We start from the raw sequence: 576,716 nt of genomic DNA on the forward strand, positions 1-576,716 counted from the left end.
TGTGGAACTTCATTTGCTCAGAAGCATTCAAGGCACATGGCTGGGGACAAGCTGGTTGCTCAGTTGAGCACAGGGCTAAGTGTGAAGGCAGAGGAATCCTGACCCTTATGTGCCATCTCACTTCAGGCTTTCTGGGGTGACCCCTGACTCCTAAGAGTTCCCTTGTGTTTGTGGATGTTTGAATGACCCCAGGAAGTGGAGGACGCTGCTTCCCTGCCCACAGGACTACTCCTGCATCTCTGCAGCTCTCAGGTCATGAGCCAGGACCTTACCCTTTCACTGTGTTTGGAGCCCTGAGAATCCCCAAGTGATTTCTCTTGACCTTGGCACAGTTATGTCTCCAAAGGAGCACAGAGCAGCATTTGGCAAGCTCTCCTTGACCTGCTGTCTGCACTCCTTTTGGTGTCATGCAGATTGCTTGTTTTTCTTAGATTGCTCCTTACGAGAAAGGAGGCAGTGGGACAGGTCTGATTTAGAGTTCCATCTTTGCTTCTCTGACCTTGGGCAACTTACTCTCAGCATCTGCTTTGGCTCGTGTGTTTTGCAGAAAGAAGGGCCATCTGCCAGAGGTTCGTGTGAGGAACATGTCAGAGAATGTATGAAGTCCAGGCCACAGTGCCTGGCACGACGGGCCTCTCAATGGTCTGTGAGCACTTTCTCTTCTGTGAGGGAGAAAAAGGGAAGAGAAGCCTCCCTCTTATGCCCAGGCCATCTAGACATGACAGCCTTATTATCAGTGGCCTGGTTTATTCCTTACTCACTTAAGTCCTCTAGCCTTTCTTCTCTCCCCTGCTGTCCCACCCAGTACTGGGGACTGAACCCAGGGGTGCTCTACCACTGACCTAAACCCTCAGTTCTTTCTATTTTCTGAGACGGGGTCTTATCTAACTTGCCGAGGCTGTTCTATAACTTGGAATCCTCCTGCTTCAGCCTCCTGAGTTGCTGGGATCACAGGCACATGCCACCACACCTGGCTTCCCAACCTGGACTTTATAGTTGAAAGAAGACAATAAACACCCTGTTCTGGCCCCCACATTGGTTCGTCCTCCTTCCCCAGCCTGGGGATGGTCCGGCTCCCACTGCAGATGTGCACATGGAGCGTCTCCCTCCGAGTTGCTGAAAGGCACCTATGAGGGATGGAGTAACGGGGAACTTCTAAGAATCTACAGACTCGCTGAGTTCACTGTTTGCTTCTACTCTTGAGTGGCTGAGTATTTTAAAAAATTAATCATTACTCTTTTCCCTTCTTCCAATGCCCATTAATTCTTTGAAAGCTGGAGTTTTGCCAACCACTTAACCATTTTTGATTTGTAAAAAGTAACTGAATTTTCAGGCTGAGCAGGTGGTTCTTCCGAGTCATTTCTTCTCTTTGAGGGCGATTCTGGCATCCAGGCTGGGATGGCCGTGCATGGCCTAGAGTTTTCCTGCTTCCCCAGGCCCTGGATGTTTGGGAACCAGATGTAGTTCCCCAGCAGGAACTTAGCATGCGCTGATGTTTGGAGGAAGTGGCCTCCTCCTTTGCTTGTCTGAAGCAGACAAAGAAGCTGTGGTCAGGCAGGAAAGGCTGCAGGGCTCAGTTGGGCCACTTTTTTTTTTTTAAGCTACCGAGTCAGGTTCAGGAAACCTGCAACCTCTCCTTCAAAAGGCCATGCCTTACTCTTTATGTGGCGAGGACCGGAAGTCCTGCCAGACTTCTGAAGGAGAAGCAACTCCACTGGAGGCCATGGACCTCCAGCTTTGAACGAGTTAGCCCTGGGCTCTACAGTGCAGGCTACCCCTCCATCCTCGGGCCTGCCGTCTTTAAACTTGACAGCCGGCTGGCAGCCCACTGCAGTCTTGGATTTTGGGAAGGTGGCTGGTGTGGGGGGCAGGTTCACCTATGAAAAATGCAAGAGTGCGGTGCTGCCTTGGCACAGCCTCCATGAAGAAAAACCCTCTCTCTAGAACGCAGCAAGCCTGCCTCTGCTGAGTGGACCCAGCAACATGTCTTCGTGCCCACAGCTCCCTCGAGTGCCTGTCGCAGTCCAACTAGAAAGAGTGCTAACTTGACAGGTGGACTGACCGGGAAGGGGTGACTCCTTCCCCAACAGGCCTCAGCCTTAACCTGCCAAACTCATCCCCGGGGGTGGCCTCCTCGGCACTGCAGGGGCAGTAAGGGTGAGTGTAGCAGTCGCCTCCCTGGAGAGAGCATCAGGGAAGGAGAAAAGCACAACACCACGTCTTTCCAAGTGTTAACCGTTTATAAATAAGTACATTTGCTTTCGTACATACAGTTCATTGTACAGATGACGCTCTGTATACATGGGGCAGGAAATGCATTCATTTGAACTTTTCACATCTATCTCACACAGCTCACATGTACAGACAAGAAAACTGCTCAAGCAAGTACAGCAAAGGAAAGTGTCTTCCTTAATCACGGGGCTAGAGGCCTCGTCTGGTGTGGGGCATCCCCACTGCACGAGTTCACAACTGTGTGGTGGTCAATATATCAGGATAGAGAACAAACATGCATTGGATAATATACTGTACAGAGAAAGTCCTTTACATCTGAGTTATAGAAAACCTAAAGGAAAACTAAGTGCATTAAAGCTTTTTCCAGCAAGTGTCTTGAAAGGACAGCAAAGAGGAAGAATCAAAATCATATTAGTACAAATCACTCTTTAATTGTAGACTGTACATGTCTGTACTAATTAAAATCATCTTGGATTTGGAGGAGACAGAACAGAGACACAGATGCTGTGCTAGATGGAAAGGAGGCCATGCCTGAGAATGGCACCTGCCCTGAGCCTGACAAGGAACTGGCCCCACTCAGCAGGAATCAGCCAAAGGTAAATAACAACAAAAAACCAGAACAGGAAGTGTGACTTACAGGATTTCCAAAATAACCTGTGAATGGAGTGGAGATCTGGAGCCGGCATCTCTCTCTCTCTTTTTCTTACCCCAGTAAATTGGTACACAGTAAGGCAGGTACATTCAAGTACTGAATTTTGCAGAATTTACTCTGGTCCTGAGGACTGAAGGGAGTGAGTTGAGTCCTCCTCGCCAAATTCCTGGTTAATGGTTAGCAAAGAAAAATTCAGCCAGTAAGTGCTACAACAGCTAAGCAGCTAGGCCACTTCCTTTCCACAGAGTAGGTCAATCTGAAAAAATGAGTGATGCTGGCCTGCATCCATCCGCATCCAGCCACAGCCTGACTGGTCAGCTTAGTGTAGGTTTCACAGAGTCAGCAGGAAGAAATGAGATGACAGGGTGAGGAAACATGAAAGTAACACTTGATTTTGGTGTCCAATTATGCATTCATTTGGTACTGACTTTCAAAGCTCTGACTGTGGCAATCATGTGGCCACAAGCATCTCAGGGTGGCTCAGCTGCTGTGAGGCATTGGACACCGAAATGAAGGTTACCAACACTTCAGCCCTTGAGTGGTCTGTATTACAAAAGGAGTTGATGAAGACCCAGTGATTATTCAAGTAGCTCCGCACAGTGGCTCCACCAGCCCCCTTGTGCTTGTGTCCAGGCTCCCAGCCAGCCACCGTTTCTTGGGAGCAGCCAGAGCTGAGTTCAAGGCATTGCATGGTGAAGGTTTCCATGACACGTCTTTGTAGGTAGCTCTTACCCCTAAGCCCTTTGTTCACTGTTGTTAGTCATGGTAGATGGTCAGTCTGGAATTCCTAGAGAAACGCAGCCCACCTCTCAGCGAGCACACAGCAGGGGAGCAGCCCTCTTCCCCTAGGCTGCCTTCACAGGCCGGCTTCTTGAGAAGTGGGCAGCCCAAGGACACGCAGGTGGGGCAGGCGAGGCTGCTGAGCACTGGGAGCCTCAGCAGGAGACAGGGCACAGGGGTGGGCACATCCTGCCTCCGGGGGGAGCCTGTTCCATTTTGTGGCAAAGATTCAGTGAGCAACTGGTTTTGTCCAAGGCATTTCTGCAGTAGAAAAATAGCTATTTTTGAATCAAACCACCCAACTATGATACTCTTCTGGAGTTACAAAAGTTGGTGGCTGAGAGGAACTCAGAGGAGGGATGTGGGGGGTGGGGAGAAAAGGGCCCTCTGCATACCCATCTGTTCACCAGAGCAAGGGCGTTCTCTCGGGCCTTCTCCCAGCCTCTCCCTGGCTGAAGGTCCAACGCAGGTAGTGTTGAGTCTGTCTTGCTACAACTGGCATGAGTGCACGAAGACCCCTTCCAGGTCCGTGTTCCCTTCTTCCTGAACCTCTGAATCTATGGGCCTGCCTGCTGCCCTGGAAGTGGCTCCTCAGGAGGAGATGCTGCCATTTTTTGCTACCAGACAAGTGTGGTGCAGAGCCACAGCGACACCTAGTGGCAAAGCATGGTGAAGCACAAGTGACGTCCACATATTCCACTGTATATATGACTAAATATTAAGGAAAAATACTTATGGATATTAAATTAGACACTGATTATTTTTAACTTTTCTATTGGGTACATCTCTGGAATATAAAAATACCAATATTTATAGGGGGTTCATAAACTACTATACAATTTAAGGACTGAGAACACCTTTCTCTAAGTTGTTCTGTTTATAATTTAGTAAAAGTGTTTAATAATCCAGGCTTAACTAAAATTGGCAAACTTGTATATCTGGACATCGACCTGGGTACTATACACGATTCTAATTAGTGGAGTTTTCCTGAGCCATCAAGGTTAAGCTAAACACATCTAAAAATAGGGGCAGGGGGAGAGGAACAAGAAGGGTTTGTGCTCTATTAACTTGGAACTTTAATAGTGCACATCTGCAACCCAGACAGATACAACAGCAGATACAAAATGGCCTCCATTTTGTCCATGCCAAATTCTCATGTTACACAGGTTTTCCCTTTACTTTGTAAATAAACATTAATTTTTAATTGTTAATTGTGTGCCTTACTGATCCAGTAAATAAAGTAACCATGTCTCAGGAGTCCCTAAGAAAATTGCTGGAAAAGCACTTTAAAATCACTGCAAATATTTTTTGTATTTAAAAATTCTTAATCTTTTTGATGCTTATATACAAGTTATTTCTTGTGCTATAAATGTTGTGATCCACTGCTCGATTTCTTTCTTTTCCTTGTTTTTTTTTTTCTTAAAAATACACTAAAAGACAAGAGCGATTCTGCTTATTTCTAATGAAGACACTACTCACAATTAAATATCCAGTATTTATCAGAGTTACAAATTCAAACAGTAAAGTGCACCCATTTATAGACGGGATGTGATGGAAACCCATTAGTGCAAGAAATCTGGGCAAATGGAATATGTGATTTGGTGAGAAACCTATAAGCTGAAGTTGTCACCTCTGTCTCCATTTCAGGGAGTGATGTGAATTGGGTGAGTGGAACTTACCAAGTTCCTTTAAAACCTTTCCTCCCACCTGAAGCCAGATGTTAATTCGGCCAATGTTTGCTGCTGGGGAAGGGGTAACTCTAAATACAGTACTAAGATCATCCCATGGCAGTGAAGTAGCAAAAGAGGGCGCAGGCAGTCTGCTTCCAAGGAAATACCTCGTCTCTCGCCCCAATAAACTCCTGTTGGCATTTTCTGATAAAAGACAACTGGCATCCAGAAGTGATATCTACACCCTTTTGCATGACTAAAATAGAAACTGCATTTTGACTGTTAACATTTTAGATGTCTTGCCTGATAGGGTGCAGACCCCAAATCTCTTGTTTATCCTGGAAAACTGAGAGAGAGACCCTGGGGAGAAGTGGCATCAATGGCATATCTAAATCACGACCTGCCTACCTACCTGGAGAGGCAAGTGCAGGTGGTGTGTGATAAGCAGGGGCACTTTTCTAATAGACTAAGAAATTCTTCAAAATGTAGCAGCTCCCCACTAAGAGGTGGTTAAAATGGGATAAGATGCAAAGAGCCCAACAGGCCTGAGACCTGGCCAGGAAGACACCTGAGGCTGCTGGGTTCCTAGCTACAGGCAGATGCACTTCATCTTCTTCTTTCCTTTTTGGGGTGCTGGGAATCAACCCCAGGGGCTCATGCATGCTAGGCAAGTGCTCTACCCTTAGCCCACACTTCATCTTCCTGATGTGGGATGGAGATATAGACAGATCTGTGGGTAGAGGCACTGATGCCCCACCAGGCCTAGGTGAAGTAGCAGGCAGTCCTTACACACCAGGTGAAAAAGTGTTGGGTCTTCAGTTGGCCCCAACATTTGCTTCCGCACACAGAGGTGAATCCTGGCCTGTTTAGGCTTGGGACTTGGGCCTCGGGGGTCCATCTATTTGGTGGGATCTTCTGATCTCAGCTTTCTGCTCCTGGTGTCCTAACGATCCTTTCTGAAAATACTTAACTGTAAACTGGTCTGCTCACAGTTGGATCTCATTCAGGAAACTGCTCTTTCTGTAGCCCTTTACTAACAGGAGCAGAATGATTCCTAATGGCAGAGAATCAATGCTCTTTTGTTGAATTTCAGCAGTTTCGTTTGTCGGGTGGTTTCTTAGTTTTAAGAGCTGATGTGCAGCCAGTGCCAGGACTGTGCTAAGGCTTTGGTCGCAGTGGTCTTGCTGTCCATTTCATGGTGGCCTCCATCACTCAAAGGTCAGGTTAGAGAACAACCACAAGACCTAGAAGATGTGCACAGAGTGACTAGAGAAGAAACCTGCCATCAGGGCTAGAAGACAGAGCTGAAAGGGGTTGGTCTTCACCCTGGAACATTTTTTGTTGTGTATGATTTTAGTTATCACCCCCATAAGCACGCCTAGAAAAAGAAAAAAAAATTCCTCTAATAGTAGAAAATGAAGCGATAGATCTCAAAATGGAATTAGATAACAACAGGCATGGAATGCAATGGCCCTGGGTAGAAATCCTGGCAATCGGTCTTACAGTCCCCAAGACAATCCGATTAGCTTCTCCAAGAACCAAGTTCTTCATAACACCATCTGGGCTTGACAAAGAGGACCAACAGAACAAAATCTGGCTCTAGGTGGAGACGCAGCTAAAAGGCTCATCATACCAGCCAGCTGTCAGGAAGCTTGCTTTCTGTGGAACCGGATGCTCCATGTTTCAGGATCTAAAATGTACACTTTTTCAAGACAGATTTCTACAGCCTTTCACTAAGAATTCAGAGCCATCTTTCTTTTCTCTCTGTTTATTTCCTTCCCTACTCCTGGAAAATCAGATCAGTAGCTTTTAGTGGTTAGAAGAACTCTCAGTGAATTTTTAAAAAAATACCCACAATTTTCATGAATTCCTTGTCTGACCAACATATTTTAAGGGTCAGTTTTTTCCTAAATGTACCTAAAATGCCTGTTAGAAAACCAATGTAGTGACATTTCAAAAAAATATTTTGGGTGTTTTTTTTTTTTTTTTTTTTTTTTGGCAGTGCTGGGGATTGAACCCAGGGCCTTGTGCATGCTAGGCAAGTCCCTACCTCTGAGGTATATCCCCAGTCCCTTTCTTCCAATGTAAGACTTTTCTTCGTTCTCTCTCTCTCTCTCCTTGAGTCTTTTACCCCGTAGAAGACCAATAAAAATGCAAATGAACATTCTAGACCTGATGACTGCAGGGAGCTGGCTGGCAGTCTGGGGAAAAGACCATGGCACACAAATGCACTGGGGTTGGCTATTTGGATAACACTGGATAAGAATGCAAAGGCAAAGGGGCATCACACTCTTTCTAAAGTTCCTAGAAGAAAACGAACAAGAACATCTCACTTTTTAAAAAAGAAAAAAAGACATTTATACAACAAGAACATCAGTGAAAGCGATTGTCTCCTGGAAAAAGCTGACCAGTGTGTCTGATCTCCCTGGGTTAAAGCACACGGCATAAAAATCTCCTCGTTGGCATCTGAAGAGAGGGAGAGAACATGTGGCTGGGGCACAGACCAGAGAAACTGAAGTTCTGGCTCACCGGAGGCCAGCTTCCCAGTCGGCTGCATGCAAAGAATTTCAGCATGTGGGCTGCCACCTCTGAACACCACACAGAAACTACATGAGAAATTAAGCCAGAGAACTACCTCGAATGTGGAAACCAAGCCTGAAATGTGCAGTGAAAACATATGGGTCTCACTCAACAAATGTCTTTTAAACATTAGACTCCACGATGGTCTCTTTGGTTGATAGGGGATGTCTGCCCTTGTCGAGAGTCCCGGGACAACTGCTGTACAGGTTGTCCTGGTATGCCTGAGCCACAGGTAGGGTCCGAGCCACCTTCACATCAGGGTAAGAGGAGGCCTGGCTGACTCTCTCCAACAGGTCTCCACGGGACCATTAGCCAGCATCCCATGGGGGCTATAATAATCGTCCTCCAGCAAATGGCCATTCTGTGCATTGTTGGTTTTGTTATAAAAGGCAATGTTGCTGATGGATGACGGTGGACTGAAAGACTCAGGCTGAGGCAGGTTGCCTGGAGATGTGGGACTGAGAACGGTATCCACTGATGACACTGCCCAGGTCCGATTCTGCTGGTGAAGGTGGGGGTACTGTTGAGTCCGGGCTGTTTTATCTATGATCCCCATGAATGGTGTGGTCCTGGATCGGGTGGGCTCACTGGGGTAACCTCCCTGAGTGGGAGACACTGGTGACAGTTCATCACATGACCTATCATATGCCGGTTTCAGTGGGATTTCCATTTGCTGAATTGAGGAAGAAGGCCGGAAGGTAGGAGTTAGGTTGGAGGTGGATGAGATGCTATTGCTAGATGGAGAGAAGCGAAGGCCCACGCTCTGGGAGTGCAGCAACGGCCTGGGAGTTGGTGGATGGGGTTTGATTTCATTAGGGTTGACACTGATAGGTCTTCTGATTAAATGTGACACATCAGGGGAACCTAACTGGCTGGAGGAACGCTCCAGATCTAGTTTTGAGTGACAGACTGGGTAATAGGATGCTGATTGGCTACGCCCAATCTGGGGTGTCTGGCTGTATCTCATACCACCACGATATGCTGAGGAAGGTCTCTGTGGAAGATCTTCTTTGGTCAACCCTCCGTGCTGACAGATGGCACCTGCACTCAGGCTGGCTTGGACATGCTGCACAGGCCTCCCATCCCCTACAATTCCCCCAATTGACCCTTGATAAACCAATCGGCTCTGGACTGACTCCTATGTCTCCTTGTGAAGCCTGGTATTTACTGGCCATTGAATGGGTGACTTGGCCATAGGCTCCTGTGGGGATGACAGTGCTTGAGTGAACGGCTGAGCTGGGCTGGTTACTCCTCACAATCTGGGCCTTGGCAGGCTGGAGCCTGAGCCCTTGCTGGGGAACTGCCACAGGAAGCTGAGGCATCTGGTAAGGACGCTGGGCCATTTTGGATAACGGAGATTTTGGTCTGCCAGAAGCTGACTAACATTTGTTTCCTGCTGATAGCGCACCGGCGAACCAGACTGGGATCTATAGACACTCATGCTTTCAGCTGGGAGGGCTGGCCCTATACTGAGGGCCTCTGCGGAGTGGGGAAGGGGGAGGGCTTGGGTATTCTTTGCCCTGCCCTCCCACAGGAGGGGGGCTAAACCGATAGGATCCACCCTGATGAGGCGGGGGAAGTATGTGGTGGACTAGGCCTGTAATGAGAGTTCTGGTGAGTTGGAGAAGAGCAGGTGAGGTGGACTGATATCCCTGTCTAGTGGGAGAACCTACAGAACTATTGGACCGGAAGTCAAAACCCTGGTGAGAGCCAAGAGGTGAGCTAGAGATGTAGGCTGAATCCCGATGGGCTGGAGAGGAGGGTGGGCTCTGGATTATCGGGAGCCCCTGGCTGGGCCGAGCCTCTGTCTGGAGGCCAATGGAAACATTTCCACATCCTGTTCAGGTACTCCTCCTCAATATATCTTGTACAGAGTATATATCTTCATTCTGTGGCTCAGGTTCTGTTTCTTCTGGTAGCTGCTGCTGAGGCTGCTGCTGAGGTTGCTGCTGCTGCTGCTGCTGCTGCATCTGCCTACACTCCTCCTCCACTCGCATTAGAAGTCTCTGGATCTCACGGTTGTTTGGACACAGCTTGATGGCCTCGTTCAGATCCTCTAAGGCTGCTGCAAACTGTCTGCTTAACAAAATGCAAACACAGGGATGGGAGTTATTCTGAATCAACAGGAATCACCAAGAGCTGAAAACATGGTCACTATTTTGGAAAACTGTGGTGGCATCTGTGAAGTTTGGGGTGATTTGGTTTAGTTTGATCTTTTTTTGGGGGGTGGTGGTACTGAGAAGTTAACCCAGGGGTGCCTACCACTGAGCTCTATCCCCAGCCTGTTCTTAAAAGTTCATTGATTGATTGATTCATTGATTGACTGTATCAGGGATTGGATTCAGGGTACTCAACCACTGAGCCACATTCCCAGCCCTATTTTGTGTTTTTATTTAGTGACAGGGTTTTGCTGAGTTGGTTAGCACCTTGCTTTTGCTGAAGCTGGCTTTGACTCATGAACCTCCTGCCTCAGCCTCCTGAATCACTGGGATTATAGGTGTGCATCAACCATGTCCAGTTAAATTTTAATTTGAGACAGGGTCTAAGTTGCCCAGGCTGGCCTTGAACTTGTGATCGTACTGTCTACTCTCCTCAGTGCACCACTGTGTCTGGCTAGTTTTGATTTGTAAGGAAGGAAATAAGTAGGATGCCATTCTAAAAAGAGGCTAGAATGATTCCTCAGACCTTTCATCCCCCATCTTTCTTCTGGCATCTCTGGGGTTAGAGGAAAAAGTCCCCATTATGTCAGTCCAGCTGGGCCCTTCAGGAATATTCTTGTGGTGCCCAAATATACACTGGAAGTGTAAGGGTTGGGTTGTCATTTACAGTATCACTGTCAGTGGCTTAGGACAAAACGGTAACGATAATATTAAAATATCTTGATCAGGCAGAAGCTTTCTTTTAGATGCTCAATATTTTGGCTCTAAATTTCAGGTCTGTTCCACTCTAGCAAGAACCCTGTCCTCTGCCCTTTCCACCCCTCATCCCACAGCACTGCTGTGTCTCTTCCACTCCATCAAAGCTGACAGGTATTAGGTTTGCTGGCTAGGTAGCTCAGGTGGAGCGGAGCTTAATCCAAGTAGATTCTAATTTACAATGAGAAAAATGAACTTTCAAGAGATAGTCCCTCCTCTCTATTAACTGCCTGGAAAAGCATTACTACCAGTGATTAGCTTTGTGGGAAAGGAATAAACCAAAGGGAAAGAGAATTTCATAGTAAGCTTCTGTGGAAACTTTGTTACTCCAGATAGTTAGACTGACATCACTGCCACGTCATCATTCGACTCAGTCTGGGTTTGATTTCTCAGCCATATTCCCCCAGGTCAGCAGTGAACCCAAAGCAGTTCTTTCCCATGCAGAGTTGGGAGATGGTAGAGAGCTGGGTAGGAGGCATCAAGGACAGAGACAAGTTATCCAAAGGACAATGATGGCAGGTTCTAGGACCTTCTGGAGGCTTTTACACCCAGTGACCAAACTATAGCAGATGGGCACGAGGAACAGAGGATATACTTCTCTTGGCCCTCCTGTCTCTGTGTGTGTTAGTGGTGTGCTTTAGGCGAGGAAGGTTGATGCCCACCAGATCTGAGGAGAGCCCCAGAAGGAAGACAAATAAACCAGGGTTTTCCCAAATGTCTAGGAAGAGAGGAGCCTGTGATGATTAGTGATCCACCCTGCTTTTCCTTTAAAAGGGTCAGTGGAATGTTTGGATTAAGTGATTTCCTCTTTAAATCATTAGTCTCATTATGCAATCTGATTTGGGTTGAAAAGTGACACATGGCAGAGGCTTCTTGGAAGAAAGTGCCATTCTCCATTTTACTTTCTCCCCAAATAAGGTTTTGGTCTTCATATATCAGAAGATTTACTGATCTTGAGCTGAGTGCTGTCCTACGGCGGCCATCCCAAGCGTGGCCTAAGAGTCCTTCAAGGCAAGACGCATTTGGGTACATATGCCCCAGGGTGGCCTACTTTGCCTTGGCCAGCTTTTCCGAAAAGAGACCTCCTTGCTTTTCACCCTCTCTCTCTCTCTCTTTCCTCACCTGCTGCTGCGTTTTGCCCTTGCTCTTGCATAGTAAGCTTCATAAGATTTCGGTTTCAGCTCCAGGGCCTTAGTAGCAAATTCCTCCGCCATTCCAAATCCTGTCATTACAATAGGTGTGCAAGTGAGTCATTGAAGAGATATAATAAATAGACAACTTGGGAATAAAAACAAATTATATGTACATTTTTTTTTGACATTTCTGGATGGAACACTGGGATTCTGGACATGCCTGACATGGCTCTAGCCACTGGTCCACAGACTAAAAGTTTCCTTGTGCCTGCAAATGCTCACTGGACTTTATCTGCCCAGAGTGTTAAAACACTTTTAATTTGGACTTTTTCTGCCTTTTTAGCCAAATTCTTTTTAGCTCAGAAGCCAAACACCAACCCTTCACAGTGAAGCTCCTGAATTTGGAAACCTGAACTCATTACGCATACTTATGAGGCAATGCCGAGACATCACCACCTCAGGCGGCCCCTCATCCTACCCATACCATTCTGCTGTGCCCACGAGCCTTGGTTCCTGACAGATAAGTGAGAACATGTCCTATGAAACCAGGAGGAAGGGGCTGAGTAAGGCAAACTGTAGGGACTATGGAAATGGTACATGGATGTCAGACAGATGTTGGGCTCAGTTCTGTAGTCTGCTTCATAAGTCCTCAGAGAGTACTGTGTATTTTCTCACCCATACTTACTTTACAGGTTCGATTAAGTATGATAACCATCTATGTGCTGTATGTAGTTCCTGGCACATAGCAGGTGCTCAATAAATTGTTCTTTCTATTCATAGATGCTTCTCTAAATTGTTCTTCCTTTTATCTGTTTTCTTACTTAGGAAGCATTTAAAAAAAAAAAAAAATAAACGAGAGGACCCTGGTTATAACTGGGGTCTATGCTACCACTGGAGGATCTCTGGAGGAAATCTGCTTTTACTTCTGAGAACACCTGGGAACGGGGACCAGGTAGAGTCCATGGTTTTTAAGATCCCCTTAAACACTAAGCAAAAGAGGAAGGATTTTCTTCTTTAATGTCATAGTATAGCTCAGTAGCCTCTGATTACATTCAAAATTCTTAAGGCAGAAAACAAGGCAGTACAAAGGCCTGGGGCATAGGTAAAAAAAGTTCTAAAAAATTAATGAGGAATTTTCTACTGAAGAAGACAGACTTCTGGTGCTTAGCACCAGTCTTGGCCCATGGTAGTACTTATTAACTTTCTGAACAAGTATGGGGCTAGAGAAAGCATTTCAATGTACACTGGCCATGTTCTATCCCTACTCTGTTTCCTACCTCACTCTTCTATTTTTCTTTTGGGATAATCATTATTTCTGGGAACATGAGAGTACTTTAAGAATTGATTATTTGCCAGGGAAAGAAAGAAGCTAGCAGGTTGGCAGCAAATTCAAAGCTTTGCTTCATTCTCACTAGCTGAGGACACAGAAACCCATGGGACTGCTACTTCCGTTTCACAGGAGAAACCTCAGCAGAGGAACCTCACTGCCTTCAAGATGGCCCTCTGACGCTATCTTCCATCAAAAAGAATCTCATCCATGTTTTTCTCAGTGCCCTGGGGCAACTCTGCTTCTGAAGGTTATAACTGTGTCCTCTGAGACAGCCAAGTCCATTCAGCATTCTTTTCATTGTCAGGTTTTAGGATTTGGATGAATGAAATAAAGGTCACATACATAAATAATCTTTCTGGAATTGACAGCAGATTCCTTGCCACGGAGGCTGAAATCTTGCTTCTATACAGCTAAGTTTTTTACTGATAACATTCCTGTTTGACTTAGATTATTTCTATCTCTTGAGGAATAGTGAGACCTTAGGCTGGTGAATGTCAGCAATTCCTGACATGATCTTAGTGATTCCTATATCTCAGAGTTATCTTGCCTCAGGAATGTCAGTATTCATGGGAGTAGTGACTGAGAGTGTCTGAGACTGTATCTGCAAGGCAGGCAAGAAGGACCAAGGACAACTAGGGTGAGAAAGGGCCAGAAGAGTTCTGACATGCCCTTTAGAGCAAGAAGGGACATGGCATGCTGGAATAAAAAGATGAGGAAGGAAGTGAATAGATCAAGAACAGCCTTAGAAATTAAACCTTAAGCCCATGGTCCTGAGTTGTCTTTCCAGTCTTTCCTTGGATGACTGGGAAGTATACTAGAAAGGAAGGGAATGACTGCCGTTTGTACCTAAGTGCAGCTGGGATTCTATTGACTGCTGCCCTCACATTTCCCTAAGACCACAAAATAGACTTGGGGGGACAGGGAAGAGGATGATGATATTCCAATCACTTTGGTGGGAATCATTAAAATTCAGAATGTAAAGTGCTCACAGCACTTTATCCAGCTCTGGATGGCTTTGTTTCTTTCAAACTGCAAATGTCAGTGTTCTGTGAAGGACAACCAAGCTCGACTGTGGCAGAGAGAGGACTGCAGGGGCCTAGTACAAGCTAGTGAGTGGCATGAACTTTCAACTTACAGGACTGCAAAAAGGAGTTGGGGTGAGAGGGACTTACATTCATTTTCCTGCGACATCGAGAGAGGTTGAGGAGGAGAGACACCTTTAGCTCCCGGAAGGTTTTAGGTCCTCACCAAACCCTTCTCTAGGGAATTTCTTCAGAGCATACTGGTAGCGCTGGGCAGCCTCCTTTACTTTACCTTTCTAACAGGGGTAGAGATGGAAAAGCACATCGTTGGTCTGCTGAGCAGCTAAGGAATTTGGTCTCTATTTCCTTCCTGCTCCCAGAAGTTGTCACTTCCCACACACCCTGATGGTGAGAGCAGAAAGATCTTAATGCCTCTACAGGAGACCCACTTGACAGGAAAGGAAAGGTAAGGGGAGACCCAAAGAGAAACAAAATCTTGGCAAATGAAAGGCCTGCATCCCAATTTACCAAATGGATTCCAAAGGGCTGATTTTGCTCACGTCAAAGTTCACTTTTCTTGGATTGCTTTCCCTGGGACACACCTCACTTCCTCGTCCCAAACACTTCACAGGTATTGCTTTCTCCTGTGGTTTCTGGCTTGTTTGGAGACTCTCTTTCCTGTCTGATGCTGCCACCTGGCTACCTTCCAGAAAAGAGTATTCTCTTCCTCACAAAGAATGTGAGAGTTAAAACGGTCCAGTTGTTGTTTCCCTAATCTTGGGGTAGAAATTAATCAATCAGTTTCCCCACTGGTGGAAAAGACATGGGGTATGTGGTAGAAGGGAAGTGAAGCTTAGAATCTGTGATTCCATCTGACTTTGTAGGAGAGATTATTCACAATGAAGTAATCTATGACTGACCTAGGAATCTGGCCACAGAGGACTTGAACTTTCTTACAATTTTTCTGAAAATCTGTAAGCTGATCCCAGAAAGATGTAGGAGGCATCCCCATGCTTCTCTAGTCTGTAGAGCTGCAACTCCCCAGGGATGCTCATCTTTTATTTTCCCTTTAGCACCTTTTGCTAGGAGAACTGTGGAGTCTTCCAAGGTAGAATTCAGTGTAAGAAAAACAATACCTCTGCCTATTTTCATTAGGAGGTGGTCTCCTTGCCCTTGGAAAACCAGAAATTATGCTATGACCAGGGCTTATATTCTCGATAGTGATGCCCTTCTAAGGTCATAACTGTGACGCCTACAGTAACGAGGATCTTCTGTGAAGTTGTGTGAAATCAAGATTGGGTCAGGGTTCAAGCTTCCTGAAAGCCCTCTTCATCATGAATCTCACTCAAAGGTATGCAGGAAATAGAATTATACTCCCAGGAACTTAAGACATTTTTTCACTTGATGGAGGGATAACATGCTTCAAATTGATTGCTCATCTTTTAGGCCTGGAGATGCCTCAGGGATTCCTGCTGCTAAAAACTAAGATGGATTTGTATTCATCTTCTTCATGAGAAGATGATCCAGCTAATCTAAACACCATAAGATGACTTTGGCATGGAATGTTCTTAAGGCACTTCCTATGGGCCATGTTTATGTTGGGGTATGGAGAATTCAGCTCAAATGCTGAGTACAGACACATCCCAAACTTTCTTTTTGTCATTCATTGAGTGACTCCAAGCAAATCTTCTAACTGCTATTTGTCTTGATTTCTTTATCTTATTCAAATAGCTGATACACTATTTCTACTAGACTTTTAAATCTATGTATATATTAAACATGAAAGCTAAGAAAAATAGCTTGGAAATAGCTATACTATGCTATTTTTCTTCTACTTGTCCCATTCGTTTCTCACTTAGCAACTTCCATGTAGCATCTGTCACCGCTTGTTAGGGAGCAGACTGAACTAGGGCTTTGGGGTCACCAGTTGCAGGCAAGTATGGACTACCCCTGCTCTCTTGTTGGGAAGGCAAAATCCCAGATCCTCAAATTAGGAGTCCATCACTGAGGAATGACATTCTACCTCTGCTTCTAAAACAAGATGAGAACTGCCAAGATTTGGAAGATTCTGTGTAGAAAACAGTGGCTGTTTTGAGGAAACTGTTCCTCCTGCCCTCACCTTATAAAACATGTCCCCCCTCTTCCATCAGCTTGCTCAACAGGATGATCATGATGTCTGGTTTGGAGGTAGCCATCGCCCATGTGGCTGGACCTGTAGTGTACAGGATGCATGATGGGTAAAAAACTCATACAATGTAAGGGTGGTAGGAAGCTAGGTGAAAAAAACATCCCAGGGGAATTTCTGCTGAGAGAACAACTTGCTCCACAATAATTACCTTGTCTTTTAGACCTGGGAGTATTTTAGTGACTCCCACTGCCAAGAAGCTGTATTGGATTTGTATTCACCTTAAAATAAGAATATCTGAATTGTCTAAGCTTGCACCACAGAAGGGCAGCAAAGCCTGCAAGTTCATATGGGCATATAGTGGCGTAGTTTGGAATTATTTAAGTCAGGAAATTAGGAGAAAGGGTTTACATTAAAGTTACCAGAAGGTTTGAGAAATTCCAGAAGGTTAATTTATTTTTGATCCAGGACTCAATATTCCCAGATGTTCAGACTCTCAATTTTCAAGTATGTACTTCACAGAAGGGAAACCACTGAAAACTCTAAAGGCTCCCTTCATTTGTAAGTGCCAGATAGGACTCCCAGAGATTCACTCTGAACCAGGGGCACAGTTTGAATATCAAACAGACATGAAACAAACCAACATTACTGAGGATTACTTTACCCACAAAAAGAAGAAAAGGTTAAATTATTAGTTTACAGATGCCTGAATTATTTACGAACTAGGCTTTACAGGGTTAGTTATCAAAAGTTCAAGTTATTCTCTACAACAGTCATTTTTAAAAAATCTTCTTTTAAGGTGAAGTAAATTAAAAGATTAGAGGTGTAGGGAACTCATGCAGGCTAAAATCAAAGAGGAGAAGGCAAAGCTGACCAAGCCATCAGACCACGCCTGATGCTGACAGCGGTGAAATATACCTCGTGGGCGACTCGGTAACGTCTGACAACCTTCAAAGAAAGGAGAAAACAAAAAGTTGTAGGAGAGGAAAAAAAAATGGATGAAGGTGAAAAAAAAAAAAAAAAAAAAAAAGAAGGAAAAAGCAGCAGTGAGAGGCAGGCAGCAAAAAAGCCAGCATATCAGCCAACCCTTGTCTATAGGTCTGTGGGGTGGGGAGCAGCTGGGACAGCGGCAGCAGGGGCTTGAGAGTCTGAAGCACATACAGAGCAAGGGAAAGCAAAGGCTCATGGCACTGCAGGGATCCAGGAAGCTCACAGGGTGGGGCTGGAACTAAGATGTGCTTAAGTTTAAGGTCAGGGCTTTCTTTTGGCTAAGGCTTCTAGGGGCATGGCAGAGAACCATGAAACTCTGGACACAGGGTGCTACAGGTCATGGCTCAGATGATACTCTCTCTGTGCCAGGAGCATTTCTGTTCATTTGGATAATAACTGGGCCAGGGCAGAAGGGGAGCTATATATACACCAAACATCCAGGCAGCCAGGCCACTGGACCAGTCTGGCCCCTGGGCACAGATGGCCAATGCCATCTTTCTTTCTCCTACCTATTTTAGCTCCTTTCTTCAGGAGAGTGACAACGACAGAAGTGTTCCGGCAACCCACTGCCCTATCCAGAGGGCGCATTCCACTGTAGTCAACGTGCTCAATCATGGCTCCATGATCCACCAGGAACTGGACCTAGAACATGGATCAAGCAGAGCAGTTAACATAGGAGCAAGGGTTCCACATGGATTCTAAGGCATGTGGCTGTCTCCTGCCCTTTATTTAGCTGGCCTGAGCTAAGCGGTATAGCCACACTGCCATATTCTTGGTCTTTAATAGTGTTTTGCATATTTCTGCCCTCTAAAAAATATAGATCTATACATCAGGAATCAGAATCATTAAAATATTATTCCACCTTTACCCTTAGACAGTATCATGATGGAGAACCTTCCTATTCCTACTGTCCTGAGGCTAGTTTACAGATACTCACCACCTCAGCATCACCATAGAAAGCTGCCAAGTCCAGTGGGGTGCGGCCATTCTTGTCAGCATGGTCTGTGGCAGCTCCATTATCCACTAGAGAACGTACTACTGAGAGATGGCCCTTCAAACAAGCCCAGCTGAGGGCTGTCAATCCTTCTTTGTCCATTAAAGCAATAGAGGCACCTATAAGATAAAGTGATAATACAGGATGGAGGAATCACGAAAATTCATAGCAGGACAGAAAGCTAGTACTTAAGATATATATATATTGCCAAAGAACACCTTCTGTTTCTGGATGTTTCCATTTTAAGATTGACTTTGGTATGTCAGTTATATATCTCAATAAACTATTAAAAATTGATTCAGGGCTGGGGTTGTGGCTCAGTGGTAGAGAGCTTGCCTAGCATGTATGGGGCACTGGGTTCAATCCTTAGCACCACATATAAATAAATGAATGAAATAAAGGTCCATCAACAACTGAAAATATATATAAAAAATTAAACTGATCTGATAAGCTGCCAGTAGAATAAAGCCCTGTAGTTTCACTAGGTATTCAATGTGTTCTATAGTCTATCAGTAAGTTTCATTACTCCCCTGTGAGAATCCTCTACTTTGGCCTAATGGATACGCTCACTGCCTCTAGAATCTTCTTCCACAGCTGCTTCTGAATCCTCACCTTTGGATAATGTTGCTCCCATGTGTAGAATACTTTACTTTCCCCATAATTTGCCTCACTTCTACTCATTTGCTAGAAACTGTTCCAAATCCCACTGACTCCAAGAAGCTTCTTGCAATTCATCATTAATTTATTTTGGATCTGCTTAACATATTCTCTTATCTGTTTTTATGTGTCCCATTTGCATATAAGAAATTTTCAATGAATGTTTTCTGAACTGAGTGGAAGTCTTCCACTTATAATAGTGTAAATTGCTTGACAGAGTCTCATAAAACAGGAGTCAGTATATGTTTACTACTTTATTCCTCCCTACAAATGTAGGGGTAATGTACTCATGGGAGAATACTGAACCCAGGTCACAAAAGAAACTCTGAATTTAATCTAAAAAAGTCCAGTTCATAGAAACATAGAGTAAAATGGTATTTTCCAGAGGCTGAGGGATGGAGCAATTGGAGAGATGTTGAACAAGGACACAAACTTTCAGTTACATTGGAAAAATAAATTTAAGAGAGCTACTGTATGTGATGGTTACTATAATTAAAAACAATATTTTATACACTTGAATACTGCTGACAGAGATTTTAAGCATTTCCACCACAAAAATAAGTACTGTGAAGTAAAGGCAATGTTAGGTAGTTTGATTTAGCCATTTGACAATGTATGCGTACAGCAAAACATCACGGTGTATATATATAATGTTTTTACTTGTCATTTTAAAAACAATTCGGAGTTTAAACAGTTAGCCATCTGCAACAACCCCCATCCCCACCATCTTAATACCTTTTATATTTTGCACCTGAATCCTGTCAAACATTTCCAGTTTCATCTGTAAGGATCAAGCACACTTGACACACTCGTATGTAAAATCAGTCTAATGTTCAATATACATTTAGTTCTTAGGACTAAGCTGCAAGCTCTCTGATGGCAAGGAGCCATTTTAAAGAGCACCTAAGATAATTCTCTACGTACAGATGGCAGGTCCTACTTACTAACTAAATTAGAGATCAGTTTACTAGTGCACATGGGACACTTTCAGGATGGCTTCTCACCTGGACAGAATTCAGATGTCAGTTTAAATTTTGGACCTGCCACAGACAGGTTCAGAGTCTATGCAGCACTTATCTGGCCTCTAACCTTTCTGACCCCAGATGTCAGCCAACTCTGTGGTTTTCCACAGTAGGATGAAAACCTGGAAGGTACCAAACCTCCAAATGGGATGAAAGCCCTTTGTATATGGGTTCATCTTTTCATAATGGCGTAGTCTGCAGTTAAAACACTGACTCTGGAGTGAACATGGTATGAACTTAAAAGCTCCAAAAGGTTTTCTCAGCTACAATATCTGTAAGTTCTCTGGACAGCATCTCCAGTGGTGGAAAAACCAGAAGAAAAACCAGAAGGATATTATCTATAATATGTTTTGGATACATATTATAGATAAATGACTTTTTAAAGATAAGGAAAATTAGAATTTAAGACATTAAATGGACATACACATGACACAAATCTGTAAAGTGTTCAATACTTCTAAAATTCAGTTTGTAATCTTCTCTCTTTTGTTTCTCACGTAGTTAATGAAATCACAATTGTCATCCATCTAAAGTTCCAACATCTGTTTTACAACTTTGGAGTTATTTTCAACTCTTCTCTTTTTTATTTCTTGTATTTAATTAGGATTTAAAAAATTTTTTTCAGTATTGGCAATCAAGTTTAGGATCTCATGCATGGTAGGCAGTACTCTGCCATTGAGTAACATTCCTATACCTTTTATTTTTTATTTTGAGACAGGTTTTCACCAAGTTGCCCAGGCTGACCTAAGAACTTGGGATCCTCCTGCCTCAGCCTCCTGAGCAGCTGGGATTATAGGTGTGCACCACTGGGCCTGGATAATAAGTCTTAATATCCAAAATATTTATTGCACTTGACCCTTTTGTTCTATTTTGATAGTGACTGCTCATGTATTAGTCCTCCTTATGTTCCATCTATTCTGTTACAATGGCTTTCTAATATATTGGGCCTGCTATCATTCCTATATCAAATTTTAGTATTCACACTACTGCCAGAATGATTTTTTTTTTTTAAGAAAGCACAACACTGGCACCAATTCCCTTTAAAAAAAAATTTTTTTTTTTTGGTGGTGGAGGACCTGTGCATGCTCGGGAGTGCTCTACACTGAGCTCTACCCCCAACCTTTTAAAAAATCTTTAAAGACTCTACTTCCTTCAGAATTAAGTCCAAATTCCTTTAAACTGGTCCCTTCACATTTATTTCCACATATCTTTCCAGTTTCATTTCCCACCAGTCCTCATGTATTTCCCTAGACAACTTGTGTATTTTCCCAAGCCTGTTCTGCACTATTACTCCCTGCTTGGGTTTTCTTCCACAATTTTTTCCCATTCAAATTTCAAATATATCCTATTTTAACTCAATTATATATATTAGAACATTTAGGATGTTCTTTTATTTTATTTATTCTTTGCCAGATTACAGACCTTTTGAGGATACAAATTAGTTTATTAATTAAAAAAAACCACTCATAGTTCCTACCATAGTGTTCTACAAATAATGTAGGCTAAATAAATGCAAAACTGTTGACTTAGTGAAAGCTTCTCATTAAGTGCGGGAGAAAAAAAGAGAACCAGTCCAAAGACCAGAATGTCTTCAGTGGTAAGGGAGAGAAAACGTTTAGATCTGTGCCTGAAGCACTTCCACTGGCATGTGGCAGACACTGAAGCTATCCCAAAGGTTGTCAGTGGCTGAGGAGGTCCTGCTTTTCCAGGGCACATGGTTTGTTCTGGAACATTCATTCCTGCCACATCTTATCTTGATAATCTAGGCACATTCCCTCCTTCTGTCTGCATAGCCTCTTCTTCCTCCAACAGAAGAAGATAGATATCATTAAGTCAGACTTGTTTGGCAGTGTGTAGTGCGGAGGCAAGAGCCACTTTGTATACTAGAAGATCAACTCTGATTCTGACAGAACCTTGAATCTGACATTGTGAGAAAAAAATCTTCCTTGAAGGATATAGCTGAACATTCAATAATAAGACTCTGACTGCTGTAGTTGAAAATCTTAAACAACCCAGTCTTCATCTTAATTCAACTAACTTCAGCTGCTAAGACCTGGGAATAATTCTTTGGGAGTTGTTTTCCTTGAAGAAAAGTGTGTGTGATTTGTGTGCATAATTAAAGATGTTTAAGTCCAGATTACTAAATAGGTGAACTGGAATGAAATCATCATGACTTTAGTTACCTATCACCTGCTTTGTGCAATGCTCATCAGGCCCCACTAGATGGCACTGCAGTGTCACCACTGACTCGAGCCTTTTTGTACTGTGAAGGTCTACCATCACCAACCATTGTTTTGCACAGGTGACTGAAGTCTGCAGGAGCCTGAAATGCTTTTTGAGGGTGAACCTCTATAGGAGAAAAACCTCATCAAGCTCATAAATGACCACCTCCTATAACTTATCTCTATTCACCAGAAATTTGTAGATGTTGGTAAGTATCAAAAGGAATGTATCATAACAGTTTGATAAAATATCCTGGTTCCCCAAACTGGGTCCTACTATTAGCTCTTGTGGATTCAAGAAAAATTTTAGTTGTGCAGAACAGATAAAATAAAAATACAACCCCTGGAAGATGAACATTTAATGAGAATACATTAAAACAAATCAAACTTTGGAGATTACTGATTTGAACAAAAGAGTTCAGCATGTGTTAATTTGATTAAAATCCCTTAGGTCATAAGGAAACAAGAAATGCCAGGGTTAGAAGGATTCCACAGTATATAAGAAGGCAGGAGACGGCCTTTCTTATTTTCTAACCAATTGGATTAATAACATTCATTCTGAAAAAAAATCTTTTTTTGTTATAGATGGACACGATGCCTTATTTTATTTATTTTGTGGTGCTGAGGCTCGAACCCAGTGCCTCACATGTGCTAGGCAAGTGCTCTCCTACTGAATTACAGCCCAGCCCAATAATATTCATTCTTAACATCTCCTGTAATCTACTGCTGAAAATCAGGAGTTTATTGGGTTATTATGGGCACTGACTATCTCTCTGGCATCCTAGGACTGACCTTGTGCAAGCAGAAAGTCCACAGTTCCCAGATGACCTTCAGAAGCAGCCATCATCAGGGGAGTACGACCCTGCTTGTCTGCCATGTTGACATCAGCTCCATGGGTGAGTAGAAGATCAACAATCTGTAAGTGCAGAGAAACAGGGACCAATTGATCCAAAACCAGCTATTGAGGAGACACATGCATACTGTTCCCTAAAGTGTGTGAACTTTTTCATATGGCCATATGGGTAAGTCATCTCTATAAGTAGTCTTCTACTAATAGAACCCTTTAGAGGTAACTATGCAGTCCTAAAATGATGTAATTTCTAACTCTCTTAGGGATAGCCAAATAAGAAGGTTTCATCTCTAAATGTCTGATTGAGCCATTAAGTGAAAAAACAAACAAACAACAACAACAAAAAAAACTGAAGTCAAGATGTAATGTAGTCTGAACAATCCCAAATGGGAAATTCCAACACAAGTCACTACCTATGTCAGTGCATTTTATTAATCTCTAGGGGTTGTAAGCCTGCCTGTAGCAGTGAATATTTACTACTGAACTGACTACAGTGAAGTGCCTCTGATAGCTCTTTAGCACTGTATGGTTTTTAGAGTCTTTTTTTCCTACTCAAATATGGCCAAAGATTATTATTAGGATGCTTTCTTTTCCATCCTAAATATATAAATTAACATTTATTTAGAATCCAAACAGTGGAAGATCACATAACTAGAATTTGCATATATCACCACTTTCTTTTACCAAGTCTGAAACACCTGTGAGTAAGTGGGTTAGGAGGGATCTGCTGAGAACTGAGTTTTCCAATACATGGTGAATACTGTCAGGTGTGAGGAGATCACTCCATGACCAGGACAAAAGTGGTTAGTCAATCCAGGTCACAATGATTGTTTTGAACTGTGTAACTTTTTATCACCCCCCTAATTAAGCAGACTATTAAGAACAAAGGCCCAGTTCTCAAACCTGATAACTGCTGTCTAACTCAAAATTTGTGATCTTTTTATTCTTTGCATAAGAAGTTTCCACTTATAACTCATTTCTGCCTGAGAGGATGCAAGTAGCTTCCCTGCTTACCTGCCAGTGGCCCTGGCGAACAGTGCTGAATAGGGGCACTGCCCCTCGGCGGTTTGGCTGGGCCACTGCCGCGCCTTGCTCCAACAGCAGCCGGCACACCTCCAGTTTGCCCCTTCCGGCTGCAGCTGTTAGGGCTAAAGGTAGAGACAAAGACTGAGGAAGGTGGTTCTTGCCCTCTCTGGTCCTCAATGTTAAGCGTGGCATTAAGGTGTTTCTAAATAGTTTGTTTTGTGCAAATACAGTAAGTAACTGTGTTTGACCAATGTAATTACTACTTTACTTCCATGAATAATGATTTAAGCTGCCTTTTCCAGAAAGAAAAAATTGTATTTTTAAGTTTTTGGTACTGGGGGCTGAACCTGAACTTTATTACTGAGCTATGTCCCCAATACTTTTTATTTTGAGACTGGGTCCAAGTTGGTGAGGCTGACCTCGAACTTGTGGTCCTCAGCCATAGCCTCCAAGTAGCTGGGATTACAGATGAGTGTCACCTCGTCCAGCCAGAAAGGAAATATAATGAATATAATATAATGAAATATATGATGAAATATAATATAATGAAATATAATATAATGAAATATAATGAAAGAAAAATAACGAATAAAAACATTTAAATGTGCTCACAATATCTGGGGACAATCATAATAACGAATCCACTGAAAAATCGCCTTTGATCCAACTTACTGAGTTTCATTTTCTCTACCCATACTATCTTCTTTGCCTTTACCTTACCTCTCTTTTGGTTGCTTGTCCTAGTTACAAACCTGCCAGGTTATGAGTGAGTGGAACCTAGAGAAAAGTGTCTTTGCAGACATAAAGGCTTCTTTATAATTAGCTGGGAACCACCTCTGGCCAACCTTCACTTCTGAGCTCTCAAATCTGAAGAACCAAAGTCAGGAATTACAGTTTAAGAGCCACGGGCCAGTTTTTCACTGATGTCTCTCTCCTTCCTTTCTTTCTTCCTTCCCACCCTTTCATAGAGATAGAAATTCCTTGTATATTTGTAAACATTTTTATATGCAGATCAAAATGACAGCCAGATACAGTGGTGCACACTTGTAATCCCAGCTACTCAGAAGGCTGAGGCAGGAGGATTGTAAATTCAAGGCCAGTTTAGGCAACTTAGGGAGATCCTGCTTCAAATTAAAAAATAAAAAAGGGCTGGGATGTTGCTCAAGGATAGAGCACTGCCTAGCATTCACAAGGCTGTAGGCTCAATCCCCAGTACCAAAAAAAGATCAGAATCATTCAACGCAATGGTCTTAAGGATAAGAAAAAAGGAGTGACAATGGCTATTTTCTTCTGAGTATAAAATAATGGAGTCACAGATAAAAAATAGCTATAGTGAGTATAAAGGATATAGTAGGAAGAAACTTTACATTTTTATGCCATTTTTATGTATCATTATGATCTTTGATACAGTAGAGATTCTATGAGTGTCAATTTCATCCTCAGTGTGCTGTTTTAATAGCAGAAAGAATAATTTAAAGATAACAAGTCCATCTTTAAACAAATATTTATTTCATTTAATCAGGGAATTTAAAATGCATAGGTTTATTGTTTTAAAGCAGGAATAAAGGGTAGGGAGGACTTTATGCTTCATTTTAAAGAAAGAGGACAGAAAAAATTTTCCCTAAAATTGAACTGAGAAATTGATGTGGCCGACAACGGATCCTTCTTTATTATGGCCACTTACTCCAATGACAGATCAGAAAAATGATAATATTTAACAGGTGCAGATATTTCAATTTGTAAATGTTGCAGTCAGAGAAGCCCCTGAAATTCCAATCAAATGGTCATTTGTATTTTTTCCCATTAAGTGCAAATTATGTTTTTTTTTTGTCTTTAGGTTTGTTCTAATTTATTCACAATTGCACCATATACAAAATTAAAACTATCAATTTTCACAAAGATAAACCTTTAAGTAATCCCTTCCTTCCCCAAAGATGAGATGGATTTATGAAGGAAAATGTGGCAATTTTTGAAAATGTATGCAGTCAAACCAGATCTATGGTTTGCCTTATGTTTATTTTCAATTTTATTTTGGAACTCTTGACATTGGCATTTCTCATTGAGTTCCTCATAGCAGGGCAGAAGCTTGGTCCTATCTGAGGTAATCACTTTCAAGTCTTGAGTGGATTAACAAGAGTTAATGGCTATAATTATTTGCTTAACAAAGAATTTTTATCTCTGGTTCTTTAAATCTAAGTGATCTTCTCTTTTTCCCAAGTTCATATTTCTAACAGAAAAGAACCCCATTAGTTCTGTATATGGGTGAAAACACAAGAGTAGTTTAAGAACCTGACTGGAATAGACATGGGTTAGGCATTACAAGAATCATCTTGTGCTGGGCACAGTGTTGCATGTCTGTAATTCTAGCAGCTTGGAAGATTGAGGCAGGAGGATCACAAGTTCAAGGCCAACCTCAGCAATGTAGTGAGGCCCTAAGCAACTCAGTGAGACAATGTCTTTAAATAAAATACAAAAAAAGGTTGGGGATGTGGCTCAGTGGTTAAGTGCCCCAGGATTCAATCTCTGGTTAAAAAAGCAACAAAAAGAATCATCTTATTGGAACACAAAACAAACCACTCCCAGGTTCTGACCCCATTTAAAGTTAGCTACCAGGTAACAGGGTTGCAGCAAACCTATGTGTGGAAGCCAAATATAGTATTTATCACAAAATAATTTAGAGACCCTGGAGAAAATAGATAATATTTCAGAGTCAAGCCTCTCACTAATGATGCTAGCTCAGAAAATATATGTGAATATTCACAGCCAGTGACCATCTGTAAAGTTACACTGTCTAATAATTCTATTACTCTGGTTGACCTATTTCTCACTATCAAATAATTCATTTTTATGAGAGGGAATGTTCCATTTGGTCTTTTTCTCTGTTGTATCATCTCTGTTGCTTAGGTTATGATGTCATTTGGCAGTAAACTTCAGCTGATAGCTGGACATGGTTATTAACACAGCTGGCCAATTTCATCTTAAAACAACATATAATTATGTAAAATGGAGTCTGGACTTTTCAAAATCCAAGAGCAAGGAGTTGCTTTGGCTGGGTTTTATGAATCTTATCAAAAACTGTTAGAACTTTGACAGAAAGGAGATTTAAAGTAAAGCCAGGTTTGTAAAACAAGCTGATTCTTACAGCAAACATAGCAGTTAGGAACAAAATCTCTTCCTAAGAGACCAGAAACAGAATTTGTTCCCTAGCTTGTCAGCATCTGATGAGATTATGTGACATAAATGGCCTTTTTTTGAAGGGAAACATATAAGGAATTTGAAAGAAGTAGACAGAATGCAGCTCAGAGTTGGGGAAACAGCCAAAGTCTGTGGGATGGGATGATGACAGTAAACAGAATATAGAGAAGCAAATGACTTTTGTTTTCTATTTTCAACCTTGAAAGAGTACAGCGTCTCAAGATTAATGGGAGAAGGTGGTTGGGGAGACATAAACTGATTACTACTATCCAAAATAACATTAATTAAACATTCATTGAGCTATTTGTCAGACACTGCCTCTGGTCTCAAGGAACTCATGGTCCAGAAAGAAAAACAGATAAACACATTATTGCACAATATGATAAGCACAACAGAGAGATGTCCATGGTATGGAGGCAGCACGGAGGAAGAAGTATTGAGGAGGCCTCCAGGAAGACAGGAAAATCTGAGCTGGATGACAAAAGATAAGTAGGAGTCTTATAGGTAGGCAAGGACAAGGCAGTAAGGCCTGCTAGGCAAAGGAGTGTATAAAGGCACCGAGGTGGGAAACAGTTTATTATGAGAACTACTGGAGAAGACAGGCAGTAGATTAGCCTGGAGATAAGCCTGGAAAAGTATGCTGCCTTAAAGAACTTAATTCTAAAAGTAGTAAACGAAGATCAGTAAGCAGGAAAGTAACAAGTGATACAAACAGATCCCTATGCCTGAAGTCTGGGAGATAATCAGAAAAGGATGAGGCCAGAGGCAGGAAGGTCAGTTAGGAGGTAGCTGTAATAAGATAGGCAAAGATGAGAAAGGCAGAAATGAAAGGAATCTCATTCATTTTGTGAACTCTGGCTTCTATTGGGTCATTATGTCCAGAGCTGGCCTTTAGAGTTATTAGAACCTCTTAATGCTGGCACTGGTCTGTGTCCCTAACACAAGGCAATGGGACAATCTTGTCACCTTCTGGCTTTTTTGGGGGTTGTTCTATAAGTCTATGAAAACTCTGGGATAGAAGGGGGTTGAGAAGATGGGAAAAAAAAGATATAAAATGATATCTAGAAGTATTAAGAGGGTACAAAAGGAGGACAAAAGTAACCAGGAGATTCTAGTGACCTGTTTTTAGAAAATCTGATATATGAAAAATTATATCTCAACTAATATCTTATTATATGTTAAGATGTATTTAACTGATTCTAAAATTCACTTTCTAAACTGAGGCAGCATATTACAATTGATATGATAATAAAGAATTGTGTTATGTAATTAGCAGAAGTTTTTTGTTTTTGAAGTGGCATATAAAATTATGCTTACATAGTTTCTTATAGTTTGTAGTATCCTAGATTTGATATAGTAAACGATATAGATTGTTGGGAACAACATGACCATTATATTTTCCTTAGGTAAAAATTTTATCTCTTAAGTCAGGTTGCAGGGTTGGTGATCCCACCAGCTAGATGCAGGTCTTACATGCAAAAACATATATAAGATTTGGCTACTCGAGGAAATATCACAATTCAGTAGGTTATTATAAGTATTAAATGATCATGTGCTATTAGAAAGGAACATGTATACTTGTTAAACTTATCAGTATAGACATAAAGGCAATCCAAAGTCCACTCTATATTAGTGGTGAGTGAGTTCTAGGGTCATTTTCATAAAGACAAATTTTTTTTTCAGGAAATTTTCTGAAATCAAATGTTTTCAAAAACTTAGAAATTATATTATAAATACGCTTCATTTCAAATTGTATTTAAATAGCATTTTCTGTTTCTAACACTAAAATTATTGCACACAAATATCAAGTTAAACACAATTCTGATTACAAGCAAGCTGACAGGAACTTTTGACTTCTAAAATTTTGAGATGGCACACCTGCCATAAACATTTTTGTAAACTTTAAAGTGTAAAAACCTTTTAAAATTCTGAGGCCATAAAGTTTTATTATAGTAAATTCATATCAATAAAAATAAGCCTTCTGGGCTAGGGCTGTAGCTCAGTGGCAGCCTAGGATGTGTGAGGCACTGGGTTTGATCCTTAGCACCACATAAAAATAAATAAAATAAAGATTGTGTCCATCTACAACAACAATAAATAAGCCTTCCATTTAGTTCACGTCCTTCCTGAACCTCTTTGAGGATTTCTCAAGTACAACACTAGAATGTGTCTGACATTCATCACTGTGACCATGAGCGTTACAGTTTCTACCATTATCACCACTGAGCCATGACTCTTTTGCTATCCTCAGTGGTTTACGTGCCTGTGCCCTTGGCATTCAGGGCCTACTGGGAGGTATGGCAACACTGTACTGGGGGAGGTGTGCTGACAGGGAATGTAAACCAAGGGGTCCTTTCTGCAGTTCTAGGACACATAACAATACTCCAGAACTGCTGATGTCCTGGCTGATCCCTTTCCCTCAGCCTGTCCTCTGGCTTCTCTAGGGGCAGGGTTGTTTTCAGAGACAGCAGCTGTTTCCAGATGCACACTTTCCCTTAATCTGTCATGGGCTCTTAAGCTGCAGCTGCCTGGCATCTGCTCCTTTTGGCTCTTACAGAGGAAGGGATTGTTTGAGAAGCAAATTCCTGAGCTTTGGCCCATTCCACATGATGATCAGTTAAAGAAGTCATGAAACCTACATGAAATTTTACCATGGGAAGAAACACTACAATTCAATAGGTTGCTATAGATGTTAAATAAGTTCAAGAATCTTCTTTTATTTTGAACAACCAAAAGGTACACCCCTTCTTGTTCAGCAAAATAATTTCCCTAACTGGGCATCTCAATATTGGTCTACTTCTCCTGATAAATATGACACATATCTGGGCTGGGGATATAGCTCAGTTTGTAGAGTGTTTGCCTTGCAAGCATAAGACGCTGGGTTCAATCCCCAGCACTGTGGGGAGAAAAAAAAAAAAAAAAAAAAGACACATGTCTGTGGTTATGCTACCATTTTCCTTGCGCTGGTTTCATAGAAACACATCAAAGGTTACTAATGTTTCTTCAGATGCTCCAGTTTAGATTTGGTGGAAAGATAACAATCATTTCCTGCAAAGGCCATAAGGAAGAGGAATCTGTTTGTATAGTAAGTATTAAGTAATACAGGAATTGCTTTACCGTATGCTAAAAAGAAATGTATGGGACTGGGCCTTAAAGAGTTAATTCTGTAGCCAGAGAGCAACTTTATTTATACCATAAAGTTTAACTGTGTCAAGATATCACTCTACCAGGGAGGGGTGTGGATAAAGATGTAATCTGGTTTACAACCACAGGTGGAGAGAATCATTTTGATGGAAGAACTACAATGATCACTAAAAATGAGAAAGGCCACAATTATTTTCTGCTCACATTGGAACACTTTTGAAAGGAAACTTTCAGTCTTCTAAAAATATTTGGAAACAAGAGTGGGAAAATGTTTTGTTCAAAAGAGCAAAGAGTATGGAGAGTCCAAAGGGAAAGAGGACCGACTTGTTTACTTGTGCCGAATAGTTCTCTAACAGAAAAGTCATGATAGAGATGTGCCAAAGGTATGCCAGAAAAAAAATAACAGAGAATTCACACAGATACAACATATTCATGAGACAAAAGAGCAGTATCTGTTAGAGGTACCTGTCTCTCCCCAGAGACTGTCAAAACTGTTGATCTGTGCTCGCTCTACTTCTTCTTCATCTTTTTCTGGAAGATCAAGTAGGTAGGAGACAATCTGAAACAAAGAAGTTGCATCAGCTCAAACTTCAGGTGAAAAACTATGTCATTGACACTAGCCTGTGAAGTTTGAAAGAGGGTTGGTTCATCTAAGTTATCAATCTCTTGCATATAAGAGGAATCCAAACTGCCCAGCCTAAAAACCCTAAACTGCTCTGATTAGCATCTGTCCTACAATTTACATACATTTCTCAAATATAATTCACTTAATGTAGCATATGATTTTAAAAATGACATATTCTTCATATTTAAGTAAAAGAAGCAATCTCTTATTTTCCTAATAACACCACAGAAAATAAATATGGAGAAAACTGAAGACATGTATTTTTTCAGAGCAGAGTGATTAGCATCCTTCTAGTTTTCAGAAGCATAAGAACTGTTTGGGTCTACTACAAGAGAATGACTGCTAACCACAAAAATACAAGATAGCTCTATTTCCAGGAATTTGATTATACAGAGTTAGAAAAACCTTCCATAGATAATAAAATTTTCAGTTTTACTTAATATTCTCTTGGTGACATATCGTATCAGTCAACCGGGTAGCTGTTTCACTGAGGCATCCTATGCAGTGGTGTGGTGATGGTCTGCAGTGGCCCATGAGAGCTGATGATTAAATTCTTAGAATTCTGCAAGCTGGTTGTTAAGCAAAACCAGTCATTTGTTAAAAATTAAATAACAATTAAATAAATTATATTAAAAACCAAGTTAAAGAATACTTAAACCTGGGGCTGGGGATGTAGTTCAGTGGTACAGCACTTGTTTAGCATGCGAGAGGCCTTGGGTTTGACCTCTAGCATTGTATAACCAACCAACCAACCAACCAACCAAATCAAACAAAAACCCCTGAAATCATGTAACTTCCTATTTAACTACATCTTATTATTATCTATCCTCTTGAGGTTGTTTATATTTACTGTCTTTACAGTAGAAATCTTAAAAAATGGTGTGATATTGTGCACTTCTTTCCCCCTTTGTATTCAGCAGTACCACACTGGTAACCTGAAATTGGCTGTGGTGGGAGATTTATGTGCTAGAAATTGGCAAATATTATAAATTGGTGTTTGAGTTAGAGTTAAAGCTGAAAGAAGTTTCAGATTAAGCACTATAATTTGTATGGAGATGAGAAGTAGTTTAACAATAGATCCCATATTGGATTTAAATGACAGTACAGTTATTGGGAAGAGTTAAATTGGGATCAACTCCATTTGTCACATCATGGTTAGAATGCAATCACAGGTTAGCTGCAGATGCAAATTTGGAAAAAAATCCATAAAAAGTATTCAATTAGGAGTTCTGAGTATATCATAAGTATTTGTAAAAATTGTGTAACATTTAGATCAGCAAAATGTATTATTTATTTTTATTAGAGTTTTTTAATTGAGAAGTATGCCTTTAGCATTTTCTTGTTCTTTTTAGTTACATGTGACAGTAGAATGTACTTTGAATATAATAAATGGAATATAACTTTCCATTCTTGTGGTTGTACATGATGTGGAATTACACTGGTTGTGTATTCATATATGAACATAGGAAAGTTATGTCCAACTCATTCTACTGTCTTCTTGTTCCCATTCCCCCTCCCTTCCCCCATTTCCCTCTGTCCAATCTGGTGAACCTCCACACCCCTTCCCCTCACACCTATTGTGAGTCTGCATCTGCATATCAGAGAGGAGCCTGGTCTTTGGTTTTTCCTCCCATCCTCTCTCCCCTTTCCCATTCTCTACTAGACCTCCTTTTGCTTATCTATTAATTTATATTTGGCTAGTTCATTATGCTATCCTATCTTTCTTTCCCCCTTTCCTTTATTTTACTGTAGCTTCCACACATGAGAGAAAACATTTAACCTTTAAATTTCTGAGTTTGGCTAATTTCATTTGGTATAATATTCTCTAATTCTATCCAATTACTGGCAAATGGCATAATTTTTCTTTTTTTATGGCTGAGTAGAACTCCATTGTGTGTGTGTGTGTGTGTATATTTATATCACAAATTTTTAATTCATTCATCTGTTTATGGGCTTCTGGGTTGATTCCATAATTTAGCTATTGTGAATTGTGCAGTTATAAACATTGATGGAGCTGTATGTTGCTGTAGTATGATAATTTCAGATCTTTTGGGAAAATACCAAGGAGTAGAATAGCTGGGTCATATGGTGGTTCCATTCTTAATTTTTTGAGGAACAGTGCCTTCCAGAGTGGTTGTATTAGTCTGTGTTTCACCAACAATGTAAGTGTACCTTTCTCCCCACAACCCTGACAACATTTATTGTTGTTTGTATTCTTTGATCATTACCATTCTAACCTGAGTAAGATACTCTAGTGTGGTTTTGATTTGCATTTCCCTGATTGCTAGAGATGTTGAACATTTTTTTCATATATTGGTTTCTTAGAAGTTTTTGTTCAGTTCTTTTGCCCATTTGTTGTTTGGGACTTTTTTTTTGTTGTTGTTAAGTTTTGCATATTTTGGATATTAATTCCCTGTTGGTGGAGTAGCTGGCCAAGATTTTCTCCCATTCTGTAGGCTTTCTCTTCAGGCTTTTCATCATTTTCTTTGCTATGCAGAAGTTTTTTAGTTTAATGGCATCCCACTTACTGATTCTTGGTTTTATTTCTTGCACTTCGGGGGTCTTGTTAAGGACCTGTACCTGTCAGTACCTGTACAATGGAGTGTTGACACTCTATTTTCTTCTAGTAGTTGTAAAATTTCTGGCCTAATTCCTAAGTCTTTGATCCATTTTGATTTGAATTTTGTCCAAGTGAGTCAGAAGGGTTTAATTTCATTTTTCTACATACAGCTATCTAGTTTTCCCAGCACCATTTGTTAAAAAGGCTGTCTTTTCTTCAAGATATAGTTTTTGCACCTTTGTCAAATATCAGATGGCTATAGTTATGTGGATTTGTCTCTGTCTTCTATTCTGTTCCACTAGTCTTCATGTCTATTTTGATGCTAAAACCATGCTGCTTTTTATTTATTTACTTATTTTTATTTTATTTTTTTTTGCGGTGCTGGGGATTTGAACCCAGGGCCTTGTGCTTGTGAGGCAAGTACTCTACCAACTTAGCTATATCCCCAGCCCCTTGCTTTTTATAAATACATATGTTTTAGTTGTAGATGGACACAATACCTTTATTTATTTTTATGTGGTGCTGAGGACCGAACCCAGTGACTCACACATGGGAGACAAGTGCTCTACCACTGAGCCACAACCCCCAAGCCCCTCATGCTGCTTTTATTACTATAACTCTAGTATAATTTTAGATTAGGTATTGTGATGCTTCCTGCTTCACTTTTCTTGCTTAGTATTGCTTTGGCTATTCTGGGTCTCTTATTCTTCCAAATGAATTTAAGAATTGTTTTTCTAATTCTGTAAAGAATGTCATTGGTATTTTGATGGGGATTGCATTGAATCTGTAGACTGCTTTTGGCAGTATGGCCATTTAAGCAATATTGATTCTGCTTATCCAAGAACATGGGATGTCATCTCCACCTTTTAAGGTCTTCAATTTCTTTCTTCAGTGTTTTATAATTTTCATTCTTCTACCTCTTTTGTTAGATTAATTCTCAAGTATGTATGTATGTATGTATGTACGTGTTAATTTATTTATTTTTACAGTTACTGTGAATGGGATGGTTTTCCTGATTTCTTCCTTGGCTGAATCACTGTTGCGAGTATGAGAAAATTATTGATTTAGGTGTGATCTTGTATTCTGCTACTTTGCTGAACTCGTTTAAAAGTGCTAGAAGTCTTCTGCTGGAGTTTTTTGGGTCTTCTAGATATAGGATCATGTCACTGGCAAACATAGTTTGACCTCTTCCTATTTGTATCCCTTTGATTTCCTTTTCTTGCCTGATTACTCTGAATAGGAGTGGTGAGAGTGGACAGCCTTGTCATCTTGTTTTGGTCCTTATTTTAGAGAAAGACTTTTAGTTTTTCTCCATTCAGTATGATGTTGGCTTTGGATTTGTCATAAATGGCCTTTACAATGTTGATGTAGGTTCCTTTGATCCCTAGTTTCTCCAATGTTTTAAAATATGAATGGATGTTGGATTTTATTAAAGGCCTTTTCTGCATCTACTGAGATAATCGTTCTTTTTGCCCTTAATTTTGTTTAAGTGATACATTACATATGTAATATGTAATTTTACATAATTTAAATGATTTGTATATGTTGAGCCAAACTTGCACCCCTGGAATGAAACCTACTTGATCACAGTGTATTATCTTTTTGGTGTGTTTCTGAATGTGGTTTGCTAATTTTTTTTTTTTATTATAAACAAATGGGATACATGTTGTTTCTGTTTGTACATGGAGTAATAGCATACCATTTGCATATTCATACATTTACATAGAGTAATGATGTTTGATTCATTCCATTATTTTTTTCCTCCCCCCCCCACCCCTCCCACCTCTCTTTTCCCTCTATACAGTCCCTCCTTCCTCCATTCTTGCCCCCCTCCCACCCCCCATTATGTGTCATCATCCGCTTATCAGTGAGATCATCCGTCTTTTGGATTTTTGAGACTGGCTTATCTCACTTAACATGATATTCTCCAATTTCATCCATTTGCCTGCAAATGCCATAATTTTATTATTCTTTATAGCTGAGTAATATTCCGTTGTATATATATACCACAGTTTCTTTATCCATTCATCAATTGAAGGGCATCTAGGTTGGTTCCACAGTCTGGCTATTGTGAATTGAGCAGCTATGAACATTAATGTGGCTGTATCTCTGTAGTATGCTGATTTTAAGTCCTTTGGGTATAGGCCGAGGAGTGGGATAGCTGGGTCAAATGGTAGGTCCATTCCAAGTTTTCTAAGGAATCTCCACACTGCTTTCCAGAGTGGCTGCACTAATTTGCAGCCCCACTAGCAATGTATGAGTGTACCTTTTCCCCACATCCTCTCCAACACCTATTGTTGCTTGTATTCTTGATAATCCCCATTCTAATTGGAGTGAGATGGAATCTTAGTGTAGTTTTGATTTGCATTTCTCTTATTACTAAAGATGGTGAACATTTTTTCATATGTCTGTTGATTGCTTGTAGATCTTCTTCTGTGAAGTGTCTGTTCATATCTTTAGCCCATTTGTTGATTGGGTTATTTGTATTCTTTGTGTAGAGTTTTTTGAGTTCTTTATATATTCTGGAAATTAGTGCTCTATCTGAAGTATGAGTGGCAAAGATTTTCTCCCACTCTGTAGGCTCTCTCTTCGCATTGCTGATAGTTTCCTTTGCTGAGAGTTTTGCTAATATTTTATGAAGAATTTTTGCATCTATATTCATTGGGGAGTTTGGGCTGTAGTTTTCTTTCCCTAATGCATCTTTGGTTTTGGTGTCAGAGTTATACTGGCTTCATAAAACGTATTTGGGAGTGCTCCTTTTCTTCCAATTTCATGGAATAATTTGAGAGAAAGACGTGTTAGTTTTTCTGTAAAGCGCCAGCAGAACTCAGCTAAGAATTCATGAGGTCCTGGGCTTTTCTTTTTCGGAAGGTTTTTAATTGCAGTTTCAATTTTATTATTTGATACTGGTCTGTTTAGGTTTTCTCTATCTTTTTAATTCAATTTGGGCAGGTCATATATGTCGAGAAATTTGTTCATGTCTTCCAGATTTTCCAGTGTATTTGAGTATAAATATTCAAAACAGGTTCTGATAATCCTCTGGATTTCAGAAGGGTCTGTGGTGATATCTCCATTTTCAACTCCGATCTTGTTGATTTGTCTTCTTATTCTTTCTTTTGGTTAGTTTGGTTAAGGGTTGTCAATATTACTTATCTTTCCAAAGAACCAACTTGTTATTACATTGATCCTGTGTATTGTTTCCTAATTCTCACTTTCATTGATTTTGGCTCTGATCTTAATTATTTCCTGTATTCTACTGGATTTGGGATTATTTTGTTCTTCTTTTTCTAAGGCTTTGAGGTGAGCATAAGCTTATTTATTTGGGATTTCTCTAATTTCTTAATGTAGTTACTCAGTGCTATAAATTTTCCTCTTAGAATTGCTTTTACAGAGTCCCAGAGATTTTGATATGTTGTATCTCTGTTCACATTCATTTCTAAAACTTTATTTCTATTCTCATTTTTTTCTTTGATCCATTCTTCATTTAAAAAGAGTAATTTTCAATCTCCATATGTTTAATGTGAATTCTATTATTTTCCTTGCTGTTGAGTTCTAGCTTCATTCTATTAAGATCTGATGAGATCATATTGACTTTTTTTTTATTTGCTAAGATTTGCTTTGTGGCCTAGAATATGATCTATTGTGGAAAAAGTTCTATGTGGCTGAGAAAGCAAATTCAGCTGTTTTGGGGTAGAATATTCTATAGAAGCAGATTAGGTCCATTTGATTTATAGTGTTGTTTAGGTTGGAGATACCTTTACTGATTTATTTATCTATCTATCTATCTACCTATTTATTTATTTATTTATTATTATTTATTTATTTTTGTGGTGCTGGGATTGAACGTAGGGCCTTGTGTAAGGCAAGCACTCTACCAACTGAGCTACATCCCCAGTCCTATTGATTTTATTCTGATGACCTTTCTACTGGGGACAAGGTGTGTATTGATATCATCCAATATTATTGTGTTGGAGTTTATGTGGGACTTAATGTCATTGAGTATTTTTCCATGCAATTGGATGCATTGACATTTGGGGCATAAATGTCTACTATTGTTGTATCTTCTTGTTGGACTGTTCCTTTCTCTAGAATGTAGTAGCCTTCTTTGCCTCTTCTGATTAATTTTTGCTTGAAATCTCCTTTTTTGGGGCTCAGTGGTAGAGTGCTTGCCCAGCATGTGTGAGGCACTGGGTTTGATCCTCAGCACCACATAAAAATAAGTGAATAAAATAAAGACATTGTGTACATCTACAAATAAAAATTTTTTTTAAAAATTTGCTTGTCTGAGAATAGCTACTCTTACTTGTTTTTGGACCATATGCATGGAATATTTTTTTGCCATCCTTTTACCTTCAGCCTGTGAATATCTGCCTAGAGTCAGATATACTCAATGTAAACAGTACATTGTTGGATCTTGTTTTTGTTCCTTTCTGCTAATCTGTCTTTTTTTTTCAACTTTTTTTAGTTGTAGATGGACATAATACTTTTTATATTGTTTTTTTTGAAGTGGTGCTAAGGATCAAAACCAGTGCCTCGCACATGATAGGCAAGTGCTCTACCACAGAGCCACAACCAAAGTCCCAAACTGTGTCTTTTAATGGGTGAGTTGAGGCCATTAACATTCAGCATTAGTATGGATACGTGTTTGTGGTTTCCTGCTATTTTGTTTTTTTGCTCTGTTTAATCCTTTCTTGATTCTCAGTGGATTATTCTTCTGTTGAACTTCCTCTGTTGGGGAGCTTTGGGAATTATTTTTTAGTTCTTCTATGTGCAGTTTATCTTTGAGTATTTGGTGTAGTGCTGGCTTGGTGCTCATGAGTTCTTTTAGTTTATTCTTGAGGTAAGTTTTTATTTTCCCCTCAAATTTGAAACTTGAGATTTGCTGGATATAGTAACCTTGGCTGGGAGTTGTTTTCTCCTAGGGCTTGTAATATCTCATTCTAGGCCCTCCTTGGTTTTAGGGTCTGAGTTGAAAATTCAGATGTGGTCTTACTGGTTTGCCTCTAAATGTGACCTGATGTTTCTCTCTTGTAGCTTTTCATATTCTTTCCTTATTTTCTATGTTAGGCATTTTGATTATGGTATGTCTTGGCAAACTTCTTATTTGACTAAGTCTATTTGGGGTCCTATAAACCTCCTGTATGTGGATGTCTATCTTGTTTCTGATGTGAGAAAAGTTTTCTGTAACTACTTCATTGAAAATGTTCTTAATACCTTTAATATTTCTATGTTCTTGTCTATCCCAATTATTCTTGGGTTTGGTCTTTCAAAGCTGTCCAAGAGTTCTTGTATATTCTGCTTATATTCTATATTTTTTTCCTTTATTGCTTTCTGTGTACTCAAGATCATACAGCCTGGCTTCAATGCCTAAAGTTCTGTCTTCAAGGGGTTAGGTTCTATTTTCTACACAATCTAATCTGTTAGTGATGCTGTCAAGTGGGTTTTTAATTTGTTTGATTGTGTCTTTCATTTCTAGGAGTTCTGCTTGATTTCTTTTCACTATTTCTATTTCTTTATTAAAGTGGCTTTTCATACCCTATAACTACTCTCTTAATTCCTTCCTTAGATCTTCTTTTAGTTCACTGAACATTAAAAAAAAATTTGTAGTTGCAAATGGGCAGCAGCATGACTTTATTTTGTTCATTTTTATGTGGTGCTAAGTGCCTTACACGTGCTCGGCAAGTGCTCTGCCACTGAGCCACAAGCCCAGCACCACTGAATATTTTTAACAATCAGTTTTTTATAATCTTTCTCTGGGCTTTTGTCCACTGTGCCATCAGTGGGATTTTTTGTTGGGGGACTGTGGATTTTGGGGGGAGATTTTTTCCCCCCTGTTTTCTCATGTTTTCAGAGGTCTTGGACTTGTACATCAATTGAGCTGGATTCCCCTACCTCTTTTTTTTGTGTCCTTTTGTGTGTAATTACCTTATTTGTTCTGGGACATCTGTTTTTGATGTATATGTAGAAGCCAATGGGTGGAACCTGAGTTCCCTCTCTGATTGTTCCCTCCTTGGGTCTTTGTTCTTGGTTTGGGGCTTTTGTCTCCTCACTACTTTGAGTTGGAGTAATGTCAGGAATGTTTAGTTCAGCAGCAGAGTATCTAACTTGTGAACTTCTAGTGTCCCTATGGGTTCTTAGACCTCACAGAATGGGGCCAAATAAACAATAGTAACAACTGTTGCAAAGAAAAAACAGTACACAATGTTAAAGTAAACATCCAGTTCCTATGTCTTCAACATTAATTGCCACCAGTAAAGAGGAATGGGTTCAGCATTTTTCAACAATAAAAACAGTAACCATGAACTAGATCTGGCTTTAAAGCAAACAGCAATGTCAACTATATCATCCACAGCAGTAAGTAATGGTGGGGGGTAGGAGTTAGAGAAACCAATCAATTCTGAAAGATGGTAAAAATACAGTAAATTAGGAGAAAAGGAAATATGTTAGAAAATAAATAAAGTTAGAAAAGATTTCAGAAAGTAAACAGAGAGAATGCAGAAAAGATGTATAGCAGCTGATGTTTATACAAAAGGAGGAGAAAAAATAGGAGGACAGTACTAGGAGAGAGAACAACAGAATTTGGTGGTTAACAGAAGAGGGAAACAGAAACAAGACAAACACATGAAAATAATGTAAAACCAAACCAAAATATACAATTAAAAAAACCCTGAACCTCAAAGGACAATGATAGGAAAAAATAATTACATTAAAAAATGCCAAAAATGGAAGAAAGAGAAAAATATGTGTATGGGTGTCCCTGGATCAATCAGCACAGTCAGAATTCACACTCATGTACACATGTATTAAAAAAAATAAAAAAGTAAAAAAATTTTAAAATCCAAAATCTTGATGAAGAATAAAGGAATCTTCTCCAGTGAGGTAGTCAAAATCATTGACCAGATTGGTAGTTACTGTCTATGTCCAACAGTCTTTCTTTCTAATTCTTCTTGAGTTATGTACTGATAGATCGGGGGTAGGAGGGGGAGGTGTTAGCCCCTTCCTGTTTGTGTGTTGCTCTCTGTTATGATTTGGATGTGGGGTGTCCCCCAAAAGCTCATGTGTGAGACAATGCAAGAAAGTTCAGAGAAGAAATGATTGGGTTACAGGAGCCTTAGCCCAATTAGTGAATTAATCACCTGATGGGATTAATTGAGTGGTAACTGAAGGCTGGTGGGGTGTGGCTGTGACTGGAGAAGGTGAGGTATTGGGGGCATGGCTTTGGGGTATATATTTGTATCTGGCAAGTGGAGCTCTCTCTCTCCTTGTTTTCTTATCATCATGAGCTGCTTTCCTCTGCCACACTCTTCTGCCATGATGTCCTGCCTTACCTTAAGTCCCAAGGAATGAAACCAGCTGTCCATGGACTAAGACCTCTGAAACTATGAGCCCCCAAATAAACTTTTCCTCCTCTAAAATTGTTCTGGTCAGGTCTTTTAGTCACTGTGATGAAAATGCTGACTAAAACACTCTCTGAGCTGCCAATTGGAGTAGTCTAAGATTGAAGCTATTTGATATAAGACGGAGCTTCCCTTCTCAAGTAAGAGGTGAGCTGGATTAGGATGTACTATCAGTTGGTGTTCTGTTCATTTGGATCAGTTCAATGCATTCTCAGGGTACAGTTTTTGTAGCGTTCTGTGACGGGAGTCCCAGAAAATGGTTCTGAGGTCTACTCAGACCTCGGGGGCTTGTTGGGTGGTTCCTTCTTTAGAGAAACTAGACTGACTTGCCCCTAGGGCTTGACAGTAGCTAATCTCTGATGTGGGTCTGGTTCTCAGGGGCCTCCCAAGAAATCCAATTGTGGGGAAAGGGGTCTGATCCTTCACTCGAGGTTGCCCTGGAGCACAGTCTTCCTGGGCTTAGTCCCTGAGTGTATTTACTCCCACCTGTTCAGACTCCTGGCCAGCTTCAGCTGTTCACATGAGCCCCCTGACACAAAGGAGAAGTGAGTTGGGCTCCCCTTCACCCTTCCAACTCAAATCCTCCTGGGTACAGTCTACTCTGCACCTGTATCAGGCTCAGCCTAGGTTACACCTGCCAGGACACTGTGGCTGCATTTTTTGTTTTTTTCCCCTGATCTCCCAGGTCCTGCAGTTGCCAAGATGGTGTGCTTGTCCCAAGATGGCTCCCACCTCAATTCTCTCTGGCTAGTTGAGACACAGAGGGTGCTTTTCATGTATGAGCATGCAGTGCAGCCTCAGGCTCAGCTAAGATTAGGCAGTATTTTTGATCTTAGGTTTCTCTGTACCAAAATTGTGTTCCCCTCTGTCTGTGGTGAATCTGCACTTCCAGCACCTATGGGGCTGCCAAGTTGGCTCTGAGGCACTTTTTTCTTCTTTGTTTATTGTGCCCAAATTTCTGAGTCCCTAAGCCACTTTGAGTGTCCAATATTAAATTTTAGTGAAATCTCTTTTACCCACCTCACTGAGAAGTTGTATATTCACAGATTTGATTCCATGCCACTAGATCAGTAAAATTTATAATAAACTCATGTATGTGCACACACACACACACACACACACACACACACACAGTCACACCTGCTGCACCCTTTTCCCCTCCTCAGGATCAGTTGTTAAACATTTCAGAGCATATGACCAATTCCACGTATTTGTTACTATTAATATTATTACTATCATTAATAAATAAATTAGCAAAAATACCATTTGTATGGTGTTTAACTATTTATAAGGCACCCTTTGTAATAAGCAGCCTTGTAAGGAAGGGGTGATTTCCCTTCACAGATGAGAAACTAAGGGTCTAAGAGATCAGGTAAATTGCCCAAGGTCTAGATCTAATAGGCAGCAAAACTGGAACAATATATCTTTTGTAAAATATCTTCCTGGTATTTTACATGTTGTGTTCTTCCCATTCCACATGTTTAACCCTGTAACTACAGGTCAATAATTAATCCTTCTGTGGTTCAGTGTCACTGTCTGTTAAAAGGGGTGGAAATATGGGGAGAAACTGGATTAGATAATTTCCAAAGTCTTTTCCAACTCTCATACTTTATGCCCATAATTCTAGGTATCTTGGCATTTAAGTAGTCAAGTGCCTCATGGAGTTTCACCTCCTTATTCCTTGGAATAGTGACCAAAAATTCATGTTAATTGGCTGGAAATTGGCAGTTTTATAACATGCAAGCCTTTTCTACCAGTCTCTTTGGTCCTTTAATGCTTGGGAAAAAAAGAGAGAATCCTATCCCTTTCTTCTTACCTCAGTGTAGCCCATGCTGGCTGCAGCAATGAGAGCCTGCTGGATGGCATGGCTCTTCTTAAACACGCCTTGCTGCTGGCCAGCCATTGTCCAGTCACACTGAATCAAAAACTTGACGACCTCCAGATGACCTCTGAGTGCAGCATGAACCAAAGCACACTGTCCATTCTTATCCAAGTGATCCACCTGAGGGGAGAGTACAGAAATGTATGTGTGAACCAAGACCTGTGGCTAGTCACACTAGCCCACTGCACATGTCTGGATTCTTGGGGCTGGGGTTGTGACTCAGTGGTAGAACACTCACCTAGTATGCATGAGGCCCTGGGTTCAAACCTCAGCAGCACATAATAATAAAATAAAGGTACTGTGTTCACCTATAACTAATATATATATATGTGTGTGTGTGTATATATATATATATATATATACACATACATATATATATATAAATTAAAAAACAAAAGATTCATTCTTTCCTAATCCTTGATGCAATCTCTGAGCAAAATCAAAATCAATCTCTCCTCAGGCTAGAATAGTACCAAACTACAACTCTGCCAGATCTGCCTCTGAGGAGGAACTTCTTTTCCTCAAAAACCGAGGTCAGGTTTTTGTTTTAACATTAAAAGAAAAATAAACAAAACCCTCCGCTCACACTTTGTTTCCCTGAGGTACATTCTCCTTTGTCCTCAAATAGTTTTCTTCAGGCCAAGATTTGAGAGACTTGTAGCTCTGTTGGCACAAAACACTGTCTCTAAAATCATGAAAATGAAAAACATTTTGGAGCTCTAACTCTTTGGTGTTCCAAAGAAGCAAAATATATCATATCATGAATCACTCATTTGACCACCAATCTTTGGCAAAGATTAAGCAGTCAAGTGCCTCCTCTCTTCCAGTGGGAGCAGAATCTCCAAGACCTGGCCCCAAAGGCTAGGAGGCACTTGGAGCTAGACTAAGCTCTACCAGGAGTTTTTCTAATTTCATTGTTGCTTTCACGTTTAGATTTAAAGAAGAGGCTGATTAAGACCAATCCACCAGAAGGCCCTCATTCACAAGTGTTAATGGATGAAGTAGCCTTTTCTAGCAGGAACACTCTTATCTGTTTATGGTAGTTAAAGCACTTGAAACTTAAGTTCTGTTTCTGGTTCTCCCAGTAACTTTGCTTCCATCCTGTGATCCACATGACAAATGTTTACAGAATGCCTAGTATGTGCAGGGTACCATATGGGATAAAATGGTGATAAGATAGTAATATACAGATTCTGCTATCAAGAATTTTCAAATGAGTTTTCAAATGAGTTATGTGACCAATGTGACGAAAGTCTGCCCAACAAAGAAGTTTATAATAAATGCCACAAGGAAAGTGAAAGTACAATAAAATTTCAGAGGAAGGAATAATTAATTCCCAATTAGGAACAGATTCAGATTTACAAGTTTTACTTCAACTGGTCTAGTTTTTTTTTTTTTTTTTTTAAATGGATAGGATACCTGAAGGAAGTTATTTTAATTAGAAGGTTGAAAGCACAAATACTTTTTTTGTTGTCGTTGTAGACTGACACAATATCTTAATTTTATTTATTTATTTTTATGTGATGCTGAGGATTGAACCCAGTACCTCACATATGCTAGGCAAGCACTCTACCACTAAGTTACAAACCCAGCCTTGGAGCACAGATACTTTTGAATACTAGGTTTCTGAATGCACTTAACCAGTAGGTTGTAAAGAGTCGCTGAGAGTTTTCATGCCTAGAACTGAACTTTTTAAAAACTGAGAGCGTGAATAAAAGAAATCATGACTCTTTAGAGAAATGGTTGACTCCAGGGCTGGGGAAATAAGAGCAAATGATGAATCTGAAACATCTTGAGTTTCGAGAAATTAAGGGAGTATGCAAAAAATAGTAGGGGGTGGGGAGTTGAAAGGACACAGGAATCTTCTTGCACTAATGCTCAAATCTAGGGCAATCTGAGCAACAAAATGAGTAATAATGATAATGAAAACTGATTATAGACCATAAAATAAAATAAATATCCACAACTCCACAGTGATAATAAAAAATCATTGAATAGGCAAACATATGAGGGAGAAAGGACAGTAGAATTCTAATTAATAAATGTTGAAGGAATGATGGAAATAGAAAATCACCAGAGGGAAAAGAGGGGTGGGAGGGGTGGGGGGGAAGGGAAAAAAAAATAATGAATCAAACATCATTGCCCTATGTAAATGTATGATTACACAAATGGTATGCCTTGACTCCATGTACAAATACAATGTATCCCATTTGTATACAATAATAATAAAAAAAAAAAAAAAGAAAATCACCATTAGGTAAACAACATAATAACTACTGCATCAAGAATCAACGATGGGGAGGGGCCAAGATGGTGAACTAGGGGGCGGCTGCATTTCACGTCGCTCCAGGACGCAAGATTCAAAAGAGGAGATAGTGAGAGACTTGGGACCAACTCAAAGCCGCCGGGTGAGTCTCTCCCGTTGGGGAGGCGGCCCGAATGGGGTGGTAGCCCCGGATCGCAGGGAATTTGTGAAGTGGAGTTGCTCGGCGAGACGCCCCTCCCCCCGCTGGAGCGGTAAACACGGACAACTGGGATCATCGTAGAGGAGGCGGCTCAGCACAGCGCTTGGACTCCGACAACCACTGGGGCTCCGGGCGGCTGCCTGAGGAGGAGCTGCGTGGCGAGCTGTTTAGACCCAGAACGACCGCTTCTGAACACCGGGGGGTTGCCCGGAGGAAGAGGAGAAGCCCGGCGGGTCCCTTGGTCTAGGAGTGACTGCATCAGAGCCACAGGCAGTTGCCAGAGGAGGAGCTACGTGGTGAGCTGTTTGAACTCAGAGCGAGCGCTCCTGAACACTGGTGGCCTGCCTGGAGGAGGAGAGCGGTGGGACACTTGGTCTAGGAGTGACTGCATCAGAGCCACAGGCAGTTGCCAGAGGAGGAGCTACGTGGTGAGTTGATTGGACTAAAAGCGACCGCTCCTGAACACTGGTGGCCTGCCTGGAGGAGGAGTGTGGTGGGTCACTTGGTCTCGGAGCCACCGCTCCTGAACACCCGGGGGGCTACCCCAAGGAGGAGGAGGAGGAACAGGGCGGGTCACTTGGACTTGGAGTGACTGCCTAGGGCTACGGGTGGTTGGCGGGAGGAGGAGACCCGAAGTGAGTTGTTTGGACTCCTAGTGACTGCGTCGGAAACCGGGCGGCTGTCCAGAGGAGGAGGTGTATGGCGGGTCTCTGGGTCTCGGAGTTATTGTACGGGGCTCCAGGTGGTGGCTCAGAGGAGGGGCTGCATAGCCAGGCGATTGGTGCAGAGCAGGGTCCCAGGAGCTAGGTGGCTTCTTGCTGGAAGAGCTGCACAGAGACACGCCTAGGGGCAGAGCGAAGTTTCCAGGGCTGCGGGCAGATTCTCTGGGAGAGGCAGCCTAAGGAGACTCGCCTGCGAAGGGTGAGTCTCCCAGGCCCAGGACGTAGGTCCGGGCCCCTGGGATCGTTGCAGAGGAAGACAGCCCAGCCCAGGCGGTAGTTGTAGATTGAGGGGAACCTCTAGGAGGGCAACTGACCAGCGAGACGTCCCCACCGAGTGAGTCTTCCCGGCTGGGGGAGGTTTTCCCACAGGGACGGTAAAACCAGAGACACAGGCACAAACAGGCCTTGCCTCAGCCCGCAGTCTAGTTCCCCATTGGATGACTATTGGTCAACAAGTGGAGGCACCTCTGCCCACTAGCAGGGAATATACGCCACCTGAGGGTCACCACCCCTAGAGAGGCAGCTTCTTCGTGGAGCTCTGCATTATCAACCTCCTCCAAGACTTCAGGCTACTGAAGGATAAGAGGGGATATACTAGCAATCTTCAGGGACATTATAAGTTGATAGAGGAAATCTGCAATATCTTAATGACCCACTGATTCCTGAACAATATGAGAAAACAAGGGAAGAAAATGCCGCAAACAAATCTAGATGTTACATCAATAAAATCCAACGACAGCATGGCAGAAGAAATGATAGAAAGGGAGTTCAGAATGTACATAATTAAAATGATTAGGGAAGCAAACGATGAGATGAAAGAGCAAATGCAGGCATTGAACGATCGCACCAATCGACAGTTAACAGAGCAAATTCAGGAAGCAAAAGATCATTTCAATAAAGAGTTAGAGATATTGAAAAAAAACCAAACAGAAATCCTTGAAATGAAGGAAACAATAAACCAAATTAAGAACTCCATAGAAAGCATAACCAATAGGATAGAACAGCTGGAAGACAGAACTTCAGATATTGAAGACAAAATATTTAACCTCGAAAACAAAGTTGAACAAACAGAGAAGATGGGGAGAAATCATGAACAGAATCTCCAAGAACTATGGGATATCATGAAAAGGTCAAATTTGAGAATTATTGGGATTGAGGAAGGCTTAGAGAAACAAACCAAAGGAATGAACAATCTATTTGAAGAAATAATTTCAGAAAATTTCCCAAATCTGAAGAATGAAATGGAAAATCAAGTCCAAGAGGCTTATAGGACTCCAAATACACAAAATTACAACAGACCCACACCAAGGCACATTATAATGAAAATACCTAACATACAAAATAAAGACAGAATTTTAAAGGCTGTGAGAGAAAAGAACCAAATTACATTCAGGGGGAAGCCAATACGGATATCAGCAGATTTTTCAATCCAGACCCTAAAAGCTAGAAGGGCCTGGAACAACATTTTTCAAGCTCTGAAAGAAAATGGATGCCAACCAAGAATCTTATACCCAGCAAAACTTACCTTCAAATTTGACGATGAAATAAAATCATTCCATGATAAACAAAAGCTAAAAGAATTTACAAAAAGAAAGCCAGCATTACAGAACATTCTCAGCAAAATATTTCATGAGGAAGAGATAAAAAACAAAGAAGCAAATCAGCAAAGGGAGGAATTATCCTAAAGGAACTGTCAAATAAAGGAGGAACCAAGATGTGTCAAAAATTTTAAATATGAACCAAATGACCGGGAATACAAATCATATCTCAATAATAACCCTGAATGTTAATGGCCTGAATTCATCAATCAAAAGACATAGACTGGCAGATTGGATTAAAAAGAAAGATCCAACAATATGTTGCCTGCAAGAGACTCACCTCATAGAAAGAGATACCCATAGACTAAAGGTGAAAGGATGGGGAAAAACATACCATGCACATGGACTCAGCAAAAAAGCTGGAGTATCCATCCTCATTTCAGATAATGTGGACTTCAAGCCAATGTTAGTCAGAAGGGATAAAGAAGGACATTTCATACTGCTTAAGGGAAGCATAAATCAGCAAGATATAACAATCATAAACATCTATGCCCCAAACAGTGGCTCATCCATGTATGTTAAACAAATCCTTCTCAATTTTAGAAACCAAATAGACCATAACACAATAATACTAGGTGATTTTAACACGCCTCTCTCACCAATGGACAGATCTTCCAAACAAAAATTGAACAAAGAAACCATAGATCTCAATAACACAATCAATAATTTAGACTTAACAGACATTTATAGAATATACCATCCAACCAAGAGCGAATACACTTTCTTCTCAGCAGCACATGGATCCTTCTCTAAAATAGACCATATATTATGCCACAAAGTTAATGTTAGCAAATACAAGAACATAGAGACACTACCTTGTATTCTATCAGATCATAATGGATTGAAATTAGAAATAAATGGAAGAGTAAAAAACAGAAACTACTCCAACACCTGGAGATTAAACAATATGCTACTATATGATGAATGGATAACAGAAGATATTAGGAAGGAAATTAAAAAATTCTTAGAGGTAAACGAGAACAAAGAAACATCATATCAAAATCTCTGGGACACTATGAAAGCAGTACTTAGAGGAAGATTTATTTCATGGAGCACATTTAATAAAAGAAGTAAAACTCAAAAAATAAATGACCTAACACTACAGCTCAAAGCCCTAGAAAAAGAAAAACAGACCAACACCAAAAGTAGTAGAAGACAGGAAATAGTCAAACTGAGAGCTGAAATCAACGAAATTGAAACAAAAGAAACAATACAAAAAATTGACAAAATAAATAGTTGGTTCTTCAAAAAAATAAACAAAATTGATAAACCTTTAGCCACACTAACAGAGAAGACGAGAGAAAACCCAAATCACTAAAATTCGGAATGAACAAGGAAATATCACAACAGACACGACTGAAATACAAAACATAATTAGAAGCTATTTTGAAAATCTATACTCCAACAAAATAGAAAATTTCGAAGACATCAACAGGTTTCTAGAGACATATGAATTGCCTAAACTGAACGAGGAGGACATACACAATTTAAATAGACCAATTTCAAGTAATGAAATAGAAGAAGTCATCAAAAGCCTTCCAACAAAGAAAAGTCCAGGACCAGATGGGTTCTCAGCCAAGTTCTATAAAACATTTAAAGAAGAGCTCATTCCAACACTTCTCAAAGTATTCCAGAAAATAGAAGAGGAGGGAACTCTCCCAAACTCATTCTATGAAGCCAATATTACCCTGATTCCTAAACCAGACAGAGACACATCAAGGAAAGAAAATTTCAGACCAATATCCTTAATGAACATCGACGCAAAAATTCTTCAACAAAATTTTAGCAAATCGCATACAAAAACATATTAAAAAGATAGTGCACCATGATCAAGTGGGTTTCATCCCAGGGATGCAAGGTTGGTTCAACATCAGGAAATCAATAAATGTCATTCACCATATCAATAGACTTAAAGTCAAGAATCACATGATTATTTTGATAGATGCAGGAAAAGCATTTGATAAAATACAGCACCCCTTCATGCTCAAAACACTAGAAAGAATAGGGATAGTGGGAACATTCCTTAACATTGTAAAGGCCATCTACGCTAAACCCATGGCTAATATCATTCTAAATGGTGAAAAACTGAAAGCATTCCCTCTAAAAACTGGAACAAGGCAGGGATGCCCTCTTTCATCACTTCTATTCAATATTGTCCTTGAAACTCTAGCCAGAGCAATTAGACAGACCAAAGAAATTAAAGGGATACGAATAGGAAAAGAAGAACTCAAACTATCCCTATTTGCTGATGATATGATTGTATACTTAGAGGAACCAGGAAATTCCACCAGAAAACTTTTAGATCTCATAAGTGAATACAGTAAAGTAGCGGGATATAAGATCAATGCACATAAATCTAAGGCATTTTTATACATAAGCGATGAATCTTCAGAAAGAGAAATTAGGAAAACTACCCCATTCACAATAGCTTCGAAAAAAATAAAGTATTGGGAATCAATCTCACAAAAGAGGTGAAAGACCTCTACAATGAGAACTACAGAACACTAAAGAAAGAAATTAAAGAAAACCTTAGAAGATGGAAAGATCTCCCATGTTCTTGGATAGGAAGAATTAATATTGTCAAAATGGCCATACTACCAAAAGTGCTATACAGATTCAATGCAATTCCAATTAAAATCCCAATGATGTACCTTACAGAAATAGAGCAAGCAATTATGAAATTCATCTGGAAGAATAAAAAACCCAGAATACCTAAAGCAATCCTTGGCAGAAAGAGTGAAGCAGGGGGTATCGCAATACCAGATCTTCAACTCTACTACAAAGCAATAGTAACAAAAACGGCATGGTATTGGTACCAAAATAGAAAGGTGGATCAATGGTACAGAATAGAGGACACGGACACAAACCCAAATAAATACAATTTTCTCATAGTAGACAAAGGGGCCAAAAATATGCAATGGAGAAAAGATAGCCTCTTCAACAAATGGTGCTGGGAGAATTGGACATCCATATGCAACAGAATGAAACTAAACCCATATCTCTCACCATGCACGAAACTAAACTCAAAATGGATTAAGGATCTTGGAATCAGACCAGAGACCTTGCATCTTATAGAAGAAAAAGTAGGTCCAGAGCTTCAACATGTCGGCTTAGGACCAGACTTCCTCAACAGGACTCCCATAGCACAAGAAATAAAAGCAAGAATTAATAACTGGGATAGATTCAAACTAAAAAGCTTTCTCTCAGCAAAGGAAACTATCAGCAATGCGAAGAAAGAGCCTACAGAGTGGGAGAAAATCTTTGCCAATCATACTTCAGATACAGCGCTAATCTCCAGAATCTACAAAGAACTCAAAAAACTCTACACCAAGAATGTAAATAATCCAATTGACAAATGGGCTAAAGAAATGAATAGACACTTCACAGAAGAAGATCTACACGCAATCAACAAACATATGGAAAAATGTTCAACATCTCTAGTAATAAGAGAAATGCAAATCAAAACCACCCTAAGATTCCATCTCACCCCAATTAGAATGGCGATTATCAAGAATACAAGCAACAACAGGTGTTGGCGAGGATGTGGGGAGAAAGGTACACTCTTACATTGCTGGTGGGGCTGCAAATTAGTGCAGCCACTCTGGAAAGCAGTGTGGAGATTCCTTAGAAAACCTGGAATGGAACCACCATTTGACCCAGCTATCCCACTCCTTGGCCTATACCCAAAGGACTTAAAATCAGCATATTACAGAGATACAGCCACATCAATGTTCATAGCTGCTCAGTTCACAATAGCCAGATTGTGGAACCAACCTAGATGTCCTTCAATTGATGAATGGATAAAGAAAATGTGGTATATATATACAATGGAATATTACTCAGCCATAAAGAATGATAAAATTATGGCATTTGCAGGCAAATGGATGAAACTGGAGAATATCATGCTAAGTGAGATAAGCCAATCTCAAAAAACCAAAGGAAAAATGATATCGCTAATAAGTGGATGATTACACATAATGGGGGGTGGGAAGGGTTAGTGTTAGGATTAGAGTTAGGGTTAGGGAGGGGGGCAGGAATGGAGGAAGGAAGGACTGTATAGATGGAGGGGAGGGGTGGGGGGGAAGGGAAAAAATGGCAGAATGAATCAAACAACATTACCCTATGTAAATTTATGATTACACAAATGGTATGCCTTTACGCCATGTACAGACAGAGAAACAACATGTATCCCATTTGTTTACAATAAAAAAAAAAAAAAAAAAAGAATCAACGATGGGGGGCTAGGGAGATAGCTCAGCTGGTAGAGTGCTTGCCTTGTAAGCACAAGGCCCTGATTTTGATCACCAGTACCACAAAAAAAAAAAAAAAAAAAAGATTCAACGATGGATCTTAGAACCAGTGGACATAAGTACAATGAGAAACAAGAAATCTATCTGCCTGGTCTCAAATCATCTTCCTAAAAGATATTTCTTAATTATAAAGGAAAAAAGCCCAGTAACTTCAGAGTTGAAAACTTGAGGACACTACCTTAATCAAGTGATCAAAGTTAATATCATCTAAAAAAGACATACTGACAACTTGTACCTCACACACTGCATTTCAATTGATAGCACTGCTTACGTGCTATTCTTGCCAAAAACATAGACTCAATCTAATAAGAAAATATCAAACTCAAATTAAAAAATTATTTTACAAAACAACTGGCCAGTACTGTTTAAAATTGTCACTATCATGAAAGACAAACTGAGGAACTCATAGTCTGGAGTAGACTAAGGAGGCACCACTAAATGTCCTGTGAAATTCTATTGTTTCCTGAATGAAAAAAGGACATTGATGGGACAATTGGGGAAACTGCAATAAAATCTGTAGATTAGCTAAAAGTATTATGTCAATATAAAAATGAGTTGGTTTTGACGATGAGTCTATAGTTACTCAAACTGTTAACATTGGGAGAAGTTGGATGGAGGATATATGAGAACTCTATGAGTTACTTCACAATGTTTCTGAAAGTCTCAAATTATTTCAAAATAAAAGGTTTAAAGAAAGTATGGGGATAGTAGATAAGGTTAGCATCCAAAAGGGGACTTATTACATGAGGAGATGGCAAAAATAATTCAGGAAGATGGTAGTAGTTGGGATGGGGATGAAGGGATGGCTGCTCAAGCAGTTTTCAGGATAAAATTGAAAAGATTTCGCTACTAAATGAATTTGGAAGGGCAAAGGAGAGGAAGGTGTCAAAGAGTCTCTATTGGAGAAAAATGAAGACTGCATTACCAGATTTTAAAGCCAGGAAGAGGAGATGGGTACAAGGTAAAGAGGATGAGTTACTTTAGAAAGATAAATGTGCGGTGCTGGTGAGGCATCCAGGCGTAACTGTCAAGGAGGCTGTTAAGAATGTGAAACCTGAGCTCAAAAAAATGTTCAGGGATTATCAATTTAAGAATTACCCACATATAGGTAGAAGAACTAGAGCCCAGTTGTGTTTGATTCCAAAGCCTACGCTGAAGCTATGGGAGACAGTATGAGAAAGAAGACCAGAACAATCTTAAAGAACAATTGTATTAGAAGGATTAGAGAAGAGCAATGGAGAAGTAGGCCGAGAACTAGATAATGTTAAAAGCTCCACTTTACCAACACAATGGAGAGGCTTAAAGGGTGAGAATGGAAAGAGCTGCTTTATTTGGTGATTGGTAATCATTAGTGACTTTTCAGAGACTAACTTAGTTGAATGTTGGAAGGTTAGAACATTTCTCTCCCTCTCTTCATTCTTTTTTTAGTACTAGGGATTGAACCCAGGGGAGGCCTACCACTGATTTACATTGCCGGCCCTTTTTATTTTTTATTTTGAGACAGGGTCTTACTTAAGTTGCTCAGATTGGATTTGATCCTGGGATCCTCCTGCCTCAGTCTCCTCACCTTTGGAATTATAGGTGTGTGCCACCATGACCAGCAGAGTTTTCTTTTTTTTTAAAAGCACTATTTATTAGGTACTGCAAGAGATTAAAAGAGTTTATCTCTTTAAAAATGCTTTTATCTCTTTTAATCAACACAATGATTATATTAATTCTTTTTAATAGATGAAAAAAGTGAGATCAAGAGGTTAAATGATTTATCTAAACCCTAATATAAATCAAGGGTGGCCTCAGTTATGGGTTTGACATAATTGTGTTCGATTCCACACCTTCTAATTTTAATGACTTGCCTCCTTTTTCATTCATGGAAGCCATATTGGAAGTAGTTAAGGAATAGTAAGGAAACAGGTAGTGAATAGAGATGACTCTTAGGACAGGTCTGGTGGACACAGGAGGGAAGAGATGGGGTATAGCTTCTTGTCAGCAAGACAGAGGAGGAGAGTCCCCTTTTTTAAGTTAGGGGAGATGTTCATAGGCTTGTAGAAACTGAGAAAAAAGTGTGAATTTAGAAAAGGAATGAAGTAACACGCGCGAGAGAGTAACATACTGGGATCAAGAGAACAGGCAGAGGCAACTGCTTTGGAAGGGAGGGTAATAGGTAGGTGTAGGTGAGGACTGAAAGAGTTCTGAGAGTGGTGCATTGAGATGGACTTATCTGACTAGTGTAGGAAGGCAGAAGAGGTGTGATGGCATTTTGAGAAAAATATAAATAATTTACATAATCTGCTCTGGGGAAACAATGAAAAATAAATAAAATACTGGTTTAGCAGTATAAGGGATGAGCAGCAGCAAAGATCCAGCTGAGATCTGAATTTACAGCAATAGTATATAAGGACCAGTTATCATTCTCATTCTAGATATGTCCATTCAAACAAATGGAACATTACTAAAGGTGGACAATCACTGTGTCATAGTAAACATCGAAGGCTCTGAGATTTCACTCCCAAAGGAGTCTCAGGAGTCCTACTTTCTTCCAGACACCTCAGAATAAGATATATTACTTACATTTCTACTGTGAAACCAACATCCTCAGTTTGTTTTCTGGAATAAATCAAAATAGCAGGAGACTACAATTTTCCCCAGAAGCCTACATTTGTGAGGTCAGTGTTTTTCTTTTAACCAATATTTTGACATTGAGTTCTTCCATATCAGTGACTCTGGAAAGCATTTTGTTAATGTTTTTGAGAACTGAAATATACTAACAAACGCTTGGTCAGAATATAAACAGGGAGAATCATCTTTTCCCCAGAATATCTCTAGGATGGTGGTCTTCAAGGACAGGATGAGGGGATCTGGCCTTCTCATCTCCATTGGTTAACATTTCTTTTCTACATGAAAGATTTAAGAGTCTGCAGGTGCCCTTCATTTCAGACCTCTCCCTGCAGTCTCCTCCTCACACCCACACTTCTCTTTCCTTTTCTGTTAAGAAAAGGGATTTTTTCTGGGCTCAGCGGAGAATGTCTGGGTTGTTAGGTAGGGATATTTTTTGTTGTTGCTGATAAATGTAGTTTCCTAAGTGCCTCTCAAAGGTCTTACAACTGTGTCGAGATGTGGTGTGAACTGGCAGTGGCAAGTGGGCAAACACTGGGTGTGAGCTGAGCCAGCCTTCTCTTGATCTGCTTCCCATCAGGGTTTGATATACCACAGGAGTTAAGGAAGACTCTGCATCAGGAAAAAAGAAAAAGGGAAGAAAGGAAAAGTAACAGAGGCAGGTGGTCATTACCTTGGCCCGTTTCTTGCAGAGCAGCACCACGATGCTCAGGAACCCTGCTGCTGCGGCATACCCCAGAGGAGTCAGGCCACTTTCAGAAGAGGCATCCACATTGGCCCCAAATTCCAAAAGCAAGGCCACCATTTCTGTGTAACCAAGATGAGACTGGACACACAGAATTGGAGCATTATTTAAAACTTCTGTCCGGTAATTAATATTGGCACCTCCCAAAATCAGCAGTCGGCTGACCTATGAATGAATGAATGAATGAATGAATGAATAAATAAATAAATAGAAATAATAATCAGATATCAGTTATATTCATTCAGTTATCTTTTATTAAATCACCTGAGATTCCTACAACAGTTTCTAGTAGCATTTAGTAACTTTTATATTTTTCATTTGTTCCCTTTTTAATACCTTGCTACTGAAAAGAATGTAAAGTTTTCTTCTTTTCCTCATTAGCTAGAGCAAATACCACCCATACTATAGTGCTGAACATCAGCTCTGTTAAGTGAACGTCTCATCAAAAATACTCCCCCTAAAACAAAAAAGATACCCTAGATCAATTTACTATCTACAACCAGCAGGACCTGATCCCATATGCTGAAATCAGCTTATAGAGGTAGAAGGACAGTAGGGTTAGTCTTCAAGTTAGATAATGAAGTATAACAAATTATTAGTAAAAGATTAATTGACAGGAGACAATCCAAGGCAAGTCAGAGATCATCTAAACAGCTACTTAATGATGTTCTGATACTATTTTTCAGTTAATTCTTTAAGGTATTTGTAATTTTTTTTTTGCATTTACCTTTATATTTGGAGTATAGAGATTTCGTAAAGATGCCAATGCCATAGAAAGACCTTCTGTGCTATAAGAGATCCAGAGACCTTGGAGGATGGAAGATGATACACCAACCTTTTTACTCAAACCCTGAAAAAGAAATACGGAAACAATTAAATTATTAGCTTAGCTAAAAAGTATCACCAGTTGTTAGTGGCCTCTATATTTTTGGTATTAATGAATATGAGCAGAGTATCATCTTAAACATGTTCGTGCCCAGGAAAGCCTATCTCCCAACAAAGACTACTCTTACAGGAATAAGGTAACTTAAATTGTCTCTATCTTAGCAGTTAATGAATCTATTTAACATCTTTCTTTTCCACTCTATCTGATGTAATTTGTTTTTCCATATCTTTTTGATCAGCCTTCATGAAAATAAATCCCTTAAATTTAAGTTAATAAAATATGCATGGTGGTAGAGATAATACATTGTGATCACTGATCTTCATTGTGTCTGGACATTTGAGAAAACTATTTCTCAGCCTCATTTACAGTTAATAAAATTGGTTAATAAAATTGGGGCAGAAGTAATATGCCATGTCCAGGTATGGCCCCCCAGACCTCTTGTTTCTGCATACTTTCTTTTGTGCCTCTTGATTACAGACCAGATGCAGATAATCCAATGGAGGTGATTTCAGAAATGCTACATAGAATGGGGTGTGGTGGCACATGCCTGTAATCTCAGCGACTCAGTAAGCTGAGGCAGAAGGATAAGTTTGAGGCCAGGCTCAGAAACTTAGCAAGGCCCTAAGCAACTTAGTGAGACCCTGTTTTAAAACAAAAAAATAAAATGGGATGGGGATGTAGCTCCGTGGTAAAGTGCCTCTGGGTTCAATCTCTAGTACCAAGTGGCGGGGGAAGGAGTGTCCATCTAGCCAGCTAGGCACCAAGAGCTGGGTGCACTGAAATGAATAAGGGTGGATAACAGCTTCTGATTGTTCATTATTATTCCAGAACCTCTTTCAATTTGTGCTAATAATAGGAACTCAACTGCAAAGTCTCTCATTTGGTTCATCAGTTCATATACAAACACAAAAAACTGAAGCAAACCTGTTGCTAAGTCATTATGATTATTTATTTTGACATGAGATCAAATATTTACAGTTCTTTTTGTAAGAATTCTAAATGCTACTCAGTCAGGGTTGTAGTCCAGTCAAATTAGATTTGAGGGCTCAACTACACTGTAGATCCTAGAAAACCAGGAAAGTTAGCTCTGATTCCCCATTTGGGCCTCAGTCTCCTAACTTAGAATATGTGTGGTTCTCACCAAGACCTTCTGAGAAGCAATAAACTATATTAACAAATTAGATAAAATTAAGCAGAAATTAAGTAATATCCATATTCTAATAGTGGAAATTTTTAACAATGGAAAACATGTCTTATAGATTATGGTTGAGGAAAAGAAAGAAAGGGAATCTATTCAGATATCTACTATATGTCAAGTTTTGTGCTAGGACTTTTTCATAGTAAACTCCTTTAATTTCATCTCCACAACAGTCCTATGAGGTAGAATTTATCAGTTTTTTTATATCAGAGGAAAGAACTTAGAAAAGGTTAAGTAAGCTGCCCAATGTCACATAACTACTGAAGCTGGAATTAGAAACCAAGTTTTTTTTTTCAACCTCTAAAGTTCATGTTCCTTCTATTACACCAAGATTAAAAAAAAAAAAAAAGGTAGAGATTCAGAACTTCATTTCTGAAATCTGTCAGAAAAGAAGCAACTGGAAAACTAGAATAGACCAGCTGATTGCTAGCTTTCCGCTTTACCTCTAACTACCAACCATTCACCATTCACCTTCTTTGATTTTCTTTTCCAAAATTGTCCTTTTCTTTCTTTTCCTTCCTTCCTTCCTTCCTTCCTTCCCTCCCCCCCTCTTTCTTTCTTTCTTTCTTTCATCTCTCTCTTTCTTTCTTTCTTTTTTTTTTAGTACTGGGGATTGAACCCAGGGAGCTTTACCACTGAGTTACATTACCAGTCATTTTTATTTTGAGACAGGGTCTTACTAAGTTGCTGAGGCAGGTCTTGAACTTGGGATCCTCCTTTCTCCTTCCACCTTCCAAGTGGTTGAGATTATAGATGTGCACTGAAATTTGTCTTTTATTTTTATACTGGATAATCTTATCTGCTCCTATGGCTTTACTCCTATTATTTTTAACTAAGCATTATGTTTCTTTTCTAAATGTGAAACAAAGTAGTACTGTGTCAATGATCTGTAGTAGTTAATTTCCCCTTAAATATTAAGTGGGATTCATTAATATTTTCACTTAATCCATGGAATTATTAGGAGTATTATAGAAGAAAATGCTGGATCAGTGTTTATTAAATTATGTGGCAATTCTCTGATATCAGAGGGAGCTCAGAAAATGTATTTAGCTTCTCTGAACGATGTAGCAGCTTACTTGTCTGTTATGGTTTGGATGTGAGGTATTCCCCAAAAGCTTATGGGTGAGAAAATGCAAGAAGGTTGAGAGGAGAAATGATTGGGCTGTGAGAGTCTTAATGTGATTAGTGAATTAATGTCCTAAGAGATTAACTGAGTGATAATTGAAGGCTGGTAGGGTGTGGCTGGAGAAAGTGGGCAATAGGGACGTGGCTTTGGGGTATATATTTGTATTTGGCAAGTGGAGTCTCTCTCTCTGCTTCCGGACCATCACATGAGCTGCTTTCTTCTGCTACACTCTTCCCACCATGATATCCTGCCTCACCTAGAGTCCTGAGGAATGGAGCTGGCCTTCTTATGGACTAAGACCTCTGAAACCATGAAACCCCCCAATAAACTTTTCCTCCTTTAAAACTGTTCTGGTCAGGGGCTGGGATTGTGGCTCAGTGGTAGAGCACTTGCCTAGCATGTGTGAAGCTCTGGGTTTGATTCATAGCACTGCATATAAATAAATAAAGGTTCATCAACAACTAATAAAAATATTAAAAAAAATTGTTCTGGTCAGATCTTAAAGTCACAGCAGTGAGAAAAGATGACTAAAACAACTGTCTGCAGCAACTATAAGTTTGGATTTAGTTTTCTTGAATATAAATTGCCTCTGTTTTTTGTGTGATCCTCATTTTAAAGACTAATAAAAAAAGACATGTAAGGTTAAATAACTTGCTAGGTCGTGATGCACACCCTGTTCACTCTCGAGGTTGAGGCAGTAGGATTGTGAGATTAGAAGACAGCCTTTGCAACTCAATGAGACCCTGTCTCAAAGTAAAGGGACAGGGATGTAGCTCAGTGGTAGAGTGCCATTGGGTTAAATCCCCAGTACCATAGAAAACAAACAAACAGAACACTTGCTTGAAGTTCTACAGTCTGGAAGTAGGAAAAGTAGAATCTGAATCCAGTCTGGTTTCAGAGCCTAAACTCTTTAACTACCAAGCTCACTATGCAGCCATTTTTGAATGAATTATATAGATGAGTAATTTTCAACTCTTGTTACACATTAGAATTATGTGGAGAGCTTCTAAAAAATATTAATACAGTGTGGGGAATGCAAAATGGCACAGTGACTTTGGGTGACAGTCTGTCAATAAAGCTAGGTTTACCACATAATCTGATAATCTCACTCCTAGGTGTTTACCCAAATGAGTTTCAAACTTGTACACAAAACTCTTTATATGAATATTTACAGCAACTTTATTTGTTAACAACCCCAAATTGGAAGCTATCAAGATGCCCTTTAATAGATAAATGATAAATAAACAATGGTACATCAATACAATGTAGTAGTATTAAGCAATAAAAAGACACAAGGTATCAAACCACAAAAAAGATATGGACAAAACTTAAATGCATATTGCTAAGTGGAAGAAGTCAATCTGAAAAGACACACACTGGGTGATTACAAATACATGAAATTCTGGAAAAGATAAAACTACAGAGATAAGTAAAAAAGATCAGTTGTTGCCAGGGGTTGGGGAGGGTAAGAGAAAAAAAAATGAATAGGTAAAACAGGAATTTTAGGACAATGAAACTATTTATTACTTCAACTGAAGATATAGGATGTTATACATTTGGCAAAATCCAAAGAAACAACACAAAATGAACCCTAATGCAAACTATGGACTTTGGTTTATAATAATGTATTAGTATTGATTCATTTATTGTACCCAACATACCATGCCAGTATAAGATGTTAATAATAGGAGGAGTTGTGGTTGGGGGAGTGAGCATCGGGAACTTTGGTTTAGTACAATTTTTTATACAAGCCCAAAATTGCCCTAAGAAATAAAGTCTATTAAAAAAGCCTATGTTCTACTCCAGAACAATGAATCATAGTTTCTGGGAGTAAGATTCAGGAACGTGTGTATGCTTTTTAAAGCTTTCCCTGAAAATCTAATGCATAGCCAGATTAGAAAACCACTGACCCAGATCTATAGATAAATCCTAAAGACTATGTTGAATAGGGAAAAAAAACATGCTATAGAATTATATGAATAGTATAATACTATTACATCAACTTAAAAAAATTCTGTATGTTGTTTAAGAATATGTTATTGATGTTGGAAAAGTACACAATATGGATAAGAACATATCAGGATTATTAACGTGCTAAATTCTTACACATTTTGAATTGAAGCTATTTCTAGAGGAGGGACAGAAATGAGGTAAGAAAGGAATGTTACATAAGTATCTACTATATTTGTTATACTTTTTAAAAATAAAAAAAATCTGAAGTAAAAAAATCTAACATTTGTTAAATCTGAGTTATCAGATTATTATTTAATCTGATATTTATAAGATTTATTTAATTGAATAAATAATCTGATAATATGCTTTGTTTTATGTTTGAAATATTTCATAATAAGTATTTAAAGAGGTCCATGCTGATGATGACTTTTTTTTTTAAGTTCAATGTGGAAGCTTGAAACTTGAATGCTCCTTCCAATTTTTATATTAAAAATAAAAAAGACAAAAAAAAAAAACCCTGAAGATTGTTTTTCACCTGTACAAGGAGAACTAATGGATCATCTTACAATTGGACTAGGAAAAAATCTTGGTGTGTGTTATGGACAATTAACTGTTATAATTATTGTAAGTTATCTGTATTTAGCAGAGTATTTTCATCTTGAGTGGTCTGAGTTGAATTTTAAGACTATTAATAAGTAATGTTTGGATTTTTTAACTTCAGTGAAATCACTATTTGCTATAAAAGAAACAAACATTAGATTACTAAACAAAGATGGTGCAATATCTTTTATTTTTTATTTTTTTTATGAGGTTCCTGAGAATCAACCCAACTGAAGCATTTCAATTCACTTGAATGAGAAACGTGTTCAGTATCAAAAGAGTGTGAGACGACACTGGTGTGAAAGGTACAATTTCAGAGGTTGGTTAATTATCATGGCACACTTTCTGATCATTTTGTAAAATGTAGATTTTAAGTACAGTGGTGAAAACATTAAATGTGACATTTAAAAAAAAGAATTTAAAGAGGAACTAGTGATATCTTTTTATGTGAAACAAGGAAAAAAAAAGGTAAAAATTGGTAATGATATAGATTTATTTGTTGGTAAGGGAAGAAGACTAAAGGAAGTTGTAAGTCAAGTAGGATGGCTTTAATTTTTCCAGCAACACAAAAGTTAGGTTGTTTAATTAGCTGACTTGTTTAGGAGGTACAGGAAGAAGAAACAGAAAAGGAAGATGAGTAAGAACAGACCTTTGTAAGTTAACTTCAATTAAATGGCCTACTAAATGGACCATAAAGCAGCACTGAGAGCCCCAATGAGGCTCGAGTGAATATGTAAGAAACAAGCCCAGAATAAAGAGCCAGAGTCTAAGATTTGAAATATTAACTTTATTTATACTATTGACTTTTGATTTCTTCTGGTTGCGGCGGGGGGGGGGGCTGACCTTTTGCTCCTGAGAGATGTGGAAGATAAGAGTTTTTTCTTAAATTCGACGAAGATGACAGGCAGATAACTGTGATCACATTACCAGTCACGTAGCCCAAAATAACTCATGATTAAATTCTAAGTTTATGGTTTCGTAAAGAGAACTTTATGCTTAAATAACCTGAAAAAGTGCTCCTTCAGTAGCTGTATTACTCAGGTGAGAAGGGACCAGTTTTTGTTTCTTTTGGTAATGGAGTCCCTTCCTTAGAATCTAAATTTATAGCTTAAAATAAGCATGCTTAGTATTTTGAATACTTCAAGAAAATAGAAAGCATGAACAAACAAGAGCAGTCTCCTCTTAGGGATCTTAGATATGGCTCAGATATCTTAGAAGTGACAAAACCCAAGTCTGGTACTTAGCCAATGAGTTTCATTAAAGTAAGTCATTGCAGACATATCAGCCCAGTGCCCCACATGTAGTCATTCAATTGTCTCAAATGGATTATCACTATTCTTATCTGACCATTGGACATAGCTATGTTTGGTTACAGTAAAAAGAAGCTGGTAAACAAAGGAAATGGTGTTCTTCATTATAAAGAAGGGGTTGGAAAACTATTGCCTTTGGCCAAATCCAGAATTCTCTTTTTGTAAGTCAAGTTTTATTGCATTACAGCCATACCCATTAATTATCTATTATCTAGCTACAATGGCAGTTGGGTAGTTGTGACAAAGACTATATGGACAACAAATATGTGGCTCTTCACAAAAAAAGTTTGCCAACTACTACTATAAGAGGATGCTAATCTCTGAAGTGATAGGGGGATTATCATGTGCAATTTATGCTCATTATTCTTACTTTTGGGAGAAAAGATTCTTGCTAAGCATCTTCTGCTTATAACATTTTCCCCCAGTGGCTAAAGGTTCCGGTAAGAAATCTGACAGGATTGACCAACCAAAGGAGCATTTTGGAGGGCAGAATTTAAGGAGCTAATTGCAAGAATACTCCCACATCTCTCTAGTGACTAGACTCAATCCAATGAAAACTCCCTGCATTATAAATTAGGGTGAAATATCTCTGGTCATAACTTATAAACATCTTATTTTCTTTTAGATTAAAAATAAAAAAAAATTAAATGACTATTGTAAGTGCTCAACAGTATGGGTCATTTGGGAAATGCAAATTAAAGCCACAATGAGATACCATTTCACATTTGCTAGAATGGTTAAAATAAAAGATAATGTCTAATGAGTGCTGGTGAAGGTGTGAAAAAATTAAAATTTGGGGGGATGCTAGTGATTGAACCTAGGGTTTCATACATGTGAAGCTATGTTCTACCCCTGAGCAACACTCCCATTCTGGTGTGAAGAAACTGAAACCCTCATATACCTCTGGTAAGACTGTAAAATGGTGTGGCCACTTTCAAAAAAACCTGGCAATTCATTAATTCTCATGTTTTTTTTTTAATTTTTTTTTTTTTTTGTTTAGTTGGACACAATGCCTTTACTTTATTTATTTGTATGTGGTGCTGCGGATCGAACCCAGTGCCTCACATGTGCTAGGCAAGTGCTCTACCACTGAGCCACAACCCCAATCCCCTTCTCATGTTTTAGGTCATTTATAATACATATGCATTTTTCATGAACAAAGATAAGACAAGGGAAATTTAAAATGGGAAAGAAATATAAATCAAACTGTACATTACTGCTGATGAGAAGCTATTAGCGGAACTGATTGTAAACTACAAAGTTTCTCTTTGCCTTTTCATGACCTTTAGCTGATGGGGACTAAGAATTTTAGCAGTCTGAAGAGAAGTTAAATCCTATCAAGAGAGAGCACTCTGCATTTAAAACCAGAAAAACCATGGTCCAAGATTTCATGCTTTAGCTTGCAGTCATGTCATCACTGTGTGCTACACACAGGATTATTTATGGTCTGAATCATACACGGAGCCAGTCTTATCTCAGGCAACCATGTTGTCTGCATCAACATTAGATAAAACTGTGCTAATGACAGAAGTGTATGGCTTAAATGTAGATCCCCATGTACCAAACAGTCACACTTGGTCAAATGAAGCTTTGTGCTATTTCTCTGCGAATGTGATGTTTATTTTATGGTGCACAAAGACAGGTATCAACTTCATTTTTGCATCTGATCCTAGGCAGATAGCAATGCTAAAAGATTAGTGCTTAAGCCATTCTTCTATCTAACTGAATAAATATTTGATCTTAGAGTTTATGGAAGTAGTAGACCTTTTCCAGTTCACTTGAAACTGGAACGAGATAACCTTATCTGTTATTTTAGTGCCACTCTGCTCCCACTAAGTAAGGTCATTTTTGGTACAGTGATTTGTTAGACAATTATGTTTCCAAGAAAGGACTTGTCACTGTGGATTTCACTTCTGTCCATCTGATGAACAGTATTCTCTGGATGTGTGCTTATTATTGAGAATAATTTGCTAAACTCTTAGATTTGCCCTTAATGCCATTTTTCTGAAGAGAACTCTTTTATCTTTACAATTCCTCTTGGGGCAAGGTGACCATTTTTTTTATTGGTATGTTATAATTATACACAATAATGGGATTGTTCCATATTCATACATGCACACAACAGAACAGAATTTGGTCAGTTTCATTCCCTAGTATCTCCCCTTTTCCTCCCATCATCCTTCCCCATGGCATTCTCCCTCTATTCTACTGATCTCCCTTCTATTTTTATAAGATCCCACACCATTTTTTTCCTTTTCTCTATATAGATTCCACATAATGAGAAAAAACACATGACCCCTGACTTTCTGAGTTTGGCTTGTTTTGCGTAACATAATACTCTCAAAGTCCATTCATTTTCCTGAAAATGACATGATTTCATTCTTTCCCATGACTGAATGACACACACATACACACACACACACACACACACACACACACACACACTACATTTTCTGTATCTGTTCATCCACTGACAGACAACTAGGCTGATTTTATAATTTGGCTATTGTAAATTGAGCTGCTATAATCATGGATATGCATGTATCTCTACAGTATGTGATTTTAGTTCTTTAGGATAAATATCAAGGAATGGTATAGCTGGGTCATATGCTGGTTCTATTCCTAGACTTTTCAGAAACCTTCTTACTGATTTCCAGCGTATGAACTAATTGTCCCATGAAGAATATGTAAGTGTTGAGAGAAGGTAACTGTTTAAGATATCTATATTTCTCAATTCTGAAGCAGGGAAAAGCTCTGAAGAGACTGTGGGATTGGAATGATTAGACACAGAAATAACAAACTGGGAACTAGAAAAACCAGGACAACAAATTTCCTCCTCTGCTTCTATGTGCTAACTCAAAACTGCTATCTGGACTACAAATTCCTTGAGATTAGAGATGGTACCTTTGTAACTCTAGTACCCCTGTTCCTAGTACCATGCTTCAGTAAATGTTGAATGAATGAATGAGGGCATGCATTTATGCACTCACAGATTAAACACATTCCCTCTTCTGGGTGCTCCAGTCCAGCCTTATGAAAATTAAGAGAAGCTGATGCTATAGAATTCTTGCAAGTTTTGAAATAGCTGGGGAAAAACTGGGACTGCAATTTGAGAGAGATGGAAGGAATACAGCTCTAGGGAAGATTAGTGTTAATTCCAGGTAAATAGTTTAAAAATCATAGCCTCAGGAATACTAAAATCTTCACTAAAACAATTATAAGAAAATTAAAAGACTAGCTGCTCTCTGTGGTTTTTTAAAAAGACACTGTGTAAACTGTGCTAATTACAGTTGTTATAACGTAACTATCCTTAAGAGATGGTAGGTGATATATGGAGCACATGTGCGTGTGCATATAAATACTCCATACCTAAGTGATCATGCACAATGCCTTTCCTAGAAAGCCTAGAAACCCACTAAATTGGGAGATGGCCAATGTAAATGTCACTGTTAACCTATTAACTGCTCTGTAAGACAGGGTTCGTTCTCTTTTTAAAGACTGAGGGAGGAACAGGCCTTGTGCTTTAGGAGATGGACCAACTTTGCAGCAAAACAATTTCAGAAAGCAAGGACTACACTGAAGTAACAGTAGTTTCTTTTCATACACATAAGGTTAAGGGAAGTCTGCTAGAAATGGAAAGAAAAAGGGTTTCCATTTCTCTAATTACCTTAAAGATGTGTGCTTTGAGGATGTGATGTCCCAATTCAATGGTCTGCTGTCGGTTTAGTTTTCCCTCTTGGCGAGAAAACCAGAAGGCAAGTAATGTGTGACCACTCCTGCAAAGAAAAAGAAACTCATTTTAGAAACTTTAATGACCCCATTCTGCTTTTGGAGGGGAAAGCAGGCCCAGTCATACATCCAATGAAACTGTGTCATTCAACCAGTTTCTGGGGGAAGAGCACTTGCTACTTGGCAAATAATGGGTATTGAAAGGTTCCTAGCTTTTATTAGTCCTTTACCTAAATCACATTTATGAATAGCACAAAATCACATTTATGAATAGCACAAAATGTCATTTCTAGTTGGCTTACACCCATCCCACACGCAGATGGCACTAAAAGATTTTCATTTTTATTTTCTCTTTCTGTCAGCAACTCTTATTTCACCAATGCTTAAATGTCAGTGTTCCTCAGGATCTCTATATTGGTCTTTCCTATTCTGTCCTATGTCTGGATTAGCTCATTCATTCTCAGAGCCTGCACCATTATGGATAGTTTATATATTTTTTCCTCTCTCTAGACTTCTCTTCTCAGCCTTAGACCAGTATCCATCCGTCTAGGATTCCTCTTCTATTGGGAGACTCCCAAATACCTAAACTTGACATGGTTAAACTGGATTAACAGACTCTTTCCTACATGAAGTCTATTCTGATCAGCTCTACCCTTTCCCTCAAGTTGAATAAAGTACTTTATTTTCAGTGCTACTAGTATAGATGATATATACCTCCAGTACAGTATTTACCCCACAGTCACATGCTCTCTCTTCCACTAGACTGGAGTTTCCTAATGGCACCCATCCTCCCGTATCTCCTTGTTAACAGATTCCCAATTTGGTCATGAAAGAGAAAGCTCTTTTCTCTGCCTCTGGTTATTGTTTGGTTTGCTTACAATGCCCTGAACTGCCTCCTGAATCATGTGGTTAGCTGGTCTGAAGATAAAGCTGCCAAGGGGTGCTAGGCTACAAGAACTGCAGAAAAATACAGCCTGAGCTCTGACTGTACAGCATCTAAATTGTCCTGATTTTCAACTCCTCATTATATGAAATAATATATTTCTTTATTGTTTCATCCATTTCAATTGGAGTTTTGTTTTTTTCCAGCTTGAAACATTCAAATGATATACTTCTATAAATGTTAATGTGTGTGTACACATGTGTGTGTATGTGTGCATGTACACACAGTCATGTATTTGTGGATGAGCCAATTAAAGTAATACTTCTTAAACCAGGAAGGCTATAATAATTTCACTATTAATAACAGAATAGAAATTCTGGTGTGCATCCTCATCTTATATTTGACCTGTATTGCTTGCTATTTCTCCTCAGTGCCTGACCAACAATGAAAGCAAGCACTATCATCTCTAGCTAGATGAGATTCATACACAGTATTCAATGTATGTACTATGTGTTTATATACAGGGTATATGTATTTCTATGTTTGTTTATGGAAGAAATCTGGATTATTTATATTCTCCATAATACTTAATGCAACCTACTACATATAAGTATGCTCAATAAAAAGTTTTAGAAGAAAAAATTTGTCATTAAAGAAAGAACACTGGATCACCTCAGCACATTTGTTAGCTTTTAGAAACTGTGGACACTAGAACTGTGTCTCTACTATCCACCAGGTTAGTGTCAGCAGACTTCTTTATGTCACCAGTAACTCAATTTTTCCTTGGAAAGTTCCTTTCACTTGGAGTCACGCAAGAGGGAAATGAAACCATTATCTCAGTTTCAAGTCTAATGACCAAATTAAACAGATGGAAAAGCAGCAAGTAAATTTTTGCTGGTGTTGCTTCCCTGAAAGGAGGCCCAAATGTCTAAAGAGCATTTTTCTCTTATGCTGAACACTGGCTACTTAGCCAGATTTAGTTTGAAGATATCTCATACTAAGCATTCTTTATTTCTTCTCAAAGCTTTAGTGAAGAACCTAAAGAGCAGGGGTGGGACACTGTCCATCCTACACAGGAATCATCTCAGCTTTCATGTCAGTAAGATTTTGAAAGGAAATTCGAACCTTTGGCTTCACAGAATTTCTCAATTATAGTGGATACCAAGCCAACTTGTTAAGTGGATAAGGTTAAACATAATGGAAAGGAGGTTATTTGACTGGGACAATGTCCAGAAAAGTTCAGCCTGCACGGACTCATCACTATCATCTGAAGGTCTGAGACCAGGACTGTTTTGTACTCAGAAAAGCTGGAAATCGCCACAACTTTTATTTATCTCATGAAAGCTCAACTTATTTGGTAGGTTGTTTTAACAGAGCATAGAGAAGTTAGATGATAATGAGAAGCATTTATAAGTATCCTATTCTTGAGGTCTAAAAATTCTATCCCATTATTAACAGTGAAATTATTGTAGCGTTCCTGATGTTAAGAATTATTATTTTAAATGACTCATCTGTGACTGTACAATAATGACAAGAATTTCTGAATATAGGCCTCTGATCTACTACCTATGCTTTAGGCCATGAATCAGAATCCATGCCTATTAGGATTAAGGTAAAAAGCTTGTGCTTGGCAAAGAAATGAATTTTCAGTTAGACACAGAATTAACTCTGCCCTATTTTCATTCCACTGCCATAACTAAGGAATCCTACTACGATGCTTTCATTTCTCCAGTGTCCATCTCATTTACCTACAGATGACAGTGCTTGCTTTTGTTGGTGTTGATCAGGCACTGAGGAGAAACAGCAAGCAATACAGATCAAGGATAAGATGAAGGTGATAATAATTACAGTTCATTTCTTTTTTAACAGAAGTATGCTACATTATTCATAAAAATGGTTCTGATCAGCTCATTGGACTCAAAACTTATGGTGTTTGGGACACAATGGGTAACACCAATTTATATCATGTACTAGAATTTTTATTTGTACCTTACTGACAAAATGTGGTACCACTAGGTAACCTGTAGTCTGTTTTTCTACACATGTGTATATTTATGTGTTTTTCTACACATGTGTATATTTGTTTCTTTTTCTCTTATCATTTGTTGTTCATTCCAGAACTTCATTATTCATTTTGACTCCTAGCCTATGTTCTGAGATTACTGGCAATCTCTTAATTGCCAAATAAATAGGTTTTCTCTTAGTTTTTGATTGTTTTTCTCCCTCCAGCATTAGATCTTATTTACTGTCTCCCTTTTTGAAACTGTCTCTTGATATCTATGACACTACCCTGGTATTTTTTAACTGCTATTTTCTTCAATGATTTAAGTTCTTTGCCTTATGTCCCATTAAGTCTTCTTCCCTAGGTAGCTCTCTTTGCCTCCTTACTTCAACTTTCACCTCAATGTGAATGACTCCCACAGTGACACCTCAAACTCTGATATTTAGTTTGGCTTTTCTGACTGCCTGCTGGATCTCTACCTCCGTGACTTGTCAGATGAAACTCATCTTTTGAACCTGAAGTTTTTCCTCAATTCCAAATATCCTTAAGTCTTTTTATTTTTTTCAAATATAGTCGGTTAGACATAAAACCTAGTAGCTGTTTTTCTCTTTTCTTTGTACTATACTCTTTTCTTTTCTTGTAATTGCAAGAGTCTCATGCTCTCCATTTTATTGTTCAATGCCCACTCTTTGACCCATCCCAAGAATATATATTTCAAAATCCTCATCAAAATTCTGCTAAAAATTCTTCATTTGCTTTATATTTTCTCTGCTATATCATTTAAATCCTTAGAACAATGTCTAAAGGTTTCCCATCGTTCATCCCTTGTCTTTTTGTCGATCTTTTCCACTTTACCTTAATTTTCAATACTAGATTCTGTAAATTATCTGTAGGATTTCAAACACACTTTCCTTCTGTCTATATTACTCATTCTTCAATTCAGTTCATACCATCTCCTCTGTGAAGCTTTCCCTGATACCCATGATAGACTAAGGGGTTCTTTCTTTTTCTAAAAATATTTTTAGCTGTAGATGGACACAATTATCTCTACTTTTTTATGTGGTGCTGAGAATTGAACCTAGTGCCTCACACATGCTAGGCAAGTGCTCTACCACTGATTCACAACCCCAGGAGCCCCAAGGGTTCTTTCTTTAGGTTCCTATAGTACCAGGTACTTATATCCATGAAACACCTAGGCAGGACATACTGTTCTCTTGTCAGTCTTTCTACTAGAATCTGAGGATGGAAGTCATGTTTTTTCACATACATATATTCTTACATAACAGGAATAAATATCTGCAGAATGAATAAGTAACAATAGCTTATATCTGCATACTATCTTGTGGTTTTCAAAATACTTTAAATAATGTTTAGATTCTCACAAAAATAATACCATAGGCACAGAAATAGATATTACTCATAATATTGGGTGGAATATGAAAAATAAATACACTAATATAAAGAAAAACATATTCACTTGTACAGTAAAAACTCTGAATTTTTAACATAATTAAAATCAGTAATCATTAATTTTGACATTTTTTGATTAGCATTTTAGGGAAGAGTAGCTAAGAAGGTACAGTGAACTCTAATATGTGTGATGTGATTTTAGGCATGACTGAACACAACTATGCTTTCCCTCTGTAATTAAAGATGATAGTAATCAAAATTGATTTAATATGAGTTCAGATGTTCATGTGTTATAAAAGCAATAGGTTGGGGGATGGTCCACATAGCTTTTACAATGAGACTGCCTTGCGATTCAAAGTTACCCTGCAAATTTCCCTGCCTGCATTCACAAAGTTGCCTGTTTGACTCTGAAACCCTAGGTAAAAACCTAGTTCTGTACTGAGAAGCTTTAAAACTAAGAACAAGCTACTTAACCTCTCTGTAAAACAGAACTGTGGTGAGAATTAAGACATATTAAGTGAATTGTATTTTATACTTCTTTTGTATCCTCCATAGTAACTAGCATATTGCTACATTAAAGGAACGACTTTAAACATACACAAAGATGACTATGTGCTCAAATAGAACTTTAATCCTTTATGTGTGCAACACAGTGAAATATAACGCTCTATCCTTACCATGGTCCTCACGCCTTCTGACCCATTTGCAGCCAAAAGAGAAATCCACAGATCAGGGTGATATCATTACAGATATCATTTACTATTAGTCAAAGCAGAAAAATTTGGTAGTGTAACTTTAGGCAGACAGAAGCCTAAGGACGGAGCTAACTGGTCTCTAAGAAATAAGGTAATAGTTAAGCTAAAAAGAGGAATATGAATTTCTTATGAAGACCAGAGGTTTGGGGGAACATAGTAAGTCTTATGTGTAAGACATATTCAATTTTAGATATTTTAGGATTAATCACAGGTCAGAGTTAACGATCCCCCAGCACTGACTTCTCTCCTCTCTTCAGGATATAAGTGCTTTGATAAAAGTCACAGAAGGTGGTGTCCAGAATACAATAGGGCAGATCTTCTTCCATTCTCATTTTCAGGCATCACTATCCCCTTGATATGGATACTGGAAACAAATGATACTCACTCTTGGACAACTGTGAGTTATAAGGCAGTGAGGACCTACTGTCACTTGATGACTCTGTTCTTATACCTCAAGTGTTCAGAGATGTGGAGTCTTTTAGAGGAAAAACCCTTTCTAAAGAATCACTTCACTTCACCGCCATTTAACAGTTTGGAAGTTGTAAGTTGTACAAAAGTTGTTTTACACTATCTACACTGACACTATGTTTGTTTTTCTAATAGATTTTCACTTAGAACCCCAGGGAGGTAGCTAGTCTTAAAGTTTCTATTTGTAATGCAAACAAATGGACTCAATATTTCTAGCATGGATGCTTTTCATCATTCTGGTCATGGCCACTGGTGTGTAGTCACAGATTTCACTAACTTTTGTGGTGACAAACATAACAGAAAACACTTTCATGTTTTAGAGAAACAACACTTAGGTGCTTTGATATTCTGCATGATGCTCAGATGTGCAAAGTGGTAAATAGTTACAGTTAGTTGAAGAGGAACTGCTTATAATGTAAAGTCCATCTAATCTGTTTTATGATTTTGGCTGAAATAATATGTGCTGCTGTGGCATGTTTTATATTATAGAGGCAAAGGTAGGGAATTACTTGGGGAGACCTACAGAGATAGGAATTATAGGGCAGAGATGACCTCCTGCCTACCAAGGGTTGTGCTTCTCCCCTTCCAGAGTCAATAGCTGTTCTTAGGAAGTGGCTACCTTGCTAGAAACCTTGCATTCAAGTGGGGTCATGTGATTCAGTTCTGGTTAGTGAAATGTGGGCAGAAATTATATTCATCACTTTAGATCTGACGCAGAAAATCCTTTTTCTCCATTTGTCTGTCTCTTTATCTATCAGTCAAGACCATCAAAAAGGTACTGAATTGGGGACAGGCCGTTAATATAGAAATAGGGGAGGGTCAAATTGAGGAAATGGAGGCTGTGAAAGTCATCTGCATCTGGAAGTTGGAGATAGCCCCTGGGAAAATGGAATGTCAAGGATCTCCGGCCGGATCCCACTGATTACCAAATTTACCTGCCCTTGTCAAGGACTACAGGCAGGGAGCTGCTTGATTAATGCTCCCTGACCCCTTACCTGCCTGAATCACTTTGGCCCTCCCCCTGCCATCTGCTGCTCACCATTTTTTGCTGTGTCACCGGCAACTTCCTAGTCACATAGGCAGGAAGGAGAGATAAGCAGGTAGAGACCCTAGCCTATAAGAGTTGCAGGTCGTGCTCACTTCTTGGTACTGTAGAACTTCAGTCATGGCCCCCTTCTCCCTCCAGGGAGAAGTCTGTATTATTACCTTTAAATAAAACCTGCTTAATATGCTTGCCTTGGCGTGCTTCTCTAATGTTCAAACCTCAACATTTGAGGAAGCAGTGTGTTAAAGATGGCAGAGGCTTCATTAGGCTGGTCCCTGAAACACTGTAGAGCAGACCTCTCCTGAACCATATCGTGCCTTTGGACTTTAAGTCAATGAAAAATAAATTTCTATTGTGATAAACACTGGAGCTTTAGGGTTTGTTTTGGCAGTCAGCATTATCTTTATTTAAACAAAAGGGTTTTTGAGCAATTGATAACAGAGAGATGGACAGAAGGATGGAGCAAGTAGGAAGGAAGACTGAGGGAAGTTTTCATCTCAATGTCAGCAAAAAGAAGAAACTAAAACACATTATTCTCATAAATTAGACATTTGGAAACAAGTTGAAATTATTACACCTTATCATAAGACCGCTGAAGCAGACTCCATGAGAACAGAAAAGGAATAGCTTCTGAGCAGTGCAACACTAATAGTTAATTTTCTATTCCCATTAGTCATCCAGTGTAAAAGTAACCCTTTTCCTAACAACTGCTGCTTGTCCTCAGTGAATATGAAATCATTTTTTAAATTCACAAGACAGCTAATTGAAAGGATACAAACTGTGTCATACCAATAGATTACTTGCCATAGACCAGCATAAAAGGCAAAAAGAGGGAAGTTGCTTTATTTATTTATTTAAATATTTTTTAGTTGAAGATGGATACAAAATCTTAATTTATTTTTATGTAGTGCTGAGGACTGAACCCGTTGCCCCGCACATGCGAGGCAAGCACCATACCACTGAACTTCTGCCCCAGCCCTATTTATTTATTTATTTATTTAAGTCCTGGGGATGTGCTTTTACCTCTAAACTACCTCCTCAGCCCTTAATTTTTTTTTTTTTTAATTGAGACAGGGTCTCACTAAGTTACCCAGGCTGACCCACCTTTAACTTGTGATCCTCCTGTTGCAATCTCCCCAGATGATGAGGTTATAGGCATGTGTTACCAATGCTATCAGGTAGTTGCTGTTTCTCTTGTGCTACTAGGGGTCTTTGCATTTGCAAAAAAGTAACTCATGGAATGATCTGATAAAGTGATATTTCAGTAAGGTTATCTCCTCTGAGAAATTCAAATGATACCCTCAGATTATGGTTGTTTAGGACAAGGAGTAATTAATGCTTTTGCCAAGAATCTCTTTGCCTCTGCCTTACTTTCTCCTAGTTTTAAGAGGACAAAGGTGTTACCTGGTCAGGCTGCTAATATGTACTGCAGTTCCTGAACCCTAGTAGAAATACCAGTGTGGGAACTTTAAAGAACTTCCCTAGCAGCTACACCAATTTACATGTCTAGGTAGGAAGAACTAAATTGCCCTTGTCATAGCCAGATTTCTAGACCTCTTCAGCCTTTGTCTCTCTCTCTTTAAAATTATGTTTACATTTCAAAATAGTATATTCAAACATAAAACATGTTTATAATGGGGTGATGTTTCAATACATGTAGACATGGTATAATGTTTAAAGTAGGTTAAACATATCTACTTCCTCATTTATTATTTCTTTATAGTAAAAACTTTAAAAATTCTTTTAGCTTTTTGAAATGTACAGTAAGTTATTACTATCTACAGTCACCCTATTGTGTAGTCATAGCATAACTGAACTACCTGTTGCTATCCAACTGAGTGTCCACTAATCAACCTTTCTATATCCCCTTCTCCCTCTACTCTCAACTTTTTATGAGATCAACTTGTTTCCACAAATGAGTGAGGTTATATAGTACCTGTCTTTCTGTGCCTGGCTTATTTCATTTAAGATAATGATCTCCAGTTCCAACCATGTCACAAAGAACAAGATTTCACTCTTTTTTATGACTGAATAATATTCTGATGTGGATATGTACCACATTTTCTTTATCCGTTCATCAGTTGATGGACATTTGGGTTGTTTCCATTTCTTAGCTATTGTGAATACTGCTATAATGAACACGGGAGTGCAGAGATCTCTGACATACTAATTTCATTTCTTGTGGCTATGTAGCCAGTAGTGGAATTGCTGGATCATGTCTGTTTTTAAATTTTTTGAATAACCTCCACACTATTTTTTATAATGACTAATTTTCATTTCCACCAGTGGTGTGCAATGGTTTCTTTTTCTCCACATCTTGTCAGTACCTGTTACTTTAGGCTTTTTGGTAATAGCCATTCTTATGTGAGTGAGGGAATCTCTTATTGTGGTTTTGGTTTACATGTCTCTGATAATTCGTGACAATGAGCATTTTTCCATATAACTATTAGCCATTTGTATGTCACCTTTTTCATTTTTGGTTTTTTGGCAATTAAGGAAGAGCTCAAGGGATCTATATACCTTCTTCTGAGGAATGTTTATTTAGGTCTATTGCTCCCCCGTTTTTTAACCTGGTGATTTTTTGTTGTTGTTACTGACTTTCCGGAGTTCTTTATATATTCTGAATGTCAACCCTTTGTCAGATGTATATTTTGCAAATATTTTCTCTCATTTCATAGGTTTTCTCTTCACTGTTGATTGTTTCCTGTCCTGTGTCTATTTTTGTTTTTGTTTCCTGTGCTTTTGGGGGCTTCTCCAAAACAGTCTTTACTTGCTCCAATATCCTGACACATTTTTCCTATCTTTTATTCTAGTAGTTTCATAGTTGCATCTCTCTTCTATCTTAGTTCAGTTCTTATTATCTGCTCATTGCCTAATGTCTACAAACATGGTCAAGTCTTTCCTTCAGTGCTAAAATTTTGGGAAGTATATACAGTTTATGTTAGTGGTCTTCACTTTTGCATTTCACATTAGTTTTTACCTTATGGAATTCTGGCATTTGTTACCATTTCTGCTAAAGCATCCAGGCACAAGCCACAAATGGCCACTTTACTTTTACTTTTTTGTAACAAAAAATATTTGTGAGCATCTTCTCCTTGAAACTGTTCTCTTCTTTTGACTGCCATGACCTTACTTTCTCTTGTTTCTCCTTCTAATTACCCTTTTAAAAAATGTGTTCTAATTATACATGGCAGTAGAATGCATTTTTTTTTCAGAAGAAAACTGTTTATTCAGACAGAAAGTCAATAAGGAATGTAAGAATTATACCACACTTTAGACCAAATAGACTCAGTAGTCATATATTGAACATTATACCCAGAGTAACATTCTTTTCAAGTGAATAGAATGCATTTTGACACATGATACATAAATGGAGTATAACTTCTCACTCTTCTGGTTGTACATGGTATTGCGTTATACCAGTCATGTAATCATATATGCACATAGGGTAATAATGTCTGATTCATTCTACTATTCTTTCTACTCCCATGCCCCCTCCCTTCACTACTCTCTGTCTAATCCAAAGTACCTCTATTCTTCCCTAGCCACTCCCCCTTATTTGTGATGTAGCTAGCATCTGCATATCAGAGAAAACATTAGACTTTTGATTCTTTGGGTTTGGCTTATTTTGCTTAGCATGCATGATATTCTCCAGCTCCATCCATTTACTGGCAAATGCCATAATCTCACTCTTTAAGGTTGAGTAATATTCCATTACATATATATATATATATATATATATATACACACACACATACATATATATATATTCCATTAGATATATATGTGTGTGTACACACACACACACACACACACACACACACACACATATCTCACATTTTCTTTATCCAATCATCTTTTGAAAAGCACCTAGGTTGGTTCCATAGTTTATCTTTCGTGAATTGAGCTGCTATACACATTGATGTGGCTGCGTTACTGTGGTATGCTGATTTCAAGTCCTTTGGGCATCAAGTGAGGAGTGGAATAGCTGGGTTAAATGGTGGTCCCAGTCCAAGTTTTCTGAGAAATCTCCATACTGCTTTCTGTAGTGGTTGCTTTTAATTAGCCTTTAAAATGATTATTTGATTCATCACTACCTTCTAGCACTTAAATCTAACGCTTCTGTTTTCATGCTCCTCAACTTCCTGGCTTTATATTCTTCACTTGGGTGCTCTTGTTTAGTCCTATGGATTCTACTGTCAGTTATTTGCCGATAATTCACAAATCCATAACCTCATGCCTTGAGCTTTCTATTCAGTCTATTTTCTGAAGTCACATTCCTAAATACATTCTGGGCATCCTTCCTTGAAGGCAATTCTGTCCAAACTGGAACACACCCTCTCCCCCCAAAACTATTCCTCCTGCATTATTCATGCTAGACTCCACCATCCATTCAGAAAGTTTCATGTTGGTTAGTAGTACCACTATCCTCCATCATTCAAGATAAATCCTTAAGTCATTTTTGATCCCACCATTCTTACCTTCCATATGTACAAAAAGATCAATTACTTTTGTGTATCTCCAAAATATCCCTTTCACATATGCCTTGTTATCTATTCTCATGTTGGAGGTCTCAGCATTTCTCGCCTAGACTACTGCTGTAAACTCATAACAAGTATCCTAACCTGTAATTTTTCCTGTTCTTCAAGCTATCTCCCATATATTGTTTGTTAGAGCTATTTTTCATATTATCAGAGTTAACTGATCACTGTTTCCTCTTCCTCAAAGAGTGAGAGAGGACTCGGTTATCTACATAATAAATTATAAAGCTTTAAACATTGCATTAAAAGCTTTTCTCTTAGTGGTACCTCCCATCACTCCCTCTTTCTGGTCATGCATCTTATTTTCTCATTATAGCTGCTCACAATTCCCCAAAGGCACTTTACACCTCCAAACTCTTGTTGCTTTTATCTGGTCATTACCTTTCCTTCTCTGTCTGCAGTGCTCTCCCAGTCATTTATTGCTCAATGAAATTCAATTCATCTTTCAAGGCTAAACTTGAATATCACATTAGCTGAAAAGGATTTTTTTTTGGTGGGGGGGGCACTAGGTTCCCACGGTACTTTGTACTGTGGCACTATTGTTGGTTGCAAGGTGTTTGACTTCTCTTTAAAAGAGTAATGGCTTTAGTTAGTTTAGGGGTGTCTTATTCACCTGTTTCTTTAGTGGTTGGCACAGTCCTTTTGTGGAAGAGACGCTCAATAAATACTTCATTAAAGAAATAAAGCTAAGCTGATGGGTATTAGTTAGAGCAACACAAGGACTTCCAGATCTACTTTTCAATTCTCTACTCAGTTAAATCTTGAATTTGCAGGTATTTCTGTTGGCACTGTGCAAGACTGTGAAGTGACTGTAATTATAAGTCAAATACTGAGGACAGATCAACAATCCTAATCTTTTTCACCTCTTATCTTAAAAATCCGGCCTACAATTAAATTTCGGTGTTGCTGCCTTGCAGTCTACTAGTTGACATCCATTCTCAGCAAATGGAAAAAATTCTGATTATAGTTTATTAGTCAATAACTACTTTGGTGTTTTCTTTTCATAGCTTTCTCATTGAAGCTGAGTTCAAAATATACTTCTAGTCACCTTGTGCTGTTTCATATTCAGTGTGACATGCTAGAGCCTTGATGAAAGTAAACTATACATAGCAGACTGTAAGTATGCCCAAGATGTACCTTTGTAGAAATGGGTGGAAGAGCATTATTTCTTTGTAAACACAGAATTTAGATAGGATTTGCTGCTTTTTTTTTTTTTTAACTACTCTGCTTCATATCTTCCTATTGCTTTTTTGTTGTGTTAATGCACCACTTATCCTAGGAAAATGGACACCTCTTCTTTGCCCCAACAATGAAGTCCTTAGGCAGTTGACTTGGTGAGACAGAAGAGTTATGACTCTATTGAACTGTCACAGTGTGAAATCTCAACAGTAGACACAGGAAGACTTAACTTATCTCATCTCTCTTCCTCCTCTATGTCCCTTAGCTCTTTTTTACATCTCTAGCATAGCACTTTGCTTTGAATTATTGCTAATTATAAATGTTTATTAAAACCACTAACCTTAGGTCCTGGTAGACAGACGTATGTTATTTATATTTGTATTCCCTGCAGTGCTTAACATTGAGCCTTGAACACATTTCTTAAAAAATGTTCACTGAACACTTGCTGCAATGTGTGTGTTCGCTTACTCTTGAGGCATTGTGGGAAGTAATAGTGAATGAAAGATGCTCATCTTGTGGAGCCATGAGAATAGTTGCTCAGATATTTTACATTACAAGCTTAAAACTGGTAGTACTTATTCCTTTGTTTACTGACAAATTTGGCATTTAAAAAAATGTTTACTATGTGCAAAACACTCTCATCATTAGGAAGCCAAAGGTAAAAGAGAAAAAAAAGTTCTTGTCGCCATTGAGTTCATTCATTGTAGAGGGGAAAATGGACAATAAACAAGCACTCACATATAATAAATAAAATAATTTCTGATACGTGTTAGAAAAGAAGTAAAAAAGTTCCTATGATTAATATAAAAATGAGGAGGGATTTACTTAGATAAGTAGAAGTCTCTCTGAGGAGGTGGCACTTAAGCTGAGATCTAGAGGGAGAATGAGAGATCTTGCCAGGCAATGGGCCAGGGACAGTGAGCTCCAGATGGAGGGAAGTGTTAAGTGCAAAGGCCCGGAGGCGAGAAAGAGAAAGTTCTAGGAACTGGCAGAAGACAGTGAATAAGAGGGAGCATGAATGAGCTCAATATAGACAGGTAGGCAGAAGTTATCTCCATAAATACAGTGTACTAAATTATCTGGCTTTGATTTTATTCTGAACATAAGAAGAGGCCACGGAAGAATTTTCAGGAGCGGTTACACAGCTGAATTGTTTTCGAAAAATCACTCTGGCTGCTGGTGGAGAATGGATGGGAGGAGGGCAAGAGAAGAGACCAATGAGGAAGCTAAAGTAGTCCATGTGAGAGCCCAGGGTGTGGTCAGCAAAGGTGAAAATAAATGGATCCTTACAAGTAAAATTTGGGTGGTAGAACCAATTAGATATGCTGATAGATACAATAAATGAATGGCTAAGAGGATGGAAGCCTATTAGTGTTAATTTTACTAAATGTGGAGATCTGCTTTTGAAAGTCTCTAGAGATGGCTGAGTGAATTGCTTCACTCACAAAAAAGAAAATTTGCTGTCAAGTTCCACTAAGCTGTTGATAACTCTTTCTGATTGCTGCCATCAATCTGGGTTTGACAACTTTGAAAAACCTGTGGGATTCTTATCTTTTGAGTCAGCCACTTTTGCTTCAGAGACTCACTGGTATGATAAATTTCCTATGTTTTCAGTATCAAGAATTTCTCTTATCACCTGCCCACTTCCTCCTCATTTTAGATTCTAGATGAAGTTATTTTAAACCAGTATTTAGTGAACATAACTATCTTTTAAAAAATTATATATTTAAACATAGAAGATGGCATTACTTTCTCTCAGCAAAGCAAACAATTTAGAATATAAGTCCCTTTAGTGTTTTTGTTATTTGACTCTTCTGTAAATATTTAATGAATGTATAAATGTTAAGCATTTATGCATTTATGCTTGATATGTTGTAAAGTGATGCTCTCTCCATCTTCTCACAAGCAGAACTATTTCTCTGTATATATGTTGCTTCATCAAATTTCTCATGAGTTCTCAGGACAGTAGGAATAAGTAGCTCTCAGTTTTAACTGGGTTTGGGGAAAAATTCTGATGATCAGTTTCTTCCAAACTTCATTTTGGATATGGAAAAGGAAAAAAAAGTGTTGTGGCCCATATTCTGATGGTTAGACAATTTTAAAGATGAAAACCATTTACTGTTTTGAATAATTGTTGTAAATCCCAGGATTATGTTGAGAGAAATCAAATTTATAAAGTTGAAGGATATCCAGGTATTGATAAACTGGACATTTTAGATTTCATGCAATTTCTTAATTACATCATATCACAAAACCATGACTTGGGTCACAGAGTAATACTTCAGATTTGAAATTTTTTTTTTGTGTGTGGTGCTTATGATTAAACCCAGGGCCTGTGCTTGCAAGGCAAGCACTCTACCAACTGAGCTATATTCCCAGTCCTCAAATTTATTTTTGATGCCAACAAAATACAATTTAATATTTCCAGGTAGGTGAGATCATCTATTAATGTTTAACTGTTAGTAAAAGATGTTTGATATACCTCCCCTTTTCTTTTGCTTTAACTCTTTCAAACTGCCTAAGGGATGACTTAGTTCCAGGAGCCTCTTTTTTCTTCCCATGCTTTATAGGTTTGCTGAATTCTCTCCCAATGCTTTAAAAAAGAAAACCCATCCCTCATTTGAAGAGTTTGTTGTGTGAGTCTGCAGTGACTATCAGAAGCAGTGACCTTCAGTCTGTGCTTCAGTGAGGGTAAAGTTGAAAGTTATTCTGCCTGGAGGCCTATGCTTGGATTAAAAGAACAAACAAAATCAACACATATGATAACTCAACATTTTGAGGTCATTTTAGACTCAAATATTCTATAAGAAGTCAGGTTGTACAGGATTCTGGCACAGTTAATTTCATTTTGGAGAGGATGCTCTCTTTTTTACCTTAGACAAACAGTTTGTTTTCTGAAATACTGCTGTGTGGCACAGATTTTGGAGTACCAGGTCTCCAATGTACAATTAACTAAGTAAATGTATAATTCATGGCTGAATAAATTAGGAAAAATTTCAACAAGTCATTAATTATAAGCAATCAATTCTGATCATAAAGAACTAAGTAAGAAGGATTCATGTAGGCTTTCCTCCCAATCACTCATCATATTTGTTACTCTTTTTTTAAAATATTTTTTTACTTGTAGATGGACACAATACTTTTATTTTATTTATTTTATGTGGTGCTGGGGATTGAACCCAGTGCCTCACGCATGCTAGGCAAGCGCTGTAACACTGAACCAGAATCCCAGTCCATATTTGCTAATCTCAGTTTGAGGAAGTCAGGTCAAGCCAAATTAATCTTCCACATCCTGACCTCATAGGTTGATCACCTCAAAACTCATTATATAAAGTTTGCAACAAGTTTCCTGTGTTTTATTCCAACATTTAAAAATAAACCAGCTGAGTACTGTAATTTCTGTCAAAATCTTACAAAACATTACTATGAGAGCTGTTCCTAGGGAAGAAGAGGTGAGATACCATGAAAACTGAGATAATGAGAAAACAGAAAAAAAGAGTTGAAATTTATTCTGGGCTAGCCTAATGCTATGTAGAAATATTAAGCAGTAATTGCACAGTACCACAAACTGGTGGCCCCCAATTGTCTACTCCTTTAGCTTCAAATCTCCACTATCAAGGTCACTAATGGGTTGAATTACAAAGGTTGGTGGCCACTCCTCTCTACTGCTTTACTTAAAATGCACAAGTTGCCTCAAATGGGTTTTCTACTCTCCTACTATTAGCATAATAGCAGGGATTCGTTTATTAAATTAGCAAATTAACCTGATATCTCAGTGCCTAAGGGACTAAAACAGGACAGATTAAGTTCAGAATATGACAGTGATGAAGAGTGGGAAAGAGAAAGCAGAATAAGATGGTGAGTGCTTTTATCTAGAACACAGATCCAAAATCTTCTGATGCCATAAATAAGTTTTGATGATATATATGATTCTTCAGTGATACTGTGCTTACAATTTGAGAAAAACACACATAACCCGCCCTCTTACAAAGTCAGGGAAGGATATTACTTATAACTCATTTCTTTCTGTCACAATTATGTGTCTATACACATTAGATCACTCTCTTTTGTATGTCAGTTCTCTGCCCAAATTCTGGGACAACAGCTGTCTGATATTTAAGATAAAGAAAACTCAACTTCGATTGTAGCACTGACCTCTGGCTCTGCTACTTCCTTTTTCCAACCCCATCCTCAGATTACTGACTCTTTTCAGCTTAGGCAGAAACTACTTCCTTGGGTGGCCTATTTCTGAAGATCAACTACTTGGCATCAGCACAATATCCTCATCTGTGTCTAATTCCCAAGTAAGGTCAACAAGTTCAGGGTAAACAAGTGTCAAAAGCCCAGGAAAATGGACTAGAAGAGATAGGTGTGTTGTGTTACTTCTGAGAGGTCTCCTTATACATAGATATACACGTCAGGCACTGGCTTACCTGGTGTGATTTTAGAGACATTGTGTTGATCTCCCAGGTCTATTGAAATATATAAGATATTCTAGAGAGAAGTTGGAGCAAATAGAGAACAGAAGGGGAAAACAATGTGCAGGAAGTGAAGGCTGAAGGCCACAAAGACAAACTCTGCTTGGAGAGTTTTATTTATCAGACCTGCCTGAAATGGAAAGCAATTGTAGCCAGTTTCTTTGAAAGGCCAGTTTGGACTGCCAAAAACATTAAACTCTGAGTGATTTCCATCTCACTGACTCAGGGAGCCTTAAGTTCTGACATTAATACTTCAGTAACAAGGCTGGTGCCAGCCAGTACTGGGGAGGAGACTGAATTCCAAATGAAATGAAATCTAAGGAAGGTTTTTTTTTTTTTTTTATAACTCCTGGTCCTGTTTATAATTTTACTCTCTGCCATTAAGGGTAATACGATGACTCCTCATCAGGAACAGACTACCCAGCAGCTGAAGTTGGAAGTGTTTGCTCCTCTTGTCCCAATGTACCAGCCTGTTGCTGAAATGCTGCTAGTTAGCAAAAAAATGCTGAGAAAGCAAGCTTATATAGCCATGATATGTTTGCATAAAACCCCTGAGGATTTCGACCTTTCTAAGGATATTGTTAATTCAGTGGTACTCTGATTGTCCCAAACCTCAGCTTTTAATCCCCTGATAAGTTCCAGGATGGGAGAACAAATTAGCTAGCAAGGGTTTGTCTGAGAACTGATCTCAAAATGTTTGTTAGGTAATTCAAGAGTAGTCTTTTTCTTAACTATGTAGTTGCCAACTCTATGAGGAGTATCAGCAGCAGTACTAGTAAGATACAGTTCCCCCTTATTAGAAGTTTTACTTTCTATGGTTTTAGTTACCCAGGGTCATCTACAGTCTGGAAATAATAAATGGAACATTTCAGAAATAAACAATTCCTAAGTTTTGAACTGTGTGTTGTTCTGAGTAGTATCATGAAATCTCATGCGGTCTCACTCTGTTCTGCCTGGACTTGAATCACTCCTTTGTCCAGTGTATCCATGCTGTATATATTACCTACCCATTAGTCACTTAGTGGCCCTTTAGGTTATCAGATTGATTGCTGCAGTACTGCAGTACATGTGTTCAAGTAATCCTTATTTTACTAAATATTGGCCCTGCCAGAATAAAAGATGCTTGTAATCTGGTGGTCTCCTCTGCCCCTGGCCTTCAGTGCTGGGGATGGAATCTAGGGCCTCAGGCATGGTAGGCAGGTAACTCTACACTGAGTTACAGCCCCAGCCCAATGCCTGCAGTTTGGAACATGCCACGAGAAGCAGTTGTAAAGTGCTTCCTTTAAGTAAAAAGGTGAAAGAACAATAAGATATTTTGAGAGAGAAAAAGAGAGAAACCACATTCACATAACTTTTATTATAGTATATTGTTAGAATTGATCTACTTTATCACTGTTTTTAATTTTGTATTGTGCCTAATTTACAAATTAAAACTGTATTATATGTATGTATGAATAGGAAAAACTGTAGTACCTATAGGGTTTGATACTATTCATAGTTTCAGGTATCTACTGTGGAACTTAGAAGGCACAAGGGAGGTACTATATTACAGTAAAATTCTTTTGGGGATTCTGAACAATTCATACAAGAAACTTAGACTCAGTTTTTTGTTTGTTTTAAAATCTTGTGCCCCAAAATGCTGATGGAAGAAGAATATTGCTATCTGATTCAGTCACAAGATTTAGGTAAGGCACATTTGAAGGGTCTATTACTGCAAGGGCAGGGTAGGAAAAAAAAGAACATGTTTTAAATACTTTCTTTGTATTCTGTATTATTGTAGGTATTATACTATAAAACCTTGCTTAATGCTCACCAACTCTAGGAAGAAGGCATCATTATTGCTTTTAGGTAAGTAAGAAAACATTCTCAGAATTATTATGTAATGTCCCAAAGGCCAAAGTTCCTAGAAGAGGCAGGATTTATAGGCACATAATCTGACACAACAGTTCCTATTCTTTCCAATACAGCATGTTTCTTTAAATAAGTTTCCCTCTCAAGGAAAAGACCACAAAAATCTACTGCCTGACTCAATATCACCATCAGAATCTGGAACAGATTTTTCTAATGAATCAGCATGAAGTAGGCTGAGCAGCATGCCCATAAGCACAGTTGTTTTTAATAAGGCCTGGTGCAGGACATGGTCACAAGGGTAATAAAACCCGAGGACTGTCAGAGTTTTAGTCTCTCTGGTGGGTCACAGTGTGAGGAATAGTCAAATTTGGCCTCTCTTTTTTTTTTGAACTAGAATAAGTTCTGCATTTGCCAGCAATGTTGTTGGTGTCGTCTTTGTTTCCAGGAAATCAGTAATAAACATGCATTTGAAAACACATGCTTTATTAAAGGAATAATTTTCATAAAAGAGTAGTGTGGAGGAGTAAAAAGCACAACCCGCTAGGATGCCAGAGACTAGGTTCTACCCCATAGAATAGGAGATAGTTTCATATCTAGTCTGGTTTGTTGAATTGAGAACTATTCTTAACTTAGAGTTAAGTTTATCAGGAAAGAGTTCTGGGGGGTGGGGGTAAAATAGTGATATCTGCCATGGATGCAGGATTGGGAGTGGTGGTATATACCATAAATTTGTCATCTTTATTTAGTCTCTCCTCCCTTTTCCCACCTATTAACTTTATGATTTTGGGTCAGTAACTGAGCATCTTTAAGGCCTTCATAAAGCAAACTGGGGATAATGATACCTATTTATCTGAAAGCAGAGTAACTAGACCATCTGAACTTTTTGAGTCTTTCAGCTATAAAGTTTAAGATTCTATTTTTAAAAGGGCAATAGTAATTTTAAAAATAATCTTTAAATAATTTTGCTCTAAGTCAAACAGATGAGAATAATATGTCCATTCTTTTCTCATATCTGAAGAATACTGAGGAAATCTATTATACGGCTAACTTAATTATTACCTGTAATCTCTAGTGGGGCCAGTGAAAATTATTTAGGAAGACAGGATTACAGGGCAGTATTCTAAATACCTATGCAGATATTGAAAATTCAGGATATAACACTGTGAGAAACATTACTAAATCTCATCTTAGCCTTGCCTTGAGAAGAAACAGGTGATGTGTCCTTTACTTGAGGTGTTCAATGAAGAACACTTCTCACTGTTTTCAATACCCATGATCCATGCAATAAGTATAAAATAGGCTCAGAATTGCTTATCACAGATCTATATCTTACCTGGGATCACACAGAAATTTGGTTTTCTCTCCTTCTTCTCTCCAGATAAGCCATTCTCGAAAAGAAGGATGTACAAACATACGAGTCATGTCTCTGCGCTTGATTAGGAACATGGAGAGGTTCTCCATTCTCTGCTGAAAATCTTCCCATTCTAGTGTGCCTTCAATGCTACCAGCATTGATGGCCTGGAAGATATGCTCATCAGTCAGTGGGTGGAGAGAGGCCACTGCCACATTCAGGAGAGGCATCACCCGGTCAAAAGAAGACTGGGTTGGGAACTTCATATTGCACTGGAGTAAATAAACCTCTGAGAGTGAAACAGGAACTACTTTGTAGCTAGAGCTCTTTAACACTAAATATCCTTTCTCTATGAGGTCAAATGTGAGTTTCAGGTATAGATAGGACCCTTGACTGAGGGTCTTGAGATGAGAACTGAGCTTGCCAAATGTAGTATTGTCCATTTTGCCATTAAGTGAAATGTTATTCTGGATCTCTGAGCTGCTGTGTATCCGATGCAGGATGTAAGCCTGCAGGTCCTGGTCTATGGCTTCATTCTCTTCTAGTCGATCCAAAAAAATCCTATGGAAAGGCAGCAACTTGGTAATTTCCTAAAATAGACAGAAAGAGAGAGAGACAGAAAGACCTTCAGTTTCCCCTAACTTTTGTGATGAACTATGAGGTCCACACATTTACTCTGAACTGAGTGGACAAAGAAAAGAGGGAAACATGATCAAGTATTAGTATCTACAGATTAAAAAAAAATTAGTTGCATAGGAAGGACACTATTTTTCCTAATATTGGAACTTTTAAGACAATTTTTTATAGGTCTTTGTAAAGGGTACTTTAGGAGTGATTTCATGGCTAGTATTCTAAACAACACTCCTAAAATAAATAGAAAATGGAGTGCCGTATAATTCTTTGGCTATAATTCTTTTCAGTGTAAACCAGGGCATAATGTACAACTCATAAGTACAACTCAGTAAAGTAATGCATATGGATTCAAAGAATGCCATGTAAAAAATGTATCTTTTAATAAAAAAAAAAGATAAAATGTGGCTTTCTAACTCTCCCAATAAAATACTACATTTAACATATGCCTTCTTGACATGAATGAGCTGAAAGGAACACTTCTAAAAGTAGAAACCTGGTAGCTTGGGATCTGTTTGGACATTATGTTGGGGTAAGGTGATAGGGCTTTGTGGTGACTCTTATGCACGGATTCCATCCTTTCTTAATTACTTAGAGACTTTGCTCCTGTAAGAACCCATTCTCTTCTGCATCAATTTCTTCTTTTCATCTGAATCACACAGACATACATTCCTATATTCTTCCTTCCAGCTACTATTCTCTAACTTTGTTCCCATTTTTAGTAAAACTTGGGGAATCTTTACTGTATCTGCTATTTCTAAACCCTCCCTTCCCTTTTTCTCCTATATTTGTTCCAATCAGGCTTCAACCCTACCACTTCCCCAAAATGGTTCTTGTCAAGGTAATCAGTAATCCTCACCTTGTCAAATCTAACTATCAAATTCTTTTATTACTTTTTTTGGGCATTTAAAAAAATTTCAATTCATCGTACACAAATGGAGTATAGCTATCATTTCTCTGGTTGTACATGAAGTAGAGTCATACCATTTGCGTATTCATAACAATGAGCTTTTAGTTCTCATTTTCTTTAACCTCTCAATAGCATTTCGGCAGCTGACTGCACCACTCTGCACCTCTCTTTGAGAGTCACTTTCTGTGGCCTGCTTCCATTGCACAGTCCTCTTATTTTCCACTCAGCAGGCTACCCACTCTTATTCAAGCCTCTTCCACTAAGCTTCTCTTTCATTTCCCAGCACACCTAGGGTTTGGATCTCTATTTTTTTCTTTCCTCTACCCCTTCTAACTCCCCAAAACTATTTATTTAGTTTCACGGTTCTAAATATCTACATGTGGATGATATCTAAGTTTATGTTTCCAGATCAGTTATCTCCCATGAGTTCCCATCTTATAACTCTGTCTACTTGACACTTATGCTTGTATGTTTTATAGACAACTTAATGTGATTAAATCTGAACTATTAAATTCTGTCCCCCACCACAAAACTTTCCCCATGCCAATAAATGGCATACCACTGACTTTCCAACCAAATCCTTGGGGGCATCTGTGACCTATATTCTTCAAACCAACATTTGTTCATCAAAAGCCCAAGATTCATTCTTGAATCTTCTCTCTTGTTCATACCCACATTCAGTCCATCATCAAATCCTTCTCCTTCAAAATACACTCTAAATGTGGCTACTTCATATGATCTCTACCATTATTATTCTAGTCATTTTCATCTGTATTTCTGATTATATTCTTGATCATCTACACTTTATTATCTACACAGCCAGCAGACAAAGAGATCTTTTAAAAAGATAGATATTACCACTTTAAAATAAGGCCCCCTGGGGAGTCCTTTCTATCTACCCTATCTAAAACTACTATTATCTCCATTTATCCCTTTATCCTGTTTTTTTCCTTATAACCCTCAATATTACCTGTGATTTTAATATGTTTAATTTTTTAACTTGTTTTTTGTTTTCTTAATACGCTTTATGTATGCAGGGAGGTTGTATATCTTGTTCCCGGTAATCCTTAACCTCTAGAATAGTGCCTGGCATGCTGTAAGTCCTTAAGAAATGTTTGTGGGAATTATGTATAACCAAATTTAAAGGTTCATTTTTTAAAACCTATGAATTATTTAAGAATGTTGGAGCTAAAAGAAAATATTAAAAAATTCTTAGTTGAAGTATGAAGTATCTGGGGAGTTATTACAGGCCTCTATCCATGGAGACAATGAAATATGGAATCTGGAGATTAGAATGTATAGCACTTTTTACATTCTTTGGCATGGATGAAAAATTAAAAGTTATCTGGTCTACCCAAATAAATTTAAAATTTCTTTTGCAACTACACATGACATTATGAAAAAAACACATCTCAGGATAATATCACCTAAGCATACAAGTGGTAAAAACAGAGACTGTGTTCCTTCCTGGAAGTTTTTTTTTTTTTTTTTTTTTTTTTCCTCCTTTTTTCTATTTATCCTTCATCTTTAATGATCCAACTACTGGTCAATAGGGATAGATCATTTACCCCCCCCCCCCCTTTTTTTTTTTTTTTTGGTAATAGGGATCGAACCCAGGGGTACTTAACCACTGAGTCACATCCCCAGCCCTTTTTATTTTATATTTTGAGAAAGGGTCTCGTTAAGTTGCTTAGGGTCTCACTAAGTTGCTCAGGCTGGTTTTGAAGTTGCAATCCTACTGCTTCAGTCTCCCAAGCTGCTGGGATTAAAGGCATGTATCACCGTGCCTGGTTGGTTATGTACATTTTAGCTGTAAAGATGCATTTATGTTGATTATCCACATTCTTTAATTCAATTTACTTTGAGATTGATAATAAACATCTGTAAGGTGATGGCCAGGATAGGAAATACAGTTTCTGATCATGGAAGACAGTAAAGGTCAATATATGGGAATAATACCAACGTCTGGGGAGAAGGGAAAAGAAGGAACTTAATGCAAGACTCTTTTCTGTATATTAGCAATTATTACAAGGGGGGTTACGTCCAATGAGTGGGATGGGTGTATGTTTGAGATTTTAATACACACCCAAAGAGAGAATGATTTAAAAAGGCTGAGAAACATTGTTCCAAATCATGTGTAAATATTTAAAGAATGAGAGATACCAGCCAGGTGCAGTGATTCATACCTGCGATCCCAGCAACTTTGGAGGCTGAGGTGGGAAGATCCCAAGTTTGAGGTCACCCTCAGCAATTTAGTAGTGTCAAAAAAACAGAAAAAAAGAAAAAAAAAAAAAGAGCTAGGAATGTAGCACAGTGGTAGAGCATTCCTGGGTTCAATTCCCAGTACGCTGGGGGTAGGACAGGGAAGGACAGGGAAAGGGAGATACCAACTCAGGTACAATGAGAATGGTGGGGAAGGTAGAATCGTTTATCCTTTCCTATTTCTTCTGACGGGCCATTAAGTGATCAATGATTTAGCAGGGAAGATAATTTAAAGCAAAGGACAACAAAAAACCCCCTCATCTCCCAGTTCCAATAAATTTAGTGTAAAGCCCTAATATTTCCAGTATTTGTTAGAGGAGGGCATAAACAGAAGTTCACCTTCATGCCACAGTAAAGTTGTTCAAGTAGAAGCAGAGGGAAGAACCGGACTCTAGACTGTAAATTAAACTGGATTTTGCATGGCATTTAATGGTAAAAGAATATGAAAAAATAGTCAAAGTACTAGGGATTTTCTTTGCATTGCTGTCCTCAGGACAAAGTGTAGGAAAAGAACTTTCTTTTCATGCTATTCTGAGGGACATTTTAATAAACTGAATGGGAATTTGAGAGTCAGATAGAGAGTCTGCCCTCTCTAGATTTAACTCTTACTCTCTTTGGGGAATTATTCTTGCTAAACCTGTGATATGGTTGGTTTAGAAAGAGTCACTGCTAAAAGAACTAGGATCTAGAATTTTTTTCAGGTTAAGCCCTTTCCAAGGGAAATGATTAATGGTTCAAAAGCAAACAAACACATACCTGTAAACTGGTCCTAACTGTTACAATTAGTTTGAGCCAAGAAGGAAATTTTCCAATCATTTTACTCAGAAACGATACAATTGTATCCCCATAATCCGGTTTGTGAAATTCTGCTTCATTTAGTCCATCAATTAAAATGATGAAATCTTCATCTGGGATTTTTCTCTCTGAGATAGAAAGAAACAAATTACTTTATAATTACCAAGTAGATAAGTGAGTTCTTACTGGGTCTTTGGGTAGATATCTGCCTGGAAAAAAAAAAAATTAGAAAGACCTCTTACATGGTCTTGAAAGCTTAGGATATGTAACTTCTTATAAAGACATGATATAATTCATTTAGTGGATTCATTTTTTTTTACCAGATGTGAAAGCTTTTGTTACATATATGTATGTACTGTCACTTTTATAAATCCTCATACTATTAGTTGTGATACAAGTATAAGTTAGGAGAACTTATACATAGAAATTCATTTTTCTCTCACACATAAAAAAGTTAAATAGAATGTGTCTTGGTTTTGTTTTTTTCTCTGAGAGCATCAAACAGAAAACATAGTATCACATGTTCTTAGGGGAATTTCCCCCCAAAAGGTCTAATTTTCTTTTTCTTTTTGTGGTACCTAGAATTAAACCTAAGGGTGCTCTACCACTGAGGTACATCCCAGTTCTTTTTTTTTTAAGTTGCTGAGGTTGCCTTCAAACTTGGGATCCTCCTGCCTCAGCTCCACAAGTCACTGGGATTACAGGCATGCACCACCATGCCTGGCAAAAGGTCTAAGTTAGTCTAAAAGTAGTATGTAGGACTACATGTGAATGTGTAGTGGGAAAGGAGGGATGGAGAAACAGAGAGAAGGAACTGCAGCCCACAGACAGACCTGAACAAAGGAGATTAGATCCTAAGATACTAACAGCTTCTAAGACAATACCCAAAGTAGTCTCAACAAGACTAGTCCTTTGTGTGATCTTCCCAGGGGAGAAGACATGTCAGAAAGACAAAATCAGATACCCATATCCAGTTCCCTCCTGGACTCTACCTGATTCTAAGTTAATAAAATCAGTTTATCTTTAGGTCTAGGCTGAAGAAAGCAACTTAGTGAGATTTCAGGTTTCTACTCTCATTATGTCTTATTGATCTTTGAACAACATTCTACAATTAGTTTCAAAAAATCCCCAGATTGAATGACTATTTTAGTTTAAGTGAATTATATTAAATAGAAGTTACAAAAAAAAAAAAAAAAAAGAAGTTACTAGTTAGTAGGACCTTACAGGGAGGGAAGAGGGCAATAAGTCATATATGAAAAATATGCTTTTTTCTGAGAAAGAAGAAGAAAGTGAGATTGAGTTCTGAATAGCAAGCTGAGGACTTCTGTACAAGATTGCCTCTTTCCTTTAAAAGAGTAAAAAACAAACTGCATGCTATTTTGGTTTCACATTTGAACGTACACAGATCTTTTGCAATGATTAATAAGACTTCATATATTTCCTTTAAAGCATAAGCTTTGTATAAAGGAACTTAATTCTGATATCCTAAATACTTTGTCAGCTCTCAAATTATGAAGAGTTTTAACTATTACTTTTTTTTCTTTTCATGTGTGTGTGTGTGTGCATGTGTGCATGCATGGGTGCACGCATGTGCATGTGCATGCTGCAGATTGAACTTGAGGAAAGCACTCTACCAACTGAGCTATATTCCCAGCCCTAACTATTACTTTCATGTGGTAACATTTTAGGAAAAGAAATGAACTGTGGAGTCCAGCTCTGTTAACAACAATTATTAATTAATAAAATGGCTTTATAGATGATGTAACACTAAGTCCAAAGAATTAAGGAAAAAAGAGGAATTAATTGGAACTAACCAGGATTTATCCAAACAACTGGGAACTATTGTGTTCTTGATTTTGAGGACTCTGATTCCATTAAGCTTATATGTGTCCTTAGTTTCCATGGAGGAATTTTCTAACTGCATCTGTGTGGCTGAGCACCAACACCTAGTCTCAACCAGCAGTGTGCTGGAGCTGTCCTGCTCTGCCCACTGCAATATTTTTGGGCTGGTTTTAAAACAGGTGGTAGCTTGAAATTGGCTATGGTGGGAATACTTATACAAAAAAAAAAAAAAAAAAAAAAAAAAAAACTAATTTCCAGTCATTCCTTGTGACTTTCATAGTCAAAAGTTATTGAGACAATTTGATATATTTTCTTTGTCCTCTGTACTCTGTATTCTGCAATCTTTAAGAAAGGTAAAAAGCATTAGAAATATTTAATAAGTGGCACACATTTTTTATTAATACAGCATAAAATATTCAGAAATAAAATATTTTGAAACCAAAAAAAAAAAAAAAAAAAGAAACTGGCAAATGTTAAATCATCTTTCTGCCCCTTGGGAGCTGTTAAAAATTTATCAGCACACCATTACACCTGCCTATCCTTCCATTATACCTGCTTTAATTTCATCTGGGTTCCTTCCTAAAATGCCAAGATCTTCAAGTAGAGAAAAAGGTTCATGGTAATGCATCTGCAGAGATTCTTTTTGGGGGTGGGGAGAAATACTGAAAACACATTCCCAAGCATAAAGACCAAGAATGTGCTCTAAAGTATGACACAAATATTTTGATGAATGAAATAACCATTGCTTCAATAATAAAAATTCATTTACACAAATTCCCAGTGAAGTGTATTATTCATCCCATGAGTAAAATAGATAACATATCAGTTTTTTAAAAAGAGGAATATTTGTCCCCCTTAATCAAGATAATGATATTTTAAAAAGTGCTATATAGATTTAATGCAATTCCTGTTAAGGTTCTGATGACATTCTTTATAGAAATAGGCAATACAGTCATGGAATTCATTAGGAAAAATAAGAGACCCAGAACAGCCAAAGCAATCCTCAGCAAGAAAAGTGAAGCAGGAGGCATCATAATACAAGACCTCAAATTATACTACAGAACTACAGTAACAAAAACAGCATGGTACTGGTACCAAAACAGAAATTAAGAGCAATGGTACAGAATAGAAGATACAGAGACAAACCCACATAAATACAGTTATCTCATACCAGACTAAGGTGCCATGAACATAAATCAGAGAAAAGATAGCCTCTTCAATAGATGGTATTAGGAAAACTGGAAATCCATGTATAATAAAATGAAATTAGACCACTATCTCTCACCCTGCACAAACCTCAACTATAAGTGGATCAAGGACCTTGCATTAGACCAGAGATCCTCTGCCTGCTAGAAGAAAAAGTAAGCCCAAACCTCCATCATGTCAGCTTAGAAGTAATTCCTCAACAAGACTCCTGAAGTGCAAGTAGTAAAATCAAGATCAATAAATGGGATGGACTCAAACTAAAGAGCTTCTTCACAGCAAAGGAAACAATCATGAAGAGTGTACAGAATGGGAGAAAGTCTGCCACCTGTACTTCAGAGCAGTAATCTCCAGGATCTATAAGAACTCATAAAACCTCACACCAAAAAAATGAATAATCCAATCAATAAATGGGCAAAGGAAATGAACAGACACTTCACAGAAGAAATATGGTCAACAAATACATGAAAAAATGTTCAACATCTCTAGCAATTAGAGAAAGGCAAATTAAAACTACACTGATATTTCATCTCACTCCAGTCAATTATCAAGAATACAAGCAACAATAAATGTTGGCAAGGATGTGGGGAAAAAGGTGCACTCATAAACTGCTGGTGGGACTGCAAATTGGTGCAACCACTCTGGAAAGCAGTTTCTGATTCCTCAGAAAAGTTGAATGGAACCACCATTTGACCCAGCTATCCCACTTCCCAGCATATACCCAAAGGACTTAAAATCAGCATACTATAGTGACATGGTCATATCAATGTTCACAGCAGCTCAATTCACAATAGCCAAGCTACAGAATCAACCTAGGTGCCCCTCAACAGATGAATGGATAAAGAAAATGTGGTATATATACACAATGGAATATTACTTAGCTATAAAGAAGAATGAAATTATGGCATTTACCAGTAAATGGATGGAACTGAAGGCTATCATGTTAAGTGAAGTTAGTCAATCTCCAAAAACCAAAGGCTGGATGTTCTCTCTGGTATGTGGGAGGGAGGAGTATAGGTTTACCAGATTGGACAAAGGGAGGAGGGATAGGAATGGGAAAGACAGTAGAATGAATCAGACATAAGTTTTCTATGTTCATATATGAATACAGGACCAGAGTAACTCCACATCGTGTACAACCATAAGAATGGGACATCATGTATGCATGATATGTCAAAATACACTCTACTGTCAGGTATAACTAAAAAGAACAACAACAATAAAAAGATAATGATATCTTTTCAAATCCTGATTTTATTTATTCATTTTTTAGATTCCCCCCTCCTTTGAAGAACTTATAAATCACTTGTGAATTCAGGTATATGTCAATAAATATTTCATCTGTTAAGAAGTGAGGATGGCATGTTCATCCAAGGATATCATAATTTTTAGGATTCAGAATAATAAATGCAAAGAATTTCTCAATGCCACTAATAATGTAAAATAAAGAAAACTAATCCTAAAATCATTCCTTTTCTTTTGGTAAATGAGGTTTCTTAATTATATACTTAAGAGATGAGACCTTACTGATCTTTAGATTTTGCCTTTCAAAAGTAACAGCTTTACAATAATGCTCTAGCATGTTCATTTTCAAATATTTGCAGATTATTTAAGTAATACTCTAATTTAGGAACTTTTAAACGATTTTACAAATGAAAACAAAACAAAAAAAAATAGGGACTAATCAAGGACTACTACGTAATATTTTGCAATGTAAGAACATTTAAAATACAACTACCATCCATTTTTACCATTATTTCATAGAATAAAACGTATTTTAAGATTTAAAAAATTGAAGCAACATAAGCCTATATACATATATATTTTTCTTATTTGTGTCATGAACTAACTGAAAACTTTAAATGTCCTGGTGTTTAAGAACCATTGCAGGTCACTCAATGCCAGCCTCTAGTTCGCCAAGCTCCAGCCGAAGGAGAAGTGGGTAAGTAAGGAGGTCTTTCTACCGTGGCTGGTACAAAGCAGACTGTCTGCAAATCGACCTGTGGTTAAGTACCCAGGAAACTGGCTACAAAGGCCGCTCGCAGGAGTGCGCCCTCTACTGGAGGGGTGAAGAAATCTCATTGTTACAGGCCTGGTACTGTGGAGCTCTGTGAAATTAGACATTATCAGAAGTCCACTGGACTTATGATTTGCAAACTCCCTTTCCAGTGTCTGGTGCGAGAAATTGCTCAGGACCTCAAAACAGATCGGCACTTCCAGAGCACAGCTATTGGTGCTTTGCAGGAGGCAAGCGAGGCCTATCTGGTTGGCCTTTTTGAAGACACCAACCTGTGTGCTACCCATACCAAACGTGTAACCATTATACCAAAAGACATCCAACTATACCACATACGTGGAGAATGTGCTTAAGAATTCACTATGATGGGAAATGTTTCATTCTCAAAAAAATTTTTTTCTCTTCTTCCTGTGATTGCTAGTTCTGAACGTTAGATATTTTTTTCCAAGGGGTCAAAAGATACCTAAGTATATGATTGCAAGTGGAAAAATAGAGGACAGAAATCATGTATTGGTCGCTTTTCCATTTTTATTTGTGTGTGAATTTTTAATGTAAGTGCAGGGAGGTAAAGCATTAATGTAAATCAAGATGTTTCAGTGAAGAAGTTTCAGCAGTTCAACTTTATAATAATTATAAATAAAACTGTTAAATTTTTCTGGACAATGCCAGCATTTGGATTTTTTAAAACAAGTAAATTTCTTATAGAAGTTGGTGTTTGTGCCTCAGACTTCTTGAAAATACATCTTCTAAGTTACCCAGATGATGATCTAGGTTCTACATGTTACCTTTGATTTATTCTTGTGCTCTCTTGTATTTAAAACTTTGGCTGTACTAAGCAAATGCAAGGTTATAAATTTAGTTAATAGGAGTTTACAGACAATTCAGATGATTATGATTTCTTGGTTTACTGAGCTGTACTAGTTCATTTCATAAGGAAATGATGCTGTAGACAAATGTAAATAAAGTCTGTGAGTCAAGCAAAAAAAAAAAATTGGTGTTTGTAGTATTTTTATCATACAGTAGATTCCATCCATTCACAATACTTTTCTGAGTTATCCTACATGCAAGTACATGTTTTTATTGTCTGTCTTCTGTGCTGTTCCTATAAGTTTGCTATTAAAATATATTAAACTATAAAAAAAGAGCCATTGCACTAGCTGACAAGTCATTGAAAAGGTTCTCCAAGACTTTTAAACCCTTGTTTTTAAAATTTATTTATTAGTGGATTATAGTTAAACATAATAGTGGGGTTCATTTTGACATATTCGTAAGTTCAAGTAACAGTTTTCTTCATTCAATCCCCAGTACTATCTCTTTCCCTTCCCTCAACCCTTTCCTCTCCTAGATTGGTCTTCCTTCTTTTACTCATTTATTTTAAATTGATACATTATAGCTATACATAAATTGGAATGAATGGTCATATATTCAAAAAAGCACATAGCATAATTTGGTCAATTTTACTATCAAATCTTCCCTGTTTCATCCCCTCCTCCCTCCCACTTGGTTCTTTGCTTTTATTCTACCGATCCTTCTATTTTCACAAGAACCCCCTGCTATTTCTTTTTCTTTTCTTTTTTTTTTTGGCAGTGATGAGGATTGAAGCTAGGGACATGCTAGGCAAGTGCTGTACACGAGTTACAGTCTTAGCCTCCATTCTTTTTTTTTTTCCTCTAGCCTTTGTATATAAGAGAAAAAATCTGACCTTTAACTTTCTAAGTCTGGCTTATTTCATTTAGCATGATGTTCTCCAGTTTCTATCCACTCAGCAAATAACTAATTTCATTCTTCTTTATGGTGAGAATTCCATTGCGTATATTTACCATATTTTCTTTATATATTCATTTGTTGATGGGTACCTAGGCTGGCTCCATAACTTGGCTATTACAGATTGTGCTGCTCTAAACATTGGTATGCATGTATCATAGTATGCTGATTTTTCGTTCTTTTGGATAAATACCAAGGAATGGTATACTTGGGTCAAATGATCCTAGTCTTCTGAAGAATCCCCATACTGCTTTCCAAAGTGGTTGTACTAACTTGTATTTACACCAATAATGTATAAGTGTAACTTCTCCCCACATACTTGCCAGCAATTTTTGTTATTTGCATTAAGTTGGACCTTTATTTATTTATATGAGGTACTGAGAATCGAACCCAGTGCTTCACAACATGCTAGGCAAGTGCTCTACATCTGAGTTATAACCCCAGCCCCTGTTATTTGCATTCTTGATGGCCTCCATTCTAACTGGGATGAGATGAAATCTCAGAGTAGTTTTGATCTGCATTTCCCTAATTGACAAGGATGTTGAACGTTTTTTTCAAATATTTGTTGGCCATTTGTATCTCTTCTCTTGAGAAATATCTCTTTAGATCTTCTGCCCATTTATTGAGTGGGTTTTAGTGTTTTTTTGGTGTTAAATTTTTTGAGTATTTTTATGTATTCTGGTTATGTATGAATTCCATTTAGAAGAGTACCTTGCAAAGATTTTCTCCCATTCTGTAGGCTCTCTCTTCACACTCTTACTTACTTTACTGAGTAGAAGCTTTTAAATTTGATGCCATACCACTTAATGATTTTTGGTTTTATTTCTTGAGCTTTAGGAGTCTTATTAAGGAAATTGATGCCTGCACCAATGTATTGGAGTGTTGCCCCTATGTTTTCTTCTAGTAGTTGCATTGTTTTTTGTCTAATGTTTTCCTTAGTAGTCCCATTCTAGGACCTTACCTAGGTGCCTGAAATAATAATTTTATAGATTGCAAGAGTAAAGAACATACCCAGTATCAAATAAAGAACTGAATACTAGTACATTAGATTCTATCGCTAGTACATTGTACAGAAATTATTATAAATGTAAAAGATTCAGATACTATTTTTATTTAGAAAAGCTTCACATTACTTCTGAAATATATTTCTTTTAGTTGTGGTAATGAATGAGTTTCTCATTTCATTTCATTGGTGGTTCAAGCAAAAGCCTACTGAGAAACTTCAAAAGTTTTTCATTTGTTTTATGTGTGTATATGGGTATGAGTGTTCTAATAACTACACTATGGAACTAAAGTATTGTGAAAAAATGCTGACATATTTTAAAGAAAGTACGTAATCTGAAATCTAGTTTCTGACTGTAAATTTAAAGTGTTTTCCATTAGAAATGAAATTCTACCTTCAAAAAATTATCTACTTTAAAAATTATTTCAATAAAATTTATATATAGTGAATTGAAAAGAGTTTAACTGTACACTTCAGTGAGTTTGACACATACGTACTCATGCAACCAATACCTGGACTGAAATGTAGAACAATTCCATCACTCCAGAAAATTCTCATCGGGTTCCCTTCTAGCCAACCTTCAGTAGGCAACAACCACTCTTTTGATTTCTATCACCACAGACTAAACTTGCTTCTTTGCTTAATATGTTTCTGAAACTCATTTACACTGTCAAGTGTGTTCCTTTTTATTATCATGAAGTATTCCACTTCACAAATTATGTTTATCCATTCTATTGATGGACATTTGGGTTGTCTCTACTTTTTGATTACTATGCATAAAGTTGCTAGACATTCTGTATAAGACTTTTTGTAGATATTTTAATTTCCTTTGAGTAAATATATAGGAATAGAATTGCTTTGTCATAAAGCAGATGTATATTTAACTTTATAAGAAACTACCAGTTTTTGAAAGGTAGTTGTGCCATTTTATAATCCCACCAGAAATAAATGAGAATTCTAGTTGTTTATCATCTTTACCAACATTTGATGGTCATTCTTTTTAATTTTACCATCTGAATGGGTGTGAACTGGTATCTCATTGTAATTTAAATTTACATTTCTTTGACAACTAATGATGTTAAACACTTCATGTCTTCATTGTCTATTAATCTATCTTGTTTTGTAAAATGTTTAAATCTTTATCTCTTTGAAAACTGGATTGTTGCTGGGGATGTAGCTCAGTAGTAGAGCATGTGCTCAGTATGTACAAGGAAGGCCATGGGTTTAATCCCAGGCACCAAAGGGCAGGATGGGGTGGGAGACAAGGAAAAAAAAAACAATAAAAACAAAACCTTGTGCTAATTTTTTGGCTGGTGATGTAGCTCAGTGGTATAGTGCAGCCTTGTTATGTACAGAGCCCTGAGTTCCATCTCACACCACACACACACACACACACACACACACACACAATTAATAAATGAAAAATAAAAATAGGATTGTTTTATCATTTCACTATTGGTTTGTGTGTGTTCTTTAGGTGTTACAGATATAAATGCTTCCTCACACACATACACAAACATAGATAAGAATACTGTTTCCCACTTTGTGACTTGCTTTCCCCTTTGTTATCTTTTGCTGAGCAGACATTTCTTAATTTTGATGAAATCTAATTTATCTTCTTCTTAAAAAACATGTCTTAAGAAATCTTTACCTATTCTAAGGTCTAAAGATATCTTTTATGTTTTTTCTATTAGTTCTAGAAAGTATGCATTTCTATGTAGGCCTATGATCCACCTTAAATTTATTATTATATACAATGTGAGGTAAGGATTGAGATTTGTACCCTCCACATATTTATTCAGTGGTTCAAGTACCATTTGGTAGCAAGAATTATCTTTCCCAAATTGTCTTGAAAGTTTTGAGAAGATTTAATAGAGTACATTTATGTGTAGGTCTATTTCTGGACTTTCCATTCTGTTCCACTGTTCTATTTTCTAGTCCTGTGTCAATGGAGTGTTGGAGCTGACTCAAGTTGACTCATGAGAGCAGCTAAATTTTACACCCATCAGCTCTTCAACTCTCAGCTGGTTGTCACTTAGTAAAACACCACTGCCTGTCATGATTATTGTAGTAATCTGTAATGCTGTGAGTCTTGAAACTAGATATTATCAGGTCTTCCAACTTTTTTCTTTTTCAAAATTGTTTTGGCTATTCTTGATCCTTTGGTTTTCTAAAAATTGTCAATTTTTACAGAAAACCCTGATGGGACTTGGAATTATGTTGAATCTATAAACCAGTTTGTAGAAAAATTGACATCTTTTAATCTATGATCTTCCAATTACTAAATTCTTTAATTTCATTCTGCAATGTTTTCACTGTACTTTCTCTGTGGAGGTTTTTATAGCTTTTGTTAAATGTATGCTTAAGTAGTACATGTTTTTGGTGCCACTGAAAAATAGTATTTGTTACAGTTATTTAAAGCTATATCAAACAGTTAAGGGTTATGTAAATGGACAGGGCTGAGAGCTCAAACCATTTGGAAGCTTATTCATTGATCTATTTGGTGTCAGGTCTGAAATGACTTGAAGACTGAATAGTCAAGTGGACATTCCATGTCATTTGCACTTCCTCACAGTGGTGAATTCAGGGTAGCCAGACTTCTTACATGGAAACACACACCTCTAAAAGGACGCATTTCACTAAACAAGAGCAAAGCTGCATGGTCATTTATGAACTGGCCTCAGATGTCACAATGAATCACTTTGCAGTATTCTGTTAGTTGAAGTAGTCAGAAGCCTACCCAAATACAAAGGGAGGAGATGTAGATTCCAACTTTCAATGAGAGGAATGTCAAAGATTTTGCAGTCGTATTTAAAACTGGCACACTACTTTTTAAATTTCGCTTTTCAATTTTTGTTGCTGGTACAGAAATAGATATTTTGTACATTGATCTTATAATTCAAAGCTTTGTACTTATTAGTTCTAGTAGGCTTTTTTGCGTAGATACCCTAGAAACTCTATACAGACAATCATGCTGTCTTCAAATAAAGAATTTTACTTATTCCTTTCCAATCTTTATATTATTTGCCTTTTTTTTTTGCTTATATTCTCATTGTGTTACCTTGGATCACCAATGGGATGTTGAAGAAATTACTGAGTAAGAGAACATTGTCCTAGTCTTGATCTTAGGAGGAAAATAGTCAACACTTCGCCATTAGCTATATGTTTTCTGGAGTTGCCCTTTATCAAATTGAGTGTTTTTCCATTCCCAGTTTGCATAGTTTTTATATTAATTGGTGTAGGATTTTGCCAAATGCTTTTTGGCATTTATTAAGATGACTGTATGAATATTCTCTTTTATTCTGTTAATATGAGAAATCACACTGATTAACTTTGAAATGTTAAACTAACATTGCATTCCTGAACAAGCAAGATGAATTAATTTGCTATTAGTTTTTTTTTCAGGATTTTACTACTGTGGTCATGAGGAGTACTGCTTTATAATCTTCTTTTCTTATAAGCTACTTACTTTGGTGTTAGCATTATGCTTACTTAATAAACTGTGAAATGTTCCCTTCTTTTCTGGAAACATTTGTAAAAGACTGATACTCCTTTAAATGTTGAATGTAATTCATCAGTGAAACCATAAGAATCTGTAGTTTTCTTGGTGGGAAGGTTTTCTGTTTCTTTTAAATTACAATTAAATGTAACAGATATAGTGCTATTTAGATTTTCTATTTCTTCTAGAGTCACCCCTGGTAGATTGTGGGTATTTTTTTTTTTTTTTTAAGAATGTGTCCACATTAGGTAATGTTTGAATTATTGTTATAAAGCTAGTTATGATAATTTCTTACTTTTCTTTTAATATTTTTAGGAATTACAGTGATACCTCCTTTAGTTTCTGATATCATTCTCTCATTTTCTTAAAAAGCATTGCTAGAATTTATCTATTTTTATCATCAATTTTCTATTTCATTATTTTTTGCTCTTGCTTTTATTATTTCCTTCTTTCCTGCTTACTCTGGGTTATATCCTTTTACTTTCAATCTGTACTTTCATATTTAAATAATTTCATATAGAAAATATATGGTTGGGTCTTACTTTTTATACAGTCTGACAGTTTCTGTCTTTCAATGTGTTTAGTCCATTACATTTAATGTAATTATTGATATGATTATGATTGATTTTAAGTCTACCATTTTGCTTGTTCTGACTTAATTTTTTTTTCATTTTTCTTCCTGACTTCATTTGGGTTAATCAAATAATTTTTAATGTTTCAAAAACTGTTTTCAATGATTGCTTATGATGGCGATTTTTAAGGGTGAATAAAAACAGGAGAATAAGATGAAATATTTAAATTCACTTATAATAATATTTGACAATAGGGATATCTAAAGCTGATTATAGAGACCTAAGTAAGCAGTAGATGTATTGTGTAACAAAATTCTAAAACATATGGAATATGGTTGAGAATCTGGAGCTGACTCTGTAAAAGTGTTTGTGTATTCTCTTTGAAATACCCAGTATGTGTAGATCCTTGTATCATAGCACTTTCTTAAGATACCCCTGCATATTAGCAGTTTCTAAGGTCACTTATTTGCTCAAAATTTATTTATTAAAATTTCTTATTATGTTCAAGGTCAGAGAACCACTATGATGGATAAAAGTTGAATAAGAATAAAGTTCTTGGACCTGGGAATGCAGCTTAGTGGTAGAGCACCCACTAGCATGTGTAAAGTCCTGGGTTTGATCCCCAACATCACACACACACAAAATCTTAACTTCAAAAGTGTACAATTCAGTCAAAGAGATTATTAAGTATAGAAAGAACTAATTTTTGTGCGGTGCAAGTAAAGTATATCTGGCATAGAGTCATGTTTGTGATAAAATTTTAAATTTTTATTATACATAGAGCAATGTGTTGAATATCATAATTGAAGTATTTTAAAAAAGATCTAATGGCAATTTGGAAGGACACTGTTTCTGACTAGAGGTGGGAAGGTGAATCAAGGTGTCTCATGAGAAAGATGGCATTTAAGCTGGTCTTTGAAAGGTGGGTAGAATTCTGAAAGTCAAGAGATGTGAGGAGAAGGCATATTAAGAAAAGAAAACATTGGGGGCCTGGGGCTGTGGCTCAGTGGTAGAGTGCCTGCCTTGCATGTGTGAGGCATTGGGTTCCATCTGCAGAACTACATAAAAAAATAAAGATATTGTGTCCATCTACAACTAAAAAAAATTTTAAAAAAGGAAACTGAGTGTATATGTGGAGAAATAAAATGTAGGGAAGTATTTAAGTACTAGTAAATATTTTAGTTTACATGTAAGCATAGGATTCAAAAGGATAAAAGCAAAAAATAAGGCTAGAAAGTAGGCTGGATGCAGGACTATCAAGCACTGAGACTATGCAGCTACAGGTTATTCAGTAGGCAACACAGGGAATCATTAGTTTTTTCTTCTTTTCTTTCTGGTACTGGGATTGAACCCAGGGGTGCATTATCACTGAGCTACATTCCCAGTACTTTTTAAAATTTTGAGACAGGGTCTTGCTAAGCTGCTTAGGGTCTCTGCTGAGTTGCTAAGGCTGGCCTTGAACTAGCGTTTCTCCTGCCTCAGCCTTCCAGGTTGCTTGGATTGTTTTCTGACCTGGGAAATTAAGTGATCAGAGCAACACTTTATTTGAGCTTTATTTGAAAGCAGTACATAAATCCTAGAAGACTGGAGAGACTGAGGAAGAGCTCCTCTATCAGGTAGGCCATGAATGGTTGGGAAGTACGCTTAAAAATGAATCCTTTAGTTGATCTGGTGGCACATACTTGTAAGACTGAGACAGGGGGATCACTTGAGACTAAGAAATTAAGACAAGCTTGGGTAAAACAGTGAGACCCAGTCTAAAAAACAAAAGGAATCACTTTAGCCCTTATGGTACCCACAGCTTGGCACAGTTATAGCTTTGGGCTGTTATGTTCAACTATGAGTAGTCATGAATTTTTATACCAATCTGCTGTATAAATTTTTATGATTTTCTAAGTGTGTTATGATGTGAAAGAAGTACTAAGCCAGAGAATACCAGGAAGAGGTAATAATGATATAATGTTATGAGTAGCTAAATAGCTCTTGGGGTAATGAGGGTAGGAACAAATTTGAGAAAAATGGATGTGAGAAACAATGAAGGCAGAATTAACAGGATTAGAAATTGAGTGAATATATAGGAAATAAGCTTTAAATATTTAGGGAAAAAATTTCCAGTGTTTAAAAAGGTGTAAGGCATGGTTAATAGGCAGAAGAAGAGGTAATAGAAATAGAGATAAACATTATCAGATTTTAGACAAAAGAGAAATTTGATGTCTAAGTAATCAGCATCTGAGTAAAGATGATTAGCATCAACTAAAGATGATGGCCAGGAGAACAGAAATTATGAACACATATAGTACTTTCAAAACCTTTGAGAAAGGTATGTAAGTCTTTGGGAGTAAACAGGATCCTTCAGGAATCTCATGCTTACTCAAATCCTTTTCTTCAGCTTCTAGCACTGAGAACACAGTATAAAAAGTATAAGGAAGAATGCCTTGGAAGGCATGTACCGTCTTTAAGGAGATGGCTCTCCTTAGGCTCTAATGTACACTAGGGCTGCAGAGGGAAAACGGAGGAGAGGCATGAGCATGAGTAGGAGATAGAGTCCATTTAACTTTGTTTTCACTTAAAAAAAAAAAACCTTTCCTGATATAATTTATGGACTATGGAATATCCTTATATCTTTTAAATACTTTTCATTTAAAGTATTTCTAGTATGAACACAAGGTTGTACAACCGTGACTGCTTTACCTGAACTGATGGGGTAGTAAAAATATTACATAAAGACTGGAGAGTTTCTAACTATAGAGACTCTACAACACTGAGTTGGAACCATAAACGTCATAGATTTATTTTAACTTCACAGAAAGGACTGGAAGCTCTGCTATGATTAGTGTAAGAAAAATGAATTACATTTAAAAATCAAAATAAAAAATTTTTAAAGGAAGTAGAATTTTTAAAGGAAAAGAATTCCTACAGTTCTTGTAGAATTGGTTTGTTTCCAAGTAAAATCTTGTATCTGTTACTGTATCCTGCAGGACATTAGCTATAGATCATTTAGTTTTGTTAATGTGATAAAAATCATTTTTATTCCATGACCCAGGTGACCTGGGGCTCCTTTTGTCTCCTTGAACCTCTTCTGTACCTTTGTGGAGATTCTCCAGGGGCTCCAGGACTCCTCTCCGAAAGGAGGCCATGGGGTCTTGAACACAGGATCGAAGGCTCAGCATGCTCTGCAGGTGAGGCTCCGAAGAAGCTGCTCCCGATAAGCTGTCAGCTGAGGTGAACGGCAGAGCAGAGCAGCAACATTGTGGACAAATTCTGGTACCAGGCAGGTGTAGGCATTATCTGCTTGGCAATAGTGATAGGCAACTACCTACAAATGGAAGATGAAAATACAAACTGGCTTATTAGTGGCAAAAGCAATGGCTAGTTATTTACTATATAATGGTTATTGTATGATTATTCTGTCTTCTGTCTCTCCATTTTCTCAATCTTTACAAGTACAAATGAGAGCTGCTAACTCAACTGCCTGATTTATGTAAGATTAGAAATCTGACATATTTCTATTGTATACACAGGATATCACAACGCCAAAATTAAAATTTGTAAATTAAAAGCTAAGTCTCACAAAATAATCCAGGTTTTAAAATCATCATTAAATATTTTCTGAGAACCCAAACACAGAGACAAAGAATATCAGAATTAGATGAGCAGGAAAAGGGTGAAAATTTTGTTAGATAGGGTCTTAAATTCAAAGAGCTTAAAAAAATTTATGTCTTAATAACATCTAGAGGCTAGGCTGACTGACTGGAACCTAGAGCTTTAGGTTCTGTTTTTTTGTTTTAAATGTGCAGAAAGTTCACTCTATATCTTTGGTTGTTCCTTTTGCCTTAAGAGCAAGTACAGAGGGTGATTTTAATCTAGACCACCTTTCTGGCTCATTAACCACCAAGAAAAAGTGATGGGACTGTGTAGAATATATGCCATTGGTAGGGGAAATTCAGTTTGATGTATGGAAAGAATTTGACATAGTGCTCTCATCATGAGTGAGCAGTAATGTCAGCCACTGTCAGCACTGTTATCTCTACCCTCCTCCTTGCTCATCAGCTCCATCTGATAGTTCTGTATATGCTGGGTTGTTTTTTTTTTTTTTAAGTTTTTAGATTTATGTTTATGGACAATTAAAACTTGTCTCAGTGGCATTCACGGATATACCACTGAAACTCCAGTTCTTTAATCATCTCTTGTACAACAGTCATATATCAAAGAGTTCTGCTTTGAAAAGGTTCCTGATCTATGAGTATGGTCATCTTAGCTCTTCAATGCATGCTGGAAATGTCAAAAAAATGTAAGCACCTGAAATCCTTCTCACTAAACATAAAAAAAATCAAAATAACTCAGGCACTGTTGCTGCACATATAAAGTCAGAGATAGAAATTGCTTGTGAGTGATGAAGTCTGACCACAATATGGAAAATGGAAATCAGAGATTATATTTAAAAGTTTTCTATTCTTTTCTTTAGATAGATCAGTCACTACTTTATCAACATATTTTAAAGACAGTGTAAAGAAACCCAAAGAAAAACCTTGTCAGCAATTGATCTGTCCTCTCAATAAACAGTGAATATCAGTGGTTATTGTCTACACAGATACAAATTTCCACTTGATAAAAAAAGCAAACAGCAAAATCAATATGAATTGTCATCATATTTTCCTTCAATTGATTCCATATGTCAGGGCTAAGCACAGTTCAGCAAATAAGGTATAATTGACCCTTTACTCAAAGTAACGGGTATCACTTTAAAGATAAAAATTATTTGTGTACACTTGGCTGAACAGTTTCATTTTAACAAAGGTCAATGTTAAAGTTGCATTCTCAGTGGCTACTTCTCTTTTAATTTTAATATTTCTTTGGCATTCCAAATGTAAAGTCTTGATTCCTTTGCAAATTTAGGTAGAAAAACCCACATCTTTCAGAGATTTGCAATGTGGCTCAAAAAAGGTTATTTACCAGACATTTCAAAGTAGTTATATAGTATGTATACGTACATACAATCTATCAAAAGCATTTATACTTTCCCCAAATTGTCTACTGATACTACCCATAACTTTTCCTATGTATAAAACCAAGCCTGGCCTGATGTACGCCTGTAATCCCAGTTACTCATGAGGCTGAGGCAGGAGATTCCAAGTTCAAGGCCAGCTTCTGCAAATTAGTGAGACTCTGTCACCAAAAAACAAAAGCAAAACAAAAAACAAAACAAAAAAACAAAACAAAACAAAGCAAAAAAACAAACAAAAAGAGGGCTGGGGTGTAGCTCAGTGGTAGAGCACTTGCCTAGCATTGATGAGGCTGTGGATTCAATCCCCAGTACTACACACACACACACACACACACAAAAGAAAACAAAAACCCAACAAGTCTGGAAATGCAGAATTTTTTTTTAAGTCTCTTACTTTACCAGTGCTCAGTCATAGATTTATAAAATATTCTCTATAGTTTTAAGGAAGTTATCATGTCTACCCATGTATAGTCATTATTATTACAACTTCTTGGGAATGGCTTAGAAGTAGTCTATCCCCAATAAGTCAGTAGGTAAAATCTTTCTCCTTAGTGAATTCTTACTTTTCAAAATGACTTCTCTAAAATTCATTTTTAGCTATTATCTTTCTTATATATTAATATTTTCCATCTTGTTTCCTTATTTTAAATATATCTTTTATTAGAACAACATTATACCAATATATCTGACTTGACTAGAGTTGCATTAATTCTTTGGAAGACACTGAGTAAATTTTATGTACTCCTGTGGAAGAAGAAGCAAAGAGGAATGCTGATGGGTGATGTAGACCAATGACTGGAGTACAGCCTTGTATGTGAAATCTTTTCTTTAAATGCTGTGTCCGAGAAAATATAAAATTTATCATTAACGTCATCAAAGGAATTGCGTAGTAGCCAATCTACTGGGCTTTTGTTTGAAAGTTCCAAGCCTTCAAATTCCATAGACCATTTTCTATTGCAAATAAATAACTGGGACAGGATTAAGCTAATCTCTCATTAAGAAAGGGCAGTTTTGAATATCTAGGATTCATTTGGACAGAAAAACTTAGTTTACATAACTAGTGTTTGTAATTTAACTTCTAGAAGTGCAACTGTCCTTCCCTCAGGCCTGCTCTCATGCTCTCAGGCCGTGTCTCCTTTTCATCACTCTGCTGATTTTCTTCTCCCTCACCACTGCCAGACTGACTTCCTAATCAGCACAACCTGCAGCAGTTAAGTTAATGTCTGGTTTTTAATATTTCTAGGGACCTGGAGGCTCATGGTAAATAACTACTTTCTCTTGTCCCTTAATTCTGATTCTAATCTTCACTCTGGAACTAGATGCTAAGAACAGTCCCTAGGCTTAGGTTCTGCCTCAGTCTCAGTGATTTTCCAGTTTGCAGTTCCTTCTTTCTTTCTTTTTCTTTTTCTTTTTTTTTGCAATAGGACTTTATTTTTTAACTTTGTACTTTTAACTAATTTTAGACTTACAGAAAGGTTGCAAAAGTAGTACACAGTTTCCTCACCCAGTTTCCCTTATTATTAGTATCTTATTTAACTACAGTATAATTGTCAAAACCAGTAGATAAACGGGGAACAATATTATCTGAAGATGTTATTCAAATTTTAGTTTCCTATTATGATCTTTTCTTTTTAGGATTCTATCCAGGGCCCTAAGAGCATTTAGTTATTTCTCCTTAGACTCTTCTTTATCTATAAAAGATCTTCAGTCACTCTTTTTACAGTCTTGTTATTTTTGACGGGTATTATTGAATGTCTCTCAATTTGGGTTTTCTCAATGTCTCTCAAATCTGATGTTTTCCAATGATCTGAAACTGTTCTAGGTAGGAATACCACAAAAACTGTGTTGGATCCTTTTTTGTGGATTACATCAGATAGGGTTCTTAATGTTGTCATATTTTGTTAGTGGTGAGAATGTCCTTCTTCACTTGGTTGAAGTTAAAGTTCTGCCAGGTTACTTTCTTTTTTGTGTTTGACTGAACCCAGAGATGCTCTACCACTGAGCTACATCCCCAGCCCCTCCCTTTTTATTTTTCATTTTGAGATAGTCTTGCTAAATTGTCCAGACTGTCCTTCGACTTGTGATCTACTGCCTCAAGCTCCTAAGTTGCTGAGATTATAGGTGTGTGCCACCATACCTAGCCTTTGTCAGGTTTCTTGACTATAAAGTTGGTCTTCCTTTTTGTAGTTAAAAATATCTTGGAGAAAAATAGACATGTAGACCAATGGTAGAAAACAAAAGACACAGAGACAAATTCACATAAATACAGTTATCTCATACTATACAAAGGCGCCAAAAATATATATTGGAGAAAAGATAGCCTAGTCAACAAGTAGTGCTGGGAAAACTGGAAATCCACATGTAATAAAATGAAATTAAACCTCTATCTCACCCTGCACAAAAATTAACTCAAAGTGGATCAAAGACTTAGGCACTAGAACAGAGAGCCTGCACCTAATAGAAGAAAAAGTAGGCCCAAATCTTCATCATGTAGCCTTAGGACTTGACTTCCTTAACAAGACTTCTAAAGCACAAGAAGTAAAATTAGGAATCAATAAATGGGATGGACTCAAACTAAAAAGCTTCTTCTCAGCAAAGGAAACAATCAATAACGTGAAGAGGGAGACTACAGAATGGGAAAAAATCTTTGCCACACGTTACCTCAGATAGAGTACTAATCTCCAGGATATATAAAGAACTCAAAAAACTTAACACCAAAAAAACCAAATAACCCAGTCAATAAATGGGCTAAGGAACTGAACAGACACTTCACAGAAGAAGAAATACAATCGATCAACAAACATGAAAAATGTTCATCATCTCTAGCTATTAGAGAAATGTAAATTAAAGCTACTGTAAGAGATCATCTTCCTCCAGTCAGAATGGCAATTATTAAGAATAAATCATTAGTAAGTGTTGGTGAGGATGTGAGGAAAAAGGTACACTCATACATTGCTAGTGGGACTGCAAATTGGTGTAACCACTCTGGAAAGCAGTATGGAGAGTCCTCAGAAAACTTGGAATGGAACCACCATTTGACTCAGCTATCCCACTCCTTGGTTTATACCTAAAGGACTTAAAATCAGCATACTACATCATGTTTTTAGCAGCTCCACTCACAATAGCTAAACTGTGGTACCAACCTAGGTGCCCTTTAACACATGAATGGATAAAGAAAATGTGGTACACATACACAATGGAATATTATTCAACCTTAAAGAAGAATGAAATTATGGCATCTGTAGGTAAATGGATGGAGTTGAAGTATATCATACTAAGTGAAATAAGCCAATCCCAAAAAACTAAAGGCTGAATGTTTTCTCTGATAAGTAGATGCTGATCCATAGTGGGTGGTGGATAGGGAAGAACGAAGGAACTTTGGATTATGCAGAGGGGAGTGGGGTGGTAGGATGGGAAGGACATGAGAGTGAGACAGACATTATTACCCTAATACATGTATGAGAAATTTTTTTAAATTAAAAAGTCTTAGAGATATTTTTCAACTGAGCAAATCCTGTTTCTCTTCAAATTTCTACTCATTATTTTTAGTAATTATCAATGGATCTTGTTTGTAACAATTATTGTTATAATGTTTGCTTAATAATGATTTTCTATGTCCCTCTTTCTTTCTACATTTGTTAATAAGAATTCTACTGGAAGAAGGAACTGTTTCTTTCTCCCTACTTATTTAATTATTTTATTCTATTGGTTACAATCCAATTCAATTTTGTTACTCAATTTGTTTCAGTTTAGTTCACTAGGATTTCCCTTAGATGGGTTCCTGTGTTCTTTCAAGAAGTCTCTGGGAAGTCTTGGGTTGTAGCTCAGTGGTAAAGCACTTGCCTAGCATGTGTGAGGCACTGGTTTGGATTCTCAGCATCATATATAAATAAATAAAGGTCCACTGACAACTAAAAAAATATTTTAAAAAAGAGGCCTCTGGGAAGAATAATGGGTTGGGTAGGGTGGTGTCCTTTAAATACAGGGGACTGTGATATTTATTGAGAATATTTTTTCTTAATATTTTTGTTTATTGATTCTCTTAAAATAAAAATAATAAACATTACATGCTGACACCTAAGAAGATATTTTTATGAAAATATCATTTTTCAAAACAAAAATTTCAGAAAGAAAAGTGTCATTGTTTTACATTTTCACAACAGACTCATAACTGCATTCAATATATTGCAATAAATTGTTTAAGTAGATGAGGAAAGTCAAGTTATATATGTATATATATGACTATATATAAAGTCTATTCTCTCTCCACATGTATACGCATATGTAGCCGGAGAAGTGAAGGATGATTTAATAACTATTTCAGGAAATTGTAGACATTCTACTTTGATACTATGCTAAAATTTAACAAGAGGTAGATTTAAAAAATTATTACTATTATTTTAAAAAATTTATTCTAATTAGCTATACATGACAATGCATTTATGCACTTCCATAAATCATACATAAATGGGGTATAATTTCTCATTTTTCTGATTACTATTATTTTGATCGACAAATCTTAAGTATATATGTTGATGGAATACAATGTAATGTTTGATATGTGTATATAATTTGGAATGATTTAACCAAGCTAATTGATATATCAATATATCACATTATTCTCTTGGTTATTTTGTTGTCAACCTTCTGTGCAGTTGATCTCAAAATGTGTTTCTTTTATCTGAAATTTTGTCCTCTTTGTTTAACAATTCCCCATTCTCTCTTTTACCACTTGCCACCTGCAGTCTCTGTTAACCTTTATTCTACTGTACTTCTAGGCATTTGACTTCTTTAGATTCCACATATAAGTGAGAACATGTAGTATTTATATTTCTGTGCATGGTTTACTTCACTTAGGATAATGTGATTTAGATTCAGCTATGTTGTTTTTAGAAAGGTTGATAGTATTCCATATTTTCTTTATCCACTCATTTTTTTTTGTCTATTTAAAATACGTCATTTTAGATAGACATGACAAGAGAGTGTACTTTGACATAATATACATATATGGAGTATAACTTATTCTAATTAGGATCCTATTCTTTGGGTTGTACATGATGTGGAGATTCACTGTGATGTATTCATATATGTACATAGGAAAGTCATGTTAGATTCATTCCACTGTCTTTCTTATTTCTATTCCCTCCCTTCCTTTCATTCCCCTTGTCTAATCCACTGAACTTCTGCTCTTCCCTTCCCCCCTTGTTGTGCATTAGCATCCGTGCATATCAGAAAGAACATTTGACCTTTGGTTTTTGGGGATTGGTTTATTTCACTTAGCATGACAGTCTCCAGATCCATTCATTTAGTGGCAAAAGTCATAAAGTCATTCTTTTTATGGATGAGTAATATTCCATTTTGTATACATACCACATTTTAAAAATCATTCATCTGTTGAAGGGCACCTAGGATGGTTCCATAGTTTAGCTACTTATCCACTCATTTTTGATAGACAATTAGGCTGATTCTATATCTTGGATGTTGTGAATAATGTTACAGTGAGCATGGCAGTGTAGATATTCCTTCAATATATTGATTTCAGTTTCTTTGGATATATCCAGAAATAGAATTACTGTATCACACGGTAGTTATATTGTGAGTTTTTTTTTTTTTTTTTTTTTTTTTGGTGGGGATGGGGTGGGGAATGGGGTGCTGGAGATTCAAACCAGGACCATGTGCTCATTAGGTAAGCATTCTACCACAAAGATACAACTACACCCCCAGGCTTGTTTTTAGCTTTCTGAAGAACTGCTATATAATTTTTCATAATGGCTGTACTAATTTACACTCCCATCAACAATGTGCAAGTGTCCCCTTTTCTATACAGCCTTGCCAATATTTGTTATCTTTCACCTTTTTGATAAAAGTCATTCTAAGAGGTATAAAAATCTCATTATGGTTTTAATTTGTATTTCTCTAATGATTAGTGATGCTGGGCATTTTTTATGTATCTTGTGGCCATGTGTATGTCTTCTTTTGAGAAATGTCTGCTCAGGTCTCCATTAGTCAGCTCTCTGTTATTCAAATACCTGAGATTACAAAGAGAAAAGGTTTATTTTGGCTTGAGGTTTCAGTTCATGATCAACTGGCCTCACTGCTCTAGTCCTATAGGAAGTAGCACATCATGGTGAAAGTGCAAAGTGGAACAAAACTGCCTGTCTCATGGCCAGAAAGCCAAAAAGAGAATGAGGAAAAAGCTGGGGGGTCTCTGTCTTTAAGAATACAGCCACAATGACGGAAAGACCGTCCTCTTAAAAGTTTCCACTATTTCCCAATAGTCACAAGCTGAGGACTGGGTCTTTAATATACAGGCCTCTGGGGGACCTCGAGGTGCCAACTACATAGGAACGTTCTTTGCCCATTCGTTGTTGGGATATTTTCTTGCTACAGAGTTAAGTTCCTTATGTTTTTTGGATTTAAAGCTTTATCCGAGTATCGCTGATATACATTTTTTTCCTGTTCTGTGGGTTTTTCCCATTGTTAATTATTTCCTTTGCTGTACAGAAGCTTTTCATTTGATGCCATCTCATTTGTCTGTTTTTGTTTTTGTTACCTGTGATTTCAGGGCATGTTGTGAATATTTTCTTCAATTTAATAGTTATCTTGACTTTGTTTCTAGTGCTTTTTTTGGTCATATAACATTTAAACAAATTTTTATGAAATCAAATTTATCAATCTTTTCTACTATTCTTTTAGATTGAGATCTTAAAAGCCTTTCCCTTCACCAAGGTCAAAGATGAAGTCATTCATATTTTCCACTATTACTTGTAAGATTTCAATGTTTTTGCATGGTTTCATTTTTTGATATTTGGATCCCCACTCCATTTGGAGTTTACTCTTGTGCATGGTATGAGAAATATATTAATTTATCTCTCATATATAAAGTCCATTTTCACTTTAGTGACCTAAGATGCTGCCTTTGTTGCATACTAAGTATCCACACATATTTGGGTCTAACTATGAATTTTCTGTTCTATTCTATTTCTCTACTCACACACCGGTACCACACTGTTTGATTATAGAGGATTTATAGTATGTTTTAACACTGGGTAGTGAGAGCCCTGTTGTTAATTAGTTGTGGCAGAGCTCAGCATAATATTTAGCTTTGTTATAATCCTAGACCTAAATAGCTGTACTCTGTAGACTGTTACTATTCAATTATAGATTACTTGAGTCAAAGGGAGTTAGGACCAATATCAAGTACAAATATTTAAAACAAAGTGACTAATTTACTTAGTTCATCTTGATTCCTGTAGAAGTACATCTTACACAAAATGAATAGTCCTAAGTAGATTTAATCGATAGTTTATGAAACTTATGTCTCAGAGGATTGGTGAATTCCAGGCTCTACCGAGATTCATTCTTGGGGATATATGAATCTGATTCAGATTTGACATAATAAGTTGGTTAGGAACAATTATTATGAGTAAATACCTAATTAGATGCCATAAGATTTCATAATAGAAAATACTGGCATTTAATTCATTCACAAATATAAATTGCTCTTGCACTGTATGCTAGGCATTATGCTAGATTCTGAAAATATAATCCTTGTCTATTCTTTACAGTTTAACCCGAAAGAGAGGCAATTAAGCAAGTCATAAAAAAAATAGTGAGATAAGTACTATGAAAGAGGAAATACAGGGGTGCTGGGGTAAAATAAAGCAGGGTCACCTTAAGGTAACTGAAGAGCTAGAGAAGGTTTCTCAGTGGGTGGCAGATAAAAAAAAATACCGAAACACACAAGTGAACAAGGTTGTTTTCCCATATTCAGTATGCTGGATATAGATGAAATCTGGATCTTACTATAAAAGTTCAGTATGAATATTCAGAGGAAAGAAGCCCTAGATAAATTATATAAAACAGCAGTTACAGGTTACTTATTATTTATTTTGGGTCTAATTTCTCTTAAATGAAAACTTAAAAAAAAAAAACAGTTACAGCAACAAAAATTAAATTTAAGGTTGTTTTATGCATATCTCCATTTTGGCTCTGTGTGTGTGTGTGTGTGTGTGTGTGTGTGTGTGTGTGTGTATTTGGCTTACAAGTTCACATTATGTTCAACATGCTCAATGTTACAGGATTGCTGAAATGACTACTTCTTTGGCTGATAGCTTTAACAGCAGCAGCAACTTTTTGTGTCTCTGTGACATTTCTTAAAATTATCTGGTTTCTCAAATTAGCTTATTTTGTATATATTAGCTTATTTCATATGCATTAGCTTCTTATCTAAGGACTAAGTCAGAGACAACTTGCCTAATATGACAAGAGCTTCTAGTTGCATAAAAACCTTTTAGAAGAATTTTAAGTTGACCTAAATGACTGACAGGTATACCTCCATCATCATTTTTTTTTTTTTTTGCTTTGAAGCTAAATTCAATGACTGATAGAACACTAAATGAAAATTCTTCCTGTCACACTAGAGAAGCAACAGTAGTTAAAAAGCATAGCTCTGAAGCTTGCCTGCCTCACTTGACTCTGTAATATACTAGTCTTTTTTTCTCAGGTAAGTTATTTATTCTTAGAGCCCTGCTTTCTCATTTACAGAATGAGGATAATAATAGTATTACCTAAAACTGGCTTTGAATACTAGTTTTGCTATTTATTAACAGTATGACATTAAAAAAAAATAATTCCTGGAGCCACAGTTTCCTCATCTGTCAAATGAAGATAATTAAGACAAATCATAGGGTTAAGATAAGAATGAAGAGATAAGGTAACAAAATAACAAATAGTACTGAGCATCAATACATATTAAGTCCTCAGCAAATGGAAGCCATGTCTCTATGTCCTATAAATTCTGTATGTATAACCACATGGTAGTGATGCATCTAAGACCTGGGAAAATTCACTGTTGTTATAGTTAAATTCACATATCCAGGAAAGGCCCTGAATAAAATCTCTGTACCTTTTCTATTCTGATGGCACTTCAGAAGAAATATACAACATTAACTGGAGATTTGCTTGAGAGATGCTAACATAGCAAACCTGTTACACCTGTAGTGCAAACTGTTTTTTGAGAAATAAAACTTTTAAAGTTATTTTAATAAAAACTCTCAATTAGCAGCACAAGAAAGGAAATACTGATACACAAGAATTGACATAAAGAACTGTCAAATCAAGTGGTTTTAAAATTTTTTGAATATTATCCTACTTCATCAAAATACTAACAGATTTGAAAATCTCACTTGAAAGTAAATGTCTGTTTATAGATTTGTCATTGGTGAGAAACAAGACTGCTGGCTTCTGCCCTATCCTTTCACAGCATAATCTTACATAACTGAACTGTAACATGTAGCACAACATTGGGATAACATTAAATTTTAATTGAAAGGCCCATTTCTTTAAAAAATTTTTTTTGGAGTTGTAGATAGAAAGCATGTCTTTATTTTATTTGTTTATTTTTATGCACTGCTAAGGATTGAACCCAAGGCCTCACACATGCAAGCACTCTGCCATTGAGCTACAGCCCCAGCCTAGGCCATTTCTTCTTTTGTTATTTTTCAGTTGTAGATGGACAAAATACCTTTATTTTATTTATTTACTTTTATGTGGTACCAAGAATTGAACTGAGTGCCTCACATGTGCAAGGCAAGCACTCTACCACTGAGCTATAACCTCAGCCCTGAGGGGGTCATTTTTTTTTAACTTTTGATAAATGCATCGCTTTTTGGGGGGGACATTTCTTAAATAGCATTTAGCACAAACTTGAACATATCCCAGCCAGGGTTGGGGGCATAGCCCTGTAATTCCAGCTACTCATGAGGCTGAGGAAGGAGCATCATAAATTTGAGTTCAATCTGGGCAACTTAGTGAGAAATGGTCTCAAAATAAAAAATAAATAGGGCTGGTGATATAGCTCAGTGGCAGAGCACTTGCCTGGCATGCACAAGAGTCTGGGTTGAATCCTCAATACCACAAAGCAAAGCAAAACAAAACAAAACAAAACAAATCCCTAAACATACCCCACATCTCAGTACAAACAGATTTATTTATTTGCTTAAGGAAGAAATAATCATAAAACTTAAAATAGACTTCTTAACTAAGTAGGAACAGTCAAATTTCCTACTAACAATATGTAACATTTTCTTTTTCTTTTGGCATTGAGGATTAAACCCAGGAGCACTTTACCACTGAGCTCCATCCGCAGTCCTTTTTTATATTTTGAAACAGGGTCTTGCTAAATTGCTGAGGGTTCTGCCAATCTGCTAAGGCTAGCCTTGAACTTGTGATTCTCCTGCCTTAGCCTCTCAAATCACTGGGATTACAGGCTTATGCCAGAATATAATATTTAACATTTTCTAAATACTGAACATAATCATCAATCTTAACCTAAGGAGCCACTTCTTATACAATGTTAATATAAACTTAAAAAATATCCCATCTCTAGAAAAAATTATATTTTGCTTAAAGAAGATATAATCATAAAATTTTAAACACTCATTCCTAAACTAAGTGTAAAGAGTCACTAATTTCCTACTTACAATATTTAATATTTTTTCAAATACTGAACATAAATATCTTGGGACTTCTCTTGTTAAGAGAGGAACTAATATTTAACTAGTAGACTTAATTTGTTGGGGGCTGTGCCATGCAGACGGCGCCAGGATGGTGCCTGGCAGTCAGCCAGAGGTTGTCGGCAGCGAGGAGGTTAATTACATAAGCACACTCAGGTGATTTATCGTCCATGCACACAATGCATGTGCATGTGTTCTTGAGCACTCCTAATCGTGCCTGCTCGGACATCTAGCTTCTTGCCTAATCTTTGCATAAGAGGCGTGGCCCTACCCTACGCCTTCTGGAGGGAATATAAGCGGGCAGTAGGTAGAAGGCAAGGAGCAGCAGCTAGCAGAAAGAAGTGGAGAGAAACCACTAGCAGAAAGGAAGAAGAAAAGGTAGCAAGCAGATAGAAGCAGCTCACAGAGAGAAGCAGCAGGCAGCGGTGGAAGGCAGATCACAGAGTGGAGAATTGAGAACACATCTCTAGATCACAGATAAGCAGATCGCAGTAAGCAGGACGCATCACTAAGAAGCACTTCAGATAGACGCACCCTTAGTTCACAGGATGCAGGACGCACCTTTAAGAAGCAGCAGAACTAAGAAGATAATAGATCTCTGAAAGTGTAGTCTGTCTCTCTTAAGCAAAGTCTCTCTCTTCTCTTATGCAAAGCCTCTCTCTCTCTCTCCTCTCAAAGCAAGTAAGCCTCATTTCCTCTATCCTCTATAAACAAGCAAGTAAGGAAACAGCTCAGAAATAGAAGTAGCTTAGTTTCCAGTTCACCTTTGATAAATACCCGCGCAATTGTTGCCGTGGGCGGCAACACTTTTTAGCAATCACCATCTGCCATATTTATCTGTTATTATCCTCCCACCATGAGAATAGAATGGAGATTGTCTTTTTTTTTTTTTTTTTTTTTTTTTCTTTTTTACTGACTTATCTTTAGTTCTGGATTTTCGGTGCTTCCAAAGTTATAGACTAAATGAATAACTGAAAGACTGTGATGTTGGAAGTTCTTCAGCATTCACATATTTCTGCAATATTATTCTACTTGTTCTAAAAAAGAAGAGACTGGAGACCATTTACACAGGGAATATTTAGGGAAAAACAGGTGTCTTTTAAACTTAAAATGAATGAGCATGAATCTGAGTGAAATTTCTGACTGTTTACAGAAGCTCATTTGTAGATGAGTGTGTGTTAATTGGTGGAATAATTAATAAAGTAAGTTGAGGGAACAGCTGCTTCTGAATCTCAGCTAGATTGAAAGAAATTTAATTTCTTCTGTGAAGAAATTAGAACCTTACACTATTACAGACCATCTTTAAAACTTCAGGAAAGCACAGGAATTAGAAGCCCCAGGTACAGTGAAAGGTGAGTGTGAGGAAGGGAGCTGAAAACAGAATTTCTGTGAAGTTTACATCCCCAGATCTCCATTCCCACACACTGTCCAGCCAGGTGATAAACTCCTCGAAAGTCACAGGGAGGAGAGTTATATTTTACTAGAGAAACTAAATAGGTGAGAATCTAGACTTATGGACACCAAATACAGATCAAGGTAGGGATTAGGTGCAGAATCAAAAACAAAACAAAACAAAACAAAACAAAACAAAAAAAACAGGGGAGGGGGCTTTGGCAAATGTCTATATATTGACTGGTGAAACCCTTGTCCTCTTCTGCCCAGCTCCAGAATGATGGTACCCAGGCAAGGGACAGGAGGATTCTTTGCTAGAGAATATGAACAGTATGAGAAAAAAACTTAGGGACACTGACTTTTGGGTATTCCAATTAGTTTTACAGCACCTAATGGTTAAGGAAAAGAGAACGCACTGCACGCATAAAACATGAACAGTATGCTAAAAAAAAGAGTGGGGGTGGACAACTGCAGAAAAAGGAAAAGCTACCAGAAATTAAAACAATGATTGCCAAAACGTGTGTGTGTGTGTGTGTGTGTGTGTGTGTGTACTTTGGGGAAAGGACTGGAAGGTAACGTTGAAGAAATCTACCAAAGTGGCTTAAAAAAACAAACAAACAAACAAAATAAAAAAACTCAAAACCTAAAACCAGAATATGAAAAACAGGATAGAAAAGTTAAAAAAAAAACCCTAGATTATCAGTACAGGAAATCTTAATTTTTTATTAGCTCCTATTAACTAAGTTAATAGGGCTCCTATTAACTAAGTTAATAGGAGGAGTTATAAAAGGAGAGAACAGAGGAAATTATTAATAAACAATACAAAAGCATTTTCCAAAATTAAACAGTTTTTCCAGGGCCTACTATGTACCAACACAATAAATGAAAAAAGATTCAAGAATAATGGTGATAAAAAAGATCTTAAAAGCTTCAGGATAGAAAAAAGTTAGATACAAAGAATTCTGAATAAGAATAGTATCAGATTATTTGATATTAATCTTGGAAGTTCGACAATGGAGCAATGCCTTCAAAATTCTGAGGGAAAATAATTTTTAATCTAGAATGATATACTACGTCAAATAAACAGAAGAGAATGAGCATAGAATAAAGATGCTTCTAGAAATGTTAAATCTCAAAGAACTTATATGCATCCTTTCTTAGGAAGCTCCTGAAGGATCTGTTCCAACAAAACGAAGCATAAAATCAAGAAAGTAGGTGATATGGGATCAAATGTAGAAGAGAAGTGACAGGAATTTTCAGGATAAAAAGGAGGTGGCAAGCTGTAAATGCATCCCAGGTCTAGACTGAGGTTCATGGGCTTCAGGATAGGTATCTCTTAGGGGAAAATTTAACTGATAAGCATGGAAAGTAGCACTGAGAGGCATATTATAAAATTACAGTAAGGATTATGGAATGATTTAGTCAAAGATTTAAAGAAAAATAAGTGCAATTTAAAATGAGGTATTTCATTTCATGAATCCCATAAAATTTTTTTAAAGAGGGAAATGTTATCCTTGGTTCCAGAGTGAATCATGATTGCATAGTATTAAAACTGGAAACACTATAATTGGGATTCAGTCAAAAATCATGATGTAATTGTACTAGGAAGGTTACAGGAGGAAAGTGAAAGAACTATCCTCATCATTATATTAAGAGATAATGTGTAAATAAATGAGAAAAGTTAGATCAGTATATGAGTTTTATGTAGAAATATTGAGGTTAAAAAAAAAAGAAAATGCCCTAAGAATTGAAAGTGGCTGCTTTTGGGGAGTGGATGGGTTGGGAAGAGGAAGCAAATTGCTTGTTTTGAGCATTACTTGATTTTTTTTCTGTACCTATGTTACTTTGAGAAAAAAGAGGAATTTCAAATGCAAACATAAAAAAGGTATAGTATAAAGACAGTATAGTATAAAGGGCTGGGGTTGTAGCTCAGTAGTAGAGTGCTTGCCTAGCACATGCGAGGCACTGGGTTCAATCCTCAGCACCACATGTAAATAAATAAAATAAAGGTATTATGCCCATCTACAACTAAAAAAAAGATAGTATAAAGTATAAATGGAGTGTAAATATAAAGTTTAGTATAAATATAGACAGTATAGTATAAAGAAAGAATTTTGAGGTAGAAAGAAAAGTAAAAAATTATTGATTATTTAGATTGTGACTTCTTATCCATTCCTCAGAGGACTTTTATTTCTAAGTCTTTCCAACAATTACCCATCATAATAAGGTATTGTTTTCCTAGGGATAACAATAAATAAAACAAACAAACAAACAAAAAAAAAACCCAGCAACTTTTCTCCCTGTTCTCATGGTATATCTTCACCTTTATTTCTTCACTTTGCCAAGGTTCTCCCTACCTTTGTCTTGTTGTTAAAATGGAAACAGCATGTCCCCAACCTGGGAATTCTATTGTACCTGTGAGGCTAATCTTCGCATAGCTTCTTCCTGCCGCCTGCGCATTTCTGGAGTTCCTGGGCAGCTTCCACTTGTGATAGATGAGTGGGCTGAAGGTGGCTGTGTGAGTGGCAACTCTCTGTTGGCATCCACATCTGGATTAAAAAGACGAGATGTTGGCATCATATAATCACACAAGCCTGAACTAAAGAATGATTAGTTAATTCCACTTGTTCTATGACCCCGCAATTCAGCAATTCCCCTCCAAGCTATATACCCAAGAGAGATTAAAAACACATATCAACACAAAAACTTGTACACAAATGTTCAGAGAAGCATGATCGTAATAGCCCAAAAATAGAAAAACTCAAATCTCAATCAACTGATGAAGGGATAAAATGCAATGTAGCCATACAATGGATTAAACTTGACAATAAAAATAAATGAGATATCCATCAACAACATAGACTATCCTTGAAAATATTATGCTATGTCAAAGAAGAGGGACAGAAAGTAAACTAGGGGTATCTTGGGGCTGGAGGTAGGGGGTTAGTGGGAAAAAAGGGATTTACTACTTAGAGTCATAGGTTTATTTTAGTAGGATAAAATGCTCTTTAGACTGGTGATTGTTGTACTAGCTGAACTGCGGGGGGAACATTTTAAATGGATGAACTGCATGGGTTGTAAATTATAGCTCTATTAAGATTTAAAAATATTTTAACTTCTACTTGTTCCTGTTACTAAGAAAATATATTCTTAACTACTACTAGAAATTATAAGCCATATTTACAAATAAGACCATACTTCTAAAACAGGCACTGAAATTTATATTTGAGGTTGTTATGTGATAGCCAATAGCTCTTGAAAGGGAGGAGGTAGTCTTCACGTAACTTCTTACCAGTAAGAGTGAATTTAGCTTTCTTTCGTTCAACTGAAAGTAGCTTCCTTGGATACCAAATAAGTTCTTAATAATGGCAGGTGGTGGGTATAGGAGATGGCAGTGTAAAAAAGTCTGAAGAAATATATGACATGTTGAATTGAGGTAAAGTTCAGTGATTATCCATCACTGTATTATTCCTGGTTCGTATCCCCCCACCAACTCTATCCCCTTTATCTGGAATTTGATTTTTTGGGAAATTATTATTCAAATATTCAGACTTCTAGCTATTTCCTTTTGGAAATGCCCTCGTTTTTTGTCTCAGTGTCTAATTTTCTATTTGATATTCAGAGAACAGTAGAAATAAAAGTTAAATAGTTAGGTGGTAGTATGCCTATCGAAATGACAAAACAGATTTCTGAAATGAGCAGAGTAGGGAGAGAAGGGGTTAGTTACTTAGCAGCTATTTGGGGGTTTAGTAGCTGTCAACAAATCTCAAATCCAAGTAACTACCATTGGGACTTTTTAGTGATGGGAAAATATAGTCTTGTATTAAAAGAACTCTCCAACGACTGCACTGAGAATAGCTGTAGTTAATTAAACAATGTCTGAATTTACAAAATGTGAGTGTGTGTATGTGTGTGTGTGTGTGTGTGTGTATGTGTTGGAGAGGGTAGGTGATGTGGCAGAGAATGATGGGGGAAGCCAGATTTGGGAAAGTAGGTGGAAAGGAGGATGACAGGGTAGTGCCTGCTTTGATAGCTTTTCTGTACTTTACCAGGGAAATGACAATGAGGGGGCAGGTGAGGGACTGTCTGTGGAGAAAAGAGAGCCAGGTAATGAAGTACTGCAGACTCACATCTTCTCCAGCAGTACAGGTTCAGTTTTGAGGATGCAGAAGAAAGAACAGATGATGGGTGGGGTGCAGGGGACAGAAAGGAGTCAAAAGCACCATAACTTTTCATTTATTTTCATTATTACTACAATTACATCTTTGACACCAATGACCAAGGATTATAAAGGCCAGTGGGATACCAGATAAAACTATTCAAGTTTAATGTAAATTAAACTCTGTAAAAAATTAGGCCAATCCTCTGACATCCTTCTTATTAATTAATGAAAAAATTCTGCTGCTACAAGTAACCTTTTAAGTGCCAGCTCATATAATAATAAATCTATGCTGAAAAATAGCTTCAATTATATCAGTTACTCATTCTTGATTCTTCTTTAAGGACACTAGTTCTGTTAAGATGGTAGTGGTACTTGATTAACAGATTACAAAAATGTAGTCTGATCAATACATTACAAAAATAATTACCCTGTATAAGGCAACACTATTTCTATGTAATTCTGATAGACATATCATCACATACCGTATCTCTCCTGACTATTCTTCAAATGAATTTTTTTTTTTCATTACTGGGGACTGAACCCAGGTTACTTTACCACTGAGCTATATTCCCAGCCCTTTTTATTTGTACTTTAAAAAATTTTAAAAAATATTTTATTTAGTTTTTAAATTTTATTTAGTTATTTTTTATGTGGTCTGAGGATCGGACCCAGTGCCTTACAAGTGGCAAGGCAAGTGCTCTACCACTGAGCCAGAACCCCAGCCCCACTTTTTATTTTTTGAAATCAGATTTCACTAGTTGGCTATACTGGACTTGAACTTGTAATTCTCCTATCTGAGTCTCCCAAGTAGCTGGGATTACAGGTATGTACTGCCCTCCCAGCTTCTTCTTCAAGTTTAAAAAGTTCACTATCAGGCCAAATATGTAGTCTCAGCAATGGGCATTTAGCTCATGAATGCGGAGTGTCCCAGTGTTTTTTGAGATTCTCAGGAGATAAAAGGCGATGGATATTAGATAATAACTTAATGAACTACCTTTAAATAATCTCTGCTTTGGGGAGCACATACACTGTGTTCAATTAATTCCTGCTCTCCCAGAGTTTTGGGGGACTCCAGGTACCTTTGCTTTCTGAGAAAGCAGCTCTTCTTGCCCTTGGGGTTTATCTTCTGTCATGCATGATTCTACCACTCTGTTATCTGCAACAGTGATATACACAGAAGTCAGAGAAACTATTAGCTACCTGGTTTTCTTTCTGACACACTAAATAGCTCACCTCTTGGACTACCCAGATAAATAGTAGTTTTGTGTGACAGATGTTAAGCACTTAAAGGAAAACAGTATAACAGGTGTGAAAATTACTCTCAACCATGAAAATGTTCTCAGAATCAAAATTTTAGATGTATACTGCTTTGTTCTGCAGACAAGAAAACTGAGATCTAAACAATCAAAGTAAAATTCTCAAGGTCACAAAGTACTACAGTCAATTTGAGTGCTGGGACACAAATCCTGGGTTTCTGACTCTCAAAGTAGTATGTCAATCTACCTTATAAAAGCTTCATTTAGAATCTAAGCATGACAAACCCCTTAAGATGAGAACTCTTTCATAACATTTCTTACTATACCCTGGTAAAGAGGGTTATTTTTTTTTCAACTGATTTCCTTCATAGAAGTTAGGTTTCTTCTACAGGTTAGACATCCATTAGTTTATCAGAGGCTATCTGCCTTTTTGATATAAGGCTAACTAATTTCAGTAGGAAGCCAGACTATCTGAAGGGTAATCAATTAGTGGTTCCTGTTTTTAGACCCCATAACTACTATGATCTCATATAAAACATTTCTAGAGGTTATCTCAAAATGTCCTGGGCTAGATTACTGATGTGGACTAGCAGAGCTTTGGCTTTCTGTTTTGCTTTCTCACAACTAACAGAAACAAGGTAGATGGATGCTACACACATGGTGTATATAGGAAGAACATTTATATACATCCTTTTATTTTCTTTACTTGAGTGAGTTTCACCAATAAGGAGAAGTTGCACAGAAAAATGACCGAGAGAATGGTCTCTGAAACTACACTTCTTAGTTTCACCACTTATTGGCTGTAAAACCTGGGAGGTTTATTTAACCTCTCTGAGTTCTAGATTATTTCCCTGTGAAATTAAGACAACAGGAACAACCTCACTGAGTTGATAAAAGGATTAGATAAATTAATATTTGTAAAGCTCTTAGAGATTCTCTGGCATATATTAAGTACTGTATGAGTGTTTTAAAAATAAACAAGAGACTGGTGGTGATCATTAAGTTTGTGATAAAAGAAGCCAAATGAGAACTCAGTGTCTTTTCACAAGGAAGCAGGAAAAATCCTTCAAGAACACAATGAAGCTCAAGTCCAACCAGAGAACACTGACATCAACAGTAAAGAAATGAAGGCTGCAAACAGATTGTGCTGGCATGTAACAAGAAGAAATGGGCACAGGCTGAGCAAACTCTGACAGTGATGGATGCAAATGGCTCCACAGGCAAGTGCTGCAGTCATTATCCAAAAGACAGCCAGCAGGAAGAGTCATAAATTATTCCATGAGAAAGATTTTCTCAGTCACTCATAGGTGACTACTGGATATGTGGGTTAAATGTACAGAGTATTATATTCTTTCTCTGAATTCTGAGTAATGGTGCTCACATGCAAGTCGATTTTACAGATCAAAAAATAAAAGAATATATCACCTAATATAAACATGTCAGACAAATTTCAGCGCCAACTAAGTAGTGAGTTCTTTAAAAGGAATACATACGTTTGGGGGAGGCATGTGGGCTGTCTGAGGCGATCTGTCTCATCCGTGTGCCATGGCAACTGAGGGCCACCAGTCTAGAGATGATGGCAGTTTTGCCAATCCAATGTTTCCCACGATCACCACTCCTTGGTTCACGCTAGCATTCGAACTTTGAAGTTGACGCATCTATTTCATGGAAAACCCAATCGCGGCCAACGAACAATGACTCTGTAGTGATACTGGGCACTTCAAAGAGCAGTGGCTTCAGGGAGATATCTGGAGGCCTGTATGGTGCAAAGCGAACTAAAAGGAATGACAAGAGAACAGAGAATTAGGTGGAACTGTCGACACTGAGGGAAACAGGGGAAAAAAGTAGTGAGGTTTAGTAGATCATATTAGAGTCACAGCACCATGATGGCACTCTGGGCTTATTCAGAAACTAATAAAACTGAATTTTTACAGAATCCTACACAGAAAAGCAATGCAGGTGTGCTAGAGTCATCTCCATCTGATTACAACAGAGAGAAGGCAAACTCTGACAAAACAATAATGATTTACTCCACAACAACCAATCAGGGCAATATCAAAATGGCGTAAGTAATGGGGATTACCCATGTGCCAGCAATCAATAAGCTTGCAAAGGTAGTGAAAAAGGGTCTAAGGGCTCTAGCTATGCCTGAGGATACCTTTTAATTATTGGATTGTGGAGAGTCAAGGATGTAGTACATGGGGTGAGGCAGGCTGCAGTGGGTCATCCAGATGGCTCTTCATAACCAGTAAGGATGTATTTCATATTTAACAACCAATATGGCTGTCCCAGTATATATCAGATGAAAATCAGTTGTGTAGAACTAGTGCAAAGTAACTAGGATTGTTGTTTCTTTAAAAACAGCACTGAGAACAGTAATTCATTAAATTCATGATGGTATTTTGTTTTTTAATGTAATGCATATATTATTTGGGGAAGCAAAGCCCTAAAGTTCTAATGGTTTAAAAGATCTTAAACATGTTAAGCAGCCATGGAAGCAGAAAATCAAAAGTTTCACCCAATGTCACTACATCTGTACTGCTTATATTCATGCCAATTTTTTTTAAAAAAATGACTTTTGGCTTATATACATGTCTTGGGGAGAGATCCCCTTTGATTTTTCTCAAGATATTTTTCTTGTGCTTATGTACTTATGGATGTACTAAAGGCAAAACATCAGCTAGACTTTTTTTAACAGTTCTCTAAAACTATGTCATAACATGTGTCTTGGTTTCAAATATCAACCTTCTAATATGTTGATGATAAAAGGAAGACTTACATTATTTTAGAACATACTTAAACCATATTTTACACCATACAATGGAATCTAGATCAACAAACATATGAAAAATGTTCATCATCTCTTGCAATAGAGAAATGCAAATCAAAACAACCCTAAGATTTCATCTTCCTTCAGCCAGAATGGCAATTATCAAGAATACAAGCAACAATAAGTTTTGGCGAGGATGTGGGGGAAAAAGGTACACTCATACATTGCTGGTGGGACTGCAGATCGGTGCAACCACTCTGGAAAGCAGTATGAGATTTCTCAGAAAACTTGGAATGGAACCCACCATTTGACCCAGCTATCCAACTCCTCAGTTTATACCCAAAGGACTTAAAATCAGCATATTACAGTGAAGCATCCACATCAATGTTTACAGAAGTTCAATTAACAATAGCTAACTGTGGAACCAACCTAGGTGCCCTTCAACAGATGAATGGATAAAGAAAATGTGGTGTATATTACCACATGAAATATTACTCGCCTTAAATAAGAATGAAATTATGGCATTTGCTGGTAAATGGAGCTGGAGACATAATGCTAAGCAAAATAAGCCAAACCCCCCCAAAACCAAAGGTTGAATGTTTCTCTGATAATCAATGCTGATCCATAGTGGGGGTGGGTAGGGAAGAATGAAGGAATTTAGGATTGAGCAGAAGGGAGAGAGGGGAGGGGAGAGGGTGAGGGGCAGCCAGTGGAATGAGATGGACATCATTACCCTATATATACGTATGACTACGCTACAGGTGTGACTCTGTACTATGTACAGCCATTTGTGTACAATGCATCTATTTGTGTCAAAATACATCCTATTATCATGTATAACTAATTAGAGCAACTTAAAATAAAATGGGATCATACAGTTTCCTAATCTGCTCTTTCCATTTAGCAAAGTAAAGTGAACATTTTAAAATCAAAAACGTAAGTCTACATTATCAGGTGTAGAATATTCCGCTATATAACTAAATAATAATTTACTTAAATATCTCATTGTTGGATATTAAGACTATTCTGTTACAATCATAGCCTACAATGAAATGGCTTTTAGAATTCAAAAGAAACATACACACTTTACTAAGTGCCAAGAACTGTTTCTAAGCATGTTAACTTGCAGAATAGTTCTATTTAATGGATATTACTATATCCATTTTATACAAGAGGAAACTGAGGCACAAAGATAAAAGTTTGCCTAAGGTCTTTCAGCAATCTGAATCTTATTTTTTTTGGTACCGGGAATTGAACCCAGGAGCACTTGAACCACCGAGCCACATCTCCAGTCATTTTTATTTTTTTATTTTGAGACAAGGTCTTGCTAAGTAACTGAAGTCCTCACTAGGTTTCTGAGGCTAGCCCTGAACTTTGATCTTCCTGCCTCAGCCTCCCCTGTTGTTGGGATTACAGGTGTGTGCCACCATAGTGGGCAGCAGTCTGAATCCTATCATGCTGAAATTCCTCTCATGAAAAGTGGTATTATAAGCAGCAGTACAATAAATATCACTGTACACCTTGGTACAGGTCCTTATAATTTTCTTGAAACAAAATATTAGAAGCAAAATTTCTAGGCCAATGGGTGATTGACCCATTGAGCAATTTGACATATCTAGTCAACTGCTCTCCAGAAGGGTTTTATGTGAGAATGACTGATCACATTATTCTCACGCTCACCATCAGCTTTGCGTGGTAGTATTAATTCTTATTGATCTAGTAGGAATGGTGTCTCATTGTTTTTAGTATGTATTTTCTTGACTGTGGAAAGTTGATTTTTTAACATGTTTACTGGCTAGTTGTAATCTCTGTGATTTGTATGTTTATGGCTTTTATTTATATTTCTATTGGGATGTCTGTCAGTTTGTAGATTTGTAAGAATATTTGGACATTAATCTTTGCCTGTCATATTTATTTAATGCAAATAACTTATACAGTCTTTGCCTTAAGTTTTCTTTCTTCCTTTTTACTTTTACAGTTAAAAAAGTTTAACGTGGTCAGCAAAGCTGTCAGTCTTTTTCTTTATGGTTTCTGCCTTTAATATTGCTCTTGAAAGAATCTTCTCAACCCAAGAATATAAAATATTAATATATGTTTTTTTCTAGTGCTTCATTTTGGGAGTCTGGTACAGAGTAGGGATCTATTTTTTTCTATCCAAATGGTTAAGAAATTGTTCCACTGATGATAATTATCACTAATTTGAAATGCTTATTTTTATCTTATTTATTGTAGGTTTGTTTCAGTTATCTAGTTTGTCCCACTTATCTGTAAGCTTTTTTGTGTCATGTGACACTAATTTAGTTATTATGTATTATGTGATTGCCGAGTCTTCTACCATCATTCTTATTTCTTAAAGATTTTAAAAAATATTGTTTCAAAAAACAATGTCCAGAACTAGTTTGAAGTTTATCTTAAGGAAATTTCATCCATTTTATTTACTCAGTTCCTGGTGATTAACCAGATACACTCCACTGAAAAGCTTCATTCAAGATCTCTTACATTAGATTTCTTAAAATAATCATAATATACCTTTATAAATCAGAGATAATTACTTCATTTTAGTAGATACACATCACACATTTGAAAATAACAAATTATGTTTTAATGTTGTATTTTTTAAAACTCAGATTTATACAACATAGAAAACAAACATTTAGAAAGTTTTACCGTTGAAATAAAGATATACAAACTACATATACCATTTGAAAACAAAATGTTGTTTTGGTAGATTACTCAAAACTATCTTTGGAAAAATGAGTTTCTCAGTTGTTATTTATGGCATTATAAATCTGTAAAACTTTTAGGTAAATAAAAGTAATATTTAGCAAATGCCACTTTGATCTTAAAATCGTGTATGCTTCTAGGAATTTATTCTAAGGAAAATGATTCAAAAGAAACACATACATTCTTGTTGTATGTGTGGTTGTTAATGAAGATGATATATATCACTATGATATACCTACCAAAGGTTATATAACATTAATGTAAAATAATAAAGATTTTTGCAGAACTGAGGAATAGGAGAAATCATGATATAAATTTAGTAAAACAGAATATAAAGCAGTATATTATCAAACTTAAATTATATGCAGATATGTCAATATGCAAAAGCAAAAGTGAAGCAATGACAAGATGAATTACTTTAGTTATAATTTTTAAAAGGAGTTTTCAATATGAATTTTAGCTGTATTAAAAAACAACTGATTGTTATTTCACCCACATACCAAAGAAGCAAACATTTCATCAAAATACTTAGTTTTCTTTCATGGAATAACTATACTGCCAAATCCATTAACTAATTATCAGTTAATTGAAAAAATATATAATTTATTTATTTCAGGTGTTTTTCTCCCTCATCATTGTATACAAATATTTTAGAAGTAAATAAACATGTACCTAGCTTAAAATTTTAACTATTTTAAAGTACAGGCCTGAGCATCCCCAATCCAAAAATATGAAATGCTCCAAATTTGAAACACTTCTGGTCCTAAGCACTCAGGATGAAACCATACTGAATCTGACTTATAGAATGATTAAAAATTATGAAAAAATACAAATATATAAAATGAGCTACTTCTACCAGGACAGTCTGAATACCAGAGTGAGTAGTTGGTTTGTACCCTGTTTAATAGGGAATGACAACTCACTGAAGTGGGTCTCTTTTTTTTAAATTAAAGAAAATTTTCTTCAGTTGTCAATGGACCTTTATTTATTTATCTGTGGTGCTGGAATTGAACCCAGTGTCTCTCACATGCTAGGCAAGTGCTCCACCACTGAGCTATAACCCCAGTCCTGGAACTAACTCTTGAGTAGGTCTGAAGACTACTCAATACAAAAGTCCTAGAAAATGTAATGAAGGCATGAACTAGGGAGAGACAGCAGAGGGATATACAAGATCTGTCAAAGATTAGGTGTAGTAAGATAGGGAGAAAGTTAAAAATTTTCCAGTGCCAAGTTTGAGGGATTATGGAGCTGAGGTGGACCAAAATGTCAATATATCACTGAGAGATTTACTGCTTGACAGAAACAACTTTCCTACTTTCTTTCTGTTCTGTAAAGCCTCCCCTTCCAAATGTAAACTAGAGACAAAGTATTAACATCTGGGAGGAAATAATTAAAACTTTGAATACATCAGGGTATGCTCAAAAATTTAAATTTCAGCTAAGGTCAACAAAATGGCCCCACTGAGTTAATCGCTACTGAAATTCAAAGAACCATACCAATATTCTTCTGATTATGTGGAACTTCTATACTCATCCAAGCCCTGAATTCTGAGTTTACATTCTATAGAATATCAAAATCTAGTAGAAATCCTACATTTGTTTCCTGTATGTTATGCAGGCCACTGGTGAGTAATATGTGCAGGATGGGGTTGTGAATATTCTGAACAAGTTGGCTGATAATTATTTTCATATAACTTATTAAGGACATAGGAACTTATATGTGTTGATATAAGCATCTGCTCACATAGGAAAGGAAATGGGCAAAGAAGAGTAAAGAACTCATAAGGCAAGGATACCAAAACAGAGGTAGTAAAAAGACCTTCTCACTACTGGTAACCCCTGAGATTGGAATGACCAGTGCTGACAAAAAGGACCATGTTATCTCATATGTAAAATGCTCCTGTTATTTTTCACTGTATTTAGAATAAAATCAAAACTCCCTCCCATTGTCCTCAGACTCAGGATGACCTAGACCCTTTAATCACACCACAGAAGGCATCTCACATCACTTCCCCCTCATTCAATATCCCAACTATTCTGGTCCTTCAGTTTCTTCAACAGTTTCTTTCCCACCTGTTGTTTTGACCGTTTGAAATGTTCTGTTCATGGCAGACTCCTTTTTATTTTTAGGTGTACAAGTAAATACTATTTTGTTAGAAAAGCTTACCTGAATGAACTTTTAGTTTGTTCCTCTACTCCCATCATTTTTAAAAAAGAGGGCTTATTTGCTTCTATCTAGAATTTATCAAAAAATTATTTTAAGCTGGGTATGGTACACGCCTGTAATCGCAATTACTCAGTAGGAGGATTCCAAGTTCAAGGTTAGCCTGGGCACTTGGAGAGAGATTGTATCCCCACCCCCCCCCCCCCCAAAAAAAAGGCTTTATCACTTTTAGGCTAAGTTATAAAGCACTTGCCTAGCATGCTCCAGGGTCTGGGTTCAATCCTCAGTAATGCAAAAGTAAATAAATAAAGTGATTTTATTTTCTTATATTACAATTGGACACAATATTTTATTCTTTGTTTTCTTGTTAATTCTTGTCTCCTTAATTAGAAGGCAAGCTCTCTGATGGTAGGAACCATCATTATATCAAAAGTTGTCATTATATCATACAGTCTGTAGCTGGGTGTAGAGGTGCACACCAGTAGTCCCAGTGACTCAGGAGCATAAAGCAGGAGGATCATAAATTTGAGGCCAGCCTCAGCAACTCAGCAAGACCCCAAGTAACTTAATGAGATTCTGTCTCAAAACAAAAATAAAAAGGGTTGGGTGTATAAGCTCAGTGGTAGAGTACCTCTGGTTTAATCCCTAGTACTGTAATACAAACCAACAAAAAACCCAGGCTGTGTTAAAGAGCAAAGCACCAATAAATACTTTTTAAATGGATGAATACTAAGGAAATGAATCAAAAGAGTTTAAAAAAATTTTTTTTAGTTGTCCGTGGACCTTTATTTATTTATATGTGGTGCTGAGAATTGAATCCAGTGACTCACACACGCTAAGCAAGCGCTCTACTACTGAGCCACAACCCCAGCCCTCAAAAGAATTTTATTAAATGAATTTTATATATTAGGAGAGGGGAACAGTGAAGTATTCTGTCATTGAATCACAGCCCACATCATCAGGATACAATTAAAATGTAAGTTCTTGTTATTTAAGAATCAAACTTGTCCTAGCCATCTTGGTCTGCCTGCAAATTTTGTGGATTTTTCCTTTGAAAGCTCTCTAACATAGGTCACTTCTGATCACATCCAACAGTTCCCACCTAACTCAGGTTTTCTGTTAACTCTTCTAACTTCACTTCCCTAATTTCACTTCCTGCCTCAGTCACTTCATGTTGCATATTCTATCATATCAAATTTTTAGTACTATGATTACCCTTCTTCCAAAATCTCTAATGACTCACTTTTCTACCATATCAAATCAAAGCTCCTCTCCAGATCCTGAAGGCTCTCTCTAACGCAACTCAGTTCTTATCACCGCTACTCGTAGTTCACTATGAAGTGCTATGTGAGGGAGTTTCTTTAGCATATGACAATTTCTTTAGCATACCTTGACAAAATGGGCTCCATTCTGTCCCTGTGCCTTAATACAAGTTGTTTCTTTTACCTGAAATGCCAATTTTCTTCTCTTTAAGCCTTATTCACATATTATGTTCCAGATTTTATTTTCTTAATATAACCTTATACTCATTTTTACTTCTCAAATTGTTTGTATCATATAATTTAGTGCTAAATGTATGCTGACTTATACTGTTAACATTTTACTAAGTTTTGTTTTTACTTTTTTCTTTTTTATAGTGCTGGGAATTGAACCCAGGGTCTGACATGCCAGGCAAGTGCCCTACCACTGAGCTACACCACCAGTCTTTATTAATATTTAAAAAATTTTATTGGTAATTATAATTATACATAATAGTGGAATTCACTGTGACATATTGATACATGATAAAAACATAATTCAATCAATTTCATTCCCCAGTACCTCCCCTTGACCTCTCTACCTCTTTCCCTCTGATTCTTCTGTTCTACTCTACTGGTCTCCCTTTTCTTTTCTTCTTTTTGTTAATTGGCAATGGACCTTTATCTATTTAATTTTACGTGGTGCTGAGGATCGAAACTAGGGCCTCACACATGCCAGGCAAGTGCTCTACCACTGAGCCACAACTCCAGCCCTCCTTTTATTTTCATGAGTTCCCCAACTTTTCTCTCTCTAGTTTTCACATATCAGAGGAAAAACACCACCCTCAACTTTCTGAGTCTTGCTTATTTAACTTAACATGATGTTCTCAATTTTCCTACAAATGACATAATTTTATTCTTCTTTGTGGCTGAATACAACTTCATTGTGTATATATGCCACATTTTTTTTTATCCATTCGTCTTTTGAAGATATCTAGGCTGGTTTCATAATTTGGCCACTGTGATTTGTGCTGCTGTAAACATGGGTACGTACGTACTACTGTAGTATAATGATTCAATTCTCTGGGATAAATTACTTAGAAGTGGTGTAGCTGGGTCACATGGTAGTTTCAATTCTAGTTTCTTAAGGAACCACCATACTGACTTCCACAGTAGAGATTTGGGTCTACTTTTTCTTGTATTTGGTGTAGGGTCTCTGGCCTAATTCCTAGGTCTGTGATCCATTTTGAGTAGAGTTTTGTGCAGGGTGAGAGACAGAGGTTTAATTTCATTTTGTTACATATGGATTTTTGCTGAGGTTCTTAAAATGGAAACCTTTCTTTCCAGGGTTTTGATTTTAGAATCTCCTGTTTATGAGGATGCTTATATGACACAAGTATTGTACCACTTGTCCTCACTCTGACTCAAATTGACCAATCTTTTGGGGGAGTCTGTATGCTGAGTTCCACCCCCTCCTTGACTGGCAGTAGCTACTGGGGGAACACTGTTTCAGAGCAGAATTCACCCCCCAAATGGCTTTGCTAATAAGACTGGAGATAGGAGTGTAATTATGGCAGGACTGCTCACTAACAGCCCTCTCACTTGCACAGCCTGTTGACTGATCTGGATTGCACTACACCTGTCATTCTTTTATTAAATCTCTCTCCACTCTAGAAACCAATATATCTGATTTCACCTTGTTGCTAGCTCTCTGAGTTACCTATGGGCATCCCCACAGTTTTTCTACCTCAATATGCTGCCACAGAACCGTTTTGACTTAATTTCAGAGAGCAGCTATGGTATTGGTGGGTTCTTCTACTCTGTCATTTTTTTTTCCTACCTTAATTAACACTTTAAATCTTGTTTTTCCAAGTATATTGTAAGTTATCTGAAGGGAAAGATAATGTCTAGAACCATTTGAAACAAAGACTTAGGGGTGAAAGAAGGGAAACTTATCACGGAGTACCTTCTATGTTTTTGGCACACTGTAGATTTTACATATATTCCTCACAAAAAATTTTTGTTTTTATTGAGATACAATTCACACAACACAAAATTAATCATTTAAAAGTATACAGTTTAATGGTATCTGTATATTCACAATGTTGTGTAATCATCACTGTTATCTAGTTCCAAAATACTTTTGCCACCCCAAAGAAAACCCTATAGTACTAAATTTTCATTCCCCATCTTCCCCTCCTTGAGTTTCTGGCAAACAATCCTGCCCTTCATCTCTCTAGATTTATCTGTATGGCTATTTCATATACTATATGTGACTACTGTGTCTGGTCTCTATCTTTTGACATAATTCCAGGTTCATCCATATTGTAGTTTGTATCAGAAATTTTTTTATGGTTGAGTAACAAATTGTACTTATACACCACAATGTTTATCCATTCATCTACTCATGGACATTTGGGTTGTTTATCTTTTGGCTGCTGTGAACAGAGCTGTGATGAACATTAATATACATGTATCTGAGTACCTGTTTTCAATTCTTTTGGGTAAATAATTAGGAACAAAATTACTGATTCAGATAACAATTCTATGTTTAAATCTGAAGAACCACTAAACTTTCTTCTAGTGTCTGCAGTATTTTACATTCCCACCAGCAATGTGCAAGAATTCCTATTTCTCCACACCCTCACCACCAATTAGTTTTTTCATTTTTTATTATAGTCATACTAGTGGGTGTGAAATGGTATCTCATTTCATTATCTTTTCACATGCTAAATGGTCATCTGTTAATCTTCTTCGGAGAAAATTCTATTCAAGTCCTTTGTTCTATCTTAAATTGAGTTATATTTTTGTTGTTGAACTATAGGAGCTCTTTATATATACTGGATACAAGATCCTTATCAGATATATTGTTTGCAAATACTTTACTCATTCTGTAGGTTGTTTTTCACCTTCTTGATAGTGTCCTTTGTTACTTTTCTAAAAGTTTTAAAGTTTTGTTGAAGTCCAATTTATCACTTCTTCTTGTCGTTCATGCTCTTGATGTCACAGCTAAAAATTCAATGCCCAATCTAAGGGCATAAGGATTTACCCTTATGCTTTTTCTAAGGATCTTAATGCGTTAGACCTTATATTAGGTTATGTTAACTCATTTTGAGTTAATTTTTAAATTTGGTGTGAGATAGGGCTCAACTTCATTCTTTTTGCACATAAATATTCAGTTGTTCCAGCATTGTTGAAGAGGCTGTTTTCCCATTGAATGGACTTGGCACCCTTGCTGAAAAGCTGTTGGTCACAGATTATGGATTTATTTCTGATCTCTCAATTGGATTTACTTATTTATTGAAGTATTGGGGATTGTACCCTCAACCGTATTAATATTATACATATAATATATGTGCAGTCCTATGCCAATAATACACTGTTTTGATTATTGTAGCTTTATAAGTTTTGAAATTGGGAAGTGTGGGTCTTGCTATTTTGTCTTTTTTTTTCAAATTGTTTAGTTATTCATAATCCCTTGAACTTTTATATGAATTTGAGAATTGTTTCATTTTCTATCAAAATGGTGTTGGGATTTTGATAAGGATTGTGTAAAATCTGTAGATTACTTTGAAGACCTGTTGTTCTGACATCTTAACTTATTTAATCTTTAACACAGATGGTATAGAGAAATGCAACTGACTTTTCTGGGCTGATGTACTCTGTAACTTTGCTGAATTTGTTTTGTTAGCTTTCATGTTTTCTTTTTATAGATTCTTTCTGATGCTTTCATTTTCTCATCTTCTTCTGGGACTCTCATTTGCATGTTCTGGTAAACTAGATGATATTCTATTGGTCTTCTAGGGTCTGTTCATTTTTTAGTTGTTTTTTTTTTTTTTTTCTTTTCTTTTTGGGACAGGGTCTCACTAAATTGCTTAGGCTGATCTTCAACTTGTGATTCTCCTGCCTCAGCCTCTTGAGCTGCTAGGATTACAGGCATGTGCCACTGTGCCCAGCTTTAACATTTTTTCTCTTTAGCCTGCTTAGATTAATTTCAATTGTCTATCTCAAGTTCACTGATTATTTCTTCTGCTGCTCAAATCTGTTGTTGAACTCCTCTTGAGAATTTTTATTTTAGCTACTGTATTTTTCATTTTCAGAATTTCTATTTGTTTCCATTTTATAATCCCACCCACCTTCTGCTCTTTGCAGTGCTGGGGATTGAACTCAGGGCCCTGTGCACTTTACCAACTGAGCTACTCCCCAGCCCATTACAATTCCTCTCTATTGATACATTCTATTTGTTCATACATCATTCTGGCATGCTTATTAAGTTTTCTTTTGGATCCAAGGTTTCTTTTTGCTGTTGGTGCCTATTTAATTCAGATGATTTAAAGTCTTTGGTCGGTCTAATGTCTCAGTTTCTTCAAAAATGATTTTTATCAATTTTTCCAGTAAATTGGTCATACTTTCTTGTTTCTTTCCATGCCTTTTGTTTTTGTTGAAAACTTCAGTTTGAATATTATCATGTGGCAACATTGGATATCAGATTCTGCCTGCTTCTTGGGATTTGCTGTTGTTGCTTGTTTTGTTACTGCAGTTATTTCTTTATTTAGTGACTTTTTCAAAGATTTTTGGTTTGTTTTATGAAAGAGTCAGGCTATGTTTCTCAGAATTGTCTCAAACTCCTGGGCTCAAATGATCCTCCTGCCTCAGTCTCCCAAATAGGTGGGACTACAGGAGTCTGTCGCCATGCCTGGCTCTCCCAACTATTTTTTTTTATGTGTTTGTTTACCCATTTATTGTTTATTTCTGTCCAAAACATCCATTCAGAGGTGAGAGATTTTTTTCTTTTTTGACATACATGACAGAAGAGTGTATTTGATATATTATACATACATAGAGTGTAACTTCCCATTCCTGTGGTTGTACATGATGTGGAATTAACCTGTTTGTGTATTCATATATGAACAATAGGAAAGTTATGTCCGATTCATTCTACTGTCTTTCCTATTCCTATTTCCCCTCACTTCCCTCCATACCCCTTTGTCTAATCCAATAAATTTCTATTTTACCTTCCCGCCCCCATTCTGTTAGCATCTGCATATCAGAGAGAACATTTGCCCTTTGATTTTTTAGCGTTGGTTTATTTCACTTAGCACAATAGTCTGCAGTTCCATCCATATACCAGCAAATGTTATAATTTTATATTCTTTATGACTAATATTCACTGTATATATACCACATTTTATCTATTCATCTGTTGAAGGGCACCTAGGTCTCCCAACTATTTCTGTGGAGACTTTATTCCTTCAGTATGGCACTAAAGTCTCAGTTAGTGGTCTGCCAGATTTCATCAAATGCTGACATTTAGTAACTTCTTTCTTCATTAAATATTCCTTGTTGCTTTAAGTCTTGCTATCTAAGTGCTTTGCTTTCCAGAACTCTAAAAAGTTGATTCAGTCTGGTTTTTGCCAGCTTAGTAGTTAGTTCAATGGAGGGATTGACTCTTGGAGCTCTTAATCACATTTTGTGATGTCACTTGAGAGTATGGGATGGTCAACCACTCAGGGGGTCTCGGGCATTGAGAGCACTTAATGGATGAGCAGATACACAGATGTGGGAGCTCTTGCTGAGCTGTTTCAGAATACTCACTGAGCAGTCTAAGAACTTCCAGGAATACAGGGGGAAACAGAAAGATCAGCTGATATATGAGCCATAACCCCATGCTTTGGGGAGGTGAAAAGGAAAGGCCAATAATCCTCACCCAGGCTTGCTTCAGGTGTGGGCTCTTCTGACCAGAGGAGGAAATGTAGCCCTTCACAAAATTCTGGCATCATTTTATTGAATCTATTTAGGTCTAGAGAGAACTAAGGTCACACAGCTAGTTGCAGAATTAGAATCAAAACCTAATTCTGACACCAAAATCCAAGACTCTTCTATTTTATTGTACTGTATGTGCTCTATAGGGTGTGACTTAAATCTGAAGGCGACAGAAGTTATCCCAGTGATAACTAGATTTGATTAGGCTTATCAGATTGGTTAAGCTAGTTGCTTTTTCCCTTACTTCTCTTTGTACTTCCTTACAGAAATTTCATGTTTGGCTAAAGATGATGTTTTTTCAAGAGAAGAGCTATTAGGAGACTGAGTAGTTTCCTAAACAGATTTTTCTTCTCAGGCCCAAAATTACATTTTGTTTCAAAGGACACTTTCATGAATATGTCTAGTGCCAACTTATAATATGGAGTATCAATTCAATTTTATAAAAAAATTATAATAAAATAACTTATTTTCACATTGAAATAATATTTTATCCTACTGAGAAAGTTTTGACATTTAAAATAGTTATTTAAGAATTTTTCTAAAAATGTAATCAATTCACAAAAGTCTCAAGAGAAGAACACAGACAAAATTAGTTCAGTACCATATGGTAAAACAACTGCAGACATCAAGAACAGTGCAGAAACAGTTTCTGCATCTCAGAACCCAGGGCTTTTGTATGATCAATATAATAAAACACATACTTTCTATGTACCCAACTATAAGTTTATGGCATAAGAACAAGAAAGGATTGTTGGTCTGCCTGGGGCATAGAGGTAATGAATATTCTCTGTCAGGTTCACGTTGCTAAAGAAATTATTCTTTATTTTGAATATCAGTTGGTTTGCAAAAGATTTTCTAGAGCAGAAACCACTGAAATAATCCAAAGAGGGGTTACTATTGCAATTACAGTGGAGCTAAGGGAAAAAGATGAACTAATCTATACCACTTAGTAATACGATGTGGCTTTCTTAACACTGGCACCCAATGATAGCAGTCCCAGGGCTGCAACAGAGCAGGAAGATCATCCTGTCCCACCTTCTTAAAATATCCCAGTAAGGTATACAGATATCTCCAACTAACTATGATGTGGCACAACAAAATTATGGGTAGATAAAGAGATGGATAGATGAATAACAGACATATAAAACATAAAATAGTAAATGTTAATGATAAAACCAAGGTTGTTGGCATATAAATGTTATCATAAAATGCTCTCAGGGGCTGGGGTTGTGCTCAAAGGTAGATGCCTAGTATGCGTGAGGCACTGGGTTTGATTCTCAGCACCACATATAAAAAAATAAAGACCTACTGACAACTAAAAATTTTTAAAACATGCTTTCAACTTTTTGTATATGTGAAAATATTTCCTAATAAAAATATTGGAGGGAAAAATATTCTAATATGACATACAACTAACACAAACTTTGGAAAGCGGTTTCTTTAAGGGACTTAAGAACCACTCTAGCCTTCCATCAGTGTGTGCATTTCTTCAATGTACATTTTGCATGTGGCAACAAATGAATTCTTTCTACAAAATATAATCTGTGAGAGCAACACTAATTCTGATTATATATGCAAGTTTATAGAGAAAACTTACCGTTCTTAAAAAATAACCTTTAAAAACCAAAGAAGAATGCACTAAGGGTAACAGACTGATCTGCCTAAATGTAAATATAAACAGCTGCAAGGGGGGCAAATGGGAAAAGGGAAGTGGGTGGTGAAAGAGGTCTAACTGGATTTTGGCTAAAGCATATTTATTCATGAAAACAACCATGAATCATTTTAAAAGCAGTCACGGGACTGGCAGAAGAAAGGGTATGTATATCATAGCCAAGGTCTAGTGCAAATAAAACACGTTGTATTTGCTTTCATTCTTCCATGATGACTGCAAAGACTAGACTGAAAGCACCTCTATTCCTCAGAGCAAAAAATTTCGGGCTCATCCTTAGGGTTCATTCCATATATGCTATTCTCTACACAAAATAGGAAAAACACAAGTGCTTCAGAAAAAGCTGATATGACATTAGTAACAAATATAAGGCTTATTTGTTCTGAAGAAATATTTAATCAAGGTAGGGGCTCACTTGTCTACTGAGTTTCTAGAAGGGCTGATCCCTTCATTTACAAGAGTAAGGTTTGTTGTTTATTCCTGGTGCCCAGGAGCTATACTAATGAAGACAGCATCCCAGGAAATGAGTTTCTGAAGAATGTAAAACAATTTGAATCAGATCCTAAAAAACAGTCTAAAGATAATGGTCTGAAAATGTTCATTCTAGATAATTTCCTCAGTTCGTACCCTGTCTCTCTCACTTACTAGCTGTGTGCCTTTGGGATAGTTATCTATGTTAGTGATATCTCAGTTTCTTCATCTTTAAAGTACGGTTAACAATAATACTATGAGGATTAAATGAGTTAATATTCGTAACATGCTTAGGATAGCATCTGGCTGTTAGCTGCTATCACTAGTCACAACATCAAGCCAAAAGAGACATACAGTGTAATTAATCACAATCACCTCTCCCTGCCCCCACTGATTTTTTTGGGGGGATAGGGAGAACAGGGATTGAAACTCAGGGGCACTCAACCACTGACCACATCCTCAGCACTATTTTTATTTTTATTTAGAGACAGAGTCTCACTGAATTGCTTAGCACCTCACTTTTGCTGAGGTGGCTTTGAACTAGCAATTCTCTTGCCTCAGCCTCACAAGCTGCTGGGATTATAGGTATGCACCGCCACGCCCGGCTCCCACTGATTTAAAACGAAAAGGATACTGAGAACATATTGGTTCTTTTTAAGCCTTTTTCCTTTTGAGGTCTGCCTTATCTCCCTTCTTCCTTTCAACCAACATTTTGAAAGAGCCATATTGCAACCTTTACATTCATAGTAATGACTCATAGCCTAGCTTCCATCCATATTACTCTGTTAAAATAATTCTGGTTAAAGTCCCTACAGATTTTCTGTTAGGCCAGTGATTTATATCTCAGTCTTTGTGCTCTTAATCATTCTTTAGTATTTCACACAGTTAACTAATCCCCACTTTTTGAAATATTCTCCCTTCTTGGGGTTAACATAACAATTCCTTGTAGTTCTTTTCTTGTACTTTCCTCTTACTATATTTTAACTGAGATTTCCTTTTAGTTTATCCCTAAAATACTAGGTTCTATATTTTGTTTTCCTTCTCAATCTCAATCTGAAAGGAATAGACTAATAGCTTTCCCAACTATCAGAGATGTGATGGTTTCCAAGTTTGTATTCTATTCCAAGACCTCATTCCTAAACTCCTCAATAGTATTTCCAACAAACTCACAAGAATCATCCACTATAAAACTCAAATATAAATCTCAAACCTAAGACCTTTAAATAGAGTTATCTCACTCACCTTGACCTATTTGTTCTCTTCTATTTGTTATCACAATTAACAAATGTCACAATCTGTCTTGTCTTCCCAGAGAGAAGCTTGGGACTTATCCAGGATTTCTTCTTTAGTCATTACAACTAATTGTCACATGCTGTCAATTACTGTTTGAAGAATATCTCTTGGATATCATCCTTTTTCTTTTTTCCCATTGCACTGCTACATACAGTACTGTAACTTTGGAGGAGTTGCTGGATCATTCTAAACCTCAGTTTGTCATCCATAAAATAAAGTTAAATAAACAATTTAGATTTTAGCATCTTTTGCTTTTACTACGTACTTGAACAGGCTTTTCAATAACCTTGCATCTCTTGTATCCCTTCTGTGTACAACCACCAAATACAGTATTGACACAATCATGTCAACCTGTATACTTCATATCTTATCAACTCATCCCACCATAGTCACTCAACTTAGTAACTTTTCTTTACATTTCTTGTCATAGGACATATACATTTAATAATGTTAATAATGAATTCATGATGAAAAAGTTAATATGGACTTTTTCCATTCTCAACTGCAGGGAAATGTATACAGACTTGGTTTTGGTAAGGATAGGAAGGTCAGAGGAAGACAGTTATAGAATGCACACCCCAGGTCTTAAAAATCAGTGTTCTGTACTATGACAATAAAAGGAAATGAATCATTTGTTTGCAACCTTTCAGGGATACATTTCTGTTTAAAAACTAGTGTCGCAAACAAGAAGCCTTTAAATAACAAGACAGGGAAGAAAAACTGTTATTTCAAGCACACCACAGGCAAAGGTCTGGATGCTGCCCAAGGCACTGACAATTGGTGAATAGTATTTCCTACAGGAAGCTGGGGGGAGAGGGAAAATGTGCCTTGGAGTCAGTATCCAGAGAGGACAATAAGGATTTTCTTTTAAAGACTATCTTTTCTTTCTTTTAGAAAAGTTACCGAGAAGGTTGAATTCATATGTTTTGATAAGGCTACTTGGGAGGTTTGTTGTGCAAATAATCCTAAATACCAAGATGGCTGTTTTTTTTTTTTTAATGGTCGGTTATAATTAAACATAATAGTGGGATTTGCTATTACATACTCATACAAGCACATACCAGTTTGGTCAATTTCATTCTCTAGACCTCCCCTTTTCCTTTTCCCTCTCCCTCCTCCTCCTGGTTCCCTTCTATTTTCATGAGACTCTGCTCTTTTCTTTTTTTTCTCTCTGTTGCTTCCACATGAGAGAAAACATAACAACCCTTTACTTTATGATTCTGGCTTATTTTGCTTAACACGATACACTTCATTTCCATCCATTTTTTTCTACAAATAACTAATTTCATTCTTCTTATTGGCAAATAACACTCAATTATGAATATATACCACATTTTTCTTTACCCATTCATCTGTGATGGACACCTAAGTTGGTTTTATATCTGGTCTATTATGAATTGCACTGCTATAAATATGGGTTTGCAGGTATAGCTATAGTGAGCTGACTCCAATTCTTTTGGATAAATACCAAAAGAAAAATTCTTATGGATATATACCAAGGAGTGGTAAAGCTGGGTCATACTGTTATGGGCCAATATGAAAGTAAGCCAAGTTGACCTCATTTTGTTCAGACATCTCACCCTGTGTAAAATCAGTCCCGCTTTCCTCATGAGCCCACTTGCATACAAGCTCTACCCTCACCCACTTGCACCTTGACCATAATATATTTGAATTATGGAGCTAATGCAAGCTCCATAATTTCTTTCCACTTTATGGAATGTAACAGGTTATAACTGCCTTCCTCTCTCCCCCTTTTCTTGTGGTGTTTCAGTTTTTAAGCTACTCTCAACTCCCATTTGGGGTCAGAGACTGCAGAACTGCTTGTTTTCTGTTTCCTCGGTCCTGGTTAGAACAAATACTTTGTCTTTGCTTCAAAAGGACCAGGAGTTTTTATTTGGAACATTGGAATAGTGCCTTAACAATATGGTAGTTCCATTCCTAGTCTTTTTCTTTTTTCAGTACTGGGGTCAAATCCAGGAGTGCTTTATCACTGAATTACATCTCCAGCCCTTTTTATTGTTTATTTTGCACAGGGTCTCAATAAGTTGCCCAGATTGGCCTTGAACTTGCAATCCTTCTGCCTCAGCCTCCCCAGTCACTGGGATCATAAGTGTGCACCACCACGCTTGGCCCATTTCTAATCTTTGAGGAACCTCTATATGATTACCATAGTGGGTGTACCAACTTACAGTCCCATCAATGGTGTATAAGTATATAAGTGTTCCTTTTTCCCTGCATTGTCAGCATTTATTATTATTTGTTTTCTTGATGACTAACATTCTAGTTGAAGTGAGTTGAAATCTGTGTGGTTTTTTTTTTTTTTAATTTATTTTATTGTAGACAAATGGAATACATGTTATTTCTGTTTGTACATGGAGTAACAGCACACCATTTGCATATTCATACATTTACATAGAGTAATGATGTTTGATTCATTCCGTTATTTTTTTCCTTCCCCCCCACCCCTCCCACCTCTCTTGTCCCTCTATACAGTCCCTCCTTCCTCCATTCTTGCCCCCCCCCCCCCCCCCTTTATGTGTCATCATCCGCTTATCAGTGAGATCATTCGCATTTTGGATTTTTGAGATTGGCTTATCTCACTTAACATGATATTCTCCAATTTCATCCATTTGCCTGCAAATGCCATAATTTTATTATTCTTTATAGCTGAGTAATATTCCATTGTATATATATGCCACAGTTTCTTTATCCATTCATCAATTGAAGGGCATCTAGGTTGGTTCCACAGTCTGGCTATTGTGAATTGAGTAGCTATCTCAGTGTGGTTTTGATTTGCATTTCCCTAAATGCATTGCTAAAGATATTGAACATTTTGTTCTATATGTTATGGTTTATATATAAGGTGTCCCCTGAAAGTTCATGTATGAGACAATGCAGGAATATTCAGAGGTGAAATGATTAAATTATGAGTATCCTTATCAGTGGATTAATCCATTTGACAGATTAATAATTTGAATGTATTAAGTGATCATATCTATAGGTGGGTAGGGTGTAGCTGAAGGAAGCAGGTCACTGGAGGTGTGCCCTTGAAAATTATATTAGCCCTGCCTCCTTGCACTCTCTGTCTCTGCTTCCTGGCTGCCATGTCCTGAGTTGAATTCCTCTGCCACACCTTCTGCCATGATGTTCTGCCTCAACCTGCACACAGAGCTATGAGTCAGTCAACCATGGACTGAACCTCTGAAAACTGTGAGCTAAAATGAATTTTTTCCTCTTCTAAGTTGTTGTCAGGTCTTTTGGTCACAATGACATAAAAGCTACTAAAACACTATATGTTGGCCATTTGTATGTCTTCTTTTGAGAAGTGTCTGTTTATATGTTTTACCCATTATGAGTGAGTTATTAGGTTTTTTTGGTGTTTTTTGAGTTCTTTATATATTTTGGATATTAATCCTCTGTCAGAAGAGTAGCTGGCAAAGATTTTCTTCCATTCTGTAGATTCTTTCTTCATATTCTTAATTGTTTCCTTTTCTGTGCAGAAGCATTTTAATTTTATGCCAATCCATTTATTAATTACCAAGACCGTTACTTTCTAATGGGAAAGTAATGCTTTGGTCCACTTCACCTATAATTTTTGTTTTAAAAATTTGAAATGAAGGGTCCAGGGGAAAGGGGAAGGAGAGAAGGAGGGGACAGGGAGGGTTGGACACAATCTAAGTATGTTATATGCACGTATGAAAATGTCATATGGTATCTCATTTTGTACAACAATGCATGAATAATTATAATGAAAAATGTGACATAAATTTCTACTTGGACAAGATATAGTTACTAGGATTAGATTAATTCTCCCACCCAAAACAATAAAACCCCTATATTATATGATACACACACACACACACACACACACCCATAGATATGAAACAATGACAATCATTGTGATTTTTAAGACACTAGACATAAGAAAATGAAAAGTGGTACTTCCTAAGAGATGGAAAACACATAAGACAAATCCTATGATTGTCCACTTACTTCCTTGAGAGAGATTCAGGTCACAGTGTAAAGAGGAAGACTTCTAGTTTCTAGTTCCACATGTAAGGTACTACTTCACCTTATCAAGTAAAGAGCTGAATAGACTTAGTGATCAATAACTTTCCCAGGATCTATAAGGTTTAAGGGCAATTTACTGTTCCTCAGTTTAAAAAGAGAGACAGGCAAATATAAGAAGGTTACTGAAGTAGAGACTAATGAATGGAAAAAGAAAAATACTTGCCTAGGGCTGACCCTCAGTATTACAAAAACAAAACAAAACAAAGTGTCCCCAAAACAAAAAATCATGAAAGAAAGCAGAGAAAAATAATTATAGAAGAGCAAAGATAAGAATTACATCTGACTGCCTTTCAGAAACAATATAGGTGAAAAACAAATGGAGTACAACATTTAAAGCGTTGAGAGGAAAAAATACCATCAATCTAGAATTCTTTATCTAGAGGAATTATCCTTCAAAAGTGAAGAATAAATACTTTCTCAGCTAAGTAAAGATTAAGGACTTTTTATACCCCTAGTAGACCTGTCTTGCAAGAAATGCTAAATAAAAAAATTCTTTAGAGGAGGAAAATAATATGTCAGAAACTTGGATCTACATAAAGAAAGAACACTGAAGAAGGAATAAATGAGGTTAACATAACAACTTAATTATTTTTCTTATTCTTTTTTTTTTGCAGGGCAGGTACCAAGGATTGGACTCAGGAGTACTAGGCCACTGAGTCACATCCCCAGCCCTATTTTGTATTTTATTTACAGACAGGGTCTCACTGAGTTGCTTAGCAGACTTGCTTTTGCTGAGGCTGGCTTTGAACTTGCAATCCTCCTGCCTCAGCCTTCCGAGCCGTTGAGATTACAGGTGTGCACCACCTTTTTAATTGATCTAACAGACAATAGTTCATTCAAAATGATAATAGCAACAATGTATTAGATTATGTATATGTATATATTTTGTGTATCATATGTGTGCATGAGCTTTATAAATTGAATGACAGCAAGATACAGAGGTGAGAGGGAATTAGTAATATCTATACCTATATTTATAAGGTACTCGCACTATGTGTGAAGTGGCATAAAGTTATCTGAAAGTGGAATTGGGGGGCTGGGGAGATAGCTCAGTTGGTAGAGTGCTTGCCTTGTAAGCCCAAGGCCCTGAGTTCGAGCCCCAGCACCCAAAAAAAAAAAATTGAAAGTGGAATTGGGTTAATTGTAAAAAAAAAAAAAAAAAAAAGAAGAACTATAACTGATAAAAGAGAAAAAAATGGAATTGTATAAAATGTTCAAATGAAAAAGTGGAAGACAAAAACAGTAACAAAAAACCCAGGAAACAAACAAAATGGTAACAAGTGTGGCAGTTATTAATCCAAATATATCAATAATCACTTTGTCTAAATGCACTAATTAAAAGAAAGATTTTCAAAGTGGATCAAAAAGACCCAAATATATATATTTACACATACTGTTTATAAGAAACTCACTTAAACATAAAGACATATATACATTATGAGGAAATGGACAGAGAAAAATAAACTGTGCTAACACTAATCAAAACTGGATGCAGTGGCATATGCCTGTAATCCCAGAAATTCAGGAGGCTGAGACAGGAGGATTGCAAATTCAAGGCCAGTCTGGGCAACTCAGTGAGACACTGTGTTGAAATAAAAAAATTTTAAAAAGGACTGGGGATATAGCTCAGTGGTAAAGTATCCCTAGTATAAAATGAAAACCAAAACAGACAAAACAAATCAAAACCAAGCAGGAGTGGATACATTAATTTTATACACAGTAGATTTCAGAGTAAGGGAGGTTATCTGGGATAAATAAGGTCAATATACTCTTCAAGAACACATAATGATCTTTAACATGTTATGTGTTTAACAATGGTGTCACACTATGTCAAGAAAAAACAGATGGAACTACAAGTAGAAATGTATGAATCCATTGTTAATACATAGGCTTCAATATTCCTGTAGCAGAAATTGATAGATCCAGCAGGCAGAAGTTCAGAAAGAACAGAATTCAACACAACAATATCAGCAGTCAGCTAGATATAACTGATGTCTACAGACTACTTTAACCAAATAGCAGAATGCACATTCCTTTCGAGCCCACATAGAATGTTCATTAAACTAGACCATATTGTGTTATAAAATAAACCTTAACTTTCTTAAAAAAGAAATCATACAATTCATGCTCTTACACCAAAATGTGATTAAATTAAAACCAATAACAGAATAACAACTAGAAAATTCCAAAATACGTGGAGTAAATGATGTAAGGAAAAAGAACCCAGTGAGAATCTGACAGATTCCCTTAGTTGAGGAGATTGAGCTGAGACTTGAAGGCGGGCAAGGAGATGACAATTCAAATGGCAGAGTACTAGAAAGAAGAGACTTGTACAGAAAGAATTCTAGAGATCTGTGGAGAATAACCCGTGAGCAATCAGCAGAGTGATTGGCACCCGTATATGAGGAAACTACCCAGGGCTGGGGAAATATCTATCCAAGAAGATTAGAGAGAAGAGTGGCTGCTGCTTACATAGGGCCAGGCATAATACCTGTTATTGCCAGCGAGAATGGAAAACTCAAATTATATAAGACTAGGTGAAATACTTAGAAAGGTCTTATTTCCATAGTAGAGAATAATTAGTCCTAGAATGCCCTGGTCCTGCTTAACAGATCCTAAATGTAAGATCAAAAATTGATCATATTGAATATTTATAAAGAATTAAAAAACAGGGTTGGGAATGTGGCTCAAGTCATAGAGAACTTACCTGCCATATGTGAGGTCCTGGGTTCAATCCCCAGAGCCATAGAACAAAACAAAAAACCAAAATATCCAGCATTCAACAGGTAAAATTCACACTCTTAACCAACTAAACAAAGATTATCAGGCATAAAAGAAGGAAAATAAGACCTATAAGTGACACATGTTAAAATTAGCAGAGATAGATATTAAAACAGGAATTATAATGATATTATGTATACTTAAAATGGAGGCACATGTAAGATATAAAAGCTGGACTTTGAACTTTGAGAGCTAAAACTGTAACAACTGTAAATGAAAAAATACACTAGATGGTATCAGTGACAAATTTGACATTACAGAAGAAAAATGAATGACCTTTAAGACATAGGAATAAATACCACCCAGAATAAAAGACAAGGAGAGAAAAAGAATACTCCAACATTAAAAAGCATCAATGAACTGTGGGGTAACTTAAAATGGCCAAATAGGTGTAATTTGAGTCCCTGAAGGAGGGAGCACAGAATAGTAAGAAATAATGGCTACAATCCAATTCTGAAGAAAACTATACCCAGAGATTCAAGAATCTCACTATCTCAATGAGCCCCAAGCCCAAGAAACATAAAAATGACACTAAGGCACATCATATTCAAATTGCCTCAGTGATAAAGTGAAAATCTTAAAAGAAGTCAGAGGGGAAAATACACAGTAAGTACAAAGAAACAAAGATAAGATGACAGTAGATTATTGTCCCAAACAATGGAACCAAGGCAATGTATCTGGTTTTAAATTATGGAAAGAGGAAAAACAAAATCAATACAGAATTGTTCTTTTTTTAATATTTATTTTTTAGTTATAGGTGGACACAATACCTTTATTTTATTTTTATGTGGTGCTGAGGATTGAACTCGGGGCCTCACATGTGCTAGGTGAGTGCTCTACCACTGAGCCATACCCTAGTCCCTATAGAATTTTTTACACAATAACAATATCCCTCAAAAATGTGTTGCAATAAATATTTTTTCAGTCAGGTATGGTGGTACATGCCTGTAATCCCTGTGACTTGGGAGGCTGAGGCAGGAGGATTGCAAATTCAAAGATAGCCTCATCGCTTAGCGAGGCCCTATGCAACTGAGCAAGAACCTATCACAAAAAATTTAAAATAAAAAAAATAAAAAGGGCTGGAAATATAGCTAAGTGGTTAAACACCCCATGTTCAAACCCTCCATAAGCCCCCCAAACCCCAAAATCAAACAACAACAAAAAGAACCATAAAAGATAACAAACTCCTGTACTCTGTGATTATAAGGATAAAATATCTCACAACAATATCACAGAGGCTGGTAGGGGAAAAATGGAAATATATCTTATACAAAAAGAGCTAACAGGCTTGAGAATGCTTTCCTTAGAAAGTCTTCCTGCAAGGCTGGTCCTTGTCTGGAGCCTAGGAACCAGGATTACAGGAGAGTTCTCCCATTCACAGAATTGGAACAAATGCCTTGCTGTGCCTAAACTGTATAAACAATGATTGTTAGAGATTTAAGTATCTCTCTTTCAATAATTGAGAGAACCAATACACAGAAAAATCATCAAAGGTAGTATAGAAGTCTTGAACAAAACAATCAATAAACCTGACCTACTTGAGATTTATAGAAATGTCTTTTCAAAGGCATATTTATCAACATAGATCCCATCTTGGGCTATAACACATTCTGAAAACTCTAAAAGGACTCATACAAAGCATGTTGTTTGATCACAGTGGAATTATATATCGAGTAGTTCCCTGGAAGTAAATACACAAGAGCTCAAAGAAGAATCAAAAGGCAAATTAGAAAGTATTTTGAACTGAATAAAAATGAAAACGTACTTATTGAAATCTGTGAGATGGGGCTGGGGATATAGCTCAGTTGGTAGAGTGCTTGCCTCTTCAAGGACAAGGTCCTGGATTCATTCCCCAAAAACCACACAAAAGAAAAAAAAAAAAAATCTGTGAGATGCACCTAAGCAGTACTTAGAGGAAAATTCATAGTACTAAAATGCCTACATTAGAAAATAAGAAAAGTCTCAAATCAATGATCTCATCTTCTACCTTAAGAAATTAGAAAATGGAGAGATGGGCATGCCAGCAGACACCTGTGACCCCAGCTACTTAGGAGGCTGAGGTAGGAGGATCCTAAGTTCAAGGCCAGTCTAGGCAAATTAAAAAGAGTTGGGCATTAGTTCAGTGGTAGAGTGCTTGCCCAGCATGTATGAGGCCCTAGGTTCAATCCCTAGTACTGCAGAAATGAACAACCAAGCAACAATAGAAATAAATAAAATAATTAATAGAAAAACAATAGTAAAAATCAATGAAAATAAAAGATTTTAATAAAATCAATAAAACTGACAAACCTCTAGGAATACTAATCAGGACATTAAAGCTTTTTTTAAAATACTATATCAGCAATACTCTAACATTACTTAATTTACCTTATTGATTTTTCTTTGGATAACAAATAATTCTTTTTCTATCTTATAGCCATGAGGGTCATTTAACCACAGGTGTTACATCACAGTCAGCTATGAGCTCAGGTATACCAATTCGTGACCTTGTGCAAATTGCTTAACTCCTCTCTCTGTCTCATTTCTGTAAAAGGGGATGCACACACCTCCAGAGCTGTAGTTAGGACTGAGATAATATAGTTATTAGTGCGACACCTGGTATACAGTGAATGCTCAATAAATGACAGTAATTATGATCTGAACACCAGTACAGTTTAAGTCCTGTCTTCTTGTTTTCCTGCTCATGGTGGCCAACTCTGTTCAAGTGTTTTCACTTTAAACATTTCTCAATCACTTTAGAAATCTTGATAGCATCATGGTCTTCCCATCACCTTTAACACTTCAATGCCATTTCTTGCCTACTCCTGCTATTTCTCTTCTTCTATAGGCTGATATACTAAAACACAAACTGTCAACATGTCAATTTCTCTCTTTATCTTGATTATTAGAAATTTACTGGCATTTTAAAATACTTTTATTTGTTTATTTTTATGTGGTGCTGAGGCTTGAACCCAGTGCCTCACATGTGCCAGGCACTCTACCACTGAGCCAAAACCACCAGCAATAGTATTTTTTTAAAAATTTGAGATAAAAAGATCCATTCTCTTAAATGAACAGTACAATGTAAGTACAATGTTGTATACCAGATACCTGGAATTTTTTCATTTTGCATGGTTGACACTTCATATCCATTGAACAACAACTCCTAATTTTGCTCTTCCCACAGCTCCTAACAGCTACTTCAATAATGATTTTAAAAGACTAAGACAAGAAGAATCATGTACTACTTGTCATTTCATGATGGGTTTTTATCATTAATGGCCTCAAGCTTCCTCCATATTGTAGCATATGACAGGATCTCTTTTTCATGACCAGATAATAATCCACCACATAAAGATGATGGGGATTATGGTCAGATAAACTCATTCTAATGTGAAAAATATCATAATCTGAAAATGCATTTAATATACCTACCCTATTGTGCATCACTGTTTAGCTTAGCCTACCTTAAATATGCACAGAACACTTTAGCCTACAACAGACAAAATCACCTACCACAAAGCCTATTTTATAATAAAGGCAACCTACAGAATGAGAAAAAAATTTTCAGACCACCTATCTGATAGGGTTAATATTCAGAATGTGACTTCAAGATGTAAAACCTGAATGAGAGGAAAACTGGGGTGCTGTTTATAAAGATAAGGAACAGAGGAGTAGGAGCTAGTTTGGGTTAATGAATCATGGTGGTATCCTCTCTAACCAGTTACTGATAAGGGTACAGCCACTGGGCAATTATTTTTATATGTAACACTGTTTCCCATGTCCAAAATCCCAGAGATTTGAATAGGTACATATTATCTACTACTTTTTATTTTATATTATGTATGGCTGATAATATGGTGGTTAAAACTACAATCTCTGGAATCTGCCTGACAGGAACTAAATCCTAGCATCATAAGTTACTAGATATGTAACCATAAGTAAGCTATTTCACATCTTTTCAGTCTCAATTTACTTTCTACTATTACTTGTATCAAAGAGTTGTGAGGATTAAATCAGAGTATGTTAAAAGCTCTAAGTGCTGTGCCTACACAGAACTCCAATAAATGCAAGCTATCATTTTTATGTCTGTTTAAAATTCTCAACTTTTTTCTTAGCATTTTAAGAAGTTCACTGTATTCTATTAATGTGGGGATAAGAAAGCGGGAAGGCTTACTCTGAACAAATCATGTTTTGAGTTTCTGAGTAACTTGCATACTAAATTTTAGCTTTCTGATAGGGTTCCACAGGAAAACATTCATTGAGAAAAATTTGGAGTTAGTCCTGAGCAGAATTTTCAGGAAGAGAACTAAGATCTTCAGGGAAGAGGAAAAGAAAACAGGAACACCCAACTTCTTCAAAGGCTGTTACTTTTTACATGCTTTCTCACATTCAATACCTCATAGTGTAGGATAAAGTTTTAAAAGAGGAAACATTTGATAAAATAATTATATAACTATGGCACACAATTTTGAGTTTTGTGTCATTAGACTGTTGGACTAGGAGATGTGATGCAATGTTATTCTGGGATATACCAAAACTATTTTAGTTACTTGAAATTTTAAAATAAACTTTTCTAAGTGAATTCCCATTGATAAAGTAGGTATGGCTTTACAAATGAAATTTTCTAGTCCCGCAATTTTATTAATGGTTTAGGAAGTTAGTTCATAAAATAATATTATATTCATAAAATTTAGTGCAAAGCCCAGAGTTCAATTCCAAGCACTATAAATAAATGAATAAACAAACAAACTAGCAACAACAAAAAACCTGAACTTATTTTACTGAATTGAAAAATATTTCACAAAGTGAAAGTAAGTAAGTAAGTTTGTTGGCATTATGGTTACTTTAGGAGATTTAGTCACTGTGGGAAAAATAATAAGATTAACTGAAAAGTTGATTCTTTAAATCTAATTTAGATCAAAACATCAAAATGACCAGATAGTAGATAATCACTAATCATCATCACTAATCATCAGGAATATACAAATCAAAACCACAACGGGATACTGTCTCACCTCAGAATGGCTATTATCAAAAGACAAAAATAAATGCTGGCAAGGATTGTAGAGAAAGGAGAACTCTCATATACTGTTGGTGGGAAAGTAAACTAGTACAGCTCTTACGGAAAACAGTATGGGGGATCCCTGAAAACTAGAAATAGAATTGCTATATGATGGAGCAATCCCACTACTAAATATATATCTGAAAGAAATGAAATCAGTATTTTGAAGAAACATCTGCACTCACATATTTATTGCAGCACTATTCAAAAGAGCCAAGATACAGAATCAACCTAGGTGTCCATCAACAAATGGATTGGAAAGTGATACATATGTATACATATAGTATTCCATTTTATACTGTGTGTATATATGACATTCCATTTTTTATATACATTGTATATATAATATTCTATTGTATATAGTATTATCACATATAGTTTAACATGTAAAGTAAGTCATAAAGATAATGAAATTCCGTTATCTGCCTGCAGCAACATAGATGGAACTGGAGCACATTGTGTTAAGTGAAATAAGTCAGAGAGAGAAAGACAAATATTCATGTTCTCACTTATACATGGAAGCTAAAAAGTTTCTCTCATGGAAGTAGAGAATAGAATAATGGTTACCAGAGCCTGGGTAGGATAGAGAAAAGCAGGTATGGAGAGAGGGTAGTTAATGGGTAGAGGGGTGCAGTTTGGTAGAAGGAATAACTTTAAACATTTTATAGCACAATAGGGTAACTATGGCTGACAATAATTAACTGAATATTTCAAAAGAGTTGGTGGAGAGGATTTTGAATGTTCTTAGACAAAGAAATTATAAACATCTAAGGTGGCAGATATAATAATTCTGATGATTACACCTTGTATATACATGTGTTGAAGTGGCACACTATACCCCATGAATATGTATAATTTGTATAAATTTAAAAATTTAAAAATATATTGTTAAAAAGAGAAAATAAGGAGAGATGAGTCTGAGAATTAGCCATTTCCATAGCTCCCTTCCAAGACTGGAAATAAACAAACTGATTTTCTTATTTCCTGACAAGTCTGGTCCATTATACGTTTATTTCTTTTTTTAATAAACAAAACAGATAAAAGACATGCAACAAAACAAACAAGATAGCTTAATGCACGTAAAGCATTTTAAAATATTTTCAGTGATTCATATTCCACAGAGTTAGATGTCCTAATTAGAATTTCTTTCATGTTTTCTTTAAATAGTGTATTATTTAATTGAAAGAGGTCAATATGTGCCACTTAGAAGATTAAGAGGCTTATAGATTCTTCTTCTGAGAGGTATTTCTTTCAGATCTTGTTGGGGAAGTTGTGTTACCACTGTTTGTGCTTTCTAACTGTAAGGTGTAATTTACCAAATAAAACTGGTTTATGTAAAAAACAGATCTGTGTGTATTTGGAGCTACTTTAAGAAGTAGTGACCTGTTTAAAAAAAAAAAAACTGCAGTCAGGCAACTCAGAAAGTACAGACTAGTTTCTAACAGACATTCAAAAACATTTAGTTTAACTTATCCATTTCCCTTTCTTTTTGTTTTTACTTTAAAATTTTTGTTTTTTGGTAGTACTTGGGATATGCATTGTATTTTGAACTTTTGGAGGACTTTGCGGAAGAGCTGCATTGGGGCAGAGGGAACAACCTCATACAATTAAAGCTTATAATCCACCCATCTAACATTTATTTTATATAGGTAGTTTCATGCATATGGTCATATCTCTGGATCTTGAATTTATCTATGAAGAAAATTTAATCTTACTTGTAAAATAAAATAATGCACAATGAGATAAAAAAGACTGATGGAAATATTCCCTTGTAAATGTGAGAGTTAGCTAGGCAATAAGATGACTAAGCAACCTCAGGGGTATGTGACTCAGTGGGCTGATTCAAGAGCATTTAGCTTCGTGACATGCATCTTAGTCAGCTTCATAAAGGATTCACTGTTTCAGAAAAGTAAAGGACTTATAAATGGTGTGAGGCACTGATTTTATTTGATAACAATTAAACTTACTGCTTTGACAAATCCAAATTAACTACGTTAGGGACAATTTCACATAAATTTTGTCAATGAATCAGACTATCATCTGCACATATGCCCTCCATCCTCCATTAAAGCCACAATTAACCAAACACAGTTCCTGAATGGCCTTTATGTAATGGGATTTAGTACGTCAAGAAAACCAATGTATATTGAAAAATGAAATTTTAATTAGCAAGTGTAATCTCTTCAAGCAGAGATGTGTGATTATAATTTAACACCAGGCAGGTTATAATCTTTACCACAAGTAGATACTATTTGAAGTTACTATGCTAGCACTTGCTTTGTATATTTCAACTCCCACTGGTTCCCTTTACACAAGTTATTACATTTGTTCATGAAAACCAATTAGCTCTTCATTCTTTTCAATAAGTAGCAAATACAGTTTCTGTCTTTTTCTGTGGATTAAGAGATTTCATTAAGATGGTCAAATAGAATTAGAGGTTTCAGGTAGATAATTTCTAGCATGACTTCATACTGACATAATGATTAAATTAAAAAGTAGAACCCCAAAATAATTTAAAGTCTTGAGTTAAAATTTTAATAAATTTAAATTAATTCAATGTTACATCCATCAAAAATATTAGACTTTTGGACCTAAAAAAGGTACTATTTTAGCATTACAGCTCAAGATCTTGGATGGCTGACATTTAGTAATCTAACTTGCTGCAAGGGATCCTAGACAATGCACGTATGTGACCTCTCCACTGTGGACTGGGTTTCTGGAAATATCATTTTTAATAGAACAGTGTTTCAAAACAGCTGTCTTGAAAAGTTAAAAAAAATCCAACTTTTTACTAATGAAGCAGATATTAACACCCTACTAAAAGAACCAAATTCTAGCTCAGTTGTTACCCCAACAATTTCTATTTCAGCAGTAAAAATTAAGATTAAATAATTCAGCTATTTAAGGCACTTGTTAAACAAACTGTGCCTATATTCTTCAACGATGTTCATAAGCAACTTCTAACAACTTTTTTTTTCTATTTCTATAAACAGATTATACGGTTCTTGAGGCATAAAACTTATCTTCAATTACAATGGCATACTCTGGTGATTTTTAAAGTGTGGAATGGTGATCCTCTGGGGGTTCTCAGGACATGTTCTGGTGGTTCTCAAAGTCGAAACTATTTTTATAACACGCAGGGACTATTTTTCTTTTTCCACTGTCATTCTCTCAAAAATGTATAGTGGAATTTTCCGTAGCTTACATGATGTTAACATGCAATGAATACAGCCACTGCTGTTCATAAAAAATGAATATATGGATATTTTAAGAATCTGTACTATTTAAAAATACATGATTATATTTAACAGTTTAAACTTATATTTGATGCATTAGTTTTAATTTATAATATAATATGGTAAATATGAATTACCATATAAATAGAAAGTTTTTTAGGATAATCAATGATATTTTAAGAGTGTAAAGAGGTCCCGGGACCAAAAAGTTTGAGAAACATTGCTCTAAACAGAATAGTTCAAAACTCTTGTCTATATGAAGCTCCAATAAGAACCTGCCACCTCCAAGAATGAAGGAAGGAAGGACTGTATAGAGGGAAAAGATGGGTGGGAGGGGTGGGGGGAAGGGAAAAAATAACAGAATGAATCAAACAGTATTACCCTATGTAAATTTATGATTACACAAATGGTATGCCTTTACTCCATGTACAGAGAAACAACAAGTATCCCATTTGTTTACAATAAAAATAAAACAACAACAACAAAAAGAACCTGCCATCTCAAAATGTTCTTTAGACTCTTCTCCAACAGACATTATTTCAGACAATTTTTATATTTGGAATCAGTTACTTAATAAAATTAGTAACAACCAGATACACCACAGTGTACAAGGACATCAAATATCATCTCTAAAGATGCAGAATCATTTAATATTGGAATTGTGACTAAAAATCTGTTACAGAGAACTAAGTAATACTTTGAAATGTAGAAAGATATATCTGGAAAGTGGAAATATATACTTTCATCCATACTAAAAAAGTTTTCCAATCACTTTTTCACTTTTGGGGAATAAAGTAGTTCTACTGTGATCACAATTAGAATAAAAGATGTATAAGTGAAATATGATTACAATTTGTATGTTCTTTTAATTGAAAATTAGAAAGTATGATGAAACATGCTTTTTAAAATTATGCCAGGAAAACAATCTGAGTATTTTGCTAAAATAAAGTTCACTATTTTGGCTATAATAATCACAAGTTAAAAGGAGGTCAAGCAGGACTACAGAAACCTAAAGAAAGTTTCTCTGTTCAAGTTTGCTTTCTTCTTAATGTGCTTTAAGTTATATCATAAGTCATACAATCCATTTGTAAACAGTGATTAAGATAACATGTTACCTTCTGAGAGAAGATTATTCTCTAGGGCCTCTAAATTGTGAATTAGTATATGCTAATTTCAGAAGACGAAAGAATTGCTAATAGATCAATGGATCGATGCACCTACCTGGATGACATGTTCTAACCCCAATTTATACTGCTAAGATAAAAGCTCTTGAAAAATAAAGATAACTCAAAGGAACTGACACACAAATTTATAGCACTTTCACGACCAGATAAACTTCTGCATAAGTATTAACATAAAAATAAGCCAAAACACTTCCTGAAAAGGTTATGAAATTAGTATCATTATAAATGCATTACTCAGAGAGCTTCCTAAAGTAAGTATGCTTTGAAAAAGGTCTTTGGATGCACTTTCATTGTTTAACTAAATGTTCAGGTTGAAGTGCAATACAATGGAAAAGATCTTGTTATATCTAGATACAACTGATATCTGTGTGTAAATATCAAGCTCACTAAAATGCATTTGTCAAAATTTATTAAACCTTTAGATCCTAGAAGCAGAAATGTGCTATCAAGTATAACTCAAAATGAAGAATTCCCAAAATAACACAACTGAAATCTGTTGATTAATTTTGTTTTCCATGTAGTATAACACCCATGATGTAATGATTAGAAAAGTGCAAAATAAAATTAACAACATCAGTATTTTTTCAGTAATGAAATGTAAGGTGATGACAGTGTGGCAGATTTTCAAATAAATTTGAAGTTCTGTATAAATCAGTAGTTCTGTCCAATTTTCTTTATTATAGTTGTGCACTCTGGTCTTCACACAAATAAATTATTTGTTCTTTTTATTAAATTTATTCAGGCTTTGGATACACTCAATCTAAAGTAGTGTTTGACATAATTCCATTTTCTGGATTGGAAACACACAACTGCATATACCAAGCAGTAAGCAGGATGGACAAAAAGGTTTAGGAACTAAAATTATGACTGAAGCTTATCAACTATTTTGATGGAAGTCTGATAATTGTAGCCATACAATCAATTATTTTACACTATTTGCTTAACCATCATTGAAAAACTATTAGCAGAACGAACAGCAGCCATGTATAAATTCCTTCCTGTGGGAGTTAAGCATGTGGCTCTATATTGTTTAGAGTAGGACACAGGACAAAGGAGAAGAAGGAGATCAAAGGCAAGATGAAAAAATATATAAGATAAAAAATACACTTGATATAGAATTATGGATCACTAAATATTAGAGGAAAGCAGGGCTGTTAAAACTATCAGGGGCAGTTTGGTATATTTTGTGAAAACAAGAGGCACAGACACCAATAATATACCCTTCAACCAGATCATTATTATAAGAAAATGAAAGTCCAAAAAGATCAGGTTCCTGCTTGTAGAAGAATGTAGCACGGCCACAAAGAAGATAAAAGAAATAGCCTGGGTACAGTAACACATGCCTGTAACCTCTGCAGCTCAGAAGGTTGAGGCAGGAGGGCTGCAAGTTCAAAGCCAGTCTTAGCAACTTAGTGAGGCCCTGAGTGACTTAGGAAGACTCTGTTTCAAACTAAAAATTAAAAACAAGCTGGGGATGTGGCTCAGTGGTCAAGTGCTTCCAGGTTCAATCTCTAGTACCCAAAACAAGCACAAAAACCCAGGCTCCTAGGTGGGAAAGATAAGTTGTTTGGACGCTGCTAGGAAAGAATTAGAGGTATTATTGGAAACTCCAAGAAAATAAAGTATTGCATGTTACTAGGAATGGCCATTAGAATGAAAATGAAAAAAATTATCTCATTTCAAAATACATGATTCTAAGTATAAAGTTCAGAGTTGGTCCACAGTCAATTCTGAAATCCATGATCTTATAAAAGTTATTTCCTCCAGTCCTTAACGTTTGTTTCTTTCAGAATTTCAAGGACTCGATGCTTGAAATTATTGTTAATTACAAAGTATTTCTATAATGAGAACAATCTACTTGTAGAATTAATTAGTCATGCTAAAATTCACATGTTATTGAATTATAAATTTAATAAATATTAAATTATGAATATTAACAAATAAATATTAATTATTTAAGGCTTAAATAAGTTTGGAAACAGGGAAAAAATGGAACTTTTGTTCATTTTCATTTGTTACCAGGTATCCCTAATGCCTCCTATGGTTCTAACCTCTTAAATCCTGCTGTGTGCGTGCACCACCCATACTCTGTCTTGGCATTCGAAGAGAAGTTCTCAAAGGTGTATGTCTCTGCTCATCCAAGTATGCAAGATCCTCCAAGTGGGCAGAGCTGGTGGCTGACAAGAAATAAAAATTCAGTTAAAATATGAAACTTCTTTCACCTAGTCTGTATCTTCCAAACTTTGTAATCTTAATTTATAAATTCACTCCAACACAAACTATGTATGTGTAGGGCCAGGCTCAGTGGCGCACACCTATAATTCCAGTGGCTGGGAGAGGAAGGTAAGAGGATTACAAGTTCAAAGTCAGTCTCTTCAACTTAGCAAGATCCTAAGTAACTCAGCAAGACCCTGTCTCCAAATAAATTACAAAAAAGGGCTGGAGATGTGGTTTAGTGGTTTAGCACCTCTGGGTTCAATCCCTGGTATCAAACCAAACCAAACCGAAACAAAACTATACATGTGTAATATATAATACATACCCACTTTATGGCTTTAAAAAGCCAAATATATTTTTTTAAACTTAAGCCTTCATTTTGATTGCTACTTTAAAGACAGAACATCACAAATCTGTATTTACTAAGAGGTTCTATAACCTTAAACAGAGGAATATAATATTTCTTATTCAAATAGAAACCAACAGAAACAAGCAAACTATACAAACACGAAAATCTCATTTCATGAAGTGGTACACAATGGAAAAAAATTACACAAATAATTTTTTTTTTAAAGTGGAAAATCAAACAAAATGCCAGTTCAACAACTTGAAATGTCATTGTGCTTCTGAATGCGGAATCATGAAAGCTGCATCGAAAGAGAAGGCCTCAAAAGGGAAATTTCGTCGTTATTGAAAGAAAAAGTGAACATATTTCTACTGAAAATTAACAGTGTAATGAAAATTCACTTTACATGAATGTCTCAAATTGCAAGAAATACTTGAACATCTGTGTTTATTGCTTGAGAATATTAGTTACCAATTCTTATTAATGAAGGTCTAACTTTTTATGGTTACTGGCCCTCAAGTGTTTTGCCACTAAATTCTTAGAGAGTATTTCTGTAAGAAATTGCACCACATGTTGAGAGTTACAGAAGATGACATGGCGCTTTGCTTTGTAGATTTTATATCCACTTTTGCCACCTATCACATGTACTATCTTACCTACAGCTGATTATAACTTGAGCTCTTTTATAAATTTAAGAAGAGGAAGAAGAAATAGCCTAGAATTCTTTCAATGTAAAGAAACAAGCAAGATGATATTAAGTAAAGTTTATCCAAATAAATTGTTAATGGTGATTGTCCTTGGGTAATGATTTTCATTCATTAACTTTCTCATTCATTTATTCACTCAATAAATATAACAAAATTGTTAGTAAAAAAAAATGCCAGGACTATATCAGAATAATACTTTCCCATGGTTTTTTGTTTTGTTTTGTTTGTTTTTTGGTACCAGAGATTGAACCCAGGGGTGTTTAACCACTGAGCCACATCCCCAGCCTATATTACTTTTTATTTTGGATGGCCTCACTAAGTTGCTGAGGCTGGCTCTTAACTCACAATCCTCTTGCCTCATCACCCCCAGACCCCGACTCCTAGCCACTGGGATTATAGGTGTGCGCCTCTGCGCCTGGATCCCTGGTTTTTAGTCAGTCTTCAGGAAAGATAAAAGCAAACATTTTACTAAAGAATGTAGCAGATAAGGACGCTTAAATGCTTAAACGCTGTCCCATCGAATACCTGTTAAATGCTCAATTCTGTTCTATTTTTCTACCTCTTACTCTTTCTCTTGATGATATAGATACTTTGTCTGTTTAAATCAACTATTCTTAAAATGTTCATTAATGCAAGAAGACTGCCCACCAGAAGACCCACTAAGGTAAGTCAGTTAAGACTCATAAGTGATTCTAAGAAGCTTTCATCTGTGGACCAAATTTGGCTTGCTGCCTGATTTTGTAAATAAAGTTTTACATGAATAAGAGTCATGTCCATTCATTTAAGTCCTCATTTACATCAGTTAAGTAGATGCAAAGGCCTGCAAAGTCTAAAATATTTACTTACCAGTTGGCCTTTTAACAACAAATTGCTGATACCTTATCTATTCAAATTCCCTCATCTTAAAATTAGGAAACAGTGGGGTGACTTGTCTAAAGTGAGTCACTAATTGATGGGAGAGCAGACCCTGGAGCCAGGTATCTTAATTAACCTTTAGTCCCTTGAGTGCCTTCTGCCTGTTAAACAGATTTCTTTTTGGAAAGACTCCCCCCAACCCCCACATCTCTTACTCATTGCCACTTTCCTTGAACTCTTTTTTTTTTTAATGGCTTCAAAGAGCAGTCCTTGCTGAAGCAAAATAAAGGTATCCTACATATCATATACTAGTGAATTACAGTTCTCTACACTTGAAATATTTTCCATAATAAGAAACAAAACAAAACACAAAACCAAACAGGCAGAAGGTGAGTTCAGTGGTAAAGTGTGTGCTTGCCCTGGGTTCAATTCCAAGCACCAAAACCAACCAACAAACAACAAAAAACAACAAAAATACCCATGAACTCCCCTGACCCCAAAGTCCCAAATGTTTTATTTTTTCATAAGAAAATAAAGACTTACAGGATACTTTTTAAGCTGATAAACTGAAGAGTAATCTGAAAGAAGGTTCACATTTTAATATTTAAATAAAATCTTAACAGCTGGGTCTGGAACTAGACAAGGATACCTACTTCTACCATTTTCATTCAACATACTACTTAAGTCCTAACCACAGCAATCAGGCAAGAAAAAGAAATAAAGGGCATTCAAATTTGAAATGAAAAATTCAAATTGTCATCGTTTGTAGATGATATGATCTTATATATAAAAAACCCCTCTAAGATTGTACTTAAAAACTATTAGCAAATAAGCAAACTCAGTGAAGCTATAAGATACATAAGCAACATATAAAAATCAATCAATCAATAAAATTCTAGGAATAAATTTAACCAGAGATGAAACAGTTCTCCAAATAAATGATAAAACTACTGATGAAAGAAAATGAGAGAGATATACACACACAAATAGAAAAATATTCTGTGTTCATGGATTGGAATAATCAATACTGTTAAAATGTCAATACCACCCAAAATGACCTATAGTCAATGAAATCTCTATCAAAATACCAGTGAAATTCTTCAGAGAATCAGAAAAAATAAGATGCTAAAATTTGTATGGCAACACAAAGATCCTGAATTGCCAAAGTATAATTGAGCAAAAGAAACAAAGCAGGAAGCATTATACTACTTGACTTAAAATATACTACTAAGCTGCAGTAATCAACACAACATGGTGCTGGCATAATGGAGAAAAGATAGCCTCTTCAACAAATGGTGCTGGGAGAATTGGAAATCCATATGCAACAGAATGAAACTAAACCCATATCTCTCACCATGCACGAAACTAAACTCAAAATGGATCAAGGATCTCGGAATCAGACCAGAGACCTTGCATCTTATTGAAGAAAAAGTAGGTCCAGAGCTTCAACATGTCGGCTTAGGACCAGACTTCCTCAACAGGACTCCCATAGCACAAGAAATAAAAGCAAGAATTAATAACTGGGATAGATTCAAAACTAAAAAGCTTTCTCTCAGCAAAGGAAACTATCAGCAATGCAAAGAAAGAGCCTACAGAGTGGGAGAAAATCTTTGCCAATCATACTTCAGATACAGCGCTAATCTCCAGAATCTATAAACAACTCAAAAACTCTACACCAAGAATGTAAATAATCCAACTGACAAATGGGCTAAGGAAATGAATAGACACTTCACAGAAGAAGATATACAAGCAATCAACAAACATATGGAAAAATGTTCAACATCTCTAGTAATAAGAGAAATGCAAATCAAAACCACCCTAAGATTCCATCTCACCCCAATTAAATGGCAATTATCAAGAATACAAGCAACAACAGGTGTTGGCGAGGATGTGGGGAGAAAGGTACACTCTTACATTGCTGGTGGGGCTGCAAATTAGTGCAGCCACTCTGGAAAGCAGTGTGGAGATTCCTTAGAAAACTTGGAATGGAAACACCATTTGACCCAGCTATCCCACTCCTTGGCCTATACCCAAAGGACTTAAAATCAGCATACTACAGAGATACAGCCACATCAATGTTCATAGCTGCTCAGTTCACAATAGCCAGATTGTGGAACCAACCTAGATGTCCTTCAATTGATGAAGGATAAAGAAAATGTGGTATATATATACAATGGAATATTACTCAGCCATAAAGAATGATAAAATTATGGCATTTGCAGGCAAATGGATGAAACTGGAGAATATCATGCTAAGTGAGATAAGCCAATCTCAAAAAACCAAAGGAAGAATGATATCGCTAATAAGTGGATGATGACACATAATGGGGGGTGGGAAGGGTTAGTGTTGGGGTTGGAGTTGGGTTTAGGGAGGGGGGCAGGAATGGAGGAAGGAAGGACTGTATAGATGGAGGGGAAGGGTGGGAGGGGAGGGGGGGAAGGGAAAAAATGGCAGAATGAATCAAACAACATTACCCTATGTAAATTATGATTACACAAATGGTATGCCTTTACGCCATGTACAGACAGAGAAACAACATGTATCCCATTTGTTTACAATAAAAAAAAAAAAAAAAAACAGACACATAGACCAATGGAACAGAATAAAAAGTCTAGAAATAAACCTATATATCTACAGCTAAGTAATCTTCAACAAAAGGGTTGAAAATTCACAGTGGGAAATGGATGATCTCTTCAGTAAATGGTGCTGGGAAAGCCATATATCTATGTACAAAAGAATGAAATTAAACTGTTATCTCTTATAATATTAAAAAATCAAAATGGATGAAAAATTTAAATACAAGACTCGAAACTATGAAATTACTAGAAAAATTGGAAGAAATCTTTTCTGACATGGAATGTACAAGGAACTAAAAAGCAAAACAAACAACAAACAAACAAACCCAAAAGTAGTGGAAACAAAAGCACAAATAGACAAAGGCAAGTACATCAAACTCTTCCTCACAGTCATTGGAACCGTCTCCATTTTCAAGTTATTTTCTCAGAAAAGTTCTTTGTTATGTTAAATTTTATCAATCTTATTTTACCCTTTGTAAAACCTTGGCTTGGGCTACCCTTGCTCTGCTTTCCTGGTTAATCTCCCAGACAAATTAACTGCTTTTTCCTTTCAGCAATTATATGTATATTACTGTTCAGAACTACTATTCAGCTTTATTTACATGTCTTTCTTCCCTCATTAATTGCAATAGCTGTTGAGGGCAAGAGTCAACATCTAATTCATCTTTGATCGACCTAACCCTTCAGAGTAAATCAGTGTCCTGCACATAATGGTCACTATAGAAATAAATTCCAGACTAGTCCTCCTTAGATTTAGTAATCTGTCTGGTCTTATCCCCATTGCTTTGTTTCCTTAATACTTAATAGATATCACTGCAATAATATGCTTAGCTTAACAACAACTTTCACAATATCTTCAGACACTGCTGCTCTTGTTTTACCTTTGTCCACAGCATATGTCATTGTCTATTATACTACATAAATTAATTATGCTATTTTACTTTGTCCAAGTAGAATGCAAAGCTACATAATGGTGGGAATCTTTGTTTTCTTACTTAATGATACTTAAGCACTTTGAACAGTGTCTGGCATATAATTTATGCTCAATATATACTTGTTTATAATTGAATCTCATATTACACATACATTTTATGTTTCAGCTACCTTTAAACAATCAATGAACAACAAATTAATTTCTGTAGGGTAATTCTGAAGGAGGTGGCTATAGCAACAATTCCTTGAACATAATCATCCTATACATCTAGACCAATGACAGATCTATAATGACACATATATTTCCATGACATAGTGCCATTCTTACTGTGAAATGGTAGTGCAATTTTGGGAGATAATTCCATTAGATTAAATTACTACTACAGCATTCAGTGAATACTTATCAGATACAAGAGATAATTATGTGAGTTTGAGTGAATTTTAGAAATAGAACACAAATCTACAATTAAAAATTTTATATAAAATGCTTTAAAAAGGAAATCCACAAAATCTGTCAATCAAAAGCCTTTCTTTTAGATGAGGAAGAAGGAAGAGGAAAAGAAGGAAATTTTTATCAGATCAGAACAGCTAAGAACCATTTGGTCATAGAACATTTAACTGACATACTTTTTTAAAAAGTCAAGATATTTAAATGTACTATGAGTGGGCAGAAAAATAATCCAGCAGAATACATTTGGCATAAAACATTTCAGAGACAACTCTATATTGAGCTTAGAATTTTGAATTATTCCTTCTTACATCAATTGCCACTAAAGCAAATAGATTACAGAACACAGCTTTCATTCTGGCTGACCTAACCAGGAAGCCTGGACTGACACTTCTATTTGCTACTGCCTGGGCAAGAAGCCATTCTGCTGTCCTTATACCTTTGATAATATAAAGTCCACTTTCTGACTGAAAGCCCATTTTAAAATTTTTTTGCAAAATCTGCATTACAGTTGGGCTCATTTAAATCCCTCTAGACTCCCGTTCTGCATTTACCTGATTCTTAAGATTATTTTCTGAGGAAAATGTACAGCTCCAAGCAATAACAAGTAGATGGTGAGAGTTTATAACTTAACACACTTTTTGTTGTTTGTGTGATTCCCTGATAGACTGACCCCTCATTCTTACACAAAGCAGAGAACAGCTGCTGCAAGCAAACATTTCTTGCTTCCCACATTCCTCCAAGTCATTGCCAATTTCATTTTAAGATATCAAGAATGACTATACAGCCTACTCTGATAATTTCTGCATGTAACCACAAGGCCACAACAGTCTACTTCTTTCCATCTCATAGGCTCAAAAGAAAAAAAAAAAAAAAGCAACCCATATCATAATTTAGAATTTTACTTTAAAGGTATATAAACATCTAAGTTTATATTCAGAAAACTGAACTAATCTAGGAAAAACCCAAGCCCTAATGCTGTAGACTGCCCAAACTCATCCTCAATGACTTCATTATTCAAATTAAAAGTTTTTGTTTTCAGCAAAAAGTACTACCCTCCCATGCGAAACATGGAACTTTTAATTGGTACATCTAACTAAAGAATTTATGGGAATCTTTGTTTCTAACAGTACACAGCTAAATCTATTGAACCAATATATTTATGCTTATCAAACCTGTTTTAATGCATGTAAAATATACATGATTATTTTAAGAATTTCATAACATATACTTCTTCTATATGTTATAGGTGAGTAAAAGACTCAGAAAAAATTTAAAAATAACTCTGCATAGACATATGCATATGTGTTGACTCCATTGTCCATAGAAGTAAAAGTGTTATAAAAGGCAGGAGTCCAGGAGCTAGTGATGTGGCTCAGGGCAGAAAGCATACTTAGTATACATAAGGACCTGGCTTTAATTCCCAGTGCCACCTCTCCCAACAACAACAACAACAACAAAAAAAAAAAAAAAAAAAAAAAAAAAAAAGAAAGAAAGAAAGAAAAAGAACAAGTAAGCACCCTCCCCTTTAAATCAAGGGTCTTAGACTTGGACTTATGTAATAATACAAATAGTTTTATTCCTTAGAATTCAATAAGGCAACAGCCCAAATGATTTTTAATTATCCTTTGACTATTGCCTATTCATGTCATAAGATATGGTCCTATGAATCTGTCAAGGACCTCAGGCAAAAGATGATTCTCTTCTAAGCCTATAACAATGGAAGGACTGTTGAAAAGTTATTCTCTAAGAATTTTAAAAATAATCAAATGGCATACTTTTACATCATTTTAATACTACTTTTTGTTTGAAACAATCATATTACTTACATTGAGTATAAGTTTAAAAAAGGAGGAAAATTTATTTATTTTTGGTTGGGATTTTTTATTGGTTCTTTTTAGTTATACATAATATTAGGATTCATTTTGTCATAATTATAAAAGTATGGAATATAATATTCTCTAATTCAGTCCTTAGTACTTCCCCTTTCTCTTCCCTCTACTGATCTTAAAAGAAGGGGAGTTTAAAATTTGGATTTGAACAAGGTCTTTCTTACTAAATTTATTACTTCCTGTCCCCCCACCCTTTATTTGCCTCTTGTTGTTCATATGTTTAGAACAATTTATTATGTATAAATCTAGAAACTTTTTCCTATTTCAATCTCATTTCATATTTGAAATTATTAAGTTATTTCTGTTCACCAAGGAGATTTGAGTTCAGGGAAAACAACTTTTAGGTACAATTAGAAAGTAAAGGAAAATATGTGAATCTAGAGCTAAAATAAATGACAGGACAGATTGAGCTAAGAAAATTTTTAAAGAAATAATTTAGATATCTAATCAGTTAGGCTACTAAAGGCGTAGTTTTATCAGATACATACATTATCCACTTAGGCTAATTCTCTGTGAAAGTAATTTTATTTCTCTACATTCTGAAAACATTTTAAACTATAACCTATTACATTTTGAAAATAAATGACCTGTTTTGGTTATAGCTTACTTTTTTGTGTCTGTGAGCAAACTGAAACTATGGTTTTCAGAAACAGAAAACCTATGACTTGCCTTGTAGAGAGAGTAAACCTGTTTGTACTTTGTTCAACATTGACAGGAGATAGTTCTCTGACAAAGTATTTTGTTCAAAGCTTTCAATATGTGTACCGTTCCAACAGTATGAAATCCTATGTTCCAGGATGGATCTAACTAGTCTCTGTTATTACATTTACCTTTCATCCTCCCTTCCAAAAAGCATTATCAAGTCTTCTTAAGAAGTTCTGCTAGCTAGAAAGACAATATTATGGGATGAAAAATCATCAACAACCAAACATAAGTGTAACAATTTTGAATAATCATTTTCATTTTTAACGTGGGGGAGGGGAAGAAGAAGGAAAAAGTAAGAATGCATTTAAGTGTGCATAGTTAAGAAATTTTTCTAATACTTGAATTAAAATAAACAAACTTGCTATGCATGGTGGCATGTGCCTATAATCCCAGTTTCTTGGGAGGCTAAGGCAAGAGAATCATAAATACAAGGCCAGCCTCTGCAACTCAGCAAGACCCTGTCTCAAAATAAAAAATAAAAAGGACATGGGATGTAGCTCAGTGTTAGAGTACCCTGGGTTCAAATCCTAGTACTGTACAAAACAAAACAAAGGGCTGGGGAGATAGCTCAGTTGGTAGAGTGCTTGCCTTGCAAGCACAAGGCCCTGGGTTCAATCCCCAGCACCGCAAAAAACAAAACAAAACCAAAACTCCAGTAACACAGAGAAATCATTGTTTTCTAATACACAAAGTAAGTGGTATACACTTTCTATTAAAAACATAAGGAAAAAAGATACCAAAAGAATGGTCCATTAAACAATTTTGATAAGCATACCTCACCAAAATTCAAAATTTTAGTGATTCAAAATATACCAATAAAATATGAAAAGATAAATAACAGGCTGGGAGAAAATATTTGCAAACACATGTCTGATGCAACTTGTATCCAGAATATATAACACATTCTTAAAACTCAGTAACAATCAAAAATTAAAATGTTCAGAAGATTTGAACAGAAATTTCACTAAGGAAGATGTACATATAGTTAATATATACACAAAATAGGCTCAACATTATTAAGCATTAGCAAAATACAAATTAAAATCACAAACAGTATTTCACACACATTAGAATAACTATAAACAATACTAAAGATAAAACAAAAACAAGTGGTGCAGGGGATATAGAGAAACAAACTTGCACATTGCTGATAGGAATGTAAAATTGTATACTCACTTTGGAAAACAGTTTGGCAAAAATTTTTTAAGAGTTAAAACATAAGTCTGCCATATTATACAATTCCACTCCTAGGTATTTATCTAAGAGAAATGAAAACATGTTTTTATCCAGACCTAATGCAAATGTTTGTAACAGCACCATTCACAATAGCACCAAATTGGAGATAACCTAAATGTCTCTCAACTGGTAAATGGATAGATAAAATGTGGCAGAGATATATATTTGGAAGACTCTTGCAATAAAGAGTAACAAACCACTGATGCATTCTTTGTCACAGATTACCCTTAAAAGCAGCAAGTGAAAGAAATCAGACAGAATCACATACTGTATGACTCCATTTAAATTGAAAGGTATAGAAAATATAAATCTGTAAAGTCAGAAAATAGATTACTATTTACCTGGTACTGGAGGTGAGAATGGGATTACACTAAATAGATATAAGAGAGCTTACTGGCATGATAAAAAAATGTTCTAGAGTTGATTTGTGGTGAGGATTACACAATTTGGTAAATTTACTAAACATTACTGAATGGTACACTTGGGTGAATTTTATAATATGTAAAATATGGTTCAATATACTATCTTTTAAAAATTTTTTTTCAAATCTACCAACAAGAGACTGCTGTTTTAAGATTTCAGCTAGGCTACTACTGAATTAAGGTGGCAATAACGACCATTTCTCGTGGCAATAATAATTTCTGGCCAGTCTGGATACTGATCTTTGGTTTACACTCTCAATAAAATGGAACACCTTAAGTAAATTATTCAACTTTCACAATTAGGTTGTTTTTATGCAACATTTAAAATAGGTATTTCAGCTGGGTGAAAAGGCACACACCTATAATCCCAGCAGCTTGGGAGGTTCATGCAGGAGGATCATGAGTTCAAAGCAAGCCTCAGCAAAGAAGCGAGGCACCAAGCAACTCAGAGATCCTGCCTCTAAATAAAATACAAATAGGGTTGGGGATGTGGCTCAGTGGTCGAGTGCCCCGAGTTCAATCTCCAGTACCAAAAAAAGTATTTCAGATAAAGGTCTTATTTCCTATGACTTATTTCTATACCAATGACAAGAAAAAAAAATCTTTCCAGAAATACATTTTGAAAGAAGTCAAAATACATTTTATCTTTTTTTAAAGTTGCAGTATGATTTACATGAAGTATACAAATCTTAAGTGTATAACTCAATTTTTATATATGTACGTACCACATGACCACCATTTGGATCAAGATATAAAAAGCTCCTTTAAGTCAACAGTCCCACCAAAGGTAACTGCTACTTTGATTCTATCATCATAGGATTGTGACTGTTTTTCTTAATTTTTAAATAAATATACATACTGTATAAAGTCTACAATTTTTTAAATCTGAATTCTTATATTCAATGTTATCTGTTAATAGCAATACATTCTTTTTCACCGCTATATACAATTTATTTATCAACTCTACTACTGATGGATATTTGGGAGGTTTTTAGGTTTTTGGGTATTAGTAATAAAACTGATACAAACATTCTTACATCTGAACATAAAGACTTACTTTTCATGGGCATTCTATGTGAGTGGAATTGCTAGGTTTTACCTAACATGTAATATAGCTACATCTTTAACAGATCCTGCCAAACAGCTTTTCAAAGTGGTAGCACCAATTTATTAACATACTCCCATTATCAATATATGATAGTTTCAATTGCATCATATCCCTGTCAATGCTTGTCAATGTCATTTCTTTTAATTGTGTGGGTCTGGGTAGAGTGGCATCTCATTGTCAAGAACTGTGAAAGATCGGTATATCAGGTATATCATCCTACTTGTAAACTAAAAAGCCTGGATGCTAGAAGAAGACATGAAATTTCTTAGTCAGAGACTACAGGCATTTAGAGGTAGCCAGAGGATCAACACTCATGCCAGTTAACCTGAACAACAGTTCCCACAGGCCAACATGAAAATGGCTAGATGATATCTGTACATGCAGATGTTTGAAACAGAAGAGAGGACTCTATAGATTAGTTTGTACTTTTTAGGATTTATATAAATGGAATCATATTGTATGTGTTTTTTTTAAAAAATGGCTTCTTTCACTCAGCATAATTAAGATTTGCGTTACTGCTGTATTAATAGTCTTTTGCCTTTTATTGCTGAGTATTATTCCATTGTACAGATATACTATAATTTGTATATTCATTCACCTGATGATGAACATTTGGGATGTTTGCAGTTTTAGGCTATTATAAATAAAGCTGGTGTGTTCATTTATGTATGCATTTTTTAGAATATATGCTTTAATTTATCTCATATAAATCCTGTTGATTTTCTGATCTCACATCTCTTACATATAACCAAATGTAGCTATATGTAGAGAGGTAGTGGATAGAGAAGACTGGCTATTCCCTTTTCTTTAATTTTGGAAGTGTATAATATGTAAATCAGATAAAAATTATAACACATATGAATTTTTAACTCCTAGAATATGTAAGGGACCACTGGGCAAAGGCTCATTTTCTGCTTTGTCTTCTTTGACCTCTCTGTATTTAAAAAAATAACTAATAAATGTTACATTTTAAGATAGAAAAGTGGAAACTCTTTTAAGCCACTTTCTCTACTCACATTAACATAGCTTTCAATCAGGTAATTCGTTACTTGTAATTTTCTGAAACAGAAGAAACTATTCACTACCTAGTCTTCCTAACTTCAGGCTTTTCTTCTTCAATTTCTTCTATGTTGATGGATATTTACTATCTTTTTTCTAAACTGCAAATTTGATAATACAGTACAACTAAACCCTCTCAAGTATTCTCTATTACCAATAAGATAAAAATGCCAGTTCTTATCATCAGAGTATAGGTCCTTGGTATCACTTTCAATGTCATCTTTTAAACTCCAGTTTCTAGTCATGCAGAAATACTAAAATGTGCCAAGTTCTTTATCTTCTTTGTAATTCCTTTCTCTTTCCCGTTTGTCTTCTGGGTAAACTCTTAATTGTACTTTCTGCGATGTGTTCTATTCCTCTATATTCCATTCCCCTGTGCACTGCTATCTCCTTTGTATTCCTAGAGTACTTTATAAATTACTATATTATATAGGATTTGTTACATTACAGTTGAGTATACTATAAATAATAATGGATGTCAATTAGAATTTCCTCATATAATTTCCCCTTATACCTTACCTTAATAACTACTGTTAACTGGTTCAATCACTACTCCAGTGGATATGCAAAAACTTAACTGAGATGGGCATACAGTGCATGCCCCATAATACCAGTGCTTCCAGAGGCTAAGACAGGATGAGTGCAAGTTCAAAGCAGACTCAGCAATTTAGTGAGGCCCTGAGCAACTTAGTAAGACAGTATCAAAATAAAAAATAAAACAGGCTGGCGATGTGGCTCAGTGGTTAAGCACCCCTGGGTTCAATCCCCAGTACCAAAACAAACAAAACCAAAAACACAAGTGAAACACAATTGTAGCCACAACTATATTCATGCCTATAAGTAGTAAAGTTACTAAATGACAGTTAACAAAAATATATCTAGAGAGGTAGTAGTTTAGAAGTAGGAAAAATTTACAAACTGGATGAAAAGTCCTTAAAATTTGATCACAATTAAAAAAATTTCAGTCTGATTTAGTTAGCTTTTTTGTGCTATGACTGAAAGATATGACAAGAACAATTTTAGAGGAGGCAAAATTTATGTGGGGGCTCCCGGTTTCAGAAGTTTGGCTTCATTCTGCTGGGCTCTAGGTGAGCAGAACATTGGAGCATAAGAGTGTGGCAGAAGGAAGTGGCTCCATACATCACACCAGGAAGCAAAGAGAGCACCCAAAGGCATGCCCCCAATGACCCACCTCTTCCAGCCACACCCTACCTGCTTTCAGTTACCAGTTAATTCCTATCAGGGGATTAATTCACTGATTGGGTTAAGACTATCATAACCCAGTTGTTTCATTTCTAAACCTTCTTGCATTATCTCCCACATGAGTTTTTGGGGGACACTACATATCTAACCATAACAGGAACTAACCAGAACATCAGTTAAGATGAAATTCTAAATAAATTCTGAATAAATTAAACCTTATGACCCAAGAATGTACTGTGCTCTTTGTCTGAATGTTGTTTGCTTTGTGAAGTGTTTTTTTTTAAATACATGCCAAATGATATCTTTACCGGGTGATTAAAATACCCAGTACAGAAACTTGGATTTCACTCATTGCAATATAAGTGCATATAATTTTTCTTTAATATTTATTGAAGATTAGAGAAATAATTGATAAATTATTGATACTTTTGGCAGCTGTCATATGCCAATCTCTGAAAAGCAATCCCGTCAAAAAATTTTAGAGATACTGCAGGGAAAAGTGTATCTGGCTAATCAGTAAGTGAGACCTGGACATAACTTTGTAAACCTTAAGGTTAGCATCTTTATAGAATGAAATGATAAATAACTTACAGATATTTCTGCTTAAGAAGAGAAAAATATTTTATACTTCATTCAGTAAACTAAAAAGAGAATGAGAAGATTAGAATAAACCCATTAAGAGACTTCTCCACTGCCATAATGAGAATCCTTAAGTTCTAGAATGAAGGCTCTAGACTTATACAGATTACGTACACCATCCATGCACTATGTTGATTATGACATTCTAGCTAAATGCACATTATAAAAACTTAAGAACAAAACTGAAGAGCAAAACAAAACTTAAGAGGTTCATTTTTAACTCTTTCAAATCCTTCCAAAGTCCTCGGTATCTAATATCAGTATAGTTGAGTAGCAATGTCCCTCTCATGGAATAGCTTAATTTCTGATTCTCCATGAAATTAATGTAGTCATGTGAAATTTATAAAAAACTTTTACATAAAATCTAAAATAGTTTCTCTTCCTATGTACATCTAGCACTATGAGATGTAGAGATGAGATATATAGTTGAAGGGCTATCTGGGCAAAAACACTAAGAATGCTGGCATAAGGTTTAAGAAGGGAGGTTGCAACTTTCCTTTTCCAGGAAAGGCCAAAACAGTAAATAATTCAGGCTTTGTGGGCCAGATGGTTTCCTTGCAACTACTGAACTCTTGTTGGAATAACAAAGCAGCCAGAAGTAAAAAAAAATGAGTGTGGCTATGCTGAAATAAAAATGTATTTACAAAAACAGGGTGGATCATATTTGGCCCATTTGTGCTTGTTTTCTGACTACTATTTTAGAGGTAAAATAAAGTTTTTTTTCTTTTCCTTTCAACACAATTACATTTCTAGTAATTTTATTTTATTCAACATAAAAAGGCTTCTGGTCGATCATTAAAAAATTGTTGCCTATTGTTAACAAATAATGATAAATGCTGTCTGTATACTCCCTATATTATAGAGAACCACAGGTTGTGATTTGGAAAGAAATGAAATATTGAGATATTAAAATTAAGTTCCAAACTGTTTTATGACTGGTCTCTATTACCATCTCATGTAGATAGTACTTTCTTTAAATGAAGGTACCTTGATTTTTTTCCCCTGTAATCTCTCCTACAAGATGAATATACTCTTTGGTAGAATGAAAAGGAATTGTAACTGGATTTACTAATTACATTGTTACTTTTGTTTAAAGCTGATTACACATATTGGTTGATTCATTCATTAATGAGTTCATTCCACCAATAATTATGAAGCATCTACTGAAGTATTATCAGCTCCTGATCTCAAAAAGTTTATATCTAGTGGTTAGACTAACACATATACACAACAGCTGTTGTTAACACAAAAAGAAAAAAAATATATGTTGGATTGGGAGAGACTAGAGGATGAAGCAATTACTTGTGGCTGGGAGATTATAGGGATGATGACTGGGGAAAGTTTCACGAAGGAGGGAGCATATGAGTTCAGCCTAGAAAGGTAGCCAGGCAGATGGAGGATTGGTAGGTGCCTCATGGCTTATCACTGACTCATGGTTAGTTATACGTAGTTCTAACAGCTTTTCAAGACTACAATTAAAATAATAATTCGCTAGGGCTTGGTTTGTTCTTCTTCCCACAGGTCTCTCAATTTCTGGTATTGCCTGGAAGGCACGATATACAAGAGAGGGAGTGATTGGCAAATATAGAGAACAATTATGAGGTATACTTGAGCTGAGAAACCTAAGGAAGGACTGAATAGGTTTTAACCAAATGAGAAGGTTCTTGATTAATAATACACTGAAAAATGGTTCTAGGGCATATAGAAAAAAATACACTCGGAAACACTAAGGAAAAGGGGGTAGTGCAGAATGCTAATGTTGTTAACTGAGAGGCACAGTCCTGATTATAATTCATTGAAACTGATTGTGTAGTCAACTTAATGAAATACAGCTTTTATCTCTGTCTCCTATACAGTGTTCAATGCCTTTCTCAAATAATTGAGCCAGAATTTTCTTAGAGATCTTTGTAGCTTAGTTAGGAAGTAAAATGGGATATACTTTAAAGTTGAGTAGCTGTATTTTCCCATTTACATATAAGCTAGGATTTATATGCTTTTCCTTCTGGAAAAATATAATTTCTTGCAAATTAGAGAATTCGAGGATTCTAATATGACATGGTAGTTGGGGATCAGCATATTTAGAAGGACCTAGGAGAGGAAATGTACTGTTACAATTTAAAAGTGAACAATCATAAAGAATTAATATGAAATTTCCTGCAGTTACTGGTCTTCCAGATGAGCCATTCTCCCATAATGACACCTGATACATCTCCCAGAAGTAAAAACAAAAAATAATGATTTAGAATAGGCAGTAAATGGGAACTGGGAAGGGCAATCACTATGTATCACTCTATCATCTGAGTAACAGTTGTATCTGGGAATAAGAGCTTTTGACTACAGTAAGTTTTTATTATTCTACATCAGTTAGATAAATCTACCCAGGCATTCATCAAGAAAGTTAAGAAAGAAAGACATAACTTTTATTTTGTAGTCTGGACAAAGTTCAGATAGTGATGCATTTGATAATGTCATAATGTCTCTTTCTACAAAATTGCCTGGTTTGAAATATTAAATAGGAACTTAACTGTATTAAAAGTATCCCTTGACAGCACTTCTGAGTAGCTGCTAAAGAATAAATGACTCCACATTGTGGTCACTTAACCTTTTGTATCATTCTTTACAAACCGCATATGCTAGTGGTGTGAGTTGTTCTCTAGAAATAGAGATACCTGGTGATTATTTGAGGAAAAAACTAAAACCTCAACTAAAATTCTTTCAAACAGTCTGATATGAGGAAAAAGAATTTATTAGTTTGATGACATATTTGATAGGCTGTTTCTGATATTATGTGTGTTTTTGCATATTATAGGAGCAGAAAAACAATCACTTGAGAAAGATGAACCTTCCCCCAAGTTCAAAAAAATAAACACATGTATATTACTGAAGCATAAAGAATGGTTTAATGAAGATTAGTAGAAAATTTAAATGTTGTTAGAAGAAGATTTATTTGCACTTCAGTATGTACCCCAGTAAAATGGTTATTTTAAAACAAAACAAAACACCTTACCTGCTACTGAATTTGGCCGTGGCATAAGATACAAAGGAATAGACTGCACTGACTGAGATAAAACTGTTTCCAAATTTCTCTCTGGGATCTTATTCAGACTATAGGTAGATGCAGTCATGTTTTCATCTACTCGATATAGACAGGAGTCCATGCTGGATTTTTGAGTCTGCCAAGGTTTTAGGTTTCCTCCAGATCCTAATTCTTTACTGCTTTCTCCAACATATTTTGTGCGTTCCATGTTTTCAGAATAGCTTGTCAATGTAGCTGGAAAGAGAGTAAAATTAATTAAAAAAAAAAAGAAAGTAGAGATTCATCTGTTTGTAACTATTGCAATTTATGAATAGATAATTAGAACATTAATAACATTACTTTTAAGTTACTGATGATCATTTCACCTCTATCATGAAGTTTAAATAATCAAAACCACATATATAGTCACATATAGTCATATATAGTCAACAACTCTATTTAAATGAACTAAGCAAATTCATACAACTGATAGAACTAAGACCTATCAGTGCTAAAATTTTTAGAATTTGATCAAAAGGGAATTTATATATAAATTTCACAGTTTGTTGGAGAGTTACAGAGGCCCTTAAAAGATTTCTATATTCTTGTTATCCCATTCATCCCCCATTTAAGTTTATTTCCTGGTCCTTTAAATGTAACAAAGAATTAGAATAAAAAAACTGTACCTAAGTAGAAACTATTAAATCAGAAAAAATCTTCCCAAATAAGGAAGCAATACAAGTCCTTCTTGTACCGCTCCTCTCTGTATTGCTAATCCTTAATACATCATTTCTGAATAGCTGTTAAAGAATAATCACAAATAAAAAACTGGAAGGTCTTCTAGAACTTTATCTAATCTTACCAATACTTGTACATGAATAGTAACATTTTCATCAACTTTGTAAATAAAAGGATTAAAAACATTAAATCCAGATTATAAAAATAGGAATAATTATAAAAGAATAAAAGATGGCATTCCAGGAGTTTTATAGTTAGTTCATTTTCTTCTTTTGCATTTCAAATGTACCTATTGCCAAAGGAAAGATCTACACTCATGAGGTAATATCCACAATACTTTTTAGTGAGGTTTTTCTCTTTGTAAACTTTAAATGGAGTTCTGGGTTTTGCAGTCACATGAGAAGAAAAAGAACTGCAAAGGAAAATCTAAATTTCTTTTTTATTTTTTGGTCTGTTTTCTTTTTTTCTTTTTTTCTAAATTTCTTTTTTAAAAGTGAGTCTAATTTTGTCGTCACAAAACATAAAAGGCGGGCTGGGGTTGTGGCTCAGTGGTAGAGTGTTTGCTTAAAACATGTGAGGCAATGGGTTCGATCCCCAGCACCACATAAAACTAAAGAAAAAAAGATTTGCACCAATCGACAGTTAAAAGAGCAAATGCGGAAAGCAAAAGATCATTTCAATAAAGAGTTAGAGATACTGAAAAAACAAACAAACAAACAGAAATCCTTGAAATGAAGGAAACAAACAAACCAAATTAAAACTCCATAGAAAGCATTCATCAATAGGATAGAACACCTGGAAGACAGAACCTCAGACATTGAAGACAAAATATTTGATCTTGAAAACAAAGTTGACCAAACAGAGAAGATGGTAAGAAATCATGAACGGAATCTACAAGAATTATGGGATGGCCCAGCGGCGGCCGCTCGGGCAAGGCTCTCATTTATAAGATGGCAGCGCTGAGCGGCGGCGGCAGCACGGAGCAGGGCCAGGCTCTGTTCAATGGGGACATGGAGTCGGAGGCTGGCGCTGGGGCCTCTTCAACTGCGGATCTGGTCATCCCCGAGGAGATATTGATCACAAATATCTAAAAATGGGATCAGATGTTAAGTGACCAAGCTTCTGGGAAGTCATCTGATGAAGTCCAGTCACCGACAGGTGTTTGTCTCAGAAATCATAAACATAAATGGATCTCAATGGAGGGTACATATGCAATAGTTTATAAAGGAAAAAGTAAACTGACAGAGAATTTGGTGGAAATTCTGTTTGGAACACAGAGAAGGCACACCCAGTACAGCTAAAAGAGAAGTTTACTCTTAAAGGATTTCAAACATACAAACATAGTAACATTACGAGACATCATTTACACAAATAAATCTTTGACTCTGGTCCTTGAGTATCTGATGTTTCTATACCAAATTCTACATGGATTAACTTATTGCCACAGAAGAATGGTGTTGCATCAAGACTTGAAACCACAGAACCTTCTCATTAATAAAAAAGGGAAGACTGATTCTGGGCCAACATGTTGAACATTTGAACCTACATTTTCTTCTATAAGATGAAGGGTCCTCTGGTCTGATTCTGAGGTCCTTGATCCATCTTTTTTTTTTTTTTTTTTGTATTTTTTTTTTTTTAATTGTGAACAAATGGGATACATGTTCTTTCTCTGTTTGTACATAGAGTAAAGGCATACCATTTGTGTAATCATACATTTACATAGGGTGATGTTGGTTGATTCATTCTGTTATTTTTTCCCCTTCCCCCCACCCCTCCCATCCCTATTTTCCCTCTATACAGTCCTTCCTTCCCCCATTCTTGCCCCCCTCCCTAACCCTCACTCTAACCCTAAAACTAACCCCTCCCACGCCCCATTATGTATCATCATCCACTTATCAGCGAGATCATTCTTCCTTTGGTTTTTTGAGATTGGCTTATCTCACTTAGCATGATATTCTCCAATTTCGTCCATTTGCTTGCAAATGCCATAATTTTATCATTCTTTATGGCGGAGTAATATTCCATTGTATATATATGCCACAGTTTCTTTATCCATTCATCAACTGAAGGGCATCTAGGTTGGTTCCACAATCTGGCTATGGTGAATTGAGCAGCAATGAACATTGATGTGGCTGTATCTCTGTAGTATGCTGATTTTAAGTCCTTTGGGTATAGGCCAAGGAGTGGGATAGCTGGGTCAAATGGTAGTTCCATTCCAAGTTTTTTAAGGAATCTCCATACTGCCTTCCAGAGTGGTTGCACTAATTTGCAACCCCACCAGCAATGTATGAGTGTACCTTTCTCCCACATCCTCGACAACACCTGTTGTTGCTTGTGTTCTTGATAATGCCATTCTTATGGGGTGAGATGGAATCTTAGGGTGGTTTTGATTTGCATTTCTTTTATTACTAGAGATGTTGAACATTTTCCATATGTTTGTTGATTGTTTGTAGGTCTTCTTCTGTGAAGTGTCTGTTCATTTCCTTAGACCATTTGTCGATTGGATTATTTGTAGTCTTGGTGTTGAGTTTTTTGAGTTCTTTATAGATTCTGGAGATTAGCGCTCTATCTGAAGTATGATTGGCAAACATTTTCTCCCACTCTGTAGGCTCTTTCTTCACATTGCTGATAGTTTCCTTTGCTGAGAGAAAGCTTTTTAGTTTGAATCTATCCCAGTTGTTGATTCTTGCTTTTATTTCTTGTGCTATGGGAGTCCTGTTGAGAAAGTCTGGTCCTAAGCCGATATGTTGAAGATCTGGACCTACTTTTTCTTCTATAAGATGCAGGGTCTCTGGTCTGATTCCGAGGTCCTTAATCCATTTTGAGTTTAGTTTTGTGCACGGTGAGAGATATGGGTTTATTTTCATTTTGTTGCATATGGATTTCCAATTTTCCCAGCACCATTTATTGAAGAGGCTATCTTTTCTCCATTGCATATTTTTGGCCCCTTTGTCTAGTATGAGGAAATTATATTTGTTTGGGGTTTGTGTCCGTGTCCTCTATTCTGTACCATTGATCTACCTGTCCTATTTGGTACCAATACCATGCCGTTTTTGTTACTATTCCTTTGTAGTACAGTTAAAGTTCAGGTATTGCAATACCCCCTGCTTCATTTTTCCTGCGAAGGATTGCTTTAGCAATTCTGGGTTTCTTATTCTTCCAGATGAATTTCATGATTGCTTGTTCTACTTCTGTAAGGTACATCGTTGGGATTTTAATTGGAATTGCATTGAATCTGTATAGCACTTTTGGTAGTATGGCCATTTTGACAATATTAATTCTGCCTATCCAGGAACATGGGAGATCTTTCCATCTTCTAAGGTGTTCTTTAATTTCTTTCTTTAGTGTTCTGTAGTTCTCATTGTAGAGGTCTTTCACTTCTTTTGTGAGATTGATTCCCAAGTATTTTATTTTTTTCGATGCTATTGTGAATGGAGTAGTTTTCCTAACTTCTCTTTCTGAAGATTCATCACTTATGTATAAAAATGCATTGGATTTATGAGCATTGATCTTGTATCCTGCTACTTTACTGAATTCACTTATGAGTTCTAAGAGTTTTCTGGTGGAATTTCCTGGTTCCTCTAAGTATATAATCATATCATCAGCAAATAGGGATAGTTTGAGTTCTTCTTTTCCAATTTGTATCCCTTTAATTTCTTTGGTCTGTCTAATTGCTCTGGCTAGAGTTTCAAGGACGATATTGAATAGGAGTGGTGAGAGAGGACATCCCTGCCTTGTTCCAGATTTTAGGGGGAATGCTTTCAGTTTTTCACCATTAAGAATAATATTAGCCATGGGCTTAGCGTAGATGGCCTTTACAATGTTAAGGAACGTTCCCACTATCCCTATTTTTTCTAGTGTTTTGAGCATGAAGGGGTGCTGTATTTTATCAAATGCTTTTTCTGCATCTATTGAAATAATCATGTGATTCTTGACTTTAAGTCTGTTGATATGGTGAATTACATTATTGATTTCTGGATGTTGAACCAACCTTGCATCCCTGGGATGAAACCCACTTGATCATGATGCACTATCTTTTTAATACATTTTTGTATGCGATTTGCTAAAATTTTGTTGAGAATTTTTGCGTCGATGTTCATTAAGGATATTGGTCTAAAATTTTCTTTCCTCGATGTGTCTCTGTCTGGTTTAGGTATCAGGGAGATATTGGCTTCGTAGAATGAGTTTGGGAGAGTTCCCTCCTCTTGTTTTTCATGGAATACTTTGAAAAGTATTGGAATGAGCTCTTCTTTAAAGGTTTTGTAGAACTCGGCTGAGAAACCATCAGGTCCTGGACTTTTCTTTGTTGGTAGGCTTTTGATGACTTCTTCTATTTCATTACTTGAAATTGGTCTATTTAAATTGTGTATGTCCTTCTCGTTTAGTTTAGGCAATTCATAGGTCTTTAGAAACTTGTTGATATCTTCGAAATTTTCTATTTTGTTGGAATATAGATTTTCAAATAGCTTCTAATTATGTTTTGTATTTCCCTTGTGTCTGTTGTGATATTTCCTTGTTCATTCCGAATTTTGGTGATTTGGGTTTTCTCTCGTCTTCTCTTGTTAGTGTGGCTAAAGGTTTATCAATTTTGTTTATTTTTTCGAACAACCAACTATTTATTTTGTCAATTTTTTGTATTGTTTCTTTTATTTCAATTTCGTTGATTTCAGCTCTCAGTTTAACTATTTCCTGTCTTCTACTACTTTTGGTGTTGATCTGTTCTTCTTTTTCTAGGGCTTTGAGCTGTAGTGTTAGGTCATTTATTTTTTGAGTTTTACTTCTTTTATTAAATGCGCTCCATGAAATAAATCTTCCTCTAAGTACCGCTTTCATAGTGTCCCAGAGATTTTGATACGATGTGTCTTTGTTCTCGTTTACCTCTAAGAATTTTTTAATTTCCTTCCTAATATCTTCTGTTATCCATTCCTCATATAATAGCATATTGTTTAATCTCCAGGTGTTGGAGTAATTTCTGTTTTTTGCTCTTTCATTTATTTCTAGTTTCAATCCATTATGGTCTGATAAAATACAAGGAAGTGTCTCTATCTTCTTGTATTTGCTAACATTTAGCTTTGTGGCATAATATATGGTCTATTTTAGAGAAGGATCCATGTGCTGCTGAGAAGAAAGTGTATTCACTCTTCGTTGGATGGTATATTCTATAAATGTCTGTTAAGTCTAAATTATTGATTGTGTTATTGAGATCTATGGTTTCTTTGTTCAATTTTTGTTTGGAAGATCTGTCCAGTGGGGAGAGAGGCGTGTTAAAATCACCTAGTATTACTGTATTGTGGTCTATTTGGTTTCTGAGATTGAGAAGGATTTGTTTGACATACATGGATGAGCCACTGTTTGGGGCATAGATATTTATGATTGTTATGTCTTGCTGATTTATGGTTCCCTTAAGCATTATGAAATGTCCTTCTTTATCCCTTCTGATTAACTTTGGCTTGAAGTCCACTTTATCTGAAATGAGGATGGATACCCCAGCTTTTTTGCTGGGTCCATGTGCATGGTAAGTTTTTTCCCATCCTTTCACCTTTAGTCTATGGGTATCTCTTTCTAAGAGGTGAGTCTCTTGCAGGCAACATATTGTGCATCTTACTTTTTTATCCAATCTGCCAGTCTATGTCTTTTGATTGATGAATTCAGGCCGTTAATATTCAGGGTTATTATTGAGATATGATTTGTATTCCCGGTCATTTGACTCATTTTATTCATTTATTTGCTTATTTTTGACACGACTTGGTTCCTCTTTATTTGAGAGTTCCTTTAGGATATCTCCTCCCTTTGCTGATTTGCTTCTTTGTTTTTCATATCTTCTTCATGGAATATTTTGCTGAGAATGTTCTGTAATGCTGGCTTTCTTTTTGTATATCTTTTAGCTTTTGTTTATCATGGAAGGATTTTATTTCGTCGTCAAATCTGAAGGTAAGTTTTGCTGGGTATAAGATTCTTGGTTGGCATCCATTTTCTTTTAGGGCTTGAAAAATGTTATTCCAGGCCCTTCTAGCTTTTAGGGTCTGGATTGAAAAAACTGCAGATATCCGTTTTGGCTTCCCCCGGAATGTAATTGGTTCTTTTCTCTCACAGCCTTTAAAACTCTGTCTTTATTTTGTATGGTAGGTATTTTCATTATAATGTGCCTTGGTGTGGGTCAGTTGTAATTTTGTGTATTTGGAGTCCTGTAAGCCTCTTGAACTTGATTTTCCATTTCGTTCTTCAGATTTGGGAAATTTTCTGAAATTATCTCATTGAATAGGTTGTTCATTCCTTTGGTTTGTTTCTCTAAGCCTTCCTCAATCCCAATAATTCTCAAATTTGGCCTTTTCATGATATCCCATAGTTCTTGGAGATTCTGTTCATGATTTCTTACCATCTTCTCTGTTTGTTCGACTTGTTTTCGAGGTTAAATATTTTGTCTTCAATATCTGAGGTTCTGTCTTCCAGGTGTTCTATCCTATTGGTTGTGCTTTCTATGGAGTTCTTAATTTGGTTTATTGTTTCCTTCATTTCAAGGATTTCTGTTTGTTTTTTTTTTCAATATCTCTAACTCTTTATTGAAATGGTCTTTTGCTTCCTGTATTTGCTCTTTTAACTGTCTTGGTGCGTTCATTCAATGCCTGCATTTGCTCTTTCATTTCATCGTTTGCTTCCCTTATCATGTTGATTATGTACATTCTGAACTCCCTTTCTGACATTTCTTCAGCCATGCTGTCATTGGATTTTATTGATATAACATCCAGATTTGTTTGAGGCATTTTCTTCCCTTGTTTTCTCATATTGTTCAGGTATCAGTGGACTGCAGAGATGTTGCAGATTTCCTCTATTGACTTATAATGTCCCTGAAGATTGCTAGTGTATCCCCTCTTATCCTTCAGTAGCCTGAAGTCTTAGAGGAAGTTGATACTTCGGTGTTCCCCTAGGTAGCTGCCTCTCTAGGGGTGGTGGTCTTCAGGTGGGGTATATTCCCTGCTAGAGGGCAGAGGTGCCTCTACTTGTTGACCAATGGTTATCCAAAGGGGAACTAGACTGCGGGCTGAGGCAATGCCTGTTTGGGCCTGTGTCTCTGGTTTTACCGTCTTTGTGGGAAAACCTCACTCGGCGGGGAAGACCCACCTGGTGGGAGGTCTCGCTAGTCCGTTCCCCTCCTAGAGGTTCCCCTCAGTCCACAACTACCGCCTGGGCAGGGCAGCCTTCCCAAGCAACGTTTCCAGGGGCCTGGACCTACCTCCTGGGCTTGGGAGCCCTGCCCTTCGCAGACGAGTCTCCTTAGGTGGCCCCTCCTCAGAGAAGCTGCTCGCAGTACTGGAACCTTCGCTCCACCCCTCAGCTGGTCTCTGTGTAGCTCTCCTGGGCCTGGGAGCCTCACCCTTCGTAGACGAGTCTCCTTAGGTTGTCCCTTCTTAGAGAAGCTGCCCGTAGTCCTGGAACCTTCACTTCGCCCCTCAGCTTGTCTCTGTGTAGTTCATTCAAGAAAAGGTGCCTAGGTCCCTGGACCGGACCTTGCTATGCACCTAATCGCCTGGCTATGCGACCCGCCCTCTGACCAGTCACTTGGAGCCTCGTACATATGTTCCAAGCCCCCACTGACCCGTCGCTCGTCTCTTCCTCCAGGCCGCCACCCGGTGCTCTGTGTGGGCGCTTGGAGACCAAGCCACTCACTGCGTACCTCCACCTCCTCTGGGCAGCCCCCTCCCCGTTGCTCAGGCGGTTGCTGGATCCAAACAACTCGCCGCCCCACTCTTTCTCTGGCAGCCGCTGGAGCCCTGGCAGATCGCTTCAAACCAAGCGGGTGTGTCGCACAACCTCCTTTGCAAAGTTCCCCGCTTTCTGAGTTCACTGCTCCAGCGGGGGAGGTGTGTCTTGCGCCTGGGCAGGGCAGCCTTCGCAGGCAACGTTCCCAGGGGCCCGGACCTCCCTCCTGGGCTTGGGAGCCTCACCCTTCGCAGACGAGTCTCCTTAGGTTAGAGAATCTGCCCGCGGTCCTGGAAACTTCAATCCGCCATTTTTCGCTCCGCTTCGCTGTCCGTTTTTACCGCTCCAGCGGGGGAGGGGCGTCCCGCCGAGTCACTCTACTTCACAAAGTTCTCTGCGTTCCAGGGCTACTGCCCCATCCGGGACGCCTCCCCTATGGGAGAAACTCACCCGGCGGCTTTGAGTTGGTCCCAAGTCACTATCTCCTCTTTTGAATCTTGAGTCCTGGAGCAACATGAAATGCAGCCGCCCTCTAGTCCGCCATCTTCCTCTCTGAGTCTCCCTTGATCCATCTTGAATTGAGTTTTGTGCAGGGTGAGAGATAGGGGTTTAGGTTCATTCTGCTGCATATGGTTTTCCAGTTTTCCCAGCACCATTTGTTGAAGAGGCTATCTTTTCTCCATTGCATATTTTGGCACCTTTGTCTAGTATGAGAAATTGTATTTATTTGGGTTTGTGTCCGTGTCCTCTATTCTGTACCATTGATCTACCTGTCTATTTTGATGCCAATACCATGCTCTTTTTGTTACTATTGCTTTGTAGTATAGTTGAAGGTCTGATATTGCGATATCCCCTGCTTTGCTGTTCCTGCTAAGGATTGCTTTAGCTATTCTGGGTTTCTTATTCTTCCAGATGAATTTCATGTTTTCTTGCTCTGTTTCTGTGAGGTACGTCAATTGGGATTTTAATTGGTATTGCATTGAATCTGTATAGCACTTTTGGTAGTATGGCCATAGACTTCCTTAACAGGATTCCCATAGCACAAGAAATAAAAGCAAGAATCAATAATTGGGATAGATTCAAACTAAAAAGCTTTCTTTCAGCAAAGGGAAACTATCAGCAATGTGAGAGAGAGCCTACAGAGTGGGAGAAAATATTTGCCACTCATACTTCAGATAGAGCACTAATTTCCAGAATATATAAAGAACTCAAAAAACTCTACACCAAGATTACAAATAATCCAATCGACAAATGGGCTAAGGAAATGAACAGACACTTCACAGAAGAAGATCTACAAGCAATCAACAAACATATGAAAAAATGTTCAACATCTTTAGTAATAAGAGAAATGCAAATCAAAACTACCCTAAGATTCCATCTCACCCCAATTAGAATGGTGATTATCAAGAATACAAGCAACAATAGGTGTTGGAGAGGATGTGGGGGAAAAAAGGTACACTCATACATTGCTGGTGGTGTTGCAAATTAGTGCAGCCATTCTGGAAAGCAGTGTGGAGATTCCTCAGAAAGCTTGGAATGGAACCACCCATTTGACCCAGCTATCCCACCTCTCAGCCTATTCCCAAAGGACTTAAAATCAGCATACTACAGAGATACAGCCACATCAATGTTCATAGCTGCTCAATTCACAATAGCCGGATTGTGGAATCAACCTAGATGGCCTTCAATTGATGAATGGATAAAGAAACTGCAGTATATATATACAATGGAAAATTACTCAGCCATAAAGAATAATAAAATTATGGCATCTGCAGGCAAATGGGATGAACTGGAGAATATTCATGCTAAGTGAGATAAGCCAATCTCAAAAAAACAAAGGAAGAATGATCTCACTGATAAGTAGATGATGACACATAATGGGGGTGGGGAGGGGGACAAGAATGGAGGAAGGAGGGACTGTGCAGAGGGAAAAGAGGGGTGGGAGGGGTGGGGAGAGGGAAAAAATAACAGAATGAATCAAAACAACATTGCCCTATGTAAATGTATGATTACACAAATGGTATGCCTTTACTCCATGTACAAATAGAGAAACAACATGTATCCATTGTGTTTACAATAAACATAAATTTAAAAAAATAAATAAATAAAAATAAAAAAGGGAAATTAAAGTAAAAAAAAAAAAAGAATTATGGATATCATGAAAAGGCCAAATTTAAGAATCATTGGGATTGAGGAAGGCACAGAGAAACAACCAAAGATATGAACAATCTATTCAATGAAATAATATCAGAAAATTTCCCAAATCTGAAGAATGAAATGGAAAATCAAGTACAAGAGGCTTATAGGACTCCAAATATACAAAATTACAACAGACCCACACCAAGGTCCATTATTATGAAAATACCTAACATACAAAATAAAGACAGAATTTTAAAGGCTGCGAGATAAAAGAACCAAATTACATTCAGGGTGAAACCAATAAGAATATCAGCAGATTTTTCAACCCAGATCCTAAATGCTAGAAGGGCCTGGAACAACATTTTTCAAGCTCTGAAACAAAATGGATGCCAACCAAGAATCTTATACCCAGCAAAATTTACCTTCAGATTTGACGATGAAATAAAATCCTTCCATGATAACAAAAGCTAAAAGAATTTACACAAAGAAAGCCAGCACTACAGAACATTCTCAGCAAATATTCCATGAGGAAGAGATGAAAAACAATGATGTAAATCAACAAAGGGAGGAACTACCCTAAAGGAATAGCCAAATAAAGGAGAAACCAAGTTGTGTCCAAAAAAGAAAAAATAAGCCAAAAAGACCGGGAATACAAATCATATCTCAATAATAATGCTAATGTTAATGGCCTGAACTCATCAATCAAAAGACACAGATTGGATTAAAAAGAAAAATCCAACAATATGCTGCCTGCAAGAGACTTATCTCATAGAAAGAGATACCCACTGAGTAAAGGTGAAAGGATGGGGAAAAACATACCACACACATGGACTCAGCAAAAAAGCCATCCTCATATCAGATAATGTGGACTTCAAGCCAAAGTTAGTCAGAATGGATAAAGAAGGGACATTTCATACTGCTTAAGGGAAACATAAATCAGCAAGACATAACAATCATAATATCTATGCCCCAAACAGTGGCTCCATGTACGTCAAACAAATCCTTCTCAATTCAGGAATCAAAGAGACCACAACACAACAATACTAGGTGACTTTAACACACCTCTCTCCCCACTGGACAGATCTTCCAAACAAAAATTGAGCAAAGAAACCATAGATCTTAATAACACAATCAATAATTTGGACTTAATGGACATTTATAGAATATTACCATCCAACGAAGAGCGAATACTCTTTCTTTTCAGCAGCACAAGGATCCTTCTCTAAAATAGACCATATATCATGCCACAAAGTTACTGTTAGCAATATAAGAAGACAGAGATACTATTTTGTATTCTATCAGATCATAAGGGATTGAAATTAGAAATAAATGACAGAATAAAACACAGAAACTACTCCAACACCTAGAAATTAAATAATACACTATTGAATGATGATGGATAACAGAAGACATTAGGGGGAAATAAAAAAATTCTTAGAGGTAAACGAGAACAAAGATAAATCATAACAAAATCTCTGGGACACTATGAAAGCAGTACTTAGAGGAAAATTTATTTCATGGAGTGCATTCAATAAAAGAAGAAAAATCAACAAATAAACAACCTAACACTACAGCTCAAAGCCCTAGAAAAAGAACAGGCAACACCATAAGTAATAGAAGACAGGAAATAGTTAAAATCAGAGCTGAAATCAACGAAACTGAAACAAAAGAAACAATAAAAAAATTGACAAAATAAAAAGCTGGTTCTTTGAAAAAATAAACAAAATTGATAAACCATTAACCACTCTAAAAAAGAGAAGGAGAAAGAAAATTCAAATTAATAAGATTTGGTATGAACAAGGAAATATCACGACAGACACAAGTGAAATACAAAACATAATTAGAAGCTAGTTTGAAAATCTATACTCCAACAAAATAGAAAATCTTGAAGATATCAACAGGCTTCTAGAGACATATGAATTACCTAAACTGAACGAGGAGGATATACACAACTTAAATAAATCAATTTCAAGCAATGAAATAGAAGAGGTCATCAAAAGCCTACCAAAAAGGAAAGTTTGGGACCAGATGGACTCTCAGAGGAGTTCTACAAGACCTTCAAAGAAGAGCTTATTCCAATACTCCTCAAAGTATTCCATGAAATAGAAGAGGAGGGAACCCTTCCAAATTCATTCTATGAAGCCAATATCACCCTGATATCTAAACCAGACAGAGGACACATCGAGGAAAGAAAATTTCAGACCAATATCCTTAATGAACATCGACGCAAAAATTCTCAACAAATTTAGCAAATTGCATACAAAAAATTAAAAAAGATAGTGCACCACGATCAAGTGGGTTTTATCCCAGGAATGCAAGGTTAGTTCAACATCCAGAAATCAATAAATTCATTCACCATATCAACAGACTTAAAGTTAAGAATCACATACGTACACAATAAAAAGAAGGATAAAACAAGTGAGAGCGTGCAAACTAAAGCTCTATTGCCATGTACAAAAATCACAGAGAAATAGTAAGAAGTGGACACTTGGACAATCTGGGCAGTTTGGGAGGTTACTTCAAACATTAATAAAATATATGAGCAAAAAAAAAAAAATAAATGGACTCATTCTTCTGTGCATTTCTTTGAGCACTTACACTGAAAAAATATATATATATTCGCATTACCAGGGCAATTATTTAAGCAAGGAAACTGTCCACTTTAATAAAAGGAAAATGAGAAAGAAAAGGGAAAGTAGGAAGGAAGAATATATAATGAGAGAACATGTTTAGGGACATAAATCTATGATCTGAAGGATGGATTCAGTACTGGCAAATGGTTACACATCTTCCAGGAGTACAGTATGACACTCTAATTTAAAATGTGATAAAGACTTTTTATTTGTGTTAGGGAAACATTATTTTCAATAATGCTCAAGGACTTTAACAAATATCCTTGTAGCCAAGTAAGGTGGTGTACACCTATTAAGAGAGCTACTTGGGAGGCTGAGGAGGAGCAAGACCAGCTTCAGTAACTTAGACTGTGTAAAGTAAGAAATAAACAGGGCTGGGGATGTAGCTTTGTGGTAAAGCACCTCTGGGTTCAATCTCCAGGATGGCAAAAATAAAGTCCTTGTAATAATACTTAACCAACTCCCAGTCATTCCAAATGACAATTTCACATTCACCTATATTTGATCAGCACTTTTGATAACCTGGATGACTTTATAAAATAAGTAAGAGGAGAAACATACACAAGGGCATAGAAGCAAGACACAGCAAAATTCTTTAAAAGAAATAAGTTCAATAAAGTTGGAACTTACAGTAGAATTTAGGGGTGGGGCCAGTAGTATGCTGATAAAAGTTTAATAACTGGTTTTCTGAAATCCAAAATCAGTAACAAAAACTCTTAACTCTTATTTGTAGTGTTTGCAGATCTCCATGGTGTAAACGCCTGTTCAGTGGCTGATTTCAAATTATCTATGATTCAACACTGGCTCATTAAATTACAGGAACTTTCATAACTGGACCTCTCTACTAGCTGGCCACGGCACACTAGTGGGAAGTGCAATGGAGAGGAAACAGAGCAGATCAGACTAAACTTGTAAACCGTATTAAAGGGCCTGGATTTTATCCTGTTTATCCTAAGGACAACTGAGGAACATGACTAAAGGGTTTTGAGGGACAGGATTAAATTTTCATTTTTAAAAAGATTAATTTGATTCCAGTGAGTAGAAGAAATTAGAGAAAGGTGTTTTCAAAATTTTATGCCACAGATCACCTATGGCAAACTTGGTGATATCTAAGAAGACGTTTTCTAGAATAAAATGATGAAATGCATAAAATAAAATACAAAAGACTACAGGGGAAACCAATTATGTTGAAATACAGTAATCAAAATAAAAAGTAAACTTGTGCTATAGCAATTTGTGAGTTTCCTTATTAACTTTAAGCTCTAAGACCTAAAAAGTCTAATTAGTACTATAATTCAAGATGGCGAGAAATAAAAATGTTTTGTGATACCCACAACAATTAGCATGAAAATATTTGAAATTTTTATTGGTGACAAAGTCACAGGTTCTGTTAGTACTTCTTTGGTTTGATACCTATAATTCAAAATAGAGTGTTGTCATTTCAGTTAGAAGCTAAAAAAAAGATATATATTTTATATATACTATATATTTATAATCATATACATTCATGTTATATTTTATAATATATACATTTAATATTATAATATATTACATATATTATATATTGCGTATAATACATTATTTATATATTTATTTTTACTACTCAAATTCAAGGACTTCCTATATCAGAGTATTATCTGGTTAAAGCACAGAGACAAGTTAGGTTTTATGGCAATCCAAATAAGAAACATGAGTCTCTACTAGGAAAGGGCAAAGGAATGAATGGTTTTGGGAGACATTTAAGATGCAGCATCAAACGGACTTGATAATTTGATTAGATGTGAAGGATGGGGTAGAAAATACAGTCAATAATTCTGTTTTTTGGTTGGAGCAAATGGCTGGATGGTAGCATCAAACACTTAAGGAATATAGAATAGAACTAGGAAAGATAATTTTTAGTTCAGGAAGTACACAGAATTTAAAATATCTATGGGAATTGAAAGAAACACGTGCAGTGGAAGTTAGATTATTAAATTTGATCTCAGAAGAATAGAACTAGTGAGATTATGAAGTTGTTAGCATAGCCTTAGGAGTTGACCACAGTATCTTAACAAGTTTGATGCTGGACATGGTGGCACATACCTGTAATTCCAGCAATTCAGGAGGCTGAGGCAGGAGGATTAAAGTTGGAGGCCAGCCTCAGCAACTTGGTGAGACTATGTCTCAAAAAAAAAAAAAATTGTACAGTGAGAAGAGAGGACATCCTTCAAATGAAACCCAACAAAAATGAGGCAATGTCTCATGTGTCAAGAAAGATCAAATATATTCAGTATTAAAAATTATTGTAGTCTTTATTGTCATGGAGACAATCTGGTCAAAAATACACTGAATAGAGTAGTAGAGGCAAAAATGGGGATGCCAGTGGTTGCAAATAAGGGGGAATGAACCTGAAAAAAGGTGTGGACAATCTTTCAATAAGCTTGTGAAGGGGGAGGAGGAGGATGACAGAAAGGTGGAAGAGACTTGACCATATTTAAGTCTCCATTAAGAGGAACAGAACACACAGAAATAAAGAATACAGGAGGCTTTTTTTAAATTTAGTGCTATGTTTTTGAGGTTCATCAAAGTTGTATTAGTTCATTCCTGTTTATGTCTGAGTAATATACCAGTATGTGTGTGTGTGTGTGTGTGTGTAAATATCATAATTGTTTATTCATTCATCCATGGATGGACATTTGCGTTGTTTCCACTTTTTGGCTACTGTGAATGCTGCTACTGTGAGTATTCATGTACAAATATTTAAGTGCTGTTTTCATTTGGGGGGGTCATTCACCTGCTACGCTATATGGTATGGATGTGGTTTTAACTAGATTTATTAAGGTATAATTAACATAGAACAAAATTTACCAAGTGAAAAATAAAGCTTTGACAAACGTACCCAATCAGTTATCACCAACTTTTTCCATCATCCCCAAAAGTGCCTCTTTGTCATCACTCCTCACTTGCAATGCCAGACATTAACAGCTACTAATTAGCTATCATATAGTTTTACCTTTTGAGAATCTCATGCAAGGGAATCATACAGTATGTAGTCTAGCTTCTAGCTTCTTCTAGCTAATGTTTCTAGCTTCTTTCACTTAGCAAAACCCTTTTGACATTATCCATGATGTTGTATATATTAGTAGTCTTTTTTTATTCGTAGTCTTTTTAGATACACATGACAGTAGAGTGTATTTGTATATTATACATACATGAGGTATAACTTAATCTATTAGGATTCATTCTTGCATTTACATATGATGTGGAGTTACACTGGTTGTGTACTCATATACGTACATAGGAAAGTCATGTCCGATTCATTCCACTGTCTTTCCCATTGCCCCTCCCTTCCCTTCATTTCCCTTTGTCTAATCCAATGAACTTCTATACTTCCCTACACCCCTTATTGTATGTTAGTATCCACATATCACAGAACACTCAATCTTTGTTTTTTGGGATTGTCTTATTTCACTTAGCATGATAGTCTCCAGTTCCATCCATTTTTTAAAAATGGATATATCACAATCTGCTTATTCATTTGCTAGATGATGGCCATTTGGGTTCTTTCAAGTTTATCATCTGAACATTTGTATCCCCCTAAAATTCATATATTGTAATCCTAACTCTCAAGGTGATGTCACTAACTGGGGCTTTGGGAGATAATCTGGTTGTGAATGGGATTCGTGCCTTTATACAAGCACTCCAAAAAAGCTTCCCGGCCCTTTCTGTCATGTGAGGGTTCAGCAGGAAGCATTAGCGTGACAGAGGAAGTTAGTCTTCACCAGACATGGAATCTGCCTTGATCTAGGACTTAATAGCCTAGAAAACTGAGAAATTTTTGTTTAGAAGTTACCCAGTTTACAGCATTTTGTTACAGAACAAATGGCCTAAGATATTAGCTATTATGAACAAAACTGCTCTGAATATAAAAAGTACTGGTCTTTGCATGCACATACAATTTAATTTCTCTTTTGTAGATACCTAGGGGTAGGTTATATTTTTTTTAACTTCAATAAGCTGCCAAATAGCTTTTCAAAGTGGCTATTACCATTTTACAATACATATCAGCAGTGCATGAAAATTCCAGTTGCTCCCACATCTTTGCCAACCCTTGGAATTATGATTTAAACATTTTATTAGGTATGCAGTGATACCCGATTGTGGCTTTAATTTGCCTGTTCCTAATGGATATTGAACATGTGCCTCTTCATAAGTTTATATGCCATTCACCTACCTTTGTGAAGTATCTGTTCAAATCTTCTTAGTTTATTAAAATCAAGATATATGTCCTTATAGTAGGTTGGAAGGGTTCTCCAGGTATTCTGGATCAAACTCCTTTATGAGGTATATATATTGAAATATTTTCTCTCCATTTGTGATTTCATTTTTTTTTATTGTAACAAATGGGATACATGTTGTTTCTCTGTTTGTACATGGAGTCAAGGCATACCACTTGTGTAATCATAAATTTACATAGGGTAATGTTGTTTGATTCATTGTTATTATTTTTTTCCTTTCCCCCCACCCCTCCCAGCCCTCTTTTCCCTCTATACAGTCCTTCCGTCCATCATTCTTGCACCCCTCCTTAACTCTAACCCTAAACCTAACCCTAACGCTAACCTCTCCCACCCCCCATTGTCGGGGTTCGGCCGGACCCCTGGCCCTAGGTGGAGCCTGGCCAAGATGGCACCTGGCAAGCTGCCAGTGCGGTTTTGAAAACTGCTATTCTGCACGTATACAACTAACTTCACCTTGAGGAAGTCTCAGTAATTGGTCAGGGGCCTCTGCATGATTTCTTGCGTGATTCTTAGGTGCTTCAAGTTATACCCATATAGTCTATCTTCTCCACAACATATCATGCATATTCTAATAGTTGATAACCTATATAAGTGACAATTAACTTCCAAAAGAAATAAAAAGAAGAATCAGCTGTTAATAAAGGAAGTTTGCCACCATCACGTCTCCGGGTCGTTCTTGCTGGCGGGAGCGACAAGTGGTGCCGAAACCCCGGGAATCTTACGTGCGCGGAGAGGTGAGTGAGGGTGAGCACGATCCGTGAAGTGTGCACCCAGATCTGTCAGTGGACAGGGAAGTTCCTAGAGACGAGAATATTGTGATTGCGATAAAGTTCCTAGGAACGAGAGGTTAAGTTTCCTCAAAAAAAATGGGGAACGAGGTTGACTAGATGTAGAATGGAAGGTCCCTTGAAAGAAATTCTTAAAGCTAACGGCAACTTCCTTAAGACAAAACTGCTTGGGCATTTTTAAAGCAGGTAGAGGAGATTTCACCTGGTTTCTGGAAGAAGGATTGTTAACTATCCCACAGTGGAACACCTGGGGGAAGATTTAAAGCGCTGTCCGGTAACGCTCCCAGGGACGTTAGCAGTTTGGTCATTAGTCAGAACTTGTTTGCGTTCCCTTCGGGAGGCTTTACAAAAGGCAGTTGCGCAGGGAGAGGAAGTGTTAGAAAAGGTAAAAGAAGAGTCACAAAAGGGCTCTGTTAGCGCTCAGTCAGATTCTGATAAGAGCGAAGAGGGACTCTCAGAGATGGAGTTAAATAAAATTAGTGAAGAACAAGTGTTCTCAAGCTGGTTCAATTAGTTCAACAGGCATTAAGGGAATTGGAGAGCATAGGGCAGCAGCTAGAAGACAAAAAAAAAGGCGTTACAAAAGGCTTTACAAGAGTTGAGCTTACAAAAATATACAGTGGCACAGTAAAAAAAAAAAAAAAAAAAAAAAAAAGAGAAAATACCAAATAAAACCACAAACAGAGCACAAAAAAAAAAAAAAAAAAAAAAATCAGTTTAGGGGAGGGTCCCCCTAGGCAGAGAGCCTCAGCAGCTCCATTTCCTTAAAAGTAGTAAAAAATAATGTTTTCTGATTTTCTGCATTCAAACCTAACCTGATTCTCAACCAGGCAAAAAAGGGGTTAAAAAGTCCTGGGTGATCCTCCCTCCCCCTGCCACATTGGAATGTAACTACAGCGTCTCAAGGAGAAAAGGGGGGTAACCTAAAGATAAGAAGAAAAGAAGAAAAAAAGTGTCCGTTTCAAACTCCTGGGCCGCTACACAGAACTAACTTATTTTCTAGGATTCTTCGTTTGTTTTGTTTTTCTTTAATGCTGTATTTTTGAGCTCATAATTTTGATCCTGCATACCTAGGTTAATGATTTTATTTTTGATCAGTTCTATTTTTTATTCAACTGAAGTTTTTAAACAGCTGTTTCATTGCAATGAACATTTACCTATAAAGTTACAAGGCCTTTGATTTTGTGTTATGTTGTGCTGTCTAATGTCATGTTTGTCAAAACTGAGCGCATCGTAAAATTAAAATTTAAAAATGGATCCAAATACTTTTATTCACGTGATTTAAAAAGGTTCAATTTAAATTGGGTAAACTAATAAAAGTAAATATCTTTAAAAATAACTTGCAAGTCTCCAGGTGGTCAAACTAATAAAATGTTAATGTTAAACAATGTCTAATATCAATTGCTTCTAGGACTTTTCTTCAGCAGGAAAGAGGCAACGGATCCTGTTCAGGACACTTGTCTGATATCTCGGTTTTATAAAATAAATAAATTGGAGTTAACATGTATGGGATTACTCAAATGTGTTTGTAGAGACGTCTGGTTAATTTACAAAGTTAAAATGCTAATTGTTAAATAACATCAAGTACTTTTAACTTCTTAAATTACATGGGGTATCATACTTAAACATTATTGGTGTTTTCATAGGTTGGTAAATAAAAAAGGGTTTAAACTTGCTTTGTGTCATCACTAAACTAAAAACAAGGTTATTAGAAGTTATGTCCTAACAAGTGGAATTCTATATATAAAGGGTCCCAAAAGTTTCAACTGTGTTTCAATTAAGAGTACTATAAACAACAAAATATTTAATCTTATTAAAATAGGGTGATTTATCTAAATTCAGAAATTTCATAAGAGTTGTTTCAAAATGTGAACAAAAAGGTGTCAACAGATAAAATAAATAAATAAATAATAAAAGGTTCTGGGTATAGAAATATATTAGTAAAAGGTAAAGGAAATGTTTCTGGATAAAAAGTCTGTGTATAACAAAGGATAAGTTTCAACAAGTCTGTGTGTAACTAAGTTGGTTGTATGTATGTAAAACAGCTAAAGCTATTTAAGGTTTTCCTAAGGTGAAATACTAATGTTCTGATATAAGCCAAAGTTTAATCTATATGGTAAAACTGACATGGTAAAATGACAAGGATTTCTTAGAAACACTAATTTACTCTTAACTTTGGTGTCTCTTAAGTTTTCTTCTTTAGAACAATTGTCTTAAAATAGGGGTTTATACAATTATGGTTAAGCAACTGTTAAAAATTGTACACGTTATAAAGTCTAAATTTTTCTTTAAAAACTAAAATTGGTAAGAACCAATTCCTCACTAAAATTAAAATAACTCTAACACAGATGTACCTTCTAACCCACAAAAACAAAGTATTGTTCAACATACACATCTCACCCTCAAAAATACTCTTTATAAACAAAAGGGGGAATAGAGAGACCTTCAGGTCCCCTAAAGATAAACTTTCTCTTTGTCTCTTTGTTTGGGGTTTTTAACTCTGGGTAATAAGGGTAACTCCGGTGCTTTACTGGAGCTGCGGCTCAGTTTGTGTGTTTCCACGGAATAAACTAACTACTACCTCTTTTAGTCTCTTAGGAGGAACAGTTCAACTATGTAACAAAACAACTGCTTCTCTCAATTGTACTTCAGATTTGTGCTATCTCTCAATGTTAAATGCTTCTAGGTTCCTGCTGGCAGACTTAATGTGTGTTCCTACCTTCCTACCAGTCCAGTCTCTGTTACAGATGATGAATTGCCAGTATTGCTTTCTAGAAACAAGAGAGACTTTGGAATCACCGCAGCAGTCATTACCGCCATAGTTGCATCAGCGGCAGCAGCCACTGCGGCAGCTGTAGCCTTAACTACGTCTGTACAATCTGCAGCCACAATCAATAAGGTGGTTCAACAGACTGCTACTGCCTATCTACTCAGCAGACAGTGGATCAACACTTAAAAGCAGGGATTCTTTTAGTGAACCAGCGAGTGGACTTACTTCAAGAACAAATGGACATTTACAGGAACTGTTAAACGTGGGATGTATTTATCATCTGGCGGGACTGTGCGTTACACCTGTAGCTTACCATAACTTCAGCTATGCAGCAAATTTGTCTAGAAGCATGTCTGTTCAGCTACGTTCCAACTGGTCTTATCGAATTTGATAATCTTACTGCTATTCTTAGATCTCAAATTGCTAGCCTTAATGCTACTAGAGTTGATGTAGCTCCAATGTCTGAAGTGCTAAATTGGTTATCCTCTTCTTTCAGTTTTATTAAGCAGTGGGCTGGTACGGGAGCATTATGCATGCTTATGATCATTGCTGTTATCTTCCTCTCACGCACTATCATGCGTGTGCGCCAGAGTCAAGCGAGAGATCGTATCATCTTCCATCAGGCCATGGCTGCCCTAGAGGCCGGCAGCTCCCCACAAGTGTGGCTCGCGAGGCTGGACCATTGACCAGACGGGTAAGGTAGTAGGTAACGCCGTACCAACCTAAGACAGGAGCTGTAGCATGCTCTGCAGTTATCCGATGATGGGTAAGGACGGTGGTTGACCACTCCGCCTAAGACAGGCTTGGTCCCGAGCTTTTCTTTTAAAAGAAAAAAGGGGGAACTGTCGGGGTTTTGGCCGGACCCCTGGCCCTAGGTGGAGCCTGGCCAAGATGGCCCTGGCAAGCTGCCAGTGCGGTTGAAAAACTGCTATTCTGCACGTATACAACTAACTTCACCTTGAGGAAGTCTCAGTAATTGGTCAGGGCCTCTGCATGATTCTTGCGTGATTCTTAGGTGCTTCAAGTTATACCCATACGTCTATCTTCTCCCCACATATCATGAATATTCTAATTAGTTGATATAACCTATATAAGTGACAATACTTCCCTAAAAGAAATAAAAAGAAGAATCAGCTGTAATAAGGAAGTTTGCCACCCATCACGTCTCCGGGTCGTTCTTGCTGGCGGGAGCGGACACCCCATTATATGTCCTCATCTGCTTATCAGTGAGATCATTCGTCCTTTAGTTTTTGAGATTTGGCTTATGTCACTTAGCACGATATTCTCCAATTTCATCCATTTGCCTGCAAATGCCATAATTTTATCATTCTTTATGGCGGAGTAATATTCCATGTATATATATGCCACAGTTTCTGTATCCATTCATCAACTGAAGGCCATCTAGGTTGATTCCACAATCTGGTTATTGTGAATTGAGCAGTAATGAACATTGATGTGGCTGTATCCTGTAGTATGCTGATTTAAGTCCTTTGGGTATAGGCCAAGGAGTGGATAGCTGGGTCAAATGGTGGTTCCATTCCAAGCTTTCTGAGGAATCTCCATACTGCTTTCTAGAGTGGCTGCACTAATTTGCAACCCCACCAGCAATGTCTGAGTGTACCTTTTCTCCACATCCTCACCAACACCTATTGTTGTTTGTGTTCTTGATAATCACCATTCTTATTGGGGTGAGATGGAATCTTAGGGTAGTTTTGATTTGCATTTCTCTTATTACTAGAGATGTTGAGCATTTTTTCATATATCTGTTGATTGCTTGTACATCTTCTTCTGTAAAGTGTCTGTTCATTTCCTTAGCTCATTTGTTGATGGGTTATTTGTAGTCTTGGTGTAGAGTTATGAGTTCTTATATAGTCTGGAAATTAGCGCTCTATCTGAAGTATGAGTGGCAAATATTTTCTCCCACTCTGTAGGCTCTCTCTTCACATTACTGATAGTTTCCTTTGCTGAGAGAAAGCTTTTAGTTTGAATCTATCCCAGTTGTGATTCTTGCTTTTATTTCTTGTGCTTTGGGAGTCTGTTAAGGAAGTCTTATCCTAAGCCAACAAGTTGAAGATTTGGACCTACTTTTTCTTTATAAGATGCAGGGTCTCTGGTCTGATTCCGAGGTCCTTGATCCATTGTGAGGTTGATTTTGTGCAGGGTGAGAGATATAGGTTTTAGTTTCATTCTGTTGCATATGGTTTCAGTTTTCCTAGCACCATTTGTTGAAGAGGCTATCTTTTCCTCCATTGCATATTTTTGGCCCCTTTGTCTAATATAAGAAAATTGTATTTATTTGGGTTTGTGTCCATGTCCTCTATTCTGTACCATTGATCTACCTGTCTATTTTGGTACCAATACCATGCCGTTTTTGTTACTATTGCTTTGTAACAGAGTTGAAGATCTGGTATTGCGATATCCCTGCTTCACTCTTTCTGCCTAGGATTGCTTTAGCTATTCTGGGTTTTTTATCTTCCAGATGAATTTCATAATTGCTTGCTCTATTTCTGTAAGGTACATCATTGGGATTTTAATTGGAATTGCATTGAATCTGTATAGCACTTTAGGTAGTATGGCCATTTTGAAAATATTAATTCTGCCTATCCAAGAACATGGGAGATCTTTCCATCTTCTAAGATTTTCTTTAATTTCTTTCTTTAGTGGTCTGTAGTTCTCATTGTAGAGGTCTTTCACCTCTTTTGTGAGATTGATTCCAAGTATTTTATTTTTTTCGATGCTATTGTGAATGGGGTAGTTTCCTAACTTCTCTTTCTGAAGACTCATCACTTATGTATAAAAATGCATTAGATTTATGAGCATGATCTTATATCCTGCTACTTTACTGAATTCACTTATGAGTTCTAAAGTTTTCTGGTGGAATTTCCTGGTTCCTCTAAGTATACAATCATATCATCAGCAAATAGGAATAGTTTGAGTTCTTCTTTTCCAATTCATATCCCTTTAATTCTTTGGTCTGTCTAATTGCTCTGGCTAGAGTTTCAAGGACGATGTTGAATAGAAGTGGTGAAAGAGGGCATCCCTGCCTTGTTCCAGTTTTTAGGGGGAATGCTTTCAGTTTTCACCATTAGGATGATATTGGCCATGGGCTTAGCGTAGAGGCCTTTACAATGTTAAGGAAATGTTCCCACTACCCCAATTTTTCTAGTGTTTTGAGCATGAAAAGATGCTGTATTTTATTGAATGCTTTTTCTGCATCTATTGAAATAATCATGTGATTCTTGACTTTAAGTCTGTTGATAAGGTGAATGACATTTATTGATTTCTGGATGCTGAACCAACCTTGCATCCCTGGGATGAAACCCACTTGATCATGGTGCACTATCTTTTTAATACATTTTTGTATGCGATTTGCTAAAATTTTGTTGAGAATTTTTGCGTCGATGTTCCTTAAGGATATTGGTCTAAAATTTTTCTTTCCTCGATGTGTCTCTGTCTGGTTTAGGTATCAGGGTGATATTAGCTTCACAGAATGAGTTTGGGAGGGTTCCCTCCTCTTCTATTTCATGGAATACTTTGAAAAGTATTGGAATGAGCTCTTCTTTAAAGGTTTTGTAGAACTCGGCTGAGAACCATTCTGGTCCCGGACTTTTCTTTGTTGGTAGGCTTTTGATGACCTCTTCTATTTCATTGCTTGAATTGATTTATTTAAGTTGTGTATATCCTCCTCGTTCAGTTTAGGTAATTCATATGTCTCTAGAAACTGTTGATGTCTTCAAGGTTTTCTGTTTTGTTGGAGTATAGATTTTCAAACTAGCTTCTAATTATGTTTTGTATTTCACTTGTGTCTGTCGTGATATTTCCTTGTTCATTCCGAATTTTAGTAATTTGAGTTTTCTCCCTTTCTCTTTGTTAGTGTGGCTTAGGGTTTATCAATTTTGTTTATTTTTTCAAAGAACCAACTATTTATTTTGTTAATTTTTCTGATTGTTTCTTTGTTTCAATTCGTTGATTTCGGCTCTGATTTTAACTATTTCCTGTCTTCCACTACTTTTGGTGTTGGTCTGCTCTTCTTTTTCTAGGGCTTTGAGCTGTAGTGTTAAGTCGTTTATTTGTTGATTTCTACTTCTTTTGTTGAATGTGCCCCAAGAAATAATCTTCCTCTAAGTACTGCTTTCATAGTGGGTCCCACAGATTTGATATGATGTGTTTTTGTTTCTCATTTACTTCTAAGAATTTTTTTATTTCCTCCTGATGTCTTCTGTTATCCATCATCATATAATAGCGTATTATTTAATCTCCAGGTATTGGAGAAGTTTCTGTTTTTTATTCTGTCATTTATTTCTAATTTTCAACCCATTATGGTCTGATAGAATACAAGGTAGTATCTCTATCTTCTTGTATTTGCTAACAGTAGCTTGTGGCATAAATATGGTCTATTTTAGAGGAAGGATCCATGTGCTGCTGAGAAGAAAGTGTATCCGTTCTTTGTGAATGGTATATTCTATATATGTCTGTTAAGTCTACATTGTTGATTGTGTTATTGAGATCGATGGTTTCTTTGCTCAATTTTTGTTTGGAGGATCTATCCAGTGGTGAGAGAGGTGTGTTAAATCACCCAGTATTATTGTGTTGTGGTCTATTTGATTTCTGGAATTAAGAAGGATTTGTTTGATGTACATGGATGAGCCAATGTTCAGGGAATAGATATTTATGATTGTTATGTCTTGCTGATTTATGTTTCCCTTAAGCAGTATGTAATGTCCTTCTTTATCCCTTCTGACTAGTTTTGGCTTGAAGTCCACATTATCTGAAATGAGGATGGATACTCCAGCATTTTTGCTGAGTCCATGTGTGTGGTATGTTTTTTCCCATCCTTTCACCTTTAGTCTATGGGTATCTCTTTCTATGAGATGAGTCCTCTTGCAGGCAATATATTGTTGGATCTTTCTTTTTAATCCAATCTGCCAGTCTGTCTTTTTTGTTGTTGTTGTTTTTGTTTTTTTTGTGGTGCTGGGAATTGAACCCAGGGCCTTTTGCTTGCAAGACAAGCACTCTACCAACTGAGCTATCTCCCCAGCCCCAGTCTATGCTTTTGATGATTATTTCAGGCCATTAACATTCAGCGTCATTACTGTGATATGATTTGTATTCCCAGACATTTGACTCATTTTTGTTTTTTGACATGATTTGGTTTCTCCTTATTTGGCTATTCCTTTAGGCTAGTTCCTCCCGTTGCTGATTTGCATCGTTGTTTTTCATCTCTTCCTCATGGAATATTTGCTGAGAATGTTCTGCAATGCCGGTTTTCTTTTTGTAAATTCCTTTAGCTTTTGTTTATCATGGAAGGATTTTATTTCGTCGTCAAATCTGAAAGTAAGTTTTGCTGGGTATAAGATTCTTGGTTGGCAATCCGTTTTCTTTTAGGGCTTGGTAAATGTTGTTCCAGGCCCTTCTAGCTTTTTGGGTCTGGATTGAAAAATCGCTGATATTCTTATTGGTTTCCCCCTGAATGTAATTTGATTCTTTTCTCTTGCGGCCTTTAAAATTCTGTCTTTATTTTGTATGTTAGGTATTTCATAATAATGTGCCTTGGTGTGGGTCTGTTGTAATTTTGTATATTTGGAGTCCTATAAGCCTCTTGTACTTGGTTTTCCATTTCATTCTTCAGATTTGGGAAATTTTCTGATATTATTTAATTGAATAGATTGTTCATTCCTTTGGTTTGTTTCTCTGTGCCTTCCTCAATCCCAATAATTTCTTAAATTTGGCCTTTTCATGATATCCATAATTCTTGTAGATTCTGTTCATGATTTTCTTACCATCTTCTCTGTTTGGTCAACTTTGTTTTCAAGATTAAATATTTTTCTTCAATGTCTGAGGTTCTGTCTTCCAGGTGTTCTTTCCTATTAGTTATGCTTTCTATGGAGTTTTAACTTGGTTTATTGTTTCCTTCATTTCAAGGATTTCTGTTTGTTTTTTTTCAGTATCTCTAACTCTTTATTGAAATGATCTCTTGCTTCCCGTATTTGCACTTTTAACTGTTGATTGGTGCGATCATTTAATGCCTGCATTTGCTCTTTCATCCCTTCCTTCAATGCCTGCATTTGCTCTTTCATCTCCTTGTTGCTTCCCTGATTGTTTTAATTACGTACATTCTGAACTCCCTTTCCGATATTTCTTCTGCTGTGCTGTCATTGGGTTTTATTGATATAGTATCTAGGTTGTTTGGGACATTTTCTTCCCTTGTTTTCTCATATTGGTCAGATATCAGTGGGACTCTGAGATATTGCAGGGTTTCCTCTATTGGCTTATAGTGTCCCTGTAGATTTCCAGTGTATCACCTCCCAGCCTTCAGTAGCCTGAAGTCTTGGAGGAACTTGATAATGCAGTGCTTCTGAAGAAAACTGCCCCTAGCCTGTTACTGGTTCCAGGTCTTGGAGCTGGCTCTGTGTGGAAAGGCTTTCACTGGGCAGTCTGCTCCAAGAAACTGGCCATGAAAGGAGCCTGCTGCCTGAGGGAACAGGGCTTCTTGGGGAAGTCCCTGGCTGCCTTGTTCTTGTCCCTGAAGCTGCCTGTGGGCTGGAGCTTGCCACTGCTTCGGGACTTGGAGCTGGTTCTGTGCAGAAAGGCTCTCACTGGGAGGCCTGCTCCGAGAAGCTGGCCATGTGGGAGGAGCCCACCGCCAGAGTGAGCCGGGCTACCTGGGGAAGACTCTAGCTGCCCTGCCCTGCTCTGATAAGCCGCCCCTATCTGGGCCTGCCGCCCAGGCCGAGCTTCACTCGGTGGGGGAGACTCAACCCGTGGCTCTATTTTAGTCCGGGTCTCTCAATGCCTCCCCTTCTTGAATCCTGGGTTCTGGAGCGACAGGAGATGCAGTCACCCTCTAGTCCGCCATCTTGGATCACCCCCTGTGATTTCATTTTTTAATGAGTACTATTTTCTTTTTCTTTTCTGCTTTTGTGTGTGTGGATGATGAGATTGAACCCAAGGCCTCAGACATGCTAGGCAACTGCTTTATCACTGAGTTATATCCTCAGCCCTACTTTCAGGTGTTTTTATTTTTATTTATTTATTTTTTGGGTGGTACTGGGATTGAACTCAGATGCAATCACTGAGCAACACTGCCAGCCCTATTTTGTATTTTATTTAGAGACAGTGTCTCATTGAGTTGCTTAATGCCTCACTTTTGCTGAGGCTGGCTTTGAACTTGTGAGAGCTGCTGGGATTACAGGCATGCACTACCATGCCTCCAATTACTTCTGGTTCTGATAGTCCACTTAATCATTTCTTGAACAATTTAGGGTTCATGATTTTTGTGTTCCATTTAAAAAATCTTTGCCAAACTGAAGGTCATTTAGGTTTATGTCAAACACATAGTTTATGAAGTTTGATAGTTTTTGCTTTTAAGTTTAGGTTTATGAACTATGTGAAATTAGTTTTTGTATATGGGATAAGGGAAAGGTAAGAATTTTCTATTGCATGAGGACATAAAATGCTCTGCAATATTTGTTAAAAAGAATATACTTTTGTCTTCGAAATTGCTTGATGACTTTGTCGAAAATGGGTTGACTATAGGGGGGTGGGGTCTATTTTTGGACTATATTCTATTCCTTTGTCTGTCTTTATACTACTAATAACCAATAACCAATAACTGACGTACTACAGTTTTATATTCAGCCTTCAAATCAGGTGGTATATATCCTTCAACTTTGTTCTTTTTCAAATTCGTTTCAGCTATTCTAATTCCAATTAAAGGACAATATTAGGCTGTCAGTTACTACTAAAAAGCACACTGGGATTGCCGCTGATATACAAATGGGAAATTTTCAAACAATTTCTTGGGGGACCAGATACTAAGTATCTGGGGTTTCATGGGTTGAGAGGTAACATCCAGACTATTACACAGGTGGTATTTACATAATAATTTAAACCACAACCATTTAAAAATGTAAAAACCATTCTTAGCTTGTAGGAGACAAAGAAACTGGTGGCTGAACAGTCTTGGTTTCCTGCTATAGTTTACACCACTTTCTGGAATAGGTAAATTTGGAAAGAACTGACAGTGTAAACAATATGGAGCATATGGTCTTGAACATGGCATACTTTTCCATTTATTAATTTTTCTCCACTGTCTTTTGCAGGTTTCATTCTATTTAAATTTCTAGTTTTTGTTGCTAGTACCTAGAACTACAATTGAACTTTTTGCATATGGATCCCGAGACTATCTGAACCTCATCGATTAGTGTTCTTTGAAATGGAAGTTTCATTACTTTGGTATGATTGATTAAATAACTCATAACAGGTGATTAACTCAACCTCTAGCCTCTCCCTTCTGGCAGCCTGGGGATGAGGCTGAAAGTTTAACCCTGTAATCATTTCTTGGTTTTCTAATGACCAGTCCCCATCCTGAAGCTATTTAGGGATCCATTAATATGTTCCTATCAGTTTGGGACTTTCAAGGGCTTTAGAAAAGGTGTCAGGAACCAGGGAGACAGATCAAATATGTATTTGTTATCATACTTTCCTACAGATGACAATTACATTAAGTTGGGTGAAAGAGTAAGTAGAAAATCAAATAGCATACAGAGAATCTCCATATGATTAACAGCATACCTTGTATATACTAATGGTTTTCTCTATCTACAATCAACTATAGAGAGATAAAAGCTGGAATTCTATGTCTGCAGATTTCCTTCATTTTGAAGCTCTGTTATAGGTACATATACATTTAGGTTTGTTATCTCTTCTGTATGAATCAATTCATTTATCCTTATGAAATGACCTTTCCATTATAGGTCATATTTGTTCTGAAAATAGATAGAGCAGAAAGATGATGAGCAATGTATTATGGGTTCAGGACTAGAGGGAGTTCAACATTGGTTACTAATCCTTTCTAAGGACAGAATCAAGGGCACCAAAGCAGCATATTACCATGTAAGAACAGACATCAAAAGATGGCACTATTAGATCTATGTGGGCAAAAGGGTTGGACTATACTAGGTTTGGTACTTGTTATTGTCTGAATGTTGGTGTCCCTCAAAAATTCATCTGTTGAAACAATCCCCATTGTAACCGTATTATGAGATAGGGTCTTTGGGAGGTGATAAGGTCATGAGAACTCTGCTCTCATGATGGAATTAGTCTGGAATGTTCCCCAAAGTTTCACATGTAAAGGCACGATCTTCTGCTTGGTTCTGTTGGAAGACAGTAGACCCTTAGGAGATGGGGCCTGGTGGGAGGTCTTAGGTCATTGTGGGTGTACCCCTGAAGAGGACTGTGGGATGTTGGTCTCTTATTTCCTGGGTGTTATAGGTGAGGCAGCATACTTTGTGACTGGTTTCTGCCATGATTACTGCCTGCCCTAGACCCAAAAGCAAAGTGACCAACTGACTATGAACTTAAACCTCCAAACTGTGATCCAAGATAAACCTTTCCTCTTTTTAAGCTTATTATTTCAGATATTTTGTTATAGTAATAGAATACTGATTAACACAGTGCCCTTATAAAAGAGATTCAAGGGAGCTTGCTCAACTCTACCACCATGTGAGAACACATAGATGAGATGCCACCCAATGAGACATGAGTCCTAACTGCTAATGCCTTGATCTTGAAAGTACCTGTTTCTATAATGTGTACAATGAATTTCTGTTACTTGTAAACTAACTACCCAATAAGGTATTTTGTGGTAGCAGCCTGAGCAGATTTAAGATGGTGTCCTAAATATACATACTGCTTGCTATCTAGCCAAAGTGACCTTGACAATGGCTTGAACTATGCCCAAGATTCTCATTTGGGTGCACATTATTAAAACTCCTGCTCCAGTCTGATGAGTTGGCTATAGTGGCTACTCCTAGTCCTTTGTGTTAATAATGGACAAATAATGGACAAAAGTCAACAAATGTTGCTTACTTCATGTCTGTGCTATATAGTCTCTTGCTTCTTTTCCTGAATTTCCCTGTTGCCACTGAGATGTGAGCATGGAATAGGCCTACTGGTTTGTGTAAGAGGAAAAGTAGGGAAGATAATGCCTGCTGTGACTATCTTTGAACAATGTGAGAAGGAAGTCAGCAGGTAAAACCCCTTCTTATTCCCCTGTTCCACAGTTCAGGACATAAGGTCTCTTGAAGACCTATAGAAGGACCAAAAAATCACCTCTGACAGCTGTGTAATGTAGTCCCTTATATTTGTTCTGCTTCACTATTCCTTTCTTTCACTCTTACTTCCTGAAATGTACTCCTTTAAAGAAGTGTTAGCACATAAATTTTGTCTCAGGCTTCATTTTCTAAGGAATATGTGCTAAGGAAGGCCTGTTGGGTAAAACAGTTGGGAACCATGGGCTAGACAGTCTTAAAGCTAATTCAAACATTCAAGCTATATTATTATTTCAGCATATGGCTAAAACTATTCACTGTAATTAAAAATTTGTTTCACATATTGGTTCCTAACTTTTTTTTTGCCACCAAACACAAAGTTGTACCTTCCCCAATGAGATTTTTATGGATTCCATAGCATATTTTATAATGATGGCATAGAGGTATATATTTGTTATGCATGTAGGTGCTTGTGTTTTTCTTTTAAACAGGTATGTGCTTATCCTAATTTCTCGAGTTTTTCTCATTAAAATATATTTAAATACTGTTATTTCAGTGAAATCTGACTGAATATACTTTTGTGTGGTATAAAGGTGGTGATTCATCTGGCTTTGTAATTCTTTGCTAGAAGCTTAGAGTTCTCACAGCTGCTAGGGTCAACACACTGAAAACCAGAGAATGGAACTCCTTCCCAGAGGACTTGTCTAAATGTGAAATGTGTGTTATTCAACTCCTTTTGTGGGTTTTTTTGTTGTGTTCAAGCAGAAGTTTTTATCATTACATTTCAAGCTGGAGTGGGTTAAGATTTACCCTTGTCTCTGTGTGGTCTTTCCCTGGTATGTATCACAGAAACATGTTCCCTTTCTCCAGATAAATCATGAGCACATCTAGTGGCCCCAAATACTGCAACATTACACTTTTAAAGGTCTGAGAAGGTAATAATGAGGTTCACTATTTTCACTATTTCAAATAGTTATTTAATTATTAATTATGCATTTACTGATGACTAAACATTGGCTTTGTAGATTTACTGGAATTATACATATCAAGGGTGACAACACCAGTTATCTCACATTGAACAGAGGTTTTGACAGAGATATATACTTCATAGATTAAATATGAGAAACAATGAAAAATGAATTAGAGTTATCCTCACAAATATTTGGAAACTGAAATATACTAATAAAAATTATGACAGTAGTCCTGATTGGTGGCAGAAAATTTTAAGAAACTTTAATGAGAGATGTAACGACGCCTATGGGTCCTATTTTACTATTTAACTGCAAACTGTTATAATTAAGAAAGACTTTTAGCCACAGCATGAGGTCCTGCTTCTATCTCTAGCTCTTCCACATCCTCTCAGCAAACAAAGAGAACATCCAGTTTTCCTAATGTGAGGAGAACAATGATGACTTTTGCATTCCCATTTTATTTTTTGGCATAAACAAAACAAATATGTCTTATGCAGTTCACTTGTATTTAAAAAATTAAGCCACAGGGTATTCCTAGAACTTTTACAAGATAAATGTATCTAAAACAGTCTTGGGCACTGATTATGTACTCAACATTATTGAAAGAATGACTAAATCAGATTTATTGGTCCAGAATCACTGGGTTACAGAAAAGTGAAAATAAACAATTCATCCAAAATATCAGAGGGAAAGTTCTTTAGGTAATAATTCCCATTTAGAAATTTTGTGTATTTTTGTTTCATTGATGCTGTTCACAGATTTGGGTGAGTTAGTTAATTCCACTCACTTACCTGTTCAATAAATTTTTATTGCCTATCTGGTATGTGTCAGTGATCAAGACAAGTCCTAAGCCCTTAAACCCAGAATGAAGGCAATTCTGTAGCAAAAGAGGTATATGTAGGAAAAAGTGAAGAATAAATGAAATGCTATTTTTTCAAAAAACATGCTAATATCTGCATATTATCCATTTTATAGATATATTAATTCAACCATCCCTTATTGTGAGATGTAATTAGATCTAATTCAATAGTGACTGAAGCATCAGAGAATGCAATCATAGTTTGACGCATGTGACTAAAAGCAACAAAAATTCAAAGCCTGTGTAGTCTACATGCCCAATAACAATTTTATCTATATAAGTTAAACATTGATATATGCAAAATTTCTACCCATAAAGTCAGAGAGGATGATACTACCTCTCAGTGAAAAATACACATATAGTTTTCTACTATATATGTTTTAATCAGCTTTTTTTTTTTTTTTGGCACTATGACCAAAAGACCTGACAAAATAATTAGAAGAGGAAAAGTGTATTTGGGGCTCATAATTTCAGAGGTCTCAGTTCGCAGATAGTCAAGTCCATTGCTCTGGTTCCAAGGTAGGGTAGAACACCATGGCAGAAGAGTGTGGAAGAGGAAAGTAGCTCAGGACACGGTCACCAGGAAGGAGCGGGGCGGGGAGAAAAGAGCTCTGCTCACCAGGGACAAAATATATATATCTCAAAACCAAGTCCCTAGGGACCTATATCTTCTAGCCATACCCTACCTGCCTACAGTTACCACCAGTTAATCCATTCCAAGTGGATTAATGCACTGATTATAAAGTAAGGCTCCCATAACCCACTCATTTCATCTCTGAATTTTTTTGTATTGTATCACACATGAGTTTTTGGGGGACACCTCATACCTAAACTTAATATTCTGATCCTGTCCCCCAAAAGCTCATGCCCATTTCAAAATGCAAAGTACACTAGTCCATTTCTAAGAGTTCCCACAGTTTTAACAGTTCCAGTACTGCCCAAAAGTTCAAGTTTTCAAATTTTTCTGCTTTGTTTTCTGTTACTGGTTATCACAGTAAACTTGGCTGAAAGCTGCTGGCAGTATCAATGCTACTACCTGAATGCTGTGCTGCCTTGAAATCTCCTCTATCAGATTAATTAGTCCATCACCTTTAAATTTACCTTCACATAAAGTCTCAGGACATGGGAAAAGCATAGACAACTTCTTTCCAGAATGTAACATGAATGGCCTCTAGTCCAATTACCAATAGAATCCTGCTCTGAAACCTCACAAGCCAGGGTTTACTGTTCACCAATCCTACTGGTATTTGGACTCTGAATTCCCACCAGCATCACCTATTAAGCTCTCCTTTTTCAGTGTGCATCTCTAAACTTTTAAAAATCCCTATTCCCTCCCAACCAGCTCCAAAGGTTTCTGAACCACATGGTCAGTTAGTCACAGCAAGATCCCACTCCTAGTACCAATTTCTGTTTTAGTTAGTTTTTTCATTGCTATGACCAAAAGACCTGATAATAGCAATTAGAGGAGGAAAAGTTCATTTTGGGCTCATGGTTTCAGAGGGTCAGCCCCTGGTTAGTTGCGTTCATAGCTCCGGGCTGGAGGTGAGGCAGAAACATCATGGTAGAAGAGCATGGTGGAGGAAAGTTGCTCAGAACATGGCCACCAGGCGGGAGAGGGAGAAAGAAAGAGCAAGTGAGTGAGAAAATATATCCCAAAGTCATGCCTCCAGTGACCTACCATCTCCAGCCACACCCTCCCCTCCTACAGTTACCACCCAGTTAATCTGCTCAAGAGGATTCATGTACCGATTAGAGTAAGGCCTCTTTTACCTCTAAACTTCTTGTATTGTCTTATACAATATTGTGGGATGCCTTTCATCTAAACCATAACCTAATCTATCTTTATCTCTATTATTATTTTCTCAAGCCTGATTGTTCCCAGGTAGAACAAAGAACAGCAGGGAAATAGTCGAAGTAATTAAAGAGATTTTTCTGAGATGCCTCCATTTTCCCTTGATGGTGATTAAAAAAAAAATTGACATTTCAGTATGAAGAACTACTTACATGAAGTATCTGTTTATATTAGTATACAGGCAAGGAGGGGATAGTGTGAAGAAGGAGGAATTAGAGTCTTATAAACAGACTTACTGAGAATAAAATTATATCTATATTTTAAAAGTTTTATTATTGTACAAATTATATACTGTAAAATATACCTACTGTAATGTTTAGTAAATTTACAGACTGGCACAATCTTCACTGTAAATTCAATTTTAGAACATTTTCACAATCCCAAAAGTTCCTTTGGGTAGTAATCTCTGTTCTCACTCCAGTTCTAGACATCTACTAATTTTCTTTTTGTCTATAATTGCTTTTCCTGGAATTTTGTTATGGGCCAGGCTATACGGGCAATGACTAAACAGACTCCATTTTACCCTGAGACTCCAGGACATATAGGAAATGCTTCTTCCGTGGGCACATCCTGCCTCTGTACCTATCAACAGTTGCTTAGCATGGCAAGTTTGGCAACACAAAATGGCAATTCTTATATAATGTAAAATTGTTCTCTTTTTGGTTCCTATTTTTCTTGGACAATAAACCCTGTCAAGAACGATTGTCTAACTTATACCTGATTCTTTAACTTGTACCCGAATGAGGTTGTTTAGACCTACTTTCCCTTCTGCTTATGATTTTAGATCTCATGATGTTAGTTTGTAGTTTTGAATCATAGCAACAGCCACTTAGATTAATGTACCAACATGCTTTACTTATGGTATAAAACCCCTACAACTCTATGCTGGGGCTGTCCTCCCAATAGGCATTTTGGGGCACTGTATGAGATAGTCAGCCAGTCAGTTAATAAAGAAGCTCAAATTTGGACTTCTCAGTGGTGGACTGGTCTGTTCTTAAGTTGTGCCCCAAAACATTTTGTATAAACAGAACCAAACAGTATGAAGAATTTTTTGTTAAGCTTCTTCATTTAGCACATTTTGGAGGTCAATTTTGCTGCATCGTTAACAGTTTGTTCATTTTTTCTCCTGAATAATATTTTATGGTATAGATATACCAGAGTTTGTGTAACTATTATCAGCTGATGAATAGTTGAATGATTTTTTTTTCAGGTTTCAGCATTATGAATAATGCTGCTTCCTGTTAAAATGTTTTCAGTTTCCTGGGTTGATTCTTTCTTTCTTTTATTTTTGGTAATGAGGATTGAACCCTGGGGTGCTTAACCACTGAGCCACATGCCCAGTCCCTTTTTTTTTTTTTAAATAACAATAACATAATAAATTATAAATACAGGCATATACTGACACACACAATTATATTTCTTAATTTAAACAACATGAAGTAAATGCGAATAATAGAGACTAACATTAGATAATTCACAGGAGGGTCATATAAAAATGTTTCCTCCCTCACATGGAGGCTACACCCTAACCCTGGCATGGAAAAGCATCATAATTTATCCCTCATAAACCTTAGGTACTATGCCAACTCTTAGGGTTACCAGTATTCCAGGATCTTTGAAGTCAGGTTTATAGCTTTTTCAAAAAGTAAACATTAAGTAAAATCTTGTTCTTGTGCATTCACTGTAGGGTGGATTTTTAGTTTCCAGAATTTTAGTGTCCAGATCTTTAGTTTCCAGCTTGGTGCTGGGATAGGGCAGGACCCTATGAGGAAGGAGGATTGCTGGGCTCATCCACTTATTTTGACAGAATCACTGAATCACTGGCGTAAAAGGTGCTCCCTTAAATGGATAGAAGCCAAAAAGATGTGGAGAGAGAGAGAATAGCAGGAACCTAGCAGCCTGACGTGGCATTCTCACATACAGACAGCTTGGTAATCTGTTTCCATAAAGATTCCTTTCCATAAAGCTTATGCAGCTCTCCGTGAACTGGTAAAGTCAGGGCAAGATGTACCTGCTCTGGGAAAAGGCCACTACCTGCCCCCAAACAATTCACTACAGCTCTGCCCAGCAAATACACTGACATAGCCCTTAGCCTTCAGCCAGAGACCCCACCCTCAAGCTGAATAAGGACTGTACCCTGGGGGGAAAGTTACAAGAAGTCGCAGTAACAACACACGACACACACAAGAGACACAGGAGTCTACCCTTAGACAGTGTGAATTCCCTGATGCAAGCAACTTTCTCTTATTCTATACTAAGCAGGGTTTTACACTACAGTCAAGAGGTTATTCTGAGCTTAGTCTGGTGGTGCACGCCTATAATCTCAGAGACTCTGGAGGCTGAGGCAGGAGGATCACAAATTGAATGCCAGCCTCAATAACTTAGCGAGGCCCTAAGCAACTTAGGGAGAGCCTGTCTCAAAATAAAATAAAAAGGACTAGGATCTGGCTCAGTGGTAAGTGCCCCTAGATTCAATCCCCAGTACGAAAAAAAAAAAAAAGATTGTTTTGTTTTAAATTAAAGTACAGGATCCTATGCTTTGTTCTTTAGCACCATGAAATTAAGATAGCCCCAGTGATAATACTAATTATGGGATTTTTTTTCTTTTTATTGTAAACAAATGGGATACATGTTGTTTCTCTGATTGTACATGGAGTAAAGGCATACCATTGTGTAATCATAAATTATATAGGGTAATGTTGTTTGATTCATTCTGTTATTTTTCCCCTTCCCCCCACCCCACCTACCCCTCTTTTCCCTCTACACAGTCCTTCATTCCTCCATTTTTGCCCCCCCCCTAACTCTAACTCTAACCCTAACACTAACCCTTCCCACCCCCCATTATGTGTCATCATCCACTTATTAGCGAGATCATTCTTCCTTTGGTTTTTTGAGATTGGCTTATGTCACTTAGCACGATATTCTCCAATTTCATCCATTTGCCTGCAAATGCCATAATTTTATCATTCTTTATGGCGGAGTAATATTCCATTGTATATATATGCCACAGTTTCTTTATCCATTCATCAACTGAAGGCCATCTAGGTTGATTCCACAATCTGGTTATTGTGAATTGAGCAGCAATGAACATTGATGTGGCTGTATCCCTGTAGTATGCTGATTTTAAGTCCTTTGGGTATAGGCCAAGGAGTGGGATAGCTGGGTCAAATGGTGGTTCCATTCCAAGCTTTCTGAGGAATCTCCATACTGCTTTCTAGAGTGGCTGCACTAATTTGCAACCCCACCAGCAATGTATGAGTGTACCTTTTTCTCCACATCCTCACCAACACCTATTGTTGTTTGTGTTCTTGATAATCGCCATTCTTATTGGGGTGAGATGGAATCTTAGGGTGGTTTTGATTTGCATTTCTCTTATTACTAGAGATGTTGAACATTTTTTCATATATTTGTTGATTGCTTGTACATCTTCTGTGAAGTGTCTGTTCATTTCCTTAGCCCATTTGTTGATTGGGTTATTTGTAGTCTTGGGGTAGAGTTTTTTGAGTTCTTTATAGATTCTGGAGATTAGTGCTCTATCTGAAGTATGATTGGCAAAGATTTTCTCCCACTCTGTAGGCTCTTTCTTCGCATTGCTGATAGTTTCCTTTGATGAAAGCTTTTTAGTTTGAATCTATCCCAGTTGTTGATTCTTGCTTTTATTTCTTGTGCTACGGGAGTCCTGTTGAGGAAGTCTGGTTCTAAGCCGACATGTTGAAGATCTGGACCTACTTTTTCTTCTATAATCTGCAGGGTCTCTGGTCTGATTCCGAGGTCCTTAATCCATTTTGAGTTTAGTTTCGTGCATGGTGAGAGATATGGATTTAGTTTCATTCTATTGCATATGGTTTTCCAGTTTTCCTAGCACCATTTGTTGAAGAGGCTATCTTTTCTCCATTGCATATTTTTGGCCCCTTTGTCTAGTATGAGAAAATTGTATTTATTTGGGTTTGTGTCCGTGTCCTCTACTCTGTACCACTGATCTACCTGTCTATTTTGGTACCAATACCATGCTGTTTTTGTTACTATTGCTTTGTAGTAGAGTTGAAGATCTGGTATTGCGATACCCCCAGCTTCATTTTTCCTGCGAAGGATTGCTTTAGCTATTCTGGGTTTCTTATTCTTCCAGATGAATTTCATGATTGCTTGTTCTATTTCTGTAATACCTCATTGGGATTTTAATTGGAATTGCATTGAATCTGTATAGCACTTTAGGTAGTATGGCCATTTTGACAATATTAATTCTGCCTATCCAAGAACATGAGAGATCTTTCCATCTTCTAAGATTTTCTTTAATTTCTTTCTTTAGTGTTCTGTAGTTCTCATTGTAGAGGTCTTTCACCTCTTTTGTGAGATTGATTCCCAAGTATTTTATTTTTTTCAAAGCTATTGTGAATGGGGTAGTTTCCCTAACTTCTCTTTCTGAAGATTCATCACTTATGTATAAAAATGCATTAGGTTTATGGGCATTGATCTTATATCCTGCTACTTTACTGAATTCACTTATGAGTTCTAAAAGTTTTCTGGTGGAATTTCCTGGTTCCTCTAAATGTATAATCATGTCATCAGCAAATAGGAATAGTTTGAGTTCTTCTTTTCCTATCCGTATCCCTTTAATTTCTTTGGTCTGTCTAATTGCTCTGGCTAGAGTTTCAAGGACGATATTGAAAAGAAGTGGTGAAAGAGGGCATCCCTGCCTTGTTCCTGTTTTTAGGGGGAATGCTTTCAGTTTTTCACCATTTAGAATGATATTAGCCATGGGCTTAGCGTAGATGGCCTTTACAATGTTAAGGAACGTTCCCACTATCCCTATTTTTTCTAGTGGTTTGAGCATGAAGGGGTGCTGTATTTTATCAAATGCTTTTCCTGCATCTATCAAAATAATCATGTGATTCTTGACTTGAAGTCTGTTGATATGGTGAATGACATTTATTGATTTCCAGATGTTGAACCAACCTTGCATCCCTGGGATGAAACCCACTTGATCGTGGTGCACTATCTTTTTAATATGTTTTTGAATGTGATTTGCTAAAATTTTGTTGAGAATTTTTGCGTCGATGTTCCTTAAGGATATTGGTCTAAAATTTCTTTCCTCGATGTGTCTCTGTCTGGTTTAGGTATCAGTGTGATATTGGCTTCATAGATTGAGTTTGGGAGGGTTCCCTCCTCTTCTATTTTATGGAATACTTTGAGGAGTATTGGAATGAGCTCTTCTTTAAAGGTTTTGTAGAACTCGGCTGAGAACCCATCTGGTCCTGGACTTTCTTTGTTGGTAGGCTTTTGATGACTTCTTCTATTTCATTACTTGAAATTGGTCTATTTAAATTGTGTATGTTCTCCTCATTCAGTTTAGGCAATTCATATATCTCTAGAAACTTGTTGATGTCTTCGAAATTTTCTGTTTTGTTGGAGTATAGATTTTCGAAATAGCTTCTAATTATGCTTTGTATTTCCCTTGTGTCTGTTGTGATATTTCCTTGTTCATTCCGAATTTTAGTGATTTGGGTTTTCTCTCGTCTTCTCTTTGTTAGTGTGGCCAAGGGTTTATCAATTTTGTTTATTTTTTCGAAGAACCAACTATTTATTTTGTCAATTTTTTGTATTGTTTCTTTTGTTTCAATTTTGTTGATTTCAGCTCTGAGTTTAACTATTTCCTGTCTTCTACTACTTTTGGTGTTGATCTGTTCTTCTTTTTCTAGGGCTTTGAGCTGTAGTGTTAGGTCGTTTATTTGTTGAGTTTTACTTCTTTTATTGAATGTGCTCCATGAAATAAATTTTCCTCTAAGTACTGCTTTCATAGTGTCCCAGAGATTTTGATATGATGTTTCTTTGTTCTCATTTACCTCTAAGAATTTTTTAATTTCCTTCCTAATATCTTCTGTTATCCATTCATCATATAATAGCATATTGTTTAATCTCCAGGTGTTGGAGTAATTTCTGTTTTTTACTCTATCATTTATTTCTAATATTCAATCCATTATGATCTGATAGAATACAAGGTAGTGTCTCTATCTTCTTGTATTTGCTGACATTAGCTTTGTGGCATAATATATGGTCTATTTTAGAGAAGGATCCATGTGCTGCTGAGAAGAAAGAGTATTCACTCTTCGTTGGATGGTATATTCTATAAATGTCCGTTAAGTCTAAATTATTGATTGTGTTATTGAGTTCTATAGTTTCTTTGTTCATTTTTTGTTTGGAAGATCTGTCCATTGGTGAGAGAGGCGTGTTAAAATCACCTAGTATTACTGTATTATGGTCTATTTGGTTTCTGAGATTGAGAAGGATTTGTTTGACATACATGGATGAGCCACTGTTTGGGGCATAGATATTTATGATTGTTATGTCTTGCTGATTTATGTTTCCCTTAAGCAGTATGAAATGTCCTTCTTTATCCCTTCTGACTAACTTTGGCTTGAAGTTCACATTATCTGAAATGAGGATGGATACCCCAGCTTTTTTGCTGAGTCCATGAGCATGGTATGTTTTTTCCCATCCTTTCACCTTTAGTCTATGTGTATCTCTTTCTATGAGGTGAGTCTCTTGTAGGCAACATATTGTTGGATCTTTCTTTTTAATCCAATCCGCCAGTCTATGTCTTTTGATTGATGAATTCAGGCCATTAATATTCAGGGTTATTATTGAGATATGATTTGTATTCCTGGTCATTTGACTCATTTTATTTATTTATTTATTTGTTTATTTATTTATTTATTTTTGACACAACTTGGTTCCTCCTTTATTTGAGAGTTCCTTTAGGATAGCTCCTCCTTTTGCTGATATGCTTCTTTGTTTTTCATCTCTTCCTCATGGAATATTTTGCTGAGAATGTTCTGTAATGCTGGCTTTCTTTTTGTAAATTCTTTTAGCTTTTGTTTATCATGGAAGGATTTTATTTTATCGTCAAATCTGAAGGTAAGTTTTGCTGGGTATAAGATTCTTGGTTGGCATCCGTTTTCTTTCAGGGCTTGGTAAATGTTGTTCCAGGCCCTTCTAGCTTTTAGGGTCTGGATTGAAAAATCTGCTGATATTCTTATTGGTTTCCCCCTGAATGTAATTTGATTCTTTTCTCTCACAGCCTTTAAAATTCTGTCTTTATTTTGTATGTTAGGTATTTTCATTATAATGTGCCTTGGTGTGGGTCTGTTGTAATTTTGTGTATTTGGAGTCCTATAAGCCTCTTGAACTTGATTTTCCATTTCATTCTTCAGATTTGGGAAATTTTCTGATATTATTTAATTGAATAGATTGTTCATTCCTTTGGTTTGTTTCTCTAAGCCTTCCTCAATCCCAATAATTCTCAAATTTGGCCTTTTCATGATATCCCATAGTTCTTGGAGATTCTGTTCATGATTTCTTACCATCTTCTCTGTTTGGTCAACTTTATTTTCATGGTTAAATATTTTGTCTTCAATATCTGAGGTTCTGTCTTCCAGGTGTTCTATCCTATTGGTTGTGCTTTCTATGGAGTTCTTAATTTGGTTTATTGTTTCATTCATTTCAATGATTTCTGTTTGGTTTTATTTTAATATCTCTAACTCTTTAATGCAATGATCTTTTGCTTCCTGTATTTGTTCTTTTAACTGTCGATTGGTGCGATCATTCAATGCCTGCATTTGCTCTTTCATTTCATCGTTTGCTTCCCTTATCATGTTGATTATTTATATTCTGAACTCCCTTTCTGTCATTTCTTCTGCCATGCTGTCATTGGATTTTATTGATGTAACATCTAGATTTGTTTGAGGCATTATCTTCCCTTGTTTTCTCATATTGTTCAGGTATTAGTGGACTGCTGAGATGTTGCAGATTTCCTCTACTGATTTAAAATGTCCCTGAAGATTTCTAGTATATCCCCTCTTAGCCTTCAGTAGCCTGAAGTCTTGGAGGAAGTTGATAATGCGGTGCTCCCCAAGGAAGCTGCCTCTCTAGGGGTGGTGGCCTTCAGGTGGGGTATATTCCCTGCTAGTGGGCAGAGGTGCCTCCACTTGTTGACCAATGGTCAACCACAAGGGAACTAGGCTGTGGGCTGAGGCAAGGCTTGTTTGGGCCTGTGTCTCTGGTTTTACCGTCCTTGTGGGAAAACCTCACCCGGCGGGGAAGACTCACCTGGTGGGGAGGTCTCGCTGGTCAGTTCCCCTCCTGGCGGTTCCTCTCAATCCACAACTACCACCTGGGCAGGGCAGCCTTCCTAGGCAACGTTCCCAGGGGCTTCGGCCTGGGAACCTCACCCTTCGCAGACGAGTCTCCTTAAGCTGCCTCTCCTCAGAGAATCTGCCCGCAGTCCTGGAACCTTCACTCCGCCCCTCAGCTTGTCTCTGTGCAGCTCTTCCACCGAGAAGCCGCCTAGGTCCTGGGACCATGCTTTGCACCTAATCACCTGCCTATGCGGCCCCTCCTCTGAGCAGCCACCTGGAGCCCCGTATAGACGCTCCGAGCCCCAGCAACCCACCGCCCGCCTCTTCCTCCAGGCAGCCACCCGGTGTTCTGTGTAGTAGCTTCGAGACCAAGCAACTCATTGCGCACGTCCTCCTCCTCCGGGCAGCTTCAGGAGCGGTTGCTCTGAGTCCAAACAGCTCACCGCGCAGCTCCTCCTCTGGGCAGCCGCTGGAGCACTGGCGGGTTGCTCCAAAACCAAGCATTGTGCTGAGCGGCCTCCTCTACAAAGCTCCCAGTTTTCCGTGTCACTGCTCCAGCGGGGGGAGGGGGTATCTTGCCGCCTGGGCTGGGTAGTCTTCCTCTGCAATGTTCCCAGGGGCCCGGACCTACCTCCTGGGCCTGGGAGCCTTGCCCTTCGCTGACGAGTCTCCTTAGGCTGCCCCTCCTCAGAGAAGCTGCCCGCAGTCCTGGAACCTTCGCTCCACCCCTCAGCTTGTCTCTGCAGCTCTTCCACTGAGAAGCCACCTAGGTCCTGGGACCCTGCTCTGCACCTAATAGCCTGGCTATGCGGCCCCTCCTCTGAGCAGCCGTCGGAGCCCCGGTGGGTTGCTCTGAAACCAAGCGTTGTGCTGAGCGGCCTCCTCTACAAAGCTCCCAGTTGTCTGTGTTCACTGCTCCAGCGGGGGGAGAGGTGTCTCGTTGGGCAACTCTACTTCACAAAGTTCCCTGCGTTCTGGTACTACCGCCCTATCTGGGATGTCTCCCCAACGGGAGAGACTCACCTGGTGGCTTTGAGTTGGTTCCAAGTCTCTCAATATCTCCTCTTTTGAATCCTGAGTCCTGAAGCAACATGAAATGCAGCCACCCTCTAGTCCACCATCTTGAAAAACCCCAGTCCTTTTTTTAATATGTTATTTAGAGACAGGGTCTTACTGAATTGCTAAGTGCTTTGCTAAGTTGCTGAGGCTGGCTTTGAACTCGCAATCCTCCTGCCTCAGCCTCCCAAGCCACTGGGATTATAGCCATGTGCCACTGTGTCTGGCTCATGAGTTGAAGAGTAAAACTCTTGAGTTGTATAGTAAGTTTACGTTAACTTTGTTAATAATAGTCAAACTATTTTCCAACATGGCTGTACCATTTTACATTCCCATAGGTAATGTGTAGACATTATAGTTTATCTATATCATTGCCACACACTGTCCTTTCTTAAAAAAAAAAAAAAGGCAGGTGTGCAGTATCTCATTGAGATTTTAATTTGCTTTCCCTAATGACATCAAGCTTTTTTTCATGCCCTCATTAGTTATTCATATATATCTTATTTGGTAAAGTGTCTTTTTGAATCTCTTGCACATTTTAAAACTGGTTTATCTTCTAAAATATTAGAATTTATTACCTACTTTTGTTGGTGAGGATTACATTTTTAATTCCAGATAAAACTCTTAGGTCATTTTTTTCTGAGACATTTTAAAACTATGAAATGTATTGTAATGATCTGCAGACACACAGACCTGAGCTTGAGTGTCAGCTTTGCACCTTATTGTCTATGTGCCCTGAAATCAATTATTTTGAGTCTCAGTTTTCTAAGTCTAAGAAGAAACATTATTTTATTAAACAATACAGAACTGTTTTATGACTATAGTGATTCATTCTATGCTTTATCTCTAGGGCTTCCTAGATGTCTGGTACTGACTCTAACCCAAGAAAAGTGCAACTAGGATAACTAATGATTTATAATTTGCTACTTAAAGTTTGAAACTCTCCTGGGAGCACCCAGGACTAGCTTTTTTATGTTTTTATTAGTGCACTATATTTTTATAATATTGGGTTTAATTTGATGTAATCATATATGCACAGGCTGTAATTTGTTCCACTTTAGTCACCAAGGTTTATTCTTTCCCTCCCCTCCTCCTACCTCCTGTGGTTCCCCTTTTTCTCTCTAATGGTCTTTCTCTCATTCATAGTTTTTTTTTTTAGTAGTGCTTTATGAAAATACATAAAAGTGAAATTCACTGTAATAAATTCATATATGTACATAGCATAATTTGGTCAATTTCATTCTACCGTGTCTCCCTTTTTCTATCCCTCCTCCATCCCCCTCAATCCCCTTCCTTTACTCCATGGATCACCCTTCTATATTGATGGATTCCTTCTGCCTCACTTCCTATCCCCCTTATTTGGTATAGCTTCTGCATATAAGAGAAAATAGACTCTTGACTTTCTGAGTCTGGCTTATGTCACTTACCATGATGTTCTCCAAATCTATGCATTTATCAGTAAATGCCATAATTTCATTCTCCTTTATGGCTGAGTAAAACTCTACTGTGTATATATATAACTTTTCTTTATCAATTGTTCTGTTGATGGGCAGCTGTGTTGGTTCCATAGTTTGGTTATGGTGAACTGTGCTGTTACAAATGTTGATGTGCTTGTATCACTAAAGTATGATGATTTTAGTTCTTCTGGATAAATACCAGGGAGTTGTATACCTGGATCATATGGTAATTCCACTCCCAAGTCTTTTGAAGGATCTCCATACTGCTTTCCAAAGTACTTACGTTAATTTTTAGTTCCACCAACAATGTATGAGTGTATCTTTCCTCCCACATCTTTGCCAGCATTTATTATTATATTCTTGAAAATTGCTGTTCTAACTGGAATGTAGTTTTGATTTGCATTTCCCTGATTGCCAGGGATGCTGAACATTTTTCCATGTTTGTTAGCCATTTATATTCTTCTTTTGAGAAGTATTTGTTTAATTCATTTGCCCATTATTAATTGGGTTGTTTTTTGATGTTACGTTTTTTGAGTTCTTCATATATTTTGGATATTATTCCCCAGATGGAAGACCAGTTGGCAAAGATCTTCTCTTATTCTGTAGGCTCTCTCTTCATGCTTGTTTCCTTTGCTGTGCAAACGTGTTTTAATTAATGATGTCCTACTTACTGATTCTTGGTTTTGTTTCTTACACTCTAGGGATTTTGTATGGGAGTCAGTACCTGTGCTAATATGTTAGAGTGTTGACCCTACGTTTCTTCTAGCAACTGAAAGTTTCTGGTCTAATTTTATGTCTTTGATCCACTTTGAGTTGACTTTTGTGAAAGGGGAGTTAGTTTCATTCTTCTACATATGGATATCCAATTTTCCTAGCACCATTTTTAAGAGACTATCTTTTCTTCAACTTGTTTTTGGCACTTTTGTTGAGTATCAGATGACTGCATCTGTATGGATTTGTCTCTGTGTCTTCTATTCCACTGATCTGCTTGTCTGTTTTGATGCCAACACCATGTCAATGCCATGCTGCTTTTGTTATTCTAGCTCTTGCTATTTGAGATCTGGTATTGTAATATCTCCAACATCATTCTTTTTGCGCAGGATTCTTTGACTATTCTGGGTCTCTTATTCTTCCAAATGAATTTCAGGACTATTTTTTTCTAATTCTATAAAGAATGTCATTGGTATTTTGATGTGTACCACACTGAATAACACTTTTGGTAATATGGCTATTTTGACAATATTAATTCTACCTATCCAAGAACATAGGTCTTTCCATCTTCTAAGGTCTTCTTCAATTCCTTTCTTCAGTGTTCTATAATTTTCACAGATGCCTTCATGTCCTTGGTTAGATTTATTCCCAAGTCTTTTTTTTTTTTTTAAGGTCGTGAATAGAAGAATTCATTCTCCTGATTTCTTTCTAAGCAGATTCATTATTGGAGTATAAGAAAATGACTGCTTTATTTATGTTGCTCTTAAATTCAGCTGAGCAGTTGAATTTATCAGCTCTAGAAGTCTTCTGGCGGAATTTTTTGGATCTTCTAGATATAGGATCAGGTTATCAGCAAACAGAGATAATTTTGCTTCTTTTCCTATTTGTATCCTTTTAATTTCCTTTTTGTGCCTGATTGCTCTGGCTAGAGTTTGAAGAATTATATTGAACAGGAGTAGTAAGAGTGGACATCCTTGTTTACTTCCCAATTTTAGAGGAAATTCGTTCAGTTTTTCTTTGTTTGGTATGATGGCAGCCTTGGGTTTGTTGTGTACAGACTTTACAATGTTAAGTTTCTTCTATTCCCTAGTTTCTCTAGTGTTTTTAACATGAATGGGTGCTGGATTTTGTCAAAGGTTTTTTCTGCACCTATTGAGATGATCATGTGATTCTTGTCCTTAACTCTAATTATGGGGTGAATTATATTTATTGATTTGCATATGATGAACCAAACTTGCATCTGGGATGAAATCCACTTGTACTATCTTGGCAGTATGTTTGTGAAAGCAGTCTGCCAGTATTTTATTAAGGACTAGTTGACAACTTACATAGCTTGGACTTAGCCTGGCTTGGCTATATATCCAGAGAGGCATCAAAGAACACACTGGGAACATTTTAGGAGTTCTCCTGAAACCAAGATTTCTGATACAAATTAGGTTTATACTCTGAGGACAGGGCATACAACACTATGTGCTGAAGAACAAATCCTGGAAAACTGCACCTGAAGTGTCTTAGGTCCTCTTGTACTCACCTGCACTCTTTTTCTCTTGATTTACTATATCGCAACTGAAAAATTTTTATAAGCATTTTCTGTTAAGTATCATACATCCTTTCAATTTTTCTTTGAAATTTTTACAACTATTTTATTAAAGGGTTATTGTAAGGTTTAAACAATAGTATCTGGACCATCGTGTATGTTCAGTAAATGGTTATTATTAAACTACTGAACCAGTCAAGTTAATCATACAAGAAAAATGCTCTGGTATTCTTACCCTAATGAAAATACTGTTCAGACTATTTTAACAAACATGCTATGCAATATAAATATAACCCTATGGCTACCAGAAATTTACATAGTGCTTAGTAAGTAGAGAAGTGGAAAAGATGATGAAGTCACTGGTATAGTAACTAGAAAGAAGAAGTGGTGAAGATAAACCTGCACATTTCTGAAAACAGGTGGGGAAAACTTAAAAAAAAAATCCCTAATTCAAATGATCTAGTGTTCAGTTAATGACTCAGGGGTACCTTTTGTAAAGTGACAATTTGGATCAAGGAAACAACATATAACATTACGCTAATATATACATTACTAAAGGAACAAGAGGCTTTAATTAGGAGATTCTTATTTTGCTAAAGTAAAATATCAGGAAAACATAATCACTGAACAAAGGACTTGGCAATAGATACTTAATCTTTGTAGGTGTTAAATAAAATGCAGAAACCCAAATGGATTCAGCTGCAGTTCATCTCTTTGCTATAAATTCATACCAAAAAGGACTGTTAATCACAATTTGATATGAATAATATAAAGGTTAGAAATTATGCATATTTCATGAAATTAGAATGATCAAAATTTTTGCTTGAAGCAATGTAATATCTGATAGGAGATTATAAGGAGATTATAGGCACAAATACAAGACCATTAAACTAATAAAATTATGCCAATAAAAATCACAATTATAAAAACACCTGACAATTTACCACCTCAGATTTGGGATGACTGTGAGTTTGAGGAAAGGGAAGCTATAATGGCAACAGAAAATGTTTTCTGTGGTAAAATTTACATTTGGGGTGAATTGAGACATCAGAAGATCAAAGAAGTTTTTAAAGGCTAGTTTATTTTTTTAAAAATTTTTGTTGTTGTTGATGGACCTTTATTTTATTTATTTATTTATATGTGGTGCTGAGACTCGAACCTAGTACCTTACACATGGTAGGCAAGTGCTCTACCACTGAGCTACAACTCCAGCCCAGGATCAAAAGAGTTTGATTAAAAGTTTTCAGAACTCTAGAGAGGAACTTCTTATATTTATAATACTTAAGAATTCAGGCATTTCTAGTATACTGTCTGACATAAATAGGATTCTATATATTTTGGCAAGCTGTAAGAGTGATTCAATAAGGCACATATATGAATGGCTAAAATTCTGACAGCTAATTATAAATATAAAGCATCAAAACAAATCACATTGAACTGACTGATACATATGTATGTCTATATGAATTTCAAATTAAAATGTATAAAATAAACATTTGATAGCTTCTGTGCTTTTTATTGATGAAATAAGATTACTTATGGAGCATCAATAAATAATAGCTCATCTTGGAAGTTTTTGTTTGAAATCATGTAAGTAATAATGTAATGTGAAAAAGCAGGTTGTTTTCACATGGAGGGGAAAATATTTCAAGCATTTTTAACAGTTACTTAAATATTTCCAGGTAATAAAAACATCTTTGATTGTTACTACTTATTCTATATACAACATTCTCCCAATTCAAATTACATTAAAAAAAAAACTAAAGGAAACAATTTCTTCAGGATGACTGGTTAACATATGATTTAATAAATATTTTATGATTCAAGTAATTTTAAGACTAGATATTATCCCTTTTCTCCTTTCTTACAATTCTTTTTGGGGTACTGGGGGTTGAACCCAGGGGTGTTTAACCACTGAGCCACATCCTTAGGCCTTTTTATTTTTTATTTTGAAATGCAGTCTCACTAAGTTGCTGAGGCTGGCTTTGATCTCTTACAACTTTATAAGCAAATCTGTTTCAGTATTTATAAAATTTAAAGAATGGAATTTCATAATTTTTCTTTTTCTTTTTTTATATCTTTATTTTATTTATTCATTTTTATGTGGTGCTGAGAATCAAACCCAGTGCCTCACACATGCTAGGTAAGCACCACTGAGCCACAACCCCAGCTCCTCATCGTTTTTCAAAATAGATACATTATATAATGTTGACACACCTTTTGATAAGACACACAATTCTGAAAACTTATCAGGAATAAAAAGAGAAGAACAAATTTTTAAGAGAGAGAGAGAGAAAGACAGACAGACACTACCTACTATAAGCCAAGCCAGGAAGCCCATCTTTAGTTTCCAGAATATATATGCATTTGCTCTGAACATTCATTGATGTGTTAAGCTTCTTCAAAAAGTAACTATTTTTAAGCAGATTTTGTCTGATTCTTTCTGACTGAATGGACATATTTCCAAAGCTATTTTTAAGTACAAAAATATAGATGGTATACAGTTATGGATACTCTAACATCAATGGAAGAACCCAGGAAGAAGCTTGACAAGGAATTATAAAAGTTATTTTGCCAAATTAATCATAAAGAGAGAATAAACAGGTCAATGGAGAATTCTAATCTTGTACTGTTCATTCAAAATGTAATAAAACTCCATATTCTACTGAAAGTTACTTTAAGCACTGCCAGAAAGGAATGAAAAGTGCCAGGTGAGCCCTTCATCCCCATCCTTAAGCTTTTCTTTCTTTTACAAATATTTACTATGCAACTACTCTGCTGTAATATGCCAGTGACAGTTATTGGATTAGGTGCTACATATGTAAAGATGAATAAGTCTCGGTATTTGTTAAAAAGGAATTAGTATAATGGGGGAAAGCAGACTCAAAAAGTAAATTTTTTTTATAGTTGTATATGGACAGAACGCCTTTATTTTGTTTATTTTATATGGTACTAGGATCTAACCTAATATCTCACATGTGCTAGGCAAATGCTCTGCCACTGAGCTACAGTCCCAGCCCTCAAAAAGTAATTGTAATACCATGTGTTAAATGCATTGATACAGATATACAGATGTGCATATGCAGTAATGAAGTAATAGTATGCAATGGATAGGAGCTGGAGTGCAGAGCTAAAGAGAGATGGTACTAGTAGGGGTGACAATATTTCTTAAGCTGAATCTTAAAATCATCTGTAAGAAATAAGTCAAATTTAAGGAGATTATTTGAAGAATAATCAATATGAGCAAAAAAAGAAAAGAAAAAACTAGAATGTGTCAGGCAACAATGAATTTTAATATTACTAGAATAGTAAGTATAAGGTTCTTGGAAGAAGTGGGAGAGAAGACTAGAGAAACTGGTCATCACCAGATCATGAGGGCCTAGGCTTTATCTTATTGGTAAATGGGAAACAGAGAAGTGATGTGGTCAGATTTAATTTTCAAGTAATTCCCTTCATCATAGGTAGCTCAGAGTCAAAGGAGTAATTGATTTTCAGTTCATTTATTTTGATGGCTCTGTGAGAAGCAGATTTAGGAAGGGCTAGAAGAAGAGTTGAGAGAACAATGAAATTAGTATTAATCTAAGTCTGAGAAAATGAGGACCACCAAAGCAATTCTAGAAAGAAAGAAAATAAAACACAGTGATGAGAAATACAGGGAGAGGAGATGGCAAGGATTATTCTGAGTTCCCTAGTTTGAGTACCTGGGTAGAGAGGATATCATTATTAATTAAAATTTTAAGCATCTTTATTCCAATAAACTTGAAAAAAGATAAAAACTCTAAGGAAAACTGATGTAAGAAGAAAAAGAAAATTTAAATAGTTTTGTAGCATTAAATATATGGAGATAGTTCAAAAAAAATCAAGAAATTTGCATTTATTGCAGGAAGATAACATTGGGTCCAGTAATGACAAATCCTACTAATATTCAAAGAACAGGTAATCCCAATATCCCACAAACTACCTCAGAGGAGAGAGAAGGTACTCTTTATTACCTTTCATTTCTCTATTTTATTTATTTAAAATATTTAGTTATTTAATGATTATCTCTAAAGACTTCTCATACAAATGAGTTATGAATTAGAAATTATTAAGATAAATCCTGCGGGTAAATAAAAAGTATAAGACATGAGCTCTGCCATTTAGAAACATGTGTTCTACTATAAAGAAAATTAATATATAACTGTAAGTAACAATATTAGTTATTGACAGAAGGTCTTGTAACTCTAGAGGAGGCAGTCTATTCAGATTTCAAGAGAAGGGAGAGATAATCAGAGTGCTTCATGATTATTCTTGAACCTCTGTCCATGATGAAAAGAATGGTGATAAAAAGTCAGATTGTAGAATCAAAAAACAGAGTTGGAGAAATGAAACAGGTATCATGGAAGACAGAGTATTGTTACAGTAGTAAAAAAGGATGGCAACACTGAGAAAGAGAAAAGAATAGAGAGATTGAGGGTGAACCTTGAACAATATTTATACTTAGATGGGTTCAATCTATGTTACGAGGCTAGCCTAATTCTTTTTTTATGTAGATGAACAGCATGCCTTTATTTATTTTTTTATGTGGTGCTGAAGACTGAACCCAGTGCCTCACTCGTGCTAGGCAAGAGTTCTGCCACTGGGCTACAGCCCTAGGCCAAGACTAGTCTAATTCTGGACATCAAAACTTAATAATGGTAGAAAAAGAAAGGAAAATTTGAAGTTAATCTCACTCATGGACATACCCTCCAAGAGTTTTTTTTTTTTTTTTTTTTTTTTTTTGTATCTGCTGCAAACTGCTAATTATTGAGTTGAAAATATTCCTATAATCATGTGATTTACAAGGACATTCTATTTAAAAAAAAGAATGGGCTGGGGTTGTGGCTCAGTGGTAGTGCTTGCCTGGCATTCGAGAGGCACTGAGTTCGATTCTCAGCACTGCATCAAAATGAATGAATAAAGTAAAGGTCCATCAACAACTAGAAATATTTTTTTAAAAATATATTAGAAAATTCACAGGAGAAAAATGAATTCCAAGGTTTTTTTTTTTTTTTTGGTGTCCAAGCTTGCCATAAGAATGTATTAATATCAGGTTCCTGAATCATAAGCAAAGAAACATTTTTCTCCTTTCACAGGGTATAGAAAAAAGTGAGGATTTTTTGCTGACAAGAAGCCTGAAGGGGCTCCTAAACTTATCCAAGTTTATCCAAGATATGTGGGTTGAACAAAGAGATCCCAGAACAACTCAAATTTCAGTTCTTTAGCCACTTAATCTTAATAATCTTCTTTCAGTTTTCGCAAAGCTCAATATGTATCGGTAAGGAATGAATCTTTTCTGGACCACTTTTGTTGACAGAGAGATAATGTTTGGGGATTTACAGAAACATGTGTACAGAATTTTTTTCTATCTACTCCTTCTTATCAAGTAATAGCCTGATAAGAACTGGTAAAGCAGGGAGATATACCTTGCATTTTGTTTAACTTTATTTCTCTCTTCAGCATCAATAAAAAGACAAGGGTAACATCTATCAATCTGTTTAGAAAATCAAAAGTAGATTTTTGAAAATCATAAGCTTGTGTATTTTAAAAAGAAAAAAGCAAAGGACAAAAACTATTATAAAACATAAACTCACCAATGATGCCGCTATCTCTGCTTTCAAGGGTGGAGGTTGGACTAGTAACAGCCCCATAGCTACAATCCTTGGCAGCAGCATTTGTACTGACTGGTGGGAGGGTAGAGCAGGGGCTACTGGCTGGTGGAGAGGCAGTGCTGCTTGTCAGTGTGGAACAGGGACTTATCCGCTGGGTGATTGCTGAGGTCTGAAAAATTAAAATCAAGAAGTAAAGATAAACTGACTAAGTACATTTTGATGAAAATAATACCTTGATGAAAAAAGAATAAAGAATCTACACATGGCTTTTACATCTATTAGGCTTTGTTTTTGCTTTCCAGCAAAGAGAATGCAGTGTCTATAATTAAGGTGAATCTTTATGAATTTAACATGAGCCAGGACTTGTGGACAATTTTTCCTGCTAGGAAATAACCCGTGACAAGTAAGTATTCACTATAGAAATATAGAAATTTCTTATTAAACACAAGTTTTCCTTGCTATTTCCAGACAATAAAACTTTCAGAATGCTTAGAACTTTGTCTTGTTAATAATTTTCTTTGTATAGAAAAAGAAATAATACTTATGTAGATGAGGAGAAATAAAAATAAAGTTTTTAGTGCAAAGTAATGTTTTTTTGATACATAGGCACCTACCCAAAACAATAATTGAACACAAGGAAAAATGCCTTACTCTAAAAGTTTATATAATAAAATAGATTGAACTGTTTATTTAATATAAAACTATTTCTGTAGAAACAGATTGCAGACAGAGATCAATTTGTATCCTTAATTACTGATTCTTAAACCTGAAATTACCTCCTTTTTGATGAAGGAATGGATAATTACCAAAAAGGATGATAATATATTCAGGTTTACATAATTTAATAACAATTCATTTTTCTTCAGTTTCTTCTACCCAAAATAAAGAGCTGAAATAGTAAATCAAAATACATTTCTGTCAAAAATGAAGAAATTTCATTCTTTTCAAAATGTAAGTGATCAGTGACAAAATTACTTGAAGAAGCACTAATGCTAAATTAAACATGCTTATATATTAATTTAAAAGAAGTCTTTCAACTTCTTTACATATAGTCTGTATTCATATTCTCTGCTAAAACTGAGGATTTACATTTAATAATTTAACTGAAGAACATGTTGCTTATTAGCTATGAGAACATTATAAGCTCTTCAACTTATTCTATGATAATTTCCAGATGCAATCCCTTGTATTTAATTATCCAGGTTTTGATTTTCATTTAAATACTATCACCAAGTCATAAAAGATATATTTGGCTCAACTAAGCACAAATGACATTCTTATTATCCTGCAACTAAATAAATCCTTTCAATCATATCAATAACATTAAGAATTGACTTTTCCCAATAACATCAGTGCTTAATATATGCAAATTTCTTCTACTATATAATCTTTCTCCAGAGGACAGAGGAATTTCAATTTCTTCGTAATCTCCTATATTTGTATAAGGGAGTGTTGGTCTACTACTAGGCATGAAGTAGAATCAACTGTGGGATGCAAAAAAACAACCTCTAATAAAACTGGTAGATTCTGAGTCCCATTCCAGTTTTACTGAATTAGAATCTTCTAATCAGAAATTCATTGTGCAATTTTTAACCTTTCCACACCCAGTTTAAGAAACACATGGTGGAAGCTGGTCTTGAATTTATGATCTCCTTGCCTCAGCATCTCCAGTCTGGGATTACAGAAATTGTTTGGGGGTGAAAAGGGGATCCAAGATGGCAGACTAGAGGAAGGTTGCATTTCTTGTCCTTGATTCAAGATTCAACCAAAGGAAACACTGTTGCTCTGTGAGGCAACCTTCACTGCCCACACACCCCTGCTGTTTACCGCCATTCGATCACCTGCCATCATCCACCATTTGCCTGCCTCTTGCCTGCCCATTGCCCGACTTTCAACTACCCATTGTGGACCTCTGGACATCCACCCACTGATTGTCCGCCCTTAGCCTGCAGACCTTCCACAGACCACCAGTGAATGGCCCATGGTCTGCTGCTGCCTGGAAGTCCACTGTCACAGTACGCACAGGTTTGGTTACACGCAGCTGCTGCCATCTTGGGACACCGGCCAAAACTTACAGGTTGGCCACCACTTTCACCATCTTGGGGTACAGCAGCCTGTCTGGGGACACTGGCCAGAGCCTGGAGATATATTGGGGTACCTGCAGGTCTGGTTGCTCCTTACATCTTTCTGCTAGATTTGCTAGTGGCTGATATCTGACTGCCTCTTTGCAGAGTCGCTCCTTTGTGTGAGTGCATCCCTGGTGGTCTCTCTGCAAGTTAAAAGGGCACTCAGATCTTGTGACTGCAGTAAGGTAGAGCCTGGGGAAGCTGAAGCCCAGGTCCATCGTATTGAAGCTGGGTTTCCATGGACCAGTCTGGGTCTGGCAAGCCTGAGGAAAGCCAGAGACTAGGGGAAGTGCACCAGGGGGAGCACAGGTTGGAGAAACAGGAGAAAACTGGGTTCTCCCCAGCTCAGTAAGTCCTGAAGTGTGCAGGGATGGAAGAGGCTGTCTACAACAGGTGGGAAGGCTGGAAGAGGGTGTGAAGGCATCTTGCTATAGGCTCACCCACTCAACCAGTAAGGCAACCACAGGACTGAAGCTAACATCAAACTTCAGAAAACCACACCTATCATCGGAGAAGGGAAGGTGAGAAAATTTTTGAAAGCCAATGGAAGCGTTCAATTTTCCATTGAGATGTTCCATTTTAATTTTTTTCCCTTTGTCTTACACCTCTACCATCTTTGAATCCAAATATTTTTCATGTGTCAATTTATTGAGGAATGGGATGTCTGAAGAGTATATGACGAATTTGTTGTGTATTCTTATATTTTTACTTTTTTTTTTTAAATCTCTACATATTTTTTTTCTGTCACCTACCTGTCTCCCTGGATTCTCTTTCTCACTTCTCTCATACTAACAGCCAACCTCTATTAATTCCTGCCTTGCTCTCACTATAAATTTTTACCTCTATCTTCTCCCCTCCATCATAAATATCACATCTTAAAAAACTTCTGTTCTCTCATTGTCCATCATTTGAAATGGTAAATTCTTCCAGCAAACTTATAGTTTATATTGTAGACAATAATTGAACACTTCATTTCTGTTTACTGCAACAAAACTGTAGATGCCTTAATAGGAGTCACTTGGTTTAAGGTGGTCTAACGTTTGCATTGGGTGCTGTAATATTGGTCTACCCCTTAAAGGTGAGGTGCTGGAAGCCTTCAGGGACACTATAAGACTACAGGGTAGAAACTCTATGGCCTCAGCTCCATACCGCTACATGAGAAGACACACGACAACATGAAAAAACAAGGGAACAAAGCACCTCAAACAAACCAAGATGTTCCAACAACAGGACCCATAGACAACACAGTAGAAGAAATGTCAGAGAAGGACCTGGAGAAAATACATAAAGAAAATGAAACATCACTTCAAAAAAGAGGTAGGGATTATAAAAAGGAATGAAGCAGAAATCCTTGAAATGAAGGAAACAATAAACCAAAGTAGAAACTCAATGCAAAGTATCACCAACAGACTAGACCACTTGGAAGACAGAACCTCAGATAATGAAGATAAAACATATACTCCTGAAAATAAAGTCAACTGCACAGAGAAGATGGTAAGAAACTATGAACTGAACTTTCAAGAAATATGGGATAATATGAAATGACCAAATTTAACGATTTATTGGAATAGACAAAGGCATGGAGATACAAACCAAAGGAATGAATAATCTTTTCAATGACATAATATCAGAAAATTTCCCAAACCTAAAGAATGAAATGGAAAGTCAACTACAATAGGCTTACAGGACCCCAAATGTACAGAATTATAGCAAACCCACACCAAGGCACATTATAATGACAATAACGAACATACAGAATACAGACAGAATTTTAAAGGCTGTGAGAAGAAAAAAATCAAATTACACATAGGGGGAAACCAATTTGGATCTCAGCTGATTTCTCAACTTAGAACCTCAATGCCAGGAGGTCCTGAAAAAACATAAATCAAACTCTGAAAGAAAATTGATGCCAAGTGAGAATTTTATATCCAGAAAAATTAAGTTTCAGATTGAAGATGAAATAAAAATCTTCCATGATAAACAAAAGTTAAAAGAATTCACAACTAGAAAGCCTGCACTGCAGGACATTCTCAGCAAATTATTCCATGAGGAGGAAATGGAAAAAAAAATAATGAAAACCAGCAAAGGGAGGAACTACACTAAAGGAAAGATCAATCAAAGGAGAAACTAAGTCAAATTAAAAACAAAAGTAAACCAAAATGACCAGGAATACAAATCATATCTCAATAATAACCCTGAATGTTAATTGCCTGAACTCATCAATCAAAAGACACAGACTGACAGATTGGATTAAAAAAAACCCAACAATATACTGTCTTCAAGAGACTCACCTCCTAGGAAAAGACATCCACAGACTGAAGGTGAAAGGTTGAGAAAAAAATATCACTCACATGGACTGCATAAACACGCAGGGGTTTCCATCCTCATATCAGACAAAGTGAACTTCAAACCAAAGTTAGTCAGAATGGATAAAGAAGGACATTTCATACTGCTTAAGGGAATCACACACCAACAAGACACAACAATCATAAACATATGCCCCAAACAATGGAACATCTACATACATCAAATAAACCCTTCTCAATTTCAAGAATCAAACAGATCACAACACAATAATATTGGGTGACTTTACTGCACCTCTCTCACCATTGTATAGATCTTCCAAACAAAAACTAAACAAACTACAGAACTGAATAAAGCTAACAATGATTTAGATTTAAAGGACAAAAATAGAGTATATCATCCACCATTGAGCAAATACACTTTCTTCTAAGCAGCACATAGGTCATTCTCTAAAATAGACCATATATTATGCCACAAAGCAACTCTCAGCAAATACAAAAAAAATAGAAATACTATCCTGCATTCTAACAGATCATAACAGAATGAAACTACAAATCAATGATATAATAAAAAATAGAAGCTACTCCAACTTCTGGAGACTAAATAGCATGCTATTAAATGATAAATGGATAAAGAAATCAAGGGGGAAAAAATGCTTAGAGGTAAATGAGAACACCAATACAACATATCAAAATCTCTGGGACGTTATGAAGGCAGTGCTAAGTGGAAAGTTCATTGCATTAAGTTCATACATTAAAAGAATAAAAAAAAAATCAACAAATAAGTGAGCTAAGATTATATTTCAAAGCTCTTGAAAAGGAAGAACAAATCAACACTAAAAGCAGTAGAAGACAGGAAATAATGAAAATTAGAGCTGAAATCAATGAAATTGATACAAAAGAAACAACTGAAAAATTGACCAAATGTTGGTTCTTTGAATAAACAAATAAAATTGATAAAACCTTAGCTACACTAACGAAGAGAAAGAGAGAGAAAACTCAAATTATTAAAACTCATGATGAAAAAGGAAATATCATGATGGACACCACTGAAATACAGAATATAATTAGAAATTATTTTGAAAATTTATATTCCAATGAAAAAGAAAAACTTGAAGACATCGACAAATTTCTAGAGAAATGCAATCTACCCAAGCTGAAGCAGGAGGACATACACAATTTAAACAGATCAATATCAAGCAATGAAGTAGAAGACACCATCAAAAATCTACCAACCAAGAAAAGCCCAGGACCAGCTGGGTTCTCCACTGAGTTCTACAAGATCTACAAAGAATAATTAACACCAATTCTCCTCAAATTATTCCATGAAAGAGAAAAGGAGGGAACCCTTCCAAACTCATTCTATGAGACTAGTATCACCCTGATACTAAAACCAGACAAAGACACATCAAGGAAAGAAAACTTCAGATCAATATCCCTGATGAACACAGACTCAAAAATTCTCAGTAAAATTCCAGCAAATCACATACAAAAACATATTAAAAAGCTATCATACCACGATCAAGGGTGTGCATCCCTGGGATGCAAGGTTGTTTCAACATATGGCAATCAATAAATATATCACATCAACAGACTTAAAGTCAAGAATCTTATGATTATCTCAATAGATGCAGAAAAAGCATTTTGACAAAAACAGTACTTCTTCATGTTCAAAACACTAGAAAAACTAGGGATAGTAGAAACATAAGTCAACACTGTGAAGGCTATCTAGGCTAAGCCCAAGGCCAACATCATTCTGAATGGAGAAAAACTGAAAGCATTCCCTCTAAAAACTAGAACAAGTCAAGGATGCCTTCTATCACCACTTCTATTCAACATTGTCCTTGAAACTCTAACCAGAGCAATCAGGAGACAAAAGAAATTAAAGGGATATGAACAGGAAAAGAAGAACTCAAACTACCACTATTTGCCAACGACATGATTCTATATTTAGAAGATCCAAAAAATTCTATCAGAAAACTTCTAGAACTCATAAATAAATTCAACAAAGTAGGATATAAAATCAATACCCATAAATCAAATGCTTTCCTATACATAAGTGATGAATCCACTGCAAGATAAATTAGGAAAATACCCCATTTACAATAGCCTCAAAAAAAAAAAAAAAGTACTTGGGAATCAATCTAACAAAAGATGTGAAAGACCTCTACAATGAAAACTACAGAATATAAAGAAAGAAAATGAAGAAGATCTTAGAAGATAGAAAGAACTCACATGCTCTTGGATAGGCAGAAATAATATTGTCAAAATGGCCATACTTCCAAAAGTGTTATACAGATTTAGTGCAATTTCTGTTAAAATCCCACTGACATTCTTCATAGAAGTAGGACAAGCAATTGTGAAATTCTTTTGGAAAAACAAGAGACCCAGAATAGCCAAAGCAATCCTTAGCAAGAAGACTGAAGCAAGAGGTATCACAATACTAGACATTAAACTACACTGCAGAGCAGTAGTAACAAAAACGGCATGGTACTGGCACCAAGACAGACACGTAGATCAATTGTACACAACAGAAGACACAGAGACAAACTCACATAAATATGGTTATCTCATACTAGACAAAGGCACCCAAAACCTACATTGAAGAAAAGATATCCTATTCAACAAATGGTGCTGGGAAAACTGTAAATTTATATGTAACAAAATGAAATTAAACCTCTCTCTCTCATCCTGCACAAAAATCAACTCAAAGTGGATCAAAGACTTAGGCATTAGAACAGAGACCCTGCACCTAATAGGAGAAAAAGTAGGCCCAAATTATGTCGCTTAGGACCTTAGTTCTTTAGCAAGATTATTAAAGCTCAAGAAGTAAAATTAAGAATCAATAAATGGGATGGATTCAAACTAAAAACCTTCTTCTCAGCAAAGGAAACAATCAACAATGTGAAGAGAGAGCCTACAGAGTCGGAGAAAATCTTTACCTCAGAGAACTAATCTCAAGGATACACAAAGAACTCAAAAAAGCTAACACCAAAAAACCCCAAATAACCCAATCAATAAATGAGCAAAGGAACAAACACTTCGCAGAAGAAATACAATCAATCAAAAAAATATGAAAAGATGTTCATCATCTCTAGCAATTAGAGAAATGCAAATAAAAGCTATCCTAAGATTTTACCTCACTCCAGTCAGAATGGCAATTATCAAGAAATACCCCATTTACAAGCAATAATAAGTGTTGGCGAGGATGTGGGGGAAAAGGTACACTCATACATAGCTGGTGGGACTGCAGATTCGTGCAGCCACTCTGGAAAGCAGTATGGAGATTCCTTAGAAAACATGGAATGGAATCACTATTTGACTTGGCTATCCCACTCCTTGGTTTATACTTAAAATAAGCATACTACAGTGACACAGCCACATCAATGCTTATAGAACTCAATTTCCACTAGGTCAACTAAGAAACCAACCTAGATGCCCTTCAACAGATGAATGGATAAAGCAGGTGAGGTACACATACACAATGGAATATTACTCAGCATTAAAGAAGAATGACATTCTGGCATTTGCAGATAAAATGGATGGAACTAGAAAATATCATGCTAAGTGAAATAAGCCAATTCCAAAAAACTAAAGGCCAAATAATTTCTCTGATAATCAGTTGATCCATAGTGGGAGTGGGGTACAGAAGAATAAAAAAGAAACTTCAGATTGTGCAGAGAGGGGTGAGAGGATGTGTGGGGCAGTGGGGATGGGAAGGACGGTAGAATGAGACAGACTTATGCTATACGCATTTATGATTACACTAGTGGTGTGACTCAGCACCATGTACACAGGGGAATGAGAAGTAATGCTCCATTTGTTATAATGTGTGAAAATGCATTCTATTGTCGTGTATAACCAATTAGAACAACAACAACAACAAAAGATAAACACATGGGCTGGGCATGGTGATGCATGCCTGTAATTCTAGTGACCCAGAGGCTGAGGCAACAGGATACCAAGTTTGAGGCCAGCCTCAGAAACTCAGTAAGACACCCGTCTCAAAATAAAAAATAAAAAGGGCTAGGAACCTGGCTCAGTGGTAAAGCCCCCCAGGGTTCAATCCCCATTCCAAAAAAACAAAATCAAAAATGCGTTGATAAAATTAACTGCACTCCAATATTTTACATTAGATATATCTATAATCATTCCATATTGAAAAGATTTTATTTCAGTATGAATTTATTACTTTTATAACTACCTATTTTTGTTCTTAGACAAGATTCTCATTCTGTTCTTGGTGAATGGAAACTTATTACACACATAATATTGCCAACGTGGAGGTTAAACCCAAACTAATTTTACTACAAGTTATTTTGTGCAAAATAAAGCATGTATCATAGACTAAACATTGTAAAAAGCAAAGCTTAAAGATCATGCTGTTTGGAAATTAGAAGACTGTTCATGGCTTACGAATTAAAAAGCAGGCCTCATATTTATTGAAGGAGGTCTAGAAAGATAACAATACCAATTCTCCATGCTGTAGGCTAAAATGAAAATCTAATTAAGTTACTTTCTACTTCTACGATCTTTCTGTGGTTTTCTTATTGTCCTTAATATACTCCAGAGAGATCAAAGGAAAGCTCCCAATTGGGATCTCTTAGAGGTTCTACAAAAACACAAGCTAAGAACCTGGGATGGGATTCCTAGGTCCACCCAGAGATTCCATCTTATCCCAGTCAGAATGCTAATTATTTTTTTTTAAAACCCCCAAAACAAAAAATAACAAATGCTGGCAAGGATATGAAGAACGAGGGAACCTTATACTTTAATGGTGAAAATATCAATTAATATATTAGCTACCATGGAAAATAGCGAGGTTCCTCAAACAGCTAAAAATAGTTCTACCCATGTGATCCAGCTATTCCACTCCTGGGTATAAACTTGAAGGAAAGGAAGTCAGCATACACAAGTGATAATTGCACACAATATCACAATAGCCAAGATGTAAAATCAGCCTAGGTGTCTATCATCAGATGAATGAATTAAAAATAAAGTGATATATATACAATGGAGTTTTATTTAGCCACAAAGAATGAAATTATGTCATCTATAGAAAAATGAATGAAACTAGAGATTATCATGTTAATGGGATTAACTTCATACAGAAAGAGAAATATCACATATGTGGAAATAAATAAGAAATAAATGTCTCATGTGGAAATAAATAAGAGCTTGAATACAGAAGAGGGATCATTAGGGAAGGAGCAAAGGACTGGAGGCAGAGAGAAGGACTGGAGAAAGGAAGAGAGGGAGGAGTAGAGAAGGTAGATATGATCAAAGGGTAGTATATACATATTTGGAAATGTCACAGTGAAACCCATTAATTTGTACAACTAATATGACTCAATAATTATAATAAAAAGAAACTGCTTTGGGCACCTTTGTCTAGTATAAGATAACTGTATTTATGTGGGTTTGTCTTTGTGTCCCCTATTTTGTACCATTGGTCTACCTGTCTATTTTGGTGCCAATACCATGCTATTTTTGTTACTATTGCTCTATAGTATAGTTGAAGGTCTGGTATTGTATCACCTGCTTCACTCTTCCTGTTAAGGATTGCTTTAGCTATTCTGGGATTTTAATTGGAATTGCATTGAATCTGTATAGCATTTTTGGTAGTATGGTCACTTTGACAATATTAATTCTGCCTATCTAAGAACATGGGAGATCTTTCCATCTTCTAAGGTTTTCTTTAATTTCTTTCTTTATTGTTCTGTAGTTCTCATTGTAGAGGCCTTTTACCTCTTTTGTTAGATTGATTAACAAGTATTTTATTTTATTTTTTTTGAGGCTATGGTGAATGGGGTAGTTTTCCTAATTTCTCTTGCAGTGGATTCATCACTTATGAATTACAATGCATTAGATTTATGAGTGTAGATTTTATATCCTGCTACTTTGCTGAATTTGTTTATGAGTTCTAGAAGTTTTTTGGTGGAATTTTTTGGATCTTCAAAATATAGAATCATGTTGTTGGCAAATAGTGGTAGTTTGAGTTCTTCTTTTCCTATTCATATCCCTTTAATTTCTTTTGTCTGTCTGATTGCTCTGGCTAGTGTTTCAAGGATGATGTTGAATAGAAGTGGTGAAAGAGGGCATCCCTGTCTTGTTCCAATTTTTAGAGAGAATGCTTTCGTTTTTCTCCATTTAGAATGATGATGGATTAGCATAGATGGCCTTTACAATGTTGAGGTATGTTTCTACTATCCCTATTGTTTTCTAGTGTTTTGAGCATGAAGAAGTACTGTATTTTGTCAAATGCTTTTTCTTCATCTATTGAAATATGATTCTTAACTTTAAGTCTGTTGATGCGGGGAATTACATTTATTGATTTCTGGATGTTGAACCAACCTTGTATCCCTAGGATGAAATCCACTTGATTGTCATGCACTTGCTTTTTAGTATGTTTTTGTATATGATTTGCTAATATTTTGCTAAGAAATTTTGCACCTATGTTATTAGGGATATTGGTCTGAAGTTTTCTTTCCTCAATGTATCTTTATCTGGTTACAAAGGTGCTAAAAACATACAATGGAGAAAAGATAGCCTCTTGAACAAATGGTGCTGTGAAAACTGGAAATCCATATGCAGCAAAATGAAACTAAACCCTATCTTTTGCCCTGTACAAACTCAACTCAATATGGATCAAGGACCTCGGAATTAGACCAAAGATCCTGCACCTAATAGAAGAAAAAGTAGGTCCAAATCTTCATCATGTCATCTTAGGACCAGACTTCCTTAACATGATTCCCAAAGCACAAGAAATAAAAGTGGAAATCAATAAATGGGATAGATTCAAACTAAAAAGCTTTTTCTTAGGAAAGGAAACAATCAACAATGTGAAGAGAGAGCCTACAGAGTAGGAGAAAATCTTAGCCACACACACTTCAGATAGAGCACTATCTATCAGATAATAACAACTGACATTTATTAAGTGCTTACTCTACCAGAATCTATAAAAAATCTCAAAAAAAACTTTACACCATGAATTCAAATAACCCAATCAATAAATGGGCTAAGGAAATGAGCAAACACTTCACAGAAGATGTACATGTACTCAACAGATATATGAAAAAATGTTCAACATCTCTAGTAATAAGAGAAATGCAAATCAAAACCACCTTAAGATTTCATCTCACCCCATTAGAATGTCTATTATCAAGAATACAAGCAACAACAGATGTTGGCAAGGATGTGGGGGAAAAGGTACACTCAACTCATACATTGCTGGTGGGGTTGAAAATTGGTACAGCCACTCTGGAAAGCAGTATGGAGATTCCTTAGAAAACTTGGAATGGAACCACCATTTGACCCAGCTATCCCACTCCTTGGTTTATACCCAAAGGACTTAAAATCAGCAGACTATAGTGACACAGCTACATCAATGCTTATAGCAGCTCAATTCACAATAGCTAGCTTGTGGAACCAACCTAGATGCCCTTCAATAGATGAATGGATAAATAAACAGTGGTATATATACACAATGGAATATTATTCAGTCATAAAGAAGAATAAAATTATGGCATTTGCAGGTAAATGGTGAATATCATACTAAGTGAAATAAGCCAATCCCAAAATACCAAAGGCTGAATGATTTCTCTGATAAGTGGATGATGATACATAATGGTGGGTGTGGGGGGGGGAGGCAAGAATGGAGTAAATATGGATTGTATAGAGGAAAATGAGGGGTGGGGAGGGAATAAGGGGAAGGAAAGAGAATGAGACAAACATCATTATCCTATGTACATGTGATTACACAAATGATGTGACTCTACTTCTTGCACAACCAGAGAAATGAAAGTTGTACTCCATTTGTGTACAATGAATCAAAAAAGAAAAACTGTTAAGAGAAGAAAATAAAGTGGTCAGAAGAATATAACTTTTAATTACTTTTTTCTTTTGCAGAAAAATGATATATGCTAACTTGCTTATGTGAGATTGTGTCATTGCTTGTATTAACTGTAGACATCATCACTACAGGATCCTTCTGAATAGATCAGTCTATCTTGTTAGTATGCTATTTTGCTCAGAAGAAAGCCACCAAGTGAACACAGCCTCCTACTTCTTAATAATCTTGCTAAGAATAGAAATTTCAGTGATCAATTTAGGCACTTTCTGTGGTTATTCCAAGACCCAGGGTATAGTATATTCCAAAAAATTAACATTTAGCTTTATTATTAATATTTTACATTTATATGATGCTTAAAAATACTTTTTATATTTTTTTCATTTACTCCCTATCAACCTGGTCTGAGAGACACAATGAATATTATTTCCTCCATTCAAGAAATGTACAAATGAAATCATCAAAAACATGAAAACAATGAAGTGTCCCCCCCTTAAATTATACAGTTTTGCATATATTTATATACTGATTATATCACATATATTTTACACATTTTACTTATATGGCACTTTATGCCTTACAAAGTATTTTCATGTTTACAATTTAACTTGATTCTCACAACTGCCCTCTCAGGTGTTATGATTTCATATTGTGCTGGAACAGTCTGATGTAGCTGTTAAGAACACAGTAAAAGCAGACTGCCTGGTTATGGATATTCTTCTATCACTTTATGGGAGAGTATTTCCTCTTTTTAAAAACTGAAATTTTAAAAACAGAAATTTGAATGGATCCTACCACATTAGGCTGTAAGGAAGCTTAAACAAAATAGTCCAAGTAAAGTGATTAGTATGACAGAGTACAGAGTAAGCACTTAATAAATGCTCATTGTTATTATCTATAAAAAAAAATCTCAAGCCCAGAGATGTTAAGTGACATGTCCAAATTTATAAAATGGTTGGTCATATAGTTAGTATTAGAACACAAGTTTTCTACTCCTGTTTCAAAGGCTTTTTTTGTTATACCATATCACCTTATTAATGTACCATTCATTTAAGATTATTTCATTCAGTAAATCTATAAGTAAGGCACACTCCACAGACTTGTGACTTTATTCAGAATGACTGTGACATACTGTGATACCAAGTAGAATAGATGTTTTATTTATGTCAATATTTAAAAACCCTCAACATATATCATTTGTATATTTTCCCCAGAGAGCATGTCATACTAACATGATTACAATATAAATTGATTTTTAAATGAGGCACCAGCCTTGCCATAATGAAGCTTATATTTTTGTATGAGATATGGACAGAAAGTCCATTAATAAACATGCAATATATTATCATTCAGTGGTATGATCTTTGAAGAAAATAAATCAGTAGGCTAAGAGGACACAGTGACAGGCTGGTGCTATTAGATGAAATAATTAAGGAAACCTTTCTCAGGTAGTAACATATAAGTAGAGCACTGGATGAAGTGGGAAAGTGAGTCATGTGGGGAAAGCATTCTGACACAAATGAGCATGCCTGATGTGTTCAGGGAGATCAGCATGGTTGGAAAGTGGTAGGTGAAGGTGAGAGGGGTAAGGAAGTAATATAGGAGAAGTAGCAAGGGGCTAGATCAGGTAGGGCCTTCTTGGCTGAGGTAAAGGTTTTAGATTTCATTCTATGTGTGACAGGAATATGGTGGAAGATTATGCTTTGAAGAGACAACCTATGGTTTGCTAAAAGAGTTAATGTGGGGTATGTCAGGATAAGAATGGCTTCAATGCTTTTGACTTAAGCAAGAAGGTGATAGCATTTACTTGGCTAGAAATAAAGGTTCTGGAGGAAAAGGTAAAAGTTAAGTTTTTGACATATGCCTTAAATATAGGTTGAGATATGTCTTAAATATAGGTAGAAAATCTAAAATAGATATTTGAGTATACAGATCTAGAGTTACAGGAAAAAGGCAGTGCTAGAGGTTTAAGTACAGAAATAAGAATGGAGGAGAATCAGTAAGGTTGGAGTCACTGGGGTATCTGAATTTTATAAAAACCTCCCACTTTATTGTAATGTACTATCAGCAAATTTCATCCTAAGTGTTGAGGATAAAACAAGAAACCTGAGGAGAGAACTCCCAGAATACCAAAACATTATCCACATGATATATAAATATGTTGAAATTACCCTGTATAGTTTATTATGACAGAATTAACTTTTGACATAGAAGGATCTTCACCAATATTTGTTGGTAAAAACACACAATTTGAAATTAATTCTCTTCTTCTTCTTTCTTTCTCTTTTCCTTTCCTTTCCTTTTTTCCGCCCCCCCGCCCAATACTGGCAGTTGAATTCAGGGACATTCTTTATTTTTCACTTTTCATTTTGAGACAGGGTCTTGCTAAATTGCTGAAGCTGGCCTGGAACTTGTGATCCGCCTGCCTCAGCCTCCCAAGCAGTTGGGATTACAGGCATGTGCCTAGCACATTTTTGTCATCTTCTGAATAAAATGCTTCACTACAAGACATTCATACTAATGGTTAAGACCCATAAATGTATCTGACTCAAGTACTTTCTTTACTACATTTAAAATGAAAAGAATGGAAATATCAAAAAAAAAAGAAAGAAAACTATAAGAGAATTTTTTAATTGCTAATTTAAAAAAATTTAGTAATTCTTTTTAGATGTTGATGAACCTTAATTTTATTCATTTATTTACATGTGGTTCTGAGGATCAAACCCAATGCCTCACACATGCTAGGCAAGCACTCTAACACTGAGCTGCAACCCCAGCCCAATTGCTGATGCTTTAAAACTTTCTAAGGTAAGTATTTAGACCATTTTTAGGTTTTCTACTTTTCTAATATATGTATTCAAAACCAGTATTTCTTTTTGAGCAAATATTTTAAAATTCTCTAGTATTTTGGATTCAAAGGCTATTCAGAAGGATATTATGTAAGCATTTGGGGATTTTCCATGTTTTCTTTTAGCTATCATTTTATAAGTTATCATTCTGTAATTAGTTCTACTGTGGTTACAGTAACTGAATTCTTTTGATATTTGTCAAGAATTGCTCTATGGCTCAGTGTATTTACACTTTGGTAAATAATCCATGCACACTTGAAAATAGCATATGTTCTACAATTTCCAGGATCAGTACTTAGAGGTTAATTCTGTCAGTTGGATTGCTTATTTGTTTGTTTATTTGTTCATTCATTCAATAAATGAATCAAAATCTGAAAGTGTCTTTTTGGGTTTTTAAATTTGAGAATGAAACTAAAAGATGTATCATAAACTGCAGAAATACAGATATTATGGAAAATGAAGTTATATTACAGGTCTTAAAAGACATTCAACAATTGGGATTATTCCTCTCAGAACAAACAAACACACATATACCATTTGTCATTTCCTTGTGTAAATTTGAGTTATACCACGTTTCACAGTTAATAGCAAGCAGCTTACCTGACTTTCATCCTGTACCTCCATGCTGTATTGATCACCTGGCTGAACTTCTGCGACTTTCTCTCCAAGAAGGAAACCTAGACGAGTCATGAGTGTGTTTGCTGCCTCATCTACAGATGGAGGGGGGCCAAGTTCCTGTTCAGCATCACCTATAATGAGAAGGTGTTGCAAAATGTGAATCTTTCAAAATAACATAGTCTAGTTCTGCAACTATTTGTGCATTTAGTTCAATCACTTTCAGTTTTACATTCTAAATCCTAAATTATGAGATAAGTTGCTTTTCAATTTTAAAGATTATAATTTATCTATAGTTTACTGAGATTATCCTCAATTTATCTATTGGAAACACTTGAATTTGAAAAAAAAATGCTTTTGTTAACTTCCTGAATATAAAAAGTTTCCACTTCTTTGGCAGTTGTTCTTTCAATATAGTCCAAGTCTTGGGATCTAGTTCCCAGACACAATCACTACTTTGTTCAGATTCTTTTATCTTTTTTCCATGAAATAACTTCAAGCTTTTAAGTTTTAAGAATAGTACAAAGAACATATTTTTCCTCAACCATGTGGAAGTTACAAACATGATGTCCTATCATCTCCCAATGATATGTATTTCCCATAAATAAGGACATTCTCTTATAACCTAAAATACTAGGATAGAAATCAGAAAAATATTTCACATTATTATGACTTCATCAACAGACCTCAGCAAGTTTGAATACTTGCTTAGTAATGTCCTTTATTGTAGAAGGATCCAGTTTGGGCTTATGTAATTCATTTAGTTATCAACTCTCTTTTACCTCTTTTAATCTGGAAGAGTTCTTAAGTCTTAACTTTCATGACCTTGACATTTTTGAGGATTATAGGCCAGTTATTTTGAACAATAGTTCTCAATTAAAATTTAACTCTTGATTTTATTCCAATTAAGCATTTTTAGTAGAAATATCACAAATGTTCGGCTGTGTTTTGATCCCTTGGTTATGACAGTGTCTGCCAGCTTTTTCCACTCACATTATTTTTCCCTTTGTAATTAGTAAGTATTTTGCTGGGGACAGGGGTGAGACTGAAATTATGTAAAGGGTATCCTGCTCCTCAACATATTTTTTTGTAGTAAAATATAAATAATCAAATTTGTCCTTTTAACCATTTTTGTTACAATTTATTGACATTAAGTACGTTCACAAATGTACAACCATTGCCATTGTTCATTTTCAAAACTATTCATCATCCCCAAAACAAACTCTGTATCTATTAAACTATAGTTTTCCATTTCCTCTTTCACCAGTTCCTAGTGACTGCCATTTTACTTTCTGTCTCCACAAATTTGCATTTTCTAGGTCCCTGATATAAGTGGAATCATACAATATTTGTCCTTGGTATCCAGTTTACCTCAGCATGCTTTCAAAGTTCATCATTTTATAACATATATCAGAATTTATTGCTTTTAAGGCTAAATAATAGTCCATTGTATATACCACATTAAATTTATCCATTCGTATTTTTGAATATCTAAAACTGGCTATTTCTAGTCTTTACTTACTGTGAATAATGATAACATGAACACTTGTACAAAAGTATGTGTCTGTCTGGGTATGGTAGCATATGCCTGTAAAACCAGCTACTCAGGAGGCTGAGGTAGAAGGATCTAAAGTTTGAGGCCAGTCTGGGCAACTTAGAAAGACTGTCTCAAACTTAAAAGGGATGGGGACATAGCTCAATGGTAGAATGTCCCTTGGTTCAAACCCCAGTACCAAAAAAATAAAAAATCTGTCTGAATTCCTCCTCAACAAACTTTTGCTGAGTATTTTTAGCATCCATTAATGTTTCTTGGCTTGTCAAATAGTGATACTTCTTCTTCTTCTTATTATTATTATGTTTTGCAGTACTGGGGACTGAACCCTTTGGCATTCTACCACTGAGCCATATCCCCAGCCTTTCCCCCCGTCCCCCCAACTAAATCGCTGAGGCTGGCCTTGAGTTTGGGATCATCCTACCTTGGCCTCCCAAGTGACTGCTGTTACAAGTGTTTGCCACTGAGCCGGCAAAACACATTATTATTAGTATTAATTTAACATTATCTATCTATATCAGGATGAACTCATTGGTTTCTATTTTATTCACTGGGTTAAGATCTGTTTTATTTATTTGGTAAGTTCAATTTTTTTTTTTATAAATTTGGTTAGTGTAAGCCTCTTTAACTTGGCTTCTGTTACTATTTAATATATCCTTGTCATTTTCTGAACACTTCTTTGTTTTCTGGCATAAGATGCTTCAGGCTCATCCTGTACCCTCCCAAGCATGGAATCAGTCATTTTCTAAAGAAGTCCTGGTTCTTCTTAGGGGAGAAAGGTATTCAGAGTATCAAGAGCTGTGTACTAGGTATGCTCATTTTTATGGGGATATCATTTTCTCCAGTCCTCACTGGACTGTTAGGCAGTATTTGTATAACCATTTTGATTTGTAAACACACACACACACACACACACACACACACACACACATAGCGATGCCTAATTCCAATTCAATACCATAGGGTTAATAATAGAAGTTTTTTTTTTTTTTTTCCACCCGAAGTTGTAATTTTCTTCTACAAAAGTAAGAAACTTAATCTGTTCTCCCTACATGTAACAATGAGCCAGGGAACTAAAAATGATCTATTTATTATAAACGAAATGTGGAAAAATTTCTATAAAGTGAGTATGGGTTACATTAACTTAATTGATCATCAACCTTTTCTCAGGTTTTAAGTTCAGATGCATTTAATCTCATCTTGTAACAATTTACTGTAGCCCAGATCATATAGGACATTAGAAAATAATTTTTCATAGTCAATATGTCATTTTTGCACAACAAGTACTAGCTATGTATTAGCCTATATTAGGGACACTAAAACACAACAGCTTATAATTTACAATATTCAGTATTACACATTTAAACCATTCTAAATGCCAAGAAGTAAGATTTTCATTGTCATTGTCCACTTTAGCATTTATCTTAACTTCTTTACTGAAGTCATACCCTGAGGGTCAGAGGAAGGAAAATGTGTATTTTTATATACTAGCAATGAACTCAAACATTACATTTGTGGAAAATTTATATAAAACTCTTATTGAATTTATGTCAGAGGCCCTATTTTTATCTGTTTTATTTCCCCTCCAAGAGGCAACATAAATAGATATCTCAACCACAAAGCAGATAAGAATAGGTAGAGTTATTTTTATGTTATGAATATTTAACTTCACAAAGTTTTTTCAAAATTCCTTATTACTTGAAAAAAATGAAAAGATAAAACTGCTTTCTTCAAATTCCTGAATAAGCACTTCCTCCCTCCAATGGTTAGACTTGTCTTTCCCAAAATTTTCTCAACATAAATTCCAGATCTCTAAATAGTCTAGGGTTCCATTTGCTTTCTCCTGAAAAGTTATTCTGACAGTTGCCAAATATTTTCTAAGTACACGTTAACATTAGGTGTTGTCAGAACTCATATAACATGGAAGAGAGATATAGTCAATAACATAGGAAAGTTTATAATCTATATGGAAGGCAAGGTGGATTATTATTATGTGATTTATTTATTAGCACATACTTGTATAATACTTTATACAATTCAGTAGTCTAAATACTATAAATTAGTCATTACCAAGGACTAAGGTGAGATAAGGAGTGACTGACTATTAATGGATATAGGATTTGGGGGAAGGATGATGAAAATTATAGTGATAATTGCCCAACTCTGAATATATTAAGAATCACTGAAGTATACACTTTAAGAAGAGGGTGAATTTTATGGTAAATGAATTACATTTCAAAAAAGCTTTTATTAATATATATGAACACAACAACAGTATAGATAAAATCTGTAAAACCCCAATGGTAACATCTTAATCAGTTATTGAAACTGACACTGGCAGAATACTATTAACTAGACTAAAAATCTTATTCAAATTTTGCCAGGCTTTGTGTGAAATCATTTGTTGTTGGTAGTTTCTTTTCCCTTTTATCATATGCTTTGTTTGTGTATCTATGAAATTTAATCACTTGTATAGATATTCATACTGCATCAAGATACAGTGCATCAAGATACAGAGCAGTTCAGTCAACACTACGGAACTCCCTTGTGTTATCCCTTACTTACAACCGACTCCCCCTTCTCGAACCTCTGGAAACCATTAGTATGTTTCATATCTACGTAATTTTGTTATTTTAAGAAAGTAATATAGATGGAATTATACATTTGTAAACTTTTAAGATTGGCTTTTTAAACATTCAGCATAATTTGGATCCATCCAAATGGCTCCAGGTTCAGTAGTTCATTCCTCTTCATTTCTGAGTAATACACAGCATATTTACCTCCATCATTCATACTCTGAAGAACAACTGGGTTGTTTCAAGTTTCTGGACATTTTCAGTAACTGCTGTGAACACTTACAGTTTTGTATGAACATAACCTTCCATTTCTCTAAGATAAATACTGCAACTGCTGGATCATGTTCTTGCTGGGTGGATGTTACCCATGTTTAATTTTTTCAGTTTTCCAAACTGTTTTCCAGAGTGGTTGTACTATTTACCAGCAATCTGAGTGGTTCAATTTGCCATTCTTACATGCATGTAGTAATATATTAATGTGTTTTAAAATTTCCCAAATGGCTAATTATGTTGAATATTTTTTCATGTACTTAGCTGGTCTCTGTGCATGCTCTTCAGTGAATCAACTATCTTTTAAAAGATAAGTTTTTGTCTGTTTGTTTGCTTTTTACCAGGGACTCAACCCAGGGCACTCAATCACTGAGCCAAATACCCAGCACTCTTCTTAAATTTTTTTCTTTTGAGACAGGTTCTCACTAAGTTGCTGAGTCTAGCTTTAAACTCAGGATCCTCCTGCCTAAGCCTCCCAAATGGATGGGATTACAGGCTTGTGCCACTGAAACTGGCAAAAGATAAAAAAAAAATTCATGCTTATCTATGTAGTTGTGATTTCCATATTTCTTATTCCATTGTGTAAATGCAGATTTCTATCTGGTAACAATTTTCTTCTGCCTGAAGGAATATTGTCAATACTTCTTATAGTACTTCATGTTTGAAAATTTTGGAGGAAAATACTGTACAAGGAAGTTTCTTTTAAACAACTCAGTGGTTCTCAATCAGGGACGATTTTACTTCCAAGGGAACAATTTTACTCCCTGGTTCACCAGGTCAACTGGTGATAAATTCTTCCTGTGACTCAGAAAGTCTATTTTTGAAAGGTATTTTTCAAGGTATGAGAAAGAAACTGTAGTTTGATAGATTTTTGTCTAAGTACCCTAAAGATGTTGTTCTCACTTGTCTTTTGACTTGAATTCCCCACCCCCTACCCCAGAAGAAGTATGTTGCCATCTTTGTTTTTCTGTAATTATACAATCCTAGATAATCTGAAGGTTGACTTCAATAGATTGAGTTTACTTTTCATTATAAGAAATACTTTCCTGCTTATTTAGATGTTTGGTAATTTTTTATTAGATGGCAACATTGCATGTTTTTTAACCTTGGTGGTCACTGAAGGAAGGGGTTATTATTACTGGCATCTAGTATGTAGAGGTCAGGATGTTGCTAAATAATCCTATAATATACAGAATGACACCCCACAAGGAAGGGTTTTCCACGCCCACAAATCAATGATATTGAGGTGTAGAAACTCAGGAAACGTTATTTACTTTATCTTTTAATATTTGGCAAACTGGATGACTCAGTGGACAGCAGTAGGAAAACTAGTATCCAACCTTTTATTTCTGAGAATTCTAAGAGTTACTTCAGGGCTGGGAGTCTAGCTCAGTGGTGCAGCAAGGTCCTGAGTTCAGTCCCCAGAAAACACATACACGCATGCAGACACACACGCAGACACACACACACACACACACACACACACACACACAAAAGGAGTTACTTCAATTTCTGGATTACAATGAATTTTTAGTCTTTGGGCTATTTCCTTACCAAGTATGGGGTCTGTTTTCTGCACCATTAGATTCTGCCATAATCCTTCAGTTAGTGTGTGTAACAAGAGGGCTGGGGTTATATCAAGATATAGGACAACATAGATTGTCTTATTAACTATAATAATAGCTATTACCTATGGGGATGGATTATACAATAGGTACCAAATATTTCACATCATCACAACTGCCTTAAGAGGCAGGCATTCTATGACCACTTTGTGAATAAGGAAAATAAAGCACAAAAAGCTTAAGTAATTTACTCAAATTTATATGATGAGTAAGTGGCTAAACCAGGCAATCTGGTTCTAGAACTCAAGCTCTTGCCGTCCATGTTATAGGGTCATCCCAAACCTAATCAATGAACAAGCTGGTGGGCATTATTCCTTGCCTCCCCTCTGCCCAGTGTATTTGTTCAGAATGATCAAAGTTCCTCTTAAATTCTCTAATCAATTATTTTACTTTTCTTTTGCCTATCTATGACAATTCATGCAATGTGAAGAGGGTTTCACTTTGAAAACCAAACACACTCATTTTAGATATGCTCCTAAACAAAGATAGAGCTTTCCTTGAGTGGAATTATACTGTGACTTCCTTAACTAATAATGAAGAAGTTGGAGTATGATAAATCAAAAATATGGTGGAAAGGCTGCTGTAAAATAATCTCTGTGAGACTGTCATACATAAAATACATCAGCATTCATACATTATGCTGATTAAAACTATTTAAATTAATAGCTCTTTTTTTTTCTTCTTTTCTCTTTTTTTATTGTAAACAAATGGAATACATGTTGTTTCTCTGTACATGGAGCAAAGGCATACCATTTTTGTAATCATAAATTTACATAGGGTAATGTTGTTTGATTCATTCTGTTATTTTTTCCCTTTCCCCCACCCCTCCCACCCCTCTTTTCCCTTAATACAGTCCTTCCTTCCTCCATTCTTGCACCCCTCCCACCCCCATTACGTGTCATCTCTGCTTATCAGTGAGATCATTCGTCCTTTGGTTTTTTGAGATTGGCTTATCTCACTTAGCATGATATTCTCCAATTTCATCCATTTGCTTGCAAATGCCATAATTTTATTATTCTTTATACCTGAGTAATATTCCATTGTTATTACATACCACAGTTTCTTTATCCATTCATCAATTGAAGGACATCTTTTATTTTCACTGTTTGGAAGCAGTATGTTTAGGAATGATGTTTTGCAACCATAACTCTGGGTAAAGAATGCAGTACCACAAAGATTAAGAGATTCTTTACGGACTTTGAAACATTTATTTATTTTCCTACAATACTAATCATGGATTACACCTTGACTATAAGTTGCTAAACCTTATATCTCCTTGGGAAAACATAGCACTACTGAGTGATTATGGCAGTCCATGGAGGTTTCTTTTCTGCTTTCACCTCTTCCACCTTAGCTTCCTCCTCATGGGTCAGTTCACTGTCCCACCCACCCTTATTATCCAACCCTGGTCTCCCACTCTTCCCCCTTCCTGCATGTTCCTCTTTCCCCCTCAGTTGCCTTATGCCTGCAATGACTAAAGACTTGCTCAAAGTTCAACTCCCTATAATACTGCTTGATGTGGACAATGGTGTGACTGAAATGATGAAATGTCACTCTTCATCTGGCTACTTATGCATGTGAAGGAAGTTAGTAGTATTGCTGGAAAGAAATAAGTATCAGTTAAGAAGATGTGCAAAGAGAGTGATACGCATATAAACTTTCAAGCCTTAGCTATCTATGATCACTGATAAACTGAAAGAGGACATTAGCATCTCTATGACCAACAGCACAGCTGCCTGTATCCCCTTTTCCCCCCAAATCACCTTTACGCTGGTGGTCCCTACTGATCAGTGTAGCTCTCTCTTTGGAAAGAGATCAGGGAAATATGAGAGTACAGAGGCTCGGGCTCAGGCTCAGGTAGCAGGGTATATGCTTCCCCAACTCAACCAAGCAGGCCATCACTATTGCTGGCATTCTCCAAATCATCGAGCTTGTTGAACAGATCTGTGTGGTCATACTGGAGACTCTCCCAATACTTCTTTTTTTAATTGGAAGCAAATTTATTTCTCTGGTTTCCTGAACAAGAATCAAACTTCAAGAACACTAAATAAGGAAAAGAAAACCAGTAAGTAGTGCTGGAGGAGATGGATTTAAAAAAGACAAAATGAGACATTTTGGATGGGGGCGTACAACATTTTCATGAGATACAAAAAGCAAAAGTGATTCTAAGACAAGCATAAGGGCTATTTGCAAGAGTCCAGAGTAGAACCCAGATGGGCATCTGCTGTCTTGCATTTCCAACCTCAGAGTGGAAAGGTGACTAACCACAAAGTCTGACTCCCTGTGTGTGTGGGAATTGATCACTTAAAAAGAAAGCAAGAGCTGAGCAGGGTTCCTTCCACTCTTCATTTTCCAAAAACAATTGCAGGAACATGGAAATAAAATCGCACATGGTTTGCACCCACCAGTCATTAAAAATGCAGGATCCAAGCAGAGGTGGGGGATCCCTGTGTAATAATCCCAATATGTGATATAATGCTTCATTCCTAAACCATTCCTACAGTCCCTTCTCTATACTGCATCCTGTATAATCTCTTAACCTATGCAAGGAGCTATAGAACTCTGGAACCAAAGAGTTACAAATTCAGCCTCTTACAGAACGTGTTATTTTCACAAATTGAAAAGCAGTCCTATAAGTTAGAAGCTGAGTTCCTATTTCCCAGAATCTACAATGATGTCCCTCCCTGAACTACAGTAACCCAATTCCAAGAAAATATTTCACAAATTAAATGACCCCATGTGATTGAGTTTTAAAAGACAATTCAAACATCTCCCATTAACGAATCTTGGAAGGACAACCTTTAAAAGTGGATTTTGTTACTTAATATGCATGTATGACTATGGTTTAAGGAATCCCACTATTCTCTATAATTATAATGCACCAATAAGAAAGAGAAAGAAAAGTAAGTTTTGGGGGAGCAGGAAAACTCACTGCTGGCAACATAATAGCCAAAGAGAGAACACGCACTATATCAGTTTGTGTTTTTCATTTCCTTTTTGCTTTCTTATAAGTGCCTAGAATACTTTTTCAATACTTTCCACTTGAGATAAAATTCATAGGTTTTTGGACAGGCTATTGTGGCTAAAGAATTTTACCAAGCTTCCCAGAAGGGAGACCACTGAAATATAAACCCCAGTGCACTGATGGACAGATGATGCTCTGCAGAAACCTGTCTCCCACTAAGACCTCTCTGGAATTTTCCACAATTGGTTCAAAACCCTCCAGAGACTGACATCAATGGTCAGTTCTCAGGGGAATCGAGTATCTGCCCTTCCCTGGCAGGCCCTACATTTAAGGCATTTACCTTTTTGGTTTGAGGAAGATGACAGGACAGGGCAGAAACAAGTCTTGGCTCCTTCAGGGTACCCTGAAGATTCAGTCTTTCCTTTCTCTTACTTTTCTCTATTTTAAGGACCTCAGTGGTCTCTGGGGTTCAAAACCAAAACCACTATTTACAGCAAAGCATCAACTAGGTACGGCTAACATGTCCCTACAGGAAGTCCCATCCCTGAGACCAAAGAAGGTGCTGTTGACCTCATTCCCCAAGGGGGACACCTGTTCCTGATCTAGGCCCCACTCTCCCTTCTTCTCCTCCAGCTCAGTCTCTGCCACGTTCTAGGCATTTTCTATAGAAAGATCTGCTAGTCCACATACACAGGAGCCAGTTGGTTCCTTTTGGCACTGACCACTTGGTTGAAGAGCCGAAGAGGTGCTTTGGGAAAACCAAGTGGCCACTGCACACCAGTACTCCTGGAGCATCTTCGACAGGACCTGGATAAGCACCAGGCAGTTGGACTACCACTTGAGGGGATCATCATTAAGACCAAGCATGTTCTGGGACTTGAAGTTGCTAAGCTCTTCCACCACCTGTGTGTGCCACTCTTTCTGGTCCTCCACACCCCGGTCTGGCAGATCTCAGCCAGCGTTGATCATGCTGGTTCCTTCGATAGAGGCTCTTCAGGAACTGGGTAGATTTTGTCCTCTGCCAATAGCAGGAAGCTGCTGTCCTTGACCTTCTCCAGAAGAGCTTTGGCTTCCTCCACCACTCAGTTCTTCATCTGATGACTCTCCAAGGTGGACCCTCTTGTAGCGAGGATCCAGAAAGGTGGCCATGTTGAGAAACATGTCTATCTGGGGTCTCCTGGAGGGTCTTGGACAGCTCTTTGGCAATGACCTCTTTGGCCATGGTGATCTTCTTGAAGTGGGTTTCCTTGATGTTGAGCGTAGTGTTCAGGAGCATATGCAGCAGCAGCTTTACCATGCTGATGATAAGTTACCTGGAGGTGGACAGCATCTCAACCATTTGCTTGAAGTGCTGCAGGAGATCCACCAGGCCCCTCAGTGGTGGTCCACTTGGTGGCCTCCAACATCAGATGGTGGTTGTTGCTGTTCTCCATCAGGATGCTGGAGATGAGGAACTGCTGCTCCGTCAGGCACTGCAACTTGGCCAGTGTGCTTCCCCACCAGAACATGCAGCTGCTCACCAGCATACAGTGTGCCATGTTGTGCTGCTTCTGCTTCTCATAGAGCATGTACATGGCCACCGGGAAATGCTGGAAATACTACACCAGTTTGTGGCACCATGACAGAAGGCCACCCAGCTTGGGCAGCTGGAAGCCTGTTGGATGCCCAGCAAGGAGCATGCCTTTGCAATGTCCTTCTTGAAGTTTGGGGTGGCTCCAAAGACCTTGGTGCTGATGCCCCATTCAGCGAACACCTCGTAGAGCATGCACGTGATGGTTTCTAACACACTCTTGGGCACCACAAAGGTCTTCTGGCACCTGAAGGGCACCAACAGGCCGATGGGGGAACCGAGGCCCAGGAAGTGGGCTGCCTACATCTCGTAGGCAGGGTTCTGCTTCTTACTCTGCCACAGCTCCAACAAGATGCCGCACCATGAGGCATCCACCAGGTCCTTTGGAATGGCCTCCCACGCCACACTGTACTTCTCAGGTATAGCCTTGCTAGAGAAGAATTTGCTGCTGGGCAGTTCATACCTCAGGTGGGCTGTGTTCAGTAGCATACTTAATGGGCTTGTCCACAAAGGCCAGGTACTTCCTCTTGCAGATGAGCCCCAACATGGCTGCCATGAGTTCCTGTTGCTTCTTGCCCTTGAAGCCATGGCCCGATTTGACAGGCAGTGAGTTCAGCACAGGCTACTGCTGCGAGGACTACTCCAGCTTGAGTATGGAGAAGGTGGTGGCAAACGCTTCCCCCATCTGCTCCGCGTTGCTCTTGACAAACTCACAGAATTCCTCAGGTTGATTGTTCTTCAGATGACAATACAGGTTGAAGGTGTTTCCTGAATAGGTGATCTGAGCCATGCAGATGGGATGGATTTTCTTCTGCTGCATGATGCATCCTTCCATGTTGGAGTCAAAGCCAAAATACTTCCACACTTGGCTCTTGGTGTGGGTGTGGGCCACTAACTTCAGGTCTCCCTGGGAGCTAGTGAGAACTTTATTCTCCATTGCTGCTACGCTGGGATCTGCACTCCAGGGTCTGCACTCATTCGTGGGGACCTGCTTGCTGGCTTCAGGAAGCCCCTGTGGCAGCCACACAGCAGCTGTACCAACAGCACCATGGGTCCCCACTGCATACACCCGTAGGACAATGCATGCCACAAAGGCTACCTGGATGCCCTGGCTGTGACATGGCCAACACTTCTGTGCTCTCCCAATACCTTTTGAAGGCATGACCATCTCTTAAAGACCTAAGTTGTCAAGTTCTCCAGTCATCTTTGCAGATGATCAGGCCTATGCCATTCAAGGATAGTATATGCCATTCCACAACCAAAATTGACCAAACTGTACCAGTTGGCAATGCAACAGTCTCATTTTCCCATCATGTGTGGCAACAATGGATTCAGCAGCATTGAATCCAGTTCTTTAGAGGTAAAAAGCTACTGGGCAGGTTTGTATGTATCTGCTCAGACTACTTCTCATGAACTCACCATTCAAAATACTTTGATTAGCTGCATGATCCAGATTCAAGGTGCTAAAAGTGATGAGATCCAGGTATCTGTGATGTAGATCAAAATCACAAACCCTATGGAAGGATCTACTGACAGGCTAGTTACCGTTGTTGGATCTCATGCCAGTAGTAGCCTGGCTCACTGTCTAATCAATTTCAAGTTTTCTTTGGAGACTAGAGGCAATGGGGAGCAGCTGAAACAGTGCAGATTTATTCAGAGTCCCTTTCTATTGTTCACCACCACCCATTATACATTTGTGTTGATTCAGTTGATTCCAGGTTTTAAATAGTTGATAAATCTTCAATTTTGTTTTATGAGCTTTCCCTGTTTTTTCTCAATTAAATTTTTTTCTCATGAAATTTACTGTTAGTCATGGAAATGTTAAGAGTGGAATATAATACATTTTAGTTTAGTTCTGTAATATAAAGAATTTTTCAAAAAAATTAAAAGATGGAATTGGGTGTGGTGGTGCACACCTGTAATCCCAGCTACTTGGGAGGTTAAGGCAGGAGATTCCCAAATTCAAAGACAGCCTAGGCAACTTAGCAAGACCCTGTCTGAAAATGAGATCTTTAAAAAGGGTTGGGGACATAGTTCAGAGGTAGAACGCCCCTGGATTCAGTCCCAGTATGAAAAAAACAAACAAAAGAAAACCCCAGAAACAGGATTATGTTGTGACTATGAGTTCATAAATCTTATATCTCCTTGGGAAAACACTGCACTATTGAGTGATTACAGTAATCCATGGAGAACCCAGTCTTTAGGCAGATTTTAACACTACCAGAAACAGTTCTACACATAATCATCTTACTTAGTCTAAGTGCCACTGAATATTTCAAATACCATGATGGTATTTTCAATAACTGATGACAGATCAATATGATATCTCTATGAAAAATGAATCCTATCCATAAAAAAATAATTCCAGATGGATTATATAGGTGCAAATGTGAAAAACCAATTAGGCTTCTAGAATATAATCTTTATAATGAAGAACCAGGCAAAGATTTCTTAAACAAGACACAAAAGGCACTCTCTAGAGAAGATAAGATTAGCAAAATGAGGTTCATTAATAAGACACAAGAGAGAAAAAGGCAAGTTGTACAGTGAGAAAAGATCTGTAATTCATATAAACAACAAAGGACTATATCCAGAAACTATAAAGACCTTCTACAAATTAATAAGACAAAAACAGAGAACAAAAGCAAATATCAAAACATCCAATAAGGATATTAAAAGGTATTCAATGTAATTGGAAAATGTACATCAAAACCATAGTGATACCACTACACATTTACACTGCAGAATGGTACATCATACAAACATCTAACAAAGTGTTCCTTTACCTTATATTGGTAAGGAACACCAGCACTGCTGTGCTGGTGGGAATGTAAATTGGTAGCATGAAATTCACAAAAATATTTGGTTTTTTAAAGATGAACAGACTGAAACTCTATGACTCATAAGTCCACTACTAGTTACATACCCAAAAGAAAAGTATACCTAGATATATCAAAAGACATGTGAAGAATGGGCATGGCAATGCATGCCTACAATCCCAGTAATCCAGGAGGCTGAGGCAGGAGGATCACAAGTTTAAGGACAGCCTCAGCAACGTAGCAAGATCCCAACACAAAAACTAAAAAGTAAAAAGGGCTGAGGATGTAGCTCTGTGGTAGAGAGTCCATGGGTTCAATTCCCGGTACCAAAAAACAAACAAAAAAACCCAGTAAATAACAAGCATTTGAGTACTCATAGAACTTTTCATAAGAGCCCAAACTGAAAATGGCCATCAACAGTGGACAAACAATATCAGCAATAAAAATCCTCACAAATATTGTGTTGAACAAAAAAAGAATAGACTCAAAAGAATACATAGTAAAGGATTTCACATATAAAATTCAAAAAGTGATGATGGCTGTCAGAATAGTGTTGTTTTTATAGGAGGTGGATAAGGACACAGAGGAAGCCTAAGGGAAGCTTCTGAAGTGCTGATGAGGTTCTGTATGTTGATTTAGGTTGTACCTATATGGGTATGTTCACAAAATTTACTATTTGGGCATCATTCTTTTTTTTTTTAATATACCTTAATTTTTTATTTATGTATGTGGTGCTGAGGACTGAACCTTGTGCCTCACACACACTAGGCAAGCGCTCCACCACTGAGCCACAACACTTGCCCCCTGGGCACCATTCTTTATTTGTTTTTCCCTAATTTTAAAAAATTACAGAAAATATATTAGGGACACAGGACACTGACCTTGAGTTTGAAGCAAGTCACAACATTTGTTTTTTCTTTTTTATTTGAAGAAAGAAGTTCAGAGTTATAAACAAAGAAATAATGTCATATGTATTTGAAATTTTGGTACTTATTTAAGTTGTTCAAACCAGGGATATTAATTAAATATCAGCAAACTTAATACCCTAAAATTTTAGGTCATCTATTTAAGGTTCCTGTTCTAATCAAAGCCATAAATCCATAAATCAAAGACTTAAAGGAAATTACATGTGAAATAGTTTGTGGTTTAAAGGGATCATCAACTAATGAAAATCTGCATTTTAAATGGGATTTTTAGAGATTCTGTGGAAATGACAGCCAGAAGTTCTCAATTCCTCTTCTGCACTGAAAGACTGCACTGAAAGAAGACAACTGCAAAAACAAAACAAAATAAATCCCCCACAAAACAAAACACAACAACAACTAGCGACACTAGGAAGATACACTGGAAGCTGAAGGCTGATGTGAACAGGTATGAGGCCTCATTTCCTGTGATGCACACCAGGGAAAAGTCAGGGGACAAGAGCAAGGCAAGTAGCAAAAATCTTACATTTCTCCAGCTTCCTGGCTGACAGATGCTGGCAGATTCATTTGGAGAAAAAGACTATCTACTAAATGTGGTCCTTGGAGATAAAAACCATTCCTATAGTCAAGTCATTATTGGAATTCAAGGTGGAATTAGATGTCAAGTGAAATTTCTATTCTTCTGAAATTGGTAAACAGGGTCCAAAGGGCAAAGGACAAGAGGTATTAGTGACTTTACATTCTCAGTAGTGACCTCTGGGACTACCTTTCCCTCTGCTAGCTTAAGATGTTCATTTCAGTAGGAATGGCAATACAATTCTCACTTTCCCATCTAATTTATGCCTTCTAATATGCATGGGGAGTTCATGCCTGTAGACTCCAAAGTCTATATAGCATTCTAGTTCATCTACCCTCCACTTGTTTAACTATAAACAGTGAGAACAATGAGCTAGATTATGATGATGACCAACAGCAGGAGGACAGAAACTTTACCAACATGAATCTTGGTAAAATTCAACTACCAAAAGATCACCAAGAAATACAGGCATCAAGTCCAAAATAAGGGGAAAGAAAGAAAGCAAGGGGAGGGGAGGGAGGGAAGAAGGGAGGGAGGAGAAAAGAAAAGAAAAGGGGGGCACATTCCATCAAAATAGAACAAAGATCAGTGAAGTAAAGGAAGGGGATTGAGGGGTAAGGAGGAGGGATGGGATAAAATTTGATCTAACTTTTCTATGTACATATATGAACATATTACAGTCAGTCTCACCATTATGTATATCCGTAAGGCACCAGTTTAAAAAAAAAAACTATAAGTAAATAGCAGAAAGATCAGTAGAGTATATGAAAGGGAATGGGGTAGGCAGGAGGGGGGAGTACTGGGAACAGAATTAGAGCAACTTATATTCCATGCTTTTATAATTATGTCAAAATGAATTCTAATGTTATATATAACTAAAAAGAACTAACAAAAAGAAAAGAAAGATATAGTCAACAATAAATCACAGATACTTATATAAGAAATATCTTTATTTATTCTCCTTCGTCCACACCCAAGAAAAATAAACAGAAAGAAAAGGAGGGGCTGTAACAGTGACAAACTAAGTAGGAATGTACATACCCCTCTAATTCTGACCCAAATCTCCAGTGCTTAACACATAGAAAGCATTCAAGAAGTATCTGTTGAGGCAGGGGTAGTGGCACACAGCTGTATTCCCAGCAACTTGGGGGCTGAGGCAGGAAGATCCAAAGTTTGAGACTGGCCTGGGCAACTTAGTGAGACCCTGTCTCAAAGTGTAAAACAGAAAAAAAAAAAAAAAAAAAAAAAAAACGGGCTGGGAATATAGTGTAGTGATGGAGCACCCCTAGATTCAATCCCTAGTTGCCCCCCAACAGAGAAGTATCTGTTGAATGCATGAACAAAATAATTTTTAGAGAAGGATATAACCAGAGCTGACTATAAGAAAGGCTGTTCTGACAGCAATGTGGACAATGGATTAGAGGAGGGTGAGGCAAAAAGACTAGGAATTTCCTCAACTTCATAAAGATGTAAGCTATATATCAATCAAATCTTCCTTCTTACCTTTTATTTATCTATTTATTTTTTTACATTTTTATTTTTTTATTTCCATTTATTTTTATTGTAAACAAATGGGATACAAGTTGTTTCTCTGTTTGTACATGGCGTAAAGGCATACCATTTGTGTAATCATAAATTTACATAGGGTAATGCTGTTTGATTCATTCTGTTATTTTTTCCCTTCCCCCCCACCCCTCCCACCCCTCTTTTCCCTCTATACAGTCCTTCCTTCCTCCATTCTTGCCCCCCTCCCTAACCCTAACTCTAATCCTAACACTAACCCCTCCCACCCCCCATTATGTGTCATCATCCACTTATTAGCGATATCATTCGTCCTTTCGTTCTTGAGATTGGCTTATCTCATTTAGCATGATATTCTCCAGTTTCATCCATTTGCCTGCAAATGCCATAATTTTATCATTCTTTATGGCTGAGTAATATTCCATTGTATATATATATCACAGTTTCTTTATCCATTCATCAATTGAAGGACATCTAGGTTGGTTCCACAATCTGGCTATTGTGAACTGAGCAGCTATGAACAATGATGTGGCTGTCTCTCTGTAATATGCTGATTTTAAGTCCTTTGGGTATAGGCCAAGGAGTGAAATAGCTGGGTCAAATGGTGGTTCCATTCCAAGTTTTCTAAGGAGTCTCCACACTGCTTTCCAGAGTGGCTGCACTAATTTGCAGCCCCACCAGCAATGTAAGAGTGTACCTTTCTCCCCACATCCTCGCCAACACCTGTTGTTGCTTGTATTCTTGATAATCGCAATTCTAATTGGGGTGAGATGGAATCTTAGGGTGGTTTTGATTTGCATTTCTCTTATTACTAGAGATGTTGAACATTTTTCCATATGTTTGTTGATTGCGTGTAGATCTTCTTCTGTGAAGTGTCTATTCATTTCCTTAGCCCATTCGTCGATTGGATTATTTGCATTCTTGGTGTAGAGTTTTTTGAGTTCTTTATAGATTCTGGAGATTAGCGCTGTATCTGAAGTATGATTGGCAAAGATTTTCTCCCACTCTGTAGGCTCTTTCTTCGCATTGCTGATAGTTTCCTTTGCTGAGAGAAAGCTTTTTAGTTTGAATCTATCCCAGTTATTGATTCTTGCTTTTATTTCTTGTGCTATGGGAGTCCTGTTGAGGAACTCTGGTCCTAAGCCGACATGTTGAAGCTCTGGACCTACTTTTTCTTCTATAAGATGCAAGGTCTCTGGTCTGATTCCGAGGTCCTTAATCCATTTTGAATTTAGTTTCGTGCATGGTGAGAGATATGGGTTTAGTTTCATTCTGTTGCATATGGATTTCCAATTCTCCCAGCACCATTTGTTGAAGAGGTTATCTTTTCTCCATTGCATATTTTTGGCCCCTTTGTCTAGTATGAGAAAATTGTATTTATTAGGGTTTGTGTCCGTGTCCTCTATTCTGTACCATTGATCCACCTTTCTATTTTGGTACCAATACCATGCCGTTTTGTTGCTATTGCTTTGTAGTAGAGTTGAAGATCTGGTATTGCGATACCCCCTGCTTCACTCTTTCTGCCAAGGATTGCTTTAGCTATTCTGGGTTTTTTATTCTTCCAGATGAATTTCATAACTGCTTGCTCTATTTCTGTAAGGTACATCATTGGGATTTTAATTGGAATTGCACTGAATTTGTATAGCACTTTTGGTAGTATGACCATTTTGAAAATATTAATTCTTCCTATCCAAGAACATGGGAGATCTTTCCATCTTCTAAGGTTTTCTTTAATTTCTTTCTTTAGTGTTCTGTAGTTCTCATTGTAGAGGTCTTTCACCTCTTTTGTGAGATTGATTCCCAAGTATTTTATTTTTTTCGATGCTATTGTGAATGAGGTAGTTTTCCTAAATTCTCTTTCTGAAGATTCATCACTTATGTATAAAAATGCCTTAGATTTATGTGCATTGATCTTATATCCTGCTACTTTACTGAATTCACTTATGAGATCTAAAAGTTTTCTGGTGGAATTTCCTGGTTCCTCTAAGTATATAATCATATCATCAGCAAATAGGGATAGTTTGAGTTCTTCTTTTCCTATTCATATCCCTTTAATTTCTTTGGTCTGTCTAATTGCTCTGGCTAGAGTTTCAAGGACGATATTGAAAGAAGTGGTGAAAGAGGGCATCCCTGCCTTGTTCCAGTTTTGAGGGGGAATGCTTTCAGCTTTTCACCATTTAGAATGATATTAGCCATGGGCTTAGCATAGATGGCCTTTACAATGTTAAGGAATGTTCCCACTATCCCTATTCTTTCTAGTGTTTTGAGCATGAAGGGGTACTGTATTTTATCAAATGCTTTTTCTGCATCTATTGAAATAATCATGTGTTTCTTGACTTTAAGTCTATTGATATGGTGAATTACATTTATTGATTTCCTGATGTTGAACCAACCTTGCATCCCTGGGATGAAACCCACTTGATCATGGTGCACTATCTTTTTAATATGTTTTTGTATGCAATTTGCTAAAATTTTGTTGAGAATTTTTGTGTCGATGTTCATTAAGGATATTGGTCTGAAATTTTCTTTCCTCAATGTGTCTCTGTCTGGTTTAGGTACCAGGGTAATATTGGCTTCATAGATTGAGTTTGGGAGGGTTCCCTCCTCTTCTATTTTATGGAATACTTTGAGGAGTATTGGAATGAGCTCTTCTTTAAAGGTTTTGTAGAACTCGGCTGAGAACCCATCTGGTCCTGGACTTTTCTTTGTTGGTAGGCTTTTGATGACTTCTTCTATTTCATTACTTGAAATTGGTCTATTTAAATTGTGTATGTTCTCCTCATTCAGTTTAGGCAATTCATATATCTCTAGAAACTTGTTGATGTCTTCGAAATTTTCTATTTTGTTGGAGTATAGATTTTCGAAATAGCTTCTAATTATGTTTTGTATTTCCCTTGTGTCTGTTGTGATATTTCCTTGTTCATTCCAAATTTTAGTGATTTGGGTTTTCTCTCGTCTTCTCTTTGTTAGTGTGGCTAAAGGTTTATCAATTTTGTTTATTTTTTCAAAGAACCAACTATTTATTTTGTCAATTTTTTGTATTGTTTCTTTTATTTCAATTTCGTTGATTTCAGCTCTCAGTTTAACTATTTCCTGTCTTCTACTACTTTTGGTGTTGGTCTGTTCTTCTTTCTCTAGGGCTTTGAGCTGTAGTGTTAGGTTGTTTATTTGTTGAGTTTTACTTCTTTTATTGAATGCGCTCCATGAAATAAATCTTCCTCTAAGTACTGCTTTCATAGTGTCCCAGAGATTTTCATATGATGTTTCTTTGTTCTCATTTACCTCTAAGAATTTTTTAATTTCCTTCCTAATATCTTCTGTTATCCATTCATCATATAATAGCATATTGTTTAATCTCCAGGTGTTGGAGTAGTTTCTGTTTTTTTACTCTTTCATTTATTTCTAACTTCAATCCATTATGATCTGATAGAATACAAGGTAGTGTCTCTATCTTCTTGTATTTGCTAACATTAGCTTTGTGGCATAATATATGGTCTATTTTAGAGAAGGATCCATGTGTTGCTGAGAAGAAAGTGTATTCGCTCTTGGTGGATGGTATATTCTATAAATGTCTGTTAAGTCTAAATTATTGATTGTGTTATTGAGATCTATGGTTTCTTTGTTCAATTTTTGTTTGGAAGATCTGTCCAGTGGTGAGAGAGGCGTGTTAAAATCACCTAGTATTATTGTGTTATGGTCTATTTGGTTTCTAAAATTGAGAAGGATTTGTTTGACATACATGGATGAGCCACTGTTTGGGGCATAGATGTTTATGATTGTTATATCTTGCTGATTTATGCTTCCCTTAAGCAGTATGAAATGTCCTTCTTTATCCCTTCTGACTAACTTTGGCTTGAAGTCCACATTATCTGAAATGAGGATGGATACTCCAGCTTTTTTGCTGAGACCATGTGCATGGTATGTTTTTTCCCATCCTTTCACCTTTAGTCTATGGGTATCTCTTTCTATGAGGTGAGTCTCTTGCAGGCAACATATTGTTGGATCTTTCTTTTTAATCCAATCTGTCAGTCTATGTCTTTTGATTGATGAATTCAGGCCATTAACATTCAGGGTTATTATTGAGATATGATTTATATTCCCGGTCATTTGGTTCATTTTTAAAATTTTATTTATTTATTTATTTTGACACAACTTGGTTCCTCCTTTATTTGACAGTTCCTTTAGGATAATTCCTCCCTTTGCTGATTTGCTTCTTTGTTTATATCCATTCCCTCCTTTATCTTTCGCTCATAAAGCTTTTGGATCTTGTCTTGTAAGTGATTTGAACACCTGCCAGGGGGTTCTGGTGGAATCTTGATTTCATCAGGCGACATGTTCAGGACCCTTTCAGAAAAGGAGGCAACTAGTTCTTGGGGATCTCGCTTCTCTACTTCTGTGTTATCCTTTGGGTCATCATCCTCCGGTTTTTCAGTCTCTGAATCATCATCTTCCGACGGTTTGCTGTTCTCATCCTCCTCTTCTTCATAACCATCTTCATCACCCCCTAGGCGAGAAAAGTCATCCTTTCCATAGGCATCAGACACCAATCCACCTTTTTCTTCAGCTGCACTGCCCACAGCTTCGACTCCAGCCTCGCCATCAGACTCGGGTTCTGAATCTTCGGTGTAAACCGCCAGAGACGACAGAACGTTCTTCTTCCCCGCCATTTTATTCCCACAGCCTGGGCGTGGCTCAGGACTATGACTCAAAGACGCCAACTCCCGTGAGGATAGGACACTTCTTCCGTATCCCAGGACCCCTTCTTACCTTTTAAATAGCAACACTGTTCCTTCTATTTGTTTTAGTTTTCTGTTACTACAACTAAATACCTAAGTCTTGGTAATTTATAAAGACTAGAATTTTATTTGGCTCATGGTTCTGGAAACTGAGAATTTACAGAGCATGGCACTGGCATGTAGTTGGCATCTAGTGAGGGCCTTCCTGCATATCATAACATGGCAGAAGGCAAAACACAGTAAGACACAGAAAGTGTGCTGATCCAGGTCTCATCTTTTTCTTATAAAGCCATTAATGTCATCAAAAGGACCCCACCCCTATGACCTCATCTAATTCTAATTACCTCTCAAAGGACTCACCTCCAAATACCATAAACACATGAATTTGGGAATTAAATTTCCAGCACATGGAATTTGGGGGGGACACATTCAATCATAGCACTATATGAAGTGCATAAAATTGCATTTTAGATCTTATTGTCTGCTGTCCTTAAGGAAAGGTGACATAAAAGATAATCTTTTCTCTTTTAAAAATTCAAACTCACACTTTCAGATGTGTTTTCCCCACTGGTTATCAAACATATTCAGTACTCTTCCAACAATAAACCACTTCATCACTCTTATATCAGTTAACAACTAAAGTGAACCATTACAGATAGATAAGTCAATGTATATAATAAATATTTAACAAATTAAAGGAAGTACTAGGAAGCATAGAGAAGAAAGAAACTTGCCTTGGGAAGGTGGAATGAAGATGGAGAGAATTCTTGGAGGAAATTATATTTGAAATTAATATAATAGATGAGTTTGACATTTTTAGCAGTAGACTGAAGGAAAAAGAACAAAATTTGCAGATTCATATTCTGTCTGACCAATTCAACACAAATACAGAACTCGAAGATGAAAAACTGACTAAATGCAGCATATTTAATGTTGTAAAAGAGTGTTTTAAGTTTATTTTTTGAACAATATTTATAGTAGTAGTACTACTACTATTAGTAGTAATATTAACAATAGCTCCAAAGGATGAATGATATCACTAATAAGTGAATGATGACACATAATAGGGGGTGGGAGGGGTTAGTGTTAGGGTTAGAGTTAGGGTTAGGGAGGGGGGCAAGAATGGAGGAAGGAAGGACTGTATAGAGGGAAAAGAGGGGTGGGAGGGGTGGGGGGGAAGGGGAAAAATAACAGAATGAATCAAACAACATTACCCTATGTAAATTTATGATTACACAAATGGTATGCCTTTACGCCATGTACAAACAGAGAAACAACATGTATCCCATTTATTTACAATAAAAATAAAAACAATAGCTAACATTTATTGAGATAGCACTGCCTGGTATATTTCCTAGTACATTATATATATTGAATCATTTCTTATTACAATATTCGTATCTTACAGATAGCAAAAATGAGGTACATAAAGATTAAGTTCTTGCTTGCTCATGATTCAGAATGAGTTAAGTAACAGTCAACATTTGAGTCCAGGTTGTCTAGTTCCTTAGCCTATGCTCTTAGCCATTTCATCACTCTGCTAAGAAACATGTGCTTATTAACTACAAATATTCTCTATGGTTATTTTATTTATTTTTATCTTTAACATAATCCAGAAGAATTATCTGATGATAGAAAATGATAGACAATATAAGAAAGCACTAATAAATTCAATAATTATTTACTGAGAACTTCTGACATGTACGGCAGTGTTTTAGGTACTAGATGTACATTTACGAACAACAGGCACAGTCCCTATCATTAAGGAACTTTACAGCTTCATGGGGCAAATAGTTTAATAAAATCATGGCAAATTAAATTCTGTGATAAATATAATGCAGACAAGACAGAAGATGCCATAAAAAGAGTAAGTGCTATATATTTCAGAATACATTTGGATTTTACTTTTCCTGATGACACTAATTCTCTGCTCATTGACAATTTACACTTTACAACATATGCAAGAAGTACCTTAAAGTAGCCATAGACGATGGGATTAAATAATGATCAAAACTGTCCCAAGAAATCAATATCTAATAGCTAATGTATCCAAATCCCTAATCTATCCCTATTCCTAACATGGTGGGCTACACACAAATTAGACAAATATTTATCTCTCTCTTAAATCTTGGCATTCTCTTAGCATTTTCGTTGCACTGTTTACATTTTCCTTTATTATCTATTCATTATAAACTGTTTATTTTTATTTTATAAACTGTTTATTTCTCATCTACTTCAACAGGACATCTCTTTTTGTCATAATTAATCAAATAAACCCAACAGAGTTGTAAAAAACTACGATTAGCTTGGTCCAGTTGTCAAAACAAACTTGGTTACAATTCCACTTCTTAAAAATTACCTAAATTTTTCCTTTCCTGATGAATACTGTAAAGTGAATGACTACTAAAAGTGGAGGTTAATATTTGTCCTAATAAGTGCTAAAGAAGTTATATGAGCTTCTACATTCTCCCCAAACTGAACTCCTGATTATGAGACTCACTGCCTATCAGCTGTTGAGAAGAAAATCAATGGCCTCAAGCTCATCTTGAGGTTTTAAGATGAGCATCTGGTTTTAAGGTCCTGACCCATATTTCTTATTTCTTTTGGGAAGAGTTGAAGATTAGGGGAAGAAATAAATGAATGAGTGGCAAAATACCGACAATTCTTAAAACAGGGGGATAGATACATGGGGGTATGTTTAAAACTTTACACAATAAAGGGTTGTTGGGCTTGGGCACACAACTTTTGGGACAAAAGCATGCTTGAAATATGTCTGTATGGATGGCTAGGTATTCTTGTCCTCTGGTGATCTCTAGCTGATGTACCTCCAGCCTGAGCCGTCATATGAGCACATGTAGATGTAAGCTCAATTTGAACCTTAAAGGAGCCATCCAGGCAACCTGTCCAGGTAAGAGCCATTTTAACCAATACCTATAAAGTCTACGAGTAGGGAAAAAATGCATAATGTTGGTTAAAAATTCTGCTGTACACGTACTGTGCTCACAACACAGTAGGGTACAAACATAATGTAACAAATGTAGAAAAAGATTCTTTGTACCTGTAGTCTAGGCAAAATCATATAGAGGGTTTCATTTGTAAGTATAAAATTTGTAGCACAATCAAAGAAGCATGTTAATTATTTAGACATTTGATAATGTTTTCAGAATTTTAAAAAACTGAAAGGAAGAAAATGAAAAAAAAAATCATCCACTTCTTTTAATTGAAATGACTATGACCATATAGGTATTAGGGAGAAAAAGAGTTCAAGGAATTCACCTTATATAAAATACTTGGTCTATAATGGCTTTTACTTGTACTATGTCAGGTAAAATGCTGATAAGAAATCCAAATGAAAAGTCCTTTACAACTACAAAATATATGATTATGACTATGACCCAAATAACTATCCTAAAACTCTTTTCCTTTCTTTAGTTTTAAAAAAAAAACTTAATTTGTTATCACCTTAAATAACACTGTCCTTTGAAAGAGACAGCCATTTAAAAATGAGATTTAAAAGGATCCATATTAAAAGATTAAATCTCAAATTTCTCTGAAAGTATTTGACGTGGATAAAAGAATATCTTCTCAAGATTGGCTTGGCACTTGGCCCTTAACCTTGCAAATGTAGTCTTGAGATCTATAAAACTGTCAGCTTGGCCTACCACTAGTGACGAAGTACACTTCTACACTTGAAATTTTATATTACAATGTGTAACAAAAACACTCATAACTCGGCAAAAGTGAGGCACTAAGCAACTCAGTGAGACCCTGTCTCCAAATAAAATACAAAATAGGGCTGGGGATGTAGTGTAGCTCAGTGGCTGAGTGCCCTGAGTTAAATCCCCAGTTCCTCAAAAACGAAAACAAAAAACACTCCTAAAACTAAAATATAAACAGAATAACATTATCCTTTACTGCCACCTGATTACTGAAATTTTTCAATACAAGTTCATTGTAGATATTTTAGAAAATGCAGAAATGGTAATAGTGATTATAATAACTAATAATGGAAGGGTGCTAATATCTCGTTTGTTTTATCCAAGTTTATAAGCAAGTGGCATATACATTATTTTGCTTAGTCACAGTAAAAACCATGTAATAGAATAAAAATACGTATTTTATCACAAAGTTACAAATAACTCTTTTCAACCAACAACTGTTTTATTGTTTTTTAAAAGTGTTTTTATTGCACTTTGTAATGATATGTAATAGTGGGATCCATTTTGACATAATCATTCATGCATGGAATATAATTTACTCCATTTCAGTCCCTGATGCTTCCTCTTTTCCTCCTCTCCTTCCTCCTGCTACTCCCCTTACTCTCCTCTACTGGTCCTTCTTTTTTTTTTAAATTGGTGTTTATAGATAATAGTAAAAGTGGAATTCACTGTGGTATATTCACATATGTAAATAGCAGAATTTCTGATGAAAGTATATTTTATGAAAGTTAAACACAGTACATGGTAGTTAGACGAGTCAAGTCAAACACAGGTCTAACTATAAAACCTGAGCTCTTATTTACTAATGTATGAAGCCCCAAGAAAGAAAGCTGAAACTACCTACAATCCCATCAACCAGATACAAGCTTGTAAGCATCATCTCACAAGTCTTACCCAACAACCCCAGTCCTAGACAAATCACCCACTTAAGCAACCAATGTTCCAGTTTGGTGTAGTCTAGGTATTTTTTCCTATGAAAGTATGTATGTATAACAAGTAATATATAAAATTCAGAAATGTCATACTATATGTAACATTGCATGAAAGGAAATTGAGACATAGAAGTTATATGACATGTTCCAGATTACAAGACTAGTCAGAGAAAAATCAGAATTAAAACATAATAAGACGTATTTAACTAAAATGACCCTACTTTAATTTTTTTTCTGATTATTTAGAAAATACTTCAAGAAGGGCTGGGAATACAGCTCAGTGGTAGGGCGCTTTCCTAGCATTGAGAGGCCCTGGGTTCAATCCCCAGTACAGGGAAAAGGGGTAGGGGAATGAAGGAAACAGACGCTTTTAAGGGAGTGTGCTAGGGCTGGGGTTGTAGCTCACTGGTAGAGCACTTGCCTAGCATGTATGAGTATTTCTCAGTATTACATATAAATAAATAAAATAAAGGTACATCAACAACTAAAAAATATTTTAAAAAGGAGTATGCTATACTAAGAATTATCACTCTAATAATAGATTTAGCTAGTATTTTATGAGAATTTAGTATGAGCCAACCATTCTGCTAAGTGCTTTATGTATATTAATCTGATTGAAGTTATCTCCGTTTTTCTACAGATGAGGAAATGTAGGTTTAGAAAGGCTGACTTACTCAAAATCACACAGGTAATATAACAGGCAGAAAAGCTATAAAGTATAGAATAAATCTGTTCTCTTACTTTAGGAATTATTCTATTGAAATAACTGCTATCAGTTGGCTACCCTTTTTTCATAAAAATAGATGTGGCCCTATCTCATACATAGAAACTGAATTTTCTACCTCTCAATCTGAGGGTAATAATGCATACTTAGAGAATCTACACAGTAATAGGGTTAGAAGGCAATATATTTCTGGAATATATGGTGTGCACTTCAAGTGGTCAGCAATAAAACCTGCTGGTGACCCTAGACAAATCACTTTAATTCTCTAAGTCTCAGATTGCCCATTGTGAGACAATATTTAAAACAATTCCCTGAACATCCCCAACTCTGGTAATTTAGTCACGTTAACACTATTAATCATCTCCATGATTGCAGATGCAGAAAAAAAGTATGTTGTTTACTTACAAATTTCCCACATTTCCTAGATATAAAAAAATCTGATCTGAGGAGTAATATAACAGATCAGATATTCTAAAATATAATGCTATGTAGACTGAAGTACTCAATTTATTATGACACATATTCTGGATCAACAGCTGTATATCCCAAAGTAGCCTTCCTTAAGACTTTGCAGGCTAAGCAGTAATGACAATGACGTGGTCTATTTTGATCTACAATTTCCTTTTATGTGTAGGACAACACAGAAACGTTAGACATGAGTACAGAGGTGCCAAGTACAAGTAGAAAACTAAGAAAAAATATGTATGTCTCAGGCACACTTCCAACCCAAAATACAGACACCAAGAGCTTTAAGTTTAAATACAGAAACAACATGAACAATTACTTTCCAGAAGTCAACAACAGTAGAATAAACCCTACAGACTTCTAGCCTTGTTCACTGTATCATTTGTAAGATGTTTATACTAGCCCTTCAACTTTGGTTCTTAAAAGTATGGAGCCTCTAACAGCAGCTCAGTCATCATCTGGGAATTTGTTAGAAATGTTTGACCCAATCCAGACCCACTGAACCAGAATTTCTGGTGTTGGGCCTACCAATCTGCATTTGGACGAGTCTGCCTGGTAATTCTTAAGTATGCTAGAATTTGAGAACCACAGGTGATAATGAGTAAAGCTGGTGGACAAGAAGATATCAGAACACACTAGCTTTAAATGCATTATTATGTAGGAATATACAATGACATATGTTCATTTTTCTGTTACTATATCTTATTTAAAAAAATATTTAAAAAGTCTGACTTGGTATTTGTTTTGCAGAAGTACAAAAAATTCTTTCTTTCTTACCATCTGAAGGTTCCATAATTGAGCCTATGAAGTAAACTGACAGCAGGACAGTTTGAGAAAAGGCATACAAACTAATTATGTACAAAGGGGCATCAGAAAAAGTAAAGTAAATACCCAAATACCCAGTGAGATCTAGAAGTTCATATGCTGTTCACAGAGGAGAGTGGAGAGATGACATGGGAAACTTAGGGAAGAGCAAATGATTTGGGAGAGAGATGAACAGGCCCTCAGAATAGGTAGCCTGTGACAAAGTTTGCCTGGGCATGGTGTAGACTTCCTTTTTTTTTTCTTTCTTTTTCTTTTTCTTTCCCCTGTAACAGAGTAATCTCCCCCAGTAGGATGAGACTCCCTGGGAGGGGATTCCTGACAACTGAGTTCCTTTTTTGAAGAATCCATCTTTAGGCAGATAAGGAAACTTCAGAAAAAGTTCCTCCGTGTACTGCTTTGGGAAGAAAGATAGGAGGGCAGAAAAAGTTCAGGGACACCTTGGTTCTGAGGCTGCTTCTGAAGCCTTCCAAGCTTCTTTTGGTTCAAAGTACTCAGGATGCCAAAGAACCACTTTGGGGTATACTTTTCTAAATTCCAACAGTTTGTTTTATGAGTATGTGCATTAATTCAGGTTTATTTTTAAACCTATGACGAGACAACAGCTTCCAAATCTCATGTTGTCGCCCTCAATAGAAACTTATTTCCAAAGGGTCTAATGCCTTTATTATAAAAGAGCAAACCATTATGAAGTTTCTATGCTTTAAGTCTGATTCAGATTTTAAAAAAAAGACTACATAACATGGCAATTAGCATTTTGGCATCATGTTGTAGGTTCTCCCTGGCTTTCTAAAAAAATCTTAATTGAGGTTTAGTTGGTTCAATTTTATATCAGCAAAGAATTTATGCTTGTGGAAAATATGCATAAATAATTACATGGATAAAACTGTCCATAGCTATTAGTACTGACATTCCAACAAACATCAGCTACTTGTTTCATGACAATAACAATAGCTAGATCAGATTAAGGATGTTATGTGAGAAATAAGAAAGTGAAAAACTAGACTCCTCTAAGAGTATTTTAACTTGCAAATCTGGAAAACAAAAGGACTCGAGCTGGTAATAGTTGGTAGAGTATTTTCATAGCATGTGCAAAGTCCTGGGTTCAATACCCAGTTACCCACCCACCCCAAACCCTCCCATTAAAGAACAAGCCTTAGGAAAAAGGCAGAGAGGTTAATGCATTTATTTATTTCACTTTGGAACACTGAAATTTGCATGAAGAAATGCAAAACAATATTCCGGTGCCTAAGAAGTATGACCATACCTGAAAACATGTTAAAGAGCTTTTGTTCCTTTTGGAAACAGGAAAGCTGTTTCCTAATACATAAACATTATTGAATAGTCATCTGTAACAGTGGTTGAAGTTCAAAGTTTAATACTCTGAGAGTGAAATTCTCAAGGTCTTTCAATATTTTAAAAATTGATTAATATAAAGTCAAATGTTTTTTGTTTCATTAGGTTTGGCCCAGGTTTCTCCCATTGTTTGTTTCTTGTTTTAGCTTGTTCTATCTGGCTTCAGAGATACATTATCCTGACATTTAAGATCAGAGCTATTGATATCTTCTCTAGAACTAGGAATCATTTTACTCTGCTAACCCCTAATGCTGTAAATACTAAGTGATTGTATTCATGCTGGTTAACAGCAATTTTAATGAGCAAGAATAAACAAAAGACCCAAAACCAAATCTTCTAAGGTCCTTTACTAACATTCAGATCTGTATACTCAACTAGAACTGTGAACACTACTGACACAGTTCTATAGACTCACTCTAGAAAGAGTGTAAAGGATGTTGCTAGGCAACGCATCTAAGTCTGAAAGCATCTAAGCATTGATAATGAGTCTGTCTCAGTTTGGCTCCCACACAGGAAGGGTTTTAGTGAAGTCCCACATGTGTTTACATGCCAGACATAAGAAGAGGTATTTCTAAAAGTGAGTGTCCAAAAGGAATTCAACTCAGGAATCTATTTCTTTCCTAATTCAAGTTTAATGTTTTCAACATCACAAGTATTTCCTATAACTATCCAGAATTCTAACAGAAATTAGGCACAATAGGTCATATGTAAAGGTCCAGTGTTGAATGAAGATTCATATTCATATCTTCAACATTCCCATTTGCACAAGGCTATGACAAAATCTCTTCTATTATTTCAAATCACAAAAATAACTCAAATTATTTTCTTTTGAAAACTATCTTTGAAATTGCTTTCAATATTTACTATTATTATATCAAAAGTCAAAACAGAATTTCCAATAAAAACTATATTCTTTAGGAGAATATATAACCGGTTGTAAAAGAGTTAACATGATTTTATGAGTAGTATACATGCAAAACTGTGCTCTGCTGGATGGGCCTGATCCAATCCTCCCTCTTTCAAAGCAGACACTCTGCATGCATGCTTACCAGGGCAGTATGCGTCCACGTCCAGTTTCTGAGCTGAAGTGAGGGTTGGGGAGCCAAGCTCGGATTCTGGAATTCGTGGGCTCTCAACAAACTTTGCCTTCCTCAGAGGGGCTAAGGACAAAGAGAGAGAGCCAGAGAGGGAGGGAGGAGAGAGAGAGGAAAATAGAAAGGAAGGGAGAGAAAAAAAGTAAAGAGAAACAGGGAAAGAGAAGGGGAAGGGAAAGAGAGAAACATAGAGGGGTCATGAGTAAGGGGAACAGCAGGCAACAGATGGAAGCACTTAAATGAACGACACACTCTGTCAGACTCAGATCAGGTTACTCTTTTTTTGTGCCAGAAAAAAAAAAAAAATTAACTGCATTCTTCATAGAGGAGATGGGTATTGCTAAAAAGTCACTGAAAAAGAGAAAAGCTAAAATCTAATATTCAAAACTATAAGCATAAATTGTGATTATCTGCTATTTCTGGCTCTTTTCTCTCTTTATAAAGCAAAGAACTTTCCTCTTTTGGCTTTTAGTGCCATTAAATATAGGTACTAACTAAGGAAATGATGGGACTAAATTTAAAGGTTTTATTCATGATAACTGTCTGTAATCAAAAGATTGTCTTTATCCAGAAAGCTGCTTTAATACTCAGTGATGATAAACACCAAAAGTAGGATTAAATACAAGTCATCACTCCTAATCTCTACAGTCTAAATCAATCAATGCAGTGTTCTGTCACTAATGTAGGAAGTTGAAACTCCTAGCAGACTAAAATATTAACTAGGCCATGCCAATTTGATACTGATACTAAAGAGATATAATTTAGTTACAAATTTAATCATGAAGTCTATGGAATAGTAATATTCCATGCGATGGAATTCATTCATTATTATAAGGAATGAAGTACAATTTATGAATTGAAAGTTTTACTTATTGAAAGCACATATCAATTTTATTTACTGATTTTTAGGAGAAAATTAAGAAATACTGTTAATGTTTATTCAAATAATGTTTATTTTGTTTTGTTTTTTGGTACTGGGTATTGAACTCAGGGGTACTTTACCACTGTGACATCCCCAGCACCGCCCCTACCCTTTTACACTTTGACACAGAGTTTCACTAAGTTGCTTATGGCCTCACTAAATTGCTGAGGCTGGCCTTAAACTTGCAACTGCCCAATGCACTGGAATTATAGGTGTGTGCCACTGTGCTAGGCTCAGTTAAGTATTTTAAAAGTTAAAATTATGAAGATTGCTATGGTACTTTAAAACTGAGTTCTATTAAATAAACTTTAATAAGGTGAAATGATTTAGCATAGTACTAGTACAAAAAGATCAAATGAATGTGAAATTGCTTTGTATGCTTTATATATTAGTGTCATAACTATATGCGTCTAAGACATGTAAATGTTTAAGATCACATTGCCATTTTTTGTTTTTCTTTTTCCAAAAGTTCCTGCATGTTCTTCAAAATCCTCATTCCTTATTGACCCACAAGGGATTCTGTTATTCCTAAATATGCTGTAAAAGAATTATAAAACTTAGTCATTCCAATGGTCAGAATTATTCTTTATTTTCTTTAGAAGATAAAAATGATAAAGTATTTAAAGGATATAGAAATAATTTTTAAATGTGCCAATATTCAAAACCTACAGACAACTAAATCATAACTTAAACCTTAAATTATGTGTGTGTACATATATATATATATATATTTCAAGTATATGTTAAAAATACAACTTAAAGTCTGTCACTGTCTCCGTGGCAACAGAGGCCTAACTTCAGGGCACCAACAGGATGATTTGTATCCAAAGTAAGCTTTGGGACAGCAGAACTTTCAACTCTGCTAAGAGTGTAATAATATTTGAGTGTGTCTTTTAAAATCAATATCACAAATTAAGTGACTAATAGCCAACATCCAAATCTCTTTCATTATATTCTCACCAACTGATTAAAAAGTAACAAAACATTTTAATTCAATATTGCATTTAGGAGAAATGATTATAATTTTATTCTTAACACTTTTAAGTCCTTTACTAGAATTTTATTAAAGTATTATCATGGCCTCAGAATAACTATACCTGCTGAGTTCTGACAAAGTCAGCACTGGTTCCTGATCAAGGGACTCTCTATATCTAAAAGTTCTATTTAGTAAACTTTTGGAGTAATAAACAGACAGAAAACAGCATTTTAGAGGAGAAATATAAGAAAGAAATTGAGAATGGTAGAAAAACTTGAGGGAGGTATGAGGAGTATACAAAATTTATGAGAGGAAGTCAAAGGGAAAGATCAGGGTCCTAGAAATCATACAGAAAAAAAATAGCTGAAGACTATGAAAAGAGTATGGACTAAATGGTATTAATCAGAAATTGAATACATTATGGAAGAGAAAACATGCAATTTTTTATTAAAATACATAATTATCTAACAAAGACAGTTATTTTTGATTTGTGAAGCCTAATGTCATACTGACTCCCTTCTCAGGGAATTCCAGCTAAGATTATCTTTAAAGCTCACAAATGATATTTAATCATTTCTTCTATCTACCTTTACCACTTCCTCATCCATGGGGTACTCTGTGTGTCTAATAATAAAGTTAAATTATTTTATAAAGGAGATGGTAATGGTGCTATTATAGATAACAAATGTTATTCGTAAGCCAGTCAAACACAGGAGATACAATCACAGAAAATGACAGGTTGTCCAGTAGTCATAATACCTCTTGGTAGAGAAAAATAAAAGGATCACTTAGAAGATGTAGACTGTATTTTTCTTGAAAGCCTAGACTATTTTAATAAACTTCATTGTAAAAATGGTATATAAGATAATTCAGATAGGTAAGAAGAATTTTACTGATAGTTGAAATAAAAGTGGTTGAGTAAGATGAATAAAAACAACTAAAACCAAAACCAGATATTTTATTGTGATGTAAGAGCTCACAGGAAACTACTACTCTGAGAGGTTCCCTCCACTGGGAACATGATTTTTACACTGTAAGAGACTTGACTTTGGGAATCTGGCAGAGGTTGAGGAAGGCTGCATGTGGATTTGGAGGACAGGAATGATGGTTTGAAAGTCATGGAGCAGTGATGACTATGGCTATGGAAAATGAAGCAAGCAAGTGGTTTCAATGCACAGTATGTAGAGGCAGTATAACATGGTAGCACAACAATAAAGGAGTTGGATAGTACAAGAATTAGGGTCTAGGCTTTGAAACTAAAAAGGCTAAGTTAGATTCCCACCTGTTCCATGTTTCTTAGCTGTAAGAATCTTTCTGTGTGCATGTTTCCTTATCAGTTATTTTGGGTTAATAACAGTACCTACATCATGGATCAGTTGTAAAGATTACATTAATTCAAATTAAAACCTCAGAGCAATGCCCAGCACCGAATATTACTAGGTTTTGTAGTGCAAAACAGATTTATTAAGGATAGACAATAAGGGACAACAGAAGACTAGGATCCATTGTTAGCTGTTGCCCCAGGGCTCAGAAAATCTGCTCAGGATGGATAAAGTCTTGTCTGTGTGTGCCTCACTTGCACCACAGCAGAGGAATCTTGGAAAGCCGTCTATCCTGAGTGTTACACCCTCAGGTCATTTGAGTCACTGGGTGAGAGCATTAAAGGGCATCCAGTTATTGGCAGGGGACTGGGAACAGGCCCAGGATGTTCCAACCAGCTCTTCTTTATCTCAGGATGTTACATTTCCAGCACATTCTACCATTATTCTTGAAAACTAAGTGAGAAATGGTGAATATTACTGGTTTTGCTGTGTCAATATTAACATCACAGTTTCAGCATGATTTGGAAAATCTGAATTTTGTGTGTGTGTTGCGGGGAAAGAGGGAGTAACACAAAAATGTCTAAGATGCTAGAGGGAAATGTTATAGCTTGGATGTGAGGTGTCCCCCAAAAGCTCACGTGTGAGACAATGCAAGAAGGTTCAGAGGAGAAATGATTTGGTTGTGAGAGTCTTAATCTAATCAATGGATTAATCCCTGATGGGATTAATAGTGGTAAATGGAGGCAGGTGGGGTGTGGCTGGAGGGAGTGGTTAATTGGGGGCATGGCTATGGGGTATATATTTTGTATGTAGAGAGTGGAGGCTCTCTCTCTGCTTCCTGATCACCATTTGAGCTGCTTCCCTACACCACACTCTTCCTCCATGATGTTCTGCCTCAACTCAAGCCCCGAGGAATGGAGCGGCCTTCTATGGACTAAGACTTCTGAAATTGTGAGCCCTCAAATAAACTATTCTTCCTCTACAGTTGTGCTGGTCAGGTCATTTAGTCACAGCTGCCAAAAAGTGGACTAAAACAGGGAAGGAGAATAACAACAATATTCATTGTTTAAAAAAACTAAGAAGGGTATAATGTTGAAGTAAATATAGGTTATGCTTTAGAAAGCAGTAAAATGTTCAAATTAAAATGGTCTAGGTGACACAGTGGCTGGGGAGGCTGAAGCAGGAGGATCTCAAGTTCAAAGCCAGCTTCAGCAACTCAGTGAGGCACAAGGCAACTCACTGAGACCCTGTCTCTAAAAATACAAAAAAGGGCTGGGGATGTGACTCAGTGGTTGAATGCCCCTGAGTTCAATCCCTAGCAACAAACAAAAAACCAAAAACAAACAAACAAACAAAAGGTCTAGGTTAGACAATGACAATTATTCCCAAGATCTCTTGGTAGTGTGTTTGTCTGTGTGTGGGGGGGTGTTCCTTTGACAGCAAACAAGAGCAATCAGATCTATCGCACAGGACTGTCAATAGTAAAAAGAAAATCCACCTATGGAGGTTCCTGTGTACACTGGAATGACGTTGATGATATTGATGCAAACCTAATTCAAACAAATAAAACAGCATTAAAATAAGAATTTAAAATAACTATTGAGGCATTTGTCTTTGATAAAGGTTTCAAAGCAGAAAGGAATTTTTAAAAAGAGAGTAGCACAAGAATTAGATACTCATGAAAGAATTATATGGAGACTGACAAAATCAAAGGAAAGGTCAGAAAAATGAGAAATGAAGAATGAGCTGGGCAGAGTGGTGCATGCCTATAATCTTAGGTACTTGGGAGGATGAGGCAAGAGAACTTCAAGTTCAAGAACTGCAAGCAAGACCCTGTCTCAAAATAAAAAATAAAATAAAAAGGACTGGGGATGTGGCATAGTGGTAGAGGAATTTATCCCTGGGTTCAAGCCCTAGAATGGCAAAAAAGAAAGAAAGAAAGAAAAATGAAGGTGGAATATAATAGGCAGAATAACACAAAGTGCTGATGAAGGAAAAATTCTGAGATATCCTAAACTTTATTACAAGGACAAGAGGAAGGAGTGGGGAAAGATATAAGGGAAGTTAATCAGTTCACAGTTGCATGTAAAACCAACAAAAGATGACTTCACATTCCTGGAAGTGTGATGAAACCTTGATTTAATTCCCATCAAGGCTGACCACCAGTGCCACCAAACCCTGTTTATGTATAAACTTTCCAGACTATTAACCCCAGCCAATGCAGAAGCAACAATTATTACTCTTTATGAATTGCCTTCCTATTCCCAAAGCCTTCCCATCTTTGCATTGTCCCACCCCTCTCCTATCTATGGCCAATGAAGGTTCAGTGTAAACATCTTGTGCTTTCCTTCCTTAAATATTTCATTTCGAAAAATATTATTAGTTTTAGGTCTAATGAACATTTTTCTAATAATCCTGCAGCAGAAATTTGTCCCAGGACCTGTTCTTTTTTCAGGTTAACACCTATAATGGCTTGATAAACCATTTTATTTCAGAGATAGTTCAGGCTTAAAAGTTTTGCTTTACCAGTATCAAGAAAGTATTTTCGATTCATAACTCTTAGTTAGAGGGTCTTCTGTTGTCTGATATTGTGAGCTATCAGACCAAAAGGGTAACAGTGCCGCTAGGATGAAGCTCATGAGATTTTTGATGAAAATGAGTCATGAAATTGTAACCATTGAATTGAAGAATGGAACACAGGTCCATGGAACAATTACAGGTGTAGATGTCAGCATGAATACACATCTTAAAGCTGTGAAAATGACTCTGAAGAACAGAGAACCTGTACAACTAGAAACATTGAGTATTCGGGGAAATAATATTCGATACTTTATTCTATCAGACAGCTTACCTCTGGATACACTACTTGTGGATGTTGAACCTAAGGTGAAATCTAAGAAATGGGAAGCTGTTGCAGGAAGAGGCCGAGGCCAAAGGTAGAGGAAGAGACATGGCTATGGAAGAAGAAGAGGAGGCCCTAGGCGATAATGTGTCTCATGATTACTGTTCGAAAGTAATAAATGACTTGGGATATTTTTTGTACAGGTTTTGTTTGTTTGTCAGTTTTTTAATAAACGTAAGTGTGGGGGGAAAAAAAGAAAGTATTTTCACAAAGTAGGATTTGAAATATCAAGAATATTTAATAAGATTAGTCTAAAGATAAACTGGCAAATGGAATAAAAAAATTCTTAGTTTTGGAAAGAAAAGAAGCATAAAGCATCCAGATTAGAAAGGAAGAAGTAAATTATCTCTGCTTGCAGATTATATAATCTAACATGTAGAATACCCTAAGAAGATTCCACAAAATAAATTAATAAAAGTAATAAGTGAGTTCAACAAAGTTACATGATCACAAAAGTCAACTGCATTTCTATACACTAATAATGAATAATCTGAGAAGAAAACTAAGGAAACAATTCAATTTAAAATAACACACACACATAAACACACATGTGTGTGCACACAGTACTTAAGAATAAATGTAACCAAAGAGGCAAAAACACTTGTATGCTGAAAACTTTATAAAATACTGCTGAAACAAATTAAAGAAGTCATCAATTAATGAAAAAGCATCCCCTGAAAGACTTGTTAGGGTGGCGATACTACCCAAAATGAAAGATAGATTCAAAGCAATCCCTGTGAAAATCTCAATGACCTTTTACTGCAAAAATAGAAGCACCCATCCTACAATTAACATGAAATCTCAAGGGACTCCTGAATAGTCAAAACAGCATTGAAAAAGAATAAAATTGGAGTCCTCACATTTCCTGATTTCAAAACTTACTACAAGGTTACGGGTGTAGCTTAGTAGTACAGAGTGTGTTTATCATGCACAAAGCCCTGAGTTCAATGGCTGGCATAAAAACAACAACAACAAAAACAAAACTGTATAGGGGCCCTACAAATTGGGGGATTTAAAGGAAGACCTAGTCATTATCTTGATTAACCTAAATTTTGTTATCGCTCTGTGTTTCTGTGGGCAGTCATGCTGGAAATGGAAACTGAACAGAAACTGCCCCCCAAATCCTGGTACCAAGAAGACACCACCAGGACTTCCAAGAACCAGACCTAGAACCAGGTCAATCCAAATTGCTCTGCATATGCATACCACTTAGTTTTCTGCTTTTGTTCTTCCCCCATATAATCCTGAAACTGTTTTTGGTATGGAAGACAATTTTCAAGATCAACTGTCTTCCTATTCTGGTCCAGCAGGAAATAAACCCCTTTCCTGCTTCATCATCATGATGTCTGTTAACTGGACTCTAGAAGAAATAGGTGGTCAAACCTAGTCTGTCTAGATCTCTAGAGTCAAGCCTCTGTTTGAAGACATTTGTAACACAACTTACTGCAAAACTTCAGTAAGCAAAATGTTTTGGTACTGGAGTAAAGACAGACATACAGACCAATGGAACAGAATGGAGGACCTACAAACCCTAAGATCATATAATTTTCAACAAGAGTACCAATACCATTTAATGGTAAAAGGACAGTCTTTTCAATAAATGGTTTTGAGAAAATTGAATATCTTTCTGCAAAAGAACGAAGCTGAACCCTTATGCCACATAGAAAATGAAATGTAAATGGATGAAAGACCTAAAAATAAGAGCTAAATCTATAAAGTACATGATGGTAAACAATCTGAACTTCAGAACTGTCAAGGAAGTGAAGAGAAACAATGGATAATGTATTGGGAAAGAGAAAATGTGACTTTAAAAAGTTTAACAGATCTTTCATAGGTAGAATCCTATAATATTATTAGCATTTAAGTTCCTAAACATTTATTCAGGGTACCATGAATATCTGGAAATAAATGGAAATAGATGCTTCCAACCTGTCCAATGTGCTGATTAACTGTTATCATGAACATACTTTAATGATACACAAAAAACATCTTGAAGAAAGGAAGAATGTCAAGAAGCTCTTCCTGTTTAGTAATGTATTTCCTTCAAAATGGAAGATAAAGAAAAGTTTTAAAAAAGGTAGTTTTTAAGAAAATTATAGATTTTGTATATTTACCTTCTTTTAAAGTTTCATGAAGAGTTTTATGGTTGCAAAAGTAACGGGGAATTGGCTTATTGCACTCAGCATGATATTCTCCAATTCCATCCATTTATTTGCAAGTGCCATATTATTATTATTATTCTTTCTGGCTGAATAATATTCCATTGTGTATATATACATCATAGTTTCTTTATTCATTCATCTGCTGAAGGGCATCTAGGTTGGTTCCACAATCTAGCTATTGTGAATTGAGCTGCTATAAACATTGATGTGGCTGAGTCACTGTAGTATGCTGATTTTAAGTCCTTTGGGTATAAGCCGAGGAGTGGGATGGAGAAGAAGAATGGAGGAGCTTTAGATTATGTAGAAGGAAATGAGAGAGAGGGGGTGTGTGAAAAATGGTGGAATGAGACAGACATCATTACCGTATGTATATGTGTGATTACACGAATGGTATGAATCTACATCGATACAACAACTATAGAAATGAAATGATGTACCCCATTTGTGTACAATGAGTCAAAATGCAGTCTGTAAAAAATAAAAAAAACAAATCACTTCTGAAAAAAGTAACTGGGGAAAAATACATTCACTTTATATCTTTAAAAAGCAGAACTAAAGAGCAAACTAAAACCCAAATAAGCAGAAAAAGGAAATAATAAAGATGAAAGCAAAAATAAATAAAATGGCAAATAAAAAATGAAGAAAACAATGAAAGCAGAATTTAATTCTTAAAAGAAAATTAACAAAATTAAAAAACCTTAATCTGATGAAGAAAGAAAAACTGACATGCACTACCAAAATCATGAATAAAAGGGGATATCACTATTGACTCCACAGAAATGAAAAGAATCATAAGTGAATATTATGAATGATTTTATGGTTACCAATTAGATAATTTAGATAAAATGGACAAATTCCTAGAAAGAATAATCAAAATTGATAAATTAAGTGATGGAAAAATCTGAATAGATTTATAACAAGGAAGAAATTGAAGTAGTAATTAAACATTTTCCCACAAAGAAAAGCCCAGTCCCAGCTGGCAGCAATGATGAATTCTACCAAATAAGAAGAAATAACATCATTCCTTTATAATCTCTATTAGAAAATTAAGGAAGAATTTGAGACAGAAGTGGCCTAGAAAAGCTGGTTACTTCAGGTACATGTGGCTAGATTTTTATATCAACAGGATATAAGAAATGTGCACTGATACCTGAGTTATGGATTTAGTCAATTGAAATAAATATTATCACACTTTATCTTGAGAAATTAATTGATACTATTTAAAGTTTTGTCAAATAAAAATGTTTAGAAACTAAACTTTCTCTAACATTACATTTATTGATGATAGTCTTCTTATAGTTTTATACATAATTTAAATTTTTGCTCTGATCTTATTTGGTATTCCAAAGCAAAATGAAATGTAAGAACACTTTTTTTTCTTTTTAATTAATTTTTTGGCCTAATGAAAATACTCTTTTTTTTTTTTTTTTTTTTTTTTTGGTACTGGGTAGGTTTAACCCAGGGACATTTTACCAAGAATTACAGCATCCTGAATCACTGGGATTACAGGTGAGGGCTACCACGCCTAGCCGGAACTACTCTTAAATTTTTTTTTCTTAGCCAGGTGCTACACACACACCTATAATCCAGGTGACTGGGGGGGATTGAGATAGGAGAATCCAAGTTTGAGTTCTGCCTAGGCAAATGAAGAAGACTCTATCTTAAAATAAAATTTAAAAAGGGCTGGGGAACTATAGCTTGGTAATCGCCTAGCATTTGCCAGGCCCTAGGTTCAATTCCTAGCACTGCTGAGAAGAAAAAAAAAAAAAATTGAAAAAAGTATTTCAGTGGTAGAAAAACAATGTTTGAACTTTGTTTTAGAAAGACCAATAGAAGCACTGGGAATACAGCTCCATGGTAGAATGCTTGCCTCACAAGAGTGAGGCCCTGGGTTTGATCCACACCACTGAGGGGGTGAGGGTGGGGGCTGGGGGGGGGAACCAGTGGAAAGAGATAAATCTATTTGGGACTCTATATTTCCTCTTTTCTTTGTAATGAAAAACTTCTCAAGCTCAATTCTAATGCTAGGCATATATCTCTAAAAAATAATTATTCTGATTTCAAAAATGCTAAGCAACAACAAATAAAATAACAAGATGTATATGTTTATTTTTCATTTTTTATTTACATTTTTACCTAAGCTCATTTGACCAACATAAAATTTTTTCTAGGAGGAACACATTAATCCTATTTACAAATGGGAAACAATCATAAGATCTCTTACACAGATCACCGTAATTAAGTGGTCAATGATAGATTCATATCCAGGTATTTTTATTTCAATTATATCATTTCATTCATATCATTTTTCCTCATGGTATCAAACTCATTTTAGGACATAAGAGATAATTTTAAATGATCCTTAAAAAGGCAGTGTGGAATTACAGAGTGTGGCAGACATCATGGTGCCTACCAACATTCTGATCTCATGCCATTCTAGGCACAGGGGTGACTGTAATTGCTGGCTATTGTGGTATGTAGGAAGAATTCTGTGATTTGTTCTGGCTAACATGATTACAGTAGAAGTAACTATGGCCCCTGCATGATTCTAATGGCCTGTCTCTTCCTCTAGAACAAAAGTCATGAAGAAAATCTCATGGTGAGATAGTGAAACTGCAAGGCTAAAATAGCCTGGACTGCTATGTATTCCCACATAAGACAGCTGTCCTGGAAAGCTATTCAAACTTGCTGGGTAAACTAGAAATAGATATTTGTTCTGTAAAATCACTAAGATTTTTAAGGTTCTTTGTTATGGCAGCATAGTCTAGTCTATTTTAATGAATGCAATAGCTACAAAGTTATCCTGTTTTCCATTATCTATCTTTCCAAATATGTCAAGAAGAAATTTTTAATGTGGTACTAATATCAGCTAATTCTCCTTTTTAACAAAAAAGAACAGCTTAACTTCAGACCAATTTGAGGGTTAAAATAGGTTGAATGTTCTAGTTAATATTATAGTTATGGCACATGATACTTATTTTCCAGTTTACTGTTTCTCTTACTTAAATCTCTTTTAAAATAAATTTATTTAAATAAAGCATAAAATTCCAAGAAAATATTAGGTTAAAAACAAGTACAGCTATAAGCAGGTAAAGCAAAAATCAAAACGATGTTATGCCAAATGAATAAAATTGAGAAAAAGTGTACTATAGCTAACTGTATTTCAACAGGGCAATTCTTGATTTATTTCTTCCTTTTTTTGCCCATGCTGTGTTGTGAACAAAACATTTAGGCAACTACATTTAAATTGGTATTCAATATAAAGGGAAGCATTGATAAAATATTTTCAGATTATAAGAACAATGTATTAGAGTCATGACTGGAATACTAGTTAAGTAATAACAGAATTAAGAGATAACAGGTATAGAGAAAATATTTAATAATTAAACTAAAAAAGAATTCTCACATGAATAGACATAGTTATTTGAGCAAGTTTAATCAGAGCAGTCTTTTACAAATCTTTTCTTCCATCTTTCCAGAAGGGCCAATCTAGTTCTGCAAGCCTTTAATGGCCTTCATTTCCACTAATGGCATAGTCTGAAGTCAAAAATGTGGAGAAAGAAGAACAACTAAATCTGTGTGTTTTACATATACTACACAATCTCTGAAGACTCTAGTTCAGGGTTATTATGCAGCATCCAAGTTAGATAAATGTGGAATGTTAATATAGAAAAGCTATAGTTACTTGGTTAAACCCAGAGTAAATAATAAAGTTATTCTTAAAAGTTTTATAGTGACCCATAGTGAGTTCTCACACTCAGTTTCTAAATTGTGCTATCATGATTGAAAATATGTGAAAGGTTTCAATATGGCCACTCACTAACTTGGCACCAAAAGAAAAATCTTTGAAAAAATTGTTTCTGATGATGAATAAAGAGAAAAGGAAAGATAGATAAGATGGAGAAGAAGAAAATATTTCATTTCATAGGATGGAAGAACACAGACTGATAAGAAGATAGGGATGTGATGCCAAAGTACATAGAATAAAGTAGCCCTCTAACTTCCAGGCAGACAAGAGCTAGCACCAGATCCACAGTGTAAAAAGCAGTGTTTTCATCTTAATGAACTAGTGTACATACAAATTATTTGATAAAACTAAAGTCTCTCAAGCTCATTCACCCTGTGTATCTGGAGAAATTATGCTCCTCTCATAGACATATCACCACAGTTCCAAGACAATCATTATTTCTTCTTTAATTAGGGTAGACAAAGAGCTGAAGTGAACTATAATCTCAGTGCTGATCAAAACAGAACAGATTTTTCACTCGAAATGGATGTTTAGTCAGAAACTCCTTTCTATGGTGTAATCCCACCATTATCTTTGAGTCTCAGAGTTCTTTGCTAGATTCTCTACAATATGTATTCTCTAATCTGTTTCCTCAGTTCAGGAAGACTGTCATTCTCTGCTAGAGTTCTCCATAGTCAGAATACCTTACTGCAGAAAGGTGGGTTCGTCTAGTTCTTGTCCCCCACCCCAGCCTTTCTCTCAGGAATCACATCGCCATGCTGTTAACTGTCCAATATCTGAAAATAGTTGTTTCCAATCCAAGGCAAGTCCAGCACTGATTAAGTCAGCATAGTGGAAAGCAGCCTTTCTTGACATTTTAATCGTACCTTTTATATATTTAGTATTCAGAATATGTCTGAAAATAAAAAAGGGACCTTTGTTTTACATACCTCTGTATCATTAGTAGTAACTATAATAGTGCCAGGCACAGTACAAGTGCTATTATTTGTTGAATGACTTAACTAGCTTCTAATTTTTTTTGTATGGTTTTGGAAGAATAAATGATCTGTTCATGTCTTTCCTTTAGTGACTAAAGCTGAAGAAAATTGGCAATTCTAAGCAGTATTCAAGGAAATGTAAGAATAGGTGTGCTCTTCCCACATAAGTTCTATTTTCATGCAACTGTGTTATGCCACACAAAAGATATACTAGACATGTTGATTGGTGGACAGAACACACCAGTAATAAATAAAATTACTCATACTTCTTGCCTCAGTTGTTTATGCCCCTCTCCCTGCCCCCAAATGGATAACTGATATTTAAAGAGCAAAAATTATTTTTTTCGCAGAGTGCAGACTAGAATAGTGCTGGTATAAGTTGTTTTATTTTTTGACAGGGAAAGGTACAGTATGTTGGAGAAGAGGTGCTTAGAATAGGAGAAAGCTAGAAACAAGTTTATTTTTGAACATTTTACCAACTCAGATTTAAAACTATGTTAAGTTATATATTAGATCTAGGATTCTGGTGTTATAAAATTTGAAGTACAAATTCTACTTATTCTATTATTTACATAGAGGTCATTAAGTCATTAAACTCTTCTAGATTATAAGCTCTTTAAAGGAAGGGGTTGTAGGATAATCTCAGAATAGTGCTTTAAACGTGATATAAAATGCATTTACACTGCTGTTTCCCCTTTTGCATTAGGTATCAATGATGGCTAAAAATATGCTGCCTAGGTAAAATTACATAAAATTACCAGAAAAAAATTACTGTTACACATACTTAAGAATTGAGAGAGAAACAAGACTTGGATAGTAATGATGTATATATATGGTCAGCTGTACAGACTAAACTGGTTTCTCCTACACAGACCCAAAAGGTCTAGGATTAACAAAGAAAGCAATAAGAACCATGGAAGGTTATTTAAAATCTTTCATTTTTTTTTTTTTCAAAACTTTGGGAAACTGAAAAATATCCTAACCAATCAATGTGGAGGCAGAAACTGTTACAAACTGCATAAATATGAACACTGTGCCAATAAGGTAATAAAATTCTGTGAGAATAGATTAAAAGGATAACTACGGTTATACTTTTAACTACAGCTGAAAACAACTAATTATATATTTCAATATAGCTAGTACAGAGGATTTTAAAGGGTCTCAACATTCAAATGTTTGGGCGATAGATATTACAATTACCCTGATCTGATACTACTATTGAAATAACCACATTATATCTATGTGCAATTATTATGTGCCAATTAAAATAGTTTTTAAAAAAACAGGTTAAAAACAAATTAAGTCTTTATCTCACAGACAAAATGACTACTGAGAAATGTTCAAAGATTAAGTGTGAAGGCCAATAACTTTCTGGCTTGTTTTTAGAATGTGCAGTTGCTACTAATGTTATAATAGGGAACTTAAAACAGAGAACACTTATTAATTCTAACCCTGGGTGAAGAATCACATTTCTCTGACCTTAAAATATTTGTCAGAAATTGCCAGACTTTGTAAGAGAACAAGTTGCCTTTCAACCTCCCTAAGACCCTGGTATCATCTGGCTGGGAAAGAATAAAGAAGAGGCTAAGTAGATGATTAATTCCTGAGAAAAACAGGGTATACAAAGATGAGCTGTCTTCTCCAGTGCAAAGTAAATCCCCGGAAAAAACAGAGTTAGCTGAGGAACAGAACTAGCATTCTGCCAGGAAAGGCTCTGATTTAGAGGTAGGCAAGGATTTTTATTGTGACTGTCCTTAAATACACAAAGGCGTGAAATACTGTTTGCCTTGCTCTTGGTTGTGTGGTACCAAGAAGGATGATCTTTGCGTAAAAAGCAGACACCGATTTGGTTCACAGGCAAGTTTTCATACATCTCCTGCAACTTCTGGATTTTAAACTAAATAAAACACTCTGTTCATTAATTAATTTCTTTTAAGATTTGAAAAAGAAAATCTTGTAGGAGGATGAAATTATAGCAGTATTATATATTACAGTTAAAAAAACTAAAAAGCAAATCTCAAACTTAAAAATTTATATATTTTTCTTATGAGTTCTGTCATTTACTCACTGAATATATGGAAAAGAAAAAAAACAGAATTACATAAAAGTCTGGAATAACAAATGATAAGGAAGAGAACAGTAAAATCAGTTTTTAAAATTTTTGGCATTAAAACTAAATATCAGTTCCCTGGTATACAAATATTTCTACGGCTAGAAACAAGTTATTTGAGAAAGTGTCAGTGTTTATGAAAGACCAAACTCTCAAAATACTACTGAGGAGGTTCTGCTTTGTACAACCAAGAAAACTTCTATCACATGGGTCCTCCCTCAGATAATACTAGAAACTGGGAAAAAAATGTAAACTACCCAACAGTTCTAGAGGATGAACACAAGTAGACAGATTTTAGAGGAAGGTTGACACTAGAAGACTGAATTGTGATGAATCTCCATGTTTTAGCTTTTGGCCTAAAAGTGGATAGTCAACACTACATGGGGGCACTAAAACTCTGATAGAAAAACCTGTACTTTTTCTACTTTGAAGGTTATTAAAGTGACCTTCAAACATATCCATCAACTCAAAGTTTTCTATTTTTGGTGGCAAGAGCAACTAAAATCTTGTCATTCAGCATGAATCCCAAATACAGTACAATTATTAACTACAGTTTTCACGTTGCACATCAGATCTCTAGATTTCTTCATTCTGCCCACCTGACCTACATCTCTCCTTTTCTGCCCCCACTACTGCTGCTGGCAATGACTTCCTTATTCTCTATCTTTGAATTTTTTTGACCTTCCATGTACAAAAGATATCATGCAATATTTTTTTTTCCATTCTGTTATGGTTGGAAAAAAATGCTTGATATGATTTTAATTTTAAATTTTTTTTTAAAGAATGGTTCTGTGACCAAACATGAGATCTATAAAATGTGTTCTGGGGCAGTGCTGGGAATTGAACCTAGGTTCTTGCACCTGCTAGGCAAGTGCCCTACCACTGAGCTACCATCACAGCCTTCTATGCAGTATTTTGGGTCTTCTGAACTGATCTCACATTTCTAAATTTCAGTTTCCTGAATCTTACTCTTTACTGTAGTTGTCCGGCTCTTCTAAACTCTGCTAAATTAATTTCCCCACAATCTGAAGAAAAAGTTAACATGTTTTGTTTTTAGATTCCTGGAAGACAAAATGTTTCTGAATTATCCAGAGATTTTAGTGGTGGTTTTGCATAAGAAGGTAAGATGCATGAGGTAGGAGTATTATCAAAACTAGTTCTGAATTTAATGTTTTATATATAATTTTACCTGTATTAAATCATAGCTTTAAATCCTTAGGGGAGCCTCAAGAAGAAAAAAGTATTTTGTCTTTAGTAAAGAATATACAGAGTCATTTGTAGTAACAATCACAACAAAACACATTATTATAGAGATTAAATTATAAGTTAGATTGAACTGTGTCCCCTGAAATGTAAACATATGGCAAATTAATAAGATTTATAAAGTGATTAATGAACACTAAATACTTTTAAGAAAGGAATTAACAAAACAGCTAATAATAAATTTTTATTGCGATACCTAAATGGAAAAAGAAAATCAATTGAGAGAAACAAACTTAGATACTGAAGAGGAAATATACATAGCTTCTCTGATTTTACTTCTTGCTTTACAATCATGTAGATGAATAGCAGATGATAACTACGAAGGAAATAGAAGGTGGTTAACTGTATTTCATTTTTCTAATTTAATTGGCCTCATTTTAATAATAGGTAGAATACTGTAGATATGCGCTAACTCAATAATCTAATCTTTAATCTCTTGGTTTTAGTTGTTCCTATGTATTTCTGTGTATAAACATACTTTAGATTTATTAACTCTATTGTATACTTCTCTATGAGTTCTTTTTGTTTTGTTTATTTTGTTGTTTTTGGTGATAAGGATTGAATTTAGGGTCTCTGAGTTTCCGAACTTATTAACACTGAAAGTAATAAAGACCATTTAAAGATTATGTAGGTGTAACTGTGAACATATACTAATGATACAAGAATAGGTAATATTTAGTGTTCACTATATTCCACATACTGCAACACACTTAACATTTATTATTTGTTTATCCTCTTAACATTCTTATGAGGCAGCTACTCTTATTATAATTTATGAAAGAGGAAATTGAAATGTGAAGAATATGAATAACTTGTAGAAAGTAACACAACAAATAAGCGGTAACGCTGAAACCTAAACCATGCACGTCTGACTAAAATGGCTAGGTAATTAACTACTTCTGTAGATTGTTTTCAAGTATGCACTTCAACCCATAAGAACGTAAGATTCTTTATATCATAGTTCACTAGTTTGATGGAGGGTATTAGGACTTGAAAGATAGGAGTGACATTGCTAAACATAAACTTCCACTCACAATCCACTCACAATTAGATTCAGATCCGCATCATGTACCAACAGGATAGTAAAAATTTTTTCTGTGATACCTAAGTGGTAAAAAATTGGTTAAGATGAGGGAAATAAACTTAGATACTGAATGGGAAATATAAAATAAGAAATAAAATTGTGGAAGCTATGTATAAGACAAGACCATAATTCATTGGTCCAGTCCATACCCATCTGTGGCTCTTCTCAGGATTCTCCAAAACATGGTCAGGGTTACTGAAGAATATGAAGGTAAATGTATACAGAAGCCCTCTTATCCTACCTTGATAGGGACTAATAGTTGTTTTTTCAAAAGTATTTAAGGCAGAAGGGAAAGATAAAAATGATACATTTATTAACACTTTAACTTAAAAGACACAGATTAACCAAAATTTGATATAAAGTCAAGGCCTTTCTGTTTGAATGAGTTCCAATTTTTCTTTCTTGCATAAACTGCACTAAAATGTGTAGACTAAGGCAGGCATAATGGCACATGCCTGTAATCCCAGTGAAGTGGGAGGCTGAGGCAGGATCACAAGTTTTGATGCCAGCATCAGCATTCTAGTGATGCCCTCAGCAACTTGACAAGACACTGTTTCAAATTAAAAAAATTGAAAGAGCAGGGGATGTTACTCAGTGGTAAAGTGCCTCTGGATTCAATCCCCAGAACCAAAATGGAGAAACAATATATTTAGTTAAATTTCTTTAAAACAAAAACTTAGCCAACCTAAGTATAGATGGATTTTTAAAGTATTTTTACCCTAATTTTATAGCATTTTTAAAGCAACTTACTCTTACTGACATCTTCCCACAGGTTTTAATATAAATTTTTGTAGAAATAACAATTCACTTTACAATTAAGGATTTTTGACATTCATATTTTATCAGTTAATATACACATGATTTAATCATATTGTCATTAATGTAACGACCTCTTAGTAAGCACAAGCCACCAGAGGGATAACAGAAGTACCCAGGTGTATTAGAAGGTAGCCTACTTTCCTCTAATAAACACCTTGCTCTGATAACAGTCAGTAGGTATCACAAAGAGAATGGAAAAAATTTATCACATAAGGGATTAGGTAAAGGTCAGTTAAAGCTTCTCCTCTGGCCTGGGGAAATGGCTCAGTGGTAGAACACTCGCCTAGCACACGAGGCCCTCGGTTCACTCCCCAGACCAACAAAAAAAGAAAAAAAAGGATTAAAGAACGGAAGCTTCTCCTCTAAATTGGGAGAACTAACCCACAGTGTCCAGGGTATTGTTATATGTAGAATGCAGATAAAACTATAAAATAGAATTCAGAAGCCTAATAAAACACCTTCAGATGCCACCATGCTTACAAGGCACCAACCATCAAAGATTTAGATTTAGAACTACAGTGCAGACATAATCTAAGGCATTTTTATACATAAGCGATGAATCTTCAGAAAGAGAAATTAGGAAAACTACCCCATTCACAATAGCTTCGAAAAAAATAAAATACTTGGGAATCAATCTCACAAAAGAGGTGAAAGACCTCTACAATGAGAACTACAGAACACTAAAGAAAGAAATTCAAGAAAACCTTAGAAGATGGAAAGATCTCCCATGTTCTTGGATAGGAAGAATTAATATTGTCAAAATGGCCATACTACCAAAAGTGCTATACAGAGTCAATGCAATTCCAATTAAAATCCCAATGATGTACCTTACAGAAATAGAGCAAGCAATTATGAAATTCATCTGGAAGAATAAAAAACCCAGAATAGCTAAAGCAATCCTTGGCAGAAAGAGTGAAGCAGGGGGTATCGCAATACCAGATCTTCAACTCTACTACAAAGCAATAGTAACAAAAACGGCATGGTATTGGTACCAAAATAGAAAGGTGGATCAATGGTACAGAATAGAGGACACGGACACAAACCCAAATAAATACAATTTTCTCATACTAGACAAAGGGGCCAAAAATATGCAATGGAGAAAAGATAGCCTCTTCAACAAATGGTGCTGGGAGAATTGGAAAACCATATGCAATAGAATGAAACTAAACCCATATCTCTCACCATGCACGAAACTAAATTCAAAATGGATTAAGGACCTCGGAATCAGACCAGAGACCTTGCATCTTATAGAAGAAAAAGTAGGTCCAGAGCTTCAACATGTCGGCTTAGAACCAGACTTCCTCAACAGGACTCCCATAGCACAAGAAATAAAAGCAAGAATTAATAACTGGGATAGATTCAAACTAAAAAGCTTTCTCTCAGCAAAGGAAACTATCAGCAATGCGAAGAAAGAGCCTACAGAGTGGGAGAAAATCTTTGCCAATCATACTTCAGATACAGCGCTAATCTCCAGAATCTATAAAGAACTCAAAAAACTCTACACCAAGAATGTAAATAATCCAATTGACAAATGGGCTAAGGAAATGAATAGACACTTCACAGAAGAAGATCTACACGCAATCAACAAACATATGGAAAAATGTTCAACATCTCTAGTAATAAGAGAAATGCAAATCAAAACCACCCTAAGATTCCATCTCACCCCAATTAGAATTGCGATTATCAAGAATACAAGCAACAACAGGTGTTGGCGAGGATGTGGGGAGAAAGGTACACTCTTACATTGCTGGTGGGGCTGCAAATTAGTGCAGCCACTCTGGAAAGCAGTATGGAGACTCCTTAGAAAACTTGGAATGGAACCACCATTTGACCCAGCTATCCCACTCCTTGGCCTATACCCAAAGGACTTAAAATCAGCATATTACAGAGATACAGCCACATCAATGTTCATAGCTGCTCAGTTCACAATAGCCAGACTGTGGAACCAACCTAGATGTCCTTCAATTGATGAATGGATAAAGAAACTGTGGTATATATATACAATGGAATATTACTCAGCCATAAAGAATGATAAAATTATGGCATTTGCAGGCAAATGGATGAAACTGGAGAATATCATACTAAGTGAGATAAGCCAATCTCAAAAAACCAATGGACGAATGATATCGCTAATAAGTGGATGATGACACATAATGGGGGGTGGGAGGGGTTAGTGTTGGGGTTGGAGTTGGGTTTAGGGAGGGGGGCAGGAATGGAGGAAGGAAGGACTGTATAGAGGGAGGGGAGGGGTGGGAGGGGTGGGGGAGAAGGGAAAAAAATGGCAGAATGAATCAAACAACATTACCCTATGTAAATTTATGATTACACAAATGGTATGCCTTTACGCCATGTACAAATAGAGAAACATCATGTATCCCATTTGTTTACAATAAAAAAAAAAAAAGAAAGAAATACAGTGCAGAGTATAAAATCCTGCTGGGGTGGGGGTGAGGTAGCACAGTGGTAGAGCTTGTACTCAGCATGCACTAGGCCCTGGTTCAACCCTATCAACAAGCAAAACAAAATATCTGAGCCAGTGCCCACATCTGAAAGGACAGTGATGACCTAAACAGTAGCGTAACAGTCAATTAAAACATGAATAGATATCACTAAGAGGGAGTAATTACAGTTTGTCATATTTCAGTCTCTAAAACTGTATAATTTTGTGGTGTCTTCAGCTATTTTTCAATAATAAACTATTTGAGAAGTATCAAAAGCAATAATAGGAACATAAAACCATTTCAGAAAGATAAACTTTGACAAATATTTTCCCCCAAATCCAAGGCCTAATCTAGGGAAAATTATATAATTAGAATTACAGTAAATTAATACGAAGTTAGCAGAAGAGGTAGCTCAAAGATCATGTTAATGGTGTATGGACAAATGAAATAGCTTAAAATAAATCTATGCTAAACAGGCACCATATTAATACAATCTATAAAAATTGCTGATTAAAACAATGATTTATTTATGTCTAGTATAAAATACTAGACATTTGGTACAGTGACAAGAATTCCACAACACAACAGAGAACACCTATCTAATGGTGAGAACAAGAAAATAAGAGTACATTTTAATCTCACTGTCAGAAAGTTAAATCTGATCTATTCTGGTACTTAAAAATAAGAAACTCAGTCATAACTGCAATGCATCCCCAGGCATAGATAAGCTGTACCTCATACGTGAAGAGTAACTTTTCAGTAATACGTCTTTAAAACATTTCAAAATTGGCTGTTTCTCCCTTTTCTGGGCACTACAACATTGTCAGTGAATCCTAAGAATTAGAGAGGGAAGACAAGCCTGCCTCACTTGTCATATCTACTTCTATTATAGCCTCAGTTTGAAGTGTTTGTAATTACAAGTCTGAACAATATATAAAATGGTGAGTCATGCATTTTGTTGAGCAACAGCTCTTAACATCACAATCAGGTTATTAGATTTAGTCTGCTTCGCTGAAGGAATTCAAGCTAAGAATATTACTAATGCCCTATGTAATCTAATAATGTTTTATCAATTTATTAAACACATGCTTATGTAATATCTACTATGAATATCTACTATTTGCCAGGCATTGTGCTATAGACAAAGATATAATAAAAAAAAGGACACTGTTTCTGCCTTATAGGGAGACTAGACATAAATCACACACATATTAAATAGTAATAAAAACTAATGATTGAGCACTTACTATAATACAAAGCTGTTCAAAATGATTTTCTCACTTAATCCTAACAGTCTTATGAAGTAGGTACTAGTATCACATGCTTTTCACAGAAGAAAAACAAACTATAGAACTAATATGTGTCCCCCCCAAAAAAGAACTAATATGTGTCACTTAGAAATCAAATCCAGACAATAGGAACCAGTACACAGAAAGTTTATTATTTAACCTTATGATATACTATAATGCTAAATAATTTAAGACATCTGTAATAAATTCTAAGATAGAAAAAGCTCACTGTGCACTGAATATGTAACTTCATAATTCTCAGCTTCTCTTTATGTCATAATAATGTGACAATATATTTATTCATGCTTTTTTTTGGCAGAGGCTTCTTTTAAATTAAACAAGGAGGAGCAAATTGGAGTTTTATGTACTTTTAAAAAATTCAACCTAGGGCTGGTGGTGTAGCTCAGTGGGGGAACATTTGCCTAGCATGCACAAGGCCCTGGGTTTGATTCCTAGCACAGCTCAAAACAAAACAAACAAAAACAAAACAAAACAAAAAACAAAAAAAAAACCAAGAGCACTTAACAAGTAAAAGTGAAAATAGTTTCCCTTTTTACCAAAGGAAAAAGTGGAAAATCCAGAGGACAGATGAGTAGAAAAAGGTACAGAAAGATAAAATAGGATCTTGCAATTGCCATTATATGACATTATCTTTAACTCTTAAATTTTTTTTTCTGTAGTTGCAGATGGACAGAATGCCTTTATTTGTTTATTTTTCTGTGGTGCTAAGGATCAAATGCAGTGTCTCCCACGTGCTAGGCAAGTACTCTGCCACTGAGCTAAAGCCCCAGCCCATCATTACTGGGTACTATGTTCTAGAGTCTGTTGTAAGCATTTAAGTCTAAAAAATTCATTTAGGGGCTGGGGATATAGCTCAGTTTGTAGAGTGCTTGCCTGTAAGGCCCTGGGTTCAATCCCCAGCACCAAAAAAAAAAAAAAAAAAAAAAAAAAAAAATTTAATACTTACAAACACCATGGGCACTGCTATACTTGCTTTATAGATGAAGAAATTGAAGCACAGAGAGGTTACATATAATTTGCCCAGTGTCACACAGCTAGCAAGTGCCAGAATCTGAACTACCATAATGTTGATCGTTAGTGTTAATGTAAAACAACCATCTGCTTTACAGATAGCTTCAGCTACCTTAATATAAAAATAGGAAATTTGGGGAGGAGAGGATGTTAAACAGAGAAAGTCATTTTATCTCTAAAGTTTTTGAAGAATCCTATTATGTGACTATACATCATAGACACCAAAAAAAACAACTAGACCTCTAAAGAGCATATTTGGCTGTGAATTTCTCATTAGATGCTTTCCTTCTCCCACATCCACTCCCACCAGTTTTATGTAGCTCCTCTTTCGCTCCTCCCCCTTAGCAAAACAATGAAAATATCTCCCAAATGCACACCACTATAGCTAAGGGTCTGGACTGTAATTCAGGAAAGCAAAAAAGCAGAACCACTTTACAATAAATTCACGGCCTTTATGAATTTGTATTCTTGACCTCTTTGAAAATAGGTCTTAGACTCTAAAACCTTCCCAAAACTCAGCTTCTATAATAAAAGTTATGCAATACTGGTTCCCCAGCATCTTTCATACTTGTTCTCATTCATCTCCTCTGTCTTTTAATATGTATTCTTCCCTTTGCTCTTTTAAGTGGATTGATCAATTTCTTTCCTTCCCTCCTTCCCTCTTTCCCTTTCTTCCTTCCTCTCTCTCTCTCTCTCTCTCCCTCCCTTCCTCCCACTTCTCTCCCAGGATTTCTCTTTTTCCTCCTAGCAAGGGGATAAGTGGATCTTTCTTAATGTCTGTTTACTTCTTGACCCTCCTGAGAGTAGGTATTAGATTCAAAAAAGGACCTACTGGAGTCCAGATCTCTTATGCCTAAATGTCTTAATGACTGACCTGATTATGGTTTATTTTCTTCACTAAGATTAGAACCATAATAATTCAAGGGGCCAATGAAAGATAAAATGAGCTAATGTGAAAATTCCTTATAAATGCTCACAAAATATTTACTTCTGGCCTTTTCCATTTCCATTCAGTTCTTTTTCATAAGAAATTGTTGCCTACTCTTACGGTTTAACTATACTTTCTGTGGGTATAACTTTTAAATTTATAGCTTAAAACCTCACTTATTTTTAAAGTGTTATAACCATGTTTCTGCTCTGATATTCAGCTATTACCTTGAACTCAATGTACCTCCTTCTCTCAAAATCAGCAGTCCTGGGTTGGGGTTGTGGCTCAGTGGTAGAGCGCTTGCCTAGCACTTGTAAGGCACAGGAGTTTGATCCTCAACACCACAGAAAAATAAATAGAAAAAGTTATTGTGTCCATCTATAATTAAAAATGTTTTTTAAAAAAATCAACAGTCCTTCTAATCTATTCCCACTAATGAGGTCATGGATTCCCACTCTTAAATCTTATAATCATCTTTCCTAGATCTTTCATGTCCCTGGATTCTGTAACTAATCAGTCAATGATTGCTTATTTCTTCAAAATCTTTCTTTGTACCCTTTTCACTGCTACCATCTTAATTTACCATTGCTCCAAAGGGCTCCTCAATCCCCAGTACCCTTTCATGAAACTTCTACTCCAAATTGATTTATTTACCACTTGAATTCATCTTGTATACTCTTGCTTCCAAGTATTTACTCATGTCACTTTATCATTTCACTTTTTAATCCATAAAATAATTTCTCATACTTTAAAAAAAACTGATTTATAAAATTAAAAAGTAAGATTTATCTGTTGAATTCTGAGTAAATTGTAACTTTTCCATAATCTTCTGGAGTGCCAGAAAATTAGTCATACTTTTTTATGTACCATTATCCATTCCTTTTTTTAAATGACATAACTTTCCTTAGCAATGTATGCTTTTTGAAACACTTAATTGTTCCACATGATTCTGTAGGGGTTATGTAAGGAAAAAAAACAGACTACTTAGCAAATAAGGTTTAGAGATGCCAGTTCAAACAGTTAAATAGGGTCCTTTATTGCAGGACTCCTTAGAGCTTTAGACATGCTAAATTGTTAGTTTCTCTACCATCATTCTTCTGATGTGAAGAATTCCTTTCTCATCCCACTACAGCTTGACTACATTCCAAATCACTACTTACTCATTTGAACTATGTACACCTTACAGCTTCAAGCAGATTCGTTTTTTTCATCCTTGTCTCTTGATTCTCACTTTCTCTAGAAAGATGCACCATGCTTCCTTTATTTCATGATTTCTATTTTCAAAATGACACCCAGACCAGATGGTCTAAGTAGCATATGTCCTAAATTTGGGAATACATACAGGTAGGCAGTAGTATGTTGGGGTATGCAAATTTATGGAGAAAATATGAGACTTTTTTCTGAAGAGGGAGTTCTCTTCAAATATTTTTTGGGGAAACATTTTTATGATACAATAAAAATAAGTGGAGTCTATTTTTTAAAAAGTGAGACCTTCTAGAAATTTCCAGGTTTACTTTCGGGTTCAACACCCTAACCCCTTTGATAAGCATGCAAATTTCTCTGCCCTAAAGGTACTCACAAGGAAAAGTTCAACAAGCACTGATGTAGGTCAATGGAAAGGAAATGTAGAAAAGGGAACCTTTGCTAAGAAAATAGTTCCTTGTGCCAAGTACTACACTGAGTGTTACATATATTATCTTTCTTAATGCCTTCCATGATACTACAAAAAGGTATAATTTTGTGAATTTTAAAGGAGAGAAACTTCAGAAAAGTTCAGCTGCAAAGCATAGTGGTGAAATATTTTATTATGTAACAGGGATAAAGAATACAATTTATCACTGAAGTACTATGATTGATTTCCATGAAAAAAAAAATAGCTAGAGCCCACTCTTTTAATTTATCATCAATTTATTTCTTTTATTTTAAATGTAGATCTTGACCGAAATGAGGTTCATATTTACCAGTAAAAACTCATTAGTAATATTAAATTCCCAAATATTCAGAAGGATCATGTTTAAGCTTTAGCCAATAAAAACTAGACTTTTATATTTATAATTGTTATATATTATTTATTCACTAGCACATTTCCCGCCAAATAAAAATAATGCCTGCTACCAACTAAGATTTATGTTATTTATACGTAACATGAATAAGATTTCAGAAATTAAGACCAAGATGCTGAACTATTTTGAAATTAAGGCTTAATTTTTTCATAAAAAAATCCACCACTTAAATCTATAGCTCGGATCTTTGTAAAACTGAAATAAATTGAATGGCTCTTACTTTAACAAAACCTAATATATGATATACAGATTTACTGAATCAATTTAATATATCTTTCAGGAATATATGCATTGAGCAAAGCCCCAAACAAGAAAAAAAAAAAATCAAAGCACATGCCAAAAAATTACTTGAAAAATGAATAAATCTGCTTCTAAAAAAATAATAACTTATTTAAAAGTGCCAAATCAGTCTTTGTTATTATTAATAAGAATTACTATTTCAGAGATATGGGATACAATATCCTTTGTTCTATGTATACACATTTTTAAGAACAGACTAATCAAAAAGGAGCATTAGCTTATAATGTACAGTTCTTAGACATATGTAAATTTAAAATTCATATTTTTAACTTGCAGGACAACAGTTAAAATGTGAATATTCAATTTAATTTGTTAATTACATATAGAAGCAAAATCTTTTACTAATGATATCTATGGCTGTGAGTATAAGTGATTAATATTTTTCATTGTCTTTTAATATATTAATTCATCCTATTTAAAGGTTTCTTAAACAGTGAACAAAGTCATATGTACAGAGTTATAGACAAAGATCTCAAAAATGGAAGGAATAGAAATTAAAAGGTATAACATAACAAAACTGTTTTCCTCCTAACTGTAAATTAAAGAAATCCAAACATGTATGTAAAGTATTTACTCTCTAAATAACATGCATTTAAAAAGAGCAACTTGGAAAGATATTAACAGAAAGAACAGACCCAAGTGAAAATGCCTTTTTCTTTTTTGAGGTGTTGAAGATATGTCTAAATATTCTAATATTGAAAAATCAAGTTCCCATGTTTGGGACATTTCTAAGTTATCATGGTTAGTTGAATAATTAAAAAGATAAAACAAGAGCCAGAAAACAGAGAGTCTTTTGAGAAATTCAATCTATATATTCAGTATATCTTAAGTTGATAATTACCAAATGATCTGAAAATACAAGTAAAAGAGGTAAATTATGAATTTAGCCTGAATTTGGGAAAATAGAGAACCCCCCAAAACAAACAAACAAAAACACAACACAACTACAGAACAGTGTCAAGTTTTTTAAAAAATCCTTAAACTATGCAAGAACATCCATTTATTTGTAAATATTCCAGTTAATGAGATAGGAAAGATTTGATTAAGGAAGCATGTTTACAACATTCTAGGTTTACATACTGTAATTTTTCTAAAAAGTATTTTATTTATAAGGATATTTCAATTGGAAGTAGAGGGTCTATTCTGGAATTATAATCTTAGAAGAAAAGCAATCTGACCTTCATATTTACATTTTAAACCTGAGTTATTAAACAGCTTTCCTTGCAATTAATGTTCTCTTCCTTTATATATGAAACTATTTTAAAGGTTTACAATACATATAAATACACAAAGAACACAAATAAAAATTAAATAAATTGTGTAATGACAGTTTCTTAATGGCTTCCCTGAAAATGAAGTGTCAAATTTTCTTAGGCTGCATTTCTTCTACAAAGCTCAAAGTAGGCCTTCTAGCTTAAAATCCATGTAACACACAAATAGCATACTCACAGCCTTTCATTTTTCTTCCTCATTAGTCAATACTATGTAGTTTTTCCCCCTTTCCAGGCTTATTTACTGGTTATGTTGCTATCGGACCTGACACATCAGTAATGATCCACACTTCAAATCTTCTTCAGCCAGCTCTTCACAGAACTTACTGTGCATTACAGGTGACACTTCTTCTAACAGATGTTGATTATGGTCCCAATGCCCAAGAGATGCTCCCAAAGGGGCTTAGAACCCCTAACAACATCACCTGCTTCTTTTTGTATCCAGAGAAGCTCTGTGGTATTTGTTTTGAACAACTAATGATTTCAAGGAAGATTATACTGACGAGTTCTTTTCATTAGGTTTCTTGACAGAGGCTTATTTTTTCAGAATACTGCAGCAAATACAGATTGTATGATTCCATTAGGAAAAAAATTATACAATTTTTTTCCTGTGGCGCAGTTTAATTTACTCTTCTGTTACAGCAAATTGCTGGAAGAACTGGATCTTAGGTTTCTAATGGCGCAGCGTTAACAGAGTGAATGATTCATGGATGTTCTTCTTAACATTCAGAGTAACACGGAAAGCTAGCAGTGCAGCATAGGTCCAGAGCTGATGAATGGTGCAGTGCTGCTGTTGTCATAGCAACCAAGAGGGGAAAAGCAGCACCATATAAGGAGCTGTGACATGGATTCTGGGAACAATTTATATTAAAAAGCTCTAAGCTCCTTATGCCTTAAAGCTATAAACTCCTCTCTCTCACTGATTTCTCCTCAGGTTTTACACTTTTGAATTTCTGAATCTGAGTCATGTGAATATATATTGCAAAATATAGTAAGTAAACACTAAAAAAAACTATACAGTGAGGGGATTTAAAAGATTAATCATACTTTAACAAGTTAATGTGTGCCTGCAGTAACTTCATAATATATTGGGTTAAATGTTAAAATTAGACTGTGATATTTTCTTGTATGTTAAGGAACTGTCTAGAATTTGACAGAGCAGAAAATAATTTTAAAATACTTGTGTTGAAATTTAAATACCTTTCATTCAGATGATAGTCATCATATATACCAAAACTGCAGCATCATCAACAATGATACAAATTTCAGAGAGGTATACTATTCTCTAAATTCAGAAAGGTTCAAAAGACACTAACTTCACTGAAAATGTACATAACCTTCATTCATGATCAAATAAATTTCTGCATGATTCTCTGCATAATTCTCTGCATGATTCTGCATCTCACACTTCTTCTGAAGGCCTCTCCCCACTGGGCCTGTAGAACTTTTTCTTGTCACAGTTTCTCCTCACCTGCCAGGAATCAAGAGTTTCTTCCTTTCAGTGGCTAGCAAGAGAGCTTCTAAAAGAATTCATGGGAGAAGGGGGAGCTAGGGAAGGTGTCAATGCATGGATTGCTGTAATGATGCTCTCTCTGCAGTATTCTGGATATAGCTCTAAAATGACTTATTTAGAAAGAAAATCTTTCATTAGACTCTCAAAGCATGGACCACTGGTGCTATATTATTTCATCTATTTAGATAGGGCAATTCTACATGAACTTGTCCCATTTCCTATCATTGTGTTTCTTTTCCATCACTGTTTATTAAATGAAATATTCAGACAACATATAGCAAAAAAAAATAGGTAAATTTACCTCATTGTCCTCTTACATGGGCAGCAGTACCACAATAATGATAATTCTGGTTTAATTATATATTTGTTGGTCAAAGATTTTGATGCATTAATCTCCATAAATGATAACAACCTCAGTAAAATGTGACTAAAAAGAACTGCAATGCAGTGGGAAGGATGTGCATTGGACCAGACTTCTAACTGTTGTTGTATTACTAGCTTAACTACTTACCAGACATAACCGTGGGTAAGTCACTTAAACATACCAACTCTCAGATTATCAGCAAAGTAGAGGTAGTGACATTTTCTACCTTCTTCCTAAAGTTATTTAGAGAATAAAATAAAATCATATGATGCAAAGACTTGAAATTCTAAAACCCTGTGCTCTCTTACTTTAAATACCTAATTAAGAAAAATAACAAAGATAAAAATGAGAAATGCATTTCAGAAGAAATCAACAGGCACAGAAAATGGTCTGAAAGGTTACACAGTTTTTCAGGCTAGTTTTTATGCTTGACTGGATATTTACTATTTGTTCTCATATTTTACATATTTGCCACAAGTACCTTCTTCTTTGTACAATTATAGTAAACAGAGATGCTGTGGACCAGTGTTACAGGATTATTTAAGATAATTCCAAAGCCCAACATGACTTATAAATGTCTTTAGGAAAATGGTAACTTGGCAACAAAGAAGTATAAGCAGTTTTAAAGAAAGGTAATGCTAAACAACATGCAAAGTGATGAACTTGCTTCAAATAATCTTTCCATGTTTTCTCACCTAAATGAAACTGTACGGTAAAAATGAAAACGAATGTTTATGATTTAAAAATTTTATGGTCAGCATACCTCAGTTCTTTGTTTCTTTAACAGTCTAATCTCTTCTATCTAATAAGTTTTTAGGATCAAATATTATCTTGCCCAGTTATTTTTGAGGAAAACCCTCTTCAGTTCTGACATTTGAGAACAGGAGTAACTCAATGCCGTAGGAAAAAGAAAACAAGTTGTTGTTTTTTTTATTTGTTTGTTTTGTTTTTTTTCATAGCCCCACTCCCCAAATCAAGGTGAGCTGATCTAGTCCATGCACTAAATGGATTTCGGAATATTCTGAAAAACTGAAGACTTGAAAAACAAATCATTTTCCCACTTTATTTTAATTTTGCTTATGTTCTGTAGGAGCTGACTGAAATGAGGACATGGTTAGATACTTTAAAAGAAAATATATAAGTTTTGTTTTGTTTGAAAATTAGGTTTAACTTAAAATAAGGGTAGAGAGAGATTTGAGGAGCTAACCTATTCCCTTGGCTACTAATTTTTAATTCTCTTATGATTGATTTATAAATATTCTAAAACTTAGATTAAGGGTTTTTTGTTTTGTTTTGTTTTTATTCTTCTAGTCTTCACCCATTATAAGCTTTCTATAAAGAGTAGTCAGCACTGATAAATGCTTTAGTGCCCAAAGGCAGGATAATTCTTATCATGAGAGGAATATGTGAATTCTCTATTCTCACAGAAGAAAATATCTGTCCTACTTGTTATGGCAATTCAAGTACTAGCCAGATTTCGATGTGGGTTTGTGCCTTTCCTATGAATAGTTCTAGATCAGGACTTCTACTTGCAACAGTAGGATGATGATTAAGAGGGAAGAGAAAGAAAAATGCTCAGTGGTAGAACTCTCTTGACTAGTGAGTGTGACGCTCTGGGTTTGATCCTTAGCACCAAGGGGAAAAAGGAAGAAAGGAATAAGGTATGGATGGGAAAAAATGCATTTTAAAAATCATGTAAGTCAACTACTTCAACTGGTGGTCAATAAAAGAGTAAGATCATTACAACTCTGAAGGATAAACTGGTAGGACTAGACATATTGAGAAGTGGTATTTATGTTTAATGAGTGCCATGAATGATATTTAAGAGATTTCTGAAGATAATTTTCATCATACTCAGTTTTCACTCTTTATGTTAACTAAGACCTAAATTATAATACAACACTTGAAAAAGATTATTAGGTGGTTCCTTCAGAATGTTTTTACTGATAAGCAGAGCATAAAGGGGCTTATTGTGCTATAAGATATACATATCAAATCTTTCTCTCATTTTACTTATTACATCATTAAACTAATTTGTGTTTGTAAATTTTACTAATTTATACATAGATGTATATATAACTTTAAAAAAAATAATTGCTTTCAGGACAAAAATATGGACTTCAACCAGAAAAGGAATACATAAATGGATGTTCAACCAACTTTAGTATAACTCAGAACACTCTCATTATGTTGTCTGAACAAAATCATCAACAAACTATTAATATCACTTAGACAAGTCCAAATGACCATATTTCTAACTTTTTTAAATTCAGCTAATAACATGAAATAATGACTGACATTCATGATAGGGATGATATATTCATAATAACAAAAAGGTCAGCTGAAATGAAAATGTCCTTTGGAACACTCTGCCTTCGGGTGCTTTAATTCTTATCAGACAGGGAACATTCTATCATGCTATGTGCTATTATTCTTAGTGACTGTATACAACAGTTGGCTCCATAATTTTCTTTTATGAGAAAAAAATATGGTTTAGTTTTATAAAAATTTTTATTATTATAATATGAACATATATATTATTTGTTCAGTTTTATATAATCCTGTAAGATATATAAATATAACTTACTTTCTGTTTAAAGAGTCACTATGGATTTCTTTTGAATTGTGGATATTTACTTGCTTTGCAACTGAAAAGTATTCTCACCGGACAGCATCACTCCTTACATTTAGTATTTGATACCTTTTAAACTGCTCAGATTCCATAGGAGAAAGCAGGAAAGGATAGGTCAATAAAGCATAAAATTAGGTCTTCCTAGGAATGGTAGCATAAAATTGCAGTGAGTTTTCTTTTTTTCTTTTTCTTATTTTTTGAAACCAGGATTGAACCCAGGGGTGCTTAACCACTGAGCCACATCACCAGCCCATTTTTAGATTTTTATTTCAGAGGCAGGGTTTCATTAAGTTGCTTAGTGCCTCGATAAGCTGCTGAGGCTGGCTTTGAACTCCTGATCCTCCTGTTTCAGCCTTCCGAGCCACTGGGACTATGGGCATGTGCCAACCACACCTGGCTCCAAGTGAGTGTTCAGGGGAAGATCACAGGTGTAGCATGGACAATGGGGCATTTTTTTTCTAAAATCTTCATGGTATTTCCCATGTTTAAAAGTGATATCCATTTCTTGGAATCATTGCACAACAGTTAAAAAAAAGGATACGAGAGATTATTTGATTGAGTGATGGCAACTTTTCTACCTGGTAAAATTCCTTTTTTAATATTCCACCTCCCCACTTTCTCCCATGGACTTACATTTTAAAAGATTTTAAATGTGTTCATTAATTTACTTATTTTTCATTGATTTGGAGTTTCAAATAAAATTAGTTGATTACAATAAGGTGATATAATTCTGTGCAAAGCAAAATAGTCTATATAATTTTACCTTTTAGGCTTTTTTTAAAAATTGAGAATTGCATGCAGCTAGGGCATCAAATGTTATGAAGCTTAATGGCATTAAAGATAAGTGCTTATTAAAAAAAAAAGCCACTGCCAAGTCATACTTAAATATTCATCATAATACGCACTAGGCACAGAGAGAAACACTTTACAAATATTTTTGTATTCCTTTCAACCTAAAGTATTATTTTTACTTTACATACAAAGAAAGAGAAGATCAAAAAGAGTTAATCTGCCTGACAGTGAGCTTTGAAATAAATGAGTGTGGAATTCTAACCTAAGGTTGCTTGACTCTTTAACTTAGTCACTGTATAGATATTCTATAAAGATCTACTGAAAACAAATATTGTTTTATGATGTGTCCTCACTGTCAGACGTGTTTCTTGAGACTGAATGCTTGCCTCCCTGGACCTTTGTGGCCTAACCCTACATTCCCTCAGATTTACAGGTTCTGCCCACTTCGTGTGACACCCAGCAATTATTCACTGCTGATCCAACCCCAATGTTTCTTCACTTCATGACTGCCACCCAACTGTATCTTACCAAACTGCCTTCTCCACCTCAGATCCTAGATATCCCTAATTTGACCCTTCACTGGCCACAGCTCCAAAAGGAATGCTGGACCAAGTCAATTCTATACTTCAGATTTCAGGCAAGCAGATTTCCTTTAAAATTGTAGAGAAAAGAAGTTATGAGTCAATGGTCAGTAATTTTAAAAGGGAAAATGGCTTGAGAGTATTGATTAAAAATAAAAAGGGGTATATACATTCACGAATATCTGGAAGCATCTAAAGAAATAAATACGGCCATACCAGGAATTTTACTAATATAAGTAGTAGTAGTAAGTTAAAGTAGTATTTTGGGGGTGCTGGGGATTGAACCCTAAGCCTTATGCATGCTAGGCAGGTACTCTACCACTGAGCTACATCCCTAGACCAGATTTATGTTCAAAAAAGAAATATACAAAGAAAGGAGAAAGATATAATCAAATGTGAAGAGTTAAAAATCCTCTAATTATATAGTCAAAGAAGAATAAAGCCCCAATTGAGAAAAACTGTTCTTAAGATAGCAAAGGACTGTAGGAATTTTCTGGAATAAAAACACAAACAAGGAAAGGATTGACCCACTTTATGGGAAAGATAATCATGTAACTCTCCATAAACTTTCACAGATGAATCACATTCTATGAGCTAAAGTGTTTACTAAATTCTCGATGCACATGATACCTTACCTAATACATATGATATTCTGTAGAGCACAAATAACAATAGCAATCTCATACAGATAAGAAAATAGACTCAGAGTAGTCCAAAGATCTGACCAAGATTATACAGTTGAGAAGTGACAGAGTCAGTCAGGTATGGTGGCACGTGCCTGTAATCTCAGTTATTTGGGAAACTGAGACAGGATCACAAGCTTGAGTTCAGAATGGAAAACTTAAGAGCTTGTATCAAAATAAAAAATAAAAAGAGCTGGGAATGTAGCTCACTGGTAGAGACCCTCCAAGTGCAATCCCCAGTCCCACCAAAAAATAAATAAATAAATTTAATTAAATAATTTAAAAAGTAAGTGGCAGAGTCAGGGCCTGCACCCAAGTACATTTGACTCCAAAGTCTACCATACTCAACAATATCCTGCTCCAAGTGAGAGACATAGAACAATTACTCAAACCTTGGGTGAAAGTTGTCAGAATCAAAATGAAGTTGTTCTGTCAACCTTAATAACAAAAAGTAAATAAAGCCATAACATTTTGAAGGGAGAGTTCTTACCCATGATTGCCTGACAGACAGTAACTGTCACAAAAGACTGACAGAACCACAATCTTACATGAAATATCCTTCTTTAAGGACATACTCCCAACAACTATTTTTTCAACTTCATATTGGTACCACCCTTGTCATTAATCCTTGTGGACATGAATTATTGTTTCAAAAGTTCTAATGAAATCTTCCTCATTTTTACCTTTAAAACCTCCCCTTCACTCAACTACTTTGAATATACTCATAACTTACTATGGTAAGTATAATCCCATTGTAATGTTATTCCCAAATTTAACTAATCTTTAGAGAATCTTTCTCTGATTATTATTCAGGTTGATAATCACTATGGTTTGAATGTGTCCCTTCCAAAAATCAGGTGTTAAAATGTAATGGCCAATGTGATGATATTAAGAGGTGGGGCCTTTAAGAGGTGATTAGGTAATGGGGGCTCCTTCCATTGTGGGTATGATTAAGGCCTTTATTAGAGACTCCACACAATATTTGGCTCTCTTGCCCTCTCATTTTCCACCATGTGAGGACACAGTGTTCCTTCCAGAGAAGACAGTAACGAGGCACCATCTTGGAAGCAAAGAGCAGCCTTCACCAGAAAGATAAACCAATCAGTGCCTTGATTTTGGACCTCCCAGCCTCCCGAACTATGAGACAATAAAGTTCTGTTCTTTATAAATAAATTATCCAGTTTTATTCTATTATAGCAGCACAAACAGACTAAGACCAACCCCTATTTTGCTTTAATGTTCTCCATTAAGGAAAATTTTATTTAGGTTAAAAAGAATAAAATAAACATCATTAAGAGGTCACTGAAGAGGGCTGGGGAGATAGCTCAGTTGGTAGAGTGCTTGCCTTGTAAGCATAAGGCCCTGGGTTCAATCCCCAGCACCACAAAAAAAAAAAAAAAAAAAAAAAAAAGAGGTCACTGAAGTATAATTTATGAGAAAAATGAGTTAAAAAACACATCATCAGAACACAGGCCCACACAATTTATACTTCAGAGTTCTAAAAGAGCACAAAGAAATGAACATGAAACTACTAAAAGGAGTCTCTGTAAAACCATACAGGAAACCCAGAGGGCTACAGAACTAAAGGGTAGCAAAAATATGGATATTAATATGAAGTCTTTGCAAAAGGAAAAATGCTCACTAAGAGTTGATAAGTGGTTACAAGGCAAAGTAATTCTAAAGTAATCTTATGTTCATTTTGATATTGTTACTGGACTAGAAGATGAGGGACTAACATAGTTGCAACATTGTTACATTAGACTGGTCTTTTATGAAATCTCTAAAACTTGAGAAAAATCAGACATGATGGCTGCTTTCCAAAATATACAGGATTGCCAAGTGAAGGATGAAATTAATTTATGTTATGTGGTTCTGAAAGGCATAACAGGACTAATGGGTAGCAGCAGCAACTGAGGACTAATGGGTAGCAGCAGCACATTTTACCCATGTAAATTAGAAAAACAATGGTTAAAACTGTTTAAAAAAATCAGGCTCTGTTACAAAGGAGAAAGCTCACCATCATTGAAAGTATTCACAAAGAAGTTGCTATTGACTATCCACTTAAGAGTGCTGTGAAGATTGAATTTATTCACATATGTAAAGTACCTACTACTGCCTGGAATGCAGTAATAGCTCAATAAACATTATCTATAACTACTACCATTATTATCATTATTACTTAAAAGTTTAGTTAAAATAACACAAAGTCATCTGGGCTACTGACTCTAGGGATCTTTGATTTCTATGGTTACAAGGGTAGTTGTAGTTTTAAGTTTTCTTGTGTCAATTTTATAGTTTACTCTCTTCCATTCCATCCAGTTTATCTGAGATTGCTATAAAGCTGTGTACTATATTCTCTTATAATAAAGAAATTACTACTAGTGGTTAATTCATTGTGCTTTATGTTCTGTTTCTCTCTCTTATTTCTCCCTCTTTTTCACTTTGATCGTTCCTCTTAAGATTCTTCTATTCTCTTAGCTTTATCAAAGAAATAGTCACTGATTAAACATTATTTTTTGTTTAGTTTTATTCATTTGTTTTAATTTTACCGCAAACTTTTGTGTTTACTCTTCCTTCTTTTAAGTCTCTGCGAAAATGATTGATTTTCAAAACTTATTTTCTTATTAAAAATTATTTCAGAATTAAAAAATATTTTAAAATATTAAAAATATTTCAGAATATTTTCAAATAAAAACATTTAGGTTAATTTTTCACAGTATCATTTTGCATCTCATAAGCTTTAATACATAATATGTTAACTTACTACTTTTTGCTGTAATTTTGGTTTTTATTTTGGTTAAAAGTTATTTTAAAACTCCTTAAACATTTAGAAGTAGAAAAATAATTACCACCTATCTTTTTGCTAGTCTATTTTAATTTTCAATGAAAAATAATGCATACTACATAGATTTCTTTATTACTAAACATATCTTTTTTAGAAATAGTTCACACTGATGAAAAGAATATATGATTGTTTGTTTTTTTAACATAAGGTTCTGCACTTACCTGAATTAACTGCATTATTCAAATTCTCCATATTCTCCATGTTATTGAGCTACTAATTTTGTGAGGCATAAAATGTGCCCTAAATATAAATTCATTAACTTTACCTTTTATTTTTAACACTGTTTGCCACACATAGTTTTGCTTTTTTTAAAAACATCTTTACTGAGATATAGTTCATATACCATAAGATTCAACCATTTAAAGTATTCAAAGTCAGTGAATTTAGTATATTCAGAGTTGTGCAAATATTACCATAATCTTAAATTAATAACATTTTCATCACCCCAAATGAAATCCCACTCCCTTAGCAATAACTCCCCATACTCCTCCCTCTTTACTAGGCAATCATTAATTAATGTTCTATCTCTACAGAGTTGCCTATTCTGCATATTTCACACAGCTGGAATTTCACAACAGTGGTATTTTGTGAATGGCCTCTTTCACTTAGCACATTTTCAAAGTTTGTCCATGTTGTAGCATACATCAGTAAATCATTTATTTATTTTTTAAAAAAATATTTTTAGTTGTCAATGGATCTTTTATTTTATTTATACGTGGGGCTGAGGATCAAACCCAGGGCTTCACACATGCCAAGCAAGTGCTCTACCACTGAGCCTCAACTACAGTCCAAATCATTTATATTTATTGTCAAATAATATGGTTAAACTGCATTTTATCTGTCCATTTATCAGCTGATGAACATTCAAGCTGCTTTCACTTTTTGGTTATTATGAATACATCTATAAGTTTTAATGGGATTATATATTTTCTTTGTTCTTGGGTTGTTTTATATATTTTGATGTCATTTTTCATATTGAAATACCAATGACTATTGATATCTATTTCATAATTGTACCTATGGAAATATTAAATACTTTTGGCCCTAGTTATTTCTTATAAATTATGAATACATCTATAAGTTTTAATGGGATTATATATTTTCTTTTTTCTTGGGTTGCTTTATATATTTTGATGTCATTTTTCCTCATATTGAAACACCAATGACTGTTGATATCTATTTCATGAATTGTACCTATGGAAAATATTAAATACTTTTGGACCTAGTTATTTCTTACATTTATTTTTATTTTACTTGATATCATTACAAATAATGCTATCCTTTATATTTGCCTGGTACATATTTTTCATTCCTTTATTTGTAAGTTTCTCTCATTTTGTTTTATGAGTATTCATTATAAATAATATATCACTAGAAATGCTGTTTTTTGTCTTTCTGTATCTGCATTTTGATAATTTCTGTCTTTTTAAGGGAAGCTGCCATCATCCATATTTCATATGGCGACTGACTTAATCTTGACTTAAGTTTTTCTTTCTTATTATTTTCTTTTCTTTATTTTCAATTTTCACCATAACCTCACACATCATATAACCTGAAAGAACTGAAACCACTATATTAAAAAAAAAAGTAAATGACATTATTTTGGTTTTTTCCATCAAGTTTCATTTGGCATTTTTGGGAAAATTTTCCCTAGCAGTGGTCAAACAGAGGTAGAATATATTTCAGTGGAATACACAGAGTGATGCTACAACTGCCATAAATAATTTGACTATAAATAAATACTATAATACTATAAATAATACTTCCACTGTGTACAAGCAACTTCCATTCAAACATGAAAAAAATCAGAAAATCATTTTTTTGCCTACAAACTTTAGGTTAAAATCCAACAAAAACCTAGAAAACAGATTTCATTATGTTGCAAAATCTAGTGTGTGAAAACATAACCAAAGGGTTATCTGATAATTTGTTGACACTAAGGAGCTCAAAAATTTATAGAGGCAAAGACTCTCTTCTGGAACAAACTCTTCTAAGTCCTCTTTTCAACTAGCCCTAGTCCCTGGCCTGCCTAGAACAATTTTGGCAAGAATTTTGGTAACTCGGTTCCATAGAAATGAAAAGTCGTACCCCATTTTTGTACAATGAATCAAAGTGTGTCTGTAAAAAAAAAAAAATTTAATTAAAAAAAAAAATCCTTGATATCTGAATGCCCTGAAAATCCTCCTGACCTGGATACCCCTTCCTAAGTTTCCATCTACACTGATTCCTCTTCCACTCCCCACTCTGCTCCTTGGCTATAAACTCCCAGCATTCTTTATCACACTTGGAATTGAGCCCAGTTCTATATACTAAGGTCTCTTTCCCCTAATAAAATAATTACTGAAAAAGTCCAGCCTTATCACTTAACAGCCCAGCTCCATTTGTTTTAACAATGCTGACTCACAGTAATTAAAATTACTTATAATTAATTTACAACTCCCTAAAATTCTCTACTTTTGGTCTGGAAGTCAATGGAAATAACTTCTGTAAATTTAATTTCTTTACTGTGTTCCTACTACTGAATTAATCTTGTAGTTTACAAACAGCCTAATCTTTAACCTATAAATAGTCTAAAATAGAATACTTGGAAACTGAATTAGAAACTAACTGAATGAGGTGCAGACATACCAATTTAATCCAATTTAATTCTACTATTTCAAAGATTTTAAAAGTCTTCATAGATATTTCTTTTTTTTTTTTTTTTGGTACTGGGGATCGAACTCAGGGCCTTGCGCTTGCGAGACAAGCGCTCTACCAGCTGAGCTATCTCCCCAGCCCCATAAATATTTCTTTTTACATTTTTTTCCTTTTTCTTTTTTCTTTTGTTTTCATTAAAATTTTTTCCATGTATTTTCTCATTTTCTCTCTCTCTCTCTCTCTCCTTTCCTTCCTTTCTCCCTCCCTCCCTCCCCCTCCCCCTCTCCCTCTCTTTCTTTCTTTCTTTTCTTTCATTCTACCAGGGATTGGACCTAGGGGCAACTTAACCACTGAGCCACAAACCCTGCCCTTTCAGTTTTATTTCAAGACAGGGTCTTGCCAAATTGCTCAGGACCTTTCTAGCTTGCAAAGACTGACTTTGAACCTGGAATTCTCCTGCTTTATCCTACTGAGACGCTGGGATGACAGACACATGCCACCACACCCAGCAAGTTATGAAAATATGTTACCTAACAGCAATGATGGAGCTTAGACTGCCACACTCATCCATGGCGTGTGTATGTGTGTATGTATGCACATGTGTGGTACTGGGGATCCAACTCAGAGCCTCATACATGCTAGACAAGCACTCTATTACTGGCCTACATCCCTGGTCATACATTTTTTAATCTAATAAAATTCACTATAAAACATCTTGCATTCCAAAGCTTTTCCTAAATTAATAAGATATTTACTAGTATGTAAATAATACACCCAAATAATCAGATTATGTAAACTAATACTATACATGGGTCCTTTATTAATTTGCTTTTCAGTAATTTTCTTGAGATTCCATCTCACTCCAGTCAGCATGTCAATTATCAAGAAAACAAGTAACAATAAATGTTGGCAAGGATGTAGGGGGAAAAGTACACTTAGACATTGCTGGTGGGACTGCAAATACATGCAACCACTCTGGAAAGCAGTACAGAAATTCCTCAGAAAACTAGGAATGGAACCATCATTTGACCCAGTTATCCCACTCCTTAGTATATACCCAAAGGATTTAAAATCAGCATACTACTGTGACACAGCCACATCAGTGTTTATAGCAGCTCAATTCACAATAACAAAACTATGGAACCAACCTAGGTGCCCTTTAACAGATGAATAGAGGAGGAAAATGTGGTATATATAAACAATGGGATATTATTCAGCCTTAAAGAAGAATGAAATTATGGCATTGATAGTGAATGGATAGAATTGGAGACTATCATGTGTAGTGAAATAAGCCAGTCCCCAAAATCCAAAGGCTATATGTTCTCTCTGATATGTGGATGCTAACATACAATAAGGATGGGGCAAGAAAAGAATTTCATTGGATTAGACACAGAGGAATGAAGGAAAGGAAGGGGATAAGGGATTAGGAAATGTTGGGACTGATGACACGTTAATTAACTAGGTTGATCAGGTTGACTCCTTACTTCCTGGAGGATGAGCAAGATCAAGGCCTCAAAGGCAGTTTCGAAAATTAATGAGATAAATTGGACCACCGTCAGGGATTGGTTAACAACAGTTCCGTACATGATCAGCTCGAGCTTGCCATATAGTTCTATGGGGCTCTCGCTTGCATGAACCACCCGTGCCTTCCTGACCTTTAAGCTGACCACCTAGCCGACCACCTAGCCTTCACCCTACGTAAAAGCTGTGTGACTTCCTCAATAAACGAGTTCCTGCTGTGACTGGTCTCCCTGACGTGTCTGTCCTCCGCGCAGAGGGATGGGTGCAGGCAGTCAGTTGGCCCTACCTTTTCCGGGCCTTGTTAGGGAGTGCTCCCTTCCCTTGTCGCTGGTCGAGAAGGGCAAGGGGGCTAAAGACCCCAACAAGGAAAGACAGTAGAATGTATTGAACGTAACTTTCCTATGTTCATATATGAATACACAACCAGTGAAACTCCACATCACGTACAACCACAAGAATGGGATCCTAATTAGGATGTTATACTCCATGTATATATAATACATCAAAATACACTTGACTGTCATGTATATCTAAACAGAATAAAAAAATTTTTCTTGGGATGTATATAAAACAAGACTATGTTTCTATTTTAACCAAGATTAAAAATGAGAAGAAAAGTAACATTTAGTCAAAGTTTATTATATGTTAGGTTGTATGTTAGGAAATCTTCATAATAATCCTGTTTTTTCCCCTACATAATAGAATATCTTGAACTCTAATATGTTTGCAAAAATTATAAAGTATGGAAAAAATATTAACACATCATGGGTATACTAACATGTATCAGTTCAGGTAGAATAACACTATATATAGGTCCTTTTTAATAGCAAATGAGTTTTACAGTGATTCTTCCAGGATGTCTCTGAAATAAATAATGTTTCCATTTGATTTATGACAAAAACAATATTTTGGCCATAGCTAGCTCCTGGAATTATGTAGGCTTAGCATAATCAAATCAGTTATTGTGACTTATTTACCATCCAAATTGAATTCCACATTTTCCTTCCAATCCACTGGCATCAAATACTCTATAAAGATTAGGCCAAATACATTTTTTACCCAGAGATTAGACAATAATCTATTTGATATTAGTATTTAAAACTTATTCCTCAGAACAGTAGAAGGACTTTCTCTTAAGGGACTTAAGTTCTTCAAGAAACTTAAGTTACTTGAAGGACACCATCCAACAGCGCAGAACACATATTTGACATAGCTGACAGAAACTCATTCAATCCCCAAATCTTCTTAGGACCTATAACTAGACGGAACATTTTGACTACTTACTCTAGGTCAAACACTGTCTTATGAGCTTTACATGTACTAACTCATCTAATTCTCTTATTGGTCCTATGAAGTATATACTATTATTATTATTAGAAACAAGGGAACTGAAGTAGAGAGACTTTAGGCAAATTTGAGCAGTATTACAAAGTTAGAATATCTGTTACGTGACATCATGAGATTTTGGATTTTACACAGTAAAAATTAAAATATTTAAAAAGGTTATACAACTAAATATAGGTCATCCTTTTCCCTTCTGAGTAATATCTCTATACTGCCACCAAATGTGTGTGTGTGCATATGTTTATATGCATCAATTTACGATACACATGGATTCCTATTATTATTGATTATATTTTTTCAGTTTTGGCCACATAAACAATTCTGTATATACACATACACACATTTTTAAACTTGTTCATTTATAAAATAATCTCTTAGCAATAAATTGCTGTGTCTAGGTTTATGTGCATTATGATAGGAAAGTAACAAATGTTGAATGAATTAGTTATTGGCATTGTTTACTATCTGTATATTAAGAAATGCTGGGCTGGGGTTGCGGCCCAGTGGTTGAGTGCTTTGCCTAGCATATGTGAGGCACTGGCTTCAATTCTCAGCACCACATGTAACTAAATGAATAAAACAAAGGCCCATCAACAACCAAAAATATCAACAGTATCTGTACACTTTCTTCCATGTCTCCCCAAAGCACAGCAATACACAAATAAACTAAGTGAACCTTGAAGGCTACCCAGCAAATAGGTCTAGTTTGGCTTTACTGTTTTAAGCTACTTAGCTACATGTTCTGTTACTTGGAACAAAGAAAACCATAACTGATATACCAGATGCCCAGAAGGGGAATCTAACCTCTTTAAACTTCTCACTTGTTAAAATTATCTTCAGCACATTTTCCTAAGAGCGACATTTATCTCTATGATTTACTTACCTACAAACTAGAGATTCATGTGAAGAGTATATTAGCTAATAAGTATATGCCACACGGTATGCATTCCAATGAAAAATACAATTATTTTTTCTATTCATCATTTAAAAATATGATTTTAAAAACATGTAAAGTTTTAAAGTTTCATCTGATAAAGTTCCAAATGCAGTTTTAAGCAAGTATTAAACAATGTGATCACCATAAGAATGATAAAACTTTCTTTAGGTCATATTATTGTTATCCCCATTTTTAGATGAAGAAATAGAAATAAACAGCAATAAAGTAGCTAACTCAAAGCTGGAATACAAACTCAAACAGTCTGACCACATGGTTTGTATCTCTCTTAACCACTTTTACTGTATTAACTTGTCTTTGTAGTGAATAGAGTGAAGTATGCATACATTTTAAAATTAGCTTTAAAGTTCCAAATTACTTGTCTATTCCTGAGCAGGCCTTTCCCTGTTTTCACTCCCTCCATACAGATAAGTCTAAGTATTTGAAAATGACTTATTTCTGCAGATGGGTCTTCATATATACCTACGTTGAAGGACAAAGATTAAAATGTTAAGGAGTACAAAGGTTACATAAGAAGTATAGGCCTAACGCAGTGGTTCATGCCTATAATCCCAGCAACTTGGGAGGCAGGAGGCTCACACATTTGAGGTCAAACTCAGCAATTTAGTCAAGGCCTAAGCAACTTAGTGAGAGCCTGTCTCAAAAGAAAAAAATAAAAAGGGGCTAGGGATGTAGCTCAGTGGTAAATCGTCCGAAATTCAATCCCCAGTATCAAAAGAAATTAAAAATATAATTTAAGATGAAAACATAAGTATACATCTTGCTGAAAGTATAGATAATGACATTTAAAAGATCAGGAAAACATATCTAAGGTTAATGAACATGGGATATTCTGGTCCCTTCTACTGCAATCTCTATAATTACAAAGTAAATCATCTTACTTCCCATTCTCCTCTGCTTAAAATCCTACAATCAAAGTAGGTTCCTTACCAAGACCCTAAAAACTCACTTTTAGGTACCTCTTCAACTCTTTTCCTACTACTCTCCCCTCTGACTATTCTGGCAGCCACACCTGCCCTCTTTCCATTTTTTGGACATGCCAAACTCATTTCTGCTTTAGGATTTTGACCTGGAAAACTCAGATCCCAGATCTTCCTACGGCTGTCTCTTTTTAAATTCAGACCTCAGCTCAAATATCTCCTCCTCTAATTCTGACTACTCCATGGAAAGAAACCTTGCCTCCACCCTAGTCTCTATCCCACTCCTATTTATAACTTCAAAATATTTGTCACTATCTAAAATTAAAGTATTTATTTATTGGCTATGTGTTTGTCAGTCCTCCTCCCAATTGAAATATAAAAAATGTATAATAAATATAAACAGGGCTCTTAAATATCTCCACGTAGTCTGTTATATCTAGAGCAGTGCCTAGTATATAGTGGGCTCTAAATAAATATTTGGTGAATGACTAAAAAACACTGAAGAATAATGACCAAACCTCCTTACACATACTAGAAATGGAAGATCAAATATTAGTGGAAATGGAATAATCAGTATAGCCCTAATGGTCTCATCAAATTAGTGCATTTTGATAACTAAGAACCATTCTTGGAGGATATGTCTTTATGACCAGCTAATCTTTCACCGTTTGACTTTCTATTTATTTATTTATTTACAACAAATAGGAAAGGAATAATAAATAGGAAAGGAATAATTACTGATAAGTAATCTATTAAGGGTTTTAAATTTGAAAGTAATTTCATTTATTACAGGTTAAACTGCAAAATTCTTATCATCTGCTTTACTTGGGAGGAAAGTGGCTACAAAAACATTTTCATAGTGTCTTCTTTAAGGAAACAGATTCTCTATTTCAAAAAATTTAAGTGCACTCTCAATCTTTAAATTTTTAAGTCTTTGATAGTCATCAGTAAATAAACTATTAGATTCCACACACTTTAAGCACTGTAAATTTAAAACTCAACATTTCATGTGTCTTTAATTGTGCCCCTTCTTACTGCTATACTATATCAGCTCTGTGAAATTAGGCATGTTATTGACTCTATTATTAAATGCATTTCTCTTTTAATAAATGTTGCCTATTTAAGTTAAAGTTCAAATTGGGATAGGTAGTGGACTAGGCAGTAGTACCTCCAAATCCTCAGGCAATTCAGCTCACTTCTACAAGGAAACTGAACTTGCCATTTCTTTCAATGTGTGTTATAAAATAAAGCACATCACATGACAGCTATCAGATTTGGGTGTTCTACAATATAATATGCAATGTAAAGAGATAAAACAATGTTTTGTGAAACTACAGAATAAAGAAATACTATTATTTTGACAAAAATCACAAATAGCAGACGTTTAATTCCACTTAGAAGAATCTAAAACTTCCATTTTTCCTCCTTTTATTTTCTTTTGAATTGTCATATGATGATCAAACCTCCCTTTGGTCTAGCTCAACACCAGGTGCACAGAAAACATTCAATATATCCTTAATTTCATGCCTACCAACACTTATAATCCATTAACACTGATCAACTGACTGCCATCAAGAATATCAACAATCAATAGTGTTAGAAGAAATCTAATGAAGAATATCAACAATCGAATAGTGTTAGAAGAAATCTAATGAAGTGACCCAGGTTTATATACTTATATGTTTATATAAGTATTCAACTATATCTTAAAATTTTCTTCCCAGAAAAATTTAAGAGGACAAATTTTCACTTAATAGAAATCCCGTTTCACACCTAATGACTTGATCTTAACAAGCAATACATATTATGAAATGATATTAAAGCCAGGGCAATAACAAGACAATATTTATTCACCAAACAATTCTTTCCCCTTTCCCGACTCTGGCAAAACTTGTCTTACCCACCTCCCCCCAGAAGCCATTAACTCCTAGTCCTTTCTGTAGGTAAGGATGCTATAAAAACTTCAGTTACCTGACCCTTCCTTCAAGTCTCATATTTTGTGGGATTCCTATGCATATGCATATGATTAAAAACATTTTTCTCTTATTAAAAAATAAATAAAAATAAAGTCAGTGCAATTGACAAACCTATGAATTATAGTAAATATCCCAAGAACTTATATTAAGGTCCTAACAGAGAGGGAAATATTTAAATCAGCTTTTAAAAATAGAGATGAAATATACAAATGATGATTTCAAACAAAAATATGACTGATATACCTTTGCTGAACTATTAAGATCTTATTATTCTAAAATTACAATATCTCCATCTGTTAATCTGACATGAACAAGCTGATAAATGAAATTAGAACAACAGTGTATTCTGGCAAAACTGGAAACTTCCTGAAAACCTAGGAAAATATGTCCACAACAGATGGGTCACTTAGAAAATAAATACATCAATCTGTCAGAGTAATGTTCTAATTCCCTAAATAAAAAATCAGTAGGAGCTCCACTCTCGAAGAGTCTATGACATTAGGAAGGCCAAAGAGGAAAAACCTAAAGATGCACATAAACACATCTAACCTGACCTCAAATTCCATATTGTTATGTTTCCTGATAAACATACTAAATTCAGGTAAAGTCCTTACCAGTTAACTTCTTCACAGGTTGGAGCCGAACACTGATAGACTGATGTGTGAGTAAGGGGGAGGATGGAAGAGAGCGAGACATGCCCTCCATAATCCGAATGTGCTGCATACCTTCACTCACTGGAAGTGGTGGAACAGCATAGTCTGGCTCAAAAGCACAGTCGCTTTCTGTGGAGATGCCACCTGTTAATAGAAAAGGATGGAAAAAAAGAGTTGGAATGAAAAGATTCTTACTTCCCTATTAAAATATATCTTTTAAGGTGATACAGAACAGCATATACTGACATTGATTTTCACTGTGAAAAACCAATAAGGCATTTTTTTAAATACATACATTCATTTGTACACTTACTGCATATTCAACTCCAGGTGTACCTCTAGGAAATCGAAGATGAATAAAACAGGGTTCCTCATTGAAAGGGGCTCACTGCCTCAGGAAAGATACAGTCATGTAAGGAAATAGTTGTAGTACAACAAAGTAAGTGTTAAAATTAGAGCTGTGTTCTTACATTTTCTCCTGATAGAACATGAAAGAAGATATGAGCCTGCTTATCAATGTGCAATTGTTAGTAGGATCACTGTAACTTTATTTCTTTCTTCCCTTCCCTAAAAAACTACATAAAAATACAGTGGGTAAGACTGATATTATTAAATGGTGATCTTTTAATCTGCTCTTTCGTTTAAAAAAAAAAAAAAGTAATTATATGCTGTTGACTTCCACTCCTGGTGATAGTGGATTACATACTTCAAACCACCTTTTCCCTAAGAACCCTAGAAAGATACACTTTTAAAATCTTCTTGAAGTCAGTGGAGAATTAACAGCATGATAAAGAATTGCAAGGAAAAGACTGAAATTCCAGCAATTGGGGCTACTTTTTACTTAGAGGCATTAGAAAGGCTAACAAGATATTGATAGTTTTTATGGTGCTAGCAGAACAAACTATTAAGAGTCCAGGGCTCACCAAGGTGTGAAGAGGGGAGTTGGTAAAACTCCACAATTTCACTGAAAATTCAAAGGAGTAAATATGAACTAAATCTAGACTGGTCTTCGCAGGGTCAACTACAAATTTCTCCTACAAAATCAAATGCTGAAGGTAATCCTGAATTGCTAGGGCCCACCAGAAAACAAGCATAAATCTTTTTGGAGTACAATAACAACATTCTAGATCTCAAAGTATCAATACAGTTTATCATATGTAATATCTAGTCCTTAATTAACAATAACAACTAAGATAACATGAACAAAGCAAATCAGAAAAGTCATATAATCAAGAAATAGTCTAACTAGAAATACAAAGTAAGGAACAATGAGACACAGAAGTTAAAGTAGTATGCTTAATATGTTTAGAAAATTAGGGTTTAGAATTTTAACAGAATTAGAATTATGAAATTAAAACTTAATAGATGAACTTAAAAGAAAATTAGGCATAGAAGATGGGGAAATTAGTAAACTGAAAGATATATCCGGAGAAAACATTAGAATGATGAGTGGAGTATCAAAAAATAGATTGTGGATTCTTAGATATGTGTTATAGTTTGGATCAGGAATGCCCCTCACAGGCACAGGCCCATGTGTTAAAGTCTTGGTCCCCAGCTAGTGACGATACTGGGAGGTAGAAGAAACTTTAAGAGGTGGGCCTAGTTAGAGGAAGTAGGTCACTGGAGGCAGGGGCATTCCTTTGAAGGATCTACTTTGTCTCTGTCCTCTCTCCTTTCCCTCTCTTCCTGGCTACCATGAGCTGAGCACCTCTGCTCCTCCATACATTGCCTGCCATGATCTGCCTTGCTATAGGCCCAAAGTAACAGGGTCAAATGACCATGAACTGAAACCTCTGAAACTATGAGCCAAAATCAATCTTTCCTTTTTCAATTTTTTTTAAAACTACTGTGACACTCTTTTTTTTTTTTAATGTAGTTTTTGTTTTTTTAAGTTGTCAATGGATCTTTTATTTTATTTATTTAAATGGGTGCTGAGAATCAAACCCAGGTCCTCACGCACGCCAGGCAAGCGCTCTGCCACTGAGCCACAAACTAGCCCCTAATCTTTCCTTCTTTAAGTTGACTTTCTGAAGTATTTTGTAACAGTGATGAAAAGCTAATTAACACAATATGACACCAAAAGCATAAGCAATACAAGAAAAAAACAGATAAACTGAATTTCACTGAAATTAAAAAACCACTTTTGTACAACAAAGGATACTACCAGGAGAATGAAAAGAAAACCCTCAGAATGGGAAAAAAATATTTGTAAATCATATATCTGATAAGGATCTAACAAGCAGAATATATCAAGAATTCTCACAACTCAACAACAACAAAGCAGACAGTCCAATTTAAAAATGCGCAAAGAACTTGGATAGACATTTCTCCAAAAAAGACATTAATATGGCCCATAAACACATGAAGAGATACTCAACAATCAGACAGGCATGGTGGCACATGGCAGTAGGATTGCAAGCTTGAGGCCAGCATAGGCAACTCAGTGGCACCCTCAAAATAAAAAATAAAAAGAACTGGGGATGTAACTTGGTAGTATAGCACCACTGGATTCAATCCCCGTACTGCAAAAACAAAAAAATCAACAATCATTACAGAAAAGCTAACCAAAGACAAAAGAACCTACCACTTATACCCACTAGCAATGAATTTTAAAAGACAAAAGATAATGATGAGAAATGCAGAGAAATTAGAACGCTCATACATTGATTAAGGAATATAAGATGGTGCAGCTACTGTGTAAAATAGTTTGATGGTTTTTCAAAAATTTAACATAGAATTATCATACAACACAGCCCTTCTACTCCTGTATATATACCCAGAGGAATATAAACAAGTATTCAAGCAAAAACTTGAATACATGGTCAAAGAGTAACTGACCATTAATGAAGAGTAACTGTCATTAACTGATATACAGATAAACAAAATGTGGCATGACTATACAATGGAATTATTATTTAGTTATAAAAGAATGAAGGTCTGATTCATGGTATAACATTAAAAACCTTGAAAAGATAATGCTAAGTAAAAGAAGAAAATAACAAAAATGGTCATATGTTGTATGATACCATTTATATGAAATGTTTAAAATGGAGAAAATGAGGAAGACAAAAAGGAGTCTAGTGGTTTGCAGTTTATGGGGAAAAAGGAATAGGAGTAACTGCTTAATAGGTATAGGGTGTTCTTTTGGGGTGACAAATTAGGTAGTAGTGATGTTTGCACAGCACTACAAATGTAAGCCACTGAATTCTACATTTCAGGGGGTGGACAGTACTGAGGATGGAACCCAAGGCCTCAGACAAGCTAAACACTCTCCCACTGTACCACACTTATAGTCCCAGAATTGTACACTTTAAAATGGCAAATTTTCTAGTATATAAATTTTATCTCAATAAAAAAAAAATTTCATAGATATTTATCACCAACCACATATTTATTCAATTCAGAAGTCTAGAAACCATGGCTAATTTCTTCCTTTCCCAACCCTTCACAACAAACGCATTAGCATTTCTGCAGATTATCAATCCAAAATATTTTTCAGATCTGCTAAATTCTTAAAAAAAAAATCTGCTAAATTCTTTCCATTTCTCCCACCATTACCTTAGTCCAGGACACTATTATATTTTTTCCAAAATTCTATTGGGAGAAGTCTAGAATTTATTCTTTTTTCTTGAATTTCAGACATTTTATCAGAAAGGTTCTAACTTTTTCCTTTTCATTTGTCTCTGGGCCTTTCGGTTTACTATATTGAGTAATTCTCTTCCAACTATACTTTTCTCTTTCTGGAACTCTGATCAGATGGATATTTTATCTTTTAGACCTATTTTTCACATCTGTTTCTCTCATGATAGATTCCTAATGTTTAGACTTTCATGAAAAAGACTTGAGATTAATTTGTATAGAATTATAGAATTTTACAGATTTACAAACAAAAAGGCATACCAGTAGTGCAATTCCCTGAGGAAGTCATTTATTGAGAAAAATCAGCATTTGATTTTTTTAAAGCAATGTATCTAGAAGAATGTATTTGACTTAGTGAAGTACCATTTTTCACTTAAAATGTTCTGCCGTTAAAAAATTAGCTGATAATTTTAGAATCTAGTAATACTCCTTAAGGATTCATATTGCAATTAGTCTAATTTGGCTGCCCTAGTTTACTTTTCTGCTTAGAAACATTTTCTTCCATTTTCTCTGTCCTATAAATTGTGCTTGAACTCATTGTTGCTAAAAGGAAAAAACTGAAAATGTTTCAAGTAAAGAAAAGTACTGATGAACTTCACAGAATTTGTACATCGGTTAGTGTCTTTTAGATAACTGGGAACCTCAAAATCTCAGTGACTTACAACAAATTTGTGTTATGTTCATGAATCTGTAAACTGTGGATCGGCTGGTCTAGGTTGTGCTCCAGAGAACTGAGCTAGTTACCAGGATATGGTCAGCTTCAAATCCACACCAATGTGTCTTTAATACTGGGCCCATCCACTACAGGGAAAAATGAATACATGGGGCATGCTGTTCTCATGGCAGATCAGAGAAGCTGAGCAGGCTAAGTCAAATCAGAAACGCATATTTAAGAACTCTGCTCACTAACATTTCACTGGCCCAAGCAAGTTATGGCCCAGAATGGCATTAATAAGCCAGAAAAAAAAAAAAAAAAAACACCGGCCCACACTAGTGAGAGCTACTGCAAAGTTGATGGCAAAAAGAATAGCTGTATAGTTTTATAACAAAAAGGAAGTAAAAAAAAAATGTTGTGAATCCCAATTTACAAAGATGTAAAATAACATTTATTGGCATCCCATATTACTAAATCCTTATTTTCTACTATTCTCTTTTCTTACCATTTTTCCTGCTTCAATCAATCAAATTAAAAGTGACTGAAATAATGTGATGGAGATATGGCAAAATAAAACAACTGTTTTTTTTTTGTTTTGTTTTTTTTTGACAGAAATAATAAAGTTACACTGCTGGCCACTTGGTGATTAGGTATTCAAAAGTTGAAAGCCCAGGGAAGCCAGTGGCTCCTGCCTGTAATCCCAACAACTTGGGAGACTGAGGGAGAAGGATTATGAGTTCAAAGCCAGCTTCAGTAACTTAACAAGGCCCTAAGTAACTTAGTGAGGCCCTGTCTCAAAATAAATATAAAAAGGGCTAGGGATATGGCTCAGTGGTTATGCACCTCTGGGTTCAATCCCCAAAAAAAAAGAGGGATATCAAGTGTATAGACATTTAAGACATGTTAGGAATAAACATGATTCAGTTAAAATTTCAGCCATCACTATGAAAAGTCTAATTTGACATTGATGATTATTAGACTTAATAAAAGTGCTTTAGCAGAAGGCAATACCTATTCTAGAGAATTACCTTCTAGTTTTTTCATTTACATAAATAATCACAAATAAAACTTACAAATTAAGAACCTCTAGCTTGATAAATTCAATTTGGTGATAATTCACTAAACTGTACACATAATTTGTAAATTTTTTAGTTTATGTGTTTTTCTGTTTCCTTTTTTTCTTTTTTAAGCACATAGGGAACTAGGTGCAGGAGTGCAAGCCTATGATTCCAGCTAAAGACCCTAAATTTGAGGCTGGCCTCAGAAACTTAATGAGACCTTGTCTCAAAATAAAAATTAAAAGGGGGTAGTGATATAGCTGAGTGATAGAGGAACACTGGGTTTAATCCCTGGTACCAGGGGTGGGGGTGGGAAGCACACAGGAAAAAAATATATAGCACAGTGATAAAATGACCCCCCAAATGAAGAGCTTTTACATATTTTAGAAACAAAGAGAGTTTGCCTAATTTATTCCAAATGCCCTTCAAGGTCAGGGCTTATTGCACTCTAACTTGGTAACATTCTCACAAGTTCATAAATCAGGCAGAAAAATAGGCCCAGAGAAGTTTAACAACTAGAACAGATTCATGCAGTCAGATATTATGATTGTCTTTGTAGAAAAATTTAAGGTATCTACTAAAAAACTATTAGAAAAAAAAATAAGTGAGAGCAGGCATGGTGGTGAATGCCTGTAATTCCAGGGACTCAGGAGACTAAGACAAGAGAATCTCAAGTTCAAGACTAGCCTCAGCAACTTAGGGTAGCCCTAGGCAACTTAGCAAGATCCTGTCTCAAAATAAAAAACAAATAAATAAAATAAATAAAAAGGGCTGGGGATGTAGTTCAGTAGTGAAGCAACCCTGGGTTAAATCCCCAGTACCCCTTTCCCCACCAAAAAAAGTGAGTCAGGCAAATTCACAGGTTGCAAAGTTAATGTACAAGAATCAAGCATCTTTCTCTACAAAAGCAGTGGGCACCTGGAAGGTGACACTTTTAAAAACTAGCTTCATTAAAATAGTACCATCAAACCATGAAATACTTAGGAATGAGTTTGATGAAATATATACGACATTTGTATGCTGAAAAGTACAAAACACTGACAAGAAAAATCACAGACCAAATGGAAAGTATACTATGTTCATGGATCTGACTATTTCATATCATTAAGATGTCAATTCTCAAAGTGATTTATAGGTATGAAGCAATTCTAATGAAAATCTATAGGCTTACAAACAGAGAAACAACATGTATCCCATTTGTTTACAATAAAAAAATAAGCAAAAAATAAAGGCAATTTTTTAGTAGCAATCAACAAGCTGATTTTAAATTCTGTAAGGAAAAACAGAGGAATGAGAATAGCTAAAATAATTTTCAACAAAAAAATAAAGCACTGGGGTCTTTATAATAACCAAGTTCAAGACTAACTATAAAAAGTTACTGTAATCTAGGGCTGGAGATGTGGCTCAGTGGTAGAGTACACACATAGCATGTGCAAGGACTCAGGTCCAATCCCCGAGACTGCAAAAATTTAAAAAATAGTAAAAATAAAAAACTACTGTAATCTGGAGAGTATACAGTACTAGGAAAAAGAATGGGAACAAAGTTGACTAAATAAAACAATCCAGGAAAAGACTCGCACTGCAATGATTTGAATATAGTTTGTCCCCCAAAGGTTCATGTGCTGGAAGTTTGGTCTCCAATGTAATGGTATTGGAAGGTGGTGGGACTGTTAAAAGGTGGGGTCTAATGTAAAGTGACTGGGCCATAAGAATGAAGAGTTCTTGGATTTACTAATCTCACAGAAATGGATTAGTGCTGTGAAAGAAGACTGTTAAAAAAAAAAAAAAAAAAAAAAAAAAAGGAACAAGGTTGGACCCTCCTTAATTCCAACCACCATCTCTTTCTCTTTTCTTTCTTCTTTTTTTTTTGATGCTGGGATCAAACCCAGGGCCTCAAGTATGCCAGGCAAATACTTTACCACTGAGCCATATCCCTTGCCTCCTCTCCTTAGTCTCTTGCTTCCTCCCTCTGTACAGCCATGAGTATGTGCCATTACCATATAATGCCACCATGTTGGTGGTTGGTGATGCAGCTGGGGAGCCCTTGACAGATGCTGCACTATTTATCAACCTCCCAGCTATTAGAAAAACCAACAACTCTTAAATCTGTCAGAGAAGTAAAGTCAAAATGTAAACTGTTTCCATAAAAACTGGAGACAGCAGATGAACACAGAAAATTACAAGTTATTGGAGAGAAACCCATAAGCAGAAACCTAAGCAAGAACCAGTAAAGGGGGATTAAAAACCTGAACTATAATTGATGAATTGTTGGAGGCTCAGTGTTGATTAGCCTGAGAGATAAGAATTCCATGGAGATTTAGTTTGGGAGGCCCTCCACACTTTTCTTGAGTTTTACCTGTAGGAGATTTAGAAGGTTCTCATAGTGAATACTGAAGAAAAATCTCCTTGTGCTTCCAGCAGGGGAAAGTAACAACACAATCATTATGAAATGTATCAGAAAATGTTATTATTCTTAACAAGGTCTGCCCTCAGAAGAAATTATTTTACCAGAGCCTAACCAACCTGGAAGAAGGTAAATACTCAATTTTAGCCTGCGGTAGCCTTCCACATGGATGAAAAATAACCCCATCTCCTCTAGACATCCTGTCCTACTTAAGGGGGAGGAAAACAAACAGTGGCACAGGCTTATCAAAAGACTGAGAATGAATCAAAGTACAAAAGTGTGCTTCCTTTCCTCCATAAAACTACATTATGAAAACTCTATTTACTGCCATTCATTTCACCCAATACACGATGCTCACCTTTCAGCAAAAAAATTACAAGGCACAGGGAAAAGCAATAAATACAGTTTGAAGAGACAGTAAGAATCAGTAACAAACCTAGTTATAGCAAGAACACTGAAATTATCAGACTATGGTAAAACAACTATGACTAATATGTAAAGAAGTTTAATGCAAAAAGGTACATAAGAAGATGAATAATGTAAGCAATGGAAAGTCTAAGAAAGAATATTTTTAAATATAGAAGTTAAAAACACTAGAAGTGAAAGAAGTTTTTGATAAGCTCCTTAGTAGACTGGTCATGGCTAAGGAAAAAAATCTCTGGGCTTAAGAATAGGTCAATAAAAATATTCAAAATTGGAATTAGCGACAAAAAGAAAACAGACTGGGGAAAACAACGAAAACAACAATTCAGAACAGAATATCCAAGAACTGTGGGACAATAACAAAGGGTGTAAATATGCAAAATGGGAATTACAGAAGGAGAAGAGAAAGGAACTGAAGAAATATCTGAAGCAATGACAGAATTTTTCCATATTAATGTCAGACAAAAAATCATAGACCAGAAATCTCAGAGTACACCAAACAGTAGAAATGCCAAAACCATGTGCCAGCATATCATATGCAAACTGCAGAAAATCAAAGGTAAAGAAAATATTTTAAAGAAGGCATAGGAAAACACCCTTACCTTTAGAGAAACAAAGATAAAAATTACATCTGACCTCTCCCTCTGAAACTACACAATAGGAAAGAGGGTAAAATAAAATATTTTAAATGTTGAGACAAAAATAAATAAATAAAAGCTACCAACCTAGAATTCTGTACCTTGTGGAATTATCCTTTAAAAGTGAAAAAGGAGAAATAAAGATTTTCCTTAACAAATAAAAACCGCGGAATTTGTTGCCAATAGACCTGCCTTGCAAGAAATGTTTCAAGAAGTTTTTCAGAGAGGAGGAAAATGATATAGGTCAGAAAGTATGAACTACATAAAGAAAGGAAGAAAATTCTGAATAAACGTGAAAGTAAAATACCTTTGTTTTTCTTATTCTTTATTGATCTAACAGATAGATAAACATTCAAAATAACAAGAGCAACAACATATTTGATTACATATGCTTGTGTGAATATATTTTTATATATGTGTACACATGTATATAAACACACATATAGTTAAAATGTAAGTTCAATGAATGACAGCAATAATAAAAGAGAAAACAAGAACGAATTAGGAATATTTTGTTATTATAAGGTACTTGCACTAACCATAAAGTGATGTGTGTGTGTGTGTGTGTGTGTGTGTGTGTATTACTCTCCCCTTATCTATAGAGGGTATGTTCTAAGACACCCAATGAAAGTTTAAAACACAAATAGTACCAAACCCCATATTTACTGTTTTCCCAAATATGCGTGCATGTGCACACACACACACACACACACACATATACATACAATCAAGCTTAATTTATAAGTTGGGCACAGTAAGAGATGAAAATAGAATTATAACTGTAATGAGGCTTACGTGAGAGCTGGGTGTTGTGGAATATGCCTGTAATCTCAGCAACTCTAGAAGGCTGGAGGCAGAAGAATTGAGGTCAGCCTCAGTAACTCAGCAAGGCCCTAAGCAATTCACTGAGACCCTGTCTCAAAATAAAAAATAAAATGGGTTGGGCTGGGGTTGTAGTTCAGCGGTGGAGTGCTTGCCTAGCATGAGTGAAGTACTGGGTTCAATTCTCAGCACCACATAAAAATAAATAAAAATAAACAAAAATGACTGGGGATGTGGCTCAGTGATTAAGTACCCCTGGGCCTCTGGGTTTACCCAATATAAAAAAACAAAACCTTATGTGAATGTGGGTCTCTAATATCTTACTGTACAGTAGATCTTAACAACATAAGTATATAATTTTTTTCTTTGCATATTGGGTTAAGAACCTTTACCTTTTCTCTTAAAGGGATCACTTTACAGTTTCTTTTTGGCATATCTGAATTGCCAGCATCACTACTCATACTTGTGGGGCTATTAATAAATAAAATTTAAAAAGGGTTGCTTAAACACAGGCACTACAATAAGAAGACAGTTGTCTACCAAGGGACTAATGGGCAGGTGCTAGACAAGGGAATGAGTCACATCCTAGGCAGGATGGACAGGATAGCATGAAATTTCATCATTCTACTTAGAATAGTATGCAATTTAAAATTTATGAATTACTTATTTCTAGAATTTTCCATTTATATTTTCAGGCCATGGTTAATCATAGGTAACTAAAAACACGAAAAATGAAACTGTGAATAAGAGGACACTATTGTAGTATGATCTGGAAGTGGACTGGGATTAGTTGTCAATGTATATTGCAAACTCTAGGTAAAACTAAAAAAGTGAGAAAATAAGTGTAACTGGAAAAAAATGGAATTATATGAAATGCTTGATTAAAATCCCAAAAGGAAGATAAAGAAAACAAAATAGGAATAATGAAGAAAGGCATGAAATAAACAGTAATAAATATGGCAGACATTAATCCAGCTATATTAAAAAAAAAACACTTTAAACAATGGTTTAAATATGCCAATTAAAAGCTGGACAAGGAAGCGCAACCTTATAATCCCAAAGGACTCCCGAAGGATCACCTCAGCCCAGAAGTTCATGGCAAGATGTGCACTCAAACAGTCACCTTGGGTCAAAAAATTTATGTTGCTTACCAGATATCCACTTTAAATGTAAAGATTCACTTAGATTGAAAGCAATAAAGATGTAGAAAGATATACTATGTTAACACACTAATCAAAGGAAAGTGGGAGCGGTTATGTTAATTTCAGACAGGGAGGACTGAGAAGCAAAGGGAAGAAATCCAAAGACATCACATAACAATAAAGGTGTAAACTTTCCACAAAGACATAATGGTCTTAATGTGTGTGTGCCAACAACAGTGCAAAACAACAGGAGACAACAGGAGGCAAAAACTCACAGAACTGCAGAGAGAAACAGATAAACACATTATCATACTTGGGGACTTCAACAGTCCTCTTATCAAAGACAGACAGATACAGTAGGCAGAAAATCCAGTAGGACACAGCTAAATTCAACAACAGCACAATATAGAGTCTTTTCAAGTTTATACAAAATATTTACAATAAGTGACATTTAGACCTTAAGACACACCTTAACAAGTTTAAAGAAACAGAAATCATTCAGTGTATGCTCTTAGACTACAATGGAATTAAACTGGAAACCAGTAACAAAAAAATAGCTGGAAAAATCACAAAATACTTAAGAGAATAAATGCCACTCATTTAAATAACACATGGGCCAAAGAAGAAATTTTTAAATATTTTGAACTAAACAAAAATGAAAACACAAATTTTCAAAATTTACGGGACATAGTGAAAGCAGTGCTTAAGACAGAAATTTACAACACTAAGTGCATATAACGGAATAGAAGAAGATCTAAACTCAATCTAAGTATCCAACTTTAGGAAACTAAGAAAAACAAGAGCAAATTAAATCCAAAGTAATCGAATAATAATAATAATAATAATAATAATAATAACAACAACAGAAATCAATAAAATTGAAACAAGAAAATCAAAAGAGAAAATAAATTAAACCAAAGCCTGATTCTTTGAAAGAGAAAAACTGAAAAGATCAATAAAATTGATAAGCTTCTAGTCAGACTAAGGAAAAAGAGAGAGAGAGAGAGAGAGAGAGAGAGAGAGAAAGAGATAGAGAGAGACCCAAATTACTAATCAGAAATGAAAATGGGGACAACATTATACATCTTACAGATAATAAGGGACTATTATGAATAAATTTATGCTCACAAATTTGATAACCTAAATGAACCAATTTATTGAAATACCTAATTTGTCAAACCTCTCACATGAAGAAACAGACAATCGGAATATGTCTGTAACTATTACAGAAATTAAATCAGTAATTAATTATCTTTCAAAATAGAAAATGCCAGGCCTACATGGGTTCACCACTGAATTCTTCTAAACCTTTATGAAATAAATTACACCAATTCTCTACTCTCTTTATCAGAAGAAGCAGTACTTCCTAACTCATTTTATAAGACCAGCATTATCCTAGTATGAAAACTAGACAGACACTACAAGAAAATTACAAAATGTCTCTCATGAATATGGATGCAAAAATATTCAATGAAGTATTAACAAACCAAATCCAACAATACATAAAAAGAACTATACACTATAACCAAGTCAAATTCATTCCAAGTACACAAGGCTACTTCAACTTTTTAAAAATAAATCATTATAACCTATCACATCAACACTCCAAAGAAGAAAAATCAAATTATCATATTCATGCAAAATCAGATACAGAAAAAGCATTTGTCAAAATCCAAGAGCATCTGAAGACCTGAAAATAAACCACAGCAGGCAGATTGGGGAAGGAGCACAGAAGTAGAAGTTCCATTGAAGGGATGATGAAGTTAACATACTTATTCCTTGGGTATCACCTGGCTTGGATTCTAAAATAGCCCAGAACTGGGCTGGGGTAGTAGCTATTTAAAAAAAATAAGTTTGTTTTTATTAAGTAAAATAAAATAAAAAAGCCCCAAACTGAGAATTACCTACTGGGTAATGTCAGATTCTAAAAGAATCCCTCCCTCTCTGGTTTGAAGAAAAAGAAAGTAGGCTATGTCAGTCAGTTTTCCATTGCTGTGACAAAATACTTGAAATAATCAACATAATACAAGGAAAGTTTACTTTGGCTCAGTTTCAGAGGTTTCAGTCCACAGGACTTGACCCTATTGCTCTGGACATGTGCAGACACAGTATATATCAGGACAGTAGTACATGGTGAAGGAAACCTTTTTATTTCATGATAATTGGAAAGCAAAGATGTGGAGAGGAAAATGCTGGGATACCAATATTCCCTTCAAGAACACACCCTCAATGAACTAACTTCCTTCCATTAGTCTCTAATTCCTAGAAGCATCTACACCTACAAAAGAATGGAACCCCTTTCCCTGGCCCTAGGAGCTGTAACCTCAAGAGTGTGAGCACATTCTCACTGCTGTTGCTTTTTGTCCTCTGTCTTCTCATCACTTGTCCTGAATGAAGACAATGTTTCAGGATATGAATAGTAAAATGGGAAAACTCAAGCCCCTATTTTCTCTCTAGAGGACTAGGAAGAATAGTCCTTAGGAAATGCAAAGTGTTGGTGAGATTCTTTCCGATGATAAAAGAGATTAAAAAAAAACACAACCCTACAATATTGGGTATGAACCACTGGGCTCAACTCTGAGTCATATATGCAGGGATCTGAACCTACCCAGCCTAGCAGAGGTTTTGAGAATAGATCTACAAGGTATGCTACTATTCTGGTCCCAGTGAGTCACATTTGTGGGATTTACTAAAATTGAACGGACATTTGACCATAGATCCCACAATGAAATGTAAAAATATATGTCCTAAACATATCTGATTGTTTGGTCACTGACAGACAGACAGACAGACAGACACACACACACACACACACACACACACACAACGTTGTCCTTAGAATTAAAAAAACAAAACCAAGGTTTCCTAATATAATATTCAAAATTTTATGCAACTGTGTAGGATATGATCCTAAATTACTTGACATATGAAGAAACAGGAAAAAGTTAACTTGAAAGGGTAAAGTCATTAAACAAGATATCAACCCTGAAACAATAAAAATGTTGGGAAGAAAACCTTAAGGCAACTATTATAACAATGCTTCAATAAGTCAAGACAAATATTCTTGAAGTGAATGGAAAGACATAAAGTCTGAAAATTCAGTGTGCATTTTACATTTAGAACACATCATATTGGATGATCCAATGTGTGATCCAATGAACAAAGACTAGAATTATCTAGGGGTAACTCCTACCACATCTTCATTCAACTAATGGATGAGGTCTGTGCAAAAGTAAGACAAATCTTGGAGAATGACAATGAATTTCTATAGTTTATTCAGGTTGCAACTTCTATTATTGCTGCTGTTTTAGATGTGGTTTTGTTGCTGAGGTAAACTAACACATACCTAACAATTAGTTTACATCTATTTACCTAAGAATGTGTCAGAAGCAGTGTATGTGTTCAGTTATTAAGACCAGTTATACATTTTCACTGTTTTACATCCTATCAATTCTCTGGCTCTAGATCATAATCTAATCCCCAAGGACTTTAGGTGCCTTTCCATTTCATAGGTCATTATGCTAGTCTATTACACTGATGATATCATGCCGATTAGACTTAGTGAACAGGAAGTAGCTCATAATTTAGATAATTTGATAAGGTGCTTATTAAAAAAATTTAGAGGAAGACAAATCTCAAGATAGACCTTTGTTATTTTGGAAAAAAATACCTATGTCATTGTCTGCAAATAATTATTATCATTATTAGAAAAACAGCTTTGAGTGTAGAGCGGATGCTTGATCATGTACTATCACGTTATCCTGTGACCTTGGCAGTCCCCACGACCTAAGTATTGCTAGACCATCAAAGTAATATAGTTGGTTTTACAATGCAGCACTTTATCATTCAATGGAAGCAGTATACATGAGATCAATATTGAGCAGGTCCGGAATCACAAGTAATCTTCATAAGGAAGTGGCCCAGATACCCTTGGTTCCTACTTCTGCTATACTGTTTCTTCTCTTTTAATCTGTATGATCTCAAGGAGAATTCTCTGTGACTATTTGACTATTTGAAGGAGGAAACAAGAGTGTGAAGTGAGCCCTACAGAATGGGAGAAAATCTTTGCCACCTGCTCCAAAAAACCAAATAACCCAATTAATAAATGGGAAAAAGAACTAAACAGACACTTCTCAAAAGAAGAAATAGTCAATACATGAAAAAATGTTCAACAACTCTAGCAATTAGAGAAATGCAAATTAAAACCGCACTGAGATTACATCTTACACCAGTCAGAATGGCAATTATCGAGAATACAAATAACAATAAACATTGGGGAGGATGTGAGGGAAAAGGTACATACTCATACACTGTTGGTGGGACTGCAAATTAGTGCAACTACTCTGGAAAATAGCATGGAGATTTCTCAAAAAATGGAACCACCACATGACCCAGCTGTCTCATTCCTCAGTATATATCTGAAAGATTAAAAATCAACATACTACAGTGACATAGCCACACCAATGTTTATAATAGCACAATTCACAATAGCCAAGTTATCAAAAAAACCTAGGTGCCTTCAACAGAAGAATGAATAAAGAAAATGAGGTATATATGTATAACGGAATATTAGCCATAAAGAAGAATGACATGGGATTTGCCAGTAAATGGATGGAACTGGAGCCTACCATGCTAAGTGAAATATGCCACCAGTCCCAGAGAGTCAAAGTTCAAATGTTTTCTCTGATAATGTGGAAGATAATCCTAAATAATGTGGGACAGGGGACTAAAAAAATGTATCAGTGGAGTAGATAAAGGGAAATGAATGGAAAGGAGGAGGACAGGGATAGGGAAAGACAGTAGAATTAATGTGACACATTCATATGTACATATATGAATATATTATGGTGAATCTCACCATCACGTATACCCATAAAACACTAATTACCAAAAAAAAAAAAAAAAACTAAAATAGCAGAAAGATCAGTGGAGTAGAGGGAAGGGAACAGAGAAAGGAAGGAGGGAAGGAAAAGGGGAAGTACTAGGGACTGAATTAGAACAAATTATATTCCACGCTTCTCTAATTTTGTCAAAATGAAGCCTAATGTTATACATAACTAAAAAGAACCAATAAAATGTAAAAAAGAAAAAAAACTTTAAGAACATAGAAAAAAGGTTCACTTAGTGATTACAAAGCTTTTAGCTAATTTAATCATATTCTTATATTTTTCAACTTTTTCTATTTGTCCCTAATAAAATAATTCTCACACATAAACACACACACACACACACACACACACACACACACACGCACATCCACAAAGTCAGACCTTGTTTAATGATGGTTCTAGAGACAAATGCAGCATAAGTCCTACTCTATGGTGGTTCTGCAGGGCAGTGGTGAAAGGAAACCCTCCCAGTGGCAGAAATTTATCATGGTACCTGGTTATTCATTTCCTCTGTAAGGAGAGAGAGGTACTGTTGGGTACTGACCCATGTTTAATGGTTTGACTGGCTATTTGGGACTTGGAAAAAACAATTCAAAAAGTGATGACAAACAGATCTGGGGGTGAAAGACCTCTTTTAAAAAGTACAAAGTACAAAGTAATCTATGGCTCATGTGAATACCTGCCAAAGAGTGAACTCTACAGAAAAGGGGCTCCTTAACCCAACAGGAGAAGACCTGTTCTGGGGACTTGGTCAGTTTCTTTAACAGTACAGTTACACTATGTTTGCCTTGTTTAACAACAAGATAGAGTTTATATGAGCCCAGAATATGGATTTCCATTCACTGACACTAATCTATCGCCACACAGCTGAAAGTCCAACTTGCCAACAGTCTACACATGCAATGGGGAATAGTTACACTGACACACCCCCAATATACAGTCAAGAGATGATCAGTCAATCACTTCTCTGCTCCTTTCTGACCCTTAGTAATTTGCCCTTCCTAGTAAATCAACGATGTATTTAAAATTAATTTTGGTATGTTACTTATCCACCATACCCACATTTATGATGTGAACTTTTTTGAGTTGTGTTAGCCTGCCCCCTTGTGGGAACCAGCTCTTCAATCTACTAGAAATAAAACAAAACAAAAAATGTACTGACTCTGTAATAACTTTACCCCAGGCTTTACTAATGGGCTCTTCCTCAACTTTTGTGATCCGTCTGTTTCTAATCCTTCATTAAGATTTACAGTGTTGTTTGTTTGGTACCGGGACTGAACCCAGGGGCACTTAACTACTGAGCCACATCCCCAGACCTTTTTTATTTTTAAATTTTGAGACAGGGTCTTGCTAAGTTGCTTAGGGCATGACTAAATTGCCGAAGCTGACTTTGACCTTGTGATCCTCCTATCTCAACCTCCTGAGGCACTGAGAGGCATAAAAGCCTTGTAAAGGCATGAACCACGGCACCCAGCTAAGATTCACAGTTTTTCAAAGTGGTTTTTATGATCATCTCTTACCAGAAAATTTTAGATATTTTAAATCAAAACCTTTCAATTTGTTCAACACACCTTTCCCAATCTTTTCGTGGTCATACTTTTATTCATTTTCTTTCATAAATATGGATAAGCATGAAGTGGCTCCTACAAGACCTCTAATGTCAATTAGGCCAATTATCATATTACTAAGTGGAATACTTAATGTGTTCTGACACAAAATGTGCTTGTGTCTGCATATTCCAAAGCTTAGGATGATTCTAAATAAATTACTATGAACACTAACAAATAAGAAAATAGTGTAATAAATTATGGGTTACTTGTCCATTGGAGAGATTTTAAGAAATTAAGAGTTTCAGTATATTCTTGGAGGGATGGCATGTAATACTGTTGGGAGTGAATATAAAATCTAAAACTGCATATCATTTTTAAAAATCTTACTTAGGCACTAGAACAGAGACCCTGTGACTAACAGAAGAAAAAGTAAGCCCAATTCTTCATCATGTTGACTTTGGACTTGACTTCCTTAACAAAACTCCTAAAGGGCAAAAGTAAAAATCAAGAATCAGTAAATGGGATGGATTCAAACTAAAAAGCTTCTTCACAGTAAAAGAAACAATAACATGAAGAGGACGCCTACAGAATGGGAGAAATCTTTACCACACACATCTCAGATTGAGCACTAATCTCCAGGATAGATATGTAAAGAACTCAAAAAACTTAACACCAAAAAAAAAAAAAAAAAAACTCAAATAACCCAATCAATAAATGGCCTAAGGAACTGAACAGACATTTCACTGAAGAAGAAATACAATCGATCAACAAACATATGAAAAAATGTTCACCATCTCTTGCAATTAGAGAAATGCAAATCAAAACTAAGATTTCATCTCAGTCAGAATGACAATTATCAAGAAAACAAGCAATAATAAATGTTGGCAAGGATGTGGGGGAAAAGGTACACTAATACATTGTTGGTGGAACTGCAGATTGGTGCAACCACTCTGGAAAGCAGTATGGAGACTGCTTAGAAAATCTGGAATGAAACCACCATTTGATCCAGCTATCCCACTCTTTGGTTTATACTCAAAGGACTTAAAATCAGCATATCACAGTGATGCAGCCACATCAATGTTCATAATAGCTCAATTCACAATAGCTAAACTGTGGAACCAACCTAGGTGCACTCCAACAGATGAGTGGATAAAGAAAATGTGGTGTATATATACACAATGAAATACTACTCAGCCTTAAATAGAATGAAATTATGGCATTTGCTGGTAAATGGATGGAGCGGGAGAACATAATGCTAAGCGAAATAAGCCAAACCCCCAAAACCAAAGGTTGAATGTTTTCTCTGATAATCAGATGCTGATCCATAGTGGGGGTGGGAAGGGAAGAATGAAGGAATTTAGGATTGAGCAGAAGGGAGTGAGGGGGAGGGGAGGAGGTATGGGGGGTGGGAAGGCCAGTGGAATAAGACAGATATTATTACCCTATATGATTACACAACCGGTGTGACTCTGTACCATGTACAGCCAGAGGAATAAGAAGTCGTGCTCCATCCATGAACAATGCATCAAAATGCATTCTACTGTCATGTATAACTAATTAGAACAAATTATAAAAAATAAAATTTAATATAAAATAAAATTTAAAATAAATATTAAGTTATATGTGTATATACCTCCTTCTATATGCTAGTATGAACTCAGAGAAAAGTATGAAAGAATTCAGACTGAATGCAAATAATATTGTTATTTTAGGGGCGGGTAAAAGGAATTGTTTTATAAAATATTTTTATATTTAATGAAATCATTGTAACTCACATTTAAAAATATAAGTACAACCAAAAAAAAATGTTCTACTGTATCCCTAACATCCCAAGATATTAAGAAATCATTAGTTAGAGGGTCAATTTTAATTTTATGAAAACATTGTTATAAAATAATCAGCAATAAGTTAAACTTCAGAAGAAATACAGGACCTAGAAATAAAGACTGCTATGTGATTTAAAATTTTTGCTGTAGATTAATGTAAAATTGAAAGTATTTTCCCATGAAAAATAATATCAATTTCATAACATTATCCTGAAAATTATGAGAAGGCACTGTTCCACAATGTGGCACATACGTACTAAACATTAGGATTATTTTCTCTTTTTTGTAGAGCAATTTCTATTGAACTTTAAATATTTTTTATCTGAATGGTAAACTACTAAAACACCACAACACTCCTGTACATTAGTGATATTACTATGCAATATATAAAATAAGGTAAAAAATGAATATTGAGATAAATTACTCTCTATAACTAACCACAGTTGGTTCGATTAAAAAAAAAAAACTTAGGGCTGGGGGTATGGCTCAGTGATAGAGCATTTGCCTAGCATGCACAAGGCACTGGGTTCAATCCCCAGTACCACCAAAAAAAAAATTTGTAATTTTCCTGAACTGAAGAAAATTTGTATATTTCAAGTATATAACATTTCATATCTGCTAAATATTTTACATATTGGCAAGGAAAGTAAAAAAATCAGAATATAGCATTTTGAAAATTTAGTAAATTATTATTATGGACATACCAGCATGTATTAATCAAATAAAGCTGGCTGTAAATAATGGGAATCATACAAAGCCAAATACTTTCCCAATCTTCCAGCAAAAGCTGGTTTTATGGACATTAATACACCCTTACATATTTTACATATCAAAACCTAATTCCTGCATGATGGTGTCTTTTCAAAAGTGAATTCAAACTGAATTTCAACGATATCATGTTTGCTCATGCCTCTATTTAATATCTAGAACCAATGAAATTCTATTTACATATATATGACCAGTAAGGGGGAAAAATCATTTAAAGCATAGAATGGAGTCAAAATGACAAGAAAAAAAAACTGATGAAGACACTCAAGATTCCTGAATTTCAGAACCAAAATTTATAGAATTACAGAGCTTCCTTCATCATAATTAAAGGCATAAATACAAGGCACTAACATTATTCTAGATGCAAAGACCCTAATGTTAATGAACTAAATTACAAGGAAAACAGATTCAACTGACAAATAAGACAAAATATAGTCAACAATATAATCCAATTATATAATATGCTACTGGCAAGTGGAAAATAACCACCTACCTTGAGGTTTTACAATCATATAGCAAGAGCCTCAGTTTACAAATCAGTAGATGGTTGATAGTTCTGACAAATTACCTACATTCAACAAATTTCTGACACTACTTTTTCAGTTACAAAAGTAATAGTAGTGAACACTGAATCAATATTTGGCCTAGGCACATTCAAACACCTTCCCAGTGTCCTAGGACTACAGTAATAAATAAGACAAATTCCTACTCACATGAAGCTTTCCTTCCAGTATCTAAAATTATAATTAAATGAAAAGTTTAATTTCAGGTAGTGATAAATACTACGAAGGTTAGGGCTGGGATTTAGGTGGAATGGTCACAGAAGTCTCTTTTACTTAAGTAGAAATCTATGTCCTTTTATGTTAAGAAAGAGCTTAAGAAATATTCTTAACATGTTTGATCAAAAAGACCAGCATAATTCAAACAAAATGGGTCAGTGAGCAAATAGAAGGACACAGAATAGGTATTAAAAAGAGGTAAATGAACCAAGATCGTGTAGGCAATGATATAGGCTTTGAAATTTATTCTGAATGTGGTAAGAAATTAATGGGGATTTTAGCTGGGTGCAGTGGCTCACTCGAGTAATCCCAGCAGCTCAGGAGGCTTAGGCATGAAGAGTATGATTTCAAACCCAGCCTCAGCAACTTAGCAAGGCCCTGTCTCCTAATAAAATACAAAAAAGGGGTAGGGATGTGGCTCAGTGGCTAAATGCCACTGAGGTCAATCCCCAGTAATAAAAAGGAAGGAAAAAAAAAAAAAAGAAATTACTGGGAGTTTTATTTTCAAATTTGGGACCTTTACTTATTTTTAAAAAGCAATGTAAGGTAGTTCAGAATGCTATTATAATAGTAAAGGAAAGAAATGATGGTAATTTAGAATAAATAATGATAATTTAGAAACAATATGAGTTGTGTGGAAAAGACCAAGAAAAAAAAAGTATCTGAAAAGAAATCCTGAAAACACTGTACTGCAAAATACAACAAAATGTCAATAATATTATTTCTTCAATAACTGAGGAGAAATATTTTAAACAGGTAAAACAAAAATATATCACAACTGGATTGGGGAAATTATAGCCCAGAGCATGTGTAGGAAGATAACTATGATCCTGGAGTGTTTTGAGGTCTAGCTTAAGCAGTGAAGCAAGACATTCAAGGAGAAAAACAACCATAGGCAGCAATCTGACTAAGTGGGGTACAAGGACTTAGGCCCATTTCCCAACTCCCACATGGATGTGATAAGCAGAATGTACCAGAGGTGTCTGCCCAAAAACTGGAGCAGTGAGTATGGGTATATTTGAGTCAGAATCCATTTACCTGAGAGACAGATCAGAGAGTAAGATAACTGGTTAACACACAGGGGAGAAAAGACCCTCATGCCTAGAAGACACTGACCATGTGAACCAGACACCTTACATGTCCTCTATTATTGGGGAAAAAACATTAAATAGAAACTGTATCTACAATCAGGCAGGGAAGATAATTGGGTACTATACACTTAAATGGGGATATCAGTTGTTTACAGTTCTGAATGGATAAGCATGTTTTAGTTGATTGATATTTGTGGCATACTAATTATTCCTCCAGACAGGCAAACACAATATCATAATAAAACTGGAAGGGCTTTGGCTCTAGGTTAAAATGGAGTAAGCATATTCCACTTCAATTGAATGTAACTAAAACCCCTGTGTTGGTCAGTTTTACCAAAATAGCTGACAAGAACAATTTAGAGAAGGAAGAGTTTATTTTGGGCTCATGGTTTCAGAGATTAGGTCCATGGTCAGTCAACTCCATTGCTCTTGGCCAGAGATAAAGCAGAAGGGCTTGAAAGAGAAGGGCTGCTCTGCCCGGGGTGGCAAAGGAACAGAGAGAGAAGGAGGAGCTGGGGGACAGGATGTAAACCCCAAGGGCAAACCCCAGAGACCTGTTCCCTCCGGACCTACTTCTTCACACCTTACCTGACAATGCTTAATCATTCATACAGTAGTCCTTTCAAATTATTATTCCATCAAATGAATTAATCTACCAATTTGGTTATGGATCTCATAATCTAATCATTTCACCTCTGAATATTTTTGCAATAACAGAGGAGTTTGGGGGGGTATACATCATATCCAGACCATTTCAGTTACCCCTGAATATAACTGAAAACCCTCGGGAGAATGATGACACAGCAATTTGAGTACTTTGCAAAGAAAATAGTAGTAAACAAATTATGGGAGAAAACTGTAACTTGAAACACCATCAAGTGAAGCTTCCTGTTGTTTTTTATGATCTGGAAACTTTCAGCCTAAATTCAAGTCCTGGAACTGCATGCCAAGAGCACAGAAAAAAGGGGACCTCCCTATAGAACTGAGAGAATGGGGGAAATCCCTGGCTGCTTCTTTTATCTTTCCCTTCAACTCCTGCCCAAGGCAAGTCCACTTCACAACTGTCAGCTATAGTTAAGGAGACACAAAAATCTCGGAGAGATGGAAATTTTTTTATGAACAGAATACCAGTGATATAAAGACTAGAATTGGATAGTTTGCATGTGTGTAGAATTCTAAGATTGAAACTATTTTCCTCAAAAATTTTGAAGACAATGTTTTGTTTTATTTTTTTAATTCAGTTTCCAATGCCACCACTGAGAAGTCCAAAGCCAACTGACAAGTTTGCTTGTTTGTCTGTTTGTTTCCCTTCTCTGGAAACATGAAATCACTGTCTGGTCTCGATGACTTCAAATTTCACCACAATGTGCTCTAGTTTGTGTCTACTCTCAGTCATTGTACATAAGCCTTTTCAATCAGGAAGCTCACATTCTTCAGTACAAAAAATTCTCCTGAATCATTTTGTTGATGACTTCTTCCCCATTTCATCTGTTCTTTCTTTTGAAAACTATTAGCTGAATACTGAAATCCTTGAATTGGTTCAGTAAGTTTCATTTTTTACTTCTTTCCTGTCATCTCTGTTCTTTTGCTGTACTTTTTCAGAGATGCCTTCAACATTAATTCTTTTTAATTTTTTTATATTTTTATTATTTTTTTACACGGCAGTAGAGTATATTTTGAAATATTATATATACTTAGAATAAGTATAACTTGTTCCAATTAGGATCTCTTTATTGTGGTTGTACAGATACGCCCAATTCATTCTACTATCTTTCCTATTACCATTCCCCGCCTCCCTTCCCTTCATTCCCCTTTGTCTAGTCTAATGAACTTCTAATCTTATCCTCCCTTGTTGTGGGTTAACATCCACATATCAGAGAGAACATCCTGCCTTTGTGTTTTTGGGACTGGCTTATTTCATTTAGCCTGATATTCTCCAGTTCCATCCATTCACCAGCAAATGTCATAATTTCATTCTGCTTTATGGCTGAGTAATATTCCATCACATTTTCTTTATCCATTCATCTGTTGAAGGGTACCTTAGGTTGATTCCATAGTTTGGCTATTGTGAATTGAGCTGCTATAAAACTGAAGTGGCTGCATCACTATAGTATGCTGATTTTACGTCTTTTGGGTATGAACAAAGAAAGGGATAATAGGATCAAATAGTGGTTCCACCAGCAATGTATGAGTGTACCTTTTTCCCCACATCCTCGCCAACACCCATTATTGTTTGTATTCTTGATAACTGCCATTCTGACTAGAGTGAGATGGAATCTCAGTGTAATTTTGATTTGCATTTCCCTAATTGTAGGGATGTTGAACACTCTTTTAAATTTATTTTTTGACCATTCTTGTTTCTTTTTCTGTGAATGCCTGTTCAGTTCCTTAGCCCATTTATTGACTGGGTTATTTGTCTTTTTTTGATATTAAATTTTTTGAGTTCTTTATATATCCTGGAAACTAATGCTCTGTCTGAGGTGTTGGTGGTAAAGATTTTGAATACTTCTATGAGCTTTGATTTCTGCCATCAGAATTTTAGTGTCGAAGAGTCATTTTAAGCAGATATAACATTGGTCTTCTGTAGTACCTCCTTCTTGTTTCATGGCTGCATTATCTTGTGTATCTTTCTTCATTAGAGTCCCCCAAAAGACTTTTCCAATCTCCTGCCTGGAAGATAAAGTCCTAAATTGCCAGTATTCTGAGTCCAGTAGGATAAAGAAAGGAGAAAAATAGCTGGGATCTAATTCTCCTATTTTTAGCATAGGACTCCTTCCCTTGGTTCTGCCTGGTGTCTCCCAGTCTAGGGAGTCTGGTTTCTCTCATTTTCAAAGAATAAATTTTAGGCTTTTTCAAGGTTAGATGTAGGGAATTAGGCACTTGCCCAACTGACTGGTTAGCTAGGTCTTGGGAGAGGGTCCTTAGAACCCAATGCTTCTTCAACTGACTGCTAAACAATCCTCCTTTCACCTCCATTTCCACATGCTATCAATCTTGTGCTTCTGGGGACTTCTAGAAGGTAATTCACATTGTTTTACTGATTTTTGCTGCTATGAATTTAGAGTTCAGTTTTTGATTATTAATATGCTTTCCATTTTCTAAAATTACATAGATGCTGTCTATTCTCTAATCCCCCTTTACTGACCTTTCAATGAATTCCTGAAATGAGCAAAAGTAGAAGTGTAGGTTCACCCACTCCTGATAACTCCTGTTTTTAATGCAAGTTATTATAAATGTCTCTTTTTAAATTTCTTTTGAATAAAAAGACAGTGGAGCCAATATCATGCCATTTTTGTTACTATTGCTTTGTAGTATAGTTGAAGTTCTGGTATTGCGATACCCCCTGTTTCATTCTTCCTGCTAAGGATTGCTTTAGTTATTCTGGGTTTTTTATTCTTCCAGATGAATTTCATGATTGCTTGCTCTATTTCTGTAAGGTACATCATTGGGATTTTAATTGGAATTACATTGAATCTGTATAGCACTTTTGGTAGTATGGCCATTTTGACAATATTAATTCTGCCTATCCAAGAACACGGGAGATCTTTCCATCTTCTAATGTCCTCCTCAATTTTCTTCTTCAATGTTTTGTAGTTTTCATTGTAGAGATCTTTTACCTCTTTGGTTAGATTGATTCCCAAGTATTTTATTTATTTTTTTTGAGACTATTGCAAATGGAGTTGTTTTCCTCATTTCCCTTTCAGCTGTTTCGTCGCTTGCGTATAAAAATGCTTTAGATTTATGTGTGTTGATTTTATAGCCTGCTATTTTGCTGAATTCATTGATGAGGTCTAGATGTATTCTGGAGGAGGTTTTTGGATCCTCTAAATATAGAATCATGTCATCCGCAAACAGTGACAGCTTAAGTTCCAGTTCCTCTTTTCCTATTCGTATCCCTTTAATTTCTTTGGTCTGCCTAATTGCTCTGGCTAGAGTTTCGAGGACAATGTTGAATAGAAGTGGTGAAAGAGCACATCCCCGTCTTGTTCCCGTTTTTAAAGGGAATGGTTTCAGTTTTTCTCCATTAAAAATGATGTTGGCCATGGGCTTAGCATAAATAGCCTTTACAATGTTCAGATATGTTCCTACTATCCCTATTTTTTCTAGTGTTTTGAGCGTGAAGGGGTGTTGTATTTTGTCGAACACTTTTTCTGCATCAATTGAAATAACCATATGATTCTTATCCTTAAGTCTATTGACATGATGGATTACGTTTATTGATTTACAGATGTTAAACCATCCTTGCATTCCAGGGATGAACCCCACCTGATCGTGGTGCACAATTTTCTTAATATGCCTTTGGATACGGTTTGCCAATATTTTGTTAAGGATCTTTGCATCTATATTCATCAAGGATAGTGGTCTAAAATTTTCTTTCCTTGATGTGTCTTTGCCTGGTTTGGGTATGAGGGTGATATTAGCTTCATAGAATGAGTTCGGTAGGGTACCCTCCTTTTCTATTTCCTGGCATACTTTGAGAAGTATTGGAATGAGTTCTTCTTTGAAGGTCTTGTAAAACTCAGCTGAGAATCCGTCTGGTCCTGGGCTTTTCTTGGATGGTAGATTTTTAATGGCTTCTTCTATTTCATTGCTTGATATTGATCTGTTTAAATCGTGTATGTCCTCCTGGTTCAGTTTGGGAGGAACATATGTCTCTAGAAATTTGTCAATGTCTTCGGTAGTTTCTATTTTGTTGGAATACAGATTTTCAAAGTAGCTTCTCATTATGTTCTGTATCTTAGTGGTGTCTGTTGTGATATTTCCTTTATCATCACGAATTTCAGTAATTTGAGTTTTCTCTCTCCTTCTCTTTGTTAGTGTGGTTAAGGGTTTGTCTATTTTGTTTACTTTCTCAAAGAACCAACTTTTTGTTTTGTCAATTTTCTGAATTATTTCTTTTGTTTCAATTTCATTGATTTCAGCTCTGATTTTAACTATTTCCTGTCTTCTACTACTTTTGCTGTTATTCTGTTCTTCCTTTTCTAGGGCTTTGAGCTGTAATGTTAGGTCATTTAGTTGTTGACTTTTCATTCTTTTCTGGAATGCGCTCCATGCAATGAATTTTCCTCTTAGTACCGCTTTCATAGTTTCCCATAGTGTCCCAAAATAGACAGGTAGATCAATGGTACAGTATAGAGGACAAGGACACAAACCCAAATAAATACAATTTTCTTATACTAGACAAAGGGGCCAAAAATATGCAATGGAGAAAAGATTTCAACAAATGGTGCTGAGAAAACTGGAAATCCACATGCAACAGAATGAAACTAAACCCCTATCTCTCACCCTGAACAAAAATCAACTCACAGTGGATCAAGGACCTTGAAATCAGACCAGAGACCCTGCATCTTACAGAAGAAAAAGTAGGTCCAAATCTTCAACTTATTGGCTTAGGATCAGACTTCCTTAACAGGACTCCCATAGCACAAGAAATAAAAGCAAGAATCAATAACTGGGATAGATTCAAACTAAATAGTTTTCTCTCAGCAAAGGAAACTATCAGCGATGCAAAGAGAGAGCCTACAGAGTGGGAGAATATCTTTGCCACTCATACTTCAGATAGAGCACTAATTTCCAGAATATATAAAGAACTCAAAAAACTCTACACCAAGACTACAAATAACCCAATCAACAAATGGGCTAAGGATATGAACAAACACTTCACAGAAGAAGATCTACAAGCAATCAATAAACATATGAAAAAATGTTCACCATCTTTAGTTATAAGAGAAATGCAAATCAAAACTACACTAAGATTCCATCTCACCCCAATTAGAATGGCGATTATCAAGAATACAAGCAACAATAGGTATTGGAGAGGATGTGAGGAAAAAGGTACACTCGTACATTGCTGGTGGGACTGCAAATTAGTGCAGCCACTCTGGAAAGCAGTGTGGAGATTCCTTAGAAAACTTGGAACGGACCCACCATTTGACCCAGCTATCCCACTCCTCGGCCTATACCCAAAGGACTTAAAATCAGCATACTACAGAGATACAGCCACATCAATGTTCATAGCTGCTCAATTCACCATAGCCAGACTGTGGAACCAACCTAGATGTCCTTCAATTGATGAATGGATAAAGAAATTGTGGTATATATATATACAATGGAATATTACTCAGCTATAAAGAATAATGAAATTATGGCATTTGCAGGCAAATGGATGAAATTGGAGAATATCATGCTAAGTGAGATAAGCAATCTCAAAAATCCAAAAGACGAATGATTTCACTGATAAGCAGATGATGACACATAATGGGGGGTGGGATGGGGGCAAGAATGGAGGAAGAAGGGACTGTATAGAGGGAAAAGAGAGGTGGGAGGGGTTGGGGGAATGAAAATAATGGAATTAATCAAACATCATTACCCTATGTAAATGTATGATTACGCAAATGGTATGCTGTTACTCCATGTACAAACAGAGAAACAACATGTATCCCATTTGTTTAAAAAAAAAAATCAACTAGTAAAAAAAAAAAAAAAAAAAAAAAAAGACAGTGGAAAGAAAATCCCTAAGAATGTGAAGAAAACTGATTTAGTATCAGTTAACTCTGATGATCTAATTCCTGGTTACTTGGAATTAAGATCAGGTAGTTTTCACCTTGGATCACAGCAATCAGTTTTTACTGTTTGAAGTTCATCTTTTGTTATTAAAATTCAATTATACATATTGATTTGAAAAATATTTAACCAACAAATCTCAGAGAGAATAAGATCAATTAATTTGACATATCCATGTCATTTAATGAAAATTAAGGTATTTAGTAATAACAATTACTATAATCTTTTGTATTAATTTTATTTGAGGCTTTTACATATATGATCTTATTTTCTTTCTAAATTTTCTTTTATTAAAATAAATTTATACTCTCTTTTGCTTTCTCTCTCTGACTCGCCTTCTCTGTCCTCCTGGCCTTTCACACTCTCTCACGTGCGTCCTTTCTCTTTTTCTCTCTTTTTCTCTCATTTTCTCTCTTACCCTGCAGGGAGACACTCTGTTTGCTTAATAAACTCCCTTATGTGGTTAAAAAATAAAAAATAAAAATAAATAAAAAAAATAAATTTATAGGGAGGAGTGAAAAAGTTGACAAATTCCTGACATAATACTATATGCATATTATTTAAGATTAAGTGCTAATGTAAGTTGAAATTTCCAAAGCAACCTAAATATATTATCTCTCTTTTTATCTTGTAACAAATAATTTAATAGTACAGCTCTAAAAAAGGAGTAATGGTTGAGAAAAAAGGGAACAGGATTATGGAGTAAATGAACATAGAGTTTCTACAGGGTTAAAACATTACAAATTTATAAGTTTAAGCTTTAATTTATTTTATTTTAGCTGTTATTAAAGATTCTCTGAAAATCAAACTCGGTAAATTATGGCCTGAAGGTCTGTAGCTTATTCATCAGTTTGTGTTCTCCATTCTTATTCTTTTAAGAGATAATTCATTCATTTAACAACATTTATTTAATAACTACTGTATTTCATATATTTTTTTTTCTTGACAGGATACAGCAGTAAACAAAACAGACAAAAAGCTGTGTTATCATGGAACATTCATTCTATTTTGAGAAAACATAAACAGTAAACATAAAGATGATAATTACTATGAAGGAAGAGGAATATGGGAAGGGATAGTCATGCTGTTTTAAATATGTTTGTTAGGAAAGGCCCATCAGAAGATTTCACAGATATGGAATGTTTTTATATTATCACTTCCAAAAAATTAAAAGTCTACAATAAAAAATTTAGGCTAAAAAAAGAAAAAAGTAGGAAGAGCCTAAAATAAAACGATTTTGCCATTTCTGAGACAGCTAGGACAACAAATATTATATTGATGAAATTTAGAAAAAAACAGTGTATGATGATACTCATAAAAATAATATTGTCCAAAATCTTTTAAACCTTAATATCATTTTAAAATGACATGAGACCATTTTTAATTTTCTTATAGTTTAAATAAAGTATATCATATAGAAATTTTAGATTGTATCATTTAAATCCTAAATGCAAAATGAGAATAATGAGACTAGACTCAGCAAGAATCCCATATCTCTAAATTAAGTATTAGAAAGGAAGAATGGCAAAATTTACCTTGCCCAGAGCGGCTTTGGCGAGAATCTACACTTGACTGTCTTCGATCCGGTGGTTCCTCGCTCCCTCCATCTGCATAACATTAAAAAAAGAAGCATAAACAAATGGAAAATGAAACTGACATAAAATCTTCCCTGAAGCCCTCTAGATCTTAAAATCTACTAAATCTATCATTTCTGTTCATATGATCTGGATCATTAAAATATTTGAGGATGTTTTTCCCCATATAAAAAAATGGTTCTTACTTTTACTCTTGTAGGGGTGGTTTACATTCCAGTCTAAAAGTCTAATGGAAGTGCCAGGGGTTTGCCCCTCTGCAATATGTAGACATTCTCCTCTTCATATTATGCAGTAATTTTATCAACTATGAAGTCTATTCACAGAATTTCAGTTTAGCAATCCTGCTTTAAAGCAATGTTTAAATGAATGGCAGCTATTTATTTCTCTTAAGTTGTCATAAGATGTATTTTTACTGTGATAAAATTACCTTTATACGCTTTAGAAAATAAAAAAATAAACCTATGAAATATGAATAAGAATTGAATTTTGAGTTTGCTTTTGCCATGGTTTTTAAATTATATGAGAATAATCCATTTCATTATATACATCTTCATTTTTCAAGAAACAAGTACTAGAACTGAAACTTTTAAAAGTTATATCAAATGAGTTTAATTAATTTCCTCAATTTTATTAAATAGAAACAAAAATTACCTAAATAAAGTTGTCAGAGTAAAACAAATCAATAGATTGAGAATGTCATAAAGTATATCAAAGATAAAACAATTGAGACTAAATGAAGCTAAAGTTTTAACATAGGGATTTAAATGCCTATAATTTTTTTTATTTTAGTCAAGTTTAGAATGTATTGATGATTCAACAATTTCCTTTATTCTTTATCTTATATAACCAATTATCTTATTTTTAACTTAACTGAAAGAAGTATCTTGCCCCGTCTCTACTTACAGTACTGTAGTTTATTTATTTTGTCAAAGAGCACATGTATCTACATTCGTCTCTTTTTAAAACACACAGTTCATTTTTAAATTCACTGTTTATATAAAGTTTCTTTTTTAAGAATACTTACTAGATGTAAGGTTTGGCAATAATCAAATACATATATAAAATATATTTATCAAGTATTTTTTATTTTGCAGAGGGCTTATCTAGCAAGTATAGCATAATTCAGTCAACTGATTCTAAAAACATAAGATAGTACATAAATGAGCAGAAAATATTTACATCTGATTCCAGTATGACCTCAGCAACTTAATAAAGCACTCCACTAATTTAACTAATCAGATTTATAAAAATAATTTAGCAAGCAAAAGGATATTCAAAATGATAGGCAATCATTTTTGTTGCAATATGCAAATACTTTTAAATCCAATTTTAAATATTTTAAATATTATTTTGGTTCTGCTGTTATTACTTAAGTTACTACATCTGAATAAAAATATAATTAGACATGTTGACAAAATAAGATGCTATTTGAAATACAATGGTAAAAATTTTTCCTTTGACATAATGGGAAAAAGAAAACAAAAATCTACCTATGCATTATTATCCTAGAATGAATGATCTGCCTCTGTTAAAAATTAAAATTTTAATACTTTAATTTACTCTTTTGAAGAAAATATACATGTTTATAATCATCTTAACTATACTACAAATTCTAAGTAAGCAATTCTATAAATTATATGGATTATTTTTATAATGTTCAATATTTTAAAAGAGCCAATTCAAACTTAATTTTTAGGTTTTTAAGCTCTTTAGGAATTTTTCTACTTCACACTCTTATGAATTAATATTCAATATGTGAAAAAATCTTTAAATGTTCTCCTTTCCAATATTTAATTAAGAATACAGAGAAAGGTGGCAGACAATCATTGAGTATGGACTATCTGCCAGGTATTTTAGATAATTTATCAAAACCTTTGAAGTAGAGATCCAAGATGTCATAATAGAGGAGGTCGAGTTCCTGGCTACTCCTTGGCATAAAACCAACACTGCCCAACAAACCTAAAGGACTCGCTGCACACTCGCTGTGGGGGAAGAAGCCTCCATCTCTCCAGGCAACTTGTAGAAGACAAAGGAAGAACCATTTTGCAGCCACAGCACCGGGGCAACTGAGAGAGGCCATTCCTGGCAAACCCAAGTGTGGTCCAAATATAGGCCCAATAAACACAAGCAGGACGGCACAGAGTGTGCTTAAGTGACCAGAAGAAAATCAAACATGGAGAGAGGTTTACACGGGGGACAAATGATCACAGAAATTCACCTGACTCTATCCCAACTCCTCCAATCTGACTGTTTGCAGGACTAGCTGGGAGATACATCTGGCTGGGAACTCAGAAGAGCTGGGAGAAATTGAAGACTGAACCCAAAAGGAGGAAATGTGAGGTCTGCAACTGACACAGGGATTTAGAATTGTCTCCCCCACAGGAGTGGAACCCATTGAAGTCCTCCAGCATGGACCAGCAAGTGCTGGGCACTGGAAATGTGCTGATTTAAAATCTCTAGACCAATTACATTTAGTGAAGAGGCAGGAGCCTCCCTAAGCCTAAACCCTGCCTCAAGGAGCTGGGCCTACGGGATTACATCTCTCATTCTAGCAATCCAGAGGGTGGAGCATTACACTCCAGAAGACCCCCACCTAAAACTGCTGAGAAGAGAAGCTGAGAATATTTTGAACCCCAATGGAAAAAATTCTGTAAGTTTTCATCAAGATTTTTTTTTCTTTTCTCTTTTAAAAATTATGTTTTGCTATTTAATTGTGACCTTAATGGTATATGGACATTTGTACAGTGTCCTATTTTTCTTTTCTTCTCATTTCTAGCATTTTTGAAGGTAGTTATTTTACATGGATTTTTTTTGTGTGTGTGAACTAGGATGTTTGATTAGTATATTTTAGTTTTGTGTTCTTTTATTTTTAATTTATTTTCAAGTTTTGCTTTATATATATATTTTTCTCTTGTTTCCCTTGATTCTCTCTTTTCTTCTCCTAAAAGTCAATCTCTATTGTTCTCCCTTTCACTCTTCCTAAATTTAATCTTTTACTTCTGTCTTCTCTCCTCCTCCCTCGTAATCATCACATCTCATACCACTTCTGTTCTCTCCCTGTCCACCATTTGAAAATGTAAACCCTTTTGCAAACTTGCTGTTTTTATTGTAGGCAATAACTGATCATATCATTTCTATTTATTGTGATAGTTAACATTGTAGACATCATAGTAGGAACTACTTTGTTTCATGCTATAAATTGTTTGCATTGGTGGTGGTTGATATTATTTGTCTCCCCCAAATAGTGAGGTACTAAAACCTTCAGGGATACTGTTAAGTTCACATAGTAGAAACTCTACTGCCCCAGATCCATATTGTTAGATGTGTAGGCACACAAAATGAAAAAGCGAGGGAACAAACAGCCCAAGCAAAGCAAGGTACTTCAATTACAGAATCCACTGACACCACTGTCGGGGTTTCGGCCGGACCCCTGGCCCTAGGTGGAGCCTGGCCAAGATGGCGCCTGGCAAGCTGCCAGTGAGGTTGAAAAACTGCTATTCTGCACGTATACAACGAACTTCACCTTGAGGAAGTCTCAGTAATTGGTCAGGGCCTCTGCATGATTCTTGCGTGATTCTTAGGTGCTTCAAGTTATACCCATATACGTCTATCTTCTCCCCACATATCATGAATATTCTAATTAGTTGATATAACCTATATAAGTGACAATAACTTCCCTAAAAGAGGAAGAAATAAAAGAAGAATCAGCTGTTAATAGGGAAGTTTGCCACCCATCACGTCTCCGGGTCGTTCTTGCTGGCGGGAGCGACAAGTGGTGCCGAAACCCGGGAATCTTACGTGCCGCGGAGAGGTGAGTGAGGTGAGCAACGGATCGGTGAAAGTGTGCACCCAGATCTGTCAGTGGACAGGGAGGTTTCCTAGAGACGATAATATTGTGATTGTGATAAAGTTCCTAGGAACGAGAGGTGAAAGTTTCCTCAAAAAATGGGGAACGAGGTTGCTAGATGTAGAATGGAAGGTCCCTTGAAAGAAATTCTTAAAGCTAACGGCACTTCCTTAAAGACAAACTGCTTGGGCATTTTTAAAGCAGGTAGAGGAGATTTCACCTTGGTTTCTGGAAGAAGGATTGTTAACTATCCCACAGTGGGAACACCCGGGGGGAGATTTAAAGCGCTGTCCGGTAACGCTCCCAGGGACGTTAGCAGTTTGGTCATTAGTCAGAACTTGTTTGCGTTCCCCTCGGGAGGTTTTACAAAAGGCAGTTGCGCAGGGAGAGGAAGTGTTAGAAAAGGTAAAAGAAGAGTCACAAAAGGGCTCTGTTAGCACTCAGTCAGATTCTGATGAGAGCGAAGAGGGACTCTCAGAAATGGAGTTAAATAAAATTAGTGAAGAAACAAAGTGTTCTCAAGCTGGTTCAATTAGTCAACAGGCATTAAGGGAATTGGAGGGCATAGGGCAGCAGCTAGAAGACAAAAAAAAGGCGTTACAAAAAAAAGAGTTACTCAAAAGAGTTGAGCTTACAAAAATATGCAGTGGCGCAGTGGAAAAAAAAAAAAAAAAAAAAAAAAGGAGAAAGTACAAATAAAACCACAAACAGAGCACAAAGAGAAAAATCAGTTTAGGGGAGGGTCCCCCTAGGCAGAGAGCTCAGCAGCTCCATTCCTTAAAAGTAGTAAAAAATAATGTTTTGTGATTTTCTGCATTCAAACCTAACCTGATTTCTCAACCAGGTAAAAAAGGGGTTAAAAAGTAAAGTCCTGGGTGATCCTCCCTCCCCCTGCCACATTGGAATGTGACTACAGCGTCTCAAGGAGAAAAGGGGGGTAACCTAAAGATAAGAAGAAAAGAAGAAAAAAAGTGTCCGTTTTAAATTCCTGGGCCGCTGCATAAAACTGACTTATTCTTCAGGATTCTTGTTTTGTTTTGTTTTTTTTTTCTTTAATGCTGTATTTTTGAGCTCATAATTTTAATCCTACATACCTAGGTTAATGATTTTATTTTTGATCAGTTCTATTTTTTATTCAACTGAAGTTTTTTAAACAGCTGTTTCATTGCAATGAACATTTACCTATAAATTACAAGGCCTTTGATTTTGTGTTATTTGTATGTCGTACTGTCTGGTGTTATGTCTTATCTGCATCAAAACTGAGAGCTCTTAAAATTAAAATTTAAAAATGGATCCAAATACTTTTATTCACGTGATTTAAAAGGGTTCAATTTAAATTGGGTAAACTAATAAAAGTAAAATATTTTTAAAAATAACTTACAAGTCTCCAGGTGGTCAAACTAATGAAATGTTAATGTTAAACAATGTCTAATATCAATTACTTCTAGGACTTTTCTTCAGCAGGAAAGAGGCAACGGATCCTGTTCAGGACACTTGTCTGATATCTCGGTTTTTATAAAATAAATAAATTGGAGTTAACATGTATGGGATTACTCAAATGTGTTTGTAGAGACGTCTGGTTAATTTACAAAGTTAAAATGCTAATTGTTAAATAACATCAAGTACTTTTAACTTCTTAAATTACATGGGGTATCATACTTAAACATTATTGGTGTTTTCATAGGTTGGTAAATAAAAAGGGTTTAAACTTGCTTTGTGCCATCACTAAACTAAAAACAAGGTTACTAAAAGTTATGTCCTAACAAGTGGAATTCTATATATAAAGGGTCCCAAAAGTTTCAACTGTGTTTCAATTAAGAGTACTATAAACAACAAAATATTTAATCTTATTAAAATAGGGTGATTTATCTAAATTCAGAAATTTCATAAGAGTTGTTTCAAAATGTGAACAAAAAGGTGTCAACAGATAAAAATAAATAAATAAATAAATAAAAGGTTCTGGGTATAAAAATATATTTAGTAAAAGGTAAAAAAAAATGTTTCTGGATAAAAAAGTCTGTGTGTAACAAAGGGCAAGTTTCAACAAGTCTGTGTGTAACTAAGTTGGTTGTGTGTATGTAAAACAGCTAAAGCTATTTAAGGTTTTTCCTAAGGTAAAATACTAATGTTCTGATATAAGCCAAAGTTCAATCTATAGGGTAAAATGACATGGTAAAATGACAAGGATTTCTTAGAAACACTAATTTACTCTTAACTTTGTGTCTCTTAAGTTTTATTCTTTAGAACAATTGTCTTAAAAATAGGGGTTTATACAATTATGGTTAAACAACTGTTAAAGATTGTACTACGTTATAAAGTCTAAATTTTTCTTTAAAAACTAAAATTGGTAAGAACCAATTCCTCACTAAAATTAAAATAACTCTAACCACAGATGTACCTTATAACCCACAAAAACAAGGTATTGTTGAACATACACATCTCACCCTCAAAAATGTTCTTTATAAACAAAAAGGGGGAATAGAGGAGACCTTCAGGTCCCCTAAAGATAAACTTTCTCTTTGTCTCTTTGTTTGGGGTTTTTTAACTCTGGGTAATAAGGGTAACTCGGTGCTTTACTGGAGCTGTGGCTCAGTTTGTGTGTTTCCACGGAATAAACTAACTTACTACCTCTTTTTAGTCTCTTAGGAGGAACAGTTCAACTATGTAACAAAACAACTGCTTCTTTCAATTGTACTTTAGATTTGTGCTAAAATGCTTCTAGGTTCCTGCTGGCAGACTTAATGTGTGTTCCTACCTTCCTACCAGTCCCAGTCTCTGTTACAGATGCAAAATTGCCAGTGTTACTATCAAGAAACAGGAGAGAATTTGACATCACAGCGGCTATGGTCACTGCAATAGTGGTTTCTGCAACAGCAGCACTAGCAACTGCCATACCTACAGCAACAGCAGTCAATCACTTGGCCGAAAATATAGCTGCAGCCTTACAGACTAAAGAGACCCTAAACCAACATCTAACAGCAGGCATACTCCTTATGAACCAGCGAGTGGACTTACTTCAAGAACAAATGGACATTTTACAGGAACTGTTAAACGTGGGATGTATTTATCATCTGGCGGGACTGTGCGTTACACCTGTAGCTTACCATAACTTCAGCTATGCAGCAAACTTGTCTAGAATCTTGTCTGCTCAGCTACAAACAAACTGGTCTTACGAATTTGATAATCTTACTGCTATTCTTAGATCTCAAATTGTTAGTCTCAATGCTACTAGAGTTAATGTAGCCCCTATGTCCGAAGTGCTAAGTTGGCTATCCTCCTCTTTCAGCTTTGTAAGCAATGGGCAGGTATGGGAGCCTTTTGTATGTTCATGGTTATTACTGTTATCTTCCTCACACGCCTTATCATGCGCATGCGCCGAGATCAAGTTAGAGATCGTATCATCTTCCATCAGGCCATGGCTGCCCTAGAGGCCGGCAGCTCCCCACAAGTGTGGCTCGCAAGGCTGGACCATTGACCAGACAGGTAAGGTAGTAGGTAACGCCGTACCAACCTAAGACAGGAGCTGTAGCATGCTCTACAGTTATCCGATGACGGGTAAGGACGGTAGTTGACCACTCCGCCTAAGACAGGCTTGGTCCCGAGCTTTTCTTTTAAAAGAAAAAAGGGGGAACTGTCGGGGTTTCGGCCGGACCCCTGGCCCTAGGTGGAGCCTGGCCAAGATGGCGCCTGGCAAGCTGCCAGTGAGGTTGAAAAACTGCTATTCTGCACGTATACAACGAACTTCACCTTGAGGAAGTCTCAGTAATTGGTCAGGGCCTCTGCATGATTCTTGCGTGATTCTTAGGTGCTTCAAGTTATACCCATATACGTCTATCTTCTCCCCACATATCATGAATATTCTAATTAGTTGATATAACCTATATAAGTGACAATAACTTCCCTAAAAGAGGAAGAAATAAAAAGAAGAATCAGCTGTTAATAGGGAAGTTTGCCACCCATCACGTCTCCGGGTCGTTCTTGCTGGCGGGAGCGACACACCACAGTGGAAGAAAAGGAGTTTAGAGAAGGAGTTTAGAAAGTACACAGTTAAAATGATCTGCAAAGTAAAGGATGATGTAAGAGAACAAATACAGGTAGCAAAATATCACTTCAATGAAGAGATAGAGATTCTGGTGAGAAAAAAAGAAAGAAATTCTTGAAAGGAAGGAAATAATAAACCAAATTAAAAAGTCAATAGAAAGTATCAACAGCAGAGTGGACCACCTGGAAAATAGAACCTCAGGCAATGAAGACAAAATATACAATCTTGAAAATAGAGTTGAACATGGAGAGAAGTTGTTAAGAAACCATGAACATAACTTCCAAGAATTATGGTACAACATGAAAAAAAAAAAAAATTTAAGATTCATCAGGATAGATGAAGGCATGGAGATACAAACCAAAGGAATCTTTTCAAATGAAATAGTATCAGAAAAAAATTCCAAATCTAAAGAATGAAATGAAAAATCAACTACAAAAAGACTTACAGGACCTGAAATGTGCAAAATTACAACAGACCCACATCAAGTCCCATTGTAATGAAAATACCTAGCATACAGAATAAGGATAGAATATTAAAGGCTGTCAGAGAAAAACATCAGATTACATAGAGGGGGAAACCAATACAGATCTTAGCTGATTTTCAACCCAGATCCTCAAAGCTTGGAGGTCCTGGAATAGTATATACCAAACTCTGAAAGAAAATGAATGCCAAACAAAAATCCTATATCCGGCAAAATTAAGCTTCAGATTTGAAGACAAAATAAAAACCTTCCATGATAAACAAAAATTTAAAAGAATTTGCAACCAGAAAGCCTGCACTTCAGAATATTCTCAACAAAATATTCCATGAAAATTAAATGAAAAAAAAAAAAAAAGTGAGAACCAGTGAAGGGAGGAACTACACTAAAGGAATACCTAAACAAAGGAGAAACTAATTAAAATTAAAAACCAGAAATAAACAAAATGACTAGGAACACAAATCATATCTCAATAATAACCTTGAACAATAATGGCCTAAACTCTTCAATCAAAAGACACAGATTGGCAGATTTGATTAAAAAACAACACCCAATAATATGCTGTCCCCAAAAGACTCACCTCATAGGCAAAGACATCCACAGAATGAAAGGATAGGAAAAAACATATATCACTCCCATGGATCGCCTAAACAAGCAGGGGTTTCTATCCTCACATCAGATGAAGTGAACTTCAAGCCAAAGCTAGTCAGAAGGGACAAAGAAGGACATTTCATACTGCTTAAGGGAATCATACATCCACAAGACATAGCAATCATAAATATTTATACCCCAAACACTGGAGCATCTACATACATCAAACAAATCCTTCTCAACTTCAAGAATCAAACAGACCACAAAATAATAATACTGCGTTTGAACATTTTTATTCATACACATGAATATAAATGTGAAGATATATGTAAAAATATACATGAAAATATTTAAATGGATATGGATTTCTATATAGTTTTTTTTTGAGATGGATATTTACAATTTTGGTAAGATACAGGATATAATTATGTTACTGAAGATGTATGAAAATTTATGGGTAAGATTTTGGTTGCCATTAGGGTGTATACACAGATATATATATATATATATATATGAATGTATATAAACATATACAGAATATATATGTGAAAACATGGATATTCAAAGTAATATTTATAAATTTTGTATAAAGGTTCATAATTATGGGTAGCATTAGGTTTAGTTTTGAGCTACAGCTTTGGTTTAGGGGATGGATTACTTTCGAAACACATATATCAATCTATATGAATATAAATATAAATACAGAGGTAATATTATACATCAAAATTTACATACACATACTTTACCTATGGATATTTTTAAGGTAAACAATAGTTATATTATGTGTGAAATCTGGGTTATGCCTATGGAAATGAGTATATATATAAAATATCTATGGGTTTTTATGTGAATTCATGAATTTATATCCCCAAATACATATGTATATTCATGTAAAATGTTATGGTTTATATGTATAGAGGTTTCCCTGAGGTAAATGGGTAGGTATAGGACTAATGTTGAAAAATAGGTAGGGTTAGTTTAAGGATTGAACATTTTTATTCATATACAGGAATACAAATACGAATACATATGTAAAAATATATGTGAAAATATTTCAATGAATATAAATTTGTATATAGTTATTTTTCTTTTGAGATGGATGTTTAAAATGTTTTAGTTCTAGTTTATGATTCTATAACTGAATATAAATATATATATAATATGTATGAGAGCATGAATTTGGTTGCTGTTAGGGTATATTTATATATATGAATATATATAAACATGGGAATACATATATGAAAATATACATGAATATTCAAACTAAAAAATTAACAAGAAAATTAAAAAAAAAAAAAAGCCTTTAAAGTCAAATGTCTACTTCACAGATGAAGACAGTGAAACTCATGATGATTAACTGGATTCAAACCCAAGATGGTGTGATTCATTACTGTGATGGGCTGACAGATCTGACTTCATGAGAATGTTATAGGCCAGACTCTAAGGGAAATGACTAAACAGACTCCATTTTGCTCTGAGACTCCACGTTATGTAAGAAATAAGTTTCTCCTATGGGAACACCCCCGCCTCTGTGCCCATCATCAGTTACTTAGCGTGACATGTTTAATAATATACAATGGTAACTCCTATGTAGTAAAAATTGCTCTCCATTGACCTCTATTGCTCTTAACCAATGTACCATGTAAACGGTAATTGTGTGGATGTTAGCAACCATTCTTTAGTTTGTACCTAGGTAAGGGTCCGTTTAACCCACTTCCCCCTCTGTCAATGATCTCATGATGTTAGTTTGTAGCAACCATTCTTTAGTTTGTACTTAGGTAAGGGTCATTTTGACCTACTTCCCCCTCTGACGATGATCTCATGATGTTAGTTTGTAATTTTGAATCATAGCAACAGACACTTATGATTGATGTGATTTTTGGTATAAGAACCCCTAACAACCCTGTTGTCAGGGCTGTTCTCCCAATAGTCATTTTTTGGGGCATTGTGTAAGACAGTCAGCTGGCCAGCTTAATAAAGACTCTCAAATTTGGACTTCTCAGTGGTGATCAGTCTGTTCTTAAGTTGCACCCCATAACAATTACATCCCTTTAATACTAACTTCTACCCAAATTTATTAAATATTTGAGTTTAATTTGTTACCATGTTTCCATCTCATTTTCTCCTCAAAAACATGTGTTGAAACATTACAATTCTGTAACTATAGCAATTCTTCCATTGTGGAATAAAAGCTTTCTACTACTAAAGTTGATCATGAAGATTTAACTTAAATTCAATCTTTCTATTTGCTTCCAATATAAAGTCAAAACACATATTCTCTAAAGAAAAATATTTTTGTAGAAGCACTTGTGTTGGGTTCTCTCTCTCTCTCCAACCCTTCATTCTACTCAAAAAAATTACGGAGTACTTCCTTTGGCAATGAACTGGCTGCAACCAAAATAAACTAAAGTACCTCATTATGAATTTTGGGACACTTTGCTATAATCCTTTCTTCTCAGGTCTATATAACTGCTCCTTATATGGATATCATTATTTAAGAAATTCTAATATGAAGAAAATTTAGGACCTGACATGCTGTGTTACCAGTATTTTGGTAACTAAAGCTTACTTCATGCATCTGTTCTTCATTTCTTTATGAAATTTTTCACTGCAAACTTAGGTATGTATGTTCTAAAAGGAATTCAAGAAAAATGCTGCCCAAACAAGAAAAGATAAAGAAAAAGCTATCTCTTTCTAAATATTTACTGTGTGAAAATATGATACATTTTTTAATTTTTTTGGTGAAAAGGTCAAGCTCATTACATTGACATGTGAACTATTCTTGAGCTGTAAATATTTTTAACTCGCTTATGATATGGTACAAGGTTAGCTAATATGAGCTGTCATAGAAATTATGCTGAGAAAAACAAATAAGAACCCTGATCTATCTAAAACATGTTTTGAAAAAAATCTATAAATACATTTAACCTAGAATAATTTGCATTTTAAAAGGATGCACCTGAAATACAATAAGAAGTATACCAGAATAGAAACCACAGTGGTGATTTTCAACCCTGACTAAATGAACGCTTGTGATTCTGTTCCTAACAAACTTTACTTATGGACACTAAAATCTAAATTTCATATAATTTATGTGTCATAAAATACTATTCTCTCTTTTTTTTTTTTTTCAACCATTTAGAAATGTAAAAACCACTTCTAGATTACGGGCTGACAGTGGCCTAGACCCCTACTCTAACAGCTAGGAGATCAGTTAGAAGGTTAATTAACGTAATCTCTATGGAAAGTGATATTTCTTGAATGACTTGAAAGTATGGGGAGTGAAAATGAAAGGAAGATTCTGCAAATGACACCTAATTTGCTCCAAGGGTTGCTGAAAGTTTAATGGTAGCAAGACCCATTTCCTGGCTTTCTGTAGATGATTTTGGGAATAAAATATAAGAATTCCCAAAAATACCCTGAAGAAATGAAAGACTCCTCAGCTTAATTACCTCATACATATCAATTTCTGTGACCAAGAAAAGCATCTGCAAGATGACTAAAAGTACATAATGCCTTGTGGAAGACATATTTTTCCCCAAGTAAAGCTTTTTGATTCTTAAAGGGATCAAAGCTGCAATCTTGTGCCATAAAGTAACTCAGCAAATACAAAAAAAAAAAAAAAAAAAAAAAAAGGATGCAATTCCATGCATCCTATCAGATGAAAATGGGATGAAATTAGAAACAACCAGATGAGCACACATGGAGATTAAACAATATATTTTTGAATGATGAATGGGTGATAGAAAAATCAAGGGAGAAATTTTTAAAAACTTAAATGAGAATAGTAATACAATATGCCAGAATCTCTGGGACACTATTAAGGTAGTTCTAAGATGAAACTTCATAGCTATGAGTGCCTACACTAGAAAATCAGAAAGATCCCAATTAAAACAACCTAATGATGCATCTCAAGGCTCTTGAAAAAGAAAAAACTAATTCCGAAACCATAGAAAGAAGAAAATAATTAAGATCAGAGCTGAAATCAATAAACCTAAGAATAAAAAACCAAAACATCAATGAAAAAGAGTTGATTTTTTTGAAAATGTAAATAAGACTGTTAAGCCCTTAGCCAAAATAACCAAAAGAATAAGAGAGAAGATCCAAATTAATATTAATTAATTAGAGGTGAAAAGGAGATATGACCACAGACATCACAGAAATCCAGTGGATCAGCAGAGACTATTTTGAAGACTTATACTCCAATAAATTGGAAAACCTAGAATATATATATTTCTAGACTCATATAACCTGCCAAAATTGAATCAAGTAGACAAAGAAAACCTGAACAGACCAATAGCTAGCAATGAGATAGAAACAGTAATAAAAACCCTTCCAACAAAGAAAAGTTCAGGACCAGATGAATTCTTAGCTGAATTCTACTAGAGCTTTAAAGAACTAATGTCAGTATTCCTCAAATTATTCCATGAAATAGAAAGGGATGGAACACTTTCAAATTCATTCTATGAAGCTAGTATCACACTCATACCCAAACCAAATAAAGACATATCAAGGAAAGAAAACTATAGACCATTATCCTTGATGAACTTAGATACAAAAATACTTAATATTAGCAAATCATGTTAAACAACATATTAAGATTATACATCATGACCAAGTTGGTTTTATTCCAGAGATGAAAGGATGGTTTAACATACACAAATCAATAAATATAATTCATCCCATAAATCAAATTAAGGACAAAAATCACATACATCCCAATATATACAGAGAAGGCTTTTGACAGAAATCAATACCTATTTATAATAAAAACACTGAATAAACTAGGGAACCCATTGCAACATCATAAAGGTTATATATGAAAAACCTAAAACCGACTTCATAGTAAAGGGTGAAAAAATGAAAGCATTTCCATTAAAATCTTGAACAAGGGCTGGGGAGATAGCTCAATTGGTAGAGTGCTTGCCTCACAAGCACAAGGCCCTGGGTTCAAACCCCAGCACCGCAAAAAAAAAAAAGAAAAACTTGAACAAGACAAGGATGTCTACTCTCACTGCTCCTATTCAATATATTCCAGCCAGAGCAATTAGGCAAGAGAAGGAAATAACAGGAATAAACATAGAAAAGGGAAAAGTCAAATTATCACTGTCTGTAGATGATATGATCCTATACTTAGAAGATAAAAAAAGAAAAACTCCACAAAAAGACTGCTAGAGCTAATAAATAAATTTGGCAAAAAGTAGCACATTACAAAGTCAGCGTATAAAAAGCAACAGCTTTCCTGTATACCAACAATGAATCTGCTCAGAAAGAAATCAAGAAAACAATTCCATTCACAATACAATCCCCATCAAAATACCAAAGACCTTCTGCAAAGAACTACAAAACAAACAAACAAACAAAAAACCCAGTCCTAAAATTCACTTGTAAGAATAAAAGACCCAGAATAGCCAAAGCAATTCTAAGACAAAAAAGCAATGCTGGAGGCATCACAATATCTGACTTCAAATTACACTACAGAGCTATTGTAACAAACACTGCATGGTACTGACATAAAAAACAGACACATAGACCAATGATACAGAATAGAAGACATAGAGACAAACACACACATCTATAGTCATGTGATTCTTGGCAAAGATGCCAAAATATACACTGGAGAAAAGACAGACTTTTTAACAAATGGTGTTGGGAAAACTGGTTATTCATATGTAGAATGAAATTAGACCTTTATCTCTCACTGTGCACAAAAATAAACTGAAATGGATCAAAGACCTAGGAATTAGAACAGAAATTAAGCAACTCCTAAAAGAAAACATAGAGTCAGCATTCCAACATATAGGCACAGGCAATGATTTTCTCAGTAGGACCCTTACCACTCAGGAAATAATGCCAAAAGTTAATAAATGGGATTGCATCAAATTAAAAAGTTTCAGAATAGCAAAGGAAATAATTAGGAATGCAAAGAGAGAACCTACACAATTGGAGAAAACCTTTGCTAGCTTACTCTCCTGACAGAAGATTAATATCTAGAATATATAAAGAACTCAAAAAATTCTACACCAAAAAAATCAAATAACCCAATTAATAAATGGGAAAACGAATTAAAGATACTTATCAAGAATAAATACAAATGGCCAACAAATACATGAAAATAATGCTCAAGATTATTAGCAATTATTAGGGAAATGCAAATCAAAACTACACTGAGATTTCATCTCACACAAGTCAGTATGGCAGTCATCAAGTATTCAAATAATAATAAATCCTGGAGAGGATGTGGAGAAAAAGGAACATTTTTACACTGCTGGTGGGATTGTAAATTAGTACAACCACTATGAAAATCAGTAAGGAGGTTCCTCAAAAGAGTAGGCATGGAACCACCATATGATCCAGTTATACCACTCCTTGGTATTTATCCTAAAGAATTTAAGTCAACATACTACAGTGATACATGCATACCCATGTTTAGAGCAGCATAATGCACAATAGCCAAACTATGGAATCAACCTAAGTGTCCATCAGCAGATGAATGGATAAAGAAAATGTGGTATATAAACACAATGGATTTTTATTCAATCATAAATAAAAATGAATTTATGTCACTTGAAAGAAAATGGACTGAACTTGAGACCATTATGTTAAGCAAAATAAGCCAAACTCAGGTCAAGGGTCATACGTTTTCTCTCATATGTGGAAGCTAGAGAGAAAAAAAGAAAGGTGTATGGGGTGGGAGGGTTTGCCTGTATCTCATGAAAATCAAAGGGAGACCAGAAGAAAAAAGGGACCAGGGAGCGTGAGGTGGGGAGGAAAGAGAGAAGTGCTGCGGGATGATATTGGCCAAATTATATTGTTATATTATGGCAAGTATGAATATGTAACAATAAATCCCATCTTTATGTACAACTATAATGCACCATTAAAAAAATGTGGAAAGAGCTGGGCATGGTATGCCTATAATGTCTGCAACTTGGGAGGCTGAGGCAGGAGGATTCCAAGTACAAGGACAGCCTCAGCAACTTAGCAAGATTCTGTCTCAAAATAAAAACTAAAAAGGGCTGGGGATGTGGCTCACTGATTAAGTGTCCCTAGGTTCAGTCCCTGGTACAAAAAAAGCAGGAGAAAGGGGAGGAAAAAAAGAAAAACAGCAATCTTAGGTTCATTAGTGCCAAACACAGTAAAGCATATTATATAATACATACATACATTTCTACAGAAATACAACTGAAGATATAACTTAGTCTTGATACTGGGTTTATCCCCCAGGACTGGGGAAGTGGTGGACAACATGGACTCTGCAATCAGTAAGGCCTCTGAGGCAAATGTGAAGATGATATTTCAGACTGGAATATCACTCTAAATAAAACATTGTTGAAATTCACAATATATAAATGACATTATTATACCATTTTCTATTTTCATGAAAAACTAATGTATACATCATTTCTGTAGTCTGATACTTAGGTATGAAACCAAAATTAGATTTTGAACACTAAATTCAATTTTAAAAATTTCTATAGACAATTACTTGGCAGAAACAGTCCATGAAGGTAATTAAAATATTAGCAACTCAAGCAAAACTACTACTGGTAACTTATTTTCTGCAAATGCAATGAAAATGAGTGCATGTCACAAAATAAAAGATGGCAGAATAAAGTACAACAGTCCACTGTAGAAAACACTCTTTTTACTCAATTTTAAGTTGCTTATACAAGGATTTCATAAAATAAAGAACAATGAGCCAGGTGCAATGGCACTCACCTATCATCCCAGCTACTTGGAAGACTGAGGCAGGAGGATTGCAAATTCAAGATTAGCCTGGGCAACTTAGCAAGGCCCAGTCTCAAAATAAAATTAAAAGGTCTGGGAATATAGCTAAATGACAGAGCACCCTGGATTTATCCCCCAGGACTCAGGAGCAGGTTGGACCCTGAATGAACTCTTATCACTAAAGACATCTGAATCACTTTGCTGAAGGTGATATTCCCCAGACTGCGATAGGTACCTACTTCTTTAAACACAAGGTCACAAAAGTCATGAGTAATTGGGAACACAATACAACTAAAAGACCAGAAAAAAATAACAGATCATGAATTAGAAGCTGTGAAATTATATTCTTAAACCTCAACAGGCTACAGGAGAAAATGGATAGGCAACTAAAAGAAATCAGGAAACCAACACGAACAAGATGAGACATTAACAAAGAGAAAACATTTTAAAAGAAACAAATTCTGAAGCTAAAGAACACAATGACCCCAGTGAAAATTCCCATATCAAGTTTCAACAGAAAAATCAAGCAGAAAAAGAATCAGTGAGCTCAAAGACCTAGTCATATAAACAAAATAAACAAAAAAGACAGCCTATGGGTCTCATGGAATATTATAAAGCAGAGAAATGTACACACTGTGAGTCACAAAATAAGAAAGGAACAGAAAGCATTTTACTTTATTTGTTCTTTTTTATATGTATATGACAGTGAAGTGTATTTGAACATATTATATGCATGGAGTATAACTTATTCTAATTAGGGTCCCATTCTTATGGTTGAAACATAATGTGGAGTTACACTGGTTATGTATTCATATATGAACATAGAAAACTTATGTCCTATTCATTCTACTATTTTTCCTATTCCCATCTCTCCCTCCCTTCTCTTCATTCCCCCTTTGTCTAATCCAATGGATTTCTATTCTTCCTCCCCAACCCCCTTTTTGTGAGTCAGCATCCCCATATCAGAGAGAACATTCAGTCTTTGGTTTTCTGGGATCAGCTTATTTCACTTAGCATGATAGTCTCCAGTTTCATCCATTTACTGGCAAATGCCATAATTTCACTCTTTTTTAGTGCTATGTACTATCCCATTGTGTAGATGCAGATCCAAGATGGCCAACTAGAGGGAGGCTGTGTTCCTTGTCTCTCCATAACTCAGGATTCAAGTGAGGAAAATCTGTTCCTCCATGAGGCAGTCTGCTAGTCATCAGTCCCCTGCTGTTTACCCCATTCTTCCATTGTCATCACCTGCTCTCTGCCAGCATATTGCCTACTTATTGAGTGCAGATCTCTCACTGACTGCCACCTATCATTCGCCATTTTCCCATTTGCCTGCCTCCTGCCTTTCACCTACCCTTCACCCACTGCCCGAGGTCCACCTACGGATCATCTGCCCTTAACCTGCAGACAACCCACAGACCACTAGCAGATCACCTGGTGCCCGCTGTTGCCTGGAATTCGAAGGTCACAGTACCCACAAGTTTGGTTACACATGGCTGCCACCATGTTGGAACAACAATCAGGACCTGCAAGACCTCCAGCCTGACCGACTGTGCTCTGGCTCCAGGACCACCGGCCTGACTATGACCCACACAGATTGGTGCCCGCACCCTGTGCTGCAGGTACCCATTTGCCAAGACATTTGGAAGCCAGTGCAGTCATCTTGGATTATCCTGGAAGCAGAAGCTGCCATATATAGGTGGGGCAAATCCCATCCTGAAATGCCTGCTGGAGACTGGAAGCTCATTGTCAGTACCTCTCAAGTATCAGGCTACTGAAGACTGGGAGGTGTGAATGGTATACGACTGTTATAAGGTAGATATTTTTTTCTCCTTTTTGAAATTGTTAAGTTTTTATTTCTTTATTTTTCTTGCTCTATTTTCTTTTGTTTACCTGTTGACTCAGAGTCTCTTTCTCCCTTTTCTCATACTAACAACCAACTCCTTTTGATTCCACTTTCACTCTTCCTACGATCCAGTACTTATACATACACTTTTCTTATCCCATTAACAGTTACATCCTACACCTGTCTCCATCCTCTTTATCCATCATTAGAAACTATAGACCTTATTGCAAATCTATTGGTTATTACAAATTAATCATTACTGATAATAACCAAACTCATTCTCCCAGTTTATTATGACAATACTGTTAACATCTTCATGGGGGCTATTTGGTTTAGGGCTGCATATAGTTTGTACTGAGTGCTGCTAATATTGATCTCCCCCTTAAAGAAGAAGTTTTGGAAACCTGCAGGGTCACTATAAGCCTATAAGGGGGAAACTGTAATACTCCAGATCTGCACTACTAGAGGGAAAGATACACAACCAACATGAAAAAGCAAGGGAAGAAAGTGTACCAAACAAACCCAGATGCTATATTAATAGAATCCAATTAAAGTATGGTAGAAGAAATTGAAGAAAAGGAGGTCAGAATATACATAATTAAAATGATCTGTGAAGCAAAGGATGAGATAAGAGAGCAAATGCAGGCAATGAACGATCACTCCAATAAACAGTTAAAAGAGTAACTGCAGGTAACAAAAGATCATTTCAATAAAGACAGAGATTTTGAAAGAAAACCAAACAAATCCTAGAAGTGAAGGAAACAATAAACCAAATAAAAAACAACAGAAAGCATCACCAACGGACTAGATCACTTGGAAGACAGAACCTCAGAAAATGAAAACAAAATAATCTTGAAAATAGAGATGACCACACAGAGAAGATGGTAAGAAATCATGAACAGAAGCCTCCAAGAAATATGGCATATCATGAAAAGACCAAACTTAACAATTATCAGGATTGAGGAAAGCACAGAGATATAAAACAAAGGAATAAACATTTTCAATAAAATAATATCAGAAAATTTCCCAAATCTGAAGAATGAAATGGAAAATCAAATACAAGAGGTTTATAGAACACCAAATGTACAAAATTACAACAGATCCACACCAGGCACATTATAATGAAAATGCCTAACATTCAAAATAAAGATAGAATTTTAAAGGCTGCGAAAGAAAAGTATCCAATTACATAAGGGAGAAACCAATATGGACAGCATCAGATTTCTCAGCCCACACACTAAAAGCTATAAGGGCCTGGAACAACATATTTCAAGTTCTGAAAGAACATGGTTGCCAAACAAAATCTTATACCCAGCAAAAATAACTTTCAGAATGGAATGAAATAAAATCCGTTCATGAAAAACAAAAGTTAAAAGAATTTAAAAATAGAAATCCTGCACTAAGGAACATTCTTAGCGAAATATTCCCTGAGGAAGAAATGAAAAACAACAATGTCAGTCTGCAAAGGGACGAACTACCCTAAAGGAAAAGCCAATCAAAGGAGAAACCAAGCCAGGCTAAAAACCAAAAATAGGCCAAAATGACTGGGAATACAAATCATATCTCAATAATAACCCTGAATGTTAATGGCCTAAACTAATCAGTCAAAAGACATAGACTGGCAGATTGGATTTTAAAAAATGACCCAACAATATGCTACCTGCAAGAGACAAATCTCACAGAAAAAGACAACCACAGACTTGCCGTGAAAGGATGGGAAGAAACATACAATGCACACGGACTCAGTAAAAATGCAGGGGTTTCCATCCTCATATCAGATATGTGAACTTCAAGCCAAAGTTAGTCAGAAGGGATAAAGAAGGATATTTCATACTGCTTAAGGGAACCATAAATCAGGAAGAAGTAATGATCATAAATACATATGACCCGAACAACAGCCCATCTATGTACATCAAACAAACCCTTCTCAATTCCAGGAACCAAATAGACCACAACACAATAATACTGGTGACTTTAACATACCTCTCTCACTACTGGATAGATCTTACAAACAAAAACTGAACAAAGAAACCATAGAACTCAATAACACAATCAATAACTCAGACCGAACAAATACAGAATATTCTATCCATCAATGAGCGCATGGATCCTTTCTCTAAAACAGACCCTATGTTATGCCACAAAGCAACTCTTAGCAAATACAAAAAAGAGAAATACTACCTTGTATTCTATCGGATCATAATGGAATGAAATTAGAAATCAATGATAAAATAAAAAACAGAAACTACTCCAACACATGGAGACCAAATAATAGGCTATTGAATGATGCATGGATAGCAGAAAACATCAGGGAGGACATAAAAAAACTTCTTACAGATAAAAGAGAACACTGATACAACGTATCAAAATCTCTGGGACACTATGAAAGCAGTACTAAGGAAAATTCACTGCATGGAGTGCTTATTCAAGAAAAGGAAAAAAAGTCAACAACTAAAAGAACTAACATCTCAAAGTCCTAGAAAAAGAACAGAACACCACCAAAATTAGAAGAAGACAGGAAATAATTAAAATCAGAGCTGAAATCAATAAAATTGAAACAAAAGAAACAATTCAAAAAATTGAAAAACAAAAAGTTGATTCTTTGAAAAACTGAACAAAATAGATAAACCTTTAGCCACACTAACAAAGAGAAGGACAGAGAAAACTCAAATTACTAAAATTCATGATGAAAAAGGAAATATCACGACAGATATCACTGAAATATATAACATAATTAGAAGTTAATTTGAAAATCTATACTCCAACAAAATAGAAAATCTTGAAGACATCGACAAGTTTTGAGAGACCTATGATCCTCCCAAACTGAATTAGGAGGACATACACAATTTAAACGATCAACTTCAAGCAATGAAATAGAAGAAGCCATCAAAAGCCTAACAACGAAGAAAAGCCCAGGATCAGATGGATTCTGAGCCAGGGTCTACAAGACCTTCAAAGTACTAATTCCAATACTTCTCAAAGTATTCCATGGAACAGAAAAGGAGGGAACCCTTCCAAACTCATTCTATGAAGCTAATATCACCCTGATACCCAAAGCAGAAAAAGATACATCAAGGAAAGAAAACTTTAGACCAATATCTCTGATGAACATAGATTCAAAAATCCTTAACAAAATTCTGGCAAATTACATACAAAAACATATTAAAGGGGGCTGGGGAGATAGTTCAGTCGGTGGAGTGCTTGCCTTGTAAGTACAAGGCCCTGGGTTTGATCCCCAGCACCCCAAAAAAAAAAAAATATATATATATATATATTAAAAAGATAGTGCACCATGATCAAGTGGGGTTCATCCCAGGGATGCAAGGTTGGTTCAACATCCAGAAATCAATAAATGTAATTCATCACATCAATAGACTTAAGGTAAAGAATCATATGATTATTTCAATAGATGCAGAAAAAGCATTTGATAAAATACAGCATTACTTCATGCTCAAAACACTAGAAAAAATAAGGATAGTAGGAACATGCCTCAAATTTGTAAAGGCTATCTATGTTAAGCCCAGGGTCAGCATCATTCTAAATGGAGAAAAACTGAAAGTGTTCCCTCCAAAAACTGGAACAAGGAAGGGATACCTTCTTTCACCACTTCTATTCAACGTCATCCTTTAAACACTAGCCAGAGCAACTAGACCAAAGAATTTAAAGGGCTATGAACAGGAAAAGAAGAACTCAAACTACCACTATTTGTCAACAACGTGATTCTACATTTAGAGAATCCAAAAAACTCCACCAGAAAATTTCTAGAACTCAAAAATAAATTCAGCAAAGTAGCAGGATATAAAATCAACACTCATAAATCTAATGCATTTCTATTCATAAGTGATGAATCCTCTGAAAGAGAAATTAGGAAAACTACCTCATTCACAATAGCCTCAAAAAATAAAATACTTGTTAATCAATCTAACAAAAGAAGTAAAAGACCTCTACAATGAGTACTACAGAACACAAAAGAAATTGAAGAAAACATTAGAAGACTGGAAAGATCTCCCATGTTCTTAGATAGGGAGAATTAATAGCCAAAATGGCTATACTACAAGTGATATATAAATTCAATGCAATTCCAATTAAAATCCCAATGATGTACCTCATATAAATAGAGAAAGCAATCATAAAATTCATTTGGAAAAATAAGAGACCCAGAAGAGTCAAGGCAATCCTTAGCAGGAAGAGTAAAGCAGGAGGTATCACAATACCAGACCTTAAACTATATTACAGAGCAATAACAAAAATGGTATGTTACTGGCACCAAAACAGACAGGTAGACCAAGGGTTCAGAACAGAGGACACAGAAACAAACCCACATAAATACAGTTATCTCAGACTAGACAAAGGTGCCAAAACATACAATGGAGAAAAGATAGCCTCCCTCTTCAACAAATGATGCTGGGAAAATTGGAAATCCATATGCAGTAAAATAAAATTAAAATCCTATCAATCTCCCTGTACAAAACTCAATTCAAAATGGATCAAGGACCTAGGAATCAGACAGAGACCCTTCACAAAATAGGAGAAAAAGTAGGCCCAAATCTTTATCATGTTGGCTTAGGACCAGACCTCCTTAACATGACTCCCAAAGCACAAGAAATAAAAGCAGGAATCAATAAATGGGATAAGATTCAAACTAAAAAGTTTTTTCTCAGGAATGGAAACAATCAACAATGTGAAGAAAGAGCCTACAGGGTGGGAGAAAATCTTTGTCACACACACTTAAGATAGAGCACTAATCTCCAGAATTTATAAAGAACTCAAAAAACTTTACACCAAGAATACAAATAATCCAATCAATAAATGGGCTAAGCAGTTGCTAAGCAGACACTTCACAGAAGAAGATTTACAAGCAATCAACAGATATATGGAAAAATGTTCAACAACTCTAATAATAAGAGAAATACAAATCAAAACTACCCTAAGATTTCATCTCACCCTAATTAGAATGGTTATTATCAAGAATATAAGCAACAATAGGTGCTGATGAGGATGTGGGGAAAAAGGTACACTCATACATTGCTGGTGGGGTTGCAAATTGGTGCAACCACTCTGGAAAGCAGTATGGAGATTCCTCAGAAAACCTGGAATGGAACCATCATTTGACCCAGCGATCCTACTCCTCGGGCTATACCCAAAGGACTTAAAATCAACATACTACAGTGACACAGCCACATCAATGTTTACAGCACCTCAATTTACAACAGTTAGATTATGGAACCAACCTGCATGCCCTTCAATAGATGAATGGATAAAGAAACTGTGGTAAACATACACAATGGAATATTATTCAGCAATAAAGAAGAATAAAATCATGGCATTTGCTGGTAAATGGATGGAGTTGGAGAATATCATGCTAAGTGAAATAAGCTAATCCCCAAAATCCAAAGGCCAAATGATTTCTCTGTTAAGTGGATGATGACACATAATGGGGGAGAGGGGTAAGGAAAGAACTGAGAAAGGAGGATTCTTAGAGAGAAATGAGGGGTGGGGAAGGAGTAGGGGAAAGGAAAGATAATAGAATGAGGCAAACATCATTATCCTATGTACATATATGATTACACAAATGGTGTGACTCTACTTCCTTTACAACCAGAGAAATTAAAGTTGTACCCCATTTTGTATAATGAATCAAAAAATAATAATAAATGAATAAAAATATATTTAAAAAAGAAAAAGGAAAAAAATCTGTTTGCCATTTAGACAAAAATACCACATAACCATTAAGGAAAACTACCATGGAAGTAAATGGGAAAATACATTTTAAAGATTTTAGGCAAGGGGAGTACCAGGGATTGAACCCAGGGGCACTTAACCACTGAACCACATCCCCAGCCCTTTTTATATTTTATTTTGAGACAGGTTCTCACTAGGTTGCTTAGGGACTCGCTAAGTTGCTGAGGCTGGCTTTGAAATTGTGATCTTCCTGCCTCAGCCTCTTGAGTCACTGGGATTACAGGCATGCCCACCCTCGCCCAACAAGTTTTAACCAAGGATTTTACATTTAGTAAAACCAGACAAACTGCTATCTATATGCAAAAACTCAGCTAATATTGTATCCATGAGTTCTTTTTAACTCTGAGAAAACAAAGTGACTAAGAGACATCAAATTAAGGACTGGGTAGTGAACATTTAATATGCAATTGCTTATAAAATTAATACTAAATGAGGATGTTTAAAGAAGAGAGATTGTAGTATATGACTACATGATCTGAAAAGGTAGATATATTACAACCATCAAGAAGAGAAGAAACAATGGAAACAGAATAACAATAAAAAGTTAATTGGTGGTGATACTATTCTGAGATCACTGTGCTTATAAAGAGGGATACAATAAATAATAACTCATGGGAAACACTAATTCTCTCATATCCTTGAGAACCTGAATTCTCAGTATGAAAGAAAAAAGTATGGTGTAATACAGAAGTTCAGTAATATTGAATCTATATTAGAAATATTAGCAGCAACTTGCAAGGCATAGGTATATACTATCTATCCACTGAAAATGCCTAGAAACAGTGACTGCCCTTAGAAACAGTAGCAATGACCCTTAGAGGCCAGATTATGATCTTGAAAATGATATTCTCTATTAAAAAAAAAAACTAGGACTTCTTAAAGAACTAACTGGTTCTAAGAAAGAAAATGTACTACTAGACTAACCTGGAGTATAGTGACATACCCAATAGTGAGCAAACTATCAAAAAACTATTCTTAACTATGATCAGGAAAGACTCAGCACAGATGCTCTCAATGGCCATGAAATCATAATGATGGTTCAAAAAAAACAAAAAACACTAAATGGTCCCAATCCAAGACTGAAAGGGAACCAACTGCATTGAAAATCAGGAAAGTAAAAAAAAATCAAGCATTCATTCTGCATTTCCTATGTAAGCCATAGTAGGAGACAAAGAATAGTAAGTAATAGGAATCTCCTATAAAATTTGAGATTCCAGACAATAAATGGGAAACAAAGATGGAATTAGAATATCACCATTTTTTATTCTCAATGATTTAATAATTGTATAGGCATCAAGAAACAATGGCAAAATATGCAATGGAGAAAAGATAGCCTCTTCAACAAATGGTGCTGGGAGAATTGGAAATCCATATGCAACAGAATGAAACTAAACCCATATCTCTCACCATGCACGAAACTAAACTCAAAATGGATTAAGGATCTCAGAATCAGACCAGAGACCTTGCATCTTATAGAAGAAAAAGTAGGTCCAGAGCTTCAACATGTTGGCTTAGGACCAGACTTCCTCAACAGGACTCCCATAGCACAAGAAATAAAAGCAAGAATTAATAACTGGGATAGATTCAAACTAAAAAGCTTTCTCTCAGCAAAGGAAACTATCAGCAATGCGAAGAAAGAGCCTACAGAGTGGGAGAAAATCTTTGCCAATCATACTTCAGATACAGCGCTAATCTCCAGAATCTATAAAGAACTCAAAAAACTCTACACCAAGAATGTAAATAATCCAATTGACAAATGGGCTAAGGAAATGAATAGACACTTCACAGAAGATATACAAGCAATCAACAAACATATGGAAAAATGTTCAACATCTCTAGTAATAAGAGAAATGCAAATCAAAACCACCCTAAGATTCCATCTCACCCCAATTAGAATGGCGATTATCAAGAATACAAGCAACAACAGGTGTTGGCGAGGATGTGGGGAGAAAGGTACACTCTTACATTGCTGGTGGGGCTGCAAATTAGTGCAGCCACTGGAAAGCAGTGTGGAGACTCCTTAGAAAACTTGGAATGGAACCACCATTTGACCCAGCTATCCCACTCCTTGGTCTATACCCAAAGGACTTAAAATCAGCATATTACAGAGATACAGCCACATCAATGTTCATAGCTGCTCAGTTCACAATAGCCAGATTGTGGAACCAACCTAGATGTCCTTCAATTGATGAATGGATAAAGAAAATATGGTATATATATACAATGGAATATTACTCAGCCATAAAGAATGATAAAATTATGGCATTTGCAGGCAAATGGATGAAACTGGAGAATATCATGCTAAGTGAGATAAGCCAATCTCAAAAAACCAATGGACGAATGATATCACTAATAAGTGGATGATGACACATAATGGGGGGTGGGAGGGGTTAGTGTTAGGGTTAGAGTTAGGGTTAGGGAGGGGGGCAAGAATGGAGGAAGGAAGGACTGTATAGAGGGAAAAGAGGGGTAGGAGGGGTGGGGGGGAAGGGGAAAAAATAACAGAATGAATCAAACAACATTACCCTATGTAAATGTATGATTACACAAATGGTATGCCTTTACGCCATGTACAGACAGAGAAACAACATGTATCCCATTTGTTTACAATAAAAAAAAAAAAAAAGAAACAATGGCTGGGTTGGGGTTGTGGCTCAGTGGTAGAGCACTTGCCTAACATGTATGAGGTACTGTGTTTGATCCTCAGCACCACATAAAAATAAGTAAGGGTTTAGGGTTGTGGCTCAGTGGTAGAATACTTACCTAGCATGTGTGAGGTACTGGATTCAATTCTCAGCACCAAATTTTAAAACAAAATAAAGATATCATGTGCATCTACAACTAAAAATTTTAAAAAATAAGTAAATAAAATTAAGGTGTTGTGTCCATATACAATTAAAAATAGTTTTAAAAGATCAATAGCTAATAAGATCAAGATAGAGTGGGGAAACAAGTGATAAAAGGAACAATCTCTTCAGTTTTGCTAAAGACACTGAATTTTTTTTCTTTTTAATTATACATGATAGAGTATATTTTGACATATCATATACACATGGAGTATAACTTCCCATTCTTATGATTGTACATGATGTGGAATTACACTGATCATGTATTCATATATAAACACAGGAAAGTTATGTTCAATTCATTCTACTGTCTTTCCCATTCCCATCCCCTCTCCCTTCTCCCCACCCAATCTAGTAAACCTCTACTCCCCACCCATCACCTATTTTTAGTGAGCATCTGCATATCAGAGAGAGCATTTGGACTTTAGTTGGGGGGACTGATTATTTCACTTGGCATGATATTCTCCAGTTCCAGCCATTCATTGGCAAATGTCATAATTTCACTCTTCTTTATGGTAGAGTGATATTCCACTGTGTATATGTATCATATTTCCTTTCTCCATTCATCTATTGAAGGGCACCTAGGTTGGTTCCATAGCTTAGCTATTGTGCATTGAGCTGCTATGAACATTGATGTTGCTGAGTCACTATAACATGCTGATTTTAAGTCCTTTGGGTATATGCCAAGGAGTGGGATAACTGGGTCAAATGGAGTTTCCATGCCAAGTTTTCTGAGGAATCTCCATACTGCTTTCCAGAGTGGTTACACCAATTTGCAGTGCTACTAGCAATGTATGAGTACTTTTTTCCCCACATCCTTGCCAACATTTATTGTTACTTGTAATCTTGATAACTGCCATTCTGACTGAGATGAAATCTCAGTGTAGTTTTAATTTTCATTTCTCTAATTGCTAGTGATGGTGAACACTTTTTCATGTATTTGTTGACCGTTTGTATTTCTTCTGTGAAGTGTCTATTCAGTTCCTTTGCCCATTTATTGATTGGGTTATTTGGTTTTGAGGTATTAATTTTTTTTAATTCTTTATATATCCTGCAGATTTATCTGAGGTGCAGGAGGCAAGAATTTTTACCAATTCTGTAGGCTCTCTCTTCACATTCCTGATTGTTTCCTTTACTATGAAGAAGCTTTCTCGTTTGATACCATCCCATTTATTGATTCTTGATTTTACTTCTAGAAAATTCAGACAAATGTCATAATTTTCATTTTTCTGATTTTTATTTGTGGATAAAATGACATATATGTATTATAGTAACATTAAAAGATGCTCTTAAAATATGCAAAAAATGAGTAAAACAGAGACATTCCCCTCACCAGCACTTCTTTAACAAAAATATGAAAAAATAAGTAAATGTTTTAAAAAGCTTTACAGAATTTTAAATTTGCTTGATCTACTGACTGCCAGAGTATCATTAAACAACTTACAAGAGAAAAATAGACAAGAAATGGTTTAAGAGTTTCAAGTCAATAAACAAATTATATTAAAACAAAAAACATGCCATCATAATCTAAAATGTTTTAATTATCTGAATTATAAAAATTAAATGAAAATACATTGTAGTAAATTTGGACAATATGCTTCTCTAAGATTGAAATTTTAACCACGTCATTCCCCAACAGAGACCTATCACAAGAGCTGAGATTAGATCTCAGGTAAAAATAAATAATGATTTTTAGAAAATAATAAACTCATCACTGCCCCAAGATGGTACAGAAAAAGTTGCCAACCTTTTTAGAAGTGGTTGCAAATGATATACAGTACTTCACATTTTTTACTTTGCTTAACACAGAATTCCCTCACTATAGGTAAGACCTCCACATCTAATGCTTACTTCTACATTTATAGATAAAACAAGACCTTCAGTTGTCAAACAAGTCAAAATATATGCATAACACAGATTACCTCACTCCAGAGTATAGAAAGTAGAATAAGGTTGTGTCTATTAAGCTAGAATTTACTCAAACTTAAAAGTCTTACTTCAAGTATAGTTTAACTTCACACACACCAAAAAACCTACTGATAAAATGGATATAGAAATACAAAAGACCTGACTGTCCACAAGTAGAGAGGTAGCTTTTAAAATCAGTTTTTCCTGGATTTCAGATAATCATCAGAGAACCTTTTTTTTTTATTAGCACACTGAGTTAAACCCAACAATAATTTGCAAATAATATGAAACAATATGACTTCTATACTGAGAAACACTGTTAACAGCTTTCTAATCCCATTATTTTAAAGAGAAATATGTCATAAAGAGAACTTACATTATAGGGAAGACAGCTTTCAACGCATATATATTTAAGCACTGAAAACAGTCTTACTAAAGAAATACTAAAATATAGGGATATTCAGTATTTAGTGATTTACTATGAAGAAATTTAAGTTAGAGAAAGACTAATAAGAGAGTGACTAAGCAATTCCAAGAAAAATGGTTTCTTTCCTGCAACTATGAGATACTTAAAATGGTTTAATGAAGTAGTCAGATTCTGGATATATTCTAAACATACAGCAGAGAAAATTTGCTGTAGAGAGAGTAAGAAAGTAGTCAAGGGGAACTCCAATATTTTTGACCAAAAGAATGAATTTACAAAGTACTGAGATAGAAAAGATTGTGAGAGAACTGGTTTGGAGATGAGGAGAATGTTTGGAGCTCAGTTTGGAATATGTAGGTTGAGCATCACTAAACTGAAAATTTTAAATCCTAAATACTCTAATATCCAAAAATTTTGAGCACTGATGTGACATAATAAAAAGAAAATTCTACACATGAAACTTTGTTCCATGAACTAAATTATTTAAAGTCTCATATAAAATGTGTACAAAGTATATATGAAACATAAATGAATTTCATGTTCCAACTTGGGTCTCACCCCCCCACACTATCTCACTATGTATATTTAAACAGTACAAAATCTGGAAAAAAAATCCAAAATCTGAAACACTTCCAGGCTCAAGCATTTCAGATAAGATATACTTAATCTCTACCAAATTTGAGATATGTATTAGACAAACAAGCAGAGATAGATATACATATGCCATCCATACTTAAATTTTCAGTGAACAAACCATCAATACATAAATCACACTTATAAATAATGAAATTATGTAAGATTCCCAAGGGAAACAGTATACATAGGAGATAGAAGAGATCAGAGAACTAAGTCTGGGGGCTGAATCCAACATATAGAGTCCGGGACCAGCAAGAACATTTGACCAGACAATAGGAGAAAGCCCAGAAGAGTAGAGAAGTAAATAAAGAAAGGATGAATTCATGGAAAGGAACATGGTTTCTTTCTGTGAAGCACTAAAGGTGAAACTTGGTGGGATTAAGTTCAGGATAGTCATATGGAAAGATCTGGTAAAGGACATATCTTTCCCTAGACATGGAAAAAGACCCATAGAGTTCCTAGATATACTAGCTGTCATCTCATAAACATGAAAGGAAATAAACCATTGGATTTAAGATAACATTATAAAAGAATAGAGAGATGAAGACAGCAAGATCCTTGTTGATACTGAATTATTGAAGAAATCTATCCTATTTCTGGCCGCCGTGTGATCAGCAAAACTTAAAACTTTTACTATCTGACACTTCGCAGAAAAAGTTTACTAATCCCCTATACTAAGTGATTCTTTTTATTTTAAATTAATGTATTATAATTATACATAAAAGTGGGATTCATTGTGATGTATTCATACATGTACATGACATAATTTGGATAATTTCATTCCCCAGTACCTCCCCTCCTCCTGTCCTTGATTCCCTTTTTCTCTCTATTCTACTAATTACCCTTCTATTTTCATGAGATCCCTTTTTTAATCCTTTTTCTCTCTTGCTTCTACAAATGAGAAAAAACATGATCCCTGACTTCCTAAGTCTAGTCTGGCTTATTTTTCTTAGCATGATATTCTCCAGTTTCATCCATCCATTTACCAGCAAATGACATAATTTTGTTCTTTTTTATGGCTGAATAAAACTCCATTTAATTTATCCATCAATTTGCTGACAGACACCTAGGCTGGTTCTATAACTTGGTTATTGTGGATTGTGCTGTTATAAACACGGGCATGTGTGTATCACTACAGTATGCTAACTTGAATCTCCATACTGACTTTCATAGTGTTTTTTACTAACTTACAGTTCCCCCAACAGTGTATAACAGTTCCTTTTCCCCTGCATCCTTCCTAGCATGTATTATTTTTATTTTTTAATGACTGCCATCCTAATTGGAATGAGATAAAATCTCAGTGTAGTTTTGATCTGCATTTTCCTGATTGCAACAGATGTTGAATATTTTTTTTTCCTATATTTGTTGGCTATGTGTATTTCTTCTTTTGAGAAACACCTGTTTATTTAGTTGCCCATTTACTGACTGGGTTATGTGGTTTTTGGTGTCAAGACCTTTTTTTTTAGATCTTTATAGATTCTGGATATTAATCCTATGTCAAAAGAGTAACTACAAAGATTTTCTACCATTCTATAGGCTCTCTCTTCATGCTTTTGTTTCCTTTGCTATGCAGATACTTTTTAATTTGATGTCATCCCATTTATTAATTCTTCATTTTATTTTCTGAGCTTGAGCAGTCTTATTGAGGAAGTCGTTGCCTGCACCTAAATGTTGGGAGTGTTGACCCTATGTTTTCTTATGGCACTTGCAAAGTTTCTGGGTTCCTAGGTCTTTGAATTCATCTTTGTACAGGATGAAAGATAGGGATCTAGTTTCTAGTTTCATTCTTCTTTTTTTTTTTTTTGCAGTGCTGGGGATCGAACCCAGGGCCTTGTGCATGCAAGGCAAGCACTCTACCGACTGAGCTATCTCCCCAGCACTAGTTTCATTCTTCTATGTATGAGTATACAGTTTTTCCAGCACCATTTGTTAAAAAGTCACCTTTGTTGAGGATCAGATGACCGTATCTGTGTGGGTCTCTCTCCAGATATTATTCTATTCCATTAGTCTGTGTCTGTTTTTATGCCAGTATCATGCTGTCTTTGTTACTGTAGCTCTGTAGTATAATTGAAGTTGGGTAATGTGACGCTTCCAGCACTGCTTATTGCTTAGGCTTACTTTTGGCAATTCTGGGCTTTTGAGCCTTTCATATAAATTTTAGAGTATTTTTCTAGTTCTGTGAAGAACGTCACTGGTATTTTGATGGGGTATACATTGAAACTGTAGATTGTTTTAGTACACCAAGAAATTCTGACTCAAATTTCCTATTTCTCAAACCATAAAAATTCTAAGTAATATACTTCCCTTTACTGTTGCAGCACCAAAGTTCTTAAAGATATTAAAAGAGGAAATACATTATAAAGTGTCTGTCAACCTATTCATGCTGTTTCCTCTCACTAAAACACAGCTCCCTCCACCTGATTATATAATAAAATTGTATGCAACATGTGTTGATGGTGTTTAATGTTTAAAGAACTGAAAGGGACTCAATCTTTGAACTATTAATATTCATGTGATTTTAAGAAAATGAATTAAAATCTCTGAAACTTGATTTCCTTACCTATGAAGCTGATACAGTAATACCCTTCATGGTAGTTGTGAGAAACAAATGGAGTTGTATACATAAAATGACAATGCATTTGGCACAAATAAGCACATATTAAATAACTGGAATCTTCATCTATTATCATGATGATCAACAATACCCTTTCAATTAAAGGTAGCGTAAATGTCATTTCCTCTTCTCTATACAGACCTTCTGGATACCTACCAGGAAGAAGAATTAATTGTTCTTTCTTCCATGCTTCTATAGCACATCTATAGCACATTACAGAAATCTATATTACAGCATTGCCACACTGCAGTACTTAATTATTTATATGACTATCTCTGGACTGTAAAACATTCAAAGTGCCCTTGAAAAAGCATTTGTGTGTGTGTGTGTGTGTGTGTGTGTTATTCATACACTTAAATATGCCCAGCAAGCACTCTTTCCCAGTCTTTTAAAGCCTTTTTCATCTTGATATTTTCATGTCTGGTATGCAGTGGGTATTCTTTTAAAAATTTTTTATTGAATTAATTTTTTCAAGGGTCAGCTCTAGAATTATTACATAATGAAATCAAGCTTAAAAAGTAATATGTGGTATCAATGTAGTTCGGGATATAGTTTAAGGAATCCAGTGTTTTCTTATCTGAACTACTACTATGAAAAGAAAAGCTGAGCTCCTCCAGTCGCCCAAGATGCCGAAAGGAAAGGAGGCCAAGGGGAAGAAGGTGGCTCCGGCCCCCGCCGTGGTCAAGAAGCAGGAAGCCAAGAAGGTGGTGAACCTGCTGTTTGAGAAAGGCCGAAGAACTATGGCATCGGACAGGACATCCAGCCCAAAAGGGACCTTACTCGCTTTGTAAAGTGGCCCTGCTACATCCGGCTGCAGCGGCAGAGGGCTATTCTCTATAAGCGGCTCAAAGTGCTTCCTGCGATTAACCAGTTCACCCAGGCCTTGGCCCGCCAAACAGCCACCCAGCTGCTCAAGCTGGCCCACAAGTACAGACCAGAGACGAAGCAGGAGAAGAAGCAGAAGCTGTTGGCCCGGGCTGAGAAGAAGGCTGCTGGCAAAGGGGATGTCCCCACAAAGAGACCACCAGTCCTTGGAGCAGGAGTCAATACTGTCACCACCTTGGTAGAGCACAAGAAGTCTCAGCTGGTGGTGACTGCACATGACGTGGAACCCATTGAGCTGGTTGCCTTCCTGCCTGCCCTGTGTCGCAAGATGGGAGTCCCTTACTGCATCATCAAGGGGAAGGCCAGGTTGGGACGTCTGGTTCACAGGAAGACGTGCACCACGGTTGCCTTCACACAGGTTAACTCAGAAGACAAAGGAGCTCTGGCTAAGCTGGTGGAAGCTATCAGAACCAACTACAATGACAGATATGATGAGATCTGTCACCACTGGGGAGGAAACGTCCTGGGTCCAAAATCTGTGGCTCGAATCGCCAAGCTAGAAAAGGCAAAGGCTAAAGAACTCGCCATGAAACTGCGATGAACGTACAACCTTGGGTTTCTGTACATAAAAATAATAAATTGTCCTTCATCCAGAAAAAAAAGAAAGAAAGAAAGAAAAGCTGAGCAGCATCATTCCAAAGCACCATGGTCTTAACCTCCACATGGATCTCAATGATCATTGTTTTTCAGAAAGAATTTTCATCAGTAAACCCAGACCCACCTAAACTGAGTTAGCTCTTAAGAATACATCTACAGAGCTGGGCATGGTGGCACACACCTGTAATCCCAGAGGCTTGGGAGGGTAAGGCAGGAGGGTTGCGAGTTCAAAGTCAGTCTCAGTAACTTAGCAAGGCACTTAGCAACTCAGTGGGACCCTGCCTCTAATAAAATATAAAAAGGGGCTGGGGATGTGGTTCAGTGGTTAAGCACACCTGGGTTCAATCTCTAGTACCAAAAAAAAAAAAAAAAAAAAAAAAAAAAAAAGGCAAAAATATATCTATAGAATCTTTTTCTCAAAAGAGAAAAGGAAGTATTCTATACCAAATAAAACAGATTAATGTGTCATCTGTATGGTAGCTCATTCTTTTCAATAGTATGCTGTATTTTCAAAGGTTGCAGAATATAAAGATGACAAATTCACAGGTTTTTATAGACCCAGTTTACATGCTCTAAATCTAAATAAATAAATAAATAACTTGTCTCATGATGAATTATTAATCTGTACTTGCCTAAGATAACCAAAATGTTCAGAAACGGATCTATAGCTCAAGAAAAGTTCTGCTTAAAATAGAATGTTTTGATTCTCATGATATAGTTATGCATCAATTATGATGACTAATAACATGAAAACAAAGTAAACTTGCTACTTGTAAATGGAGCAATCACTAGGAATATTATTAGTATTTTAATAGTCGATGACTATGCTTTCAAGGTACACAATGAATATGCAAAAATGTGAAGCCTAACACTGATAAATTAATAAACTTAGAAAATAAAGGTGTCTAGTATACACATTTTGTTAATTTGCTTTTAAATAAACATTTTATTTTAGAATAGACCTTGTAGTCATATTCCTGTCTTAATATAAACATCTGTCACAACTAATGAGTCATTACTGATGTATTATTACCTAAAGTCCACATTGTATTTAGCTTTCCTTAGTTTTTATCCAATGTCTTTTTTTTCCAATCCAGATTACATTAAGTCATCAAGTCTCCTTAGACTCCTCAAAATGTGACAGTTTCTTTGACTTTCCTTGTTTATGGTGACAGTTTTAAGAAATACTAGTTAGGAGTTTCATAGAATGTCCCTAAACATATTCTCATGATTATACTGAGTTTAAAGTTTTTTGGAAGATAGACTACCAAGGCAAATTGCCATTCTCACAGCACCATGTAAGAAAAAGTACATTCCATGGGGTTTGGGGGAATAACTCAGTGCTATAGCACTTACCCAATATCTGCAACACCCTGGGTTCGATTCCCCAGAATCACAAAAAAAGACAGTATATGACACTAATAGCTTGAAACTAAATAAATGTATGTGTACACAAACACGCATCCTGTGTAAATGAAAAAGAATACCAAAGCTTTAGTTTTTTAGATTATACCAACATTAATGAAAACAGTCATTATCTATTTGGCCCTTACTAAGTGTCAGGAAATAGCAAATAGACTGCTGCAGAGTTAGAAAGTGCAAGATCCAAGCTTTGAAACTAGTCCTGATTTTTTGTTACCCACTAACATGCTTAAAACCGTTACTCTATTAGGTTTTATCTATCTGTTTATAAATTGGAAAGATCTGTCTGTATAACTGCTATTGTAAAATATACCTTAAACTCTAAACATGCAAACATAAAATTCTAAACTACCGCTTGCCCCTGCAAATCTAATCCTCTCCATTAGAGCACCCCATCTCAATGAATTCTTCACCAAATACTGTTGGTTTTCTCTCCTAAATCTCTTTAACCTATCTGCCTGTTTCCTCTCCAATCTGCATCCATTCCAATATCCATTCTCTTCTAAATGTATCCACAAACTAGCTGAGTAATCATTTAGACTGAAAATACAATTGTCACCCCTTTTAATACTTAAAATGTTTAAATAATCTCCCATCAAAAGAGATACAAATTCTTATCACAGTTCACTTTTCCAGCTTCATTTCTAATCAGATCTCCCTTTGTGTTCCTAATTTGGCTTTCAGTTTTTGAGTTCTAGCTTCAGATGTCTAAAGCAGACACTGGGGAAACAACTATTATATATATCTAGAGAGTCAGGATAAAGTGGTTTTCACCACAACAAATCCCTGCCCTCATATATGAGGATACAGACATTTCAAAGATATTAATAATATTTCTCATTCCTATTCTTTTATGTCTCATTGGTTTATAATAAAATAAACCTTTACATTCTCTTACTTTTTATAAATATAGAATGTCAGCTACTCTAGAAAATCGAATATGTCCCTTTCCACTTTACCCCCCAGACACAACATCTTTCTGTTTTTACTGGATAAGTGTATTTAAATACTTTGACATTCATTAAAGATGGAAGTAATTAAAAGCCAAATGATTTTATATTATCTAAATATGCCTCAACTTGTTTTTTCAAATAAATGATACTCTTTCCTATTATGCCTAAGGAATGTTTTGTTTTTATAGGTTATATAAAATATGTTTTTAAAGTACTTAGCATAATATGATGCACTTGTGGGTACCTAATATTTATTGTTTGATGGTGATAAGGGTAATGAAAACAAAAATTTCAGAGCAAAATATTTTAAGAAAAAAAATCCTATTAAAGCTAACAATATGACCTTGGTATAAGCAATATACATTCAAAAACAATATTCCTTTCCCTAGAATTGTCACTAGTAAGGTTCTTACTAATCTACTACATTTTGTGTTCTTCTCCCAAAAAACAAATAATAGTGAATACAACAAATAAGTGGTTGCAAAACACAAATCATGAGAATCAAACAGAATATAGGAATATTTAATCAAAGACTAAGAACTTAATAAAGAATCCAGAAAACAGACTCATTCGCCAAAAACACATACAACATGCAACAGACTCTGCATATAAGAGTAAGTTTGCATTATAAATCACTAGAGAAAAGGGAGGCCTTTCAATAACAAATAGGGTGAGAAAGTTGCCTTTTTTGCAGGGATCTCATGAAAATCAAAGAGAGATCAGTAGAGGAAAGGAACCAGGGTGAGGAGATGAGAAGAAGGGGTGAACTGCTGGAGAGTGATACTGGCCAGATTATTGCATCGTGTGCATATACGAATATGCAACAACAAATTCCATCATTATGTACAACTATAATGCATCAATTAAAAAATGTGGAAAGGGGGAAGAAAAGAAAACTGCCTTTTTCCATATGATAAAAAATTAAATAACCTACTCACACCACAATCCTTTTATCAAAGAATTAAGAGAAAATACACAAATTCAACTGCACTGAAAAATTGAAAGTAAAAATCTTACAACTATTTCAAGAAAATATAGAATATATTTGTGATCTCTGAGTAAGAAAAGATTCCTAAAACAACATGCAGGATAAACACTAATGATAAATTTGAATAAACTATAAATTTAATTTCTCTTCAACAGAAGTTTGGAGTTCAGATAGTAAAATCAAAAGCAAAGTTTTAAGCCAGATATACGGGGTATACATTATCTGCAATAAAGATCACAATCTAAGGATCAATCTAGAACAGAGGTCTGTAAACTACAGGAAGAAAGTAAATAGTTTAGGTTTTGCATGATCTCTTGTCATGACTACTCAACTCTGCTATTGATTCTAACGCAAAAGCAGGCACAGATAATACGTAAATAGTATGTGCTTATATTCCAATAAAGCTATTCATCGACACTGAAATCTGAATTTCATGTAATTTTCATATTGTCATGAAAATGAAACTGTAATCCCCTTTAATATTTTTATAAATCATTTTATATAAAAACCATTCTTAGTTCAAAGTATGCATAAAAACAGGTAATAGACTAAATTTAGTTCATGGGCTACATGTGGCTAAACCTGTCTAGAATATAGGAAGAATTCCTATAAACCAATAAGAAAAAGGATATTAACAAATAAGAAAATTTTACATAAAGAAAAACACAGAAATTAAATCAATAGGATAATATCTTCCATCTACAAGATCGGAAAAAATTTAAGTGGTCCATACGAACACAAGCAAGGATATGGCAAGACAGGAACTCTCAAATACTCCTAAGAGAAATACAAATTGGTATAGTGACAACAATACAGAAATTATCTAGTAAAGGTGAAAATGGAAATAACCTACATCCTGGCAATTCTACTTCTGAGTAGAATCTCCAGAAAAACTCCAGTATGTGTACAAAGACACTCACTACAGTACTATTTGTAATCATACACAAGTGCCACACCACCAGCAACAACAAAATTGAAATAAACTCTAATTTCTAGTAGGAGGGAAATAGATAAAAGAAATAATGTTCATAAAATTGAATACTATATATACAGTATATAAAAGAAAGAAATTACAACCAAAAAGGGCAAAAAGCAAGTCACAGAATGATAGAATTATGCCTTTCAGTAAATTTTAAAACACAATAAAATTGTTCATAGGTATATTTATTATGGAATTTTTCATCTCTTATAAAGGAGATTCAAACATCAATTTTTTGTTTGTTTGACTGATTGATTGATTTTTGTATTGGTGATAGAACCCAGGGGTATTTTATCCCGGAGCTACATTCCCAGTTCTTTTTATTTCTTCTTTTGAGACAGGGTCTCACTAAGTTGCTTGGGCCCTCAATAAGTTGCTGAGTCTGGCCTCAAACTTGTGGTCCTCCTGCCTCAGCCTCCCAAGTCACTGGGATTACAGGCATGTACCACCACATCTGGCTCAAACATCAATTTTTAAAACAATGTCTAAATTTATCAATGTACATTTTCTACATCTGTGTGCCTCTGTGTTAGAATATGGCTACAGCAGTGAAAAACCATGCCATGTTTTATTTTGAAAGTTATAAGAATTTACATTTTAGAACAATAAAATTCACTTTTTGGAAAATTCATTCTTATAGCAAAATAGAGAATGGACTAAAGGGTACTGAAACTAGAGACAGTAATTTAAATGAGATGAAATGAAATGCTAAATAAAGGAGTAAAAATGAAGAAATCAAGAAAAGACAAAGTTCTGAAATTTTCAGAATTTTAATGAATTGGACTTATGTCTCATTAGGTTTGGGCATTCATGTTGAGGAGTAAATAAAGCTTAACACATTTTTCCAACTAACTACTTCCTATATACACTTGCTACGTATGGACTTTTAAGTAGCTTTTAGAACTACACATCTGTATTACCTCATCAAGCTGTAGCTAAATGACTGTATGAACAAAGTATCACTTAAAGCAGTTTTGAAAGATGTACAAGAAAGATTTCCTCAGCTCTGTAGTTTCTGCCAAGATATATACACAATGTAAGCTTCTGAGGGCTAATGACACAACTGAATACTAACACATCTTAATCTTCAGTTACTAGGAAAAAAGATGATAAAAGAGTTCAAAAACACACTAGTACAAATCCTGGCTCCAATATTACTGTATGATTTTGGCCAAGTCACTTAATAATCTTTTTCTGTGCTCAGTTTCATCATTTGCTAAATGAGAAAAATAATAGCCTTTATTCCATGAGGTTATGAAAATTAAATTAATATAATTATGTACTTATGTACATATGTGTGTGTGCTTGCTGTTATTATTAATTCATCAGTTACTGGGAGCCCACTAAGTGCTGGGGTTTTGTACATGTTCTGGAGAAGTGGATGTAACAAATTTACATTTTTGTCCTATTAAAGTACATAGCCATTGCACAAGGAGAAATATGTGAGCTAATGTGTAGTCTTGAACCAATAAGCAATTAATTCCTGAAGCTATTTCTCAACCTATTCAAGTTTATCAACAATTTTAATGTCATTTCATCTTTCAACAATTGCTAAAACTCAATGGAAAAGGTTTGAGGATGAAGATATATAGAAAAAAAAATCTTTCCTAACATATAAACCTAGAAATATTGTCATTTTGTAAACAATATTTTCGTTTGTATCTCTAAATTTTCCTGTAACTATATTTCTTCCATCTTTAATGCAGACTAAGCTAAAATACCCATAAATAAATCTTCCAGAAACTTCTCTCAATTTCCCCCATTCCAAGTATGTAACAAATTCTTCCTCTTTTATTTTTTTTTGGCCCTTAATTACATTGTCAGTCTGAAAGATTCATAAATAAAAACCCTCAGAAACTACCTGGACCTTAGAACTATACAAAGACAATGACAGCTCAATTAATACCAACAAGGGTTTACTTTATCACTTAGCTGAAAATGAATTATTCTATTTATAGTATAAAATCTTTTGTTTTTATGCATTTTCTTTAATAAAACAATGTTCATTTATTGCCAAAAACATTTCATACAACAGTCATTCCTTCCTCATTTTACTTTGTAACACTGTCGATCAACAAAAGATAGCTTAGTTGCATCTAGCACCCTGTTACAAATTTCAGTACTAATCCTTGCCAGCCATTTTGTTTTCAGCTTGTAACACTTGCAGCCAGTTGCCTTCAGCCTGATTCTATTAGCATACTGGATAATTTAGAAAATAAGCACTGAAATGGAACCTGTAAGATATAGTTTATATTTATCAGACTATACCTACATATTGGATATTTCTCTTTAAATATGCTTTGTTTTATGATGCTTTTCCATTTCCTGTCAATATAATTCCTTCTCTTAAATACTCATTCTTGTTCACAGTCCAGCAGATCATCTAGCCAACAGAAATAAATACATAAAAGCTAACACACATTATTCTCACATCTCAAGGGTATTTCTAATAGCCAGCAGATAGCAAACAATTCTCCACCTGTTTTTGACTTGAAACATCCTGCTACTCAAATAACAATAACACTGTGCCCTTACCAAGCATCACTGAAGTTGAAGATGACAAATTACCTAATGCAATTTTAATATGATGGAGAAGGGTGGGGCCAAAGAATTATGATTAGTGTACTGTTCCTCAGAATTCTTTTCTTCTCTATCACATTCTTCCCCTTCCTTCAACAAGTACCATTCATCCATATTTAATAAATGTTCTGAAACTGTTATTCATTAATCTATCACTTAATATAAAACTTTTTCGAGACTCTTGTAGTTCACTATTTAGAAATTTCCTTAACTTGATAGGATATAACACTCTCTTAAAGTAACAGTAAGTGAAGAGAGAGAGAGAGAGAGAGAGAGAGAGAGAGAGGGAGAAGAAAATGGAATTGCTGAAAGGGAAAAAAGACCTGGAAAGCAAAAGTCTCAAAGATAAAGATTAAGGACTAGCTTTAGCAATCTCATTTTCTCTTTCAAATCCTACCCCCACCCCACCCATCCCCAAGGCATTTGTTTTTAATGTGATGCTAACTAACCACCAGGGCTGCTGTGGAAGCCTCTGATCAGAACGGATTTCAAGGTTGCTGTTTTGTGATGAACCAATCAGATCTCTTTGTTTCATCTGCAACATTCCATCAGGGTTATATAACATTTTAGATACATGAAACATTCTAATAATACAGTATATTTCAATCTATAGTTAGCTATTTATTAGCACTTAATTTGGCATGTAAAAATCCCATATTATTCTGTGTCCCTCAATAAAATCAAAGAAATACAGCACCGAATTTTTTTCCCCCACTTTTGGAGAAGAATGAATTTGATTTGTCTAATAGAGTTTTTAACACTCTGCAGACTGTTAAAATTAATGCTGATTCCTTATTATTTCTGTCTACAGTAAAGTAGGAGAGGTAATCTAACAGTGGCAGACAGTCATACAGTTGTTAATTCTTATCATATATAAAAATTCCTTATTACAGAATAAACATTATAAACAGATCTTTAAGTTCAGGATGATCCTTTTCAAAAAAATTTTAAAGAAAAAAAGATTAGTCAAGAATTTAAAATGTTTGTACAAATATTTTCTCAAATAGGAAAACCTGAACTCTGAATGTCATACCCACAATAATAGCCAAAGTAATATATCAGCAGCATTATAATCAGAACACCTGGAATGGAACTATATAAATATATTTATTCTTTCTCCCTACCCCACCAGAGATAACACTGTGTAACTTAAAAACTGCTCTTCTGGGCTATTAATACACTAACTCAGACGTGCAAAAACTATTAAGGCAGAATCTGTAAATATAGTATATTCTTTCTTTTTACTACTCAAAGGCATCCCACAGATGACTACAAATCAGCACAGGATTAAAATAGTGCTCCAAAGCAAAAAAAGCTGAATCTGTTGGGTGTGGCTTAAGAAAACATCTTGTCTCAACTGGACAGTTCCCCAACAGCATGCAGTCACAGAAGCCTAAAATATATGAGCACTTAAGCCAAGTGCTTCCGGGAGCGGGTGGGAATTAAACCTCCATGTTTTTTCTATGCATGATGTTCAATTGTTTCTATACTGTACTTCTAAAATGACAGTGCCTGAGTCAATGCTGAACATTGCTCAAGAAACCAAAGACAAATATTTTACTTGCCCTACTTCCTCTCCTTTATTTTAAACTCACTGTCTACAACATGGCCGTTCTTACAAACATTTTGCTTTCATAAAAGAAGTAATCATTTAAATCATGACTATGTGCAATGCGAACTCACACTGCATTACAGTCATCAATAAAATATGAAGTGCCAACTCCAGTGTTCATCCTACTGATTTTTCCACATCTCACCAGAGAATGCTCTACTAATGCTTTTTGCTATTGCAAAATGAACAATATAAGGAAGGAGACATTGGCAGGAGCTGCGACAAATGTGTACAAAAGAAAATATAAAACCTTTAAGTGCATACTTCTTAAAAAATCGACTACCAATTGGTAACAAAAACCTTTCATAAACACATAACTATATCTATGTCTCATATACACAAACTGCACATATTGAGAAATAAATCTGTTTATAAGCTACCATACATGCATTTATTAATGTTACACATGCAATATACCTGAACCTCTATATATGGAAGGCATGCAGATTTCAGAACTCTAACAGTTTCATTCTTAAACAGTCATAATTAAATGTTCAAAGAGCTAAGAACAACTGGCATACTGAACCATGGCTGAGCCTTTAGTCTTGTTAAACAATTTTCTCTCCTATTCAGTGTAGCAAACCCACCTCTGAATCATATTGACGGTTACTTTTTCCCCAAGCCCTGAACGTGCTGCACCATTCTGTCTGTCTCCTGGACAGTGGAGAAATCGGCAGAACAGCAGTGAAGGAGTGTACTGGAGTCAGCAGAGTCAGTGCCAGCCTCCTACTGCAGTCTGTATATTGAACGCACTCAAACCCACAGGTGCCTACGTAAAATCCTCCAGCTGCAGCCTGCAACTTAATGTTTCCTTCAGCAGTAAATCTGTATGCTTTCACTTTGCTTTAACCCAACAAATGGACAGAATGCACAACAATGTGCCACCTTTAAGAAAGGATTTTTAATAAAATACATAGATGTTGCCTCTACTAAGTAGCCAAAATGAATGACTTTTTAATGATCTAGATCAGAATAATCACCAAAAGAGAAATGCATTTCTAAAAGCTCTAAAACTCCCAAATTGATCATTTAATTTTTTCAAGAAAACAGAACATTAAAAACTAACAGGTCTTAAATCTTCCTATAAACTAGCTTATGAAAGTATTTTTTCACATACCATAAGAAAATCAAGTATAAGTGCAAAAATAGGCTTGCTTCTACACATACTTTTCATCAAAATGCCACTTATCAAAATAAAATAAGAAACTTATCTGTTAAAAAGGCAGGGTAAACAAGGCTCAATAAATGACAAATGAGTCAAGAAACAGACTCAGAATCCTTTCACATAAACTTCAAACACATAAACTTTTATCTTAGCAGGATTGTAAAATTTAAAAACTAAAAGAAACCATTAAAAAGGTAGACTTAACCCTTTGGTTTTTCAGATGAACAAATTAAGGAGCAGAGAGATTAAAGCTAAAGTACCTTTCTCAAGGTCACACGACTTCAGTAGCAGAACCTGCTCTTCTAAATACACCTTTTAATAAATAACTAATAACTACTAAAATTCACCCAAGATTAAACAGTAACTCAAATATTCCTATGACTATTAAATAAATCAAGTCTGCAGCTAAAAAATCATTTATGAAAAACAATGTCGTCCCAAGTAGTTTCACAGGTGAATTTCATCATACATTTAAAGACATAACACCACTTCTACAAAATTTCTTGCAGAAGATTAAAGGAGGAAACACTTCTAACTCAGTTTATGAGAGCAGAATTATACAGATAACAAACCAAATTAACACACTTAAAAAAGACCAAAATTCCTTATGAACATAAAAAAAAATCATCAACAGAATATTAGCAAATCAAATCCAGTAATGTCTAAAACTCACAACACACTATGCTCAGCTAGTTTAATATATTAAAATTATTACATGTAGTCCACCACATCAGTTCAAAGAAAAAAAAAATCACATGCTCATATTACTGATGCTGTTAACAAAATTTAACACATGAAAAAAAAAAAAAAAAAAAACTACTTAATGGTGAAAAACTAAGATCAGGGACAAAACAAGAACACCCACATCTCATCATTCTTAGAAACCTGCCACACCAGAATTGGTGAGTCACATGAGAATATTAATAAAGGTCATACATACTAAAAAAGAAGAAATAAAACTCTCTTATTCTCAGAAGACACTGTTCACTTTAAAAATTCAAAGGAATCTAACAAAAACAAAAAACAAAGCAAAACAAAATACTTCTTAGAACTAATAAGTGAGTTTTTAGCATCACAAGATACGAAATCAGAAGACAAAAATCAATCATATTTATATATTCATACATCTATATGCTTTATATATTAGCAATATATAATTAGAAACCAAAATTTAAAAAACAATACCAGAGGAAAGGGAAAAAGGGAAAGCAAAGAAGAACGAGTTTGTGTGTGTGTGGGGGGGGGGATAATGATGAGCTACTTAAAAATAAGTCTAATAAGCCCAGTGTGGTGGCACATGCATGTAATCCCGGAGAATCAGGACTCTGAGACAGGAGAATCACAAGTTCAAAGTCAGCCTCAGCAACTTAGCAAGGTCCTAAGTAACTTAGTGAGACTCTGTCTCAAAATAAAAGACAGAAATGGCTGGGGATATAGCTCAGTGGTTTGACGCCCCTGGGTTCAATCCCCAGTACCAAAAACAAAAAAAGTCAATCTAATAATATATGTACCTGATCTGCATGCTAAAAAATACAAAATCCTGATGAAAGATATTAAATAAGACCTAAATAAATGGAAAGACATATGTTCATGAACTGGAAGACCCCACCTGGCACAAACATTATTTCTATCCCAGTTGATCTACAGATTTAATGTAACTCCAACCAAAATCCCAGAAGGATTTAAATATAGAAAATTCACTCTAAAATGTATATGGGAAGACAAAGGATTTAAGTAAAATAACTAAAACATTTTTGAAAAAGAACATTTGGGTTATCTACCCTATTTTAAGACTTGCTATAAAGATACAATAATGAAGATAAAGTGGTATTGGTGAAAGGATATAAACATAGGTCAGTGAAGAGACCCTGCAGAAACAAACCCAAACAAGTAAGGCCACTGATTTTTAATAATGGTCCAAAAGTAATTCAAAGGATAAAGGATCGTATTTTCATAGTGATGCAGAAAAAAGTACACATTCACATTGAATAAAAAAAAAAAATCAACTTTAACCTCAAAGAACTCAAAATGGATCACAGATCAAAATACAAAATATAAAACTTTTAGAAGAAAACATAGGAGAAATATTCATAACCTGGGTTTAGGCAAAGAGTTTTAGGAGGCTTTTTGTCATTGTGTTTTTATTCAATGATAAAAAAATCAAACCACTTAATGAAAAAGTAGGTAAAAGATCTGCAAGACTCATCACCATATAGGATATATGAAAGACAAGTACATGAAAAGATATTCATCAGTCAGTAGAGAAAAGCATATTCAAACCATAATAAAACAGCACCACACATTTAATAGAATGGGTACTTTAAAAAAAAAATTAATGACAGCAAGTGTCACCATGGATACGGAGCAATTGGAACTCATTTATTACTGGTGGGAATGAAAATGGTACAGCCACTCCAGAAAACAGTCTGGTAGTTTCTTAAAAAGTTAAACATACACTTACCATATAATTCAATAATCCCACTCCTAGTCATTGACCCTAGAGACATGAAAACTTATGTTTACATGAAAACCTGTACATGAATATTTACAAAGGTTCTATTTACAATCACCAAAAATTGGAAATAACCTAAATGTACTTTAATGGGTGAATGAATAAACAAACCAGGATACATCCATACAAGAGTATACTACTCAGCAATAAAAAGGAACAGACTATTGCTTAACACAACAACTTGGATAAATCTCAAAGGCATTAAGCCAAATGAAAGAAGACAGTCTTAAAAGGTCACATACTGCAGTATTTCATTTATATGACATTCTTAAAAAAAAAAGAAAACTACAGAAAAGGAGAACAGTTCATTGGTTTCTAGGGTTAGGGCTGCAGAAGAGTGTGACTAGAAAGGAACATCATGATGTAAACTGTACCACACACACTCTAAATGTAATTTTTTTAAACTTCAATCACCACTAAGTGGTCATAACTTCCAATTCTAGATCTCCTCCTCTGCCGTCTATGCTGGATCTCTAATGCATTTACCTAACTTCCCTGGATATCCAAATACCCCAAAATGAATTCATTACTTTTCCCCTTATGCTCAGATGAATAGCACCACCATTCACACAGTCACCTAAGTCAGAAACATGGTGTCTTCCTTGAATATATGTTCTGTGGGTTACATGATTAGGAAAGCATGACATAATAAATACATTTATGGTCTCTACCCTATCAATTCCTGACACAGAGTTTCTAAAACTCTTGCAATTTCCTGACTGGTAGGGGAGCATCTTCTGTTAGAATATTCCCTGATTATAGACACAAGATCTTCTAGTGATAGGGGGCAGACAAATATAGGTGGTAGGAACATGAGATTAATTCTATAAAATGGAATAATACTATAAAATGGGCCCACTGTGCTGACTTCCACATGCTTTCACTTTTAAAAAGTAATTTACCTGCAGCACCACCTGGTTTAAGTGGACAAGATATATTACATTCCTCAGCAAACTACCTGTTATCTGCAGGAGAAGATTTCAAGCCTGTTAATGCAGGCTTGAAATAATTCTGACAAGAGGAACACAAGTTACCCTGAAGCAGGGACTTTTGTGACCCTTTCACAGACCAGATACCAGAACTCAGAAGATAAGGATAATCCCCACTAACCATAAAATCTGTAAGAACAGGTTCTAATTAGAACAGTTCAGCATGAGCCAAAATGACCTATAGTGGTCATGGCAGTGGGGACTTCAGTCTAATGTCATCCTGTTGTCAGTCAAAAGTCAAGAGGGGGACCTGGGTGGACTTTCTGGAAACTTCCCTGGGACCCCAATAAAACCTGAGGGTAGAAGAGGTTCTTCTCCTCTGTGAGGACCCACTCCCTTGAGAGTGTCTATCCTGTTAACCCCTTTCCTATCCCTTCTGAGTGACGTCTGAAATCTTTCTGACTTGATCACAGGAATCAGGGTCTTAAGGGGGGCCTCCGCACTACCTGTTTCCAAGAAGGCCCCAGCACTGTAACATTAGGACTCTTGGAAACTTAACACAGGGAGTGATAAGAAAAAGTGTCTTTTTCTTTGTTAATAAGATGACTTGTGGCTAAAAAAGCCTGGATACCTTCAGGAAAGGAGTTGATTATCAGAAGAACCAATCGTCGTTAGAGAGAACTTTTAGCTCCATCACCCTAACATCTGGGGATGGGAGGAAAAACTGGAGAAAGGACTGAGATCAAGTACAAACACCAATGATCAATGACTTAATCAATCATGCCTTCCTAATGACACCTCCATAAAAACTCAAATCAATGGAGTTCTTGGTCAGTCAATGTATACTGGTGAACACATGAACATGCTGAGAGGATGGCATACCCCAGCTCCACAAGGACAGAAGTACCTGTGCACAGTACCCTGTCAGACCTCATCTTATATACCACTTTATCTGGTTATTATCAAAGAAATAGCCTTTATAATAAACAACTTGGATAAGTCTCAAAGGCAGCAAACACATGTGTTTTCCTCAGTTGTCTGAGTCATTTTAACAAATTATTGAACCCAAGAAAATGGTCATGGGAACCCCTGATTTGTAGATAATAGATCCAAAGTACTAGAGGCCCAGACTCGCCATTGGTATCTAAAGGGGAAGGCAGACACGTGGGACTTTACTGATGGGGTCTGCATGAATGCTGGGTTGTATCAGAACTGAATTGTAGGACACGCAGTTGGTGTCCACAGAGTTGGAGAATAGCTTAAGGTAGGGGTATAATTGATGTCAGAAATCTTGATCTATAGCAGTGATGTATCCCTAGAAGTTCTAACTATATCTAACACCTAGCAAGCACTCAATAAATATTTTTGGTGAGTGAATGAAAAAATAAGACTACAGTTCCTTATTCATTTTACCCACACTTGACAAAATATCAAGTTCAGTTGATTCTTTTTTGACATCTCTCCATCCCCACTGGCACCCTCTTAATTCAAACTATCATTATCTCACTTGGGTGCTACTGCAATAACTCCTAAAGATGACAGGTGTCATTCTACCTAACCAACATCACACATATCCCTTTCTGAGAATTAACCCTTTACCAACCATCCACTCATTTACTCGTGCTCTGCCACAGTTGATTTTCACTGGGATAGGTGCCCAACTCAACCCAAGAGGAAATGATTACTAACCTTACTCAAACCTAATCTAAAATGTAACTGACTTGTCCAAGGGCGAATACAGATCTAAATTAGGCCAAAGTTAATTTATCCATCAGCATCAGAATTGAGTTGGTAATCCTCTCTGGGTTCCTGGACTGTTAAGATACAAAACTCAAATACTGGTAGCCATGCTCCATTATTTGAACTAAACAGCACAGGAAACTAATGTGTTAGGTCAAAAAAGAATGAGATAGACATGCAAGTAAATATAAGAAATGGCAGTCAAAACTAAAAGTATAGTTCACTTAATGCGTCAAGTTCTCCCACAATTTCATGCTTTTATACTGAATGTGCCTGAGGCTTCCTTTTCCCCATTTCTTGAACTGGCTAACTACTCTATGGGTACAATGATAGACAAAAACTCCTCCAAGAATTGCATTTCTTTCCAGTCTAGGATGAATCCTTTCCTCTGGACTCTAGTAGACATGGTGTAGAACTTTATCACTTTATTTAATAGTATGTGTTTACTTTTGCTGTGATATAATTTGCTAAAGATGATGTCTTTTATTTCTAAGTAAACTGTTTTCCCAGGTAGTTTACGTGGCCCATAGTACGTGCTTATTAAGTAATCAGGGATACAAAGACAACACAAAGAGGGAGGAGAGTGTGTCTAGATAGTATTTAATACTATGTTAGCCTTAGAGTGTGAAGAGGTTAGAAGGTTAATAGAAGGAACTTGATTTACTAGCAATATGATCATCAATTTTCAAGAAAGGAACAAAGTAGAATGGCAAACTAACACAATATCCTGAGTAAAGTAATAACTACACTGACTACGAATATATGAGTACCAGAGGTAATAGAACAAATTTTTGGAGCAAAAAAATAACATGCAGACATTACACTGAAATTTGTTTTCTTTTTTCAGCATTATATTTCTCTCACTAAACATTCACCAAACCATGTCTTCTATGTTTAGGATGGAAGGTGACAGCAAAAAGGGGGGAAAAAAATAATTCATAAGAAAAAATAAGAGCAATTCTCCCATCCATTCCTACTCCAGACTAGAAAGGAATTACCCTGGTCAAGAATAATAATAGAAATCTGTCTTCTGGAATGATCAGCTAGTTGGTTTCCCATGTGGGACCTGTCATGCTAAAATCCTCTGGTTTTGGATCCAGTCCTCAGCTTTGCAGGTCAAGTCTTTAATGATCTTCCAGAAAGACAGACTGATTTACACTATGACTGTCCTACATGTCTACAAAATATTAATATTATTAACAAACTTAAGGAGGTCCTCTCTCTCCTATATTTGGGTAAATGTGGCTTTGTCCTTTCAATTCTTGGTATGGAAAAGATTGATAATTTAAAAAATAAAACTCTAGGTCAGAAAAACAATGTGGCAGGTTCCACCAGTTGCCCATCCAATCCCTTCTTTCATTAACGGATCCTTCATTTTATTTTAGGTATTTCTTCACAGTAGGTTAGTTCTCTTCCTAACCCCTGGCAGTAAGCCTTGATTAGCAAATAAATCTTAATAAGGTCCGCAATTTTATTAATTGGTTTAAGAAAGGTAATTTGGCCAAAGGGATGTGAGTTGAATGGGGGTGCTGAGGGGTGGCTTTCAGAAAACTTTTCTTTAATCTGAAAAAGATACCCAAGAAAAGGCCAGATCTACTAGTCACTAAACAATACTGTGTGTGGATGTAAAAACTGAATGTGTTGCAGTCCTCTCGCAGCTATGTGAGAAGGAATCTGAAAACAGCAACCAATGTGCTGAAAATAGCACAGTAGAAAGAACTAAAGAAACCCAGTCTTCGGTGATGCTGTTGTGCTTTAGAATTCACTCATCTATAATTTTCTAAAATTTTTAGTTGTGTGACTTTATAAATTCCCTTAATGTCTCAGTTTTTTTAAGTTGGATCTTTGGCTATTTTAATTATTCCAACCGCTACAACAACAAATAAATTGACCAGGGAAGAAACTACATAGTGTCTAATCAAATTGAAAATTTAACAGGAAGTTCTTGTTTCCTCTAAAAATTTCAAATTTAATAAATCTGGAATCTGAAAGTCTGAACTTAGATGTTAAAATCTTTTTCCTTCCAGTTTAAAATCCTGCCATGGCTCCCTTGCCACATTAAGGGCATAATCCAAATTCTTTAGCATGGCATATAAAACACATCATTAACTGATGAGTGATTAACTATCTAGTCTTTTTATTAACTTTCTAATTCATCCTAAGTTCCAGGAATAGACAGAATTTTTGTAATTACCAGAAAGGACCATAAAGTGTGTATCTCCATTCACTGGCAAATGCTGCTTTCTCTATTTGTATCCCTAACTCCTACTTATCCTTCATTTTCCTCCTCCTCCCTTCTTTTATGTGATGCTGGGAATCAAATCCAGAGCCTCACACATGCCAGCAAATGCTCTACCATGGAGCCTTATCCCCAGCCCTACCTACTTTATTCTTCAAAACTCAATTGCATTTTCTTCTCCTCCTTGCCTCTTCTCCAAATGTATTGTTCCTGTTGGTTTAGAAATCTCTCTCCACAGGAGTTTGTTACAATATATAAAACTCATATTTGACGGTTCATGTGATACAGTAAACATTTTGTCTTTGTGTATTCTTTTAGACATAACCCATATATTCCAATACACTGTGATTTCTAGGCTGTTTTTCTCTTTTCCTACCATTTTTAAATAACACTTCAAATGTTTATCCAATTTTCCTTTTCTATTGTTTTTTTCATTTTATTTAATAACTGCCCTCTAAATTTTAAAATAAATATTTTCTTAAATATCTAATAAAAGAGAAATCTCTCTCCATTATTAATAGACTTAGAGCTCCCTGCAACTAGGAAGTACCACAACATGTACCACAATTTTTTTTCATTTTTTAAAATTTGTTCTTTTTAGATATACATGACAGTAGAGTGTATTTTGACATACTTTACATACACAAAGTATAACTTATTCTAATTAGGATCCCATTCTTGTGGTTGTATATAATGTGGAGGTACACTGGTCATGTAGTCATATATGAAAATAGGAGAGTTATGTCCAATTCATTCTACTATCTTTCCTATTCCCATCCTCCCTCCCTTCCCTTCATTCCCCTTTGTCTAATCCAATGAACTTCAATTCTTTCATAATTCTTGATATATGATATGCACTAAAAACAACTGTTGTAAAGGAAATTATTAAATCAGATTTGGATTTCCTTTATAGGATTGGATGATAAAGATTTATAAAACATATCACAGAAAGTTCTATTGAACAGCACTATTCTAAAGTGTTGCTAAGTTAGCTCAAAATGAATTACATCCAATTTTTTAAAAAGTAACAAAACGAGATTGGAATAATGTGACTTTTTCCAAAAACCAAAGTCATGTGACAAATATTGATTAGAAAACATTTTGTTATGGATCAAGGATACAAAAGACAAGAGCTATCTCTGTTATTAGTAACACTCTTGGTCTGGCAGACACCACTGCCTAAACAGTCTTATAGTAATAATAAATGTTATTTACCACACTCTTTCCTAATCAAAACCATATGCTCCCCCAAAACAAAATCTTTAACAAGCAAAACAGAAGTCCTCACAAATTTTTCAAATTTTATGTATATTTCAAGCTAATGCAGACTGTAATATATGAGTATAATTTTGGTTAAAGAGTTTAAACTAGTGCATGATAAGCATTTAATAAACATATGTTGAATTTAAATAAACTCTAAGAAAAGCTGAACAAAGTATTTTCCAGGTTTAAATCTTCATAAACATAAGTAAAGAATATTTCAGTATTAGACTCATGCAAAGATGATAAAATTATTTTATAGAAATACTGTTAGTTGTTTATACTATTTTATCAATGTTACCTCACTGATGATATAACCTACTGACTACATGAAATAATTTTACAAAAGATATTTCATAAGTAAAATGAATAATGTTGTTACCAAAAGGCAACTTTGGCATAAGGATTATTTTGAGTTAAAAGCACTTAAAAAATAACAGATGCTAGAATGGCACTCTGACCTTCCTTTTTATATCTGAAAAGAGGAGACTCAACTCCATTAGAAAGATACCATCACTATACCAGGAAAAAAGTAATTTTCTTATCATTAGAGATGAGAAGTTATAGCCAAAGGAAATCTGAATAAACAAACCTCATTAAACTAATCCTTGTCCTCCTACTTACTTCTCCATGAATAACTGCCCTAGCCCAAGCCCCTTTCTCCTGTCAGTCAATAACTGACTATTTTTCATCCAACTTATAATGTGTTCAGATCTAATTGGTTCTCTGGGTTTTTATTTTCCTATGGGGGTGTGATGGTTTTGATGTGAGGTATCCCCCAAAACCTCATGTGTGAGACAATGCAAGAAGGTTTAGAGAAGAAATGATTAGGTTAAGAGAGCCTTAGCCCAGTGGATTAATCCCCTGATGGGATTAACTGAGTGGTAACTGAAGGCAGGTAGGGTGTGGCTGGGGGGGAGGTGAGTCATTGTGGGGCATGCCAATTTTGTATCTGGCCAAAGGAGTTCCTCTCTGCTTTCTGATCATCATGTGAGTCACTTCCCTCTGCCACATTGTTCACCACAATGCTCTGCCTCACCTCTATCCCTGAGATAAGGAACTGGCTGTCTATGGACTGAGACCTCTGAAACTGTGGGCCCTCCTCTACAATTGTTCTGGTCAGGTCTTTTAGTCACAGCAGTGCAAAAGCTAAATAAGATAGGGGGCTTCCATGTGCATGTAAAAATGTGTATGCTTTTCTCCTATTAATCTGTCTTAATTTAATTCTCAGGAGCCCATAGTAGTAAAGTTTTGCCTTCTGTGTATATGCAAAACTTGAATTCCCATTCTAAAAGTAAAGAAGATATTTCAGTGCTACTTGTTCCTTCAATTTACTAAAATATTTAAAAATTAACATAAAAGGAAAAAAATAAAATCTGGCTTGTTCATCCTTAGTTTAGAAACATGATTGACTTACTTTCTAAGTAAGATCCCTTAGGAACTCCTCTAAAGAACCAAGATTTTTGATGGCAAGATACTTTGTAAACAAATGAAAGAAAATCATGACTTCAGGTCAGATCACTCTAAAACTGGTAAAAAGTAAATTAGCCTATATATCATCCCTAAAGAAAAGGAGGACAGTAAAATGCCATGTCCCTAATTTCCCCCTTTCTGTTCCAAAAACCCATCCGTGGAGGGCAGTGATTTGAATCATGGCCTTGCACTGGGACTGCCTGTGCAAAGGGGCAGGTCGAGATGACCCAACTGCTATGGTGATGCCAGCCAGAGGAGGCTACATGCAAAGGCACGCAGCTACTATCACCCAGGACCTTGAGTTCAGACACCAACTCCCAGGAATAGAGGATCAGAGCATGATAAGATGACCCTAATGTCTCACCAGTCCCGCATCCTTCAGATTGCCTGCTTTCCTGAAACTTTCCCACAAACAACCTTTTGAAGAAACCTATATAATAAACATGCTGAGCTAGCTCTGGGTCAGTCCAACTCCATCAGAGTTTGGCTGCCCATATGGTCCCACCGTTTTCTCTCATCCCCGATTCCTCTGTTATCTCCTAAATGAACAGTCGCAGCTGAGAGCAGAGATTAGAGGACCTCAGTAACTAGTTAAGGAAACAGTGAAAACAAGACTGGGCAGGAAAGTTCAGATACATATTATCTTTAAGGACACTGGCTTTCTCTTATGCACTGGGAAGTAGGGGGAGTTAGTGTTATCTGCAGAAAGCTACTTTCTTGGATGTATACCAAGACAACTGCTCCTTGGGATTCTGGTCATACAAACAGGCTAATGCTGACAATGCCATGGCTTTTGTAGCTTAACATATAAAATGCCTCTCTTCAGTGGGGACAGGCGTGGCACTGAGGACAATGTGAGAAGGACATGTCACTCATTCAGCTGGATAAACTGGACAAAAGGCCCTGAGGAGAGAAGGCACTGCATGGCAAAGTGCCTTGAGAGACAGAGGTGCTATCTTTTCAGCATACTGCCACAAAACTCATCTGAGAGCAGTTGCTGATCTCTTGCAAATTTTTCCCCATAAATCAGATGTCTCTCATGCTGTCTCCAGGAACTTTCTTTGACCCTCTTGCCTGGAACAAGTGGGTTGCAGATGTGACGGTCTATTTTTTCTAGTGAGTCAAATGAATCCAGAATAGAAGTCCTTGAAAATGGGGTGAGGGAAAGTATAAAAACTGTTTTAAAGGTTGAATTTTTTATTTCTGACTTTCTTTAAAGTGAGGCATAAAACTTGTACTGAAGATGCTTCCAATCTATAGAAATGCACTCTAGAGATCCTAGAAGACAAGAAGTCTATGGTGGTTGTACCATATCAATTTTTTAAAAGATAATTTTTTCTCCTCTTAGTATCTCACCTACTTCTTGGTTCATTATCATTAAATCTGCATTAGTATGGGCTGGGGAGATAGCTCAGTTGGTAGAGTGACAAGCACAAGGCCCTGGGTTCAATCCCTGGCAGGGTAAAAAAAAAAAAAAATCTGCATTAGTATGAATTTTTACTGCTAAACATTTTTATTAAAATTCTCATACATCAAAGAAAACAGCTCCATAATTATATAATTATATATGAGGAGGCCACAAGATGGCGGAGAACACCACAAATTTGCAAAAGCACAAATTTGTGACCTGGAGTTTTTTATTTGAAGTTTTCTAAGAAAACAAAAACCTAGATATATTCATATAAAAAATTTGACAGTATTGAAATAATTTATTATTTTAAATTGGTTCAAGCATTACTCATATCCACATACATGGTATGAAAAATAGAGCATTAAGAATAAATTAAATATTTAACTCATTATTTAATTCCCCTAATCAGAATCTTTTTTTTTTTTTTTTTTTTTTTTAAGCGACAGGGTCTCACTGAGTTACTTAGTACCTCACTGTTGTTGAGGCTGGCTTTGAACTCATGATCCTCCTGCTCCAGCCTCCCGAGCCACTAGGATTACAGGCATGTGCCACCACATGGCTAGAATCTATTTCTTAAATAGTTTATTGTACTCTCTCAAATTTATGAATATAGGATTATAAATGGCATATCTGATATATGCTTGGATTTTTAAAGTAACCGATTGGCAGCAATAATGCCCAAATTAAACTAAGCTTAAATGGTTTAATCCTCTTAAAATTTTTTGCTGTTTAAAATATGTAAGTTTGAATTAATTTTTTTTTTTTTTTGTGGTGCTGAGGATTGAACCCAGGACCTTGTGCTTGCAAGGTAAGCACTCTACCAACTGAGCTATCTCCCCAGCCCTGAATTAATAATTTATTAAAGTAGTTTTATCAAGTTAACTTCAATCAGTATAAGAAATTAACTGTGTTAAATGTCAAACACCTTGCACAAGTTGAGGATAGCAAGAAACTAGGTAGAAGAATGAAAATTTACTTCCTTTAAATTGGAAAAAATCAGTCACAAAAGGGCTTGTGCTGGCAGCATAAGCCCTACCTAGTTTTCGCTGTCTTCCTTCTTCATAAGCTTGAAGGGAAACAGCAAACCTTTAAAGTATCAAACTATGAAAATAGACAATTGGTGAAAAACTCTTTAGGCCAAAATATTGCACTGCAGTATTGAAAGGGCTTACAACACTAGTAAGTTCGAAAGTCCTAAGGAAGCATAACCCTAATGTTGGAATAAGGGTAAATCAGAAAGGAAACCAGAAAATGGAAATAAACTATGGGGCTAAATGAGTTATATTTGAGAATGAAATTGAGTGCAAAAGGGAACATTTTATCTCAGGACAGTTATTCATTCTATATGTGATCATCATTTATCTAATAGGGCTGAAACAGGGCAATGTACCAATTAGCCTATCTCTCTAACCACAAACTTCAGAACAAATTATTTCCTCTTGTTCTTTTCCCTTCCCAGTTACTCTAGTAACCAAATTCCATCTATTCTACTTCAAAAGGTGTCTTCCTTATATTCCTGTCTGTATTCCTGATGTCACTTCTTTAGATTTTTTTCATCATCTCTTGATTAGCATCTCCTTCCTATACTTCCTTCTTTCATCCTTCCCTCCCTGTCTTCACCTTTCCTTCCTTCTCTCCCCTCAGATGGGGTCTTGCTAAGTAGCCAAGGGTGGCCTCAAACTTCTAGGCTCAAGCAATTCTCCTGCCTCAGCCTCTCAGGTAGCTAGAACTGCAAGTGTGAACCACCACACCTGGTTGCAATACATTCTACATATTAATGCCAAAGTGATCTTCCCTAAAATGTTATTTATTCATAAAAAATATTACTGAGCACTTGATATATGCCAGACAGGAGCTAAAGTTATAGTAGTGGAAAACAGAATAAAATGCTCATAAAACTTACATTTCAGTAGGAAAGACAGATAATAGAACAGAAAAACAAGATATAAGATGATAAAAAGTGATAACTGCTATAGATGCAAAATTAAAAGGAGGGAGGAAAATTAAAGGGGGACATAAAGGAGTTAGAATCTTTGATCAGGTGGCCAAGAAAGATCTCACAGAGAAGGTGACATGTGAGTAACCACCCTGATGAAATAAGGAAGCTAACTAACATTCTAGGCATTAAGGAACAGCAAGCATAAAAGCCCTAAAGCAGAAGTTAATGTGGCTGAAAATGGGTGAACAAAGATCAAAAGGTAAGCCAGGCATTATGTCACACATGTATCATCACAGTTACTTGGGAGGCTTAGGCAGGAGGCTCACAAGTTTAAGACCAGCCTGGGAAACTTACCAAGACCCCGTCTCAAAATAAAATTCAAAAGAACTTGGAATGTAATTCAGTGGCAGAGTACTTGCCTCGCATGCACAAGACCCTGGGTTCAATCCCCAATACCTCAAAAATAAAAAATTAAAATTAGAAAATGTAGAGTTATATAAAATGAAGTCAAAGGTGACTGGGAACAGATATTATAGAATCATGGAAAGACTTGGGCTCCTCCAAATCAACTTACAGTGGTCTCTTACGTGAAGTCTATATTTGGTACCTCATTGCCAAAATTCTTCACTATAGCCTTTGCTATTTATCGTTACATTCCTACTTGCGGGCCCCCTCAATCGTTTCAACTCCCAAATACGCTACCTCAAGCCAGTAAAAATGAAGAAGTCATCCATTACTAGAAATGAGGCATTATCAAACTTCATTTCCCCAATTTTAACATTCTTATGTGCTGTTGTAATTGAGAATATCTAACATTTTCAGTATACATTGCAAGAATGTAAGGGCAAGAAAAAAGAATGAGACATTCTATTGCATGAAAAATTTTTAAAGATCATTATCAACTATATCAACATATAGTTAGTAATTAGGAAAACTATGGAGAAATGATAAAGTTAATCAGTTTACACATAAGGCATGGGGTGATTTTCAAATAAAAAATTATATTAGAGACAACATAACCACAAGGTATAACTGAAATATATATTTCATGTCTCCACGAAAAAAGTCAGAGCAAAATTGAGAAAAAAATTGTTTTAAAAATAAAATTTATCTCAAACATGCCACAGAAGGTCCTCTTGGCAACTAAGTTCTTTGACATATCCTGAGCAACAAAACTGAACATCTGACTTGCCACTTCAAAGAAAAGACATAAGTTCTCAGATCTCAATTAGATCTTAATTCCACTCAACTGAATTAGTGTAAGTATAATACCTGTAAAATGAGAATTCCATGGTTTCTATACCTTTTTTTTTTTTTTTTTGGTGGTGCTTAGGATTGAACCAAGGCTGCACACATGCTAAGCACATACTCCATCACTGAGCTATTCCTTCAGCTGTATAATCTTGAGCAAGACTTTTTGTCTCTCCCTATGAAATGGAGTGGTATGTGCTATACAGATTAAATGAGGTAACATATGAAACTCATTTTTCTTTGTGAAACGGAACACATAGAAATGTAAGTTAACTCCACACACACCTCATTGAAGACAAGTTTAACTACATGATCTATTATATTCTCTCTCAATGAAATAGATATAGATATATAAATATAACTATCATGGCATTCTTTACCCTTAGGATAGTTAAACTATACTAAGCATTTCTAGAAAAAACATAAATAATACATGGCATTATATTATTAAGTTTCATATTAGAAATACAGGTAATAAGCACAAAGTAGGATAGGAAAAATAATGAGCACTATGAGCCAAAGTGAAATAAAAACTAGATTTTGATAACTGAGTAGAACTCAAGAATAAGTGGCAAACCAGGTGTGGTAGTGCATGCCTGTAATCCCAGCAACTCAGGAGGCTGAGGCAGGAGGATCACGAGTTCAAAGCCAGCCTCAGCAACTTGGCGAGGCCCTCAGCAACTTAATGAGACCCTGTCTCTACATAAAATATAAAAAGGGCTGGGGATGTGGCTCAGTGGTTAAGCACCCCTGGGTTCAATCCCTGACACCCAAATAAATAAATAAAGTGGTGTATTTAATAAAAAAAAAGAAGAAGAAGAAATGGCAAGTTTATTGCAAGTAGGGTCAATGTCATGATCAAAGGTATACAGAAAACATAAAGTATTAAAATGACTGATAAAGTAGAAAGTTTCAGAATAACAGTTATCGAGAATAAGGCTAGGGAAGTTATCAGGTCAGGTATGTTAATCTAAGTGTCTAAGGAAAATTAATATGGCAGCAGGATGGGGGCAAATGCAAGTGAAAGTAGGTCAGAAAAAAATATATTTATTCATCAATTCAACAAGCATTTATTGAACTCCTAAGAATTTCCAGACAACATTCTAGATACTGGGAACATCCAGACAGTGAGTTTACAGGGTTTAGAAAAGACAAAAAACAAAATCAAGCAAACAACATAAAATTACTCAAAAAAGCGATACGTATTATAAGGGTAAAAGGGGTGATAAGAGTTTGTGATGGAAAAGGGTGAGAAGAAAGACCATTAGTTTTTGTGTGTGTGTGTTTTGTTTTGTTTTATTTTTAAAAAAGGAAGGTAGCATTCATATTATCAAGGACTCAGTAAACTTAGTGAGAGACTCTGAACTTTATTCTAAGACCTACTGAAATCTATTGTAGGGTTCTAAGATGAGGATTTACAATCTGATTTAGTTTAAGATCACTACGGCCATTTACTAAGTCTAAGTAAGAGGAAGATGGATCTACATAGGCAGATAGTCCAGCGAGATAAAGAGAAATCGGTAAACTTGTAATAACTATGTAAAGTGGCTTGATGAATAAGGGTCATCAAACTTTTTCTGTAATGGACCAGAACAAATATTTTAGTCTCTGTTGTAGCTATAGAACTTTGTTCTTATAGCATGTAAGTAGACATGGTATCAACAATACGCAAATGAAAGAATTCAGCTGTGTCCAATAAAACATTTTTTTTAACAAAAGCAGGTCGTGAACCAGACATTTTAGCCTACAGGCCATGATTGCCAACCCCTGTATAGAAGGTGAAGGAATCTTAAATTCAAAGTTAGGCTTTCCCACTCACTGATTAGCAACACAAGACCATTCCTAAATACATGGTGGCAATAATTCAAGAAACTGGAAGCTTGGCTGTAAAGTTGAGTAAAAGTTCCATAATCAGATGGTGCTTAGATACTAAAATCCTGCTAAAGGGAGAGGCCCAACAGTCACACAGAACAGACCTCTCTCTAGACATCATCCAATATGGCATCTCATCAAATACAAATGATCAGACTCTGATCACAGATGCCTCACATAGGAAAATGCTTTCTCCCTCTCTAGGAAAATGTATTATTTACTCCAGCCTCTACAGTTGTTTCTCTTTTTTTAATACAATGTCTATTAAATAACAGAAAAATATTGAGACGTGGAAAAAAAACAGGAATATGTTATCAATAATCAAGTGGTAAAGTGATTAAGATGCACAAATAATCTAGATATGGGGATCAGCAAAAACATCAACAATTAAACTAGTATTATTACACATTATGAATAAGTTAAAAATAAAAGGTAAAGATATAAAAATAAATGAAAAAATTTCAACAAAAAAATGGAATTTTTTAAAGAACAAAATTAATATTCTAGAACTACAAAACACTATCTAAAATTAAGAATGCATTGACTAATCTTAGAATCTGTGATGGAACAGAGTAAACCAAACTATCAGTAAACTTCAAGACAGGCCAGTACACATTTAACCAAAAGAAAAAATACTAAAAAACAAATTTAAGAAGAGAAAAGAAAAAGAACATACTTTAAGAGACATGAGGGAAGATAATACCAAATAATCTAACATATAAACTAGAGTCCCACAAAAAGTGGTAAAAGAAGGACAGAAGAAATACTGTAAGAGATTGTGGTTAAGATTTCCCACAGCTGAAGAAAGAAACCAACACATAGACTCAAGAAGTCCACTAAAATCCAAATGATAACAGAAAGAATATCATACACCTAAGTATACCATAGTCAAATGCTGAAAACCAAGAAATGGGGGGGTGCGGATTTTAAGCTGCTAGATGCCAACTATACACCTCTCCCACAAAAAAGCTTATACTGCTCCAAGAAAAAACAAGGAGAATTATGACTGATTTCTCTTCAGAAACAATTAAGTCAATAGAAAAACATTTTTGAAGTGCTAAAAGAAAAAGAACTGCCAATCTAGTTTTATACCCAAGGAAAATCATCTTCATAAATGGAAGAAAAAGACACTTTGCAAAAATAACAAAGCAAAGTAAAGGTGCCATAAGATTCCTCACTAAAGGAAATTCCAAAGATGTTCTTCTGACACAAAGCAAGGTAATTATATCTAAAAACTGAGGGATGTACCAAAGTCTTCTTTATTGAGAAAAAACTTATCAAAATGAATAATAAGGAAAAAATTCAACTATTTGCTTTCAACAGCATAATCATACAGAAATACTGAAAGAAAAGAATGAAACATATCATCTCTTGCAAACTCTGATCAAAAGAAAGCTGGAGTAGCTACATTAATATTACACAAGGGCAACTTTCAAATAAAAGGAATTACTAGAAATAGAGGAACATTTCTTAATAGTAAGTCAGTCAATTCACTACATAACAATCCTAAATTTTAATGTACCTGATAAGATTGCTTCTAAATATATAAAGCAAAAACTGTAAGGAACTAGGAGAAATAAGCAAATCCATAATCACAATTTAAGGCTCGTGGGTAGCCTTAAAATTGGAGCTGGTTACCAGGGAAACCAACCATGTGATTAGGAGGCTGGAACTTTCAGTTTTACCCTCTACACTCAAGGCAGGGAAGGGGGATTGGTGGTATTTTAATACAGCTTTCTCGGTAAATAATTTTTTAAAAAATTAGTTGGGTGTGATGGCACACACCTGTAATCCAAGTTACTCAGGAGGCTGAAGTAGGAGGATCATGAGTTTGATGACAGTCTGGGCAATTCAGTGAAATCATGTCTCAAAAAAATAAAAAGGGTTGAGTATGTAACTTGCCTAGCATGTGCCAGGCCCTAGGTTCAAACTTCAGTACCAAAACAGGAAAAAAAGTAAGGATATGAAATATTTCAGGGTCACAATTAACAAAATTAACCTATACTGAATCCAATAACCATAGGACCCACATTATTTTCAGACAAATCCATAATGCTTACCAAAATCCACCATATAATGAACTGCATAGCAAATCTCAATAAATACCAAAAGCACGAAATAATACAAAATAGACTCTCAGATAATACTACAATTAAGCTAGAATCCAATAAGTGTGACATAGTAAGAAATATATTTTATTTTATTTCTGCCCCATTTCCTAGCACACAGTTCTAAAACCTTTGGAATTTCCAAAGTGATGAGTGGGTTTTGTTGTTTATGTTCTTGTTTATATGCTAACAAAATTGTGACTGGATGCTCTTGGGTAGTCTTAAAATTGGGACTGATTATGAGGAAAACCAACTATGTGATTAGAGGACTGGCACTTTCAGCTTTACCCTCTAACTTTTAGGCAGGGGAGAGGAGTTCAACTTAATTAATCACATCTCTATAATGAAGACTACATAAAAACCAAAAGGGATGAGGTTCAGAGGGCTTCTGGTTTGGTGAAATCAAGCAGGTGCTGGACGGGTGGTACACCCAAAAAGAGCATGGAAATTCAATGTCTCCCCCAACCCAATACTTTGCTCTACCCACCTCTTCCATCTGATTGCTCTTGTGCTGTATTTTTTTATAATAAACCAGTAATCTTGTAAGCACACTATTTTCCTGAGTTCTGAAAGCAGTTTGAGCAAATAACTGAACTTGAGAAATGTGTCATGGAAACCTTAGATTTCTAGCCAAATGAGACAGAAGTTGTGAGGCAAGTTGGAGACCTACCACTTGGAACCAGCATCTGTTGTAGGGGACAGCTTGTGGGACTAAGCCTGTAACTTATGGGGTCTGTGCTAACTCCAGGTAGATAGCTTTAGAACTTAATTGAATTGTAAAATTCAGCCAGTGTCTGTTAGAGAACTGAACTGAATTTGAATTGTTGTGGAGGGAAAAGTCCACGACTTTGGTGCCCAGAAGTGTTGATGTTAGTAAAGGAAAAAAAGAGTTTTCTTTTAGTTGGTATGATATACAGAAATTTTTCCATATAATGTAAATAGGAAATCATCAAATGTTTGGAAATTTATGAGTACACTGTAAAATATCAAAGGGTCAGGAAGAAATCACAATGTGAATTACAAACACATTTTGAAATAAATGAGAATAAATATACCATCAATGTAAACTCATAAAGTGTAGAAAAATTGGGGGGGGTTAAAAACATTATAATGAATGCAGTAAGTCTACCATCCATTAACAAAAAAATTCTAATACATTTCTCTTCAATATTCTCTCCCAAAAGTTTTATTTACTTTAAATGTCTGACATATGCCTTCATTCTTTAAAAACAAAATGGAAACAAAAATACCTTCATAAACTTTATTTTAATAGGTATAAATATACACAACTTATATTTTACTTTCTGTATAAATCTTTGAGGACAGTTCCTATTTTTAGAGTTTCTCTTCCCAAAGAGTGCCGAGGACTGCAATAATTTCACATATTAATTCAAAATATAAATTTAGGTCTAGAAGGGTTTTAATAAACAGATAAGTAGAAACATTACTCTTTCGTATATTAAAAATATTTTTTTCATCACAAACTTTTCCTTTATCTGAGATTGTTTGATAGTCATGTGTTCCTTTTAATAGAGTATGATAATTTTTCTCTAAATTAAAGCATTTATTAAACAAATATATTAAGTTTTACAGCATTAATTCAGATCCCTAAAAAAAGTATTTCTAAAATATCAAACAGAATCAACGTAACACAGTCACTTACCACTTGACCTGTTTTTGCGACTTGATTTCCCGCCAGTAAGAAGCATCTTGAGACTATTCCGAAACATGGTTGTACTGTTCTAGTATGAAACTGTAAAAGAAAACATGGGACAATATGTTCTAAAAGACTTAATTTTCTATTCAAAATATTTGTAAGAATTAATTTTTAAATGCATATATACAATTAACTATGTTTAAATATATAGTACAAAATTGTATCCATATCATGAAAAAACTGACCAAAAAAACCCTACTAAACATTTAAATATGCAGTTCCTTTGAAGTGTACTAAGACTGGGAGCAGTGGCACGTGCTTATAGTTCCAGTTACTCAGGAGGGTAAAATAGGAAGATCACCTGAGTCCAGGAGTTTGGGGCTAGCCTGGGTAACATACCAAAAACTTTAACTTAAAGTATGATAATATACTATAATACTTTGAGTACACTAGAAATAAAGGTGGATTATCACTGAAGATATACAGAAACAGAAAACATAAATGGGTGGCTACAAATATGGTCTTTTACTGGATTCTTCATTTCTGAAACAATTTTCCCACATGTATGTCTGTCTCTCCCCACCCCCACTTTTCTCTCTTTCTTCTCTACATATCACTTGCAAATTTTCCACTGACAAGCCAGAATTCTATCTCACAAGACTACAGATGTACATTAATTCTCTCTATGTGTTTCTCCTATGAAAGAAAAAATTTCAACTGCTCTGCATTATCATCTCAAGGATTTTTATCAAAAAGTTGTCTTCCTTTTCTTTCTCACGCAACTTTAACACTTGTCCTTACTGAACATCATATTTCAACATATGCTAGTGTGTCCTGTTCAAAAATAAAGCCCACATCTATATTTTCCATGGTCCAATTACTGCTCCTATATCCTTGCTCTTCTTCACAGCAAAATTTTCCAAAATTTTCTTCATAGCAAAATTTTCCAAAATTTTCCAAAATATCAATACATGGTATGTCCAGTAGACTGAGCAGAGCAAACATGAAGTAGAACATGAGTCAATGGATAATATGCAAGCCAAAGCATATGAAACCTACTGAAAAGTTCTAGCATACATATAATTGATATTTTGAGAAGAGTGAGAAAATTAGAAAAATATTTGAATAGCAGCAATTAACACACTGACAGATGACTTTCAACAAAAATGATGAAAAGCAGAAGACAATGGGACTATGTCTTTAAAATTCTGAAAGAAAATAGGTGCTATCAGAAATATACTCTTGGATAAAGATATCTTTGAAGAATGAAAATGAAGGAAAGATAATTTCAGAGAAGCAAAACCAAATAATTACTAACTAAAATGAACACTAGAAGTTGTTCTTCAAACAGAAGTAATGATACTTTAAAAAAAGCATAAAAATACAAGAGTCATATGTTAGTATATACACATGAACACAATAGTAAAAAAGTTACATAGATAGCTTCATAATTTAAAAACATGTAGACATAAAATAGTGACAACAACCTAAAAGACAGAAGTAGAATAAATGATATTAAAATTTCTAAAATAGCTTTTGTCTAATAATAGCAGAATAATTTTGATTAGATTTCTGTAATTCCAAAACTCATGCAGTAATCTCTAATGTCTGTTAAAATTAATTGAAGAGAAAAAAAGAATAATTAAAAATATCTGACAACCAAAAAAGGTAACACATTAAAGAAAAAGTATCATAGTACAAGTGGACAAAATACAAAACAAAGAGTAAGATGAAAATTTGAACTCAAATTACATCCATTATTATGTTAAACATAATAAAAGACCATATGTAGACACAGAGGGACTAAATGTAAAATGATGGAAAAAATATATCATGCAAAGGACGACTAAAAGGAAGCTGCTGTAGCTATACCAATTCCAGGCAAAACAGACTTAAGATTAAAAAAGGATCACTGAAGTAAAATGATTGTAAGGTAACCGAGTTTGCCTAGTATGCACAAGACCTGGGGTTCCATACCATAATCCTAAATCTGCTCAAAGTAACAAAATTACAACAACAAACTAACAAAGTTTTAAAATACACAAAGTGAAAGTACAGCCAGCACAGTCGTGCACACCTATAATCCCACCGACTCAGGTTGAGACAGGAGGATTGCAAGTTTAAGGTCAGCTTTGGAAACTTAGCAAGACCCTGTCTCGAAATAAAAAATAAAAAGGTCTGGGAATGTAGTTCAGTAGAGCACCCTGGGTTCAACCCCCCAGTACCATTAATAAATAAACACAAACAAACAAAGTAAAAGTATACAACACTAAAAAGACGATAGACACATCAATAATCATACACCTTTGTAAACAGCTACAGGGTTAAGCTGGGAAAATACAAAATATAGAGGATTTGAACTAAAAAATTAACTATATATGCACATACATATATAAAATTCTCTTCCAAATAAAAACAGAATATACCAACTAAACACAAAATACATACCAAAATGGACCATATTTTGTGTCAAAAAGCAAGTCTCAATAAATTTCAAAGGACTGAAGTCTTTCCTAGTATATTTTCTGACCACAATGCAACAAAGCTAAAAGAGAATATATATATATATTTTTTTAAATCTGAAAATCCCATATGGATTGGTCAGTGATGTACTTCTAAATAATCCATGAGTTGAAAAAAATTAAATAAATCACAATGAAAATTTAAAAATATTTGCAATGAATGATAATGAAAATATAACTTACAGAAATATAGGAAAGAACTAAAGCAGTAATAGTAAAGGAATTTATACCTTAAATGTATGTATTAGAAGTGAGGAACAATACTCAATATCTAAGCTTCTCTCTCAAAAACAAACAGTAAATCAAATCCAAAGAAAGGAAAAGAGAAAAGAGCAGAAATTAATGAAGTAGAAAACAAATGCAAATTAGAAAAGCAATGAAACTGCCAAATCCTTAGCAAGGTTGACTGAGAAAAAAATAAATTACTAATATCAAAAATGAAATAGGAAACACCATTTCAGATTCTTAAGGGTCTAAAAAATGGATCCTTATTAACAACTTTATACCAAATTTAACATTTTATATGAAAAGAATGATTTCTTTGAAAACTACAACTTGCCATGTGAGTTTGAACAGAAAACCTGGAATAGCTCTATCTCTATTAAAGAAATTGAATTTATCAAACACTCTTCCTACAAAGAAAACTATAGGGTCAGATTGTTTCATTAATGAATTCTATTAAGCTGTCAAGGAACAAATACCAATCTTATAAACATAAGAAAAGAAAAGGAAAGTAAATCTTCACAAAACATTTTATGAGAGCAATATGGTATTACTCTCCAAACCTAACACATAAGAAAACTGCACACCAAAATATGACTCAGGTACATGGATATCCAAAACTTTTTATTAAATTCTTGGCAGACAATGAAAACTATACAATGTTGCTGAAAAAAACATTAAAGACAACCTAAATAAGTGGAGACATATAATGTTCATGGATTGGAAAGTTCAATATGGTTAAAATTATACATATATATGTGTAGTTTTATTATATTTATATATAAGGTATCTCTTTATGTATATATACATATATTATATATAAAGTGTATACATATATATATATAAATGTTAAGTAAAAGAACCCTTACATAAAAGTGAATGCATTGAATTATTTTACTTATAACAAGCTCAAGAATAGATTAATTTACAGTAGGAAAAATAAAAATTATGATTGTCTCTTGGAGGTCAATAAAAGGACTACGAAAGGGCATGAGCAAACTTTCCAGGATGTATCTTGATGGAATTTGGGATATACAAGAGTATATATTTGTCAAAACTCAGCAAATGTTTACAACTGATTTATGCATCATATTTTATATAAATTTTACTTCAAAAGAACAAAGCAAGCAAACAGTGAATTCTCCTTAATGGTATTCATGCTTAAATATATAGGGTAAGTATACCCATGTCTGCAATTTACTTCAAAGTGCCTCAAAAAATAAGACAGATTGATAGATGGAGATAAGGCAGCTATGTTAAAAGTAATTACAGAAAAATTACCACTAGGCTCAAAGTAGGCTATATATGTGCTAATGAAAATTATTCACAATTTAAGTGACTGAGTTGTTAATGATTTAGAGGTGCTCCCACCTTCTCCAGAGAAATGCCCTCTGCTGACTGGAATCACCTTGCCCAGGAGTTTCATGTCTTCCTAAACTAACACTGGAAAGGCTCCCAGCCTTTAATTAATAATTATTAATGACTGATTAATAAAGAGGTACAAAAGATCAGTAATCCTTAACTCAGGAGGAGACAACTTTGTAGTATGATTTATGCTACAAAACTTCACCCATCTCTTATGCTCATTTTTCATCAAAACTTAAACTTTATATAAATGATATATATGTCTTTCTGCTCATTATCAGTTCCCCCACTAAATATAAGCTCCCAGATGGCATGGAAGTTGCTTGTCTAATTCACTGTTGCATCTCTGTAACTAGAGATAAGGTCTAGTACACAGGAGGTGCTAAAAAATATTTATTGAATTTATCAATTATATTTCTTTTGTATGTTACTGTCCACATCAGATCCCTTTTAGAGAAACCTGGTCTTATATATCTTTCTATTCTCAATGCATAGTTCACGGGAGGCTCTCAATATAGCTTAAACAAATAAAGGAAATGAACAAAGTCTTCAATAATCAGAATATTAATCTAGCGGGGATGGGGTTGTGGCTCAGTGGTAGAGTGCTTCTCCAATGTGTAAAAGGCTCCAGTTCAATCCCCAGCACAAAAAAAAAAAAAAAAAGAATATGAATAAAAAGGAAAGGACAAGATGTAAATAAGTTTCAGCGAACCCCCCCCCAAAAAAAGGTTCTGAATCAACTGGAACAATGTGATACACAGGGTGAATGAACACTAGGGACAGTCAGGAAAAGGCATGAGAATTCTAGACATGGCTCAAAGTTTCACCTGGAGGAAAATCAAGAAAATTCTATTCAAACTTATCTGACTCAGATCCTAATATTTATATACAATACTTATATTTATGTTGTTAAAAGTTTCAAAAGGACAAAATATAAAATAACAGATTATTAAAATAAATTATCATTGAAAATTTAATGGCTAGGAGTCAAAAAGGACAAAAAACTCATATAAAAATTTAAAAGATGACACTCTAAAGTTAATAGATATAAAAAATTGTAAAGCATGTAATAAATTATTTACACTAATGATCACTTTTTGAAGAGGTACAAATATTTTTTTTCTTTGCTGCTCCTAAAACATTTTATTAAAAAGTAACTGAAATGCATAAATGAAATAAAACAAAATCATTTCCAATCATTTCTAATTGTTTTACCTGATTGTGACATTACATTATCTGATGGCTCCTAAGCTTTTATGTTTGTAACACCTGCTCTAAACCACCCAGGAGAAGCACTGACTTATTAATGGTTCACCAAGGGTAGAGACTCAATATCTTATTTCAATGCCTTCTTTAACTATGTTATTAGTGCACAATTTTCATTTTTCACTCCTACATATTTAAAGCCCTTATCTGATCCTGTTGTTCAAAAAAAAGCCTAATATTCCATAAATACATATTTACATAATTAACATAATGAAATTAACCATTAAGAACTTTTGCATTATTCTGATAATCAGGTATTTCCTTAAACATTTCCATTCTAGGGAATAGGGATGTATAACTCAGTGGTAAAGCACTTGCATAGCATGCACAAGGCCCTGAGTTCAATCCCTAGTGCTGCAAAAGGAATAGTTTATTAAATCAATAAAAGCTCCCCCAAAGTTGTCCATTTCCTAATCTCCAGAATTTGTGAATGTGTCACCTTATCTGGCAAAGGGACTTTGAAGATGTAATTAAGTTAATGACTTTGGAATAGGGAGATTATTCTGGATTTTATCCAGGTGGGCCCAATGTAACTACAATGTTCCTTAAAAGATAAAGAAGGGCAGCAGAAGAGTAAGGAATGATGTGATGACAAAAGCAGACATCAACTGATGGAGTCACAATCAAGGACTGTGGATGATGGCCTCTAGGAGATGAAAAAGGCAAGGAAGAGATTCTCTCCCAAAGCCTCCAGAAGGAACACAGCTATGCCAAAACCTTGGTATTAGTTCCTTACAAAACTAACTTCAAACTTCTGGCTTTCAGAATTCTAAGAACTATAAAATATACATTTGCGTTGTTTTAAGCCACTAAATGTGTGGCAATTTGTTACGATAGCAATAAGAAACAAATGCAACTATAATAGCCAATATGCATAACATTTTGAACAGCTCCTTCCATAAACATTTCAAAATGCTCCCCTCTTTAAAAAATAAAAATCCTTTTCTCAGTGCCCTCTCACATAGTTCACCCATTGTCACTGCTCTGTCTTCTATCAGCTAGACAATCAAATTTCACTCCAGGTCAAATTCCTAAACAACTGTCCTCTAGTATTTTCTAGCCCAAAAAACAACTGTCATCATCAAGTGGTTCAATCATTCTTTATTTGCTCTCACTAATACAACTTTTCTAACCAAAAAAGTCTGTCTTTCTGATTCCAGGTGTTTTCCACAAATACTTTTCTCTAGATTAGCTAGGTTAGCTCTATCAATTAAAACTACCAAATCTTTAATACCTTATTCTTGTCACTTTGTAACACTATAATCAAAGTACTGTTTGATTTGCCCACTAAACATACAAGTGCTCCATGAGGCAGTGGACCATTTGTCACGTTTATTGTCATTCTTGGAACTGCACACTACCTGGCACATACTGAGTGCTCAATAAACAATAAATGAATGAAGGGCAAAGCCAAGGGAAAGTCATACATTATAACTGATAATAAACATCAAATATAGATAAGTTTCAACATGAATCAACATGAGGCACATTTTTTTAAAAAATAAAAGGAGCATGCATCCACTTATTCACTCAGCAAACATCTACATGGTTGCAATCATATACTAGGCACTGTCTTAAGTAGTCATGAGACAGTAATGAAAAAAAAATTGTTATTTTAGGAGACTTCAAACCCTTATTTATATAATTATTTTTATTTTTGAGTTTTAGCAAAATAAAGAGATGTATGGAAATCATTCAAACATTCTTTGATTATCTCACCTTTGTCTATCCTACTAATCCTTCAAATTCAGTTCAACATCACCTCCCGGGACACTTCCATGACCATCCCTGCCAAGTTCGTTATACCTCAGTCCTTGATACTGTATCATAATCACTTATTTAACTATCTCCACCACTGGTCTATCAACTCTATGAAGGGAAGAACTAAACTCATCTTTATATCTTCATATCTTTTCCCCAACTCAAAAAAGGTACTCAATAAATATTTGCACAATGAAGACATAAACCAATATAGTAATGACTCTATTAAAAGAGAGAATGAGTTGCGATGACAATGTCCTTTCCCAATTACCCTCTTCCAGGACAATTAACCAACAGACACATACATATACACACACACACACAGAGTAAACAAGTTTGAGTTTTATCATCAAGGTAAACTATTATCAAAAAATTTAAAGAAGAATGTATAGAGGTACACTTCCAAGTACATACTGATTTTTGAAACTCATACATGTTCTTTACCAGTGCTAAACTGAATATCAAAGGATAGCAAGAGTAACTTTTACACTATGCTCTCAGTATTCATTAATGGCAGTAGTACATAATCAGACTCCATACCTAAACCACTAAGAGTAGAGGTCATCTGGTTTCTATAACTATATCTGAATTCTGAGCCCTGATAATCTTATAACTTGACACACTGCTTCCAAACGGGGATGGAATATTGGTATAAAATGAGATCTATAATCTCATACAGTAGCAAACGGGAAAAAATGAACTCCAGACTCTACTGATAAGGGAATCTCAAAGGCAGAGTTCCCTATTCCAGGAATGGCAGAAGTTATCACTAACTGAGTATTGTATAAGGTCCATACCTATAGTGCTCCGCTGAACACTATTTCAGAAGTACTGCCCAATGATGTAGAGGGATACTTGCCAGCTTATATGGTACAACCAAATTATAGTTAGAACTGGTAGGGAAAGAAAGGGAGGGAAGCCATCCCTGCATACCAACACTGACACCACTAAACACAGGTTATTCAATAGTGCACCAAGTGGGATCAGAGAATAACCTCACTGTCCATACTTAACACAATACATATCACCAACTCATGGGAGGGATACACAGTGCCTTAGGATAGGGACCTTAGCTGCTTCTCAAAGAAAAGTTAGACACTTCCCACTGCCACACTCGAAAATAATGAGTTCCCTTCCACCAACCTGAATATAGAATAGACTGTGCCTGTGATAGCTCAGGAACAAAAATATAAGGAAGATTATCAGTATTTCAGAAGTACGGGTAAGGAGTATCAACAGATTGTAGTGGGAAGGGAAGGGGAAATTTTTTAGTTCAGCAGGAATGGTAACACTTCCTCTGGACCAGGAAATCCAACCAAAATTCTGATCATCATGCACTGGGGGTACCCAGAAAAGACAACTCCTAGGTAGTATGACAATAGCACACAGTGTCAGTGGGACATAATGGCACACAATACTAACTAAAGTGGGAAGCAGAAGTACTCACTTTTACAAGGCATAACAGAGTTCAACTCAAAGAGCATAGCAAGACTGAATCTTCTTGCACACACCTGACCATTTATCACTATTGCTTCAAGTCACTGGTCTTTGGTTTACTCAATTTTTCTATATCTTGAGCCAAATATTATAAAATATTTTCAAGTCATTTATTTCATGTAAGTATTAAAATGAGCTTAGGAAACACCAACAAGACAACAATAGTGTCTAATTACAGAATGGAAAGGCCCTTATCTCTTTACTCATTCATGTTGTCCATTTCTTTCCTCTGCACTGCATTCTGAGCAATTTCTTCAAACCTACCAGCAAATCATTAATTCTCCTTTTGGTCACTTCTCTTGGGTTGAGTTAAATCCAGAAGGGTTTAACAAAACAAACAAATCAGTGACAAAACAGGGACAGCTGGCAAGTTATTACATTTTTCATAATACAAATATGTAATATGTATTATTCTACTCTCCCTCTGTGTGTCATTTTGAAGTATATGTGTTATTTATCTGAATGATGTTAGCACATTTCCAACATTCCAAATCCTAATTATAGTTTTCGTTTTTAGAAGTTCTATTTGTTATTTTTCAAGTCCACTTAATTCTGACAGTTTTTTCCTTTTTTTAATTCTTCTTACTTTAAGCATTTCAACACATCATTTTATATGTGCTAATACATAACACATCTTATAAATGTAACTGTATATTGTTTCCCTTAACACCAGTTTTGGTCTGGTTTTGTTGTTTCTGATTACTCTTAAACTCATGGCAGTTTATTTCCCTATGTTTTATGAATGTGTGTGTGTGTGTGTGTGTGTGTGTGTGTGTGTGTGTGTTTGGGTATGTATTGTGTGTTCTCTTTTTTAAATGCCTTTGTGCATGTTGGAGTCTCTCAATATGTCTTCCAAGTTTGAACTTCCCCTTCATATTTTCAACTTCTTTTATTTCAAGCTATTCCTTCCCCTGTTCCCCACGTGGATAGTGAAAATACAGACTCTATGTCTGACCACAGTATTTTCAGTATTAGGCCAGTTCCTCATCATACATAAGAGAGTTCAAGTATTGTTTCAAGCTAAATCATATGTTTAGATAATAATAACCAGTGGTACTAGTTATGGAGAAATGCATACTACCAAAGTTTATTGGTAAGAACACAAATTAGTATTTTTGGTGGGAATCTGATAATATTTATAAAAATTTAAAATACATATACTTTTGATCTAATAATTTCACTTTTAAAATCTTTATATGCCTATACAAAGATACTATTGTGTATTTACCATGTGTACTGTTATGAATTTTACATGCCTTCACTCATTTAATGTAAAAGTCCTGGTAATAGACCACAGTATGGACAAATATTAGAACTGGTATTCAGTCACATCTAGACAATGTAGTTCCAGTAAGTTCCAGAGAATCTGTATTCTCAATAATCTCACTGTAACGCCTCACAGTAATGTTCATTCTAACAGTGCATGAAAAATCAAGGAAGTCATGAATGTTTACAGCATCTTTATTCCTAACTGCCAAAACTTGGAAGCAAACAAATGGTCCTTCAGTAGGTGAGTGTGAAACATTCAGACAATGGAAAATTGTGCAGCCCTCATCAAAATGCCACATCTGCAAGCACCATGATCGTGGACTTCCCAGCTGCCAGAACTGTGAGAAATAAATTGACATTATTATAGAACCCACCCAGTTTATGGCATTTTATTATAGCCACCCAATCAGACTAAGATACTAACTGAAAGAAGCCAATCTGAAAAGGCTACATAGCCTATTATCTTATGGTTCTGACTATAAGACATTCTAGAAAAGGCAAACTAGGGAGACAGTAAGAGGATAAATGGTTGCCAAGGCCTAGCCAGAGCACTGAGGACTTGAAGGGCATTAAACTCTGTAAGATACAGAGTCATTATACAAGTCATTATACATTTGTCAAAGTCCACAGAAAGTACAATGCCAGGAGCAGAACCTAGTGTAAACTATGGACTTTGAGTAATAATGATGTGTATGTAGGTTCATCTATTTTAACAAATGTACCAGTCTAGTGCAGGATATTGATAGTGGGGAGACTGCACATGTATAGGCAGGGGATATATGGGAAATCTTTGTACTTCCCTCTAGAGTATGCAGTGAACCTTAAATTGCTCTAAAGTTTATTAATTATTAGGGGAAGAAAGAAGGAAGGAAATGGGGAAAGAAGTAGAGAAAGAAGAGAGGGAGGAAAAAATGAGAGTCCATTAGTAGAGAAGTAATTTTTGGCACACGAGATACTATAAACTATAGAATACAATGCATGATTTAAAAATACATAGTACATCTATTTTTTTCTAAGAGGAAAAACTCTCCAAGTTTTATCCTTAAGTGAAAGAAACAAGTCACAGAGCAATATGCACAGCATGGTCTTATTATTATAATAATAAGACTGTGTTTATTGATCTGTATGTATTTAGAACTGTGGAGTAAAACTTGGGAGAGTATACAAACCTTTACATGGTTCCCACAGGCAAATGCAGGACTGAAAAGGAGATAAAGATGAACTTTTAATTAAATATATACTTCACTTTTGTAATTTTAAAAAAATTCATTTTAAGTATTTATATTTGAATAAACTTTTTATTTAAATTAAAAAATATAGTGTGACACACACTCTATTCACAATGTCTGTCTAGTTCTGAAAATTTTTGTTACCCCCAAAGTATTTATTCACTATTGAAGTCAATATAAATTTTTAATTATTTATTATGGTACTATAAATTTTCTATGAATTCCCACAAAACAGAGAATATCTGAGAGAACGGAGATTGAATTCTCTCTTAACAAATCTTTGCCTTTCAAGCTGACTCCCTCCTCAAAGAGCTATCCCACCAACTTAAAATGTTTAGTGCATATCCATTGACACATAAACTAAAAACATCCAAAAATCACATTAAAAGCTTAAAAATGTAAATTCTTAACCTAAAATTTTAGATTCAACTAATGAAATATTTTAACATTACACTGCTCTTTTATCACCAGTTCAATAAAAGGTCAGATGAAAAGAGAATTTACAGAACTACCACAAGTACTTCCTGCACCGTTTGCTTTCCCATGATTTCTTCAAGCAATGTAAAGAACAGGTTCGGAATGCCTCCTCTGAAGTTAAAATTAAACCTTCATTTTAGAGGAGTAAGTCCAGGCACTAGGAATCCTTATAAATAACAATTAAAAAAAAAAAAATACACACAAACACAGCAAAAAATGTATTTTAATGACATATCAGCTAAAATTCTTTATGAATTACACTTTTAGGGTTAGCAATACTTTTCTACTTCTAAGATACATGACATACAGATGGCAATACTGCTTCAAATCTTTTTCTAATATTTACTTATAAATAAATAAAACATCTTATGCTCTTCTATTAATTTGGTGTTCATTAAGAATAACCTAAGTAGAAAGCCTTAGGCAGGTACTACAGGAATTTTTTAAAGGTTAATAAGCAGTTCCTGCCTAAAAAGAACATATACTCTGGTAATAAAAGAAGTGAACCCAAATATAATTCACAATAGAAATGGCTTGATATCATAAGAGAAATACAAAATGTAATAGGAGTTTACAAGAGGGAGAGATTACTTACAGATTTGGGTAAACAAACATGTAAGTGTCTATTATATGTGCTTGCATAAAAAAAATAATTTCTCATACAATCCTGGAAATGAAGTTCAACAGAAGTTCACTCAAAAATCTTGAAGGAAAGCACAACACTAATCGTGCTTCCTTCTACCTCTAATGTTTAGTCCCTAGGCATGCTGAATAACTGGAGCTGGTGCAAGTTTTGTTTTCTAAAAGAAATTTCAAAGCTGTAGTTAAGTGTTAGTTTTGTAAATCATATTCAGTTAGAATCACTTTATTATTTTTCCCTATATCTGTAGCCCTAATTGTATACCACTGAATTTTCCCCCTTCCTTATTTTCTTTCAAATTCCTGATTTGCCTGTTTTTGGCTACAAACAAAGCAACTGTTGCTATGCCTAATACATAATCTCACAGTACATCACTACATTTAAACTTCAACTTCATAAATCATTCTTACCTGAATACCACTACTACTTCCAACACACAAATGGAGAAAACCTCACTATAGTTTGAGTAAAGCTTAAGTGCTGAAGAAAAGTAATTAGAATAAGAAAGTAGGTCCAGTCTAACACATCCTGTAAACAGAGTAATCTGGCTTCCCAAATATTTCTTATTTTGCAAGAAAAAAATACTACTCTAAGCAAAAATACCGTAAGTGTATCAAAAAGACATAGTTAGTAGAGGCTTACTTTTAAACACTAATAAACTAGTCTAAAAGAGCATCACATTTAATTTAAATATTTTGAATATTATTTATGTAAAATATTTACTTAAACCAGGCTACTAAAAGTACAAAATAAAGAGAAAGTGTAACAAAATGAAAAGAGTAAGGGCTTTGGACATAGATTAACTTCTCTTCATATCCCTGCTTCTACCAATAACTAGCTGTCTGACTGTATGATTTCTTAGCCCTTCTGATCCTTCTCTTCAATGAACGTAACATCTAATCTGCCAGACTACTTTAAGGATCAGAGATGTATGATTGCCTACCACCTATCAACTGCCAGCTATCTATCCCAAATTCCCACTCTCTTCCTTATTAACAGAATACTAATTTTAGAAGAGGTACTAATATGCCTAAAATTATCAACTTTCCAGTCTTTTACATCCTATCATTGCCACACGACCCAGTTATAACCAATGTGATGAAAGCATAAGTCTGGTGGGAAAAGTTTTAATGAAAACTATTACTTTGCTGATAAACAGGTAAAATATCTGGCAAGGTAACAGACATTTTGAAATTATATGGTAAAAGTCCCCTTAAGGATAGCAGAGCCCATATCCCTGATGTCATTGTAGAACCGCTATAAACTCTGGACTACCTATAACCAGATTTCCTGTTACCTGAAGAAAAATAAAAATCCTATGATTAAGCCAATATACTTGGGCTGAACAAAATCCTGAGTATGTAAAAAGACTTACAAAAAGAATCCAACAACCAGATCAATAAGAGAAGTATTCCACCAAAGTTCTCATTTACAGAATGTGTTAAATTATTTATCTGTAGTGTTAAATTATCACTAAAGCAATGAAATGGAGGGATTTCAACTAACACAAAATCCAATTATTAAAAATAGGTATTATATTCATTAACATAAAAAATCCTGCAAGTAGATGATCAAAGAATAAATAACTTTAATCATGAAAGGTGTCCTTGAGGAGGTAGAGTGAAAAAAATACGTTAGTACAACTTACATGTTTATTCACTAATATTTACAGGATACTCATACCACAATATGCTATAGAATGAACTATATAAGTTTGAGAAAGATATTAGAAATTAGACGGAAAATAATGGTCCTATTCTTTAATATCCCCCTTTTCTTTCTCCTTGAGTCTTCCAAGATCTATTAAAATCTTGTTTTCTCTACCAATTTACCTAGTAATTTTCATATGCATTTGTGACATAAACAATTCTAGATGTTCTTCTGGAAAAACGTCGTTTATGGAAGTCTATCGAGGGGATTAAAATGAAGTATCCCGCGGAACTCCAGCGCCAAGGCATCGCCCCCAAACTCAGCGACAGCGCTGCAGTTCCCCATCTACCAACTCAGGAGGACACCTCTGTGGCCATCATGGATTATCCCCTACTGGGATGCCGCCATCTTTAGTTGGGGCAGCTCCCATCCTGGGACACCTGCCAGAGACTTGAAAGTTCATTATCAAGTACCTTTCATGCATTAGGCTACTGAAGACTAGGAGGTTTGAAGAGAATATTAAAGTTTTGTTGTAGATTTTTAAAAATTTTTCTCACTCTATTTTCCTCTTATTTATCTGTTTCCTCAGTCTCTTTCTCCCTTTTCTAATGCTAACAACCAACTTATTTTGATTCCGTTTTCACTCTTCTTACGACCTAGTACCTCTATATAGTCACTTCTAATCTCATTAACATTACATCCTACACCCCTCCCCATCCTTTTCGTCCACCATTAGAAGCTGTAGACCTTATTGCAGACCTACAGTTTATGCTGCAGATAATAATTGAACTCATCATCTCTGTTTGTTACGTTAATGTTAATGACTTAATAGGGGCTATTTGGTTTAAGGCTATATATTGTTTGTATTGTATGCTGCTAATATTGATCTCTCCCTTAAAGGTGAGAAATTGGAAACCTGCAGGAACACTATAAACTGATAGGGGGGAAAACTGTAATACCTCAGATCCCCACTGCTAGAGGGGAAGATACATGAACATTAAAAAAGGGGCGGGGTGGGGAGTGTCCCAAACAAACCAAGATGCTATATTAATAGAATCCATTGACAGCACAGAAGAAATGTCAGAAAAAGAGATCAGAATGTATATAATTAAAATGATCCATGAAGTAAAGGATGATACAAGAGAGCAAATGCAGGCAATGAATGATCACTTTACAATAAACAGTTAAAAGAGCAAATGCAGAAAGAACAAATGCAGGAAGCAAAAGATCATTTCAATAAAGAGACAGAGGTTCTGAAAAAAACAAGCAAACAGAAATCCCTGAAATGAAGGAAACAATAAACCAAATAAAAAACTCAATAGAAAGCATCACCAACACACTAGATCACTTGGGAGCCAGAATCTCAGACAATGAAGACAAAATATATAATCTTGAAAATAAAGTTGACCACACAAAGAAGATGGTAAGAAATCATGAACAGAACCTCAAGGAATTATGGGATAACAAAAAGAAAACATTTAAAATTACTGGGATTGAGGAAGGCACAGAGCTATAAACCAAAGTAATGAACAATCTAGTCCATGAAATAATATCAGAAAATTTCCCAAACCTGACAAATGGAATAAAAAATCAAATATAAGAGGTTTACAGGGCAGCAAATATACAAAATTACACACATCCACACCAAGGCACATTATAATGAAAATGCCCAACATACAAAATGTAGAATTTTAAAGGCCATGAGAGGAAAATATCAGATTACATATCCAATATGGGTATCAGGTGATTTATCAGTACAGATCCTAAAAGCTAGAAGGAACTGGAACAACATATTTCAAGCTCTGAAAGAACATGGATGAAAACCAAGAATCTTCTACCCAGCAAAACTAACCTTCAGATTTGATGATGAAATAAAATCCTTTCCATGATAAACAAAAGTTAAAATAATTCACAATTAGAAAGTCTGTGCTATAGAACATTCTCAGCAAAATATTCCAGGAGGAATAAATGAAAAACAACAATATCGGTCTGCAAAGGGACAAACTACCCTAAAGGAAAAGCCAATCAAAGGAGAAACCAACCCAAGTTAAAAACCAAAAATAGGCCAAAATGACTGGGAATACAAATCATATATCAATAATAACCCTGAATGTTAATGGTCAAAACTCATCAGTCAAAAGACATAGACAGGCAGATTGGATTTTAAAAAATGACCCAACAGTACGCTACCTGAAAGAAACAAATCTCACAGAAAAAGACAACCACAGACTTGCGGTAAAAGGATGGGAAAAAACTTACCATGCATACGGACTCAGTAAAAATGCAGGGGTTTCCATCCTCATATCAGATAAAGTGAACTTCATGCAAAAGTTAGAAAGGATATGGAAGGACATTTCATACTGCTTAAGGGAACCATAAATCAACAAGACATAACAATCATAAATATTTATGCCCCAAAGGATAGAGCATTGATATATGTCAAACAAACCCTTCTTGATTTCAGTAATCAAACTGACCATAATACAATAATACTGAGTGACTTTAACACACCTCCCTCACCACTGGATAGATCTTACAAACAAAAACTGAACAAAGAAACCATAGAACTCATTAACATAATCAATAATTTAGACTTAACAGACATATATAGAATATTCCATCCATCAATGAGCGAATACACTTTCTTCTCAGCAGCACATGGATCCTTCTCTAAAATAGACCCTATGTTATGGCACAAAGCAACTCTTAGCAAATACAAAAAAGAGAGATACTACCTTATATTCTATCAGATCATAATGGAATGAAATTAGAAATCAATGATAAATAAATAACAGAAACTACTCCAGCACCTGGAGACCAAATAATAGGCTATCGAATGATGCATGGATAGCAGAAAACATCAGGGAGGACATAAAAAAAAAAAATTCTTACAGACAAAAGAGAACACTGATACAACATATCGAAATCTCTGGGACACTATGAAAGCAGTACTAAGAGGAAAATTCACTGCATGGAGTACATTCAAGAAAAGAATAAGTCAACAACTAAATGACCTAACATTACACCTCAAAGCCCTAGAAAAAGAACAAGCAACAGAAGCGCCAAGTGTAGGAGATGTCGGCCAGCGGGGCTGTAGAGCCCGGGCCCCCAGGGGCTGCCGCCGCCCTCACTCCCGCCCCGGCCCGGCCACCCTCCGCAGGGCACTTGTTTCAGCCCATTAGCCAGCACGGAGGATGAGGAGCAGCAGCCCACCGAGATCGAGTCGCTGTGCATGAACTGTTATTGCAATAGCATGACGCGACTTTTGCTCACGAAGATCCCCTTCTTCAGAGAAATAATCCTGAGCTCCTTTTCCTGTGAACTGTGTGGCTGGAGCAACACGGAGATACAGTCGGCAGGCAGGATCCAAGACCAGGGAGTGCGCTATTCTTTGAGCATTAGGGGTCTGGAGGACAAGAACAGAGAAGTGGTGAAGACTGACTCTGCTACCACCAGGATACCTGAGCTGGATTTTGAAATTCCAGCTTTCAGCCAGAAGGGAACTCTGACCACTGTTGAAGGATTGATCAACCATGCTATCCCTGGCCTGGAGCAGGACCAACCCACAGGAAGGGCAAATGAAGAAGCCATAGCTGAAAGAATTGATGAGTTCATTGTCAAACTGAGGAGCTAAAGAAAATGGCCAACCCTTTCACTTTAATGATTGATGATCCATCGGGAACAGTTTTGTAGAAAATCCCCATGCTCCCTGGAAAGATGATGCCCTAGTGATCACACATTACAGCCAGACCCTGCAGCAGGAAGAGATGCTGGGGCTCCAAACAGAAGCACCAGAAGAGAAGCCAGAAGAGGAAGATCTCAGAAATGAAGTACTTCAGTTCAACACAAACTGCCCAGAATGCAATGCCCCTGCTCAGACCAACATAAAGCTAGTACAAATCCCCCACTTTAAGGAAGTTATTATCATGGCCACCAACTGTGAGAACTGCAGACATGGAACTAATGAGGTGAAATCTGGAGGAGAGGTAGAATCCTTGGGAACCAAAATCACACTCCACATCACAGATCCCTCAGACATGACCAGAGACCTTCTCAAGTCCGAGACATGTAGTGTGGAAATCCCAAAGCTGGAATTTGAACTGGGAATGGTTGTCCTGGGGGGCAATTTCACCACCCTGGAGGGGTTCCTGAAAGACATCCGGAAACTGGTAACCAAGAACCCTTTCACACTGGGTGACAGTTCCAATCCTGGTCAGTCAGAGAAACTGCAGGAGTTCAGCCAAAAGTTGGACCAGATCATCGAGAGTAACATGAAGGCCCACTTTATTATGAATAATCCAGCAGGCAACAGTTACTTGCAGAATGTCTATGCACCTGAAGAAGATCCGGAGATGAAGGTGGAGCGTTACAAGTGCACCTTTGACCAAAATGAGGAGCTAGGGCTCAATGACATGAAGATGGAGGGCTACAAGGCAGGCTTGGCCCCACAGCGATAGCAGTAGGTGACTTACTGGCCAGCTCTGTACAGCTCATCCTGCAGGGTTATTTATCACTGTTGGAAAAAAAGCTGGCTGTACCCTTCCTCAGGTGCGGAGGACACCTGGCCCACCTCAGAGATCTAGCCACACTTTCTAAACAGCTGATGATGCATGTGCAAGCCTGTGGTGTTACTTGACTTTATTTTGGAGGTTCTGAATTGGCCTGAGAAGAAACCCAAGAATGAAGCATGGACTATGTCATCATCACTTTTTCTCTATCAGCTCTTTACCCTCCCTCCACGCAGTGCTCTATCCTCTGGAGTTTGAATACTGAAGTTGGTGAACATGAAAGACAGTTACAGCTGGGGTTTGGAAATTGGTTTGGAGCATGTAAAGTAGTGACTTTCAACAGGAAAGAAGTCATCTTGGGGAAGGGGTTGCACTCTGCATAGGTGAAGAGGTTTTCATTAAAATGATGGCTTTCCACCAAAAAAAAAAAAGAAGAAAAGAAAAAGAAGAACAAATCAACAACAAAAGTAGAAGACAGGAAATAATTAAAATCAGAGTTGAAATCAATGAAATTGAAACAAAAGAAACTGAATTAATTGAAAAACAAAAAGTTGGTTCTTTGAAAAACTAAACAAAATAGATAAACCCTTAGCCACACTAATGAAGAGAAGGGCAGAGAAAACTCAATTTTACTAAAATTTGAGATGAAAAAGGAAATCACGACAGACACCATTGAAATATAAGATATAATTAGAAGTTACTTTGAAAATCTATACTCCAACAAAATAGAAAATCTTGAAGACATCAACAAATTTCTGGAGACATATGATCCACCCAAACTAAATCAGGAGGACATACACAATTTAAACAGATCAATTTCAAGCAATGAAATAGAAGAAGCCATCAAAAGCCTAACAACCAAGAAAAGCCTGGGACCAGACGAATTCTCAGTTGAGTTCTACAAGACCTTCAAAGAAGTACTAATTCCAATACTCCTCAAAGCATTCCATGAAATAGAAAAGGAGGGAACCCTTCCGAACTCATTCTATGAAGCTAATATCACCCTGATACCAAAAGCAGACAAAGACACATCAAGGAAAGAAAACTTCATACCAATATCCCTGATGAACAGAGATGCAAAATTTTTTAACAAAATTCTGGCAAACTGCATACAAAAACTTACTGAAAAGATAGTGCACCATGAACAAGTGGGGTTCATCCCAGGGATGCAAGGTTGGCTCAACATCGGGAAATCAATACATTAGGTCATCACATCAATAAAGTTAAGAATTATATTATCATTTCAATAGATGAAGAAAAAGCATTTGCTAAAATACAGCACCCCTTCATGCTCAAAACACTAGAAAAACTTTATAGTAAGAATACAAATAACCCAACCAATAATGGGCTAAGCAGTTGCTGAGCAGACACTTCACAGAAGAAGATTTATAAGCAATCAACAGATATATGGAAAAATGCTCAACATCTCTAATAATAATAGAAATGCAAATCAAAACTACCCTAAGATTTCATCTCACCCCAATTAGAATGGCTATTATCAAGAATATAAGCAACAATAGGTCTTGGTGAGGATGTGGGGGAAAAGGTACACTCATACATTGCTGGTGGGGTTGCAAATTGGTGCAACCACTCTGGAAAGCAGTATGGAGATTCCTTAGAAAACTTGGAATGGAACTACCATTTGACCCAGCTATCCCACTCCCTGGCCTATACTCAAAGGACTTAAAATCAGCATACTACAGTGACGCAGTCACATCAATGTTTATGGCAGCTTCACCATAGCTAGATTGTGGAACCAACTTAGATGCCCTTCAACAAATGGATAAAGAAACTGTGGTATATGTACACAATGTAATAGCACTCAGTCATACAGAAGAATAAAATTATGGCATTTGCAGGTAAATGGACAGAGTTGGAAAATATCATGCTAAGTGATAGAAACCAATCCCCAAAAAACCAAAGGCTGAATGTTTTCTCTGATAAGTGGATGCTGATACATAATGGGGCAGGGGTCAAGGGAAGAACTGAGGAAGGATGAATTGTGTAGAGGGAAATGAGGGGTGGGGGGCTGGGGAAAGGAAAGATGATAGAATGAGACAAGCATCATTATCCAATGTACATGTATGATTACACAAATGGTGTGACTCTACATCGTGTACAACCAGAGAAATTAAAAGTTGTAACCCAGTTGTGTACAATGAATTAGAAAAACCTTTAATTTAATTGACAACTAATTGTACATATTAGTGTCATAGAAAAATAAAATAAAATAAAATAAAATGAAGCATCACTAAAAATTGACCGTTCACAAAATTCACCTTAAAATTAAAGAACATTATATAAGTATTAGAATAAAATATGAACTATTATAAAATCTAGAGTGGAAGGGCTTCCTAAAGTATGATTCAAATTCCAGAAACTCTGAAGGAAAAAATTATTAATTTAAATATTTAAAAATGAAAAAATTTATAATAGAAAAGATACCATGCTCAAAATTAAACAAATAAATAAAAGATCAAGAGAAAATGCCTTTAAGTAATACTTTATAATTATTCTATTTATATAAAGAGCTCCTACAAGTCAATAAAAACCAACAATATAAAAACAGAGGTAAAGCATCTAAATATAAAATTCACAGAAAATACAAATGACCCCATACACAAAGGAAACTCAGGAAAAGTAAAATTATTTTTGATTCAATAGGTTGATAAAATTTAAACCTATAGTTTCTACTATAAACAAGAATGAAAGAGGAATAGGACCTCTTATACAATTGGTGGCCATGTATATTGGAATAGGTATTCTTTGAAGAGGTGCAATTTGACAATATCTACCAAAATTGTAAATGCAGATATTATTTTATTTCATGATTGAGAATATTTTATTAGTTTCTGTCATCAAACCCATGTACATAAGACCTTACATATTTAACAAGTACATTACCCCTGTACAAATGAAAAAAAAATTAAGTTTAACATTTCTAAACCAACATGGCTGTTAATATCTGTACAATGCCATCTCAACACAGTACACTGGAATACTTTTTCCAATATTGACAACACAACTAAAGTTTCCAAAAACTCAAATTTTATATATATATGTATATTCATATATATATAAAAAGGAAAAATAATAGCCATATATTATGCATCAATAGCAGCAACAGCTTTTCCAGGTTCTAAATGCAGATACTCTTTGACCCAGATGTTTCACTTCTAGAAAGTTATCTTAGGAAAAAAACATATGTATACCCAAAAATAAGTACAACAATATGTACTACAAGCATTGTCTCAGTTTAATAAAATAATGTAATATATGTCATGGAAAAAGATTCTAAAACATAGTATGTGGGGAAAATAACAAAATATGGAAAATATATAGTGTGATCCATTTATGTATATAGACAAAAATACGTATTTATGTGTACATTTATAAAGCTTCACAGAGGGCTGGGGCTGCAGCTCAGTAGTAGAGCACTTGCCTAGCATGTGTGAGGTACTGGGTTCCATCCTCAGCACCACATATAAATAAATGAATAAAATAAAGGTCTATCAACATCTAAAAAATATTTTTAAAAAAAACTTTAGATTCCTCGCAGCACCAGGGGCGGGGCGTAGCCGACTGTGTGTGAGGAAAGGGGTGCTGAGGGAAGGGAGAGCTACCGCGCTAGCGGAAGGCGTAGGCCCTGCGTTTGCCAGCTGTGGATCATGCTGAACAGGGCACGCTGCAGGCTCACCTGGACGCTGCGGAGGACACGAGCGCCGCTGTCAGCGATCGCTCGTAGGTGCCACCGCACGATGCGGTCACTGTCCTTGGCAGTTCAGAGCAAGAGGGCGAAAGAGCGGTCCCGCACTTTCGACCAGGCGCTGCTGGAGCTCCTAGTGGGTCCGCTCTCCAAGAAACCGCTCAGATATGAAGCCTCAACAAACGAATTGATTAATGAAGAGTTGGGAATAGCCTATCCAATCATTGATGGAATTCCTAATATGATACCACAAGCAGCTAGGACAACACATCAAAATAAGAAACAAGAAGAAACAGAGCAGCACTAGCTCATAATTTTAAAAAATCAGCAATTTATTTTTCTTACTACTATATACGTTTTAAAAGCAAGGTGGCTTTTAAAGGTGTAATAAGTGGGGAAGAAGAATGTTTCTGTCTCTGCCTACGTTGACTGTTCTGATCCCACTGATCTCTTTAGCGGGATTGTTCTACTCTGCCTCTGTGGAAGAAAACTTCCCACAGGGCTGCACCAGTACTGCTAGCCTTTGCTTTTATAGTCTGCTCTTGCTGATAACCATACCAGTCTATGTGTTCTTTCACCTTTGGACCTGGATGGGTATTAAACTATTTAGACATAATTAATGCAGTCACAGCCAAGATGGTAAATATACTGATGTTAGGTTTCAGGTATCTATCTCTGAAAGCTCATTTAGATGCAAATACTGGAGATCCTTTTAGTTTGCAAGAAAGTTGCTTTGCCTTGCTTCTCTTTGGTTTAGGACTGTGGGAGGTTTAAGCTGCATAAGTGTCTTTGTGCTTTTGTTCTGCCCTTGTTTTTTGAAGATTCTGACTTAGAACTGCTGAATCAGAAGAAACATTTCAACAGTATATCTTGGAGATTAACACCCCTGTTTATCTGAGGACCGTTTGGTAGCTTATTAATATTTGGAATTTTATTTGTTTTAACTTCAGGATCAGTGGTAAAGCCGCGTCCATGTTAGGGATGACTCAGTTAATCCCAAAGAAGCTTTGAAAGAATAGTTGTAGAGAAATGTATTTGAACTAGTGTTATAAAACTATAGTCAAATGGAAATTTCATGTACTTAAAACAACTCTGAATTCATAAAATTACCTTAATCTCTTTGGTATCAAATGTTTACATTAATAAAATAAGAAATTGACATTTTCCCATAAAAAAAAAAAAAAAAACTTTGTAGAGAAAGATCAGATCTGAAAGGATAGCACCAAAAGATAACTATGCTTACCACTGGACAGGGAAGCAGACACTCAAAAGCAGGAGAGTTTTAAAGGCTGTGAGAGAAAACAACCAAATTACATTCAGGGGGAAACCAATATGGATATCAGCAGATTTTTCAATCCAGACCCTAAAAGCTAGAAGGGCCTGGAACAACATTTTTCAAGCTCTGAAAGAAAATGGATGCCAACCAAGAATCTTATACCCAGCAAAGCTTACCTTCAAATTTGATGATGAAATAAAATCTTTCCATGATAAACAAAAGCTAAAAGAATTTACAAAAAGAAAGCCAGCATTACAGAACATTCTCGGCAAAATATTTCATGAGGAAGAAATAAAAAAAAAAGAAGCAAATCAGCAAAGGGAGGAATTATCCTAAAGGAACTGTCAAATAAAGGAGGAACCAAGATGTGTGAAAAAATAAATAAATAAATAAATAAAATTTTAAATATGAACCAAATGACCAGGAATACAAATCATATCTCAATAATAACCCTGAATGTTAATGGCCTGAATTCATCAATCAAAAGACATAGACTGGCGGATTGGATTAAAAAGAAAGATCCAACAATATGTTGCCTACAAGAGACTCACCTCATAGAAAGAGATACCCATAGACTAAAGGTGAAAGGATGGGGAAAAACATACCATGCACATGGACTCAGCAAAACAGCTGGAGTATCCATCCTCATTTCAGATAATGTGGACTTCAAGCAATGTCAGTCAGAAGGGATAAGGAAGGACATTTCATACTGCTTAAGGGAAGCATAAATCAGCAAGATATAACAATCATAAACATCTATGCCCCAAACAGTGGCTCATCCATGTATGTTAAACAAATCCTTCTCAATTTTAGAAACCAAATAGACCATAACACAATAATACTAGGTGATTTTAACACGCCTCTCTCACCACTGGACAGATCTTCCAAACAAAAATTAAACAAAGAAACCACAGATCTCAATAACACAATCAATAATTTAGACTTAACAGACATTTATAGAATATACCATCCAACCAAGAGCGAATACACTTTCTTCTCAGCAGCACATGGATCCTTCTCTAAAACAGACCATATATTATGCCACAAAGCTAATGTCAGCAAATACAAGAAGATAGAGACACTACCTTGTATTCTATCAGATCATAATGGATTGAAGTTAGAAATAAATGAAAGAGTAAAAAACAGAAACTACTCCAACACCTGGAGATTAAACAATATGCTATTATATGATGAATGGATAACAGAAGATATTAGGAAGGAAATTAAAAAATTCTTAGAGGTAAACGAGAACAAAGAAACATCATATCAAAATCTCTGGGACACTATGAAAGCAGTACTTAGAGGAAGATTTATTTCATGGAGCGCATTTAATAAAAGAAGGAAAACTCAAAAAATAAACGACCTAACACTACAGCTCAAAGCCCTAGAAAAAGAAGAACAGACCAACACCAAAAGTAGTAGAAGACAGAAAATAGTCAAACTCAGAGCTGAAATCAACGAAATTGAAACAAAAGAAACAATACAAAAATTGACAAAATAAATAGTTGGTTCTTCGAAAAAATAAACAAAATTGATAAACCTTTAGCCACACTAACAAAGAGAAGACGAGAGAAAACCCAAATCACTAAAATTTGGAATGAACAAGGAAATATCACAACAGACACGACTGAAATACAAAACATAATTAGAAGCTATTTTGAAAATCTATACTCCAACAAAATAGAAAATTTCGAAGACATCAACAGGTTTCTAGAGACATATGAATTGCCTAAACTGAACGAGGAGGACATACACAATTTAAATAGACCAATTTCAAGTAATGAAATAGAAGAAGTCATCAAAAGCCTACCAACAAAGAAAAGTCCAGGACCAGATGGGTTCTCAGCCGAGTTCTACAAAACTTTTAAAGAAGAACTCATTCCAATACTCCTCAAAGTATTCCATAAAATAGAAGAGGAGGGAACCCTCCCAAGCTCATTCTATGAAGCCAATATTACCCTGATACCTAAACCAGACAGAGACACATCGAGGAAAGAAAATTTCAGACCAATATCCTTAATGAACATCGACGCAAAAATTCTCAACAAAATTTTAGCAAATCGCATACAAAAACATATTAAAAAGATAGTGCACCATGATCAAGTGGGTTTCATCCCAGGGATGCAAGGTTGGTTCAACATCTGGAAATCAATAAATGTAATTCACCATATCAATAGACTTAAAGTCAAGAATCACATGATTATTTCGATAGATGCAGAAAAAGCATTTGATAAAATACAGCATCCCTTCATGCTCAAAACACTAGAAAAAATAGGGATAGTGGGAACATTCCTTAACATTGTAAAGGCCATCTACACTAAGCCCATGGCTAATATTATTCTAAATGGTGAAAAACTGAAAGCATTCCCTCTAAAAACTGGAACAAGGCAGGGATGCCCTCTTTCACCACTTCTATTCAATATCGTCCTTGAAACTCTAGCCAGAGCAATTAGACAGACCAAAGAAATTAAAGGGATACGAATAGGAAAAGAAGAATTCAAACTATCCCTATTTGCTGATGATATGATTGTATACTTAGAAGAACCAGGAAATTCCACCAGAAAACTGTTAGATCTCATAAGTGAATTCAGTAAAGTAGCGGGATATAAGATCAATGCACATAAATCTAAGGCATTTCTATACATAAGCGATGAATCTTCAGAAAGAGAAATTAGGAAAACTACCCCATTCACAATAGCTTCGAAAAAAATAAAATACTTGGGAATCAATCTCACAAAAGAGGTGAAAGACCTCCACAATGAGAACTACAGAACACTAAAGAAAGAAATTAAAGAAAACCTTAGAAGATGGAAAGATCTCCCATGTTCTTGGATAGGAAGAATTAATATTGTCAAAATGGCCATACTACCAAAAGTGCTATACAGATTTAAAGCAATTCCAATTAAAATCCCAATGATGTATCTTACAGAAATAGAGCAAGCAATTATGAAATTCATCTGGAAGAATAAAAAACCCAGAATAGCTAAAGCAATCCTTGGCAGAAAGAGTGAAGCAGGGGGTATCGCAATACCAGATCTTCAACTCTACTACAAAGCAATAGTAACAAAAACGGCATGGTATTGGTACCAAAATAGAAAGGTGGATCAATGGTACAGAATAGAGGACACAGATACAAACCCAAATAAATACAATTTTCTCATACTAGACAAAGGGGCCAAAAATATGCAATGGAGAAAAGATAGCCTCTTCAACAAATGGTGCTGGGAGAATTGGACATCCATATGCAACAGAATGAAACTAAACCCATATCTCTCACCATGCACGAAACTAAACTCAAAATGGATTAAGGACCTCGGAATCAAACCAGAGACCTTGCATCTTATAGAAGAAAAAGTAGGTCCAGATCTTCAACATGTCGGCTTAGGACCAGACTTCCTCAACAGGACTCCCATAGCACAAGAAATAAAAGCAAAAATCAATAACTGAGATAGATTCAAACTAAAAAGCTTTCTCTCAGCAAAGGAAACTATCAGCAATGCGAAGAAAGAGCCTACAGAGTGGGAGAAAATCTTTGCTAATCATACTTCAGATAGAGCGCTAATCTCCAGAATCTATAAAGAACTCAAAAAACTCTACACCAAGAATGCAAATAATCCAATCGACAAATGGGCTAAGGAAATGAATAGACACTTCACAGAAGAAGATATACAAGCAATCAACAAACATATGGAAAAATGTTCAACATCTCTAGTAATAAGAGAAATGCAAATCAAAACCACCCTAAGATTCCATCTCACCCCAAGTAGAATGGCGATTATCAAGAATACAAGCAACAACAGGTGTTGGCGAGGATGTGAGGAGAAAGGTACACTCATACATTGCTGGTGGGGTTGCAAATTAGTGCAGCCACTCTGGAAAGCAGTATGGAGACTCCTTAGAAAACTTGGAATGGAACCACCATTTGACCCAGCTATCCCACTCCTTGGCCTATACCCAAAGGATTTAAAATCAGCATATTACAGAGATACAGCCACATCAATGTTCATAGCTACTCAGTTCACCATAGCCAGATTGTGGAACCAACCTAGATGTCCTTCAATTGATGAATGGATAAAGAAAATGTGGTATATATATACAATGGAATATTACTCTGCCATAAAGAATGATAAAATTATGGCATTTGCAGGCAAATGGATGAAACCGGAGAATATCATGCTAAGTGAGATAAGTCAATCTCAAAAAACCAAAGGAAGAATGATATCGCTAATAAGTGGATGAGGACACATAATGTGGGGTGGGAAGAGTTAGTGTTAGGTTTAGAGTTAGGTTTAGGGAGGGGGGCAAGAATGGAGGAAGGAAGGACTGTATAGAGGGAAAAGAAGGGTGGGAGGGGTGGGGGGAAGGGAAAAAAATAACAGAATGAATCAAACATTACCCTATGTAAATTTATGATTACACAAATGGTATGCCTTTACGCCATGTACAAATAGAGAAACAACATGTATCCCATTTGTGTACAATAATAAAAAAAAAAAAGCAGGAGAGTTATAAAGAATGAATGATATGGAAAAAAATAACTCTAAAAGAAGTTAAACTGAATTACTAATTTATAAAATCCAAGTAATATATACCCTTAAAAATAAATTTATTTTTGTTTCTTACTGGACATTTCTAAATTACAACTGTATGTATTTATGGAGTATAAAGTGACACTACACATATGTACTGCGGAATGATGAAACCAAGCTAACATATCTACCACCTCAAATACTCACATTTTATTCCTCCTCCTGTCTAACTGAAACACTGTACCCTTTGACCAAATCTTTTCCATTTCCCTGACTCTCTAGCCCTTAGTACTTACCATTCTTTTATTTCTTTGTTTGTTTGTTTGTCCTGGGAACTGACCTACCTCCCCAGGACTTTCAATTTTTAATTTGTTTTGATTAAACTGTATAGGATTTTGTTTCATATATTCTATTTCCAAAATTTTGTTTTTAATTGCTCCTATTAAGTTACACATGGCAACAGAATTTATTTGACAGAATTACAAAAGCATGGAATATAATTTGATCTAATTCAGGACCCAGGACTTCCCCTCTCCCTTCCTTGCCCCCTCCCCATTACCTTCCTTCTACTCTATGATCTTTCTGCTATTTACTCAGTTATTTTTTTAAATTAGTGTCTTGTGGATGTACATGATGTGAGATTCACTCTGGTATATTCATATATGTATGCAGAAATGTTATATCAGATTCTTTCCACTGTCTCCCTATCCCATTCCTCCTCCTTTCCTTTATTCCCTCTGTCTACTCCATTGATCTTTCTTCTATTCTTTTTCTTTAATCCACCCCCACCTTATTTTGGATTAGCTTCCACATATCAGGAAAAACATTAGACCTTTGGCTTTCTTAGACTGACTTCTTTCACTTAGCATGATAGTCTCCAGTTCCGTCAATTTAGCAGCAAATGCCATAAAAGTCATTCTTCTCTTGGCTGAGTAATATTCCATTGTGTAATATACTCCATTTTCTTTATCCATTCAACTATTGAAGGGCATCTAGGTTGGCTCCATAGCTTAGCTATTGTGAATTTAGTTACTATAAACACTGATGTGGCTGTATCACTGTAGAATGCTGATTTTAAATCCTTTAGATATATACCAAGGAGTGGGATAACGGGGTCATATGGTAGTTCCATTCCTAGTTTTTTTAGAGTCTCCCACTCTGTTTCCAGAGTGGCTGCATGGATTTGTAGTCCCACAAACAATATATGAATATATATACTCTTTTCCCCACATCCTTGCCAACATTTATTGTTACCTGTATTCTTGATAACTGGCATTCTGATTGTACTAAGATGAAATTTCAGTATAGTTTTAATTTGCATTTCTCTTAATAGCTAGAGATAGTGAATATTTTTTCATGTATTTGTTGAACATTCATATTTCTTCTTTTGAGAAGTATCTGTTTAGTTCCTTTGCCCATTTATCAATTAGGTTATTTTTTTCTGATGTTAAGTTTTTTGAGTTCTTTGTATATCCTGGATATTAATGCCCTATCTGAGGAGCAGATGGCAAAGATTTTCTCTAATTCTGTAGGCCTTTTTTCATGCCTGAATGTTTCCTTTGCTGTCAAGAAGCTTTTTAATTTGATACCATCCCACTGATTTTTTTTTTTTTAGTTTTACTTCTTGCACTTTAGGAGTCTTGTTAAGGAAGTCAGTTCCTGAGCCAACATGTTAGAGTATTAGGCCTACATTTTCTTCTAGCAGGTGCAGGATTTCTGGTATAATTCCTAGATCTTTGATCCACAATGAGCTGAGTTTTGTGCCGGGTGAGAGATGGGTTAAATTTCATTCTGCTACATATGGACTTCCAGTTTTCCCAGCACTATTTGTTAAAAAAGCTATGTTTTCTCCATCATATGTTTTTAGCACCTTTGTCTACTATCAGTTAACTGTATTTATGTGGGTTTGTCTCTGGGTCTTCTACTCTGTACCATTGGGCTTCATGTCTGTTTTGGTGCCAAAACCATGCTGTTTTTGTTACTACAGCTCTGTAGTATAATTTGAGGTCCAGTATTGTGATGCCTCCTGCTTCACTTTTATTGCTAGGATTGCTTTTACTATTCTGAGTCTCTTATTTTTCCAAATGAATTCCATGACTGCTTTTTCTATTCCAAATTAAGGAGACCAATTAAAGCACATAGAAGTATTTCTGGAACTTGAAATAAAAAAATAAAAAATGAAAATGATTTCAGCCAAGGGTGGTGATACATGTCTGTAATCCCAGCAGTTAGGGAAGCTAAGGCAGGTGCATCACAAGTTCAAAGCCAGCCTCAGCAATTTAGCAAGACCCCAAGCAACTTAGCAAGACCCTGTCTCAAAAATAAGAAATGTGCTGGGCACGGTGGTGCATGCCTGTAATGCCAGTGGCTCAGGAGGCTCAGACATGAGGATTATGAGTTCAAAGCCAGCCTTAGCAAAAGTAAGGTGCTAAGCAACTCAGTGAGACCCTGCGTGTAAATAAAATACAAGATAGAGCTGGAGATGTGGCTAGTGGTTGAGTACCCCTGAGTTCAATCCCTTGTACCAAAAATAAAATTAAAATGAAAAATAAAAAAGACTAGGGATGTAGCTCAGTGGTTAAGCATCCCTGGGTTCAATCCCCCAGTACCAATAAATAAATAAATAAATAAATAAATAAATAAACCACCATGATTTCAAAGCTAAAATGAAGTACAAGAGAAATGGTCATTATTAAAAAGTATATTTCAGTCAGGCATGGTGGCACACAACTGTAATTCTAGCTACTAGGGAAGTTAAAGCTGGAGGATGGAAAGTTCAAGCTTAGCCTGGGCAACAAGAGTCTCAAAAGAAACAAAAATTATGTTCATATTTTGGAAATCATAAAGGTCAAGATAAGAAATTCAGAGGGCACATTCAAAAAACCCAATGTGAGAGTTTCAGAAAGAAAAGATAAATGAAAGAAGAAATCAAAGATGTAAGAAAACATTTTTATAGTTAGTAGTTCTCATAGTGTGGTCTTTATAGCAGCAGCATCAACAGCACCTATGAACTTGTTAGAAATGCAAATTTTCCAGCCCCACTTAGGTATATTAAACTAGAAACCAGGCCTGCAGTTCAGAATCTATGTTTTAGCAAGTCCTCCAGTTAATCATGAGGCATGCTGAAGTCTGAGAACCACTGATCTAAGCAGAAAAAGAAAAGTTTTAAGACTCAGATTTAAAGAGCTTGAGTTTCAGAAAGAACTAATTCTTCCAACTCATCCAACAAGTAATTAATTATCTACTATGTACCAAACATCATACTAGATACTGATAATACAGAAAGGAACCAGTTAGCAATCACTGCCTTCCATAAGCTTAGAGTCTATATTAATAAGTAAAACAGCATGTAAGAATGTATTACATCCTATAGGAAGAAATAAATAAAGCAGAGGAGAGCAGGAATATTGGGGATTAAGGGAGAGAGATTATAATTTTAAACAGGATAAGCACAAACCTGAAGGAGTTGATGGAGTAAGCTATGTAGATACCTGGGGAAAGAGAATTCCAGGCAGAAAAAAAACCCGATGAAAAGATCCTAAACATAATCAGAAGTATACTCAGCTTATTCAAGGATAAAGAAGGCCTGTAAAACTAGAATACAGTAGATCAGGAGACAGGAACGGTTAGATTAGAAGATGATGAAATCAGAGGACTGGAACCACAATGTGTAGGGAATTATTAATTCTTGTGAGAACTTAACCTTTTATTCTGAGTAAGATAGGAAGTCACAGGGCAAGCATTAAGAGTAAAGACAAGATCTGATATAGTTTAAAAAGATCACTCTGGGGCTGGGGTTGTGGCTCAGTGGTAGAGTGTTTACCTAGCATGTATGAGGCACTGGGTTTGATTCTCAGCACCACATATAAATAAATAAATAAATAAATAAATAAATAAATAAATAAATAAAATGTCTATCGACATCTAAGAAAATATTTTTAAAAAAGATCACTCTGACTACATGTGTTGAAAAGAAACTGTAGAAGAAAATCAGAAAGCTATTACAGTAATCCCAGGTAAGTGACATGGTCTAATATTAGGTATGTTTTAAAGGCCTATATAGCCAGTAGATCTCCTGATACACTGAATGCGGGAAGGGAAAGAGAGAAATCAAAGATGACACCAGTGTTGTGAACAAATGGAAGGATGGGGTTGCTATCAACAAGATGTAAAGAACCATAAGTAAAATAGATGAAGGAAAGAGAGGATAGTGGGTTCAATTCTAAGCAAACATGCTTAAGATGTCTTTTAGACATCCAAATAGAAATATCAAGTAAGCAGCTAAAAACAAAAATTGCATCTGAGATTTGGAAAGGAAATCTAGATTGGATACATGTATCTGGAAGTTGTCAGTATATAAACAGTACTAGAGTTTGGATCCTGAATGCTCCCCAAAAGCCCATTTGTTAGAAGCTTGGTCCCCAGTGTGGCACTATATGGAGGGGATGGAACCTTTAACACACAGGACCTAGTAAAAGGTATTTACATTGCTGTAGGGACTGCCCTTGAAGGGGACTGTGGGCCCCTAGAACACTACTTGCTTTCTTTTATCTCCCTGGCCATGATATGAGTTTTTTTCAAACCATGCACTCCCACCATGATATCCTGCCTAACCACAGGCCCACAGAGACAGGATCAACCAAGTATGGACTGGAAACTCCAAAACTGTAAGCCAAAATCAATCTTTTCTCTTCATAAGTTGATTATATCAGGCATTTTGTTAACAGTGTTGGAAAGTTGATTAACACAGTAAATAAAGACATAAGACTGAGAGATTATTAAGGGAGTGAAGGTAGAATGAGTTCATATGACATAAGGATTTAGAACTGACTACTGAATTTATCAACATGGAAGTCACTAAAATCTCTTATAAAAGTAGCTAAACTGGAATAATGAAGAAAAAATTTTGACTGGAAGAGATTCAAGAGAGAAGGGACTCCAACAAGATGAAAATATATACACAAAAGATTATTCATTACAGTATTTTTTACTGCAACATACTGGAAACCATAGGAATGTGCCCAAACACAGGAGATCAACTGAATTAACCATGGCACATGTATACTATGGCATACTATGTAACTATAAAATAATGAAAATAAATCTCTACAAAGTAATATAAAATGATTTCCATGATATGTTGTTAAGTGAGAAGGAAAAATACAAAAGAGTATCATGGTTGCTACCTTTTCTGTATGAATTAAAAGGAAATAAAACATACACATATATGCTAATTTCTAGAAGAATGGATATAGGGTAGATAAATTAAAAACCCTTGGCAGACAGCATTAGCAGAGAAAATCATCCTTATTTTAGAATTCTAGGATATTGGCTAGTGCTAAAGCACAAAGAGATCTCTAAAAACTTGCCAGGGCAGATACCAAGCACTTCTGATGAAAAAGTCCTGACCAACCTCAAAATATCCGAAGCCAATGATGGACTAAAATACACTAAAACTCGAACAAAGCCTAAAAACATCAGACTAATTTGGTCTCACACTCCACCTAGTTACTGGACAGTCTCTACTACTCTTTTATGCAAAATTGCTATCATACAATTAAAACTTAGGTCCAAAAGAAGAAACATGATCTGAGCTAATAATCACCTTATTGACTCCCAGCTCCAAATTCATTCTTTTTGACTGCTCTGTGAAAATAGATCTGAGTCCTTTAAATATTTTTTCTTTGTCATCTGGCACAATATTAGGCTTCATGAGTAGGAGGCACCAGAGAAATCTTGTGGGAAGAAAGGGTTTTGTTTCTGGGTTCCAGTGCACATGGCTTCACCAGCACTCAGATTCTGCAGCACAGCTTCTCTAGTATCAAGTTGCTTACTACAGCATATGCAGCTCCTCCAGTGTTCTGTTCCTGTACTGCAAGGCAACCAGAAGTACCCAGCGCTGCACCATCTTTCTGATAGTTTTATAGTGGGGCACCTTTGGTAAGATGTCTGTTCCGAATAGTTTTCCTTGGCAGGGTGGCTTCCTCCAAGTTCTAGAGGGCAGATTTCAAGAAACTTTTGTTGGGATGGTACCAAAGAGCTATTTCCCTGCCCTTCAATAATCCACAGCCATGCCCTTTACAACAAAGTCTGGCTGTCATCCAGGGGTTGGGGGATTACTCTTCCTTGAGCATTCATTCTATCTCAGTATAAGAGTAGTGCTTCTTCTACTTGTTATTCCTACATCCTCTTTCCCTCTTAACAGCCAATCCCTCATTACTCCAATTCCTCTTATAGTTGATAATTCTTCTTATTTAGTGACCCCTGTTTAAATTACTATATAGTTTCTCATCATGAATGGATTTAAACTGATACAGAAACCAAACTAATAAATACTTTTTTTTTTTTTTTTTTGGAGTACTAAGTACCAAATCCAGGACCTCACACATACTAGGCAAGTGCTTACCACTGAGCTAAATATCCAGTCCTACAAATACTTAATGTACTTAATGTATGATTCTTATACATGCACTAGAAGAACAAAAGAACAAGCAAAACTAATCAATGATAGTAGAAAATAAAGGGTTACCTCGTGGTGGTCAGGTGGTGGGGGAGAGTTGGATTTAAAAAAAAAAGCATGAGGAAACTTTCTTAAATGACAGATAGGTTCCACATCTTGTATGAGGTAGTAAATGACAGATTGTGTATACAACTATCAAAACTCACTAATAACTAAATATTAATGTCTATATTTTAATCCATGTAAATCATACCTTAATTAAAAGGGAAAAAAAGGAATCCAAGGCTCCATGGTGATATATCCAATTATACCACTGAGGAGTAGGAATGCAGATAAACCTGTAGCATCATATGTTGTTCTGGAAAGTTAGGAAGTGCTCAAAATAATGCTCAGGGAATATAAAATCCTGAAGTTGCTCCCACTAGTCAAATTGGGGACAACTGGAGCTTCAAAATAAATTTCAGGGATATAAGATCAATGCACATAAATCTAACGCATTTTTATACATAAGTGATGAATCTTCGGAAAGAATAATTAGGAAAACTACCCCATTCACAACAGCCTCAAAAAAAATAAAATACTTGGGAATCAATCTCACAAAAGAGGTGAAAGACCTCTACAATGAGAACTACAGAACACTAAAGAAAGAAATTGAAGAAAACCTTAGAGGATGGAAATATCTCCCATGTTCTTGGATAGGAAGAATTAATATTGTCAAAATGGCCATACTACCTAAAGTGCTGTACAGATTCAATGCAATTCCAATTAAAATCCCAATGATGTACCTTACAGAAATAGAACAAGCAATTATGAAATTCATCTGGAAGAATAAGAAACCCAGAATAGCTAAAGCAATCCTTAGCAGAAAGAGTGAAGCAGGGGGTATCGCAATACCAGACCTTCAACTCTACTACAAAACAATAGTAATAAAACGGCATGGTATTGGTACCAAAATAGAAAGGTGGATCAATGGTATAGAATAGAGGACACAGATACAAACCCAAATAAATACAATTTTCTCATACTAGACAAAGGGGCCAAAAATATGCAATGAAGAAAAGATAGCCTCTTCAACAAATAGTGCTGGGAGAATTGGACATCCATATGCAACAGAATGAAACTAAACCCATATCTCTCACCATGTACGAAACTAAACTCAAAATGGATTAAGGACCTCGGAATCAGACCAGAGACCCTGCAGATTATAGAAGAAAAAGTAGGTCCAGATCTTCAACATGTCGGCTTAGGACCAGACTTCCTCAACAGGACTCCCATAGCACAAGAAATAAAAGCAAGAATCAATAACTGGGATAGATTCAAACTAAAAAGCTTTCTCTCTGTGAAGGAAACTATCAGCAATGTGAAGAGAGAGCCTACAGAGTGGGAGAAAATCTTTGCCAATCATACTTCAGATAGAGCACTAATCTCCAGAATCTATAAAGAACTCAAAAAACTCTACACCAAGAATGCAAATAATCCAATCGACAAATGGGCTAAGGAAATGAATAGACACTTCACTGAAGAAGATCTACAAGCAATCAACAAACGTATGGAAAAATGTTCAACATCTCTAGTAATAAGAGAAATGCAAATCAAAACCACCCTAAGATTCCATCTCACCCCAAGTAGAATGGCGATTATCAAGAATACAAGCAACAACAGGTGTTGGCGAGGATGTGGGGAGAAAGGTACACTCTTACATTGCTGGTGGGGCTGCAAATTAGTGCAGCCACTCTGGAAAGCAGTGTGGAGATTCCTTAGAAAACTTGGAATGGAACCACCATTTGACCCAGCTATCCCACTCCTTGGCCTATACCCAAAGGACTTAAAATCAGCATACTACAGAGATACAGCCACATCACTGTTCATAGCTGCTCAGTTCACCATAGCCAGATTGTGGAACCAACCTAGATGTCCTTCAATTGACGAATGGATAAAGAAAATGTGGTATATATATACAATGGAATATTACTCTGCCGTAAAGAATGATAAAATTATGGCATTTGCAGGCAAATGGATGAAATTGGAGAATATCATGCTAAGTGAGAGAAGCCAATCTCAAAAAATCAAAGGACAAATGATATCGCTAATAAGCGGATGATGACACATAATGGGGGGTAGGAGGGTTTAGTGTTAGATTAGAGTTAGGGTTAGGGAGGGGGGCAAGAATGGAGGAAGGAAGGACTGTATAGAGGGAAAAGAGGGGTGGGAGGGGTGGGGGGAAGGGAAAAAATAACAGAATGAATCAAACAACATTACCCTATGTAAATTTATTATTACACAAATGGTATGCCTTTACGCCATGTACAAACAGAGAAACAACATGTATCCCATTTGTTTACAATAAAAAAAATAAAAATAAAAATAAAAATAAATTTCAGAAATTGATCATCACCCACAGAACAAAATCAACTTATTGAATTTACACTGTCAAGTAAGAAAAGGAGACAGGAAAGCTTGGACAGTTTTTACAATAGAAGATCAACTAATAAATACAGACAAAATGGCTGAGTTAGAGAATCATCAGTTTGCCATCATCATAGTAATAATTGACAACAAGAATTACTAACATATGAAAACTGGTTAGTGAAATTTTGATGAGTGACAGATTTATATGATTTCAAAATCTCTCCCAATGAATTACTTATATGCTTCAAAACGAAAAGAGTAATTTGACAGTGGAGAAATCTGGAAAACACATCCTAACCAAACAACCAAAGTTAACATTAAATTGGAATCATGTGCTTCCTAATATGATGCAGTTAGAAGGACATCCATTACTTATGTAGTATTCCTGTCCCCAAAATGCCTGACCTAAGGAAAAGGATGAAACAGACTATAAAATGACTATACTCCTCAAAGTGTCAATGCCAAAAGTCACAAGAGAGGCTAACAATTGCTTCTAAAGGATACTAAATTCCCAACAAAATGGTTATGCATAATATTGTAATGAAGCCATTACAAATGCTGAAATGCTGTAAACATATTGAGGGAAGAGACGAGCTTTGAACATCAACTACAGAGTAGATAATACCATTATATAAATGTTAAATTTCCTGATTTTTCTAATTGTATGAGCATGTCTTTTTTCTTAGGAAAGAAACAGTGAGTATTTAGGTGTAAACATATGTTGACCCAACTTACTCTCAAATGATTCAGAAAAAACGCACATAAGCAGAATCATAATATACATGTCATGAAATTTTAACAACTGGTGAATGTGCATAATGGAGTTTTTTGGTAACTTTTTCACAACTTTTTGTATATTTTTAAAATAATAAGATTTTTTAAATGGGGGGCTCCCAGGCAGGGTGGCACACACACCTATACTCCCTGCTAATGGGGAGGATGATACAGGAGGATTCCAAGTTCAAGGGCAGTCTGGGCAATGAGATCCAGTCTCAAAAGATAATAAAAAAGGCTGGAGATGTAGCTCAGGGATAGAACACTTGCCTAGCATGTATGAGGCCTTGGGTTCAATCCACAATACTGCTAAAAAAGAGTGGGGCGGGGACAGGAGAAAAGATTATAAACAACTCTTTAAGGGTTTGCTACAAACACAGAACACAGAAACTGGGTGGCAGAGGCAGAAGGTTAATTTTGGGGTAAGGTGGGGGTACCATGGATTGAACCCAGGGGTGCTTAATCACTGAGCCACATCCCCAGCCTTTAAGACAAGGGCCTTGCCTAAATTGCTGAGGCTGGCTTTGAACTTGCAATCCTCCTGCCTCAGCCTATCAAACTGCTGGGATTACAGGCATGTGCCACTGTGCCCAGCTAAAAGAACTTTTTAACATGAGAAAAATGACATGTTTGAATGCTGATGAGGAAAACTTAGAAAAGGGAAAGAATGGCTGAAGCAATATTCTTGAATAAGCAAGAGCTGATGTGATCTAATGCACAAATGGAAGGGTTGCCTATAGAAAGAAGTATACACAGTTCTTAGTAACTATCGGAATATATGGATGCAAAGGCTAGTAGAGGAACAGATGTGATTAGGGGCTTCTATGAAAGTTCTTTACAACTTTTTCAGGAAAGTAGAAAAGTCATAAGCTAAGAAAAATGGAAAGAAGTATTAGAAATACAAGATGAGAGGAAAAAGTATGAAATAATCATCCATCCACTCTCCCACCTCCTAGACTAAGGATATATAACACAATTACCTGGCAGGATTAGGGTCCCACTTGAGGTTTGTGGTCATGAACTTAAAATGAAACCACTCAGTAAAGTCGTGTGCTTCAGTAACTCCATTTATCTCTGTGGGGGCCGGCATGGAGAAAGTGGAAAGTTGGACTGAACCAGGAAATGTGGTTTTGGCTCAGTAAGGACAATGAACCAAGGAAGAAGAAATGTTAATACTAGGGGTTTACCTAGGTAGTACAGCCCTTGCCTCACACGTGCAAGGCCCTGGTTCATGACCCAGCAGGGAACAGGGGACACCTTGTCAATGTTATGGGCAGGCATAATTATGATTGATTTAAATTGAATAGGGAAGGAGTAAGACAATAGAGAATGTAAGAGAGTATGGAATCATAGTCAAATGAATCAATGGACTAGAGGTCCCAGTGGGGTTAAAGGATTATTGGAATCAGGGTACTAAAAGGAGAAAGTTGAGAAAATTGCAAGTAGTCAGTGAGTGGAATATGTGAAACTGAAATTATGGAGAGTCTGCAGTTACTAGTCAAGATCTAGGGTATGACCGTGAGAAGGAATGACTGAAGTAAGTGGGCAGTCGAGCTCACTGAAGACAAATTCAAAGATTGAAAAACCAGAATATTGAAAAAATATCTACATGATTGGAATTATCAAGAACTAAGATTAGAAATAGAATTGGTGAGAGATGAAGGGAACTGACAAAAGGGAGAGCAAGAATCCCAGGTAATTAAGACTGACTAACACCACCCTGCCCAAGTTCCTGGGAGGTAATCTTTAAATTCTAGTAATTTCCTGAATGACAGGAGTATCTTTTTCTATTCATGGATGGAACTCATGGTGGGCTCCTAGATAGTCTGTGGGTAATGAAATGACTCAGGATGGGAGCTGGCAATGCCAAAAGACCAACTATGTGATTACAGGGTTGGGACTTCGAACCAAGATGTATCAGCTGACCAAAGAAAGGAGGGGAGTTAGAGACAAAGTCTAATCAGTAGCTGATAATTTAATCATGCCTACATAATGAAACTCCAATAAAAACTTTGGACACTGAGACTAGGGTGAGCTTCCTGCTTGGCAATTCTCTGCATGTACTGTTACATTACACACGTGATACACCCTAACTCCATGGGGAACAAACAACAAAATCTTCCCATTTGGGAGCCTCCCAGTCCTATGTATCTCTTCTTTTGGCTAATTCTGATTTGTATCCCAGATACTACAATAAAGCCATATCCTTAACTACAGTGCTTTCCTGACTTCTATGAGTTCTCATGAATTACCACATCTGAGGGGGTAGGAAGAACACCCAAATTTGTAGTGAGTTGGTAAAAATGAAAGTGGTTATTATGGTTCAGATATTAGGTATTCCCAAAAGCTCATGTGTGAGACAATGCAAGAACATTCAGAAGGGAAATGATTGGGTTATGAGAGCCTTAACCCAATTAGTGAATTAATCCCCTGACAGGGGTTAACTGAGTGGCAACTGTAGGCTGCTGGGGTGTAGCTGGAGGAGGTAGGTCCTTGGGCCCCTACCTTTCGGGTATATTTGGTGAGCTGAACTTAGTCTCTCTCTGCTTCCTGATCATATGAGCCACTTCCCTCCACCACACTCTTCCGCCATGCTGCTCTGTCTCACCTTGAGCCCTGAAGAATGGAGCCAGCTGTCAATGGATTGAGACCTCTGAAACCCTGAGCCCCAAAATAAACATTTCCTCCTCCAAAATTGTTGTTGTCCAGTCTTTTAGTCACAGCAGCAAAAAGGTTAACTGAAACAGTGGGTCTGGGAACCTCTATGCTTGCAACTGGCATTTGGAGTGAAAAGTCTTGTGGAATTGTACCTTTGTGAAGTCCTGGTCTAACTCCAAGTACTCAGTATAAAAAAAATCACTGCATGCAATGAACCAAGAAGTACAGGTCAATAGCAATAATAAGGGTTTGTAAACAATACAATCTGGTGACATGGAGATTCAAAGTCAGAGAATTTTAGAGAAGAAACAACAGAGTGCTCTGAAAACTACGAATGAGGTTTAAAGACAGCATCTACTTTCTCCAGGTCCAGTGATCTAAAACACATAGGAAGTAGAGACAGAAAGAAAAAGGTATAATTTGAGAGGGCAACAGGGAAAGCAATGTCCTCAGAAGAGAAATAAATCCCTGGAGCACTCGAACTTTTATAGGTCGTGAAGATGAGGAGGAATCAGTGAAAAAAATTTACTAACATGGAGCATACAATGACATGGAACAACCAAGATAAAGTATTATCTTTAGGTCCAAAGTTTAAAATAAATTTCACCTTCCTGCCCTAGAGAGGTACTTACAAAGGAAGACAGAAGTTAGCAGAGAGCTCCCTGTCCCCCTCACCACCTGTTAACCAACATAACTAAAATATCTCTTAGTTCTTCTAAGATAAGTTCTTCTCAACTTATCAAGCAAGGCTTCACACAGACAGCTTGTGCAGCCTACGCAAACAGCCCTATATAATACCCCAGAGTTAGATTTTTCCTGCCCTCTCTCACCCTTTTGAGTGATGGCCTTTGTCAAACTCTGACTGGTAAATAAACTTTCTGGGTGTGGATCTCTCTGCCTGGTTTCTGCTGCTTGTCTGCATTTCATTTTCCTTTCATTGGTGCCATGACTTGGATTAGACTCCCCAGAGTGTTTGTTCCCCTTGCTGTAAGGGTTTGAGCTGCCTTGGGACCCAATCCAACCCTCTTCAGAGACCAGGCCTCCATTTCACCGAGCGCTCTCCTTCACATCCCAACATCGGCCTCATTTGGTAAGTGTTTCCCCGGCTTTTGGTTAAACAACCTCAAGACCTGGGAAGTGACCGTTGAACATCCCGCACCCCCAAGGCTCTCTGAGGGTCAGGGAAACCCTCAGCCACGGTTCTTACAACTATGGCTGAATCCCTACGCTAATTGCTGGGGGAGAACTCCAGGTTGACGGATGCTTTCCTGAGAGGGCTGCCTCTTGTGAGACCTACTCTTGGTCCTGGCCCTCGTCTCTATGACTTGTCTCTCGAAAGCTAGGCACCCAGGCACCCTCCTTGACGCTCACCCTATGGTGGTGACGACCCCCTGGGTAACCCATCCTTCACTCAAAGTGATTCCCTAGGGGCTGAGGGACACTTCACCTCTATCTTCACTGGATCTTCTCTCGTAATGGACAACTGGCACTCACTCCCCACCCATAGCCTCTTGGTTGCCTGTTGCCTAACTACAGTCCCTCCATCTCACAACCAGACCGCAAACCAAAAAAGCTTGTCTGATTATGTAATCAAATGTGGCCATCATACACTTTAGATAATGACTCCAAATGTCCGCTTAATGGCACTTTAGATCCCAACATTCTTAGGCATCTTTTTAACTTCTAGAAGCACTCGGGGAAAAGGAAAGAGATTCCATACATTCTGGCTTTCTCTTTCCTGCATTTGAAACCTTCCCTCTGCAACTCCTACTCTCCCGCTCAAATCCTTCTGGCTCTTACTAAACCAGCATCTGTCCTAAGGCTGAAACCCTAACCTCAACTATCTATGGAGCAAGAACTTAACCTGCTTGTCACTGAGAGAAAAAATAACCCTACTCAGCCCAACAGCCAGTGGCATTTCTCAGTAAGGAGGATAATATAGAAGCCCCATTCCTCAAAAGTAGTGGGAGATAATGTTCCTATTTTCTGCATCCAAAACTACCTGATTATCAGCCAGGAAGAAAAAGGGTTAAAAAGTCCTAGGCAAGCAATTTCCCTTGCCTGGCCTTGCTGAAGCCTACATTGGAATGTAAACTGCAAAAGCCAGCAGCCTCAATGAGGGACCAACCTGAGACTGAAGAAAAAGTGTCCATTTTAAACTTCTCCTGGGCTGCACAGAAAAAACGGTTTTAAAGACTTTTTTTTCTCTCTCTCCCCTTCCCTCTCTTTGCCTTTCTCTCTCTTTCCCGCTTTCTCATGCTATTTACTAAAATAATTGTGGCCATTATAATTTTTTTTCCTAGGACTCTTGTTTTGCTTTTGTGTTATATGTATTTCAAGTTGTCTGTCTGTATATATATATATATATATATATATATATATATATATCCATATATCATGTACATGATACCAAAATTGGCCTATAATGAGAACTCATAAATTAAAATTTTAAAAATGTATCCAGATATCTTTAATTCACATGATTTTAAAGGGTCAATTTAAACTGAGTAAACAAAGGTAAAATGTCTTTAAAATTACTTACCTCACAAGTCTCTAGGTGTTAAACTAGAGACATAAAATGTTGATGTCTATAAAATGACTAATATCAAGTGTTTCAAGGACTTTTCTTCAACAGGAAAGAAATGACAGATACTGTTCAATAGACTTATCTGATATCTTGTTTTTTTTTACAGTAAAATAGATTTAACATGTATGGGATTATTCAAATGTGTTTGTTAGAGACATCTGATTAATTTACAAAATTAAAATGCTAACTGTTAAATAACATCAGGTACTCTTTAACTCCTTAAATTCCATGGGATAATATACTTAAACATTATTGGTATTTTTGTAGATTGCTAAATAAAAAGGGTTTAATTACTTTATATCATCACTAAAAACAAAGTTTCTAGAGTTAAATTCTAACAGGTACAATTCTATATAAAAAAGGATCCAAATGTTTCAACCGTGTTTCAATTAGAGTATTATAAATAACATAAAATATTTAATCATATTAAAATGAAGTAATTTATCTAAATTCAAAAATTCCATTAGAGTTTTTTCAGAATGTGAACAAAAAGGGTCAACAGATAAGAAAGAAAAAAATAGAAGGCTCTAGGTATAGAAATATATTTAATAGAAGGAAAATGTTTCTGGGTAAGAAAGTCTTTGTGTGATAAAATACATGAGAATCTAAGTAAATGCTAAGAAGGTCTGTATAAGTAAAGGGCAAATTTCAACAGTTTGTATGTAAGTAAGTTGGTGATATATGTATGTGGAACAATCAGTTAAAGCTATTTAACTATTTATCCCTAAGGATAAGGATACTAATGTACTGATAAAAAAAATAAGGCTTAATCCATGGGTTAAACTGAAAGGATTTCTTAAAACATTAACTTACTCTTACCATTGTGTCTACTAAGTTTTATTCTTTTTTTTTTTTTTTTTTTTTTTTTGTGGTGCTGGGGATTGAACCGCAGGCCTTATGCTTGCAAGGCAACACTACTCTACCAACTGAGCTATATCCCCAGCCCAAGTTTTATTCTTTAAAGCAACTAATTTTGAAGGAACTGGGATCTGTGCGAAACTGATAGCACAACAATATTTTCAAGTATTATCCTACATTACAGAGTTTGAATTTTCCTTTCAAAGCTAAACTTAATGTAAAAACATCTAAATGTGTTCATATCTTCCAGGTACACAAATCTTTAAAAGGAGAAAATTTTTTAAAATATATTTTTATCAAGCTGCTATTCACCAAACCAAACTTGTCTGTAATGGTAATTTTAAATTTAGAAGAATGGTGAATCTATTGGAGATTTATTTATATCACTTAATGTTCTATAACAGGACCCATTAGCAATAGGATATATGTAAAATTTTATGTTTCCTTCTAAAGTGGGATAAAAATGTAAATGTATTTCTAAAATATAATGAGAGCCTAATTTGTTTAAAGGTTAATATCATGAAACATGGAAAGCATTCTGCCACACAAAAGGAAAGTTAAAAGCGCTCTCAGCCTTTAATTCATAGCTTTAGATGTAATGTCATATTGTGTTAACTAGCATTCATACAGACTCAGGAAACTATATATGTAAACTTTACAAAAATGATATTTTAAAAGGAGGTAACAAATCAGTTTCAAAACTTGAACATTTTCCCAAGATTTATGAAGAGCCCCACCTTACTTGAGATAAGGCTCTGCCTCCCACCTTACTGCATGTTAGAGTGGCTCCAAAATAAGTCAAACTTCAACTTAAAGTTATACTCAAAAGATTGATTTTTGTTATAAAGTTACTATGACCTCAAACAGGAAATATGTGATATAATGTTTAGCTCAGCCAAATTCAAGATACCTATTACACAACTAAATATGTTTCTCCTGTTATTAACTCCATTTTTTATCTTCCTTGTACACTCTATAACTGATGCCTGATTAACATTTTGCAGAAGTTCTGTTTCAAGAACAATCTAAATTAATTTGAAATAATAATCTATCGCCTACAGGACAGATAAGATAATATAGACCTCAATTAAGTAAAAGGGGGTAAATGACTATAAAGTTATAGACACTGAATTAAAGCCCAATATTCTTACTTTATCACTGGTGAAACTGACTTGCTGGATGTTTAAGATCAAACTTGGAAGTTGATCTTAAGGGGCCAAAAAATACAATATTTGATCTTACCCTTTGAGTCAACCTGAATCCAGGGAAACAAGAGAACTTCTCTAGGTGCTTTTCAACTCTGGGCCACATGACCTCCCAATCAGGGAGATTAATGACTCCACTAGAGGATGAAAAGCCAACCCAGTGTACCTGCTGCAGAGGAGGGTCATTGAAAAAGGGAAATATCCCTGATGATTCATCAAGGAGACCCTACCTAGCAAATGGCACTAAAGGAGCTAAGAAGCTGCTTTCAAGTTCTCCATGAGTAACCCCTGTGGGAACTCAGCTGATTCTAACACAGGTAGAACAAGGTCAATTTGACCAGCTTGGTCTTGAACACCTAGCAAGACAGTTAAAACCAAAACACAGCCATTCCTAGGCATTTAAAAGAAGAAACAGTAATTAAATGTAACTTAAGATGTACACTTGTGTTAGTCACACAAATAAGTAAGACTGGAGGCTACAAAAGAGATTCTTAGGCAGGAGTGCCTGATAACTATCAAAAAACTGCCAGAGTGGTAAGGCACCACTCCTCAATTTCCATGCTCTATAAACATCACTCTTTAACCTCCACTACTTCCTTCTCTAGCCAGGCACCTACTCTTTTTTTTTTTTTTTTTTTTTTTGGCACCTACTTCTTATGCTCACAATCCCTAAGTGCTTGCATCAACTCCTCCACTATAGGACCCTGCTTACTGGTCCTATACTTTACTGGTCCTTACTGCTCTCCCCTCACTCGCCTTTTACAGTTATTCAGAATTTATGTTAACTTTCACTCCAACCAGCTGACAAAAACGTGCAGCCTTCCTCCCGTTTTGGTAGGCATTACTCTAGGCACCTCCCTTACTTCCTTAGGACTCTAAGGGGGAGCTCTAGGACACAGCATAAACTTTGCTAAACAATTTGAATAACTGAGCATTAGGTGGCTAGATCTATCGAAACCTCTACCGAGGCCATTCGCATCCTCCAGGCCCAATCTCCTCCCTTGCAGAGGTGGTCTTACAAAACAGATGGGCTCTGGACCTCCCCACAGCTGAAAAAGGTGGAACCTGTTTCTTTTTGGGGAACAACACTGTTGTTGTATCAACCAATCCAGAAAAACTGAACAAATCTTGCAAGATCTGGCCACAAAAATTTGACAAAGGGGCTTCACACTTAGCCTCTCCCTTTCTCTTCATTCCCTTGGAACCCTCTCATATCCTGCGTATTTCCCCTCCTGGGTTCATTAACAGCAATATTAACTTGGCTTTCTTAGTTCCCTGTCTCTTGAGGTGCCTCAAGAGACCATCCTGGAGAGAACCAAAATCTTACCAACCAACGAGTCAACCAGATGCTCCTTGGGGAATATGTGCGCCTGTCTGAAAATGATGGATATCTCCCAAAGTCACCACTACCTCCCAGTTTAGACCTTCACCAGCATCCTGAAGCCCACACCCCTTAGAGTGCTGATGAGGATTTGAATTAGGAGACTACGCCCCACTCCAGCTGGAAGTAGCTAGAGGAGCCATCTTGCCCACATTCCCAAGGGGTCCACTATAAAACAAAAAAGGGGGGGGGGGGATATTAGGTCCAAAGCTTCAAATAAATTTCACATCCCTGTCCTAGAAAGGTACTTACAAAGGAAGACAGAAGTTAGCAGATAGTTCTCTGTCCCCCTCACCATCTATTAACCAACATAACTAAAATAACTCTTTGTTCTTCTAAGAGCCCACTGCAAGGCTTCACACAGACAGCTCACGCAAGTCTACGCAAACAGCCCTACACAATACCCCAGAGTTAGATTTTCCCTGCCCTCTCTCACCCTTTTGAGTGATGGCTTTTGTCAGACTCTGACTGGGCAGATAAACTTTCTGTGTGTGAATCTCTCTGCCTAGTTTCTGAGTTGCTTGTCTGCATTTCACTTTCCTTTCAGTATCCTGAACCCTGAAAGCCAGGACTTCAGAGGGAGAGAGTATTAAACAGTGCTAATAGGTCAAGTAAGACAAAGACTAAGAAATGACCATTGGATTCAGCAAATTTGAAAGCAACTGATGACCATAACAAGCAGTTTCAGTGAAATGACAGAGGAAGAAGCCTGACTAGAATAGTTCAAAACAGAATAGAGAGTTGATTTTTTAGCACTCAAAATGAACGAAAGGCATACATGTAACAAAGAAATGTTTATTTATAAAAACTACATAACTCTGGGTAAGAACAATGCAAGCCTATGGCATGTTTGCCTGGGACTACTCTCATTCTCCCATCCCCAAAAGGCAGTTCAGCCTCAGTGGGGTAGGTCTTGAAAACCAGCAGCTTTGTTGCCATGGCCAAAAAGGACTTAACTTGATTTGTCACAATCTCAGTTATAGTAGCCATGTAAGTGGCGATGGAAAGGGAGGTCCAGCATCTCCACTATTATGAGGTTGTAGTCCTATCTGGAAAAGTGAAGGACTAATGGACTGAGGATTTAACAGGAAGTTCCAACTGGTAAAACATCCTCAAAGATTGATCTTTCCGTGACCCCAGGTTTTGCTTTTCAACAAAGAGGCCAAGACAGTTCAGTGAAAGAAAGGACAGTCTTTTCAACCATTCAAGTGAAATGGTGTTGGGGCAACTAGATATCCATATATGCAGGAAAAAAATTTTAGGTCATTACCTCACATCAAAAATTAACCTCAAAATGGTTCATGAGCCCAAGAATTCTGCTCCCAGGAATCTACTCACAGAAATTAAAACATTTTCCACATCAAAGCTTATACATGAATATTCATAGAAGCATTATTCATAAAATCAAATACTAGAAAGAATTCAAATGTCTATTTGGTAAATGGATAAACAAAATGTGGCACATTCATACAATGGAATAATGTTCATTCATAAAAACAAATGAAATACTAATACATGATAATAAAGATTAAGCTAAAAAACATACTAAGAAAAGAAGCCAGAAGCAAAAGACTACATAGTGTAAAACAAAACAAAACTACATCTATATGATTACATTTACATAAATGCCCAAAGACCTTTAAAAACAAAAAGCTAATCAGCACTTGCCTAGGGAGGGGCTGGAAATGGAGATTGGCTAAAGGGAATTTTCTAGGGTAAGGGAAGCATTCAAAAACTGGATTGTGGTGACGGCTACACAAGGTACACATTTACCAAAAATCAATAAACTGGCCTTTACAATGGGTGAATTCTGTGATCTGTAAATTGTACCTCAATAAGCTGTGAAAGAGAGAGGGAGGAAAAGAGTGAGGGAGAGAACTGGAGAAGGGTGAAGGAAGGTAACTGGTTTTTGTGGAGGTCTGATATAACTGAGAAAAGGATATGATGGTGATAGCTGGAAGAAGTTCAAGAGAAGGTTTCTTTTATTAAAAGAAATTGCAGTATGTTTTTAGGCTGTTGACAGTGATCTAGAAAAAAAAAGAAAGAATTACAGGAACAATGTTCTTAAGGTGAGAAAGGATGGGCTCTAAGGGAAAACTGGAGGAATAGCCTTCAATAGAGGAAAAGACAGTTAATTCATAGTAACACTGGTAAAGATGCAGGTGATAGGAAGATAGTTTCTTTTCTTGGTGAAAGTGAAAACAAGGTCACCAGCTGAGAGGGAGGATGGAAAAGGAAACACTAAAACTTTGAGTGCAAGGGAAAGATATCATCTAAGCAAATGGGAGGGGTGAAAGAATCAGAGTAATATAGTGGGTCAACCAGGCAGTACACTAAACAATAAATTTAAACTTGCTGGGTAACAGGCAAGAATTTGAAGTTACCATAGTTGCTTTGTCCAATCATGTTCTCCCACAAGAATGCTGGTATAAAAACTAAGCAGGTACTAACCAATGTTATTTTGCCAAACAGAAGCAACCGAGGAGAGAGGTCAAAGGGGTTGACAGTAGATTCAGGAGAGTAACTGTAGATTCAGGAGAGCAAGACAGAATATGGGAACTCAGATAGTAAAAAAGGAAGAAAGGATATGAAGGTACTATGGAACAGAAGAGGTGGTAAATGAAAAGTCCCAAGAATTAAGTTGTTGAGTACTAGCAGTGAACCTGAAAAATACAAAGTGATAGTTGGAGAGTAAAATATCAGACCACATTGGTATTACAGAAAGTTGTGGTTATTCATAATAAAAAGTTCTAAGGGAGTGGCTCTCAATCCTTACTGCACATTTGAGTCACCTTGAAAATTTGTTAAAAATAACATCCTGGGCTACATCTCAGAGGAACCAAATCAGAATCTATAGAAATGGGTTCTAGGCACCTATGGTTTTTCAAGCCCCTCAGATACCAGATTACCAAGGGTTTAAAAACATACACCTATGATATCCACAGAAATAAATGGCTAAGAGAGAAGACAGGATTGCTGGAAGAGAGGAAGTCAAGAAGCCAGAGTTATCAGAAGGATCATATATATGGATACTGAAGTCACCAATAATTACAACTGGAGTAAAAGGAAAGTGACAATGAGCTCAGAAGTAGTCTAGACACAGCAAAAAGAAGCAAAGAACATCTCTGTTCTCAGTAGGAGGAGCCACCACTAAAGAATTCTTCAAGGAATGAAGTGCTCTTTGGACGAGAGCTAGGTTTCAGTTAGAGCAAGAAAATAAAGGTAATGTTTAGAGAAGAGGTTAAAAAATAAAGGGAGTTTTGCAGGTGACTGACAGTGAACCCCAGAAGGCACAGAGAAAGGGTTTAAAGGTCTGCTGGGGTGAAAATCAGGGTCAGACAAGAAGAGATGAAGGAAAGAGAAGGTTCCTCCGACCTCACTAGTGAGAATAAGGCTAGGGAATCTCAGAAAGCAAGTCATCATATTTTTTATTACTACAGAAAAACCAAAGGAGGAAAAAAAAAGTTCTGTGAAGTTAGAAAAAGATCACCTGAACTCAGTCACGTTCTAAAAGATAAAAAAAAAATAATAATAATTTCAAATAAAAATGTCACAGAAAAGTATCAAGGTCAATCTCACAAAAGTTGCTATTACAGGAAAAAAGAGAATAAGGAGAGTAACACCCCTACAGATGTTAAATGCATGCCATATCAAAATTATAACAATTATTTCAAAAAGAACTAAAATGTCTTTAAAAAATAACACAAGATATGAAACAACAGAAAAGAAGAATTATAAAAACTCAAATAAGATTACTTAACTCAGGAAAGAATTAACAAAAAAAGTCATTTAGCAACTTAAAAGTGAATAGAAACAGGTAATCTCTTAAGAAAACTAGATGAAGAAGAAAAAAAATTTAAAACTCAAAAATATAAAACAGATTTGAAAGATAAGTTACACATACTGAAAACAGACAATAGACTGAACATGTAGATAACAGGAGTCCCTGGAGAAGAAAATTAAAGCAAGGAATAGAACAAAAAGTAAAGCAAAGTGTTTTTTTTTTTTTTCCCTAATACAAAAAATTTTTTGAAACTACACTTTGAAAAACCACAATGTGTACCTGAGAATATTAACTCAGAATGACCAAGAGGACATATTTCAGCAAAACTACTAAACTTTACAAAATAAGGAAAAAAAAGAAACAACTGATATGCCAAATGAAGAAACACAGACTTCTACAGGCAGGAATAAAAGTTCAGGAAATGAGAGATGAACTAATAATTCAGTTTCTCAAGACGTAAGAGAGATAAAGTACACAACAAGATTACATTGATAATCTTGAGGCACAGAAGGATGGTATGTGTAGAAGATAAGAGAAAGAGCCAGATAAAGAAAGGAGAATCAAACTAGCATCAGACTTACCCACTGCACAAGATGCCTGAAGTTGTATAACATGCATATGCTATAGGGAAAAAAAGGATTATGATCCATGAACATGAAATCCAGTCAGGACATTATTCACTGATAAAGATAAAAGGAAGACATTTCAATAAGAATTCAGAAATTGTGCTATATATGCTATCCTTGAAGAAATTATTTGGAAATTTTATCAAACTTTTTTGTCTTTCAATAAATCACAAGACTCATTTTCCAATATTGCTTCACTACTTCCAGTTTGCAGTAGGCAGAACAGATACAGTCAAATCCCAAAACAGTATTATATGACTCATCCTGGAAAGGGAACAGAAATGGCTTCATAATGCTCATATTGTAAAGAACACATAATTTTGCTAAGAAGCACGACAAGAAAGACCTCAAAAGATTCAGTTCAACATTTCCAAGGCAAATGAGAACTTCTACAGAGTCAACAAGGTGTACATTAGGCCCAAAGCAATCAAATACAATATCTTAAAAGGTGCTAGCCCTAAACTGAATGTTGCCTATATCATCCATCACATCTCCAGAAATATGGTAACATCCATACTGTTCATAGTACCAGGTTTTGGCAACCAAAGGCCAGTAGTGAGGTCAAGAAAATGCAAATGACCCACAAAGTCCCCCTAAAGATTCAAAACAAAGACTTTTATCTATCAACTTTGAAAATCACAGAACCATGCAAACTTAGACTGCTGTTCACATGGGTGGGCATCTCCTAATGATATTTTGAACAAATACCAATACAAAATCCCTCAACTATTCCCAAGAGAGAGATAATAATAATTTTTGTCTTACAATTTGGTCAATAAAATGTTAATATTCTAATGCCCTTGTCTTCTTGGAATAAACCTACTTGATCATAAGCTTGTCTTTTAAATATACTGCTGGATTTATTTTGCTAATATTTTATTTAGAATGTTCACTTCTCTGGTCATAAGACTGAAATTTAAAAAAATCAACATCTGTCATCTGAGTAAGAACAGAATAAATTATAATGCAGTATGCTTCGAAATACTCAGTATTAAAATACTTTTAAAAGTATTAAAATACTTTTAATTTAATTAAAATTAATTAAAAGTCATGATATTCTTTTAAATGAATAATCCAAGTTACTAAGCAATGTAAATAATATGACTCCCTATTTAACAAAACTGTGTGTACATATGCTTATATGTTCTTGAGCAAAGAGAAAAATATTGAAAAATACTCATTAAAGTGTTGGTTAATGTTGGTTAATGTTGGTTAATGTTGACTACCTCAAGGAACACAATTGGGAAAGTAGAGACCCAAGAAGAGAAGAAAATATCAATGTCTTCTTTATTCACCCCTAGTCCTGTTTGTTTTAGTAGTTGCAAGAAGATATATTACTTTCATGATTACAAAAAAAATGAATAGGGAAAAGGAATACCAGTTGCCCAATATAGGCAATGACAATTAACATTTGTTGACAAATAACTACAAATAGGATAAAGAGAAAAATTATCTTTTTAAAGAAAAAGAATCATTATGAAGCTCATTATTTAAAAATACAAAATATTCCAATCTAGAACCAAAGTGCATATAAGTGGTCTTTTCCAAGTGCATCAATCAAGATGTCTTTAAGATGAACTACTTTTTATTGCACAACTAGCAGAAGTTTATCAGCTCATGGAGATTATGACTAGCAGTAAACTAAAAGAAAATGAGTCAAGTCTGCATGAAGAAAAAATATTCAATAAATTATTATACTAATGACAGATTAGCAGTAATTAGCAAGGTTACAGAAATAAGTGAAACTTAGCAAAAGATGAAATTTGAATAGTTTACTATAGAAGAGAAACAATTTTCTTTCAGGCTATTATTTTACACTACTAAATAGACAAGTTATTTTTTTCATAGGTAGGGACAACAAAAACAATCCTCTAAGCAGCCCACCTTGACTGATTATCACAAATAATCTTTCTAAAAGAAAAATTACTTAAGTGTCAACCTGGAGCACTAATTGAGAGTGAGGAAGGGCAAAGTTTTGATTATTCACAAAAATGAGAGACGTTTACAAAGTTGAAAACATTTACACAAACAGACCAAACTAAAAAAGAAAAATGTTAATGGACTCGTTTCAAGAAATATTGTGGTTTTGATATTTTACAGAAGGGATTAAAAATTAATTTTTTTGTCAAGTTTGTGGAGTTTAAATGGAAAGTTTCCAAAAATAAATGCATAACAGGTCAGGCATGGGGGTGAACACCTGTAATCCCAAACTACTCAAGAGGCTGAGGCAGGAAGATTACAAGTTCAACACTAGCCTTGGCAAGTTCAAGGCCAGCCTGGACGATTTCAGAGAACCTTTTTAAAAGGGCTGGGAATGGGGGAGGGAGAGTAAAGTGCCCCAGGCTCTATTCCAAAAATAAATAAATAATACCAAGGGCTGGGGATGCAGCTCTGCAGTAAAGCACCCTTGAGTTCAATCCCTAGTAACTGGGTGGGGGGGGGGGGGGGGGGGGGGGGTGGGAATAAAAAAGAAAACACAAAACAGGAGTGTTGCCTAACAGTGTCTGAATTTAAAGTTATGATTATTAAAGACTTTCTAAGCTCTTCTCATATCAATCTTTCATAAGAGAAAATCTGAGGATACAATAAATCAGTAGTCAAACTACCATGGGTTTTTTAAATGCCCTGCATGCTAGCTAAAAAGAAGAAAGCAACAAAGAAAGCTGGACTGACAATGCTAGTAAAAAACCGTGAGGAGCTGAGTGAAGCACACATCAAAAAAAGAGAAATCCAGAACACATCCAAAGTCTAATAAAAATCATCATTTATTAAGTACTAGACATTGTCCTTTAAAGACTTTCACTGAAATTATTTCATCATCATGAAAACTTGCAAGATGTTTCTGACCCTTCATAAAACTAATAAGCGACAGAAGTAATCCAAACCCAATTTTATGATTCAAAACTCATATATTCATGTTCTTTCTACTATACAATTGGTCTCCTCTTTGTAGAAACTCAAAGCTTCTTACAATTGAACACAGTATTGCCATTCTATAACATAGGAATATCTGAATAACAACTTCCAAAGGAAATTTTTCTCCTTAAAAACCCTAAAAAGAAAGAGCTAAAGCAGACTACAGTGTATGTGGTAGATTGGTTATGTGTATATGCACTTTAGTAAGTCTTGATTCCAAGGGTCTACAAAATCTAATTACCTTTTTTCACCCTAATTCATAATCTCAGGAAGCCCAACAGGATTCTGTGTCATTTAAACAGAAATAGACTTCTATAATACAACAAATCTCTCTCAAGCATCCATAGCTGACTAGCTTTGCCTTATCAAATTTCAGCAACTAGACCTAGAAATTGTGTGCCATTCCCCCTTCCCCAATATAAAATTAGGACCAAAGGGCTAAAAAGAGACTGCCTTCATTTAGGCAGAGGGCATTTAGTGAGATCTGAAGCAGATTTTTCAAACTTAAATGACTAAATCACAATATCTACACACCCACTCTCATTCCCAAGTTTCATAAATGTAATCTACTTAAAAAACTGGATCTATAGGCGGGGAAAGGGGGATTCCATGGCCATACTTCTTTGTGTTATCAATCTTCGTGATCAGATATGTCATCATACGATAATGCTAGATGGCATTTAAGAAAGCATATATAAGCATGGCTATCTGGTCCAAGGATCCATGTGAAATAACTAGTTTTCCATTATTACTGTATATATGTACTATTCCTTGTGAATTTTGTCTTAATACTTGCTGATGTTTATAAAAATGAACATACAAATCACTACCTTCTATCTCAAAATGTCTTTGCCAAAGAAAAGAGTAAAACTTATCAACATTGGCTAGTAAAACTTTAGAAAAGTGGAAAATATTAATACGATACTACATATTCTTTAAAACTATATTTTTCCCCAAAGTAGAAGAAATACCTAGAACAGGAAATTCTGAATTACAATTTTAGTTTTTATTTAAGGAAGAATATGAAATTTCTTCCCTCAAGTCAAAGACAACAGTAGTAAAATTTGTACATAATAGGTGATCAATAAATAAGTGAGTGAATATGTTAATATACTCCATAAAAAATCCCCCAATTTTCCAAACTAAGTATTCCAACAACTCATACCTCACACATGGTATCCACATAACAAACTAATATACAAAACCCAAGTTTTTAAAAATATAACAACAATCTTTTATGAAAAATACATGATAAACTGAAATTTGAGTAAAGAAAAAAATTTTTTATAATTTATTTGATTCATTGTAAACAAATGGGGTACAACTGTTGTTTCTCTGGTTGTACATGAAGTAGAGTCGCACCATTTGTGTAACCATACATGTACACAGGGTAATGATGTTATTTTTCCTTCTGTTATTTTTCCTTCCCCCGACCCCTTCCACTTCTCTTTTTCCTCTATAGAATCCATCCTTCCTCCATTCTTGCCTCCCTCCCATCCCCCATTATGTATCATCATTCGCTTATCAGAGAGATCATTCGGCCTTTGGTTTTTTGGGACTGGTTTATCTCACTGAGCATGATATTCTCCGACTGCATCCATTTACCTGCAAATTCCACAATTTTATTCTTCTTTTTGGCTGTGTATATATACCACAGTTTCTTTATCCATTCATTAATTGAAGGGCATCTAGGTTGGTTTCACAATCTAGCTACTATGAATTGAGCAGCTATGAACATTAATGTGGCTGCATCACTGTAGTATGCTGACTTTAAGTCCTTTGGGTATAGGCCAAGGAGTGGGATAGCTGGGTCAAATGGTAGTTCCATTCCAAGTTTTCTAAGGAATCTCCACACTGCTTTCCAGAGTGGCTGCACTAATTTACAACCCTACCCGCAACGTATGAGAAGAAAAATGTTTTTCACATGCTATGCTCCAAACTTCTCTTATTTGGGATACTTCTTTGAAAAAGGAATAGAATCTAATAACACATTTTGTCAGAAACTTCTTCAGAGTTAGACATAGTAAGAGTATCATAAGAGGGTTCATAAGGGTCTGTCAGATAAATCCATACTAAGGCAAAGTGACCTATTTTCTCTCAATAAATAGATTGCATTATTCCCTGCAAAAGCCTCCAATGGACAAGTGTAGCTCCAGCTCACGATATTCAATAAGCACTTAATTAGCACAGACTGTGTAATAGACCAAGAATGAGCAACTTTTTCTGTAAGGAGTCAAATAGTAAATATTTAGGCTTTGCAGGCCATATGGTCTCTATGGCAACTACTCAAGTGTGCTGTTGTACCCAAAAACAACCACAGTCAATATATAAATAAATGAGCATGGATAGGTTCCAATAAAACTGTCTTTATGAACACAGAAACTTGAATTTCCTATAATGTTCCATGACACAAAGTATTCTTCTTTTGATTTTTTTTCATTTAAAAATATAAAATTAGTCTTAACTTGCAGGCCTTACCAAAACAGACAATGGGCTGAAAGTGGCCCATGGTTTGCCAACCCCTGTAATACACAAAGAAAATAATTTGCCTAAAGTGCACACAGAGAACATTTTAATCTTCTTCTTACCCCAGAAAACATAAAAAGAACAAAAAGTGATTTATCTTTAGGGTCAGTGCTAATTAAAGGTCTAGGAGTTACTCTGAATAATATTTTAGATGGTATATGCATACACCTATATAAAGATAAATGCAGGTATGCATATTTCTCTTAGTCCATCTCCTAATGCTTAGAATTTCTCCAATTCAATGAGAGATGAGGTCTCAAAGGCATAACTGAGATAACTGTCAATAATCTTTACTCAATTAAATAATGAGTACCTACTATACTAACTATGCTAACATTGAAAATAAAAGATGAAAAGTCACAGTGCCTGCCTAAAAGGAGTTCACGGTGTTGAGATAGTCATGTAATTAATTAAAATGTTTTGATAATTTACTATAATATGAATATTTACCAAACACAGAGGGAAAACAGAGAATAGCATATCCAAGCCCAATCAGGGAGTAAGCAAAACCTTTTTCACTAAAAAGTTAACTATATGGTCCAACGCATAATGGTTGAGAAAGAATGACCAGAGAACAAAGGAGAGGAGAGGAATGGTTCATGAAAAGAGGACTTCATATAGAAAATTATGAAAATGTAAGAGAACATTATATTTTGAAGGAAGCACAAGTAATTCAGAATTACTGAGGAAGAGCTTTGCAGAATAAAATGACAGGTAATGAGTCTAAAGAGGAAGCAGGGAAATGATCATGAAGGACTTTACATAGTTTGCTGAAAGAAACTTTTTTGAAGAAAAGAGTAACATTATCAGCTGACCATTTAAAAAGTTCACTCTGGCAACAATGCAGAGATACACAAGAAAGGTACATGAATTTGGTATAAATGGTAAAGATGTCTACTAAGCAAATGGATTTTTAAAAACTCACCAAGATATTGACCATATCACAGCTGCTTACTTTAGATTACTGACAGCAGACTATCTCAAGTTTTGGTAAAAAAGGCATTTGAGGGGTGGTATGTACCATGCACTAAATAAAGGCAGAAACTGATTTTATGGGGGAGAAGAGAATAAAGAAAAGCCATGATTATGACTAACACCAACTTAATTATTTTGCCTCTTAAATTTAGCCACATTTACTTTCAACTATTCAAGAACAAACAGATGCTAAATAAAACAAGATGTATTTTGTAATTTGTGGCCCCTAAAAAAGCAATTTATCTGACACCTGTAACATCTGCAAACACAGCTTTCACAAGATTTATGAAGATTTTTAAAAATAAACTGACTTGAACCAGGGATATAGTTCAGTGCAAAGCACTTGCCTGGCATGTATTAGGCCTTGGTTAACTTAAATCCCCAGTACCACAAAAAAATAAAATAAACTGATCTAATAAAATAAATTTGTTTCCAGAAATAATTATAATTACTTTGAGTTTCCTATAATAAGAAAGTTCCCTACCAGAAATTTTTCACTTACTGCATCCTCAACTTGCTTTAGTCTTCTAAAACTCAAGACAAAAATTTCTTGTTCTCCATTTAACATAACCTTGAATCTTAAGTATTCAAAGTGAAATATTCTCTAAAGAAAAGAAAGAATAATGAGTGAGAAAGTATAGCTCTATGTTCTTAAGCTTTTAACATTCGTTATCATGACTTTTTAAGGAGATTCATTAGGGACATATAGTATTCATCACTACATATACATCTCCTCACTCATCTTTTTAAAAAATATCTTAAACAATTTTCATCTAATAAGTTACCACCAAAGATGATATTCAAGTAAATCAAGTAATAGTTTTCATGGTGTTACAATGAAGTCTAATCTAGTTCATGCAGTACATATATGTAATATCCTCCCTCCAAATAATAAAAGTGTGATGATTACAAACACATAAAACAAATATAATATTGATTATCAATTCATTCAGAGGAAGGAGAAATGTTTAAGTACATACATTAGCTTCCAATAGATGTTCCCTTGATCAGACTAGCACTAGAAAAGTAAAAAGTAATGCACAAAAGCTTGTTACAGCTCCTTGAAATAAAATCTGGATATTGTCAATAACTAACATTGTGTGATTCTAGGTAAATGTAATCCAATGTAATTCAACTAGTATGCCCAATCAGTAACTGATTTAATTTTAACTTTATTGCAAGAGGAATATGACAAGGAAAGAATTTTGATGCATTTCTTTTATGTACACTTATTCTATCATATATCCAATAAGTATCAACTGCCTTAATATTCCCCTCTTGGAACTACCTAATGAGTACATTCCTTTCTAGGGTCTACTTGTCTTTCTTTAAAATAATCCATACAGATTCATTTACAGAATACTAAAAGACCAAAGGCACTTATGGAGAAGACAGGGGAAAGGAAAACGGGCATGGAGAGTCGAGAATCAATGATGGGTTTACTCTGTGGTAAAATTATATCTGTTTAAAGATTTGAAAAATAGATGGAAATTATAAAAAGAAGAATCAATGATGGGAGAGAAAAAAGTATGTTTAACAATGTTGGTAAATTTGTATGATAAATTTGGAAAAACAAATTAGGTTTTACAAGTGAAACATTCTGAATCAGTACAAATACATAGTATGGGCTAAGTATACATTCAATTTATTAAATATACTCAAGTATATAAACATATATCTTGAATAAATTTTAGTCACAAAGATTATAGTGAATTCTCATAATGTCAACATGTAGAAAAACTTAGTGTTTGGTTACATGAGATCTATGATTCGCAGCATAAAGAGGTTTCTGTAGAATAAAATGGCAGGAACAGTTCATCTAAAAGAAGAAAGTAATTATCATAATTGTGAGAGGTAATGTTTCATTTCTTAAAATGAGTGAAGGTATGAGTGTTGGCTGCATTGCTATTCTTTATAGCTTACTCATCTTTTTTAATATTTTTTATTTGTAGATGGACACAATACCTTTATATTATTTATTTATATTATGTGGTGCTGAGGATTGAATCCAGTGCCTCACATGAGCTAGGCAAGTGCTCTACCACTGAGCCACAATCCCAGTCCTACTTACTCATCTTTATAAATATCATTTCTTATGGAGTCAATCTCTAAAAAACAGTGTTTAAGTGTTAAAAAATCTGAGCAAACATGCATTCATATAGGAGTTAAATATATACAAGCATCCAATCCATTTTTGCTAGCTATTTTTAAATAAAGGTAATAAAAATGTGAGAAGACAGGAGAAATAATAATTTCTCCTTAATTTTCCTAAAGAAAGTTAGCAGTAAATGTTTACTGGTGCTTTTAAAGAAATGGTATGTTTCATATCAAACTACTGAAAGTAACTTTTTATGCTAAAGTTCCCTCCAAAACCAATCACCATCACAAATATTTCCTCAACCACATAAAAAGTACTGACACTCCTCCATTCATTATCCCACAAATAAATTTAAAACAAATTCCTAAAGAGGAATGTTCATACCATAAATAATGGTATTTTTGTATATATGTAGGCTTAACATTTATGTGAATTCTACTAGGTTTATCTATATCTTTAGTATTTATTCTATGGTGTGCTCATGCATTTTAATTATGCCTTGTCAGTACTAATTTGAGTGAAAGAACAATATAGAGTAATGGTGAAGAACACAGTCTGGAGCCAGAGTTCCTAAATTGAAACCCAACTAGGGACTGGAGATAGGGCTCAGTGGTACAGTGTTTGCCTAGCATGTGTGAGGCACTGGGTTCAATCCTTAGCACCACATAAAATAAATAAATAAAATTAAGGTATTGTGTCTATCTACGACTAAAAAGAAAAGAAAAAGAAAAACCCAGCTCTTCCACTTCTTGACTATATAATTTTGGACAAGTTATTTAACTTACGTTTCAATTTCTCATCTATAAGAAAAAAACAGAGGGTACCTCATAAATGATGAAACTGATTAAAACAATGTACAAAAGGACAAGCACAGAGTAGGTGCTGAAAAGTATGAGCTATTACTCCTGGTAGCAACACCCTGTCAAATTCTTAGCAATCTGAGTTACTGACTAAATCAGATACTCTTAAAAATAGACATTAAATCTGAGAACTGATTAACAATATGTTTAAAGCCTTGCAATTCATAAGAGAATAGGTAATTAATAACCAACAAAACCACTCTATAAATAAAGAACAATCTGAGAGGATTGGTTCCCAAATGTGCAACTATCCATTTCTTCCCTTACACAAGGGGGCAGTGATAACAAGAAAAGAATGGGATTCTGCAACACCTCTTCCTACAGACAGTAGGGGTGGCAGTACATATGGCTTTCAGTCAGAACAAAACAGGAAGACCCAACAGAACTGCTCTTTATTCTCCTCTGGCCCTCTCTTCTCTTCTTTAGCCTCAACAGAGCCTCAAGGTAAGGGACATATCTACAGAAAAGACTAAAACCCAAAATTAATCAGCAGGGAAAATCCAATTTTGTATTTGAAGCAAATGATCCTTCAATGGCTGAATTTGGAACCAGAAGGAAGCCAATCAGTATGAATTTTCAGATTATCTGGCAAATTACTATAATAAGAAAAACATTCAGACAAGAAATTCAATTTCTCTATCAGAATTATAATACACCAACATCTCATCAATAATTAGTATCCTAATGAACATTTCCTGATGTATCTGCTTTTGTTTCACAGTATACACTCATTGTATGTATACATGTTACATTTAATAGCTCATCTAGCTGTCTTTTGTTACTTGTGAAATTCCAGCTATGTTCTAACAACCGTCTCATGACACAGATGTTCTTAAAAGGAAGTCACAATGTTTTGCAGCATGTGGGTAATTTCATATATATATGTATATGTTCTATATGTGTGGAAGGGTGGGGGAACAGGAAGGAAGAGAGAGGGAAAGAGAAAGGGAATATTTAATGTGTTATTTTTGTGCTTGCATTCCTAAGACAATCTACCTGGAAAATACTGCAAGAAGCACTCCACTGACAGTGTCCATGTTGTTACTTTTTATGCCAATTTACAGTATTCAAGTCTCTTATTTCACCATCCCAACACCAAGAACATACCAAATATTTCACTACTGCCATTCTCTGTAATTAACCATTGCAATAGCTTTTGGCTCCAACCCCTCAAATGCCTGAAAATTTATCCCTTTTGTTCAACCATATTGTTTTGTTTTCCTCGTTCCAGTTATCTTCACCTGGGTAAAAATCTAGGCAAGGGCACATATGAAAAATATTTCCCTTTGCCTAATCATCTTGAACTCAAAATTATGGTCAAGATGTTTGGTTTGTTTTTGTGGGGTTTTTTCCCCCCTTTTCTTTTCCTGGAAAGGAGCATAGGAGAGAGTAAAAGACACCCCAAACACCAAATCGTCCTAATGTTAATTATCATTGTTTATGTTTTGTGAAAACCATTTTAAACATCCCACACCTGGAACAGAAGACAGGATACAATTGTATCAGTGCTTTGCTCCCTGACAGCAAAACCTGCAATTATTTTAGCCCTATTTTTTCCTTCCCATCACACAATCAGACACAATTTGCTTTCTGCTTTCACGTGGGCACGTCTCCCTATTTTAAAAACAAAAAACAAACAAACAAACAAAAAACTCTCATAGCTCCTCTGGGTTTCCTATGGTACAATATCTAGCAGTGAATCCTATTAATCTTTTATTATACTACACCTCCTTTCCCAAAGGAATTACTAATATCACTTCGGTCATGAATTTCAACGCCACACAGGCCAGCCCATCCTGTGCCTTACCTGACACATTTCACAACTACTTTTATGCTGCATTCTGGGGGCACATTTTGCAACTCGTTCCGCACGACGTTCCCTGCCACGTTTAGCAATCTGCCTCGCATCTATCTTATCTTGGTCCCCGTCATCCGAAGACTGTCAGGTACCAAATTCCAGGACACCTTCGGTGACAGCAAAGTGGCCCACCCCGGACCCATCTGAAGCCCCCCTCAGTGCCACACTGGCAAGATCCTTCCCCACCTTAGACACCGAGGCACTTGGCTGCCCATTTCTCTGCCTCCCCTCCGGCCCCCGCCCCACTCCCTGGAGCTGGGGCGTCGAAGACGAACGCCCCTGTCACTGAAGCGACCTGTGCTTTCCCGGTTCCCCGACCCCTTACCTGCCGCTCTGAGGGGCTCGCTGCACCTCTGGGTCAAGTCCCAGACCCGGAGGTCTCCGGCGAGGTCCGCGCCGCCCTCGATTCCCCGGAGCACCTCGCTGCCCTCCGACGCCCCGCCGAGGGTCTGCGCCCGGGAACGGCGCGGCGCGGCCTCGCGGCCGGCGAGCGCAGCCCGCGGCGATCCTCCTGTCAGCCACGGCGCGGGGCCAGGCTCTCGCCCCTCAGCTCCGCGGCGGCGGCGGCGGCGGGCGCCTTGCTCCGCCTCGCGCGCGGCACAGCCCGGAGGTGAACGCGAGGGGGATGGGAACGGGGGCGGGGCCGCCCGGAGGAGGCGCGGAGGGCGGCAGTGGCGGGAGGGCAGCGCCGGCGGCCCCGGGCCCTGCGCTCCGTGCGCTCTCAGCTTGCCCCGCTGGGCGAGCGGCTCGCGGGAGGCGGCTGTGCCAGCGGGCCCCACCGAAGCAGCGCGCCTAGCAACCCGCTCCGGGCCGGCCGCTCTCTAGCGCCGCCGCCGCGCCGGGGGCGTCGCACCCTCGGAGGCCGCCCGCAGCCCCGCCCCCTCCGGGCCGGGGTGGGGAGGAGCGCGAGCGCGGAGGGAGAGCGCGTGCGTGGGGGCGCGTGCGTGGTGGAGCGCGCGCGCCCCCGCCCCCTGCCCCTTCACAGTTTGAGGGTGGGGAGAGACTGGGAGAGGGAGTGGAGAAGAAACCCCCTTCTGAGCGGAGAGATGAACTCTTGGCGCTCTAGGATGCCTAGGCATTTCTCGCTTCCTCAGGGGGCTTTGACTGGTGGGGTCGGTGGCTTTTGGTGGGGGAGAGGAAACTCGATAGCTGACAAGGCCCTGCATAGTTAGGCCCCGCCCCCAGGGATGATGTCACTCTCGAGGTGGCCGCCGCTGTCACGTGCGCCTACTTCAGGGCCTGACCTGCTGCTTTCATGGCCAGAACGTTCTTCTAGACTTCCCCGGCTTCAGACACATGTCACTCCTAGAGTCATCGAAGCCAACAAGTGTCAGTTATTCGTCTCCTGGCTCTCGACTGTAATGTGTAGACGGCTTCGAAATGCCACAGTTGTCTGTGATGGGAATCAGAATGAGCACCAAGGAGCCGGGGGAGCAGTGACGGGGTTGGGGGGGATGGAGAGAAAGAAAACTGTTACCTGGAATAATTGCCAAAAATTCAGCAACCATAGCTTAAGAGTCTGAGGTAAGGTTGTTAACACTGGTGCTGTCGCTGCCAGGTTAGATAAGAAGTAATGTGGCTCTAAGAGTTAACCAGCAAGGCACGGAAAGTCACCACATTAAAGCCTCATTGAAGGGTATTTAAGTCCTATTTCTCACCCCCCACCTCACCCCACATAGACCTCCTTCATGTTTATTCTTCCTTTTCTTCAAATCAAGAAACAGTCAACTTTACAAGATAGTTGGAATTTTTTTTTTCCGTGTGCCATAAGAAAATCTAAAACAATCACTATTGCATAGTCTGCCTGGCTGATCCTCTCTTCCATAAAATGAGATGACCTTTCATGGTCATCCACTTCCTAATGAGTAGCCATGATTGGAAATAGATGCACAAATTACATCAATCAAGAAAGCTGTGTCTGTGGAGCTTCTAAGGAAAGGAGGCTGACTGGTTTGAAAACAGCCCATCTGATTTTACCCCATCCTGTAGCACTTCATTCTGAACTTCTTTGATTAAAAAAAAAAAAAAAATTAGTATTAATTTCAGAACAATACAAGAAATTGAATATGAATCCATGCCCAACAGCTAGTCTCTACAGTGAAAGCTTGAAAAGTCAGAGCCACTACAGCTTTGACTACAGCTAACATGATAAGGTGAAGGACTGACATGGAATTTTTGGGTGATAACCAAAAAGTTAGGTTAATCTAAAACTTATCTACCTATGTTGACAGAGAAAGGTAGGGATTACTTAGGAGGTAATTGAGGAGAGCTAGGAGGGGGCCTTCTGATTTGCTAGAAATGTTAAGTATCTTGATCTAGTTAATGGTTATAAAGGTATAAACCATGGGCCCTTTACCACTAAGCTACATCCCCAGCCTTTCTAATTTCATTTTGAGAATGAAATTGAGTTGTCCAGGCTGGTCTCAAACTTGCAATCCTCCTCCCTCAGCCTACCAAGTCACTGAAATTACAGATGTGCCCCAGGAAACCTGGCTCCTTCATCTCAATTTTAACACACAAAGAAACATTTTGTTTTAACATGCAGTTTTAAACACAAAGAAGCATTACAATACCATCACCACTGAAGCCAGAAAGCTTAGATTTGATCAGTGTCACCCACCACTTAAGCTATGTGACCTTGAGCAAGTCTCTGAACCTTATCATCATCTATCTAATGTGGATGGTGATACCTCATGGAATGGTGATAAAGATTATATCAATTTTTGGCAAATATTTAGCACTGAGCATGGTATACAATAAAGTGCTCAGGAAACAATAGCTACTATTATGTTATTCTTCTTACACTTGAATTTACCCTCATTAATTCACCTCTGGTCTTTTTTATTTATTTTTAAGATTACTTTGTATCTAAGCCTTCCCTGTGAGTTTCACTGAGGCTAATAACATTCTTTCCCTTGAGAAATAACAAAAGGCAGTCAGGGGTGTAATGTGTTGCTTTTCAAACTAGTTCAGGTGGCAGCACCCAGAAATTATGGTGTTCTTTGTAGAGCACCATGAAATATTGATAGATTTAATTCTGTCATATGGACTTGACACAATTTTACTAGCACTAAATCTGGCCCAATTGTATTTATGCAGATCTCCACATATTTTTTAAATAATGTTACTTTTAAGAAATAATATGTCTGTGTTTTTCTTTTTAGATTTGCTTGCAACTTTTTCACAAAGTAGGAAGTAACAAAAGTTTAATAATAATTCACAAAATGAAATGTTTAAACCCATTTTCCTGAAAATCAGGAAAACACTGTAATCATCCAATTTTAGCAGCAGAGCTCATTATTGGATTTTCCTATAGAAAACTCTGATAACTATGACCCACACAGTTGCTTGCTCTGCTAAAGTAACTCTGAATCACTATCCTCATCATACCCCTAAGGATCTTTCTATTGCTAATCATTTCCAAATCCCCTTTTCACACTGGGCACTGCCAGTACCATGGAAGGAACTCACCATTTTGTTGTTTTGCTCATTCAACATGTTTCTATTCAGCCTATCCTCTTCCACATAGTTCTGTGAGGACTTACATTTTGCTACCATACTCTAACCATAAACAATATGTCCCTGACAAAGGTGAAGTTCCCACAAAGGTGGAGTTCCATAGGAACAGAGAGCTACTTTGTAGAGAGAACTCTGTCCTCAACCTCTCTCCCTGATTTCCTTTTCTGTCACTAATACCTGAAATTCTGAGAATTCTAATTGCTTTACCTACTAAAAATCCATTCTAGTCGAGATGGTATTTTAATGTATAACTTAATCTTGGAAATGTAACCCCTGTCATGTAAGAGGAATGTACAAATAAATACTATAAAGTAGCCCAATCTTAACCTAGATCTTCCCATGTATCAGTGCCATCTCTAGTATTCCAAATGCCTATTCTTGATCTATCAACTCTGTACAATGACTTACCTCTGCATGTCATCCCCTGATACCTCTAAGTCTCTTGAATAAACTATAAGGCCTTTTTCTACACTCTAACCTGAACTTTCTTGATTAAAGAGTACTAACATCTGTCTACCACTGATGGGTGGCAAATACTTCATTAACTGCCTTATGTATACTACCTTATTTAATCCTTGCAACATCCTATCAAGTAAGTATCATTATCTCAGTTTTTTTAGGTGGGGAGGGGCTCAAAAGATTATATGACCAATTTAAGGTCACACTGAATGATGGGTCAAGTCAAAGACTTTAACTTTATCCTCTATCAGTTACCCTCAAGATAATGCTGTAAAAATGCAAATGAGAATACAGAATACATTTTTTTAAATGTGAGCCCTCTTACAATGAAAAGTATTCTGAAAAGTTGATGTAAATACAATTTTTTTCTCATTGATTATTTTTCATAATCTCATTTCTCTTTGATCTGCAATTGATGACTTCTGATGTAATAGCTTCTACATTTTCCCCATCAACTCCCATCTCAGACTTTTGATGAATATTTAATTTCTAGACTAACAGTTACTAACATTTCCACATAGAGGAGCTACTAGTTAAAATAAGTTTTTTGTAAATTCCTTCTTTGTAAAGTGGAAAAAATTAATGTAAATGTGAATAAGCAAAACATCATATACTTCCCACTGACATTTATAAGTGTTTGACAAGAATTTGTACCTACTATATGTGTACAGCTGTGATAACTGCCATAGGACATATATAATTGATTTGAAGGAAGTCTTGCCTGCTAGCCCCACAAAATGCTTAAAACACTTAAATATTAATACAGTTTATGATAGAATTAAAGTGTCAACATGAGTAGCAGGAAATTCTGTAATAAACAAGAACAAGAGAGATAAATTGGTGGGGATGCTTCTCAAGGCAAGTAGAATAAGAAAAATGTGTAGATAGAAAGGAGAAGGAAGGGAGGGTCCCTGGGATGAAAATAAGAGTTAAGAGGAGGGAATAAGATAATAACCTCTTTGGCCAAACAATGGGCCCCTTTTGGAAATGAGTTCCTTTCTTAATAAAGACAGGCATTAGTGTGAACTACAAAGAGACACATTGCAAGTATAAAGAACAGACATTTGAGCAACAAGTGTGGTGAATCATATTACTAATAAAGAGATTAGATATCAATTGGTAAGAAGATGGAAAAGAGGGACAGGACCTGACTGCAGGAAAGTATCCAGCATGCTCTTAGGCTCTTTGAGCATAAGGTGTTTAAAACATCCAACTAATAGGGTGGATTTGAGCAGGAAGGGATGAGTGATAAGGATCTGGTTAAGAAGATATTGCTATTTAATGAGCTAACAATGATGACTGACAGTCAAGGATTATGACAGTGGAAATGGAAACTGTTTCAACAATGTGACATTTATGGGGAAAATTATCAGAATTTTCTGAATAACTGAATGCAGATTTTTAAAAAGCAGTGAGAAATCAGAATACAAGATGACAGAGTTGTCCAGAAGTCTTGCATACAGGTGACAGAAGCAGGAGAATCAGAGGGTTGGTTTGAAAGAGAAAAGCGAGAGATGCTTTGGGCATATTATGTTTGTAGTGATTCTTTATTGTTTTTGAGTTATGCTTCCCTTTTCTTGAGAATATGGTGGAGCCAAAGAATCCCCTCTTCAGAAGGAAAAATGCACTTATACTTTTATACATCCTCTGCTATTTGTAATGTGCACCCGTGGAATTGATTGCCAAAGAGCTCTTGATCAAAGTGGGGCCAACCAGAACCCATTCTGGAATTTTTGTTCTTTATATCCAAAGGATCAAATCATTCTCTCCTTAGTAGCCAAGACTGTGAATGCTGATAGCTAATATTTTTCTTAACACACATAAGCCTCAGAAACAGAGAATGCTCAAATGTAATATAAGGAGCAAGAGTCCCATAGAAAAAGGATCATACCTCAGAAATGAGAGCTAGAAAGAACATGTCGTAGTGGCATTTGAGTCCATGGATCTATCTTGCTTCTATCCTTTGGGTTCCAGGAGATACCCTGGTCCTTTTTTGAAATTCCTTCATGGTTAATTTTGTTTGGGCTGAATTTCTGCTACTTATATGGGAGACTCCTGGTTAATATATAGGTTAAGATATTCATTGAAATCCATTTATGGACTTCAGGTAAGGACTGATTTAAGATGGTAAAAAGACACCCAAGTAGAAATAGCTAGTAGACAGATATAATTTAAGTGAGAAAGAGAAAGGAAACAGATGCTCAAGGAGATGGACTGCATACAAGTTAAGAGCAAGGACCTCAGACCCTCAAATCCCAACTCAACACAATGTGTAAACACAACTCAGTTATTCTACATTTCTAGACCTCAAGATATTCATTTGTGAATTGGAATTTGAAAATTATACTAATGAATTTGATGTTTTACCACACTAAATAATTTGGGGAAAAATTTATACCTACTTTATTGGATCGATGTGAAGATTAAATTAGTTCATGGAGTAGTACCTGACTCATAGCCAAGTCTCTGGACGATACTTATTCAATGTAACAGACCTATGCCCAGGCATCTTGCATATGTTATATTATTTATTCTAATCCTCAAAAAACTTTATAAGATTGGAACTATTATTCCTATTTCATTAGATGAAAACATGAGGTTCAGAATAACTTGCCACATGTCCCAAAGTCAGAATTAAAATGAAGATCTAGAATAACTGATTAGAAAATGGAGAATTCCACAACAGTTAATATAGCATACTACCTATTTTAAGAATTAATGTATCAAAATAAGGGAGATTGGATATCCCTAAAATATAGAAAATGAGAGTCAGAGAGTAAAACATTAGCAGAGTAAATCCATCGCTGCCAGGATTGGGTGGGGATGCCCTGGACTTTGGACTCAGCCTACCCAGTTCTATCCTGTGGTGGGCATATCCCTGTTACAGAGCGGGATATATCTGGCAACATGGCTTAATGTCCGTATGGTCTACTTTCTGTTGCTGATTAGATGATACCACAGACTGGATAAGTTATAAAGAAAAGAGGGTTATTTTTTATTCACCATTCCTGCCCACTTTCAAGAAAACACATCTGGTGATGGCCTTCTTGCTGGCCAAGTCCTGAGATGGCATGAGGTATCACAGAAAAAAAACAGGGAGCATGCATGTACCTCCCAAATTGGCATTTGTAGCAGATCCAACTGCAGATAACCCATTAATCCATTAATAACATAAATAGATTAACCTATTCATACGGGCAGAGTCCTAATCACCTCTTAAAGGTCCCATCTGGTATACAACCATATTGCCTAATGGGGATTAAATTTTGACATGAATTTCAGAGGGGACAAACCATTTCAAACCACAGCAATGTCATTAAATATTTAAATCATACAATCTACTGTGATTGTGCTTACCAAGTTCAGACTCATGAAACCTTAAGCTCTGTGATGATAAAGATCATGTCTGTCGGTTCATGGCTGTAGCTCTTGCATTCAACAAAATATCTGGCACATATATATATAATAGATTCTGAATAAATATTTGTGAATTTGAATTTTTTTAATTATCTACTTGAAGTAATCAAGTAGATCTGAAAAAAGGGAGACAGGCAGTTCATACCAACATAAGCGTTCTAATCCATGCGGCAGTTTTATTTTCCACAGTAAAATTAATAATTCAGCCTTCTTCCAGATTATATTTTCCAAATATAAATCATTTCTCATGATTTTAGTTACCCTGAACTACCCTCCAATCAATACTAGATCATGGACAGGCTGGGCCACCTGGGCCTATAAAACTAAAGACAAGACTCTGGACCAAGATAATCTCTCCACCAAACTCCCTTAAAGAACCCTTACCTTACTTTATTGCCATGCCCTTTCAATTCATAACAGCTTAAACTGCGAAAATAAATTCACTTGTCATTAAAAATCAGACATCCCAGTTTGTGGTCTGCACCTTGAGGAACATGTTTATTTTGGGGGAAGCCAACATCAGCAAAGCAAACAGAGAAGCAACAGGCAGAAAGCACCTGTGAATGTTTCATACTGCTTTACCTCCTCCTTAATTCTCTGGAGAGTGTGAAGGTGCTTCAAGTTGATAATGTACATTCCATAAAAGACATTTGGACTGGAAAAGCATGGTAACTAAAGTTGCATTTGAAATTCCCTGTAGATAAAACCTTAAGTTTATTTCCTACCTATTCCTATCCAATTTCTTGCTTAATACATTCCTGGTCACATATACTAAAGTTGATGATGCAAAAATAAAAAGCATTGCATAATATAAGAGCAAGGATTTTTTTCCCCAGAGAACTGAAAGATAATGTTCAGTTCCTACTTGCAACTCACCTTTAAGAGACAACCTTTGACAGTGTATCTCCTGCATCTGTAATATTTCTAATATTGTCCAATTCATGTCTGCCTGAATGAGTCTCATGAGTCATTGCTTTGTATATAGCTAAGGACTCCCTCTTAACACAGTTATATTACTTTAGGAAACTTATGCCTCCTATTACTAGCATCAGCATTTCCATTTCCTATTCATATTTATAGATAGTGGGGAAAATATAATATTCAAATAATTGCATAAATAAATACCCAAAATGGTCATACTACTGAAAATAAACTCTTGACTGATAGTCTGTGTAAGAACTTAAAATGTTCATTCATCAGCAGATACATAAATGTCACAATTCAATGTATAAAAAATGACTGAAGAATGATATTGCATAATGTAAGAAAGTTTTAGTTGATTTAAAGTTAAAACCAGAAATAAAATAAAGTTGAAACCATAAACATTACTTATCACCCATTTTGCAAGTTGACACACCTCCCCCACTTCAAGGGCAACATGCAAAAGATTACAACACTGTGATCATCAAGGGTATTTATTATGCCCAAATATAAAGACAATGCCATTGATCCACCAATAAGGAAATGAAGTTTGAGTTGATTCTGCAATAGTTGTGTGAGTTTTAATGAACTTGCCTTATCCCTGTACTCAAAGCCCGTAAGTAGTTACAAGTTAGTAAAGAAACATGAGGGGACTGGGGTTGTGGTAGAGCACTTGCCTAGCATGTGCGAGGCACTGAGTTTGATTCTCAGCACCGCATATAAACAAATAAATAAAAATAAATAAAGGTCCATCGACAACTAAAAAAAAAGTATTTTCAAAAAATATTAGGGATATAATCAGCAGCAAAGGGAGAATGACCACAGTCATAGCCCAGTATCAGAGCCCTTATCAATTAGCCATGAGCAGATGTAAAAGCAAGAATAGAGTTGTGTAAATTGTTTTTGTTTTCTTTCATATGCTGGAATACGCTTAACTTTTTATTCAAATGAGGCTTTAGACAAAAAGTGAATTTTTGAGGAAAAAGGGAATTACATCTGATTGGTATAATTAAAATAATTATTAAAAATAATGTGTAGAAGAGATGGGAGTAAGAAAACCTAGAGGAAAGGAAGGTGTAGCTTGGATCTTATATCCACTCACATGAAACCCAATGAGCAATTTCTTTAGGTTTAGTCAATCCAGCCTGATGCACAGTGTGAAATAAACAAAGACAGTAAAGAATTAGGATTCAGTTGAAGAAATGGGAAAGGGACTTTTTAATATTATGTTACCAACCTCTTAATTGTAATAAAACAAGCTACATGGAACTCTGCTGACAACCTCATCTATCTGGAGCAAAAGGTCAACAGAATGAAGGGGATGGAAAGAGGCCTTTGCAGAAATAAAACAGAGATTACCAAGTCCATACCCTGAAGATCATGTCCATTGGTCCTAGATGTTTATGGAAGCCTTTTCTTAGAGACTATTAATTTTTTACTGGATTCGATTTTAAAGGATTTGTCAATTCAGTTTCCAAACCCATGGGAAGGTAAAAGCAGTAAATAAGAAAGAGAAAGGATCACAGCAGGCTTGCAGGGAGCAGTAAGAAGAGAAAGCTGGGCGTCTATAAGCAGGGTGGAGACGAAAAAGTCATAAACATTGACTCAATGATCAAAAAGCCTTGGGGAAGGAATTTTGAAAACTGATGCCTCTATCAACCATGAGTAATCAAGAGAGTTAATTTACATTCAGTATAAAGACACTCCTTGAGTTAGCCAACACGTAATGTTATGTAAATAGTTCCATATGGCACATAATAAAATTTTAAAGATATAGGAGATTTCATATCACATTGAGAAATGAAAAGAAGTGTGCAAATAAAGACCACGAAGTAAGTCCACAAGGCCCGAAGTTGCAGATTTCAAGGAGAAAATGGCCCTCCATGCTCCTTCTTACATGGCCCTGCTTCCCAGGCAGATTCTCACTGTGTTCACTTGTGTTATAACACTGCTATTTGTTTATCCCCCTTTTATTACTTTCTAATCATATCCAAAAAGTGGTTAAGTGATAGGAGAATACAGGACCAGTCTATAAAACTAATCAAAACATTAAACATTTAAACAAAACAGGCACAATAGTGTACGTCTCCAGTTCCAGTTATTTAAGAAGCTGAGGTCTGAGGATTGCTTGAGCCCAGGAGTTTGAAGCCAGCCTGGGCAACACAGTGAGACCCTGTTTAAAACAAACAAACAAACAAATAAACAAACACGAAGATATGTTCTACTTATCTTAAATTTGTGTTGTCCATTGTTTGTGAACTCCAGTGAATGACTGTACTTTGCATAGGGTAGAAAAATATCACATGTATTTTAAAAAATAAGCCAAAATAGAGCAAAGATTTATATACAAATGTGTTCATAACAATAGTATTTAGCATTTTAAACATTGGAAATAACCTAATTAGCCAACACTAAAGAACAGTTAAATAAATTATGGTACATAAATATTTGATGGGCAATTATGTAACCATAAAAACTATATTTTTATTAGGATATTTATATGGCACAAAATTATGTTCAAAACAAGATACAGAATTGTATGTGTAGTATAACTTCAACTGGGTACAAAATATATACAAAGAAGGTTGTTTTAGTCAGCCGTGGCTAGAAGATCTGACCAGTGTCCGGGTCCTCTCTGCCACGTCCTGCGTGGAGGAGGAAAGGGTTGACGGCCGGAGGAGGATGTTGGTGGTTTTTCTATCTATTACCCAAAAAACTTATCTACTCAGTAAACACAGGAGAGCCAATACTCTTTATGAGAGGGTGTGACCATCTGGCCTCTTTACAACCACGAGTCCCCCAACTCTCCTTTATTTATCAACAGACAGGTAAAAGGAGCAAGGACCGGGAGGAGCTTCTTCTGTGATGGACAGGATAGGGTGGAGTTAGGGGAACCATCCTCTTATCCAGGCCTCTGAGTTACATGGCTCAGCCTAGTCTGATTCTGCTAAATGAGGACGACTTCCCACAGACCAGCATAATTATGGAGGAGGAAAGGTTTATTTGAGGATTCATGGTTTCAGAGGTCTTAGTCCATAGAAGGCCAGCTCCATTCCTCGGGGCTGGAAGTGAGGCAGAACATCATGGCAAAAGAGTATGGCAGAAGGAAGCAGCTTGCATCATCAGGAAGCAGAGAGAGAGAGAGAGAGAGAGAGCGTGAGAGCCTCTCCACTCTCCAGATACAAAATATATACCTCAAAGCCACCCCCAATTCCAGTCTCCTCCAGCCACACCCTAGCACTTCAATTAATCCCATCAGGGATTAATCCATTGATTGGGTTAAGACTCTTACAACACAATCATTTCTCCTCTGAACCTTCCTGCATTGTCTCACAATGCTTTTGGAGGACACCTCACGTCCAAACCATAACAAAGATAGAATAAAAAGGTTTCCTTAGAAATAACCACAAAATTTTTTTAGAACCTAGGAATAAACTATATATATATAAAATACCCACACAAAGAATGCTATTAAATGTTTACCAAAAGACATTTTAAAAACCTGAAAAATGAAAAGGTATACCATGTCCTTTGATGGGAAGACTCATGTAAATATTTGACAAACTCTTTGTAATTTCAGTCAATATTATGATAGGATTTTAATGAACTTGATGTGCCAATTATAAAATTCATCTGGAAGAGTACAAACTTAAGAATAGCTAAGACGTTTTCAAAAGTGTAATGATGGACCAGACTCTTCATACCAGATATCAAAACATGTTTTGTAACCATAATAATTAAAGTGTGGTGTTGGTTCGTGAACAGAAAAATAGATTAATGAAAGAGACTAGATCATCAGTTACAGACATCACAGTTCGAGCAATTAATAATAGGTGTTAGGACAATTGGTTATACATTTATTTAATATATTTTTTTAGTTGTAGGAGGACATAATACCCTTATTTTTATGTGGTGCTGAGGAGCAAACCCAGGGCCTCTTGCGTGCTGGGTGAGCACACTACCACTGAGCCACAACCCCAGCCCATTGGTTATTCATTTGAAAAAAAAGAAAGATGTATCTTCTACTTCACACCATTCAAAAGTCAATTAACGTGGCCTTTCCAGTAACTGGCATGGACCATGGCCTAAAGAATAAGCAGCAAAGATGGTGGACTGGGACTGGCACAGCAAGAGCCCAGCAGGTAACAGCTGGCAGGGTTGGGGTTACACAGGCTGCCGGCACAGCAGGGAGGCTTGTTTTAAACAGGGGTTTTGAGTAAATGAAGAAACTGAGTAAGGATGGTGAGAGCAGGTTTCTCTGACAGAGAAGGAAGTTACAAACTTGGAAAGGGAGAAGCCTAAAGTGAACCTGGTGATGCTGGATTGGAGAAGTTGCTGTGTTTTACATACTGTGTCTAACTCCTGTTTTCAGGGTTTGTGCTGAGGTTCTGTTGGATAATGCCCTTATTTTTAGAAAATCCACACTGAAGTGTTTAGTGCTGAAGGCTTCATGTCCCCAATTTTCTCTCAAATGGATCAGAAAAAACGAAGAAAAAGAAGATAGTACGTGTATAGTACATATGCGGGTGGAGGAGAAATAAGAGCGAACGTGATGAAATGAGAGCAATGAAGAGTAAAGGTGGAGCTGCTAGGGGGTTCATTGCAACTTTCTGAAATTTTGGAATTGCTTCAAAATGAAAGTTTTGAAAAACAAATTCCAGATGTATCAAAAATCTAAATAATTCTACTTCTTAGAACCTATTTCCCCGCAAAAAAATGCTCTCATAGATACATAAAAATATCATATATATATATATATAATATATACATATATATTACATTACAACATTTTTTTTTCGGGTGCTGGGGATCGAACCCAAGGCCTTGTGCTTGCAAGGCAAGCACTCTACCAACTGAGCTACCTCCCCAGCCCCCAACATTCTTGATCATAAAGAAAAATTAGACACGTAGGAACCATATGCATCAACTGGAAATGGTTAAATAAATTGTAGTATACCCATACCACCAAATACTGTGCAGGCATAAAAAAAATTAAGGTAGATTTATATGTACTGACATGGGAAGATCTCCAAGATATACTGTTAAATATAAAAGCAAGTAGACCAATAGATAGAATGTGATATCATTTATGTTATTTTTAAAAAGTTAAAAATAACTGCTATGGGTGAGTATGTTTATGTGTATGTATCTCTGCCTATAAACACACAGACATGGTCTGAAAGAACACACTAAACTATAAGCAATTGTTAAGTCTAGGGAAGGAGAATGGTAATATACTTTCCAAATTTTCCATAATAACCATGTAATACTTTTATTACCAGTTGGAAAAAAAAAATCCCAAGTACAAAAAGAAATAGATACGATACATTTTTGAAAGTGTTCCTTTCAAGTTGATTACAGTACTTAACGTTGGGAATTATCTTTAGTTAACTGGAAAACTCCCAGTCCAAACCCCACATGAAGGGAATTGGCCTTCCCATGGACCACGCTCAGGTACACTTCATCATTAACTTAATAGAGGATCGGGCAGCCTGCTGAGCCACTCCCCGTGTGCTGGGCCCCCGTCCAAAAGTGAATTCCCTCGCAGCTTTCTAAAAGGAGGTCAAACAAGTCCTCAGGGACTCTCGACAGAAAGAAGTTGCCAAAGGCTAAATTTGGCATGGAAGTCAGAGCCTGGACTGGGATACACTGTGCCAGCACTTTTCAGTTATGCTTTCAAGGGCTTGATCAGAATAGGCAGGACTAGAGAGTTCTTTCCAAAAGCAGCTTAGCTGCCCAAGCCGCAGTTTGGGGATGAACCTGAAAATGGAAAATTTTTTTTCTGCCTTCCTGACCCTGCTGTCGCCTATTTGAAAGATATTTCAATTTCCCTTCCTTTCTCTTGCTCAAAGTAATTTGTACTAGTGATAATTCCTGCCAATCTGACCAGATCCTAGTTTAGCCCTGCAAAAGATAGGAAAAGGAAGCTGGGAGCATTTCTCTTTTTCCCCATTATTCCTCAATTCCCCACTTTTTAGGTATAACAGGCCGGTTTTGTATTTAAACTACCCTTTCCCCACCTTTGGTCTTCTTTTCTCAGACAGTATTTTATGGATTTGTCATTCACATATCTAAAATTAATCACATAAAGTATATAATTCAGTGATCTTTAGCGTATTCACAAAATTGTGCAACCAACACCACAGTATATTTTACATTTTCATCACCCCCCAAATAAGCCCTTTAACCATTAGCAGTCACTCCCCATTTTTCCTTGATCCTCCCAGCACTAAGCAACCAACCACTGATCTACTTTCTGTCCCTATGGATTCTCCCTTCCTAAATATTTAATATAAATCAAATAACCCAGTGTGTGGTCTTTTGTGTGTGGCTTCCTTCACTTAGCACAATGTTTTTGTGTCCATCCATGTTGTAGCACATGTCAGTCCTCCATTCCTCTTTATGACGGAATAATATTCCACTGGCTGGCTATGCCACATTTTATTAATCCCTTCCTCAGTTGATGGACATTTGAGGTTATAATGAATAATGCTGCTATAGACATTATTGTACAACTTTTTTGTGGATATTCATTTCCAGCTTTCTTGGTTGCATGCCTAGAATCTCTGGTCATGTGGTACCTCTGTGTTTAAGTTTTTGAGGAAGACTTGCTCTTTTCCAAAATAGCTACGCCATTTTACATTCCCACCAGCCACGTATGCCACTTCCAATTTCCATATCCTCACCAATACTTAATGTTGTCTGTCCTTTTGATTACAGCTATTCTATTGGATAGAAAAGTGGTATTTCATTATGGCGTTGACTGGCATTTCGTTAATGGCTAATGATGATGAAATATATATTCCTGTACTTTTTGAACTTTTTTGAATTTTATTTTATTTTTTGATGCTTTTGTACATGAAACTTTTTCCTCAATTTCACTTTCAGGTTGTTCATTGTTAGTGTGTAGAAATGAAATTGGCTTTTGTGTCTTGATTTAGTATCCTCCAACTTGGTTCAACTTGTTTTTTTTTTTTTTTAATTTGTTCTAATTTGTTATACATGATAGTAGAAAGTATTTTGACATATTATACATATATGGGATATAACTTCTCATTCTTCTGGTTGTATGTAATGTGGTGTTACACTGGTCATTATTCATATATGAACATAGGAAAGTTATGTCCGATTCATTCTACTGTCTTCCCTATTTCCATTCCCCCTTCCTTCCCTTCATCTCCCTTTGTCTAATCCAAATTACTTCTTCCCTAACCCTCCACCCCTTATTGTGAATTAACATCCGCATATCAGAGAAAACATTTGGCCTTTGGGTTTTGGGTATTGGCTTATTTCACTTAGTGTGATAGTCTCCAGTTCCATTCATTTACTGGCAAATGCCATAATTTCATTCTTCTTTATTACTGAGCAATATTCCATTGTACACACACAAACACACACACACACACCACATTTTCTTTATCTATTCATCTGTTGAAGGGCATCTAGTTTGGTTCCATAGTTTAGCTGCTATAAACATTGATGTGGCTGTGTCACTGTGTATGCTGATTTTAAGTCCTTTGGGTCAAATGATTCCATTCCAATTTTTCTGAGGAATCTCTATACTGCTTTCCAGAGTGGTTGCACCAATTTGCAGTCCCACCAGCAATGTATGAGTGTACCTTTCTCCTCACATCCTAACCAACACTTATTGTTGCTTGTATTCTTGATATGCTTATTCATATCTTGGAGTGAGATGAAATCTCAGAGTAGTTTTGATTTGTATTTCTGTAATTGCTAGAAATGTTGAACATTTATTCATATATTTGTTGACCATTCTTATTTCTTCTGTGAAGTGTGTCTGTTCAGTTCCTTAGCAGAACTTGTTTATTAGCTTGAAGTTGTTTTTGTTTTTGAGACTAGTCAACTTGATGACTGTGAAAAGCTGCTCACTGGGACTGGCCCTCAGCTGCGCCTGTCCTCCCAGGTCCTTTCTTTCCTGATAATTCACTGACTTTGTATAATCTCCAGGAGTAAAGACTTAGCACATTCATTTTTTAAGTTTGCCTGGTCCTGATTTGCCTCTTGCTAATCTGTGACTGGCGTGTCCTTGGCTACTAATCTTACATAACTAAAGTCCCAGCCACCACTTACTAAATAAACTAGTAATACTAATTTTTCCAGGAGACAAAGACCACAATGAATTCCTCATCTGCCACATCTTCATAAACCTGATTTTTATGCACCTGTTCATTCACTGTGAATTCTACCAATGAAACCTAAGTTATGTGTGACCTGGTGTTAGGGTTACTATGCCAGAATGATTCTTATCATTATTCTCAAGTGCTGTCTTGGTCCATTTGGGTTGCTATAACAAAGTACTATACACTGGATGGCTTAGGAACGAAAGAAAATTATTTCCTCGCATTTCTGGAGGTGGAAAGTTCAAGATTAAGGTCCTGGCAGATTCTATGTCTGGTGATGACTCACTTTCTGGTTCATAGGTGGGGCAACTTTTTGCTGCATTCTTACATGGTAGAAGGGGCGAGAGTCTCCCTGAGATACTTGTTTATTTATTTTTATTTGAAGACAGGTTCTCACTAAATTGCTGAGGGCCTTGCTAAGTTGCTAACTCTGGCTTTCAACTTGTGATCCTCCTGCCTCAACCTGCTGAGCCACTGGGATTACAAGTATGCACCACCAGCCTGGCTCTATCCCTGGGATACTTTATAAGGAAACGAGTGTCATTCACAAAAGTCTCTGTCTCAAACTAATCACCTCCCAAAGGCCCCTACCCTAATACCAATACCTTAGGGTTAGGATTTCAACATATGAATGCAGAGGGTAGAACACAAACTTTCAGGTCACAGTAAGTACCAAGAGGGAAGATTCCAAGATTATACCATTTCATTCACAGGGTAAACACAGGTGCAGATATTTCATATTAGCCAAAGAAAGGAAGTTACTGGTAGTGGGAATATAATATCAAGCTACCCTCCACTAAACCAAAGATTAATTTGAAGTAATTGCTATTCAAAAATAGCAGCTTAAATTACTATCTAAATGAAGTATTATGCGATCATCAAGAATAATAAGGGAATTATATGAAGCAATCTATAAGATACACTATTTTGTGAAAAAGCAATTTACAGAAGTCAGTGCCACCTTGGTTTCCATTGCTATTATTACAATGAATACAAACTTAGTGGCTCAAAACAATACAAACATATTACCTTATAATTCTTCAGATCATAATCCAGTATGGGTCTAACCAGGTTAATATTAAGGTGTCAGTCAGACTGTGTTCCTTTCTGAAGATTTTCTTGCTTATTCATATCTTGAGATGATTCAGTTCCACATGGTTGTAGGATGGAGGTCTCCACTTCTTTGCCGGCATTCAGCGAGGGGGCTTCCCTTAACTCCTAGCAGGCTCTCTTTCGTCCTTGCATATAGTTCCCTATATTTTAAAACCAGCAGCCAGGCATCGAATTCTTTTCAGACTGTCATCTCTCTGACCCTTCTTCTGTCTTCACAGCTGGAAAAGGTTCTCCACTTTTAAGGACTCCTGTAATTGGACTAGACATACGCAGATCAAGCAAAAAGGGAGAATGTAAAGCAACTGTTAGTGGAAAAGGGCTTCCTCTTCCAATGACAGAGTTCCTAGGTAACTCTGTGGAATTACCTAGGGCTGATGGCTGTGCAGCTGTGGATAGACTGGAAAGCACTTTATGTACTAAGATGGTGGATGTTCTGATAAGTGTATTACAAATCAATTTTTTTAATTATAAAAAAATTTTTGAAAAGTATAAGTTGATCCACTTGAGTTCAAACCTGATGTTACCATTTCATTTTCAATTTTTTTCTTTGTTGGCACTGCAAGATGCTGAGACACAAAGATGAAAAGATTTTGTCTCTACTTTTTCAAGAGCCCAGTGTCTATAAAGGGAGACAATCCTGTGAGGACCTCATTTTAATTGAACCTTGTCAGGAGTAGGCTAGAGGTATGCTTTGGGATCATGAGGGCTATGCTTGGAAATCTGGGCTTCATACTAGAGGCGGTAGGGAACCACTGAAGTCTTTTCAACTGGGGCCTGATGTATGCATTTTAGTCATATCGTCTTGGTGGCTGTGCAGAACACCCATGTGAGGGCAGCGTGGCTGGTAAGAGAGATCTGTTAGAAGACAATTGCAGCGGCTTGGGCAAGAAATGATGGAAGCTTGAATGAAAAGCAGGGGTGGTAAGAACAAAGAGGAGTTCAGATTCAATAAAAATATAACAGGGAAAACTCTGTAGGACTTGATGTGATGAGCGAGGGAAAGGGAGAAGTCTGAGATGACTCACAGATTTCTGACTTGGGTCACTTGGTAGATGGTGGTGTCATTAACTGAGAAAAGAAATATAGCAAGAAGAATTTTGCAGGCTGAAATAATGAGCTCAGTTTTGGACAACACTTAGATATAAGGCACCTGGAAAATGATGCAGAGAATGTGTCCAGCTAGCAGTGCAACTTTGATCTAGCTACTTAATCTCTCTTGGCGGCAGTTTCCTGATGTATAAAATGGCAGTATTATAATGAGAACTAACCACAATAAGTGAGTGAGCGTGTGTGTGTGTGTGTGTGTGTGTGTGTGTGTGTGTGTTTGTGTGTACATTTTACCCAGAATTCAAGTATTAGGGGTATTCACCTATTCTGTTTTGGGAAAACTGCAAACTGTATTAACTATTTATTAAATATGTGCCTAGCTCTCTGTGAGAAAACTTGCTCAGTGATATCAGAGGCATTTATATTTACAGATGCAACTTGATTAAGTCAACTCAGTGAAACTATAGAGGTTGCCCAAAAGATCAGATACAGGATGAAAATTTACAGCCCCCAAAGATTCAGTATAAAATTCTTTTTAGTTATATTCCTCCTAGTGAATATAAGCCAATTCGCTATAGAGAAATTGCATAAATTTCAAAAATAATAAAAGTTAACTTTTCTCTGTGCTTGTTCCATGCTAGGCATCACACTAAGTTTTTGTAAGTATTATCTGTTTATCCTCACAGTAATCCTATTGTGGCAGATACTATTCACATTCTCATTTTACAAATAAAGAAACAAAGGCTTAGAGGGGCTAAATAACATAACTAATATTGTCAATACAGTAAGCAATAAAACCAGGACTCAAATTCAGGTCTCTCTGATTCCAAAAATAGGTTCATGACCAAAACCAATTGTTACATCTAAAGCCATGTACTCTTATCATGTACAAAGGCATGCTTATGTATATATGCATGCTTAGATTAATGATCAAAATAACAATCTGGTTTATTTATGTGGAAATTATTGACCCTTCACTATTATTTTTATATCCTTCTTCCTCTTTAGCATTCCCAGTTAATTTTCAGATTTATTCTCTAATCTTCATGTGAGGTCCCATTATCTCCCTGTTCATCTTCCCTCCCTCTCATCCCATTGCTCTGTTCTGCACTCAGATTGGACATGTTTAGTAAATAAGGAAGGTCTTGTCTGGAAAAACCAACATTTGTGATATCTCTCAGAAGGCGGATTCATTCCTGACCTGTGCTTCTGAAGTCAGGACTACTGAATTTACCATTGTGCAGCCCAACACAAAAACTTACACAGGAGAAGGAAAGGCCAAAGCAACTGTGCATTCATGATGAGATGGGCCAATGGTGCCAGAGGAATTTGCTGAGTGGGAATGGAGACGTGAAGAGTTGTTTGTTCTTCATGAGAGAGTGTGGCTCTTCTCCAGAAAACAGAATAGATGCCAGCTGAGCAGGGGCATCTCCAGCACTGAAGCAGTTGAGTACATAAGAAAATGGATACAATAGAATGGATTCACAGATGGGGCTAAACGTGTTTGGACCAGGGTCTTTCTGGACTCCTCAGACCCATGTAAACTATTTAGGCAATGAATAGTTCCTGCCTGTGGTTATTTGTCTGAATAGTGACCAAAAGCTTTGAGCAGACCCTTGCCAAAGGACAGAAATTTCAAGTAATTTACCATGCAGATGTGTTTTTTTCAAATTGTCGGACTGAATCTGTTTTTCATGGTGGGAAGGCACCTCAAATAATCAAGATGCATTGTATTCAGGATCTAATTTCCCAAATGTCAGCATGCAATACATTTCAAAAGTAATTCACTTTGCAATGTGTTTTTCCCATTACACTCATATGGCAGAAATTATTGCAAATAATAGCCCAGGAAGTTGGATCATCGTTATATCAACTAAGGGGTCTGACTGGGCTGTTGACAGTAAAGGTTATTTCTACTGAAGAGAAAAAGAGAATTCTGTGTTACTTTTAAAATAAACATATTCGACATCTTCTATCAATTGTCCCTCCGCCTCTCTCTAACCTTACATTCCCTCAATTCCTCAAGCCTGTTTATAGTTGCCTGAGTTGACTTACTATATTGCCTCTGTGCTTTGTGTGTATTTCTCCCTGCTTAGAAAAATCTGTGCCCTGTTTCTTCTACATATTTCTAACCTTCAAAACCAGGACTGCTTCTTTTCAGATGCCTTCCCTAATATTCACATCCCAAGTGTGATTTTTATTTTTTTTAGTTTCCTTACCTATTGCAGTTTAAGTCTACACTCTTCCATATTTTCATGCACTTACTGAAAAATATTTTTGGGATTTCATCTCAAGTTGTTTTATGTGTGTACGTTTTAGCCTCTGTTTAGAATTTTACATTCCCCAAAGAGCTCAACGGCTATGCCTTTTATTTCTTTAGCATTTAGGATAGCACAATGACTCACATTAAAATGACATAAATGCTATACCTGTGGATAAACTTCGACCAGCCTCATCCATTTGACAGTGATACCAAGAAGGATTTTATTAAACAAGCATCAAGTGAATTTCAAAAGGTTAAAGATGAGATGTAATCATCCAGTCTGTCCCTCATGGATCGTTCATCCAAGAATTTATTGAAGCTTTTCTTATTTATGTTTGTAGGAGCTGTCTTTATCAAACCTCTGTATAACAATTTATTAATAATGGTTAGATGAATCTGTCCTAGAAAACAACAAGGTTATCTGCTCAAGGTTACCAATTTATTCTTCAACAAATTTAATTATTTGACATTTATTGAGGATATACTGTGTAGATAACTTCCAGTAGATCCTGAAAGACCATTAAATATATATTGTATTTGAGAAAACAAAACACAAAAAGTAACATAAAAACTAAAAAAGAGAACAAAATTGTAATAGTTTAAGTCCCAAATAAGTGACCTAGACAAAATATTGCTGAGTTAGAGGAGTAGAAGACATAAATGAAGGAGTGGCCAGTAAACTCTTCCAGAAGGTATTATGATGTAATTTTGGCCTCAAATAATGGGTGAAGGAGAGACCAAAGGCATAGAAGCAAGAATGCACATGCCGTGTTTGGATGATGATGGATGTTTAGTCCAGCTCAATCAAAGAATACATGAAGAGCTTTCCAAATACTGCATTATCATTACTGTTGTTTTAAACTATCAATATTAATTTAGATGTCTCTTTTCTGGGACTCTTAATTCCTTCCTGCATATCTGGGCTTCTAGCTGGTATTATTTTCACTTGTAGCTGAAGAATTCCATTTGTTACGTCTTTTAGTACAATTGCTGATAACAAATACTCTAGATTTTTTAAAAAATGAAAACATCTCTATCTCAACTTTATTTTTTATTTGTATTTGGGGAGGGTACTGGGGATTGAACTCAGGGACACTCGACCACTGAGCCATGCCCCCAGTCCTATTTTGTGTTTTATTTAGAGACAGAGTCTCACTGAGTTGCTAGTGCCTCACTTTTGCTGAGGCTGACATTGAAGTTGGGATCCTCCTGCCACAACCTCCTGAGCACTGGGATTACAGATATGCACCACCATGCCCACCCTCACCTTTATTTTTTTTTAAGGTATAGAATTTACCTCTGTTTAACTTCCATTTTACTGGGTATAGAATTCTAAGTGTGCTGGGTTTTTTTTCTGCCATTCCATTATCTTCTGGTTTCCATTATTCATGTTGGAAAAGTTAGCTGTCAGTCTTACTGTTGCTCAATTGAGGATAATGTGCTATATTTTACTCTGGCTAATTTTAATATTTTATATTTGCAGTTAGTTTTCAGTGGTTTGGACTAGATGTGTTTTTCTGTGGTTTTATCTTGTTTCAGATTCATGGAACTTGAATTCTCGGCTTAATGACTTCTTGATTTTGGGGAAATTCTTGACTAGTGTCTTTTTATAAATATGGCTCCTGCCATAGTCCTTATCTTCCGCTCCTTCTAGGATTCCATTAACAATCATATAAAATATTTCATTATGTCCTATATGTTTTTTACATAATTGCTTCCATATTCATTGCCCTTTTTTCATTTTTTCCCTCTTTGCTTCAATCTGAATATTTTCTAGTGATCTATATTTTAGTTCACTAACATCTTTTGCTGGGTCTAAGGGTGGTAAACCCATATTTTGTATTCTTAATTTAAATTATAATATATCTCTTTTCTAGGATTTACACTTAAGTTTTTTTTTTTTTATTAATACCAATTCTCTGGTGAAATTCTCCATCTTTCCACCTACTTCCTTAAACATACTAGCCACAGCTACTTAAAAAATGTGTGGCTAAAAGTTCAAGATGCTTGTCATCTCTAGGGTTATTTCCATGATCTCTTTTGTTTCTTAATTTTTAGTGATTTGGCCCTGATACCTGGCATTATTGATTTTTTAAAATGGAATACCATACCTTGACTATGAAAAATTATGACTTAGATGCTGATTTTATCCACCACAGAAGAGTTCATTTTTTTCTGGCAGTGAGATAGGTTCTGAGTATATCATATTTATCCAGGTAATACTGGCTTGCCCTTAAATCTGAGGTCTAGCCCTTTCAGGGGTATCCATTTAAAACCTTATTTGTTTACCAGAGTCCTTTCTCCCTGATGGTGCCTGAACCTTAAATTCTGTATCACCAGATATTCTGTATGACACTGCTGACATTTCTGCTCAGTCTTTTAGCCTCTTTGTAGCTGCTTTTTAATTTTCTTGGCATCTCTCCCTACACACATGCAGTCCAATGCCTAGAGGTATTTGCAGTCCTAAGGTCAGGTTCACTCCTCTGCTATTCCCTTTGATGATCCTGAAGTTCTGGCTGCCTTGATTCAAAATGTGGTGGGGATTTTTTTGTTTTAACCAGATTTTATAGCTGTTTTCAACAAAAGAGTTAGTCATAACCAGAAATGGAAGTGAAGCCACTAATTTAGAAATAATAAAAATTGTATTCCCCTTAATTGATTTTAAAAATCTAATTTTTAAATATGTTGACAAGCTGCTTTTAAAATTTGGATGAAGTTGGGCATGGTGGCACATATCTGTAATTTCAGTGACTCAGGAGGCTGAGGCAGGAGGATCATAAGTTTGAGGCCAGCTCAGCAACGTAGGGAGATCTTCAGCAATCTAGCAAGACCCTGCCTCAAAATTAAAAATAAAAAGTGCTGGGTAAGTAGCTCAAGGGTAAAGCACTACTGGGTTCCAAAAATCAATTAATTAATTAACTAATTAATTAATTGAATATGGATGGGAAAAAAGAAAGCAGAATAGTCAAAACAATTTTGAAAAAAGGACAAAATTGAAGTATCCAAACTCATTGCTTCACATTTAATGTAAAACAATAGTATATCAAGATCGTACGGCACAAGTGAAAGAATAGACACAGAGATCAACTGAACAGAATATGAAGTTTGGAAACAGACTAATACATATATGGTCAATTAACTTTTGACTAAAGCAATTAGATGGAGAAAGGGATAAAGAACTCTTAAAACTTGACAATAAGAGAATCAAGAATTTGCTTTAAAAAATGGGCAAAAATTTGAGTAGACACCTTACCAAAGAAGACTTATAGATGGTAAGTGTCAGTTCATGGGCTTCGCAGAAGAATGTCATTGAGGAAGTGCAAACCATTACACAGCTCTTAGAATGGCTTTAAAAAATGACAATGCCAAGTGCTGATGAAGAGGCAGAACAACTCACACACTGCCTGTCAGGTGGCAGAACGGTGTGGCCTCTTCTTCTGCGGTTAAACACACATAACCTATGATGCAGCAATATCTCGTCGAGGTATTTGTCCAAGAAAAATGACCAAAAAAAAAAAAAAAAACTTCCATTAAAGAAATGAAAACTTATTTTCATACAAAAACCTTTACATGAATATTCATAGTTGTTTTCTTCATAATTTCAAAAAAACTGAAACAATGACTTCTGATAAATGAATAAACATCTGGGGTGCATCCATACAAAGTACTATTTAGCAATAAAAAGAATATATGAATAAATCTCAAAGCGGGATGCCAAGTAAAAGAAACCAGACTCACAAAGCTACAGATCGTGTGATTCCATATACATGACATTCTGTAAAGGAAGTACAGGTATAGAAAATGGCATGGTGAGTGGTCGCCAGGAATTAGGATGACCCAGGGAGCTGAAAGAGCCCCAGGGAAGGTTTTGCAGGATGTGAGACTGTTCTGTATCTTGATCGTACTGGGGATTATATCACTATCTGTATTTGTGAAATTTCAGAATTGTACATCAAAAGAGTTTTTGTTGATCCATTTTGAGAATGTGAATAAAAAACAATAGAATGTTTGATCCTTGTCTTTTCGAAAAACCTAATGTCAAATTTATTTACATTTGTTTTAGCAAAGAGGTAGAAAATTGCATAAAATATATAGTTCAATGAATTTTTTATAATGCCAAATCCTTGAAACCCCACGAATACAAAAAAGAAGAAACGGAACTTTAGGGCTGGAGATGTAGCTCAATGACAAAGCACATGCTTAACATGGGCAGAGCCCTGTGTTTGATCCAAAAGGAAAGAAGGAAGGAAGGAAAGACAGGGAGAGAGGATGAAGGAAGGAAGTGGGGAGAAAAGAAGGAAAGAAGCAAGGAAGGAAGAAAAAGAAGTAGCACTTTACTTCCCACTCTAGAATCTCTTCCCACTGTCCAATTTGAATCACAAGCCCCTCCCTCATTCCTTGACTTATATTAACCACCTTCTGGCACTTTCATAATTGTTGTCATTCAAATGAGTATTCCTGGGCACTATGGTCTTATCCTTCCCTTTTAAAAAAATTTTTTGTAGTTGTGGTTGGACAGCATGCCTTTATTTTATTTGTTTATTTTTATGCGGTGCTAGGGATCAAACCCAGTGCCTCATGCATGCTAGGCAAGTGCTCTGCCACGGAGCTACAGCCCCAGCCCCTCTTGCCCACTTTTTATAAGTTCTGTTTTTAAACTCCCTTCTAAGCTACAGGTTCTCCTCTGTCCTTTTCCTTACAAGTTATCAGGCCCATGGTCTGATTTTGCTGACTACACACCTGTGGTATGAATGAGCCTGTCCTTCTAGTTTCTGTATCTCCTGAAATTTGCCTGCTGGACCTAAACACCAGGTCAGACTCAGGTTCTATCCTGTTCCAAAGTTGCTGCCAACATGGCAGGAGTTATATAGTGCTTGGTATCTCTTAGAGGGATTTTGCCAGGCAGTGGGTAACTGACAAGGCAACAGAAAGCATTGATGCTTGGTTAATTTTTTTTTTTGGCAGCGGGGGCAGTATTGGGGATTGAACCCAGGTCCTTGTGCTTGCAAGGCAAGCACTCTACTGACTGAGCTATCTCCATAGCCAATGTCTGGTTATTTATCTTTTTATATTATTAGCAGCTGTTGATGCTTAATATCTACATCTTTTAGTTTACTGAGGCTGCAAAATGCTGATATTCTAATTCCATCTTTTCTTTTTCATGTTTTTAGCTGAAAAACTATCATGAAGAAACAATTCTCGTTACTTCTACTATTTGGTTACCTGGAAAGGCAGAATAAATGTCTGATTCTTTCCCTTTGTTTACCAGACTTTGAAATATGAATTAGTTCCTTATTAGTTTCTTTCTTTCTTTTTTTTTTTTTGGGGGTGCTGGGGATCGAACCCAGGGCCTTGTGCTTGCAAGGCAAGCACTCTACCGACTGAGCTATCTCCCCAGCCCCCCTTATTAGTTTCTGAAAGTAAGCATTTTTCTCTTTGCTGGAAATCTGTCTGAAATTAAGAACTTAAGCATATTTGATAAATTTTAATTGATTAAAATTATTATTATTTACTGAAATTCAAATTGTTCCATCTTTAGTCAGTGGAAATTTCTTGAACTTGATCCTCCTTACTTTCAACACAATTCAGGTAGTCTTCGATAATTTCCCTGTTGTCTAGTTTGACAATAGGTTCATTTTGTATATTTCCTACCCCAGACCTGAAACCAGTCATTTCCTGACGATGCCTTGAGTTATTTTAATGAAAAAATGGTAGACAGGGATCATATTGTGGGTGTTGGGAGAGTTCATTGCTGCTGGATTGGCTGTTATTTTCAGTGTTTGGTCATTGTTTTCAGTAGACAGAATGAAGAGTATTTTCAATGTACAGAAAATAAAATGCACACACAGAGAGATATTTAAGGATAAAATATCTCATGAGTTTGGGTTGATTCCTCCAATTGCAATATGTTCTCTCTCTTTTGGATCTTCTTTGTCACTTTTCAATATTTATCACTTTCTCTGAAATCTTTGCTTCATTCTGAATTTAAAAACTTTAAAAAATATTTTTCCTTTTCCACTTATTCCTCTTCAGGCATTACTGTTGACTTCATTTACTCTTATTTTTTTTCTGGCTTATTCTTCATTTCTTAAATTATTTTTGCTTTATTTATAAATATTTCCTGAGTTCTGTCTCTTCAGTGTTGAATTTCTAATTCTCATTTCTATTATTTCATATCATGCACTATTTTCTTTTATCTCATTTGAAACAATAGGTTATAGTTTAGGTTTGTTTTGTTGCTATTTCTTTCTGGGGTGATCTCATTGCCTGTGGGGATGTTATTTAGCTCTTTGCTCCATTTTTTTTTCCTTTTCTTTATAAAAGCTATGTGACCTTGATATTTTCCATTGCTTCTTTTAATGCCAAATTAGTTTTCCTGAATTTTCATTATAAAGTAGGAAATTCAGTTCTTCATAGAACTTCCTTTTTGATTTGGGGGTAGGTTAAAAATAAGTCAGCTTTGCTTCAGGATATTTCACTATTTTGGTTTAGAGCTTTTCTTTTCCTCATCTTTTGTCCATGTCCTATTCATTTTTTATTCCACTCCAAGCAATTTCTCTTCAGTGTGAAACTGTGTCCTACACAGGGGCCCTGGCAAGTTTGTTTTGAAGGGTCATAGGAGCTGAGCTGCTCCAGCTTCTTCTTGATTTATTTCTAATTATTTCCTAAGTTCTGTCTCTTCATTGACTTCCCCCCATAGGTTTGACATTGATATTGATCAAAATTCCTGTTGCTGATGCTATTCTCAGCTTGGCCTGCCCTTTTTCCAGCAAATGCCTGATGGGTATTTTGGGGTCCTCCTGTTCCCAGGTCCCTCATATTATGCAGCTTCCTTATCCTTTCTCCCAGACAGACACTGATATATGCAGGTCTTGTGGCTATTGGTGTTTTGTCCCCACCCACTTGTATTTGAGCATTGTGGGGATTCCCTATCACCTAGTGTCATGGTTTGGGCGTGTCTTCTGGAATTCATGTGTTGGAGACTTAATCCACAAAGTCATATGTGAATGGTATTGGGGGATGGAATCTTTGGGAAGCAAATAGAAGAAATCATAAAGATGGGGTCCCTGGATGGCATTTGTGGCTTCATAAAAAAAGGAAGAGACCAGACTAGCACAGTTGCTCTGTCTGCGCCATGTGATGTCCTCCAACATTTTATGATACAGCAAGAAGGCCTTCACCAGATGCCAGCGTGGTGCTCTTGGACTTCCCAACCTCCAGAACCATGAGCTAAGTGCCCTCTGATTTTCAGAAGTTGCCCAGTCTGTGGTATCCAATGATAGCAACAGAATGGACTAAGATACCTAGTTTTGTTGCAGATGTTTGTGGTTTTGCTATGCAGTCATTCTCTGTTTTTATGTAAAGATTCAGAGAGAATAAAAACCATGCTGCTGATGCTGTCCTCTTCCCAGAATCCTCTCCCCAGTTAATTCAATTATAAGTGTATTTCATATTACAGTCCCTGTGGGAGGCTGCTCATAACTTCTGGGTGTTGACATCTTGCTTCTATGCGGACCTGAGAAGGTTAAGGACTTTAAATCTTAGCTGTTTGTGATGTCACAATTAATGACCAAACATAAGGAAACTAAAATATAAAAACAGTAAATTTATGACTTGAAGACCTTTTAAAAATACATTTAAATTTAATTGCAGCAGAAATATGTCTGAGGATTTGGAGATTATTTTAACAATCAATAAAAAGAGTCAATTGTGTATGTGTTCTCAGAAATAATGCAATGTTGCTTTCTTTTACAGGGTGTGTATGCATAAATTACCTGTAAACAAGCTTCATAGGATGTAACATGTTTTCATACTTGTAAATTTCGCTTTATTTTACTAATGTCATATTTGAGAAATTGTTAAGAATTCGCGCACACACACACACACAAACACACACACATACACATACACACACACACACACAAACAGAGGTTTTTCAGTAGCAGGCAGTCAATCCATAGATCTAATGAATTCTAACAGAGCCCAGCATGCACCTTTAGAACTAAGAAAGTCTCTAGTGGTAATCTCCTCTAGACCACAACATCAAGAATCTTTCTAACTCAATGTACTTAAGTACAGACAATTGTTAACAATTAACAGTATCTATAAGATATGGTTTGGGTTTTACTCTCTAGTTTTTCTATCAGACGACAAGGTGTAGTGCCAACAAGCAGAGCAAACAGAAACAATACCTAAGCACGACTTCAAAAAAATAAAACAGAGCTATGGTAGCTAGGAAACCGCAGCACAGATAGCACATTGAAGAGGAATAGTTGAAGAGCCAGGGGCAACTCTAGGGCCATGTTGTGATGCTATGCAAGTGGCATTGCACACGGTTGCCATAGCTACAGGACTGCACAAGCTATAGACACACAGGCCCTATGGACCCACCCACCCTGCTGCCACTGCCTTCCACACCTGCCCTGTGAGTTTTCTACAGCTCCAGTACAGGGAGAAAAAGGCCATATGGCTTAAATCAAAATATTTTTTTCACTTCTAAAAATCAGAAAACCAGGCATTCAGAGCAGAAGGCAAGGAAACATTGGAAAATACTGATTTCCCAAGGGCCAAATGCTTCAGAATATCTATTCAAGGAGGAAAGGCCGGTAACCCTCAGATGTCCACCTCCATATCTACTCTCTTACTCCTTTTTACCCTCTTGATTCCTCTCTTTGCTACACAGATCCTGTGTCTTTGCCTCCCCCATGCTCAACTCCTTTGCCTTGACAGCAGCACTCGGGAGAGTTGTAACATTATTTAAAGGAATACATGTGGATTGAGGCAGTAGAGCAAGAATTAGATATTTTGGTACTCTGTTTTCTTCCAGGAAGATGAAAGATATACTCTTGGATGCCACTGTTAGATTCAAAGCAAAGCCTGGGCAAGCTGAAGAAAAGCAATAGTGGTTCAGGGACAGAGAGTAGGGAGTAGAAAAAATAGAAGAGGAAAGCATCTTATATACAGTTAGGAAGGTCCCTGGGTGTCACCCTGAATCTGGGGGTTGGGCAGTGTGCAATAGGAAACACACATTGGGGATACTTCCGGGGAATTCCTAATTTTCCCTGGGCTACTCTTTCTTCACAGCTAACTTAAACTTAGTCAACTGGGGGGCTTCTTCACATTTATGGATATCATGATGTGAATAAAATAGTTTCAGTTCTATTTTGGGACTTCAGATGAGGTGAAGTCTTTCTATCCATTAAGCACACATGCTTTCTCTGTTCATACCATGTAGGCCAATCCTGTCCTAAATCTCCAAGGTGGTGGAATAGGGGAAAGGTGGCTTTTCTATATGCATTAGTTTCCTAGTACTGCAGAAAGAAAGTACCACAAACTGGGTGCCTTAGAACAAAATGTACTGTCTTACAGTTCCAGAGGCTGAAAGTCCAAAATCATAGTCCTTCTGAAACCTGTTAGTGAATCCTTCCTTGCCTTTTCCCGGTTTCTGGTGGTTTGCTGGCAATCTTTGTTGTTGCTTGGAGTCTAGACGCATTGCCTCAACCCTCCATTATCAGATGGTGCTCTACCAGTCTCTCTGTCTCTTCTCCTCTTCTAGCAAAGCAATAAAACCTTTTCTTTTATAAGAACAGCAGTCATCCCAGCAGCTCAGGAGGTTGAGGCACAAGGATTGCAAGTTCAAAGCCAGCCTCAGCAATATAGAGAGTCCTTAAGTTACTTAGCAAGATCCTGTTTCAAAATGAAAATAAAATAAAATAAAATGAAATCATCCCTGTGGATGTTGCTCAGCAGTTAAGAACCCCTGGATTCAATCCCTGGTACCAAAAAAAAAAAAAAAAAAAAAAAAAAAAAAATCACCAGTCATATTGGATTAGGGGCCCACCCTTATCCAGTATGACCTCATATTAACTAATTACACCTGTAAATACCCTATTTCCAAATCAGGTCACATTTTGGCATGTGCAGTGTTAGGATTTCAATGTATCCTTTTTGGTATGAGTTGCTTCACCTCTCTGGGCTGGGATTTTCTCATCTACAAAATGAAGTCACAGGGAAGTCATAATACCTCGCCATACAAGTTGTCACCAGAATGGAATAGTAGAGAAGGCAGAAAGGGAGAAAAAATGGGAGCACACATGGTAGATAGTGATAGACCAGGCCTTGCGGACTCACCCCTTTACAGGAAGCAGTACCTCTGATTGATGAGTGACTGCTAAGGTAGAAGGATAAGAAAGCATGCTCAAAGGTAGGTGAGCAAATTCCTTCACGTGACCCTGTGTGGGTCCATTTAAAGTAAGAAGCATTTGATGTTCTTTGAGTTCAAAGGCAGGGGTGTGGTTAAGGCCCTCCCTTTGCCCCTGTGCAGTCTCATGCCAGCCCTGCCTGGAGCTGAGGTGTGTTCCCAGGATACTTGCTTCATGGTATTCTTATGAGGTTCATCCATTCTAAATATAGATACACTAGTTCAAGATCATTCATTCATTCAACAAATATGTATGGATCAAGTGAAGATGTAGAACACAATAAACAATCTGCTGTTATGGAGATTTCACTAGAAAGGAGGGGACAGACATGAACATATAGAACATGTTGATCTATAATACCAGATAGCTATGCATACTACTATAACAGGGTCTGCTTCGTGTTTTAAATATAAACCTTAACCTTACTGCTCAACCACTGGCAGTTTATTTTTAAACTGATATGTTTTTCTTTTTCTTTTCTCTTCTCCTTCTTCCCCTCCTCAACCAAGGGCAAAGCAAGATTAACATTCTTCCCAACTTTAGCTGAGTTATCTGCCCTTCTCCTCACTGTCCACAAGAGTAAAGAAACTCGGGACTAGAAACTAGAACAACAGCTCTTTCAAGGATATAAGTTAAACATTAATTAGATCTATCGATAACGATGCTTGGAAAACAGTCCTTGTGTCCCCCCTTTTAAAGACTTCTTGTTGCCCCTGGGAGTTAGAGTGGCTGACATTACTTTTCTCCTTTGCTAGCAAAGCAATAAAACCCTTTCCTTTTTCTCAAAACCTTGTCCTCATTATTGGATCAGCATTGGGGAATAAGAACCAGACTTTTGGAATCACTAGGAAGAAAATAGATCAGGGTAAGGGGATAGAACATTCGAGATGGGGGTGGTCAGGGAAGGCCTCTTAGAATGTAAACTGAAAGGATTAACAGTCCTTGTGCTCTCTGGGGAGAAAGCACTCTAAGCAGAAGTGACATACGGAGAGTTTGAGACTGGAGGACAGCTGATGTATTCAAGGAGCAGCAGAAAGGCCACTGTGGTTGAAGAGTAAACGTGGAGAATTTAATAAAAACATGGAAGCCAAATTCCCGGGACGTTATGGAAGACAGTATAACACAGGAATAAATGTTAAGGCTTTAAAGCCGACAAGATTTGAGTTCAAACTCAAGTCCTGCCATTTATTTGTTTGATATGCTTGGACAACTCATCCAACATTTATGAGCCTCAGTTTTCTTATGTGGGAAAATAAGAGTTATTTTCCAAGGATGTTGTAAAGTGAAAATGAGGTTTGAAAAATGATGAGCTTTGGAAGATAGATTTGGGTTTGAATTCTATCTACTTCTATACCTCACTTGCTCTGTAACCATAAGACTAGGATTTGGATTCCTCACATATAAAATGGGAATATTAATATTATCTAAAAGCATCACCGCGAGGATTACTCTAGATGAAGTATGTATTAATTTTTGGCACTTTCATTATGATGCGCTTGATTGTGGATTTGTTTTCATGTGGATTTGTTTCATCAGGACTTGATGTTCTTGTTTAATTCAAAGATCCACATTTTTCTTTAATCCTGGAAGGATTTTATTCATTAGCTCTTTGAATGATGGTTCTGATTGCCACTTTCTCTATATCCATCAAGATGGGCTATGTTATACTGCAAGAGGAACAATCCCAAAATTTTTGTAGCTTAAAACAAAGATTTTTCATTTTTGCTTTTGTGGTACTGGGAATTGAATCCAGGGTCCCTTTACCATTAAGCTCTATCCCCAGCCCTTTTTGTTTTTCATTCTGAGACAGGGTCTCATTAAGTAAGTTGCCCAGACTGGACTCAAACCTGTGATCCTCTGGCATAGCCTCCCAAATTGCTGGGATTACAGTCGTGTTCCATCACCCAGATCAAGGTCTGTTCTTCACCTGGTCCATTGAGGGTTGACTGGTGGTCGCTGCTCTGTATGTATGGTCTTTACTCTGAGTCCAGTTGATAGAACAATTACAACCTGCACATACCTATCATCACAGTGACCTAAAGGCTGAGGAAGGAGGATTGCAAGTTCAAGGGCGACCTCAGCAATTTAGCAAGACGCTGTCTCAAAATAAAATAAAATAAAAGTATTGAGGGTATAGTATAGCTCAGTGATAAATTGCTACTAGGTTCAATCCCCAGTACTAAAAACAAACAACAAGGGAACAAACAAACCCTGCAACTTGGAATGTTGCTGGTTACCTTGGCAGAAGTAGGGGGAGAAAAAAAGAAAAGCACAATGAATTGTGCATGGAGTTGTAAATCATCTCCCCAAAAGAAACACTTTGCATTTCCACTTGTTGCATTGGCTAAAGAAAGTCACATGACCACACCTAACTTCCAGGCAATAGGGAAATATAATCATTCCATGGGTCCAGGGAGAGAGCAGAAAATATTTGGAAGTCAGCAACAGTGACTGCTTTTCTGGAACTCTATTACATGCATCTCGAATTCTTTCATTCTATCCTCCATGCCTCTCAACTTCGCTTCCACATTATATCTTTACCTCTTTCTAAATTGCATACTTATTAAGGTATTTTCTTTTTAACTAGATCTAAACTACTGTTCAACCCAACCATTGAGTTTTAACTTTAAAAAAACAACATTTTTTTAGATTTTTTTGTTTTTCAAATCCATCTATTCTTTGATCTGTCCCTTTTTGGATTCTATTTCTTTCTTCATATTATTAGACATTCTAGTTCTGGGAACACAAATCCTCTTATGAGCTGGTCTGCTGACTCTTGCAATGATTTGTTTTATTGTTTAGTTTATACATCTTTATTATGGGCACATCTTTAGTGAGGATAGTTCCACGTGCCCTGGGGTATAGAAATGTCCCTACAAGGAGCCTGGCACAGTGGCACACACCTGTAATTCCAGCATTTTGAGAAACTGAGGCAGGAGGATTGCAAGTTCAAGGCCAGTCTGGGCAACTTAGTGAGATCCTATCTCAAAATCAAATATAAAAAGGACTGGGATGTATTTTGTAACTCAGTGGTAGAGCACCCCTGGGTTCAATCTCTAGTATCAAAAAAAAAAAAAAAAAAGAAAGAAAGAAATATCCCTATAGATCAGTTATGCCTTGCAGAAGCCCTATGAATTTCACTGGATCTCGACATATTCTCATGTTAAAGCCTCATCTGGGATCTCAGAACCACATGGGAGGTATGAATTCAGGGTCAACACTCCATTCAGTTATTGGGTGACTGTGGGCTCCACTCTCTCGGGGGTTGTTGTCCACACACTGCCTTGGGTAGATGTTCTGCTTTGCTAAAAATTCCAGAGGATGGTGGGAGATTTTTCATAGCTCCCATTTCACAAATGGTGCAGACCTTTATGATTTGGAGCTGAGACCCACTTCCCCACAATATGGGTCTTGCAACCTGTACTCCATCCCCATGCTGCTGTAGGGACACCAGCTCCCATCCAGTGAGGACAGTGTTGGGTTCCAGCATCCCAGCACCTTTTGTTCCCTCTTGTTAGGGTTTACATGTTAGGTGTTCTCCCAAAGCTCATGTGTGAGATAATGCAAGAGAGTTTAGAAGTGAAATGATTATGAGAGCCTTAGCCTAATCAGTGCATTAATCCACTGAAAGGGATTAATTGGGTGGTAACTGTAGGCAGATAGGTATGGCTGGAGGAGGCGGGTCATTGAAGCATGTCCTTGGTGAATAGAACACTATCTGCTTCCTGTCATGTCCTGAGCTGCTTTTTCCTCTGTCACGCCTTTCCACCATGATGTTCTGCCAATGGAATTGGCTGTCTATGGACGGAGACTTCTGAAACTGTGAGCCCCAAATAAACTTTTCCTCCTCTAAAATTGTTCTTATCAGGTCTTTTGATCACTGTGGCAGAAAACACCTCTGATCACTCTGATTTTCTGAACTTCCTTCATTTCTAGGGCCAAGACACCTCTTTACTCAATGTATTTGAGCTCTGAAAAATTAGTTTGCTATATTTTAAGCAGTATTTGTATGTGTTTGGAGTTGGAAATGGGGTTGCTTTAAATCATCTCAGTTCATCATATTAACCAGAATTTCCTGTACATTTTAGCATGAGTGGACTTAACATGAATGTGTTCAGTAAGATATGTAGCTTATGAAAAGCCAAGAAAGGGTTGTTTTTTTAAAAAAAAATATATGTATGTAAACATAAAAAATAATACATATATAATATATTAAATAATATATTATGTATTTTTTTTGAGGAAAGAAACCATGGGCCAGAAGAAATGGCAGAAACAGGAATAAGGAAATACTTGCATAGAGACAAGTAGAAATCCAGGCTAGAAGATCTTGGACTTTGGAACATAGTTACAGGGGTTAGCTTTGAACAGTAGAAGTTTTAACTCCTCCTTAGAAATAGGAAAACAGGGGGAAAATGGGTGCAGGTTGATATAAGTGGTTGGGGGAGTCTGGAAATCGGGGCCTGATCCCTCTATTTTCTCTGAGGTAGGATATAAGGTGAGCCAAGGAGGTGGAAGTCTGGGGTGTTGCGGCTTTACAGTATGGGGGGGCGTGCTGTGGGAGAGTGAGTCACATATAGACAGTTAGCTCAGCTGAGGTTGGAAAGCATGTATTTCTAATGCCAGCAACATTAGTGACTGGGTAATGTTTTTTCCTGTAGCCCTAAACTTCCCATTTGTAAGAGTGGAGAAGTATGTGGCTGGGTTGGTTGAGGGTTAGAGTTTGTAAGACACTCTAAAGGACAGACAGATAAGGGAGCAGAGGATGGAGAACATGATCTGGGTGGTGGAATAGGAAAACTGACCATGAACTAAACCCATCCTTGAATAGTAACACAAAAGTGGAACAGACTGGGCCACAGTTAATGATACAGCCTCATTTCTGGTCAACCTCCAGAAATGAGGACATCATTCAGGATACAGTGTTACTTTTGTAACCAGGATTTATCTCTGTAATTGCCCTGACATTGTGGGACAACTGTTCTCTGTTTCTTCTTTTTCTAGTCTTGAAACATGGGTTCATGAACTATATTCATATGTCTTTAAAGTCCCCAGAGAGTGCACATGGTTAGTATAACCAGTGTCAACCTTGTTCCAAGCCAGTCCATAGGCCTTTGACCCTTGGATCAGGGGTCTAGCCTTGGCCCAACCATTTGAGACCTGGTGATGGCAGAGACCCCTTGATGCAGAGGGGACCCATCAGAATGGTCACAATCCTTTCCAGAAGGAATAAAACTGCAGGCAGCACTTTTCTCATAAACATTTAAATAGCATTTTCCCCCTTGGACTTTATAATAGATCTCCATCCATTTCTTCAGTTTTCATTTCTTTCCAACTTTTGTAGCTGGACACAGTTCAAAAATTCCCCATGTAGAGCACCTAGTTGTGGAAGTGCATATGTTCTGTATGCTTGGAATTACTCCACCCACACTCTATTCGTACTGGCACACAAATAAGCTCGCATACTCATTTTTTTTTAACCCCTTGCTCCCATTTTGAAGAAGAAATAAATTATTTTCCACACATGATTTTCTTTCTGGCATGCCTACATTAGCAGTAGTAGTGTAGAATCTTCCAAAGTGTGATAAAGTAGGTGGTTTCAGTTTCAGGGTGGGGTTTTCACCACTTAATAGCAAACATCCTGGCAATGTCTACCAATTTCTATTATCTACAGCAGGGTTCAGAGAACTTTTTCTGCAAGGGGCCGGATAGTAAATGTTCAAGGTTTTACAGGCAGTAAGTATCACAACCCTTTCTTGCTATAGTACTAAAGACAATATGTAAACGAGTAAGCATGGCCATGTTCCAGTAAAACTTTATTTACAAAAACAGGCAGCAGGCTGGACTTGGCTAGAGGGCCAACCTCTGATCTGGAGGGTGATTATTTATGACTTCTGCTACTGGCAGGGTGAGTAAGAGCTGAATCTCACAATGGTGGTGTTTTATTCTAACAGATGGCATGAAAGTTCACTGTTCTATTGACTTTTTATGTAAATTAAGTTGTACAGTGATAAATAATTGAAGGTCGCTACATCACACAACTCTGGAATCAGGCACTGCCTAGCCTGTGTGACCATATGCAGTTACCCTGAATATATTTAAAGTGATTTTCCTGCAGTTCCAATCTGAAACCAGATTAAGGAAAAAGAATGAGTCCTATGTTCACTCACTTATCCCCCCAACGAGGTTCGGTCACCCTTTGGATTGCTTTGGACACTGCAACAACTGCCAAGAACACAGATATAAATCAAACAAGGTCTTTGTCCGCAAGGACCATCTGGCCTAGGAAGGTATATTAGTTTCCTGGGGCTGCCAAACAAAGTACCACAAACTGGGTGACTTGAACAGAAATAGATTTGTCTCAAAGCTCTGGAGACCAGAAGTCTGAAATCAGATTGTTGCAGAACCACACTCCATCTGAAGCCTATGGGTGAATGCTTTAATGCTTCTGCCTAGCTTCTGGTGGTTTTCCTGGGATTCTGGACATCCCGAGAACTATAGCTGCAGCTCTTCCATTTCTGCCTCCCTGGCCGCATGGCATTCTTCCCTCATGTGTCTGTGTCTCTATCTCTTCTCTTACAAAGACACCAGTTCGTCATATTGGATTAAGGGCCTATCCTCATCTCAACTAATTGTATCTGAAAAGATCCTATTTCCACACAAGGTAATATTCTGAGGTACTGGTATTAAGGTTTTGACACACTTATTTTTTGGAGAGACACAATACAGTCCATAAAGTAAGAATAAATCTGAAAAAAATATGATTGCTCCAGTGGAAATCTGTGTCAGGTACAGAGTGAGGGCAGAGGCAGAGGAGACAAATGTTACCTGTAAGGGTCAGAAAAGATCCCATAGATGAGGTGTTGCTTGAGAAGATTTGAGATAATGATGCAGAGTGTTTGCCAGGAATAAAATGGGTTTGGAAATTGGGCATGAGAATGAAAGTGCATCCCCCGCAGGTGCAGAGCAGAGGCAACAGCGCCATGTAAACTACTTCATCGTGTTCCACTACAATTGGAAAGGGGCTTAGGTTTCCTGCTTCCTAGAAAAATTAAAATGTGATCCTAAGCACCTTGCCTATTTGGTGCATCTATGACAGTTCTTTGAGAACACAGGTAGCTCACTGGAGGGAGAAGGGCAATTGAATCGGAAGACGGAAGTCTGGCTGGTGGGTGACTAATCCAAGCCATATTTGCATGATAACAACACTGTTTTTATTAGTTTGCCTCTTACATATTAATAAAAATAGCAACACAGTCAAAAGATGTCTCCATTGATACTTCCCATATGATGGAGAAAATGTCAATGCGTCTGTCGAAGAATAAGTGTACCCAGGGGTGACGTGGGGGAGCAGTGATGATGGCAACTATGACAGGGGTGAACCCTCCTCCTAGCTTATCACCCTTCTGCAACACCTAGGGTTTGAGTGCTGTTCCTGTCCAGCACTGTGCTGTGAGATTAAATGTGTTATATCTCATTATCCCCAATTTACCGATAAAGGCATTGAGGGTTGGAGAGGTTAAAAGCATTGCCCTACTCACACAGCTAGAGATTTTATCTCAATGATAATCTAAAAAAACATAATAAATGTATGAACTAGGACGATGCCCTATCTGACACAGTAGTCACTAGCCACAAGTAGCCATTTAATAATGGAAATTAATTTAAAATTCTGTTCCACTTTAAGGGCTCCGTAGCTATCTGTGGCTAAGGGTGAACGTGGAGTGTTTCCATTAAGAACAAGTTGGCCATTTAATAACTGAGCGCTGCCTCATGGTTTTGCTTCTGTTGCTTTGTGTTCGAGATCCAATTGGCATGGCACGGTACTCCCAATTGTCCTTTACAAATGAGTAAAGAATAGAGTCAGTCATAGCTTGTGAATGATACATTACTGCTGTCTTCAGGAAGGTAATTTAATACTTCAACTAAAGAAAAGTTGAGTGGGGTAGTTTTACAACTTACCAAGATGCACCAAAATCAAAAGAAACTGCCCTGTGGCGATCAGTACCATATTTACAGTGTAATCAATTACTTAGTTGAGCAAAATACCACCATCCATCTCATTAAATTAGCACTGTCAACTTAAATATCATGGGCTCCAGGGTGTTGTTTAAATTTAAGCATTTGTACTTGGTTTGGGTTTTATGCATTTAAAGATAACATTATGCTAAAAGTAACAAAGTAAACAGAAGGATCGGTGGAGAATTTGTAGTTACCTTTAAAAGGGGCCATTATAGTACTCAAGATTGAGCGACATTGTGTAATGGCCCTCAGGATGAAGGAGCCTAGATGTATCACCTGCAACACCACAGGCCCACCTAGTTTGCATCCCACCAAATCTGATTGACTGGATGCCCCCAGCACCGGTATGCCAGGGTTCTACCCGGGAACACGTTGTGACACCAACTTCAGCAGCTAGCAAGGCTTCACATTGACGAGCATTTTACTCTATAATTTTCTAATCACCCCCCCATTTCAGCATTTGATTAGTAAAATCTGATTTACACTATTCATAAAAACAGAATTTTCTACCACCCCTTCATAGTTCTTAATACTCAGAACATTTTTGCCAGGAGCAAGAGACCACACAGCAAGACTCATCCTTTCTGTTTTCTGGCACATTTTTCCTCTGTCTTAATCAGATCCACTATTCTCAAGCACCTCGCTGATGTGAAATAGGACTCAAGAGTGTCATTTTCATATTATCACTTCACAATGTTTTACTGAAGAATTTTGTATTTCCTCACTTAATCTTCGGCCTCTAGCTTTCCCCTTGAAATCAGCAGATGAATTTCACACTCAAGTAGGCAAATGCTGCTTTCCTCACTGTGAATGGGAAATAGAGACTGGGCTTGGGTGGGGCTCAGTGGTGGAGCACTTGCTAGCATGTGTGAGGGAGGCCCTGGGTTCAATCTGCAACATTGGGAAAAAAAATAGTAGAAAAAGAGATCAGTCTAGGCTGGGTGTTCCCAAGGGGAGCACCCCTGGGGCCACCATCAGTTCAAATTGGTCCTATTGTTATGATGGCAAAAGTCAGAGGGGTCCATTCAGGCAACTTTGTCCCACTGGGGAAGTAAATTGTCCTTTTTAGTCCTTAGCATATTACATTGAGACCCCTAATTTATGTAACACTGTATATGAACCCCTAGAACCTTGACTGAATTTCTTACTGCTTAGAGTATTTCCAAAAAGTACTTGGTAAATATTCCCACTATTTCCTATAAAGGGAGGATTAAAGAAGACATAGCTTGTTGTGTCATGGTAAAGAAACTATGAAAATCCTATGAACTAGAAGGATACTATAAAGTGCTTTAAAACAAAACAGCAACAACAAAAATACCTGCTTAGCACCTTTAAAAATACCCCAAAGATATGCAAAATAACATTGGGAAAACTTCTGAACATCTACCTCCCTCCCCTGAAGGTGTTTCTGGCAGTTAAGTAAAGCAATCTTTAACTCAGATTTTTGCAAGGTTAGTTATTTATAACTGTTGAAGTTCAATTCTGCTAAGCTAATAATAGCATTTGCCATTTATTTGACTTTTCCTCTATGTCAGACACTATGGCAAGTTATTTACATATATTATCTTATTTACTTCTTATAACCACTTTGTGAAGGTAGGTAGTACCTCTACTTCACAGATTTTTTTTTTTTTTTTTTAATTATGAGGCCTATAAATTAGCCCGAGGTCACATAGCTACTAAACATTGGAGTCAGGATTTGAATTCAGAACTTCCTGAACTTTCAAGCCTGGGTTCTTAATCTCACAAACAATAATACAGTGTACTAAGAATAATGACAGTCAGGCATGGTGGTACACACCTGCAATCCCAGCTTCTTGGGAGGTGGAGGCAGGAGGATCACAAGTTTGAGGTGGGTCTGAGCAGTTTGGCAAGGCTCTAAGCATCTTAGCAAGACCCTTTCTCAAAAAATAAAACATGTTGGGATATAGTTCAATGGTAAAGGGCCATAGTACACACACACAGAAAAAGAAATTTACATATAATTTTTATATATAATGATTTAATGAGTTATATTCCAAATAATTTGCTACTCCTCAATCTAACCACTTTTTAAAAAAAATCTGCTTCAAACTTGCAGCAAAATGTTGAAGCAAGATCATTATAAGGTTCGGCCTTTTATTTCCATGCTGGGAACTGAACACAGGGTCCCTGTGCATACAAGTTAAGTGCTCTACCACTGAGCTACATCCCCAGCCAAACCCTAGATTAAGTTATATCTCAAGTTCTTTGCAACTCAACCTTCACGAAATTACCTGGTTTTCTGTTCTTAGTTCATAGGGTTTGGCCTACTATCCCCAAAGCACTTTCATTGCCAGCCAGAGAGACCTTATAAGGAGAAGTGATACCTCTTTTCATTCCCAGGTAAGTTTTTAACAGTGTTCTGTTAAGAATGACTTCACTTCTCCAGTGGGTCACCTTTGCCGGAGAGTTCCGCCACCAAGAGCTGGGCATTCAAGAAACCGTGGTGTAGGACAGGAGCTGGAAAACCACTCACTTGAAAATTCAAGGGGAATTTTGAGAACCTTGATTTTTTTTTTTTTCCAGCTGTCTTAGTAAGCATCCTAATTTCTATCAATAAAACAGCAGGGCTGGGGTTTTGGCTCAGTGGCAGAGTGCTTGCCTCGCATGTGTGAGGCACTGAGTTCCATCCTCAGCACCACAGAAATAAATAAAATATTTTTAAAAAACACTAGCAATCTTTAGAAGAACATAAGCAAGGTTTAAACCAGGTTACTCTGAGAAGATCTTAGTATTTATACTGCACATCATTAGTTAAACTTTGATAGTTAACTCTATAAACTCTAAACTAGCCTGTTAGTGAAAGTAGCTACTCCTTCCACCATGTTTCCACCTCCACACCCAGGGACAGACTCAGAAATCCCACCTACCCATTGGTACTTTTTTTATTTTTGGTATTGGGGATTGAACCCAGGAGAGTTTAACCACTGAGTCATATCCCCAGCCCTTTTTATTTTTTATTTTGAGACAGAGTCTCACTAAGTTGCTTAGGGCCTCACTAAATTGCTGAGGCTAGCCTCAAACTTGTGATCCTTCTGCCTCAGCCTCCCTGGTCACTGGGATTACAGGTGTGGGCCACTGTGCCTGGCCCATTATTACTTCTTTATCAGTTTATTTAATGGAAAATATATTCCCTCAACTAGAAGAAAATTTGTGATAGGCACTGCTTAGTTCTTTCATATGCTATAAAATCTGTCAATGGAATTTATCTAATGTGGAGTTTGTGATGTTTGTATGAAGTTGTCTAAAGTTTGTATTTGCACCATGGATATAAAGGGCTTCTTATTCTCCAGATAGCCCACATTCTCCCTTGCCTGTGTCTTTTCTTTCCTAAATGAACCTGTGTCTTTGTCTCTGGAAAACAAATCAGGGTTGGGGGAGAGGAGGTTTGCTCCTCCATAGGCAAATAAATAATGTCTACATAATTGTAATTTGTGAAGAAAAGAGGATGTTAAACCTGAAAGGGAAAGCATAACTTTTGCTGTGGGACTGAATTGTGCCCCTGTACATTCAGTATATTGCAGCCCTCACTCTCAGCGTGGTGCAATTTGGAGATGGGAATTTGGGAAGGTCATTAGGTTTAGATTAGGTCATAAGGTGGGGCCCTCATGATGGGATTAGTGCTCTTATAAGAGAGACATCAGAGAATTTGCTTTCTCTCTGCCACGTGAAGATACAGAGGTGTCTATGTGCATGCCAGAGTTCAGTGATGCTAGCTAGTGTCTTCATCTTAGACTTCCCAGCCTCCAGAACTATGCAAAAATAAATCTCTGGACCCTTTTTTTTTTCTTTTGATGGTATTGGGGATTGAACCCAGAGGTGCTCAACCCTTGAACTTCATCCCCAACCCTTTTTTATTTCTGTTTTGAGACAGAGTCTTGCTAAATTGCTGAGGCTAGCCTTGAACCTGAGATTCTCCTGCCCCAGCCTCCCGAGTTGCTGAGATTACAGGCATGCACCACCGTGCCTGGCAATTCCTATGTTTAATCCACCCAATTTATGGTATTTTGTTATGCCAACCCAAGATGGTTAGTGCATCTTGCATGACTTTAGAAACATCTATTTACAAGTAAAATATTTAAAACTTTGCAGTTACCATTTGTGTGTGTATTCATTTAAGCAAATCTGACAGGACCTCTCTGCTTGTCAATACTTTTGATACCCTTTCAATTAGAAGTGATAAATTACCTTTTAAAAAGTTATATTATGCAGGGTTTTTTTTCAATAGTTTGGATAGGGTTGCAGCCAAGTAGTCAGAATTTGTGAAATTTACTCTTTTGACCACACTAAAGAAACTATTATGTATCATAGCAAATTAAATGTCATACATGAACACATTCTTGCAGGAAGATTTTGTGTTTTATTCTCAGAACATGGACATAGAAGAGATCTATGTTGATAATCATTGCCGATGAGTGTTGAAGACACATGGGGTTCATTGTACTAGACTTCTACTTTTGGGCAGTTTTAAAATATTGATAAGACAAAGTTTGAAATCATACACATGAACTACGTACAAACTAATGGTTGGACAAATTTAGTTTGTAATAGAAATGTAGTTAAGTTGTGCTTTGGGAAACCATCGCGCTTGGAGGTCCTACAGATCTGTCTCTTGCTTCAATAGTGTTTGGACGGAACAGACCCGGGGACTCCCTTTCCTTCTAGTTTCCAATCGCCTTCTAATCTGATCTCCACTTACAATCTCTGGGACCATCTTCTCGCCCACCTCCTGCTTCCGGGACCAGCTAACTCCGTTTTTTGTGGTTAGCTCCTTATGGACGACCAACCATGGCCTCCCAGATTCATCAGAATTATTCTACCGAGGTGGAGGCTGCCCTCAACCGCCTGGTCGATTTACGTCTGCAGGCCTCCTACACTCACCTCTCTCTGGGCTACTATTTCCACCTCCACGATGTGGCTCTGGAGGGCGTGGGCCACTTCTTCCGCAAATTGGCCAAGGAAAAGTGCGAGGCTTCTGAGCGTCTCCCGAAGATGCAAAACCAACGCGGCAGCCGAGCCCTCTTCCAGGACGTGCAGAAACCTTCTCAAGATGAGTGGGGCAACATCCAGGATGCCATGGAAGCTGCCTTGGCCCTGAAGAAGAACCTGAACCAAGTCACTTTGGATCTTCATGCCTTGGGCTCTACCCGCACAGACCCACATCTCTGTGACTTTCTGGAGAACCACTTCCCTGATGAGGAGGTGAAGCTCATCAAGAAGATGGGAGACCACTTGACTCATCTCCACCATCTGGAGGCCCCCAGGCTGGCCCTGGTGAGTATCTTTTCAAAAGACTCACACTCAAGCATGACTAGGAGGCCCTGGAACAGTGTGGCCTTAGATGGTGCTCCTTTGCATATCCTGGCATCAGAGCTTTGGTCTGAACCCCTCTCTCCCTCCCCCTCCCCCTCCCGCCTAGGCAGCTTTTTAGCCACCATGGAGCCCCTCCCAAACCTTGGACCAATGAAAATAAAGTTTTTTCCAGCCCCCCCCCCCCCAAAAAAAAAAAGTTGTGCTTTGGCTGATAACCTTTTTTAAAAAGTGGAAACGGAGAGCCACCTGGCCCCATTTTAAAAAGTACAACCTGTGCCAGCTAATTTGAATGGGAGAGAATGTTTTACACTCTATTTTCACAGCTGTCTTATCAGTTTCCTAAACTAAAGTAGGGCGGAGCACAGGGTTCAAGAATTTCAGGATGGGGGGCCTCAGGCTTTGTTGCAGTGGTGCAAGATAAGGATATCTTCCCAGGCTGGTCTCTTGGAGTAGAGACATTTATCCAGAGGGAACAAAAAGTAAGGCCTTCAAACATCTTTATAGAATTTACAGAGAAGTTGAAGCTTAGCAGACTTTAGCCAACTCTGCCAGCCTGGTGGGGAAATGACTTGGTGTTCAATTATTTTAACTTGGGCACTTTCCCAAATTAGGCATAGTTCTGACTCAATAAAACCTCTCCATTCTATCCCACCCCTCCTCCACCCCCAAATTCCCTGAACCCCACGTGTGGCAGGTTTGCTTTGTTCAGGTAAAAGCCCGGCAAGAGCTATCAGGTTGTTCTGGAAAGTACCTTTGTGGTCTCTTGCTGACTGACGTCATACGGGGCTCTGTTCTCTTGGTGTTAGTGTGGAAGTGAGAATTTCCATAATTTTAAAGGGAGTACCTTACGGTTTGATTACTAGCTGAATAATTATTTAGGTTCTTGAACTTAATACACAATCTGAATTTCTCACCTATGAAATAGGAATATTGAACCTAGGACTTTCATGAGAAGCTGAAGTTTTTTTTTTTGCAGAGTTTTCATTTTACTCATAACCTAGTTTTAGGCTGGAGATGTGGGTGGTGAGCATCCAGGCCCTTCATGAGGCATTACACAATCTATTAGAATTACACAGAGCAGATAGAAAAGTGCCTATAACCCACTTTTAAAAAGTGTTTCATAATATAGACTCTGTAACCCTGGAAAATTCTTCAGGGCATGGAATTATCAACACTGTTTCTTTATGGAAGAGAATTCTGAAAAAAATTCTCATTGCTTCTATAGCTCACAGGGTAGAAGGTGACAGGAGGGCAGGGTGATAGGCCAAGGTGTTGGGGGAAGCTTTGCTTTAGGGACTTGTCAACCACCATTGGTTCAAAGGTTTGGACCCCAAGTCCAGAAAAGATTCCCATATTTTGGGAGACTGCAGTTGATAAAACCATTAGGTTTATATCACAGCAGATTTTCACCTGAAACTTTCATTAAAATCAAAGCATACATTAAGTCTTCCTCTTTCCCTTTGTCTCTCCAGAATTTTAAAGGTAAATTTGTGGTTCATGCTTTTATCATCATGAATCATATTTTGAGAGCTCAAGACATGTGGTAATGTAATTAGATAGTTGTGAAAAGTTTGAGAGAAGTTTGTGAGTCATAACAGTTCCAGATTTCAAGGTGCTGATCTCTCACTAACTTATTAAATAAACGTTTATTGAGTGCCTCCTATGTGCTTGGTACTATTCTAGTCACTGGGCATGTGTCAAAGCACAAGAAAAACAAGGTCCTCACAGAGCTTGCTTTCTGGGATGGATAGACATACAAAACAATGGAACCTCAGGTCATGATAGTGCTGATCCAAAAATAAAGCAGGATGGGGTAACAGAGACTAAATGAGTTAACTTGGATGATAAGGGAAGGCTGGGAAGTGACATTTGAAACCTAAATGTTGGAAAGAAGCCAGCTGAGGAAGATCAAGGGGATTCATGTTCCAGGGAGAGGGAACAAGCAGAAGGGAAATTCTAATGTTAACACTGAGGGACAGAAAGAACCAAGTGTGCCTGGGGCTTGGAGAGAAGTCGAGGGAGTGATCTGGTCAGAGAGAGAAGCAGAAACTTGATCCTATAGACCTCTGAAGGCCAGAGTTTGTGCTATGATGGAAAAACTTTGAAGGATTTAAAGCAGAGGAATTTTATTATCATATTTGCAACTTAAATATTACTCTGATCACCACGTGGAGAGTGGATTATATAGGTGGCTAGATCTGCAATTCCAGTAAGAGGGGGTGGCAGCTTGGGTGGGATAGATATGGAGAATAGCAAACAGATTTGGGATACTCTGGAGGTGGGGTAGACAGCCCTTATTAGTTTCCAGCTAACCCAATGGCTTCTTGCTAGTCTTGTTCTTAAAATGCTTTCTCTCACCCTTTCTAAGTGCTAGAATTCTCCAGATTTTCATTCTGACCCTCTTTTCCCACTCATACACTCCCAAGCATTTAACTACCAACTATTTGCTGATAAAGACTGAAATCTCTTTCTAGTCAAGACCTTTCTTCTAAATCCCAGGCTTATGGATAACAACATGTGATGATCTCACAGGCACCTCAAACTTAGCACGACACAACCAAACGCCTCATCTTCGCCTGCAGACCTACTCCTGCTGCTATGGGTCCCACCATAAAGAACAACACTGCCACAGGCCAAGTAGAGACCAAAGACCAAATCTCCTTCCTCCTGCTGTTTCTTACCTTCCCTTGATGTAAGGCCTGGTCAAAGAAGAGCTTGACCAAGCATGGATATGGATTTGTGTTCTGGAAGAATAAAAGAATGGAACCAAAGCCAGGAAATCAAATCTAAATGGCTACCAGTGCTAGCTCAACCATGCCGAGTATTAATATTTACTCACCTGAACCAATCAACCCAAAAACTTGTTGCTACTGACTGAATTCCACCCCCACAAAAGAATTCCTATGTGGAAACCCTAACCTCTAATGTGAGGACAGCGTGAGGACTCCCAGTGTAAGGACACAGAGAGAAGGGGGGCACTTGCAAACCAAGGAAAGAGACTGCACCAGAAATCAACTCTGATGGCACCTTCATCTTGGACTTTTATTCCAGAATATAAATTTCTGGTGTTTAAGCCATCCTGTCTAGGGTATTTTGTTATGGTACCCCTACCAGGCTAGTATACCTGGGATATGGTCTAGGCAGGGATATTTTTATAGACTCTCTGGGTAATTCTGAGAGGCATAGCTAGGCTGGAAAAGAAGAGATAGAAAATTGAGACCCTTATAATAAGACAAATGCAGTCAGAGGTGGGGAACCAGGAAAGCCCAGAAGGAAGACTAGCAGCCCAGAGGAAAGCAAGCCAGCAAGCCTTGGGAATGCCTTTGGTATCTCTTGATAGGATCTCAGCTTAGGCTTCCACTGGTCTCCAGAATAATTAAGGGGCCCAGAATAGGGCAGCCATGTCCTCAGTAGGGATCAACTCCTGATAATTCTACTTCTTTAATATTTTTCAACAAGAGAAACTTTGCTGGCATTGTCCCTGTCCTCCTGTGCTTTAGTACAGGGATTGACCCTCCTACCTGTTTTTATAAATAAAGTTTTATTGGAACATGGTCATACTTATTTATGTGTTATTTACAGCTACTTTTACACTACAATGGTAGAGTTGAGTATTCACAACAAAGACAGTAGAGCTCACAAAGTAAAGATTATTACTATATAGCCCTTTTCGGAAGAAGTTTGTCAATTTCTGTACCAATAGGTGGCTATATATACTCTAATGGTGGTTAGACCAGAGAGCAGTCATCCATGAGTACAGCCCTACTGTCCAAGAGAATAAAACGCCTTCACAGTATGCCCAAGTCCGTTTCTACTGAGCACATACAATTTGAAAGTCTATGGTAAAAAGTAGGCATACAGCGGTGGTAAGAGTGCAGTGTTGTCCTTATATCCAAGCAAGAAGGGCCCCCTACCATGGGTCCCTCACTTTATAGGGGCTACATATTACAAATACACACAAAAATAGGGACTGGGGTTGTAGCTCAGTGGTAGAACACTTGCCTAGCATGTGTGAGGCACTGGGTTCGATTCTCAGCACCACATTTACATAAATAAAAGGTCCGTTGACAACTAAAAAATATTTAAAAAAATAACTTTATTAAAGAAAACACAGAGCTGGGTGTGATACACCAGTAATCCCAGCAGCTCCAGAGGCTGAGGCAAGAGGATCATGTGTTCAGAGCCAGCCTCAGCAACTTAGTGAGGCTCTAAGCAACTCAGTGAGACACTGTCTCTAAATAAAATATTAAAAAAGGGCTGGGAATGTGGCTCAGTTGTTAAAGACTGCGTTCAATTCCCACAAAGAAAACACAGTTCCTGCCACTTGGTCCTATGTTTAGCATTGACACGACCATGACCTATAACTCTAAACAGTCACTCCTGTGCTTACACCACTTGGGTTCTAGGAAAGGATTTCTCTACATCCCTTGCAGTATGTCCTCAAAACTAAAGATGACCACGTCAGAATATCACAGAGACTTGCTGATTATCCCCCTATTGATGTTGGAAGAAGATACTTCCTTGGCAAGCAGGGAGGATTTGATTAGTGAAAAGGCAAATTAAATAAGCCATCAATCCCTTCCTTTTAGCAAGAATGCAATAAAATATTACTTAAGAAGTATGATTTCCCACTAGTGCTGAGGATCCATTTTCTTGTATTTTTTAGTCTTCTTCTAATGTATAGTACTGAGGGGCCATATGTTCACATAGCATATGAAGAGTGATATTAATTCTTTTTTTGTGTGTGTGGTGCTGGGGATCAAACCCAGGGACTCAGGCATGCTAGGCAAGTACTCTACCACTAAGCTACACCCTTATAGTCCAATACCACTTCTTTATATTATCAACTAATAGACACTGCACACAAGAATTGACATCCTATTGTGTGTATATTTATTCATAAAATTACATTTAAAATTTAGTTTTATAAAACTTTGATTTGAAATTCATATATTGTTTTGAACAATTAGAAAAATATCTATAAAATAATATTCATTTTTTTACTTTTTTATTTTACTTCAATTTACTTTTTTGATGAAAATATATACAAATTTGAATACTCTCAGTGCAACAAATTCTACTTTTATCTTTTAAATTATTATTAGCAATCGAACACACATTATGTGAAAATCTAGATTCACGGAACATAATTAGTGGTTTTGCAAAATGAAGACAAGAAAAATAAATTTGATAAAATAAATACACAATAGTTCTTAAAATATGTGTCATTGTCATTACTCATCTAAGCCTCATTGGTTTGTCTGCAGAACCCCCAGACGTTCACAATAACAATTAAATTGTCTTTAATATTTTGCCAACTTTTAATCACATAAAATCATAGACTTATACATAATTTTTTGATTTTTTTACATAATTTTTTGTAACTGTATATTAATACTTGTCAGGGTAAGGGCATAAGGGTATTTTATTTAACTGTTGGTTAGCTTTATTCATAAAGTTCAAGTATTTAGACAAATGGTGCACAAAGCTTTATTTATGCTCTGTCCTGGGCTCACTGAATGAGGAAGCAGGCCTACAAGATAGACCCAGTCTCTGTACCCAGAGACCTTGCATTCTAGTTGGGTACAGACCCCGAGTAGGCCACTCTGAGCACTGACAGATTAGTAGAGTGCTATGGAGACACATACCCAGCTGGGGTGCAGGAAGGGAGGGCTTCCTGCAGGAAACTGTTTCTAGGCTACGAGCTGAGGGATAAGCAGGAGTTAACCAGGTGAAGGGAGGAAAGGGGTGGAATGGAGAAGGGACATACAAAAGGAGGAGGGTTCCAAGCAGAAGAAACAGCCTAAGGCAGGATTGGCCAGGTTTTTCTATACAAGGCCAGATAGTATTTGAGACGGGTGTAGGTGTACAGTCTCTGTCTCGTGCCTCCACCCTGCTGTTGCAACACAAAAGCAGCTGCAGACAGTACACAAGTGACTGGGAATGGGTGTGCTCTACAATCAGGCAGCAGGCCCTTGGGTCACAGTTTCTGGACTCTGGTGAAGCGACTTGTGAAAGGTCGCTTCAGGGGCCGACCATCAACAAATGCAGCTGAGGCACAGAGGATGGAGGGGGGGGGGATGTGAGTTCAGAACAAGGACGCAGAGAGCACAGGGGCCTGGCGGCTGCTGCTGCAGACATCTTAAATTAGGGTGGTGACAGGCAGAGGGAGAAAAGTGAATGTTTTGGAGAGATGATCACCAAGAGGTAGTGGGGAGAAAGGGAGCCAGAGGGTCAAGGCTGACTCCCAGGGTCACGGCAAGCAGAGCTAGATGATGCCTTGGGCAAGTGCGATCTGGGAGAACAGATTTAGGTGAAGGTTTGGGATAGATGCTGGGATCTGCTCCCCAGGATGCTCAGGTCAGTGCCTGCCACACACAGGCTATGCAAATGCAGTATTTTTGTCAGAAATGCTCCTGGCAGGTCTGTGAAAGTACAATCTATAAATCCTGAGAAAGTCAGGGGGAAGCTGAACATGCAGAGTTAAATACCTTTGAAATGACAATCCTAGGGAATAATTACTATTGACAGATTTTTTTCTCTAGCCTATGGGGACGGCAGGCTTTAGACACTCTGGTTCGCTTTTATTCACAACTAATTTAACACAGGACACAGTGTCTGCTGGTAACAATAGCCAACTTGGTCAGGAAAGATAGCTTCATCAAGGCAGTGAATCTGGTCAACCAGATGGGTTGGCACTTGAGACGTCACATGTCCCAATATGCAGGATTCGCTACTGGCTTAGGGTGGGGGTAGGGGTGGTGATGTTCCTACAGCCCTGTCACCTCCACAGCCACCCCTGGAGTGGCATCCTTTGTAAAAGGAGGCAGTCCTGGGGATGGTGAGGGGAACAGGCTGTTTGAGTACTCCTTGACACACAGCCTCACTAAGCATCCTTCATCTATCAAGCCAAAACGAGGGTACCAGGGCATTGCAGAAACAATTTAGAGATTCTCTTGGTGTGAATTTATGAACCTATGACACCTGCCATCAATCAGGACACTCGGTAGACTACCTGCCTTAGCTCAAATGCTGCTGGGCTATTTGAGGAGCAATGGCCCCTGTGACACAGCAGGAAGCAGATGCCATTAGGTGCCTCCAAGAGCTGTGATGGGAGGCTGAGGCCTCCACCACCTCTCCTGACATCCCCCTGGTTGCCTGAGTGACCTTTTTAAAATGTAAATAGGATGATGTCACTCCTCCATCTAGAGGCCTTCCATGCTTTTCCATTGCATTTAGGAGAAAATCCAAACCCCTGACCATGGCCTACAAGTGTGACCGCTCTGGTCAGGTTCTTCCTCTCTACCTCTTGTCCTTAGACCCCTTGAGCCCAAACAGTGGTCTTATGGTTTGGATGTGAGGTGTCCCCCAAAAGCTCACATGTGAGATAATGCAGGAAGGTTCAGAGGAGAAATGATTGGGTTGTAAGAGTCTTAACCCAATCAGTGAATTAATCCCAGATTAAGCTTGGCTATGGGGTGTATATTTTGTATCTGGAGAGTGGAGTCTCTCTCTCTGCTTCCTGATGATGCAAGTTGCTTCCCTCTGCCACCCTCTTCTACCGTGAGGTTCTGCCTTACCTCTCCCCAAGGAATGGAGCCTGCCTTCTATGGACTAAGACCTCTGAAACAGTGAGCCCTCAAGTAAACCTTTTCTCCTCTACAATTGTGCTGGTCAGATTCTTTTAGTCACAGCAGTGAAAAAGCTGACTAAAACAAGTGGCTTTCTCTTGGTCCTTCCAACATCCCAAGTTCTTTCTAGACTTCCCATTCTTCTAGAACGATCTCTGCATCCCTGTGCCCTCCATCCCTAACATACTAGCTCCTTCTCACATTCCAAATATCCACTAAGATTAACCTCCTCAGAGGGACCCTCACTGATTATCCAGGCTAGGTTGACTCTCCCTCTTATTCTGGCAGAGTAGTACATCTGTTCATCTGACCCTCCTTCCTTCCATACCTTTCTTCCCTCCGTCCCTCCCTCCCTCCCTTCCTTCCTTACCATGATACAACATCATTTATAATTTTACAATTACTTGTCTACTTGTTTACTTTCATCTCCCCTCACTAGACTGTAAGCTCCTTGGAGGCAGAACTGTATTTAATTTGTTTACCATTGTACTCCCAGGGACTAGCACAGTGCCTGGCACGTGTGTGCTCAAAAAAAATCTTTGTTGAGTAAATGTTTTTGTTTTTTGTGGTACTGGGGATTTAATCCAGGGCACTCTATCACTGAGCTATACCACCAGCACCCCCTTTTTTTAAAATTTTTTTTTAGTTGTAGATGGACCCAATATCTTTACTTATTTTTATGTGGTGCTGAGGATCGAACCCAGTGCCTCACACATGCTAGGCAAGCACTCTACCACTGAGTTACAGCCCCAGCCCACCACTAGCCCTTTGTAGTTTTTGTTTTGAGGTAGGCTCTAAGTTGCCCAGATTGGCCTCAAATTTGCAATCCTCCTGCCTCAGCCTCATGATAGTTGGAATGACAGGCATGTACCACTGTTTCAGGCTGTTTTTTAAGTAAATGAATAAGTGAGTAAATAAAGCCATTCAACAAATCTATCAGTTGATGGACCCATTCATATATAGGATATATTCATATGTGTAAACATGCAATCTCTATTCCAGTTACTTAGTGACTTAAAGTAAAAATGTATTATCAGTTCTTGGGATTCTGAAGGTTCAGTGTTCTCAGTTGGGCGGTTTTCTTAGGCTAGCGTATGATTGTGGTCAAATGGCAGCTGGGGCTGGAGTGAACACAAGGACAATTGATACTGGCTGCCAATGGGTAGCACACTGAGCTGTCAATAAAAGCACCTACACGTGAACTCTCCAAGTGCCTTAGGCTGCTCACAGTTTGGTAGTTGACTTTTTAAAAAATTTTTGTACTGGGGATTAAACCCAGGGGGATTTAACCACTGAGCCACATCCCCAGTCCTTTTTTTTTTTTTTTTTTTTTTATTTTAAGACAGGGTCTTGCTAAGTTGCTTAGTGCCTTGCTAAGTTGCTGAGGCTGGGTTTGAACTCTTGATCCTCCTGCCTCAGCCTCCCAAATTGCTGGGATTACAGGCATGTGCCACTGCACTGGCTGATGGCTGGCTTCTAATGGGAAAGTCCCCAGAGCAAGAGGTTATATCTAGGAGACCTAGGTAGAAGCTGCAAAACTTTTTATGACCCAGCTTCAGAAGTCTCACAGTGTCATTGAAGCCATATTCTATCAGTTACAAGTAAGTCACAAAGCAACCCAGATTCAAAGGGAGAAAATTTCACAAGGGCATAACTCCTAATCCTGGTTCACTGGGACCAGTTCTGAGGACTAGCTACCACCATCCTTTAGATCATTCTGTAGATGTTTCTATTCTTAGTAGACATTCCTTTGTTTATTTCTCTTAGGCTCTTGCCCAAACCTTCTATAATTTGTGTATTTTATTGCAATGACACTTACTGGTAAATGTAGAGGATCTCTTCCCCCAGTCTTTGGAGGGCCGAAGTTAGTCATTCAGTGACTAGAGGCTCCAGGAAACTGGCCTGCATTTTGGAGGATAACTTGCAGTGGGAGAGGCAGCAATGGTGGAACAGAGGCCGGTGCTGCTGGTCAGCATCCAGGAACCTTGGTGCTCACTGTTCATTACTGAGAGCGGGGCGCTGACCCTGGCCGGCACTCGCAGCACTGAAATCACTGGCTATGAGAGCCAAGTCCGAGGAGAATTGAATTTGGGAGAGTTTCAAGGGTAGACGATGCCAGCCCTGTCTCGTTTTGCCTTGTAGCTAGCTAGTGTTTTCATCCAAATGTGAAATGCTCTCCCTCTCCACCTCTCTTGCACTCCCACCCCCTCCCCTTTCCAAATGTCCTTCCAGCTGCTATTTTTGATTCGGGCCTCAAGGCAAATGTTTCACTGTAGCAAAATTACTGTAAAATTCCTTCCTGTGCTCCCACAGATAATGGAGCTGTGGCTCCACAGAACCTGGGACTATTCCCTAGAGGACCCCAGGAGCACACCGCTTCAGAAATGGCCCAGAGGCAATCCCAAAAGACAGATCTAAGGAAACAGAACTATCACAAAAAAAGGCTCTCTGTCAGAGGGTTGGGTCAGACAATATGCTTGTTTTTCATGGTCCTGGCTGAATTTAGGTACACTTTCTTTTTTTGTGTATCAAGTCAGGTTCAAAACATCAAAGACAACTAAGGCACAGAAAATAGTATTAGGAAGTTTGCTGATGGGCCTGTAAACATACAAACCTGTGGTATATTTAAAGAACTTTAGTGGGCAGTATATAAACAGAGAGAAAAATCTTATCCAAAAACAACTTGCAAAACTGCAGAGGAAGCAGCATCTTTGAAAAACAATGAGTCATAAATTCTTTCCCCCTCCTCTGATGGACAGAGAATACAAAAAAGGACTAGCAGGAATACCCATGACAGGTGTTTCTATTATAGTGCCATTTCAGCATGTCTGGGGAAGGCCTGATGATGGTCTGGGTCAAAGTTAAGAAGTAAGGCTCAAAAATGGGTGTGTAGCTCAGTGGTACACAAGGCCCTGGGTTCCATCACCAGCATTGGAGAGCGAGAAAAAATAAAAAAGTCCCTGTGTCAAGTTTAAGTAGTCAAGAATCCTCAAATTCAACACTTCTAGGCATGTATGTATTGTCTTGAAGCAGCATTCCCGATTTCCAATTAGTTATTCCCTTCATGCTTTCTCTATGGAAATATATTTTTCAAATTCTTTAATTCAGTACCAAGACAAGTTCAGATGGCTACTTTTATGGGATCCATTTTAAATTAGAAAAACAGGTTGTTTATTGCATAAGAGAAAAAAAATAAAAGTCTTTTCTAATAAAAAAGAAAAAGAGGCAAGTCTGAACTTAATTTACTTGAAAATCTAGTTACAAACGTGGATGACAGCCAAATGCTTCCTGGAGAATTCTCCCAGGGACAGATGACTAAAAAGGTAGAGACTTATGAAGGCAAATGTATAGGTGTTGGGTAGATTTGGCCTCAATTCTTCATCTGTCCCTTTTTCCATTCCTCTTTCCATGTGACATTGCAGATCATCCCCCAGAATGGAAAAGTATATTTTCCTACCCTTCTGAGTTTGGCCATCTGATTTATTTGGGCCAAAGGATATGCCTTCTTTGACATATGTAATACAAATGGAGGTTTAAAAATACTTGCTCATGTACTCTTCTACCTCTTCTACCTCTGTCATTGCAAAGGGAAGAAGGCCCTTGCTGGCTGAGGGGTCCCAGAAAGGAGAACATGGAGCAGAGTTTCCCTAATAGCTCAGCCTAGAAGAGAGGCCCAGCTAGCAACAGATACATAGCGAGCCTAGCCCAACCCCAACCAATTCCTAGAGGTGTGAACTGTAATAGGGGACCATTATTTATGATGGTAGATGATGATGATGATGATGATGATGATGATGATGATGATTATATTACAGTAACTGACCAACAGAAGTATTATGGAATCACATTGGTTTCCCAGGTAGTTTTATAAACTCAAAAGAGCTCTAATTTCATTAGGGTTAAATAACCAAGTGAATCTATAGAGACATTAGCAGATAATTTGCATCCTACACACACATTCCTATCCCAAAGGGATAGGAAACCTCTCCTAATCTAAGGAAAGATTCTCAGACTTTATTCAAAAGTTCCCCTTTTGGTTTGTGCTCCTCTAGAAGTTAACTCTGAGATAAGAATTCAAATGCAAATAGTTTAAATGGTGTAAATATGGGAGCGGGTAACACAGGGAAGGGCAAGTGAGTGACAAAGGATTTATTAGTAAGCTGGTTTCTACTGTGAACTGGAGCTTAATCTCACTGGTCTGAAAGCCATGTGGAAACACCTCAAGGAAGCCTGTCTGAGGGTTGGGGAGATGGGGTATTTCTTCATCCCTGCAGGTTACCTACTAAGGAATGCCCCAGGGGGGAATAACATCTGGGTGCTTCCAGCCTGCAATACCAGTAGTGGCCAGAGACTGCCTTCAGGCAGGGAAATACAGGTGCTGGCAGTTGAAGTCCCTTTTGTCCCTGCTTCCTTCTTTCTGCTACTCACTGCTTCTCTGAAACCATGAGCTGAGCAGCTTTCCTCTTCCACATTCTTCTACCATAATGTCCACCTCACCTTGGGCCAAGAGCAATGGAGTTGACGGACCACAGACTGAACCTCTGAAACTGTGAGCCCCAGATAAACTTTTCCTCCTCTAAGTTGTTCTTGTTGGATATTTTGGTCACAGTCACAAAAAGCTCAGTAACACAATAGATTTTCACACCCACAGCTACTGTTTGGAGTTAGGTGTGACTACTAATCACACTGGATAGTTGAGCCTTTCAGAGGGAAGTGTGACTGTGTCTGTGAATGTTGTAAAATTATAGGGTCTGTATTTCAAATTTCACGGAGTGCATCCCTTCTTCATGGAGCAGATGGACCTGAATTGTCAGACTGGGTAGCTGTAACCAGAGTCAGTCATGGGTGTTATCACTTTTCTTTACCCCAATGGGGCAGACACCCTAAAAAGTGAGATGAGGATATGAGAAAGGATTGGAGAAGCTACAGGAACATGTGCACATGTATAAAAGGAAACTGACATGGAGGCGCATGCTGCTCTGGTCAGCAAAGGCAGAATCCCACTGATCCAAAGATCGGAACTGCATATGCTTGACCTGCCTGGCGTGCAGCCTGTGACCCTAAGTAACAACCACAAACCATTCCTTTTTTATTGAGAAGATAGTGTACTCCTAGTGCTTTTCTTAAGTGCGGCAGGAGTGCACAAAGGCAGCAGCAGACAGGTCCTACTTTCAAGGCGATTTTAATTTAGCCAAAGGATAAAGTAAAACTTCAGAGGGCGACCACGAGGTAAAATCCAACAGCGCATGGCAGAGCAGAACAAAGAGCGTGAGTAGTAAACAGAGGTGGTAGAGAGGCTGAGCCAGGTGAGTTAGGAAAAGAGGGAGTCCTGCAGGAAGTGGATCTTGAGCCAGGCCCTGAAGGAAGTAATTGACAAATGTAAACTCTCCAGCTGGCCACAGGGGAAGAAGCTGGGCGTCTGCAGGAGTTGTATAACTTCAATGTGCTCCGACCTGTTTGTCTGTGAACACTCAGGCCAGCTCTGGAGCTAGTTCGCCTGTATCTATAAGTCTGCACAAAACCACTGTTTTGGTCAAAAGAATGCAGTACATTTGGCACTGGGTGCACCCTTTAGATGATGTCATGTCTGTAGATCAAAGTCAGCCTAATGTCACCTTCAAGGGAAGAAGACAGAAAACACTGTCGGTCTTATGCTTTTATTTCACCTTCTGTTTCCAAGGTTCATTTTCAGGTTGAAGATTTTCATCTTGATTACAGCTCTTGGTAAATGAAGGTCATTTTAAAAATCTGGATCCTTGGGGCAAAATGCACATCTTCTGGAAACAAATTCTTGTTGATAGGTGAATTGCACCATTGAAACAGAAGTCCTCTATAAAGACACCAAACAAAAACAAAACAAAAAGCACCTACTTTTTTGCCTTAGGAGCAAAAAGCTAGAGAGAGAATAAGAAAGGACTTTCTTTACAGATTGTTCTTTCCTTGAGGAAGATATCAGCTTAGCCATAATGAAAACACATTTTGAAGTTCCTTGCTTATTCTGGCAAGATAAAAACAAGTTGTAATGAAACCACTTCTGTCAGGACTAGAAGCTTTGGCCTTATCACCATTGTTAAAAGCAATCCTACAAATACTCTTTAAGGCTAATTTTGCTGCCCTTTTGAAGAGACTTTCGAAACCATAAATAATAATAATAATAATAATAATAATAAAAGAATCTGGACAATAAGCTGAATTGGAAGGAACTCTTTGGCAGCCAGTGTCAAATTACGTTGTCCCCTGTCTGTGGATAAAACAGAATGGCGCTCTTCGCTCTTCGGGGCTGCCAGCCCCTTACTTGACAACCCCTACAAAATCTAACAGTAAATGAAACTGACAGCCTACTTCACCAGATTGGGAACACATCTGAACTTGCACAGAAAGACAGCTGGACTGCAGTTCATTTCCCTAGAGGCAGGGCTACAGCAATACCTAATGAAAACAGCGATGGGCACATATTTATTTCCAAGGCATTTGTAGCCTGAGCTCTGGTTCCAGTCTTCCCACAGAACCAAGATCAATTTTCACATCTTTTCACTAAGTGGATGGGATGTGAAATTACTCCTATTGACAATAAGCATTCTCAAGGGCTCTAGTAATTGCGTAGTCCAGCACAGCAGAAAAGAGGCGCTAACAAAAGCACATAGACAATTGGTTACCATCAATTTCCTCTGGTGCCAGCAGATGTGAGTGTAACTGCAGTAAAAAGGAGAGGGAAAAAAAAATGAGGTCTTGGGTAAAGCCTATGCCTTCTCCATTAGTAGCAAATCCAACCAGCAGAATGCAGTCAGTAGGTGATTTCTTTTCCAGCAAACTCTGGAAAGTTCGCGGCACCAAATCTAATCACAACCAGGATTTATGGACTGAGAAAGCAAGGATCTAACCTTCTGCCTGGTAATTTCTGCATATCAATTCCCCTTCCCCCATCTCAGGCCACTCTTCCCATCTTTTATTCTGCCCCATTTGTGAAATGAGTGCTAAATGACCTCTTTGACAGTGGACCACTGTCCATTTCCATTTCCATCTTCAAAGGTTTGACCTGTGTGGGATGCTTGGATTGGAGACAGCTCCTGGTTCGCTTTCTTATTGGTTTTGTCTCAAATGCACTGGTCTAAACAACAAGGACAAAGAATGAAGATAAAAGCAGGCACACAGTTGAGGCGAGTTAGAACCCAGGCAGAGAGCCAATGGAGTACTCATGTGAGAGTAGTCTCCTGAATATCCATAGTCTCCAGAGTTCAGATTGTCTTGCAAACACCACAAGCTGCTTTGGCACTAATGAAACATCTTTCTCAGGAAGGTGCCTGTAAGGTCAACTTCCTCACTATTACACAGATGATTTATTCCCTCTAAAAGATTCCATCGAATTAAACCAAAAGTAAACCTAATAAAAAAAGCACTTGATATGCTTGTATAAATATAACATAAGCAGGAAGTTGCTATTTTGACAGTTTGACAATAAAGGTATAAGCAATGAGAAAACAATTCTCATGAAGTACACAGAAAATTGGAATTAAATTTACAAGATCAGGTTCACCTTTTGGAAATTTTGTTTCAGTTAAGGATCTGGGCTGTCAATCAGTCAACAGAGGAGCATTTCTTTCATGTCTTTCCCTGTTGGAAAATAAATAAATAAATAAATAAATAAATAAAATGTTCCTGTTCATGTTTGCTATCAAAGAATTTCCTTTTTGTAGTCTCAGAACCAGATAGGAAGAGGGAACTTGCATTTACTGAACACGAGGCATTATGTTAGGAACTTTTTATGTACAATATAAGTTTCATAAATGCTGTCTAATTTACTTTTCACAACACTGAGGAATTATTAAATCCTAGAGTATCTGGGTCCCAAGCTTGGGTTATGGCACACAGTTTGTTAATTTTCAGAGAAAGAGAATACAATAAAATTTATCTGATAGAAAAACCATAAAGAAAATAATTTAATATTGTGATAGAAAAGGCACTTTGCTTCAAGTTCTATTTTTCTTGCCTTAGTTTTATTTCATTTCTTTTACAAATCACTGTAGTTCAAAGTAAACCAATGTTAGGCTAAGCTGAATATGAACTGATCCCATGTGATATTCTAGTATCAAATTATTTATGTAAATCCTTTTTTAATAAAATGACAGGGCAGAACAAAAGTGGTTATTGAGCCTTTTTGTCATCTGGATTCTGTATTTGCTGTTATTTATTTCTTTGTGCATACCTTTTATAGCCTGCTCCCATTTTTGAGCCTGGGAACTTTAAAATTATAGGCCTAATACTCCTAAATCAATATTTTGGTTTTATTTAACTGTGAATTTAGATAACATATGACACTATAAACAGATTTAAGCCAGGTATGGTATGCAGTGGGGCGTGGTGGTGCACACCTGAAATCCAGTGACTCAGGAGGCTGAGGCAGGAGGATTGCGAGTTCAAAGGCAGCCTCAACAATTTAGCAAGGCCCTAAGCAACTTAGTGAAATCCTGTCTCTAAATAAATGTAAAAAAAGGTCTGGGGATGTGGCTCAGTGGTTGCCCCTGAGTTCAATCCCCAGTACCCAACAAACAAAACAGATTCAAGAAGGGTTGAGATTAATTGATAGTTCTTGGCTGTTCATCAATTCAAAGGAATTAAGGAATTTGCTGGTATAGTCCTAATTTCTCAGCACAATGTCATGGAAAGCCACCACTCTTCCTCATAGAATATTAGTTGGAGGGTATTAAGAGAAAGACCGCATTTTTAATGCAGTTCTTAAGTTCATTTCTGTTATCTTTCTAAACCTGTTTTGCTTTTTAACTATCTAATCTCTCTTAGTTTTATCACATTTTCTTGGTATCCCAGGATAAAAATCTTAGAATAGCACTTCCCAAAATGAGTTCTATGAAATACTGAAGTCTGTGGTATGCTAATAAGTTTCTGCCAAATGAAGAATTTCTTTAGGGAATGCTAGTTAAAGAAAATCATACAAGTTCTACTTCTTCTGTAAAGGCCAAGCAGCTCATGTTAGACCAACCCTTCTGTAGACAAAAGCTAAATTCTTGCAAAAATAGAATTATTGAAAAATACGAACAACTGCTTGAAGTTACCAAAGAATTATTTTTAAAACCAGGCAGATATCAAAGGGGGTCAACATTATAAAGAAGAGAATGGTAGGTCTGCTGAGGGCTGTTTTCTCTAAATGGCCATCTTCTCACATGGCAAAGGAATTTCAGATTTCAGATTTCTTCTATAAGGGCACTAATCTCATTGCTATGTGTCCCCCAAAGTCTCACATGTTAGAAGCATGGTCTTCAGTGGGACAGTGTTGAGAGGTAGCACAACTTTTAAGGGTTGTGGCTGAGTGGAAAGTGATCAGGTCATTGATGATGCTACTCTTGGAAGGAATTAATGCTGGTATTGTAGAGCAAGTTAGTTCTCATGAGAGTGAGTTGGTTTTTTTTTTTTTATATATATATTACATATATATAAAATACATATAATCTTTTAAAAAATTTAAAATTTTTGTCATACATGTATATAGGGAAATAATGTCTCATTCTACTGTCCTTTCCATCCCCACTGCCCCACCCCTCCCCTCACTCCCCTCTGCATAATCCGAAGTTCCTTCATTCTTCCCTACCTACCCCCCACTATGGATCAGCATTCACTTACCAGAGAAAACATTCAGCCTTTTGTTTTGGGGGATTGGCTTATTTCACTTAGCGTGATAGTCTCTAGTTCCATCCATTTACCTGCAAATGCCATAATGTCATTCTTCTTTAAGACTGAGTGATATTCCATTATGTATGTGTATCACATTTTCTTTATCCATTCATCTGTTGAAGGGCAACTAGATTGGTTCACATAGTTTAGCTATTGTGAATTGAGCTGCTATAAACATTGATGTGGCTACATCACTATAGCATGCTGATTTTAAGTCCTTTGGGTATAAACCGAGGAGTGGGATAGCTGAGTCAAATGGTTGTTCCATTCCAAGTTTTCATAGAAATCTCCATACTGCTTTCCATAGTAGTTTCACCAACCTGCAGTCCCACCAGCAATGGACAAGTGTACCTTTTTTCCCACATCCTCATCAACACTTATTATTGTTTGTATTTTTTATAATTGCCATTCTGACTGGAGTGAGATGAAATCTTAGAGTAGTTTTAATTTGCATTTCTCTGATTTCAAGAGAAGATGGATGTTTTTTTCAAGTTTGTTGATTGATTGTATTTCTTCTCCTATGAAGTGTCTATTCAGTTTCTTAGCCAATTTAATGATTGGGTTATTGGGTGTTAAGTTTTTTGAGTTCTTTATATATGCTGGAGATTAGTGCTCTATCTGAGGTGTATGTGGTAAAGATTTTTTCCCATTCTCTAGGCCAATGTTATTGTTTCCTTTGCTGAGAAGAAGCTTTTTAGTTTGAATCCTTCCCATTTATTGATTCTTAATTTTACTTCTTGCACTTTAGGAATCTTGTTAAGGAAGTCAGGTCCTAAGGTAAAATGATGAAGATTTGGGCCTACTTTTTCTTCTATTAGGCGCAGGATCTCTGTTCTAGTGCCTACGTCTTTGATCCACTTCAAGTTGATTTTTGTGCAAGATGAGGGATAGAGGTTTAATTTCATTTTGTTACATATGGATTTCCAGTTTTTCCAACACCATTTGTTGAATAGGCTATCTTTTCTCCAATTTATGTTTTGGGTGCCTTTGTCTAGTATGTGATGACTGTATTTATGTGGGTTTGTCCCTGTGTCTTCTATTTTGAACAATTGGTCTATGTATCTATTTTGGTGCCAATATAATGCCATTTTTGTTACTATCGCTCTGTAGTATAGTTTAAGTTCTGGTAGTGTGATGCCTCCTACTTCACTCATCTTACTAAGGATTGCCTTGGCTATTCTGGGTCTCTTATTCTTTCAAATGAATTTCATGATTGTTTTTTCTATTTCTACGAAGAATGTCATTGGAATTTTAATAGGAATTGCACTGAATCTGTATGACACTTTTAGTAGTATGGTAATTTTAACAATATAATTCTTGCCTACCCAAGAACATGAGATCTCTCCATCTTCTAAGGTCTTCTTCAATTTCTTTCTTTAGTGTTCTGTAGTTTTCATTGTAGAAAATGAAAACTCTTTTGTTAGATTGATTTCCAAGTATTTTATTTTTTGTTGAGGCTATTGTGAATTGGGGTAGTTTTCCTAATTTCTTTTGCAGTGGATTCGTCACTTACCTAAGAAATGCATTTGATTTATGGGTATTGATTTTATATCCTGCTACTTTGCTGAATTCATTTATGATTTCTAGAAGTTTTCTGGTGGAATTTTTGGATCTTCTAAACATAGAATCATGTTGTCAGCAAGTAGTAATAGTTTGAATTCTTCTTTTCCTATTTGTATCCCTTTAATTTCTTTGATCTGTCTGATTGCTCTGTCTACAGTTTCCAGGAGGATGTAGAATGGAAGTGGTGAAAGAGGGCATCCCTGTCTTGTTCCAGTTTTTAAAGGGAATGCTTTAAATTTTTCTCCATTTAGAATAATGCTGTCCATGGGCTTAGCACAGATAGCTCTTACAATGTTGAGGTATGTTCCTACTATCCCTAGTTTTTCTAGTGTTTTGAACATGAAGAGGTGCTGTATTTTGTCAAATGCTTTTTCTGTGTCTATTGAGATAATCATATGATTCTTCTCTTTAAGTCTATTGATGTGATGTATTACATTTATTGATTTCCATGTTGAACCAACCTTGCATTCCAAGGATGAACGCCACTTGATTATGGTGCACTGTCTTTTTAATATGTTTTAGTATGTGACTTGCCAGAATTTTACTGAGAAATTTGCATCTATGTTCATCAGGGATATTGGTCTGAAGTTTTCATTCCTTAATGTGTCTGTCAGGTTTTTGTATCAGGGTGATACTGGCCTCATAGAATGCATTTGGAAGGGTTCTCTCCTTTTCTATTTCGTGGAGTAATTTGAGGAGTACTGGTGTTAATTCTTCTTTGAAGGTCTTGTAGAACTTGGCTGAGAATCCATCTGGTCCTGGCCTTTTCTTGGTTGGTAGGCTGTTGATAGCATGTTCTATTTCATTGCTTCAAATTGATCTGTTTAAATTGTATATGTCCTCCTGCATCAGTTTGGGTAGGTCCTATGTCTGTAGAAATTTGTTGCTATCTTCAAGTTTTTCTATTTTATTGGAGTATAAACTTTCAAAATAATTTCTAATTATCTTCTCGATTTCAGTAGTGTCTCTCGTGGTATTTCCTTTTTCATCATGAATTTTAGTAATTTGAGTTTCTCTCTCTTTCTTATTAGTGTGACTAAGGTTTTATCAATTTTATTGTTTTTTTCAAAGAACCAACTTTTTGTTTTGTCAATTTTTTCAATTGTGTCTTTTGTTTTGATTTCATTGATTTCAGCTCTGATTTTAATTATTTCCTGTCTTCTGCTTTTGGTGTTGATTTGTTCTTTTTCTCGGATTTGAGATGTAATGTTAGTTCATTTATTTGTTGACTTTTTGTTCTTTTAACGTATGAGCTCAATGCAATGAACTTTCCACTTAGCACTGCCTTCATAACGTCCCAGAGATTTTGATATGTTGTATCAGTGTTCTCATTTACATCTAAGCATTTTTTAAAATTTCCTTCTTGATTTCTTCCTTTATCCATTCATCATTTAATAGCATGCTATTTAGTCTCCAGGTGTTAGAGTAGTTTCTATTTTTTAATATATCATTGATTTGTAGTTTCATCCTGTTATGATCTGATAGAATGCAGGGTAGTAATTTTTGGTATTTGCTAAGAGTTGCTTTGTAGCATAACATATGGTCTATTTTAGAGAAGGATCCATGTGCTGCTGAGAAGAAAGTGTATCACTTGATGATGGATGAAATACTCCATATATGTCTGTTAAGTCTAAATCATTGATTGTATTATTAATTCTATAGTTTGTTTAGTTTTTGTTTGGAAGATCTATCCAGTGGTGAGAGAGGTGCATTAAAGTCACCCAGTATTATTGTGTTATGGTCTATTTGAAATTGAGATGGGTTTGTCTAATGTACATAGATGCTCCATTGTTTGGGACATATATATTTATGATTGTTATGTCTTATTGGTGTATGATTCCCTTAAGCAGTATTAAATGCCCTTCTTTATCCCTTCTGACTAACTTTGGTTTGAAGTTCACTTTGTCTGATATGAGGATGGAAACCCCTGCTTGTTTATACAGTGCATGTGATTGATATGTTTTCTCCCAACCTTTCACCTTCAGTCTGTGGATGTTTTTTCCTAGGAGGTGAGTCTCTTAAAGGCAGCATATTGTTGGGACTTTTTTAAAAATCCAATCTGTCCGTCTATGTCTTTTGATTGATGAGTTTAGGCCATTACATTCAGGGTTATTATTGAGATATGATTTGTATTCCTGGTAATTTTGGTTTATTTTTGGTTTTTAACTTGACTTAGTTTCTCCTTTGATTGACATTTCCTTTAGTGTAGTTCTTCCCTTTACTGGTTTTCTTTTCTTTTCTTTTCTTTTTTTTTTTTTTTCCATTTCCTCCTCATGGAATATTTTGCTGAGAATGTTCTGTAGTACAGGCTTTTTAGTTGTGGATTCTTTTAACTCTTGTTCATCATGGAAGATTTTTATTTCATTTTCAAATCTGAAACTTAATTTTTCTGGATATAAAATTCTCAGTTGGCATCCATTTTATTTCAGAGCTTTTTGATGTATACTATTCTAGGACCTCCTGGCATTGAGGGTCTGGGTTGAGAAATCGACTGAGATCCGAATTGGTTTCTCCCTATATGTAATTTTTTTTCTTGCTCACAGCATTTAAAATTCTATCTTTATTCTATATGTTAGTCATTCTCATTATAATGTGCATTGGTGTGGGTCTGCTGTAATTCTGTACATTTGGGGTCCTGGAAGCCTCTTGCAGTTGATTTTTCATTTCATTCTTTAGCTTTGGGAAGTTTTCTGATATTATGTCATTGAAAAGACTGTGTATTCCTTTGGTTTGTATCTCCACACCTTCATCTATTCTGATAAATCTTAAATTTGGTCTTTTCATGTTATTCCATATTTCTTGGAAGTTCTGTTCATGGTTTCTTACCTTCTTCTCTGTGCAGTTGACTTTGTTTTCAAGAGTATATATTTTATCTTCATTGTCTGACATTCTGTTTTCCAAGTGATTTGTTGGTGATGCTTTCTATTGAGTTTTTAATTTCTTTATTGTTTCCTTTATTTGGAGGATTCCTGCTTGATTCCTTTTTATAATCTCTGCCTCTTTATTGAAGAGATCTTTCACTTCCTGTATTTTCTGTCCAATCCCATCCTTTTTTTTTTTTCAAAGATCTGTCTATATATTTTCTCAACTCCTTCTCTGACATTTCTTCTACTGTGTTGTCTATGGATTCTATTGTTGGAACATCTTGGTTTGTTTGAGTCACTTTGCTTAGTTGTGGACTCTTTTGTTCATCATGGAAGGTTTTTATTTCATCTTCAAATCTGAAGCTTAATTTTTCTGGATATAAAATTCTCAGTTGGCATCCATTTTCTTTCAGAACTTGATATATGTTATTCTAGGACCTCCTGGCATCAAGGGTCTGGGTTGAGAAATCGACTGAGATATGAATTGATTTCATGTTGTTTGTGTCTTCTCATCTAGCGATATGGATCAGAGGCAGTAGAGTTTCTACACTGTAGTCTTATAGTGTCCCTGAAGGTTTCCAGTATCTCACCTTTAAGGGGGAGACCAATATTAACAGCACCCAGTGCAAACGTTATACCACCTTAAACCAAGTGGCTCCTATTAAGGTGTCTACAGTTTTATTGCAGTAAACAGAAATGAAGTGTTCAATTATTGTCTACAATATAAACTGTAAGCTTCCTAAGTGTTTACCCTTTCAAATGATGGACAATGAGAGGACAGAAGTAGTGTATGATGTGATGTTTGTGAGGGAGAGGGAGAGAATTTGTAGTAAGAGTGAGGGAGGAATTAACAGAGGTTGGTTGTTAGTATGAGAGATATGAGAAAGAGAAACCAGGGAGACAGATAGCTGACAGAAAAATATATATACAGATTTTTTTAAAGTAAAAATAAATACACAATAAAATGTGTCATACTATGCAGACATCCAATTCCTCAATAAATTGTTGCATGAAAAATATTTGGATTCAAAGATGATAGAGGTGTAAGAGAGAGGGTAAATAAAGAAAAAAAAAAAAAAGAAGGATATTCTCAATGTAAAATTGAATGATTGCTTCTGTTGGTATTCAAAAATTTTTTTCAGTTTCCCTTCTCCACAGATAGGTGGGGTTGTCTGAAGTTTGAGGTTAGCTCCAGTCCAGTGGGTGCCGGGACAGTTGGGTGGGTGAGCCAACAGCAAGATGCCCTCACACCCTCTTCCAGTCTTCCCACCTGTTGTAGTTGACCCCTTCCATCCCTGCACACTTCAGGACTCACTAAGCTGGAGAGCCCAGTTTTCTCCACTTACTCCAAACTGTGCTCCCCTTGGACCACTGCCCCTAGTCTCTGGCTTTCTGCAGGCTTGCCAGACCCGGACTGCATTATGATGTTCCTGGGCTTCAGCTTCCCCAGGCCCTGTCTTGAGTCCCAAGATCTCAATGTCCTTTCAACTTGCAGAGAGACCACCAGGGATGCACTCACACAAAGGATTGACCCTGCAAAGAGGCAGCCAGGTGGCAACCCTAGCACATCTAGCAGAAAGATGTAAGGAGCAACCAGACCTGCAGGTACCACAATATATCTCCAGGCCCTGGCCTGTGTCCCCAGACCAAGGTGGCCGTGCCAAGTGGTGGGCCTGCAGGCCATGGCTGGTGTCCCAAGATTGCGGTGGCCACATGTAACCAAGCCTGCAGGTACTGTGACAATGGACTTCCAGGCAACAGTGGGCAGCAGGCGATCCAATGACAGTCTGCGGGCAGTCTGTGGGTGGTCTGCAGGCTAACGGTGGACAATTGATGGGTGGACACTGGGCAATGGGTAGGTGAACAGCAGGCGACAGGTAGGCAAGAGGCAGTCAAATGTGCAAATGACCAATGATAGGCGGCGATCAGTGAGCAATCTGCACTCAAAAGGCAGGTGATGTGCTGGCAGAGGGCCAGTAGTTGAGGTGGTTGAATGGGGATAAACAGCAGGGGATCAGTGGACAGCTGACAACCGCCTCACAGAGAAACAGTATTTCCTCTGCTTGAATCCTGAGTTATGGAGTGACAAGGAATGCAACCCCCTTCTAGTCCACCATCTTGGATCACCCTCAAATGTATATAATCTTGATTATGTAATTATATATATATTATATAATCAAGACTGGCCCCTCCCAGGTCTCCAGCTTCCTGTCTTACCATGTGATCTCTTCCTCTTACACTCTACCATGATGCCATCTACCATGTTGTGTGTAACTAGGGGTACACTCACCAAGCCAGCACCAAACTATTTGGGCTTTCAGCCTCCAAAACTGTGAGCTTAAACATCTTTTCTTTATAAAAGCATTCAGGTATTTCATCGTAATATAAAAAAGTCTAAGACACCCATTCATGAAAGGCCTCCTAATCACTTTTCAAAGACCCCACCTCCTTCTTCACCCTGCAATCCAGGAGGTGAGGATTTCAACCCCATATAAATTTTGGAAGGACAAAAACATTTAGACCACAGCAAGGGAATTCATGAAAACTCATTTTCACTCTGCTAGTACTACCAAACCAAAATGGGGCTATATCCTTACATAGTTAATCAATTAGAAGCACTTATGGAGTCAATGACAAGCTACATGCTACTTGGAGCAAAATAAAGTAACAAGTCCACATTTTCTAACCATAGTTAGCTTAAAAATCCAGATGAACAATTTCTCTTGGGTCTCTCTTTTATGTGTACATAGGTGATAAGAGCTAAACAAACAGATAATCCTAAAAAAAAAAATCCAGTGATGAATTTGTAATTGATGTCACTGATGCAGTCCACTCACTGCTATTATGGTATATCTCAGAATTATGAATTTGATCCCTCTTGACTGTGAAACCTCCTTTGTGCCCTTTTCCTTTTTCCTGTTGTTTGACATCAATTCTCTCCACCTTTTCTAGACTCCTCTCTGGCCACACTTCTCCTCTACCCTTAATATATGCTGTGTTCCTTTCATTTGGTAAAATTCACACATATGAAAGACATATTCACACATATGAAGATCTTAACTAAATAATTCAATGAGTTTTGTGGTGGTTGTTTTGGTACTAGAGATTAAAAACAGAGACACTTTATCACTGAGTTGTATCGCAGTTCTTTTTTAATTTTTAAATTTTGAGACAGGGTCTTGCTAAGTTGCTGAGGCTGGCTTTGAACTGGTGATCCTCCTGCTTCAGCCTCCTAAACTGCTGGGATTACAGGCATGTACCACTATGCCCTGGCAATTCAATGAGTTTTGACAACTGTGTACATCTATAAGATTTAGACTTTGTCCATCATCTTGGAAAGGTCTGTCATCTCTTTCCAGTCTATCCTGTCCTCTTTCAGGCTACTACTTTCTGGGGTTTGATTGTTTTTTGTTTTTTGGTCATAGACTACTTGTATCTACGATGGGATGTCACATGATTGAAACAATACAGTATGTATGTACCCTTTTGTATCTGGCTTATTTTGCCCAGCATAATGAAGGATGCATCCATGATTTTCAGGTATCAGTAGTTTGCTTAATTTTCTTACTGAGTGTTCTTCCATTGCACGAATATACCAAATTTTAAAAATCCATTCTCCTATTGATGGATATTTGGACTGGTTCCAGTTGAGGATGTTATGAACCAAGCTTTTACAAGCCTTTTCATGGACAAACACTTTTGTTTCTCTTAGGTAAGTATCTAGGGGTGCAATCGGAAACTAAAGTCATAAGATGGGTATAAGTTCAAGTTTGTGAGAAACTACCAAATGGTATTCCAAAGCAGTATACTCTTTTATACTTGTATCAGTAATATATAAGAATTCCAGTGTCTCCGTATCTCTGCCAAGATTTTGTGCCATCAGTGTTTATAATTTTAGCCGTGATTTAAGTATTTGGTGCTATCTCAGTACGGTTTTAATTTATGTTTCCCTGTTTGTGTATCAGTTTTTGTGTAGACATATGTTTTTACTCCTCTTGGGTATATACCTAAGAGCGGAATTGCTAGATCGCGTGGTGACTCTGCGTTTAATTATTTGAGAAACTACACTATTGTTTTCCAAAGTGACTGTGCCATTTTACATTCCCACCACCAGTGTATGAGGGCTCCAGTTTCTCCACATCATTACCAACGCTGGGTGCTTAACATTTGTCTTTTTTACTATAAGTATTACCTTCCTACTGGGTGTGAAGTATGTCTTGTGGTTTTGATTTACATTTCCTTGATGTGTCTCTTTGAATCTTTTCTCCATTTTAAAAAATTTGTTCTTTTTACATATACATGTCAGTGAAAGTGTTTTGACGTATACACACATGGAGTATAACTTCCCGTTCTTGTGGGTGTACATGGTGTGGAGCTACACTGGTCGTGTATTCATATATGAACAAAGGAAAGTGATGTCCAATTCATCCCACTGTCTTTCCCATTCCCATCCGCTCTCCCTTTCCCCTACTGCCCCCCTGATTTCTCCATTGTTTATTGGGTTGCCTGACTTTTCATTAATGAGTTAAAAGATTTTTTCATATATTCTAAGAACAAGTTATCAGGTACATGATATGCAAATATTTCTTTCAGTCTGCAACTTAGTCATTTTCTTAATGGTATTCTCTGCTGTACAAAGTTTTAAATTTTAATGAAGTTCAATTTATCAATTTTTATTTTATATGTGTTTTCCTTATGTGTTCCACCAAAGACATTTTTGTCTACTTTAAGATCTTGAAGCTATTTTCCTATGCCTTCTCCTATAATCTTTGTATTTTGTCTTTTCACTTTAGGTCTATGATCCATCCCATATTAGTTTCTGCGTCTGATGTAGACATTAAGGTTTATTTTTTTTTCCCTGTGTATATTCAGTTGTGCTAGCACCATTTGTCAAAATCTTTCCTTACCATGTTGAATTCCTTTGGCATTATTAGATGAAAAATTAATTGCCCACATAAAAGTGGTCTACCCCTGGACTCTTCATTCTCAACATGCATTTTTTTGTTTTCAATTTTTTTTTTTTTTTTTTTGTACCAGGGATTGCCCAATCCCTTTCTTAATAACATTGAGAAACAAGGTCTTGCTAAGTTGCTTAGGGCCTCACCAAATTGCTGAAGCTGGCAGTTTGAACTTATGATCCTCCTGCCTCAGCCTCCCAGGCTGCTGGGATTACAGGCATGCACCACCGTGCCTGGCTGTTTTCAATTTTTTACCACACTCCATATTAAGTCATCTTAACCCAAAGTATTTAAAATAAACTTTAAGTTTTGGGGAACAATATAAACATGAACAGTTTTCTTTGCCCAGAAAGTACAGTATTAATGAACATTAATTAATTGCTTTAGTCAGCTTTTTCACTGCTGTGACTAAAAGACCTGACCAGAACACTTGTAGGGGAGGAAGAGTTTATTTAGGGACTTACTGTTTGAGAGGTCTCAATCCATAGACAGCTGGCTTCATTCCTCAGGGCTCAAGGTGAGGCAGGCCCAACATGGCAGAAGAGTGTGGCAGAGGAAAGCAGCTCACCTGGTGATCAGGAAGCAGAGAGAGAGATTGCCACTCACCAGATACAAAAATATATACCCCAAAGCCACGCCCCCAATGTCCCACCTCCTCTAATCACACCCCACCGGCTTTCATTTACCCAATTAATCCCACCAGGTGATTAATTCACTGATTGGATTTAGGCTCTTCTAACCCAATCCTTTCTTCTCTGAACCTTCTTGCAATTTTCTTACATGTGAGCTTTTGGAAGACATCTCACTTCCAAACCATAACATCAACCATTAGTTTGGTCTCACATTTCCATAAGAAGAACAGCATCGAATTTTATAATTATAATTTGGTAATAATCAAATACATTGTCATGTACTTAAAAATATACTAATATGTCTTTTTGAATAATTTTTAATAAGGACAAAGCAAATAACCAACATTAATACAATCAATAAGTGATATTCCACCTAATAAATTCCTTTTCTTTGATTCTAAATAGTTAATATTTTTCTATGTATTCACAAATTCTCTTCTGAGATGTTTAAAAGACAAAGTTGGAAAAAAAAAAACACTGAAGCAAAAGAGATGCTCTTATTTTATGCATGTGCTGAGATGCTTGATAAACCACACTTATTAGGATTACCAGTAGCATCGTGTGTGTGCACATGCACATACACATGTGTTTGGGTGTGTGCATGAGGGTGCATGTGAATGTGTGGAATTCGTGGCAAGTGCTTGTGTGCATTTGTGTGCAAATGTGTTAGTATGTATCTGTGTGCACTTGTGTGTGCATGTGCATTTGTGTATGGGGAGCATGTGTATGTGTGCTGTGAAATTTACCACAAGAGATGGGGGAATTGGCAAGTCCAACACACGTATCTTTTGAGAGCTAGCAGGCAGACTCACCAAGACCTTACACAAATGGTGTCTTGAAAAAAACCATAAAGACATACACTTAACTAGGATCAGGGAGAAACACCACATTTTCGGAGTCACACAGACCTGTGTTTGAATCCTGGCTCTGGGACCAACCAATTTGTAAGTCCTCTGAGCTTTGGTTCCCTTTTCTATAAGGTGGTGGTAATAATTCTTACGTGACAGAGCTACTGTGAGGATCAAATGAGATTAAATATCAGTTCCTTGTTGTCAGGAACATCCACTCTTAGGAGGATAGCGTGACCTCAAAGAATGGGAGTTCTATAGTCAGGTGGACTCCTGGCTTTGGTATTTAAAAACCTGTGACCTCCAGCAAGTTATTTAATGTCCCTGAACCTCAGGGTTAGGATACTACCATGTTAGGCTTATGTGCAGATTAGATCACATGGTTTATATTTAGGTCCTACCGCAGCAACTGGCAGCTCGGAGATGTTCTAGTTTGTATTCAAACTATTTTGCTACAACATGTTTTCTTAAGAATGAATGGCCTCACAGCCATTGGTAAGAGGAAGGCTGATAAACCAGAGAAGTCATGTTGGTTCATGCACAATCTTTCCCCCAGCATGCTAATGCTTTGAAAGAACCAGGACAAGCTTTCTTACAGTAACTACCTCTTTGATAAGAGCAAGCCAAGCACTCTGTGAAAGCTTAAGGGAAAAACTGAGAGTACACAGAGCCACCTTCTTTGACTGCAGGGAGTGATTGATTTAGTGAACTTAGGAACCACTGCCGTTGTCCTCTTGTCAAGCTTTCTGGAGAAACTAAGAGTCCAGTCAAGGAAACTGGGAAGACATTTCCTTTTGTAGTTAGAAGAATGGATTAGCAAAGAATGCTACTCTTGCTACTCTTTAAACTGAATGTTTAATTTTGATGAAACTTGTCCCTCTTAGAAGTGAATGGCCTCCCAGACCTATCCCTCCAGGGATGTAGCAGGAGCCCTAGAGTTCAAGGCTGGGATACAGCATGCAAATGTTTGTGCAAATGGAGGTTTCATAGATATAACATCTTATTAATTTTGGCATTGTTTTGCGAGCATTTTGGTTACAGAGTTGCGTAAGTTTTGAGTGGTCTGTTTCAACCACGTTTTTTTCCTGAGATTTTTAATGGGCAGACCACAAGAACTTTTCAGGAGCATAGACAGTGTTACAGCAGAGACATCTACATACATTCCCTTCCCCTCTAAGGTTTCTTAAATGTTTACTGTTAAAAAAAAAAATCCAAGCAACGATTAATCAATATAAAAGCAAAATATGGGGCTGGGGTTATGGCTCAGAGGCAGAGCACTTGCCTCGCACGGGTGAGGCACTGGGTTCGATCCTCAGCACTGCATATAAATAAATGAATCAAAGAAAGATCTATCAACAACTAAAAAAATTTTTTTTAAATAAAAGCATAATATGTACATATGCATATAATAATAAAAACAATGACTCTTGTGTATTGTGTATACTTACAGGTGTTAACTCATTTATTTTTTACAAGATTCTGAACGAGGGGTTGCTGTTACATTCATCTTGTGAATTTGGAAATGGATCTATAAGTACCATGAGAAAATCAAGATTAAATAACTCGCCCAAGGGGACACAGCTAAGAAGTGGTCAAGTGAGAATGGAAGCCAGTGCTTTCTGTATGCATTTAAATACACACATAGTATTTTTTTTTGGGGGGGCGGCGGGGGGATTGTCCATTTTTAACATCAATGGAATTCGACTTTGTTTCTTTAATGTACAGGCTCTGACCTAACAGAAAGCCTGAGTAAAGGAAAGTTATTAGTAACTCACAGCTATTTACATTTCACAAGTCTCATGTTTCATTCCAAGAAATCAGGCTCATCAATTATTTGCATTTGGTAACATGTTAATTATACAAATAATTAGCCTTGAGACTAGACTCGAACATGAAAGTATAATGAATCGTTTTGCTAATTGCTCTTTTCTGTTAGGGGCAGTCGCTCCCATGTTCAGTTTGCTACATTCTCTCAACTTTCACTTGGTAGAAAACTCCAAATCAGGGACAACAAATGGATTTTCTTTCTCACACCGACATTAATCCACTGGTTGTGACTGTTGGAGGCACTGTACAGAGGGAAGGCTTCTGGGGACAGCTTCCATGAGTCTGACTTTTTGCCAGGAGTGAGTGCAGGTTAGCAGCAGGTGATTCAGATGGTTGCCATCTCTGGCCTGAGTGTTGAGAGGAGAACCTGCCTCAACCTGTGAGGTCACAGCATCACACTTCCTGCTCCACCTTGCAGTCCTACGAATACGCTAGGGAGGGGTTTCATGTGGCAGGGATGTAGGAAAATAAAGGAAGGAAAGGTTGGGAAACAAGGGCAAGTTCAGGTTGTAAAGGGCCTGGGAACGTCAGATTAGGAATGTTCTAGAACAATGTTTCTCAAGGTGTGTCCACAGGATGTTCATAGTTACTATGTAATAAAGTATCCTGCTGGAGCCTATTGTCAAGAACATCTGAGACACATTGAATTAAAAGTAGTTAACCAGTCTTCAGAACTCTTAAAATGCAACCATTGACTGTGATTCTCCAGGAAGGACCTATAGTTTGCAAAAATCCCAAACTTACAGAATTGTTGTTCTTGGAGCATTGTGGTATCAACCACAGAGCTCACTTTCAGCATGACCTGCTAACTGACCAGCTGACTGATCTAGGAACTGAACTATTTTTACAGGTAAAGGGAGAAAACTGCCCCAAAGAAAGCATCAAACCCTCCTTCCCTCTTTCCCCCTGGTTTATTGTTATAAGAATCTGCCTTCAGGATCCTCCATTTTTAGCCAGACAAATTGTATGGTTCTCACACTCTGGACTTTTTTTTACCACTTGGATAAAACCTAGTCTTCCTTCTGGGGCTCTGAGGGTGCTCTGTTTTGAATCTCCCATCAGTCATTCAGGATCCCAAAAGTGGGGCTTGATGCCCCTTGACCCCTCCCCAGCCTGCCTGGACTCCTTCTGTGCCACTGCCCTGACCTGTACATACTCTGAGTGCTTCTGGTCCACCTGGTAAATCTCTCCATGTCCCATCTCAGGCAGCTCTCGAGCCTGATGTCACTGTGGCTCTGGCTCCTGCCAGTTGCTCAGAGACAAAGGTACCTGTGTTCTATCTTTTAAGAAGCTGTGCTCCCCCACGTTTTGATAAACATCCTCCTGCCACCTTTCCCAGTTGTGGTGGCTTCCAGGTGAGATTCCATAAATCTGCTTCAGAGGGATGAGCAAGCAGCTTCTATATTTAACATCATTTAATTAACTCCTGTGGAGGGGAGAAATCTTAGCAATGACATGTTTAAAGCTGCACTTTGAAGGAGCTTTAGTTGGTTGGGCAAAATTGGGTGGGATTGCACAATAACCTAGATTAAGCAGTCAAATCTCTACGCTTCTGGGGTCTGTTAGGTTGTTCAACAAGAAGCCAGCTGTGGGGAGATTAAATGAAGCCGGGTGAATGGGCCAAGCCATGACTTATAAATTTTAATGGAAATAAGAGCAAGACAGGAAGAAAAGGTACCAACTACAGAAGGTAAGATGTAGCCACTGTGAACCAACTGTGGTAACCTTAGGAAGAATAAGGAAGGGGAAACAACAAAGAAAACATTATTTTTCCTTTGTTTTAAACAAACTGGAAGATGCAGTTCTGATGGATGAATTTCAAGAAAGAAATAATGGGATCCACAAGGCCCTTCAAATGATCCAGGGACTCAGGGGCTCCTGCATGAGGCCAGAATGCAGGCTAGCAGCTGACAGGGCATATACCATTGTTTGGGAAATTTGTACAGAGAACGTGAAAATAGACCAAAACCCAGCTTCTTAGAACCAACAGGTATCTGGAGATTTTCTCAATAAAAAAATGGTTACCAAATCTGTGGAACTCATGGGTTAGGGGTGTAGCTCTGGGGTAGAGTACCTAGCACGCATGAGGTCCTGGGTTCAATTCCCAGCATCAAAAAATAAAAATAAAAATAAGTAAAATTAAAAAAAAAACATAAAAACTAAATGTATGGAATTCATTACCCCCAAGAGGTATCATAGGCTGAAAATAGACATAAGGTTCAAAGACTGCTTGTGTAATGTTGTGGTGGCTGGCACTGCTGTATTATACTGAGGGAAATGGGATTGTTGTGGATGAGCTTGTAGGAAGACCAGTTGCATCTGCCTAACACATAGCCCTTAGCCTTACTTTCAGTATCATTGGAGATTTGGGTTGGATCCCGCATGACATTCTTACTTCTTTTTTTCTCATAGATGAGAAAGCAAAGCTCGGGTAAGTAGGTAGCTCAAGGTCACACACAGCTAGTCAATGGGGAACCTGGGTCTTGAAACCCCCTGATCCATGTAAATACTGTCTTTCATTCACTTATTTCTTAGGTTTTTCTGCCCCTTGTGCCAAAATTTAGTCTAAGGCTACCAGTCCAAATTCCCAAACTGTGGTTTGTTTGTTTTTTGGCTCATTGCTGAATAAAATGACCTCAGTCATCATGGAACTCATGCATTTTTTCTCTTATGCCTCAAAAGTCCAAAGGACTCAGCAGGAGAGGGGACAATTGGAGTGCTCGGACTGAGACCAAAAGGAGAGTAGGAGGAACTGATGTTGGGGGCATTTCACATGTTCCTTCAAGTAATTCTTACAATCTTTATTCTAACTCCCATTTTAGAGTTGAAAAGACTGAGTCTGGAGAGATTACATCAAATACTTAAGAACCCATAGTGCACAGGCAATAGACCCAGAATGTGAATCTGTCTAATGCCAAGGTTGCCTCCCCAGAAGTGGGGAGGACCGTACAATCCTGTTCTCTTTCCTTACAGGAAGGTCACCTTACACATTACCTCCATTGCCACAAACTCCAAAAGGCTCTCTGCTCAACACTGTTGCTAAATCAACTGTTGGTAGGAGCTTTGAGCTTGCTTGCTGTACATACAGTAATTGGGGTTGGAATTGTGTCTGTTGAATGAACTATCTGCCCCTTCCTCCTCGTGGACATTTTTCCTTAATAGTCTGGAGAGCTGGTTTTTAACAAGACAGATGGATATTCTAATTCCTCTAACTCAGGGTTTCTCAACCTTGGCATGTTGACAGGGTGGGAAGGATACGGCTTTGTTGGGGGGACTGCCTTTTGTATTGTATAGCAGCATCCCTGATCTCTACCACCAAATATCATTAAAAGTGCCCAACATCTGCAGAACTTGCCAAATGTCAACTAGGAGGCAAAACCACCCTTGGTTGAAAACCACCATGGTAACCCAAGGGCCTTCTACCCCAAATGCAATAAGCCAACCCCACCCACCCACCAACTGCAGGAATGTAAGCCCAGGAGACATGGTCAAGTGACACCTGTAGGTGGAGTCTGGCTCTTCTGGTTTGAGGGAGGGAAGGCATCACAGATTGCTGGCCCAGGACATATTTGATGCCCCCACGAGACGTTAAAAATGTAGAGCTTTCAACGTGCAGATGGCTCGCACTGCTTAATTACCAACCGAAAGCACACTAGCGTTTCCTTCCCTCTCCCTGCCTGCAACAGGCCTCCCGGAGCCGGGAGGCACGACAACGGGGGCAGGTGCCCTTTCCCGCATCCTTATCGCACACTAATTATTTCATTCTAAAGAGACAAAGTAGAGAGAATGTAACATATGATTCTGACGACAAATACTTAAAAAAAAAAAAAAAGAAAAGAAAAAAGAAAACTGTCTGCTTTTCCTAGTGACTAGAGCACAGGAGCTGGTTGCTAAGCAACTGGGAAACTGCAGACTCGTGTACTGGCCACGCTGGTTTCGGAAATGAGCCATAAAAGGAATTCCCCAGTGAGAAGGGATCCCATACCATTGCCTGGTTGCCATGGACACCATACATAAGTGATGGATCGTGGGTTACAGGCCCTGCTTAAGGAAAAAAATATGTTGTCTCTGCTTAAGGCTTGAGTGGTATGAGAAAGGTATGGAAATCTTCTCCCCCTTACGTTATCCTTGTGAGCACGCCCTGACCCTTTCCTCACGTGCTCCCCCTGAAAGAGAGGTCTGAATCTAAGTGGCTGAGACATTCCATCCAATTTCAGCTCTGCTTTTATTTAATATGTTCCAGTTTTTTGAGGAGTTGGAAGGGAGTCTGCAATCTGGAAAAGCAAATTTTTAAGCAAGAAAAGATGCCTTTGGTGGCAGATAGGCTGTCTGTCAGTCATCCACCCTTGTTTGGGGGCCACACAGAGCCAAGATCAGGTACAGGGCAACCCTCTATGTTCACACGTTCTGTTGGAATTTTGCAAAACAAGAGAGATTAGCAGAGAAAAAGACAATAGCCGTGACTCCAAAATGAAATTGGCATGTCATGCAGAGCAAGGCAACAATAGGCCACTTCAATTCTGTCAGAAATTAGAAACAGACTTCAGATAATAGGAGTGGAAAATGTGAGGCAAATACAAAGATGTGGAGCTTGAAATATAGAGAGGTGCAGGTTTCACTGGGATTCCTATGGGAACTAGAACAGATGTGCATCGACTACCACTTCCAGGACAGGACATGAGACTCTAACCTCCAAGTGGCTACAAAAGACAGACCCCAAGAGAGAAAGTAATTTTTCTCAAGGACAAGAAGACAAAAATTTCCAAATGGTCTATAAAGGAGGAGTCTCCATTCTTAATATTTCTCCATAACAAATTCCCTCAAAAAGGTAGCAGCTTCAAACAATGAATAATTGTTATCTAATAATTCTTGTGGATCAGGAATCCAGAAGCATATTCACTGGGAACCTCTGACTTGGGATCTTTCATGAGGCTACGAAAGATGTCAAAGGGACCATAGTATCTCAAGGTTCCATGGCAGGAGAAGCAGCCTGGAAGCTCCGCTGGGTGCCAGCCAGCCTCAGGTCCTCACTGGCTGTTGGCTGGAGCCTTGCATTTCTTGCTCTGTTGTTCTCTCTATCAAGCAGTTTACAACATGGCAGCTGTTTCTCCTCATGGCCAATGAGGACCCAAGACAGAAGCTGTAGTCTTCTAAAATCTCAGCTCAGCTCAAAAGTGACATCCCATCATTTCATTTCATTTCATTTCTTTCTTTCTTTCTTTCTTTTTTTTTTTTTTTCTGTATTTGTTAGAATGGAGTCACGAGGTACAGCCCATACTGAAGGGAGTGGATTCCACAAAGTTATGAATGTCAGGAGGTGGGACCAACTCAGGGGTTGCCTACTACAAAAACCAAGTCCACTTTCAGAATAAAAACCATAAATGGGAGAGATTGGAATGGGGCTTGAGCTCCTAGTTGGATGTGGAAGACAAGAGAGGGGACAGTTTGGGGACCTAGGAAGGGGCAGCGAGGGAAACCAAAGGGAGAAGTAGGGAGGAAAGGTAAATGCGAGAATTAGATAGCAGCAAAGAAGGGACAGGGCAGGCTGGGAACAGGTAAATGTCCAGGGGACGGAAGCAGGGTCTTGGGATAAAGGGCATAAGTTATAAGAAAATAGACAAAATAGAAAAGGGCATGGGGAGAAAATAGGAAGGGTAAAGAGGAATCAAGACCAGGGAGAGGGCTGGGGTTGTGGCTCAGGGGTGAAGCACTTGCCTAGCATGTGTGAGACACTGGGTTCAATTCTCAGCACTGCATGTAAATACATTGATTAAATAAAGGTCCATCAACAACTAGAAAAAATATTAAAAAAAAAAAAAAAAAAAGACCAGGGAGAGAGGAGTGGAGATAGGGGAATTAGGAAGAGGAAGGGAAGAGAGCCAGAAGCCAGGGGCAAGATGCTTTCAGACAATGCAAGAAAACAGAGGTAGAAAACTGTTGGTGAGAGGCAATTTGGTGGGGAATGTGATAATAGAAAAACTCTGCCAAAGAGATGGAGAAAAGAGAGCTATTTTAGGACTGGTGCAGAAGGCAGCAACTGGGGAAATCAATGATAATAATACAGATTTATTGAATGCCAAGAATTTCACGCGGTACCTGATTTAGTCTTCATTGTCAGTCAACACTAAAGATGATGCTATTTATAGCATTTCAGAGATGAAGAAATTTAATCTTGGAAGGATTAAGTGCCTGCTCAAGTTGGTATGGCCAGGAAGGGACTGCAGGTACATGAAAGCATGACAAGGCACCTTCTTGCCAGGCAACCATTCCCAGTCCTCACGGTCATCTTGGCCAAGGCAGAGGAACTACAGGGTGGGGAGTTTATGCCCTTATCCTAACTGTAGACGGATGTCAGCACGTGTCTCCTCTGCTACCCGCTGGTTATCCAAGTCCCAGCCCAGATTTGTAAGACTGGATTTCTTGCCAGTGGTAGTAGTCTTACCAGAATATGAGGTCCAGGGTGTGTGCCCCAGTTTATTACATGAATCCACATATTAAAACAGAACTCTTCTCTGTATTATGTAGTTGTTATTACAACACCACGAGCATGTCTTGAACCTCCTATTGTGTCTTGCACTGTCTTAACCTGGTATTCAAAAAACTTTATAAATCTTTACTTATACTGAATCCAATGAGAGATCCTGCTGCAATGAAGTGAGAAAAGTCTGTCCCCTAGGCCCAGCTCTTCACTAGCCGTTTAACTCTGGGCAAATTACTTAACTGTACTGGAATGCAGAGTCCTTATCAGTAAACTAGGTTTGCCTAGCTAATCTTTAAAGTTGTTTTCTAACTCAGAAACTTCACAAATTATACATCAAGAACAAGAATTAGGAATCAAAGTAGAAATGACCGATGGATTGGATACAGAGGTGGGCTGCCGCGTGGCAGAACCGATGCAGAACTGTGCCAGAGTCCATGCTCTGCCAATTCAGCAATAGGCATCTCAAGGGAGATTCACCTCAACTCTTCCATGGCATCTGTGCACAACAAAGACTCCATGAGCTTAATTCTCCTCATCACTAAGCTCCTTCTCTGATGCTATGTTAGGAATGTAGAGAGGCTTATCAACTCTCAAAACAATAGAAAGCAACGGGGGCATGATTGGTTCAGCTGCCAGAGTACCATTAGGAATAAAGAAAGCAGCACAACCCACTGGGTATGTCGTGGCAATTTGGGTGCCCGGATTTAATCGTGCTTTTCAGTCGTCAGTGTTGGAGCTGGTACCTAGGAGTAAAAGACAGTTTCACCTATCTCTGTTTGGCCCCTGCCCACCTGGACAACCTACAGATGGTCACTCTGCTACCCCAGGGTCCATGAGGTACCCAGGTATGTGCGGACATTTTTGTGAATGCACCCAAGGGGCAAGCCTATGCTAAACACGGAAATTCACTGATGATGGATGAAGACCATCCTGAGAATAAAGGTGGAACTTGTTTGCTTCTGTAATTGCCACCCACTGAAAATGCTGGAAAAGGTTTGATAATAATCTATTTGTTGTAGCCAGGGGTTCCATTTCCTAGTATTTCTACATAAAGAAAATATATTAAGGGAAAATACATCTCTCTCCTAATTATAAGTCTCTAAAAATGATACCAACAAAAAGTTTTGGTGATTCTTGGGAGCAATGGAGACTCTACTCCTCACACGGGTTCTAAGAAATTGAGAGTGGCAGCCTGTATGAGTGTATGCCCACGTATGCCTGGATGCCTGTATGCCCACGGCCTCACAGTCTTTACATTTCAGCACACATTGGCTTAGCTTCCAACTACTGGCATTGGTATATCTCTTCATCCAGAACTTTCTTTGCCTGGGAACTGTCTTAGAGTTTTGGTAACTCCTGCCCATACAGAAGGCAGGAAGTCTGGGGAATTAACACTCACCCCTCCACTCCAGAAGTAGCTCTCCCCAGTGACTAAGGGAGTTGGGGTATAAATCCCCAGTACCCTCGCCCTCAGGTGGTATCACTCTGAGGTGTGATTTCTGCCCTGCCTCCCAGAGATCCTCAGCAGGATTTAGCCCCACTTGCCCACAGTAGCAACCTACTCGATGACATATCTTTTATTGACTTCCTTCCTTTCCTTGTATCACGTCCTCACACTCCTACTGGTGTTTCCTGACACAACCTCTCTAATAAACCATGTGCACTTAAACCCTTATCTCAGGTCAGCTTCTGGGGGAGCCCAAACATATCCTAGGGCAATAGGAAGGAACGGAGAAAAAAAAAATTATTTAAAAGTCGGATTTCTGTAAGTAGTGTGTACCCTGATGCATTTAAGAGTTTATTTGCAGCTCATTACCTTCCTTTACAGAAATGCTATGGGCTACATTAGCTAAGAAGTGCTGCTGACTAAAGACCAGTCAGAAATGAAGATAAAACATCTCTGAAACGATCCCGGAGGTTATTAGGAACATTACCTTGATTTGCAAAAACTCTATTTTCTCATGACATCCCTCTGTGATGAGCAACGCCACATACCTGGAGCGATAACCAATTGCAGCATCCCTTGAGATTCATGTCTATGTAATCACCTGGACGCAACACACTGACTGGGGACGAGGGTCTTCAGAACAGACGATGCTGTAGCTTGGCAGTGCCCACACTGGGTCATCTGGTGTGCCTCCAGCAGCATCTGGTCCTAAGGCTGTCCCAGTGCAGAGGAAAGGGGAGAAAGAAAACAGAGACATCATAACTTGAAGGGCAACTGGAGAGGAAGCAGCTTACAGCATGTGGGCTCGATTTTCCTCCAAAAGCTCATAATATAACTGTCAAAAATGGCACGGTGAACCCAAATTATAAGATAATTATGTTCAATCCCAAATTCAACACAATAAAGGTTATTTGCTCTCCAACTCGAGCAACCATCTCATAGAGGGGAGAAAAATACCATACAAAAACAAAATGTAAACTTGCAAAGCAGTAATAAAACCAGCACACAACTATTCATTTCAAGTCTATTTTGAAAAGCCTTTGATAATACCAGTAATTCCCCGTAAAGCTTCTATTCTTTTGCCACAATTCTCTTCTGGAGATAGAAAAAGGGTTTGCTGTTCTACAGCTATTCCTTTTAGGTAGATAAAGTCCACTTTATTTTCCAATTTTAAATGTTTGTCATTCTTAAAAAAAAAGAAGAAGGAGAAGAAGAAGAAGAAGGAGAAGGAAAAAAGAAATCCCTGATCACCTATGTCTAGCTAAGCCTACCATATAAGTAGGGGCTTAATGACAATATGCATGTGAATCCTCCTTGTTTTATACAACACAATTTATTTAAGGGTCTTATCAAGGTGCTTAAATGTAGCCTAAGAGCCTGTCCAAATGACATTCCACCAAAAAGTAGAAAATTCAACCAATAGTGTACCCATTTCCAAACATTCTGATGTTTCATAGCTTGCAGTGTGAGTATTAGCTGTTTTATAACCTGGCTCAGTGGTTCTCCTGGGTACCACTGGCAGGTCGACATGCAACAGATCTAGAAGGAAGGGGATTGGGACACCTGTGGTTGAGAGAAAGGAGATATACTGAGATGAGTTCAGGTAAGAAAAGGATGGTCATCCAATCCTTCACAGACTCTAAGGAAAAGCTGTGTGGTCAGGTTTCAGGAAGAGTGGGAACTGGCAGCCATTGGGATTCAGCTGTGGGGGGTGATGGGTAGAGGAAGAGAAAACAGCTACGTGCAGGGATAGAAACATCTCGAAGGGAACAGGTATGTGGGGAATGCATAGGATAACAAAAAGGAACGTAGAGAATAGAAGTGGGAGCAGAAAGAAGCTAATAAGGACTAAAGGAAAGAGGAATGATGAAATGTCACCTGCAAAGGCTTCAGTCAGCCACCAGCAACTGACCAGTACCAACAATCAGCTGTCCATGACATAGAATCAGCCTGTGCAACCCCGAGAGGCTGCAACTAGAAAGCCCTTCTAATTTATCTGAACTGGTCACTCTGATTGACATGGAATTATAGTCTATTTTTAAAAATATAAAGTTGTATTAGTTGGAAGGATGTACATGATCTCAAGGAAGATCTAGATGAAAAAGTCTGGACTTTTTATATTTAACTTGTAAAGCTTTCATAACATGTAAGTAATTGCATTTTGATCTTTCTTGCTATGACTGCTGTGGATTTCAGTTTGTCACTGGGTTTATTTACACAAACATGGTAGTGATTCTTTGTCCTAAGGTACAAGCCCTAAACGTTCATGAATCAGTTCTAGAATTCCACTTCAACTGACATCAGAAATGGGTCCCAAATACCTATGACACTAGAGAACTGTGCTCAGCACTTGTGTGGATGCTGTGTTGAAGAAGACACAGCCCTTTTTTTATGGAGCTTGTAATCTGAAAGTGGAGGGGTGGGTGGCAGGGGAATTAGGCATCATTAGACATCCACACCAGTAACTGTGAGCAATAGACACTCACCTGTGTCCACAGGCTGTTCTTGGAACCTCTCCCAGCTCTCTGATTGGAGTCCCCAATGACCCCTGTCTTCTACCTCCCTCCGCCTGTCTCTTTCCACCTAAATCCTACTCATCCTTTCATCCTACCCATTCCATAACCACGCAGTCTAGGCAGATCGTTCCATGGCATGCGAGCCCTTTGGAACCTCTCCAGTCTTGGTTTATTTGGCAGATGGAAATTGTGACTGGAGGCTGAGGGGTACCTCCTGACTCCCTGAGTCAACTGGTCCAGGGGAAACCGCTCAGGGAAACCTCGGACACTGAGAAGAGCTTGGGCTACGGCACACCTGCACCCACTGTCCTGCTCAGACATGTACTCGCTGTGCTTACGCTTGTGGCTTCATCCGGACTTCACACTGAAATTGTGTGTGTGTGTGCGTGTGTGTGTGTGTGTGTGTGTACACCAGAGGAGAAAAGATAACTCAGATTGGCTTTCCAATGCTCATTCTTCCTCCTGCCTTCCTCTCCACAGCTGCTTCCCAGAATCCAGGTGAGAGACTGCCACATGATAGCAGAAATGGCATTGGGGGCATTTCGATGTTTCTTGCTATAACTTGATATGGATTTTAGTTTGTCACCAAGTTTATTTACACATACATAGTAGTGATTCTTTGTCCCCATGAATATATCTTAAACACTTATGAATTGGTGGATTTCAGTTTGTTACCACGGGCTGACAGGATCATGCACACCCCTGGCACTTTCTCCACCAGTCCTATCCTAGGAGGGATCCTGAGAATCTAGGGCAAATTTGGCTTGGTGACTATGAGATGTTCCGTGGTTGAAGCATCATTCTGGAAGCCTGTCCCTGGTGTGGTATCTTTGCCTCTATCCCTCTGCTGTAATTCCAGGGGTAATAGGGATTCAGGGTCCAGGATCGTCCAGTCTGACTGTTGCCGGTGTCAGTGTTTGTCTATCACCCAGGCTCCTCACCAGATACCTCACGCCTGTAGCCCAAGTGCCATGGGGGTGGTGGTAATTTTACTCTTATGCTTTCAGACTGCAGACCCTGGCCAAAAGCATCTGATTCTTCTTAGAGGTTTTACTGGAGTTCCCATCTCCAAATTTGAAAAGCCAGTTCATCTCCTTTCCATTTTGGTGTTTCATTCTATTTTTGAGAAAAGGTCAAGCACCCACCTCTATAATGACTCTAGAGATCACAGCTTGGTCCCATGTGAATGTCAGTCACTAGAGCTAGGTTGATCAACTGTGGTGGTTTACCTGGGACTTGGGTATTCAATATTAAAATCAGGAAAATCCCAAGCAGCCTTGGCCGAGTTGATTACCCTATGTAGAACAGATCACTGGATCTCTTAAACTAGTTCCCTGGCATCCGTAGGATCTGTAGTTTAGCAAAACCCTATAAGAAAACAAGGAAAGAGCTAGATTTGGAACAACAGAAGCCTGTAGCTCTTCTTTGCCTTATTCAGAACTCCTGACATGTTCCTCAAGGTAGTTAAAGTAGTGTTTGTTCCTTTAGACCTGAATAGGGAGGGAGCCAGGAGGACACAAGCTCCAGCATCACCGCAAACCTGGACTATGTTCTAAGTCTTGTTAAACTGGGATGCTGATGGTTATGTATAGATTGAGAAATAGATGGTACAGAGTTGGACCTGGGGCCTGGAACACCTACACCTTCCCTCCATCATCTATACTTCCCAGCCAGGTCACTGGGGGAACCTGTACTTACTAAGGCTAAGAGGCACTCCTTCTAACTGGTGCTTTGACCCCAAACCCTGTTTTCAAAACCTAGCGACTTTCCTGGGGCACTTAAAGGGCTCCCTCAGACTCATTTGGAACCAAAGCTTAAATCCCAAACCTCAGGGAAAAGGAAGGAGAAACCAAGACAGGGAAAGTCACCAGGGATGAGCAGAGCCAACGAGAAAGGAAGGGGCACCAGCAAGAGAGTATCTGCCCCAAGGTCCAAAGCCAATCTGGTCTCACCAGAGCATCTGGAGAAGTAACTGGGTCCAATCTACAGACCCTTCACCTGCAACCTGCCCAAAGATGCTGTGGCTAGATCTCTAGGTCACACTTTATTTTTCTGAAATCTTTAGGGCACAGTATCTAAAGATCAGGTATATGCTCTGGAATCTTTACCCATTTTAACAACTCAGTCTCTATATAGTATACCCCAATTTTAACCAATTCATTGAACTTGCCTCTGGTGGAGGAATTTCCACTTCCCCTGCTGGACTGGACACAGGACTGGTACTCAAGAAACCTGAACTTTAGTCTTTCTAAAAATCTCTGTGATTGAATATTTAATTTCTGTTTCCTCACCTGTAAAATACCTGGAAAATTGATTGGAACAACTCACCTTTTGGGATTAAGGTTACTTTTGGCTTTATGATTCATCATCTCTCTCTTTCCCTTACACACACACACACACACACACACACACACTTCTTGTTCCATTTTATTTCTGGATATTAACTCTCAGAGCCATGCCGTGTGATACTGAAGTCTGAGGTGAAGAAAAAAATCGATAATCCTGTCCTCTTTATTTAAATGTTGATATTTTGTTAATCATGGGTTTTTTGCATTCATTTGGATTTTTAAATATTACATAACAATGTTCATCTTGATTACTGAATTTTTGGTGCCCCTTTCAACTCTGTGCCCAAAGCACCTCACCCTAGTTCCAGCCCTGTAATCCCAGCTTGGCATCAAGATGAGTTGGCAACTAGGGAAGGAGGCAATGCCACAGAGAGGCAGAAGGAGAGACTAGGTGCCACCCGCTTTACACGATTACCTAGGGCCAGCATGGAGTCAAGAACAATCAGAATGCACTGGCCCAGAATTCTAGATTTTGCACCAGCTTCTCTCTTGACCTTCCAAAAGATAACCATTTATCATTTAAAAATATTTTTTTGAAACTTCAGAAAATAAAAACATAAGCAGCTGGAACACCAGAAGAGCGAAAACAGTTGTTTTGGCACAATGTTACCAGATGATGAGAAAGGAATTTTTGATTTCATCCCTTGCTTTTTCCTCTCAGATTCCAGGGGAGGGGAGGAGGTAAGGCTTAGGCAAATGAGCCTCATGGGACCTGGAGAGGAGGGTCACCAGCTGGACTCACTGTTATTTGACCTTAAGCACTGAAGGATGCTGGTGACCTGCCACCTTGCTGCAGGACTTGAGGGAGAACATCTTCAAGCTGCACAAACATGGTCCTGGTAAGAGTTGCATAGGAAATGGTATTGAAACATCACCCACTTAAAGCCTGCAACAGAGGCCATTACAGGAAGTGCATTGCTTTCAATGCGATGCATTAATAAGACTAATAGCTATAAAAATGGATTTTTACCCTAGCCCTCCCGGGCAAGACTTTGTCCAGTAAATATCAAGAACTGGTGTTTAGGTGCTACAGTGACAGAAGGCACTGGACAGGATTCTCTTCTTATTTCTGGTTGGGTGCCCTTTGTAAATCATTCACCCTTTCTGTGCTTCCTTTTCTTCATCTATAAAAGAGAATGTTGGTCTGGATAGCCACTAAGATCCCTTCTATCTCTGACATTATATAGGAAGTGCTCTAGTAAAAGGTCTGGGGAGTATGATTTACTGGTAAAATATTCCCTCCTGCTATCTTTCTTCCCTGTTACCTTTTCTTTTTTTTTTTTTTCATGGAGAGTATAGAATTCCTAATTAGTGTGTGTCAACATATGAAGAATACAAGGCTTTACTGTACATTTGGGAAGAATTAAGATTTATCTTTTAAAGCTGAGAAATAAAACTTGCTTAGGTTTCTTTTTTAAAAAAAATATTTTTAGTTGTAGATGGACAAAATGCCTTTATTTTATTCACTTATTTTTATGTGGTGCTGAGGATCGAACCCAGTGCCTCACACATGCCTGGCAAGCACCCTACCACTGAACCACCACCCCAGCCCCTTGCTTAGGTTTCTAACTGAAGTAAGTCACATCCTCACAAAAATGAAATGGATGCATGAAAGATCCTGAAAATCTGGGACTCTGTATAAGCAAAGAACAAGTACCGTGTTGGTATTTTAAAAAAGATTTCCATTCCATGTGCAGTATCTTTGTACTTCCTTTATAGATTTCTCCATCTCTTTTTCGGCTCTACAATGAGCTATTTTGAGACTGTTTTCCTTCCATACAGTAATACTGTTCAGATAGGCAATTTAATTGTCATCATACTTTCTCTTAGTCTTTGAAGACCTTTTGTTATGGTGAAATAATTTTAGGCACAAATCCATTAAATACTTTCCTTATTTCACTAATGAACTATTGTGGGTGGTAAAAATTAATTTCATTCCACCCATGATGCATATCAGTTAAATTTTTATACTTATGAAATGAAGGTTGCAAATAACTGTATTCCAGTGAGAGTCTTCTCTTAAAAAAAAAGGTTGTCTGTTGTTTCATTTATGCCAAGATGGATCAGAAGAAAAGTCTATAAAAATAACTCACAAACAAAAGTGGTTCAATAGGTCCAATCTCCAGGCTGATACTGGGAACATTTTAACAGGCAGGATTTTAACTCGAAGGACCCTGTGTTAATGAACTAGGCGAGGAGTTCCTGAGTGGGTGTGTTTAAGCTCAGCTGCATGAGCAGATCAGATATTAGCAAGCTTGTTAAAGACATGGTACTGAGGATCCCAGGATCCCAAATTGAATCCCTGTACAGCTCAGGCAGTGGTGCTCTTCCGTAGCTAAGGTTGTATCCCTGGAAACCCTCTGCTATCTTACACACCTCTTTATGGAAGGTCACAAGTGAGAAGACTAGAGGATATGAGTGGCATCCAGTAAATCCTTCCCCATTGCATGGAAAAGGACTCCAGGCACAGGCTATATTAACTGAAGGCTTGGAAACCCACTTGGACATTTAAGGGACGGCTCACGATAATAATGACAGGCCAGACCCATTAACTCTGGTTGGACGACACTTTGAACAGGAAACTGGGAATCATCTCCATCACATGGAAGAAAATGGGTAGGATGTGCCTTCAGGGAAAAAGAAAAAGAAAAAGACACAGTTCAAATGACAGAATTCTCCTCAAGGAGACTGATCAGATGCCACACAGCAAGAAAGGTCAGAGTCCTGTCCCTGAAGATAAAAATTTCCAGAACTCCTGAGGACCTTGATGCATAAGAAACTGGGATTAACTATTAAAGGTTTCTTTATTTGCAAACTGTCCCTTCCAGGGCCAACTCCTATTTACTTAAATTAGTGTCAGTGCCTTGGGTAGAAAAGGTGGCATGCTGATTTTTCTTCAGTCGGGTTTCATTCCAATTTCAGCCTCTAAATGTGTGCAAGCTGCTATAAAGGGTTCTCTAAGCCTGGTACTTTAACCTTCTACTCTTTTTTCTTTCATCTCTTATTTTTGACTCCTCTTTCATTTCTCTTCCTTCTTTCTAAGCCCCAAATAGTAGCTAGATTGGAGGACACAATCAAGGATAATATCAAGAGCCATGTCTATAAGAAGACAGATAAAGAAATCCCGAACTCATGTTCTGTGGCCCGGAAGTAATTACTAAGAGTCCAGTGGAGTTCATGCTGGTGCTGAGCTTAGGGCTTACCAACATGACCTGGAAGATCAGTGACAACTTTAAGGAATAAATGAATAAGAGAAGAATGACAAAGTAGTTACCTTATTTTTTTCAGTCTATAAATATATGTGATTGTATTCCTGCATACACACACACTCTTCTTGATCCCTTTTTTCTATTAAATGGCAGTGAGCCATGAAAGACTACAGAGAATTATAAGCAGAATCTGCCTAAAAAAAAAAAGATTTCTCTCCTCAAGCAATAGTAAGTTGGATAAATGCTATTTTTGGATGAAATATATCTAATGTCCAGATGTGATTCCACCACATGAAGGGAAAAACAAATCTAAAGCCCCAAACTGTACTTGAAGACATTTTTAAAAAATTTCTGGTAATAATGATTTACAATGGAAAGACTTCGACACGTGGTCCTGACCATCTGACTCTACAGAGGTTTCCTTAGGAGCGACACAGGCACACATGGCTCCAACATGCAGATGATCCCGAGGTTTACATTCCTGACTTAATTGTTACTAACTCTTTGGGCTTGCAGCTTTTCAGTGGTACATTTCCATGCACGGCAAGGCAAAATCAGGATTTCTATGCTTGGCCAGTGGGTTCTCTCAAGACTGTGACCTTGAGAGGTCCTCCGTCCACAGAATACTGCTTCTGCTCCGACATTCGTGGAAGTCTTCCTGTTCGTTCACTCAACAAATATTGATTAAGCATCTGCAATTTTCTAAACTCTCTTTTCAGTGCTGAAAAGAAGTCATGAGCAGAACAAACGAAGCCCCTGGCCTCAGACTTACAGGTTAGGGTAATTTCTTTGGGAGCCCAGGTTACAAATTACAAAAGAAAATAATCTTATTACTTTAGCAACACAAATGTTGGTGTCATGTTTGGTCACAGCCTTCATCACTGTGCCTGACCCTGACTCATGGCTGGTCATTTGGAAAAAGTCAATCCCTGCAACATAGTTATGGAAGATAATCAAAATAATGTGGTACAGCCTCTGAGAGAAGAGTCACAGATTATTGAGCAATGACATCATCGCTGGATAAAGAAATGGCCTCTCCAAGTGACTCTGTAGTTTATACTCTTATGAGGGGATGAGGACATCCTGTCTAGGGACAGCAGCCAGGAGGCAGGGAGAAAGAAAAGAGGGAGTGGTAGGGAACTAGATGGAGCAAGTCCAATCCAAGTCCAGGCAGGTGATAAAAGTCCTGGGTAGAGGAGGGAGTGACACTCTTAGGAGGAGAGAAGTGTCAGATGAGAGTAGCTTCGGAAGAGCTGAGCCCAGATGTTTGGAGAATCATGGTCAAGCTGCATAAGAGAATCCATCCAAAAACTAGACTGGGAAAAGAAGGAACTAGGCTTGTCATCTAGGCACCAAACCTCAGAGGAATAGCAGTCTCCAGGTTACTCAAAACAGCCCAGCTGCTAGTTGTTAGATAGGTGATTTAGTGTCTCTGAGGGCAAGGGAAAGAAGGGGCTGGGCAGTGCGTCCTTAGGCTGCCATGAAAGTGTCTAGTATTTCATTCTTGGTAAGAGTAGTCACACCTGCTTTAAAACATTCAAGACCATAGGTGATTCAAGACCATAGATGACCATAGATGTCTGGCTCCCCCTGTTTTGTCCCAAGAAGAGGATGGAGGTTGAGAATAACTATGTCATCATTCTGCACAGTCAAGGAGGGGTTAAGATGGAACTGGAACCAACAACTGTATTTGGCATTATTTCATAACCATTTCTCAGATGTCCAGTAGCCATCTGAAATGCATCTGTATAAAAGAATTCTCTTTTCATCATTGACAAATTATGTACTCTGTTTTGCAGTTTGAATAGTTATTTCTTAGTATGAGAGATGGATTTGCATGTAGCCCAACAAATTCTCCTCTAAATCCTTCACAAATAGCCAGTCTGGGGGGACCATCTGGCTGCTACCTGAGTGTGCCTGTAGGCATGAAATGGAACTGATCAAACCGATGAAAACACTGAACCTGCAGCTAGGATTCACTCACACTGTACCCTACAACCCAACCTACCAGGAAGCAAAACCTCCTTTCCCTCCTCCAGGGCTTCCCCACCTGGGATGGTCTTTTAAGCCTACCAGGTCAGAAACATACTAACCTCATGCTCCTCGGCACCTCAGGTGATGCCACTCCCCTGGGGGACTCTTGTGGAGTTTTCTCTTGATCTCCAACACTCTGCTTTAGACCACTGGGTTTCAAACCTAGTCTTGCATAGACCTTGGAGGGTACCTCAGGGTTCATGGGATGGCCTGACCCAAACTTCCCATTCTAGGTACTGACCTAGTGGCTGTTGATTTATTTTTTTTTAGATTGGTTTTCTATACCAGTCTCCATGCAAGATTTTATTTCATAAAACCAAAAGGTCAGGGGGAGTTCTATTACACCCACACAAACAATGCATGTGTGCATGTGCGCACACACACACACACACACACACATGCTAATTGATCACTGCTTTAAACCAAGAGTCAGCAGTCATTTCAGCCATCTATGGAATGAACAGGGCTAGACAATGAAGCAAGCAAATTGCTTCCATGGCCAATTAAACACAAGACATAGACAAGAAAGAAGAAAAATTGACAAATAAGAAAAGGGGGAAAGAAAGAAAAACAAAAGTCAGAGAAATAAAGTTACAGTATTGATTTGGGGGTCTTTTACTCCAAAACAAGCATACATTTGTGTTCATCTAATACTTTGTAAAGAATGAGGGCGTCCTTGGATGACAAAGCTCACATCTGGGGCTCAGGTTGGAAGGACATCTATCAGTCCACAGGAACTGTATCCCCCCCCATTATAGGTACAGAGTAAATGATGTCAAGGCAAAAGTTTGGATTCCTAGTGTTTCTTTAATGCTTCTCTAATCATTTTACCTATTCTCCTCCAAAGGATATTGCTATGAACCCTTAACAAACCATGGCCAAAGTTTCAAACATGGGCTTGCAAATATTTTACTTGGGATTCTCTTTAATGTGGTAAATAGCTCCTCTTGGCTATTTTCCAATTTTATCTTTAACTCTGTAATCAGAACAAATAATGTAATTGTCAGTTATAGATCAAGCCTACCACTTGCCAAATGATTTCAGTGGTTGTCATATTAATAGTGTCCTTGAAAGCACAAAGCATTTGAGGCTTTTGCTGGAGACATCCAAAGTCGCTTGGTTATTTTTCCATTCATAACCCCGAGCAAAGGCCTTCTGGTCTCATCCCTAAGCCCTAGGTTTTGATTGTTGACACTAAAACTGTTAATCAGTCTTTTATTTAGAACTTTAAGACTGAGTAATCCACCCAGTCTCATAACCCTGTCATGCTTGATATTACCCAAATAATCGTTGCCTTTCTAGCCATCTATCCTCTCTTGAACTTACAAAGTAGAGTTTCAGTCTGGCAGTTTTCTCTCTGAGTTTCAGCCACCCATTGAGAAGACTATTAAATGACTATTTGCATGTATCAAAGACACCTTAAACTCAGCACACCCAGCACTACACTCTTCTTTCCTGCAGATCTATCCACTACCTGCCATCATACACACAGTTGCTTAAGATGGAGACCTCTGGGCTTTTTCCTTCTTTCTTCTTGATTGTCACATCTAATAGGTGTGAAGATCTTAATGATTTTACTTTCTTCATAGCTAAGTGTTTAATTAAGGTCTTCATCTTCCTTCTAGATTATGGCAAGTATCTTCTAAATGACTTTCCTAATTTCGCTTTTAATTCTCCAGTCTGCCCCTCAATTTGCTGCAGGTGACCCATCAAAATTACACACCTGACCTTGTAACTACTTCTACCTAAAATCCTTCAATAGGTGCCCTTTGCCTTCAAAATACAACCAAACTTCTTATCCTGGAATTTAATGACCTTCATGAACTTTCCTTGTCTTTCTCCACTACCCCCGGGGCCAATACCCAAGGCTTGCTCCCAGCCTGCTCCTCTAAGTGATGACCTTCCCCTCCTGGCCACCTTCTTCCCTTTGTTAAAACCTACTCAGTCCTCAAAGATGTTGAACATTTGTGCCGGCACTGCTTTGGTACTCTACACACATCGGATCTTTTCTAATCCTCCTAAGAATCCTGTGGGAGTTGTACAAATGCCTAAGTTTGCCCAAGTTCAGTTAGTGACTAGCTAGAGATTCAAATCAGACATCAGTGCCCGCATTCTTTCCACAAAGCCAAGATGCCTCACTTCAAATGTCCTCTTCCCTAGGAGGCTTCCCATGACCCGCCTCTTGCTGCTGCTCTCATGACATCCAACCCACAGAGCAGGTATCTGTCTGTATGTGCTGTAGGCTCTGAGCTATCAAGCAGACATTGGAACTTTGAGTGTTCTAAGAAATGCCTATTCACAGATGCTAAAATTCAAGTAATACATAAAGCTCCATGGAGACCCCCCCAAGGACAACTTCTTAGAGGTAACCAATGTTAACCACTACTTGTGTAACCTTCCAGAAATATTTGTGACTATGGAACTATACATACATATAGCCTTTGCCCCCAATAGAGGGGCTCATATTTTACACACTTCCGTTGTGATTTTTTTAAACTTATGACTACATCTAAAACGTTTTATAAGTTGACTTCATTTTTTGGTAGAAATAAATCTTTATGTATTCTTTTCATGATTCAAATGGATGAATAAAACTCACAGTTTTAAGGTTACAAAGTCAGGGTTTGGGATGTAGCTCAATGGTAGAGTGCTTACCTTGCATGCACAAGGTCCTGGGTTCGATTCCTAGTACTGAAAAAAAAAAAAAAAAAAAACTACTCAGAGTTCTTTTAATGGAAAAAAAAAAAACCTATATGCAGTTTGTAAGAGAAACACCTAAAGCATGATGCAGAAAGATTAAAAGTGACAGAATTCATTGAGTAAAACAAGAATGTGTGAGCCTCTCTCTCTCTCTCTCTCTCTGTTATGTATGTATGTACATAAATAGGTAGGAGAAGGGAAAGTTGAGTCTTCTAGAAGAAACTTAATCAATGAATGGAGAAGGAATAATGGAACTCGAAATTTCTATTTGGCATCTATCATAGTATTAAATGATTTAAGCAAGAATCATTAAGTATTACTAAAATTAGAGAGTAAGAATCTGAAGAGTAGTGAGATACTTATAATTGAAATTATTATCCATGAGAAATAAC

The 576,716-nt window shown here is 36.6% G+C and overlaps 6 protein-coding genes, 1 non-coding gene and 4 pseudogenes across 7 annotated transcripts; 9 read left to right on the forward strand and 2 right to left on the reverse strand.

Annotated features, from left to right (window-relative positions):
- Positions 1 to 5,032: 5,032 nt before the first annotated feature.
- Positions 5,033 to 481,596, reverse strand: Tanc2 (tetratricopeptide repeat, ankyrin repeat and coiled-coil containing 2). The gene is given in 40 exon segments (XM_047542811.1): positions 5,033 to 8,067; positions 8,069 to 8,114; positions 8,117 to 8,218; positions 8,221 to 9,043; positions 9,045 to 9,286; positions 9,289 to 9,367; positions 9,369 to 9,482; positions 9,484 to 9,542; positions 9,545 to 9,990; positions 11,952 to 12,051; positions 14,461 to 14,532; positions 14,535 to 14,610; positions 16,434 to 16,451; positions 16,453 to 16,526; positions 17,939 to 18,071; positions 18,367 to 18,542; positions 23,117 to 23,240; positions 24,189 to 24,322; positions 31,005 to 31,098; positions 42,938 to 43,123; positions 55,385 to 55,621; positions 56,184 to 56,306; positions 66,197 to 66,305; positions 86,204 to 86,811; positions 90,780 to 90,946; positions 105,804 to 105,908; positions 105,911 to 106,034; positions 122,048 to 122,181; positions 126,544 to 126,642; positions 126,645 to 126,702; positions 126,704 to 126,825; positions 161,509 to 161,634; positions 178,811 to 179,074; positions 232,102 to 232,288; positions 247,847 to 247,995; positions 278,063 to 278,173; positions 325,094 to 325,276; positions 354,916 to 354,987; positions 419,259 to 419,348; positions 481,470 to 481,596. Coding segments are annotated over 39 exon segments (6,174 nt in total). The 5' UTR covers positions 419,326 to 419,348; positions 481,470 to 481,596; the 3' UTR covers positions 5,033 to 8,036.
- On the forward strand, positions 94,173 to 96,233 carry LOC124981054 (histone H3.3A-like; annotated as a pseudogene).
- Positions 255,432 to 260,148, forward strand: LOC124981057 (poly(rC)-binding protein 2-like; annotated as a pseudogene).
- LOC124981058 (E3 SUMO-protein ligase ZBED1-like) lies at positions 257,351 to 259,356 on the reverse strand (annotated as a pseudogene).
- Positions 283,956 to 284,267, forward strand: LOC124978897 (small nuclear ribonucleoprotein Sm D1-like). Its single transcript, XM_047542809.1, has one exon. The coding sequence runs from the start codon at positions 283,956 to 283,958 to the stop codon at positions 284,265 to 284,267; it is 312 nt and encodes a 103-aa protein (XP_047398765.1).
- Trnaa-agc (transfer RNA alanine (anticodon AGC)) lies at positions 344,654 to 344,725 on the forward strand. The gene has a single exon. It is a non-coding gene; the product is annotated as a tRNA-Ala (tRNA).
- On the forward strand, positions 388,301 to 389,106 carry LOC124981063 (60S ribosomal protein L7a-like). The gene is given in 2 exon segments (XM_047547241.1): positions 388,301 to 388,403; positions 388,406 to 389,106. Coding segments are annotated over 2 exon segments (798 nt in total). The 5' UTR covers positions 388,301 to 388,306.
- Positions 436,226 to 437,607, forward strand: LOC124978895 (zinc finger protein ZPR1-like). Its single transcript, XM_047542806.1, is given in 4 exon segments — positions 436,226 to 436,330; positions 436,332 to 436,773; positions 436,776 to 436,823; positions 436,826 to 437,607. Coding segments are annotated over 4 exon segments (1,377 nt in total).
- Positions 441,327 to 441,671, forward strand: LOC124978896 (protein preY, mitochondrial-like). Its single transcript, XM_047542808.1, has one exon. The coding sequence runs from the start codon at positions 441,327 to 441,329 to the stop codon at positions 441,669 to 441,671; it is 345 nt and encodes a 114-aa protein (XP_047398764.1).
- On the forward strand, positions 441,769 to 441,984 carry LOC124978898 (phosphatidylinositol N-acetylglucosaminyltransferase subunit Y-like). The gene has a single exon (XM_047542810.1). The coding sequence runs from the start codon at positions 441,769 to 441,771 to the stop codon at positions 441,982 to 441,984; it is 216 nt and encodes a 71-aa protein (XP_047398766.1).
- Positions 481,597 to 524,983: 43,387 nt separating the features above from the next.
- Positions 524,984 to 525,584, forward strand: LOC124978904 (ferritin light chain-like; annotated as a pseudogene).
- The last annotated feature ends 51,132 nt before the right edge of the window (positions 525,585 to 576,716 follow it).

The sequence above is a fragment of the Sciurus carolinensis genome, chromosome 3, assembly GCF_902686445.1.
Source record: "Sciurus carolinensis chromosome 3, mSciCar1.2, whole genome shotgun sequence".
Taxonomy (NCBI): Eukaryota; Metazoa; Chordata; class Mammalia; order Rodentia; family Sciuridae; genus Sciurus; species Sciurus carolinensis.

What these genes read in the sequence shown, in the direction of transcription:
- LOC124978897 (XM_047542809.1), top strand. Translation starts at nt 283,956, where the DNA reads ATGAAGCTCATGAGATTTTTGATGAAAATGAGTCATGAAATTGTAACC.
- LOC124978896 (XM_047542808.1), top strand. Translation starts at nt 441,327, where the DNA reads ATGCTGAACAGGGCACGCTGCAGGCTCACCTGGACGCTGCGGAGGACA.
- LOC124978898 (XM_047542810.1), top strand. Translation starts at nt 441,769, where the DNA reads ATGTTTCTGTCTCTGCCTACGTTGACTGTTCTGATCCCACTGATCTCT.